Source organism: Podarcis gaigeae (assembly GCF_964106915.1).
Source record: "Podarcis gaigeae genome assembly, chromosome: 8".
In the NCBI taxonomy this organism is placed as follows: Eukaryota; Metazoa; Chordata; class Lepidosauria; order Squamata; family Lacertidae; genus Podarcis; species Podarcis gaigeae.
Window position 1 is genome coordinate 29,267,162 of NC_139684.1, and position 541,751 is coordinate 29,808,912.

Below are 541,751 nucleotides of genomic sequence, written 5' to 3' on the forward strand. Positions count from 1 at the left end.
TTGGCCACAGAACAAGTGCAGGATTGATCTCCTCTGAAAGAGGCTCAAGGCTTAATGGCGTTTCTCTCTTCTGGTCTTCCACAGCACTAATTGTTGTACTCTTCGGTGCCTCATAGAAAGCAAATTTTTTGGCAACAAGATCGTCATTCACACATATCTATGAAGAAAACAGATTTCATGCATGTGAAGGTTTAGCATAATGGGGACACATGTTTACTAATGGCAGAGATAAAAATTACTAACATAATTTGGGAGGTACCTGAAATAGTTTTATAAGGCAGCTACTATCACCTAAAGTAGATTGCTATGTGCACAAAGAATCTTCCCATCAGCTGCGGCATAAGGGCAAACCATGTAATTCTATTAAGCCAGAGGGGAGCAGCCTTTTTCACCCAAAGACTGGATCCAGAATTGACCCACCTACTGCAGGCCTGCCTCTAGACTACCTGCCAATGCTTGTAGGGTTTTTGCCTGTGTCCTAGCATCCTTGCTTCTGTGCATTTTGGACCCTCAGAGGCTTTGGACAGGAGCCTCTTCTATCAAAAAAGCAAGTCATCACCCTATACAACCCGCTATCATTTTAAAGGATCTACTTTTAAAAACATATACAAAGAGGTGCATACAAGAAGGGAAGCTGAGTGGCAGACTGTTATTCCCCATTAGTAGAGAGGGACAGATGCTGCCACTCACCCTGGCAAACTGGATGTCTGTTTTAAAATACTATACACAAACAGAATTGTAAAGGTGACTGGCTTACCTTTTCTTCCTTTATTGTGACATAGAGATCAACATCAAAACTGTCTTCTTCAACAGCACATAACTTGGCCTCCACCTTGGTGGTTGCTAGAAACAAAAATAAATGGAGCATTAATTAGGTCTTCTAATTTCTACATTTCCCCACAGTAGGTCTTTCTTGATTAAGCCAAATGGATGAAATATCAGAGGGAGGCAACAACAACTGATTTTCTACATTCTTGCCAAAGAATCAAAAGTTATAAGCAGCCCCTTGATTGGAGTAAGGTAATGCAATAAGCATACGTTTTGGGAAGCCATTAACAGATAGTTAACCCGTTAGAAATGAATCTCAAAATATTTGATCAGTTTTACTTCAGTGAAGCTAGAAATAGATACATTTTATTTCTGTACATATGTAAGTCAAGTTGCTAGACATTTGCAAGCAAGATAAAACTTTAAAATCCTATGATGTGTGTGTAATTACAATGTGGTTGAATTCTGCAAAAGTTTATTATCATTCAGCATTAAAGGATCTCCCTGTTGTGACATCAGAATAATGACAGGGGGGTTATGACAATTCTGCCTGGCCAGTGGGCTTTGAACCTGTTCAGCAATTAATTTGTGAACTGCTAAGTTTCAGCAAGTAGGTATCATTTTTAATATTTTTTTTCCAGGTTGGGTGGCCATGTGTCATGGATGCTTTAGCTGAGATTCCTGCATTGCAGGGGGTTGAACAAGATGACCTTTGGGTCCCTTCCAACTCTACAATTCTATGAATTACCAATAATGCCACTTTTCTGTTATTCTGATTTGTACCAAACATTAAGTACACTAATATTCTTTACTTCAGACACAGTTATCTAAGGAAGACATTGCCTTACACTGCACTGAGTCAATTTGTTGGCTCATCCAACTCCTTCTCCAGTGACTGGTACACTGGTGGCTCTCCAGGGTTTCAGACAGGCATTTCCCTTAGATATTAGAAACTGAACATGGAACCATCTGCAGATAGTCAGCTGTTTTGCAAATCAGCTATAGTCTCCAAACCCAGCCTCTCGGTGGATTTTAAAAAAAAACCCTCAACATTTTAACGGATTAGCCCATACAGTGGTGCCTCGCTAGACGAAAAGAATTCGTTCCGCGATTCTCTTCGTCTAGCGGTTTTTTCGTCTTGCGAAGCAAGCCCATTGACAGCTTAGCGGATTAGTGCTAGAGCTGTCAAGCGGCTTCCAGCGATCAGCTGTTAAGCGGCTTATCAGCGGAACAGCTGATAAGCGTCTTAGCGGCTTAGGAAAAGGGCGAAAAAAGCAAGATTTTTTCGTCTTGTGAAGCAACCCCATAGGGAAATTCGTTTTGCGAAGCGCCTCCAAAACGGAAAACCCTTTCGTCTAGCGGGTTTTTCGTCTTGCGAGGCGTTCGTCTTGCGGGGCACCACTGTACATTTGGAATTATATAATATGCTATTCCTTATGTTTTCTTACCATTCAGGAGATTTTGAAAGTAGTGGATAGCCGCTATATCCCAGCGGTTAGCAGGGCTACAAAAAAGCACACATGACTACTTTACTGTGGCACTATTATAAGCATATAAAGACGTATTATACATTTGTGAAGTACTCTTTCACTTCAAAATGTTTCTCAGAGAGTGAAACAAACTGGATAGATATGAAGTCTGCCTCAGTGACATTTATACCAAGAAATATGGGGCCCTAGTAAGTATAAAATAGGAAAATTTCACAGGCTCTACTTGTAGCTACATGGAATGTCACCCAAATAGTTGATGTTTAGTCGTTTAGTCGTGTCCGACTCTTTGTGACCCCATGGACCAGAGCACGCCAGGCACTTCTGTCTTCCACTGCCTCCCGCAGTTTGGTCAAACTCATGCTGGTAGCTTCGAGAACACTATCCAACCATCTCGTCCTCTGTCGTCCCCCTCTCCTTGTGCCCTCCATCTTTCCCAGCATCAGAGTCTTTCCCAGGGAGTCTTCTCTTCTCATGAGGTGGCGAAAGTATTGGAGCCTAAGCTTCAGGATCTGTCCTTCCTGTGAGCACTCAGGGCTGATTTCCTTAAGAATGGATAGGTTTGATCTTCTTGTAGTCCATGGGACTCTCAAGAGTCTCCTCCAGCACTATAATTCAAAAGCATCAATTCTTCGGCAATCAGCCTTCTTTATGGTCCAGCTCTCACTTCCATACATCACTACTGGGAAAATCATAGCTTTAACTATACGGACCTTTGTTGGCAAGGTGATGTCTCTCCCAAATTACAAGTCCTAATACTTGTCCTACAGAAACCCAAAATAATATAGAAAGCTTTTACATAATACCTTGCAAAATGTACTTACACTATCTTGGCCTTGTCGTTATGGTAGTTGACACGCAGTGTGGCCGGTTTTGTACCATACAGTCTAAATTTCATTGCTCTGTAGGGCAATCTCATAAATGATTCCAAGGCAACACAAATCCTGAAAACAGAAATTTCAGAAAAACAATCCCCTTTAACATAAATTAATACTTTATAAGCCAGGGGTAGCTAATGTGGTGCCCTCTGGATGTTCAGAACTACAATTTCTACCAGCCAGAGCCAGCATGGCCAACGGTCAGGAATAATGCAACTTGTATTCCAAAACGTCACAAAGGCACCACAGTGGCCACTCCTATTATAAACAAAGCATAAATTGTAAACAACACAGTGTTGCTTGTTGTCCTTGATAGGCGAACAATGTAGTCTGTCTGCTGTTACAGTAAGCCCGGAACTTACTCGGGGGTTACCTTCCAGGAATTGCACTTAAAGCCAAAATCACATATAGTCAAAACCCATTGGGTTCAATGGCAAGTAGGATTACCAAAGTCATTTTTCCTGGAACTCTGCCCCTTTTTATTTTTATTTTGTCGTGTGCTTAAAGCTGAATGTGCACAAGTTAAATGTGCCTAAGTTGGGGGCTTACTGTGTGAAGTGAATGTGAAGAAAGATTAAGACAAACTTGCCCCGGACCAGCCAGCAAGTTAACGGTTAAGATTAAATTTGAATGTAGGAGTTTACAACTCCATACACTTTGGTCTATCAGAAGGATCACACAAACTCAGTGGGCTTGTGTAATAGAACATGACATTAACCTTCTGATTGTACCTTCCAGGTTCCAGAGGGCTTGCTAGTCCCAGGTTGCAGTACTCACATTGTGTATAACCTTTGCCTTTAGTATAATTAAAACATACCGGTCTGTTTTCACAGGGACACTCTTGGCATAATCCACAAGGAAACACTCAGCAAGGTAATAATCTGTACATGATATGATTGATTTAACAACAGCTCTGCACCAGGAATTCATTTCCTGACAATAAACAGCACAAACCTGAAAAAGAAACATCCATTCTCATTTGACACAAACTCTACATGAGATTAGCAGACAATTGATGGGAAATAAAATAATAATAATAATAATTATTATTATTTATTATTTTTACCCCGCCCATCTGGCTGGGCTTCCCCAGCCACTCTGGGCAGCTTCCAAAAGAATATTAAAATACTGTAAGGCAAACCAATAGGAAAAAACTACATGTACCAGTAATGTGCTATATATTTCATGCTTTATATTTCACACAGTGCCCAAAAGGTGGCAGAAATAAGACAATTTATCTAGAAAAACTTCCAAAAGTAGCTAAACCCAAATATAAAATGTACTGTATAATATTATAAGCAGAGGCTGGATTATCATTTTAGCTGAGTCCTGCATTGCTGTTAAAGTTACCCAGTGCTTTCACAAAAGGTTGTATCCAATGAGGTTCACTCATAATAGAACTACTGAAATTAATGAACCAAAGTAAGTCATGTTCATTTCATTCAATGCTAGTCCTACCCTCTGAGTAGGACTAGCATTGAAAGTAGACCTAATATCTCAACACTAGCCTCCCTTTCCCCCTCTTCAATTTCATATCCACTAAAGCAAATAAAGTACATAAAATTACCTGGCCCTTTTCCAATACAAATGGCTTGATATCATCCACATATCTGTGGAATTTATTATAGAACAGATTCATTTCAGATTGAAGTTTTTTATATTCCATTTCGTTTTCTACAATGCTTCCACCTCCTTTTATGTAGCCCCAAAAGCACCATGGATTTTCAATCTAATGAATAAGGAAGCCATAGTTAGAGTCCTATGAAAACACTGCAAGGTTTATGCTCAGAAATGAACATTCATATGCTAAAACTTGCCAAAAAGCCACAATACCTTCAATATAAACACTTCAAACATTTTCTTTCTTCAATGACTTTTTCAACTACATCAAAGAGATTTACACGCTTTATCTGTACCTCTGAAAAATACAACAAAGGAACAAGCATTTAAACTGCTTTTACATAATGACATTCCTTTAAAAGTAACTTTCAATCTGAGAAAACCAGGCCACAGTACAGGTGCTTTTCTTCCTTTTAGAAATGCAGTGGCCCAAAAACTAATACTGTATAGCTCCAGCTCCCCTAGAAGTTGAGCCTAGGTGTGCAATCAGTTGAACCGATAGACCAGCAAGCAAGCAAGCAAGCAAGCAAGCAAACAAAAAGGGCAGTACTGTACAGGCTTCTCTTTGCCAGCTTTCTCTGGAGCAAGGAATACAGGCGGCTTAATGTACTTTATACAGTTATTATAAGCATAAAACATGTTGAAGATCACCCCGGTCCACTGCCCTGCTTTCCCTGAAGAAAGGGAAAGGTAGCACAAATATATACTACTGCTTTAATGATATTGATGGCCTGCCTACTTACTAAGCAAAGTTCTCAAGGTGGCCAATGTTTAAAATAAAATTAGACAATAGTAAAGTAGTTACTAGGATGGGGCAAAGGAGCATTTGAGATTTCCTGCAGTCGTTAAATGTTCTGAATGCAACAAGGAAATGTAATGAGCAGGTACTGAAGATTGTGTTTGATGGACGAACAGTCTGAGCTGGTAGAAGTCGCTTCTTTACAACTTAAGACAGTATTCTTCAACTGTGTCTGATTTGGGACCTGCCTTCAGTCCAAACATGCATATGGGGCCCCCACTCTATAGAGGCAACCCCCCTTTTACGCAGGGGTTAAGTAACATTACAAAGCACTGCACACATCTGTGAAATCACATATATTTGCAAAGCTATCGAAAAAGCCTGCTAACACCCCAATGAGCACTTCCTAATATTATTATAGAGGGATAACATGAAGCAGACTAGTTGATAAATTAAACCTCCCACCCCCACCCCCAGCAAACCATCTTAAATAATAATTTAAAAAGGGCAGTAGGACTGGAAACTGCCCGTAGAACATATGGCTGTTTTAGGTCACAGTCCTCAAAATAAATCACTGAATATAAATTTTGCTGAGATTAGGAGAACAGCCTTGCACATATAATGGCTCTGGGTAAGGCTGCCCATTCACACCATCACAGCTCTTTTGGGGCGGGGTATAAAGAATGTCATGTTTGTTTGTTGTTGCAAGCTGCTTTCAGTCACATTTGTGAAGGAAGCAACTAGTAACAATTTGCAATCACGGGAATAAGGCAGGTCCTTAAGGGGGAAAAAATGCCCCTCAGGTGTAAAAAGCCAGGCTAAATAATAAAAAAGCGTGGTGGTGGCAAGCAGTTAGGCTAAATCAATGATGGCCAAACTTGGCCCTCCAGCTGTTTTGGGACTACAATTCCAATCATCCCTGACCACTGGTCCTGCTAGCTAGGGATGATGGGAGTTGTAGTCCCAAAACAGCCATCGCTGGGCTAAATAATAATAATAATAATAATAATAATAATAATAATAAAAAAGGTGGGGAAGTCACGCTAAATTAGGGTGTCAAGGAAGAGGGGGAGGAGGAAGGTGGCTACCTGCGACGGTTCTAAACTGATCACGTGGCCTAGCTACCTGTATCCGTATATTAAAATATACGTAACCGCCACCCGACGCGCGGGGGGGGGTAGCTGCCCCCCCTCTGAGCTCTGAGGAAGAGGAGTCCGCTCAGCTGGGACGGCCAATAGCTCGCCCCCGCGGCTGCTTTATCACCGTTCGCACCTCCCCGCGCCCTCATATGCAAACCTCGTGCCCCGCTCCTCAACTCACCTCGTCTCACCCCGCCCCTTCGCCGTCTCCTCCCGGCGGCGGTTAACTTACATTTTCCTTTCCGCGTGCTCCAGAACTGAGGCGGCTGTTTAACTGCCGCCGCCGCCCGCGCGCATGCTCAGTGCCGCTCCCAGCTTCTCAGCGGCGGAGCACGTGTCAGCGACGCTCGGCCGATTTTGTTTTTGTCGCGGTTTAAAAGACACACAAAAAAACCTTAATATTTTGTGTGAACATTAACATTAAAAAAAAAGTGTTTATTTGGTTTTGAGGTCAGAGTTTTACAATCACATATCCAACATCCAACATAAAATACATCCCCATTATGTCCAAAATTCACCATTAAACTACAAGTGTTATTCCAGTCCTGTTAACAGTTTTAACTGTTTACAATGATTTTTAAGATAAATAATAAATTTTCCTCATTCCTTATGAAAATTTTTGGTCTTCCTGATTTCTGTTTCTTCCAGTCATTTTTGCCAATTTGGCATAATCCATCAACTTAATCTTCCATTCTTCTCTGGTAGGGGCTTTATCTTCTTTCTATCTCAACAATTAACATTTTTAAAACAAACTGATTAAGCGGAGAAATGATGTGTGTGTATTTCTGTGTGTACACGAACACATTTTTGTCCAACTGATGGTGGTATTTAAATATAAACCTGTTAATACTGTAATTCGAGGGGAAAATGAACGTGTGTGTGTATTTATATACAGACATCCACATGCACAGTATTTAGAAGGGATTCCATCCCTCTTATAACAAACAACTCCTTCATTATAAGAGGGATGGAATCGGCCATCCCTGCTAACAATACTCTGCATCCTTATCAGGTACACTTCCCAGAATTCTTTGCAGGAAATAATGGCTGGTCAAAGTGCTTTAAATGAATGGTACTGTACTAATGTGGCCATGTGTAAAACATCTTCTTTGAGTTATACTCCATCATCAAGCATGTCCGCTTTTGCTCAGCCTGCACAACCTCCACGCTGCTCGGTGGAGAAACAAATATACTTAAAGGTTTTGCCTCCCTCTTGCCTCCCCACTTGGAGCCTGTTAAAAGAGGTATAAGCAAGGGCACAACTTGCACTGCCACCAAATAAACTTAATGCAGATCCTCTTCAATCATACATTTAAGGTGCACTTAGTGCACATCTAAAGCACGTGACTCCCCCCCCCCCACACAAAAAAAAAGAATTGGGGGGGAGATGTAGTTTGCTACATCTTAGGCAATTCCTAAGTTCCAAGGAGTTGATCTGACCATGGGTGTAGCCAAGGGCAGCAGGGGGGCAACTGCCCTCCTAAATCAATCAAAATCAATACATATCTGAAGTTCTACCCCCCCAACAAAAATCCTGGCTACGCCCATGGATCTGACTATACACAAATATGACTTTATGTACTATTTCTGAAATGTAACTCCCATGCATGTCATGAGTCAGCTGAATAGAGATCTGAGAGCTTGGGGTTTTTTTAGAAGACATTCTGAGAGCAAGAGCTTGCTGGACACAGACTGATATTATTTGTGATAACTGGTCTTGACAACATATGTGAAATATTTAAACCAAACCTGAAATACGGCTAATATAATAGCATTCTAAGAGATACTGCATAGTCAGAGGGTTCAGTTAAGCCTGATTAATATTTATGTGTGATTGGTAAATAGTTTCTCTAAAAACAAAACTATATACACAGTGATGCCTTGGAACATTAAATATAGATGGTTCAATAAATCTTCTGTGCACATTTTAAAACCTTTTGTACAACAGAGACAAAGGAAGGCAATTTGTGTAAAACTGCTTTGGTTGCAGTTTGTTATCTTTTGCTTAGCTATTCCAACACCCAAAACGTAAAACTAAAGAGACAGACATTTCTCTTGGTCTGTGTTACTTCCTCCCCTTATGTTACATCAAGTCTCAGTTTCTTAATTCCAGCTAGAAGATGGGATGGAGGAAACCCAAGTCCCTTTGTAACCAGCACACAAAGAAGACACTTTTTCAGTAGTTTTCTATTCATTCCTCAAACTAGTTAGGAGTCAGACACAGCTCAAAAGCTCCAGTTTGGACACACGTGAAATGTAATAGGAGGGCTTTAATTTCAACTTCCAGCTTTATGTTTTTAAAAATAAGGAAGCTCCTGACACACACAAACTATTAATAGGGCCTCTTCTTAAATTTAAAGAAAACAAGATGTGTAATGGCTCAGTATATCTTAGCAATGATAAAAACAGCCAAAGCAATGTTGCTAAAAATAAATATTTATTTTTAAAATAAATTCTAAAAATAAATTACAATTTGGTGTTTTAAATGCTAATTTAAATGCATTTAAGTTGACATTCTGAAATATAAAAACTGAAAACCCAACCATACAATGGAATTAATTCTATTGCTGTTAGACAACACTAGCAAATTAGTGTGTCTAGAAAAGTGCCTTCCAAAAGCAGAGCTTCTGAATATTTTAAAAATAACCACTATTGATTGAATTTACAGAACTTATGCTCATGTAAAGCTGCAATCCTAAACTGCCATTTTGAATCCCAGCTAATTAGGGAGCATCACTTTTGAGTAAACATCCATAGTGTCTCCACATTTTAATGAGAAAAGCAGAATAGTTCAAGATACTGAATTATATTGATAAAGGACCAGTTTATCCCAATACTGACAAATGGTCTTTGGTAGCCATGGGTAACTATTGCTCCACTGCCTCTTCAGTGCCTTAAATCCACCAATGTGTAGATTAAGGTCAAGTTCTTAGCAGACAGATGTCCACCCCAGAATTGGCACATTTGCACAAAATTTTAGCCAGGGAAATAATTACTGTGGTACACAAACGAAAGCCTAAATCATTCACACAAGGCTTGATGTAGATAAAGTGGCACAAGAATGTATTAATTCCAGCTACGTTTGAAATACAAGTTGCTTAGCAAGATGTGAAGCTCCCAGGGCAGCTTATTCAGGAACTGCCATTGCGTTGGTAGATATAAAAATATGTAAATTATTTTTAAAATATTATAATTTACTATTGCAATCTGCATTATTACCCCTTTTAAAGTCCACTGTTATTGGATTGATGTGTTTATATTTGGGCTGGATATTCACATAGATATTAACATTATTATGGTCTTGTGTCACTATCCGGTGAAGTCTACTGGCGCCTTTCATTAGATCTTCAATCTTTTTATCTGTCATCAACATTGGTTTTCTTTCTCCTGTAAAATCGGGATCTTCTGGATATAGCTCATCACCTAAAAAATACAATGTATAACTTAATTTTTTATGTAATATTCAGTACTTCAGTGAACTTCATTTTAGGTACTTCTAGAGATTTTAAGCTATTTTGCTGTTGGATGGCTTGATAAGATTCAAAACTGGTTTTGTGACAGTATTTTTCATAAAGGTTCTCTTGGCATACAAGAATGCAAGTACCGTATTTTTCGCTCTATAACACGCACCTGACCATAACACGCACATCGTTTTTAGAGGAGGAAAACAAGGGAAAAAACATTCTGAATGAAACAGTGGATGTATCATTTTTGTGCTTCATGCTGTGGCCACAGATATGTGATCTGATGGTGAATTTGGGGTGACCCAATGCAAAAATCCTGAGAATCCCTGTGGATCCATGCTTTGTAAACACGTTTTTGCACCATTGCAGCCCCAGGCAACAGTGGGTGCGTGATTTTTGGGGGGCAGGCTGTAGCCATGGACATGCTATGTGCTCTGATGGTGAATTTGGGCTGACCCAATGCAAAGATCCTGAGGATCCATGTGGATCCATGTTTTGTAACCACGTTTTTGCACCATTGCAGCCCCAGGCAACAGTGGGTGCGTGATTTTTGGGGGGCAGGCTGTAACCATGGACATGCTATGTGATCTGATGGTGAATTTGGGCTGACCCAATGCAAAGATCCTTAGGATCCATGCTTTTTAACCACATTTTTGCACCATTGCAGCCCCAGGCAACAGTGGGTGCGTGATTTTGGGGGGGCAGGCTGTAGCCATGGACATGCTATGTGCTCTGATGGTGAATTTGGGCTGACCCAATGCAAAGATCCTGAGGATCCATGTGGACCCATGCTTTTTAACCACATTTTAAGTGGGGAGGGAAGGAAAAACACAGAAGGGACAAGGAGCAGGAGAGGGGTGTGCAGAGAAGCAGCTGGCTAAGAATGCAGGAGAGGGGTAGGGAGGAAAGGAAGGCAAAAGTTTTCCCTCACCTACCCACCCAAGCCAGCCAGCTCGTGCGCTCTCTCTCTCCCTCCTGCATGTTTTCAGCTTTCCCCTCTGCTTGCCTGGAGGGGAGGGGCTTTCCCTGCTCTTTGTTCCGTTTGAGCAAACACAGCAAGGAAACAGAGATGGGTGGGCAGTAAGACCCTGAGGCAGAATGCCGGAAAGCAGCCGCTTCCTCTTTTCAAGTTTCCCTTCTAGGAGACGCGCGGTTTGATTTTTGCCTGCTTTTTTTTGCCTCCCCTCGCACCAATTGGCTCCAGGGACCACACATTCGCTCAATAACACGCACAGACATTTCCCCTTCCTTTTTAGGAGAAAAAATCTGCGTGTTATAGAAGGAAAAATACGGTAATCAAGTATTCCAATGAACTAATAAAGTGGGTCTTGTTCTATCTGTGCCAAGGAATATAATATGAACAATGAATTTATAGAGAAACAAGAGCTTTAAGGCCCAGCCTGCACATACAAATATGCTCAGTTCAGACATAATACTATACTGAGAGTTACAATTACTAGGATAAGTAGCCTTGGGCTATTCTATCCTCTCTATGGATGAAGAAAAGACTGCCTGGGAACTCTGTCTACATTGCCATGAGTTCCACCATGGAAGACAGGCCAGATATAAATATTAAAAATCTGGAGCTCAACTATTATAGCTCTGGGAAGAAGCAGGGTTCAAGGCTGAATCCCCCCCTTTTCTTTTTCGCCTGCTTTGCTGAGTAATGAAAAGTTGTAGCTAAACCTGTAGCTGAGTTTTCTTGCTTTTTAAAAGGCTATTAACAAGGCAAAATATAAAATGCCTGTCAGTAGCAGACTTCACACAGAGGTCAAGGTCAGTACACTGACGATACTAAATGAAAGGAACCACACTAGTTTCACAATTGTGGCAGATCCTAAACTCATTTATTAAGAAGCCCTACTGTACTTAGTCAGGGTTACTTCTTAAATGACATGCAAAGGATTGCACAGTAAGGCTGCAACCCTATGGACACTTATTTGGGAGTAAACCCTACAGAACGTAGTAGGACTCACTTATGAGAAAAGATGCACTGAATTGCATAGAAATATATTTATAACATCATTCAAGAAGCAAGCATTAAGCCTAATAATAGACAAGATCCACAGATTACACTAGTGGCTAATACCAGACAATTCAGAATAGACCTCCCTTATTGGGAAATTGTAAACAAATCAATTCTTCTTCAAAACACCATCCTAATAATATGCACTGGAATTTGAAAGTACTTGTTCTTCCCAAAGAATGAAAATAAACTTATCATTGTTAAAATAACTAATCCAAATGCCATTTTGATCTACCTGGTAAAATCTGCATATGGCCATCTGAAGCAATCATCAGAACAGGCATCCAACGCTCACATCCTTCTAAGGCTCGTTCAGAGGCAAACCTATGCAGATCATGAAGTGATGTGAAATTGCAGAGCCTGCAGAATTCATAAAACTGAGGTGGTGCTATCGAGATGTCTTGGGACTTAAAGAGTTCAACAGCTTCTGAGGGTGTTGACCACTGAAAAAGAATGAAGAATAAGCTGATCTCCATAGTTTGTGAATTCCCATTGAAAGGAATATTCTGAATCACCTGAATCGTTTCTGCACTAAAATATAATTTTGCAACAATTCTAAATGCTCAAATAAATGTGATGTCTGTGCCTTCAGGTCTATGGGAAAGCAAAGGTGAGGTCAGAAGATATTTAGGGGCAGAGTTTTTACAAAAGGCTGCACTATGGATTCTCCAGCTTGATCTCATCTTTCTCCCAAAAAGATGCAGTGGTCTCCACACCCCATTACTACCCTAACAACAATCTTATGAGGTTGGTCAGGCCAAAAGCCAAACAACATTTTTTTGTGCTTCTTTAAAAAATGCTTAAAACCAGTTGCTTCTATTACGAAGAAATAAAAGCCAGGTAAACCAAATTTGAAACTTCCTCCTCATCCAGATCAAGGCTCCTTGATTGTTTCTTGCTAAAAAGTATTCCTTCTCTAGCTTCCTATTTGCCCCAAACCTGCAAGGATTGGTCCAAGGTCACCTAGTAAGCTTCAGAGCTGAGCAAGGCTTAAACCTGGCATCCTGCCAGTCCTACACGGGACACACCAGAAGGGTGTAGTTTCAAGCGACGTGTGGCCAAGGTCATTGTCCATAACTTGTTGCCAGTCTCTGGGCTCAGACTGTGAACATGTTCATCACCATTAGACCGAGCATAAATCCCATTGTGCTACGCAGGCCTTGCATTCTTGTAAACACGCTGAAACTTGCGGTCTAAGGAAGAGAATGTCTATTTTATGTGAGGCGAGAGAAGGGAATGCTGATGCCAGGGAGCTAGCAGGGTGCTATTTAGAGAGCAGGATTGGGAAGATCTGGGTTCAAGCATCCCACCAGCTATAAAGCTTGCTGAGTGATCTTGGGCTAGTCCCAAGAAAAAGATCAGGCCAGAGACTTATCTGACCCCAAGATTCTGTCCCCGCAGAGGCCAACCAGATGCCAATGAAAAAGCCACAAGCAACACATGACCATAACAGTCCTTTACTTCCTGACATCTGATATCCAGAGGCAAACTGCCACCCTCTTGGCTAGTGGCCACTGACTAGTAAGCATCCCTTAGCCTAATCTGCCTAATGTAAGAGGAGCTCTGCTGGATCAGGCCAAAGGGGGCCCATCCAGAGCCCAGCCTCATGTTCTCACAGCGGCTGGGGAGATGCCCCTAATGGGAAGCCCCAAAGCAGGGCCTGAGCAGAAGAGCACTCTCCGCTCCTGTGGCTTCCAGCAACTGGCATTCAATTTACTGGCACTCTCCTGGCTAGTGGCCCCTGGTTAGTAACCATCTCCTAGCCTAGCAGACCTCACAGGGTTGTTGTGAGGATAAAAAGGGCACTGGGGATAAAGAGGGAATCCTGTTCAGTGTCTTGACATCCGTGGCAGAGCGACATCATAAATTTAATAAATAAGTAAATGTTTCCCTTGTGTAGATGCAAAGCTTCCAGCCTGAAGACAGCGTGCTTTCTCCCCCACATTAATAAAAATAATTTTTAAAAATCATCTCATGTTGGAAGCAAATGGATGGCATACCTCCCTCCCACCCCATGCTAATAATAATAATAATAATAATAATAGTAATCAAAATGATAAATCTTCTCATGTCTGAATTGAGCATGTGAAGATGGCCTGCCTTGCCCCACACCCCAGCTAATAATAATAAATAACAACAATAGTAGTAGTAGTCAGGGCTTTTTCCCCAGCCACAGGAACTCAGTTCTGGCACCTCAGGTGGGCGCCTTCGCCATTATAAGAGAACAAGGGAAGGCGTCCAGCGGTGAGTTCCAGCACCTCTTTTTCTAGAAAAATAGCATTGGTAGTACAGTAGTACTAGTAGCAGTAGTAATAATAACAACGACGACCAAAATCGCCTCATGTCTGAAGCGAGCATGTGAGGAGAGCGCGCCTTTTCTCCCGCGGCCCCGGTTTCGTCCCCGTCCCGCTCACCTGGCAGGCCGTCACCTCCCCGTCGTCGTGCGAGGCGACCGGCGGCGCCTGCCCGAGGCAGCAGAGGTAGAAGGCGGTGTCGTAGCGGCGGCCGCCTCGCCCCGCGCGGCCCACGGGGGTCAGCCAGTTGCTCCACTCGCGCAGCGCCCAGATGTTGGGCACGCAGCTCAGGTGGCGGCACAGCTGCAAGAAGCTGCCGGGCTGCCGCTGCACCCGCAGCCGCCACTCAGCCAGCTCCGAGGACGGCGGGAGGCGCTCGGCTGGCAGCAGGCGGGCCGGGCCCGTGGTGGCGGCCGTGGCGGCGGCGGCATCAGCTACCGGGCCGGGCAGCACCAAGAGGACTCCGGCTTCCTCAAAGGCCTCGCGGATGGCGCAGAGGCGGAAGGCCACGTCCCCCGGCAGCGGCGAGCCCAGCTCCGGGCGCTCGGCGGCGAAGAGCGGCGCCCTCGGGCACTCGCTCCGCACCGAGCCCAGCCCGCAGCGCGGCCCGCCCGGCAGCAGCTGCAGCCAGTCGGACGAGAAGTCGGCCGCGTCCGCCACGCCGCCCGGGAAGACGTGGGCGCTGGGCAGGAAGGCGCTCCGCGGGCTCCGCCGCAGCAGGAGCAGCTCGTAGTCGAAGGCGCCCGCTGCCGTGGGCCGAGGGGGAGACGCGCTCGGCCCGCCTGCCGCCAGCAGCAGTGTCGCAGCCTCCCGCCAGTGCCGCAACCGCCAGCCCATTTTGCGCGCCTCGGCCTCCGGGGCCGGTGGCAAGGGTGAGTCGGGTGCCCTCACGTTCCCGCCTCTCCCGCCTCCTCAGGGCGGGCCTGTTGCAGCCGCCGCCACCCAGCGGCCTCGCCTTTTGAGGCGCGGTGTCTCCTCAGGGCTGCCAGGCCGGTGTTCGGAAAGGGAACGCCGCCCCCGACAGCAGCGTCTCGCTTTTGAAATGATCATTAGTATTGTTTAAATTATTAGTATTGTTATTTTAACAGCCCTCGACTGTTGAACGATCTTCGGCCTTCTAAATATGTTGGTGTGTGGTATTTTCATTATATAATTATTATGTCCCGCATTTTGTGTGTTTATGCAGTAAACCGCCCTGTGATCCTCGGATGAAGAGCCGTATATAAAAATGTAATAAATAAACAAATATTTCGCTCAACAGGTATGAGGCCACATTAAGGAAGGTGGAAGTCCAAGAACAGCAAAGGAAGGAGAGAACAGAAAAAAGAGATGGCCAGAGCATGGTAAGTATATGTGATAAGTGAAAGCAAATGTACACAAAGGTTCACAATGACAGGCCGGAACAAAGAAAACAAAAGATACACCGCTGCCGCCCATTTTTAATTATTTATTTCTAAAAAATATTTATACACCACTACGTCATTAAAAATATATCAAAACTGCTTACAGCGATAAAATTTAAAACCACACAATAAAACCCACAGAGAGTTAAAAACAGGTGTCAGTTAACCATTGTGAAATGCATTAGCGAAAAGGAAGCAGCCAAGGTCAGAGTCAGAAGTAAATTGGGGCTTACGCTCTGTGTGTGTTTGAGATTGCAGCCTGAATTTCAATTGAAGGGACTTGGGATCTGTATTCATCTGCCCACAATCAGTATAACATACCTCACAGGGTGGGTATAAGGATACAGTGGTGGAGTGTATGCAACTGTCTTGAGAACTTTAGGGGAAAGGTAAATTTCTTAAAAAGTATGTGTGTGTGTGTGTGTGTGTGTGTGTATAATTAGAGCTAGTAAGGTAATTATAAAGGACCTGGGATATCTTGGTTCAAATACCTGCTAAATCATGACGTTCATAAGCCAATCACTTTTTTTTAGCTAGACTACAGCCACAGGAGATTGACTTTACATCCTTGGTGGAAGGGACAAGAGGATGCTCCACCCTCATCCCATGTACAGAAGCTTACTTCAGTACTAGTGGCAGGCTAACTTATGCAAGGCATACCACATGGCATATGCTACACTGTCTTCCAGTAGCTCTCTGCCGCTTGTTCACTGCTCCTCCTGACTCGTGTTTACTCTCTTCTCAAGTACTGCAATGCAGCAGAGGAGGGATCAGCACGTGTCACGTGATCAGAGCTCTGCATGCACACATATAATGACTCTTGGAAAGTGCTGACTTACCTGCTTCCTTGCTTGGCAAGTGACCTTTCTATAGTGCTATCTATAGTCCAAGAGGAAGGTGACTCTGTAGCCTGGTTCACGCATGTTGCTAAACCATGGTTTATTGAACCTGTGAACCATGTCCATCAGTTTTACTATGATTTGTTTACTGCCAACAAATCAAAATCTTAAGCCATGGGTTGTTGTTTACTTATGAGCCTTGGTTTGGTTTAACACTTGTTTGGAGTTACATGGGTATACATCCGTATATTCCCAATTAGCTAAGTACTGTTTTTCAAAAGCCAATCCATGCACCCCCTACTTTTGAAATTTTTTATATCTCAGTGGTTTTTGTTATGTGAATGGTACCATGGACCCCCGGGTGGGTTATGCGGACCTCTGGGGTACACAGCTCACCAGTTGGGCACCACTGTTCTAGGGAATCCTGGGAATCTACAGACAAGCTGTCCAAAAGAAAATTTATACAAGTATAGGCACCATGTGGTGTGCCTGTAGTGATTGAGCCTCAACCTGCTTCCTGAAGTGCACACACTTCCCATGATTCTAAACATACGTTTGTATATTTATACATTATTAATATCATATCTAAATTTTGATGCTACTGTAAGAGCTTTGAAATTTTACCACCCAATCTATGGGTAGGCAAACTAAGGCCCGGGGGCTGGATCCGGCCCAGTCTCTTTTCTAAATCCAGCCTGCAGACGGTCTGGGAATCAGCATGTTTTTACATGAGTAGAATGTGTCATTTTATTTAAAATGCATCTCTGGGTTATTTGTGGGGCATAGGAATTCGTTCTTTTTTCTTCTTCAAAATCTAGTCTTGCCCCCCACAAGGTCTGAGGGACAGTGGACCAGCCCCCTGCTTAAAAAGTTTGCTGGCCCCTGATCCAGTCACTGTAGCAGTTGAAATTATTGTACATTGTTCCCTGATCTCACCCCCTAAGCTCATTGAAAACAATGGTCGTAAGTGTGGCTAACTGCACAGAAGTGCAGCATAAAGTGCTTTTGGCTGCAGGCCAACAGATGCATCTAAGAAGATCCAGAATACACAATGCATTTGGCATTCTCTATCCTGGCCTTGTTTTTTTTTTTTTTTTTTTTAAGCAATTGCAGCCTTTGCATGGGACTGTGACAGTCTGGGAGAGGGAGCTGATAGTGAGATTGCGGCTAGTGGATGTGACATCCTCAGTAGCAAAGAGCAACTGCGGGGAGTGATCTTAGATGAGGAAGTAGTGAGATCATGACCGCACAGTGATCACCATGGCCAAGGAGAAATCAAGTCTGTGTCAAAATCCAAAAGATTACCGGTATCTTTCCACTTCCCTAGAATCTCTGCTATCCTGCCTTCCTAGGAGATGCAGTCAGTAGCTTCTCCATGATTGGTGTCCTCTAGTTTGTCTTTCAATTAAGCCAGGAAGCAGAATACCAAAATTGCACCTCCATACTTTATTACAGTACTTCCCTTTCCTTCCATGGGAACTAGGTAGCTCAGAGAAATGGAGAATGCATTTGCTATGTTTTGTCAGTAGTGGGGGCTAATGGACCAACGTTTTTTCTTTTTCTTTTTTGAGTTGGACCATGCCAGTTTGTACAAAGTGTAAACTCTGAAACCCCTTTCAGTGCTTACTAATTCATGTTCATAAATATCTGAGATGATGCCTTCTCTCATATCAACCTGCCTATGCATTAGGATCAGCAGAAAAGGCTCACCTGGTGGTCCCTGCATTAAATGAAGTGTGTCTGTGTGGAGGCCCATGGAAGGGCCCTTTCACTGGTGATTCTACATGAGTTGAACGACCTCTTGACTGAAGTGTGTGTTTCTCCAGCCTTATGTTCTTTTAGATGCCATGTAGAAACTCACATTTTTTCAGACTTTTAGAAGCTGATGAATTAAGACACTTTTATTATGTGGTTAATTGTGTAATTTAGGATTATTGCTTTAATGTTTCTGTTTTGTGTGTTTTTAAATTACCTTATTGTCGTAAATCACTGTGTGATTTTTTTGGCGGGGGGATGGTGGTATAGAAATTGCTTGAGAAATAAAAAAAGAATGCTGAAAAACTGTAAACTGCTCTTGCGTCCTACCAAACTGCTTGGCTGCAAGTTCATTCTGGTGCTAGCTTGGCAGAGTAGCAGAGGTCAGCCAGATGGCTGATTACGTTTGGGGGAAAACTGGGACGAAACACCAGCATAGCTATAATCAGACATACACGCAAGACTGGACATCTGCTCACTCTTTCTCTTATATGCTATACAAACTGTTTATCATTAATTTTTTCCTTAATATTTCTCACCATTTCCTGTCTGCAGTACTCTTTAGTAAGGTTCATTGAACTCAGTAGAGCTGACTTGTGAATAGTCAAGTATAAAATTGCCCTGTTTAAATATGGTAGATATGGGGCTGTATCCAACATTCTCTGTTTGCCCTTTCACTTTTTTGGAATGTTAATGTTACACAGCAGAAGTATCCAATTCGCAACAGTTGTAGAGGAAATGCATTGCACAACTCATGGGGTTGTGCAGCAAAGTTACCAGCAACCTGCTTCTGCATTTTGTTGTGAAACAATACAAAACATGTTGCCGGTGGAACCAGTACTTCCAGTACCAAGGGACTTTAACTTAGCACCACATTGGATACAACCCACAATGTAGAGAATTATTTGGTATTCCTTTATTGCAATATTATTATTGCTATTTTTCTTTCATTCATGCAATGCCTGAAATGTTCTAGGTGCTGTATATAAATTACAAATAACACGGTCCTTATCCATAGGCCTGTAGTCCAATAGACATGACAAGGGAAAAACAAGCAAATTCAGGTACCAGTTCTTAATGGTTACCAAGTTATGCCATTGTTTTTTTGGTAACTGGCTGACTATGAGCTGTACCCAGCTAGGTATTATGCAGAGTAGACCCATTGAAATTAGTCATGTGTATTAATTGGGTCTACTCTTGGTATAACTAGCATTAGATATAACCTAATATTATAAGTGACTTACCGGTACATATGTGCGGATATTTTAATTTTTGAGGTAAAGTTTTTTTCAATGTCCTTAAAGGATAAAAACCATTCTTAATACAAAACAAGGGATCATCTGTATGTGACTTCATGGACTTACCTGTTAATATATTTCCTTTAAATTAATTTCCCATCTTTTCCAGAAAAGTGCTAGTGAACATTTAACTGCTATGAAGTAGCTAAGTGAAATTGTTTTTATTTCCTCCTCTTTAAGTGCATTATAACTGGAGATTTAGAAACTATTATATACCTAGTCTTTGTTCTAAAGTTGAATCTGCACCCTAATTACAAGTACAGTGGTACCTCGGGTTACATACGCTTCAGGTTACAGACTCCGCTAACCCAGAAACAGTACCTCGGTTAAGTACTTTGCTTCAGGATGAGAACAGAAATCATACTCCGGCAGCCCGGCAGCAGCAGGAGGCCCCATTAGCTAAAGTGGTGCTTCAGGTTAAGAACAGTTTCAGGTTAAGAACGTACCTCCGGAACGAATTAAGTACTTAACCCGAGGTACCACTGTAGTCATTTTTTTAGAATCTGGACTGTTCTCTGAATCTGGACTGTTCTCTGAATTTGATTTCTTTCAAATTATTTTAAAATCTTCTTAAATTCATATTGCATTCTTAAGGTTTTTGTATTAATGTTATTTTTCTTGCCAACTGTAGAAGAGATAAATAAATAAGTTACATGATGGGATCTGATTTAATAGCTACTTTTAAACGTTGAGATATTCATGAAAAAATATAGGCTTCCCAGAGTTTACGTGCAGCAGATATGGATTTTGCCAAATAAAGAAAATAGAGATTGATTTGATTTCTCATTATCCTTCTGTCAACATGACTTGTAAGAAAAAGATTAATGTCTACATAAAGACCTGTCTTGCTTTCAAATCTGCAGTAAAATAATGTAAGGCCCAGTTCAAACACAGCCTCACAGCCTTCTCCCTTCTCTGTACATAAACAAAAGTGAAGTCTTACTTCACTTTAGAACTAGCCATAGTTGTGCATTGTATACAAACTTAGTTAACTGAAGGTTGGGCTTGTCATCCAGATTAAAATAGAAAATGGTTAGTTTCAAAATGAGCCAGCATCAAACCATAGCTGGCATGTTTAAGTTACCATTGTTTGTTTTAAACCAAGATTCCTGGTCTGTATGCAGTGCTTAGCTGTGCAAAATATGCCTGGTGGAATTATAACATGAGGTTTTGTCATCTCATCTGTGCAATATACTTTCATATAGACTGACTTCTCATTCCTTGCTGTAATGTTATTCAGATACTTGGCACATGCACAATTTCACAAAAGATTTAGAAAGCAGTCATTCTTCAGTAATCCCAGTTGTACTGTAGACTGCAGCTGACTGCTCACGTGTAGCCCTACTATTCCACTCAGACCTCAGCCTGCATTAAAAGACTAACATAATCGTATTGAGAGAAAGCATTTAGAGGACTATAATCCACTGGTCTTCCTGAATGACTTTTTACATAATGAAAATCTGTGAAGGGTAAATATGTTGATGAGGAGCTTCACAAACATTTATTTATATTCAAATTATTATTCCGCACTCTTAATTTTTAGCCGGAAGGCTAGGAGCTTTAATACCTCTTGGATTTTGTTTATATATAGAAACAATCCTGTGACACATGGCCTTCCGGGTTCTGTTGTTTTGAATTTTAATTTAATATTTCTTTTTTCATTACCGGATCTTTCCAACTGATTTTGGTTTGGTCATTTTTAACCTGCAGAAAACAGATGAAACCTTTAAGGTTCTTTAGTTCAACAAGCATAGATCAGCATTCAGTGCTTGATTTTTCCAGATGCAGACCCCTTGGCACATCACCATAAATTGTAATTGAATTTTCTCTTTCTGTCCTCTCTATAGATCTCCAAAATTCTTGGTTGCTGTGAATCTTAGGGTGAATGTAGGATACCAGTGTTCTAAGAGTCAGTGTGCTGGAGTAATTCAAAAGCTGACACACCCATCATCTAAGTTTATTTACTTTAAAGGTAGTGACACTTTAAAAAAAATAGAACTTCCAAGTGAATGTGGTTATATTTCTGAGAATTAGCTTAGGTGCCACTGCTATAAAATGGAATTCACAAAGTCATCTGTAAGCAAATTCCCATTGCATTATATTATATATAAAGATGAAAAAGTTTGTGCTTGTCATGAGATGGAAGCAGCTGATTTGATAATATTTAAACAGTGTTTTGTGCTTCAGCCTTGCATGCATATACGTGGACAATAATAAATTTTTTGCAGGCGAGATTCCACTCAGTAAAATAAATATGGAAGTTTACGACAACTCTCTAATGCAGTGGTGGTGTTTCACAGTATAATAATGAAATAGGTTATTTGGAGTGTGTAGGCAATTCAGTATGAGTAACTCAGTTTGATTGATAAGCTTATGCTTGGGCATCTGTCTTTTTTTGAAAAATTGACTGTCACAAACAGGCTGGCAAGTTGACAGAACAGGCTTTATTTTAAATAAATAATAGCAACAGGCTTTATCCTGAGCACAAAAGCAACACTTTTGCTCAGATGGAATGATGCCAGCTCATTATAATATTTTAACACTTCCATATTCATACTAAAACAATTCAGTAATATGAACCTGACAAAACATTTTGAAGTAAAACCTGGATGTTATAAATCAAAAGTGCTTATTTCCTTTTATATTGCACACTCTGTATTTATAATTACTGGGCTATCATCATGGTCGTAATACATTACTTTGTCATACTCTATAAAATACGGCAAAGTTTGATTTTTTAAAAATCTTATTTTACAAAAAAAAGAGAGACCCCCTCTGCCTTTTCCAGTGAATATATACATTCTTAAAAATTACTAAGGCTGTAAACATAAGAAAATAACCAGGCCTTTAGAAGTGTGTGTGTGTGTGCCTACACAAAAGCCAAGCTTCTGCTTTAAATTTGTGATTCAGTTTATACATAACACCTAAGCCAAACCATGGGTTGGTCCAAATGGAGATTGTGGCTCCTTTGCTTCTTCAGTCCTGGAGCATGTTGTATGAACCAAGGCTTGTGGTTTGTTTCATTCCCAAGAAACCATGAGCTGTAACCGAGTTTTGTTTGGCTTACAGTTTATGATTTGCCTGGAGGGGACAAACTATGAGCCCAGGGTCAGATGACTTACTAGGTTAAACCATGGCTTAGCTCACAGCTGCAGAAGACTAGACCAAGAGCAAAGTGGCAGCAATCTCTCCTCTAGGATGCTTGTACATTTGTGCCAAGAAATTGTTCAGATTACCGTTATGTGCAACCCGAGCGAATGTGATCTTGTGTGTAAAATATATTCGGTACATCACAATCTAGTGGCTCAAGCACTAAGATATAAATCGTAGAATTGTAGAGTTGAAAGGGACTCTGAGGGTCATCTAGTCCAGCCACCTGCAATTAAGGCAGGCTTCCTCAACCTTGGCTCTCCAGATGTTTTTGGCCTACAACTCCTGTGATCCCTAGATAGTAGGACCAGTGGTCAGGGATGCTGGGAATTGTAGTATCAAAACATCTGGAGGGCCAAGTTTGAGGAAGCCTGAATTAAGGAATCTCAACTAAAGTACCCATGACTGATGGCCATCCAATTTGTGCTAAGAAACCTCCAATGAAGGAGAGTGCACTACCTGAGGGAGTCCATTCCACTGTTAAAGAGCTTTTACCATCAGAAAGTTATTCCTAATGTTCAATTGGAATCTTTTTTCTTGTAACATGAATCTATTGGTTCTGGTCCTATCCCCTGGAGGAGAAAACAAGCTTGTTCCTTCTTCCATGTGACAGCCCTTTAGATATTTGAAGATGGCCTTCATATAATTTTCCATGCTAAACATACCCAACTCCCCCAACCTTGGTTTCCAGACCCTTTATCATCTTGGTTGTCCTCTGCTGCACTCATTCCAGCTTGTCATTATCCTTCTTAAATGGTGGTGCCCAGAACTGGAGACAGTACTCCAGGTGTGATCTGACCAAGACAGAATAGTGGTGCTATTACTTCCCTTGATTTAGACATTAAACTTCTGTTGACGTAGCCTAGAATAGCATTAGCTTTTTTTACTGCTGCATCAGATGGTTGACTCATGTTAAGCTTGTGGTCTACTGAGACCCCTATATCCTTTTTGCATATACTACTGGCAAGCCAGGTGTCCCCCATCTTATATTTGTGCAGTTGGTTCTTCTTGCCTAAGTGTATAACATTACATTTGTCCCTATTGAAATTCATTTTGTTTGTTTGGGCCCAGTTCTCTAATCTGTTAAGGTCAGTTTTAATTCCAATTCTGTCTTCTGTAGCATTAGCTATCCCTTCCAGTTTGGTGTCATCTGCAAATTAACGAGCACACCTTCAATTCCTTCATCCAAGCCAAGTCATTTATAAAGATGGTGAACAACAACAGGCCCAGGACAGAATCCTGTGGCACCAACTTGTCCTTTTTTTCAGGATGACGAGGAACCATTACTAACTCCTCCATGATATCATGGGAAAAATCTTACTGAAATCAAAATATACTATGTCCACGGCATTCCCCTGAAACACCAAAAAAGAAATGAGGTTTGTCTGGCGTGACTTGTTTTTGAGAAAGCCATGCTGGGTCTCAGTAATCACAGCATCCTTTTTTAAGTGCTCACAGACATGGCCGTTTAATTGCCTGTTCTAGGCCAAGCAAAAACCGAAAGAAGATGTGAAGCAGGGCTGCTGAAGGGCAAGGGGTGTGCTGTTGGGAAAGTCACAAGGGCTAGACAGAGGCTTGGAGGGCCACATTTGGCCCTTGGGCCAGAGGCTCCCTATCCCCGCTTTATAGCAACTTGAATATAAAGACCCATAATGTAAATTTTCTGGAGTTAGACTACTTAGCAATTATTTGCTTAATTATGTTGCTTAATGTGAAGTACTTAATGTGGAAACTAATTTGTGTTGCTAAAATATGTAATATTTCCAGGACAGCTAGGCACGCTCATGCAAAACAAAGTTTAAATATGTGAATGGACATATATTAATTCTACCACAAAAAGGGAAATTATGAAAAGTCCTTACCACTTAACTTTCTGGTTTTTCTCACTTCACCTTTTAAGTTACAAATGGTCTCTAAAACATGGATAACATTTTCAAACTCTCTTATGCCCTCTAAAGCAGTTTATCAATCAGGATAGGCCCCTTAGGCTTTAAAAAACTTCTGGAGGGTTTAGTGATGTGCTTGGCTTTTATTTTTGTCAGTGACAAATGTCCATGAATTTGGTGAAACCATGTTTTGACTGGGGTGGCCTGAAGTGCAACTTCTAATAATTCAACAGTAATTTATTCCCACAAAACAAGCTGGAATGATTGCTACCTTCTGCTCTCATTGCCCATAGGAAGACCAGTGCAGAGGACACAGAATAATAGAATTGCACTGTAGAAGGTACCCCAATGCTCATCTAGTTCAACCCCAAGCAATGCAGGAATCTCAACTAAAGCATCCATGACAGATGACCATCCAGCCTCTGCTTAATAACCTCTTAGGAAGGAGAGACTGCCATCTTCCAACGGAGTCCATTCCACTGTCGAACAGCTCTTACTGTCATAAAGTTCTTCCAGTGTCTCATATCTTTCACATTTCCATAGAATTTTAGCTGTTATATTTTATTCCATTGATTTCTGCCTAGCAGGCTAAACCTGTCAAAATGTCTTCTTCCATATCACTATTTAAAGGTATGAGAGTCTTGACCCCCTTTGCATCTGGTCAGGTCAGCTTAGTAAACCAGGCGACAGGCAGCTGTGCCTAGGTCACATTGCGCATGTGATTACACTGGGCGTACATGTGAGATTAATGGTGGACCCATTAGGTAATTAGATAGTGGCAATCCTGTGTCTTAGATCATTTGGAAAACAAATCTTGTATGTCAGCATAATAGATTTACATCTCAAACCTGAAACTTTTACAAAGATGAGTAGAGAAATGACTACACCCAAGTTGGAACTAAAAAAAGTTATTAATCCGGATTTCCTGTTTGTTCCAGAACAAATGCAACTCTTGGAGTTCTAAATGTGCAAAGAATATAGAATCTGTTTCTGATTAAAATACTGCTAGCTGCAATCCAACTATGCAGTTCCCCCACTCTCAAGTTTAATAATGCCATTTGCAGACCAGCTTTAAGTGCAAGGTTTGTGAATCACACTGAAGAAAAAGGTCTAGCCCTTGTAGCAGTGAAGACAGCCACTCATGAACAATGTTTGAAGTGAAACAGTGGTCAGAACACAGGATCAATAGCAGCAGTTTGAGTCTATCTACATATGCAGAGATAGGTACTTTAGCACCAATATGAGTACACAGTTTTGACATCAAATACATAAATTCCAAATCCCACCTCTCAATTCCATTTTGGACTAAACACATATTTACAATCAAATATCAAAACACTTTTGATACCTCAAGTAATTAAGGCTGCTGTCTTGCTTATTGAACACAGGAGGATTTATTTATGTGTTATGCTTTGAAGTCTTGCCTGGTTGCAACTTCTGCAGAACCAAGACTTGTTGTCCAGTGCTGCCTGCAAACATGCAGCACAAATTTTACTAACAAGACTGCTGTTAATGGGTAGCCTGAGCCAGTTTCCTCAGAGAACTTATATTTAGGAAGATTAATGGTTCATTCCTAAAGAGAAGCAAGTTACGGAGTTAGGCTCTCATTCTGTGCATACTTACGGGGCATTCTTTCCCATAAAATCCCTGTAGGACAGAAGTCTACCTTGAGCATATTTGACTTGAAATATGGTCTACCTGTATGCAGAGAATTTTAAGTTTTGGCTTACAAGTAAATAAGTGTAAACTTAAAATTCTAAGGAAACTAATGTGGGTATGACGTAGGACTCACATAGAAAGAGTTCAAGAATGGTCAGTAAATCATTAGTCTTAATAGATTTGCCAGGTACATACCTAAGTATATGCATTTGAAGGCAGAACCTATAGATTTTCACTGGCAGCCCCGCCTCCTATGCATGTTGTCTCAGAAGTTAAAGTCCAGCTATATTCAATGGGACTTTAATTCCAAGTAAGTACAAAAAGCATTGCAGCTGTGCAGCCTGATCCTATTGCATGTAGGTCCCACTTATCCCAATGTTGACTAGCTTTCAACTGTTTTTAGGTTTGCCAACATCCACTGAGTCCAACATAACCTTCCATGTAAATATACAGAGAACTGGGTTGCACGTATCCAGTTTGCAAGGACATTAATGAGACAAGCATACTAATCCTAAACATGCCATATGGAAGTTCCTTTGAAATTAATGGGACCTAATTCCAAGTATTACATTCAGGATAGCTCTATTAATAAAACTTAACAGATTTGTCAATAGGAGACTCATGCTCTTAGCCCAAGTGACTTAGGGTCAGGGTATAAGATTCTGCTGCCTGCTTCTTAGTAATCACACAATATGTTCTTGTTAGCCTTGTAGCAGTTGCTGGGTGGGTGGATGCTCTTGAGTTAGCCAATTAATTTAAATGTAATGAGCTAGCCCATAGTGTTAGACCATGTAGATCAGTCCTGTCTAGAGCAGAGGTGAACTTCAGGTCTGGGGCCCAAATGTGCCCCCAGGTCTCTCTATTCAGCCACTGGAACTCTCCTGAGGCCACACATCCTCCCCAGAAAGTTGCCCAGAATGGAATGTGAACTTTGGGCTGAAAAAGGTTCACCATTATGGGTATAGAGAAAGTGGAAGTAGCTCTTAAGGAACTCGTGTAAAGGAACTTAGGGCATCCTATCATGCAAAGTATATCACTATCACAATGCCAGTCTAAAACACATATCAGCATTGCTATGAAATCTGACACTGGACAATTGTAACTCATGGCTTTGTTAGACCCAAGGGTTCAGATTAAGGTTTTCACCGACTTGTGCACTTAAAAGTTTGAAGAGGTTGAAGCTTGACCTGTAAATCTTCTCATCACTTCAATTAACTCAGTTAATTCAAGGGGCAAGTAGAGAAGCATGTTTTGTGTACATGAGCAATACAGTCCTAAGCACGTTTATTCAGAAGTAAGTCTCACTTACTGCTAAGTAGACAGGGATGGGACCACACTTTCAGTTGCTTAACTTTGTTGCCTGGAACTGCTAATTGCTGCTAAAGAGGTTAGAAATGTTCAGTAACACCCTTGTAGTTTGAATGAGTGGAACTGCATGTTGAGTATACTGTTCTTGACAATCCGCTGTGACTGAAATGAAACTGCTTTAAAAGCCATTTTAGATAGGGCCTTTGTCTGCACAGGAATGCCTCTTGCATCCCCTTTAAAGAGACTGTTCCACAGACAGCTTAAAAGAGGAGCAATGCTCTCTTTTACATAATGTTTATCTAGCTCCACAGTCTAGCTCCAACAGCCCTGTGCTCAGATGCTGCCATCCAAGTCACATTTGTGCCAGGTCTTGGGTATGTCAGGATTATAAGATTGATTCTAATCTTCTTGGCTCTGGCAGGTACATATGTAAATCTCATTAACAGTAATAGGAGATGTACATGTGTAAACTTCAGACTGTCAACGTGAGATCATGCCTCTTCTTTGCACCATAGAATCAGAGTGGAGCTCAAGCACAGGAAAGGGTTCTCTGGAATCTCCAGGTAAGCCTGGGAAAGACCCCTGTCTGAAGCCCTGGAGAGCCACTGCCAGTGAGTGAAGAAACATAATGCCGTGTTAGATGAACTAATGGTCTGACTTGGCACAAGGCAGATTCATAGGTTTTAACGTCCTGTTACAGCATTAAAAAATCAGTGATAGTGGCCTGTTTTTAGGCCACATTGACACCCCAAAGCTGAAACACATTATATGAAAGTCCAACTGAAATAAATGGAATCTTCTTTATAAGTATGCTCAGGATTATAGCCAGAGCCTGCATTTAAAGCTTCGATTCTAAACACATTTACCAGAGAGCAAGTCCTATTTAACTCAGTAGAGTTTACTTCTGAGTAAACATACTTGGGATCTTGCTGCACTCTAGCTTCACTGTTTTTTAGAAACACCACTGTTCAGCTTCCATGCACAAACCAGGGGAGTTGTGCAGTGCGATCTTATTTACTCAGAATCAAATCCTGAATTCACTGACACTTGCTCCCAGCTCAGGTATGTGTATTCTTACATGATTTCAAGGCAATGAATACACGTACTAGGGAGTAAATCCTACTGTGGGTATGTGATATATGCATTATATATAATGCAGCATGTGTGCACACTGTATAAGGGGGGTATAATGCAGCATCCTTTCTGGAAGATTTGGTCTGAACGGGCATTTAAACTTGACTGACAGTGAACAAAGAAGCTGAACTGGTTCTACCCCACAGCAAACTATAAGTGGTAGAATATGTTATGCAACAGTGAATTGAACACAGAGCTTCTTAAGGTCTCTGTAAATGGTGCTTAATCTTTCTTCTGCAGATTTGGATTGCCTTTCACAGTGTATGCTGTGCCAAAGTGCAATTAGTTCCGATAAAACAAAAGAAGTTCAGATCTCTTAAACCATTTGGTTCTAAACTCCCCCTCCCACCAAAAAATAAATAAATACTATCAGGCTTAGCACCCAGGGCTAAAAGCACACTTCTTTTAGAGACAGAAAACAAATCTTCAACTCAGGACCACAACATCATTTATGTTTGTAGGAAATTATATGTAAATTTATAGGTGTCTCCATTTTGCCACTGAATTAATTCCCATCTCCAAATCATGTGCAATTTGTAATCAGTTTGTAAACATGGACCAACAGTAGAACCTACTCACAAACAATACTTTTTTTCCTGCTTACTGAGAATAATCATCTATAAATAGCGAACAAATCCCTACTATGGCTGGGAGTTGTAATACCCACATACCTTAGATGGACTGTTCTTTAAAGCTAGAATATCGCACAAATCCTCAGGCTTAGGACTTGAACAGAACACATCCCCTGCCCCTTATTCCGGCACAGGGATCCCATCCCATACTCGCCTCCTCCCTCCACCCTTTCGCTTGGAAAACCATAATCTGGGGGAACAAACGCCTCTCCTTTTTCTCCCTCATCAAGAAAAGCCAAACTCTTCTCCTGAACCTGGCATCCCCCACCTTAGGAGAGCTTTGCCACACACACGGCCAGGATGATGGCGATGAGGAGGACAGCCGTGAAGATGATGCCGGCCAGCACTTTGCTGATATCGCAAAAGGCCTTGCTCTCCTCCACCTCGATCATGCCGATGGAGGAGGCGCCCACGCTGATGGTGGACTTGAGCTCCGCCCCGGGGTCCTGCTTGGCCTCCACCGTCCATTGCGGGACGCTGACTTTCATCTCCATCTCGTACATCATCTCCCCCACTTGGTTGATCTCGTTCTCCAGGTCCTTCAAATCCACCACGTCGATGTTGTTGTCCGCCTCGTATTTCATGTTCTGGACGCTCATGGCCCGGGCGGCCACCCCGGAGGTGCCGCCGCTCATCCCCGTCTGGATGAGCGGCTTTTTGGGTACGTTGAGGGGGAACTCCTGGCCCAGCTCCAGGGCGCGCCGCATGTCGGTCTCCAGGATCTCCAAGCAGGTGGAGAAGAGGACCCAAAGCCGCTCGAATTCCGCCTTGTCCTCTTTGCTCACCGTCTTGTCCCGCAAGGCGGCCGTGAGCTTGTTGCGGTTGGCCACCGCCAGTTCCTGGGCTTTCTGCCGGGTCTTCTTGAGCTCCTCGCGCAGGTTCTGCGAGTCCGAGGTGCCGCCGATGGTCAGCACCATGTGCCGGTAGCAGGCCGTCACTTTGCTCAGCGCGTCCAGCAGCGCCTTGCACTCATCCTTCGCCATGGCGCGCGCCGGCCGGGGCAGCCGGGCTGCCGCTGCTTCTCAAGGCCCTACGCGCTGCTCCTCCTCCCCCCGCCGCCCCTCCTTCGAAGCTCAGCCCCGGTGGCTCCGTCTCCGGACCCCGCGCACATGGCAGAGCCCCCCGATCGCCCACAGCCCGCGCCGCTCACCGCCTGCTGGAGTCAGCGCAACGCCTGGATCTTGGGCGAGCGAGAAAAAACCTCGCCCTGGACTGGTTGCTCTCCAGCATCCTTGGGAAACGCCACCGCAGGAGCTGAAAGACAGGTGTCAGGAGAGCTAGCTGGCCGCCCTCGCTGTCTTGTGCCTTCCTCGTGAGACTGAGCTCCGTCCCGGCTCCCTTTAAGCGCGCTCGGGTTCCCGAGCAGGCGCCGGGCTGCCGGCCTTAAATAGCGCACAGCTGGAGTTTCTGGAGCCAATCACAGGGGCCCCCAGCCCGCCTTTTCAGAGTCGCCTCTGCCGCCGCCACCACCACCACCACCGCCGGGCTCCTGCTCTTCCTCTTCTCTCCGCCGAACGCCGCATCTGCTTTTCCGGCTGCTCCTGCTGCTGCTTTTCGGTGAGCCTCCCCCCCCCCCCCAAGCTCCACCTTCTCGGGCTGCTTACTGAGCAGACGTGGTCGAAGCGGCTGTGGAAACGGCCCGGCGGATTGGCTGGCCTGCTGGGAAGTGCCCGCCTCGGTGGCTTGGCGAGGAAGAGGCAAGGCTCTGGGCGGCTGCAGGGGGGCCGGGGGCGCAGGAAGGCGGCGAGCGAGGCGGCCGCCAAGGAGCCCTGGTCGCACTCGGTGGCTCGGGAGGCAAGTGAGCCAGGAAGTCCGGGGGGCCAGAGCTTGAAGCGCTTGAGCGCCGGCCGAGAGGCGTCCCGGCCAGCGGATTCCCTCCAGGCCTCTCCTGCAGGGTTTGGTCCTCAGCCTGGGCCAGTGCGGGCGCTTCTTGGAGTCAGGCGGCTGGAAGGGAACTGGGGGGCCCTGCAGCCCAATGTCGCGTGTGTCGTGAGCTGCTTCCTTTCCGCTTCCTGCCTTTCGGGCGTTCGGGTTCTCGGACGTGTCCTTTCAGTAAGTGCTGCTTTGCGAAGGGAGTGAAGTTGCAGGGTGATGCAGAAAAGTTCAGGGGGGGAGAAGCGTTAGGGGCTTATTGCTTCCCTTGAGGCAGTCCCTGGAAAGTGTTTGGTGTGTGGCCTGAAATATCCTTGACTGGAGAAGAAATAGGCAGCTGAAGATGTGTTTGAAATGAGTTTCTGGCTACATAACGTCCCTTGCTGCTAATACTGTAGATATTAAGCCGAGTCAACCATGTGGATTATAACTGGAGACTTCATCGGGAATGAGCAGCGGTACAATCCTGCATGTTTTACTTTGAAGCAAATGCCCCTGAGCTCTATGGGGCTTGCTCCCAAGTACCGTAGTTATGCATAGGATTCTGAAAAGAGGAGTTCTTGCAATCTACTTTCTGTCCACACAGGAAGTTGTGGTCTGCAGTCTTTCCAGTGTGGGCTTCTCTGTAACTCCTCTGTGGAAGGACATGTTTGAATCCCTTGGGCATTTTTGAAACATTAAGCAGTTCATAAATGCTTTAAGTTCACATAAATAAATACATGGGTAAACTTAATTTTTTGGATGGAAAACAGGATATTGATGGTAACTTTTATGTAAAGTAGCTAAAAGCACATATTCTAAAATACCCACCATGACATAGTATCCTTCTAGCAGGCAAACACAGTAATTAAGCGATTAAGACAGTAACCCTATATCAATTTACCTAGGAGTAAGTCCAGTGGAGCTTCCTGCTGTGTAGGCATGTATAGAATTGCATTGTGACTGGCTTTGCCATCCCATAGACTAGTGTTCAAGAGACTAGAATCCTACTCTTGTCTGCTTTGATGCAAGGTCCACTAAATTCAGTTTTATCTTATTTCCAATAAGTATAGGATTTTTAAGGAGGCAATGCATAGTATCTGCTCAGAGTAAGCCCCCTAATGAACTTGGTGGGGGCCTGACTCTGAACAAACATGCATTTATGTTGGGTTGCATGCCTGTAATTCTAGACACACTCATTTAGGAATAACTCCCACTGCAGGCACCTGCTGCTGAGTAAACATGGGTGAGAAAACAATTACTTAAGTGATATGTAGGCCATGTTCTCAAAGTGAAACTTCTATTTGCAATTTTCAAGATGCCTTGCATAATACAAAGAAACAAGTGTAATAAAGCATATTTATTAAGAGTTTTGACGAATTCTGGGGGTGGGGTGGGAGACACGATGACTTGTGTGTGAAGAATAGTATAGTTCACATCCTAGCAGAAGCCCAATTCTTCATTTACTAGCATTCACACACACCCTTATTTAAAGTAAAATGTTGGGGTTTGGTACCCTATCTTTACACCAGTTGAGGTTTTTTATCTACATGGAGGTTGATTTCCACTTGCTGTTTTGCTTAGATTCACTAGTTTTGTTTCCAAAGTAGGGGCAGGCATTATGCTAAAAGCTTGTGTATTAGAAAGCAGTGGCTGCTTGGAAGCAAGTTCACTCCTTGTATGCAGTTAACAAAACAACATAGGAAGCATCAGTTTTGAGTTACTTATGCATGGAGCATTTCTAAGTAGAACGTTGATAAGTCATGTGGCTGGGCGTTTAAATCGGCACCACATCTTGTCAACTGACTTTCTCGGAAAGAGCTTACGCGAACACTGCTTTTGAAGTTTGTCAAAGCAGCAACTTCACCAGTGTCTTGAGCCAACTTATTTTGCAGGGTGGGGGGATAAGGGCACCCCCAAACCCCCAGCCCAGTGAAGATTGTGTCCTCACTGACCACATAATGCTGAACAGGGTGTGTGGGTGAGTGAGGGAGAGGGAACAGAGTGTTCTGGAAGATGGCAGTGTGGCTGGAGCCATAACCAGAGCATTCCATCCACACTACAGCTTCTTGTTGTAATTAATCTGTTTTGAATAGTCTGTTTTGAAAGACCACAAGCTCTGCACTCTGAACTCCGTGGCTCAATTATCAAATTGCATTATTGCATGCCTGTTTCGTAAGTCAAGTGGCAGCATGAACTTCATCAGGTATTAGCTGTATAGATCTGTGGTGTTACAGATCTCTTCAGTGGCCCTACAGGTGGTCCTCATTTACTGCACTGAGAGCAGCAGGCACTTTCCTGATGCTGCGAGGTTCCTAACTAGCTTGGGGAATGAGGAGGAAGCCATACTTAATTGTTTGTGGATATATAGGTTGTTTTAAAGGCCTTGTTTGTTTTGCATTTTAATTCTGAATATTTTGATGTTTTATGACATTGTTTTATTGCATATTTTAATTATGTGTGGCCATCCTTCTTAAACTGGTTTTATATTTGTAAACAACTAAAGTGGTGAATGAATGAATGAATGAATGAATGAATGAATCAATCAATCAATCAATCAATCTGCTATATATTTTAGAAAGTGGTTTGTCTTGTCTTCTGTTTCTTCTCTATATATTCAGACGCCTCTTGAGATATGATTGCTAAACGTGGCACAAACGTTCCTTCCCAAGATGGGGACTGCAGTCTTCATTGATGTTTAGATGCCAGGCACCATTTTGAATCAAGATGGTGGACCAAAACATGAGTTTGGATTGGCAGCACCTGATTTTTGGTGTCACAGGTGCAAACTCACAAATTGCATTATCCATTTTAAAAAAAGGTTTCTAAAAATACCCATGCAGCACTGGGCACTTCCTGCTAGTCAATTGATGATGATGATGATTATATATAATATAGAGGATTTCCTGAGGGGATCTGTCTGACATCATAGATAAGGTTACCACCAGTGGGCCAAATAAAAGTGAGTACAATTAGAACTTAATGATTTTCAAAAGGTGGGAGTGAGCATTGGAGATAAACTTCTTGGTCTGAAGCCAAAATACTGACTGTAGACACATTGGCATCTTAAAATACAGCTAGGTCTTCTTTTTCTCACTTTCAGAGGATGCAACAGGATAGATATAGATTGGAGCCAACATTGTGCGTACATGATTTCCCAAATAAGCGGTGGGCGTGCATTAGATTCAGAAAAGATGGGAGTGCATACCCAGCCTTTGTGGCATAGACTCTTCACTTCCCCAAGCAATGCAGTTATAGGGTAGCTTGCTCTGGGTTTAGGTTTCTCTGGATTGGAGCACTTACCGTATCTGTATTTCCTTTGCTCAATGTACAAATAAACAAGTAAAACAGGAATGCAGAGAAAGGGCAGACACCCCATGAAGTAGATCTATTACACCATATCAAATCCCCAGAGAACAGGCCAGACCCCAGATATACTTCTAGCATTTAGCTAATTCTGACTGCTCTGCCTCATTTATGCCCAAACTATTGCTCAGCCCCTTCCATTAACTGATGTGTGTGGAGTCACCACCTTGAATCTTTGGCTATCTCTTCAGACACAATGGAGGGATGATTGACTATCTCATAGCAATTGGTTCCTATCAGCTGGCCATTAAGAGTAGTAGGCCAGAAGCTGTAAAGCCATGTACAGCTTAGGCAGGGAACTTTTCAGCTCAAGTGTCACATTCACTTGTGGGGGCCACATGCCATTTGTGGGATTGGCCATAGGCAAATGTGGGCAGAGCAACAAATGTGAATTTTATCTTTGTACAAGAGGCTAAACTCTACACATACACACCCCTCTCTGTCCTTCATTCACACAAGCTAGAAGCATTATCAGAAATCAGGAACATAGTTCTGCCAGCAAAAACACTCAAGGAGGAATGCAAAGCAGAGCTAGTGAGGGGTGTTGCCTAAAAACCAGGGTGTGTGGCCTGGGGTGAGGCCAATGGCTGGATAAAGGGGGCCTAGAAGGCTGCATTTGGCTCCTGGGCCTGAGGCTTACCATCTCTGATGTAAGAGAATAGTCTTATCAAATAGTACAGTTTTTAAATTAACTTGGTTAATTTAACTTGTGTTGGGAAACACAAGAATATTAAGTGGGTATGTTTTTCATAGACAGAACTACTAGGCTTTTGCCTCAAACTTTGCAGGATATCCTGGGGTCTGACATGGTTGTGGGATGTGCTTGAGATCATTTGTTTGCTTTAAATGAGGTTTTGCTTTCCTTTCCCCCCAGTCATTTGATGCTGTAGCTGTAAAAGAATGGATCCATTGAAGTTAAGTTTAACTGCCTTCCTCATTGTGAAAATGCTCTGCTTAACAGATCCAAAAACAGACCCTGCTTTAGCCACCCCATAAACTTAACAATGTCAGAAGATGACTCATCCACACAAGTGACCTTGAAATATTTCCTGAAAGCATGCTTGATTGTCTTGCATTGCTAAACCTGTTTAGAGGTGGGCTTGTGGCATTTATGCGAGAACCATCCAACAAATGTGACCTGCTAGACATGCTGTGAAATGTTTGTTTGCCAAGCAGGGTAATATTGTGTGGTATCAGCACATGACCACATCCCGTAGCACATGTTTAAAATAAATCTAGTGATAATCCTTCCTGGGGTATAAGAATATAGGTTCAGGGATACATAATCTTCCATGTTAATGTTCTAGGAGGAGAGGGCTAGGCTAGTACTTCCTTATATAAGGAGGGAGCCTTTTTTATATGCAAGAGCATTAATCAAGTGATTCCTCCACATGCTTTTCTGGTGGCTGTGTCATGTGGTTTTCTTCTAAACGTCTAACATGGCTTTGGCTCTAGTTCAAACTTTCTTCTATGAACTTGGGCTAATTGCAATCCCTCAGCCTACCCTACTGTGGAGAGTGGTGTTGACTGTAAAAAGGGGATACCCCTCTGTTTTCCTGAGCCACTCTGAGAAAAGACGTAATGCAATGCTAAAGGTATCACAACACACCTGCTAAGTGTGAATCCAGGGCAGATAGGGGGCCTAGGGTTGCACCTGACATATTCCCCTGTTTTTCCATATTCTACATTATTCAGCATTCTTCTCTGAACCTTTTCTCAAGATAGACTATTTCCATCTAGAATGGCTATTAGTATTACTACCCCAGGGGGAACACTCTAACAACCCCTTCTAGGAGTTTTACTCTTCAGGAATCAGAGTAGTTTGCCATGCCAAGATAATCCCAAATCCCCATCAGAACTGGTCCCTGTCTCTGCAGGTCGTCAACCCCTATCTAACAGTTTTAACTGTCAAGTTTTGAATTGTTTTAAGTAGCTCTGATTGGTTGCTGGGTCCCCAGGAGGCTTACCATGGGTATGTCCATCAACTCCCCTCAGCATAAGTAAACTAAGGAAGAATGAAGTGTTGGAGAGAAGATGTAGTCTGCCAGCTGGTTCTGGGAGCAACTGTTAGTGTGGCTTGGCTTGTATCTGTTCTGTTGGTACTAAGCAGTTTAGACTTGTCACTTGCAGTGTGTAATCCCATATGCTGGGAATTGCCTGCTGTCTTGCCATCACTTGGAACTACTTCTTCTGGCCCATCAGAGCTACCATCTGTCAATATCAAAACTACTTTATATCACTGTCTATTTGCGTTATGATCCCATCTGCATTTGGCCACGAGCTATAGATGCTACACTTATAACTAAGCAGCAGCGTTCACGATTAAAAAGCACCAATCGCTTTAGCCCCTAGAATGATTGTAGCTGTTGGTACTGCTTGGCTTATAAAGTTATGTTGTGTTTACTAGTTAGTGGCATCCTTCAGGTTTCTCTTGGCAAACTGGGCATCTTTGCATGATCTGTTCAAGACTGCAAAGATTCTGAACTCCAAATTTTCTTGAAATTGGCCTGTCCTAATCAATAGGCTTTACCAAGAGGCTCCAGCTGTGTCCCAGAGCATGGCCTCATGCACTTGGTAGAGTAGCAGTGGGGAATCCTAGTTGGCCTGCCTGGTCTCCCCATTTAGCCCACAGCATGGTTTGGACCATGCCATGCCCACCTGTCCATCACCTGATGAGATACTGTCAGGCACAGGACTTATCAGCCCTTAGGGCCAAATTGTAAAGGAATAATAAAGAACTTCCTTTTAAGTACCATATTTTTTGCTGCATAATACGCAGTTGACCATAAGACGCACCTAGTTTTTAGAGGAGGAAAACAAGAAAAAAAAATATTCTGAACAAAACAGTGGATGTATGATTTTTGTGGTTCATGCTGTGGCCACAGACATGTGATCTGATCGTGAATTTGGGGTGACCCAATGTAAAAATCCTGAGGATCCATGGGCTTTTACCTTCCCCCCTCCCAGGCAGCTTCGTCCCTTATCTCTCTTCCGATCCCACCGATCAGCTGTTTCCTTTCAACACTCCCTTCCCTCTTGTTTGCCTTAGTGTAGTGTCTTTTCCTTAGCTGGAGCAGTTTTTTGCTCCTCCTTTTCTTCTAATTTCTCTCCTTGTTGCTTTAGTCTTCCTGTTTCCCTCCTTTGCAAGTTTGCTGTCTTTTCCTCCTCCCTCCCAGGCAGCCTCCATTATCTCTAGCATCCCTTCTCTCTCTCTCTCTCTCTCTCTCTCTCTCTCTCTCTCTCTCGGATCAGCAAATGATCAGTGGCTTTGTTTCAACACCCACGTCCCTCTTTCAAAAAAAAGAGCATGATCTGCTTTTTGCCCCTGGGCAATTTGGCTCCAGGAACCATGTATTCGCTCCATAAGACGCACAGACAATTCCCCTTACTTTTTAGGAAGAAAAAAGTGCGTCTTATGGAGCAAAAAATATCTGAGATGTGTGTTTTAAGGTCCTCCCTATTATGTAGCTGTAATCTGTTTTAACCATTCTGAATTCTAAATGGTTGTAACCTGGCCTGGGACCTGCTGGTGAATGATGGGTAATAGCTTTAGTAATAATAAGTTCTCTTCTGATTGTCCCTTTCCTGTTGTGGGCACTTTCTGAGTTTGCAGCAACAAGAAAAAGGTGCCAAATTTAAAAAGGACCAGATTACAACTGGAAAGGAAGAGAGACTTGAACTAAAGATTGGATTGCAAAGGGAGCATTGTGGGGAATGCTTGGAGTGCACTCCTGATCCTTGGGTTCAGAGTTGGAGCACCTGATGTCAGATGATTGACAGGTAGACAGGCACTCCCACTTGTCCAAGTGGTCCATGGAGAGTGGGCCTGCCAATTGGATCCAGTTCCCCACCCCTGGGGCAGAGAGAGGGCCTCAACTGAGAAATCTTTACGCCCCGCTGTAGGTGGTTTCTTTTCCCTCTAAAACAGGAGCCATACAACTGAATGGCATGGGGAAAAGGTGCTGCTGCTTAGAGACCCTTATGATGGGAAAAAACCTGTTCATTACATCATTTTTGTGTGGTGGTGGTGGGATTTGGCAAACTAAATTTTCACCCAAGGAAGCAAAATAGCATGAATAGACCCTACCAGTGTTTTGTTTTTTAAATGGAGGGAATGGGAAACTTGACATTCTAGGATGGATTCTGAAGTGGGCAAGATTGGTTGGGAAGGGCTGAGCATTACTTGAGACTGATGGCTTGGTTGTGAGTCCTGGAAGACCTGCTCCTTGCCTTGTAGGCCTTTCCCCACCTGGTCCAGGAGGGTGAGGCCATGACAGATGCCTGCTACAAAAGCTGAGGTCCGAACAAACTATTGGGCTGGGGTATTGTTAGGAGTAGTTGTTGTTGCTGCTCCTGATTTTAAATTTTTGTATATTTATTTTTATCATTATTGTTATATATGTGGCAATTGTTCAATTTGGTTGTGTACTTTTAAAGGTTTTATTTGTTTTGTTTTGTTTTGCTTTGAATATAAGCCGCACCTTTAAAATTGGGGGGGGGGGGAGAGGAAAAAAAGGAAAAGTACCTGAATATAAGCCGCTCCATTCCTCATTGCTCCTGGCTGCATACTGGGGGGGGAGGGGAGGCTGCGCTGTGTTGCTGATGGCCTTTCCCCTTCCTTGCTCTCCTGGCCTTGGGGGAGAGGACATGGGACTATGCACAAGGCAGGTGCCTCTTTGCTGTGCTCCTGGCACTGTTTGCCCTGCGCTCCTGGCTGCATACCGTGAGGCTGCGAATACTGTATAAGCCACACTTTCACTTTGTATGGTCAGAATTTGGGGGGAAAGTGAGGCATATATTCAGGCCAATACAGTATGTATTTTTTCATGTTGTAAACTGCCTGGAGCATGGTTTTAACTGTCCCTGGCAAGAAGAGAAATTAAAACTTGAGTATACAATGGAAGCATAGACAAAAGTATGGTGGTCTTCTTGCTTTCCTTTTCGTACTTCATAACCTTCAGCTATATATTGAAGCAGAGCTTAGTGTTTCCTTTATGGTGCAATACGGGAAAGTAATTGGTCTAAACTGTTTCTGATCCATCAGGGGCCAGTGAATAATTAATAAATAAGAATACTAATGATTTTATTTATGAATCATTTCCAATTCAAGTAAAAAGTAGTAAAACAACTGCATATATAAAAACAAAAGGACAATTGCATACTTTATCTCTCTCTCTCTCTCTCTATATATATATATACACATGCAATTTAAAATCCAGCTGGGGATAACAGTCTCTACTGAGAAGACCTTTAAGAAGAGGAAAGTGAATGATTGGTGGATCCCTGGTGTCTGGTGTTATAAAGGGCTGAGTGGGATGGTGGCACCTATTCCAAGGCATAGAAACAAACACCCCTGGTCTCCTGTCACATAGTCTGGAAAACACCCAGGACATTTTGCTGCTTGAGGGGAAAAAAGGATGGGGTGGCACCCGTTCCTGTCCATATGCAGAAACCTACCAAACTGTTGGTTGACTTTCTTCAACACTGGTGATGGGGCAGCTGCCTCCACTGTCCCTGAAGGCAGCAACGCTTAGCTTGGAGGGGGCACAGTGCAGGTTTCTTGGCACACACAGGTTGCATACTGTTCCCTGCCTCCCAACATTTGCTGCCTGAAGCAGTTGCCTCCTCGCTCTGCCTAATAGTAGAGTTGGACCTAAATGCACCTTTTTCTCCAGCCCCCTAGAATTTGACTTTCTTCCATATATAATTCTTCTATATAATTGTGTACATGGAAATAGTGGTACATAACTGAGCAAATGGTTGAGAGGGGTATTGTGGTGCAATCCTATGTAAGCAAGTGCCATTGAGTTCAATAGGGCTTTCTTTGATGTAAGTGCTTATAGGATTGCACCCTATGTCTGTGAGAAGAATGATGGGAAGTGTCTTTCTTCTGGTTACTAATGGTAGCAATTGGGTTTTGACCACAGAGATCTCGATCTCTCTCACTCTCTGCTTTCCAGAAAGTCTCTAAATTGGATACTTGGGGAGTCCATATGGCTGTGTATGATGAAGACCTCTTGAAGAACCCTTTTTATCTAGCTATGCAGAAACGACGTCCTGATCTCTGCAGGAAAGTTGCAGAATTCCACGGAATTGTAAGTAAATTTGATGCCTTCAGAAAATGGGTCCTACAGCTTGGCAGGGAATGAGTTTGGACTTCGGGTTCAGAGGGTCTATTTAACATGCTTTTTGCAGTATCTGACCACACATGTTGCACATATGACAAGAGCATTAGAAAAGTGGAGGCATCTTCAGGAATGGGAGGAGGGTGTTGCTTGATGCCAATTCCTTGTTCTAAATAAAGTTTTGTGTAAACAAAAATTAAAATATGTTTAAAAAGAAAAAGTGGAGGAGCTGTGCATAGTTGTAGAGAGAACACTCAGTGAGGTGCTTTTAAATGGTTGCCACAAGAGTTAGTCCTGTTATGAGAATATCTTTTGATGACTCTACATGGAGAATCCAGAATTTTTAAATCAACAAAGTTCTAGATGGTTTACAATGATACTTGCTTGGTGCAATCTATTCTTCTCTGAATTTGTGTCTGGCTGCCCTTGGAGGAAATACTGGGTGGTGTCCAATGCTACTCCTAGACAGAGTGGACCCATCGAAGTTCATGAACATGATTAACTTAGGTTTGTCAAGTTTAGTAGGTCTACTCTGAGTAGGACTTGGTGGGATACAAAACATTGCGGCAAAGTATTAAGGGTTTGAGATACGAAGTGGTGGCTCTCGTGGCCTCCCACAATATAGCATCATTCCCCCAGCCCACTGCACCTCATTTGTGGTGATTGAAGAGCACCTCCCAATGAGTAATAGCTTCTTGATTTGAACTACATTACTGCCTGATTTCAAAACTTGGGATCTTAAAATAGTGTGATCTGGCAAAATATTAATACTTTTAGGATTTATCCATTTTGTGTGTGTACATGCATGCCCCTGACTCCATGCTTACTACTTCCTTAGGTGCTAGTTCCATGCAAAGGAAGTCTTTCAAGCAGCAGCATCTCAGCTTGCCAGTTTGACTCCTACGTTCTGAAGTCTGTGGAAGAAAACTTTCAAACTGTGAATGGAAAGGTACAAAAAGTGTTTTAAGGACAGGGATCTAGTGCAGTCTTGCATTGAGAGTGGTGGGGGCATCAGCCCACTCTGCAGCCTCATGAAGTTCAGTGGAATAAATGAATTCTAAAGGAATACAACAGTAATGCTTAAGAGCTCAAACAGCGAAGGCTTCTTACTCTAAAACTGATGGACAATCTTGCCCTTCCACCAAACATTTAAAAATCAATTCTGCAATACCATTTCAAAAGCGGAGTAGTGTGTTTTAACTTTTGGATTGCACCTGTCTTGCTTTCGAGAAGCCTTCTTATCTTTCTCAAAATCTGCATGACTAACCACTATTCCTAAATAATTGTTCCGCTTGCGTACTGCTCACGTTGGTATTGATCTTTTTTCATTTGCCTTTCCCTTCCTCCTGTCCCTTTAGGAAGTCTTCATACAAGGAAGCTTGATCATCCTTGGGGCTGGCTTCAGCCCTCGTTGCTCAGTGCCTGTTCTTTTTGAGGAAACTTTCTACAATGAGAGAGAAGAGAGTTTCAGCATCCTTTGTATCGCTCATGCACTAGAAAAAAATGAGAGTGAAGGTAAGTAGTAGTGCTCTTCTCAGCCAGCCCTTGGACTTCAACAAAGCCAACTCTAGGTATTTTGCTGCCTGAGGCAGATGGCAGGAGAGTCCCATTTTCCCTTCTGATGTTCCATTCCATGTACATAATTGGATTGGACTGGCAATTGAAGCTTTTTTCAACACTGGTGACAATGCAATGCCTTCCACCACACTGGAGGGGGCAGCAGACTATATTAGGAGGTACATGGCAGGTACCCAAGAGGGAACAGGCTAGGTGGCTATCACTGCCACTCCACCCTCTGCTGCCTGATGTATCTACCCTACTCTGCCTAATGGTAGGGCCATCCTTGGGCAATAACACTTATTTCAGGACCTTCATATACCATGAGCAGACAGCTTATGTGGTCTAGAAGGCAAGGTCAGAAGCCTTTCATAAGGCGACAAGGATGAGAGCTAGATTACCCTAGCAGGCTTGCATGAAGGATCTTCATCCTGATTATTATTTCCTGGAAGAAATGACTCTTCAGAAGCCAGGAAAAGAGTTAAGAGGTCAGCAATAAATATGGGAGTCCTGGTTTCTTGCCATGACTTTTTGCATCTGGCAACATAAATAAATCAATAAATAAGGAACTGCTGCTAATGCTAGGAGGAACTGCAGATCTTTCTGTGCACTGACAACTGCCCTCCATTTCAGAACAATCCTCAACGCCGTCAAACTCTTACTCCCTGAAAAACGTTGAAGATGTGAGAGAGTTCTTGGGGAGACATGCTGAAAAGTTTGATAAAGCCATTGCATCTTTCCACAGGACTTTCAAGGATCATGACAGGAAAATCCTGCGGCACTACATAGTCAGTATCTCTGTTTTCAGCCTTCCTTAGTCTGTTGCAAATGCCTATTGCAAGAAACTTCCCCTTTCTTAACGCAGGAAGAATGCCTTTTCTGTGCCATGTACGCATAGTCTAAAAAAAAGTACATATTGCTTCAAAAGTTTATGTATATGCAAATCTGTAGCTATATGCAAATCAATGTAGATTAACCCATTTCAGATACCTTTTTAAAAATTGAGTTGCAGCCTTAGTTACTGCTCGCTGCTAGATTACTTCATAAAGAGAATGGCTCAAGTGCAGCTCTAGAATAAATAAAGCACAGTAACCTACTTGATTCAAATGTGCTCTGCACCCACATGAACTAAACCTTTGGAAGATTAATCTGGAACCTGTACCACCTCAAAGAATGCGCTGGCACTCCACCCAGTTAAACAACTTGGACTCTCCTCATGTCTTTCTAAAATGTTCTTCCCCCCACCACCATCCCTGCAAGGGCCCTCTACCTAGACATGTTGACGCAGTGGCCCAGTTAGGATGGCACACTGAACCATAGCTCACAAAGAGTGAGCTGCAGCAAGCTTCAGGTGCTCCCTGTTCCTCTACTTTGACCTCAGTGAGTCCATAAGCTTTGGTTCTGTTTCTGCTTAGCCACAGCTGCTTGTGCCATGGTTTCCAAGTGGTTTTGTGTGAAACAAACCATGAGTTAACCAGACTTTGGACAACGCGACAAGCTGTCGTTAAGTGAAAACTTCTGAGCTCCACCTGGCAGCTATGCTGGTCAGGGGAAGTGGGAGTTTGTAAACTTGAGTCTCTTGTGATTTAATGTGACATCTGAGCCCAGGCTTTTGTGCTCCATAATGTCCTTCTTTTTGGTCTCCAGGATTCTGTAAATGCCCTCTACACCAAATGTATTCAGCAATTATTGAGAGATTCGCACCTTGTGAGTATGAAATGGTTTGTGTGTGTGTGTGTGTGTGTTAAATACAGTTTTCTACCCCTTCCCCAGACAGTGCCTGTTAACATTGCCTTTTCTCTCTCTCGTGTCCTTAGAGGATGCTTGCCAAGCAGGAGCCTCAGATGAATCTGATGAAGCAAGCTGTGGATGTAAGTAGTGGGTTGTTTGTTAGTGGGAATTCCGTAAACTCACGGGCATCTCCGGTTCAATTTATTTATTTGTGTTTCAGATGTATATCCACCATGCTCTATATGACCTGATCTTTAAATATGTGGGGACTATCGAGGCGAGTGAGGTAGGTGTCGCTTTCCCTTGGCCATTCGAATGCCTACTTTTCCAGCGCCAGAATATAAGGTGCTTATCATAGCACTTATGGAAAGGGTAAATTTTGATCAAAAGGCTTTTGCCTCAAGGTGCATGTAGACATTTCTGACCATTGCTTACATGTATTTTAAAGGAAAAACACTTGGACTATCTGTCCTTAACCCCATAGCTCAGTGATAGAGCACCTGTTTTGCATGTAGGAGATGCCATGTTCAATCCCTAGCATCTCCAGTTAGAAAGGAGTAGGTAGAAGGTGCCTGAAAACCTGGAGAATCAAGAGTAGATAATATAGCGCTAGATGGACCAAGCTTGATATACTGAGGCAGCTTCTTATGCTCTATGTACTCGTCTACTGGATGGTGTCTTCGGCCCTCCACCTATTGCTACAATTCCCATCAGACCCAGCAGGCATGGCCAATGGCTAGGAATTCTGGGAGCTGTAGTTCAGCAATGTCTGGAGGGCCAAAGTTCCCCCATACCTGATCTTCAAACGTTCCCCATACCTGATCTTCAAACATCTCAAGATACAGCCAAGAGAGCAGCTTGTTGTGTTTCTAAAATGGCTTCATTTGTATTTGTCAACCAGGATGCAGCTTTCAACAAAATTACAAGAAGCTTACAAGATCTGCAACAGAAGGACCTGGGTATTAAGCCTGAATTCAGGTGCGCTGCATGGAGATGACAATCTTAAAAGCTCCACCAGGTTTTTTTGGGGTGGGTGGGTGGGGGAACCAACAACTTGGGTAAGGGATATATGGCTGCTGCTCAGAGCATCTTGCTCTTTGCATGCTTTGAATCTGTGTACTCTTTGCCGCTTTACCAAAAACAAATATGCAGGTAAGTGGGTTGTTGCCCATATGCCCTTGGTGCTACTGAATGGAGAAGTAGGAAAGGGAGACGATAAGTTCTGCTGTCAGCACGTGTAACTGGAAGGGCTTGACGGCAACGCTGGACTCTAGACAAATCCCAAGGGATAATACTTCTGCGGCAACAGCATATGGAAGAGAGCTTGTAGAACTGCACCCTAGGGCTGTGTGCACAGGAGCTTATCAATATGTTGATAAGCAACACAAGTTTTTTATCAATATGTTTGTGCAGGAGTTCGCTGACTCCTCAGCTTACTTCCTGTATTTGTGGCTTCAGGAGCAGCTGGATCTGGAGATCATAGTAGGCAGCAGTGTCTTATCTCTGTCGTAAAGAGCTTCATCAGAACAGGCTAGACCACCTTCTCTTCTCCCTGGTCATTTGGCAAGCCTGAATTATGCTGAATGTAGGGTTAGAAGTTGGTATGGTTTGAAATAGGTGCCCACATTTCAACAGTCACTGCTGCTGCTCCTCAAGTCTGGTGTATGTGCTAAGTACTCCTTTCTTTTGACCACACTTCACAGCTTCAACATTCCTCGTGCGAAGCGAGAGCTGGGCCAGCTGAATAAGTGCACCTCCCCACAACAGAAGCTCCTCTGTCTGCGCAAAGTGGTTCAAATCATAATGCAGTCTCCTAGCCAAAGAGGTCTGTAACCATGGCAATGTAATAATGGTTTCAATAGATCGCCTCTCTGTGCTTTGAAAAGCCATCTTCATAAGCTTTTAAATGGGTGCATGTGAGCAGAACCTTGAAATGTAACATTCAGGTGCTTGTTTTCAGGTGTTTATTGGTCTGTTCTTGTTTTATCATGTATTTTGTGTCCTTGTTTTGTATTATGTTGTGAACCACCCTGTGATCTGCAGATAAAGAGTGGTATACAAATGTTTACAACAACAACAGTTTTTCTTGTCACTTGGAAATTAGTGCTTTCCCTTGAACTGAGGCATCTGAAATACTTTTCCAGGGTGTATGCCAGGGCTTGTTCTGAGACTCCCCAGTTTGAAAGGGCTAGAATAGAAGGTATAATTCAGACAGTACTTAGACCATTGTCCCTGGCACTTGTTGGGCTGGTCTTTTCTTCCTTTTACCCAGAAAGATGGCTTGAAAATGAGTAAAAGACTTCAAGGAACTGGTTATATCTGTGTAGGATTTTAAATTGAACTACCTTGTGTTTAGGAGTGCCTGCTGTATTTCTTTGTTTCACACAAAGGGCATTCCTTCAAGATGTGCCTGAAGCTTCTGGATTTTAAAACTGCTGCTGATCAATTGTGGTGGCAGCACCTTTAGTCTGCCGAAAGCTTTCTAAACACTGCAGCCCTAATTAGAAGCATTTAGGCACTATCACTAGCATAGAAATGTGACTCCACTTTTTCCTCCCCACTTCAGTTAACATGGAGACCATGTGTGCAGATGACCTTCTCTCAGTCCTGCTGTACCTTCTTGTGAAAACGGAGATTCCAAACTGGTATGTGACAAGTCTCCTTTTGCTCCTGGGTGTTATTTCTCTGCTGCAAGAGCGCTAAACAAGGCAGAGTGCTGAAAGGTTTCTAGCATTGCTTGAAGTCATGGAGTCTGTAAGCTAGGATGGCCATCAGCTGCCAGCTGCCCTCCTCCCCCCGGCCCAATATTGATTGTGTTTCAGGATGCGAAGGGGTCCGGTTTGTGACTCTGGGTAGCTCCACTTATCCAGATGATTGCATAGCTGATTTAAGTGTTTGGTTCCATTTCCAAATGTGATTAAGAAATCACATGTTCCAGTATTGGAGCCAAACCCGCTCCAAATAAATTGGATGCAGAATCTGACTTCAGTCTTAAAACCCAGCCTACATTTGGTTTATGGGATAATTTGAAGTCTGTACTAGCTGTTTACTAGGAAATGACCGTTGCAGTACAGTCCTGTCTCCTGAGCAAAGCCTTAATTGGATGCTTCTGTGTTCTAAGGTTTTATAGCAGAACTGTGAGAAGCATTGTGACTTGCTTTGGACTTGAAATAGTAGCTTGAGTCAAGGACCAAAAACACATATTATCAATTCTCCAATCGAGAGGCATCCTGAGTCAGAAATGTTCAACCTGGTCCTCTTATTGCCATTTGAGTAGAAACTCCTTTTGGGTGTGAATATTTAATATTTTGCTGCTTTTGGAAATCACTTGCCTTGCTTGGACAGCATGTATCACAAATCTGAAATCTCACAGATCTGAAATGTGTGTAGGGTACTAACATCTGTCACAAAATAGACCTCGGTTGTTACATTGGTAAGATGCAACTGGGAACTAAAAATGTAAATACTTCCAGCAGACCTGTTGTATTAGCAACGTGCCATTTCCAGGGATTACATGCATTTAACAAATGTGCTTATGTTTTTGGACGTCAGTTATAACGCAGGGCTGATTTTTTTTTTTTAATCTGCGTGTCTTGAACGTGCACGTGTTGTGTCCTTTTGTAAATGTGTGGCTATTTGAAACAAAGCACTGCACAGCTTGCATCCCAGGACAGGGCCTTGCAATACAAATGGCATGTCTTTTTGTGGTGGTAACCTGCTAGAAAATAAAGCCAAATTGTTTTAATCTGATTTTTTCTTCTCCCCCTCCCCCCCGCCTCCTAAAACCCACCAATATGATTGTACCCATCAGAATGATCCTGGAAAGCTGTAATAAGTGTGATCCCTAGAGTCTTTTTTTTATAGCTTGTCAGTTTTGACTGCCAATCCAAGAATGCCATTTCTGGTTCTGTTGGGGCTGGGAGTTCAATAGTATCAGAGATCAAAACATATCCTGTAATTGGAAGTATGCAGGATCAAACTGCAGAAAAAGTGTGGATTAATAATAACATGTTGTCTTAATGGCTTTCTGTTTATTCAGGAGCCTTTCATGTTCAGCTGTGTGCATTCTGAAAATGGAACAGGCACCCTGCTCTTTCCTCCCTAAATATTGTGCCTGCAAGCACTGAAACCCACTCAGAATAAATTAAACTTGTGGATCATGAGGGGCTCTCTGTGGGAGATAGGATAAATGTTTTGATCTTGTATTAGTGATTGGAAGTTGAGGACCCAATTAGATGTGCATGCAATTTTAAGTGACCTGTCTCAGTCATCTCCACTTCTTGAGTAATGTCTTGGAAGCCTTATATGCTATTTTATTTTCTGTCTAGGATGGCAAACTTGAGTTACATCAAGAACTTCAGGTTTTGCAGCTCAGCAAAGGATGAACTTGGATACTGCCTGACTTCAGTTGAGGCTGCAATAGAATACATCCGTCAAGGAAACCTCTCGGACAGGCCAACAGTAAGTTAATTTAATAGGCATTGTAGCATAAAGTCTGGCTTGATAACTGCAATTTTCAGCAGTTGTGATTGTAATAGCGCCTTCTGGACGTACATCTTATTTGCAACAGTTTACTGTTTGCCTGTGCACATTGCTTAAAGGTCTCTGTAAGCAGACTTGAGCCATTGCTCAAAGGGGCTTGTAAAAGGACAATCTTGAGCCCTGGTAGACTCCTGCTCAGCTTTATTTGAAGGACACGGAGTATGAGCTGTAGATACAATTCCTGCATCTTGTGCCTTATAGCGTGTATGTGCATAAGCACACCCATGCTCTTCTATTCACTCCACCATTTGTCTCCAAGTGTTGGCATATTTAGAAAAGACAATGCCCAAAATTATAGCAGTGGGATACAATTAGATCCCTTTTGTCAGTAAAAAAAATAAATACCATGCTTAACATTTCAGAATTCAGGAAACAGACCTGTAGCATTGCTGAAGCTAAGTAGCTGTTGCCCTCTCCAGGAATTGGCATGGGAGATCACCAGGAGAGCCCTGTAAGAACAGAACATGCACTAAGTAAATGTGGGCAACATCTGCACAAGGCATTGAAAGCACTATTAAGCCACTTTAAACTGTCATGGCTTCTCCCAAGGAATTCTGGGAACTGCTGTTAAGTATCAGGAGTTTTTAGGAGATCTCCTATTCCCCCCCCCCCCCAAGCTGCAATTTCCGTAGTGGGTTAACAATAACTCTCTTCCCAGGGAATTCTGGGAATTGTAGCTCTCTGAGGGGGAATGGGGTGTTCAACAACTCTCGGAACTCTTATCAAACTACAGTTCCCAGGATGCATTTTTTGGGCGAGCCATTATTAAAGTGGTACAATACTGGTTTAAATGTGGGCAATGGATGTGGCCATGAAACAGGTGGAAATGCTGCAGAAATCCTTTGGTCAGCGTAGTTTCCTCGGACTTTATTTTAACCTTCCAAAACTAGGTGCTCCCGCTCTGATCTGGAGGCTGAAGGATGTGAACTTGGTACCACCATGAAACCTGCACCTGATCCAGCTGCCAAGAAATGGAACTTAGCTGCTTAATGGCTCTGTCTGTGGGGCTTGATATAGAAGGGGGTGGGGGCCCTACTGTGGGACACACATCACAAAATCTGCTTTTTAAAATTGTTTTACAGCATTTTTCACTTTGCTCTTTCAGTGGTAAAATCTTTTAAGCAGATTTGTGGCACTTGGCGACTCCTTTTTTATATTAAAAAAAAAGCAAATGTGTATCACAAGTCTTGCTTCCTAACTACTATGTAAAAAAAAGAAAAGAAAAAAGTTTGTGTCCAAAAAGAGGAAGGGGATAAAAATAAAAATAAAAGCCCACATTTATATTTCAGTCTTTGATCTGAAGGAAGTTTGAACTCTTTAATATCAGTTACCCACCTTGTTAACAGAAAAGATTCGGGCAGAGATGTTAAGACTACAGCAACTTGCTATGTTTTGTAAAATAAAAGGCATAAATGAACTTGGATGACAAATGTGTGTGTGTTCTTTAAAGTAAAGCTGCTTTGAAACAACAACAAAAATGCTTTTCTGTCTTTAAAGTTAGTTTGCCTTTTCTTGCTGGCAATTTTACCTAAATACATACCTGGATGCTTCTAAGCTGCTTTTGTGCTGCTAGGTCTCAATAGCTTTTTACTGTCAGACTCTTCATATGGAAGGAGAATCTTCTGACGTTGCACTGACATCTCTTGGTGCAAGATTTCAGACTTAAGTTCTCTCGAGTTTGAAGAATGCAGCTTTACTGTGTGTGGCAGGCAAATTATTTAAGAGACCTTGACTGTGGATTTCTAGACCCAAATTGGACACACTGTCGGGCACACATTTAAACCAAATCAGTTCAGTTACATGGAAAGCAGGGTTGGGGGGCAGCTGGTCTTCTTTCCCATTTGCTAATGGAGTTCAGTGGGATAGGAAAGTGCCTAGGTAAGCCATCAGTAGGGATTTTTAAAGCACTTTTACTGTTTGAATTGGGGTCCCTACTTTCCGTCTTCACAAGAGGGCATACCTGGATTTTAAGTATACAAGAACATGGTGAGCTGCCTTCACTCCCCGCCTCTCCTGATCAAATTATTGGTGTATCTAGCTTCAGTGTGATAGCAACTCTTAGGTTCGAGATGGGAGTCTTCGCAAGCCCTATGAAGAGATGCTGGGATTGAGCCTGGGCCTTCCTATCCCATGCAATGCATGTGCTCTGCCACTGAGCTATGGCCCTCCTTCACAGATGTATGCTGCCGTGATGTTTAGTACCCTGCCTGCTGGATACAGTGTTAATCCCCCAGCTCCTGTCACTGTTTTGTGACATCAATTGCCTTTTCTCTGAGGCACTCGTAGAAAATTGTCCTAGGCAGACCAGTCAGTGCTTATCCCTATTGCTGAAGTGCAACTTGAAACACTGCTCTCTAGCATGCCACCTTCACGAGAGTGAAAAAGGAAAGTGTTGACGCTTAACACTTGGAAAAAAATCTCTTTAAAACTGCCTGGCAGATCCCTTTGAAAGAAGCCACCAGCAGGGCCTTTCCTCCTCAGTACCCACTGCAGTCTAGAGCTACAGTGTGCAAGCTGTAAATTCAGGCATGTGGGCAATGGGAACAGCAGCAGTTCCAATGGCTAAATAGTACACGGATTGGCTTAATACAGAGTCAGAACACCAGTCTGCCTAGACCAGCATTGTCTTCAAGGACTGGCAGTGCCTCCCTGGGGTTTCAGGCAGATTTGGGAATCCCTCCGAGTCCTACCTGCAGGTGCTACTGGGGACTGAACCTGGGCCTTCTGCATGCCAAGCAAGGACTCGGCCACTGAGCTACGGCAAACCTGGGTCATATGTACAATAGTTTATGTGGGTTGCATAATCCCAGGCATAAATGTGGCAATCTCAGGGGCACTTGAGTCTTGTTTGGAAATCTGAAGCCACGTGCCCTTGCTCTTCAGCATGTGGCATCGTAGGACAGTGTCTTCTAAGTACATCAATTGCGCAAGGATGGCTTGCTGTGGAGAACAAGCAGGAGTCCTCCAGCATTAATGTTTAAATCACTAATAATTATCCTGTTCCAATTTCTTCAATAATATTCTGTATTGGGAGTGCTCCTCTTGAAATTATAAATGCTCCATCAAGAAAACATTGAAGCCTCTACCAGAGCAAATAGCAATAAGCATTTAAAGTAAAGCTTTAAATAATCCAGTGGCAGCTGTACAGAATCCCTGAAATTACAGGTATCTCTGCCCTAGTGCAGGAGCCAGAGCATTGGGTTCCATCACCCTAGCAGAACCCACAGCTGATGCCTGCTCCACCCTTCTCCCCTACTTTTTTTTTCTTCCTAGGCATACAGTGCCAGATGATGTGATCAAGGCATCCTTTTAATTTCTACTGTGCCCCAGGTCATGTTCTGCAGCATTGTGGGAAACAAAAGAGTAGTTAGATCCTGCTGTCAAGTGCTGGTACCAAAGCCAGGTAAAACCTCTTAGAGCCCACTACCAGCAGAGGCAGTCCAAGAGAGGACCATTTGCTCAAGGTCCCCTCAAATCTGAGAAGAGCAGTACGAGTCCCTCACCTGCTTGTTGGAGGGAGAAATTGGTGGGGGCAGTGGAGTGTGCTCTTTGGAAGGAAGAACTGGTTAGGACCATGAACAGGAGTGTCCCTTGTTGGAGGAAAGAAACATTGCCTCTCATATAGCAGGTCCCAATTGTGTGTATATCACCAGTATGTTCGATATGATGCTAACCTGGTGGCTAGTTGAACAACTCCCATCAGGCCCAGCCAGCACAGCAAATGGTTAGGGGAGTTGGCACCAGGTTCATGGAACTATTTAGCTTGGGGCAATTATATTCTACTTTTATAAGATGAAAAACCACTCAAAATGGCTAAACCCAAGCTGCATTGGAAATTGAAATTGAAACAATGAAACAGAATAAACAGCAGGAAACCATAGTATGAGTGCAGACAAACAGGTTTATGCTCAAAATATAAGCACTACCTTCACTGAGTCCTTTCTAATCATACAAAATGTGTACAAAAGAAACTGGGCTCTTCCTTAAACCTGCTCTCCAGTCTAGTCCTAATCTTTAGTAGATTACAGGCTAGTTGTTCCTCTAGCTCAGTGTGGTCCACTTTGACTGGCAGGTATTCTCAACGGTCTTCAGCATCACAAGCTCCCTGGTTTTGTTACTAGCAACTGAATTTCAGGATCTTTTTGCATGCAAAATGTGCTCTATCATTCAGCTCTTGTCATTCCTGAACCACATTCTAATTTATGGCCCTTTTGTTACCTTGCTCCATCAGGCTAGTAGGCCTTATCCCAAGCCGCCATAGTTACCAGTGGAGGCCAGAGCCCTGTGATTGGAAGTAATCAAGTGGGAAAGGACCATTTGGTCATACCGAGATGGTCTGACGTAGCAATGGTAATTGGACCACATCAGATAAAGCTATGAAATAGGGCCAGTGTGAATGTGCTCCACTATTTGTATGGGGCTCGAACTATGCACTCATTCAGTTTTACACACCACCGTTGCTGCCATATTTGGAGGTTGTATGCATCACACCCTTGCGGGGTGACCTTGTTGGTGTGGGAGAGAAACCAGATTTTCTGGCTGGAAATTTTTGACACACACCATTACTCACATGGCAGGGCAACTAAAAACAAATCACTGCCCATATACAATTTCAGGTGGTGCATTCTCCAAGTGAGTGAGGACCATACTGCCTTATATTCGCAGATTCAAATGAGTGCCACAGCTCTGTTTGCATTAGGGCGCAAGTAATCTGGTTTGTGACACCCGCTTCATGCTAACGGTAACTTTCCAGGAATTGCTGCAAAATGCCCCAATGACTTACAAGCTGAGATGCTGTCTACCCTACATTTATCTTTCTCTTTTACAGAACAGGCAATGTTGCTTTCCCATGTGCCATTTTCATCAGCTCTATAAGAAACTTGAAAGTTGGACTGACTAGAGCTGTGTATTCAAGGGACACATTAATTTGGACATAAAACTTTAAGTCAAAGGTTACCTGTGCCTTCAACATGAATTTACAGCCAAGCCAGGCAGTGCCACTAAACTGAGCACAGGGGAGGCAGGAATGGCTCATAAGATTCCAGGGCCCTAAAAACACAGGAACTACTTTCCTCAGGAATGTTAAGCTGGCACTTCGATCTGCCTGTAAATTACATTGTTACAGACACATGTCTTTTGCCTCTTGAGAGGACTGGGAAGTACTTATAAACATTTATTGTGGCACAATATGGCTGCATTATATAGTAACATGATAAGCACCAGAGGTTAGATGGGTGGTGATTATAGTGGTGGTCTTGTTCCGGAATACTCTCCTCAGAGACACTTGTATCCACACTTCCCCTTGTCCTGCTGCTCTCCCCTGGGGAAAACTGCTCTTTAGTGCTCAGTAGAAGCAATTGGCAGTTCAGGTTTTCTGCGGATTGCCATTTGTTCCAATTTATTGTTAAAGAGCAGATTTTCCCTGGGGAAAGAATGGGACAAGGGGACAACTGCATGGACTGCTGCCTAGAAAGCATATAAATAATAAAATTATTATTATTATTATAGGTCAAGCAGAAAACCACTCTCATATGTGCTTTCTAGGCACCAGCTGTCTCCTGGTGTCAACGTTGGTGACTTTCTGGAGCCAGTTTAACATTGGTTTATTTGGCACGCTTCTTATGAAACTGCAACCTCTGCTCTTCTATATATATTGCTGCTTTTGCTTTGTTTTTTATTGATGGTATTACGTGGCCTTAATTCAGTTTCATTCTAACCTTATTACAGTGGTACGTCAGGTTACAGGCGCTTCAGGTTACAAACGCTTCAAGTTACAGATTCCGGTAACCTGGAAGTAGTACCTTGGGTTAAGAATTTTGCTGCAGGATGAGAACAGAAATTGTACGGCGGCAGCGGCAGCAGCAGCAGCATGAGGCCCCATTACCTAAAGTGGTACCTCAGGTTAAGAACAGTTTCAGGTTGAGAACAGACCTCCAGAATGAATTAAGTTCTTAACCCGAGGTTCCACTGTATTGTTATCAGTGTTTTTCTTTTTAGTTTTTCTTTGTACATGTAAAGGCAGGGTATAGGCCTTTTAAACAAATAAAATAATTGAAAATATCTTACTTGGCATAATCAGATCATGGGCATCAATTTTAAGTTGTTGAGCTTGGCTTGAAAATAGACTTTGCTGTGTTGAACTGATCAATTCAGTGTTGTATGCTATGCCAGGAATAAATTGATGGTAGGTTCTTTTCCCCCTCACAGGGATCTGAAGGATTTAGTGAGAAGCTGTTCTTAAGACAAAGAATGAATTTACTGTCTCAGATGTCCAACACCCCGATAGACTGCTTGTTTCAGGTTTGGATTGCATGAATATTATGTCAGCTCTGAGAAATGGCCAGAAAACTACATTCCATTCTAAGAAAGTTTAGAACCCTTGTAACAGCTCAGTGTTTTGAAGGTTCCACCCCCCTTAAAATATATCTTAATCTTTCCATGATTTTGCTTTTGTTTTAGAGTGAGTAAAGGAGATGTCCAATCCCCCCCTAGTTTAGCTTTTATTGGATATTTATTGATGATTCAAACAGACCAGGTAGTTGGTTTTGCACAGCCAACAACATGTCCAGTCAGAGCATGTATATTATGATTAAGAGTTGGGAGAAAATGCTGGCTGGTTAGATGACAATATTATTATTTTATTAAATTTATATCCTATCCTTCCTCCCTAATGAGCCCAGGGCAGCAAACATGTCCCGAATAAAATGACACAATAAAAATGTCTAAAAATAGTTAAAAACAAAACCCTGATCTCAGGGTTGCCAGGATCTTTCAGCCATCAAAATGGTCAAGTAGGCTGTGACCAAGCTGCTCCAGGATGATATGGGAGCCAGTTTGGCTTCTGGATAGTGTTTAGGATTGAAATAACATTGGCTGATCCATTTTTTGCCATGATGTAGAGAGGAGGAGTGTGATATTACCAGTTGTGGCACCTTTTTAGGATTGGCCATGGTTCTGCTTCTATGTTGTATTCCAAAAGATGATGCTGGGAGACCTATGCAGATCTAGGTTTCTGTAATGTATGAATCCACCCCAATTCATATTCACCTTTCTGTTGCCTTTTCCTGCACCCCACTTCCATCTGTTTGGTTCTGAATTTGGCCCCAGTGTCTGTCTCACCTTTTGCCCTTCTTTGCAGCATGTTGCTTCAGGCAACCAGGAAGAAGCAGAGCGCTTGTTAAGCCAAGGAGACAACGATAAGGACACTGTGCAAAAAATGTGCCATCCGCTCTGTTTCTGTGATAAGTGTGAGAAGCTGGTTTCTGGGTAAGGGTTGTGTTTTCAAAGTTTTCAAAACTTTTTCAAAGCATAATTGGGAACTGGTTGAGCTGGTTGAGACATAACCCTAAACTATGGTTTGTGCGAACTGCAGTGTAGACTCCAAACCATGGTTTGTGTGGTTCCTTCCCCCAATCCCCGAAGAATCTCTGAATTCTCTCTCAAGCAGCAACCTCTGAGGGCAAAGCAACATCCTAATGTTGTTCCAAGGAGCCCAAACCATGTTTTATCAATTTAGATGCAAAGTCAAGGCAACAGTTTGCCAAGCCGTAGGTGAACCAGGTTTACATCCTGCTTTGGTTATGGCAGACAATGTTTCAGCCAATCAACTACCATGAATGTTTGGTGGTGAGAGAGGGGAATTTAAAGTGGTTGGCTTTTCTACTCACCTTTAGTGCAAGGTGAACAAAGCGGTTTATAAAGCTTTATTTCCCTCCCATGACCTTTTCTAACAGCAAAACAGCTTTGCTGACTATTCAGGCTGTAGCTTTCCTGCTACAGCCTTGTTCCTCGGACAAAATTTCCCGGGGAACAGCACTACGTCATGGCACAGTGTTGTTCCCAGAGACACCTGTCTGCCGCCATCACAGCAGCTATTCAGTAAACGTACAAGAGCTCTGTAAGGAAGATTATTATTATTATTTCCATTATACGGGTGGGAGGAACTGAAACGAAGAGAACAGTTGCTAGCGAGTTCAGTGTTGAGACCAGATTCAGCTGGTGACCTTACGACAAGCCATGCAAGGCAGCTCACTTGTAGCCATGTTCTTTGGTGATTTTAAACAAGGCAGCTGTGTGAAGCATACACTGTCTTTTGCTTGCCTGTGTTCTGTTTGTTAAGGATGACTTTTTTTTACTTTAAGGAAGCTGAACGATCCTTCCATTGTGACACCGTTTTCTAGAGATGACCGGGGATTTACTCCACTTCATATAGCTGCAATATGTGGTAAGCGCTGCAGCTCATGGATTATGGCAGTAGTTTTCTGATTCCCCACTCTCTACAAACCATTGTCTTCTGAGGAGTCCCTGAGCATCTGTTACAGACCCTCCCTTCACCCGGCACGTTGCACAGAATTCTCAGATGTTCTTGAAGGTTCATCTACAGCAGCCGCCAGGCCTTGAGGACCCTCCCATATAAACTGAGCAGGAGGGTAATGATGCATCCAGCATACATTTACAACTTCAAATTGCTATTGAAGAACGCACTTGTCTTTTGTCCCCTGTTCTAATCTTCTCATGGAGAAGAGACCTTTTGCCTATGGCAGATCCACATGGTTCAACTGCTGGCGTTACAAGTTAAAACTATCAGAGAGTGGGTGAATGGAAACACCTCTGCTTAAGAGCCACTACTAGTCAGAAAAAGAGTGCTGGGCTACTAGTTTAATTTGAGATAAAGCCGTTTCCTTACAACAACAACAACAACAACAACTTCAACAACAACAACAACTACTTCTGGTTAACCTTCCATGGATTTCAGGGGTTCTCTGGGGCACAGTTAGAAAGCTATTAGAATTCCACTCCAGGTCTGGAGTGGATTTGAACATCTGCCCAGCACAAATCTTGCTACAAGGAGATCATTTGCTCTACAGGACCAAACTGCAGTATACAGACCTAACTGTAAGTCTGTATGGCTTTGGTTATTCCAGATGGGAGCTGGTGGCCAGATTATCTTGCTTTTTGGCTTGATTTGATTTATTATGTTTCTGTGCTACTTTTCATTCAAACGAATCCCAAAGTGGCTTACAAATAATGAATAATAATAACATGATAGAACATAATAGAACATCATGAATTCAGCCTAGATCATACAGAATAATTAACAAATCATCAGTGAAACAATTACAATCCATAAAACACTTGTTAGCAAAACAGCAACTAAAGAACAGGCTAAACATCACAAATAAAAGTCGTATTATATTATTAACCAATCAACACAGCATTTATATTCTATGAAAATAATATTAACAAAATATCAACCAAAAAATGAAATAAGTGCTGTTAAGCTCATACACACACACTCCACACCCCCAGGTAGCAGTGGGGTTGCTTCCTTGGGGAGCTTCCCCTGAAGGCCTTTTCTGCAGCATTAAATATATTGCTGCAGCATCCACCTGCTGTGTGTAGGCAACTGATTTGAGAATTTGCAGCCAACTTCATTGGGTTTTGGGGGTTACACTTAGTTACCTCTTCTTTTCCCAAGGTAGGATGACTTTTCTGTGTACTTATAATATGCACCCGCAGCAATTCGTTACTTGGCTCTCTCCAGAGTTGAGATCGATTCATTCATTATTGCTGGAAAGGCCCCTGCCAAGCTGTGACCTAGAACAGTAATGTGCCAACAAGCTGAGGGGCGTCTTATCACCACGAGCAAATGCTAAGTTGCCTGTCATATGGCGCCTGCAAGTGCCAGGAGAGGCAGCAGATTGTTCAGTTCCCAGTTTGACCCAGAGGGTGACACTTCCTTTTCTCGCTGTGAGATGCTGACATTTTGAGCCTGAGAAGCTATATACCTTTCTCCACAGGGCAAGCATCTTTAATTGACTTGCTAGTCTCCAAAGGAGCCATTGTCAATGCGATGGATTATCACGGATCAACGCCACTTCACCTCGCCTGTCAGAAAGGATACCAGAATGTTACCGTAAGCACAGATCTTACGTAATAATAACAACATTTTATGTACCTTTCAGTCCAGTATTGCTTGTAGATTAAAAGCAATGGCTTGGCCGTTTGCTGATGACAGGAACGGTGGCTTTTTGAGGGTTTGCCCCCCATGAATGCTGTTTTTTATAATATATATATAGAAAGATATTTATATACGGCTGCATCATAAAAAATATATCACTACAGTTTGCAGCAATATGGCTTCTCCATATGTTATTTGACTTCAATTCCCATCAGCTCCCACAAAATACTGACCATCTGGAGGGTCTATAATATTTCTTTAAACAACAACAACAAAAATCATGAATGAAGTAGAAATCCTCCACTGCTTCCTCTGGAGGAGACAATTTGATGCTGACAGATTTGGCTCTGAAAAAAGTTTCAGTCATTATGAAATTAGTCTTGTTTAAACACACACACACAATCACAGAGAGAGAGAGAGAGAGAGAGAGAGAGAGAGAGAGAGAGAGAGAAGGTGCATGGGATCCAGTGTAGTTTAGGGCTTGGAGTGTTAGACTTGGGCCAAGGAATGTTGGATTAACATCCATTGTCTGTCCATGAAGCTGCCCGGTTGACCTCAGGGAAGTCAGGATCTCTTGGTGCAACTTACTTGGCAGGATTGTGAGAAAACTGTCAGGCAGAGCTCAGTGGAAGAAGAGTGGGTGAAACATGTGAAAAGTCAATGGATTTGGTAAAGCCCACTTTATGAGCTGAGTGCTGTATGTATGTCAATCAGCTGAGAATAATGTATGTGAAGTGATTTGATTGCTTGAAATTTGCTGGATCAGTGCTAGATGTTACTGCTTCAAGCTCTTCGAAGTAGAGCCACACTGTTACCCGGGAATGAAGGAATCCTTCATGACATTTGACATCATGCATTAATTCATCCCAAGGATGCATTTTGCTCTGCAAGGCTCCCCTAGAGCGCTGGAGCCTGAGCCTTCCTTGTATTGTTTTGTATCACAGTGTTTAGTGAGTGAAATAATATCCGAGCAGCTTGGGCATGACTCTGAATTGGTTTTAAGCAGCTCATGATAAGAGTATTTATATGGTCAGGAATTTGGCCACAATGGTAGCAGCATCAGATGTCAAGGAAACTTAGTTGGTCTTTAAGGTGCTACTGGAAGGAATTTTTTTTGTAAGGAAATGAACATCTGTCTGACTTTTAGAAGAAGGCAGCCCTGTATGGGGAGATCTTAGAATGTTTGAGGTTTTTTGTGTTTTAATACTTTGTGGGAAACAACCCAGAGTGGCCGTGGTAACCCAGTCAGATGGGCGGCATTTTTATTTTTTTATTTTTTATTATTATTATTATTATTATTATTATTATTATTATTATTATTATTTCTCAAGCCATTAAGGCTTGGCTGCTTCTAAGCAGAGGAGATGCATGTGAGTTATTCCTTTTGCACAGAAACTGAAAGGAACCACAGTAAGATTTATTCCCCATTCTCTGCCCCCCCAGCTCTTTATAGCATCATCAACTCTTATTTGTATGCCACTTTCCCACAAAAGTGTGCCCAAAGGTGCTCACAACATATCAAGTGAACAAGTATAACAGTTCAGCCATCAGATTTCATCCCAAACATATGCAAGTTTGAAACAGAATTTTTGGGACTCAATTTGACATATTTGTATGGACTTAACCATACTGTAGCTTCTTCCACTTACTAGAGCTGTCACTGCTAACCCACTGAAATGTGTGCATGCCACATAAAAACATAGCTTGGTTTTTTTCCTTTTTCAGCTTCTCCTCCTGCACTATAAGGCGAGTACAGAAGTCCAGGACAATAACGGCAACACACCCCTGCATTTAGCTTGCACTTACGGCCATGAAGATGTAAGTAGTTCGCAGCAACATGTTCAGGGTACCTATAACACCAGGGTACCTATAACCAGTTAGGTGGACTTTAGCCCCATTGAAAACAAGGGCACTTAAAGTGATTTCAAAGGGGCTTAACTTAGTCTGGATGCAGCCTCACACTTTAATTTTTATTTCATTTCTGAACTTGTAATCCTCCAGCCTTTTCAGAATGATCCTTGAGGGTTAGAAACAGGAGCCCGCCGAGAGAGTCCTTTCTTTTGTAAAAACTTTGTTAGAGCTTTGGGGTCATGCATGGAACATTCCTCTGTGTCACTGTCTTACCTTGTGGAGAGTAAATTGGGGTAAAGTGTGGAGAGTAAATCTGGGGTAAATTGTGCTGCCCTGTATAGTTGACAGTGTGACCTTCCTGATTCTGCCAATCTGTTCTTGGATGAAAGAAGGTTACAGATTGTGGAGTAAACAAGGTTCCCTCATTCAAATAGTCATAACAAGGCAATTCACTTCTCCTTTTTTCTATTTGGTAGAAGGGAGTAGCCTTATGCTGTTGGGCTGCCATGTTTATAGGAATGACATACAGATGCCATTTACACATAGTATGCACATAGTGTTATGGGGTTGTCTCCAACTAAGTCATACACAAAATAAGCCCATTGAAATCAACATACCTAAATAAGTCAGCGAACTTAAGTCCATTGATTTCATGTGGGTCTAGTATATGATTTAGTCAGATACAACTTGTGCAATGTATTGTACAGATTAGCAGTGGGCTGCATGGTAGAAACACCTGCTTTGCATGCAGAAGGTCCCAGGTTCAGTCCCCAACAGCATTTCCAGGTAGGGTTGAGAGAGACAACCATGACTTGTGTGTCGTGGCTTATTTTACTTTACTTTACTTTACTGCATTTGTATGGCTGCCCAACAACTTGCTTTCTCAGAGCAGTTCCCAGAAAATTTAAAGGATAAACTAGAGTGTTAAGATGCAGTGTAAAAACAGTGATGAGTAGTATAGGAATGATTTGGTCTAGCAAGATACGATGACAAAATTGTCCTCTGTCTCTAGTTCCGTTGCTTTAGTGATGTGCACCATCACAGCTTTTGTCTTTCTTTTAACTTTCCAGTGTGTCAAGGCTTTAGTCTATTACGACGTTCACTCTTGTAAATTAGACATTGGCAACGAGAAAGGAGACACTCCTCTTCACATAGCTGCTCGCTGGGGTTACCAAGGGATCATTGAAGTGCTGCTTCAGAATGGAGCCAACCCAAATATTCAAAACCGGACAAAAGAGACTCCTGTGCAGTGCGCATTAAATTCTACGGTACTTCTTAGATACCACTTCTTTTTTAAAAAAAACAACAACCCCAAATGTCTTACATGATTTTAAATTTTGCTTAATTACAAAGAAGCAATATTGGCCAGGGCATTTAATAATAAAATAAAATTCCATTTGCTTTTGGTGGACAAATGCCACTGTTTTATATCCAAGACATCCATGCAGTATGTATTCATTTCTGTGGTCCTCTTAAATTGATCTGCTCTATAATTTTTTTTTTAAGAAAACAAACAATGCTATTGTGCTTTTTACTTAATTGGAAGGACAGTGGCTAGCCAGGAACTCTTGAAAATACTTTTTGCTTGTTTTTGACAGGGGAGGGTTGCAGTTCTACTCCCAAAGTGCCTGAGAGGCGAGATGAATCTTCCTGATTGGGATGCTCTCTAATCTGCCTTTATATATCATTGCTAATGTCATGCTTGCCTTCTGAAGAGTAAATTTCTCTGGAGAGATGGAGTTGCAACTTGCCTCTTCATGAATGTTTGATCTTTCCGCTTGCAGATTTTGTCCTTAATGGAACTGAACTACCTAGCATTTGAAAGAGGGCAGAGTGCTTCTCAGGTAACCTGCAAACCCTTCCTTAGTGTAATGGTATTCAGCTGATCAACTGCTGTGATAACGGCGATGCTGCCAACTCTTCCTCCTTTTGTTTTCCTTGCTGGTTCCACTAGTCCCCAGCCAGATCTTCTCAGGGTTGTGAGGACTCCATCAGCCAAATATCGTCCATCTCCAGTTTATCTTCAGCAACAGCTAGACAAGAAGAAGCAAAATCTAGTTATAAAGAGGTAAGTCGATGAAGCATTGGGCAATGAGGAGCGCAGTAGAACTCTAAGGGGCCAGGGCCATTCCTGTTTTCTCCTCCGCTCATAACAGTGGAACTTGGGTGTCATCCCATGAAGCTGATTAGCAGGAGATTCAGGACAAACAAATGGATGTACGATTTCACACACGTCACACTTTCTGACATTCAGTGTAACAAGATGTGATAGCCACTTGATTAGATGGCTTTGAAAAGAGGAGTAGACACATTTTATGGAGGAGGGTGAGATTTGTCAGTGGCTACTAGCCATGATGACTATATGCAGCCTCTGATTTTGGAGATATTATGGGAAGAGACCATTGCTCTGCTTTCAGAAGGTCCCAGAGTCAGCCATTGGCAGCACTGATTGGAGCAGCCTTCACCAGCCAGGTGCCCCCCAGCCCAAATGTTTTGGATTACAGCTCCCATCAGCTGGCTGGGTCAAATAGGAATTATAGTCCACAACATCTGGAGGGAGCCAGGTTGGCAAAGGTTGGGCTGGAGGTCTGGTACAGTGTGCAGAGGGTCAGGCTAGAACTGGGTCCAATCTCTGGCATCTCCATATTAAACAGAAAGAAACAGGTAGCAGGTGACATGAAAAACTTTTTTCCTGAAAATGCTGGAGAACTACTGCTGGTCAGAATAGAGAATACTGAGCTAAATGGATGGAGAGTCTGAGCCAGTGTAAGGCAAAACATTGATGCTCTGTCCCCATCATTACTGTCTCAGGACTACCTTTGAATTTTGATCTGCCTGTGTGAGATACCTTTAGGTCGCAATGGCTTCTCCTGTCGTGGGTACAGACCAGCCAAAAGTTGCTGTTCTGTAAATGAGAAGTCATGTATGTATAAAAAAGTCATTCAGTGTGAGATTGAGGATTGCTTCCTTTGTGCTTTGCTTCTCCTCTTTTCGCCTTTAAGATATGAACTTGTCACCCTCAAGAGGCTGAGGCTTCAGTTCAAGTCAGGGAAAAGAGATTACCTGCGTCTTAGACCTTTTAGCTTCTAGAGCTCATGTCCTCTTCGTTTAATCCAAAATCAGTTCACTCCCATTTGCCATAATTTGTTGCACTTGCCTCTTATTGAGTAAGAAAGTGGTTTCTGATTGTGCCTGATCCTGTATTTTAAGCCAAGAATGGCATCTAAATTTAAAATGATGGGTTTTGTTTTGCTGGAGAATCTTAGTTTTCTGTGAAGATGTCAGAGTTTGACAACCTTTGTTTCTGTCAACAGATTAATGCCCCCACCCCCACATTAGAGGCCACATGCCATTGGTGGCTGGAGCCAATGATTGTCAGAGCCAGATACAAGTATTCTGGATTAACTAATCTAGAATAAAGATAGCCTTTCTTCTGTTTTCACTGTGGCTACCTCAGATTAGAATTCCCAATCCTATGCATGTCTGCTCAGAAGTAAACCCTACTGAGTTTATTCTCAAATGAGCATGCAGAAGAATTTGTTCTGGAAAGCAAGCGAAAGTAATTTCTTTTTGACTTTAATGTGCTATACATACATATATGGAAGTAGTTGGCCAATTTGTTCCTACAGGGGAAAACTTCCACTTGTTCTGAGACTGTATAGAAAGAAGAGGAAAAACACCTTAACAGTCAGCAAAAGCAATGAGGAAACTAAGAGGAATCAGCTCAACTCTCATGGGATGGAAAGATGGGGTAGCTTCAGAAGGTATCAGGAACTGCCTCAAGTGAGGTTGGGGGATGCATATTGCTCACGTGTGATTCATTCAGAGCCCCCCTTGGCTAGACTTGGTCACTCTCTGTTTCCTGCTTGCAAGATGGAAAGAAGAGCTGAATTTACAAAATGATCACATGCTAGACCCCTTCCTACAACTATTTACCAGGACAAGGAGATGTTTGGCCTGAGGAAGGATGTGAGTGCCACATCACATGCAGTTTGATGGGAGGCTTCCATCCTATTTGGTGAACTGATTCTCTGGGTGTAGATGCTTTTGTAGCCCAAACAGCAACACCTAGGCACAAGAGGAAGTATCAGCAAGGCTGAAAGAACCCAAATACCTAGTAGTACAACTAAACGTTTCTTTTTCTTCTGGCTGTGTTCATTACATAGGTGGAGAAACTTTTAAGAGCAGTTGCTGATGGAGACCTTGAAATGGTAAGATCTCTTATGCTTTGTGCTACCTTGTTTGCATGCATTGATGGCACTTTATAAGGTAGATATTTCCACGAGCATAACAGTAAGAGTGTGCAGCTGTTAAAGGTGACCAAACAGTGACATGCTTTTATTCCCATAATGGGAGTGTCTGGAAGTTGCATCCTCCCATGGGGCCAACCTGGACCATATCTTCCTGTGTCAGCCACCTGTTATCTTCAGTGGGCGGGGAAAGCAAAACAGCCCGCTGAGCGGAATAAACAGGTTCATTTCCTTTAAGGAGCTACCTCCGTGCCACAATAAGAATAAGAATTTATTATTTGTACCCCACCCATCTGGCTGGGTTTCCCCAGCAACTCTGGATTGCTTCCAACAAAGATTAAAAATACATCAAAGTGTCACACATTAAAAACTTCCCTGAACAGGGCTGCCTTCAGATGTTTTCTAAATGTCAGGTAGTTGTTTATCTCTTTGACTTCTGATGGGAGGGCGCTCCACAGGGCGGGCGCCACTACCAAGAAGGCCCTCTGCCTGGTACCCTGTAGCTTTGCTGTGACAATGGAATCATGACCCCATTAGCAGGAAGAGCCCAGAAGTCCTATGAAAGGCTGGAAGCCTGAGGCAGAATTGGGCCAGTTGCAGCATGCAGCAGTCTGTTGCTGCTGAGAACAAGTAGGAGAATCGGGGCGCCCTTTCACTCCTTCCCCTGTTTCTGAGGCCCAGGTGAGAAAAGCTCAGAGGACCAGGGGGTCAGACCAGACTGTGGATGCTGCCGCTCATTCCTGACAGGATGGGCAGAGCCCCAACAAGGGGTTTGTTACATTTGTAGTGGGGGCTAGAACAGGGGTAGTAACACAACGCCCTTTAGTTAAAGGACTGCTGGCAATGGAGCTTTGCACTTAAGGAAACACTTCTGCATACATAACACATTTCCTCCCCTTTGTTTTTGAAGCAGCTTCCTGTTTTGCCATGCTCACTCTGATTGCAGGAGTAACATGCTTTTTTTTAATTAAAAAAGATTAAAAAGCTTGGTGCCTCTTGTGTCGCTGTGAAATCATATAATCAGCCATTTACGCACATTATAGAATATTCAACATCTCAGAAAGGCAGTCTTGGTTCCTCTGAGACCTTAAATGCCAGGATTAGAGAAGGCTGCACCTCCTTTGAACACTCTGGGTCTTCATCTAAAATGCATTAGAATTAAATGCACAACACTAGACTGCCTCGTAGTACATTCTGTATTGATTTAACTGTTGAAGATTGTATATCCATGTGTAGGAAGAGCAAGTCCCCTGCTGGGACTGAATGGCTTCAGAATGCAGGTGGCAAAATCGTATGGTTGAATGCTCCCCCATATCAAAAATGCCCTTCTCGTCAGAAACTGGCATGCAAGGGAGAAGGAATATGTCTTAACCTTCTATCCTGGATGTGTTGCAGACATCACCATCCTGCTCTGTGCTACAAACACAAAACCATTATGCAGGTAGCATGTATTTTTCAAATGTGTCTTTTCCTTTGAATATAAACTGAGGCAGAGAGGGCGAATAGATCCCCACCTCCCACATTTCTATGTGTTTCAAAGAGGAAAAGGAAAGTCTGCAACTCAAAAGAAATACTGATGGATTAATCATGATATTTTTAGTTGGATAATTGATCAGTTTTCAATTTGCATATGGGTGATTAACAATACAGTGGTACCTCTTCTTATGAACGTGATCTGTTTCGGGGTGCCATTCGCACACTGAACAGACCGTAAGTGGAGTGCCGCTACTGAGCATGCGCAGAGCGCGATAGAGCGCTTCTGCGTATGCACGCACGGTGAACCCAGAAGTAAACGCTTCTGGGTTTGCCACGTTCGTAACCTGAAAAGTGGCAACGTGAAGCACTCGTAACACGAGGTATGACTGTACTTCTGAAGCAAGAAGCATATGTCCTTTGCTTTTAGATTATGAAATTGTATTGCAGCTGGCATCCGCTTAGAAGAGGCGTTACCCTTCTGCATGTGAGAAGAGAGAATGGCTCTTTTAGGATGGTGCTTGCCATTTGTAGTTTTCATAAGCAGCTTGAATTAAAAAGAAGCCTGTATAGTATATTCCAACAGTGAATTCCTTCTCCAATGACTGAACATGCTCAATGACAATGAATTGCTGGCTGATTCTTGGTGGGTGTTTGGGAGGGGGACTGGCAAATTGAGGAGAGGGAGTGCAATGGAGTGTCCTGGAAAAGGGCACAGAACTTGAACTTGACACAACAACATTTTGTTGTAGGTTCCACATGAATGCATTTGTGGGTGGGTTTTTAGCCATCCATCCATCCTGCTGCCAGTTTCCTCTCTTGGTTGATCTAAATTAAGTATTGCAGTCCAGATGTGCCCTTCATAGATGCAATACCTGTGTTACCTTCTTAGATATTCATATCCACGAGTAACTTTTCTCATGAGTAGTCCTAAGAGGGAAGTTGGGCTATGTTTTTTCCTCAAATAGTAGTATCAGCTTTGAACAAAAAGTCATGGCAATTTTAAAACTGCCAACAAACACATTTTTTACAGAAAGGTAAAAGCAACTGGGGTTGTTTTGATCTGTAATACCTCGTTTTCCATACAGCAGCAGCAGCCTTGCTGCTTCCATCCTATAATTTGCAATATTTACTGTCTCCTGTGATGACTGAAAACTGCCTGAGCCCTGCTATCTTTTTCTCCAGAAGCCTTTTAAAATGGTGACAAGCAGCAGTTGACAGTAAGGCAAATTATACCATTGTATGTTTGAAGATTTCTTCATTTAAAAAAAAAAAAAAAAAAAGAAAGTCTTGTGAAGCTGTATTCAGATATCATACCAAGCCATTCCAAAGTCAGCACTGGAAGCTGTGCCTTTGAATTGGGCTCACCATGGTTTGGCATAATGTTTGAATTGATAAATCAGTGATGGGCATGGAGCCCATGCCTTGCATTCAAAAGGTCTCTGCTTTGATTCCTAGCACTTCCAGGTAGCAAGGAGATGAGAGAGAGCCCTGCCTGAGAGCGGAGTTTAGGCTAGATGGAGCAATAGTTTGATGCAGGAGAAGGCAACTTTGTAGGATCATTGCTGAAAGGGTCAGCCAGTGCAATAATAATAATAATAATAATAATAATAATAATAATAATAATAATAATAATATTTTTAAAAAAATATACCCCACCCACTCTGGGCGGCTTTCAACAGAACATTAAAAACAGGGAAAAAATCAAACATTAAAAATTTCCCTAAACAGGGCTGCCTTCAGATGTCTTCTAAAAGTCAGGTTGTTTGTTTCCTTGACATCTGATGGGAGGGCATTCCACAGGGTGGGTGCTACTACCGAGAAGGTCCTCTGCCTAGTTCCCTGTAATTTCTCTTCTCGCAGTGAGGGAACCGCCAGAAGGCCCTCGGAGCTGGACCTCAGTGTTCAGGTAGAATGATGGGGGTGGAGACACTCCTTCAGGTATACAGGACTGAGGCTGTTTAGGGCTTTAAATGTCAGCACCAACACTTTGAATTGTGCCCAGAAATGTACTGGGAGCCAATGTAGGTCTTTCAGGACCAGTGTTATATGGTCTCGGCGGCCACTCCTAGTCACCAGTCTAGCTGCTGCATTCTGGATTAATTGCAGTTTCTGAGTCACCTTCAAAGGTAGCCCCACGTAGAGCGCATTGCAGTAGTCCAAGCGGGAGATAACCAGAGCATGCACCACTCTGACGAGACAGTCTGCGGGCAGGTAGGGTCTCAGCCTGCGTACCAGATGGAGCTTGTACACACCTGCCCTGGACACAGAATTGACCTGTGCCTCCATGGACAGCTGTGAGTCCAAAATGACTCCCAGGCTGCGTACCTGGTCCTTCAGGGGTACAATTACCCCATTCAGGGTTAAAAAGAAAAATGCCTCTTTACCCTGGCTTTTGACACTTGTGGGTCTGAAATATATACCTCTCCTTTTTTCTGTGATTGCAAGTTGTTTTAAAAAGTTTTTAATATTGTGTTTTAATGTTGTAACCCGCCTTGGGACCTTAGGGTGAATAATATTTTACTATATATCATAATCTGTAGGGAGTGAGAAGCTATGTAGAATCAAGTTCCACAGCACGAAGCATCCTTCTAATTGCATGTTTTAATGCACTCCTTCTTGCTCTGAAAGCATTCAGAGTGTGTTACTTGGTGAGATCAGATTACAGCAGCTCCATGGGATACTTAACACGTGCACCTATTTTAAAATGCATTTAACCTTTTGACCAAAATCCTTCCTTAATCCATTGTCATTGGAAACAGATACATTTGAGACAGCGTGATTAAACTTTGGTAAGGCACTGATTCGAAACTTTGGGAGGGAATGTTTTGGGAAGCTGTGGCAAGCTAATGATTGGTCTGCTAGACTCCTTGTTGTTCAAGGTTGGGTGATAAATGTGTGCAGCTGAAGAAAGGAGTTTGTGGGGATGATCAGTCTTGTTTCTGCCTGTGGGAAGGAGGGGTGGCCGGTGGGGGACCTGTCAGGATAATCTGAGGGGTTCCTGAATTCTTGAGGTGGGTGAATGACTGACAGGGCTGGCCATTCCCTATTGGAGCCTTGGTCTCAGTATGGAATGGGAAGGTTTATTGCCCCTATACTTTAGTTGGGATCTGCTTTGGAGGAAAGTGGAGTGGAATCCTTGGCTGTCTGCTGTGATGGATTTACCCAAGGCTAGCTGGACCATAAAGAAGGCTGATCGCCGAAGAATTGATGATTTTGAATTATGATGTTGGAGGAGACTCTTGAGAGTCCCATGGACTGCAAGAAGATCAAACCTATCCATTCTGAAGGAAATCAGCCCTGAGTGCTCACTGGAAGGACAGATCGTGAAGCTGAGGCTCCAATACTTTGGCCACCTCATGAGAAGAGAAGACTCCCTGGAAAAGACCCTGATGCTGGGAAAGATGGAGGGCACAAGGAGAAGGGGACGACAGAGGACGAGATGGTTGGACAGTGTTCTCTAAGCTACCAGCATGAGTTTGACCAAACTGCGGGAGGCAGTGGAAGACAGGAGTGCCTGGCATGCTCTGGTCCATGGGGTCACGAAGAGTCGGACATAACTAAACAACAAGAACAGCTGTTTACCCAGGTGTTTTGAGGTGGCTGGTTACAGTCCATTGTTGCTTGCTTAGACTCTGTTACCTGCTGATTTTATAGTTTTACATGACGTTTTAAAAATAATAATTTATATACCACCTTTTGTTTCAAGAAAAAAAATAATACACGGGTGGTTCACAAACAAATGGAAGCTGGCAGCAAAATAACAAGGATAAAAATGGCTTATTAAAAATAGTAATAATTAAAATACAGTACATGGTAAAATAAATTCATCAAGAATATTAAAACACCTGTTATTTAAAATGTATAATGAGTGAGCCCATTAAAACCCCATAACATCAGTTGAAACAGAAGATTCAAGTCAGGAGACATAGGGGGTGCTTATCTCCAGGTGTGTCTTCAAGAATGCCAGCACTGGTGGGTCCAGGTGTGTGCCCCACCCCATGCTCAATTGATAGAGCAAAGTGAGAAATAAATAAACAAATAGGAACTCAAGTGGAGGGCTGTGCCTGGTTCCTGGGCTGTTGATTCCCACCTAGAAGAGGAGGCAGTGGCAGTAAGGAGGAAGAGGGGGGCAGACTCAAAAGAGGGCTCCCCACCAAGATTATCTTGCCCAAAGCCCCACCTCCACCCCCACAAAAACAACTTGCCCAAGCCTACGTATGCATTAATTGATGGCAGAAAGACAAGAAATGACAAACATATTCTCTTTTCTTTCTTGAGAAAAGTCAGCGTTCTTGTCTCTTTGATTAAAAATCAACTGTGGTTGAGGTTGGGTTTTTGTTAAGTGGAATAAAGGCTGTTCAAGGAAGCACCTTGGTATATTCTGGCCCAAAGCCCTCCATTTAATCTTCAGCAATCCTGGCTAAAAGGATTTGAGAGGCCTTGGGCTGAGGTGAGCGTCAAAGACTCGATTAAGTGTGAGGAAGTCATTTCTAATTTACATCATGGTTCCTTGGGAAACTGGTCTGCAGTTGACTTGTGGGAAGTGAAATGTTAGATTTCCTTTATCTTATCTTTCTGAGAAAGTAACAGGAGACTTTGGACGATGTCCTACTGAAGTGATAACAGGCCTACCGGTAAGGTCAAGTAGGCTGGAAGGAGCAAGAGGGCAGGGCCTTTTCAGTGGTGCCCCCCCAGCTCTAGTTATGCTATTCCCACTGGATTGTGCCTACCTGGTCTCTTCTGCACAAGTCTCTATCAATTACCTATTCCAGATTGCTTTTTTCTTACCCGGTTTTAATTGCTGTTGGTTTTTGAAACACAATGATCTGTTTTATGCTGACCTGTTTGAAATGTTTCTAAGATACTAGTTTTTGTATATCTTTCAAGATCTCTTTGGTGAATTTCTGTGCAGTCTATAATGTACTATACGAGATGCCTGAGAAGGGCTAGGCAGGCTTCCTCAACCTCGGCCCTCCAGATGTTTTGAGACTACAATTCCCATCATCCCCGACCACTGGTCCTGCTAGCTAGGGATCATGGGAGTTGTAGTCCAACAACATCTGCAGGGCCGAGTTTGAGGAAGCCTAGGCTAGAGCAACCTAAAGCAAGGGCTGTGTGTTGAGGGGAGCTGTAGTCCAACAACATCTGGGGAGCCACAGGTTCCCCATCCTCACCTTGAAAGGTGAGCTTAATATACGCTGAGAAATAAAATCAGTAAGTGCCAATTTCCAGAATAATCGGCATATCAATGTTTGAATTAAAATGCTGCCTATGGGGCAGGGGGAGTGCCATAATTTCAGTATTCCTCCATGCAGGCAAAACAACAATACTTCATATAGAATATGAGATATCCAAGCAGAAAGAGCTCAAGCTTGGTTGTCTCTATGACATGGTAGTTTTCTTTGTGTAGTGATTATTTTTCACGAGTGCGCGTTCATGTGAGCGTCTCTCTGTCATCAGATGTAGTTCAGTTCAGGGTCGGGTTTACCACCCCAAGGGTTCCTCTCCCAAAAGAAAATAAATACATTCTTTTTTTAAAAAAAGGGGGACACTAATTTGCATGAAACATGCACATGCTAAGTTATAGGTTATTAACGCAGATTTAGAAACAATTGCTACAATTCTGAATAGAAATACAATCCATCTTACCATAGTGAGGGAGACTGCGGCCAGCTGAGCTGTCTGCTTGCTCAGGCTGCTGCTCCTCTGGGTTTTTAAAAAATGTTTAAACCAGAGTTTGACCAGTCCGCCTTTCTAACAGAGCACTGTTCTCTGTAACGTAGGACACTGGCCACCCTAACCACCCTAGTGAGAATAAGGCCTACAATTCTGACTCTAGAACGGCCTTCGTTTCTTAACAGGTGCGCTATCTTTTGGAATGGGCGGAAGACGATCTAGAGGAACCCGAAGAAGCCGGCAGCAGCGTGGAGAAGCTGGAGTTCTGCCACCCCTTGTGCCAGTGTTCCAGATGTGGCCCTGTGCAAAAGGTCTGCCCGTCTTCCTCCTGCCCAGACCTGTCATTTATTCTGCCCAGCTCTGAAACATCCTCCGCCCCTTGTCCTTATCAGAGTTCACGACCTCCTGAGATGAAGCTGCTCTCCTGGGTAATCAGGCTCCTGAAAGGATTGAGCAGCTGCTCAGGAGAAGCTTGTTTTCCTCTGGAAGAGGCAGGGAGGGGGAGAAAACTTTGCACTTTGTCCTCAACTCACCTTCCTCTCAGGGGCGGAGGAAGGGGGGTGCGGTGGGGGTGGGCCGCCCCGGGTATCACCACCGAGGGGGGTGACAAAATGCCAGGCGGCACTCACCTGGGAGTGACGCGATGGCTTGAGCGCGTGCAGGCTCCACACTGCCCAAACGGTCTGCCCGCTGCCTCCCCCTCAGTTGTAGGGAAGAGGCAGGCAGGCTGCTCAGAGGCCCTGCGGAGCGTCCTGCCCTGGCTCGCCCCGCCCCACGGGCGCCGGGCCACACCACTGGGCGCAGGGCACATGCACCACCCCAGGCGCCCAATCGGCTTGCTCTGCCACTGCTTCCTCTCTCTGTGGACAATTTCCCTGTCTTGGCATTGCACTCCTCTTCCAGGAGTCTTTGCCTATGGTAGAGTAAACAAGAAACAAGGCCTCTGCTCTCGATTTCCCAGCTGCTGCTTTCTCCCTTGCTAACCAAATGGAATCAGAACTGTAGAATTGGAAGGGACTCCACGGGTTATTTAGTCCAACCTGCTGCAGTGCAGGAATCTTTTTGCCCAGTGTGGGACTCGAACCCATGCCCCTGGGATTAAGAGTCTCATGTTCTGTCAACTAAGATATGAAAATCATACAGCAATGGTTGTGATGTTTTAGATTGTAAGCCTGTGGGCAAGTCCTGTTTGGTTTGGGTTTGTTTGTTTTTTAAATGTGCATAGTAGTTTAAGGCACTTAATGCTACTACTGCTACTTAATAAATCACTGTTCATAATAATGGTGAGTTTGCACCAATACATTTGCATCATCTCAGCACACAAATAGCACTCTGAAGTTTCCAAGGCAGCGCTGAATTCCAGGCGGTGGCTGCCGTGGGATGTTTGCTTACTTGTCAGCTGAGAAGGCTCTGATGGAATTTCCCTTTCTTCCTCCCGATAGAAACTCTTCCGAGTTCCCTCCAACGGCCTCGGAGTCAACATCACAAACCAAGAGGGCCTGACGCCGCTGCACGTGGCCTCGCTCCATGGACATGCGGACTTGGTCTCCCTCTTACTGAAGCACGGAGCCAACCTGGAGGCAAAGGATGCTCACCACGCGACACCTCTCCACCTCGCCAGTCAGAACGGGCACTTTCAGGTAAGGGTTGTAGCAGGGAAGTCTCCTCTTCGACCTTACTTATTTATATACCGCTGCATCATTAAAATATATCACAGCGGCTTACAACAATACAAAAACATACAGTAAACTCATAAAAAGAAGACCATTGCAGGGGATGCATACTTAATTGCTTGTATATTTTGCCTGGCGAAATATAAGAGTTTTCAGCAGGCATTTTAAAGCTTGCAGACAAGGTGCCTGCTGAATCTGTGCTGGCAGGATATTCCACAGCAGACCTCCACTGTTGGAGGCAGTAAAAGCTGCTGAATACCAGTTGCTGGAAACCTCAGGAGGGAAGAGCACTCTTTTGCTTGGGTTTTGCCTGCGGGCTTCCCATTAGAGACATCTGGTCGACCACCATGAGAACAAAGGGGTGCCCTTTGGCCTGATCCAGCAAGGCTCTTCCACCAACCCAATTTTGTTTCCACTTTTGCACACCTTGGGATTTGCCCAAGTCCATGATAGCTCTCTTTGAGTGTATGGATGGGGCCAGGCACAAGATGAGCAACTGCACTCACTATGCCGATAATAATCTTGCTTGCGCCTGTGCTTTACAAAGTATTAATGTGAGTTGGTTTCGTCTATAGAAAGAAAGATTGAGAAAATGCAGGGGGCTTGAACCCTTTTACTTCTGGTTTTTGCGTGTGTTGAAACTGTTCAAAGCTGCCATGGTAACACTTCTTTCCTTTTTTCCACAGGTGGTAAAGTGCCTGATAGAGTATAAAGCTAAACAAAATAAAAAGGACATTTATGGAAACACTCCTTTAATTTATGCCTGCTTGAATGGCTATCTAGAGATAGCGGCCTTTTTGTTAGAGGTAAGGAACCTTTGGGTATTTTCATATTTTCCTTTCTTTCTTTTGACTGTGGTATTTATTTTTCATATTCAGTCATCATGAGGTGGCAGATCTGGCAACATTCCGAACAGCAGAGGACTTTTCATCATACTCTGCTCTTAATTTCAGCATTTTGAGAGTACATTTTAAAGGATGGGTTGCCCTAAAGCAGAGGTTTTCAACCTTTTTGTGTCCATGGCTCCCTTGACCAACTAACGTCTTTCTGTAGCACCCCTGTAGGGCTCAGGAGCCCAGTTATATCACCCTTTGCCTGCAGAGCTGGCAGCCTCTCACCCTTTTTCAAACACCTTCCTTTGTGGAGTGTTCCCTCAGCCTCCTCCCCTTTCCTTGGGAGTCCTCTGGGTGGTGGCAGCTGCCACTCCTGGTCTCTGAGCTGCCCCACCACCACCAAAGAGAAGTGCCTCTTCACACTGCTCCACAGGGGCCTGGAAAGCACCCCCTGGCCAGCCCCAGAGGCACCATTCACCTGCGGAGCTTGTAGCCAGAGCTGCTGCAACAAACATCTGTGCAAGCCTTTGGGAAGCAGAGACACAAGAGGGCATCAGAGGAGGGAGGGAAGGAAAGACGCCAGTGTTGCCCATGGCACACTGGTTGAAGACCACTGCCCTAAAGTATGATTGGGGAAGCTCTGTCCCTCCCCATCATCATTGAGTGACCAGGTTGACAAGGGTTGATGGGAAAGGGAGTTCACAATTGCCTGGAGGACCACAGCTTCTCCATCCCTTCCATAAGAGAAAAGTGGGGGAAATCTAAGCTTCATGCTGGCATTCATTTGTATAAACTTGCCCTTTGTTATATTAAATGTCAGTTACAGATCAGCTACTGCAGATGAACTCACCTTATCATGTGAGCATAGTGGGCTGGGATTCAGAGCGGAAGGAAAATAGATTATTGTGCAGCTATGCAAATGCTTCTGCAAGAGCTGTGCATGGGTGCACTTAGTGCAGAAGCAGCTGGATTACATAGCACTCCCCAGGCATCCTGTTGTGCAATAGCACATTTGGATGTAGTTTCACATTTCTTCTGTATCTGGAAGGGCATCTTTAGATTCAGCTCGCTGGTCTGGTTCAGGCATAATGGGAAACCGTGGTTTCCTGTTGTGTGAAGAACTCTGCCCCCCTTCAATTGTAGCTATAAGATTGTAAACAAGATGATAATTTGCTTGAAAAACCTTTTAACAATGTAAGTGGGAGCAGGAGACGTGAGGAAGTCCAAACAAGTTATGAATTTTTGTGTATGATATAAGCAATGTTGTTTGTTACTTATGCTTTTTTCTTATAAAAATCTTAATAAATATTTATATATAAATATATATATATTAAAAAAAAACAATTGCAGCTACAATGAAGCGTTGGCCTCCAGTTTGAAACAAGCCACAGTTCAGAACTGTGGTTTATTTAAAAGCAGAAGTGAAAGCTGCCTGTCTCCTCCTTGTGGCAGCAAAGAGGAAGAAAAGGAAGAAGGCAAGTTCACGGCTCCTGCAGGTTCATTGACATAATGGTAAACTCAGTGGTTTCCCATTTTGTCTGAACCAGGCTGCTACTTTTCAATGGAAAGCACAGTGGGATGAATGGATTGCTTAATCATTGCCTTTCTGTTGATAGCATGAAATGAGAGAGTAGATCTGCCCTTGTCAATTTGTTACATTAAAACCCATATTTCCATATTGGAAGAGCCATTGTGGACTGACTGGAGACCTAGATTCAAATATCACATTTAACCCATGAAGCTCACCGGTGGACCTTACTCTGAGCCAACCTCACAGGGTTGATGTGAGGATAAAATGGGGGCGGGAGGGAGATGTATGTCACCTTCAGCTTCTTGGATGAAAAGTGGGATGTAAATAAGACAAAGGAAGAATTTGAGAGGGGGACCGTCTTGTACTGACAGAGCAGATACGTTTCATGCAGGTTCAATCCCTGCCATCTAAAGTTTAAGAGGATCAGATGGGAGACAGGAAAGATCCTCTGCCACAGACCCCCAACAGATAACATAGTAAAAGTTGATGCAACTTCCTCATCGGTACCATTTTGAGATACTGAAAGAAGTATAAGAACTTGCCGTTTCCGTGTGACCTCCTTTCAGTATCATCGCTTGAATGTCCTTTGCCATCCTTTCTTTCCCTTCAGAACGGGGCCTCGGTTAACCTGTCCAACAACCAAGGCAACACACCACTCCATAAAGCTGTGATCGGGAGCTATGAGCCTTTGGTGCGGCTCCTGCTGCAGCACGGCGCATCAGCACATGCTCGGAACAACAGACAGTGCACGCCCCGTGACTACGCTGAGCCTGTAAGTGGCCCATTTGTCCACAGGAGGAACTTGCTAGCCCACAAGTACAGTAAGCCTACCAGCCTCCATCTGGACTGATGCATTATCAGCCAGAGATTTCAGTGGGGGGTGATTGGCTTCAGCTTTAGCCTGAAGCTATAATTCTCAAGCGACACAGATCAGGGGCTCCCGGACGGTGGTTTGTGGACCACAGCTTTAGTCAGGTGGATTTGAGAGTGTCTGCGAAGGACACTTGCACTTTGAGTTCTATGGAATCCAAATTGCAATACAAGAAAATGTAAGAAATAAAAAGCAGTAAAAACACAATTAAAAAAACATACAGCATCTAGCACAATGCATTCCAATTGCTACAATGGGCAAAAAAAATTATGAAGAGGTCTGACAAGACCCTCAACATTTTTCAAGTGCTCCATGGGTGGGGGCGGGTGGGAGTTTGGGACCCCCTGACATAGACAACAAAAGTAGGAGTGTGGTAATTGGTAGGACTAGCTTGCTGATCAATGATTGGTCAGATATTGTCCATCATCCATCCATTGTTTGACTGTAGTAAAATATTCCAAGAATCCAGAACGGTCATGATGCTCGGAAAATGTACCTGCTTCTTTATTATACACCCCAGCCCTTTAAAAACTTGTTTTTACAGTATTCTGAACCACTGTTAAGTGGCATTTTCATTCATTGTGCTGGAAGTTCTTATGCTAGAAATATGTTATTTTATTATATGTTAATTGTATTTGATCATTTTTTTGCTGCAAAGCACCAAAACAACAGTGCTGTTGGACAGCTTCATATAACATACAGCAATAAAATAAAATAAAGTATTTTTTAAATGAGAAACTACCTCCTCTTTTTGTCCCACCTAATTTAAAGAAATCGGGTATCCTTGAGCTGCTGAGGACCGTAGTAACCTCAGAAGAGGGAAGAAAGACTGACTGCAGATCTCACGTGGCTGGGAAGAGCAGGAAAAAAAGTGAGTGTGGCATTTTGGTCCATTGGTCCATTTAGCACCAGGGTCTCAGGTAGAAAAAGGCATCACCCACTACTTCAGATCCTTGTAAGTGAATACACAAGGATTGAATCTGGGACCTTCTAATGCAAAGCATGTACTCTACCACTGGGCCATGTCCTGTCCCTAGTGCTGGCAAAAGGGCTGCTGTGGCTACTCTGCTCAGTTTTTTTGGTCAAGAACCTAAGAATGTGCCAGAACTAGCTATTTCCCCATTGTCTACTGAGGCTGCCAGCAGCTCCCTAGGGCAGTGATGGCCAAACTTGGCCCTCCAGCTGTTTTTGGACTACAACTCCCATCATGCCTAACAGGACCAGTGGTCAGGGATGATGGGAATTGTAGTCCCAAAACAGCTGGAGGGCCAAGTTTGGTCATCACTGCCCTAGGGTCTCAACCAGAGAGCTTTCCCATCACCTGACCCTCCTTACTGGAGATGCAGAGCAGGTGCCTGATCCCTGCCTAATGCAGGTAGATGTTACCTAATGCACTTTGTGTCAACACCTGGGGTCAGATCAGTCCTAGGAGAGCTAAATACCTTTGTTTTCCCGTTGTGTAAGCAGAGATGTCACTGGCAGCTTAAATAATTCTAAGCTTTCTTTTTAAAAAAGAACAGGAGCCAACCCTGATCCGGTGTTGTTACCTGGGATGGGCAAGGCTCTGTCTTTCCTTTTATAGCCCCACCCAGTTTACTCCAAGATGATTGTTTCCTGCCCTAAGTGGGAATGATTGACAACAGCCCAGTATTCTTGCTAATGTAATTCAATCCCCACAGGGATATTTTTGCACCTGCCGTTTTCTGCAGCCAGCACTAAGGAGTTGATCCTCATGAAGTTTATTCTAGGAGACCTTGCCATAAGGAGGGATTTTTGAAAGGTTTGGGAGTGGACTGGGTGGTGATGCGGGGGCCACATAGGTTGCTTCATGGCCCTCTGCTCAGCCTGTATGTTTTGCAGATGGCCATGTGAATGTATGGAGTACAGCATATGCTAGACAGGGTGCCATGTTGAACAAAACCACTTTCTGGGTTTTGGACAATTTTCATGTTCTGCAGGCAGCAGAATGAGGCGGTCAAATCACCTGCATTGGCAGAATGGACGTGCAGGTGAGAATGCCTTTATTAAACACGTATTCAAACTTCCCTGCATATAAGGGAGGAAGGTTTGATCTCCCCTCCCAACACCTGAAGTGGTGCAGTCCATTCTTCTGATTCAGTTCCCGCCTCATTCTTCCTGATGCCTGAGTTCAGGCACAGACCGGATCTTAGGATTCTCGACCCGCTGTAGCAATGATGCCAAGCTGCTCAGGCATCTCTACAGCTTCGGTGGCTTTTAAAAGTTAGGTGGCTTTCATTCATTCTTAATTCCTAATTCATTCTTAATTCAGGATTGTGTGGACTTGATTGCTAAAGAAGTATGCCAATTTAATGGTTTTCGTTACTTAAACCTGCAGTCAGCTTTAAATCTCCCGAGATAGCAGACGATCTCGTCACCCGGCGCCTTCAGCTGGTCCAGTCAATCAACCGCTTTAACAAGTAAGCTTCAAAAACTGCCTTCCGAGTGCTGCCTGCCGGTACTGCCAAAGCATCAGATAACACTGCATGCAGTCTTCAATTGGGCTGGAGCTGCAGGATGTCTTCCAAGCCAATCTGGTGTGGTGTTGTTGTTGTTGTTTAGTCGTTTAGTCGTGTCCGACGCTTCGTGACCCCATGGACCAGAGAACGCCAGGCACCTCTGTCCTCCACTGCCTCCCGCAGTTTGGTCAAACTCATGCTGGTAACCTCAAAAACACTATCCAACCATCTCGTCCTCTGCCGTCCCCTTCTCCTTGTGCCCTCCATCTTTCCCAACATCAGGGTCTTCTCCAGGGAGTCTTCTCTTCTCATGAGGTGGCCAAAGTACTGGAGCCTCAGCTTCACAATCTGTCCTTCCAGTGAGCACTCAGGGCTGATTTCCTTCAGTATGGAGAGGTTTGATCTTCTTGCAGTCCATGGGACTCTCAAGAGTCTCCTCCAGCACCATAATTCAAAAGCATCAATTCTTCGGCGATCAGCCTTCTTTATGGTCCAGCTCTCACTTCCATACATCACTACTGGATCTGGTGTGGTAGTTAGTGTCAAACTAGGACCTGGGAGACCAGGGTTCAAATCCCCACTCGACAGCCATGAAGCTCACTGGGCTTACTGTGCCCACCACTTTCCCTGCTTTCCTTTATAAAGGGGTTGCAGGGGGAGTGTCACTGGTGGATGGATCAATGCCTTTGCTTGTGCAGACATATGTAGCACCTGCTGTGCATTTGAACAGGGCTTGCCTATGTCGTGCCGATCTAAACATTCCATATTTTGATAGAAACCGTAACCTGAGTTTGAGGTCTTCATTTGAGCAGGAGCTGGGACAAGCTTTTTGCCCTTTTGTTTAGCCCTTCCATAGTATGAGCCAACACACCAGGAGGTCTTCAATTAACTATTGTTTCATCTTTTGTCCCAACTGAAAAAAACTATGGTTACTATGGTTACCGCCCTGTGGAATGCCCTCTCACCAGATGTCGAAAGAAAAATTACCAAACTTTTAGAAGACATCTGAAGGCTGCCCTGTTTAGGGAAGCTTTTAATGTTTAATAGGTTATTGTATTTTAGTGTTTTGTTGGAAGCCGCCCAGAGTGGCTGGGGAAACCCAGCCAGATGGGCGGGGTATAAATAAGAAATTATTATATTATTATTACTAGCATCAGAACAAACCAGGGTTTGAAGTTGGTTCAATTACATTGGCTTATTCCAATGCTGGAAACCATAGTTTCCCCTTCTGACACACCATTTGGCACTTAACAGAATGCAGCTCGGTCAGGTCTCTACTACTTGAGGCAACTTTCAGAGACGGCACAGGGAGCTGCAGCAGAGAGGATGGCTGAAAAGCCCTTGTGCTTCTCTTTTGGTTCCAGCCTTTGCATATGCCACCTGGTTAGTGAATCCTAAAATATAGAAAGGGAGACAGAAATGTTTTTCAATAAATAGGGTCACATCCAAAGGTGCCCCATGGGAAGTTGACATTCTGTGAACACGGGGAGCTTTGATCCTGTGGAGGCCCCTGTAAATGGATCAAAGAATGATTTTTGCTGGTTTCTCTCTGCCACTCCTCCATTTCTATTTAGAAAGGTTCACCATCCCTCTGAAGAGATGGAGCATGTAGGGAAACTGCCAAAATTTGTCTCCCTCCACATCAGTTTGAAGGAGTGTCTGTTGAACCCCAAATGGAAGGGCACTTTTGAATCCAACTCACGATGTCCCAGCCATGTCCAAGTGTGTCACAGTGACACCTCCACTGCTTAGGTTGCACTGACTTCGTTTAAAGAGCCTGAGCACCTGCAAAGAGGTCAGGTTGTACAACATTCTGTGACGCCTCAATTAGTGGCTGGGGAATAAAGAATCCAATACGCAAGCTGGCTGTCCCTAATTTAGACTGTTGGAAAAGTAGCTGATGCTCCTAAGGGTAAAATTAAATGACTTGTCTTCTGACCTTTGTACACTTAGACTCCAAAGGACAACTCATGACATTTATACCCCAGGAAGGTCAAATATTAAGAATTTTCAGCAAAGGCAACGGAGCAGGTTTTGTTACTGAAATACCGCCACCTGGTGGCTGGCAGATATACACTGCTGTACTGAGTTACTTGTACCAAAATGTAACCAAGTTTCTTTTAACCTTGTTTGTTTGTGTCTTTAGGTCAAAAGACTTGCGGGAAACTATAACGAGAGATAAAAGCGTCCCTAACTTTAATGATGAATTACTGCATCAGGTAGGAAGACAGGTTTGAAATGAAGGGCTTGGTTGTAGAAAAAACCCCTCAAAGCGGTTTACAAAAAATTGCAAACTAAAATAAGTGGTGGCTGAGATTCTTGGGGTGTTAGTTCTACAAATGTGCTGGATATGCATCATAATAGACAAGAGTCTATGCCTGGGGAGACCTGATTTCAGACCCCAACTTGCTACAGAGTTGGTTGTAAGCTTACTCAACAGTCACACACACTCACCTGGCATTTTATGAAGATAAAAATGGGAGAATCCCGATGTCTCCCACTGTGACCTCCTTGGGAGGAAGGGCAGGACATAATTAAGGTGTGCCAGCCATAGCCCCTTCCTCAACATGGAGTGCATCTCACTTGAATGATCCATTCCTTCTCCCCTATATTTTATCTAGTGGAGAGGTCCAGTAGATGAATTGGTTCAGAAAAAGACAATCAGGATGGTCAGGGATGGGGGGGGAGGAGAGATATTGGTTAAAGATATTGGAGGCGGGGGTAGGGGGCGTAGGCAGGATAGCACTCTTTAAAGGCTTTCACAAAGAGGAAGGCAAAGAGTTGTTTTTTGCTGCCCCAGAAAGCCAGACTTGACCCACTGGGCTGAAGTTACAGGAGGGTAGCAGCTGATTAGTAGGAGAAACTTTTAATGGTATTTGCTTTAGATTTATCAGCCAGATAAAAATAAAACATCTTAACGTGCTCTTTTTTGTTTTGATTCTCAAGTTAGCTATTAAGAGCTTTGATAAGAGCAAGCTAAAGCCCGTGGATCCTTTAAAACAAAGCAGGGTGCAGATCCTTGACTCCAGCAGCAGAGGGGAGCCCACACTGGATGAAGTCGAGTCTGATGTGGCAGCAGCTCCTCTTAGAAGTAAACTAATGCATCGGAGACACACTGTTAATGTGGCCCTTTCAGATGCAGATGACATCCACAATTTATCCAGAGATGCCCCCGTTTCTTCACTGGAAGGCTGCTCTGATGATTGATGCTTTCGAAAACACTGGCAAAGAAGCAAGTTTGTAACCAAAAGCAGCAGCAACAACACCAATTGGCGTCAGTTCCACTCTTTTCAAGAATCAAAGAATCCTTAGGATCAAGGGATTCAAAACTGCAATGTGAAGACTGGCAGGAAGAGGAACATCTCCTCCCTCAACCAACACAGTTTGCAGTTGGAGACAGAAGGGCTGTTTATTTGCAGTTGGATCCACAAAACCCAACAGGTGTGATCCATTTTAAACAGACACACAACTGAGATGTATATGGAGATATCAAAAACTATGAGACACATTAGTCTGTACTTGAAGTCTTGAAATCAGATATAACTGTAATGGGTGTAAGTTTGGAACAGAATACCTATGGGACTTCCAAGGCCTACATAATTATAGTTTGAAAAGACAGCAGTTTCTTTCCATTTTTGCACTACTAGTTTGCACCAATTGTTGAAAGGAATTACACACACCGGCAGCATAGTTTGACACAAAGGGCAAGATTGCACAGATCCTTTGGTTCTCATTTATTTTATTGAAACACGGGCCATATATGGGTAGTTGGAAGTGAGGGAGGTTATAGTCACTGTTTTATAAATAAAGGGTACATCTTCTTATGGAGAGCAGGACTAGCAGAGTTGAGACTTGGATTTTGAATCATTTTATTTTATGTAGCAGCCCACATTAGTGAACATATTCTCAAATACTTGTATTGAGACTACAACCGTACCCTATTTAATTTAAAATAGCAAATATGCATGGCACAATAATACGATTCCACTAAATGCAATGAGTCTAGCTAGAGAGTACATCTGTATCCACCAGGTCTTGGAAGAGCTGCTTAGTTGACCTTACTTGAAAAGACACTTCCAGATTGATAGACGGGGGCACTTTTAGTAATGGAGCATCATTTTGGTAAACATTCCATTCTTTATTTTTATTTTTAAGAGGGGTTGAATTATCACTTGAACAGCACAATAACTTTTGTCAATTCCAATTCTGTTTTTATGTAATATTTGTAAACAATACATTGGGTTTTTATTGTTTAATATTTCTCTGTTCAGAATGTTAGTGCAAGGTATATAAAAAGGTAGAATGCTAGTGGGCTCCTGAAGGACAAGGAAAAGTATATTTTTCTACTAAGTAATTGAGTTCACCTAGTTTTCTTACATGCCTTTGACTTGTGCCAAATGATGGGAGAGAGAAAGAAATAGTAAAATTAACTAATCTATGCTCTTAATGTGGGACTCTTTATTTATGGTAAGTCATGAATTGCAGCTTGCTGGTTGATGGGAGCTGCTGCCATAAAGCATTTTCTGAAAACTTTATAGCCTGTTGCTCATGTTCCAGTTTTAGCAACACAGATCTAGTTGCATGAAGGTATGGGTGCTTCTGTGGAGTCTGGAAGCAGGAGAAAAGCAATGCATTCTGGGTCATCCTAAGCCTCTACTGTAAACAAGTTCCCTTGTATGCAATTGTGAAAAATTATCAAGTTTGATATGAGCATTGTAGAGGGGGCAGGGAGCAACATGCATTGGTTTTTTCAAAAATCAGTGCCTAATGCTTTACAGCACCCAGAGACACGGGGAATGGTGTCTTCCCTGCTTTATCCCAAAGAAAGAGGCATTTGGCCACAGCTGTAAACAATTAGTGCACCAGTGTCAATGTGCACTAATTATAGTGTCTTTAATACAATTACAATGGACAAATAATTGCTCTCTACAACTCAGGTTTCTTTATGGAAAGATTTTAATATGTTTCAAAGCTCTTACTCTATATGTTCCACTTCCACAGTGAAGAAGAGGGTCAAACCCCTCCTCCTTTTACAGTCTGCCTTACATGGGATGTTGGTACAGTAGACATACAAAAACCATTTCATTTTGCATTCAACAAAAAGGCACAACCTGAAGTCACAATGGCACCATGATGGCCAGGGGAATCAGGCAGCTGTTTCAATAGCTGCCTGAGAAAAGGAGGCAGTTTGGATAAGAACAAATATGTTTTGTCTGCTACCAACCTTTAGCCTGCGAGATGACAGGAATTGCAGTTTGGCGACATCTGGTGAGCCAAAGGTTCACCACCTGGTCTACACAGTTCTGTGTTGGAACGATATTTAAGAGAATCCAGCTGCTGTTAAACCTTTAAATAATTTTAATATGAAAGATTTAAGCACATGCTTAAGTCTTCTGTTGAAATGAAAAGGGCTTTAAAGATCCTGACTTTGGTTGCATCACTCTCAATCACTCATGCTATTAGCAAATGTATGGCAGGGGGTGGGGAAAGACATCTCTTGAGAGAAATATTTCCCAAGCACACGATATTTCAAGCTTCATAGCGTGCCAACCAAGATTTATCTAATTTTCAATGCAACAGATCATCCAGCAAGATACTGTATCATGGAACCATATTCTGATCAACCAACCCCTCTGGCTTTGGTTCAGTGATACTGCAAGTGTTCCAGTACCCAAGCGGACATGACATGTAACTCACACATTACATCATGATCCTTTAACATTTAAACCAGTAGTTTTCAACATTTGGGGACCATTTTCTAACCTATCTGTACAGTGGTGGTGCTCCTGTTGCAATCTACCTTAGATCAGGCCCCAACATGCCAACTGAAGACCAATGCTTTAAAACCAACCACGCTAACCGAGATTTGCTGTCCACTAGGATGCTGAAACGGCTTTAAAAGCCCTAAGAGCAAATTCTAGTTACCATCCTCGGGAGAAAGGGGAGGGAGAGCTTGCACATGGATGGGAAAACTCCATGGCTGCTCGAAATCCTTCAACCGTGGTTAAAGGATCATGAATGTCATGTTTATACAGCAGCCTCCATTCTTACATATTCAAATCAAAATCTTGTTTCCTGCACATGCCACTCTACTAACTTTGACAAAACCAGCAGGCTGCTTGCAACGCAGCTTTTCTCATTCCCTGCTGGGTTACGAGGCATCCTGTTGCCACTGAAGTACGACGAGCATGCTGCCCACAGGTGCCAGTGGCATAGCAGTGTCCAAAGGAAAAATGAAGTCCAAGTGATAGGGAGTGAACCACAACTTTTCAGGCCTCTGCTATAAAAGCGGTCTAAGAAAACCATTTCACTTAATTTTATTATACAGAACACAAGATCATCCCTTTATATATAAAAAAATGTGTACAGGGGAAAAAAAGTGTAAACTTTTCATCTATGCTTCTGCCAGGCACAGCACACTTTCCTTGACATACGCCAGATGATTTGCCTTTCAGCAATTAATCTTCCTCATCAGAATCCAAAACTTTCCTTCTGTTGAACTAGGGGAGAAAACACAGTGTAGGTGAAAATAACTTTGAGGCCAAGTTTAATAATCAAGAATTCCCTGTTTGTGTTATGAGAACAAGAGCAAGCAGAGAGCTGCGTGAAGCAAGGAAGCTCCCAGGTTTTTTGCCAGCTGCATATCTCGCTCCTGCCCAGCCTAAAAGTCAATACCCAAGTATTTGTTCATTGCCTTGCTGTATTGCTATATGTATTTTCAAGATACATTGAAGCAAATCTATTACAATAGTATAGTCTTTATATCAAGGGATAATAGGGGCCAGCTTGTAGGCTACATCCCACCAAGCTGCAGGAAGTGGCCCCGGCAGCTTTATCTCCTGGACTGATTAAAGCACTCTGAAAAGAACAAACTGGAGGATATTTTGTCTCTCATCTTAGAGCGAAGCACTATAGCACTAAGCTCGGAGATGAAGTCACCTGCCTACTCTTCCCAAGAGTTCAAGGCTGCAATTCTGGCCACACCCACCCCACCAAACTGTAAGCAGTAGCCATATACAGATTTTCTGCTCTGTATAAGCTGTCAGCTTCATACAGGAAGAAGCATGCAGATGTAGTAAACCTTTAACAAAAAATACTGGCTATGCTGTGATCCTGCGACCACTCTACCATTGGCGAACAGGCTCCAGTTTTTAAGATGCCCTACCTTTACTGTTGTTTTCTTGTCAGTTTGCTGACTCACTTTTTCAAGTATTTCTATCAACCCTTGTTCAGTTACCTAGGAAGTAAAAAAAAACAATCTCATGTAGCAGATACTCATTTGGTGGGAATGGCACATTTCCTCCTCGCCTCCCTCTGGGGGCAGAAGGACACACCCTATACAAGCAACTTAAACACTACACACAGGTAACACTTTCATCCAGAGCATCATGACAGTGGAAGGACAAAACCAAACAGCAAAGACCACCACCACAGCATCATTAACAGGTAATCAGCTATCCCCCATGTCACATAAAATGATTCATCAACTTTTTATATAAGACTAAAAAAAGCGATTCGGAAACAAGTGTGAATAGGCTAGAGAATTATCCTATAATAGTACAACTTTTCAAAGCTTATAAATCAATGTTTTGCAGGATGTGTAAGAATTATCTTGCCAAGTGAGACACGAGCTCCATCTCATTTGGCATTCTGTTTTCAGGCAACAGCAAACTCAGTCCAGCAGAATAACCCGTGTTTGCTTTCTACTAACAAACCACAAGGTGAAGCCATGGTTGTTTGCAGCCGTCCTAACCACGGCTTGTTATCACTGTGGTTTAGCATGATATCCAAACCCTTGCTTGACCATCATTTTGTCGGGCAACAAAGACACAAAGCAGGAACAGGTGGAAAACAAGCCAAATGTCAGAGAAACAAGCGGCAGCTTGTTTGCTAGTCTGTGAGGCGATTCATGGTTTGTTCAATAAACTGGTTAAATCGAAACCACGGCTTTGTGTGATGCACAAAGCCTGCCTGCCTTTGAACATTTATTTATAAGTCTGTATTTCATGAAAGTTATTTCCTATATTTGATTCATCAAGAAGTCATGACAGAGATTCCACTTACCTTCCCACCTAACTGTCCAAACCTGCCCATCTGTATGAGGTAATTCTCCACCGCTTTTGCCTTTTCTGGTTTCACAAGCGCTAAATTACTTACTGAAAAAGGACAACAGATATTTTGCAATTTTTTTAAAAAAAACCACCAGATTACTAAAGTCAGGCAAGACTTATTATTCACAGTACTGCAAAAGGCCTTGAACTTATTTTAAGATGGATTACTGATCTATGCCTGGTCTTATGAAAAAGGAAAACTGTATTTTAAGGAACTCGGTATACTGCTTTGTTCAAACATGGCTTATTAGGATCTTTACATTTCCCTCCTGCTTTCTGATTGTTCCATTCCACTCAACATTTAGACGGAGGGGAAAGTCCAGAGTAATGCCTTCAGACTGTAGTGCTTCAGGATCCAGGAGCAAGTGACAAGAGCTGCAGATATGTGCAAAGGGGAACAATCAACCATCCTCTTGAGGTCAACTCCAGTCCAGAGTCCTAGCTTAGCACCCACCAATACATTTAGGAATACCACTACACTATTCTGCAGAAGCAGCTTTTAACTCAGCAGTCCTCACTAATGACCATTCTAGAATAATTAACTATATATCAACAATAAGTTCAGAAAGTAGTATCCAGTGGCATCTCCTCTGCATCCTCCTTAGAACAGAAAAAGCAAATGCAGTGAGAATTGAAACCTACTTCCCACATAAGTGTGCCTAGAACTGGACCCAAAACACTATTATTTTCCTTTAGTAAAGTTAAGTATGTGCAATCTAAGTAAGATGGACTCAAAGAAAGGTATTAGAAGTTGGTCAGAATACATCATGGATGCTTACATCTGGCACGAGCTGCCTGATCCAAAAGCTGAGCCAAAATGTTATTCCTCATTTCTGATTCCCTGTAATAGAAAAATTATGCAGATAAATTATAGCTTCAGAAGATGTGCAGTGCATTGCAAGAAAGTAAAACACACGGACCATTTTGTACAACCGGAAATTTCATATTTAGACATTGCTAGTACTCAATTATATTTAAATCATTTAAACTACTATCCTTATGGAATTTACTGTGGAATTTGAGCACAAATTCATTTATTATTATCTGGGAAAGAGAATCCAACTATGGAAACTTGAAACACATTCAGTTCAGAAGCAGATCACAAGCTATTCATGGCTCAGTACCAAACCCCTACAAAGGTTAAACTCTCACTCGTTTAACAGTGGGCTCTTGATGCAGGAAGATTACATACCCATTTAGAAGAGTATGTGCATTGTAAAGCTCTAATAAAGACAAAAAGGATAGCAACCTTATTTAAGGAGAATGACAAAAAGGGGGGAAACTCTACTGGTCCCAATGTTCTGTGTCTCTTCTGTTTCTGCCTCTAAATCACACTTAATTTAGTAATAAATACAAACATGGCAGCCCATACCTCTGCTGCTGTTTATTTGTTTCACCTTCATTTTTCCTATAATTTTTATTATTATATTAAAAGTTAATTTTATCCCACCATCACACCTGCAGAGATATGAATCTGGATAACTCGCAGTAGATGTATCTCACAACATGCTTCCAGTCATGTGGTAATACTGATTACAGGATACAATCATACTAGCAAAAAAAAAACCCTAAGATGTGAAGGGGTGCCTTCTCCCCGCTACTGTGCATGACGTAATAAAGGGGTATCAGTCTACCGAAAAGGTGGCTTTTGTTTTCATCCCCTCTGTTACCTCTGTTTTGCTTCTTGCTGTGCGATGTCACTGGAAGGATCCTGAAATGTTAGAAATAAGAACCAGTTTAGTAGTAAAGCATAGCACTACTGAAAAAGTACAAACAAACAAACAAACAAACAAACGCTAAAGTACACATATATGGCCAGGACTGTTCTCATGCAGAAAAACTCATAAATGCACAGCTATTACTGCTCCCAGGTAGGGAGAAGGCACTAGATCCTAAATGATGAGAGTCAACTTTTGAGGGTGTTGAAGTACGCAACCTTCAGGTAATATAGAATCTACCAATTTAGACGGGAAAGTAGCTATACTTCAGCCCCACAGATGGACAAGTTACTTAATACATGCCTGCAAACTGTGGTAAGAATTGCCTGTAGGTCACCAGGCAAGAAAACTTCACAGAAGTTTCTTTTTCCCCCTTTGATGCCACAAATGGGCATATAAGAACAGCTGAGCTGGCAAAAAAGATGTTGTGTACCAGTAATGTTTTTGCAAAGGCTGGCTCTAGATTCCTAGTCAATGGCTAGATTTGACAGGCCCACCTTAGTGGGTGACTGACAAGTGCTTTTGACACAAGCCCCTTCTCCAGGTTGGCAACTGGGTGTGGGGCAGTGGAGCAAAGTCATTTAAGAACCTTCCAAGAGCTGGGACTGACAATCGCTGAGCCCTATTTCCAGACAGTGGCCGAATCATAGAACCCCTGCTCCCTCCCACTCAGAGCCAGTGTGGCATAGCCAATGTCAGAATACAGCCATGGAGACACGGGTTCAAATCCCCACTCAGCTATGACACTAGCTGGGCCACCTTGGGCCTAACCTACCTCTCCCATGGTGGTTACATGGATAAAGATGTGGGGGGTGGGGCTAATGGTTGACAACAATCATGAACAAAAGCCCACGTAGGGTAAACCCAAAAAAACCAAACCAGACAGACCATCAGTCCTTGTTTTCTCTCTTTCAACTGGTTAACTTCATTCATTTTTTTTTAAAAAAGAGAGATGTTTGTGCTAATATTGGATGTAAGCTGCTTTGGGTTTTTTTTTTCCTGAAACAAAGAAGTGGAAACCCTGAAAATAAGAGATGTGCTGCCACCCCTGTATTTCGTGAGCGTACTCAATGGGTTTCCTGAGTGAGTAGATATGTAGCATTGGAAATAATCCCAACACACGTGTGCGTGTATATACCGACGTGCATAATACACAAAACACGGGTCTCTTCCTCTGACTTCTCCCAGGGTGGTCTCTGCGCCCCTCCCGCCTTGCCTCCCACGCCTGAGGCGGCCCTGAGCCCGCAGTGAGGACTAGCGCCATGCAATTAAAACCGAAGGCCCAGGCCCGCCCTTCCCCTGGCCGGCCAGCCAGAGGGGCCTCGCCTGTGGGCCAGGAAACCGGGCGAAGCGCCGAAGGCGACGCCCGCCCGCGTGTGAGGGGACGGTCCAGGCCCGACGCCCTCCGCTCCGCTTACCCCGTGCTTGGCTTGCAGCTCGGCCATCCTCTGCTTGCGCAGTGCCTCCAGCTCCTCGTCCGCCATGGCTAGAGACGACGAGACGTCCGTGATGCGCGACGTGGGCGGGGCCGCTTCTCTCTTCAAGCTCTCCCGTTCGCTTCAGTGCGCCGGCGCAAGAGCAGGCGAGGCCAACGCAATCACGCACCGAGAGGAGGAATTCTAGCACAGGCAGAGGAAGCCGAGCGCCGAACAGACCAAAGCAAGAGCCATCAATAGAATCAGACCGCAAGGGTTTTCACGAGGAATCTTTCGCCCACGACCCTGAGAGTAAGGGTCTCGCGCTCTACCAGCTGAGCTTAAGAGAGAGAGAGAAAGTTGGTGTAAGCCTGCTTGCTTACAGAGCCTACTCAGAAGTTACTGTTAGCGCCCACTGAGTCCAATAAGATGTAGCTCTGCCAATAATGTCATGAAATTGTGCTCAATATTGAAAACAAAATAAAAAAATTCCTTCCAGTAGCACCTTAAAGACCAACTAAGTTAGTTCTTGGTATGAGCTTTCGTGTGCATACACACTTCTTCAGATACCTGAAGAAGAAGATACCTGGGTATCTGAAGAAGAAGATACCTGGGTATCTGAAGAAGTGTGCATGCACACGAAAGCTCATACCAAGAACTAACTTAGTTGGTCTTTAAGGTGCTACTGGAAGGAATTTTTTTATTTTGTTTTGACTATGGCAGACCAACACGGCTACCTATCTGTAACTGCTCAATATTGATCCAGAGCAGAACTCCGACTTATAGTTAGCAGAGTAAAAACTTAAACACGTTGCAGGATCCCCCCAAAACAGACCATAGGCAATTAATATTTCATCCAGCAGAGCTTTACTGCTACTGAAGGCTTACGAGTGATCCCCAAAGAAGGAGAAGAATGGTCATGAATCCAATACAGTACATTCAGGATTGGCACTGTCCATAAGAAATCCAGGGGCAGCAGACTTGACTTTAACTTACTGTAACTTATTATAAGTCTAAACCTTAACAACTAAGCATACTATGTGTAGAACACCACACCAGAAGAAAAGAAAAACAGAAAGAGAAAAGTGAAACCCAGGCTACTCCTGGCCTATTATTATAGTCAGCATGACCTTGACAAAAAGAGATAAGAGAACCAGTTTAAGACAGCTGTACTCAGCTTCTTTAAAGATATAACCCAAACATCATGAACCTTCTGCTTGTTTCTTTTACACAGAGAAACTTCCAGAACCCACTTGAATTAATTAGAATAGGAAAGACCCCTACACATCAGATCAATACTTTCTGTACAAAGAAATGCAAACTGACATATACATGTCATAAAATAATAGAATCGAAGAGTTAGATGGGACCCCTAAGGGTCATTTAGTCTAACCCCCTGAAGGAACCACCAGCTCAATAATCCCTGGCAGATGGGCATACAACCTCTTGCTTAAAAATCTCCAGTGAAGGAAGGAGGGAAATGCCGAGAGCTCGAGTTGCAACAGTGGGGGGACGTAGAGAAAATGTATAAACATGTAAGTTTTATACAAATTTGTGACCTATTATTAGTTCTCCTTTTTAACGATGAACTTCCTCTTTTTTTTGGAGCTGTGCAAGCGCACACCCCCCCCCCCATGTGTAGTTAAGCCCTTAGGACTGATAGGACAAGCACATTTCTTGCTGGAGGCCTTTTGCCTTTGAATGTCAGTTGTTGGGGATCCAGAAAGAGGGGAAGAGTACTCTTGCGCTCGGGTCCTGCTTATGGGCTTTCCATAGTGGGTGTCTGATTGGCCACTATGAGGAAAGGATGCTGGACTAGTTGAGCTCCCTTCAGCCAAATGCAGCTTCAGGTTTTTTCTTATGTTCATTCATTGCCACTAAGGATTCAGTGTTTCCCATACTTGGATTGCTGGCTGGTTTTTTTGGACTACAACTCCCATCATCCCTATCTAGCAGGACTAGTGGTCAGGGATGATGGGAACTGTAGTCCAAAGACAGAGGAAGACCCACATTTGGGAAACACTGGATTAGGCTTTCTATGGCTAGGATCCACAATGGCTATGTTCTAAAAGATGCCTGCTTCTTGGGAGAAAAGCAATGACAAACCTAGACAGCATCTTAAAAAGCAGAGACATCACCTTGCCGACAAAGGTCCGTATAGTTAAAGCTATGGTTTTCCCAGTAGTGATGTATGGAAGTGAGAGCTGGACCATAAAGAAGGCTGATTGCCGAAGAGTTGATGCTTTTGAATTATGGTGCTGGGGGAGACTCTTGAGAGTCCCATGGACTGCAAGAAGATCAAACCTCTCCATTCTTAAGGAAATCAGCCCTGAGTGCTCACTGGAAGGACAGATCGTGAAGCTGAGGCTCCAATACTTTGGCCACCTCATGAGAAGAGAAGACTCCCTGGAAAAGACCCTGATGCTGGGAAAGATGGAGGGCACAAGGAGAAGGGGACGACAGAGGAGGAGATGGTTGGACAGTGTTCTTGAAGCTACCAGCATGAGTTTGACCAAACTGCGGGAGGCAGTGGAAGACAGGAGTGCCTGGTGTGCTCTGGTCCATGGGGTCACGAAGAGTCGGACACGACTAAACAACAACCTCTACTGTCAGAGTCAGCATGCATCTGAACACCAGTTGGTGGAAACCCCTGGAGGGGAGAGTGGCTGTTGTGCTCAGGTCCTGCTTGCAGACCTGGATGTTGCATTAGATGGGCAGGTTAGGTTAAGAGATGGTTACTGGTCAGTAGTCATTAGCCATGAGGGTGGCAGTAAATGCTTCTGAATATTAGTTGCTGGAAGCCACAGGAGGGGGAAGTGCTCTTGTTCTTGGATCCTGCTTTTATGTTTCCCACAGGCATCTGATTGGCTGCTGTAAGAACTGGATGTTGGACTGGATTGGCCCTTTTTGGCCTGATCTAACTTCAGGGCTCTTTTTGTGTTCTTAAAGGATTGGGGATGGGTGGATAAACAAGAGCACAATCTTATTGCCAGCAGAGGGAGCCCTCGCTCTACCAAAATCATTATTTTGCTGTCTGGTACAGGCTGGAGCAAAGGCAAGAGCCGGGAGTTTTCTGTCCTCCCAGATGAAGCTTTAATCTGTAGCGTACATCTTTGCTGCTGTAAATTCATGCTCCATTATGCCACCATATGCTTTGATTCTCCTTGAAAATGCCGCAGTAATCTGAGTGTTTCGTTGCAGAATTGTGGCTCAGCGTGTCTTCCTTGGCATTTGGTTTTTTCTTCTTCTTTCTTACAGACTTTATTTCTTTATTTAAAAGACTGCGTCTAAACAAGTTTGACTTGAGTGAGCCTATTAGCTGGGAGCCTCTGAAGGACATCACTTTTAATGTCACAAGAAGGTCAACACCAATGAAGAACTGCGAGACGGATTTTGGGAGACAGATGTCACAGGAGAAGAGCCCCTGCTGGATCAGACAGACAGTCCATCTTCTCCAGCAGTCTCTTTCCCAGCCATGGCTGGCAGATGCCTCCAGGAAGCATCAAACAAGCAGGACACAGACTCAGCAGCCCTTCAGCCATTGCTGAAGGGCTCAGAAAAAAGGCTACTTCCTGCCTGAACTCTGAAGCCTACAGAGCTGCATCCAGTCTGTATACAGACAATATGTACGTAACTTGATGAACTCAGCACAGAGCAGCTTTCAGACTTACCCTATGATGCTCCCAGTTTTTGACATTCAGAGGTATAGTGGTCCTGGAAATGGAGGCTCCATATAACTATCTTGGCCGACACCTTGACAGGCTTCCTCATTCAGTATCAGTATCATCATATTCATATACCATTTAATATGCAAAATCCCTAACCAGTTTACATAAAGCACAGTAAGATAATTTGAAAAAGAAAAGTGTACACACAACATTTAAAACCAAACAACAAAATACATCAGTACAAACAGAGGAATCATCAATAAAACATATAGTTAAATATCAATAAATAATAAAACAGAATGTGATGGATTTCATGAGCCGGGAATGCCTGGTTAAGTAGATGGGACTTTAAAGCTTGTCACTGTTTCTGCCTTATGAACTGCACATGACCATTGGCTATGTTGACTGGGGCAGAGGTAAGCCTAGCAATAGCTTTAAAAGATAAACCCAGCAACAGGGTTTTGGGAGTTCTCAGACAAGGCTTCCTCTATGTGTGGGAATGTTCTGGGGTGCAGGAGAGGATATATTGACTAATTATATCCTTATCCAACTTGTGCTAACAAGTTCCCAAAATATCAGCAGAGTTTATAGACATTCCCCTTTAAGTTCGCAACAGTAACGTTTGCACAGGTTCGCTAGAACCTCTATAATAATTACTCTGGTAATTTCCCCTTTGTTCCCTCTTAAAATACAAGACATGACACAGTCTGTATAAAAGTATAAAAGAGTTTACTCACGTTCTGTTCACAATATGATCCCAGAAGGCACACAGCTTAAAAAGGTAAAATACATTTAGAATCTATCTTGTAGCAAGATAGTCCTTATCTCCTCTCTTGGCTGGTAGCCAAGAGAGCATCCTTAGATGTTTCCTCATGGAAGGAAGATGGCAGAGAGAGAGGCAAGAGAGAGAATGGCTGCCTGCCCTGTGCTTTTATCATTTACCTGCACAGGTGAGGCCACACCCACCTCTGGTCACATGCGGAGGAAGTCCGTCCCCAGGAAGTTTACCTGCTTGCTGGACAGACATCCCTCCCTATGTTCTAACATGTACACTCTAGGAATGTTGTCACTGACTGCTCCTGTGTTTACATCCCACACTATGGACCCTTCAACCTGGAAGTGATCCAAAATGCACATATCTGGGGACTGGGAGAGGGGAGAACTAGCAGATTGACTCTGGGTGCTGACCCACAACTGGGACTTCTCGGTGGTGGCTCCTTTTTTGAGGAGCAACCTCCCCAATGAAGTGTCTGTGGCCCCCTCTTTACTCACCTTCAGGAGGAATTTAAAAATGTTATACCCCTGCATTGAGTGACTGAAAGATGCTGCTCCCCATCATCTAGAAATTATCAGCTGTAAGAATATACAACTGTTTTACGTGCTTTAGATGTTCTGAATAATTTCAGGTGTCTTTAATTGTTTTTGAAAGTTTCACATAACCTGTTGCTTTCCCTTTAGTTATATTGTTTTGTGTTTTTAGCTCTGGGCTGCTCTGAGAGGAAGGGCAGGATAGAAAACTAATATTGACCACAGTGGTGATTTATTATTATTATTATTATTATTATTATTATTATTATTATTATTAACAACAGCAACAACAACAGAGATATGCCTTGACAAGCTAGATTCAGACAACTGGGATCCCTGCAGCAACCAATTACAAGCTCACCATATGCCTCCTGCAACTGTACGAAATGCTGGTCATCTGTGGCCTCCGACCTTGCCGCTAAGCCCAGCATTAGCACCTCTCAACAGATGCTTGGAAATCTGGAGTAGGGGGGAGCAAAGAGGTGGCCAGGCCAGACTTAATCATGCGTTCAGAGGCTGGGGATCAACGCCTCCCCATGCTATCACAGACACCATGCAGTGCGTGCTCTTAAGTGGCTCTGGCATGACTCCTGATCATTTCCCCAAGCATCCATGGCAGACAGGATGCAGGATATATGGGGCTACGGACAGAAACAGAGAAAGGGATGCACACAACCAATGCTTTCTGCTGCTTCCCAGATAAGTGTGTGCTGCTGAATTGCTCTTGCTTGCAAACACCCAGACAGAATTACAGATTTAGAGCAGCCGCTTCATCTTTGAATGAAAGCCAAGCTGCTTTATCCCATAGTTTAGCTCCTTCTCTGTCACCGTAGGAGTGCTCATCAAGAGCAGCTTGTGTTTAATATCTTGGAAACACATGTGGGTCAGCGAGACATATGTACTGAGCGTCGCCAGCACATATATGGGAGCTGTCAACCATCAAGGATTCAAGTTAATCATCATAGTTTTCAGCACTTATACAGCATTTTTCCTCCTCTCATCCCCCCCCCCCATTCAAAGCACTTTGCCTCAGTACTTTTTAGTTATCCTTGCTGCAACAGTTCTGGAAGGATGAGCTGAACATACTGTTATGGATTTGTGGGTTCTAGACACGCCTAAATTTTTGGACCCAGTAACAAGAAGCTTTGGGGGTGTTGATGCTGTGAACCCCTCCATCGTAGGCTCAGGTTGTATATATGTGTAAATAAACCATATCAATCTGTTGTCCCTCATATCCAATAGGAAACACCCTGGGTAAGTGCCTGGAACCCCTGGAATCTTGCACCACTCAAGAGATTCAGGTGTCGTGCAAGAATACAATCTCACTTGTATTTTACAAATGAGAACATAAGGAGAGCCTACTGGATCAGGTCAATGGCCCATCTAGTCCAGCATCCTGTTCTCATAGTGGCTGAGCAGATGCCCCTGCAGAAGGAAGCCCACAAGCAGGATTTGAGCACAAGAGGACTCTCATCCTGTGGTTCCCAGCATTGCTGCCTCAGGCCATGAAGGCATAGCCATCATGGCTAGTAGCTACCGCTATCCTCATTCTCCTCCATTGCTGACCATCACTACCTCCTGTGGGAGTGACTTACATAGCTTAACTGTTTCTGCCATGGTCCTTCCAAGGGAGAGAGTTAGGCAATCACCTCTCGTGAATGGTGATCACGCCATTTCAGGACGTCAGTGTGGGCAGGGATACAAACCATGCTTCTCTGCCAAGCTAATTCATCCAGAGCAGCTGCCGAGCTCTCCTTGTGCACAGTGTTTACGTATGCAAGCTAAGGTCCTTATCCTTCACTGCTGTTGGGTGCTTTCAAGCCATAAAATGAAAATGCTTACTTGGGGGGGGGGGGACCTGTTTCTGCCATATCCTGAATACACGTTTTTGTAATATTTGTTGTTCTTTGAGTTGTCTATCCACACACACACATTTATGTTTGTAATTAGGGTAAGCATACAGATATATTTGCAAATATTGTGCAGATTTGTGTGACGAGTTTATGTCTCAAGTCTTTTAAGTATGCAGCAGTGCACCTGCCAGGGGACATACACCCCTCCCAAATGCCAAACCTGCAGCCAGCCCTAGCTGGGAGCCCAGATCACCTGCTACTACCAATCATAGTGCCCCCACCCTACCCCAAATTAGCATCCCTCCCAATTGGCTTCAGGCCTGGGAAAATGTGTACTTCAAAAGACAATAAAGACCGGCAAATTGGCTCAAGCAGTTATGTCACCCATTTGAAAATACTTGGGTTCCTAATTCCCAAATAAGAGATGTTAAGCCCCATTAAAATATCACCAGGTGTTTTCATTGCTCTGGAGCTGCTTTGATTCCAGACTTAAAATACTTCCAGAACTGAGCTCAGTTTTGATTTTGAGTAAGTGTCAAGTAAAGAATTGGTTCTTCTGGGTAGAATCTACAAGGGACCTACAACTAATTAGAAACGCCAGATTTCCCCCTTGGTACCCACTCTTGAAAGCGGAGCATTTTAGAGCTAGTTATCTGACAAAATGCTCACCAGTTTCCTTAAGAACTGCCTTTATTGAGCTGTGTTTCCAAGTGATACCCATTGCAGTATTATATGGCGGCTACAACATGGCCCATACTCAGACAGGTTGTGCTCAACCTCAGGTGGAAGACATCACTTATTATCCGTTGGCATGTCCCTTATATAGAGACCCAAGAGACTGCTTTCTGAAACCTTTGTTCATGCAAGCAAGCAAGCAAGCAAGCAAGCAAGCAAGCAAGCAAGCAAGCAGGCACACCCTGGCAGAAATGGCCTGGGTTGTTTTTTTTTGGTGACAATAATAGATTTGCACAGGGCTTTTTTTTTTCAGCTGGAGCTCACTGAACTCAGTTCCAGCACCTCTCAGGTGGGCACCATTGCCACATGTTCCGGTACCTCTTTTTCTAGAAAAATAGCACTGGATTTATAACACACAGAGTGGCCCTCTATGCATCAACTGCAAAAAGAAAGAAAAGAAAAGAGAAATCAGGAAAAAGGAGTTAGATAAAATTGCTATAAATTGCTGCGGTGATTTGGAGGTTTAATCTGTGATCAAGCTGAATTTGAGTTTGTTGGTGTCTCTGGTAACTTACATCATGGATATTGGCAAATTGGATTTTTTAAAGGCAAAATAATGTTAGAATTGGAGCTGTCAGAGATGCATAAAGGAAACTGTTTTAATGCTCAGGAACTCTGCAATGCATTTTTTTTTATATATTATGGATTTTTATGCTCTGTATTTTTTTATTAATACTGTTGCCTGATACTTGTTTGTCATGGCATTTGGCTAGAACAGTAAACAGAAGAATGTGAACCTGACATAAAATACAGGCTGCATAGTGCAGCACTGATACTTTTGGGTCATGGGTGGTCCCCTATTATTCACTAAACTTAGATCTTTGCAGTGATATGCACTGTGTCACTTGGGGTGACGTACATGCTAATTCCCATCGGAAATATAAAAGTGCCTTCCCAAATTAGCACACCCTCTAATGGCTTCTTCTGCCACCCAGTCTGGATAGTCACTTCGAAAAGCCTCAACTTCAAGAGGAAGACTTGAAACACGTCCAAGTGTAATTTGCAAGGGTGCTGGAAATCCAGGAGCATAGCAGTCTGACATAAAAGGTGTTTTTGTCAATCACGCGGGTAAAAATGAAGCACTGGAATACATACAATCTAGATGTTGCCAAGCTTATTATTTCAAGGGGAGTGTTCATTCTCCCATTCAGTTCCATTGGGCAATATAAACGGACTTCAGGGCTTTTCTATCAGCTCATATCTCTCTCTCTCTCTCTCTCTCTCTCTCTCTCTCTCTCTCTCTCTCTTCCTTGAGCTGTTCCCATTCCAGCTGGTATTACAAGAGCATGGCAATCTTCATTTCTCTTCCTCCCTTACACCCCCCTTTCCCTTTTGTGTCTTGTCAAGGGCAAGGAACTATAAAATATATTTGTTAAGCGGCTGCAAGAAGATTAGTCTGGAGAAAAGGTTAGAAGCGGTGACATAATAGAAGTTTACAAAATTATGTGTGGCATGGAGAAAGTGGATAGAGAAGAGGTTTTTCTTATAGCACTGGAACTCGTGGACATCCAATAAAGCTGATACAAAACAGACAAAAGAAAGCACTTCTTCACACAGCGCAGAGTTAAACTGTGGAACTCCCTCCCACAGGAGACAGTGATGGCGACCAACTTGGATGGCTTTAAAAGAGGAGAGTGCTGTCAATGGCTACTAGTTGGTTACCCTAGTGAGCTGTATTGCATTTTGGTTAAAATTATAGTGTCATATCAGCCCTGCTCAAGAGTAGTCCTGTTAATGAACATGATTTAGGTCCGCTAATTTCATTGGGTTTGCTCTTAGTTGGATGCAACCCTTAGTAAACCTTTCCAGATTCGCACCTACGCATACAAAGCAGCCTCAGTCACACTCATGCAAACCATCCTCTTCTGCCCTCTTGTTTTGGTGTGGTTGTTCCTCTTTGGGGCAATGTGCTGTGGGGCTCAAGAGGCCTAGCTTTGTGACTGCCATTAGGACAACATTAGGACAGATCTTCTTTCACCCCGAATTTCATCAGTACTAAATCCCCGCCCCCCTGCTCCATTCCCATTTCTCCTTTTTTATGTAAAAAATAAATAAATGCTGGTGTTGTTTTGATTCTCCACCCCCTCAGTTTAGTGGAAATGTCACAACGTGACCCTAATACATCAGTCTGCTGGAGTGCAAATGCTCCTGACTTCAAATACCTAAGCTGGGATTCTAATGGACTTCTCTTGTCATCTCTTTGAAAGCAGGTCTTCTGGAGAAACAGAGGCATTTATTGCAAATCCAGGAGTGCTGCTGCACTCTGAAGGAGGAATTTTGTGTTGTGTCCCCCCCGCTGCACCCATGGTTCCTCTTAACCCAGTTTACATGTAGTTTGGTTCTCGCTTCCCTCCACCCACCTCTCCCTCTATAACTCTCTCCTGCTTTTCGACAACAGTTTTAAATGGTGCAGAGAGAGCTCAGCAAGCTTGTATTAGTAAACCAGCCAGAGCCCATCAACACTGGATTTAGCAGTCGTGTTCTTCCTCCCACTTGACTGCAGAGGTGAGCTAAGCTTTGCTACTAACCTCCTTTCAGCCCAGAATGATGAATCTTATTGTATTGTATGTATTACATCAGATTCAATAGCGACTTACGCCAGTGTAAATACACAGTATGAAAATCTGATAAAATAATTTGAAATCAGAAGGATGGGGTGGGTCAGAGTAAAGAAGTGCGTCTTCAGGATATGATGAAGCATTGTAAACCCATGGAACTCACCGCCACAGGAGGCAGGGATGACCATTACTTGGATGGCTTTAAAAGAGGATTAGACAAATTCATGGAGGAGAGGGTTATTGATGGCTGCTAAGCCAGAATGGCTCTGCCCTGCCTCCACAGTTGGAGACGGCAGTGCTTTTGAAGACCAGTTGCTGGAAACTACCGGAAAGGAGAGTGCTCTTATGCTCGAATCCTGCTTACAGGTTTCCCACAGGCCACTGTGAGAACAGGATGCTGGACTAGATGGGCCCCTTTGGGTCTGATCCAGCTGACTCTTCTTATGTTCTGAAACTGCAGAGTGGGCAAGATGCAGCTCTGTGTGAATATAGACCACTGGTCATGCTGTCTGGAGCTGTCGGCAACTGGGGTCCTGCAACATCTGGAGGGCCACAGCTCCCCCCACCTGTGCTTTAGGCCAAGGTGGCAGAACTTGGGAAAGGTAAGCTGCAGAAAGACTCTCCTAAGGCCCCACTTCACCTTCAGCCTTTGCTAAAGCGAGTCAGTCACTTGGAGCTCTCCATGGTGCTGGAGGAAACGCTTGAGAGTCCCATGGACTGCAAGAAGATTAAACCTATCCATTCTTAAGGAAATCAGCCCTGAGTGCTCACTGGAAGGACAGATCGTGAAGCTGAGGCTCCAATACTTTGGCCACCTCATGAGAAGACTCCCTGGAGAAGACCCTGATGTTGAGAAAGATGGAGGGCACAAGGAGAAGGGGACGACAGAGGACGAGATGGTTGGATAGTGTTCTCGAAGCTCCCAACATGAGTTTGACCAAAGTGTGGGAGGAAGACAGGAGTGCCTGGCGTGCTCTGGTCCATGGGGTCACAAAGAGTCGGACACAACTAAACAACAACAACAACAACAACATGGTGCTGCAGCCACTGTGAGTCCCTGGCAAAAATCCCCCCAGAATTTCCCAACTAAAGCCATGAAGTGCAAGTTTTTAATTTTTTTTTTTTTAAAAAACCAAACACAACAAGCAGCTAATATTTCAAGGTCATAAAAGTATTTTGTTGTTGTTGTTGCTCCACCATTCAAATGGATCCACAATTAAAGAAGCAGCAAGGATTAAAAATGGAAAGGATGACCACTGGATCATGCTCCATCTTTGCTAAACGACATGGCCTCTGAGCCTCAGCGCACATGCATTGCCAAACCACCATTTTCAACTTCTACTCATCCTTGCTGCTGCAAAATCACGGAGAGATGCCCTTTACTGCATGTTCTAACTGGAGGCAAGCGCTGCTCTTGATCAAAGGAGAAGCAAGCATTGCCTTGTATCATATCGTGCCAGCTTGCCATGAGCCATCTGACAGAATTCAAGGATGCACAATGGCCAGGACAGGTGAGGGACATCCCTTCTTTACCCTTGACAAGGAAGCCCTCATTGCACACCTGCAATTTTGTTTAGGTGCATGTAGAAATTACCCCCTTTGTGTTTCGTCCTAATTATATAAGCAAAAATAAAATGTGATCTGGAAAAACAAAACAAAAAAAACCCAAATGCTGTGTCAGGGAAAGAATGTGATTAATGGTTAATTAACAGCTGTCTTAATATTATCAATTGCTAAGTCACTCATGAAGAACAAAGATTCAATGATTTGGGGACCTAAATTAATCTTTCATGACAGGGCCTTGCGGCTTTGTCATAGCAAGCATCTGGCAATCTCAGTGGGAGGGAGAATGGAGAGTGAAAAAGGGCTAGGATGGTTTAGGGCTAGAGTAATACTTACAGCCAGATAGATCCACAAATCAGCTACGCCATAATATTTGCACTAGCAACAATTTAGGGCAGAGGCAAATGCAGCATTTTTACGTGCACTGAAGGGAGCCTAAATGCACCTTTGCTGCCCTGAAAATACATATACATTCATCTGTCCCCGAGGGAGATCTGGGAGGTGGAAGAAAGGTTAAGCAATGTATTGTCAAAAAGCCGGCCGTGGTAAGCACCTATAAGCCATTGCCTGTGACGTCGCCAATATGCCCCCCCCCAATTCCTGCAACTGTGTTCCAAGAACTGTGGAGGCCAGCTGAGAGGAGTTGGCCAAGGAGTCCAGCTTCAACTCACACTCAGGGCACCACTCCCTCCATCTCATGCTCAGGCACTGCAACAGAAGACAAACAGAACTGTCCTACCTTACAGGGCTCTTGTAAGGTAGGGGAGGAGTTAGTGTGCATTGGGATCGCTGGGGAAATGTAGTTGTGAGGTCCTGGAAAAATAGCTGGTGGAGCAACAAATACCAAAGGCCAGTTTCTACACACATCTTCATCCTCCACCCAGTCCAGCAACAAGCATTTATGTGTGTTTAAGGACATAGCCTCCTGCCAACCTAGCAGTTTGAAAGCACGTCAAAGTGCAAGTAGATAAATAAGTACCGCTCTGGCAGGAAGGTAAACGGTGTTTCCGTGCGCTGCTCTGGTTCGCCAGAAGCAGCTTAGTCATGCCGGCAACATGACCCAGAAGCTGTACGCCGGCTCCCTTGGCCAATAAAGCGAGATGAATGCCGCAGCCCCAGAGTTGGCCATGACTGGACCTAATGGTCAGGGGTCCTTTTACCTTTACCTTTAAGGGCATAGCTCAGTCAGGCAAAACAGCTATGATTTAGGGGAGTGCAAGCGGTTCAGCTGTACTGGGTGCAGAGCCTTAGGGGTGCCGCAAGTATAATGTAGAACGGAAAGCGAGAGGCAGGGGGTGGGGGTGGAACTTTGGTGTTGCCCAGGGCGCTGCTGAAATTTGCCACTGGCCAGAGGTTCCCCACCCCTGATATAGATACAGAACTTGAATGCATGAAGCAGACAGACGGGACACATTTCCAGATGCCGCAAGCAAGAGTGAAAAGGAGCAAAACTTCTCCAAAAATAACTTGTTATCAAAAGTTCAGCATCTCAACTTAAAGGTGACTTTGAAAAGGAGGGAGGGGCTGAGAGCCCTCAGAGGTTTTTTTGACTGGTGTGTCCCCACTTCTCAAAGACCTGCTTTGATGTTATGTAACCATTTCTTTCTTCCCAGGCAGTCGGGGAATCAGATGAAGCTGCTTCTGTGTTAAGAAGCCAAGAACATTATTAAAGGAACACTTCAGTAATATTTTATATAAAATTCTGTTTGTGATTTATTAATAGCTCCATGCGAGAGAGTCGCGCTTATGATTTAGACAACGGATGCACGAGCCAGGTTTGGAAATCAAAATCCAAACAAAGGCAGGGACTTAAATCTAAGGAAAGATAAAAAAAGAGTATGATGGGAGTTTAATGTGTATAGCAAATAAGCAAAGACGTCAAGACAACACAGGCCAACCACGGGCTCGTCTTCAGGATTAAACTGCTTCAATTAAAGTAGACAAAACAGGTTTACGAAAAGCTCCTTGGAACTTCTCTGATGTCCTGAAATTAAAACAAAAGGCAGAACTTACAACTCAAAATGCTTCCGACTGTCTTTCTGTTAAAAAGCACAGCAGAGGAAAAGAGCTAGCTAGGATTTCAAACACAAGGGGGAAATGAATGTGGCTTATTCACTTCAGCTTTTGACAAAATGGTCTCTAAAGCAGCTTGCACCATGGCTGGTGTCAAGGGTCAGAAAGGTCGGGCAGTTGCTGAGGGTGCAAGACCCAAACAGGGGTGCCACTGGCAAGAACTCCCTAACCCTGCTTGCTTGTTCACCGGCCTCTCACTGTACCTCAGACAATGGCAGTGGTGGTGATGAGTCGTAGGTTACGATGCCTGTTTCTGCACTGGCAATCTGCTTGGCAAGCAAATGGTTTTAGCAATGAAGAGGAAGAAGAGGAGCAGCAGATGAGGAGGTTGACTTGCTTTGGAAGGGGGCCTCATGAAGAAACAGGTGTGTGGTTTGTCCCTTGAGGCTCAGGTAACCTTAGTGGCTAGGAGTGACCCTGACCAGCTAGGGCTAACATGCCAGTTATGACCATTCTTGGACAGCCTTTGCCCCTCTGCAGAGCTGAGAGAGGGAAAGGAGGGTGTTTTGGGGGGCGTGTGGCGTGTGGCTCATTGGTTTGAGCTGTAAAGACAGCAGCAGCCTCCAGGTGGCAGTGAGAAGGGGCTGAATTGGACATGCTTGAGGATTACTCCTATTAGAAACTAGCAATGGGATTTATTTGCTTTCTGAAGCAGGAAAGGTGGGGCAGAATGGAGAGGGAATCAGAATATGCTGAATAGGAAAGGAAAAACACAGACTTAAAAAGAGAGAAAAGAATTTGTGTAGACTGTTCCTCTCCTGGCCCTCGCTCACCTCTGGTGAAAGTGCTTGTGGAAAAGGCTAGACTGAAAGAACGCAGATTTACAGAGACGTCCAAATTTATCAGGGATAAATTAATTGTATGTGCATGTGCATACAAGTGAGCAAATCCCATTCAACTCAATTGGATTTGCTTCTGAAAAGACATTCTTATGAATCCAGAGACGGGTGGTCAGAGTGACTGGCAGGGCTGATACCCAGAAGCACATGAAAGCTAGGAGCTAGGTTTTATTATTATTATTATAGGTATTGCAGTGCAAGGTAATTCAACCTAACCCTTCAGTAAAAAACCCAGGGTGGTTTATAAGACACATTCCAAAAATGCAAAACTGTGGGGAAGGCTGATAGCTCAGGGACAGAGAATCTGCTTGGCATGAATAAGATCCCTGGTTCAATCCAGTTTTTTAAAAATCCAATTGCCTTCTAGATTTTGCATTGTTTTCTTTCTTTTAGTTTAAAGTATCTGTTTCTTTATATACTGTAAGTCACTTAGAGTCACCAGTAAATGTAATAAAATAATCCTAGTGGCATCCTCAGGTAAGGCTGGGAATACCCCTTGCCTGAAACACTTGGAGAAGCCACTGGCAGTCAGTGTAGACAATGCCGATGGACCAGTAGCCTCACTTGCCATAAGGCAGCCTCTTCTGGCGCTAATATCACAGTGACTTCCCACGGAAAGAGAGACAGTAAAGAGGGGAGCCAGCAGGGCAGGCATCCAAGGTGCCCCCCAAACGCAGCAGATGTCCTTTTCGAAGCTGGTGTTCTGCCTGATACGAGCGAACTGCGCCACTTTTGCTGAACGTCGAGCAGCTGACAGCGCTGCTCCCGCCGGGGAAGAAAAGAATTGCGTTGGTGGAAAAGTCTCTGGGATTGCGCAGCCAGCTCAGGACGGCGCGCCTCTCACCCGTGCCTTCCAGGTCCCAGCCGTCGGAGCCAGTGAAGCGACCTTCAGGCTTCTCCGCCCCGGCGGAGCCTGGAAGGCACCCTCCACCTCCCTCCGGCCCAAGCGGCCGGGGATGCCCCGAAGCGAGCTGTGCGGAGAGCAGCGCGGGAGCCTGGGCGCCTGCTGCCCTCTCTCAATCGAGCGCAGATTGGCCAGCCCGGGAGGCTCTTCCCTCTCGCCAGCCAACCGGCTCTCCGTCCGTGCGCGCTGGCCACGCCTTCCCCCCGCGCTTGCCCGCCGCCGAGGAGCATGCCGCGGCAGTCGCAGTAGCGCCGGCGCTGGAGGCGGCCGTCCGTTCATCGGGGGCGAGGCGGCGGACAGGCGGGTCCTTCTCCTCCTCCTCCTCCCTCGCCATGGCCTCGCCGACGCGGCTGCCGCTGCTGCTCCTTCTGCTGGGCTGGGCTCTGGCCGGCAGCATCGCGGAGGCAGTAGGGTCGTCTTCGAGGCGCCGCCGCCCGTCCTTCCACGGCCACGTGCCGGAGAACTGGCCGGCGGGGACGCGGGTGGGCGGCCTGAGCATCCCCCTGACGCGGCTGGCGCGGCCGGAGCCGTGGTGCGCCAAGGTGCGCGGGCGGCGCTGGCAGCTGGAGCTGCTGGGCGAGGCGCACGGGCACTTCCAGGCGGCGCTGCAGGCGCGCTCGGGACAGGTGTGGCTGCGCACCCGGCGGCCCCTGGACCGCGAGGCCCGCCCGCGCTACGCCCTGCGCCTGGCCCTGCGCTGCCACCGCCGCGCCGCCCCCGCCGAGCTGGCCGCGCTCAGCATCGCCGTGCTGGACGCCAACGACAACGCGCCCCGCTTCGCCAACCTCGGGCCGGCGGCGTCGTCGTCGGTGCGGCGGCTCCGCGTCGCCGAGACGCTGGCGCTGCGGGCGCCCGTGTGGCAGGCGCGGGCCCAGGACGCGGACGCGGGCGCCAACGCCGAGCTGCGCTACTTCGCCCGCCCGCCCAGCGCCCACTTCTTCGTGGTGCCGCGCAGCGGGCGCGTCGTCCTGGTCCGCTCCCTGCTCCACCTGCGCGCCCCGCTCCCGCTCCGCCTCTTCGCCCGCGACCGCGGCCGGCCCGCGCTCCTCAGCGCCCCGCTCGACCTCGAGGTCCTGCCCGAGCCCGTCCAGCTGCCGCCCCCCGACGACGCCCCGCTCCGACGACGCCGCGCCCTGCCCCCGCAGGAGCCCCCGCTGGCCTTGGCGCTGCCCGAGGACGCCCGGCCCGGCACCCTCCTGGCCACTCTCCGCCCCGCCGCCCGCTTCGCCGCGCCCCGCTTCCAGCTCGTGTCTCCCCCCGCCGGGGAGGCCCCCGTCCGCCTGGACGCCGACACCGGAGAGCTCACCTTGGCCCGCGGCCTGGACCGCGAGGCCGCCGCCCGCTGGGAGGTCGTCTGCCGCGTCCAGGACAGGACAGGTAGGCGCTGACGCGACGGCGGGGCGGGCGATGTCCTAATTCCGAAGGGACGGGGGAGCGGAGCAAAAAGAGCGGGAAAATCACCCCTCCTAGCAGTCACCCCAGGGGGTGCAGCTTCCGCCTTCATGTGCTCGCTGCCTTGGAGCCCAGCTCTTCAGCCCACTTCGGCTTCCAGATCTAAGGAGAGCAGTTCATAGCCTGTGCAAAATCTCAGCGACCACCAAGCTGAGGGCAGGGCAGAGGTAGAGTGGCAGGGTGTGGGGGGCTGAGAGAGAAGCAGCCCTTCCCTACCTCTGCTATCGTGGCCTGATAATGTGGTGGTCACTGTTTAAGATGGCCTACATGGTTCTCCCCATTTCATCCTCCCAACAGATGGGATCAGGTTGAGAGACAGCGGCTGGCCTGAGGTGTTTGAACCCTGAGCCTTCCAGACTGGGGTGGGGCACCTGTGACCCTTCAGGTGGTATTTAACCAGAACTCCCATCAGTGGGGTCAATGGGAAGGATGGGAGCAACGTCTGGAGGGCCCCCACAGGTTCACCATCCCTGGCTTTAACCACTACTGCATGCTGTCTCGCCTATGCCACACTGGCTCAGTGATGTGGGGCCAGAAAGCTCTGTCCATTTGCATTTAGGATTATGCATACGGCACACTTAGACTGTCTTCACACCTCCCCCTGTCTGTGCATTCGCTACTTTCTCAGAGTTGGGTTTTTCATCCACGTTCATACATTATCCAAAATGCAGATGTAGCCTGTATTTCATCCTAGTGTGTGATGCTGCCGTTTCTCAAACCAGCTTCACTCCTTAAGATGTTCCTAATTCCTAATAGGTCTCTAGCCATCATGGGAACACCTTTGCACAGGGTAAATGCAATTCTCTGTCTGTCACCCAAAGGCCAGTCTGCTCTAAGGCAGTAACCTGAACTCCTTAAGTCCAGTTAGAATCGGTGGGGTTTCTTTGAGCTAATTTCTGGCCTGTTTTGAAAGGCCAACAGAGCCTGTCACATCTTCCGCAACAGAAAATTCAGCACCATGCCTCTCTGGTGCCAGCGTGGTGTAGTGGTTAAGAGCGGTAGTCTTGTAATCTGGTGAACCAGGTTCGCGTCTCTGCTCCTCTACATGCAGCTGCTGGGTGACCTTGGGCTAGTCACACTTCTCTGAAGTCTCTCAGCCCCACTCACCTCACAGAGGGTTTTTTGTGGGGGAGGAAGGGAAAGGAGAATGTTAGCCGCTTTGAGACTCCTGAAGGGGAGTGATAAAGCAGGATATAAAATCCAAACTCTTCTTCTTCTTCTCTGGAACTGCCCAAAGCAACCAGTAGTTATTAAACTTACCAGGACTGTCCCAAGACAGTTTGCTGCCTAAGGTGGTCTTGCCAACACAACCTCCACAGCATCTAATAACAGCAAGCTGGTTGAAGAGTAATTGTTTAGGGAACACCTGTGGCCAGCAGGCTAGTTTAGGGGAATACTGCCCACCCCTTCCCAGCATATGATGTCCTGCCTAACACTAGGGCCAGCCCCCAAATTTCCTGCTTTCAGAAAATGTTTGGAAAATGGCAGGATTTGGTTGAGCCTCCAGCAGGGAAGCAGAGTCTCGAAGTTCTGAGCTATTAAGATGGAGCTGGGGCACCTATGACCCTTCAGATATTGCTGAAATACAACTCCCCTCTTTCCTTGCTACTGGCTGGGGCTGGTGGGAGTTGGAATCCAACAACATCTGGAGGGCCACAAGATACCCCCCCTGCACTAAGGAAAGCAGTTCTGTACTATGAGTTTGGGTAATTTTAATTGTTTTAGCTCTGCCTCCTCTCCAGGCCCTCCCCCCTCCAAATAATAATCCTGGGATTTTAGTTCTAGAGAATTGCATCTTATTGCAGAACCACAGTGTCCCAAGTTTCACTGCAAATGTACTTATTTTTCTCACATCCCACCTTTCTTCCAAGGGACAAGTGGCAGATTCTATGCTCTCTCCCCACCCCCACCATCCCAATTATATCCTTACAACAATTGTGTCAAGTAGGTTAGGTTGGGAGATAGTGACTGGCTTAAGGGCATGCAGTGAGCTTTGTGGCTCAGTCGACATTTGAACCCCAGTCTCCAAAGCGCTAACCCTCCAAGCCACACTGGTTGCCAAATGGGGTGTGACTATTAAATCTGGAGTGCCATGAAAAACTTACCCCTTTTGCATCCAAGAGTGCATGCAGTGGGGAATTTTTTTTGGGACTGGCTTACACGTGACATACTGCTCTGGTTATGAATGTCATGTGGGTGGGTGGAAGGAAATCCCATCACAGAACCTTTCCATGTACACATATTGCCTGGAATTTGTTCTCAAACTGTGATATAATGCCTCTTGCAAGCTCTCTGGCTTCTGCTGAAATGTTACCTGTATGCAAGGTCTATGTCCTTAGCTCTGCCTACTTTTGTCTCTAGCCACGCCCACTGGAATGCAGTGGTACCTCGAGTTACAAACACCTCAGGTTACAAACGCTTCATGTTACAAACTCCGCTAACCTGGAAGAGTTACCTCTAGTTGAGAACTTTGCCCCAGGATGAGAATGGAAATTGTGTGCTGGCAGCGCAGCGGCAGCAAGAGGCCACATTAGTGAAAGCACACCTCTAGTTAAGAACAGTTTCAGGTTAAGAACGGACCTCTGGAACAAATTAAGTTCATAACTAGAGGTACCACTGTACGGCCCTTTGGAAGTGAATATGGCTCTCCAACCCTGATGCAATGGCCCTGAGGAAACGTGGTGGCTTCTTTAAAGCTGTTTCTTCTGCATTGTTTGTGTTTGTGTGCCAGAGCATGGATGTGCCCATTCAGCACATCCTGTTTTCCCTCACGACAGAGCCACTGGGTGGAATTGCACCCTAAGCATGGACAGGTCGCGCAGTTCTGGAGGAAAACAGTTGTCATGAACCTGAAGCAAGGGACAGCCTCCTTCCTTACAGACTCAGCTTCCTGCACAGAATTCCTAGTTCCCTGTGATGACCAGGCGAGTTGTTTAAATGCAATGGTTCTCTAATAAAATCATTGTCGCCTGGCAGAGAGAGAACTGTTGGAGGTGCAGTGTGTGTAGATTGGGGAAGGCACTTGGAATGAATGAGCTTCTGGAAGGCAGCCCTAGAGGCAGTTTGGCAATCGGCCCAATGGAATGGGCTCTGCTGTCCAGTCTCGCCATCAGATGTAGCCACGTGGAAGTAGCAGCTGATGGAATTTAGAATTGCTGTGTTCATGTGCATAGAAATGTAATACTTCCAGAATTTTTTTTGACATTTTAAGGGGTAAAAGTCTTGTTTCCTCCTATTCTCCCAGAGGACAAAAACGAAAATGTTGTGGGAAGTTGGAATATATATGCACTACTTCCTTAACAAACCTAACCCCACTTTCGACAACATAAAATGTATCATTTGTAACTTAGATACAGTTGTACAATTTGGCTTGTCTATGAAATGTACAGAGAAATCCTGTGGATGTTTACTCAGAAGTAGGCTCAATGCTTCATACTTCATGTTTTGAGCAAGGAAAACTATCTATCTATCTATCTATCTATCTATCTATCTATCTATCTATCTATCATCTATCTATCGATACACACACACGCACACACGCACACACACACACACACACACACACACACACACACGTTTTACTTGTACCAAAGGAGAAATGATCTCTTAAGATTTTTTTTCTAAGTTCTTAACATTTTAAGTGTTTCTAATTGACAAATAATAAAAGTAAAACCTCAGAAAAAGCAGTCTACTCCCACTCCTGATCTCGTAATCTGGGGAACCGGGTTCGCGTCTCCGCTCCTCCACATGCAGCTGCTGGGTGACCTTGGGCCAGTCACACTTCTTTGAAGTCTCTCAGCCTCACTCACCTCACAGAGTGTTTGTTGTGGGGGAGGAAGGGAAAGGAGAATGTTAGCCGCTTTGAGACTCCTTAAAGGGAGTGAAAGGCGGGATATCAAATCCAAACTCTTCTTCTTCTTCTACATATGTGCCAAGATTTACAGAGCCATTTTTATTGCACATTTATTCTATTTTTTTACTTTATTCCATATCTGGAAATTAAAAATCCAGTTGAGGAACATGCTGCTCACTTCCTAATGCATCTGATCATTGCAAGCTGAACAAGATCGTATTTTGACCCCAGAAGCGCAGTCTCAGGTGGCAGCATTAGTGCTATGCCTTTTTAAAATTATTTGGACTGCATCGCAGGGAGGGCTTTTGTGACTATGCTGTCTGTTGTGACGTGGGGTTTGTGATTTCAGCTCTCTTGACATAATATGCTGGAGACAGTTCTCTAGTAACACTTCTTTATTAAAGCAACAAGACTGGGACTTGAGGAGGGGAGAGCTACATTTATAGGGACAGGGAACTAGCTAGAAAGGATACATTTTGGAGGGAACAATATCAGGCAATCACAGTCCTGCCTTTTGGAGGCAACCAATAAGACAGAGGATCCAAATACAGCAGCTTAAATGAACCAATGGTAGCTGCACCCTCTGGAACCAAAAGGCAGTTACTTTACCCTAATGCAAATACAGACAATAATAATACAGATATAAAATCCTTTGACTCAATACACAACACTGTCAGCTTTGCTGTTGCAGTGTTTGAGCTGCTTTGGTGTTGGATGCCATGCTTTGACAAGCCCTCTAGTTTTTGTTTTCCCAGCTCTTCTTATTCCGCTGCACCTGATTGGCTCAAGGGAAGGGTTGTGGCTCAGTGGTAGAGCATCTGCTTTGCATGCAGAAGGTTCCAGGTTCAGTCCCCTTATGGAATCTGCAGGTAGGACTGGGAGAGATGCACCTTGTCTGATATCCTGGAGAGGTGCTGCCAGCCAGTGCAGGCTACCTTGAGCCAGATGGACCAGAAGCCTGACTGAGTATAAGGACCCTTCATATGTTCCTAGCATCTCCAGGTAAAGCTGCAAGAGACACCTGGCCTGGAACCCTGGAGAGCTGCTGCCAGCCAGTGCAGGCAGTACTGAGTTAGATGGACCAGTGGTCTGACTCAGGCAGCTTCCTGTTTTCCTAGCAACTGTCCCACTAGTGAGCTGGCCCTTTCCCAAAAATGTGACTTGTATCTTTTGTTGGGGGACTATTACTTACATATATCTCTCCTCTCCCCATCTTGTTGCTGTAAAGAATAAAATACAGACACTTCAAAGGGAAACGAGTCCTCTTTGGTTGTGTAGCCATCTTTTTAAGATGGATGTCTTCAAAGTGTTGGGGACTGTTCTTAGCATGAGACAATCTATTCAGCAGGGATTATGCCTTCCTGGAATGTGCTCTAATTTTTATTTAATAGAACTTGGAGCGGTGTATCTTGATGCCTTGTCTCCAGTTCTCTGTGCCCAAAAGAATTCTGCACGAGGACTTTAATGTTGTCAGGAAGAGATCTCTTTCTCTCTCTTCCAGTGGTGGCTTCTATCGCTGCCATCTTTATTTCCCTACAGTCTGACTCAAAGTGTGGTTTAAGCTTCTTGAAGTGCCTCTAATCCACAGTCTTGCTTCTCTCCAGAGCAAATCAGTTTTCTTTAATGTTTTCTGCCAGTTCCGTGTCATCTGCAGGAGCCGCAGCAGAGAATGAATGGCAGATTACCCGGGGGGGGGGGTGAGAGGGAGGAGGGGGGGAAAAAGAAAATATGCTTGTTCCTGGAAGTAACTGCTTTCAGACTGACTGGTTTACTCTGCGGCCATGAGTCCCTTGTTTTGTCGCTAGCAAAATAAATTGCTACATCAAAAAGAAGTTTTTTGGGGGGGAGTGGAGGCTGGGCAAATTAGGTATATGTTACAAACAAATCCTGGCGTGATGTAAAAGTCTCTCTCTCTCTCTCTCTCTCTCTCTCTCTCTCTCTCTCTTTCACACACACACACGGACACAACTTTTGCAAAAACCATTTTCTTTTTATTGTGAGTGTAATTGTCTGGAGAACTGCATTTTGATTAGAATTTAGAAGGACTGCCAGGAGCCAGATGGAATTGCTTCAGGGGGTTGGATGTACAGCCCACAGGCAGAGCAATCCTAAGTATAGGGAGCCAGCGGGATTTAGGCTGGCTTAAGATAACGGGGGGCATTAAATTACCTCTGTTCCAAACTGTGCTTAGCTGTGGGGCTACAGCTGAGCCCTCAGACCCTCCTTTGGGGCAGCTGGCTGTCCATCGTGAAAACAAGAGTGGAGGAATAGCAAAGCCCTTGGCCTGATCCAGCAGGCTACTTCTTATGGCAGCAGAATCTCCATGGCCAGGGACAGTCTACCTCTGAATGCCAGGCAATGTGGGGAAAGAAACTGCAGAGTGCTGTTGCGCTCAGGCTTCCCACTGGCAGTTTGGATGCAACTCAGCTTGCTGAGAAGTGTTTCTATGGGTCAAGACAGATAGTACAGGGGACCTCCAGCTTCCCAGACTATTCCCTGTAACCTTTATCTCTATGGTCTTTGATGTTTAGAATGGTAAATCTCAGGTTGCATCAATTTTGCAACCCCCTACTACTCACTTTCTCTCTTGGGACTTAGAGTTGAGAGGTCAGCTTTGATCTGAAAACAAAGGGGCAAGGATGGTTTCTTTGTTTCTCCAATTGGAATGTTACCTACATTTTTAGCTGTGGTCCCTGCAATGCAGGGAGTTGGACTAGATCAGGGGTCAGCAAACTTTTTTCAGCAGGGGGCCAGTCCACTGTCCCTCAGACTTTTTTGGGGGGCCGGACTATATTTTGAAAAAAATTATGAACGAATTCCTATTCCCCACAAATAACCCAGAGATGCATTTTAAATAAAAGTACACATTCTATTCATGTAAAAACACCAGGCAGGCCCCACAAATAACCCAGAGATGCATTTTAAATAATGTAAAAACACACTGATTCCCGGACTGTCCACATGCCAGATTTAGAAAGCTATTGGGCCAGATTCGGCCCCTAGGCCTTAGTTTGCCTACCCATGGACTAGATCAGCCTTTCTCAACCTGTGGGTCCCCAGATGTTGTTGAACTACAACTCCCATCACCCCTAGCTAGCAAGGCCAGATCTCAGGAATGATGGGAGTTGTAGTCCAACAACATCTGGGGACCCACAGGTTGAGAACCGCTAGACTAGATGATCCTTAGGACTCCTTCCAAGCTCTGCAGTTTTGTGATTCTAGCTAGGGCTATAGGGCTCTTTCTTATCAAGAATGTGCCTCCTTTAATATACCAAGGCTCAGTCTGAATACTTTTCAATTAAAGATGTGCTTCTGAGCAAAGATTCGTTTTACTATTTATTTATTTCATAAGATGTATACACCACTTGATTGTTTAAAAAATAACAACCCCCAAACCCCAAAGAGGTTTAGAAAAAGATAAAAGCACTAAAATTGAGAAAAAACCACAGCCACAAAAAGTTAAAATACTACCTCGACTTTCTAAAGTGTCTGGATAGGCTTATCTAAACAAGAATGCTTTTAGCTGGTGCTGTAAAGCGTACAGCGAAGGCAATTGCTTGATCTCAGTAGGCAGGGAGTTCCAAAGGGCAGGTGCTGCCACACTAAAGGATTGATTTCTTGCAAATGCAGAACAAGTATTATGTGGCACCTGTAGTAGTAGTTCCGATTCCACCAATTGAAGCGGTTTTACTAAAGTTAATTTTTGCTGCTGCATATGACCCCTGCATGCTAACAGCTGGAAAGTTGTGCTCAGGTCCTGCTTGCTTGTGGTCTTCAGGGGCATCTGGTCGGCCACCGTGAGAACAGGGCACAGGACTGGATGATGACTGCAGGGTCCAGGATGGTTCAGATGGGGAGAGGTGACCCTTGAGGTATTGCGGTCCTGAGCTGTAAAAGTGCCTGTATTTGTGCTACTTACTGGCAGAATTTGATTGGCACGACTCATCAGTTTGCCCATGGAAAGAGCTTTAGCTGTGGAATGAGCATTGATGCCTTCGCCCTGAGATTTTCATTTTGAGAAGGAGCCTGATTTCCATCCACCTCTGGTTGGGATGATGGGAAGATCCTTTCTCCTCTAATCCTCTGTCATCTCAGGCTCCTCTGACCTCCCTCCATCCCTCCGCATTAGCCTCGTAATCCCCTCCCGTTCCCCGCTCCATCCCCTTTCCCTTTTCTTTCCAAGGGATTTGCTCGGGGTGATGTTTGGCATGTTCTCCAGAATAGGTAACGCCAATCTTGCAATATTTTATTTAAGCACATATTTGTATCTTTTAAGCACCGTCTATGTTGTGGAGGAAAACCAGCTCTGGTATTTGAATATTTTATCACATCAAGTCTTTAATGAATGCAAAGGATTATGAGCTTAATCTGGGGCCAGAGCCCCACGCTAGCCGTGTTGGTTGTTGACAGGAGGCTTGTGTTCAGGGCAAGGTGGGGCACCCCCCCCCAAAAAAAATCCAAAGCTGTAGCTCACTACAGCTCCCACCATCATCTTCTTAGTTTCCTTCTCATTCAGAAACTCCCTGCAGTATTTTCTGTCCGTCTCCCATGGTAGGAAATCACAGCACAGCCAAAAACAAACATCAGTTATTTTGAGTGTGACTTCTTCACACAGTATGTAATTAAGCTGTGGAATGGCCAATAACCCAGAAGGCTTGGACAAAGAGGCTTGGACAAATTAATGGAGGAGATGGCTGTCAATGGCCATGATGGCTGGGCTCTGAACAGCTGGAGGCAGCAATGCTTCTGAGCACCAGTTGCTGGAAGCCACAGGAGGGAAAAGAAGGCTCTTGTGCTCAGGTCCTGCTTGCTGGTTTCCCACAGGCTGGCCACTGTGAGAACTGAAGGCTAGGCTAGGTGGATCCCTTTGATCTGACCCAGCAGGCTGTCTTACATTCTTATGTTTTAAAGCCCTGACCTGTTCAAAGCTTGACCCAGAAACAGAGGCAGTGTTGAAGGAGAGAAGGAAGAGGATGAAGCATCACTGTAACCACAGATCAGGTGATTTAAGAAGCAGAGTCCAGCAGGGTGTGCTGGTGTTGTCCTCCACCATGTACTTGGTTGTATTGCCACCTCTTCCACAAATGTAGGTCTAAGTGGAGAAACAGGTTCTAGGGTCTCCAGTTTCCAGTCCAGCTGGTGCAACACTGTTCTTTCTGATGCTGGGGCTGATGGGAGATGCAGTGCAGAGCATATTGGGGAAGCTTTTCCTCGTCACCTTCTCTGTGGCCCATTCAATTGGATATGTCAGGAATTAAACCTGGGACTTCTGCACTCAGGGCACATTCTTGACCTTTGAGCTCCAGTCCTTCATTTTTGCAGCTAAGCCATTGCACCCATCTCTCTTCCCAAGTGGCAGTGCTCAAACCTTCCACCGAGTCTTAGCTGTGATCCTGCTTCTGGTTTGTTCTTCTATCAGTTGCTCCAACTTCCCCATTTCTTTTTATGTTGCGTCTTAGGTTGTAAGCTCCAAGGCAGGGACCGTCTCCTGTTTTAAGGACCCCTAAGCCTCTCTGGTATTCTTTTCAGCTGCAGAGCAGGGTAAAAAAAACGCTTCGGAGAAAAATAAATAAATCTGTAAACGCATTTCTTCTTCTTGTGGTTTATCATTCTGGTGTGTTCCTCACTTTCAGTGCAAGTGAATATATGTATGTGGAAAGTTGAGAAAACAAAGCTTTCTCTTTGCTGCCTTAAAGAGTTTTATGCATACAGGAGATTTAGATAGGACATCTCTTACTGCAGGCAGTCAGATTATAAACATCTTTGAGAAACTGTTTACATTTGAGCACCTAAGCTTTATAGACCTGCTGGCTGTTTTTTCTTCCTCTTACAAACATTTAATTTCTGCAGAAGTCGTCAGCTTTTCCTCCAGATCTAACTAAATTTCAGCACAAATCTGTTTAATCTGGTGACAGATGTAAATTGCAGAGCATATGGGTATAGTCTGCCTGGCTCCTAAAGCTGGTTTGCAACATTTCAAATGGGAGGGCAAGCAAGTTGTGAGACCAGTAATACGATGTTAGCTTCACTTGAAATGACTACTAAATAGTTAAAATGCAGCTTATCTTGCCCTCTCTTCTTCCATTAGCCTTCTTTGATCTCAAATCTGCCCTGTAATGTTTGCTCAATGATTTGTGACTTCTTCAGGGTCTCTCTAAGTGCCAAAGATTTGTGGATCCTGTAGTTGTCCCATTTTCTTTTGAAAGGGATACAGAAATTAGATTTATTATTTTTTTAAAAAAATTGGCAGGTGGGGAAGAGGACGCTTAGCATCACCGCCAAATATTTTTTTAATGATTTCGCTTTTGGCAATTCTTGTACTAATTCCCTGTCTTATATTTTGGGAACTGTTGAAATTGTGAGGGGGAAACCTATTTGAGGGTAACACTTTTGTTGTGCTAATGGATTTGGCTAGCGCTGCCGCTTTCCAGCTGGTGATGCATCACAGAGTGTCAGATGGTACAAATTTGAGTCCTTTCCAAATAGGGGTATCTCACGCAACATTCAAATTTGCATCGTCCCCGTGAAGATTAGTTTGAAGTTTGCCAAACAGTTTGGGCTTTGGCACTCCTTGGAATAAGCTTTGGAACAACTTTGGAAGGAGTTCCAGAGCAGTAACCATGTTAGCCCACTTGCAGCAAAAACAAGTCTTAAACACATTTATAGTGCGCAAGCTTTCAGGTGCATGAAGTTGACTCTACAAAAGTTTGTGCCACAGTGAGTTCTTTAATTTTTAAGGTTCCCCAAAGTACCTTGAGGTCACACCCACACTATTCATTTAAAGCACATAGCCCCCCCCCGAGAATCCCAGGAACTGAAGCTTACCCCTCACAGAGCACCCTTAAACTATTGTGTGGATGTGGTGTTATCCCACATCCTGTTTCACTGGCCTGCTCTCCTGTCTTTTTCCACTGCCACTTCTGGCCACCCTTGCCATTGTGATTCTCTACTGCTGCTGGTTGCTGTACCCTCTTCCCTACTTCTATATCAATTGTTATTCCTTGCATCCTCCCTGCAGACACATCCAGGTACCCCCAGAAATCTTAATGATCGAGGTGGGGGGGGGTCTCACAAGGCCACCTAGTCCAGTGTTTCCCAACCTTTTCCAACTGTGGCCCCCTTCCAACCTTGTTTCCTTCCTGTGCCCACCCCCCCGTCGTACCTGTAGAAAGGTAGCTATTTAAATGTTTTGTTTGTAAATAGAACAAGTTTTATTTAATTTTTTTATGGCTCAGCACTGGCCGTAGCTACAAGCAGTGGTCAAAAAACGGGAGCCTGAGTGATTGTACAAACCAGGACTACTACAAGAAAATGCATGTGGCAAAAAGAAGCACTGGGCCGCCCCCTTACCTGCTTGTGATTGGCCAAGCAGATAGCCAGGCAATCATGATTTATTTCCTTCTCACTTCCCTCTGTGGTCCCCTAGCCTTGTGCTGTGCCCCCCCCCCCATTTATGTAATTTTCATCTGTACCCCCCTTGGAATATTCTGGTGCCCTGATCTAGTCCACCCTCCCGCTGATGCAGGAAATGCACTACTGAAGCATCTCTGAAAGACGGATGCTGTTCAGCCTCTGCTTAAGAACCTCTAACACAGGGTGGTCCAACTTTTCACACCAAGCCCTCTTGCCCCCTCCCCAAAGCCTAGTTGCCACTTCCCCAGCTTTGAGAAGAAGTTGGGAGGGCTCTAGGATCCTACCAGAGGTTTGTGCCTCCTTCCCAAAGCCTGGCACCTTCCTTACCTGGCTTTGGGAAGGCAACACAAGGGTGGTATGGGGTGTGTGTGTGTGTGAAATGTTGCTAAGGGCCACCAAAAAAAGCCTTGAGAAATTCATGCAGCCCTCTGGCCATGTCTTGGACCACCCTGTTGCCACCGAATACAAAAAAGTGGGTGAATCCTTTTCATTTTCTGCTCATGCAAGCCTGCCTTGAGCAGGTTTGGAGAAGTCTCTACTGCTCCTAACTATAACCCTTCAGTTTGTTCACCACCATTGCAGCTAACAGAAGCAAAGAAAGCCGCGGTGGTTTAGCTTGCCCTCATTAAGCTATTAAAGCTCATTAAACTACCAGGGAGTCGTCTGCCAAGGTACTACTGTTCTTCTGTCATACAACTCCCACCGTGAGCATTGCAGAAGATTCTGGGATGTTTTCTTGGCTGCATCCTCCATTTATGTTGGATACTGGCCATGTGGGTTGGACTTCACCATCATGGCCTTGCCTGGACTGAAGGGTTGTTGTGGAAGCCATCCTGCGTCCGCTGTGTGCATTTGGGAATCATTGCTCTACTGCATCAGCAGAGGTTGTTGCTGCATTTGGCAGTGGAGATGGAAGCAAAGAGGAGACCCCTGAGGAAAGTCTTGCTTGATCAGACCAAAGGTCTTATTAAGTCTCGCATCTTGTTTCTCATAATGGCAGGCCTATGTATAGTCAATAGGCCTGCTTACCTGTGGCGCTGTGGTCTAAACCACTGAGCCTCTTGGGCTTGCTGATAAGAAGGTCGGCGGTTTGAATCCCCGTGATGGGGTGAGCTCCCGTTGCTTGGTCCCAGCTCCTGCCAACCTAGCAGTTCGAAAGCACACCAAAAAGTGCAAGTAGATAAATAGGTACCACTCTGGCGGGATGGTAAACAGCGTTTCTGTGTGCTGCTCTGGTTTCGGTGTTCCATTGCACCAGAAGTGGCTTAGTCAGGCAGGCTACATGACCTGGAAACTGCGACTGGACTTAACTATCAGGTGTCCTTTACCTTTACCTTTTACCTGCAATTTTACAGTAGTAAACCGAGAACAGGAGCTGGAACTTCATGGCATGGCTCATGCTTTCCGCTCAGAAGGTCTCGGGTTTGGTCATCTGCAGCTAAAAGGTTAGGGTAGGAGGTGATGGAGACCTGTTGCCGGGAGTAATGATTTTGGATTAAATGGTCAAATAATGAGCAGTGAGTTTTTCAGTGAGTTGTTTCCCTCCCTTCTAAGCGGAGCCTCTGCAAGGAGATGAGCACAGTATCTGATTCACTGAACGTTGCCTGAAGCCTGAAAACTTTCGGTGCTGCGAGCTGCCTCTAAATTCTGAGACGTTTGGGATTTGGGGGTTTTCCCGTCTAGCAATATTTTCCCGTTTGCTTTTAGCTTCTAGTTTATTTTTAAGCACTTCGGGTTTTAAAAGCAAGACGGGAGAGTAAAGAGCAGGGACGTGACAAAGTGAAATTATTTTACCTACGACGAGTGAAAGGTAAGCTGCCTGGGAAAAGAGCAGGGCCTGCCTTTATGTTTTATGAATGAGCAGAGCACAGGACTTGAGAGCGAAAATCAGTCACTGTCAGCCTGGATTTCTGCAGCTGACAAGTGTACATTGTTTTCCTTTTAAGGTTTTGGAGCAGGAACCGGTAGTTGTTGGAATGCGCATGCAGCTTTCTCATTCATTGCAGTAGTCCTGGTGGATCGGTCTTTCTTCATATTCAAGCAAAAGTTCCCCTTATATACTTGTCCTTTCTCCCACCCCTACCCCACTCCCCTGAGTCCCATGCTTCACTCTTATTTGTTTGTTTTATCATTTGCCTGGACATGAAAGCAGTTTTCCTCACGCCATTTGACTTCGAGTCTCAGCTGGTCTATTAAGAAGTATTGACCTTGCTTGTTTGACTGTACAGTTGTTGTTGTTGTTGTTGTTGTTGTTGTTGTCTCCCCACTTTTGAAAGGAGTGGGACATAAGTTTATTACCTTCCCTTCACCTGCTGATACCAGAGTGGGTTACAGAAATTTAACATCCAGTATTAAACAGATGAACCAAGTCACAGGAATAGGATGGGTCCCCAAAACACACACCTCACACGTCAAAGGCCAGGGCAACGAGTGTTCCCCAAAAGCTGGAGATTGCCAGGCTCCGTCCTGTGGGGAGGGAGCTTCACAACTTTGGGGCTGCCACTGGGAAGGCCCTCTCCCCAGTTACATACACCCGAACCTCTTGAGGGTGGTGGAACTACCAAGATGGCCTCCTAAGGGATCAGGCCAATGGCCCATCAAATCCAGCATCCTGTTCTCACAGTGGCCAAACAGTTGCCTGTGCAAAACCAGCAAGCAGGATTAGAGCACAAGAGGCCTCTCCCCTCCTCCCTGTGGTTTCCAGCAACTGGTATTCAGAAGCACAGCTACCTCCAACTGTAGAGGCCGAGCATTAGAAGAAGAAGAGTTTGGATTTTATATCCTGCTTTATCACTACCCAAACGAGTCTCAAAGCGGCTCACAATCTCCTTTCCCTTCCTCCCCCACAACAAACCCTCTGTGAGGTGAGTGAGGCTGAGAGACTTCAAAGAAGTGAGACTAGCCCAAGGTCACCCAGCAGCTGCATGTGGAGGAGCGGGGACGCGAACCCAGTTCACCAGATTATGAGTCTACCACTCTTAACCACTACACCACGCTGGCTGTAGACATCAGTGACCCTCTATTCCATGAATTTGTCAAACACCACAAAGATCTGTAGGGAAGGAGGCAGTCTCTCGGATATTTACATCTTTCCCTCTGCCCCTACCGCATTGTAATCTCAACCCACTACTCCTTAGCTCTGCTGAGTTGCTGGTAGCCATCACGGTGGAAAGAAGCATCATTTGCCTAGTGAGGAAACATCCATAGACTCATAGAACCATACAGCTGGAAGGGGCACCAAGAGTCACCTGCAGTGGAGGAATATGCAGGTGGCCGAATGAGGATGAAACCTGCGACCTTGGCATTGTGAGCCATACATTACAACTTCCAAATTTGTTAAAGCAGATGAAATAGTTGGACTTGAGAGCCATTTACTAATCACATTTAAAAATCTAAACTGCAGCATGCATATTAAATATATTTGGCAGGGATGTCTAATGGAAACCTTTTACGTAAAACTTCTTTATTCCATACAGTTGATGCAAGAACAAACATTGACAGATGACTGTGAATAACATACTATTAAAAAAGTAAATTTGTTGATGTGCTGTAAGTGTTACATTTGGCTAGAAATGTTGACTGGGAGACTTGTAAGACTTTGGTTGCCTTTATAATCCTTAAAATAAAAACAAGAAGAATTGAAATGACCTAAAAATGCCAGGATCAACCTGACTTCTCAGCCATTATTGTTTAATCATAGTAATACAATACCTCTTCCCTCACTTAAATAAAAGAAGGCGGAATATAGTTTATAATTGTGAAGACATGTTCACTCAAGGAAAATGCTCTGTATTGTCAGGTTTTCCCCCCCCCCCCATTAAAATCAGTGAGATTGTCATTTTGCCCTAATTTATATTGATGCGCAGAAGCTTTTATTTATACTGACTTGAGTGTTTCCGATTTATAAAAGAAAATCTTTTATAAAGCATTTGTAGCATTTTTTTTTTTAAAAAAGAGAGTAGAAAGCTTAACTGGTAGAAGACTAATGAAATCAGAAGTCTGAAAATACATTGGCTTTTGTAGACTGACATTATTTGCTGTGTATATTTTGGAAATTTGTTTGTCTGTTCAGATGCCTCTTAAGATATTGTGACCAAATTTTGCATGATAGTTCTTGAGATCAAGGAGCAGGCTTTTGTCTGTGTTTGTATACAAGTGGGCGCCATTTGTATCAAGATGGCAGATGGAACCTTTAAAGCTGCAATGATTTTAACCACTGATTTCAGAGCCGCACTGATCTTTTTTGTTTGTTTGTTTCTTTGAATTCCAGAGCAATGCTGGGTTCGAGGCTGCTAGTCGTTTCTCATTGTGAATACATGTTCACTCGACTAAAATAGTCTGTGTTGTCCATTTCCCCCTATTAAATCAATGAGGCTGTCATCCCCCCCTACTTTATACTGATACACAGAAGCTTATATTTATAATGACTTTGAGTATTCCTGATATAAAAAAGGAAATCTTTTTTATGAAACATTCATAGCAATTTTATTTGGGAGGAGGCTAAACTGGTACAAGGCTAATGAAATCAGAAATCTGAAAATACGTTGGCTTTTGAAGACAGACAACATCTTTAATAATTTGTCATAGTGCATTGACATGTCTAGAGGCAAATTCTAAACTCTGGGACTGTGGAAACAGCAATTAACCTATTAAAGAGAGCTCCCCCCACCCCGGATGAGTTTAATCAGTTATACGATTGGAATACTTATTGCTGATTTGAAGTCGTGATTCCCTCACCCCCCCCCAAAAAAAAACTTCCGAAAATGTTACCTTTGTCTTATATGCAAAACAGCTGAAGCAATCAGCTGGTCCCTTATTTTCTCCCTTTTTCTTCCTAGCAGGCCCCAAGACACTTTGCTGTGTGGAGAAAGGATTATCCTCTTGGGACATCCCCAGACTTCACCTACTGCACAGCCACTTCCCCTCATCCTAGACCTGCCCCCATTGCTCCATCCTTTCCTTGAGTATTTTTGCTCGGCTGACATTTGTTCTTGAACTCCGATGAGATACTTCTTGTTGCCTTTCTCAGTATTCATATTTATAAATATATCGGTGTTTCATTACTGTTGTGTTTATTGTTTCCTGTTTGGTTTGTTCCGTTTGCTTCCCTGAGAATGTTTTTATATTGCAAGATGAGATATGAATAGATAAATAAATAGGGGTTTGCATGCCCAGGACACTCTGGTTTGATACAGGCTGCACGACATGGGGTATAAAGGTTGCATGAATTAGGGCACCTAGTCCTGATGACCATGTGCTACCTGCAAGACTGGAGGCTTCTGAATGCCAGCCACCGGGTAGCAACAGTGGGAAAGTGCTATCACCCTCATGCTCTGCTTGTGTGCTTCCCAAAGGGATCCTGCTGTAGGGAGCAGGGATGCTGGATTAGATAGGCCTTGGTCTGATACAGCAGCTGGACTCTTTCTGATTTGCCCCTAACTCACTGTAAGCCTGTGGCTTCTCTTCATCCATGCCTTGCCTGTTACTTAAAGGTCCTCTTATTAGCCTACTACTAATAAGAAACATTATTTATTCCTGTTCCTGTTTGCTCTTGGCATTGTTAGCTCTGGTAGTAAAACTGTAGTAACTACTGCTCTCTGGATTTATAGCTTCATAGGTGTGGAGTAAACACGGTACTATTTCCCGTGGCTCTCCTGCCTCTTGGTCACACAGGAGGCCAGAGTGTTGATGCCACTTGTCGCAGAGGCCAAGAGTCAGTGGGTTAAGACTGAGAGGGGGTTAGTTAGTATCTGGTTTCAGCTACTTGATCTGACAGCAAGAAGGAGCCCAGGGGCCTAGGAAAGGATCTCAAGGGAAGTGGAGAGGGTTGGTCCATATACAGTGGTACCTCGGGTTACATACGCTTCAGGTTACATTTGCTTCAGCTTACAGACTCCACTAACCCAGAAATAATACCTCGGGTTAAGAACTTTGCTTCAGGATGAGAGCAGAAATCGTGCTCTGACGGCGTGGTGGCAGTGGGAGACCCCATTAGCTAAAGTGGTGCTTCAGGTTAAGAACTGTTTCAGGTTAAGAACAGACCTCCGGAATGAATTAAGTACTTAACCAGAGATACCACTGTACTGGGACGCAGGTGGCGCTGTGGGTTAAACCACAGAGCCTAGGACTTGCTGATCATAAGTTTGGCGGTTTGTATCCCCGCGACGGGGTGAGCTCCTGTTGCTCAGTCCCAGCTCCTGCCAACCTAGCAGTTTGAAAGCATGTCAAAGTGCAAGTAGATAAATAGGTACCGCTCTGGCGGGAAGGTAAACGGCGTTTCCATGCGCTGCTCTGGTTCGCCAGAATGGGCTAAGTCATGCTGGCCACATGACTCGGAAGCTGTACGCCGGCTCTCTCGGCCAATAAAGCGAGATGAGCGCTGCAACCCCAGAGTCGGCCACAACAGGACCTAATGGTCAGGGGTCCCTTTACCTTTACCTTTACTTTTACCACTGTACAGATAATCTATCCATTAGGGTGGTAGATAAGGCCAGACAGGAGTTTCAGGACCTTGGATAGTTCTAAGCAGCCAATGTACTCAAATGCTCTGATGCTGAGGGCAGTGATTCTCCCCACTTTTTTTTTGGCCCATGAACCACTTGAAATTCAGTGAAGGTCTTGGTTAGATCACTCAGTTTTTCTGCCTGTTGTAGCAATTGTAATGCACTGTGCTAGATGTGTATGATTTTTGATTGCATTTTTAGAGACATGCTACGGAGCACCTGAAGTTCACAGGACTCTAGTGATCTGCAGATTACATTTTGGGAACCCCTGGCCTTGGACTCAACTGAGCCCTTATATCAGGCATGGAAAACCTGTGGCTTTCCAGCTGCTGTTGAACTACAGCTCCCATCATATTTGACCTTATTTTCTGGGGCTGATGGAGTTCTGGAGGACCCTAGATTCCTCATCCCTTATGTCCTCCCCCTGTGTGTTTCTCCCCCACCCCTGTTCAACCCTGTTCCTGAGTAGTGAAGGCTTTTCAGGAGCAGACCTCTGGCCTAGAGCTTATCACTTGCTCATCTCTCTGTTGACTCCCATTATGGGGTTGGTCCCTCAGAAGAATCTGGTCCATGGTTTGTATCTTTGGGACTCCCAATTCAAGGATCTCTGGTTGACGATCTCTCAGCTGATGGGCTGAAGTTCCAGGTTGGGATCTGAGCCTGGGTTCAGGATGCCCATTGCTTGTGCCGTTGGTCCTCCTGATGATCTGTCTGACTGCCCCTTGGTTTGGAGACTGAACCACTGCTCAGGGTTGAGTTCATGACCCTGTCCAAGGAAAGGTGTGATCTAAACATGTTACTTAGATTCAAATAAAAACTTGCTTTGTCAAAGTGATTGGAACTAATCTGAAATGCTGTGTAAATGTACCTGAGAGTAGGTTTCATTAACCTTGTTTGGATTTACTGCTGGGTACACTTGCATGATCCATTTGGAGAATCCAAATAGTCTAGCTAGTATGGAAATACTCTTTTTGTGCATTGTATCTTGATAAATACTCCTATGGCAGCCTACTGTCATGAGGTAAAGTAGATAGAAGCTACTTCATAATTTGCTTTATGCCAGTTTCTAGAAACCACAGGACGAGAGACTGCTCTTGTGCTTGGGTTTTGCTCATGGGCTTCCCATTGGGGCATCTTGTTAGCTACTGTGGGGATAGGATGCTGGACTAGATGGGCCATTGGCCTGATCCAGCAGGGCTCTTCTTTGGTCTTGGGAAATGAGTTGCCTTGACTGATGAAGGATGGGAACAGGGAGTCTCTGAAGCCTTAAAGTTTAATAAGGAGCAAGAAAATGCATTTACTGAAAATCATACACTGGAGAAGATGTCAAAGAGAAATCAAAGAATTGTGGAGATAGAAATGCATACTGAAGATCCCAGATTCAACCTGTAGCATCTCCAGTTACAAGAACCAGGCAGTAGGGAAGGCCTCTGAATCAGATCCTGGAGAGCTGCTGCCTGTCAGAGTAGACAAAACTGCACTCTGTGCTGGGATCTGACCTGGTAGAAGGCAGATTTCTATGACGAACTTGTACGTCTGAGGCTGAAACTATACAAGGAAAATGTGACTGCTTCTGAAAGCAGCAGCTCAGCTGATCCAGCAATTGCCAGGAGGGCAAAAGTTGATCTAGTGCCACAGAGTAGTGCATGATGTGATATCATTATGCTTCATTGCTTGCCATGTGTTGGGGATATTCAAGCATGAGAAGAGCCTACTGGATCAGGCCAATGGCCCATCTAGCCAAGCATCCTGTCCCCACAGTGGTTGACCAGATGCCTCAGTGGGAAACCTGCAAACAGGACCTGAGCACAACAGCACTCTCTCCTCCTGTGGTTTTCAGCAACTGATACTCAGAAGCATTGCTGCCTCTAGATGTTGGGGACTGAGCAGTGCCATCATGGCTAGTAGCCAATGATGGCATTACTCTCCTCCATGAATTTATCTAATCCTCTTTCAAAGCCACCCAAGTTAGTTGGCTGCCATCGCGGCTTCCTGTGGGAGAGAGTCCAGTAGTTTATTTTGCCGTGCATTTTCTATTACTGGAAGTTACCAGTGAGGTAGGGATCCAGGACTGTGGCTCTCTTGCAGCAGGATCCACGTTGGCTATCCTGCTTAGTTCCCACCTGACACTGTATTTTCTGTGTGGGTGAGAGTCTGTTGCAGAACCCAGGCTGTGCAGCGGTACGAGAATCCCAACACCGTAGCAAAATTAGCTTGGACAAGAAAGATCAGCTGTCATCAATAATTATAGACCTTCAAGCCAGAGTAATAACTCAAAACATGCATGCTTTTGTGCCAGTCGTTCAGATTCATAGCAAGCATTCTGTTTGTTGCAAAGAAACCGGGTGCGGGTGGGAGATGACAAATTTCTGTCCTTTGGCAACAGAAATAAAAGGTCAAACTCATCTTGTTTTTTAAAAAATATTTCCATTTCTCCCTCTCTCAAGTTTTCTGCCAGCAGAACGTAGCAGTCGTCATGGTCCTGAAGATCCTTGAGAGCAGGAATGGGGGGGGGGGGAATGATGCCCCGTAGGCTAAAAACACCCTTTTTGATTTGACACTTTGTCGTCATAGTCCCGAAGTCTGTGTGCTGTAGTTCAGGGGTCAAACTTAATCTTGTTTGTTTGATAAAGTTCTTCTATCCCCCCAGTGTGAAAGGGGACTCATTTTGCTCCAGTGATGACATCTTTAAAAGCCACTTGAAAACAATGTACCAGAATAAATTCCAAACAAAAGGTGACTTCTGACCTTCCTCAGCTGGGTTGCTAAGAGGGAGCTTTATCACATTCTCATGTGTGTGTGTCTGCGCGCACACACACACACACACACACACACACGAATAAAATTTAGAATACAGCACTTAGAAGCACCACCTGGATAGAATTCAACATTAACTCCTTGATGCACTTGGAACCCACTAATAAATGATCTATATTGTTATGTGGGTAGATTAATGAAAATAGGCTGTGGTGTGTGATTAGCATCATGTAGCAACTGACATTGGTAAGCATGCTTTCAGGGCTTGCTAGGGCTGGGCAATTTCTGGTTTTCAACATCATGATATATCAGCAGTTAAATGTAGTGATATACCGATCTATCACGATGTCTGAAATAAGGATGGAGCAATGCAGGCTTCATGGTATTTCCTGCATTGTGATTTTTGCATAGCACGCACGCACACCCACCCACTCACACCCTCATGATTTGTGATATATTGCCAGGTCAAAAATTATGAAACTAATATCGCGATATGGACTTCAAACCGGTCAATATATCGCCCAGCCTTGGGCTTGGACACACCAAGACTTTTGAGCAGGATGGATGTTTGTGTTTCCAGTCAATCACTAGCCCCAGCAGTCCTCAGCATGGCTGAACCTTTTTCGCTCTTTGCTCTTCTCTGGCTGGTCTGCAATGGGAACAGAAGGTGCTTGTGGAACCAGCAGTGTGATTTCCAAGGCTAGTATTATTGCTACTACTGCTTTTATTAAAGATTTTTTTGCTGTTAGAGCACCAGCACTGCATAATGTCAAAGAGGAGAGGCCTTTCCCTCAGTTTGCTTACAGTGTATGAATCAACACAACAGAGGGAACTAAAGGAGATGGTGGCCAGAGAAAACAGAGGTAAAATGCAAATTCATTTCATATGCATGTACTTCGGTTTAGTTAGATTAGGGCAGTCTTCCTCAACCTGGTGCCAGATGTTCTGGACCACAACTCCCATCAGCCCCAACCAGTGAGCAGGGTTGATGAGAGTTGTAGTCAAACCACATCCAAAGGGCACCAGATACTGGGGGAAATTGGAGGATGTTATGGAGGCAGAGTTTGCACATCTTGGAAAAGGTGAGAAATGGAGCAAGTGAAGGAGTGAGATGGCCTCACACAGATGTTGTGGGATGCAGTTCTTGGCAAAAGGAGAAATGAGGAAGAATGGAGCTGTTTGAAGGAAGGGGAGACCTTTGGGTGGTGGAGCTGAATAAGGCAAGGCCATGAGCAGTGGTAGAGCACCTGCTTTGCATGCAGAAGTATGCAGATTCAATCCCAGGCACCTCCAGATTATTTAATCTGTTCATTAATGAACTTTGTATTCTGCCCCGTAACATAAAGTTCCCTAGGAAGAACTTTCTGACTGTAAGAGCTGTTGGATGGGGGAATGGACTACTTTCCTTGGTTGGAGGTTTTTAAGCAATGGTTGGATGAGCATCTGCCAGGGATTATTTTGTTGAGACTCCTGCATTGCAAGGGGCTGGACTAGACTCTTGGGGGGCACCCTCGCAACTTTGTGATTCTTTGTTTCCACTAGTAACTTACAGTAATGAATTATAAACAGGATTTAAATGCAAAACAAGACAGACACACATGAAATCAAAACAAAAAAAGATAAAAGGATCAAGTAATATGTGATAGAAAAGACATGAATCAGCTTCTGATGTTCCTCTCTGCATTGTGTGTGTGTGTGTGTGTGTGTGTGTCTGTGTGTGTGTGTGTAACAAGGCTGTGGATGGCTTTGATGGTGAGAATGAGGAGTGTGTGCTGAGCCCAAAAGGAGACAGGAAGTGAGAGTAGGGTTTTCAAGAGGGAAATTGTGTGTTCAGAGCAATGGCAATATATAACGTTTGGGTACATTTCCACACACCTCCTGTTTAACGCTTATTACATATTGCTTATGCTTTGCCGGGCGCTGTGAGATTTGTTTCCACAACTTGTCTGGTTGTGTTTGTAGGATCCTTTATACCAACAAGACTTCTAGCTGCTACTCTCTCCCTTGCTACTCTTGTGCATGTCTTTCCACACACACACACACCCAATATCAACATGGTTTATGCATATCAGGGCTGGCTTAAGAACCCCAGTGTGGAATGGATGCTGGCCACTCCTTCCCTCCCCTGCCCCAAGTAAAATGATGTGGACTTTGGCGGAAGGCCAGAGCTCACAACAGTGGTGATGTGATACAAGGAGGGCCAAAGGAAGCTCTTCCCAAATCTTGGAGAAAGTGAGCAGAAGGCATTCGCCTGTTAGATGCTTTGGGACTGCAAGCAGGGTACATTTTCTGTCTTTCAGCTTCGGACCCCTGAGTGCGGAGAGGAAGATCATTCTTTCAATAGTTGGTTCCAATTAACCAAATAATCAAATAATCAATTTAATTTGGACGTGGTTTGCTGGGTAGTTCTAAGTCAGCATTCTGCTTTCCACCTTTATACCTGATGCAGTGGCCAGTTTTGCACACAAACTCAGATGTCCTGCAGGATTAATAATAATAATAATAATAATAATAATAATTATTTATATCCCACCCTTCTCGGTTTAAAAACTGGGCTCAGGGTGGCTAACAACAAATATAAAACATTTCTGCAGTTCTTTTTTTTAAAAGAGCTTTAATTATTTGAGAGCACAGATTGAATTAACCAGCATGAACGAAGAACACCCTTCAGAACAGCTGCTGGTGCTGCTTAATGTAAGGCAGCCTCTCTCCCCTGCAAGGGTGGCTTGGAAATCCCTCCACATGCCCTCGCCTGCATGCATTATACATTATTGTCCGTGTCAGTCCCTTCATCGCTTCCTCAGTCCTCTGGCAAGCCCTTGTCGGCTTATGCTTTGCCGGGCGCTGTGAGATTTGTTTCCACAACTTGTCTGGTCGTGTTTGTAGGCCACGGCACAGAAATGTGCAGCCCTGTCTAAATCTCTGCACTGCAACTCTTTTAACTGTGGCAGGTGGTGCAGGAGGAAGTCAGAGATGTCACCGTTAAAGTTTGTGGGAAGTGGGGCTGGATTTGCAAGTGGCCGTAGTCTTTTCTAGGTGCAGGGGCCATCCAACTGAGGAGTCTCTAGCTAGCATGTTCTACATGTTCGCGTAGGGATGTGGGTGGTGCTGTGGTCTAAACCACTGAGCCTCTTGGGCTTGCTGATCAGAAGGTAGGTGGTTCGAATCCCCATGACGGGGTGAGCTCCCATTGCTCTGTCCCAGCTTCTGCCAATCTAGCAGTTCTAAAGCACGCCAGTGCAAGTAGATAAATAGGTACCGCTGTGGTGGGAAGGTAAACGGTGTTTCCGTGCACTCTGGTGTGCCATCATGCTAGAAGCAGTTTAGTCATGCTGGCCACATGACCCAGAGAGCTGTCTGTGGACAAACGCCTGCTCCCTCAGCCTGAAAGCAAGATGAGCGCCACAACCCCAAGTCGCCTTTGACTGGACTTAACCATCCAGGGGTCCTTTACCTTTTTATCTACATGTTTGCATACATAGTCTCAATGTCCCAATTTTCCCATTCCAACTGATGCAATAGAAGATAATTTTTGTGCAATAAAATGGGAAGATGTAACACCATATCTCATTAAAGAGCTGCACATCTGCAAATGTGTGAAGGGTGTTCATATCCTGCACCCATCTGGCTTGATCTTCTTTAAAAGGCTTCTTACTTCAGCATTGCCACATAGGGGAGGGTAGGAGGAGTTCCATACACACCATACATTTAAAGCACCCCAGCCAAAGAATCTTGGGCGCTGTAGTTTTCTCCAGCCATGCTACCACCAACAGCCCTGTGGGAAAGGTACTGATGACTTTTTTATTTGGTACTTTCATATTTTATTTATATACAGTGGTACCTTGGGTTACATACGCTTCAGGTTACATATGCTTCAGGTTACAAACTCCGCTAACCCAGAAATACCACCTTGTGTTAAATACTTTGCTTCAGGATGAGAACAGAAATCGTGCTCCGGCGGTGTGGCAGAAGAGGGAGGCCCCATTAGCTAAAGTGGTGCTTCAGGTTAAGAACAGTTTCAGGTTAAGAACGACCTCTGGAACGAATTAAGTACTTAACCCAAGGTACCACTGTATTTGTTACAACGCTTTGTAGCAGTCTTAAATGTAGTGTATGTTTCTTGCAAGCTGCCTTGGAAGAAATCCGAATCCTGAAAGGCTGGATATATAAGCAATTCCAATAAATAAGCAGGTTTAAGAGTGGAGTGTGATTGTGCCTCGGTTTACGAGGGACAGGATGGCCTGTTCTGGATCCTGCTGGCTAATTTAAAAGCGCAGATTTACAGGCCAGCAAATTGTGTGTTAGGAACAGGAGAACAACCTTGTCCGTTCACTTTGAAAACTGCCAGGGATTTGGGAACAGGCTCCGTGAAAAGCTTGCAAGACCTTGAGGAGCTTTGCAGACACTTCCCCACCCTCCAAATTGCTCGCAAATCCTTGATAATTTGTTCCCCTCTGTGCACAGTTTGCAATCTGCTTATTGAAACTAATGGAGGCACGTTAAGTAAACATTTGAGGGAGGCAGTGAGGACAAGGGGGCTAGCTGAGGCCATTTCTGGACCGGGATAGCCTGGCCTCAATTGTCCATGCTCTAGATAATTTTTTTGCTTGGACTAACTGTAATGTGCTCTATACGGGGCTGCCCTTGAAGACAGTACAGCGGCTGCAGCTAGTGCAGAGTAAAGTTACTAGGTTGCTAAGAGGTGCAGCTTGAAGGGACCTTGTGCCACTGGTCCTGAAAACCCTGCATTGGCTGCCAGTGAACTGCCAGGCCCAATTAAAGGTATAGGTGCTAGCATAAGGTAAAGGTAAAGGTACCCCTGCCTGTACGGGCCAGTCTTGACAGACTCTGGGGTTGTGCGCCCATCTCACTTAAGAGGCCAGGGGCCAGCCCTGTCCGGAGACACTTCCGGGTCACGTGGCCAGCGTGACATCGCTGCTCTGGCGAGCCAGAGCCGCACACGGAAACGCCGTTTACCTTCCCGCTGATAAGCGGTCCCTATTTATCTACTTGCACCCCGAGGTGCTTTCGAACTGCTAGGTTGGCAGGCGCTGGGACCGAGCAGCGGGAGCGCACCCCGCCGCAGGGATTCGAACCGCCGACCTTTCGATCGGCAAGCCCTAGGCGCTGAGGCTTTAACCCACAGCGCCACCTGCGTCCCCAGTATAGGTGCTAGCATACAAAGCCCTAAATGGCTTGGGACCCAAATACCTGAACAAGTGCCTTCCTCAGTAGCAACCACAGTGGACCCTCACTAACAGGTGAGACCTTGTTGGTGGTGGGGCCACTCCCAGGGGCTGCCCAGTTAGTGCTGAGCCAGGACAGGGTCTTCTTAGTGGTGGTTCCCCTGTTTTGCAGAATCCCTGCCCTAGTGTGATGTGCCTGCCCCCAACATTATTAACTTTCAGGAAAAAATTGGAAACATTTTTCTTTACCCAGGCATTTGGGGGCTGAAGAACACTGTTTCTGGCAGCCTCAAGATCACTGGATGGAAGACTGTTTTGAGTTGTCATTGTTTTTAGAATGTTCTAACTCTTTCGGAATGTTCTTCTGATCTCCATCGGGGGGGGGGGAAGGGGGGTATAAATTAAATGCATGAATAATAATAATAATTAATAATAATAATGATAATGATAATGATAATAAATGCATAAATAGCTCCAATCCCTGTTGCTGTTTTCTGTGAATTAGGGGGTGACTTTTTAAAGTGGCAGGGTCCCCTCCTGTGCTCATGAAGGCTACCTATACATGTCAGAACCCTTCTCCCCAAGTTTTAAAAACGTGCAAGTGGGGGGGTTGATAGAGGCTGGAGCTTACACAACCATACTCACCCCCACAAGAAGAAGAAGAAGAAGAAGAGTTTGGATTTGATATCCCACCTTTCACTCCCCTTCAGGAGTCTCAAAGCGGCTAACAATCTCCTTTCCCTTCCTCCCCCACAACAAACACTCTGTGAGGTGAGTGGGGCTGAGAGACTTCACAGAAGTGTGACTGGCCCAAGGTCACCCAGCAGCTGCATGTGGAGGAGCAGGGAATCGAACCCGGTTCCCCAGATTACGAGTCTACCACTCTTAACCACTACACCACACTGGCAAACAAGTGTTTGCTTAATAAGTATGTAATTCCTGAAGGGGTCTACGGTGTCCATTGATTTCAGGAGAAAAACGTGGGGCAAGAGGATTTTCTCCGGTAGGCTGATGTTTTGCTGCTGCCCACGGGCCCTTTTCAGGCATGAGGCCACCTCCTCCGCACGCTCTCTGCCGAAATCAATGGAGAGGCTATTTATTAATTTATAAATGTTTTCATGCCGCCCTTCAGTCATATTCCCAGGATGGTTTACAAAAAGACTAAAATGTAAAAACAACAGAAAAGGGGGAGAAAGTCACACAATTGTAAAAGAAGAATAAAACAGCAGTCTTCAAAATGCATCTAAAAAAACCTAGGGATTTTATTTTTAAAGGCTTTTGCCTGGTGAAAAAAGGACCATGAAGCTGAACCTTTCTGGGTGGTGCATTCCACATCTGGGCTGTCACTGAGAAGGCCCCCAGGATTTCCTTTCTTCTTATTTACACATGTGTTCATGGAGAAGAGGTTTTGAGCTTGATCTGCAGAAAGTTTGCCAGAATGGTGATTGCCCTCTATATTTCTTGCCAATTAATCAGTGCCAGTACACTCTTGCTTATAGGAAGGGAATTAGCAATGATCAATTAACGCCAAGGTAAATGCAGATAAAATAGTATTTATTTACACGGACTTGGAGTACAACCTGGGGTTCTACAACCAGATGGTAGTGGGGCCCTCAGCTGAAGATCTCAATGTATGGGTAAGAGATGGGGTTCTTCCAGCACACTAGTCCAACAACATGAAAGCCTTTAAACGTCCAAAACAGCAATGTGAATTGGGCCTGTGATGGTCATGCCATCCCATCAATTTTGTTAAACCATCTTAAGAACGTAAGAAGAGGTCTGCTGGATCAGACCAATTGCCCATCCTGTTCTCACAGTGGCCAACCAGATGCCTTTGGGGAAACCCATCAGCAGGATCAGAGCACAAGAACAGTCTCCCCCTCCTGTGGTTTTCACCAATTATAAAACCTGCTGCAAAAACCCCAGCTCCACACTCTGCATTTGACTGAGCTTCAAAATATCCTCCAGCGGACTAAAAATTGCTTGAAAGCATTTGAAGTGGTGTCGGGATGGGGATCTTAATTTCAAACACTCACCCCATGCTTCCCCCCCCCCATGGGTCGTTGGCCTCTCCTACGCAGTCCTGTCCATCACACTGCAGCTTCTGCTGAGTGTGTCGGACAGCAGTAGCCAATGTATAATGCCCTTCGCCCCAGGCAGCATAGCCAGCAGCCAGGGACAATGGGAGCTGTAGTCGAAAATATCAGGAAGAAACCACATGGGCTGCCTCTGCTCATGGGCTACAGGAGCAAAATTCACACTTGCATAGGAGTGGAGTGGTGCAAAAGTAGATGGAGCTTTCTTGCATGGCTGGACCAACTTTGTACTAGTTTCTTTTTTTTTTTTTGCAAGCTGCCTACCCCGCCCTCTGCATCTTGCATCTCTCTGCTTACTTATGGGCCCCCAAATCCACACAGAAAATTATCAAAGTTTGAACAAAGCTTAACCTTCAGTATACCTGAGGGAGCGTCTCCACCCCCATCGTGGTCCAGTGCCGAGGGCCTTCTGGCAGTTCTCTTGCTGCGAGAAGCCAAGTTACAGGGAACCAGGCAGAGGGCCTTCTTGGTAGTAGCGCCCACCCTGTGGAATGCCCTCCCACCAGATGTCAAAGAGAAGAACAACTACCAGACTTTTAGAAGACATCTGAAGGCAGCCCTGTTTAGGGAAGCTTTTAATGTTTAATAGATTATTGTATTTTAATATTCTGTTGGAAGCCACCCAGAGTGGCTGGGAAATCCCAGCAAGAAGGGCGGGGTAGAAATAATAAATTATTATTATTATTAACCTTCACACTTGTAAAAAACCAGTTTCATTGTGGTGCAATGGACATAACCTTGCTCAGCTCTGTGGATGCTGGTGTGGGGTGGTGGGCGGTTGAGGATCCCACTCTTATTTTTAGAAAGGACAGAAAGTACTTAAGGGTTATAAAAGGTTAATGCTTTGGAGTCTATACTAAGAAACTTGGCATAGTTAATCACTGCGCCAGGGAATTTTCCTAACCGGAATCCACTTACTGGTTGTTTATAGACATCAGATTATGATAGTACATGCTAAACTTGCTACCTTGTCATGAGACATCCCGACAGACCTCTTACCACGTGACACATTGTACAGATCCCTGACGGGTAAACAGAAGGACAAACAAGTGATATTCAGTGGGTGAAATTAGTTTTAGATTTTGGATTCCATGGTCCCGTCTCTTCATTTGTTACACCTGTTGCATTTCTTCTATAGTGCTCAAGGTGGCGTACATGGTTTTCCCTCTCTCCATTTTGTCGTCACAACAAGCTTGCGAAGTAGGTTAGGCTGAGAGACAGTGGCTGGCCCAAGGTCACCCAGTGAGCATCTTGGCTGAGTGGGGACTTGAACCCTGGTCTCTCCCACTAACCACCACACCACACTGGCTGTTAGTGCACATAACCCTTTTAGATGGTTATGTGTTAACTGCACTTCAAAATGCCCTGTTGTTTTTTTGGACCCTCTCCAAAGTCCTACTCTAATGGTATCACTGGAAATCTACTGTAAAGGGTAAAACTCCTATATTTGAAGTAAAAAATACACTTCCCAGCCACATAGGTTCTTTTTCTTCCCCTACTATGGCTGCAGGGAGGTAGTTGAGAAGGAAAGCAAGTGTATTATACTCCTTGCCCTAGAGGTGCTTCAGGGATATTAAGAGTACCACAAGAAGATTATACTGTTTACGAGATAAAAGGGTATGTGACAAAGGTTTATATTTAGAGCACTCCCTATGAGGGAGCGGGGTGTTCTTTTTAGTGCACCAGGAGTGTGCTTCTTTCTGTATAGGATGCTTGCAATTCCACACCATTTGTCCTGAACGCAGCAGTAGTGATCACGCCCCTAGATTTTGAATGTTTCCTGCAACGGCAGACTTCAAGCATGCTGAGAAATAATTTAAGATGGCAACAGATGCAGAGGCCGTTTTAGCAGTTCTCTGTTCAACTCGAGGGCCAATTGAGACATTACGGCCCCCTTGTGTAGGGCACAAATGGGCATTTCCACACACCGCAGTGCTCCACACACCAGCCGTAATCATCCAGAATTCCTTTATGATGTACACCAGCCCAGTTGTGGGCATCTCCACAGCAGCAGCAGAAACTGCCACAAATTCTTCGCACAAGTGCGGAGACACCACAGAGATCAGAGTGAGCGGGAAGAAGAGTCAGCAGCTTCTGCTGCTCTTAAAGGCTCTTGGTGGATGCCAGGCAGTAGCAAAGTGCAAAGAGTCCTGATTTTTTAATATATATATAAAAATGGGCTTTGTGGTTCTGGGTCTAATCTTATCTTTTTTCTAAAATTCATTTACAGTGGACGCTCAGGTTGCGAAAGTGATCTGTGCGGGAGGCACGTGCAGGTTGCGATTCGGTGCTTCTGCGCATGTGCAAAGCATGATTTAGTAGTTCTGCGCATGTGCGAGCGCTGAAACCTGGAAGTAACCCGTTCCGGTACTTCCAGGTTTTGGTGCGTCCGTAACTGGAAAACACACAACCTGAAGCGTTTGTAACCCGAGGTATGACTGTATTGGTGTGTGTGTTTTTCTTTTTATAAAGCTCCCAAAGAAGAAAATAAAATAAAATTGGGATTAAGGAGATTTCTCAGGGTGGTGGAGGGTGTGTGTGTGCTGTATCCTGTTGTTGTGGTACTGGTGGCACTCACTCTTGTTTTGACAGGAAATGCTTGAGGGGGGAGGAAATACACAAAAAATGTGGGGCTGAAGAGGGTCAGTTGTGGGTAAGTGAGAAAAGTCCCTATTTGAGGAATATTAGAGGGTATGAGTTTCTTGTGCACAGATGGCAGGAAACTCTCCAAAGTCGACTGAACAGTTGTTAGGTCACACAAGCTAACCAAAGAAGTGAAAAATATGGTATATGCTTTGATAGATGACCTACATGTGAAGAGATGTGAAAACTGCAAAAGAGAGAGCTTTAGCCTTGGATTCAGACAGAAACCAAACATTGGTCTGATTCTCTCTCCAGCTTGCTGCTTTTCTTTTGACTTGCATCACTGCAAATTTCAGCTCTGGATTTGTCCTTCTGCCTAAGGGGTCCCACCCATTTTCCAGTCTCAAGCCTATTCCTTTGTTCCACTTAATGGCCCATCACCCAGGTGATCACCCTCTCAGGAAGCTAGCCTGGATTATATTTAAACACTTGCTGGATCTTGCTGGGGTTAGAAGGGTCTTGGCATGCAGCCTACTTCCCCCCATCCCCCCACAATCTCACAGCACTACTATTGTTGCCTTGAGAAGTCCATTCATGCTAACACACTTTTCCCTCTTAACCAACAGGAAAGAATTGGTACCTGGTGCATTTGGACCTCACAGTGACAGATGTAAATGACAACGTCCCTGAATGGGCCATGGAGCCTTTCCCTTACCTAGCAACTGTTTCCCCTAAAGCTGCAGCAGGCACAAAAGTGTACAAGCTCTTGGCTAAGGATCAAGATGAAGATGAAAATGGAGCTGTTGAATATTTTCTGGTAGAAGGTAAATGCAGCTTCTAAAAGCACAGGTGGAGTGTTTCTGTGTGGATTTGTGGATTCCCCCCCCACCCCCTCCTGTCTCACTCTGTACTTGGTGGGGCTTTTTTGGTATTTATTTCTACAACACCATTCTGATCAAAACCCGGTCAAATTAACCATTATTTAAAGACAGTGGAGACTGGTGCCCATTGGGACCGGAAGGGTAAAAAGCAGGGAGGCCAACAGCAGGTGGCACCAGAGACAAAGACAGGCAGATGCAACAGGAAGCCCAGTGTTCTCCACTTTCCTGCTGAGTTCCACAAAGGCAACACTAAGAGGAGAAAGAGGAAGCTGACAGTCACTGCCACCCCCAAGGCCAGGCTTCCTCAACCTCGGCCCTCCAGATGTTTTGAGACTACAATTCCCATCATCCCTGACCACTGGTCCTGCTAGCTAGGGATCATGGGAGTTGTAGGCCAAAAACACCGGGAGGGTCGAGGTTGAGGAAGCCTGACCAAGACTAATTGTTAGTAAGGATGCAGGCAGCTGGTGGGCTGGTTGAGGGCAGACTGAACTTGAGGGAGTCTTGTTCACCCAATGGGGTGAATGAGAGGGAGGGGCTGTAGGTCAGTTGGAGAGCACATGCTTTGCATCCAGAAGGTTCCAGGTGCAACCTGTTTCACCTGTAGCTAAATGCATCTCAAGCTTCTCTGGGAAGGATCCCAGCGGATTGGCTCAGCAGGAACATTTGGACCCACTGGCCTTGCTGCCACCTCATCCCTTCTGGAAGGAAGCCACGACTCATCTGTTGGGATGTCAGCCTTTCCTCACCATGCCATCTGCTGCTGACTCCCGTCTACCTCCTTGAACTAACCAGGAGCCACTTATGAGCTGTTAAGAAACTTGATTTGTCCCCCCCTTCCACCCTGAGTTCCTGGTCATGTCAGAACCTTCAAGTGAATATTGACTAAGCAGTGGAGATAGCTCCTGTGGTTATATATTTATTTGTCCCTATCCAGTCCCTTCCTCCCAAACAGACTGAAAGGGTGAGGTTTAATGTTAAACCAGTTACCCACTTCAAAACATGAGTCTGTTGACCACGGTCTGGAACGTAGTTCTTTGGGTTTTTTTGTTCCTTTGCAGGTGGAGAAAACAGATTTGAAGTGGAAAAAGATACCGGTTGGATCAAAACAACTGGTTTGCCTCTGGTGAAGGAGAGGGAATATTTGCTGACTGTGCTGGCAGCTGACAAACCAGGGCGCCAGGGCTCCCCTGCCTCAGTGTCTGTAGTCGCCGGACGTCGAGCGCCACAGTTTGCCAACACGTCGTACTCCGTTTACGTCCCTGAAAATCTTCCACTGGGAGAACCGTGAGTGCCAAAATTGTGATGAAGGCTGTGTCCTGCACCTTTAATGGCATTTTGAGAATAGGCCTCTTCAGTTAGCTTTATCAGCGAGAAAGAAAGTTTAAGTTCAGCTGATGTGTGCTGCTTGTTAATAAATTATGAGTCCTAAATTACTATATTGAATTGGGGAACTCCTTACAGAAGACAACACAAGCAGGAGGTCGATTGGTTTAATCAAAAGGTTGAATAGTGCAAACAGAAAACCTCAAGGCACAGAAAATCAGCTAATAAAGTTCCATAATTTTGTTGTAGCTGGAACTGAGCTGCGTCTAAGGAACAGATGGGGACAGGAATACTGGAAGTAGAGACACATACAGTAGTTGGCACATCCAGGCAGCTGCTGTGCCCCAGAGCTGTGATAAGTTGCAGAAGGTTAGACAAGATGATCCTTGGTACACCTCCCAATACTACATTTCTATTATTCTAAGTGCCACTTGTACCAGTGCCCACCCTGAGCCCCTCATGCTTGTTGGCTGAGCAGCCATTTTAATTTCCCACAATGCCCCAAAATGACGCTTTTCCCAGGGGACTGCGGGGTATAAAATAATTGAAATGTAGCCATTGTTTAGTAAATCTCCTGACCTGGAGGCCCTTGAAACTACAGATAGTACCCCATTTTGTGTGTGTGCGGAGGGGGGAAGAGGCCAAAACCAAAGGAAGCAGATGTCCCCCTCAGTCTGAATTCTCCTTCCACCCCTCAATTAATGAGTCAGTTTTGCTCAGTTATATCCCTGCTAAGTCAACGAGGCCTTTGGAAGTGTCACTGTTAGTGACCCCCACTTGGTTCAGACACACAACTTGTATCCTGCAAGAGCTGTAAGTTCAGTATTGTGGGCCAATTTCTATGCAAGCCCCTCCTGGGTAAGAGCCTTTTGAACTTCTGGCAGTCTACAAAAGACCTTTTGATTTCAGGATTCCAATTTCATGGTTAGTTTAAGCAGATTTCATCTTCATTGCATCGTTTCAGCCCTACTGTACAGTGCTTAGAGCCTACGGTATTAAAGCGGTATATAAATTGTTGAAAGAAAAGGAAACATTAAAACATAATGAATTTAATGAACATTAAAACACCTCGAACTTCTCTGGCTTTCAAATGACGCCTTGTCAGTGCAAATGGGTTGGGTGGTTGTAGGAGGCCTCCCCGTTGAACTGAGCCGACGGATGGTACTTGCCTGCTCACATGAGGTGATATACTATATAGCAACTCATCCTCTTTTCAGGATAAGAACTATTATAATCCTGCCAGATGTAGGGCTTGACCCATTAAAGTCTAGGAGACTCCCGTGTACTTTGCTGAACTTTGGAGCTCATCTGACAATCTGTCATAATTTAGTGCATGTGTTATCGGATTAAACTTAAATGGTTTACTATCCGATTTACTGCCCCTGCATTCTAAGAACCATGTTTTTTTGCTGAAGCTGCCTCGAAAGCAAAACCAAAAATTGGCCACCATGGGATCGGCTCTTCAGTCGTGCTTCTTCATGAGGCTCACAGCGAGCATGTGGTGTTTGCGGGAGGACTGTGATCCTTTATTAAATCTGCTTGAAGATCATCTGGATGTCTGCAGCTTCTGAAACATGTATACATTTATTATACCAGCATGAAACTAGATTTTGAAGGGATGCTCCCGGGCGATTCTGGCGGTACTAAAAAGCCCCAAATATTGAATTGGGGTAGGGAACCTTTTTCCCCTGTTGAAAGTCCGTTGACCTCCTATGAAAAGGGTCAATTGTGGTCTGGAGCCAATGGTGTATGGAGGCCGAACCACTGGTGGGAAGAGTTTGTAGCATTGCAGGGTTGCTCTGTGCCATCCCATCTCTCTTTCTCTGTGTATGCCCACCTGTGCCCTCTTTTCTGCCTGGAAGTGTCCCCCCCCCCACATCGCTTGACACAAGCACCAATGGATTGATTGCAGGGGGATTACACTCTCCATGTCTCCACCCATTCCTCCTTTGTTTTCCCACCCACCCCTTTGACATAAGTCTGAATGGACTGGGAAGTAAAATACAAAGGGGATCTCTCCCTTTATCCCTGGGGAAGACCCAGAAGACCCAAGAGAGGTGCACAGATCAACTGCTTTCTTGCACAACAACTCGCAAGGAGCTGACATTGAGCCCAAGACCAAACTTAAAGACTTCTGCTGTTGCTATATGCTTATTAGGAGTGGTTAGTTAGCAGCAGGCCTCTTATTTACCTGTTGAAATGGTAATGTGTAGAAATCTGAAAGTATTTCCCCACACCCCACCACCCTAGAGATAACACGCAGGGCAATGTATTTGGCACTGAATGCCAAACTGAAGACTTAGTTCTTCAACAATAACTGAGCTATGCTGCAAGTCAATAATGTGTCATTTTTGTGTGTGTATGTTATCAAGAAAAACAAGAAGAAAACCCATTTTTTTTGCCATGATTGTTCAGCCTGTCATGCGTAAGAAAACAACTAAGGCTGCAATGAAGCAGGCTGCGAAAATGCATTCCTAATGCAGTTTCCCAGCAAGTAATCCTGATGGCTTTTGAAAGCTTTCCATCGTCGTCCTCCCAGTCATTTTGTTTCCTCATCTTCCACACACATTGTGCTTGAGAGCATGGGAAGAAAAAAAAAAAGACACAATACATCCCCAGCCATATAAAAGGCAGTGCAAAGCAATTACATTATGACAAACCGTAATAAAGAAGAGTGACGATCCAAACAATTTTTATTCACAGTTCTGTTACCAGCAAGGACAGCACAAAACACCCTCTGACAACAGCAACAGTCAAGTATGCTCTTTTCAGGTGCTTTAGAGGGAGGCGTGATGCCCCGTGGCTGTACCTGCATTGATGCATGAGAGGGGCTTCTCAATGGCTACTAGCCATGATGGCTATGCTCTGCCCTCCACAATTGGAGGCAGCAGTGCTTCTGAATACCAGTTGCTGGAAACGGCAGGCAGGGAGAGGGCTCTTGTGCTCAGGTCCTACTCATGGGTTTCCCACAGGTATCTGGTTGTGAAAACAGGATGATGGAATAGATGGGTCATTGGCCTGATCCAGCAGGCTCTTCTTATGTCCTTACAGCTATCCAGTGTCAGGGCTGGGTGGCTGCTTTGCCCTGAGCACAGCAGGGTCCCCAGGAGCAGGGCCCCCAGGTTACCAATAAGCTTTTCGGGAACAAGCTCCATTTGGGGCAGTGATTGCTGCAGTGGGTTCATGACCCTTGTGGTCCCTTCCAGCTCTATAATTATATGATTCCAAGCCTGTTCTCCATCCCTGGTAAACTCAGCCAGGGACAATCAGTGCTGCTCTTGCCTTGCACAGCTCTGATTCTTCACCTTTTTGGAGTTCCATCCTGGGTTGTGTTCCTTAGTTATACTGAGTGTAGGTTCACACCATACATTTAAAGCAAATAATTTCCCTCAAAGAATACTGGGAATTGTAGTTTGTTAAGGGTGCTGGGAACTGTAGCTCTGTGAGGGGGGAACTACAGTTCCCAGGATTCTTTCTTTGGGGGGGAGGGGTAGCTGTGTGTTTTAAGCTGGATGTGCTTCACATGCTTGGTGTGGATGGATCTAGATGCGATGTGATGTTCCATAATTATATTAAAAATTTTGCCGGTTTCCAAAGTGGAGTGGCATCCTATGAAAATGTTAGAAAGCAGCTTCCTCTTGCGCTGCTCATTGTTGATTTCTTTTAACCTTTTCCAGGTTCCTGACCGTGTCCGCTTTGTCACATCAAAACAAGTCCCTGAGCTACAGCCTCTTAACTAATCCGAACGGCCTGTTCGGCATTAACCAGGGGACAGGGGACATCTACTTCAGTCGAAATCTGGATTACGAGAATGGTCAGCACCAGTACCTCCTCCTGGTTCAAGCAAGAGAAAACCAGGGACAGCTCAGCAGCACTGTTGAGGTCAGCAACCCTTAACAGCAATGCACATTCAATTCTCCAGTCATTCCCTCTGTTTCCAGTGTCCCAAGCTGTGAGTGCCATTGCTGATTTAGCAAGGACAGCATTGCGTACGCACAATAGGGAGGTGCCAGCAGCCTGGGGGCGGGGAGAAATACTGAGGTTTGCCAAAGTACAAACAAACTTAAGAGATGAGGGGAGGAGCAACAGCAAACAACAACAACAACCCAATGAGAACTAACTGTGTCCAGCGGCTGTGCAATGCAATTTGGTGTGGCGGCGGGTGGGGCAAATGGAATGGAGTGGCTGGAATCCTGAACTGGTGAGTTTTCATGAGGCTTTTGTTTACAAAAAATCCAGAAAGTGCTGCAGAAGCATGGAGGACTGAATCTAAAATGGGGGAAAATGAGAAACCGAGAGAACTGTAGTTGAACAGGTTTTTCCATCCCTGTTTGAAAATGACTTTTCAAAAAGAAACTCACTGAAAAATATTGGAGGAGCTTGAGAGAAATCCTAACATCTTACATTACAAACTGCGGATACTTGGTAGCAGCAGTGGCCAGGGTGGTAGGATGTGGAGCCAGGAAGCTGCCCTCTTGACAGTGGGGTAGCTGCAGTGAGTTGGGGAGCTGTGCAGACGCACAGGAGCCAATCGACTTTTTGTGCTGCTAAACATTCCCTTGCTTTGTCCTTTTTCTAGGTTTGGGTTGTGATCACAGACGTGAACGACTGTGCCCCAGAATTCCAGCAGTCGATCTACACCAAAGACAACGTCCCCGAAACTGTGACTGTAACAACTGCACTTTTACAAGGTTTGCAAAAGATTTTCACATTTTGTTGTCAGACTTGCCCCTCGACTCACCTGGACTCCTCGAGAGCCATCATTGCCACCAGTTAAGCATAGACCAGGTACAGCCAATGACCGTGCTCTCCAGGTTATGTCACCCAACAGATTCCATAACCGCTGATGGCAGGAGCTGGATCCTTAGCAACCCCTGAAGTTAACCCCTTGCCTCCCTCTGTTGTACCGATGAATCAATGGATCCATGGTTTGATTTCTGTATGAGGTTTCTTCTTACAGCTTCCTCTGCCTCTGTATATTTTGTCAGCTCTTGTCCTTCTGCAGTCCCTCCCGTGTGTGTTATTGGATAGGACATCTTCAACATATGCATCTTGAAGGCTGAAGATTACATCAACTTCACACATACATAGGAAAAAACACACAGCTGTGGATATGGCAACTGCCCAAATGAAGCCACCTCAATGTAGTTGTTATTTATTTACACGAAAGACGCCATGCATGTTTTTTTCTGCCCCCTACCTCATTTAATCCCCACAACAGCCCTTTGAGGTAGGTTAGACTGAGAGACCATGACTGGCCCAAGGCCACCCAGTGAGCTTCCTGGCTGAGTGGGGATTTGATTCCTGGTCTTTCCCAGGTCTTAGTCTGACACTAACCACTACACCACACTGTCTCTCATGGCTTTTGTGCCTTTGGACAACTTCATTGCTGAGCATGGAGCATGTCTGATAAAGGCCCCAGGCCTAGCTTGCAGTCCACAGAGCTTGCAGAGCCAGCATGATGTAGCCTTAACTCTGTTATTAAACCAGCATCTTGGTTTTTTTGTTTTTAAATCCTTGAATATAATCTTTTGCAAGCAAAAATCCTGAAAGGTCTCCTTCCTCCCCACCCTTTGCCCCAACAGTGTCAGCCCATGACTGTGATTCTGAAGAAAATGCAGAAATCCTCTATTACACCCTGAGCTCAGAGTTCAGCATTTCCAGTCACGGCACCATCTTCCCAGCCACAGAGCTAGATTACGAGCGTCCTAATCACCTGTATGAATTCGTAATCATGGCGGTAGATAAAGGAGAGCCCCCAAGAACTGGGACAGCGACGGTCAGGATCCGCCTCTCAAACATCAATGACGAAGTTCCCAGGTTCTCACAAACAATGTAAGTATATGCCTGTTGTTGTTGTTGTCAATGCTTCAGATGTCGTTTGATTAGTACCATGTCGGAGTTTCCATGCGATGATTGCGGCATCCTGGTGGTGTTTGATCATCCCCAGGTCATTGTGTGGAATGAGGTGAGATTTTGGGGGTGCCAGTAATAGCTGTGTATTCCCACTGGGATTGATTCATGTGGCCCTTTATAAGCCAACCCCTTCCTCAAGATCAGGGGTCAGCAAGGTTTATCTTGCCTGGGCCGGATCAGTTCTGCGGAGATCCCTCCATGGGCTGGATTGTGCGTGCCCCCACAATTTTTGGTGTCTGAATCATGGCTGGCTGGGTTGACACTGCTATGGTGGGGATGAAGGTTTAAAATGCCAAACAGTCACCCACCGGAAAACATTTTAAAGTGTTCCCTACACAGGTGCTGCAGTATTTCAGTCCATTCTTTGTAACCAAAGTACAGAGCAGATGAGTTGAAAATGTTTTGGGCAGAAAGTTCCCGTTTTAACAAGTTGATTTATTTGCTTCACTGGCTCTGCATTTGTTGCGGCTGCTTCAAATGCAACACAATTCTTAACACAAAAAGTGTTTCTGTCTGTGAAATGGTTTCTGCTGCCCTTATTGCCTTTAAGTTTTGATTTTAGTTAAGTTGCCTCATGGATGTTTTAAAAAGCAAGGTTGGCATTCAGGTATTTTAAAGCATGGTGAGCAAATCATAGGAGTGGAAGCATCGTGTGTGATGCTCCGTACTCCCAAATAAATCAGCCTTGTAAATAAGCCAACCCAAGTTGCTAGCCTGCTAAGAGACCATTCACTCGCCTTCATGGAACTCTTGGACACCTGTGGCTTCCAGGTGACTTGTTTTATACAAGGATGTATATATACAGTATGCATACCTATCAACAGGATGCCCTATGACGGAGGGGTTTTAAAAAAACAGGGATAGGAGAACCCATAGCGCTCCAGACTTCTCTTTTGCATAGCGCCCTTTCTTTTTCCTGAATGGGGAAGCAAATGGGATGTCTTTTCTTACTGTCTTTCCACTGCATTTAGCACTCGAGATTTGATTCCCTTTAACCCTGTTTCCAAGTAACCACACTTAACATTATGCGCTTTGACAGCTATCGGAGTTTCGTTTCGGAGGATGCAGGTCCAAACACGCTCATAGCTACGGTTCATGCCATAGACCCTGATGGAGACGGTGTTGCTTACAGCATTACTGAAGGGAATCAAAAGGGAAACTTCATTATCGACCCTCAGAAGGGTAAATATGTAATTTCTGCATCTTAGATCTCTGGTTCCCATATAGATTTTTGGCTCCTAGATGTCGCATGTGATTAGAGGTGGGGCAGAGCTTGTGTCTAAGCTGTTATAGTTATTCATGTGTGTTTAAAACACAGGTACATCATGTCTATTGCATCCTAGTCACTGGTTTCCTTGCTGTTGGGAATTGCTTCTCATCTGTATGCGGATGTGTTGAACTCACAGCATTTCTCTGCTGCTCTTAATGACTGATCTCATAGCATTCCCTATAACAGAAAGCAGGAATATGTGTCTTCTTGACTTACATTGCTCGAGGATTTCATTTGGTCCTTTCATTTAAGCAAACTGACCTAAGTCATGCTTGCCAGATGAATGTATGGATTTGGAATGCAGTTATTCTTTGGTTTAATGCTTCTCTGAACTTTGCAATGCACTTCTTGGCTTTAAAAAATCATCAAACATGCTTATATAAATGTGTATTTAAGATTAAATTTTGTTCAAAAATGCAAATTTTAATGATAAAATGTGGTAGATCTTACTTGGAGTAACTGATGACTTTTCCTGATGTGGCTCCAGTCAAACTCTTCGCCTGCCTTTCTGGACTCTCCTGAGCCAGGGAGCTAATGAGAAGTAAATAAGATGCCACAGATCTGTCCTTCTCATCTTTGATAAGTCTTAGGGGTTCACTTACCATAAAAAATTAATTTTTTATGCAACTATTGCTTTTGCAATATTAATGCTCCAGATCTGAATATATTTCAGAAGCCGGAAACAGATGCCATCAAACGATGGTACAAGTAATTGACACAAACATCTTCCTGTAGAGATGGCAGCTTTCCACACCCCTTTATGGCTTGCTTTATGTTACAAATGCTTAGTGGCCTCATAATGCCACAGGTGTTAAGGTAAAACTGCCAGTGATGCAAACTATCCCACTGATGTTTACGCCATTTCATCGCTGCAGTTCTACCACCAAGAAACTGGTGCCGCATAGTGCTCCTATGCTGAAAGATCTGGCATCTCAACACCACTTTTTTCTTTTGGCTGGCCTTCCGCAGCTGGGTGCCCTCCATATGTTGGTCATATTGACTGGGGCTGATGTGAGTTGTAGTTCATAACATTTGGAGGGGCAGCAGATTGGGAAAGCTGAGCTAGACAACAGAATTGATGATGGGTCAAACTCCAAAACTGGGGATGGGTGGAATTTAAACACTAGATTTTGAGTCGAAAAACACCCTCCCCCTGTAAAGAATTCATCTCAGATTAGAGATGACACTGGGAACTGTGGGAAATGGCATCACCATGATTCCCAGTATTCCTTTTTTGTTACATTGCTCATCTACAGCAGGACCCAGGGATGCCAGGAGCAACTTTTTCAGTGGTTCCCCATTTCCCTGTATTAAGGATGCCAAAGAATTCCCACAAAACCAGGAACGGGAGTGGAAGTTTCCCATTCCTGCTTATTTGAGCCATGTCCAGAACAGAGATCAATCCAGCAGATACATTTGATATTCACTGTTGTTGTTGGTTTCAGTCCACAAAGGACATCTCATTGATGACACCCTGCACTTTGTATTCCATTTCTTTTGCATTCAAATGAATGGTGTGGAACTGGAATAATGGTAACATCACTAATTCCATGGAATTTCATCACAGCCATCAGCAAGATGAATAAGGTGTTTTTTTTTGTCAGAAGCCGAGCTGCAGCAGAACAGAGACAGTACTGCATGCAGTGATTAAGGGGCAGAATGGAAGCTGGTTCCTTCTTTCATCTATAGCCTGTCTACTGCTGTGTGTGCAGCAGTATCCCAGCCCCAAAACCCTGACACACCAGTTCTGATGAGCCTTTCCCACTACCTCTTGCTGGGTGGGGTTTCTGCGGCATGAACTTGTGGACTGATTTGTTCCAAACCCAATCCAGAATTCACTTTTTTTTTACTTCTAGAAGATGTTTCCTCACAAATGAGGTGATGCTGAATTATTGGCTTATGATTGGCCTGCAAAATAAATGTGTATTACAATTAGAAAGATCTGGTGAAGAATTGCACCCACTGGAGTTAGGTTTTATTTTATGAAATCTCAAGCCATGCTTGTCCTCAAAGTGCCTTAGCAAATTTTATTTTGCAGGAGATTAACACATTTCCTCTGTTGGACAGTTTGCTTGGTTGCCAATTGTAGTTTTCCAGCTTTTGTGGAGATGGCCTTAGCATATATCCATCTTTTCTGTAACAGGTGTGAATTCTGTGTTGATTTTTGACTTTGTTACCCCCTGCTTGGTCAAACTCCCCAACATCTATGCTGTCTCCTTGGGCAGTTTTATTTTAATATAGCGCTGTCAATGACAATTTGCTTGATACCCTGAAATGCCAAGGTGAAGCTAAGACACATGTCAAAATACAATCAGTGAAGGCGAAGGCATTTGCAAGGGGAAGTGAGTGGCACTTGTCATCTTCATAACCGTCCATTTGCAAACGACACTTCTTATTACATCGGATAAATAAAAGACACAATAGGATGGTGCTGGCACAGGAATGAATGACATCTGCTCACTGCAGCTTTTTAAATAGCGGAAGTTTGCTTTGCTTTTTAAAACAAACTTGTTTTAAAAATGTATTTCTGATTTTGCCAGCCCTCATATGACCCATAAGGTTGCTGCAGCCCAAGGCCCAGTGGAAGAGAAGCTCCTCACAGCAACTGTCAGCTTTGCTCTTTAAAGACTGGCAGAGGGTCAGAATGCAAATACAATATACCCGAAAAATTGCTGCAGGACTCAGATCTGGGACCTTCCCCCCCACATCCAAGAATCATGTTCTCATTCAAACAGTAGTGGGCATTTTGTCCCTCTGTCTGAAACAAGGTGGTGGTACAATTTTAGGGGCAAACCAGTTCAGCATGTTTCTAGGATAGTGGGAGTACTTAAGGGGGATAACTGCAGTGGCAGCAGATATTTTGGGTTTCTTATTTTATTTTTTACAGTTTAAAAATGGCATTAGTTCAATCAATAAATCAATCAGTGGATCTATAATATAAGTAAATATTATACTCTGCACATAGAAAGCCAGTGTTTCAAGGATAGGGTTCAGCTAGAAGTTGTGCAAGGAAGTACGGTATTTTCATACACAAGGGGAGCATTCAAACAAGTTATTCCCTCGCCCTCTCCAGCTAGAGTTGGTTTGGTCTGGCAAGAGCTATACTGCATAATTCTGCTGGACACGATTACCTGATATAGCTAATCATTTGGAATTCTGGCATGGCATGAAGCTACTGTTTTTGAAATTCAAACATTTGGCAAACAGCTTTAAAAGGTGTTCTGAGATTGATTTATATCCTACCCTTCATCCAGGTTGTTCGGTGCATGGTTTCCGACAATACTTCTGCAAAAGAGAGCGACTGGCTCAGAGTCACTCTGGCAGCTTCATGGCTGAGCATAGATTTGCACCCAGGTCTGCCTTTTCCAAATCCAGTACCCTCTGACCTCACCAGCAGTTACAACAGCAAAATACATTTGTCATATTTTAAAATACTCTGTTGCCCCAGTGGGTGGGATTGAAACAAAGAGGTGGGAATCACAAAGAGCAGATTGCGGCTTAACGACAGGAGATACCCTCTAACGGGAAGAGTTTTCCAACAGTGAAACAGCCTGTCTCAGGAGGTGGTGGGCTCTCCTTTGCTGGGGGCATTTAGGCAGACATTGGGCACCCATCTGTCAAGATGTTTGTAGTTGCATGACCCCCACCATGGAGCAGGGGGTGAGACTGAAGGACCTCCAAGGTCCCTTATGCCTTCCAAGTTACATGATTCCGAACTGTCCTCCCTTTGAAATCTTTCACAGGGTTAATCCGTCTTCGCTCAAGCCCGCTTCCTAGGCTGCAGGGTCCGGAGTATGTCCTTAACATCACGGCTACAGATGACAATGCCTCTGGTGGACCTCGCTCTCTTACAAGCACCGCTTTGGTCATTGTGCATGTGGATGATGTCAATAACAACAAACCTGTGTTTCAGAAGGTAAACAGGCTGCCTTGCGTCATGTCAAATACTTGGAGAGAGCAACTATGAACCCCCTTCAGTTTTGGCACACAGCTTTCACAGAGCTAAGGGTGCAGCTCCAATGAACTTTATATTGGTGGGAGAGGGGAGCAGGTAGAGGTTTCTTTCACACCCTGTGGTGGCCCCGGTGCAGGGCTGGAGGCCCGTGCCTGCTGTTTACATTACCAAAAAATAAAAATAAAATAAAAGTTCCCATGCTTTTCAAAAGGTCATGGTGCTCCCCTTGGTTTCTGCATCAGGTCTCCAGCTCAAGGACAAAACTATGCAGTTGAGATCATGATAGCATGACCCTTATTTGTTGAGTGATTGGAGTTGATTGCCAATATTCTGGATTTTGCAGTATATGTCAAGTTGTATTTAAGCGTGTCTTTGCATTATTATCATTGTCCTTATTTTTGCCAGTGCCAGCATTATCGTGAACATGCCTCTGTGCTGGAAAACCAGCCAGTGGGAACCTTCGTGTTGCAAGTGGAGGCAACAGACGCAGATGAAGGGTCCAATGGCCAAGTGAAATATGGCTTGATGCACAGAGAGGGGACTCTCCCTGCTTTTAACATCCACCCTGACACAGGTAAAGCCATTGTGTTGCAGCTTCATTGGGCCTAGTGAGAATACAGAGGTGCCAGGGCCTTTAAAGGATAAAGTTATCAAGCTGAAAAATCCACAGACAGGCAGGAATGGAAGCATCTGTCAGTTTTGCTTCTCTCACCTCCTTATTTTTCCAATCTTAAAATCCAGCTCTCCATAAGTTTCTGCAGCAATTTGCACCTAGGAAAAAAAAATCTACATGAAAATTATTCAGCATTTTAGTGTGAATTTCTCCTAATAAACACGTTTTTGTATGCAGCTGTGACAGACGTGCACATTTTTTTGCAAGAAATTTTCCCTAATATAATGCAGTTTTGTATGTAATTTTCACTAGCTAACTTATCTCTAAAAGCATTTCTCTGATATATGCATTTTTGTAAACATTGCTTGGAGAACTGCATAGCAAAATTCAAACAAGTGCTAATTTTGAAGGAAGTCTGTGTTTTGGAATGTGTAGGTTTGATAAATTCAGCTTTAGGTTGGTGCCTTTAGTGTGAACAACCAATGTGTCACCCCCCAAAAATGAGCAGTTTTTTGAGTTTTTTTGAGTTACGCATAGCAGATGGTAGTGGAAGATGGGGTCAGATATTATTTGAAGTTGAAGTTTATGTTTAATCACGGTCTTTAGGTTAAAATGGTTGGTGATAATAAAGGCGTTACCCAGTTGTGGGTTTTGGATTTTTTCTAGTGGACTGACAGCCATTTACATTTACCTTGTGTTGTTGTTTAGTCGTTTAGTCGTGTCCGACTCTTCATGACCCCATGGACCAGAGCACGCCAGGCACTTTTGTCTTCCACTGTCTCCCGCAGTTTGGTCAGACTCATGTTTGTAGCTTTGAGAGCACTGTCCAACCATCTCGTCCTCTGTCGTGCCCTTCTCCTTGTGCCCTCAATCTTTCCCAACATCAGGGTCTTTTCCAGGGAGTCTTATCTTCTCATGAGGTGGCCAAATATTGGAGTCTCAGCTTCAGGATCTGTCCTTCCAGTGAGCACTCAGGGCTGATTTCCTTCAGAATGGAGAGGTTTGATCTTCTTGCAGTCCATGGGACTCTCAAGAGTCTCCTCCAGCACCATAATTCAAAAGCATCAATTCTTCGGCGATCAGCCTTCTTTATGGTCCAGCTCTCACTTCCATACATCACTACTGGGAAAACCATGGTTTTAACTATACGGACCTTTGTTGGCAAGGTGATGTCTCTGCAGAGACATTTACCCTGTAATAGTTTACTATTTACCTAAAGATACTCCTGCTCAGTTGCAGGTGAGCAGGCTGCATCCCTGTATCTCACTGATGGGTTGTAGATAGGGGTGGGGGAGAAATTCACTTCGGTTCACATTTTGATGCAGACCTACCCAATTCCCACTTCCTGTAACAATATGTGAACTGAACTGCAGCTAGCTTTCCAAAATTCACACTTCTCTGAATTTTGTGGTGTGATTCTCCAAGTGAATGTGTACAAAAATGTGTGTGTTCAGGAAAAGTCTACATAAAACGCTTACATTTGTTAAAACAGCGTACAAAATTGTATGTTGCATTTTAAATTATTGTAAGGCAGGCATGTCCAAAGTCCGAAGTCCGTTTTGGGGGCCTAATTTGGCCTGCTGGTCAGTTGGTTTAATCTGGCCCCTGTGACACAACAGTTTATTTCCTTTGGTAAAATCCCCCAAAGCTCAACAACATCAATCCTAAAAAAAGGTCAACAACTGTGGTCAGCCCTCGTGCATATTCACTTAATCAAATCTGGCCCTCTTTGGAAAAAGTTTGGGCACCCCTGTAGGTGAAGAACAGATATGATGATGATGATGAAGAAGAAGAAAAATTTGCTTGGGTAAATATGCAGATAAGGCAGCATTGCAAACAAAAATTAGGAGAAATTTGTACTGAAATGCTAGTGAATTTTCATGTATCTTTTAAAAAAAAGAAAATAGGAAGTTGATATGGAAATATGGCAAACTGAACTTATAGTTGGGGAAAATGAGAAACAGAACAGGAAAGGACATTTACAGATGTAGATGAGTTTTAGTTCAGTTTACATCTTTCTTCCAGCACTCAATAACTGAAACTGCAAGAAAAAACAGCGGGCAGTAAACCCTTCTGCTTCTTCCCTCATCTCAGTCCTTGGTTAAATACACAGTATTGAATTATTTCTGCTTGTGGTCTTATTTTCAGGCATCTTGACAACACTTCAGATATTTGACCGGGAGAAGCAGCGAGAGCATCCTATTACTGTGACAGCCACGGACCAGGCGGCCGAGCCCCTCATTGGGATCTGCCAGATCAACGTTGTGGTCTCGGATGTGAATGACAACAGCCCCAGATTTGAAAACACTCATTATGAATGTAATTGCGAATCCTTGGATAGCATTTCAGTTCCCCCGATCGCAAGCTTACCTGAGGTCTAAGATTTATTGTGTGTTTCTGGTTTGGTTTTCATATGTCCCCACCCCACCCCTGCTTCCTACAGATGAATTGTCACTTATTCCTTTTTAGATTACGTTAGGTTACGTTACCGCTTATTTAATATCCTGCTTTTCAGCCATAAAGGCTCCTAAAGATAAGCAGCTACATACAGATGCAACAATAAAAATACAAACGATACAAATGATACAAATTCAAAATATTTCAGAAGTTGTTTTTTTTAAAAAAAAAACCCCCACACAAACCCATCCATGTCCCTGCCTTAACAAAAATGTTAAAGAGAATACAATAATACTTAAGCAGCATTTTTGCCTTATAAGAGTCCCAGGTGTGTGTGTGTGTGGGAGGGACACAAGCGGGTGGGGGAGCTGGTGTCCCTGGATGGTTCCAGCAATTGCTCCCCTCTCTGCTTATTGCAATGTACATACTTAACTCAGGACTATTATATATAGGGAAACAATAGCAGAGCAGAATGCTCTTCTACAGGAATAGCAGGGCAATCCAAACCAGCCCTCCGAACCTCTGCTCTCCTCCTCCAGGGGAATGGTGCTGGTGTCTGCCCACAATTGTGTATCTCCTTCTTCTGCCCCCCAAACCTGTGGGCAGGCAAATGTGCCACTGAACATAAAAAAAAATAAGAAGAGCCTGCAAGCAATAAAATCAGGGCACTTCTTCACCAGCTGCTTTTATTTTTCACGGAAAATCTGCAGAGTGTTGCTTGCAAATAGCGTTGAGCTCAGATGGCTTGTAGCATTGCTCTGCCCCACTGAGTTAATGAAATGCACTTTCCTAGACTTCCTGAGAGAAGACACGAGTGTTGGGACAAGCTTCCTCCGTGTTGCAGCCCATGACGACGACTACGGCTCCAACGCTTCCATCACGTATTCTGCAGCAGGTGGGAAAACGAAGTACTTCCAGGTCAATCCTGCTACAGGCTGGGTTTATGTCAACCAACCCTTGTTACAGGTACGTTGTGAGTTGCCTTTGATCTGTGGCCAGATGTCAGCTGGCGGCATCTGCAGATGGTAGCTAGAGCAAGATGCCAAACAGGGAGACATGCAGCATCGTGGGTCTCTTTCTCTCCTGGCATAAATTAGTGCCACCCTGATGGCTGCGCTTCAGTTGAGAGGGGCTTCCTCCTCCTCCTCCTGCTGAATGAATTATTACTTTAACCATAAAGCCATTCACAGCTGTCATGTCAGACTGATAACTCTTCTTGTGCCTTGGTGGGGAAAGAAGCAATAAACAGTTTTGACAGGTCATATCCGGGAGAGTCGCTTTTTAAGTTTACCGTCATTCAAAACCTTCTGAAGTTCTACAGCGAGGAATCTTAGGAACTTCTGTGAACGGAACGAAATTGTGCTTATGATTACTATGGTGACATACAGATTTAACAGTTGCAGGGTTCCCCCCATTTTCAAAAAGTAGATTCTTTGGTAAGTAGAAGCTACAGGAGGCCCTAGCAGGCAATGCACGTTTGGTGGGTTGCCAGAAAAGGATTGGAAAGACAACATCCTAACCACAGGAAGCTCTGGAGTGCTTGTGAGGCTCTAAACAGATGACGGTTTTGGGTTTTGACTCTTTCTCTGCTACTGTAGGAGATTGACAGTTTTACTATAAATGAAGTTGATTTTTCAGGGATGATACACGGAGGTTGTTTATCATTGAACTGGAGTACAGTGGTACCTCAGGTTAAGAACCTAATTCGTTCTGGAGGTCCGTTCTTAACCTGAAACTGTTCTTAACCTGAGGATGGGTGAGGGAGTCTGTCATGGGGAGACTCTGAAGGGATAGTCAGAGGAGACTATAGAGACATACTGGGCCACATATCTGAGGTTCTCGACCCATGTTACAAGCATTTACCTGGGAGGATATTCCATAAAACCATATACCGTATTTTTTGCTCCATTGGATGCACCCGACCATAGGGCGCATCTAGTTTTTAGAGGAGAAAGAAATATTCTGAATCAAATGTTGTATAAACTACTGTATTTAATAAACAACCGGTATATCAGAATCATATTACAGCAATGTAAAGTGAACAGCAGTCAACAATGGCATTAAGAACCATCATCACTGTCATTAACAAATGAAGAGAGACTTTAAGGTTTGAGTACTCTTCTAGTCTTCTGTGAACCCCAAGAACTCATCACTGCTAAAGTCAGAATTTATGAAGTTCAGTTGCTCACAATCACTGACATCACTTTCTTCACTGTCTTTATGTAAAATACCAATTTTACCATGTAAAATGCATCCAAAGCATTGCTAATGCCACATTTTTTCCTCTCAATCCTCTTCCTCCCCTCTCTCAGTGAACAGCCTGCCAGCTGCTCGCAAACATTCCCTTTACCTGAATTACACTCAAGACACAGCCAAGAAGAGCCAAGCAGGCTTTCCTTTTCCCCACTTTTTTCTTTCCCCCCCAAGCAGAACAGTCCCCTTTTCCAGCCTCCTCCTCTCCATCCCTTTCACCCAAACTCCTCAGGTGACGCCTGCAATTTCTCCCCTTCGCTTCTCCCTCTCCTTTGCCCTCTACCATGACTCTCCACTCACAGAAGCCTATGGGACCTCCTCTCTCTTCACCCAGCTTCTTGGTCCCCCTCCTCTCTGTCCGCTTCCTCCCCTCTCTCAGTGAACAGCCTGCCCGCTGCTCCAAACCTTGAGGGGAAGGGCAGGCTGCTGGCAGAGCAGCACACCCACCCCCATTCAGCAGCCCAGGAGCGTGGGGCATGGGCACACAGCCCTCCCGTTGCTCCAAACCTTGAGGGGAAGGGCAGGCTGCTGGCAGGGCAGCACCCCCACCCCCATTCAGCAGCATAGGAGCGTGGAGCAGGCTGCCTGCTGCTCCAAACCTTGAGGGGAAGGGAAGGCTGCTGGCAGAGCAGCACCCCCAACCCCCATTCAGCAGCCCAGGAGCGTGGGGCATGGGCGCACAACCTTCCCTTGCTCCAAAGATTCCCGGGGCTGCAGAGGGAAGCCGAGGCTGCCAGCAGACGAACGCGGCTCTCCTCACCTCCCCCATTCAGCAGCCCAGGAGCGTGGGGCATGGGCGCACAGCCCTCCCATTGCTCTAAAGCTTCCCGCGGCTGCAGGGGGAAGCCGAGGCTGCCGGCAGACGAGTGTGGCTCTCCCCATCACCCCCATTCAGCAGCCCAGGGGTGCGGGGCATGGGCGCACAGTCCTCCCCTTGCTCCAAAGCTTCCCGGGGCTGCAGAGGGAAGCTGAGGCTGCCAGCAGGGGAGCGCGGCTCCACCACCACCACCACCAAAGAGCAGTCCAAGAGTGTGCCGCACTCCGGCAATTTGGCTCCAGGGACCACACATTCGCTCCATAGGACGCACAGACATTTTCCCTTACTTTTTAAGAGTAAAAAAGTGCGTCCAATGGAGCGAAAAATACGGTAGTGTTTATACTGTGCTTCGTGCAGAGAGAGAGAGAGGGAGAGAGAGAGAGGGAGAGAGAGGGAGAGAGATGCTATTTCCACCAAAGGTTTCAGGGGCGGGGGAAGCAACAGCTGCTTTTTCATGGGAAATAAGAAAAATCGAGGAGTACTTTGGCTCTGTCACTGGCGCTATTTGGAAGATGAAAGTTCTGAGCAGAAATAAAACATGATAACTGTGATACCGACAAAGCTGAATAGCTTCGATTTTTGTCTTTAAAAAGAATCACTCCCTGCTGAAGCAATCCTTTTCTTCCCTTGCCCAGAAATCCTTTATAACTCAACAAATCATAGCGATGGATGGAGGGAACAGGAGTAGCAAGGTTGAGCTTAGAGTTACCATCACTAGTGCAAAGAACCAGCCCCCTCAGTGGGAGAGGGACAGCTATGAAGTCGTCATTCCAGAGAATACAACAAGAGATACTTCCATTGTGGTGAGTTGGGTTTTCTTTTTTTAAAGGAAACAGTTGTGCAGTATTCTTGTAACTAGTATATTAAATTAGCACACTGTAAAGAGCCAGTGCGGTGTAGTGGTTAGAGTGCTGGAATCAGGCTTCAGATCCCTACTTGACCATGAAGCTCAATGGGTGACCTTAGGCCACTTTTGCCATTCAGAGCTGATGCTGCTGGGTTAGATGTACCATTTGTCTAACAGCAGAAAGGGCCATAGTATAATCCAGGGATGGGGAACCCCCCTGATGCTGTTTGACTCCAACTCCCATCTGCATGACCTGTGGTCAGGGATGATGGGAGTTGGAGTCCAACAACATCTGGAGGGCCACGCGTTCCTCTTCCTGGTAGAATATTATTTATGCTGGGCTGATTTGACATGCAAGTAAGTGTCAAGCCACGGTGGGCTCTTTCAAGCTTTGTTTGCTTAAGTTTCTTTGTATACAAAGAATTGCATGTGCTTTTGTAAGCATTTTAAATGTGTATCTTCTGAAAAGGATCACTTTCTGCTGAAGCAATCCTTTTCTTTCTCTGGTTTTGAATTGCGCAGACTATTAAAGCCACGTCCCCCCTTGGCGACCCACGTATCACATACAATCTCGAAGAGGGGCTGGTTCCGGAGACCAACATGCCAATCCGATTCTACCTGACTCCCAACAGAGATGATGGTTCTGCATCCATCCTCATAGCTGAGCCTTTGGACTATGAAACCACCAAGTCCTTTTTGTTGAGGGTCCGGGCCCAGAATGTGGCCTCGGTGCCGCTCGCTGCATTCACCACCGTCTACGTTAATGTGACAGGTGGGTAATGTTCTGGCAACGGGGACAAAATGCCAATAGCATACCGCTAACTGAGCAGAGCCCCTTTCATTCCTGCTTCGGATTGTACTGTCCCAAGTACAGGAACGTCACCTTGGGTGTGGTAGAAGGTAGATTGCTGATGTAGACAGGTTTTGGTGGGTACTTGCTAGCTGTGGAACTCCCTTCAGAAGACAGAACAAGTTCTGATCATTTCCCCCCAAAGTTGCGCCTTTTCTTTGGGTTGTCTTTCAACGCAAATGTTTCAATGCAACTTTCAATGCAAAGTTGCCGTGATGCTCAGCTTCCATTCTCTTCAATGTGCCACAGCTGGGTGTTGTGTAAGTAAACCCCAAGCTCATGCACTCTCCCTGAACCCAACCCTCATGTCCTTCCCCACTTCCTCTTTCTCGGCAAACCCTAGTTTGTGATCACAGCTGTACAGGAAAGCTGTTGTCAATGCAAAGCAGCACAGGCAGCAGCATTCAAACCAGTTTCCAGCTCGGTCTGAGAGCCAGTGTGGTGTAGTGGTTAAGAGCAGTGGACTCATAATCTGGTGAACAGGATTCGTGTCTCCGCTCCTCCACATGCAGCTGCTGGGTGACCTTGGTCCAGTCACACTTCTCTGAAGTCTCTCAGCCCCACTCACCTCACAGAGTGTTTGTTGTGGGGGAGGAAGGGAAAGGAGAATGTTAGCCGCTTTGAGACTCCTGAAGGGGAGTGAAAGGCGGAATATCAAATCCAAACTCTTCTTCTTCTTCTCTTCTTAAACCATACTTTGTCTGGTTCATATGTAACAGAAAACTCTGTTTTACTGTGAAAAAGGAAGTGGGGGAGGCTGTGGGTGCAGGGAAGATTTGCATAAGCCTATGGCACCTTCCCAGTCCTCCAAACCATTGGGCATAAGACCCTGGTTTTCAAGGCACTCTGGCTTGCAAGACCCCCTAGATAAAGCAATATAAATTTTAAAACCCCTTAAGCATGCAAATGGTTATATTACATGGGCTGACTGCTTGAATTCTAAATACGTTCTTAGATGTCAACGACAACGTCCCTTTCTTCACCTCCTCAATTTACGAAGCTTCTGTAACGGAAGGAACAGAGGTCGGGACTTTGGTTTTCCAAGTCTCTGCCACTGACCTTGACCTGGGCCAGAATGGTGAGGTAAGACAGAACTTGCAAGATTCAGCATCAGACAGCAGTGGAGTCTCTTTGCATAGTTTTTTTCAATGGGGAACAACAGCCAAACAGCTCCCTGACAGGTGTAATTGTATCTGGGGGCGAGTGGGCCAGTTTATTCCCAGCTTTTGCATGGGTTCATCCATCTACATGTTCTATCCCATTTTTGCATTAATCCATGATATCTTTTTTAATGGAGTGAAGATTTATATTCTATACAAAATAGGTATCTAGTTATCATCTCAGTGTGTGAAATTCTAAACACACGTAACCCTAAAATACATTTTTTTGGGGGGAGGGGAGTTTGGTACATTTCTAAAGCTGAGAAATGTATTACAGAATTTGGAGAATAATTACATTCCAAACTACATTCCTGTCCACATATTAGTCTTCAAGGTGCTAATTAGGTCCATTGGCATGAAAAATGCAGACTGAATGAAATTCTCTTTTGTCTGCCCCTGTATGAGACAGGTACACATTGTGTTCACACATTATGTTTTCCTGTGTGCGCTCGAAACATCCTAGATGTGCACCTAAAAATACAAAGTGTGAAATAGCTTTACATCACATCGAGCACTCGGAGACTAAAATGCAAAACTTGCCAATGACAGTACTTGATGGCTTATGGCTGCAGTGAGGGGTAGCTGATACCAGACTTGGTTCAAGACTCACTGTGGGTGTATTGCTTGGTATTATTTCTCCTAAGAGCATAAGATGGTGCATTTATCTCCCCTTGCTTTTGAGGTCAAGTGCATGGAAACGCTTAGGCTAGGGTGTTTGTGTACATGTGCTCTATCAGGTATATTTTGCTTACCCAGGACGTAGACAAAAATAATGCCTGGTTTTCATTGTAGCCCTTCTCTCCCTCAACCTTTCAGATCACTTATTCTCTGCTACCTGACCGCAGCGGCGACTACACGTTCTTCCGCTTGGATTCGAAAACGGGTTCCATCTATACCGCCTCCGTGTTTGACAGGGAAAAGAAGGCGTCGTACCTCTTGGAAGTCAAGTCCACAGATGGATCAGAATCAGCTCGCCCTGGAAAGCACGGCCAGCCAAATACTGGTGAGGTGTAGTGGTGGAAACACTTGTGGCATCCATTTTTCTTTTTGCTACACGTTTCTCTGAAATAGGTTTTGGCACTGAAGCAGCACCTCGGCTGCCCTGACTGATGGTCTTTGTCAGGAGAGAGATGGGGAGGAGAAATACAGTTTTGCTGGTTCTTCTTGCCCTGTCTGTGGCTTGTGGCACCACTGGACATGGTGTTCTTCTTTAGCGACTCAAGGAGGTGGGAATTGGAGGTCCTGTACTATGGGGGCCCCACTCCTAGGGCGGCTGCCAGAAAGTAGGACAAGGAGATGGTTGCTTGGCTCCCTGGTTTTTGAGCCAACCCAACTTGAACAGGAAATAACTTAGTTATCTGTAAAGCTCTATAAGACTTAGGCCCTGGCTATCTGTATTCTCCCATACAAACCTGCTTGGACTCTGATATTTCGGAGGAGGCCCTTCTCTTAGTCCTCTTCCCCCTCAGAGGGGGAGAAGGCCTTCTTGGTGGCTGCTCCGACTTTGGAACTCCCTTCCTAGAGAAGCTAGACTGGCTTCATCATTCTCCTTCTGATGGCAAATGACAACCATTTATTCCAACAGGCTTTTTTTTGGAATTGACTGTTTTGAAAGGAGAGTCCTTTTGAATGGAGCTGTGCTGCTTTCATTATCTGAATTTTAATAGATTTCTTTTTCATTCTATTAGAGTTTAATTGCTTTTAAACAATCGCCTTTTTATGTTTTTTAACTTTCTGGATTTGTTCCATGTGGTTTTGAGTAAGCCGCCCTGAGTGCCCGGTCTAGGAGATATGTTGGATATAAATAAATAATCAAATTAGAATATAATCACTGATGAACTTAGCTGTTCTGAAGCAAAGGGCTAAAAACCCGCACTATCGACTTTCAGGATAGGAAAGCGATAACAAAACATTTACAGTTCCCGTATTAGGCACCCGTTATTCACATGTTATCTGCTTAAACAAATGGGATGTGACATTCATGTGATATCCGAGCACTTTTTTTTTTTGAGTAATGTTAGTATTTTAAATTGTCCACAACCCTAAGGCTCTGTTGCTGTATTGTCTGCGCTATTCGTCTTCATTTAACGTGAGGCGAGACAGTTTCAGGAATTGCAGCTGACAGAAGTGGCACAGCTGAGTATTTTAATCTCTTGTTCCTCATCTCTCCAGACACCGCCTATGTGCGCATCTTTATCAGCGACGTCAACGACAACAAGCCCATATTCACCAAGAGTGTCTATGAAGTTAATGTGGAGGAAGACCAAGACGTGGGATCAACTGTCACCACTGTCAGCGCTAATGATGAAGACGAAGGTAAAAGCTTCGGGATTCCCGGTGGCGGCACCTGAAATATTAATGAGTTAATTTTTCTGGAGCATCGGGAGCGTCTTGTGGCAGCTCCAGGAAGGGGAAAACGGGTCTTTTATCTCTCAACATTCCGTTTTGAGCTTGACAGGTGCTGAGCACCTCCTTTACGAAGCCCCCGCGAGGCCTTGGGGCAAATAATTATTTACTTTAGGCACATTAAACAAAGTTAGGGCTGGGGAAGGATGACTTTGGGTTTGCCATATGGCAGTATGCATCTCTGATACGGGAAAGAGAGCAAGGAAGCTGGGGGAACATCAGGCAGGGCCCCTGAGCTTCGATGCAGTGATTAGATCTACTTTTCTGCAGTAAGCGATTTGCTTCTGAATGCTGCCCTTATGGCAGGGTACCTTCCAGATGTTATTGGACTACAAGTCCCATCAACGCCTGCCCAACGGTCAGGCATGATGGGTGTTGCCGTTCACTAACATCCTGAGGGCAGCGCATTGGCTACCCCGCCTTACAGAATGTCAGGCAGAAAGGAGTGTTTCATCATCGTCTTCTTCATCACCGTGATCCTGGTTTTACAGAAAGCATATTTTCCATTTCCCCACTTTTAGGAACTAATGCAAAGTTAAGGTACCAGATAACAGCCGGAAACACCAGAGGAGCGTTTGATGTTGAACCAGAAACAGGAGTCGTCTTCATTGCGCAGTCACTAGATTACGAAGAAGCCCAGTTGTATGAACTCCACCTTTTGGCTTCTGATGGGAAATGGGAGGATTACGCCATTGTAATCATCAACATCGTGAATAAAAACGACGAAGCTCCCGTTTTCTCTCTCAATGAATATTATGGAAGTGTGATTGAGGAACTGGATGGCCTTCCGGTCTTCGTTCTTCAGGTATATTGGGAATGGCTCATCCAAATAAGAGTGAGCTGTTGTTGTTGTTGTTGTTGTTGTTTAGTCGTTTAGTCGTGTCCGACTCTTTGTGACCCCATGGACCAGAGCACGCCAGGCACTTCTGTCTTCCACTGCCTCCCGCAGTTTGGTCAGACTCATGTTTGTAGCTTCGAAGACACTATCCAACCATCTCGTCCTCTGTCGTCCCCTTCTCCTTATGCCCTCCATCTTTCCCAACATCAGGGTCTTTTCCAGGGAGTCTTCTCTTCTCATGAGGTGGCCAAAGTATTGGAGCCTCAGCTTCACGATCTGTCCTTCCAGTGAGCACTCAGGGCTGATTTCCTTAAGAATGGATCGGTTTGTTCTTCTTGCAGTCCATGGGACTCTCAAGAGTCTCCTCCAGCACCATAATTCAAAAGCATCAATTCTTCGGCGATCAGCCTTCTTTATGGTCCAGCTCTCACTTCCATACATCACTACTGGGAGCTGTTACAGTGGACCAAAAGTTGGTTTCACACAGCCCCACTTAGTTGCTCATGTTCCAGGTGCGGAAGCCAGTGCCTTAATACCTGGCTTCAACTCTTCAGTTACTCCTCCCTGGAGTGCACAGGATGCCTGGTTGTGGTGCAATAGTTCACAAACTGGGCTGGGCTCAACCAATGACCTCATGGTTCTTTATTGTTGTGTTTTCAATGCTGTTTGGTATTTTGACTTGATAGCTGCTTTGAAAATAGGTGGGATAAAAAACTTTTATCTCGCCTACTTTCCAAGGAACTCAAGGTGGCTATCAAGTCAAAGTACCTAAATGATATTGAAATTGCAAAACAATTCCCAAGGTAAATCAATGATAAAAGCCACAAAAATAAACCAAAATCCTCTGTCCCCAGGGCTGGGAGTCCTGTGGGGTTGCAGATGTGGACCACCAGCTCCTATCAGCCCCAGGCAGCATGGCCAATGGGCAGGGGTGATGGAAGTTGTAGTCCAGCAACTTTGAGAGGGTCTCCCATCTCTGAAACAAGGTGATGCATAGACCAGTTTGTGGTGCTGCTAGAAACTGCAACCCAAAAGTGATTCATGGCTTTGCTGCTTGCTTAAAGTGGCTGCCTCTAGTAGTGAGCCAGCCCTTAGTCGGCCTGTTTGTTGGCGGCAACTTGGTTGGGGTTCTCAGCTGTGCACCTGGGGTTTCCTGTTTCCAGTACAGAAGGGTAGAATGATGGCCAATTTCTTCTTCTGCCAGCAGATAAATCTGGGCATTTGCACAGGTTGCACCTTAACAAACTGATTCCATTGATGTGCACGGATTACATTCTTGCCAATTTCCTAAATCTAGAACTTGAATCAGGTTGTTTTGTGACGATAATGTGGATCTGATTCTCACCTTCTTAGATATGCTGGTGCTCCATATGCAATCTGAATGCCAGATCCTTATTTAGGATAATAGCTTCAGTTTGAAAGATGCTGCCGCCAGCATTTGATAAGGATACTGTTTGTTTTCAGCCTATGCATAGTACATTGTTTTTATTTGTAGTTCTGTGTTGATATATGATGCTGAATTTATGATCTGTGGTTACTTGATCTATGCATCTTAAACTTTGTTCTCCATAGGTTGTAGCAAATGATCCTGATAGCATCTTGGATGGAGGTGATCTGAGATACTCCTTGCATGGACATGGGGCAGATGATGTATTTGCTATCGATGAGAACACAGGCAGCATTTATTCCCAGAAAATGTTAGACCGGGAAGAGCGAGCCCTTTGGAGATTTGTTGTGCTGGCAACGGATGAAGGAGGGGAAGGGCTTACTGGCTTTGCAGATGTGATTATAAACATCTGGGATATAAACGATAATGCCCCTGTGTTCACCTGCATGCCCAGTGATTGCAACGGGAGTGTCTTTGAAAGCTCACCTGAAGACACGTTCATCATGGAGATGACAGCTGTAGACTTGGATGACCCGAACGTGGGTCTCAATGCAATTTTGACTTACCGTATAATTGAGAGTGTGAAAAATGACTTGGATATGGACTTGTTCAAAATCAATCCCAGTACGGGCAACATCTATGTGGCAGAAGGGATGTTGGACAGAGAAAACATGGAAAAATATTTCCTTACCGTTGAAGCAAAAGATGGTGGAGGACTGGCGGGGACAGGCACAGCAACCATCTGGGTTGCAGATGTAAACGATCATATCCCTAGCTTCACGCAGGAAGTTTGGCATACTGTAATCCCCGAAACCATTGCCGTCAACTCAGAGGTTCTGGAAGTTTCAGCAACTGATGAAGACAGCGGAGAAAACGCTCACTTGACATTCAGCATTATTGGTGGGGATCCAGAACAGAAGTTTTACATTGAAAGCCACAAGGAAGGCCACCACGCTACCATCAGGCTGAAAAAGGCCTTGGATTATGAGCAAATCCACGAAAGGTGGTTCAACCTTACAATCAAGGTGGAAGACCTAGATTTCTCCAGCACTGCCTTTTGCTTGATCGAAGTAGAAGACCGTAACGACCACAAGCCAGTTTTCAGTTCTCAGTTTGTCCAGCTGAGCCCTTTCTTTGAAAACATACCTGTGGGAACCACCATAATCACCGTGACGGCCACGGACGAGGATTCTGGTTTGAATGGGGATACTGAATATTCCATCCAGGTGGATTCTGATCCAGCCGGACAATTTGCGATAGACCAGGATGGCCACGTGACTGTGGCCAAACCGCTGGATCGCGAGGTCATTCAGGAGTACCGTCTAATAATACAAGCTTCTGATCAAGGCCTACCTGCCCAAACAGGAAGTGTTACGGTATTGGTTGCCTTGCTGGATGTCAATGACAACGGGCCAAGGTTTGAGGCCCCATATATGCCTGTGGTTTGGGAAAATATGCCAGGGCCGCAGCTGGTTTCCATGAGCCCTGCGTCTCCTCTCCTTTGGGCTTTTGACCCAGACAGTGATGAGAATGGGCCACCTTTTATGTTTTTCTTGCCACCAGATTATCAGAATTCTTTGGATTTCTCTCTTACTGACAATGGAAATAATACTGCAACGATCACCGCTCTGAGGTCCTTTGACAGAGAGAAGCAGAAGCTGTTCCACCTCCCCATTATTATAACCGATAGTGGAAGCCCCCCTGTGAGTTCCACAAACATATTGACCATAACTATTGGTGACGAAAATGACAACAGCCATGAAGCTGGCCATAAAGTGATCTATGTTTATGTACACAGAGGTGGGTATCGCATAAACTATGGGCATATTTGTACAGATGTCTTGACATGCTGCAACTGTCATCTCCTCTCCTATAGTCAGAGGAGCTTAATCAGAGAGCCAGTTTACACTAGGGCTGGTCAGAAATGACCACGAGGAATTCAGAAACATTTTACCCAGCTTGAAATTTGCAGTTTGAATCCCCGTCTTTTTCTTTTCAGAGAGGAGAACTCCTTTCAGTGGAGTGGAGAATCAGAGTTCCAACAGGATAAGTGGGCACCATTTTTATGTGCGTTTTTGGAAAATAAAAATGGCTTCCACAGTGAAAAAGGACTTTGCCACTCACTGGGACCGCCATTATAGCAGTTTGATCATATATGTTCAGGTCAAAGCTTGGTAGGCAATGGGCGGGGTGGGTAGGAATCATGCTTCCTCCTCAACATAGGCTAATGGATGACATTTTGGCTGACTGTTCTGGACTATTAACCAGCCCTGGAATGATTGGTCCAAACTAGCTGAATGACTGTGGCCAAATGAAAATTTCAACTTGTGGGTCATCCTTGCTAACAGCTTGTGAATGGGTGGCTGGATGGGGAGAATGAGAAAGATAAGTGACTGACTGAAACAGACTTATATCATGAAGGGTGAGAAATAGATGGGGAAATTGAAAATGTCCTGGTGGTGCAGATTTGAGTTGCAGCAAGCAAGCTGCTTCTCCTCACCACAGTAGGTACTATTAAAAGAACAACTGGTTTTCAATGACTGTTTCTGACCTGGAGCGGGATTTGATGCCTCTTTCCATCTAAGGAAAGATTCTGTTAGTTGCAGCCATGATGCTTCTTCCTATAAATCCTAAACTGAAGAGATGGAAAACGTTCTGTACATGCTCAATGTGAAATGGCAAAAATTTTATATGTTTCATTTCTTTAAAAGGCCCTTTGTAGCAATTTGCAAGGCAGCATGCAAACCCCATGTGCGATCAGCTCAAGCAGGCACCCCCAAACTCTGCCCTCCAGATGTTTCGGGACTACAGTTCCCATCATCCCTGACCACTGGTCCTGTTATGATGGGAGTTGTAGTCCCAAAACATCTGGAGGGCCAAGTTTGGAGATGCCGGAGCTAAAGGGTGGAGCAGGGGAGTAACACTCCAAATGCTTACTTCATTTTTTAAAAAAGTGAACATTGTGTCGATGGCAAAGATCTGCAGTGTGTCTGTTCAGAAACAAATGCAGTTCAGTCCAAATGGGCTTCCTCCCAAGCAGGCAAGGTGATTCAGTATAACGAAATAATGTCACCCTGCATGCATTTGATATTGCAAAGTAATTTGTGCAGTCTGCAGGCAGAAGCGGTTGTCCTGAGCACAGGTTACATAGAACTGCCTCCTCCTGTGTTGCCTAGGCAATCAGACAAAGCAAGCTGCTAGCTTTCATATTACTTTTGTCCTCATTAGCCAGTTCCCTCAGGCAAGGACTCTTCCGTGCCCTTTCCCCCACTTTTGTTTTGCTGATTAGAACCAGCAAAACAGCAGGGGATTTCCTAAACAACATGGAATCAAGTTTGGCAAATCCATAGGAATGCTTTCCCTTGAATTAGAATCTCTGGGGTTGTATCCGGTGCTAACTTCTACTCTTGAGTTTCCCCATTGAAATGAATGGCCACAATTCATTTAGGCCTGTTAACGCCACTTTGAAACAGGAACAAGCTTCTAGAGCTTATGGTTATGAAGTCTTGTGTTCTGGTCCGATGGCAGATCCCGCAGAGAAAGAGGCAAGTGAGCAACATGCTCAGAAGGAGGTTGGGAGGGAAACTGGGGCCTTTTAAGCCTCTTGTCTTCAGATGCCCCTCCTCCAGGCTCCACCCCCTTGCAGAGATCTACAGAGCTTTAAAGGGCCAACCCTCTGTCCTGAAGACAGGTGCTCCTCCTCCATCCCATTGCCCCCCTCCTGGTATGCTCCTTGCCCTGCCAGGCTGGTGACATGGGCTGGGAGACATCTGGATCTTTGTACTTAGTGGGAGGTTTCTGTGAGGGTCCAGGCACTAGGCCCTGGCAGTTTGAGAGGTTCCTGCCCAGCTGCTTCAGGCGCCCTTGTATCCCTATATTATGCAGTCAGCTCTGAGCCCTGCTCCCCTTCTGTTGTCCATGCAGCCTCTAACTTTGTGTTTGGATCTTCTTCTTCTTTCGTCTTTGGCGATCACTCTTAGCCGAGTAAGAGTGTCTTCCATAAACATGGTTTTAACAGTTGAGTCTGTAAGTGACTGTGGAGACCAATTCTGGATCCACACGTCTTTCCACAGTGGGGACATAGGTTTCCAGGCAGGAGCTGATCACGGTCTGGGTCACTGCTAGATTCAAGGGCCATGAAGTGCAGATGAATGGAAAAGGTTGTGTGGCAGTGGCTGGTCAAATCTCAGAGATGGGGAGAATGAGGTGTATAGTAAAAATACAAATTGGGATTTTGCTGAGCTGGACCAAGTTGCTATCTACTCCAGCTAGCAGCTCCTCTCCTAGAATTTGGGCTGAGTTTTCCCCTGCTCCTGTTCTCAGAAAGCCTTTTAAATTGGAGAAAGCAGGGAGTGAACCTGGGATGGTACGCAGAGCTGTTGCTATAAAGCTGCACTCTTCATTGTTGCTCTACTTTCATCCGCTAGTTGCATTTGAGGGACAAAACCCACAAATGCAAATGTTCTCTCTCTCTTTTTGCAATATATTCAAGCACTAGAAATCAGCTTTATCTGGGGAAGAGTTTTTAGTTAGCTCTGCACAGAAATTTTATTTTATTTAATTGAAGACCAGAGCGTGCCCAATCCTATATATGCAGTATTTGTGGACGAGCTTCCCAGCTGCACTTACATGAAAGATCAGAGTACTTGCTATTGCATTACTTGAAACGTCTTGGATCATAACCTTTGTGAAAGCCAAGCAGCAATAAAAGTGACAAATGCAGCAATAAATGCTCTGGGATATCAAGCTCCTCGGCAAAAAAGGGGAAAAAATTAATGCAGATTTATTATAATTTATCTCAACAGGAAAATGGTCGACAACGGTGCTTGGGGAAGTGTTTGCACCCGACCAGGATGACTGGGACAATAAAACATTTGTCTCTGAAGGAAAAATGCACAAGTGAGGATTGTATTTGTGTCAAGCAGAGCAATATTTAATATTTATGCTTCTGTAATTATTTTCTTACGTTTTGTTATGTGTGCTTTGTATATATAAAGCCTAGATTATTGCTTGGTATGGAGATGGCAATCTATTAAACTTGCACTTGCCATTTATTGCGGGTTACAATTGGGACAATCTGTCGTGTCACTGATGCAGCCGCATTTGCGCCATGAAATACTGAGACCCCCTTTATCAAAGGTGTGAAGCAGGATTAAGGCAGGGCACCGTATGTATAGCACCCCAGCATTTTGCACGGCAGTTGTGGGTCCCCCCACATCAAGGTTGGCAGAAGTGTGAATACAAATTTAAAAAATTCCTTCCAGTAGCACCTTAGAGACCAACTAAGTTTGTTATTGGTATGAACTTTTGTGTGCATGCACACTTCTTCAGATACCCGCACACAAAGGTAAAGGTAAAGGTACCCCTGCCCGTACGGGCCAGTCTTGACAGACTCTGGGGTTGTGCGCCCATCTCACTTAAGAGGCCAGGGGCCAGCGCTGTCCGGAGACACTTCCGGGTCACGTGGCCAGCGTGACAAAGCTGCATCTGGCGAGCCAGAGCCGCACACGGAAACGCCGTTTACCTTCCCGCTGGTAAGCGGTCCCTATTTATCTACTTGCACCCGGAGGTGCTTTCGAACTGCTAGGTTGGCAGGCGCTGGGACCGAGCAGCGGGAGCGCACCCCGCCGCAGGGATTCGAACCGCCGACCTTTCGATCGGCAAGTCCTAGGTGCTGAGGCTTTAACCCACAGCGCCACCTGCGTCCCTATCCCGCACACAAAAGCTCATACCAATAACAAACTTAGTTGGTCTCTAAGGTGCTACTGGAAGGATTTTTTTTTAAATTTTGTTTTGACTACAGCAGACCAGCACAGCTACCTACCTGTAACTAGAAGTGTGAATGACAAATGTGTATCCTTCAACACTCAAATAATACATGCTTTGTGGAGCCACACCCATCAGTGATCCCAATGAATGTCCTTGAGTGTTTAAGAAGGCATGTTGGCCCTCTGCCGGAAGCCAGGTCTGATATCAGCAGGGCATCGGCTGAGGACCACCTCCCCTGGAAGCCTTGTTGGTGCTATTCCATCTCCTGGCTCTTGCCTGCCATCTCTGAATTTGCAAATGCTCACTCCTTCTTGGCCAAGGACGGGGTCCCTCGGAGCAACTTGCCAGTGGGCGAAAGTAGGAAGAGCAAGGAACATAAATGTTACCTTTGTAAAGGGGGCCAGTTTCTGTATCCTCTCTCTCTCTCCCACCCCCAGTCCTTCATTCAGGGAAACGAGAGGCATTATCAGAATTCAAGGACAAATTCCAGTCAGGCAAAAACACTCAAGGAAGGGTGCAAAGCAAGGGTTAGTGAGGGGTGTGGTGTAGTGTAGGGAGAACCTGAAGGGCCAGAAAGAGAGGCATGGACTCCTGCAGTTCCCCAGTCTTCCCCTGGGCAGCGGAGATGTAGATGTTACGTAATTTGGGTATGTGGATGATACGTTAATGTAAGTAAAATCTACATTGAGGAAGTAGAGCTTCTCCCCCATCCAGTTGCCTCTGCAGGAGTAATCCTTGTCAAGAAGACATTGACATCAGAATTGGTCACTGCTTAGCCACAGAGAGGATACGGAAGCAAAACCAGGTGCAGGGAGGCACACCTTCCACTTAAATCTTCCAGTGTTAACAAGAACCAGAGAACGCAGCTAAATAAATGCCCCCAGAATGTTTAAATAAACTTGGCCCGGGTGAAAATGGTGCCCCTTGAGAATGAAGTGTGTTGCCCATGAGACATTTTACTGATTGCAGAGCATGAGTGTGTGTTTTGTGGTTCAAGATCTTTCAGGTTGAATCAAAGGACTGGCTCTCTGCTTATGGTGGATAATGCTCCTCAGGGAACGTACGAGTTTAAAATCAGAGTGTCAGATGGAATTTGGCCTGACGTTCTAGCAACTGTGCAGATACATGTCAAAGAGATAGAAAACGAAGCCATTCGGAACTCGGCGACCGTACGCCTGGCAGGTTAGTTTTGTTTCGTCGGCTGAGTTTTGATTCCCATCGTGCGTAGAAACATCTCGCCTCTTACTGATCTCAGGGGGCTGTATTCTATTGGCAGAACAGCCTAGTCTGCAGGTGTTTTTTCTTAAAAAAATTGAGACATATTGATCATAGGTTTAAGGAAGCTGCGTTACGCCAACCAGGGTAAGGGACCTTATTTAGATAGACAGAAAAACCCATATTTCCTCCTGGGGTCACATATCAGGAGTGGGCAGGGCGTGAGGTGAAGCAACAAATGTCACTTTTTTTGCCTTTGCACAGTAGACTATTTTCTACAAGCACTCAGACTCACCCCTCTGTCCTCCATCCAGGCCAGGAGAAAAGGCCAAGGAAGGAGGATTGGCAAGGGGTGTGGCCTAGGGAGAGGGGCGTGGCTGGGGAGAATCCCGAGAGCCAAGTAGAGAGACCTAGAGGGCAGTATTTGGTTTCTGGGGAGCCTGAGATTCCCCATTTAGGGGCTCTCCATAAATATTTCCCAGCCCTAACTGGAGAGGCCATTGGGGCTTGGACCCGAGACTTTCCCATGCATCTGCCCCAGAGCTGTAGGTCCTCACCAAAGATTCCCTTCAACCGTTTGCTTTCTCTTTACCTAATGTGGCTTTTTTTTGTGGTTTTGCATAATTTGTAATAATTGAGTTAAAAATAACACAACTTACTGAACAACATGTGCACAGGAATTTGTTGTGAACCACTTTACAAGAGTACTATCAGGAAGCTGTTTTGTTCCCATTCTTTGTTGTTTTAACGGGTCTGTGATTGTATAATGTATGAAAGAAAGGCAACTAGCGGGAAGAGCTATTTTGGCAGAGAGAGAGAGAGCTTATGTGCGTGTTGAGTCTCTGGCATTTCCAGGAATGGCTAGGAGAGACTCTAGTATGAAACCCCCAGAGAGCTGCTGCCAGTTAGTGTATGCAGTACTAAGCTATGTGGTCTGACTGGGTATAAGGCAGCTTCCTATGTTCCTAGATGTGAAATGGACCTTAGCCAGGTTGCAGTGAAAGCCAGTGAGAGAGCCAGTATGGTGTAATGGTTAGAGTGCTGGGTTATGAGCAAGGAGAGTGTGGTTCAAATCTCCAGGTTGACCCTTTAACCCAGGGGTCAGTAAACTTTTTCAGCAGGGGGCCGGTCCACTGTCCCTCAGACCTTGTGGGGGGGGGGCGGACTATATTTTGAAGGGAAAAAATTAATGAATTCCTATGCCCCACAAATAACACAGATGCATTTTAAATAAAAGCACACATTCTACTCATGTAAAAACACGCTGATTCCTGGACCGTCTGTGGGCTGGATTTAGAAGGTGATTGGGCCGGATCTGGCCCCCGGGCCTTAGTTTGCCTACCCATGCTCTAACCTGTAAGGATAAAATGGGGCTTGGAGGAACCATGTACGTTGCCACGAGTTCCTTGGGAAAAGGGAAGGAAGTGTAAAAATAGCTTTAAATATAGTTGGTTTTATGGTACATTTTTATTCTTTTATTGTCCCGTTTTCTGAGGATTGTTTTTATGTGCACAGCTTAGAAATGGAAACAAGTGTGTGTGTGCGTGTGTGTGTGTGTGTGTGTGTGTGTGTGTGTGTCAAATAAACATATATGAAGTAGTTAACTGCATGTCCTGAGACTCAGACCAATAAGCTGGTTTTGTTTTTAAACCACCCATCTCCATATCAGACATGACTGCAGAAGAGTTCATAAGGAAGGATGAGCCTGAGGAGAGCAGGCACGACAAGTTTAAGGATCTTCTGGCAGGCATCTTCTCGGTCCGCCTTGAGGACATCGTTGTTTTCAGCGTGACAAATATAGACGGGAGACAGACTGACGTGAGATTTGCGGTTCAAAATGGCTCCTCCTATTACAGGCCAGAGAAACTGCTGGGACAGGTAGCTGCCTTCAAAAGCAAGGTGAGGCTGCAACCCGTCTGCCGTCTGGGTTGATGTGATGTTGGCTGACGTGCAAGTCCTTTCAGGGCGCAAGACAGAATCCCATTGACTCCAGAGGAAATGTATCGCAACCCAGTGGACTGTCACGGGGAGAAAGGCTTGTGGATGGAGCAAACATATTTTTAAGAGTGGGAAGCTGCCTTGTTCCAGCTCAGACGATTAGTCCATGTAGGGATTGGAAGCTTACAGCCCTCCAGACATTGTTAGAGAACAGCTCCCAACACCCCTGGCCACTGGCCATGCTGGCTGGGGTTGATGGGAGTGGAGATGCCAGGGATTGAATCCAGGGCTTTTCAGCATGTGCTCTACTACATCTGTGGCCTTTCCAAAAGTCACATGGAAGATGGAACCAGCTTGTTTTTTTTTGCTGCTCTGGAGGGGAGGCCTCTGGTATGCAGGCTAAGACCCTACCTGCCCACAGACTGTTTCACCAGAGTGGTGCATGCCCTGGTTAACTCTCACTTGGACTACTGCAGTGTGCTCTATGTGGGACTACCTTTGAAGGTGACCCAGAAACTACAACTTATCCAGAATGTGGCAGCTAAACTGATGACTGGGACCATATAACACTGGTCCTGAAAGACCTACATTGGCTCCCAGTATGTTTCTGAGCACAATTCAAAGTGTTGGTGCTGACCTTTAAAGCCTGAAACAGCCTCAACCCAGTATACCTGAAGGAGTATCTCCACCCTCATTGTTCTGCCCAGACACTGTGGTCCAGCGCCGAGGGCCTTCTGGTAGTTACCTTGCTGCGAGAAGTAAGATTACAGGGAACCAGGCAGAGGGCCTTCTTGGTAGTGGCGCCCGCCTGTGGAACGCCCTCCCATCAGATGTCAAGGAAATAAACAACTATCTGATTTTTAGAAGGCAACCCTGTTTAGGGAAGTTTTTATTGTTTGATGTTTTATTGTGTTTTTAATATTCTGTTGGGAGCTGCCCAGAGTGGCTGGGGAAACCCAGCCAGATGGTATAAATATTGTTGTTGTTGTTGTTGTTGTTGTTGTTGTTGTTGTTGTTGTTACCATTAGATTCTTTCTTTTTAAAAACTTTATTCCAAAACCAAAAAAGAATTACAAACATCAAATTCAAAATCCATATTCGTTTTGTAACATAAGCCTGTTACATAGTTGACTAAATTAAAATATTTAATTAGATTCAAATTGCAAGAAAGGAGATTCTGACTAAACCTTTGGAAGAACTTTCTGACAGTAAGAGCCATTAGGCAGTGGAATACACTCCCTCTGGAAGATGGCAGATTTTCTTTCACTGGAGGTTTTAAAGCAGGGGTCAGATGACCATCTGCCAGGGCTTCTTTAGCTTCATCTCCTGCTCTGCAGGGCATTGGGTGGATGGGCCCCTTCCAGCTCTACAAATCTAAGTGTTGCAATCAGAACGATGAGGACACGTGTTCAGTGACGACAAACGTTTATGTTGTAGACGCAGAAAACTGACTGGGAGGATTGGGAAGCCCTTTTTGCTAAGCAGTGTGGCGGCTGTTTGTCCCTTTAGATCCAGCTGGCTTTAGGAGTGAACGTTTCTCAGGTTGATGTGGATGAATGCCACAGGACAGACTGCAGCGGCAGCAGCGGGTGCGTGAACTACATCACGGTGAGTGACATCCCCACAGTGATGGACACCGGAAGTGTGTCACTTGTCTCCATAACAACCAGCGTCAGCGCCGTCTGCACCTGTGCAGCTAGAGAGAGAGTCCACCAGTCATGTAGCTCGTACTCTCACAACCCCTGTTTCAATGGAGGAACTTGCATTGACATGCTGAATGGTTACAGGTGAGAAAAGACTCTGTTTCGCACATTCCCCACCCCTCTTGTTTTCCTCTTGTAAGAAGTCAAGCTTTAAAACTACTGTGTTAAAAAGGGAGGGGGGAGTGCATGGACCTTTTAAGAGGTCCTTGTTTTCTTTTCTTTTCTTTCTTTTCTTTCTTTCTTTCTTTCTTTCTTTCTTTCTTTCTTTCTTTCTTTCTAACTTTATTGAACATTTTTAAAACAATTGCCTAACGACATAAAGTCTTGCCTTCCGAGACAAATGCATGTATGTGATGTTCAGCCTTGTATGCAGTCCATCCACATGGCATCAGAACAAAGCTGGGGGACCTTTTACGTTTCAGATTAAGCTCACACCCACAGGGTATACTTAACTCTAAAGTGCTAAGATAATTTCTCCATAGTGGCTGCTGTGACTGAGACGGAAGGGAGATTACTGTATTATTGTTAATAAATTATATAAAATCATACAAATCCTTGTTCTTTAAGCCTTCAGTCCTCTCTGCCCCCCTTCCCTCTCTCCTTCCTCTGTTGTCTTCCTTGTGTCTGTTTTTAGATTGTAAGTCCCTCGGGGCAGGGACCTGCCTCGTCATTCTTTGCAAAGTGCCGTGTACGTGTGAATAGTAATAATGAATGCTTTATTAATAAAAGTTTACTCTTTTGCTTTTGTTTGTTTCAGGTGCCATTGTTCTGCTTCGTTTCATGGAGCAGATTGCCAGCAGACACAGCATAGTTTCCATGGAAATGGCTATGCCTGGTTCCGCCCCATCAGACCTTGCTTTGAGAGCTCCCTCTCCCTCGAGTTTATTACCGATGTTCCAGATGGGCTTTTGCTATACAATGGCCCCCTGTCAGATTCGGGACCTGGGAACTCAGAAAACTTCATTGCAATAGGTATTTGCATTTGATTGGTGGAACCTCACATTGCCCACAGAAACACACAATTACAGGGGTTGCAGGGAGATCATCGTGACAATCCCAAGTGACGTTGCTCATCTGTTTATCACAGCTATTTAGTTCATTCAGACAGGCAGATTGTATGATGGTAAGCTGTCAAGTTTTATTTATTTATTAACTAGATTTATATAGGTAAAGGTAAAGGGACCCCTGACCATTAGGTACAGTCGCGGACGACTCTGGGGTTGCGGCACTCATCTCGCTTTATTGGCCAAGGGAGCCGGCGTTCAGCTTCTGGGTCATGTGGCCAGCATGACTAAGCCACTTCTGGCAAACCAGAGCAGCCCACAGAAATGCTGTTTACCTTCCCGCCGGAGTGGTACCTATTCATCTACTTGCACTTTTGTGCTTTCGAACTGCTAGGTTGGCAGGAGCAGGGACCGAGCAACGGGAGCTCACCCTGTTGCAGGGATTTGAACCGCTGACCTTCTGATCGGCAAGCCCTTGGCTCTGTGGTTTAACCCACAGCGCCACCTGCGTCCTATTACATTTATATAGGCTGCCCAATAATATATATTTCCCTGGAGAGGAGGACAGATTCCTACATTGTGTGCCTGCCCCACTTTCCTTACCTTACTACATGTTCCTGGCCAAAAATGCTGTCTGCTTAAAAAAGCAGGGAAAGTTGAACAGAGGAAGGCACCTTTCCACGATTTTGTATGCATCTCCACCCCTGCTGTCCCCAGCAGGAGCACAATTTTTTCCTCTGCTTCTTTGCCAACACACCCACGCAAACACATATGGAATTTGCAGCTCTTCTAGCAAAATACATGCCCATAACAAACTAATATAAAAAGAGGGTGCAATTCTTTGCTGCCTGGGAGGTTATTTAAGGTATTTAAGGACAGGTGTTTTACTTGATAATGATGAAGTGTTGCTAGGCAGTATCTTGGATTGTTTTTGAAGAGCTGAATCACATTTAAATCCCCCACAGACAAAATAGTACAAAAATGCACATTTGTTAGTCAAGAATGTTGTATACAGTGATACCTTGGTACTCGAATGACTTTGCTCCCAAACAAATTGGCTCCTGAACGCTGCAAACCTGGAAGTAAGTCTTCCAGTTCGTGAACATTTTTTTGGAAGCCGAACGTCCGACATGGCTTCTAATTGAGTGCAGTAAGTTCCTGCAGCCAATCGGAAGCCGCGCCTTGATTTTTGAGAACCAAGGTACTGCTGTACTGTGCCATAGAAGCAGGCAGTCCATGTCATATTTCCATATGTTCCAGGTCTATTCTCTCCTCTTTCCACACTTTTCTGTGATTTTTTTTCAAATGGCAGACAATAATATATTTTTTGTTATGCGTTTTACCCTAAAACACACATTTTAATTTGAAATGCACATTTGTACACATTTTAAGCTAAAATAGGGATTTTATATGCCTTTGGGTATTTTTTTATTGCAAAAGGCAGTCCCAGCACCACAATGCTGCTTGTTGACATTAAACCTTAGCTTATTTTAACTATGGTTTACTGGGACATGTGAGCCAGGTCACTGTTCCTTTGGTATGAGATACAGATTTTTGGGGGGTGGGGGTGGCGTGACAAATCTGTACTTGTTTAGCACATGCACTTTAGCAGGGCTGCTTATGTTCCCTAATGGTATGCCAGTCCTTTAAAAAAAGACAATGGTTGCATTTGCACATCATGGCAAACCATAGTGAATGGTTTGCTGTTAATGTGCAAAAGGCTCCCAGTTGGCTCCTCCCCAAACAAAACCGGGAGCAACAAACTATGAACTCTGACTGAGCATTGCATCCAACTTGGGGATTGGAATTTGTTTTGCTTCAAACTAACCATGATGGTGCTTCTTGGTCATGGTTTGTTTGAGTGAAACAAACCGCAAACTCCCAGTTCTGCTGTATCTATGAGCAATGTGGTTTATTCTCCCTGTTTGTGTTAGGGGAGAAGCGAAGCGGAAGCAATCTCCCAAGTTCACGGTAACTGGTTCACTGTGACATGCAAGCAGGGCCACTGAATGATGTAGCGATGGGTGTTTTTAGTGCTTTCTGAGTGTGGCTTCTGGCTCATCTCTTGAGTTGAAGTCATCAAAGGGAAAACAAAGCAGACCTTCTGTCAAAAAGATCCCACTAGGAAGCATCTATTGCTTTGAGTATTTCAAATTATTTTGAGGCAAGTTATTGCATGATTAATGAAGCCTTACTTCTTCATGTTATTTTCACATGGCTTGGTAGAAATAGCAAATCTATTTTTGGGAAGGGGAAGACTGAATGAAAACTATAGTCACTTTCCCTTTTCTTTTCATAGTATTGTTAGGGTGCTTCCAGATGCCCCGTTTATTGAGAATTCATCCTGGTTTGGTTGCAGGGATGTTAGATGATGTTGGCTATATTTAATGAGCATTCACTGGGGTCTATTTGCAGGGAGGTTAGATGATGTTGCACAAAAGCAAGCGTTTTCCTAGCACCTTCAGTTGCTTCAGTCACTTCCTTTGTTGAAAGAAGGCTGATCTTTTGTGGGGTAAGACCACCCAACCAGCTATCCATAAAAGCACCTCCTGTGGAGCAGTGGGTCAGTGCATCTGGCTGTTAACCAGAAGTTGATAGTTTGAGGCAACCCAGGAATAGCTGTGGGCAGGTTTTCAGGGGGGTTGGGGTCCCTTCCGATTCTACACAGTTCTATGATTCTGTTCTTGTGAAACCTGAATTTGCTTGTATGTGATTGAACCCCACCCTAAAAATAGCAGCAATCTGGTCACACCCTAAGTCGAAGTATGTAGGGTGTAACGGAATGTTTTATGTTGCCCCCGTCTCTCATATTATAGTTGTTGTCTCACAAGTGGCAGTGTTGAGCATCCAAATGGGAGGAGGCATATTTGGGAACAACCCTGCAATCCTAACTCCCCCCTTAACTTGAGAGTAAGCCTCATTGAATTCAGTCTGACTTATTTCTAGGTTTTTGGATTGTGCTATAAGTCTCTACACTGGTAGGGGAGGACCTCAGCCTCCCTCCTGTGTCTAACAGCAGCTTGGAGGGAGGCATTTTGATCGGGAGTTTGGAATCATGACTCTGTGCTTTCTGTTGAGCCTGAATAAGGGTAGAATAAGATCTGAATAAGATCTAGCTTTTACTCACAAGTAGCAGTCCCTGTCGTGTTTTGGAAGGGAACAGGACACAGAAGGAAGGGAACAGAAGGAATCCCAGATTTACTATTTCTTAAAAGAAAGGTTCTTGCAACTGCAAGTGACACATTTTGGCCCTGATTCAGGGGCTTAGAGTCAATGCAAACTGCCTCCTTGCTTCCGTCCCATGGCCATCATGGGTCCCAATCCAACTCTGCGCTTTTCTTTCTCATTCATCATAGAGCTTTCCGGCGGGACTCCAGTGCTGAAAGTCAACCATGGCCTGGGCACTGTGGAACTGCACCTGCCGAGTTATGTGAACCTCACAGACAAAAGGTGGCACCGACTCGAAGTGAGAAGCAGCCGGCAGGTGAGTTGCCCGTGCAGCACCTGATGCGTTTGTGGGCTCCTGGTTTATACAAGGAATGCACCAGGAAAGAAAAGGAAGAATGGAGAAACTCATGAACGCAGCCAGAAATTATTTTAATTGATTTATGCAGACTTGGTGTACATTGCAAATATTGGAATTATTATAATTATTTTAGACTCATAGACTTGTAGAGTTGGAAAGGATCCCAAGGACCATCTAGTCCAACCATGTGCAATACAGGAATCCAACTAAAGTATCCTTGACCAGTGGCCATCCAACCTCCGTTTATAAACTTCCAATGAAGGAGAGTCTACCACCTTCCGAGGGAGTCCGTTCCACTGCTGAACAGCTCTTGCTACATTTATATCCCAATTTTGTTCCTAGGAGCTCAGGGCAGGGTTATTCCTCCTGCCTTTTCAAAAATCCTCACAACAATCCTATGAGGTAGGTAAAGCTGAGAGGAAGTGACTGGCCCGAGATGATGCCCCTGACTGAGCTAGATGGACCCCCTTTGGCCTGATTCTGCAGGCTCTTAACCATCCTGAGTGTGAAGGATGCCCAACTGCAATCAGTATATCTATATCTGGATTCTGTGGCTATTGCTAAGTGTTGACGTTCTGTAGGCTTGTCGCTTTTATTTTCATTTCCTCCTGTTACGTCTCGTTTTCCAGTTTCATCTTCGAAGAGCCTGAGGCTGCACATGAGAATCTTTCCATTTTCTTTCCACTTCTTTCCCCCCCTTGGCACAGGATGTTCGATTCACCGTGGATCACTGTGGAGCTGCAGTTGTGTCAGAGATAGAAGGGGTAGGAAAATGGTTGTCGACCGAAGACCGAACAAACTGTGAGGTTGTGGCCTTTGTTCCACAGTCAAGGAGGTAGCCTTTACATTACTTTCCAAAATTGGAATATCTATGTCTTTATCTTTATATCTATAAAAGTACTTGTCAAGATGAAGCCAGAGGTTCACTGAATCACTTCACTAAAATCATTTACAGGTGCTTGTGTAGATTTAATCCTTCCTGCGCAGAATTAGGCACATGGAGCCCTACTGGATTCTGTGCAGTTTCAGGTTACTTGACCACCATCCTGTGCAGGGGAACTTGGAAATAAGCCCCTAGGAGCACAGGGAGATGCCATTCTGTGTAGTGAAGCTGCAGACATTCAGGAGGGAGGGCTTGTGAAGGGCAGCACTGTTCCTTGAATTCCCAGAAGCAGAAGAGGGCTATTGATGACTATGCTTTGCTTCCACAACCAGAAGCAGCAGTGCTTCTGAATACCAGTTGCTGGAAGCCAAAAGAGGGGAGAGTTCTCTTGTGCTCATGTCCAGGTTGCAGGTTTCCACAGGCATCCAGATGGTTGCTGTGAGAACAGGATGCTGAACTATTGGACGGATCCAGTGGGGCTCTTGTATGAACCACACACCTGATTACAGCAGGGCAGATTCACCCTGATCCTGCGAAGTCACTGCTATGTCTCCTTTCTCCTGCACCAGAGCTCCCCGACAGTCTACCTTAGGGCAGGGGGAAGGCAGCGGCGGTGGCAGCTGTATCAGCACTTTGTTGCTGGAGAGGCCTCTAAGCCGCACCCTTCCTCCCCAGGAAGAAGGTGATGCTGCACATGCTGTTCCTGCTGAAATAGGAGGGCCTCTTCAGCAGGAACAATAGAATGAAACAATACTGCAAAGGGAGATGTGGCTTCAGGTTCTGGTAGCATCCACGTAAGTGGGAAAAGGCACTTGTAGCTGCTGCCCCTTCTGTTTCCCCCTTACCTGCCCAAAGGTAACTTTCCTTGTCATCAGGCAAGGGAAGGGGAAAGGCTGCATTACTTCTTAAGCACCTGTGAGGGATGTGAATGTGCTCATTTGGATCATGCGCACCCCACTGTGGCTTTTGTGCTGATTTCCTTGGAATGGCACACAAAGCCCTACTCTCTGTTAGAGTGAACAAAGGGATGCTCATCGAGTTCTGAATAAACACGAATAGGACCAGGCTATGCTGCCGCTTTTCCAACATAGAGACGCAACATGTTCGTCAATTACTGAGCACATTTGCAATGTCTTTCCTGCTATCAGTTAACTCCTTCTGACTGCAAGACGCTTTTGACTCAGGGGAGTTATTTCCTTGCAATAGGAATAACAGCTTCCATTATTTGGGGAGCATTTTAAAAACAACAACAACAACAACAACCTGGTGCTTGGTGTACCCACTCTGTGCTATTGTCTGTGTATATTTAGTGGCATGATAATACTAACATTCATCTCTTATTTAGCACATCTGTGTTTTGAAGGTACTTGAATATGAACCAGGTCCTCCAGTTGGGCGGAGTAAAAGAATCGGTTCCATATTCGTACCCCCAGTTGCGGCACAAACATTTTACCGGCTGTATCCGGAGTCTTGTTTTGGACACTCACGTAAGTGGCATCACTGGCATCCGTCTCAAGAGAAAATGGAGTGCACCTCTGGCGGGGGTAGGGGAATCAAGCTGCTGTGTTAACAGCACCAAAGTGACCTCCCCAGGGTGCAAGCCTGGGCAGTGAGCATGGAGCTCCTGGGCTGCCCAGATGTCAAGACCCCACTCTCAGTCTCACTGATGTGGTCCAAAGGAAAGCAGACCGATATACTTGGCACCAGCTTGGCTGCAGGAGTTGCTGGAAGGAGGTGTACAAGGTGCCATCCAACTGCCTTAGGGACTCCCCTCTGGAGTTCACTTCTTAGCCTTTTCTTCTCCCACAAGGCAGCAGAGGTCTAGGATCAGAGGTTTCCTTCTCCTAGATTGGCTACCTCCCCAGATTGATTTGCCTCATATGCCCCTCATTTCTCTCTACACCACTTCCCTCTATTGCATGTGCAGAATCATAGAAATATAGAATTTTAGAGTTGGAGGCGACTTTCCCCATACCTGCGACTTGAACCTTTGAATTGGTGATGCCGCCAGTAATTGAATCTGCAGTCTTTTGCATGCCAAGCAGGAACCCTGCCCTTGATCTATGGGACAAAATTCAGGGGTCCTTCTGTGCACAGTAGAAGGAAGCATTTTCAGCCCCCAGTGGTGGGGTGGGAAGACTGGAAAAACTAATTTCGTGTGTCCACGCGTGTGCACACACATGTGTGCTTCAGTGTGTACGTTGCACATGTCGGTGTGAGTGTTTGATTGCATGTGAGACTGGGGGAAAGGTCATTCCTGACTGACCTACCTAGGCTGTTTACCGTATTTTTCACTCTATAAGATGCACCAGACCACAAGACGCACCTAGTTTTTGGAGGAGGAAAACAGGAAAAAAATTATTCTGAATCTCAGAAGCCAGAACAGCAAGAGGGATCACTGCACAGTGAAAGCAGCAATCCCTCTTGCTGTTCTGGCTTCTGGGATAGTTGCGCAGCCTGCATTCGCTCCATAAGACGCACACACATTTCCCCTTACTTTTTAGGAGGGAAAAAGTGAGTCCTATAGAGCAAAAAATACGGTAATTGTTTCATTGGAGTTTGTTTGTTTGTTTTTCATAAGTGATAATGCTGTTGCTGGTTGAGCGGCTATCTAATTCACTGGGGGCAAGGCTATTTTTGGTGTTCTTTTATTCCTGGAGGAGCTAAGAATCGTAAATCAGCTTCAAAGGGAATCCAATACCTGCCTCTCCAGAGTCCTCGGCGTTTATCTACACAGGTTTTAAACTTCATTCCAAGGCTTAAAAATATCTTTTTAACCTTTTAAACTTTTGGAAGTTCTTACCACTGCTTAACACAACTGTTCATTATTGCCTGCCAACAAACAAAACCCACTTTGTTTGATTGACTGCTTGCTTGCTCAAGAAAAGGTGGGGAGCAAGCTTGAGGAGACGCTAGCAGATAGTGCTGTCGCTCGTATCATAGATTTTGTAAAAGTGGTTACCCGAGTTCAGTCACTGCACATGCAAGCAGATAAAGCATGTGAGACTGTATATCTGGTGTGTGTGTGTGTGTGTGTGTGTGTGTGTGTGTGTGGCCTGAGGGTTGCCTGACCATCAGTGTTGCTCTTGCAACCAAAAGGGTTTGCCACCCCTCTTTTAGAGGCTGTAACTACATATAGTGCTTGTGACACTAGGGATTTGGTAGCTAGTGTGTTCAAAATGCAGGGAAGTTGCATTTTCCTGGGAAGGCGGGAAGCCAGAAGTCCATTTCAAAGTTCCTCCTTTTGCAAGCAGCCTTGATGCTTTTTCATTTTTTGTTTAAAGGTGTATGACCTTGAGTCTCCAGCGGAGTCTCTGAATAGTTCTCCTGGCTGCACCTGGACAGACGGCAGCTGTGAAAAGATGGGCCCCTCTCCCTGTGGCCTCCATGGGCAATGCCTTGGCGAGTGGGACTCGTTTACCTGCCACTGCCTGCCAGGTTACTATGGCTCCAAATGTGACAAAGGTGAAGTCATCTTCATGCATTGTTCGGATAGCGCAGTGTATGTTTTGCAGTGCATGCAGCTGGGTTTCCCTGTAGCTGATACAACAATGGCCATTGACTAGGGAAAGGGACTCTAGGGTCCTACAATGTCCTGCACTGCCCCCAATCCTTCACACCATACTCCCGTCACCATGGTTAGGCATTATGACTGGCCACCATGAGCCATGGTTAAAATTGGGGCAGGAAACTTTTGGTCCTCCATATGGTGCTGGACGCGGGTGGCCCTGTAGGTTAAACCACAGAGCCTAGGGCTTGCCGATCAGAAGGTCGGCGGTTCAAATCCCTGCGACGGGGTGAGCTCCCATTGCTCGGTCCCAGCTCCTGCCAACCTAGCAGTTCGAAAGCATGTCAAAGTGCAAGTAAATAAATGGGTACCACTCCGGCGGGAAGGTAAACGGCGTTTCCGTGCGCTGCTCTGGTTCGCCAGAAGCGGCTTAGTCATGCTTGCCAATGACCCGGAAGCTGTACGCCGGCTCCCTCGGCCAATAAAGTGAGATGAGCGCCACAACCCCAGAGTCGGCCACGACTGGACCTAATGGTCAGGGGTCCCTTTACCCTTTACCTTTATGCTGCCGGACTATGACTTCTCTCAACCCTAGGAGCCCACTGGCTGTGACAGTGGGCATGTTCTTAACTGAGATTTTGGAACCTGGTGAGACCACTTACTTTCTTTACTGCCTGGGCACTCTGAGTTTTTTCTCTGTGTGGTTTTCTTGGAGCAGCTCTCATGCAGTGGCCATAACGTTGTGCCTGTTTAGCTAGAGGCTGTTTTTGCTTGCTGCAGACAACCAGGCTACTCCCCAATTACAAGTCTGAACTTAATATGTAATGTTGATAAGTCTTTTAGTGATATACTTCAGCGTCCCATTTTCCATTGTGAATGATGTGTATGTATGTATGTATGTATGTATGTATGTATATTTATATCTATATATAAGCAAGCACCTTTCTGTTTGTTTGTGTGTATAAGAAAGCACTTTTCCTTCCCCAATTCTTCCAGCTGCTGAAGAATCTTCATTTGGGCCTGGGAGTCACATATGCTATCAGCTTCCCTTCTCCATACCTGCCCGTAGAACAGTAGCAGATGCCATGATAAGGATGCGAGAGCCCAACGGTATCATCCTGAGCATGTCTTCCCGCAACAAGGATGAACACATCACCCTGCAGGTAAATGAGGAGTGATGGTCAATGTCAGTTCAGAGTTAATTCTCTTCTGAACCAGCGAGCCATAGATGGAAAAGGTCTCTCTCCTGATGCAGTGTGCTCATCTTTCTTGCTTTAGAATCCACCTGTGCCCTTGATTTTTCCGTTTCCACACACTCCTTTCTAGAGAAATTCAGAACAGCCGTACTGTTCCGTATAACATGAATTTATAGAAATTGCTATGGTTTCTAAAGTACCGTAGAGTCCTCATTATCAAAGCTTAGGGCCAATGGACACCTAAGTTCCTGCAAGCTGGTTTGCCATCTTATGAGGAAGTGTTAGTGTCAACCGGTCCATAAAGGTGTGGGGACCAGCAGACGTTTCCGTAGCTGAAGATGTCTTTTTTACTCAGCAGCTGTGATTATAGGGATGGGCTGCTACCCCTTGGCATGTATAGACTTGTTCCAGATGGACTTTCTTCATACAATCTTGTACCTGTGTACAAAACTTATGTTGAGGAAATTGAGAGCAGCTGTATTCAGATGTCATGATGCACCATGGTTTGTTGTCATAGGAATGAACAAAAATGAGTATCAGGCTGTCATACATTCACCACTCTACTCTGGCATGGTCATGATGGTTTAGAAAGCTTCTACTTCCATTTTTTTAAAATTTCCTGTGGCATTCTGTGATTAAACGTATGATAAATGGGTTTACTCTTAGCTATGATTTGCTTGAAAGACTCCAGCTTCAAACCATGGATGATAAAAGTTTTAAACCATCATTAAGGTTAACCACATTGTAGGATTCGAATGGAATGCAAAGCTGAGCTCAATCAGACTCAGCAACAAATGTTTCCCAACTCCTCATGGCCAAGGCTGGGGTGAGGAGGGGGTGCCAAAGACTTGTTTTCATGGTGTTAAAGCACAGTTTATCTTGATGCCTGAACGTAGCCAATATGAACTGGTCCTCAGTCAGTGGAACTATCAAATTATTCTAATACACTCTGTCTCCCTCTGCTGATATTGGAAAGTTCACTCCTGTATAATGAGCACTGCGGTTTAGGTGACTATCTCATTAATGGAATAATTTGGATGGTCTCCCCTCGGCATGCTCTGCTAGTAAATGATGGTTTGATGCAGTGGTGCAGGGCTTCTGAGAATGAGGGGACATTTTTGGTAGCTGTTTTGACTGTCCTATTTTGCAGAAAAATATAAGTGAACCCAAGCAAGAGGAGGGCATCACTGAAACCGTTCCCTAGACTTCAGCTGTAGTTACTTGTAGAGCGAGTGAGAATATTTACAGTGATTCACATTTACTTAGTGAGGTGTGTGTGTAAACACTGCTGAATATACAACATTCCTGGGAAGGCACGGAGAATATGCTCAAATTGATAGCACGAAGAGGGTTTTTTTTGTACAATGTGTGGTCAACCTACATAGTCTCCAAGTGATGTTGGAGTAGGTACACATGAAGATAGTTTAAATTAGATAGAAAACCAACAAAGAATCTTGTAGCACCTTAAAGACTAATACATATATCATAATATTAAGCTTTGTTTTTCTTTAAGATACTGTAAGACTCCTTGTTGCCTTTACTGCAGCAGATGAACATGGCTACTTCTCTGGAAATTATTACTCAAGAAGGGGTTGGCGAATGAACCATATGTGTAGGCACTGCTTGGTCAATGTACTTTGTCCAGGCAACAAATTGAATTTTCAAGAAGATGTGTATTTTAACTGCAAATTTGCAGAATGTCTAAGTAGTTCACATTCTTAGACATTTGGGCTGGATCTAGGCACATCAAAAAAAGTTTTAGGAAAACACGTTGTAAAACTCATAATGGGAAATCATGTTGCCGAAGGATCAAACTCTATTGCACCATCTGGTGTCACAGTGTTATAATGCATTTTAAATCCCTCCTTCCAATTTAGCTGTTCTTGGTGTTCAAAATCCTCTGCTGATGCCATCAGTTTGTGAATCCTCCATGCTTTCATGTGACTGCACAACTGCAGCTACTGCTGTTATTTTTATTGAATATGACTCTGCTGAATGGCTAGCTTAAAAGCAGTTACACGAAATGTAAAGGGGTTGGGAAACCCTATCAAAAGAAAACACATCTGCCAGTCCAGAAAACATCTGCCCCCCGTCCCCTAAAACAGACTCCCTATCCTTGCAAGAAATAAATGAACCTTTAGTGCTTTGTGTGTGTTTCCTAGTCAACTCATATTATACAATAACATGCTATAAGAATGCAATGTCAACACTGCAGGGAGATCATCCCACTGAACTCATCACGAGAAGGAATGGGAGCTCTCTAGACTGATTCTGGGTTTGCAGATGTGCAACACACACAGTTGTTTAATTTGTGGAGTTGTTTCCCCTGCCCTTGTTCTCTTCTTCAGAATTACCCAGGGCCTTATTGTATTGCATGCAAAAAAATAAAAAATAAAACAAAATGATTGACACCGATTCCTGGATTTCTGCAAGGTGGTCCAGGGGTTCTTAGCAGTGTCTTACAACCTGGGAGATGGAGCGGCTGCGGTGAGCCTCCCCTCCTACCAAGTGGATAATGGAGAGTGGCATCACGTTTCCCTGGAGAGAAATGAGAACGAGTTCATTCTTCGCCTGGATGGAGGAGGCGGGAAGAGAGAAATCCTGAAGGCAGCCGGCGCCTACAAAGAGATCATAATTGATCCCAACAGCTTGGTGGTTGGCAACACATACCCTGCCAATCAGAGCAGCAGTTTCCAAGGTAAAAAGAAGCCTGCCTGTTATCTTGGATAACTGTCCATCACGGGGACTTAGCTATTAAAAGAGCTATGAGCCGGCAATGGAGCAGTGCTCACAATGCTTTTGTGTTAGCATTTTGCATCCGTTGCTCTTGCTTTTGTTATTTCTGCACGGCTCCGGAGCTGGAGGATTTAAAAGGAATGAAGAGACTTAAGGTGACAGTTTCCCACCCAGCTTCTGGTTATTTTAACTTTTCATTCTGTGGAATCTTAGCTAGTGAATACCTTGTGGAAACTGAGGGAGGCGGGAAGATAAATGTAGAATGATAGCACCCCTGTTTTGCTCTGAACAAAAGTGTATTTTTCTCTGGTGGGAATGCCAGAAACCCAGGTTGGCAGATTTGTGGAATGGTAGCCCTTGGAGGTTGAAGAGCTTATTGGGAAGGCCGCCTGTTGGTTAGCACCCATGATATTCCGTTAGCCTGATCCAACAGACTCCCCTTACATTTGTGTGTCCCAACAACATTCTCCAAGTAGAGGGATGGAGAAATCCAGTTCAGTTCGCATTTTAATGTGAATCGACCTTATTAATTGCACATTCCAAAACAATATTCAAACCAAAGCACGGCCATCCTCCGAAATTTGCACTTCTCCCGATTTTGCAATGCAGTTCTGTGGCCCAGAAGGGGTTGGGTAGGTGGGATCTGACCTGCATCTCAACTTCTCCGGCTTCAGCCTGTTGTTAAACGTAGCACATAACTCGGCCTTACAGTGCTGCGACATCTCTTTCAAAAATAGCTCTTGATCAAGAGCTTTCCACATCAAGTCTGTTTTGTATTTTGCCATAGGATGCATGAAGGATGTCAGATTCAATAACTACAGGCTACCTCTAGATTCTTACCCTAAGGAGCTTGTGCTGAGTGCCCAAGGAGTGAGAAAAGGCTGCCTTTCCGAAGCTTGCAAGAGCAATCCCTGCAGCCAGCAATTCATCTGCATTGACTTGTGGATGATGCATGAGTGCAGGTAACAAATCCCCCTCAGTGAAATCAGATAGTGGGAGCAGCCTGCCCGTCTAGGGCTTGAACAGAAACCCCTCATATTTGGTGGGAAGGGCTAAATATTATTTGAGCAGTAGCCCCTTGTGCTTTTTGATGTGCTGCTCCCAAGGCTCCTCCAACTTGAGCGCAGAATGGGGGAGGGGCACTATACCTTCTTCTGTTACTCTGGGGCTGCAAAACGGGGGATTTTCAAGCATGCTCCTGATGACTGGCATTTGATTGATCTCCATGTTTTTCGCAACAGCTTTTAGGGTTCCTTCATTCATCTTTTACTCCCACTTTCAAATTGGATCGTCCCCATTGTTGCACAAGTTTGATACGCACAAGTTCTGAGGCATCTGATGAAGTGGTCTCTTGATTTGCAAAAACATGCCAGGATAAATCCATTAGTTTTTAGGGTGCTACTTTCTGCATTTGGGGAGTTTTTTTTTTTAAAAAAATATCCCCCCCTTACCACCCAGTAAACATTGCTGGAATGCAGTCCTGTGAACTGGGCCCATTCCAGGAATCCAGCTCAAGAGGATCATCTGTGAGCAAATTTCATTACATTGGAACTGGCTCCTACTGAAGCTGAAATGAGGGTGTGAAATTAATCTGGATTGCGGCACCCTGGAGCTTTGCTTGGGCCAGCAGCGAGGTTAATGCCAAGGAGTTTGATTTGCCTTCTGTGTCTTTCCAGCTGCCCTCCAGGACACATGTTGGTGGAGAACATCACCGGCCGGCACTGTGTTTACACGGCATGCGCTCAGAGGCCCTGTAACTTTGGCACCTGCATCTCCCAGTCGGCAAGCAAGTTCCGATGCCACTGCCCCGACGGCTACTCCGGCCGCAACTGTGAAATCACACTAGCCATCTTCCACAAAGACGCCGGGCTGAGCTTCAGCTCCATGTTTGCCATCTGCATTTGCTTCCTGGCCCTACTAGGTAGTTACGGCAACTACATCTTGTACTACCTTTGGTAATGAACCATAAGCCGCCTTCTGTGCTGCTCTGGATGCTCGCCATGCCGGCTAGTTGTGAAGACGCCCACTGGATGATGCCTTCACTGTCTTGTCCTTCATTCTCTCTGGCCCATCATCATCATCATCATCATCATCATCAAAGACATTCCTTTCTAGTTTCATCTGCATCTTTATTTGACTCATCCCTGGGAAAGGTCCTCATCTTTTCCATTCTGTTCTTGCTTCGACATTCCATTGCTGAAAACTGGCTCAGAAGGGACAAAGGGGAAATGAACATTATGACGTTGACATTCTGCTTTGCTCTCTTAAGAACAGGCTTCTATAGTGGCTGACAGTGAGTGAAAAGATACCCATAATAACATGATAATGAGGTTCTTTCAAAAGGCAGCGATGGCTTTTAAAGGCTTGGGGTATTGGTGATGGTGATGATCGCAAATGTGCTTCTTCCTCCTGATGTTCTGTGTTGCTGCTGCTGGTAGCACGGCTTTCTAAGCTGCTGCTCTGTGGAGAGCGCAGAGGAGAATTTCTGCTCTCAGACATGTCCCATGGCCAGGGAGGACAAGGTGTGTTAGCCTCAGGGAGGACACAGTGCATCTCCTTGCACTGGCAGCCGGATCGTTTGCAGACCCTGGCTCTTCCTTCTGACAGGGAGAGTCTTGATGAAGGGTCTGGTGATGGAAAGTGTCCATTTCTTAGGCCTTAGATGTTGCTGCTTTAAGAAAAAAAAACCCCAGCTCAAAAAGATTTATCTAGTCTAGCATCCTGGTTCCCAGACTTGCCAACCAGATGCTTCCAGGAAGCTCACAAGCCAGACTTGAAGACCACAAGTAGAAGGGTCCTGGCTCAGTGCAGAGAATCTGCTTTGCATGCAGAAGGTCCCAGGTGGAATGCCCAGTGGCATCTCCAGGCAGGTCTGGGAGAGAGACCCCCCCCCCGAAATCCTGGAGACGCACTGCTAGTTGGTGTCAATAGTATTGAGCTGGATGGACCGAGGGTTCACCCCCCCCCCGAGCAACTGGTAATCAGCAACATGCTCTTTAACTGTCATGGACAATAGCCGTTTATAGATGAATCATTCATAAATTTGTCTGCACCCCTTTTATAAAGCCATTTAAGCTGAGTGGTTCAGGGAGGTGTGTTTCCTAGGGTGCAGTGCAACATGAAACCGATTTCCCAGCCAATGTCCAACGATGCCCCCCGTTTTATTTATATATATTTATTTTATTATTATGCAATTGTTTACGTTGAGTCTGTTATCGTTGTTACTTGCTGTGGCACACAGCACCTTCAAATTTGCAAAGTGCTTTTACAATCTTGTTCATCTCAACAAGAACCCCGTGGGATTCACTACTGTTCTTCTCATTCTGCAAAGGTGGGCCTGAGCTCATGGCGGAGGGTGATAGTCACATCTAGGATTCCTGTCTCCAAAACTAGTGCTCTGTCAACTGGATCACTGATTGAGACAGCCCTGCTGCCAAGGAAATGATGAGTCTGGTTAGGTGGTTTGTATCATAAAAACCCCAGGTGAAGCATCTGAGGTCAGAGCGTCAGTCCACATTTACAGTCTTGGTTAATGCAGAACCGCCTCCTGAAATCCCGCATCACGACACGGGAAGTTTCTGCTAAATTGCGCTTTCCTTCTGCAGCGAAAACTCTTCCCTAATTTCACGTCTTTGCCCAGGGCTCTTTTGAAGTCATCCTCGTGAAATTGCAGCTACTTGGAAAAGTAATTGCTTCCTCTTTTTTTGCTGCTGTTTGTTTGTTTGCTGTCACTCATATTTTAGCATTTTTGAATTTCCAATGCATGAATATATTTGCCATGCAAACACGGGACAACAGGTATTTGTAACTAGGTCAGAATTACTTTCCCGAACTGTGGGGAACCTCTGCTCTGTAGGAAAACAAGGGAACTGGTAGCAGATGGAAAGCATTTCTGCTCTGAAGTTTAAGCCCCGTGTTTCCATGAGGCCACACTGTGCTGTAATTGGGTTTGGGGAGAACACGCCCCCATGCTGTGCAACAGGAGGCAGAAAAGGTGTGCTTGGGACAGTGTTAAATATCGCTCACAGCTGCTGCAGCCTTAGTGTGCTGATAGGCTCTTCTCTGATAAAGCTTGTTTATGACGGTTCAATGTAAGCTTCCATTGACTTTGATGCACATTGAAGCTGGCTTCTGGATGTAACACTTTCATCCAGTGGCGCTTTCTGACAGGCAGTTACAAGAGGAGTTGCTCCTCTGAGAATTGTGCATTCGGAATACAAGAATGAAAGCATTTTGGAAGAAGCGGAGCTTACATCCAGCATGATATTTCTCTTTTTCACAAAGAGGTTTATTTCTTTGTAGTGAGAAAAGGCCTCCTTTTGTGCTGGGAACAGGAGATTGAAGCCAAATCCTCTCCTTGGGGGACATGGCTGGGTCAGTTAAATACTCTTGAAACTGGGCTAGGGCTCTCTGTGTGTACGTGGCTCTGTTTACAGGCCACCTTTGCCTGCTGTTTTTAGTACCCTTGATGGTTGCTGTGGGGTGGTAAAAATGGCATTTTGTAGGCTCTTCTGAACTGGCAAAGAGCATGTTTTATTCAGGCCATTTCTTTTCCAAATGTGTGTATCTCAGAATCAGGATGCAACACAGGGTCATAGTAGTGGGCTCCAGTTTCAGACGCTGTATATTTCAATCACTATCAGTCTTGCAGTCTGAGAATCATAAGAATGTCCTGCGAACAAAGGGGTGCTTTTTGTTTTAATAATCACTGAATGTTAAAACTTGAGATTACCATTGTACTCAGTTAGCAATTGCATGAGTGGCAATTTTAAAGAAATAGAGCCCAGTGTGGTTTAGGAACCTGGCAGACTGGGTAGGGGTGTTACCCTTTTTGCCTGCTGCTGTGGTTCTGGTCCAGATTTTTTTTTGGGGGGGGCTATTTGAGTAAAAGCTCCCCTTGCATGGGGAATAGGAACTAGTCTTTCAAAGCAAATGGCAGGTGGCAGTGGGTGCGGTGGTAGGGCCCCCAGTCCAGGTCAGGACTATAGCGGAGCCAAAGCCCTTCTGCTCTCTCCACCAGGATTTGAATTACTCTTCCCTGCTCTGTAATTTTAATTTCTAATTGCATGAAGGGCATCTTGCATTCTTTAGCCTTAGAGAGCACACACCAGTCACCTTTGTCATAGTATACTCTGGATTGCCAGAATGTAAATTTCAATTCAAGTATGTGAGAGGAGTCGCATAGTTAAGAAAAAGTAAACAAACCCTGTGCCTGAATATATATTTTTTTTCTAATAAAAATGTGTCATGTGCCTCTTTGTCTATGTCCTGTTCATCACTTCCATTCATTTTCATTGTTGTTTGTTCCATAGACTGTTCCTCATTTTGTGTATTACATGTTTACTCAGAAGTAAGACCCACTGTATTCAATGGGGCTCCCTCCCCCCTGTAAATGTGCATCGATAGGGTTTGGATTTACCACATGCCCCAACAGTGGACAGTTTCAACTTTCAGCATGCAAGGTTGAATCCAGACTAACATCTGGAATGCAAGCAGGAGAAAGAAGGATGACCATGAACAGGATTAGGTGAATTGGTGGGCGGGAGGAGCATGAAGCCATAGTTAAAACAAAGCAAGGTTTGTGAGCCAACAATAAACTGTGGCTGGCAGTAAACCAACCATAGATAATCAGTTGGGCAGGATTCCTCCATAACCATAGTTTAACAAACCATAGGTTCGTGTTATATATGAGCTAAGCCACTGTAGACAAGACTGAATCCGATGGATCTGTTGTCTGATGTAGTACCCTTTGTTCCAGGTTCATAGGGTCTTCCCTCCGCAGGGCATTAGCTGGGCAAGGACACCCAATCACATGGAGGTCTCATTCTTGTGATCCTCCTTGGGGGAGAAAAATTACATTGGGTCGGGCTTTCCTATGAGCAGGCATTGCTTTGAAGGCTCACATCACATTGGAGGTGAAGGTGGAGGTTGCACAGTGGCTGCTGCCAACCTGTGTAGGAACTGCTGGCATTGACATTGACCCTCCCCACTGACCTCCATTCTTTCCTTCCTCCTCCTCCCTGATGCATCTCTCCTGTTTGGACAAGGCTTTGCCGCCACAAGGACGATACAAGATCAGATGGGCTGCTGCTATCATGTCCAGCAGAGATGGCTTTTATGGACTTGTCATGAGTTGTTTTTCGCCATTTGCATTGTCTGTCATCTGCATAGTAGCACTTTGAGAGTGCAAAGTGCTTTGTAATCTTCATGTTATTCACCCTCAGTGACAAACATTACAAGGTAGGCTGTTATTATTCCTATTTTAACCAAGAGAGATTGAAGGTGTGAGATAATGTACCCAGATGCATCTAGCAATCCTCTGTGCCACCAGTTAGTTTTTAAACTCAATCACTCTTGAATCCATGCTGGTCTTTAATAATACAGCCCTACATATATTTAGCTCTAAGTGCACTCACTTCATGGGATGCTCATCCAAATTAGCATTCCTGGGCTTGCAGGCCAAATGTGGGTGCTTAGCTGCTGCTGCTGCTGTTGCTGCTGATGCACCCCTCCTCTGGCTATTACTCACCTTCTGACTGATTTACTTTTATTAATAGCAATAAATCAAAAGTAGAGCTAAGTCCCTGCTAAAACTAGCTGCACTTATTGGATTGTCTACTTAGAGTTCTGAATCTGTGCACGCTTAAATCAGCAGAATCCCATTGGCTTTGGTAGGATTACTGAGGTGGTGCTTGTTTGAGAGCAGGGATTGGGTCTGTTAGCCTGAGACAAAGTAGTTTCTGGACAAACTTGAACTGGGGTTTAAATGTTGCACCCTCCATGTGAGTCACTTTCAAAGGTGACGTGGCAGAGGGTGGTGGTTTCAGGGATATTTCAGATGTGGCGACCTTCCAGCGCATTAAGTCCTAACTCTCAAAGTTCTCCTTTTTAATGGTGCATTTGGCCTTGGTTTCTAAATAAATGCTCTTCGCTTTCTCACCCAGTTCTGCTCAGCGGTGTCTTCCTGTGGACCCGGTGGAAGAGCCACAAAAGCATGAACGGAGGAGTTTACCACGTCACCACCTGCCACGATGACTTGGAGGACATTCGAGAGAACATCCTCAACTATAACGAGGAAGGGGGTGGGGAGCAGGATCAAGTAAGGCTCTTTCTCTGACGGTTGATCTGACGTGTGCAAGGAAACTTACACTGGAGGAAAGACCATTGCTGGCTTTGCTTTGATAGTACAGCCTAGACTTTGAAGGGACTGTGAAGGCCATGAAGTCCAACCCTATCTCAACGTACCTACGGCATCCCAGACAGATGGCCATAATGGGGAAGAGAGAGCCCATGGCAGGGGAACCGCCATGTACCAGGCTCACACCGGACAGGGCAGAAGTTGTGTAGGGGGCAGCTCCCCCTCCCAGTTAATTTTTGTGCACATGTGTGGTGGTTTTTCTTCCTAAGGGAAGGGGGTTCACTAGGCCAGTTCCAGGGACTAGTGTAGTTTTCCCATACTGGTGGGGGTGGACTCTTGGTTGGAGGTTTTTAGGCAGAGGTTGGAGGATGCTTTAGGGCTTGGACTAAATAACCTGTGGGAGGGAGTCCCTTCCAACTCTAAAATTCTGTAAATGGCCTTTGGATCCTGTGGATCAAAGGTCTCCTAGCATGCCCCATTTTTCTCCCTTGCATTGTTGGAACAATGATAGCAGAGTGGAAGTGGCTGCAGAGATGTCTGTGGTTATAATGACTCAAAGGACAGACCTCCCTCTCTGCAGACCGGAGGTCGAGATCCACTCCTGTCCCATGGCCCCTGCTGGAGACCCATAGGATTTTGTCCAAAATTGTTTAATATTATCTTCTCTCCCTTCTGGCACTCAGAAAAGCACATTTCAGTTTTAGCAAATGGGGCATATATCTCCCCTCCACCCCACCAGACCTAACATTTACTCTGTCCTGATTGCAAGTCCTTGCAACGTTTTGTAGAAATGCTCAGTGAATGTTGCTATCTTAGTATTGCCTCAGATAAGGCTGCAATCCTGTGCCAACTTGCCTGTGAGTAAGCCCCATAGAATTCAGTGGAACTTACTTTTGAGTAGACTATGTATAGACCTGCACTGCAAATGTATTACAGCATCAGTCTCCAAATCATTTGAACCAGAGACATTTCACTAAAACTGCCTGGGAGAAAACATAGTATAAAAAGTCCAGAGAAGTCAGTGAGCTGCAAACATTCTTGTTTGCTTACCTGCCCACACACACCGATGTCAATTAGACCTGCAACTTTTTAATCAATCTGACAAAAAGATGACCCAGTTAATCATGAGGAAGGGAGCAGGTTTTGGAAGGCAAATCAGTATTTTTTTAATACAGTGGAACCTTGGTTCTCAAACGGCTTAGTTGACGAACAGATCGGCTCCTGAACACCGCAAACCCGGAAGTGTTCTGGTTTGCAAACGTTTTTCAGAAGCTGAACATTCGGTGCGGCTTCCGCTTGAGTGTAGGAAGCTCCTGCAGCCAATTGGAAGCCGCACCTTGGTTTTCAAATGGTTTCATGAGTCGAACAGACTTCCGGCAGGGATTAAGTCCGAGAACCGAGGTACCACTATAATACCTGTGGGTGGAAGGCCAGGAAATATGCTTAAATAATAATAATATTCATACTCTTCGAAATATATAAAAAAGTAAAAAAATTGTCCAGTAGCACCTTAGAGACCAAGTAAGTTTGTTCTGGGTATAAGCTTTCGTGTGCATGCATGAACCATGCAGATACCATGCACATGAAAGCTTATACCAAGAACAAACTTACTTGGTCTCTAAGGTGCTACTGGACAATTTTTTTTTTACTTTTTTATATATTTTGACTGCGTCAGACCAACATGGCTACCTACCTGAATTCATACTCGTGTTGTTATTATGGCTGTCACTATTATTATTAGGAATGTTAAATGGACTTATAACAATTGCTGGTGATAAGCACTGTCTCAGAAGAGGAAGCTCCTCTTCTGTCTTACGCAGGATGTCGTTGGGTGCTGTGCAGCTCAGTTTTCTTTTGCTAGCTAATGTGGGAGGCAGGTTGGGACACTGATGGTGGAGGGGAGGACTTTAACTGCCCCTCCTCCCCATGGTGCCAAGAGTAGACATGGACCCTTTGCCCCAACCGCCCAAATTTCAGTCGGGATCATAGTACAGGTAAAAGGTTAAAGCTTGCAAATCCTGCTTGTTAGGCTCCCCTTGGGCATCTGGTGGGCCATGTTGAGAACAGGATACACAACCCTCGTTGCTTTTCTTCCATTTTTGCTTGGCTGGGATGTGTCCTTGAATTCCTATATTCCCTCTTAGGTGGAGAACATAAGAGGGGTGGGTCGGTTGTATGTGCATGAGCATGTGTAGAAACTAACTTATTACACAATGGTAAAATATGCATTTATTGCTCCACCCACTTTTGCCTCTAGCCCTGCCCACTGCTGGAATGTGGCCCTCAAAACATTGGCTAGAAGGGAATGTGGCCCTTGGGCTGAAAAATGCTCCCTACCCCTGTCCTAGAAGGACTGTGTCCTAGGATGACGTCTGTGCAAATTCTGCACCCAGAGTAGGATTCTGCCCTTCCAAAAAAAAAAAAAAAAAAAAAAAAAGGATGTACGAGTTTAGTTTGAATTTTACACTTGGTATTTCCTACTAGTGGAATGCAAATTTCCTCATTAAAAAACGGAGGAAAAAAAGAAAGTTGAAGGTTTTGATAAATTTCCGTGAACATGTTTTAAACACTTTAAATGGATATTTATCTTCAAGGTGGCACACAGCGAGCTAAGTATACAAATCCTATTAGTGTTTAATAAGATTAACTCCCTCTGCAAATTGTAAAGGGGAAAAATAGGTTTACCCGAGCAGGGGATCTATCTTGAGGAAGCAGGCATTGTTTATCTGACATGTCAGGAGCTTGGTATCTGCTCCTTTTAGAAAGTAGCAAGATGAGCCCAAATGATTCAAGGGTAGTTTGTTTCTACGGCGCAGGGTGGATCTCCACATCCATACTGCATTGCTGCCTGTGACGAAACTTTTGCAAGTGCAGGGAACTCCCTTGTATTATCTAGAGAGGCAGAGAGACCATCTATGTCCAATGCCACAGAAGCTAAAATCTTTGCTCCGAAGAAACAGTCATGGCTTCCCTCAAAGAATCCCAGGAAATACAGTTTGTTAAGGCTGCTGAGGATTGTTAGCAGACCGGCTCTTCCCCACACAGAGCTACAGTTCCCAGAGTGGTTTAACAATCAAAGCCTCCTTCCCCGCTCACTGCAAGAAGCTTGTAAAGGTAAAGGTACCTGTGACCATTAGGTCCAGTCGTGGACGACTCTGGGGTTGCAGCGCTCATCTCGCTTTAGTGGCGAAGGGAGCCGGCGTTTGTCCGCAGACAGCTTCCGGGTCATGTGGCCAGCATGACTAAACCGCTTCTGGCGAACCAGAGCAGCACACAGAACGCCGTTTACCTTCCCGCCAGAACGGTACCTATTTATCTACTTGCACTTTGACGTGCTTTCGAACTGCTAAGTTAGCAGGAGCAGGGACCGAGCAACGGGAGCTTACCCCGTCACAGGGATTCAAACTGCTGACCTTCTGATCGGCAAGCCCTAGGCTCAATGTTTTAGACCACAGCGCCACCTGCGTCCTATAGAAGCTTGAAGTTGCAGCAAATGGGGCCGGTGTGCAGGATGGTCACTGGGGCTGAGGCCAGCATGCATCTTCCCTCACCCCATGTTGTAACACCTTTCCAGGAACAGAGAATGAATCCATAAGTTTGTGGCTGGGTGCATGCGACTTAAATGTCCGATGCTGCTGTTGATGTCTTCCTCCTGCAGGATGCTTACAACATGGCGGAGCTCCAGATGTCCCTTCAAACCAGCCCAGCCTACTCCCTTTACAAGAAGAAAGGAAAGCGGGCAGAGCTGCAGAGTCCTGTGAGCTGCGACCTCCCAGCCAGTCCAAAGGAGCAGCTGGAAGCCCTTTCCACAGGACTGGGCTCTTCCTTCTCCAGCATTGACTTTGGATGCTACCTTTCAGGGGTGGTTAGAAACATGGACCAGCTGCACCACGCCCTGCCCTGCGATTCCTTGCAAGTCTTTTACACGGAAGGAGAGTGTTCAGAAGCCAGCAGCCTAAGTTCCCTGGGCTCCAGTGGATGGGAGGAAGATACAGCCTACGGGGATATGAAAGAGTGGGGGCCGAAGTTTGAAAAACTCAGCAAACTCTATTCTCATGCAGAGTCCGATGACGGTTAGGCTGCTGAACTCATCTTTGCACAATGCTTGAAGGTCCCTTGTGGTGTTTTGGGTTTTTTGGGGGGCGGGGCGGGTAAAGGTACTTTTAACATTTGATAAAGTCAATCTCTACTGAGATACTTCAAAGGCACGGCTAAGATGGAGACCAGGTAGCCCAAAAAGGGCTTTAATTTTGGATTGGGTGTTTCTTTGGACACCCCCCCCCAAAGAAAGACATAATATACATAGATCATTGTCTTTTGAAGGCTGAGAAAGGACAGAATTAAACTAGAGTTGGAGGCAACCAAAGAACCATTGCAGAAAGATAAAAATGTAAAGAAACAACATCTGTATTGGTTGCAAGAACAGGTGCTTTGTCCCTATGACTTTTTCCATCTTCATAGTTGGAAGCAGGAGACTGTCTCAACACTTTGCAGGGGCTGATAACTGGCCTGAGTCTTGTGCACCTCCTGCAATAAGTTGTAAAATCTGTACCTTGTGGTTTTTAATCAGTGTATCAAGTTGGAATGAAGCTTCTTTCCTCTCAAAATTACTAGAAGAGCCATGCTACGGATTTGGCAATAACAGTCCTTTAACTTGGGGGTGTGTGACTTGTTTTCAACACTCCCAGAAGCCCATGCCTGTTACTTGGTTAAATTCCTGTGTTTCCTTCCCCAGATTCGGAGGGAACACCAACTTGCATCTGGGCATGACACACTGAAATTAGTCCTTTGTGGGTTTTTTACCTTCATAAGACATGGTTTTTGCCACCGAAACAGTCCAGATGAGAAATTGTTCCCCAGAGTTGTTGATCTATGTGTGGTTCCAAAGACTTCAAAGTAAGGATAGCCATAAACAACCAAATATTGTTGTAGCAGGAGATGGCATATTTGACAGATACAATATTGTGTAACATGCAACCAGCTGTGGACTTCCTGCTAGCTGCTTGGTCTATTACCTCTGGACTTACCTTGCAATGGGGCATTTCCTTCCTACTTCATAAGATTTGCAGAAGTACAAAATCATTTTTTCTTTTCTTTTTTGAGGAGGGTGAAAAAACGTTAACGGGGGAGGGAGGCACAATGAGGGCTAAATATGCTCAGTGGCCACAGAATGTTGTCTGCTTGGAAGATGAAGAGGACAGGGTGTGGTGGGAGGCAAGGTAGGGTGGAATGGCTGGCTGGCATCCAAGACAGGCACACTTCCCTTAGAGAGGAAGGCTGCAGCGCAACATTTGTTTGCACGTCCTGCTTGTGGAGCAGAGGTAAAGGTAAAGGGACCCCAGACAATTAAGTCCAGTCGCGAACAACTCTGGGGTTGCGGTGCTCATCTCGCTTTACTGGCCGAGGAAGCTGGCGTTTGTCCGCAGACAGCTTCCAGGTCATGTGGCCAGCATGACTAAGCCGCTTCTGGTGAACCAGAGCAGCGCAAGGAAACCTATTTAAGGTGCTAAATTTGATGGTACCACATCAGATGGGAGATACCGTCTGTGTCCCCCATATAACCCCCCCCGAACCTTAACCACTTCATACAGGTAAAAAAAAACAAAGGAGAGGAGGAGACAGAGAGCTGGATAGACTCTTCTGGCTTTGCTAGTTTTCAACGAGAGGGACCTAAGAAGCTGCCTTACACTAATTCAAACCTATTCATGCAAGTCATGCAAGGGACGTTCTCAGCCCGATCTGGAGGCTCCTGGGGTTGAATGTGGAACATTTCACATGCAAAGCAGATGCCCTCTGAGTTGTTGTTTTTAGATAATGTTGTAAGCCGCCCAGAGTGGCTGGGGAAACCCAGCCAGATGGGTGGGGAATAAATAATAAAATTTATTATTATTGTCCACACTTATCCTGCGCTTTCTAAGCACAGGTCTGAGATGTTTTTCATTTGCCCCGCTACTTTCCTAGAAAGAACAGGACAAGCAGAAGAAAAGACAGGACAAGCGGAAACATGGATGAGACCTCACTGAGCTAAATCCCCTCCCCACTGCATGGTTCTTACATGGGGTAGGATTCAAAACCAGTATTATGTCTACCCTGCCTCTATCCCCGGAATAGCCTTGGACTGCCTTTTCTTTTTCAGAGCCCTCTTCTAATTGCCCTAATTCATGTCCCCCCCAACCCCCCCCAAGCTTCTTGTAAAGCTTGAAATGGAGCCACGAATTTGTCAACAAGCCATTTCAAAGGAAAGCTTGGTTGCACGTGTCTATTTATTTTTCCTTAATTGAATAGCAGAATATCAGAGCCCAGATTCTGCCGTCTGACAAACCATCATAGAGAATAATGCCCCAATGTTGGCCACTGCTTCTGCAAAAACAGGAATTGTCCGGTGGGGGATGAATGCCTTTGAAATGCATGTGGGAGAAACCCTTCCGTTAGGAGCAATGGTGTTATGGTATGATTTGCTACACACTAATCAGTCCTTTTAAAAAAATCCTTTTCTTTTGACTAGCTCAGATGCTGGTGCGGTTTATTTTTCTGCTAAACCACTAATATCGAAAGTGAAGAAGGCTCTGCCTCTGCAGTACATTTCAATCTTCTTATCTCGAGTCTGCATTTCTACTTAGCTATTCTGAGTAAATGCTGTGCAGTGAGCGAAAAGGGACTGCGGACTTAAAAATTCTAAAGTTAGATTTCGTTCTGGCAACATGTGAAGCCCAAAGAACCTTACCCTGCTCCCTCGGCTCTGCAAAAAAAGGACATCTCCAAGTTATGAGTGTTCCTTAGATTATTCATAAATTCCCCTCATCTCCCTGACTTTCCTCATAACGTTATATCTCTCTTCTTCTACGCTTCATTTGTTCGGGGAGGGGGGGAATCAGAAAATGGAAGATCATCTGTCCACGGGGAGGGAATGAACAAGTGTACTGAGAGACGGGTAATGGAGATTGAAAAGTGCTTGGCAGGGCACCAAATAACATTTCCAGAAGTTTCTAAGTCCAATTTTTCAAGCATGTATTAAGCTACAGTGGAGACCAACGTTTTCATAGGAGACCATATATACCCAGATTTTCCCCAAATGCTTTTTCAATACGAGTTTCAAAAGAAACACAAAGATAAAGAGCTTGTGTGGTCTTCACGTCAAGCTGGTCATTCTTCATAGTTTCTAATGATAAAAAGCTCAAGAACTTGCTCCCACTTTCCTTTGAGGTTGAGAGGATACTAGAAATTATTTTGCCATCTTTCTGTAAATCCCGCAACATTATTCTTACCTCCACAATTCTCAGACTGTGGTCTTCAAGAAACGGGAGAGTTGTAGTTGTTTTTGAATCATGGATCAGAGCCAACAGAAAAGGTCAAGATCAAGTTGTTTTCACTTACCTTGCAAAGCAAGTTTAGGGCAATGCATATTCTTTAATCTTTGCATATGTGGAAGCCGTTTTTGTTGTTGTTTTAAAGAGGAAATTCTGTCTTGTTGGGATCAGTGCTGTACCACAGTTGGTTAACCAGGAAGATGCTTCCAATGTTTGATGCCAATTCATATACGTACTGGAAGAATATGGCTTTCCATGGAACTTACCTTTTGAGACGTGGCATGCCCATCCTTAAATAATGGGGCAAGTTCACATGGTTTTACCTATCATAGCTCACAGGTGTTGAATAGTCCTTTGTGAATATTTTTCACCTGTACAGGCAATAAAGCTCGTCCAAATGTAATAACCCACTTCCAGAAAACTGAGCGAAAAGTGTTGCTGAGCATCGTGTGCTTTTTCAGTGTACCAAACAAGACTATGGGGAAAAGGCAGAAATGGATATCCCTCCCCCAATCTCCTGCTGCTCGAAATGCATCAAGGCATTGCTCAGTGTTAATTACTGCTTCTTATCCATTCATCTAAATCCCAGCCACTCTCAGTAGGATATGCTATCATTTGACGGCATTTTTCAGGCCAATTTAGACTATTTCCTTTGCCTGTAACGTGCTATTTACTCCCTTGGTGTGCTGTGCAGAATAAAAATGTGGTTTTCAACACACAGCCTGGCTCAAAAGTATTTCACTCACCCAAACCACAATTTCTGGTTCATTTCAGACCAGACTCTGGTGCAAGAAACTTGGACAGATGGATTTTCTCATTGACTCGGGTGACTGACTGCAGGACAAAGAGAGAACTGTAAGAAGCGACCTATTGGAGCAGGGCAATGACCCACCCAGAACAGCATCCTGTCCTCACACTGGCCACCCAGATTGTCTGAGGGGAACCTGCAAGCAGAACCTGAACATAAGAGCACTCTCCCTCCCTCTGGTTCCCAGTAGATGATATTCAGAAGAATTCCTGCCTCCCAACTGTGGAGGAAACATGGCTAATAGTGCCTTCAGAATGCACCCTGAAGGATATTGGTTCACACCAGAAGAAATGGACATCAAGTCCTCTTAAAGGCTCACCCGGCTCTGCAGAAGAGCTGATATTTTACGTGGCAGGAGTCAGAACCCACGGTCCTCTAGAAGTTATGAGACTCCCAACTCTTATTGATGCCAGCCAGTATGGCCAATGCTCGGGGATAATGGCAGGTACAGTCTAACAGTATCTACCTCCTCCCTGTCTTACGCTGCCTTTGCAGCTTCCCAAGCCATATTGATCTATCTGGATGGCACATAAGCCTCACGGTTACCAAAGCATGCGTGGAGTGATCATAGTCCAGTGCTGGGGTTCATGCTTTGCATGCAGAAGGTCTTATGTTCCATCCTTGGCATCTCCAATTAAGAATACGATCAGGTGACAGAAGAGGGGAAAGACCCTGTGTCAGAGAGAACCACAAAGCCACTGCCAGGCAGAGGAGACGCTGTTGGGTGAGATGGACAATCTTGCCTGGTATGAGGCAGCTTCCTAGGTATGAACCGCCCTGTTAGGGATGCAGTTTTCAAAGTGTGAGGGAAATGATGATGTGGGATGGTTAGGCTAGACTCAAGAACGTCTGCCTGAACAGAAATGGAAGAGTGGTATGTCAATCTTAAAAGAACTTGCGTGGCATCCCACCCCATTTTGAGCACCTTCCAGCCTTCTTACTAAGTGAAGATGTGAAAAGCATTTCCAGTTATTCATGCAACTCTGCAAGGTGAAATGATGTCATCTTCCTCTTAATGGAGACTGTTATTCCTGCCACGCTTCCAGTATTTCATGGCCACCACTGTGTTGCATGTTCCATGCAGCAGTCAAAAAGTACTTGCTTTCTGCCTTGCAGGACTTGCCTATTTGTTTCCTTAAAAGCCTATGCAAGGGAGTTGTGGCATTGTCAAGAAAGAGGCCAGCAGACCTGATTATTAGAAGTCCTGCAGCTGACAGGAAAGAGGGGGAAAGAGAAAAGAAATAAGTATGTCCCTAGGTAGTTGGATTTTCAGTAATCTGGTACTTTAACTAATCTCCTGCCAAGCTCTTTACAGGCTAACATGTAGCAACAACAATTCTATTTCCTATACAAATTGTGCATAGGCCTGCAATTTAAATAATCTTCTATATATTAGTATTTAATCTGTCAACCTGTCAAGCTCTATTGGTTTTCATAAGTTTCCAACCACCATTTCTACAAAATGAAAGTCAACAGATAACATAGTTCTGTGGCACTGAGGCAACCCTCAGAGCGTCATCCCAGGAATAATGTGTACTCTTTTACATGCCTTAAGAGTAGACACTGCAGCAACTAAAAATAAGTTGAGACTTCTGAGCCTGGTGGCCTCAGTGATGCAATCAACTGTTTCCCCCCAAAAAAGTCAGGCTTGATTTCCTTATACCAGCTGCAAAGGGCTGTAGCTCAGCAGCTGAGCAAACAGTTTGCATGCAGAAGGTCCCGAGTCCAATCCCTGCCATCTCCAGGTAGGTCTTGGAAAGATCCCCCATCTGAAATCCTGGGGAGTCATGCCAATTAGCATGGACAATACTAAGCCAGATGGACCAATGCTCTGACTTGCTATCACACCATTTCCTATCTTCCTGTGTGCTGCTAGGAGAGGGAACATAAGCCACTGCACCACCTCTTACCAGATGCTACCAAAGATATTCCCGATACAGGTTAACAATTGTTCTGTGCTACAAACCCTAAAGACTATGGCTGCATGCCACTCCCTTGATGAAGTTTGTCCAGCTAGCTCAGCTTCACAGATCTGCATTTTATTTAATATGAACACCTTAGTAACCAGACCACTCCCTTCACCTGATGTAGCTAGCACTAGCCACAGTAGTTCATGGTTACTGCAACAGCTTATTGTCACCCCCTGGACCCCAAGCTATTGTGTTTCCTTTCCTTTCCAGGCAACCTCCCAACCTCCACCTCTGGAGCAGCATGTAAAAAGGGTCACTGCCAGCTTTCCTGACAGTATAGTAAACGTGCTCTTGAGTAATACTGCTGCTCTACAGAGGCTCATACTAGATCAATTATTTCTGAAATAGGTTTCCTGAAGCAATTACATCCAACATAGACCGTCATCAACCCAATCTAGTTTGAGTTCCTAGCTTGCACTTGCTTTACACTACAAACTTTTAATCACTTTACTAGTCAAACAAGGCAGTGGTTTTGACTGAAGACAAGCCATGCTTATCCATGAGATCTCAGCAATACTGTATTTTTAAACCCTTGTCCTAGACCAACCTTTCAAAATTCAAATAAAGCCGCATGCCACATGCAATTACTTTTGGCTGGGCTTCCCTGACAAGAGACCTGCTTCTTTCTATCATATAAAGTTTCAAAACTATTGAGAAATTCACCATTAGGAGGAAAGGAGAAAAGCAGCAATGGATCCCCATGGATCAGAAAGCAACTTCTATTTAACGCTATCCAAATAACTTCCTCAGACAAGCTGCTAACCTCACAAAAGTTAAGTGCGCCAGGCAGCAATGGCAGGGGGAAAAAATGCTACTGCTAAATCATTTAACTTGGAAATTCAATAAAAGCTACTCTTACAAGCTGTCAAAGCCCAAAGATGATTTAAATAAATATTAACTCCTTTCAGCATGTTAAGGCGCTTAAGACAAGGTCGAAAAGCTTCTTTTGGCAGAAGAATGAGCTGCTTTTGACAGAGGATGTGAGCAACAACAAGAGAAGCAGGTTTTTAAATGGCTGCCTTAAAAAGGACAGATGGCAACAGGTTTTGATTTGCAGATCAAACTTTATTTAGAAGACAATATTCATGCATCTCAGTACAGCATCTTATAAAATGCCTGCACGCTGAAGTGTTAACCAGCAAAAATATTGAAGATGTGTGTCTCCTCATGTTCATACTGGCCTCCTTTTGACTTTTTAGCTCCACAGACTGACAATTTCACTTTGACCGTAACTGTATAGAAAACTTTTCTTCTGAATAAATGTAACCTTTTCTTCCACACTAAGGGGCCAAGGAGCAGACAAGGGCGGCAACAAGTTGGGTTTCAACTTGGAAGTAGATCCACTGGACATCCGTTGGATCTACTTCTGTGTAAACATGGTTTAGGATTGCACTGCAAGTAGTTTGCAGGTTGGATGCAAGTGTTTCTTGCAAGCGAGAAGAGAATCACGTTTAATAATAAAACAACTTTTTTTTGGCATGCATTTGGTAGCAGAATGTTACAGATGGCACAGTGAGGAACGGGGATGGCTAGCATGTGGCCTTTCACTTGGGACTCTAGTGTCCATCATTGCTAAACACTGGCCACTCTGGCTGGGTCTGATGAACATTTGGAGGGCTACAGATTTCTCATCCCATGTGCTAAAGGCAGGCCTCCCAGGCCAGCTCAACAAATGCAATTCATCAGCCATGTTCCCCCCACCCAGTCCTGCTCAGGTTTGCAGTCAAAGACAGGCAGATTTGCTGATCATCTGGTAGGCCAATAGGCATGGCTGGTGCGTTACACTTGGCTTGGTGGGTCATAAATTGTACATGCCTGAACTAAGGGAATGCAATACTGAAGAAGAAAAACTGACCTGAAGCAGCATGAAAACCCCCAATCTTTGCTCCCAGAATGGGAACTAGCCCTGTCGCTAAACTAGCTCACAGCTAGACTTGAATCTTTGGCAGCTTATGAATTCTACAGCTGTGCCCCCTTCCTACAGTTCCCTCCTATGCTGTAGTTTCTAACCCCAAGTTCCCTTAAAACAGGGGACACCCCCCCGACTTCTCCGGTTTTGGTTGCAGCAGAAAAGTGAAAATAAATACAGATGACTCACAACTTGCTTGGGAGTTAGATTCAGATCACAATAGCTATAGCCTCAATAAGTGCAGGAGATGATGTGTAAAGCCAAAAATGTGTGTAGCCAAAACCACCCCAGAACCGCTCCCATGCAACCATCCCTACCTTTCTGGAGCCAGTACACCATGTGAGCCTTGCCACCCAAGCAAGGCAGAGCTTATAAGCTCTTTGCCTTGCTTAACGGGCTATGGGAGGCTCTCATACCAGCTCTGGGAGCCTCCCAGAGCCAATGTGAGACCTTCCCAGAACCAGATAGCAAGATGGAGACCTTAAAAGCTTTTTCCACGGCAGGAAAATGTGATGCAGAAACAGCTTTTAAGCTCTCCGCCTTGTGTGTGTTTAATTTGGGTGACTGTGTGCTGGCCGGCCACTAAGAGCGTAAAGCTGCGTTTGTGCAAGTTAAATGCACCCAAGTTGTGAGCTGGCTGTACACAGCACAGGCTGGGCAGAGCCCAGGACCTGAGAGATGATGTAATTCATGCCGTTCCCAGACATCAGACTGATCATTTGTTGAGTGGTGAGACGATAGCTCTTTCTTCGTGGATCAGCTGAGGCAGGTGGGCTATGTGCCTGTGCGTGTTCCTGCTTTAGTGTGTGGCGGCTGCACCCAGTTTTGGCAGGTGTGACCCTTGGGCTGTAAAGGGAAGCCACCCAGCCACAGCATGCTGAGAAACAGGGCAAATGCCTGCAAGGTTCTGAATTCAGCTTTCTAGGGTTCTGTTCCCTACCAATCCCAACTCCCGCTCCCCATATACTTATTTGCTAAGGGTCCCTCAAACTTCCTTTGATGATTGTGTCACTCACCACCTTGAGCTGTTCCATGCTGGCATCCAAAATGTCATCTCCTGCACTTACTGAGGCTATAGCTATTGTGGTCTGTATTGAATGTGTTTCTCATTATACATGTCGCTGCTTGGATTTATTCCACAATCCCTGATGTTGGGGCCTTTTCAGGTTGTCAGACCTGCCTTCCGATTGTGCATGTTCAAGTAAGGATGTGGGGGAAACCATTGCTTTTCTTCTTGTAAAACGGTGCTGGTACTCACTATGAAGCTGTTACATTAAATGCCACACTTTAAACCAGTGCTTTTCTTCTAGGAAAAAAAAAAGGTGCCAGCACTGTGTATCCTTGAGTGCTCGCAGAAAAAAGGCACAGGATGGGGACTCACCAGCCAACCTACTGGCCAATCTTTACTTCTGAACTTCCTCCTTCCTTCCTTAAATTAAAAAGAAGTGGGTGGGGATGGGGGTACACTTCCATGACTGGAAAAGGAAGGAAGGAAGGAAGGAAGGAAGGAAGGAAGGAAGGAAGGAAGGAAGGAAGGAATATTAAACAGGAAAAGGACCCCTGGCACATTCTAACAGGCCTCAAGTACAGGAGCAAAGCAAGCAAAAATCATTTGGCACCCAGCATCTCAAAGGGTATTCCTGATGCCTACAACATTCCCACAACAACACCAAGCCACCCAGACCCCTGAAATTGCTTTGCAGGTATCAGGCACATTACAAAGAAAAGGAAATTTCCCTTTAACACCCTTAATGTAGCTCCAGCTCCATCATTCCAATGACCCAAGTAGCAGCTCTTGCTCTCTCGCTCTCCCTCCTTCTCCACTGACCATGTCCCTCATAAGGTCACACTAAGCCCACCAGAGAGTTCTGTGCAACCCAAAAACTTGCATCCAGTATTTTAGTTGGCCTAATAAAAAAAGATTGCCTTCTCACACTGTTTTGTTATAGTCAAGGTCAGATTTGGCTTGATCGGGGGTGGGGAGTGGGACAACTGACAGCTCCAGTTTAAAAAAAAAAAGCTTGCGTTTCTAAGATGGCAATATTTGATCATACATATTTGGTAATAAAAAATGTGACGTGAAAATACTGAAACAGTGCATGGATCAGTGTTCTTCTTTTTTAAAAAAGATAGTAGTGCCATCGGAATTCTTGCTGGGGAAGCTGAAGTTAAGCTGCAGGTACTAGAGTGGTGAGCTGCCAGCACCTCAAGTGCCCACCTGGCCATGCCCCTGTTTTGCATATGCCATGACAGTGGCGTCTGCAGCAGCTGCAATAAGACCTCAGAACCACATGCAGGCTGTCATATCTCTGCCTGCTCCTCCACACTGGCCGAGCTTAAGGCTTAAAATAAGATGAGGCCTGATATACTGCGGCTGTGTGGGCTGCTTGGGAGACAGGTGCATAATGTTCTGGGCAAAGTGGCCCTGAGCGCCTGCATCCTCAGCTGATTATGCCCACTGCCTCTAAAGGACAGGGCAACCTTATCTCACTCCACCGTGCCTGGGATGTGCTTATCCTGAATTAGCATGCAGCATTACCAGCGAGGAATCTGCTGACCCAGGCTCCCAGCAAGATCAGGCACACATCACTACAGGCTTAATTAAAGTTTTACTACTTATTAGAATGTTTTATTATTGTATTATGTTGAAGCGGCAGTGGGCCCCAACCTCATTAAGGGAAACAGAGTAGGAATTATTCAGGGGCTTTGCTACCTCACTAAAAAAATAATAAAAAATAATAAAAAAATCCTGCATGGCTCACCTCCAGGTTTGATTTAAGTGTGAGCTGATTAAAGTCTGCTTTCCTTTTGGTGGTGGTGGGATGAAAGCGCAGAAGGATCCTGTGTGTTATTTAATGAATACTTGCGCCTAAATGTAAAATTATTTTGTGTGAGGGTGACAGAACCGTATCTAGCCCTGCAGTAATTTACCAAGGAACAACTGCAGAGGGGAAAAGTGTTTAAATCATTGGGAACTGGAACATAGCTCAGTTGGGGAACTTTAATCTCATTACACATCTTGATTTAATTAAATGTGGGGGAGGCTAGCTGAAGCTCTGCAAGTTTCTCATCGTTAGGAATTAATTGCAACAATTTTCTTACGTGAACTATTTGAGCAGGCCAAATATGCTTCCTATTGATGTTTTTTCCAGAGGCACTTGATTACCATCAGATTTTGCACCAGAAGTGAACACTGGCCATTATTACAACAGGGGGAAAAATGGAGTTAACGGGAGATGGATTGTGGCCTTGCCCAACTCCCATTCATTTGAATGGGACTTTGAAGTTAATAAAGATTGTGCCTACAGCTGCCAAGTTACATGTTAATGATTGGGAAAGTTCTACTTCCAAACCAACCCTGCCATAAATCTCATATAAAAATGGTAAAATTAGCTTTAAAAACATCACAGTGACTTTTTTTAATAAAAAAGCACAGCATTATAAAGTTGATAGTCTTCATAAAAGTACAAAAATGTGAAATCTATTTGCTTCAACATAAGGAACATGATTCATGGGGTTGTCATTTTTTGTCCAAGTAAGGAGGGGAAAAACATTGAAGGGGGAGGGAGGATCTTTGAGAGGAAACGGTTGGTGTAAGTACTTGTCACATACAATAAAGCAAAAATCTCCCTTAAAGCACAATATATCCTACCACTTTTAATAACAAAGCTCATGACAGTGTTTCTCTTGGGTTTGGTATTCTTACTCAAAAAGACACACTTAGAAGGGGGGTGGGAGAACTGAATACAGTAATTGAACATTGTAATATGCAGGAGGGGACATGGGGGGGCATTTTGCTTGTTTGTAAAAGCTCCTCTGAAAGGACGCCACAACATGCTACATTATCAAAAGAAAAACGAAGAAACCCAACATGCTCCAGTCTTCAAAGTTTGAAAACCACACACAAAAATCAGTCATCGAGGGTGGAACCATAGGTAAAACAAGCAGCCACTAAACATTACAAATGGAATGCTGAGCGACAAGTGTTTGAAAGTCAAGAGAGCTTGAGAAGTACCATACAATGAGGAAGGGGAGCAATGTTCAAATGACGGACGCAAACCTTTTGCTGGACTATGGTCTTCAGCAATAGCACTCACACAAAGCCCAGAGCTTTGCTTTGGGGCAGATCAACCTGCAGCAAAAATTAAGGACCCGGTGTTGGATGAGCAATGGCACAAAGACAATGCTGTGGCAAGAACAGCATAGCTGTCCCTGCTGGGGAAAACCCTCACTTTTTAGTCCCTGCTAAGAGCAAAACTGTACGCAGTTGCACAGTGGCTGCTAAGAGACTGGCAGCTCCATCCTTGTCAGCAGAGGGCCAAGTATCCTCAGAGCTGTGCTGTCTGAGAGAGAAGCAAGGGAGAGCAGGGTGTGCGTGGGAAGGGAAGGTTACCAAAAGCATTGCATTGCTGATGGCTATTACAGAGCTCACATCTGGGTCCTAGCATTAGAAAAGGAAAAGGTCACTGGTATATACACCCTAAGCACTTTGGCAGCAAAGCTCTGGGATCCGGGTTGAGGGCTGAGACATCAGAAGATTAGTCTGTGATGCTTAAGCAACCATGGAAAAAGCACCAAGAAAAATCTGGAGAAACTACTCCCAAGTAAATGTTTTTGGATTGGTGTTCCCAAGCACCCTAAGGAAAATAACCGAAGAAGCAACAACAAGACACTAATGGTATCAACAGGATCATGTTAGCAAGCCAGAACCCTGAGCAGACTCCCCTAGATTAGCAGAAGATGGAAAGACACAACAGCTGGTCCACAGAGGTCCTGGGTAAGTATGCTTTGAGTGCAATGCAGGTGAGACTAAGTCTCAGACTCCACCCCCCCTTCTCTGTATGTTGAGCATCGTTTTCATGGGGGATGTGCCATCGTGCTTCACAAAAGAGTCACTACCACATGACACTGAAGACATCAGAGTGGAGCTTGCACCACACCACTTGTACAGCGTCTGCACCAGAGCCCTTTCTGAACCAGCCTTCTGTAGTCTAGAAAAGCTTTCTGGACACATAAAAACATTATCAGCACAAACCCTTTCTAATGATCACAGTAATTAAAAGGTAAAACACTTAACCCAGTGTACAATGATTCCACCCCGCCCCATGAACCGTTTCTGTAAACTCTTGGCATGAGCTGCTGCGGTCACAGCAAAGCTACGTAGTCTTTTTATGTCTAGCGAGCTTGTAAACATGGAACGTTTTGTTCTGAAATACTTTAGCAAAATACATTGTGTATGAAGGCAGGTCTCGTTTGATTTCCTCACAGAAGCGAGGATGTGGCGAATGTTTTAAATCAGGATCATTCTCCCCAGGACCATCCATGGTCTGTAACAGAAATTACAAGGTTGTTCAAATATCTTCTTGTTGCCACATTCTAAAACAATGAACTGCTCTCTTAATGCAATACAAAGGAAACACACTAATCTGTAGAAGACCAGATGCCATTGTATAGTCAGAGAAAAGCCCACAGCTGCCTACACACCATACACCTAAAAAGCACACGCACCTCACACACCCAGCAAAGAATCCTGTAGTTTGTTACAAACTGCAGTTTGTTAAGGATGCTGGGAATTGTGGCTGTGTGAGAGGCAAACTAGATTTCCCTAGATTCTTTGGAGGAAAAATGTGCTTTCAGTGCATGGCACGTTGTACTTTACTGCTGTATTTTACTTGATTCAATCCTATATTAATTCACATGGGCAATCCTAATGCCTGACCACAGATTACAGCACAATTCTAACTATGTCTACTCAGAAGTTAGTCCAGCAGAATTCAATGGGGTTTACTCACATACAAGTGGGATTAGGATTGCAGCCTTCTTTATAAACTCCAAACAGAACATAAATGCTAGACTTCCCAGTGACATAATAGCCCTGCTGTCTGGTTCATAGTACATTTCACACTATGTTTGCTGTGTATTTAAGGCAAGACAGCCAATCAAGACACCATCCAGTTACTGTTGGTACAACTCCCATCATTCCTAACCATTTGCCAGGCTGTTTTGTGGCTGATGGGAGTTGGAGTCTAACAACATCTGGAGTGCATCGTGTTGACTACAAAGCCACAGAGTGTTACAGGGAGAGATGATCCTGTGCCAGAGTTCCTGCAAATACTGTAATGCAAACAGGAAGGCAGGCTCCAGTACTTACGTGGCCATTTGCTATGTCCAGAAGATCACGCAGCCGACAGCCCCTGCTGTGTCTTCTTTCATAACAAATACTGTCCTCCAGGATCACAAAGTCAGTCCCAAAAGATCTGAGGATCCTGTGGACTTCTTCAGGAGATCTTTTTGCATACACCTGATAAACCTAGAAACAGTGCAATTTAATTAGAATTGTAATTCCCACCCCCATTTCCTTATTCCTCGAAGTTGGGGGGGGAGGGGAAAGACAACTCAAGAGGATCATTAGAGAGAGATTTATGAAATAACGTGGAGATATTTGACAGTCCCCTGCACCTGTCCCATAATACTAGAATTCAGGGTCATCCACTGAAATTGGATGGAGGTATATTTCAGAACACACAAAAAGAAGAACACATGCAACACAAAATTGAAGTATGAAATTCACTGTGCCAAGATATGGTAACAGTCACTGGCTTAGATGGCTTTAAAAGACGAATTCGTGAAGAAGTCTGTCAATTAGTCATGATGGGGCCCTCTGTATTCAGAGAAAGTATACCATGGAATACGACTTGATGGGAGGTAACAGCAGGAACTGGCTTGCAGCCTTGATGGCTGCTTGTGGACTTCCTGGGAGCACCCTAATTATTGTGGGAAATAAGACACTGGGCAAGATCGATCTTTTGTCTGGCTTAGGATGACTCTTTTGCACTGACTAAAATAGAGATATGGGTAAGAAATGGGTACATGAAAAAGACCAAAGAATCTGAATGCACAACTTCTGAAATATAAAGGAAGGGAATACTCTCTACAAGACTGCTACCTAAGTTACTAGCAGTACCTTAAATCTGGCTCAGCATCAAGTTTGTGTTTGGGATGGGATGTCAAACTTAGCAGTCTAGCACCAGCTATGGCTTCCGGACCAGACCTAATGGCAGCACTGCATAGAACGCACTCAGTAATTAAGTCTTGAGGTTCTCAGTACCAGATTATGTTAGGTCCAGGTGCAGTTGCTGTTGGTGTGCTGATTACAAGTTGGGCCTTATGTGACAATGGTGGATCAAAGAGAACCCCCAAACAGTGCATCTGTTCCCTCAGAAAACAGTTTTGGTAATACTGATTTAGTTTTAATCACTGCTGAGTGCCTTGCAATGTATGTTTGACTTGGGCCAGGTGTCGGTGGGAGATAATGGAGCTTCCTTTAGCTACACCCATTAATAACTTTATGCCAGGCCTGACCAATGGCTCAGCTGTAAGGACCTGCTGAGAAGGTCTCCCTTACCTGTTTTGTTCTTTCTCTCAGGCTCTTGTCCTCATAGTGGGGGTGATTTGTTAAAATCCTTCCTGTACACAGCTTGACGCCTGCTAAGAGCTGCATGCTTCCAGCAATCACTGACTTCTTGGGGGTGTTAGACCTGGTCAAATATTAACAACTTTACTATCATATTTGTATAACTGTATAGCTAAAGGTTAAACTGTATACTTTGTAATATAGGCAAGAGAAATTCCTATATTCTCACATCTGTTTGCAAAACAGCTACATTTGGTTGCAAGAATTAATTTTGTTTTAAATTAATTAGTTCTTAGACAATTAATGTGATTTAATGTGTGTCTGTGTGCTGATCTAGTTAAAGAAAGAGAGACAAGGGATGTAAAACCCCCAGTCCTTTTCAAAAGGACCTGAACAGCTTTCTCAAGCAAGTGCCCCCGAGACTGATGGAAGGAATATCACTTTAGTGGGTTTTATCTGGCAACTCTCTTTGCAACTGAAGTGAAAGATGAAGAAGCAGTCAAGGACTGAGAGTTGGCAATTACATACCCAAAGTTGCAGATTTTGTCCCCATTGGAGGCAGACTTAGGCCTTGTGGGGCTCTAGAGGGGGCCATCTCTACACACACACTTATTTGCCCCTGCAACTCCCTCAAGCCCCATGTCTTTTGACCAGCCCTCATTTTGGGGTTTTAGGATAGGCTTAAGAATTAAGGCAACAGTCCATGCAGGTAAGAGTTAGGTCAACCATCCTAGTAAAAGCCCACTTCAGATTGCAGCCATGCAATTCAGAAGGTCAAAAGCATCTTGCTTATGAAAAGCTAGTTTGTAGGGATAAGGCCTTTAAAACACTCATCCTGAAGTAATACAATCCCAGGCTGGCTGTACTGTAATCATAAGTAACAGTAGAAATAAGATGCCCATGTTGTTATTACAGATACCTGATTGAAGGTATACAATTTAACAAATAAAGAGAAGAGATCATTTCAAGAAAGCTGGAAAGCTGCCAACATGAACATATCTCTACACTTAACTATGTGTACCTGCCCAGTTATTGCACATTATTTAAGCTCTCACTTAATTTTCCATTGAATTATCTGATCAAACTTTGAATATATTAAGAGACAACCATAAATGTTTGCTATAGCCCCAAAGGAGAAAACTTGTAGCAACGAAGCAAGACATACCACAGGGCTGCTTTAAAACTTCTTACAAGGCCAAGTGAATCTCATATACAGACAGCAGAGTTAATATTTTTTAGCAAGCCATTTAAACTTTTGATGAAAAAAGAAAACTGTCAGTTTCTCTTTGACTTCTAAAGCCAGCTTCTTTTGAAAAATCTCTTTGCTCCGGTTTAATATTTTATAATTACATTTAAAATATTCAAAGTCACAAATACCATGAAGCGAGGTGGTCTCAGCATATGAATTGGCAGAGGAACTTAATGTGATGCGTGTGCGTAATCATCTCTCCCCATTAGCCCAAGTTGGGAGATGAATTCCAGACAGGTCTCAAGCTGAGACCTCAGCCATCTGAACTGGAAGAAACTCTGCCAAGGGCCAATGCAGCACCGTTGAAAAGTCAGATTGAAAGAGGACCCTTAGGTCAACCCATGCACTTCCTATGTCTCTTGAAATATGAGAGATCTGGGACCTCATCCATGGTAAGTATTCCGGGACTTTAAAAAAACCATTTAATTATTTAATTTATAATCTTTCCACCCTGCTTAAAGATCTCTCAATGCAAGAAATAATGAAACTGAATCACAAAACTAAGCATAATCAAATTAAATAGCCAGCATCAATAAATAGCAAAATATGGGCATCGTTCAAGATAAGCCCCAGGAAAACAGCAACAATTTGATGCCTAACAAGGTTAACAGTGATGAGATCAGACAGGGTCACCAGTGACTAGGCATCACCACTGAGAAGGCCTAACCTCTGAAGGCAGAGACACCCAGAGCAGGACCTTGGCTGATGACCTAAGCAATTAGGATCACCAAACAGCCAGTGTTTTACTGGTCTAAGCAGTAAAAGTCAATTCTATGTGGGAACCAGCACTTGGGAGCTGAAAACCCAGCTGACTTCTGATTCTGCCAGTCATCAACCACGGCCCCTGTCAGGTTTTGCCTAGTTCTATCCAGAGCCGGGCACATTCTTCCTGACTTGTCAGATTCTGCCATGGCTCCACTGGTGGCGATTTCACCAGCATTTTGAAAATGAGATGAGGTCTACAAATTCAACTGGGGTGCTTCAGCAGAAGGAAGAAAAGAGGAGTCAGGATTCACCTGTGCTTCTTTCCCTTGGATCTCTTTAATGGTTATTTACTACAAATAAGTGGCAGAAATGTAGAGTAATTCTCCCAGGGAATGACCACAAGAGGGGGACAATTAGCCAGCATGGTCTTAGGCACATTGCAAAGAGGAACACCAAATTCCTCTGCTCTTATTGCCCAATGCAGCTGCTAAAAAGCTCAGCCTGAATCTTACACAGCTAATGTCTTCAAAGGCCCAAATGACACTTTTCCATTATGGAAAAACGAAGCAATTTTTACAAATGTCTGAACAAATGATGTATAAAATGAAAGGATAATTTGTTTTTATAGGTTTCTGCCAAGCTCCATAACCAGGCTGCCCAACCTGCAAACAATTTATTCTGCAAGAAATGTCACTAAATAATGACAAGGACTTACAGGTCAAACTGATTTACATTATGTAATTTAAATGTCATTCCAAGCGGACCTGATGGCATTTTGAACAAATAATCTCATTTATTTTTGAAGCTCTAAGCTTCAACAAGTTAATTACTGCTGAACTAATGGGGTAAACTGAGCACTATAATACAAAATGGGAACCTCTGCTTTATCTACACTTTTAAGAATTATAGGATTACTACAAAATAACTCATTTACAACAGAAAGCTTTAATGGGAATTACAGGGCTCCATGTACGATTTTGGAGGAAGGTGGGTGGAAAGAACCCTGCTTAAGATTCTAGGAAAATTCAAAGCAAAAAGTCATGCTTAAAGAGGAAGATTTATTTGATGGTCAAATCAGAAGAGATAAATAATGAACATTTTATGCACATTTTGAGCTCCTCCACTTTAGAGCTTAGTGCTGCAAATAATGTATCTACAAGACACTTCTAAATGCAATATTAGAAATGTCAGAACTTTGAGACTTCTAGAGAATTAGGATGGCCGCTGATGCAGCTTCAAGGAGTAAAGTAACAAAGAAAAGGAAGATACAGTGGTACCTCAGGTTACATATGCTTCAGGTTACAGACTCCGCTAACCCAGAAATAGTACCTCGGGTTAAGAACTTTGCTTCAGGATGAGAACAGAAATCGTGCTCTGGCGGCGCAGCGACAGCGGGAGGCCCCATTAGCTAAAGTGGTGCTTCAGGTTAAGAACAGTTTCAGGTTAAGAACGAACCTCCGGAACGAATTAAGTACTTAACCCAAGGTACCACTGTACCCGGAAGCACGTTTTAGAAAAGCCAATTTTTATGGGGGTTAGAGGTTTGACTGAGTGCTGCCCATTGCCACACACCCCTACTTTGTTCCACATTTCAATAATAACAATAATAACAATAACAATAATAATAATAATAAGTTTTATTTATATCCCGCCCTCCCCAGCTGAAGCCGGGCTCAGGGCGGCTAACAACAATAAAATAATACAACATTCTAAAATCATTTCATTCTAAAATTAATTCAAATCAAATTGATGGCAACCATTGGGCTAGAGTTCTGTGAAGATTGCCAAAGGAGGGAGTCAGGCTGTGCCTTGGCCAAAGTCCTGGTGGAACAGCTCTGTCTTGCAGGCCCTGCGGAAAGATGTCAAGTCTCACAGGGCCCTAGTCTCTTGTGACAGAGCGTTCCACCAGATCAGAGCCACAGCCAAAAAAGCCCTGGCTCTAGTTGAGGCCAGCCTAACCTCTCTGTGGCCCGGGACCTCCAAGATGTTTTTGTTTGAAGACCGTAAGGTCCTCCGTGGGACATACCAGGAGAGGCGGTCCTGTAGGTACAAGAGTCCTAGGCCATATAGGGCTTTAAAGGTTAAAACTAGCACCTTAAACCTGATCCTGTACTCCACTGGGAGCCAGTGCAGCTGGTATAGCACTGGGTGAATGTGCTCTCGCAGCGAGGACCCCATAAGGAGTCTTGCCACGGCATTCTGCACCCGCTGGAGTTTCTGGGTCAGTCTCAAGGGCAGCCCCACGTAGAGCGAGTTACAATAATCCAGTCTGGAGGTGACCGTTGCGTGGACCACAGTGGCTAAGTCAGGGCGAGAGAGGTAAGGAGCCAACTGCTTAGCTTGGCGGAGATGAAAAAATGCCACCTTTGTTATAGCTCCATGGAAAGGTGTCGAAGATTACACCCAAACTCTTAACGGACGGTGCCGGCACTAATTGCGCCCCCGCAAGAGATGGGAGTTGCCCCCCCCATCCCATATCGTCCCGACCCAGCCAAAGGACCTCTGTCTTCGAAGGATTTAACTTCAACCGGCTCCCATGTAACCATCCAGCCACAGCTTCCAAACATCTGATCAGTGTTTCTGGGACCGAGTCAGGATGGCCATCCATCAATTTCAGCACAACCTATCCATTTTAGTTCCATTAGCCCAAACAAAAGGATGCAGCATACACCTGCTTCTTCTGGTTGATGCTGAAGGAACCTTTGTGCTATATTTTCCTTTTTTTAAAAAGCAGCTGTTTTGTGCAAAACTGCTCTTGAACAAAACAGTTGTATTAAAAATAAAACTGTCCCCTCAGGAAGAACCAGCAGGTACAGAAGCCATTTGTTCCTTCATTGGACAAAATGATGCTTATTTCCAATTGCTGCACGCTGGGGGCACGTTTGCAGAACATAAATCAACCTCTTATTTGTTTTCTTGTTTTTTAATATGAAGGTTTGGCAAGACTGCTCTTGCGCAAAACCTCTGTATAAAAACAACAATTTAAAAAACGAACAGTAATCCACAGCCAAATATGAATTAGGAATGAAGGTACATTTGCAGACCATAAATCAATGTTTTAATTGTTTTATTTAAGTTTTTAATTCAGAGGTTTTGTGCAAGAGCAGTGTTGTGCAAAACCTCCATATTAGATTATACACACACAGAGAGAGGGGGGGGGACTGAAAGTTACAACATGAACTGGGAGGTAAAGGAGATAGGAAAATGGAAGCAAGGTGGTAAAGGGCCCTTAGGCTCCAGTCCACTACTGTACAAGAATGGGAATAAAACAACAATGATGTACAGCATGCAGCACAATTCACTGTATACTGAATAGTGCGCCGCCTTTCAGATAAACACCTTCTTAAGAAAGCCTGATGGTCCGTAATGATAAATTTGGCTTTCAAAACCTTTCTGAGGTAGAAAACTGCAAGCCAAAACAAATCAAAAAAAGTTATCCTATGCAGTAAACCCTGAATGAGATGAAGTTCAGCTGAACTTTTAAAGGGGCCAAATGAATAATGACTGAATCATTTCTGACACTAGGAGCTTACAAGGCAAGAACATATCAGTCCTAGTTTCAGGTGCAAGGCATAAATTGGTTGTCGACTGCTGTTAATGCAAAAGTAATTAACTTCTCCTTACGTGCATAACATTCGCTCTTTGACACAATAAATTCCAAGTAGCAAACAACAAAAAAAGTGTCTGTCATGATTTAAAAGGAAAAGAGGATAAGCAGCAGTTTAGTATTCTCTGCTCTGGGCTTGTGTGAAAAATTGCTCTCATTGCAACCAGTCAAATCCAGTTTGTGGCTGAAACCAAAGCCCCATGTATATTTTATGTATAAATCTATATATAAAACACTGCATATTGTACTCCAGAGACCAGGGCTATCAAACATTTAGCATCTCTTAATACAGAAGTGGTACTAAAGACCCCTGGCTGGTGAACATTAGTCATGAGAACATGTCAATATGGTAGCAAAGGGATGGAGATGACTTTGGTCTGCATTCACAATGGTGGTGAAGATTTATATTACCTATTTACTCATGAATAATTACACTGTCTGTTAACCCTACCCAAAAAAAGAGGGGAAAAAGGTAAAAAAAAGAAGCAGCAATGCAGTGCTGCAAGAGGCAAACATATTCCGCTAACTGACAAAGTCTTCTACCCCCGCAGCGCCACTTTTTATAGCGGAAACTACAGGTCAAGGATAAACGAAACAGGGGGCCCACAGGTCACATCAAGTCATGTCTTGTGGTCTCCAAATGCCTCTATCTGGTGCCAGGTTGGGGGCCATTTCCAACATAGCAGTTGGGGTGGGGGAAGGACTGGACTCTCCAAGCCAAGGTGCAGGAGGGCTGAAGCTTTCCCTCCCCCCCCCCATTCTGATGCTCCATAATGGCATCAACTCCAGGAAGCCTTGCTGGAATGGGTACAGCTCACCACCCCACCCTAGCTGAATAACATGTTAGGTACTTCCTCCCAGCACACAGTGAGAGGATTCCAGAGGCCTCATTTCAGAAAATGAGGACACATCACTTAAGCACCTGTGAAAATCCTCTGTAATATCTTTTCTTTGTACTGGAAGTGGTGCTTACCATGTTATTTAGTTGTGCAGGGCAAGAGATGAGTAGGGCTTGACCCATCTGGGAAGGTTCTTGAGACAGTTGCTACCATGCAGTGGAGTGTGTAGGTTCAAGCCTCCAAGAACCTTGCCTGGGAGATTCCAGCCGCCCATGATGATGAAGCTGGCCATCAACGTTCTAGCCAAAAACTGTAAGAAGTTGCTGCAGTCAAGAGGAATTGTGCAGAGATTGCAACAAAATCACTAACCACAGGCCGAAAGCTATGTTGGCTGCTTTCTGGAACTGGTCAATATAGGTCACTGATGGAACCAGAGAGCAGCAACACTAAGAACATCAGCTAACTCTAAAGAGCGTCTAATTTAAATAAAGTAAAAATCCTCTTACTTAATCCAGTTCATCAGCTCCACTGTGTCTGGGTCATAGAATTCCCTCAGCTCCGACAGCTCAGCCATCACACTAGGCCAGAACTAGAAGAAAAATCACACGGGGGGGGGGGGGGGAGTACAGAGAATAATCCACATGTCAAATGCTGGGACGGAGCTCAATTCTGTAGCAGTTAGAAATGGCTGCTTTTAGAGAATGAGTGGGAAAACCTGAGTGATGTCCCAGTCATAGGAAGAAGCAGGTCTTTTGCTCTGCTCAGCAGCAGCTGCCTTGTGTTTTAAAACATTACAAATGGGAACGGTATGGACTAAAGCAGGCCTACACATAGAACAGTAAGCTGGGAGGCTGCAGCAAGATGTACTACAGGTGAAGATGATGTTCTGTTCATTGTGTCCAAAAACAGATCTCACAAATCACCAGCCACTTGATAGAAAAGTGATTTTCCATGACAGCAAGTGACAGGACAATGCCCCCACCCCCTAAAATGAACAAATTTTGAAACCTTCCCCCTCCTCCTCCACACTGGCTGCTTTGCTTACGGAAAGCATGGTGGCAAGAGGTCAATGGGGGATGTTTCACCCGCTTCCTTGCCTGTCGCTTTTCAACCCCAGAAGCCATGTTTCTCCCCGTGGGGTTCCAGGTGTGTGTTTGCAAGGGCAAAAGCATGTCCAGAATGTCACATAAGGAGATGGTTGGAATGTGTGTTTGTATGGGAGCAGGAAAACAGGGAGCAGGGAAAGGGTTAAACAAACAGCCACAGTTGAAGTTGAACAAATAAATATTTCAAGCAACGTATCTGGACTTACAGCAGCCACATGTCTCTAAAGAAGCTTTCATTAGCTTATTCGAGATTAGGTTATAATCTCCCCCCAAAAGCACCACACGTTTGGGAGGAGGGAAGCTAATGCATATTTTGCTTGGGGAAAAAATGTATCCACAGAAGATAGTTCAACCTAGTTACTGAAAACGAGATGCTACTTACAAAAAGTTTCAGGACATAGCTAACTGGAACTGCTTGCGCAAAAACTGGAAGGGATTCAGGGAGTGTAGAGAGAGGTTTTGATTATTTGAGCGGTCTTCTGACTCTGCCTCCATGGGGAGGTGATGCAGAGGGGAACCCACAGGCAGGTGATAGAAAGGGCACCCAGTGCCCCAGGTTCTACGCACGTTGCTTTGATGTGCATAAAAAGATGACTGAGCTGGTCAGATTTGATCACCAGTTGGAAGGGGTCTGGGTAGGACTAAATTGAGGCATACCCTTCTGTCTCCCCCAGCAGAGCTGATTAAGGCTGTCAGAGCTGACAGCACTAGTTGGTCTGCTTGTTGAGAAGAGAGAGGGCAACCTTTGCACTCATCAGCCAGTATGAAGCCTGGTGCTGCATGACATAATCTTTAGAGATCTATGCATAAAAGTTGGTATCTGCCACCATTTGCTTTCAAGCGAGAGCTAAAAATAAAAAAAGACACATCTTGCAGCAGTTTCTATTTTTAAAAGTGTAGTGAAGTAAAACACCAATCAGTAAAGAGTACTACAGTGAATATTTGTTGCTTTAAAAATGGCTCATACGTAGCAAACAGAGTATATTTGCAATGAGCCTTTCCACTGAGTACAGTAGTACCTCAGGTTACATACGCTTCAGGTTACAGACTCTGCTAACCCAACTTTTATATATCATTTATATACCACCTTCCCACCAAAGCACACAAGGAGATTTGCCATTTTAAAATACTAAAACTAATAAATGACATAAAACGTAAAGGTGGCCTGGAGTTAGGAAAGAGGGCAGTCTGACTTGAAAAGTTGTCTTTAGGGCAAAACCTTCACAAGGTGGCTTACAGCAATTAATAAATACAACATATCAAACAACTAAAACAGGAGCAACTGAAACAATGTCAAATAAGGATAAAAGGCTGAGTTTTTAAAAAGTGGTACTTAAAAGCCACCAATGAGGTTCTAAATGAACCTTGTGTGGGAGGGAACTTGCAAAGATGTGGGTCCACCACTGAAAAGGCCCTATCCATGGTACCTGGCAATCTGATGGTTCTTTGCAGTAAGCCAGAGCGCAGGTCCTTGGGACCAGTCTCTGGGCCCAGGCAAAGCTAATAAAGGTGGCCCATTTTATGATGTCAACAGAATGTGGTTTTCAGTTTCACTTTTATGAAAGTGTAACTTGTAAATGCCAGATCTGCAAAAATGTCCTGGTTAAAGGAGGTAACAGGGTTTAACTGGACCAACTATACAGAATATATTATCACAGGTCTCCTTCCACAGGCGTAAAGAAAATGCCATTCAGCTAGAGAGTCAGGTTGGTTATGAATACTATTATTTTCACAGCTCTTTTTCAGGTTATGTCTTCATTGACAGAAATTATTGTATAAGGAACGGTGACTTCATATATTTAAAAAAATCTCAGCAAAGAAATCAGGGAGCTGACGGGTGGTTTGATTTCCTGATATATGAGATGAGTGGAAAATATTCCTAGTGTAACATAATTCACATAAATGATTTTCTCATGTACATAGGTAAGAACGTAAGAGTAGCCTGCTGGATCAGGCCAATGGTCCACCTAGTCCAGCATCCTGTTCTCACAGTGGCCAGCCAGATGCATGTGGGAAACTAGCCTGTACTTGACAGTGTGAAGGAAAGTTAAGGTGAGCAGGGTGTGGTACACTTGGCAATCTGGCAGCCGTCTCTGGTGCAGCCATGATCAAGGAATCTACTTCTGTGCATACCATTGGTTGACTGTGGCCTTTCTCCGCATGGCAGTCTATCTCTCATGGACAAATGTAACAGGGAGAAATGGCCCTTAGTGGCTGAGGAACTTTCCTTATTTTCTAAAAGGAATTTTTCTTAAAAGAAAGATACAGACTAACAAAGAGCCCTACCTTGTAACAAAGGTACAGTAATATGAGTACTGGTGTCAGATATCTAATCACAGATACCTAGGCAGAAAACAACAACAATTACATTTACTTAAATAAAACACCGTCAATGAATGATCAGCAAATTTTGAAAACAAAGACAACAGGAGCTGCTTCACAAATTGCATTTTTAGGTCGAAGAGCCTCTTTGTGTTAGCAATTTCCGTCTCTAAAAGTAATTCCATTAAGAACTTTAACAAAATACTGTGTATTAATTTAGCTTCTGTGAAGCGCAAAATATTGTATTGGGCTATATGTGAAAAATTATATACTGTTGTCACTTTGATTTTTCATGAAAAGTGTTATTTTTTAAAAAATGCATTCCATAGCTTCTGCAACATCACCATCTAGTGGACTTAAATAGAATTCCTTTAATATGTTACACTCCCAAAATGCACCCTGGATTCCAGATTAAACCGTATATAAATCTAAACACTTTCCCTCCAGCGTACTGCAAATCTGTTTTAAGCGTGTGGTGGTTCACCTCAGGCTACCCCTGAAAGAACTGGATTTTTCACACATCAACAAAAACAAGCAAAGCAATAGCACAGAACAGCTCTAACTAACCCTTTGTGGTGTGTAAAGATGGACAAATCTCAAGATCAGCCCCCACATGTCACTACTGCACAGACCAGAAGCTGCAAACACACATATGTGGGAGGTCCAAAGATATTTCATCCTGCAAGATGAAAAGAAAGAAAGAAAATGCAGTATGTGGAGGCAAGTTGAACAGTCATAGTATATAGATAATGTAATCTATAATAGCATACATACTAAAAAATAACTTTATTTTACTTCCAGAATATTCAGTACCTTAAAGCACCTACAAAGATAATTTTTGTGAAAATCAGTTCTGGCAGCTCATCAAATAGAGCTGGAAGTAAAATCCCTCTGTATCCTAGTTTGAGTGCAGTTTCCATAGGGCAATTTTATTTCATAACTGGGACATATGGGGGGAAAGTAAGGTAAACAGACCAAATAGGAATTTATAGTCTATTTTATATGCTACTTTATACTCCACATGTAATATCCAGTGCCCAATATGTATGACGTGTCAGATAGGATACCTCATTGTGCTCAAAGCCAGTAATCCAAAGAGAATGGTGTGCACTAAATTGTAAGCAACACCTGGTTTCAGCAGAGTTATGCACTTTTGCAGTTTATCCGCAGGTTTGTTGTTCACAGAGCCACTGAGTGAGAGGGAAACAAAAGAAAAGGAGCACGGCTACATTAGCAAGACATTATTTTAAAACAGGACATTTGTATGCAGTTCAAAGGAACCTCCTGGTTCCAGGGAAAATAAAACATTCTAAGGCAATACTAATAGATTTTTCATGCTTGCCGAGTGCTTTAAATATTCCCCTGTGCAAGATTTTCTGCTTTCAAGCTGGACTGGCAAACGGTGGAACATGAGTGAAATAAATATGAAAAACAAATAATTTTATTTGCACATCATAATACTACAAATGAAACATAAATGTTCAGGGAGGGGTGTGTGGAAACAGACGGTTGACAGCTAATACCAAATTTGCAGTTAGGAGTACTCCCCTGGTTTTACACAAAATACTGGTCTCAGCTGCTACTAGGAATTAGCAAATGTTCGGATAAAGCTGACAAAAGTTTCCCAGATGAGAATCCAGTTCTATAGAGCCACCTTCTCTACAATATCTATCAATCTATCTACATTTACTTGGTCATTTTTACTTGGGTTCCAGTAGATTTTCCACTGCCCAAGTGAATCACTTTTGCAACAAAAGTCAAATGAATAAATCCACAGAAAATGACCAACAATTCTGCATACCATTGCAAAATATCCAAAAGTGGCCTATGAGGTTGGGAGCAAAAATGATCTATTTTTCCTGGTAATTAAAGTTGTTGTTTGCTGTGAGCATAAATTCCACCGAGAGCTGCTGCCAGTCAGGGGAGAGGCAACAACGAGTTTGATGGCCCAATGGTCTAGCTCAGTACAGTGGTACCTCAGGATACATACGCTTCAGGTTACAGACTCTGCTAACCCAGAAATAGTGCTTCAGGTTAAGAACTTTGCTTCAGGATGAGAACAGAAATCATGTTCCGGCGGCATGGCGGCAGCAGGAGGCCCCATTTGGTAAAGTGGTGCTTCAGGTTAAGAACAGTTTCAGGTTAAGTACGGACCTCTGGAACGAATTAAGTACTTAACCCGAGGTACCACTGTATAAGGCTTTGTTCTCTCTAACATGCAATGTTTCATTGGAAGGATGTGTGTGTGTGTATGGAGGAATATTTTGTTATGTGATGGGCATCTGTTGGCTTAAGTAGTATAGCAAAGACACAAGTTTACTGCCTCACTGGAAACTAAGCCTTATTAACTCTACTTGAGCAACATTAAATTTGTTGTGGTTTCTGGACTGTGCTGACTACTGGCCTGAAATGCATCAGTAACCAAACCTTGCTACAGTGACATGCTTCAGCAAGTGAACTAGCCAATATACACATCATTTTAAAAACGGAGGCTGCCACTGCCAGAGTTATATATCTTAGGTTCAGAAAACCAATTCTCTCTTAGATAATTGGCTCAAATCTGAGGCAAGCATGCCCTGATGCTGAACTATGACTCTGTTCATGTCTTCCTCTTCTCATCAACAAGAAAGGAAAAAGTCCCTCTGCACTGAAAACATAATCCTGCAATATAGAAACAGACATACCTGAGATTTTGAAAAGCAACCACAGCAGATGTTATGGTCATCACCAAGAGCACAAATACATAGGCATAGAAAACTAAAGTGCCCGAAAGTCTTGTGAAAGTATTAAAAGGCAAGAGACCAAAAGCTTCCTCACACAGGTACAGATTAGCATCAAAATCTCTAAAGAAAAGGAAGACAAGTCAACATTGCAAAGTTATTGGCATAATGTGTGCGTTTTTAAAAATCTAAGAAAATTAGTCCTAAAGATGCATGTTAGAAAGTGCTCAAGCAAGATCAGTAACTACAACTCAGAATTTACAAGCAAGAGCACATGCTGCCTTATTGCTATTTGTTGCATTTCTAACTTGCCCTTCATTCAAACAAATCCCTGGGTTTTTCAAACAAAGCAATAAATCAGATTAAACTACAGCAGTGGACGTAATGCCCCCCAAATTCTGAAACCCTGGTTTCAGTACCACCAAAAGTGAAATAGAACAAGTATTTTGTGCTGGAAGTCCATCAACATAGAGGGTAACCAACCTTTAGGGATGGGATATTCTATCGCTGGGCAGCATCACAAAGAAAACCCTATTCTGTCTCACCATACCTGCCAATGGGACAACCTGAAGAGCTTCCACTGCCGGTTTTACGGCACAGGTTGGCTAGTAAAGGGAAACATACTCTAATAGAAACTTGGGTCCCTGCCATGCCAAAAAACTAGAGGAAAACAATTTTGTTTTGAACTCTGAACAATACCATACCTTGTTGCTCCAAATCCAAACTTTGCCTTCAGAAATTTAAATATATGCTCATCAGACTTCAGATTAAGAACTTTCTGTGAAGAGAGAAAATAAAAGTTATTACTTTCTTTTAGTTGTGAAGACAACTCTGCCATCATCATCACAACATTTCACAAGTGCCACTTTTTTTTTACTTTGATTTTTCTTAAAATTGTATTCCACAGCACTGAGATCAGCTATAAGCCTCTGCTTGATCCCTGATAGAAAAAGGCAGCAGCAGAGACACATCTCCAGTCTTAATGTTGTAGTAGCAGTGGGCCAGAGGTTCCCCACTGCTGGTTTAAACGTTGTTTGTTAGGTGGTTTAAATCTGTGATTGTTCCTGTGAGTTGAAATTTAAATAGCCCATCATCATATTAGATCAGGTGACTGACAGGTAGGTGTGCAGAGAGGGGGCAAGTTCGAGATCCATCCTCTGGCTGGATCCAGTATCCCACCCCTGGTTTAAACTGACTGAGGAAGGATGTGAAAAGAAGAAAGCAGAACATGGGCATGTAGTTGAAGTTCATTGTATATTTAGGCATCCCAAATGTAAAGCTACATATTCCATTTGTGTGTGTAGCTATACAATGTTAGGGAAAGGCAAAGCATTAGCAAAAGCAGAACACATTTGGAATACTAAATTCAATTTTGTCTGTTGTACAGACAAATAAGAAACAACATTTCTTTACAAACTCACTATGAATTTGCACATAAAGCCATTTAAGGTTACAAACCAATGCATATAATATGCGAACAAACATAGTATTGCACTGTAAATCTGTTATACATATTGAACAAGATACTATAAAGATTCAACTGGAAAAAGAAAAAAAAAGATTTACTCACCTTAATAAAATTATTTACAATAAATGTCAAGCACAGCACTAAGAATACGTGAAGAAGGAGCTTCCCAAGCCTGCTAAAGAAGCCACCAGTTTTCAGGTTATTCTGGAAAATGTAAGCAATGGTATTTTAGTGTTTGCAAAGGAACACTGGGCACTCACAGTGAATGTTCTTTCTGGTTTGGGGTGTATGAGGCATTGATTACTAAGGGGCTAATCCCTCCAGAAAAGACAGGGGACTTGCATTTTAAGGTCTTCAAGGAAGTCCTATCCTGCATGGTTTGTATGAATGTGCACTAACTCACCAGGCTGTGGCGCAGATGCCTCGTTCACTCCAAGCCAAAAAGAAAATCCACAGTGAGTACATAAAACTTGGTGTAAAAGAAGCATCCATTACTGATGTGATAATGTCCTAGCTAACCTAACTGTCAGGTAAATCCAATCACGGTGCTTATAGCTGAAATTTCTGTGGGAGGACATGCTGAAGCCCACTCCTGACAAAAGCCCTCCTTGAAGAGGTGAAGATGTATACTTCATAGTGCCTTGTGAATATAGATGAAGATTTCCACGTGAACAGAGCTCTCCTCCTAGCAGCCTATGTAAGATTCTGACATTAAGCTCTTTGTTTTGCATTAATTCTTCCAGCATTCTGGGTAAGAAGGCATTCACTCAGCATTCTGGGTAAGAAGGCACAGGAGCATGGTGGAAATCCAAAGCAGGAGGCCAGTGCCAGATGCTAGCATCTTTTAATGACCTTCACAGGTTGAATTTTCTTCTTTGCAGCTTTTTCCTTGCCAGTAGGAATGAACGAGGGAACACAGAAAATAAGAGGACATGACAGAAGAAAAAAACTATTTCTCCTTCTCCCCGTTTTTTGTAAATAATGCATCTATCAAACAGCAAACTACGCTAATGAGCATTACTTGTCCAGCTAATTTTAATTTAAAAACTACTGCTGTACTGATGCTAGTGAATCAAGGTAGTTTCAGGTTTCCTTTCAGGATAGCATTAAATCTTTGAAGAGAGAAGCCAATAGGGTTTTCAAAGCACCGAGTCTCCAACAGCAAATGAAAAAAATGATTGTAAAACAGAAAACTTGAAGATATTCTGCAGTGAGAGCAGTTCTTATTGAACAAGATTGTAAGTAGGATGGAGGAGGGAATCTCATTTAAAATAATAATAATAATAATAATAATAATAATACCTGACCATAAAGCATCTCATGGGCTCATTATGCATGAAGACAGAAGGACTAAGGAGTTCCAGTCCCAATACTGTTTGATCAGCAACTCTGCTTTCAATCTGACTGTGGCTATTTCCCTATAATGATGTGGAGATCATGACTTGCTCTTTATGAGTCATGGTCCCTAACATCTAACACAGCTTATCAAAGGTGGCAGGCATTTAACCATGTGTAATTTTATGAAGATTACCCAAGTAGCAAAGCAGACAACTTTTCAGCTTACCCTATTTAATTGTTATTTTAACAAAATAAACTAAACCATGATAAATACATACCTGGAGTTTTCTTGCTAACAAGGTGGACAAATTAAAGCTTATAAGTAATGATCCCACTATCATGGAATTAAAGAACTGTAGGAGGCAAACAAGCAGCAAACTAGCCACCTGTATTATGTAGATCCAGGTCACCTACAAACATAATGATAAGAAATTGTTCATGCCACAGCTTTATTTTTTTGAATTATCTAACTTGCAAAATGCTCACACCAGTCCCTCCTGTAATGAAGAAAATAGCACCAGAAGACAGAGAAGGCAGAATACCCACCAAGAAAACTGAGCTTGCCTGCAGATCTTTGTGGGGTTGTTTGTTAAAAATTAAATAAAACAACCCAGAAAGCATGACATTGATTTACATTGTTGTTAAGTACTTTAAGATACACAGTTCTACTACTCCCATATCTCAACGCCAAGTTAAGATTTTTACGGCACTTTGAAAGTCAAGATTCTAGTATTCAGTTAAAAAATATGAAAAACAAGACATTCCATACTTAACCAAGTTTACTTTGCATCAAGAACAGTATTATTTCATCAGAGTTCCTCATAATGAAGACAGCCTTCCAAACTTTGCAATCACACACAGTGGCCGCAACACTGCATACCATCAAGCACACCTAAACGTGACTGTTTTCCATTATTTCAATGGCGGCACATTAAGCAATTAGCTTACCTTTCCTCTAGGAAGCAAGTCAAGACAGTCAAGTGTGAACAAAACCAGTGCCTGGATCAACAACATAAACTGATTAAACTGCCAAGCCAAGCTGAAGAGGAAGGTTGAAATAAATACTGCCAGAAGTGTCAGCCTCTGGAAAAACAAAAACATAAGCTAAATGAGATACATGAGGAAAGATCGTAGTGGAAAAAATGGAAAGTGATTACTGGGCATTTCAATGTATCAAACAGCTTTAAACAAAAACTATTCCCCAAAATCAGACTGTTACAAAATAAATAAAATACACCATCCATATATAATTTCAAAATACCATTCATCTATTTACAAACATAAGGATGTTGCAGTATTCTGACAAAAACAGAAACAGGAATGGAAATTGTTGGCGGTCACTTATTTGTCCCATGTCCAGAATAAAAATCAGTTCATTCAGTTGCTTTCAGTCTGCAAATGATATTACGTCCCCCTCCTTTACCCTGAATTACCTTTGCAGTGAAATGAATGGGTTGGAATAACATCATGACAACGTAATTTCCATAGTTTATTTAATTAATTACGCAAATTATGTAATTTTGCCACAGAGCTAAATGAATGGCATAGATTTGGGCGAAAGGCAAACTGCAACGGGAAATAGTGCTGCATGTGAAGAATACAGGGGCAGAATGGAAAATGATGCCTTCTTAGAACCCTACTCCAAAGTAGACATATCTCAAAGTACACTCTCTGGCTCTGAACCAACAGAGCACACGTGCAGCAATAAACCCTTTTTTAAACAAAAAAATATTACCACCACCACCATCATCCTAGTGAGAAAGGGGAGTGGGAAGATAGAATCCAAACCGCCTTTTTCTCCCAAATAACCTAGCCAACAAGGCTGCTGCTTTTTTTTTTTTTAACAAGGTTTCTATGCCTACAGCATCAGGTTGTGCAATAGGGTGCTCAGGAGGCATTTCCACATGCAATTCCCCATGCAACTAAGGATACAACATAGAAGCCTGTTTCTGTGAGTAATGTGGCTCTGAGCTGGATTGGAGCATCTGCATTCAATCAAAGATTTGACATTTAACTATGGAAGAACAGCAATAATTATTTTCTGGTATATATTTTCTGCCAGCATTACCTCGGCTATTCTAGAAACATTTATCATTACATTTTAAAGAGAAAACTTTTTTGTGCTTTTAAAAAAGGCTCACTTCATGAGTGGGTCGCAGATGAGATCTGAAGAGGAATGTAATTGCTGCTATCTGAACAGCAAAGAATGGCAGTGCCCAGTTCTCTCTTAACGGAATGGTGAATTCCACCCGGGTGGTATCCGTTCTGCAGAAAACAAAAGCAAAAGGTTCATATAAGCAACAATGGGCAAGTCCTCTACAAAGATGCAAATCTCAACATTGAAAATGGACATCGACTATTACTTCACTATTTTCAAATATGGCAGAAAGCATTCAGACTAATTCAATTAATGCATTACAAGTAAACTGATCAAATTGATTTCAACCAGAGAGGGACCCTGTTAACAGGATGTGTTGTTATAGATTATCTAAATCTAGAGCAGCAATGTGCAAATGCCAAAGACTTATAAAATTAAAAGAAGAAAAAAGAATTATTGGCACACACTGTTTAGTCAAGGAAATACAGCCAGCTTCATTGACCATCTTTGAAGTATGTTCTGCAGTGAAATATTGCAGCAATTATTTTTATTAATATATTAAAAACCAGTTAATTGACAGCTTATTGACTGTGTCATGTTGTGCTCCATACACTGTCTAGACACTAATGGCACAAAATAAATGTTTAGCAGCACTAAAGCACCTATAAGTGGCCGACAGCCCAGTTTTCAACATTTCTACACAAAAGGAAGTTTTTCCCCTTAGGGTTATTCTAAACTACAAAAGGCTCTTTTTTATATAGAGCCTCCAGAGCTTCAAATCCTTTCTGTACTATGTTTTGGCTACCTACCTCATTCTATTTCCATGTATTCTCCCTCCCTCATATCTTTTCTAAATTATGTGTCCCATTCTGAGGCACCCTGGAATAGATTCACATACACAGGAAAGTCTTGAGCTAAAACCAACATTCCTTTGCTAGCACAACACTTATCTGCCCATAAAAAACTAGCAGCTGCATTGCTCAGGAATTCTAAACACAAAAGGAAAAAATCTGTTTTGAAAGGCTTAGTCTACTATCTTGATTCAAAATAGAGTCCATCGAAGCACAGACAAAAAAACCTGCTCCTTGATCTCAGGAACCATCATGTGAAACTTGGTTATGATGTCCTAAGAGGTGTCTAAATGCACAGCGAGAAGGCAAACCACTTTCCAAAATATATAGCAATCTAACTTGAAGAAATGAATATATTCTTTTCTATAGCATGGCAAATACTGGAATATTTCAGAGGAGGATTTGCTGAAGTATCCTCACCTGTTTGTGATATACCAGAAGGCTGCTAATACACCTGAAAGCCAAGTTCCACTGAGAAGCCAGCTGGTCACATACAGAGCAGCAACATAGACTGCCTGAAGGCTAAACAATGTGTAGATGTAAAAATAAACAGGTTCAAAAAAATTCTGTGAAGGAAGAACACAGGAAACCATTAAACAAATAGTACTTGTCTTAGCATGAAACCAACAATTCCGATCATAAGAATGTTTGTAAAGTAAGATTGCAATCTTATGCATACTTATTAGAAGAAGAAGAAGAAGAGTTTGGATTTGATATCCCGCTTTATCACTACCCGAAGGAGTCTCAAAGTGGCTAACATTCTCCCTTCCCTTCCTCCCCCACAACAAACACTCTGTGAAGTGAGTGGGGCTGAGAGGCTTCAAAGAAGTGTGACTAACGCAAGGTCACCCAGCAGCTGCATGTGGAGGAGCAGAGATGCGAACCCTGTTCACCAGATTATGAGTCTACCGCTCTTAACCACTACACCACACTGGCTCTCAGGAAGTACCATTAAAATATAGGACCTATATAGGATTCTACTATAAAGCTTCTTTGCACAACAGTTTAACTCTTAGGGTGGTAGCCAATACAATCCTGCTCAGAGAAGATCCATTGAATGTCTCTAAATTGGGTTTATTAATTTGAATGGGCCTGTTCTGACTAGGACTAGTCATGATGGCATCCATTTCTGTCGGGGTCATAGGCAGTATGCCTTTGAATACCAGTTGCTCAGGATCATGAGTGGGAGAGAGCTGCTGTGATCATGATCAGCTTGCTGGTTTTCTACAGGAATCTGTTTGGCACAGTGAGAACAAGGTGCTTTGGCCTGCCCCAGCAGGGCTTTTCTTAGGTCCTTACACACAATTCCTAGAGTAAATTGCATTAAACTTAATGGGACTTAATGCCGGGTAAAGACGAATTTTCACAAAACTTGTCACTGTACTGACTTGGGCAAGATGCTTGTGCATTTATCAGGGACTTATAATTAAACACTCACATTCATATGAAAAACCCTATACAGAATGCTGAGAAAGACTTCTTGGTAAACATTCATTCTTTCAAGTATGTTAATTGTCCTCATGGACTCAGTTTTATTGTCAAACATCAAGCGATGTAAGCCTGTAGAAAGAAGAAAATAAAATGAAGGCACACCTGCATTTAAAAGCCATTAAAATGTAAACGTCTTCTGCAAGAGAATTTAAAGTTAGAAACTGGAATACTACTCATTAAATATGCTCTGCTACTGTTAAAGTCATTTGGCTTCTTACAAAGAACTAGATCTGGTTGGTGGGTGATACCAGTCAAAATGCACATGCTTTGAGAAAGTCTAAGGAAAGTAAGTCAATTTGCATCACTTATTTTTGAGTTAGAATACCCCCTATTTAGGAGTCACATATGACAGTGTATCCCAAGAAGTAGGTTCTACTGTGTTCAACGGAGCTTACCACTTAAGTGTGTCCAGGAGTAGATTCATGGAAAGTTATGTAATAAATAGTGCTGCTTTTATTGCAAATGGAGTGCTCTGGGGCTCTGAGTCTACTTTTTAGAAATCAATATCATCTGAACCATATAGTTTAAGATGAAAGTAATGCTTCCATTGATATAGGTAATACCTAAAATTCTATGCTATCTAGCAACAATAGGCACCTCCAGGTATGACAAGCACTTCTGCCACTAACAATTGGTTTGTGTTCCTGGGATTTATATAAAAAGCCACCGACAAACAGAAGATGGAAGTTGATAATCCAGCATTCTCTTTAAAAACACAGAAGAGTAGTGCTTCTGAGAGCCATTTGTACTTTATCCAGTTCAGAAAATAAAAGTTACAATACCTAGTTGAATGGATGGAGCTAGTAGCATCTGCTTGTAATAAGAGTAATACAGGCCACATTCTGTCCTGAATGAAATCTCCCGCTCTACCTCCTGGAAGGAAACATGCCAGTTAAGATCAAGAATAAACTTAACCTGATGCTTGTCTTACTATCGCTTGCCTCTGACCTGTTTAATAAAATTAGTGTAACATAGTTAAGATCAGCAACAATAGCAGTTTATGAGACAGAGGAAAACTGCTCTCTAATCCTCACCTCATTCCTCAGTGCAACAATACCATGCAATAGATCACTATCCTTCCTACATTAACCAAAAGGGAAGTGAGGTTGGGATTAGTCAAGGACATTTTGATGAGTTGGTGGCACACCATAGATTTAAGTCCAGAGATCTCCAAGGTCCAAATCTACAAGAAAACTATGGCTGTAGTCCAAAAAGTAAACTAATAAAGACATGAAAGGCAGCTGAAACCTCCATTTCATTTTGGATAGCCAAAGTATCTGCAAAAATCACAAGGAAAAACTGAAGTAACATGATTTCCTAGATATTACTTCTGTGTATCAGCCTAGGTCAGCTGCCAAGGATTTTTACCAACAGACTTACTGTGAGCAGATGTGTTCTTAGAACTGTCACTGGTCAATTTAAAACTCCCAGGGTTTTTTTGTTGTTTTTTTAAAAAAACCCAAATTTAGGAAGAAATACAGGTCTGAAACTTTGTGAAAACTGTCTTCAATGCATTTATACTTTTTTGCAGCTAGCAACTGTCTGACTCACCAATTTTTGTCTTCCCACTTTCTAGGTAAACTGTTTTTATTCCAGCAAGCATTTGTTATCCTAGTCTGAGGGGCTTTTATGGACTGCTACCCCTTGTTTTCAAGTATTTTTTACCTGTTTCTATTTTATTGTTTTTACTGTTAAATTATAGTGTTGGCTTCTATGCCTCATTCTGCAGCTTCAAAACTTTGCTCTTAGTGAACCCAATCACTGTTATTGCACTGAAAGGCTGGATTGAAATGGTCTTAACCATGGGTAGGCAAACTAAGGCCCAGGGGCCAGATCCGGCCCAATTGCCTTCTAAATCCGGTCCATGGACGGTAAAGGAATCAGTGTGTTTTTACATGAGTAGAATGTGTCCTTTTATTTAAAATGCATCGCTGGGTTATTTGGGGGGCATAGGAATTTGTTCATTCCTCCCCCCCCAAAAAAATATAGTCCGGCCTCCTCCAGGTCTGAGGGGACAGTGGATTGGCCCCCAGCTGAAAAAGTTTGCTGACCCCTGGACTTAACTTACTATTAAAGCACAGTCATATTCTTATTATCCAAAACAATATTAATCCCAAGACAAACAAATGGAGAAAGAGAAAATGACAGGTGGTTCATACTGCAACCCTTTTAAACGTTACTTACCTTGTTTTTATTTAACAGAATGTGTATGCCCCTTAATTTTAATTAAAACCTCGAAGAAGTTTACAGAGATATAAGGCATACATTAAAATTATCAATAAAAGTCATTTTTTAAAAAAAAAATCAGAATATAAATAAAATCAATACTTATGAACTAAAATGACAGATTAAATACACGTCAACTTTACATGACTGGGTATGCTATGTAGTGTGCTGAAAGATGTGGGTAACAGTGGGTGTTCACTAAATTACCTGAAATACTGAAAGTTGCAACCTCTGTTTAATCAGTTCACAATGACAGAGTAATATGACTCAAGTTCCTATGGTAGTCCCACAACTACAGAAAGTATTAAAACTTGAAAACTCTGAAACATTTTGGAATTGATTCTGGAGGGCTGGGCACTGAAAGGGATCTAATTAGCAAGACTGTATCAAACGTGATTAATCTTTAAGCTTGGCACCAGCTGTATTCAACCAAATGCCATACTTTACGAGGTAAACACTACTGCTTTACATCTGTTTCATACGAAGATAACATCTGCTTTCCTCATTCACAACACATTTCCAATTTTAGAGCGATTCATACTTTTCCTAGAGTCTCAAATGTCAATAAAAGTGGCAAGAGCTATGGGCTGAAATTTCAAGGCTAATATTTAGATAATACTACTATACACATTCTATATATATGTAATTTGTTTTTCTGAAGTCTTGACTCTATGAATCCCATGATGCTTTGCTGAAACTCCTGATGCTTATATAGCAATTAAAAGTGAATTCTGCATTATTCTAGAGATATCCAATCAGCTGCAAGTACAAAAATATCTGCAGTCATGCCCTGCTCCATTATTATTATTCCCTTCAGGAATTACGGAAGAAAAGGAGGTAAACTACAAAATGCCTACTGAATATTTTATTATTATCTATGGTGGTGACAAGCCAACCCCTTTTATCAATAGGAATATACTATCTGTGGTGTTATGTCTGTGTGATGGATGTTTTGCACATGAATTATGTTGATTGCTATTGCACTCATCAAGTAAAGAAGCTGCATGCACAAACCAGCTCCTGATGTTCCCTCATGCATATGTTTCTTTCTCAGCAAAGCCTGAGAAACAGAACTCATCTGTATGAAATAAAATTAGTGGCAATGTGAAAGCCTGAGGAGGGAAACAGGAAATACCCTGCACGCCAGGGTCAGAAATGGAACGTTGGTGGTGGGAGAATCTTACAAAATACTGCTTTCAGGAGTATGACTGAAACAATTTGTGGGTCTGTGAAAATACGTTATGTGGGCTTAACATACCTTTTACCTCTAAACTAGCTCTCAGGGTCAGGAAAATAGTGGTTGTGGGGGTAGGATGGAGGAGATAGCCACTAATGATGGAGGGAGTGTTTGTGTGTGTGTGTGTGTGTGTGTGTGTAGAGTGAGGGGGGTTAAACTTCCCCTTCCCACATTGTACTGAAGAGTTGGGGGCTGGGGGTGCAGCAAGGTTTGCAACCAAGCCTAAACTTGAATGCTGCAGGACTATGTGTAAGAGGGGGGAGGTTTCAAGGCATAGCTGCAAAAGCAGCATATACTGGCACTCTGGTGAAGTGGAGCAGACCAGCAGAGGAGGAGGGAGTATACTGTCCCTCCATCCAGCCCCTCCAAAAGGCTCTTTTGACTTTTCTCTTCTACCCCCAGGGCAGGTGGTTCTTAAGTAGGAGAAGTCCAAGACATTTTACTGTCTGGAGTGAAGGACTGATGCCCCTTCCACACTAGGATCAACACTTTAAAACATTTTGCTGCATTATTCAGACACCAGTTCCTGCCTTCATCTCCCACTGCCACCATCATGGTGCTACATGGCAGGGCAGACCTATGAACTTTGTGGAGGGGAGGCCCAGCTCAGCTGAAATCTCCAAAAGGTGGACTTAAAATATTTCACCCAACTCTCTTTTCTTCCCTTTCTTCCCCTTCTGCAGTGGTCTCACTTGCACTGCCGTCAGGGATTTTAGTTGTTTCTAATGCTTTGTTGCTACACGAAAGCTTTCTATAGACCTTGTCAGGATAATATGAGGGGCTCTTGTCCCTTGTATCTTTTTATTCTTTTACAATATTCTCCAACTAGGGATTCACATATTTTCAAAAGGCTGGAGAACTGGCAAGGAGCTAAACATCTCCCATTATTGTGCACTCTTCTCCCTCTGTAAACACAACTCAATCTCACATCAGCACAAACATGCTATTCCTGCATTGCAGGGGGTTGAACCAGATGACCCTTTGGGTCCCTTCCAACTCTACAATTCTTTGGTTCTATGTGGAAGATAAGGATGATCAGTTGCAAGGTATTTTGAACAGAGTCATGTAAAAATATACTTCCAAAATTAATATTCTACTTATGTTCAACACATTCACATCTATAAAAGGTTCTGGTTTTTCAGTGATTTTTGGAGCCCAAAAGCCTTGTGGGTGATTGTCTGGAATTCAGGCACATGAGAGAATCTTGGAAAGGCAATGGCTTTCCAATCAGAGAACAAGGCTAACAACTGAATCCTGTGCTGCAACAAAATGCCTCTGGGGTCCCACATCAGTGAAGAGTTTGGGAACTAGATCAAACAAAGCTTGATACTGTCTTTCAAAAGAACCCAACGTAATACACTCAAGAAAGTATTTCAGCTTTCTTTGTTTGCTTGCTTAATAAAAACCAAAACTGCACCAGAAAAAGAAATAAAAGAATATTGCTTTTAAAAATAAAATCCAATTAATTACGTAGCAAATCTTCTTAAGCATAAAAGTGAAAGCTCAATACAGATAACTGCATTAACGTGACCAAGGTTGCACAGCATGCCATCAACAAACACAGTTAATACACACAGAACTCTTGGCTGGTTAACCTCAAGCCCATTTGCTCTGATTGGAGTGTTTATTCAGCTTTGATGAATGAAGAAAGCAACGGATTTATATACAACAGCTAGCCATGTACTGAAATTAGACTTTGCTGGAATAGAAATAATGAATTCTATTGCTGGAAAGCTGAATCATGGCATGGGAAATTGGGTTCAACTCTCAGCTTGACTATACTAAATCATTATTTCTGTGCCTCAGTTTCCTATCCAGGACGTTGGGAACAGGACCTAAATGAATTGCACACATTTGTTTTGCCCAAGACTCAAAGAAATTCATATTTAGATGTTATAGACTTGCAAGACCCAGAAGAAGCAAAAGGTGTGTTCCTAATAAACCCTCTACCCTGTATAAATCATTTATTTTCTCTTCATAGAAAAAAATCTGTGTTGATAGCACCAAGTTATTGACTGAAATTTTCATTCTTCTCTTGGCAGATTTTCTATCACATCCAGCCCTGATTTATTTTGCAGGGGCTGACAATAAATTGCAATTGAGTTTTTCCTAATAGAGTCAAAGATAAAATAGGTGCTATTAATATGACATCATTAGATGAAACTACTTTAATGTACCACATGATGAATTCTGCTACTGCAGTATATAATACTAACCTGTCGTAGTCAGAATGGAAAATCTACTGGAAACTTACTTAAGAACCTTGCTTAAGCCCAAGTCACATCTAACACGGTGGCACAATTTTAATAGATGGTATAGTGAAATAGTCCATTCCAGTTTCTGTTTTACTGGTGGTATTTTGTGGGAACCCATGAAAAATAAAAACTTCTGAAGTGGTCCTTCTCTGAAGGGAAATTAAAGCTTTAACCTTCCTCCCTCAATAATGTAAGATCCAATTAAAAAGAACAGTGTATATACAGTTCATGGTTCAACCACCATTCAGTCTGAGCAATCCAGGATGCTTTATTATAAACAAATAAAAAACACATCAACATAGCTGCTACTTTCAGCTTGCTATCTGCTTTCCACTACCTCAGTATGTCCTCAAGACACACCTGATAAGAACAGTGGTTGATGTGGGAGAGAGTAAAATTATCAACAATGTAGAAAAAGGTAATGATATGGTAGTTGTGGACAGCTCGGCAGAAAAAAGTCTGAAAAGCCACAATGTGAACAATGCCTTAGGAAACCAATCATGCAATCAGAGTCATTCTGTTACCTTGATGTTGGAGAACCACAGATCATTTTCATGTAGTGTAGCAACATAAACAGAAGTGAAGATTCCCAGAGATATGCCAACGATTCCACCAACGATGAGTGAAAGTTTCTTCCACAATTTTCCACCTGCAGAAGATAGTTCTAATAAATATTTATCTTTAAAAAACAAAAACAAAACAACTCCTCCAATATGTTTGAAATGGATGGTAGTATCCACTCCAGATGTTGGCTACGGTTTATGTATCATAAACAGAGAACAGATTTCCAAAAAGAAAACTGAGGGAAAACTGATTTCTCTTAGATTGTTCTGGCACTGGAAAATACATGTAAAATGTATTCATTTGATTTATACCCTATCTTTCAAAAGAAACATGCACCCAAGGTGGTACACAAAAGAATATAAAACAATAAACAAAACCCACACTAAAATGCACTAAATTGACCCAGCTGGTTCTTAAAAGGGTTGCATCAGAAGATGCAGAAAAAGCGGGTCTTTTGCACAAAGAAGGCATTGTGCTAGGGCACTGTGTGAGACAAGTGAGCTAAATCCCAAGATGTTCTCACTTGTGCAAACTGTTATATAGACAGAAATGTATTGAACCTATCTATTATAATGCTGTTAAAAAGAACCAAAGGTTGTTTTATATTCAATCCTTTTACTCAATGAGTAAATCCCACTGAAATTAGCAAAGCTAAGTGAAGTCATGTTAATTCCATTCTTTCTACTCAGAACAACCTTAGTGTTGTACATGGTGAATAAACTCCATTCTCTGCTATATTAATCAAAATTACACTAGTTTTCCATGGTAGCTCAAATGGGCAACAGCCAGTTATGTTGCTATGGCAGAAAATATTGCAGTCCTAATTCAGAATGGAGGTGGAAAGTGAAAGGAAAACAGCAGGGAGGAGAAAGTTATTTTTTATTTAATAATTTAAACAGGTAGAGTAACGGGGGGAAACTATTTGTGGGAAAATACAACTGAAATAAGACAGTTGAGACAAAACATCTGTGGGTGAATTGAGAAAAGGCTCTGGTTGTGGATGGGGGTGAAAGGGAATGAATTGGGGATGCTAAGTCACACAACCCTGAAATCTTCTAAGCAGATAGACAGAGAAAACTCCATACTTTGATATCTCCTTCATAATGGGCATTAAGTGCAGACGGTTATTACTGGCCTCTGCTGGAAATATAGAAGCAGCTATCTATGCAATTTTTTCTATCCTTCTCTTCCACTTTAAATCTAGGGCATATGCATATTTCTTCTGTAACAAATGGGCAATATTTTTCGGAGGGCCATATTCCCTCACAGGCAACCTGGGTGGGGCTGGTGTAAAAAAGTCACATCCATTGCATTTGTAAAGTAGGCTGCATTCCAGCCACACACGTTGAGATTTCCACACTCCAGGCAGGCAAAGCCAACTGAGGACACAGTGGGGTATTGGCAAGCACTAGATAGATAGAGCATTTTGCTCCTGGGCCTTATTGGGAATCTGTGATGAGATACACATGCAGTGGACTTTGCCCCCCAATTCCAGTCACAACATAGAGGGCAGCTTAAGGTCCAAAATAGTTTACTGTAGCAGTCAGTAGAGCATGAGACTCTTACTCTCAGGGTCGTGGATTGCAGTCCCATGTTTTTGGGGGGGGGATTCTGCATTGCAGGGGGTTGGACCCTTGTGGTCCCTTCCAACTCTACAATTTTATGATTCTAACTCTTCAGAAAGCATTTGTGGAGCAGTGCTAATAGCTATTTCCCTTCCATTCACAGGTTCTCTAGTCAAGATCGAAGTAATTCCCTTTTAAGTGATGTTAATCTGAAGGACAGGAACACTGAAAGGGGCAGAGCTAAGTATTTTCTCTCAAGCTTGCTACATCTTCTGCAAAGAACAGTTAATTGCTCTTGTACTCATTATGAAAGCTCTAATCTGCTTTGTGTTATGCCCCTTCCTCGATAATAGAGTTTAGTAAAAAGCTTATAAGCTCAAAATAGTCTTGATAATCATCACCTCTCATTCTGAAATTATTTGAAATATCCTTTGTGGCATGCCTTCTAATAAATTACAAGCAGGGTGACTTTATTAATCACACCAAAATCTTGTTTTAACTTTAAAGGTTTGGTTATCTAAATTGTGCCTTCTTCTCTAAATGTGCACTTATCAAAGCAGTCCCTGATAATACTGCATGATTACAGGTGATTTACCTGCTGACATAAAGCAGCAAAACCACAGACAATGTGATGCCAAGGGAAAATACAGCCCATAACTACATTCAGAGTTATTCCTCCATGTAGACTATATTGGTTTCAAATCAATTCCTCTTCTCAGATTTCCCAATTAATCATGTTATTTGAAACAAAGACCAACCTTCTCTAGTTTTGATATATGGGCAGCACAATACCAAACTCTAGAAAACCCATCAAACTCAGTGGAACTAAAAATACTAGAACTGTGACTGACTTATTAGCAGATTAATGAACGTACCCAACAGAAAACCATTAATTTCTAGTGGCCTACTGAGTAGAAATTATATTTTATGTGCTAACTAGTTAGGGTTTGTGATAAGCTACTTGAACTTTATTTGCAAATAAAAAAATATTTGCATGAAATATTTTGTAGGCAAAAAGTAAGAAATCAAAACATAGCTCCCTAAATATAACTGCATCCTGGAAATACATGAAGTCAAAGATAGCTTTAAATGCCAGTAGAGAATGAATTTGGGTGAATCCTAATAATGGCTAAACTCAGCCATGTAATTCAATTGGAATAATAACCATTCTTGGTTTCCCCATTTTTCTTTCTACTTACACATGCAGTTATAGCTTAAGTACATTGAACAAGGATAACCACGACCTACCAGCTAGAGTTTTCCCATTAAGTTTCCAGTTCTTCTCGTGGAATACACTCTCTTCTGGAACTTCTGTGGCTTTTATTCCCTTTCTCTGTCTAACAGCTGTCATGATGTCAGTAATATTCACACATTATACTTTGTGCTGGTTCCTAAATATACATACATAAAGTAATATGGAAGCAATTAAACATTTAAGACTCTATCATTACTAACACCCTTAAAATGTATGCAAAAATATATGGCTATATATTTCACAGATAGCAGGAAATCATCACTTAAATTACCGTCTTGCTATTTTTGCAAAATATCCAAGAATAAATAATCATATTGTTTCAACTTGTCAAAAATAAATTAGCAAAATAAATATTTTATTATCAAATGCACAGAACCATTTGAGATAACTTGCAGATAACAGTGCAAAGGACGCAGAGTAAAACATAGCTCATTTAATTTATTCCCCATTGGAATAGTTTAAGAGTATCATTCAAAAGTATGAATGCTTACAAATTTCCTAATATTTTAGGGGGCTCTTGATGTGCCTGTCTCTGTAGCAGATAGAAATATTTTTAAGGCATTTTTTAAGCTCATGAAAATGCAAGTGGTACAGTTTGCAACTTCCATGTGAGCAGCTCCAATGTAAATCAGATGAGCACAAGGAGTCCCATCTCCCCTCAGACTGAACTTGGGTCCATCATTTTCTCTCAGCCTAATTTAACTTACAGAGTTGTTGTTGGGCCGCCAGACTGTTGAAGTAGAAGAACCACGTTTGCTACCCTGAGCTCCATGGAGGGTGAGCGGTTATTAGTGGAATAAAACCTTGATATAAGGAGATATATGTTTCATCTCTCCACAGTAAAAATAGTATGCAGGGCACCACAGATTTACTGTGGCAGAAACTTTAATGGATTGGAGTCTACTTCATTTGACACAACAAAGCTACAATCCTAGTCATCAGGGGCAGGAAACATTTGGCCCTCCAGATGATACTGAACTACATCTCCTATCAACCACAGCCTACATCTTAATAGTCAAGGCTGATGGGAGCTGTAATCCAAAAAGGCGAAGGTTCATCCTGGAGAGGCAAAGGTTCATCAGCCCTGCTATACATGCTTACCTGGGGTGAGCCAGTGGTGGAGCATGCAGAAGATCCCTGGTTCAATTTGCGGCATCTTCAGGTACAGCCAAGAGAGACTCTTGTCTGAAATCCTGGAGAGCCACTGCCAGTCAGTGTACACAATACTGAACTAGATGGACCAACACTATGACTAAGGGTAAGGCAGCATGTCTTTTCTAGTTTTGCCAGAAAGAAAACACACACACACACACACACACACACACACACACTGAATAAATGTGGGTTTGTTAGCCTGGGTGATCAAATAAACATGACCACCAGACCAAGCAGTGGGGAAAGGAGTGTGTGGAAATAGGGCTATTATCGAATTTTCAAAAAAACAGGTCAACTCCAAAATTCATTACATGAATTATACACACATGTACGGGAACAAGTCCTGTTGAACTCAATGTGACCTGCATGCAAAGCAGATGCTCTTCCATTGACCCCAAAGACATACAGTGGTACCTCGGGTTACAAGCACTTCGGATTACAAACGCTTTGGGTTACAAACTCCACTAACACAGAACTAGTACCCCAGGATGAGAAAGGAAATCGTGCGCTGACGGTGCAGCGGCAGCAGAAGGCCCCATTAGCGAAAGCGCGCCTCTAGTTAAGAACAGTTTCAGATTAAGAACAGACCTCCGGAACGAATTAAGTATGTAACCCGAGGTACCACTGTATAGGAACATCGGAAACCTCTTTATGCAGAGTCAGACCAATGCACCATCTACCTCTGTGTGGTCTACAGTGACTAGCAGCGGCTTCCCAGGGGTTTCACGCAGCGTATCTCTCCCAGGCTTACCTGGAGATGCCACAGGGACCTTAGGAACATCAGAAGCTGCCTTATACAGAGCAAGATCAATGACCCATCTGCTTTAGTGCTATCTACCCTGGCTGGCAGCATCTCTCCAGGATTCTGGGGAGGAACTGAACCTGGGCCTTTCAGTATGCCAAGTAGATGCTTCTCCCCTGAGCTGGGGTGGTGGGACCCCATACCCACCCCCCTCTTGCAAACCAATATCGCCATGCACAAACAGACAGGTGGCATGCTGAAAAGTGTCGGCAGTGCATGATTTTTCCCAAACCCAAACCCTCCATAAAAACAGGCACACGTGTCTGTTTTGTCTGTCTGGGGAGCCTCCATCTCCTGTTCCTATTTATTTCGATAGCAGTCTCTCCCCCCCCCCCCCCTGGCAGGGGCTCCAGGCGGCTTGCAGATAAAACAGAAAGAGATCAAAGCATAGAGGCGGGGGGGGGCGGGGGAGGGAAGGAGGAAAACCGTTTTAAAAACACAATTAAACACCGACAGAATTAGAACAATGTATATATAGGCGTCGTTCCTCTTCTCTCCCGTCCCCCCGCCTTGGGAGGGGCTGAGATTTGTGCCAAGAAACGGCGTCCTTCGGAGAAAGGCGGAGAAGCGAGGAAGGAGGGAGAAGCCTCCGCAGGGTGCGCTGGGTGGGCCAGGCGAGGCACCCACGAGGGGCTGGGGAGGGGGGGGCGTTGCGGGACGGCCTAGGCCTCCTCCTCCTCGTCCCCTCAGCCGCCAGCACGGCCTCGTCCTTTTTTATTTTTTGGCCTCGCTCTCCGGGGCCAAGCGTGTGCCCGCCAGCCCTGAAGGGACCCCTTTCCCCCATCCCCACCCGAAGCCCCTTACCTACTCGGGGGGGCGGGCAGACATGCGGTGACGGCCCCGGTGTGTCACGGAGGGAGGAATGGAGCCGCCGCCGCCTCAGCCTCCCTCAGGGACGAAGGCGGGAGAGGGAAAGGGAGGCGGGAAGCGATGGCGGAGCGAGGCGCCTCCCGTTTGTGAGGCGGAGGGGGCAGAGGGCTCTTTGAGGCGGGGAGGTGTGTGGGCACTAAAGAGGAAGATGGGCAGATGTGGGTTTGTGTGTGTGTGGGGGGGGGAGTTTCTAGGGGGAGGGATTTCCCGACGCCCCCTCCTCCCCTCATGATTTGTATTTAAAACCCACATTTTCCTCCAAGGAGCTCAAGGTGGCGAACACACACTCCCCCCCTTTTGATTTGATCTTCACAACAACCCTGTGAGGTAGGTTGGGCGGAGAGAGACTGTGAGGCCATAAAGGGCACGTGTGGCGTTCAGCTCAGTTGGTAGAGAGAGCACCTGCTTTGGGTGCAGAAAGTTCTGGGTTCAGTGCCCCCTGGCATCTCCAGATAAGGGTGGGACTTGGGGGCTGGGAAGAGACCCCCTCCCCGACTGAAACCTTGAAAAGCTGTTGCCTGTCAGTGTAGACAACACTGAGCTAGGTGGACCATTGGTCGGACTCTGTATAAGGGAGCTTCCTGTGTTCCTGTATGTCTTTGGAGAAAGGCCATAGCTCAGGTGGTAGAGCGTCTACTTTGCATGCAGAAGGTGCCAAGTTCAATCTCTGGCATTTCCAGGTACAGCTGGGGAGAGAGATCCCCTTCTGAAACCCTGGAGAGCTGCTGCCAGTCAGGAAACTCAGTCTACACCAAGTCCCCTAAAGGGCTGTAGCTCAGTGGTTGAGATTTGCATGTAGAAGATCCCAGGTTCAATCCCCAAAGGTATCTCCAGGTAGGGCTGGAAGAGACCCTCCTTCTGAAATTCAGAGTGGGATGATGGGAGTTTCAGCCTAACAACATATGGAGGGCACCACATGGGCTACCTCTGCACCAAGATGGAGGCTAAAGGAATTTCTGGTTTCACTGGATCATTTTGGAGACACTTCCAATTGTTGCAGCTCAGTCCTATGCAGCTCAGAGTAACCAAATGAAACTTTTAACACATGACATGATAAAAGTCTGTAATTTTATCAGGACAAGTTACTTGTTGTTTACTGTTGCAAGAATTGTTTTCTCAAAAATTATCTTCGGTACCATGAAAATAAAAACAGTATTAAAAAAAGGAAATAAAAGTCTGCAGGAATAAACAGGTTATTTTTCTGTCACTTTCATTTCAGAGGACGCCTTTCCCACTTCGATTAAATCTATCAGTTCATCTTTTGCTGATGTAGTGCAGTCTCCACTGTCATCATTCTCATATCCTGTTAGACTAAGGTTACCAGATTTTTTTCAATGGATCCCAGGAAAATTTTCAGCTTACTACTAAATAGATGGATTTTGTCAGGGGACCAATTTGTAAATCCGGGGACTGTCCCTGGGAAACGGGGACGTCTGGTAACCTTATGTCAGACCACTAGGATGTACTGGCATTCCTCACAGTTTTTAATAATTAAAACTATGTTCCTAGATGCCCAGGTCCTTAGCTGCCACCGCCACCACCTGTAATTTTCAAGGTCTAGTAATAAGAGGGGGATAACCATATAAGCCACCTTGAGCTTTATGGAGAAAAATGTGGAATATAAATGCAGTAAATGAATACATATTAAAGGTCTTCCATCCCCCCACATCTCCGTTTGTCTCAAGGGCTCCAGTAGACAGTATACTGGAGGACAAACAGCTGTTTTCTTCATGCCCCCATTTTATTTCCTAGGGCTGTGGTTCCCAAGCTTTTTCTGCCATGGACCACTTGAAAACTGCTGAGGGCTTCGTGTAGCACTTAATGTTTCTGCCTCTTGTAGCAACTGTAATGCACTGTGCTAGACGCTAAGATTTTTACTTTTACTTTTATTGCTTTTAATTCCTATATATTGTTGGTTTATTGTAGTACAATTTGGTTTCTATAGAATTCAGATTTCAATACAATAAAATGAAATGTAAGGAATAAAATAATAAAATAAAAATTAAGTATCACTATGAACATTTAATGCAATGGATGTGCTGTGCTGTCTCCCATCTTCAACCACAAAGCCACATACACACCACAGGCCACCTGAATGGACCAGTTTGGGAATACCTGGCAAAACAAAAAATATTGAATGAAAACCAAGTGTTGTATGAGATAGGTCTTTGGTCTGATCCAGCAGGGCAGTTCTTAAAGGAGAAAAATGAGCCACACCCATCTAGCAAAGTTCCTTGAACCTAATACTCTGCTTGGGCAAGTATGATTCATGAAAATGTTCAAACCTTTGTGACTCGGGATTTTGGGACTACTAGAGCAGAATTAGGCCCACGAATATAGTGCAGAACTTCATTGCTAGATATGCTTTAACATTTATTTATATTCTTTACTTACTGGTTTTCTAATACTCTTTTTCTTCAGGGATTAAGTTGGTGGCTACCAGAGGATTATCTCAAAGAGGCTTCCTGGCTCTGGAATTCTCTCTCCAAGGAGATTAGACCAGCTCTGTCATGAATAGCTTTGGGATGCCAAGCCAAACTTGTCCCATTCACTCAAGTTTTTATTTTTTTAAATAGTAATTCACTTCAACCATATCTATTTTTAACTGCTTGTTTTTGTTTATAGGGATTTTAATTGAAATTATAAGCCACCTTGAAGATAGGATATACTTTTTTCCCCAAATTAAATAGAATTGCATCACATGTTTCTGCCAAATGTTTAGTTTGTGAGAGCTTGTGGCATAGAACACGGAAATGGTGATCAGAACATCCGTCTCCCTTTGTGTTCTTACTCTCTGTGACCAATCAAGTTTGTCTCAGGAGACTGCCTTACACAAGAAAATCCCAAATAACTGGTAAGGTATGCACAGACAATAGTAATGTGTTTTTACAGATACTGCAAAGCTCTGACACATGTAGTAATTGAGAATTTAAAAAAGTTAGCTGAAGAATCCCCTAACATGACAACTATAATTCAGTTCATAGTCAACTTTTACATGCCTATCATACATGAAAGCAAAGTGCTAAATTAGGCTCACTAGAAAAACAGGAAGCATATCCCTTTCTCAGTTTACGGCTCACAGCTCATTGAACACAGAGCATCCTCAGTAAGCCCCTTGCCCTCCCTTTGTTGTCCTAGGCAGGAAACACAAACAGGTGGTTTAATTAAGCCTCAAAGGCATCACCATCCATGGTCAGTATATGGCTTGGGAGGAATGCAGGTGATACAAAACAGCATTTATATAGCACTTTGGTGTTCAAGAGTCTCGGTATATATTATCACAGCCATTCTTTAGAACCACCTGCTAAAGTAGGTCACCCCATATTGGGGGCGGGGAAGAGGCTTAGGGTAACCTAGAGAAGCAATTCAGGAAACTTAGGGAGCTCATGCAATGTTTTGAATTGTAGATCCACTGATTCATAGCCCAGGTATTTATTCAATACTCTACACTGGCTCTTTTAGTATGTTTCGGTATATGTGTGCATTTTTAAACAAAGAGAAAGGCTATATTTACAAGCTGACTTTCTTGTGTTCAGTAAAGCATATGCAATCGAGAGCACAATATTGATGTGTTTAACAAAGGAGTTTATTACCAAAATACAATTAGTCAATACATGACAAAACTTCTGTAAAGCAAAATAAATTATTCTAACAATGTACAGTATTTCAGAAGGTAGTCAAAGTTGTACTACAAAGTTTGCTTCCGTAGTTTCCAAACAAGACAAACCTAGAGAGAACTTAAGGCATGCAGCTTAATGTGCGGGAAAGTATCTTATAAAGTAAGTCATCTTGTCAGTCGGATAATGCAAGGTCTACAGTCTTTTACATGTCAGTTTTCTAAAAGTTTTATACTTTGGCTATAAAAAACAGTGCCATAGTATTACAATTCCTTTTTCTTAAAAAAATATATGTACCCATGCCCATGAATATCAAATGCACATTTCTATTAAATATATTTTAACATTACTTTGAGCACCAACTGTACATTTTCATTTTAAATGATTAAATAAGTGCTTTAAAAATGCAGCAACTAGCTGAATGCCACAATGTTTTTTCAAGCTAAGAACAAGGAATACAGCCTCTATTGGTGAAGCTGTTGAAGCCACAGTTAATTGGAAGCAAGCTCCATTGATTCCAACACCATGTTTCCAAATAAGTTGCTTATGCTACAGTCAAAGGGCTGGTTAAGAAAAATAAAATATGGTCAGATTATGGGGATGGGAAACAAGAGAAGAGAATCATCCCACCCCATGCCCTGTCTACTAATCTTAACTCTACACCAACCAAAATGCCCATCAGTTGGACATGTGCCAAAGCACATGAAAGCCCAAACCACACAGGTAAACATTTCCTAGAATAATAAGATCATAATCTGGACCTGCAATCATTTAATTGTGTGTTTGCCGGTCCTATATAAATATTACTTTATGTTTAGATGCCCAGTGGGCCTAAGAGTGGGGTAGCTGTGATCCCATTGCCCTCATGCCCTTCCTACTACTAGCCTGCATCACACACTAAATTAATCCTAACCAGCCCAAACAAGTGCAGTGCTGATCCACTGAAAGTTTTCCCCCATTGAGAACAACAGGATGAACATTGTTAGGATGTCATCCACAGCACATCTCTATGGGAATAATGCAAGTGTAATGCAATCTGCTCTCAAGCAAGTGGATATTGGAATTGCAGCCGGAAGTATAAATGGAAGCTTTTCGCCCATAACAGAACAGAGCACTGAATCTGCTTCTCCATAAATTAAATGGGGCAGGGGAAGAAATAAAACACTATATTTAGCAGTATGTGTTTATCTTTTTAAAATCCTAAAACGGAGGGAAGACATGCTATATGTCTGAAAAAGTGCTCTAAACAAAAACTCCCTAAATCCAAACAGCTCACACTCCAAGATAGGTAACATGATCAACAAACTGGTTTCAGCCTCAAGTCTGCTACATGGCAAGTGTGTAAGTTTGAAGAGTGAACTGATAGCAACCCATGGGCTTTAAAATGGAAAAAAAAGTGTGTCAGTATGAAGGATGCTTTTTTTGTGCAACTGAAGGTAATATCAAACTTTTAAGTATTGAGGCTATAGTTAGTTCGCTAAAAAAAAAATAAATACTTCCCTTTACTATTTAACAGTAATGGAAGATTACATATACAAAATGGTAAGAAAAGAACCTTCTGAATACATATGCACCTTGCCTGGCCTCCCCAATTCATTTCAATTGTTCTTCACATATTGTATTCCTGTAAAAAGCTTTACATGCCTAAAAATCAATACGTAACTTCAATAAAAATATAATTAGTTTTATAAGCTCGTGGTTTCACAATTTTCTTGTAGTGTAACAGATAGGCATGATCCATTAAGGAAAAAAAACAAAACAAAGTAAAGGTTTGTGACAAAGAGCCTTCGCCATGGATTTGAAATGAAACATTTAAAATAAACCGAGTAATTTTTACCAAGCTTTCAACTAATTGCAGTAAATAGACAGATAGGAGGTGGAATGTTGATAAAGCTTTGTATGATCTCAGCTATTAAATAGTTGCCCAATAATTTCCTGTTTCTAAGCACATCAGAAGTTTCAGGTTGAGGATACAATACTGATGCAAGGACTGAATACAAAGGTAACAGTAGTAGCCAGAAGTATTTCATCAAGGTTTGTGACCAATTGGATTCTGTTCAGTCTTAAAGAGCTCATAGCAGAAAGTGAAATATAGCACCTTCTCAATTTCTCCCTGTTTGTTATATTTCTCAAGAACACAAAACAATCCACATTTTCAATCTCATATTTAAAATAAACTTGGTTGTTGTACAGTTTGTTGTACAGTGAATTTACGCACTCACTTTTTATAAATGCACCTAGTTTAGAAACAAGTAACAGATTAAATAATAACAGGGATTCTAGCTTGGATTTTATACAAAATGCCTTGAAATATTTTTGCATTCAACATTTAAAGCTTCTTTAAAAATGACACAAAATATTTTCCATTGGTCCAACTTCACAGTTCAGAAATTTTGAGGGGCAGGGGGTGACCCAAACTCAATTAGCACCATGAAAGCTGAGCTTTTAATGTATAATAAATACATTTTTTAAAGTTCTGCAGCTGTCTGAAAATAATGAATATCTGTGTACAAATCTGCTTACAAGCAATGAACTGCCAGAGTAAGGGGAAATGCAGCAATATGGCAAGAACTGGGAGAGGGCTCCACCCAAATGAAACATAACACTAGTTTCAAGAGAAAAATAACATTGGAGGCTGCTAAACTTCCACTGAAGTCAATGGCAGTTAAGCAGCTGAAGCTTGAAACCACAGACAGGAACTCAAGGTATTCTAGAAGGCATGAAAACAGCTCCCTTTGAGAAACAAGTGTGAATGAAGTGGTTTTAGTGGCTATTTTATAACAATGTTACAATGGGGTAAGCTAGTAACTTCCATTGAGTTTTCATCAGATTTCTGTGTACTCAAGAAACTGGATTTTGACGTGTTAAAAATTATTTAATAAAGAGGTAAACCTCCCTTCAAAGTTTAGCTAAGACCACTTGTTCCTACCCACTCTGATCCAAGTTATGGCACTTCTAGCATTCTGAAATGCCTGATTTTATAGAGAGAGATATGAGAAAGTTCTGGTGAACCATTAAGGTCCATCAAGACTTAATTATACATTCTCAGCATCTCATACTGAAAGAAATAACCTAAGCCAAACAATTTGCTACTTTTTTATGATGCCTGTATCAGCAGGAAGATACAGATATTTTTATCTTTTCTAAAAAAAGAAGAAGCAGTAACTGAGTGAGGAACCATAAGGCCTAAGCAGTCACTCAAGTCTCCCTCTCCCTTTCTGGAAATGCTGCTTCATAAATGTAGTCAGTCATGTCAGTTTTTAAAAATTTACCTAAAATGAATTTAACCCCCTTTAGATAGTTTTGAGGCAGTAAGATTAAACCCCTTAAGGTAACACATTAGTGTGAAATTCCTATTATATGGCTAAGCTTTAGATTAGCAATAGGCATTGAAAACGGCTCTGTCAGTTGAGGATAATGGTTTCAGCGGACCTTTCCCTAAATGGAGTATTTACTGTTCAGTTACTTCAAGAGCTTGTGAAATAAATCCATTTTCTTGTTGACATAAATAACATTCCAACCGTTAGAAATATCACTGCATTTTTTTACTTACAGTTTTCGCTTTAGCAAGTAGTTCGGGTGATGTAAAGAGAACACAAGAAAACAGCACTTTATGAAACCCTTTAAAGCAGCAGCTTCACCTATCTTACACTCTGAGTTGCTGTGTGGTCCTTGTTCAGAATTATGTTTATGATTTCACCTTCATGTTCCTTCATATGGTCCAACAAGTTCTCCTTGTTGGTGGACTCAAATCCACAAATGCAACAGCAGAAGAGCAGGACGCAGTATTCTGTGCCAAGGTGAGCCAGACCGGCAGTTTTGTCTGAATTGCATGAGGTATTTGTTGTGGAAGTAGGATTCTGATTTTCATCAGAATTCACGGTTTTGTCAGCAGTTTGGTTAGAGGAGTCCAAAAAGGACAAGCCCTCCGAGTTGCTTTTCAAAGGAAATAAACCATCAGCGGTCACCTTCCCAGTCAGCTGACCTGGGAACCTAAGAAAGGAAGAAAGTAGTTGACTTTTTAGTACACAAATTCTAAGAAAATGGCAATACAGAATGTCTAAGGATCTGTTTGCAGGGCTCAATGTATGTACAAGTTGCTTTTGGCATCTCTCACTTGTACGCCAGCCCTTTCCCTCCCTTTCACTACTGTGCAGCAAATCTCTAAACAGCTTATAAATTTTCCCCCAAGTGTAAAGAGAAAGTGGGAAGTTTGGCAAAAGAGCTTCCAGCAGGGAAATCACAATGCCCCCCAGACTCCAACAACTTAAGTAACTATATTGCTTAAAGCAACTGACTTGCTATGCAAATTGTTAAGATAGTGCTCTATATTACAGGTATAAATAGTGACCCTAAAATGCGCACACACCTGCTGCTTTGTGAAATTGCATCATTAATAGCCTTGTTCACTTGTTCATAGTTGTAGTTTTGGTCACTTGCGTGCTTCCACATATGAGACTTGAGAGAAGGGGGATGGCTACACTCATACCCACAAAGCGAACATCTGAAGGGGGAAAAAGATTAAGAGAAAGAAGGAGGGGTCAACATGTCTTACCCAAAATGTGGTCAAATTATAAAAGGTCAGCACACCCTTTGATTTCTATCTCAGTTTAGTTTAGCTGTCACTGCATTTTTATGTGATATTTTAAAGATTTCTACCCCAAAAAGTATACCTAAAACTGAAGTCTGTCAAACATGGTTAACTAATACATAGTCTCATTAGGCAATAACAACAGAATTAATAGGTATTAAAATAAACACCAAAGTAATAAAAAGCTAGTAGGAGAAATTGCACACGTTAAAGAAATTTGTAGTATATCAAGTATTCTGAGAATTTAACTTATGGTTAGATGCACTGGAGCATACCTACATAAATACAGTATTTGCCCTGGGCCTTGCTAAACAGATTTCTCTGTGGAACTAAGGAAGGGGCAACAGCTCAGTGGTGCTGTGCATGCAGAAGGCCTTGTATTCAATCCCTCACATCTCCAAATAAAAAGGTTCTGGTAGAAGGTGCGAAGAAAGGCCTCTGCTGGCAAGTCATTGCCAGTCAGTGATTAGACAATACCAGGATAGCATAGACAAATAATCTGACCTGGAATGAGAGGTCACAGTCAACTTCTACAAAAAAAGAAGATGATCAAATTCAACTTCCATCTTTTCTTCTCCAAGGCCTATTTAATTTGGAACAAATTGGAACCATGCCCAGAACATTTCACGTACCAGGAGTTCGTGCGCCAAGCACATACGCAGCACATTTTCCTCACTACTAAGTATCTACAGTCAAATATTCTGAGGGAGACCCTATGTTTTCCAGAGCTCTGGTACTTCTGGGTTGTTGTTGTTTTGTTTTTTTTTACAGGTTTTCTGGAGCCTCCAGAGTACCAGGCTCTAACAGCAGCAAGATACAAAGGCAGATATGATCCCTTAACCAAGCAATTTGTGAGAGATCTCTAGCAAAGGTTTGGTGATCTGAACTTCAAACTATCTGTATTAACAAGGCCACAGCTGCCACCGGCTTGCCAAGCAGTCAGTTACCTACTTGAACTGCTCCATTAGCTGCACTGCCTGGTGCTCCTGTGGATGGCGCCTCATATGGCACTTCAAGCTATTCATATTTGTTGTGGCAAAGTCGCACATTCGACACCTGAAGGAAAACAAAGAAGCAATTGGTTCCCAGCAACCTCAGCCTCTTGACAAGACCATCTTTGAGGTGGACGTTGCGGAAGGGCGGACAAGGAGGCAAATTGGCCAATTATAATTCATTCTAGAATCCGTCGGTGCAGTAGCCAAGTAAATGGTGGCTGCCTGCTATTCAGATGAAAATGTCATTGGTTAAGGGCCTCTGGAGATGTTAGCTGTCTGCTTAAACATGTGGTTCAATCAATATGGCTCTATCCATCTAGAAGTTTAAAATGGCAAACTTTCAGATGAATCATGCAAATGGTAAGAGTTTCCTGGAAAACTGTGCTGAATTTTTTAAAAAAAACATTAAAGACTTGATAAATCTGCTTGTTTGTTTTGAATATTTTCTACCTCAACTTTCAGACCTTTCTAGGCTGCTTAAAAGAAACAAGGGGGGAAAGCCACATTCTTCTAGCATAACCCGGCAGCTGTTAGTCCTCTGGTTGATGGGATATGGCCCAAGCATGCTCCAATTCTGCTTTTAGGAACCTCCTTACCAGGTATTTCAATATGCATTACTTGCAGGTCCTTACTGTACTGATGTCAGTGGATTCTAAAGTGACTGTCGGAGTAAATTGGTAGCAAGTGACACACTCCTTCAAAATTAGGCAATTTCAAATCGCCCACTGTGTTCTAACTTTAGAATTGACAGCTGCAAGAAAACACATCAAAAAAATTCCAGCTGTAACAGAAAACCCCAGAGATATGCTCACCTGTATGGCTTATCGGAGTTGTGAATCCGCCTATGATTCCGCACACCAACATACATTGTGCTTGTGTAATCACAAATGTCGCATCTGTAAAGTTTCTGGACTGAAATCCTATCCCCTAAATGACATACAACACAGTTTTTAGAAATCATTTTCCTTAACAGAAAGACAGATCTTGTTTCAGCACAATCTGATCCTGCTTAGGTTCTAACCTCCCAACACTAACAGTTGAGTAGTTTGGTTCACACATTTGATTTGGCTTGCAGCTTTGGTTCTGGAAGGTATTTAATTCAGGATTTTTTGTACATATTTTCTTTTAAAATAATCAGGTCTGGGCCAACCACACAAGTGATCCAAGCAGATACTTAGGGTGGTCTTACTATTAAGGGCGCCCAAGAAAACCTACACTATGAGAGGTCCTTCTCAAGATCCTAGTTGTTGCATCGCAGCATCCTCATTAAGGGGGTCCTGGGAATTGCTCCTGGATCATGCAGTGCTGTGTCTTAGGACGCTAAGTTGCCTTGGACCAGCCTGGTAAATAATTAAGCCATTTCTTATCTAAATTGAATAACAATGAAGGAAATAACATTTGTAGGCAAATAAAAATATATTGCCTAATGATCACTAAAACCACCATATTTTATATGCAATTATGTCACGAAGATTTGTTGTTTTACAAAAGACAACTCTGCCTTTTACTACATGCTTTAGAGTCACAGGTTTGGGAACTGCTTTTATCCTCGGAAGGGAGGGCAGGAAGTGAAGGAAGGCCAAGCCCTGTGGTGTGTAACAAACGGACTGGTTTCAAACCAACACTAAAAGCAGGTGTTCCTGTAATGCATGTTATTACAATCGCCCTACATTATTAGACATTTAGAATTCAATCATATGCAGAAAGATCCCTTTAACGTTCTAGCACAGCCGCGATGAACAGGGGCGCTGATGATTTCATAAACATGAAACAAATGTTCCCGCTCAGATTAACGCGTGCATAAACAGATGCTGTGCCATAAACTTCTTGGGTTTGGGCTGTTTTATAGAGACGACATCTGTTTGACAAGAGGGCTTCCTTCCTGCAATCGTGTCATAATTTGACTGCAAAGAGTTTCCAAACTACTTTAGAAAGCTTAAATTCTCATTTAATGAATGCTATTAAAAGGGGGAACATGTTCAGTCAAGTCATACTTCCAAATCCCAGGTTTTAAAATAAAAACCTGCATTAAGCATTGCGGCAGGGCGTAGGTGTTTGCTGTTTATTTTGGAGGGGTGCATCATAAAAAAAAATTAGCATCCTTTCCCTCTGATTCAGAGGCTCTTCAGGTAAAAGGCACGCTTCTCTAAAAAGGTGTGGACAGTAGCAAAGGGAGGAACAAGCTTCTTTCCATACTGTTTGCCTAGTTGGAAGGCCTTACAAAAGCCTTGCCCAATCTTGTGCCCTCCAGATGTTTCAGACTACAATGCCCATCAGCCCCAGCCAGCATGCCCAATGACCAGGAATGATGGGAGTTGTAGTCCAAAACATCCAGAGGGCTGGAGCTGCAGAAGGCTGTGCTATACCATCAAGTGATTAAAAGCCCTATGTGGCAACTGCTGAAAAGCTTTTTCCTCTGGTGATTCTCCATGAAGTGGATGCTACCTTTAACAGCCCCATACCATATCTGTTGCACATATTATCTGCATACCAAAGCTGCATATTCCTGGCAGTGGCAGTGCTGCTGCTCAGGTACTATGGGCGACTGGGAAAATGAATGTAGCATTGGCTTTTAACAGTTAAAAGTCACTGCCACAGCCAAGGGATTCTCAAGAACCTCCAGCATGTTGAGCTCAACTTTTTAAACTGGCCCAATGCTATTACTAAGCAAGTGAAAAAGACAGACAGTACCGACTCTTTCATCCACTTTGCTACAAGTTATTAGGCTGTCAGACGGCGGCATCGAGTAGAGGTCTGGAAGGCTGTGTTGCTCTCTCTCGTGGCTTCGAAGCTGACTCTGCAAAGCAAACAGGAGTACCGTCTTTTAAAAGGGTGCAAATACAGAGTGGCTGAACCTCCATACTGAACTCTCGTTATTTTTCTGCCAGACGTCGTCTGTGATTACTTATCTGTCAGGCAGCCAAACAAAATGACAATACAAATCAAGAAGATTTTTAAAGAGGAGCTCAATACACATGATCACTAACCAACTGCATGGGGGTGAGGAGAGAAACACAGTTTCCAACTCAAGCAGGGATAATGGGAAAGCAGACTTTTCAGTTGCCCAAATTTGAGTGAGCTCCGTAGATTTAGAAGAGCACCACAAAGTAGAATTACCATTACCTGGTCTAATAAATAGGTAACAAGGTTCCACCCACCCACCCACCCACCACTCCACCAAGAGCTGTAGGAAGACCCTGGTTTGTACCCCAGCATGGTGGAATAGTCATGCACTCTAACTTTTTATTATTAGGCTTTAACTTGATGATATACTGGTAACTTGGGCTTTTCTTGTAATTTTTCTATTTATATAGTTTATTGTATAGCACTTAAGCTGCTGTAAGAAAAATGGCATATAACAATCAGAATTGTTACGTTCCTCTTCAGACACAGGAATTGTTAAGATACTCAAGTGTGAAAAGGTATGTCCTTTGGTTTATAAAAGGGAGGGGGGGGGGAGAGGTATAATGCTATGGTTTGGGTTTTCCAAAATTGCTGCGTCTATTGGCTGAGTTCAGAGTTCTACCTGCCTTATTACTACAAGCTTAACTCCAGCTTTGAAGAGGCTGAAATAAAGTTCTGACCCTGACCTTGACCCACTTCTGAATTGACTTACAGGTTTTGACAAACAATCCAGTCGTTGATTCCAAGGCCATTACTCAGGCACTGAGCAACACCAGACACTCCAGTGCTAGCAATCTCAATGGGACGTTTCTGGCAACCAACCATCATCGACTGCAATTGACTGCCCCAGTTAAGCCTGTCATGACAAGCTGCAACTTCTCTGGCTCACGTAGTTCAGAGCAATCAAGAAACAGTAAAAAAAACCGCCAAACACAAAAGTAAAAACACTTCACCTTATAATGAAAGGATTCTTCGCACTGTTTGCACTGGTACATTCGGGTTTTGCAGTGGTTGATCATATGGTTCTCCAAATCCTTACTGTTTTCTGCTATGTGCTCACAGATAGGACATTGATAGGGCTGCCTCTGGCGATGCACCCGCAAGTGTTGCTTGATGTACCCCTTGTTGCCACTACTGTAGTGGCACAGGCGGCATCGGAAGGGGCGATCCACATTGGGGATGTATTCCACCAGGTTGCTCCCAAGCACGTTGGCATCGGCTGCAGGTTGGCACTGCACGTTGTCTTGCAACTCCTTCAGAATGTCATCGTCGGAAGCGTTCTGGTCCGTCCTCTCCTTCAGCTTTTCAATAACGGTGAGCAGGGACATGCTGATGCCCATTTTAATGGGACCTTCAGCCAGCTCTGGCTTATCCTTCTGTATTTCCATGAAAGCACAGTCCGTTTGGTTCAGGCCTGCCAATTCCTCTGTTTTCAGGGAGGTCACCAGCTTAGAATGGGCGACGTAGCTGTTGTCAGCTGGCCTCTGCCCAGCCTCTGAACCTATAGAATTCGCCTCGGCGAAAGCTCTGAGGCTTGACCGGGTTAGCTCTGCAGCTCTGATGGGCATCGTGACGAGCGCTTCGGCAGCCAGGGAGTGCAGCCTCAAGGACTCCGAATTTGTTCTTCTTCTGGTGGGAGGCGCGTTTTCATCCGCTGCTTTGGCTCTAACAGGGTTTAAATCGCCATCTTTCTTCTCTGCACTGCTCCATCCGATTATGACTTCTTCGAGTTCCACAGAGCTTTTGTCCATATGATAAACGTCCCCATCGCGTGCCACATGAGCTTGCTCAGAGATTATATTCTTCTCGGCTTCAATGTCGGTGTCCATAGAGTAAGGCTTCTGCAAGACAGGCTCTTCGGCGCTCGGCAAACGTTCAACTATGACGTTAACGTGGCCTTTTTTATTTGGGCTGCAGCTAATGATTTTTTGGGCGGATGAAAGCAAGCTGTCGGTCATCAAGTTGTCTTGCTCCAGATCGGTATCTGACAGAGTCTCTTCTGCTCCTCTGCCTGTGGGTGAGAGAGCAGCCGACTGACTTAGGAGCGCCTCCTCTTTCGCAGGCTCTTCTGTCGAGGAGGTTTTGTACACCATTTGCTCAGAGTTACAAATGTGGAGTTGAACAGCCTGGTCACCAGAGAGACCCAGTTCATTATTTTCTAGTGCGAGGACAACGGCATCCACGTTGCGAGGAACACCCGATACAGCAGGGTCCAGCAACGTAGCTTGTTCATTTTCTTCCTCAAATATGGGGTATGAGCAGTCAACTTCGCCTGCATGCTTCCAGGCATGCGTTTTCAACATTCTTTGCTGACCGCAAGTGTAGCTGCAAATTAAGCATCGGTACATGCCGTACTGCTCGTATGTATACCATTTTTGCCTCCCCTTCTCCGTTGGACGGGGAGACTGAAGCTGTGCTGTCTGATCAGCGCTGGCATTGACCAAACCTTCCACTGGACCATGCAAAGTGGTACTAGAAAAACTTGCACATTGCTGCTGCTCCTTTGAAAGAGTGTGTGCTTTGCTGCTGTTCTCTGGGTGATGCCTCACATGAGCTTCAAACTCTTCTAGGCTTCTCACGGCAAAATTGCACACTGAGCACATAAGTATTACTTCGTTCTGCTGGCCATGTTGTTTCACGTGTTCTTTTAAGAGAGGGAGAGTGGGAGATAGAGATTTACAGAGACTGCATTGGTAGCAAACCACCTTCCTTTTATTCTGCGGAGGACAGTCTGTCACATAATAATCTTCTATATTTATCGTGCCCAGGGCAGGCAGTTCAATGGTTTTACCTGGGATCTCTGGGAGGTTTTGTGAGTCAAGTGACAGCAGGGACACATCGGGATGCAAGCGCTTTTTCCCTATTAAAAGGCATTTTTGTGACTTCTCACTCTCAACGATCTTGCTTAGCTTTTGGATGACCTGGATTAGTGGGTCAGGGTTACACTTTCTCTGGTCTTCACCACTTTCTGAAGTTGGGCTTACAACTGCTTCGGAGATCAGTACAGCTTCCGGTTCCCCAATGTTTGAGACTACTGCTGTAATACTGTTGCCTTCTTCCATAATATCTGAAACTTAAAATGTACATTGCTGTGTTACAAAACATCAAGCTTATGGAACACAATGGCATAAATGTTGCAGTCAATCAGTTCATGCACCTTAAACAGATGCACAAGTCATCCAGCCCCTTTTAAAAGCTGCTTTACATCTTAACACATAAGTGATATTCCATACAAAGAATGGACCTCCAACTGTTCAATGTAGTTGTTCAGGAGGAAAGGGGACCTGAGCTTATCCTCCCCCTTGCCAACCTCACCATTTGTCTCAGCTGTGCTTGCACTCTATTAGCAGAGGCGATTAGGGATGAAGTCATCCCTGTGCACCAATGCAGAGTTTCCTTGATCTGAACATCTGTCTGTTGATCTCTTGCAAGTGCCCTGGGAGTTCCCGCTCCATAGCTAATTGAAAACGTTCATGGCAGTAAACTGTGAAAAGAGAATGTTAATTTGAGACAGGATGAAGTTATTAAGCACTTGAACGCTAAAGAATGAGCACCCTTGAGCAGAAGATGGTCTAAAGATCAGTACAAATGACTAACATCAATCAAATCTGCAAGAATACCACATATGCCATTCCTCCATTTTAACTATGACATTTTCAAACAGTTTTAAGGTGAGAGTATCACCAAACAACACCATGCAAGCTTGCTATGCAATTTTAGTAAGCAAAACTGATCAGAAACATGACTGCAAGACTGAAAAAGTCTTAATATTCCAGACTGAGCTGGATAAAATTTGGTGAGTACTTAACACTTTGAAAAGTCTGTAAGCAATTCAATTGGCAGGGAATGCTTTTCATTTGCAGAATGATTTACTACATGCACCATTCTATGAAACAAGCTCAAATAATTCCACACCAATGGTGTGAAAACTAAATTTCTTCAGCTACGTATGCCTTGGCTTAGTCAAAATCGCAATGACAACAGAATAGCAACCTGGGAATAAGATGACATTAAACTGTCAGATCTTTCCTTAATATTCTGGCAGATTAAAAATGACAAACATTTGGATCTATAAAGGAAGTGAAAGCAGTAGGATTCTTTTAAAAATAAAACACCTTAGCAGAAGCAACATTTTCATAATGAAATCAACAAATACTTCACTGATCAAATATTCTATCCTGTGTTTGAGGAGTTCAAGCTTCAGTATCTGCACCCTAGTTTTAGGTGTTTTTTGGCACGTGATGAAGCAGAGTTTTGCCAATGACAACTCAAAAGGTAACTAACTAGAATCCTGCACATACTTACCAGACAAGAAATCCATTGAACTCACTGGGACTTACTTCAGAGTAAGTTGCAATCCTTTACCCACTTACCTGGAACCAAGCCATATTGAACTCAAGTGGGATTTAATTCAGAGTAGACCTATACAGGCTGTAGTGCCACACAACACTTTGGTCTTTAAGAATGTTGCATTTTCTTGCAAAGAATAATCAAGACAATCCATTCTTTGGCAACTCTTTGGTGAATGTTTTCACCAAACTAAAAAAGAGTTGATAAGATCAATGCTGATGATCTCATTTGAAGGAAATTCAGAAACCACAGCTGGTGCAGAATTGAGTGGCCAGGTTGCTCACTAGAGCAAGACAGTTTGAGCATATAACAACAATCCTGGCCAAACTGCACTGGCTGCTAATTAGTTTCTGAACCCAATTCAAAGGGCTGTTTTCAACCCACAAATGTGGCTCAGAACCACAATACCTCAAGGATTGCCACTTCCCATATAAACCAACTCAGACTCTGCAATCATCATCTGAGGTCCTTCTACGTGTGCCCCTTTCTTGTGAGGTTTGGAGGGTAGCAACATGAGAACAGGCCCTTTCAGTGGTGGCTCCCCACTTGTGGAATGTTCTCCACAGGGAAGATCACCTGGCACCATTACATAGCTTTAGGGTGTCATGCAAAAATATTTCCTTTTTACCAGGAATTTGGATCTTAAATATCAATGGCCTCTTTGAGTGGGTAGGATGTTTCAATCCTGCCTTATAAGAAGAGGGTTTTCTTTTGGATATTCCTATGTTTTGTTTTATGATGGTTTCAATATATGTGTTTGATTATTTATTGTAAGTCACCTAGAGTTGCTTTGGTAATAAATCAATCAAGTTTTAATCATAATCAGAAATGTAGCTCTTTTGCTATTTTCTATTCTCAATGGCTTTTTAAAAAATCAGGTAAGGCAACCAAGGTGAGTGGCGGATTAAATCCTTCTTCTTGAATCATTCTGAATCACACCTCTCCAGAACTGGTTTTTTGCACAAGAGACAACAAAAGATACTAGGGCCTTATATCCTTTACATCTAGCAGAGGAAAACAGTGAGTGGGAGAGGGGGCAGCAGGAATTTTGGATGAATGGCTGAGAAATAAAGAATTAAAGAGCCCCCCTTCCAATCATCTGATGAACCTGAATCTCCCTGTAGACAACACAAGGCAAGGTGAACCCAAAGTCTGACTTCGCTAAAGCTAAATTCACATTACACTATACCTGCAGCCACCAGACCAGAGTTTCCTCATCCGTCATAACTGCAGGAACATCCTAAAAGGAAAATCCTGCAAGTAAAAGCAGCTATAGCAACAAATTAAAGAGCATTCCTGCCAAACGATTTACCAGACATTACATTTTGAATACTACTTTATCTGGAAGTAATCAGGCACTCTTTTTTAATGCTTAAAACGGAAAATAAAAGAAAGCTGCACTTTTTTTTAACCCTATGCTTGCAGGAGTCTTTCACTTTTAACAAAACAAACAAACTTTTTGTTTAACCTATAAAAGCATGCTATTGACACTGCAGTCAAAAGGGTTGAGACTGATAAGAAAGTGTTAGCTTGTTGCAACCTCCAGCCGATAAAAGTTTTAACCAGGTTCCCTCTGCAGCACTTTTGAAAGCAGAACACCAGATATAGGGTTTCCAGTTATATTAGCATTTTATAGCTTTTTTGAGTTACACAAAACACAATCCTGTGCATGTGACAATTTGCCTGAAATAATTTTTACCATTAAGGAGCGCAAGTGAAATGTAGGGTTCAGCACACTAGTTTCGTGGAGATCGGAAAACTGGTAGGAAAGCAGAATCATACCCTGAGCTTGAGGGCTCATTAGGGCTGAGATTCTAAGTGGTGTGGGTGTGGAAAACAAGTAGACTGAAGTTGGAGAATTACAGGAAAGGAAAACAAATACAATCTTCATGTCAAGACACTTTGAAACAATGGTTTTGAAGAAATGTGTGTGTGCACATTCTTAAGGGCTGGCACTCTTTTTGGACATACAAACCTGGCTTTAGCTTTTTTTTTAGTTATCGTTTAATAGATTAGAAAAGTTTTGTTGATGATCTGTTAATCATGTAATATTGCTTATGCCATAACTATGATGCTCAGATTATTTTTTCAGTTTCTGGTTTGTTAATAGCGTTTTATAGACAACAATTGTTTTACTGATTATTTGCCAATTCTGTAATAGGACTTACGCTATATCTGTGATATTTTATTATGTTATTGTCTTTAAGCTGCTTTGGGATTTATTTGAATGGACAGTGGCATAAAAATCAAATCAAATCAGACCTTTAGCCCAAAAATGCATCTGAGGAGCAACTCCTTGGTTTTTAAAACCATACTTTTGCATATTGGTAGTACTGTGGCTGTGACCTACCTTAGGTCAGCTTCTGAACGAGCAGTGGGCCCCAACCTATAAGCCGAGGACTGATACTCTAAAAGGAGAATGATGGGAATAGATCAATGGTATGACTAGAGGACTGGAATTGGGACTATGGAGTTCCAATATTCCCATTTGGCCACTAGGCAATATTGAGCTGTGTTCCTTCCATTGCAACCTGTTGCAAGAATCTGATTAAGGACTACAAAACACTACAGAAATTATAGTCCATAGCCAGCAATTATAAATAGGAACTGAAGCTTTAAAGATGAAGGAAGAGACTTATTGTCTTTCAACTCATTGGCTGAAAGGAAGTTTGAGGATGATAATTGTGTGTATGGACAACTGCATCAAAAGGGTGGATCAGGGAAAGAGAGAAAGAAACTCCTTTCCTGAGCTTTGGAAGTGGCTAATAGAGGCAATGGAGGGGGGGCCTATAACACTGCTAAGAAAGGATGTGTGTAAAAATGTTAGACTGAAGAATGGGAGCCTGCCTATTTGTTTGTAAAACCATATAAAGCACACAAACATCAATGCACCAGAAAGGAATCACCAAAAGAATGGCACAGGGAACTCTGTGTGTGTGTGAATGACAATATCCCCAGGTGGCGCCAAGAGAAGAGGAAGGCCCATATAAATCAATAAATGCAGTAGGTGCACAGACCGTTATACGTAAGGAAGGAGGGAGCCATACCCCAACTCCGGAAAGTGACGGCGGAAAATCCCCCAGACGTCGTGCTGCTCTTAGCTCCTTTAACGTCTGAACATCCACCCCTCACACCCCTCCTTTGAGTGTGTGAGGTAAGGCAGCTCTACCTCACCGGGGTCGAGGGGAGATGCTCCACGCCTCTAACAGGTGCTGGGCGCTGAGCACCACGCGTCTCCCACCCAACAAACCTGCCACCCTCTCCCCCTCCTTTCGGGTGCCTGCTGAGAGAAAAGGCTGGGGAAGGGAGAACCCCAACCCCTTTCCCGGTCGCTCATAGGGATGCTTTCACCCCCTCCCCATACACGCCCCCTCGAAAAACGCGCTCCCCGCCCCCCCTTCGCACCCACCTTCCCAGGGGAGCCTCAATGAGCTCTGCTTTTCCTTTTTTCCTCCCTCCCGCTGCTGCTGCCTCTGCAGGGAGCACCGCTTTAAAATGGCGACGATGGGAAAGGGATCACGTGGCCCGAGGGGCCCGGTCAGGTGACCAGAGAGGGAAAGTTTCACCTCCTCCGCCTGCGCTAGCCCGCCCACCTGTTGCCATGGTGACCAAGCATAACGGGCTTCTCGCGCTCAGGTGCCTCGCGCTGGGCCCAAAGACTAGCGCGCCTCGGCCGCTTGTAGTTGTTGCGGCTTCCACTAGTAGTAGCTGATGCCTCTCCCGGTCCCACCGCCACTCATAAAGTGCTCTCTCTCGTCTATGCAATCAGAATAAATGTGTGTGCGCGCGCAAAAGGCGTCTGTTCAAACAATAAATATATAATAAAGTACTTATGCACACAGAATATGCAAATGTATACAAAGCATCTATGCAAAAAACGTAGAACGTCTTTATGCAAGCAGAATATTATATTGCCTACCCTCTAACAAGGGACGCGGGTGGCGCTGTGGGTTAAACCACAGAGCCTAGGGCTTGCTGATCAGAAGGTTTGAATCCCCGCGACGGGGTGAGCTCCCGTTGCTCGGTCCCTGCTCCTGCCAACCTAGCAGTTGGAAAGCACGTCAAAGTGCAAGTAGATAAATAGGTACCACTCCAGCGGGAAGGTAAACGGCGTTTCCGTGCGCTGCTCTGGTTCGCCAGAAGCGGCTTAGTCATGCTGGCCACATGACCCGGAAGTTGTACGCCGGCTCCCTCGGCCAATAAAGCGAGATGAGCGTTGCAACCCCAGAGTCGGCCACAACTAACAATGTCCCTCTCTTCTGAGGAGGGTGTCTATGCAAAGAGAATGGAAAGCACTGAATGGTCCTTGGTGATGGTTCCCACAAGGATGCATGCAGATGCTTCTCTGGATTCAAGCTGCTCAGAGGTAAACTTCCTTTGGTGGGATTTGTACCTGGAAAAATGAAGCATTAGAACTGCAGCCGTGTTTGGTGACCCAATAGGCAGATGAAGCAACTGTTCTGCGCACCAGCCAAGGAAATTAGTTTTGATGTTTCCACCCCCCCCCCACAAGTTGTCATAATGGGAAATATGAGAACTTTGTTAGGCTTCCTTATGCTACGCTCTTCCCCCATTGTGCTTCTTTCTGCCAGGCAAAAGATCACACATTTCTGGATCGTCACTGGATCTGCAAGTCCTGCTGGCATGGAAAACAGGTGCCAGACTTGAGATTCGTGTGCCAGGCTCTGTTCAAATTAAAGGCTGGTTGCCATGAATCCTTGCTGACTCCTACAACCAGAGTAGGGACAAAGGAGGCAGGATGGCAGTTTCCTTCTAATGTAATTGTATGGGTGACATCCAAATGTCCGAATCCTCAGAGCTCTCCGTCAAGCACTGATTTTGAAGTGTTTTGAGCACCATGCGCTCAACAGCTGCAGCCACATCATGACGGCATGCCATATAATATCCTGTGCAGCAAATTTATGATTGTTGGGGCCCCAATTAGGTGTTACATTTATAATAAAGTGCCTGTTATAAAGTGTTTGAAGGGATTCCGGTGTGCTCCCCATTCGCAAGTACAGCAAATGCATTGGGCTAGGTAAATTTATGACCCCAAAGCACACATAAAATATAATACATCCTTTAATCTTATGTTTGAGGAACTCACTGCTACTTAACTCATTAATAACATTAAGGCATCCCATTTATCTTAATGACTGGAAAATGCTTTGAACCCGGGACACAAAGAATGAGTAGATGTTATGGAATAAAGGTTGGCTTCCCTGAGGATTCAAATTGACCTAAACAGGGGTCAAGATTTCACTGTTTATCACCAAGGCACACTTCATGGTCTTCTATTATAGAAAGATTTACAGATGTGTTCATATCAGCATATTTTTCTGAATTAAAAAATAATAATCAGGTGAAGCATTTTGTTGTTGTTAAAAAACCCAACTTATTATTACTTTTTAATATGTGCAAAAAACACTTGGCACCCAGTACAGCTGACAGATTTTCATTTAAACTAATTTGCAGCCTGGTGATTCAATAAGTTTGCATGCAATTGTTGCTCAGCGCCTTTACAATGCTGATAAAAGAACAACCCTGATGTTATTGTACTTTCATGATTTGTGCTCCTGATGCTCTTGGGGTGATCGTACGCTATCCTGCTTTCAATACTATTTACGCCTGCAGAAGTTTTGGGGTGCTCACACTGCTTCATTTCCAATCAGCACATAACCTGTAACTTCCTGCTGAAATCTTACAGCATTGGGGTGGGTGTCACACTTTTGTTGTGTTTTGTAGCTTCTCTGGACAGCAGATGAGAACACATCTACACCATACAGGTAAAGCAGCCCTATACCAATTTGACAGTCATCATTCTCTCCCAAAGAATCCTGGGAAGGGTAGTTTCTTATGGGCGTTGAGAGTTGTTAGGAGATACCTATTCTCTGCTACAGTTCCAGAGTTTCCTGGGAAAAGGGATTAATTGTTAAAGTACTCTGATAATTGTAGATCTGGGAGGAGCTACAACTCTCAGCATCCTTAACAAACTACACTTCCCATGATTCTTTGGGGGAAACCATGACGGTTAAGGTGGACTAATACTGTATTATTTTAAATGTACTGTGGGCCAATGTGGTAGCATCATGGAAGCACTGCGGAACAACAAATAAAGCAGAACAAATTCACCACTTTGTGGCACCTTTCTGTCTCGAGAAGCAATGGAGTGCGTCTCTGAGGGTGAAGTGAAACAGCTGTATTAGCAACACCAAAGTTACCACCCTGGGGTGCAAGCCTGGGCAGTGCGTATGGAGCCTCCCACCTCCAGGCCTCGCTGATGTGGTCCAAAGGAAAGCAGAGGGGAACATGTTGTGTTCCTTCTGCGATAGTTTGTCCACCTTTGGCCCCCACCTGCACTCAGCATTCACCTGTGGCTCCTAGAAGCTGCCAGCATGTGACAGGGGCCACACCCTGGGAATGTCTTCGACTTGCCGGCTAAACCAGCTGAGGGTAACCAATAGGTCTCAAGCCATTGATGAGTTAGAGACTTCCCCCCGGTGGATTTAGCGGACAAGACCAAGGACTCAGCTATAAAGCTTCAAATTAAACATTTTAAATGTAACGTGCAATATACAAATGCGACACTAGATGGCGATGGTGAGCTATGGCAAATTCAATATATTATTCAAAACTTTTTTAAAAAAACATTTTCACAGTGGGTTTTTTTAAAAAAATGTGTGTAGATTCCACCCAATAGTGGGTCCAACAGTCAAGAAGTTGGTTTCTGCACATGCTGTAGATGGAAGTGGGGGTAGACGGGGCTTGTCAACCTGGGAAGGTAGGTATCCCATCTAGGAGAAGGAAAACTCTGATCCTAAAGGTATCCCATCTAGGAGAAGGAAAACTCTGATCCTAAACCTTCGTTGCCTTACAGGATATATCCGGGAGAAGAAAAGGCTAAGGAGTAAACCCTGCACAAATCTGGAGTGGAATCCCTAAGACAGCTGGGTGGCACCTTGTATTCCTCCTTCTGGCTCCTGTAACCAAGCAGCTGCCATATGTATTGTTCTGCTTTCCTCTGGACTACATCAGTGAGGCTGAGAGTGGGGTCTTGTCATCTGGGCAGCCTAGAGCCTCCATACACACTGCCCAGGCTTGTGTCCTGGGGAGATCACTTTGGTGCTGCTAACATAGCAGTTTAACTTCACCCCTGGAGGTGCATGCTATTGTCTCCCAAGCAGTAATGCTTCTGAATACCAGTTGCTGGAAACAGCAGGAGTGAAGAGTGCTCATGTGCTTGAATCCTTCTCGTGGGTTTCCCACAGGCATATGGTTGGCCATTGTGAGAATAGGATGTTGAACTAGATGGCCCATCCTTGGCCTGATTCAGCAATTCGAATTGAATTGGATTTGAATTTATTAATTTGTTTATTGCCTAGGATGGCAAAAGCATCAAGAAGTTGGAGAATGAGGGCGAAAAGACCAAGCAGGGACCGGGTACACTTTTCCTTTCCTTTGACGTGGTTCCCACTTCAGACTAGCAATTTAAACAGAACACTTCCTTCCCAAATAGCTTGTGTTTCTCATAAAAAGCCAAAACCCACATTTCAGCTGACTGAAGACCTGATGTTAAAGCTCAATGCCCTTTGCAAGTTGTATGCCATTGGAAAAATCTACCATGCTCACAGGGAGCTGCCCATGGCATTGGGCGTTTTGCTATATTCTTTTGTTCTGTTTTGTTCTGTGTGTATAAATCAGTACAGCTGCCTGTAGTTTTTTACTCCCCTTCTGTGTGGGGCATAACTATGGGGACTCTCCAGCTGAGCCCCCCGGCACTTCAAAATTTACCACTACACCACTGAGCACCATATCAATAAAGCCCCGTCGGATAGAAGCAGACTGAGATAAACTGTCACATTTTTCCTCAGAGACCTTGAGGTGGCAGCAACACTACGTTCAACTTCTGCCTTACCATTGAAATGTGAGGGTTTTTAAAAAAAAACAAAAAAAGCACACGGGGGGGGGGGGAATGCCCTAAATCAAAACGATCCTGTTTGTTATCATTTTATGGCCCAAGCATTAAGTCAATAAAACTTATCTGGGCTGTCATTTGCATTGTATACAATTTTTACTAGTTTATCAACTATGTTTTAAAAGCATGTTTAAAAGAGCTAAATGAAGAAATCAGTGATAAATGGCAGGGAAGCTGGGAACTTGTCTAATGCTATAGTAAAACTGAGAGTCTCCTTTGGAGAGTCGCGCCTCTAAAATATTCTTTCCGGGAGGATTTGATAGCGCAATAACGTCTCGTGTCTCGACTAACTGTAGTTAATGTCCTAATGCCTGATTGAATATTTCCCTGTTTCTTGTCAGACTCTTTTTTATTCATGATTATATGCAGGAAGGTCATCTAATTATATGACTTCCTTTCAGCAAAGGAGAACGTGTTTGTTTCTTTTAATAATGAGGAATAATGAAACTTATTTATGCAGAAGTCAGAGGAATTTATTGAAGAATTACCACATGACTAATGTGAAAATTAATAATAATAATAAAAAAACTTTTAATAGCATATTCATTATAAGAAAGCTTGCCAGTAATGAAACAGCTGTAGAAAATTCCAAGTCCAGCTTGATGCAATAAAGTCTTATGTGGGGTTCAGGTCCTGATTACTGGGCATTTCTTGCTTGTCAATGATTATCGGATTAGCAGATTATAATTAGATAATTATTTAAGATGGAGAGTAGCTATTAAATAGCGTTAAAAAGCAGTTTTTTTAAAACCGTAGGGGTTTTCTTTCTGGGGAGGTGAGGTTGTAATTTCTTGCTGACAAGACATTAACGTGTCAGGAGGACACACAATTAATTGTGCCCATCATCCTGCTTTACAATTCAGCAATTTGGATGAAACGACAAATTGTGAGAGTTTGGCTCAAGTCCTTTCAGGCATACTGAGGAGACTGAACTATTACAAAGCATGGGGGAAATATATATATATTCCTTTTTGTGTACAGTGGTACCTCAGGTTACAGACGCTTCAGGTTACAGACTCCGCTAACCCAGAAATAGTACCTCAGGTTAAGAACTTTGCTTCAAGATGAAAACAGAAATCGTTCTCCGGCGGCGCAGTGGCAGCAGGAGGCCCCATTAGCTAAAGTGGTGCTTCAGGTTAAGAACAGTTTCAGGTTAAGAACAGACCTCCGGAACGAATTAAGTACTTAACCTGAGGTACCACTGTATTCCTGTTAAACTCTTGAGGACAGAAAACAGACCAGGCAGGGGAAATCTGTCATGACTGGATCACCCAATGATTTGATTTTGTGCGATAGAATATTAGAATTATAGAGTTGGAAGAGACTCATAGGATCGTCTGGCCCACCCCTCTGCAATGCAGGAATACATTAAAAGCACATTCAGTACACACTGAAAGCATACGGCTTCCCACCAAAATACTCTGGGCACTGCGGTTTGGGGAATTGTAGTTCTGTGAGGGGCTAACTACAGTTCCCTGCTTTCTTTGGGGGAAGCCATATGTTTTACATCTGCACTGAATTCACTTTAAATGTGTGATGTAGATCTGCCCTTTACAGTGGTACCTCAGGTTAAGTACTTAATTCATTCCAGAGGTCCGTTCTTAACCTGAAACTGTTCTTAACCTGAGGTACCACTTTAGCTAATGGGGCCTCCCGCTGCCACCGCGTGATTTCTGTTCTCATCCTGAAGCAAAGTTCTCAACCTGAGGTACTACATCTGGGTTAGCGGAGTCCGGAACCTGAAGTGTATGTAACCTGAAGCATATGTAACCCGAGGTACCACTGTTTTTTATTTTTAAGCTGCTGTTCGTTGGTATGCTTTGGATTGGGGCTATTGCAACAGGATGTGCGTGGCTGTATCAGTGTATTGCCCGTGGCTTTTTTCAGTTCAGAAATCCCTGCCAAATTGTTATAAACCCCTTACAGGGGGTGGGGGGGTGGGATCTGCTCATGTTGCATACCCACTCTCCATGCAGTTTGTAGTTCCCTCCCACAGTGTTAATATCTGTCTGTCTGTCTTTTGCCTTTATAGCCCACCTTTTTCTCCAAGGAGCTTTCAATGTGACATATATGGTTTTCTCCCTCTGTCCATTTAATCCCCACAAGAACCCTGCAAGGTAGGTCAGGCTGAGAGAAGACAGTGATTGGCCCCCAAAGTCACACAGTGAGCTTCCTCCTGGCCGAGTGGGGGGGGGATTTGAACCTTGGCCTCTCCCAGGCCCTAGTCTGACACACTCTAACCACTGCACCACACTGCCTCCCTTAGTAGCCACGCAGAGAGGCGTTTTGACTGAGACTGCGGCTGGGGAAGAAGGTTTAAACCTTCCCTCAACACGCACTGTGGTGCTGATGACTATCATCCCTCTGTGCCTGGTATTTAATTAAAAAAACAACAACAATGTGATTACTAATCATGTCATTAGCTTCATATGTAATTAGCCCCTAAGTGAAACATCACAGGTCTCTTCCAGCCCTTAAGAATCTGCACGATGTTTTCGTCTTGCAGCAAGATGCAGCCAGCTAGGGTGACTTGGGGACTTGCTTAACAGAGGACAGTACTCTGTTTGAAGGTGCCCCCAGCACCCAGTCCTGTTTAAAGATCAAGAACACTAGATCTGCAGGAGTAGCCATGAGCTTGCCCATCAGCTGTTATTATTTATTATTATTTATTAAATTTATTGGTCACTTTCTCTTGCTGACGGCAGCTCAAAGCAACTTATAGCCAACCCAGATCCTCCAAGTGTCCCTGTTATCTAGGGATAGTCCTGCATTTACAGAACCCATCCTGGTTCCTGATTTGACCCCGGAATGTCCCGCTTTTCCTTAGGATGTTGGAGGGTATGGAGTTACGCAACCCCTGAGCCAAGGTGATAGGTAACTGTACAACCTTTAGAAGACATCTGAAGGCAGCCCTGTATAGGGATTTCCCCCCAATGTTTAGTGTTTTATTATGTTTTTATATATGTTGGAAGCCTCCCAGAGTGGCTGGAGCAACCAAGTCAGATGGACAGGGTATTATTATTATTATTATTATTATTATTATTATTAAATAGGATGTCCCTATTTTAATCCAAAGAAATGTTGGAGGGTATGCCAACCAACAAACCAAAATCTCAGATAGATACATAAAAAGCCATTAAAATAATACATTAAAAATAGATTTAAAACTCCCCATCCACTCTAAGAGGCCACAGATAGTTAGAGGCCAAAGGTCTGCTTAAATAGGAAAGTTTTTGCCTGGCACCTGTTTGTTTGTTTATTATATTTATATTTATATTATTTATATTGTGCTTTTCCCCCTGTCAGGGACACAAGACAGCTTACAGTTTAAATCAAAACAGCTAAAAACATTGGTGTTGTTTGTATGTGTGTGTGTGGGGGGGGGGAAGAAGCAATAATTAAAACACACACACATATATTTACAACAGAAACATCACAGCCCCAGCCTTTTCTTTTAAAAACAGACTGTTCCCAAAAACCTGTTGGAGGAAGAAAGTCTCCACCTGCCCTTACCTGCCATTAACACCTGGACAGCAGCTTGAGCAGACTTGCGAGACACCCGATCACCGTCTTGCCCACGAGGGTGAGAGGTCTTGCATGTCTATTGAAATTATAGTAATTATTTCCATCCCCCTCTTTTTTAACTTTATTGATTTATTAACAACAGCAACAAAAAGTGCAAACGTAACAAAAATAAAAGAAAGCAGAGAATAAAAAAAACGCAAACCACAAAGCATCACCGGCTGGGAAGACAAAAGCACAAAGATCCAGCACAGCTCCATAGGGATAATAAAGTACTGAGTCCCTTTACAAATAATAAAGATTTATAAAAATAAGTGCTCTCCACCTGCGAGTCCTGTCATTACTGAGAAGAAAGGTTCTATAGTAACTGTTTCTAAATTTGCATCTGTATGCATAAATTGGAACATGCAAACACCTTTTCAGGGTGGGTGGGTGTGGTTTTTTTTGGGGGGGTGGGGGGAGGAATGCAAAATTGGATACCTTCCTTAAGAGCACAAGAAGAGCCATGGGATGCCAACGAGTTCTAGTGTTATCAGAGAGGGAGAGAAGCTTTTCTCTCACCCCCAGCCCTTGTCAAGTTTCAATATTGCAGCTCATGGGCTTCCATTGCATCTCATTCACTCAAAGGGATGGAATAGGCAATGGAGAGGCTGTGCTTCTCCAGATATTGTCAGGCTCCAGCTCCCAGCAGGGTGTGGGGATACATCCCACACAGGGGTGGAGGAAGGGGGTGTGGTGGGGGCAGTCCGCCCCGGATGTAATCACTGAGGGGGGTGACAAAATGCCGGGCGGCACTCAGTGTGGTGCAGTGGTTAAGCGTGGTAGACTCGTAATCTGGTGAACTGGGTTCGCGTCCCCGGTCCTCCACATGCAGCTGCTGGGTGACCTTGGGCCAGTCACACTTCTTTGAAGTCTCTCAGCCTCACTCACCTCACAGGGTGTTTGTTGTGGGGGAGGAAGGGAAAGGAGAATGTGAGCCACTTTGAGACTCCTTTGGGTAGTGATAAAGCAGGATATCAAATCCAAACTCTACTTCTTCTTCACTGTGGGGCCTGCAGCGCGCCTGAGCCACGCGTCCTCCCGCCACCTCCCCCTCAGCTGAAGGGAGGCTGAGTGGGAAGAGGCATGCAGACTCCTTGGAGGCCACACGGAGTGTCCTGCCCTGGTTGGCACCGCCCCACTGCTGGCTGGCCCTGCCTATGGGCGCAGGTCACACGCACCACCCCAGGCGCCTAATCGGCTTGCTCCCCTGCTGGCTCCCTGCAACCCCAGTCAGCATTGCCAGGGGCAATGAAAGCTGGAGCACAACATCTGGAGGGCCACTGGTTCCTCATCCTGGATCCTCCCACAACCTTCCCAGAGCCTGGTAAACAAGGACAACCCAACTGGGTGCGCTGGTGGGGTGAAAAATAAATAAATGGTGCAGAAGCAATGAGGGGGTCACAAACATCTGCGTAAGGTTGCGATAGTGTAAGTAAAGTGAATGTAAGTGGCCGTCCCCTGTCTCTCTGTGTCTATATTACCTGCCATGGAAAATGAGTCAGGTGCCAGTTCCATTCCTTACTTAAGACGCACATTCTCCTTTGGACCTTTGGGGCTTCTCAAAGCTCTTGCTGGACAATAGCTCAGTCTGTTAAACAGGAGGATTTTAATGTCAGGGTTGTGGGTTCAAGCTCTTTATTGGAACAGACTCCCGCGAGAGGTGGTGGGCTCTCCTTCCTTGGAGGTTTTTAAGCAGAGGTTGAATGCCCATCTGCCATGGATGCTTTAGCTGAGATTCCTGCATTGCAGGGGATTGAACTAGATCTCCCTTGGGCCCCTTCCAGGTCTAAGATTCTACAGTTCTATGAAAGATTCCTGCATTGCAGGGGGCTGGACTAGATGATTTTAAAATTCTACTATCTAAGGGATCACCATCGCCACTCTTTAGGAGGGGGTAGGTTGGTTCATTGGGTTTTCATGCATTGTTCATATTGTTCAGATGTTGTTGCATTTTAGGGTTTTATTCTGCAAATGACTCTGTGATCTTTTTTTTAAAAAAATGAAGAGTGGTATATAGATGATGATTATAAGTTTCCAGTTCTAGAAAACAGCTGTGCTCCAGGTAGCAAACACAACATTTGGATCATGAGTCAGCAAAACCAAGTTGGACCAGAACTGCTGAGTTCAGTGTAGTTGCTGATATCTCCCTGGGCAGGTTGTTAGGCAGCAGAGAGGTGAGTTGCAACGCAGTGACAGCTGTCAGGAATGGATTATGGGTGGCGCTAGGAGCTGCTCCACCCTTTAGCAAAATACGTATAGCTGATGTGCTGGATCCAACTGATGTGTCCTATTAGTGTAAATATTTCCACTTGCAAAAACTAGACTCTCCCCCTCTCCCCACTGCACCCTTCCTGACTCTGCTCTGGAGGGTTGGGGAAACCCAGTATTCAGACTATCTTCTGAATATTTTGGCAATAGCTTTACTTAGCAAATGGTATGGTAGGCTCTATTATTCTTCCAGGGGAACTTTTAGAGTACAACAAACACTCCTCCTACCATTGCCAGTAACTGTATTAGGAAAATTAATTCCTCTGTGTTCTGATTTTATTGGTTGAAAATAAGATGATGGGTGGGTTTTGTTTGTTGTTGTTTGTACATTTATTCTTGGCACAAGATGCGCAATGTCCAGAAGGCACTGTTGATCTTGATGGATAGTTTCAATGTTTATGGGAATTCATTTGCAAATACAAGTCAACGAATTCATAGGGATGTCCCTCACGTTTTCTCCATCTTTTCTCAGCTCCTGTTGTGCTCCAAGATATCCTTCTGTCTCTTTTTGGTAGCTTAAAGGCACCAGTGCCTGGAAAGATGTAGAGAACGGGAGAGAGAGAGAGAGAGAGAGAGAGAGAGAGAGAGAGAGACAGACCCTGGTCTGAAACAGGCTTATGCAGAAATCAGTCAGAGGCCACGAATCTGCAGTCCTACGTGCATTGATTTGAGCCGTATTGAACTCAGTGGGGCTTACTTCTGAGTAAATATGTATAGGATGGAGCTGCCTGTGTGCTTAAGGTTACAATTTGGCTGCTCATTTCGGCCATGATTTCAAGGGGACTCATTATCCACATACAGTAATGCTTTTTTAGGATTCATTGCGAGTGAAGCTGAGACCCTTTAACAGAATGTTTGTTTGACAGGTCTTCAAAACAGCCAGGCTTTGCCTCTGTTGTTACTGCGATAAAACACTTCACTGCTGCCCCCATTCCAGGCATCTGCTGTCTGACGTGGTCACTTATCTCACTTCCTAATATTAGAGCCAGCCTGTGCAAAATGCCTGGCATTTTCCTAGATCTTGGATTAGTAGGTTATGCCAGAGGTAGCCTGTGAGGTGACCTTCAGATGTTGTTCGACTGCAACTCCCATCATTCCTCGGGATGCTGGCGGGGCCCGATGGGTGATATAGTCCAATGGTACCCAGAGGGCACCACGTTGCCTACCCCTGAGCTATGTGATCCATCTGGGTGAGCGGCTATTAACTTCATTTCACAGTGAGCCAAAGAGTTAGCACAACTGCCCTGGAGAAAAACCACAAATTCTATTAGTGGGAGAGAACACAGTTTCCGCCCCCCGCCCTTTACAATCCTTCGGCTTGCCTCGCATGTAGGGCTATCATGTTACATCAAATATATTTCGCTTTGGTCCAGCTATAAAACTAAGTGCACCATTTCAGCAAAGAGATGGCTTTGGATTTGTGTTGACTTTCAAGTCAAGCCAAACAGGCTTTTCATAATAAAAAGTGTGGGGGGGGGTGTGCCAGGAAGAGAGGGGAACAGAGAGGAAAAAGAGGGGGGGGGGATGAAAAAGCCATCTGCTACTTTGTTTCCAGATAACAGAGGCAGCACGATGTCCGACTGAAAGATCATCCTGTTTGGTTATGTACAGTCCTAATTTGTCCTGTGATATCAATGAATCAGTGGAGAGTTGCTGAAAGGGGGGAATCAAAGGCGGAATTAATCTCCCCTTGATAGCAGGAGTAATTTCAGAAGAGACCCGTTTTGCTGAATTATACATATCTATCTATCTATATATAAAAGAGCAGAGTTGGTGCGGCTCTTTGGATCAATATCACAGTCGCTGCACAAATACGGCGCGTGAAAAAGACCAGTGTCGCTCAATAGCCAATCAGAAATGGCATTAACAGAGTGCGGGTGGTGGGGGAGTCAATTCAATTGGCATGTGTGTGTGCAAGGCCTGCACATAATAAGGGAAAGTGAAGGTGCACAGATTTGTATATGGCCTGGATGGGTAGTTAGTGATCCATGCTCAATTCCATCTCTCCTCTCTGTTTGTAGGAAACTCTGCAAACTCTGCACACCCAATAACCCTTTTGGTAGCACAAAAATGCAGTTTTTCTCCATCTGGAATTGTCCCTGCTGGTCCTCAACATGCTGCTTTAGATCTAGATGGGTTCTTATTTGAAAACCCTCCCATTGACTAGGTTATCCACGCCTTAAGGTCCACAAATGACAACATTTTGGAGGTCCCAAGTCGCAAGGTGGTTAGATTGGTCTCAACTAGGGCCAGGGCCTTTTCAGTACTGGCCCCAACTTGGTGGAACGCTCTGTCACAAGAGACTAGGGCCCTGCGGGAATTGACATCTTTCCGCAGGGCCTGCGAGACAGAGTTGTTCCGCCTGGCCTTTGGTTTGGACTCAGTCTGACCCTTATGTTTCCCTCCCCTTATGGTTTTGATCTATGGGCTATTATTAAAATGAGGCTGCATTTTAAATTATATTTTTAACCTGTATTTTAAATTGCCCCCCCTCTATTATGTTTTTATTGTAATTTTACTGGTGTTAGCCACCCTGAGCCTGGCTCTGGCCGGGGAGGGTGGGGTATAAATAAAAAATTATTATTATATTATTATTTTCATCACTGAACATGCACTAAGGGATGAAAATGGAAGAACTCCCATCAAGCCCAGCCAGCTTAGCCAGAGGTGTTGGGAACTGCACTCCATCAATATCTGGAGGGACACAGGATCCTCATCCCTAACTTATAGAATGCTATGAGAGCCAATGTGGGGAAGTGGTTAGAGTGTCGGACTAGGAACTGGTAGACCGGGGTTAAAATCCTCACTTAGCCGTGAAGGTAGGTGTGGCCTTGGGCCAGGTGCTACCTCTCAGCTTACCTGTCATGGGGGGAGTTAAATGAGGAAGGGAGAGCCATGTATGCCGTCTCAAGCTCCTTGGAGGAAAAGTGGAATATAAATGTCATAAAATAGAGAGATAAAAATAGCATTTTCTGTGACGTCGTTACAAGGAAAAAGAGCCCTGAATATAGAAAATGAGCATGTCAGGGGGAAAAAATGAGCCTTGATCCTTCTCTCCTGTTGCTTTTCTACATGCAGGGAATTTTGGGGTCTGCAGCAGCATGCAATCAAGTGACACCCGCTCTCCTCTAAACTGAAGTGGTCCCCTCTTGCGCAGGATTGTCCACCACACTGAAAACTAAGCCAAAAATATGCCGCAGCTTCAACAACGTTCTGCAGCATTAGGCATGTATGAGAATTTGACGATAGCACCACCCCTTCCCCTAGGTCTATGTGTCATATGTAAGTAAAGCAATCTACTGACAGAGGAAAGGGCTATTGATGGCAGCTAGCCAAGATGGCTAGGGACGCAGGTGGCGCTGTGGGTTAAACCACGGAGCCTAGGACTTGCCGATCAGAAGGTCGGCAGTTCGAATCCCCGCGACGGGGTGAGCTCCCGTTGCTCGGTCCCAGCTCCTGCCAACCTAGCAGTTCGAAAGCACAGTGTAAGTAGATAAATAGGTACCGCTCTGGCAACAATGTAAACGGCGTTTCCGTGCGCTGTTCTGGTTCACCAGAAGCGCCTTAGTCATGCTGGCCACATGACCTGGAAGCCGTACACTGGCTCCCTCAGCCAATAAAGCGAGATGAGCGCCGCAACCCCAGAGTCGATCACAACTGGACCTAATGGTCAGGGGTCCCTTTACCTTTACCTTTAGCCAAGATGGCTAAGCTCTGCTTCTACAGTCACATGCAGCAATGCTTTTGAATCCCTGTTGCAGGTAGCCATAGGTGGGGAGAGGGCTCTGGTGTTCGAATCCTGCTTGTGGGCTTCCTTTTGGTTGGCCACTCTGAAAACAGGGTGCTCGACTAGATTGGCCATTGGCCTGATCCAAACATACCCCTGTGTTGCAATAGAGAACGTCAACAATGTTTAGGCAACACATTGACCATATACATACGTGGAGCTCATTTCCCACCACGTTGACGAAGATCTATGAAACAGGAGTCAATATCCGGAATCTCTGTTCAGTGCTGGACATTATATTTGCTGAATACCTAAATCTCCACAGCTCATCTTTCATCGTACAAAGTTTGGTAGCTCGCTTCATTTAAAGATTTTCAGAGACTTTGAGACTAAAATTTCATTTTGAACTGTTATTGTTTGAAGGAATTCTATAAAGATTGTCTATTACCTATGTATATGGTCATAGCATTGCCTAAACATTGTTGTTGATCCAGCAGGCTCTTCTTATGGAAACCAATGGAGGGGAAAGGGCTCTTGGGCTTGGATTCTGCTTGTGGACGTCTGTTCACTGTAAGAACAGGATGGTAGACTAAATGGGCAACATTTGGACTGATCCTCAGCAGGGCTTTCCTCGTAGTTCTTGCGTTCTTAGCTAACATTGGAGGGTAAAGGGGAAACCCTGTCTATTTCCTGGAAATGTTTCAGATTATGGAAATCATAATGGATAGTGCTTGCACGATTGCGATTTGTTTACCAGCCAACCGTGCGTCCTTTAAAAAAAAATAAAAAAATCTCAAGCTAATATTTCTTATAAAGACACAACATGTGGAGTTTTCGATGGAACCCAGCGGAGAGAGGTGCAATTAAGACTGTCGTGTAATAATGCATTCCTCTCCTTAGGCTCAGCATGGGGGTGGGCTTCAAAAAACGCAATGGCCTAAAATGCTGAGCTTTGTATTTCTCTCTCTCTCCCCACCTTCCATCTCTTCTTTTTCATTTTGCAAAAATTGGGGGTTGGGAGAGAGAGGGGGAGAGAGAGAGAGAGAGAGAGAGAGAGAGGTAAGCACACAGTTTGATGGCATTGTATGCTCTAGGAGCACAGATGGAAAAGAAAGCTGAAATGATATTTATACGGAAAAAAGTGGTTTATACTATATAAAACACATACACAACATAATAACAAACAACACAACCCACACAGCTCAGTTTAAAAGGCCATAGATGATTTAATGAGCCAAAGACCTGAGAGAAGAGGAGTGTCTTCGCTTGGTGCCTAAAGAAATGTAACAAATGTGCCATGTGAGCCCCCCGGGGAGAGCATCCTACAAATGGGGAGCCACCACAGAAAAGGCCCCGTCTCATATTGCTACCTACCAGACCTCTCACGGAAGGGGCACATGAAGAAGGTCCTCAGATGATTATTGCAGGGTCTGAGTCGGTTTGTATTGGGAGAGGCCGTCCTTAAGGTACTGTGGTCCTGAGCCATTTAAGGTACTATACGTCAAAACTAGCCTCTTGAATTGGGCCTGGAAACTGGCAGCCAGTGCAGTTGGGCTAGGATTGGTATTATATGTTTAACCCACCTTCCCCTGGTGAGTATCCTGGTCACTGAATTTTGCACCAGCTGAAGTTTCCAAACCAGAGCACAAGACAACAGAGGTTAGGCTACCCCTGCCCAGATAGGGTGGGCTTTCAAGAATGCAACGGCCCCAAATGCTGAGCTTTGTACTTTACCTGCCTGTATCCATATAAGGTCCAAACCACCTGGGCATCTCAAGATGCTGCTACCTGAGCAGGCCAGAGTCGCGCTCGGAGGGAGGGCTGGGATCCCGTTGTCTCTCTCCTCCCCGTATCCCATATATCCGTGCCTATTTATTGTACTTTGCAACTGGTGTGTACAGTTGGATAAACAGTTTAACTATTCATGAGCGTTTTTATGGAATGGAAAACGAAACAGAAGTGCACCCAAATGGATAATGCATCTTGCTCCTCCTGTGCTCGGGGGGGGGGGGGGGAGCGGATGGGCGCGTGGGTGGGAAAAAAACCCTGACAGGGACCAGCCATTCAAGGCTATCAGTGCCTCTGTGACGTGCTAGGGGGTAAGGGAGCGCATGAATCATCGGTGTAGCATGCTTCACCTGTTTTGTTGCTAGCTTTATGATTTCATGCTGCCTTAAGCATTATGATTTTGTGATTGAACTGTCCGTTTTCTGCCTGGGCGCTGTAATAAGATGACAGTGAGAAAAGTCCCCACCCAACCCCACCTCCCCACCCCTGGCTTGCAGCAGATTTTGACTATATCAACATTCAGTTCCCGAGTCCGTGGCAATGAAAGATGCCATAGTTCCACCACCCAAAGCGTGTTGCCAACTCTGCCTCTTTATGCAGACACCTGGCCTCATCCCAGGAACAAAGAAAGCTGCCTTATTCTGAGTACACAAAATTGGCTCACCTTTCCCAATAGTGTATGCACTGACTGGCAACAGCTCTCCAGGATTTCAGACCAGTTTCTCTCCCAGAGCTGCTTGGAGAAGACAGAGATTGAACCCAGGACCTTAGGAACATAGGAAAATGCCTTATCCTTGTCCCATCTGATTCAGTATTGCCTACTCTGACTGCCAGCAGCTCCCCAAGGTTTAGGTAGGGGTCCCTCGCAGCCCTCCCTGGCAAAGCTTCTGCATGCCACCTTATCTGGTGCAGTGTGTCAGTCACACACAGTGCCCCCCCCAAAGCACCTGGGCAGCAGGTAAAACCAAAAAGGGCAGCACTGGTGGCAGGGGTGGGGGTGATCAGTGGAGCAGTCAAGGGGTGGGGGTGATCAGTGGAGCAGTCAAGGTAATGGGTGCAGGAGAAAGGAGGCTGGCCAGGGAAGGGGAGAGCAACCAGCCTACTACAGTGCTCCAGCACAGGGATAGTCAATAAGGTGCTCTCCCGATGCTGTTGAACTCCCACCTGTCCCCCTGCCCGCATGGTCAAGGGCCAGGAATGAGAGGAGTTGCAGCCCCCAAACATCTGGAGGGCAGGCATCCTGCCGGCTACCCCTGCCCAAAAGCGCACCTGGCAACAGGTTGGAAGACCCTCTTGGGCTCAACCTGCCTCCCCCAACCTGGTGCCCATTGGACTACTACTCCCAATGGCCCCAGCATCATGGCTCTGGGGGTGATGGGAGTCATAGTCCGGAACATTGAGAAGGCCAGGTGACAGCCGTAGGTGGCTGCTCATCTCCGCAGCTGAATTCTTGCAAGATATGGAACAGGAAATGCAGGTGACAGACGGTGAGCATTTTTGCAAGGCCCACCATGTGGTAATATTTAAGAACATCAGAAGAGCGTGCCAGATCAGGCCAATGGCCCATCTCATCCTGCTTCCTGTTGTCACAGTGGCCAGGCAGATGCCCGTGGGAAACCAGCAAGCAGGATTCGAGCACCAGAGCCTTCTCCCCTCCTGTGGTTTCCAGCAGCTGGTATTCAGAAGCATAACTAACCATGATGGTTTTAATAGCCACTGAGAGCTCTCACTTCCATGAATTTGTATAATTCTTTTTTTTTTTTTTAAGCCTTTCAAGCTGCTGGACATTGCTGTCTGCTGGGGGAGAGCCTTCCATAGTTTGACTATTACTCCATAGTTTGACATTTTCTCTGCCTTCTCTGCTTATATTTCGACCTGGTCTCGGACCAAGGCTTTGCAGTCATTCAAGTCCTCCAGATTCATGCGATGATGGCGGCTGCCTCTTGATTGCGAATCCCTGAGCTACAGAAGTACCGATATAATAATTATGCTTGGATATAAGCAACATCCTCTGTACAGGTCCTCTTCTGGATGATTGAAATAGAAATGGGGAGGTGATGCTGGAAGTGGAGGTGGCGGGTGGTGGGTGGGGGCAGGGAAGAATTGAGCGAAAGGAGGCAAGACAAAAGAAACAGGAGCCACTTCCAGCCAGCTGCAAGAAAGATGATCTCTCATCCAGGCTGCTTTTTTTGCCGAATAAAACTTGATGCGATCAGGTCACTGCGTGGCAAAGCAGGTGTGCGAAGGCGTTGCGGTCTTCATCATTATGGAACTCAAACATTCTTGAACCATTTTATTCCGCCCTGTTCATATTTATCTTCCCACACCCCCCCTTCAATGGGCACCACATTTGTATTGATAAATTGTAGGGATCAGGAGATGTATTGATGGGAAGGAGACAGTTCAAAATGCAGAAAGCTGTGGCTTTGCATATCATTACACCTAGCTTGCTCTTTTGCCTCTCGAAATGCTGTCGATTTGGGCATTATTGCTATTCAGGCTGATAAATGACAGTAATTGTCCTTAAGTTGAAGAGCTGCCTTTAATGTGCTGATTTGCTTGGGAATTCTGAGCACCAGGGTTAAACTAGTGCTTGGCTGGTTCGAACAAAATGGTCTTTTCCAGCTCAGAATAGATACTTAATTAAATTACTTTTCATGCATTCCGTAGCCAGCCACTTGCGGGGGGGTGGGAGGAAGAGGGAAAAAAAAAATCATAACAAGATCAGGGAATTCAGAACAGTTCATGAGAAGGCTATGATCAGGCTTCCCTCCTCCCATGTCAAAGCCTCTCCCCAAGCCGATGCAGACAGAATATCTACATCTACACGGGCATGTGTGAATGTATGCGTGTGCTCATGTGTCTGTTTTCATTTAACAGCTCTATCGTGTAAGAAATAAAAGGGGATGCTGAATTAAAAATATTGATTGAATATACGTTCTCTGCTGTTGTTTTCCTTGTGGGAAGTTGCCTCTGCGTGTAAGGACCCATTCCCACATTCAGAAAACCAGGCGTGGGTGGCGCTGTGGGTTAAACCACAGAGCCTAGTACTTGCCGATCAGAAGGTCGGCGGTTTGAATCCCTGCGACGGGGTGAGCTCCCGTTGCTCGGTCCCTGCTCCTGCCAACCTAGCAGTTCAAAAGCATGTCAAAGTCCAAGTAGATAAATAGGTACCGCTCCGGCGGGAAGGCAAACGGCATTTCCATGCGCTGCTCTGGTTCGCCAGAAGCAGCTTAGTCATGCTGGCCACATGACCCGGAAGCTGTCTGCGGACAAACGCCGGCTCCCTTGGCCAATAAGGCGAGATGAGCGCCGCAACCCCAGAGTCAATGGTCAGGGGTCCTTTTACCTTTACCTATAATCAGAATCAAGGACACAGGTGGCGCTGTGGGTTAAAGCCTCAGCGCTAGGACTTGCCGATCGAAAGGTCGGCGGTTCGAATCCCTGCGGCGGGGTGCGCTCCCGCTGCTCGGTCCCAGCGCCTGCCAACCTAGCAGTTCGAAAGCACCTCCGGGTGCAAGTAGATAAATAGGGACCGCTTACCAGCGGGAAGGTAAACGGCGTTTCCGTGTGCAGCTCTGGCTCGCCAGATGCAGCTTGTCACGCTGGCCACGTGACCTGGAAGTGTCTCCGGACAGCGCTGGCCCCTGGCCTCTTAAGTGAGATGGGCGCACAACCCCAGAGTCTGTCAAGACTGGCCCGTACGGGCAGGGGTACCTTTACCTTTACCTTTATAATCAGAATCAGAAGACTCTTTATTTGCATCAGTCACTAGCCACAGCAATAAAACAGAGAATACACTTGTGGGATTGTGCCCTCCTTGACTCGTACCTCGTTCAAGAACATAAGAAGAGCCTTCTGGAGCAGGGCAATGGCCCGTCTAGTCCAGCATCCTGTTCTCACAGGGGCCAATCAGATGCCTCCATGGGAAAACTGCAGTCAGGATTCTAGCAGAAGAGCACTTTTTGTTTCTGTGGTTTGTAGCAGCTGATCTTCAGAAGCATTTACTGCCACCTTCCTGAATAGTAACCACTGGCTAGTAAGCATCTCTTAGCCTAACCTGCACCACAGAAGAACCTAAGTTGAGTCTGCTGGATCAGGCCAATGGCCTATCTAGTCCAGCATTTGTTCTCACAGTGGCTCACAGCAACTCTCCCCCAACCCTGTGGTTTCTAGCAACTGGTATTCAGAAGCATCACTGCCCCTAACTGCAAAGCATAGTCACCCTGGCTAGTAGTAATTGATAGACCTTCGCTCCATGAATTTGTCTAATCCTCATCTAAAGGCATGTAGGTTGGTGGCCTTCACCGCCTGCTGTGTGTGGAGTTCCACAGTCCATAGGGTTTGCAGCAATAGCTACATGGGTGCCTGCACAGAGATTCCCTACAATTATTCCCTATTAAATTGAGTGTGGGTAGCAGTGAGGAGGAGGCAGCGGACCCATTCAAAGATGGAGCTGATCTCACCTGTGCTATGTCGAATCCTTCTGGATTAGATAGAGGGCACAACCCCTTCTCATTTCTGTCCAGGTGGAGCTTTGAAACTAGGATTGGAAACAGAGGTGAGTCGAATGGCTTGGGGCATGTGGGCCGCCAACAGGCCTGTAGTCAGAAATTTTGCACTGGGGGTTGGGGGGTGGGGGAAGAAGCTGAGAGTTTGTTGGTGAGTTGGAGTGAGGATCAACACAGAAGAGGCCGAGTGCAAATGCAGGTAGCCTAGCATATTAAAATGCATTTGTATTTGCATATTTGAATTAAGCACAAATATATGAAATACAGTTGTTTAGCATTTCAGAACAAGAGCCTAGTCCTTGCACGTTATCCCAGCACCATTGCAGTCCCTGGCTAGAACACAGGAAGACTGGAGCAAGTCCACTTCTTAGGAAGTGATCGGGCAGAATCCTGCCCCCATTAAGGGTGGGTGAATATGTCAACTTCAATTTCTCTCAGCTTCTCATTTTTCCAGTCTTAAATATAATTAGTTTGGGGAGTGTTTTTAAACAGAAAAACTCCTCCTGAAGATTCATCGGCATTTTGGTACGAATTTATTTTGATTGGTACAATTTTGTAGGCTACGTTGTCTCAGATGTACCTTTTTTCACGTGGCACTTTCCTTTCATAGAATGCATTTCTGCATGTTATTTTCATTAATGCAAGCATTTTAAAATGTACATTTTATCCCAGTGTATGCATTTTTGTACACCTTATCTGGCTGGAGAATCGCATCACAAAATACAGAGACATGCAAATTTCAAAGGCTGGCTCTGTGTTTTGGCTCACTTGTTGTTTTGAAAAGTGCAAATTAGATAAGTTGGCATTTTAAATGTGAACTGAATCAATTCAAACCCCCCCCAACCCTAGAGAGGGATGGAGTGCTCTGGCCAGAGATCTGAGCTGACCCCTTGCAGAGTGCTTTTCAAGTGAAGCCGATAGCTGCAGGCTGCCCTCCTTTCCTCTAAAGAAAGATGATCTTCCTTTTGTTCTGCATCCTGTTACCTGGTTCCTGTGGGCAGCCTCTGTTGGGGGCAATAGAGACTAGGGTATCACTCACCCCAACGATTCCTTAAAAAACAAAGTAGCAAGCCTGATTTGTTCTGATGGTGGGAAAAACAAAAAAACTGCTGTAGCTGATTATTTGGTTTCTGGATTGTTTGGTCCTTGTGTCTTAGAGGTCCTAAGAGAATGGCTGGTTCCTAAGGGGGCCAAGTGGCTCTAAATAACAGACAGAAAACAGATGGAAGTTGCAGGCTCACAGAACTTTCTGGGAAGGAAGTGCAAAGGAATCTCTATATATCACCTGCCAGCAGGCCCTTATTGTGTGTTTAAAAAACTGCTGCAGTCTTGGGGATATGTTTGCAAACAGCTTCATTCCCACCCCCTTATAATTTAGCTTTCAGCGGGGACAACAAACCACTTTGCCTATGTGAATGGGGTAGTTATACACGACCACACTCTCATTGCCGTTGTGAGCCGATCATAATGTTTTGTTTGCAACAGGGCCACGCCATGAAGTTTCCTGCTCAGATTTGCAGCTTTTCGTACCGCAAATGTTCTTAGACTTTCCCCCCTTTGGTCTGCTTAGTTTGTGTTACAACACAAGACTGCTCCCCCTCCAGAGAATAATAATGCAGTAACATTGGGGAAGCATTGCAAGATAACGAATAAAGCTGAATGATGGGGAAGTGGCCTACAGTGGTACCTGGGTTAAGTACTTAATTTGTTCTGGAGGTCCGTTCTTAACCTGAAACTGTTCTTAACCTGAAGCACCACTTTAGCTAATGGGGCCTCCTGCTGCTGCCGTGCCGCTGGAGCATGATTTCTGTTCTCATCCTGAAGCAAAGTTCTTAACCTGAAGCACTATTTCTGGGTTAGCGGAGTCTGTAACCTGAAGCGTATGTAACCTGAAGTGTATGTAACCCGAGGTACCACTGTACTATGAATCCACCACTAATGCACCATGATTGTGTCAGTGATGCAATCAAACCTACACTTTGGAACTCCCTGCCTGTCATGGTATTCTTCTCAGTGTCTGCTAAAAACATTCTTGTTCTGACAAGCATACCCAGATATTTAGAAAGTTGAGTTTTAATCTGTTTTTGGTCAACTGTTATTTTAACTTTGCGAAAGTTTCAAATTATTGTTAAGTATTCTTAGTATAACTTTGTTGTTTTACCTTTTTAAAAAATAAACCACTTTGAGCCTTTTTTTTTTGCAATCAAGTAGTGTATAAATTCCATGAAATAAATTAAAAAATGAACAAAACAAAACAAAAAAGTAGTCTGTATTAGCCACACCCCTGTCTCCTCCTTCATCCACCTTGGCTTGATTCTTGTAACATCCAATACTTAATTAAACCTGAACATGAGCTACTGCTTCAAATTGCTTGCAGCTTGACCAGCAGACCACAAAGGAAGATGGCAGCAGTGCAGGTTGTGTTTAGCCTGGATCTTTGCCTAGATTGCGGAAGTCCTAATCCTTCCTCGGAAATGGGCACGGCCCACTTAGCGTTTCCTGGTGACAAGCTGGAGCTCCCAGGGACCAGAAGAGAGCACTCAGCACTCTGCAGAAGGCATGTGCCGGGAGAGGGGGGAATGACGAAACATGATGGTGTTTGGTGCAATTGGCAGCATTAAATAGAGTTATTTATGTATAACCAAACCTGGGAACAGAAGTTAATAACTTTTGCACAAAGCCGTAAAAATGTAATAGTAATGCTAAATGGACACCTTGGGCAATATCAAGTTAGCAGTATGCATTTTGATTGGAGTCTGGTGTATAATCTGAACAAAACCTTTTCCTTTTCCTTAGGTTCATTTTTAATCAGTAGATATAGAGCAGGCATGGGAAACAGATGGGCTGTCAGCTGCGTGTGGATCTTCAAGCCACTTTTGTGCTGACTGTGGGTTTTTGTTAGGATGTTTGGAAGACTCTTTCTCCCCCCTCCCCCGATCCCGTCTGTTCTTTATGACCATGAAAAGGGATGGGCGTCATCTCATCATGAGGCCATTGCACTTGGGCCTGTCTCCACGGTCCCTGTCCTGCATGACTCCAAAGTGGAGGATTTAGACTTTTGGAAATGCTACGGATGTCAACAACGTATTCTTTGTAATGGTTTTTGCACTCTGCTCCTTCCACAGTGTGAAACTCCAGTGGAAAGCCTGAAACAGAACCGAGCCTTCTTGAAAACGATCAAGCAATTTTGTTGGGCCAGATTGTCATGACTTCTCTCAAAGAATCCTGCGAACTGTAGCTTGTTCAGTGGTATTTGCTGTCATCAGGTTTTTTAAGTCTGTGAACATTGCATAAATTATTACGTTATTTTTTTGGGAGTTTTTTGAATATTCCATTGAAGTTAATTACATAATGAATTGCATCATTAATTGTGCTAGTTTTGGCCGTAACAGCAAGATAAACCATTTCAGTTTTAGCAGAAGCTGATCTGCAGTGGAACAGAAGCAGCGCTGACTGTGAGGAAGACAGAATAGGGTGGAGATCATTGGAATCTTGTTAGGATGTTTGGAACAGTCTTATGCCCCTCTATACTTTTACCTGTCTTCAGTTATTCGTTGATGATCTGAGGAATTTTTTGATAATGATTATCTAGATCTTTATCTACTCTGTTCTTGCTGTTTTAGAAACCCAGGAAGCTGCCTTCTACAGAATCAAACCACTGGTCCATCTCTAGCTTAGTACTGTCTACACTGGTCAATGGTCGAATCACCGAACTGTAGAACTGGAAGGGACCCAAAGGGGCACCTATTCCAGTAGCTCTCCAGGGTTTCAGATAATGGTCTCTCCCAGACGTACCTGGAGATGCCATTGGGGATTCAACCTAGGACCTTCTGCATGCAAAGCAGATGTTGTGGCCCATCCCTGAAGATATATAGGAACCATAGCTGCAAACGTTTCCCTTTTTTAAAGGGAAATTCCCTTATTCTGAATAGGATTCCTCGCAAGAAAAGGGGAAAGTTGACAGCTATGATAGGAACAGAGCCAGATCAATGTTCCACTTAGTACAGTACTGTCTTCATTGATGAGCAGCAGTTCTTCAGGGTTTCAGAGAAGGGTCTTTCCTAGCCCTACCTGAAGATGCCAGGGTTTTGAAACTGGGACATTTTACACATAAAATGTTCATATGCTCTATTACTGAACTGTAGTCCTTTCCCATCTTGCAGAGGATCTGGGCGGGGGCCAGTGATGTCCCAGTTACTTAAAACAGCAACCCATTCCACAGGAAACTGCTAGAACACAGTCGCATTAACAAAAACTAATGCTAATTAATGCAAGTCTAAAATTGTCTTATCACACTCCAAAAGGGTACTGGAGAATGCAATGCTAACGACCAATACCAAGAAGAAAGTCTACCAGGTTTGTGTGTTGAGCAGACTGCTTGATGGAAGTGAGTTATGGGCAACTTATTCCTGCTAGGAGTGATGCCTCAATGCTGTGCCAGGAAGATTTTGAGCATCACATAGCATGACAGAGTCTCAAATAAAGATGTGCTGTCCCAAGCCCACATTCCCAGCGACGCCTACGCTGGCTTCATCATGTCTACAGAATGGAAGATGGCCAACAACAATTGTATCATTGACAGGCAGATGCCAATAATAATTATATAGCTGCCTCTTTGTACATTGCACTGAGAACTTTTTTTTTCAAAGCACAAACCCAACGATGGTATTCTGTTATTTAAAAACGTCTATGTCCCCTTTCTTTTTTTCTTTTTGCTATTAATATTTTATTTTATTTCAAACTTAAAAGTTACATTTTGGCACTCATCAGTTATATCCAGTTCTGCAATACTAATGACTTCCTGCTCACCCATCAATGTTTATGCTCAAGATTACAAACAATTACATTTTATAATCCCTCCAACCCCAGTTTCATCCTCTTTAATAGGTTTCTTAATATGTTCTGCTATTTTTTCTTAATCTTCAAACATATGGAAAACAACTTTCCAGCAACTGATATTCAGAAGCATTGCTTCCTCCGACTGTAGTGGTAAAGCCTAGGCATCCTGGCTAGTAACCGTTGATAACCTTTACCTCCTTGAATTTGTCCAGTCCTCTTTTCAAGGCACCCAAGTTGGTGGCCATCACTGTCTCCTGTGTTCCATAGTTTTAACTACGCACCGCATAAAGAAGTTATTTCTTTTATCCATCCTGAATCTTCCAACATTCAGATTCACTGGATGTCTATGGGACACGGGTGGTGCTGTGGTCTAAACCACTAAATCTCTTGGGTTTGCTGATCAGAAGGTTGGTGGTTTGAATCCCCATGATGGAGTGAGCTCCCGTTGCTCTGTCCCAGCTCCTGCCAACCTTGTCGTTTGATAGCATGCCAGTGCAAGTAGATAAATAGGTAACACTGCAGCAGGAAAGTAAACGGCGTTCCTATGCACTCTGGTTTCTGTCACGGTGTTCCGTTGCGCCAGAAGCGGCTTAGTCATGCTGGCCACATGACCCGGAAAGCTGTCTGTAGACAAACGCTGGCTCCCTCGGCCTGAAAGCGAGATGAGCGCCGCAACCCCATAGTCACCTTTGACTGGACTTAACCGTTCAGGGGTCCTTTACCTTTTTTATGACTTCTAGTGTCAGGAAGCGGAAAGAAAACTCCATCTACTTTCTCCACGCCATGCTTTATGGGCCAATCCTGGAGCCCACCATACACCCAAAGAGGTGACGTCTTTTACTCTAGAACCCTGCAACACCGCAGTCTCAGCATTCACGGTCTTTAAGTTCCCCCTAAACATCTCCAAGGCACTAGCTGACCAAATTGCACCCAGAAGTTCATTATCGTTCTCTAATTATTTCCATTACTCTTCCCCCCCCCTCAGCTTTTTTTTATTTTCATGTATTGACTCTGAATTACCTTTGTGCCCATCTTTGAACATACCTGGTCTTTTTCTTTCTTCCTTTTTTACCCCTTAGGAGGTACACGGAAGGCAAAGCCTTGATGTAAAGTCTGTGGTTTTTACTCCATAACCAGATTGTAAAATATGAACTGAATTAATCATAACTGCAAAAGAGTAATGGCGCATTTTCTCTTATTTTATCTTTAGTGCCTTTCAGATCATGTTTTAAAACCGTCTACATCTGGCACGGAGAACGAGGCAGCGGCTTTGGTAGTGGATAGCAGGAGGCAAAGGTCAAACCAGAGGCTGCACAAATATTGCAGGCTGGATTTATTGTTTTAATTAAGAGTGTGGCAGTTCATCATAAACTGTTTATGGTGTTTTTGCACAGTGCAGCGTTTTGAAATCAGCTGTTTTAATGAAAACATAATGTCATATATGTCAAAGTTCTAAATATTTTTGAGAGTGAAATATGGAAACATGAACTTTAATTCTGGGTTTACTAGGATTAGCTCATTGAATTATTATTCCTTAAAATCCCTAAAGAGTGTCATGGTATGGGGACAATGCAGTTCCATATTGGTATGTGAGTGTATACCGGTATATGGGGGAAGATCTAGCGGTAACGCAGCTTATTGCTAAATGCAAACACACAAGCTGAGGGGGCGGGGATCATAATGTATGGAAAAAACAAAACTATTGCTTGTTGTTTAAAATGTTAGATTAAAGAAGCAATCTGAGATAAGACACCCCATCTATAACACACAGTATGACTCCATTCTGTGGAAGAAGAAAACCAAGCAAGGGTTTTTAAATGGAAGGGGTGGCAGGGGGAGAGATGGGAAGAAGAAAATACGACAGTGTGATGTTTTGGCACCAGCATTTTTGTAGCTAATTATTCATAACAACCTCAAGCATTATAGGTCTGAACAAACCTATGGAGCACTGAGTCATTTTCAGTTCTGCTCTTGCAGACGTGTGCTTTGTGTAGTTATGTCAGGCAGTTTAGGTTGCCTTTACGATGCAACATGATAAAATATTTGGATAATTCGAAAACTCTCTCTTTCTCTCTCTCTGTTTATTATTTTTGGGTAGTGCGCTCCTTAGAAAATAGAAATTAAGTCAGTCATTAGATGCCGGGCCACAGTAGCTGACTGAACAGGATAATGTATGTTCTGTTCCGTGCTATACTTGGTCAAGTTTCATATATATTGTATTCCGCATTATTTTATTAACTTTAATATCTGCACTTCCTATTACCGAGCATGCCTCTCATTCAAAGCACAGAGGCACAGCTCTCTAATCAGAAGTGACAAGCTATATACTTTCTTTCAGCCATTATTCTGTAGCCTAGAGCAAAGAGCTGTGTTTCCACGAAAATGTTTTGAATTGGGTTATTTTTATTGAAGTATTAAAGTAATTCTTCAGATTTTAGGCTATTATTTAAGCACTTTTGGGGGGAGTGCAATAACCTCTGGATTGTAGAGTCTTTGTTAGGTTTAACCATTACAACAGGGGTTGAATTACAGGAGGACAATATAGGAAAAGGGTGCTGCGTTGGAATATGAACCAGGTTGTTACAGGTTTGCTAAAACATACCTAATCTTAATTGTGCTATTTTGGAGCACATGTACTTTGTTAATGAAAGTCAGCCTAGCCTTTTTCTTAAATTTTCCCTAATGATGCCTCAAACGAAGTAACTCCTTGTTTCAGAAACCCATCTTAACGTAGAGTTCATAAGTCTTCTTCTTCTTATTATTTTAGATGCAACCCTAGCTCCTAAATAATTCTACCCACAAACCACTCTTTGGATTCTGACTCACTAATTTGGGTAGAGGGGCTGAAATTCCTGGGGATTAATCCATCAGAAGCTGCATGTAGGTGGTGGGTGTGGCATAGCTACTGCCAGTGTGGTGTAGTGGTTAAGAGCGGTGGACTTGTAATCTGGTGAACCGGGTTCACTTCCCCGCTCCTCCACATGCAGCTGCTGGGTGACTTTGGGCCAGTCACACTTCTCTGAAGTCTCTCAGCCTCACTCACCTCACAGAATGTTTGTTGTGGGGGAGGAAGGGAAGGGAGATTGTTAGCCAGTTTGAGACTCCTTAGGGTAGTGATAAAGTGGGATATCAAATCCAATTCTTCTGTTGGGCAAGGCCACCCTTCTCTTTCTCTTTTCCTGATACCTCCCTCTTCCTCCTCACCTAGCGGGATGATAGACAGCGAGACAGATTGTTCTTAGCCAAAGAGCTGAACTCATCCCTTGCAGGGGGGGGTCCCCCTACTGCTGCCACTACTCCATCGCGCCCCCATCCCCACTTCTCCCCACTTGCTTTTTTTTCTATCTCCCCTCCCCACTCCACGAAATTGGGCCAAAGTCCAGAAGTTGCCCACTCCTGAGTAAGGGGACCCTTAACAACCAGTGCATCCCATTTTTACATTTAGGGGGGAAGTGTGAGGCTGACGTTTGTGCGTCTGGTTCACACATGCATATTTGTTCCTGGATGACCCAGACATCAGGTGCTTGCATGTGTGAACGGACCTACCCACAGGTAAAACAGAACTTCCATTTCCTATCACTTGACTCTGAAAAGAATGCTTTCCCAGTGAGTTTACTCACTCATTCATCCCCAAGAAACTGAGAATTAACAAGCCTAGGAATCTGCATGCATGTGTGAATCCAGCTATTCAGAATGCAGGTACAGGAACTGCATGATTGAATGCTCCCCAACATCAAAAACTCCATGGAAATCTAGCAAGTTATGGAGAAGATCTTTGCTTATTCATTTACTTCTTTGCAGCATTTCTAGACTGCCCTTACAAACCAACAGTTGCCAGGGCGGTTCTCAAGCCATAGTACAAGACGGCGCAATACAGTAAAATGAAACAACTCAAAGTAAAATCAACATGACTGAAAATCTAGCAGGTTGAAAAGGTAGAACTAAAAAAAAAAAAAAGCACATTGTGATCCCTGCTGGATAGTATCAAAGGTGCTTCAAGTCTAGCATCTGGTTCTCATAGTAGCAGCCAGATCCCTGTTGGAAGCCCTCAAGCAGATATGGGAGCCATAGAACATGAGAAAGCACCAGCTGAACTTCTCTAGGAAGCGAATTCTGTAAATGGGGGGCCACCACCAAGGAGGCATCTCTCCAGTTGCCAGTCTTGTCTTCTTGATGTGGCATTTTGGGGGAAAGACTGGCCTATAGTAGACTACAGGCATAATTTAGTGTCTTGCTCATCTTGCTGCATCTTTAAGGGAAAATAAGTAGTGTTCTGTGTAGTTCTTTACGGTATGACTATACTTATATATGTATACTTTGGAGTAGTCCCACTAAGAGCTTGCATGTACTTTAGAGCAAGTGTTAGTGCAGGTATCTCCAACCTTTCCAGACCCAGAGCTCACCTTTAACCCAAATATGCATTTGGGGACCCATTTCTTAACCCTTTACGATATAGTTGCATGACGGTAGTGCTCCTGTTTTGACCTACCTTCGAATAGGTCGCAACCCACTCATGGGTCCTGACCCACCAGTTGAAGACCAGTGGCTTAGCACTTTGACTTGCTAACAGATGTATTAGCCGTGAGCACACAGTTAACACAATTCAGTGAAAGTTAAGCATCAGTTGAGTCCTGTGGATTGATTTACCACTCAATCTTATGCATTTTGGCCCAGAAGTAGCACCACACTCTATCCAGTGGGGTTTACCCCTGAGTAAGTCTGTTTAGGAGTGCAGTCTTAAGCAGCCAAAATTTAGGTCCTAGGAGGCTGCCACTGCCAACATCCTTCCAAAAATACAGACTATAGCAGGTATTCCAATATATTTACATATTTAGCTGATTCAGGGGCCTACGCAATGATAGCGCCCCAGGTTGGCACTGAACGCTGTGTGGATCCTCTGTGTGCTTTGCTCCCGTAATGAAGTGGATCTTAAAAGCGCTTAAGCTTAAGCTTGCTGGAAAACAACCTGACATATTTTTTTTGTGGAGTGAGGGAGGTGCAAAAATCCTGCAGCTGACGGGCAGCTTTATGAGAACCCATGCCACTCTTTAATCAGCAGTCCACGGAAAGCCAGAGTAAAACCACAGAGGGAAGGGAACCTGGCCGTAGAAATATATTAAGATCTATGCACGTATTAGACATTAGCACTATAGACAAGGGCATATTGGGAATACATTCCCAAAATATTTCAGGCGTTGTTGACCTTTGTTATATAAGACCGAGCTCAGAGAAATAGATTTGCATAGATTTAGTATTAGACTGTAAATAACGACACAGGGCAGTGCGTATTTTTCCTTAAGATGCAACATTATGAGCAAGACACTAAATTATGCCTATCAGACAAAGCAAGAGAATCTCAACCAGATATATATAGAGAGAGAAAGAGAGAGAGAAAGAGAGAGAGGGAACATTCTGTTGGGGAAGACGTCTCTGCTCCTGAAAAGCGCATGCATTAGTTGCCTGATTCATGCGGTGACATGTGGCATATCCAAATGTGTTATGGATCTCCCAGGAATAAAAACAACATAGCCAAATCATCACCTTGGGATCCTCATTGAGTGAATATTTTACAGACATACTCCTTTTATATTTATATAATAATTTAGTGTTATGACAATTTTTTAGCCGTGTTGGCAGTTTTTCTTTTTTATAATGGCATTATATTTGTGAGCCTATTAAGTGTACATGGGCTAAACTACGGAAAAAAGTATTTTTCATAATTCCTCGGGGTGCATGTAGCAAAAGAAACCATATTGGTGGAGGGAAAAAAAATGTTAATAAAAGGTCAAGCAGAACTTTCCTGTGTTTATCATGATATCCGCAGCTATTTGGAGCTTTCTGGAATGGTGTGCTGGGAGGAGATTTATGGAGATAGGTAGATAGGAAACGGTGCCTGGCGCACTTTGTTGGCTCAGGGAGGAGAGAAATTTGCTTGAGATTGGGAGAAAAAAACACACAGCGAGGGCACCATTGATCTTTACTTAAGGAATTTTTGGTAACCTGCAGTCAGGTTACAGCACATTCTCACATGCATGTATGTTATGTGACTCATCACTTGATTCCCTATTTGTGGGAACATCTACCCTGGAAGTTTATTGTTGTGCTTGAGATTGTGATCAAAGCACCATCCCAGTCGTCCTGGGATGGATGTTTCATGCATTGCATGCCATCATTTGAGATGCAAATGAGTGGTTAAACTTAAAAGGCCAGATATGTGATTGGCAGACTCCCTTGTAGTATCTGTTGCTAGATTGCTCCACTTTCCATGGGGGTGTCTGGGGAATCCTGATATAGATGGGAGAACCGGGGGCCCTCCAACAGTTGTTGGACTCTTGTCACCCCAAGCAGCATGATGGCCAGTGGTGAAGGATGCTGAGAGGGGCAGCTGTGCTATTTTTCTAGAAAAAGAGGTGCCTGAACTCAACATGAACACCTTTCTCATCCCCTTAGAATGGCAATGGCGCCCACGTAAGAGGTGCTGGAACTGAAAAGTTCCAGCTGAAAAAAAAAGCCCTGAGTGATAGCCTGACAGACTCTGGAGGGGCACAGGTGCCCCACACCTCTTGTAGGGTGCATGGACCAGCATTACTGAGCCTCATCGTCTCCTCACTTGGACTGACAGTACATCCTAGAATATCCACAATACTCACCCATGGCTGTGATTCCTGCTGATTCTTTAAGTCTAGAATCAGCACTGGCAAGAATCTGTCATACATAGAAGTAAGTCTACCATTAATTATCTTCTTTTTGATAAGCTTCTCTTGATAAGCTCCAGAGAACCATCCCCAGAAGATGGTTTTGGAAACCACTGCTGTATGTTTTTCATATGCAACTAAGACTGTGATTCTACACATACTCGAGAGTTCATCCTCTTGAGTTGAACATGTTTAGCCATATCTGGGATGACTGGATGATGTGGGAAGGCCTTTGGACACAGAAAATGTAAGTGAATGTTTAAAAATACTAAGATAATCCTATCCCCTTGGAAACAAATATATGGCACTCGATAAGTACTAGGAAGAATCCTGAGTTGTGGTTTAGAGAGGTCACAGTGACATTTATGTTGCCATAAAGACAAAAGGTGTCCACTATGCCTCCCCCACCTTCAATTGTGATATATAAGGCTGCTCATTCATAAGAGACAAGTGTGTGAATAATCTGGAAAAAACGAATAATTCTCCGAAGCGCAATAAGCTGTTTACACCCCTCGTAAGAAGACAAGCCAGGAAATGGGATGAATGTTGTCATTGTCTGGGTGAATAAATCTGAGAGGCCATCTTGGCTGTGAGTCCTCTGCTCTCTGCCTCACAGGCCTTTTCCCACCTGGCTCAGGAGAGAAGGACCCTGACTGAATCCAGCTACGAAATCTGAGGCTTCTGAACAGACTCTTGGGCTGGGGTGTTTGGGTTTGCTTGTTGCGTGGGGAAGGGGTTGTTGCTGTCGTTGTTGTTGGTTCTTTATATTTTTATTTTACATTTCGTTGTGATATATGTGGAAATGGTTCAGTTTGGTTGTGCATTTTTAAACACTTCAGGCTCCCACAATTCTTTGCAGGAAGCCATGGCTGCTTAAAGTGCTTTCAGTGTACAAAGTGAATGTGGTCTATTTCAGACTCAGCCACCTCTCTCTGTCTAATGATAGGGCTGGCCTTCTCCATTGTCAATCTGCCCTTACAGCGACCAGAGTCAGGCTATAACTTTAAAGTCCTATGATACTATGGTAAACAGTCATATCGGTTTAAGCTCTCTTCCCAGAGAACTCTGGGAATTGTAGCTCTGAGAGGGGAATAGGGGGTCTCTTAGCAACTTTTAGCATCTTTAACAAACTACAGCTCCCTGGATTCTTTAGGGGAATGTATGACTGTTTAAAGAGGGACACGGGTGGTGCTGTGGGTTAAACCACAGAGCCTAGGACTTGCCGATCAGAAGGTCAGTGGTTCGAATCCACGCGACGGGGTGAGCTCCCGTTGCTCGGTCCCAGCTCCTGACAACCTAGCAGTTCGAAAGCACATCAGAGTGCAAGTAGATAAATAGGTACCGCTCCGATGGGAAGGTAAACGGCATTTCTGTGCGCTGCTCTGGTTCGCCAGAAGCGGCTTAGTCATGCTGGCCACATGACCTGGAAGCTGTACGCCGGCTCCCTCGGCCAATAAAGCGAGATGAGCATTGCAACCCCAGAGTCGGTCACGACTGGACCTAATGGTCAGGGGTCTCTTTACCTTTACCTTTTATGACTGTTTAAAACGATATGACATTGCTTTAAATGTACAGTTCAGATGGAGTTTTCCTTCATACAGTAGGCTACCCAAAAGAAGTTTCTACATACACCCTCAAAAACACATCTCCCCATCCTTCATCCAGGCAGATGAGAGACGCAGTCTCCCTTCAAGGGCACAGTTCTTGCCACACAAAAGGACTTGAGGAGGCTTGTGATGGGTGTGACCTGGGAAGAGTCCTGAGGGCCAGACAGAGAGGCATGGAGGGTCACATTTATCCCTCCCTCTCCTGGCGCTGAGTTTTCCTGGTCTATGGTGTTTTATATGTGGGATGGCTCCATCCACACACACACACACACACACACACACCATCCTTTGTTTGTTGCAGTCACCCAATCAGCATGCAAGCTTGAGGCAGGCCTGTGTCCATTGTGGCGAAGGAGATGGAAAGTGGCCTACCTCCAAACACAGATTCTGTCGTTGCATTTGTATGTTTGCAGCGTGTAAAGGGACTAAAGCTTTCGATTAGGCTATATACCTACCAGCCAGCCAGCTGGATACATACATAGACGCACGTACAGCCTCTAAATAGAAATGTGTTTTTTCCCCCTGTGCAGAAGTGTAGATAAAGGCTATTTTCTTCAAATTGATCCAAGCTGGCTCCACGGGAGCAGAAGCACGAGCATCCAAAGTAGCTGTAACAGCAGGAAATTCACTTTTCATTGCCATTTTGCTGCATCCCATGTGAGAAGGGTGGAAAACAGTGCAGGAAAACTACAGGAAATCTATATCAAATTTTCCCAGGGATCCATCTTATTGTTTAGCAATTTTCTATTGTATCATATCTGAGCTGTACTTAGTGTTTCTCCCCCCCCTTTTTTGGTCAGAACAACATAAGAAACATACTAATAAATATTATTATTATTAATAATGGTGTTGAGGATGGGTGGGCGGGAAAGCTTAAGCCGTGTGCCTGCTAAGAGCAAAACTAAAATGCTTAAAATGAGTTCAGCAAGCTTAGAAATAATTTGCTAGTTGGTTAACTTAAAAACAAAACAAAAACACCATGTGAATTTGCCTGTGCACTCTGCAGCTTCTTATCATTATAAGCTGCCAGGGGTTAGAAATATTTGTTATAGTAGTCATAATTGTTTTTTTTATTATAGTCATAATTAATTTTTTAAATTATGACTATTGCTTGATTCCATAGGAGCCAACTCCTAGGGGTCGAGGGGGCTTTGTCCCCCCAGTAAAATATTTGAGGGGGACGCAAGTTGATGGGCATTGCCATTCAAATGGTGTGCATGCACCAGGTCGTGTGACTGATTATGCCGGACAGGGCTAACCTGCCTTCCCTATTTTATTCAAGTTGGCACCCTGCTTGATGCATCTTCATGTGTGTGCCTGGATGCCTGCTAACTTCACCTGCTCCCAACTTGGGGCTTGAATTTCAGAGGGAAATGTGCGTGGACATCAGTTACTTTCAGAACTTGGATTATTCTGTATCACCATGATTAGTCTTATTAATTTCACATCATTACAACATGTAGCCAAAACATCAAAACATCCTTGCTTCTCTTTTTTTTAAATTTAAAATTTATTTATATTTTTCATGCCAAGTTACAGCATAAGATACAAATAAAACAAAACATTAATCAGAAAACTAAAACAAAGAGAAAAAGAAGAAAAGCAAACAAGAAAAACGACTATAACAAAACATAACCAAACATACATACATACACTTCTACTTCCTTCCATCCTTTAGCGACTTCAAATTTTCCATTTTTCTTTGTCGTTGTGTTATATGTATATGTACATTTATTACTTCCAGTTTTATGCCTTTCATAACTATTTTTTCTTTTCCTTAAGTCTGCAAACTTCATGCATCACATATCAATATATTTATTCCAGAACAATGTTTTTTCATATGCTCAGTCCCATTCTTTATTAATTTTTGGTCTGATTGTCCTCTTAAGACTGCTGTTAACCTTGCCAAGTCTATGTATTCACATAGTTTGATTTGCTATTATTTTACTGATGGAATTCCCGCCCCCTCAATTTGCAGCTATAAGCATCCTGGCCACCGTTGTCGCATATAGGAATACTTTCTTTTTGTCCCCAGGAATATCATTTGTAATTAAGCCTAGAAGAAATGCTTCTGGCTTTTTAATAAAGGATTTTAAAAACATTTTTAAAATTTCCTCATATATATTATTCCAGAATTGTCTGATAAGTCCACACTCCCACCACACATGACACATGGTTCCAGTTTCTTTCTTACATCTCCAACAAGTGTTGGATTTTAATTTGTCAATTTTTGCCAATTTGACAAATGCAGAAGAAGAAAACAAATGAAATAAAAAAGGTTTAAAAGGGAAAGCTAATACAAGAAAACGACATACAGTGTGAAGCAAGGAAAACGATAACACAACAAAAACTCTATGGTAACATAAGGATCATCTATATATGACCCCCTTGCAATGCAGGGATCTTTTGACCAACATGGGGTTCAAACCCACAACCCTGAGATTCAGTCTCATGCTCTACCAACTGAGCTATCGTCATTTACACTGTCTTTCAAGAAATGTGAAAACAAGGCCCACCTCTCAATAAATTTGTTTTCCTTTTTATTGTGCTTCTCTCAGGATTATTCTGCTCCTTGACTAGCTGAATCTGTGAAGATGTGTTTTTTTTGGGGGGGGATGATGTGGACTTGGTAACGCATCATTTACGGTACATAAGGGAGAGTCAGATGTAGAGCCAGTGGTGGTGTATCAGTTAGAGTGCCAGGCGAGGACCTGGGCGAGACCAAGGCTCCAATCCCCACTTGGCCTTGAAGCTCACTGGTTGACCAACCACTCACTCTCAGCCTAACCTGCCTCACAGGGTTGTTGCAGGGATTAAGGAGGGGGGGGGGAGAGAGTCATGTCCCCCACTTTGAGCTCCTTGGAGGAAAATGAAGTAAACAAAAACACATAAATGATGCCCCCCATGAGTCGAAAGACAGGCTAACCTCTCAAACACCTTCCTTAGTGGCACTGCCCTATTTGAAATTAGGATTCCCACCCCCACAAAGGGGCACCACTTTCCCCTTTCTTTCAAGTCCGCTCCCCTTCCTTGGGGGGGCGGGGCGGTGTTGCGGACCAGCATCTGGGAGCCCCAGTGACCCAGCTTGGGAGCGGAGGGATGCCGCCCACGTCATGGGGATTCCTGGCCGCATTACGCCCCAGGCCGTCCAATCAGGAAGGCTGGGGGCGTGGCTGCAGGCCGTTTAAGCGGCGGCCTATTTTAGCCCATTAACCTAAATTGGGCTTCCTCAACTTCGGCCCTCCAGATGTTTTTGAGACTACAGTTCCCATCATCCCTGACCACTGGTCCTGCTAGCTAGGGATCATGGGAGTTGTAGACCAAAAACATCTGGAGGGCTGAGGGTGAGGAAGCCTGACTTAAATTATTTGTGTCTCTGTGTGTTTATTATATAAGGGAACTAAGGGGCCCGGTTATTGTCATGCAGTGAGCCATGCAGGAGGAGCTCTTTCTGTCATTGAGCTCTGTTCCTTCCCTTAGCAGTGAAGCCCCAAATGGATTGCTTATTTGGTTCAAAGTTACGTAGCCACGGAGTTCAATGTGGCATAGATAAGCTGCTTCTAGTCCAGTGGTTCCCGAACTTTTGCCAGCCACCACCCTCTCCAGCTCCATAAACTCACCCCCAGTGCTTGCCACCCTATAAAAAACATTATCCGGAACAGCACTTTGCACGACCGACTAAGGGAGATAATAACACTGGGCAATTCAAAACCAAAGCAATTAATTGAACATTTATTCCAAATCTGGTTTAAACTACCTAGTTTGATTAATTCAAAAAAGCTGGATAAACCTGAACCAGTGATATGAGCTTTTCAAAATCTGATAGCCATTTACACTTCTAGGAGTCCCCCGCCCCAGACAATCCCACTGCCCACTTTGGGAACCACTGATTCAGACAAAGGCATAGGGGTCCCACGTCCCACAACCTAGCCCTGCATGTTGGAATAAAAAAATGATTCACTTTAAGAGGGTTGCGCTTTTTCGAGTTGTATAAAGAGCCAAAGAAAAGCATTGCACTGGATTTGTGCTACATTTTAGGTTACAGTGGTACCTCGGGTTACAGACGCTTCAGGTTACATACGCTTCAGAGTTCTGTGTTCCTCAGAGCACAGCCTTCATCCTGCCTTGCTGCCAGTTCTGCCTTCACCCTGAACCTCATACTTTGTGTTTAGCCAGGACCTCACCTCCTTCACCCTGGTTGGGCCTTGCAACAACACAGAGCAGGATAGCAAGGTCAGGAAAAAGCAGCATGGAACTGCTGGCTATAAGCAGCCTTGCAATCCAAAGCTATCCTTGAATATACAGTGGTACCTCGGGTTACAGACGCTTCAGGTTACAGACTCTGCTAACCCAGAAATAGTACCTCGGGTTAAGAACTTTGCTTCCGGATGAGAACAGAAATTGTGCTCCGGCGGTGCAGCGGCAGCAGGAGGCCCCATTAGTTAAAGTGGTGCTTCAAGTTAAGAACAGTTTCAGGTTAAGTACGGACCTCTGGAACGAATTAAGTACTTAACCTGAGGTACCACTGTATTGGTACCTCTCTGCCATTTTTCTTAAGTTGTGGATATTTTATCTATCATCTATCTACCTAGCTACCTACCTACCTATCATCTATCTATCTATCATCTAGCAGGATAGGGACCCTTCTTTGCTGGTGACATGAATAATGTACCATCTTTTCTCTCTCGCTCCCCCACCCCTGCTTTTTGGGGGGTATTCATACCAGGGGACAATCAAAGAGTGATGTGAAGCTATTTTGTGAGTTTATTGCTTTTCAGTGATTGCACATTGATTCTTACTGTACGCTGCTATTTGCAGCCGCGTAGCGTTTGGCAACTAAGCTTCTAGCTTAGCAGGTGGCCAAAGCTAAGAGAAGCGATTCTGGTGTCAAGGAGGGCCTTGTAGTGTTGAAACAGTTTTAAGTGTGTGTGTGTGTGTAAAAGTAGTGCAGGGAAGGGCAGGGAGAAAAACACGAGGCTCGGAAAACTTCTCCAATTGCTTTACTTTTGGGGATGATGTTTGAACCACCTCCTTCATTTGTGGGTTTCATGTGACAGAATGAGTTTCCCTTCCTTTATCTGGGTCCGAAAGGCTCTGCAAACCAAACCATGTGAGGAACAGTTGAGGAAGCTGGGTCTGTTTTGCTTGGAGAAGAGAAGACTGAGAGGTGATATGAGAACAGAATTGTTTGAACCCAATACTAAGAATTTGTCAAGAATGTATAACTTGTTGCTGAAATGGAATACACAAGATGAAACTGTTAAATCAGTCATGATTAAGTGGGCACAAGACATTGGTCATAACATTATGTTTGCGGACTGGGAATGGTTGTGGACCACCGGTATAAAATTTACGGCATGTAATGCCTTAAGAGAGAATATTATGAAAATGATTTACAGGTGGTACATGACCCCAGTCAAGCTTGCAAAAATTTACCATCTGCCCAATAATAAATGTTGGAAATGTAATGAAACTGAAGGTACTTTTTACCACCTTTGGTGGACGTGCCCGAAGATTAAGGCTTTCTGGGAAATGATATATAATGAAATGAAGAAGGTACTTAAATGTACTTTTCACAAGAAACCAGAGGCCTTTCTCTTGGGCACTGTCGGCCAATTGGTGTCAAAGAAAGATAGGACTTTTTTTATGTATGCTACTACAGCAGCAAGAGTTCTCATCGCAAAGTATTGGAAGACACAAGAACTACCCACTCTGGAAGAATGGCAGACGAAGGTGATAGACTATATGGGACTGGGTGAAATGACTGGCAGAATTCGAGACCAAGGAAAAGAGACGGCGGAAGAAGATTGGAAGAAATTTAAAATTTATCTTAAGAAATATTATAAGATTAATGAGTGCTAAAATGTCGAGGTTATTGAAAAAAAGAGGATTACAGCTGTAAAAGATTAAGTAAAAGAGAAGAATAAGGGATAATTAGATAAATTTAGAAGAGAGGATTTGCTGAAATAAATCTGGAAATAGGGATGCAGAAAGGGGAGGTATGGGGAAGTCGGTGAAGTAGGGTTTAAGGAAAAAAAAGGATTTGAAATTATACTTGTGTGTTTATGTGTTTGTTTGTTTTGTATTGTGTATTGTTTGTGTTTAATAAGTGTTGAAAAACCAATAAAATTTTTATATATATAAAAAAGAGAGGTGATATGAGAGCCACCTTCTGTCCCGTGGAAGATATGGGAATCTACTTTTCTGCTGCTCTGAAGGGGAGGACCTGAACCAATTCAAATCACAAGAAAGTAGATCCCAACTTAAACGTTAGTGCAGAGCTTTCTAGACTTTTCATGTTGGTGACACACTTTTTAGACATGCATCATTTCGCGATGCAGTACAGTGGTACCTCAGGTTACATACGCTTCAGGTTACATACAGACTCCGCTAACCCAGAAATAGTACTTCGGGTTAAGAACTTTGCTTCCGGATGAGAACAGAAATCGTGCTCCAGCAGTGCAGTGGCAGCAGGAGGCCCCATTAGCTAAAGTGGTGCTTCAGGTTAAGAACAGTTTCAGCTTAAGAACGGACATCCAGAACGAGTTAAGTACTTAACCCGAGGTACCACTGTAATTCAGTTTTACTAGCAAACTGGAGGATAAACTAATCTCTTTCCAGCCCCGGAAAGAGCGTAGGGAGCATTCGCGCGACACACCTACACATTGCAGCCGACACACCAACGTGTCGTGACAAACAGTTTGGAAAGCTCTGCGGTTGGAAGGACATTCTGGCAGAAAGATCAGTCTGACTGTGGAATGGGCTCCCTTGGAAGAGAGTGGACTCTCCCTTCATTGGAAGTTTTTAAGCAGAGGTTGGATAGTCACCTGTCAGGGATTCTTGAGCTTTAATTCCTGCATTGGAGGTTTCCCTTCCAGTTCTATGGTTCTCTCTTGCTGTTTCATTAGTGTTCTGCTTCTTTAGCCCTCATACTAAACTGAAGAGTTTCAGGTACATTCCAGATCTCTCTCTCTGAGCTGGCTCTTCCTAGACTATTATGAAATGTTTCTTTTGTTGAATCCCAGACTATGCTCAGGCCTTGCTTTAAGGCAACCCCATAGAAATAATTCCACCCACAGGATTATTGCAGCGCTGCAATATCAAGTGACAGCTTTTGTGGCAGGTGGAATATTCAACCAGATGCCATCCAAATATTATTGGACTACAACTCACATCATCCCTGACCATTGGCCAGCTGGGGCTGATGGGAGTTGTATTCCAAAATGTTTGGAGGGCCCCAGGTTGAGGAAGGCTGGTTCATACCATATTTTAAAACAAAAACATGTTATCATAAATTTTAAATCCAAAAAAGGAAAATATCTCAAATAATACATCAAGGTTCTTAAGTTTCAAATGACATTATTGAGTTCCAGTAAATGCAATTAGATCAAAGCCAATATTAAGTTCTTGTCAACATCCTAGTGGGCATTGTCCTGTTCCAGTAATGAATAAATAGGCTCAATTGTCTTCAAAGTCTGTCACTTAAATTAGTTTTCCCTTCCCACAGACGTTTAAAGTTAATACATTAGCATGGTGCTCCAGGTTCTGTGCTTCCAAAGTTCCTCAGATGGTCAGGGACGTGCTCCAAAAGTTTTGCCATCAAATTTTATTTGTAGTTAACAAATCAATCATAATTATCATAATTTAATTCTGGTCAGGTTTTTGGGGAGGTGGGTGGGCCTTCAACTAGCATAGTAATATGGTCATTGGATTCAGAATCTCTAGTAATATCTCACATGTTTATATCGTCTCCCAATACCTCATAGGTATTGTTTTACCATTGACTTATTATTTACATAATCTGCCAGTGAAATTGAGTGCAGAGTGTTCACATGTGCCAATACACCACGTGTTCTCTACATTTCATGACACTCCTGATGATTTGCAGTCTAATGTTTCCCAAACCAGCTCTGCCAAACACTACTGTGGTTGAGCTGATGTCAGGATTTTATTTTAGGTTAAAATTGTGCCTGTGTTGGCCCTTGTCACACATGCAGAAGGATTCATCTGATGTTGCAGTCGTCAAGTGATGGGCATGCATGTGGAAAGTGGGACCAAGTGCATGCCGTTAAGGTGGGATGAATTTGCATGTGCGAATTGGACCTCATGCAAAGGAAGTTTGAGGCTTTTGAATTACTGCAATGCGTTATACACGGGGCTGCCTTCAAAGATGGTTTGAAACCTTCGGCTGGTGCAGAATTCAGCAACCAGGTTGCTCACCAAGGCAAATATGGTTTGTGCATATACAGTGGTACCTTGGGTTAAGAACTTAATTTGTTCTGGAGGTCCGTTCTTAACCTAAAACTGTTCTCAACCTGAAGCACCACTTTCGCTAATGGAGCCTCCTGCTGCCACCGCGCAGCCGGAGCACGATTTCTGTTCTCATCCTGAAGCAAAGTTCTTAACCCGAGGTAATATTTCTGGGTTAGCAGAGTCTGTAACCTGAAGCATACGTAACCTGAAGTGTATGTAACCCAAGGTACCACTGTAATACTAATCCTGGCCTGACTGCACTGACTACCAGTTAGTTTTTGAGCATAGCTGTCAACGTTTCCCTTTCTTAAAGGGAAATTCCCTTATTCTGAATAGGATTCCTCACAAGAAAAGGGAAAAGTTAACAGCTATGTTTCTGAGCCCAATTCAAAGTGCTGGTTTTGACCTATAAAGCCTCATGTGGCTCAGGACCCCAATACCCCAGGACCACCTTGTGCCATGTGAACCAAGCCAGACTCCGCAATCATCACTTGAGGCCTTTCTATGCGAGGTCTGGAGGGTGGCAACACAAGAACAAAGTCTTTTCAGTGGTGGCTCCCTGTTTGTGGAATGCTCTCCCCTGGAAGCTTCATCTGGAATCATCATTATATAACTTTAGGTGCCAGATGAAAACTTCCTTCTATAACCATGCCTTTGACCATTAGCTATCTATGACATTGTAGAAGTGGGTGGGATGTTTTTCATGTATTTTTCCCCTAGTTTTAATGTATCTCTGTGGTTTTGTTGTTGTTTGGTTGTATGTTGCTTTGAGTTGCCTTTGGCGAGAAAAAATGACTGACAAATGTAAATAACCACCACTTCCACCACTCTCATTACTGCTAAGAATGTTTTTGGCTGATCTAAAAGATGATGTTCTGAAGTAGCCACCTTTTTTTGGCTTAGTATGGCTGTTGTGCCTCCAACAGGAATTTGATGCATAAATTCAACAGGTGGAGCAATGTCTCCATTTCTGTAACTCCAGGTGGGAGAGAAGCTGCTCCTGTTGATTTTCTGCCTAGCATGTGGCTAATAAATGATCATGAGCCCTGCTAGAAAAAGAGGGGCTGCTCTAATATTACAGTACAGGAATTAATAGGGAAACAAATGTGCCTTCAAAAATATGTGTAAAATAGTATTTGAAAAATCCTCTGTCCTGTTTGCCTGTGATATTTATTTAGAGCATTTGTAGTCCACTGTCCAGTCAAAAAGGCTCCCAGAAGAGGCTTGCATGCTATCAGCTGAAACAAGCATATAGGCTTACAATCCAAAAAACACAGCCCAAAAGGAAAAAGAGGCAAGGAAGGAAGGTAGATAGATGATAGATAGATAGATAGATAGATAGATAGATAGATAGATAGATAGATAGATGATAGATAGATGATAGATAGATAGATAGATAGATAGATGATTGATTGATAGATAGATAGATAGATGATAGATATAGATAGATGATAGATAGATGATAGATAGATAGATAGATAGATAGATAGACAGACAAACAAACAGACACGCTCTATTGTGTTCTGATTCTAAACTATAGTGCGCAGGTGCTAGAAAGTTGGGATAGAGATGGTTATATAAATAATATCTATATGTTTTGGTTTATATTTACGGACATCTTATTGTCATCACCTGTAGGAAGCTGAGCTGAGCTGACAAAGTTGAAATAATATTAACTATTAAATAATATTAAAATCAAGAGCGGCAAGTGTGGCATTGCCTTAACGGGCAGAGCAGCTGTGGGGCAGGGGAAGTTGACCAAACATTCTCTGGAGGGCTGAGAGCCTGAGAAGAGAAGAGAAGAGAAGAGAAGAGAAAGAAAGAAAGAAAGAAAGAAAGAAAGAAAGAAAGAAAGAAAGGAGCAAAAAATCTCCTGGTGTGAGTTTGTATTGAACTGTCTGAATTTTGTGTGGCGCGAATGCAACCTTCTATACAAAAGTGTGAGACCCATCTGTTGCTCTGTCTACTCTTCCTCCCACCTCTGGTATGTGGTTTCCAGCAGTTTGCCCATTATAGAATGTGGTCCTTGGGCTGGAACAGATTGTCCACCCTCCATCTGACTCAAGGATGGGGAACCTCTGTGGCTCAGGACTAGAACCCTTGGCCGGCTGGGGCTGGTGTAAGCTGGAGCCCAGCAACATCTGGCTGGCTCTCAGAGACCCTCACCCCTGATATAACTGATCACGGTACTGTTGAGCTTTTCTCAGTGGACGATGGTGGCTTCCCCCCTTCTTCTCTTTAACATACAATGCAGTTTCCTTGCTCAGAGCACCTGATTGCTCCTGCCAGTGTAAATGAAATCTTGCCATTGGCAGCATCCCGGAAGTTCTTTCCTGCCCTGATCTGAAGCTGAAGCCGATTCACGTTCTTTGTCTTTTGCACATCACTAAAGCGGTGCAGTGTGTGCTTCCTGTTCTGCATTTATTGCCTATTATAATCTTAGCTAAAAATGGCAAAAAGCGCATTTGGTGAAGTGGGAGATCTGGCTCCTTCGACACTGGGATTCTCTTCTCACTTTACAGCTCTGCAAATCTGGCAGAACCCTCATTTGGAAGGATTTAAGAAGGCAAAACACACTGGTTTTTTCATCTTTCTCAAAATGAAGCTCAACTCTCTGCCTTGAAATAATAATCATAATAATTTTTTTAATTATCCCTCCCCGTCTATGTTTGCTTTGGGGCAGAACAGAACAATGCCAAATGCACAGCAATAGTTTATAAAGCCGGTTTCAGGAGCAACGTAGCAGTCTTACTCCCGGGAAGGGGTAGAGGGAATGAAAACCCCTGCCAGGTTGCAATACATCCCTAGGCCTGTTGGTGGGAGTGCCGGCACACGTAGCCGGATCATTCACCAGCTTAAATGAGGCCACCGTTGACCTCTGCCAGGCGGAATAGCCTTTCATTTATCACTGATCACAAGAGTGGAATGAACATATTTACTTGTGTTTTACTTTCCACTTATAATATCCAGTGGCATGGGAGGAAAATGAAAACAATTGTTCATATGGGAAATTTATGTGCTTCATCTGGCTATATGGTTTTCACACTTGTACCAGGGCCACTTAGGAACTGGGATTGCGTTTTACATCTTTAGGCTACATGGAAGTCGCCTCACCCACCCCCAATCTGCTGCTGCGAAAAAACAAAACAAAAACCCTCCAATAACATCTAGCTGTGGTTTTTGGACTGCACGGGAGCGGTTTCGAAGCGCAGACATTTGCAGCTCCTGCAGATGTTCACGTACGATCAGAGAACCAAATTTCTGGGCTTTTTATAGCATCTGTGGCAAACCAACAGCAACCTCCCCTTCTTCCTCTGCCTTCCTGTTGCATGTTAGAACACATGTTAATTTAACTAGGCTTCCTGGGACAGCAGTGATTGGTTCCTGTTATTTCCAAGATTCGGATCCCACAGTTCTGATATAATATGGGGAAAGGAGGTTTGTTTCTCCTGGATCTTTGGGGTAATGCTGTTAGCAGAACACTAAGTGGAATCTAGTTCCTAATGTGTGCCTCTTCCAAGGTATGAGTCATTATTGATACCCACTCTTTCAATTATTTTTTAAAATAGCAATACTTATTTCAGCGGTTAGGTTAGGAATTCTAATCATTCTTATCTTGCTCTAGGTTTATGCAGAAGCTATGCTCATATAACGCCAAACAGGTATATGTTCAATAAAGCTTGCCTAAAAGACACAAGCAATGCTTGCTTTCTGCAGTGGTTAAAGAAAACATTCTCATACTGTAAAAATAATAAAAACAAAAACAACTCTTCTAATTCACAGAAATTGATATTGCTTGTATGCACTATGTTTTCAAAGCAACTGAGCAAAAACAGTAACAGAATCTGATATATATATATATATATATATATATATATATATATATAATCTGTTTTCTAAGTATTTTGAGAATACTTTAGTGATCTTTCACTTGCAAAGGAAGAATGGAAGGAGTAATTTGTTCTATGAATTAAAACAGCATGAACACAGAATATATATTGCTAGCAGTTGCAATCAATGGTGTTGCAATCAAAGGTGTATCTAACATTTAAGATTTTTGTTTTAATAATTGCAGGATTCAGAAGTGCTTTTGTAAGATTTTCTCTCTCAAAATAATTGACAGCAGAATAAGGGGGTCACCTTTAGATAACAGACTTCAAAATGTAATATCTAATGGCTCATTGAATTATTAGAATATTATTATACTATTTCAGTTTTCACATTGGGAGAAGATGTACTTCTGGACATTCCCCAGTAAAAATTCTTACCATTTTAAGTATAAAAGGCAATAAAAACTCAAAGGAAATAATAGTGGGAGTGACTCTATCAAATTGTAAAGGAAATTTCTAAATATTTCACACATTTGTGCAAATGGCATCTCTGTTTGAAACCTAATTGATTGTGAAATACTACAGTATTATAATTATGACCTCTCTACAGCACACTGAATACTTTTTAACTTCTGCTGTATATTTCAGGGTGCCCTAGAGTGATTCCTGTATTTTCAATACAGTTGTACAGTAGGAGGATGACAAAAAGTCTACCGCAGATACCATTTCACAGACTAATATTTTTGGAGGAGCTAAAAATGCAAGCTTGATTTACCTTTGTTCTCTAATTATAAACACATGGGGTTATTTGCCAGAAAAAGCAGGGATAATTACAAATCCTAGACCTTTCCAAACCTACCTATAAACCAAAGATCTATCCTGCTCTGGGTGCTATTGCCAAATTCTCTAGATCTGCAGTTGCCATTTTGGCTTCACACAGACACACTCAATTTGTAGTATGCGCTGCCTTAAAAAAGAAAAAGAAAAAGAAAAAGGGTGATTGTTAAAGTTGTCCAACAGTATCAGAATGCTTTTCATTCTTGAGACTTCCTGCTGAGTGCTACCTTGTTACTCCAGCTCCTCCAAAATGTTTCTTGAGCAAATGGACACACTGCATGCTGTGTGTGTGCGTGCGCGCGCGCATGAGGGCACACACACACGTTCACACATGGATTTTACTATACCGAAAATTAAACATCTCCTTTGACTTGGAATTCCAACATTTAAAATGGCGGTTGCCGTTACAGAATTCCGCACATCTTTTGTTCCAAACCAAATTGCGAAACTTGGCTGTGAATGTATGCTTCCCCAATTCAGATCTTCAGTCTCTTTGCTGAGAATCTGCTCGAAATGACCCATTTTAGAAGTCAGGGCCAAGAACACATTGCCCCCTAATTTAGGTGAACGTTTGCTATGTGTTTTTTTTAAAAAAGCTAGCCTTTTTTAAAAGCTTGAAAGGTAATTTCTTGTCAGATAAAGTTCCGTTAGATGCCAGCTTGTGCATCTGAGCAAACCATTCCTTCAGCTGTGCCTGTTTCCCATTTGCTTTTTTAGAATCTTTCAGTTCTTGTTCAGGTTTTTTAGGGTCCTGCCCCTCCTCCCCTTCTGGCACCTCCCCCCCCAGAAGAAAAGCACGGGTTAAAAGTGTGGCACTTACAGTACCAACTTCATGGCGAGTGCCAGCACCCTTTTTTTGCTGAAAGAAAAGCATTGCTCCCAGGAGTCTTATTACAAAACCATGCCAACTTTTCTTCATTGCATGTGCTAAAGAAGCATTAAGCCAGTGTTCGCTAGAAGTTACTACCCTTTAGATAAAAATGAGCAATCGCAGTTCAGCAAATAAGATGGAAGAAGGGAGCTATCTGTATAAAAGCGTTTGCAGGGAAGGAAGTGGTTTGTTTGATTGCCTTGTGCACATCCCTGTTCAAGCCTGTCCGCTCCTCTGGTGTGGGGAATACACTCGGATTCCATTTGTACAATTGTTACAAAGGGCTTCTGTGAAGGAATTGGAATATTTCTTGTCTTCCGTCCCAAGGTTTTCACACTTCGCAGTGATAAAGACACACTGAAGAGCATTTCACTAATTTCACACTTTTGAGTTCCGAAGACCTCTTATTGCTGGAATTCAAAAGTTAACTTTTTAAATAATTTATGGTAGCAATAATGCATGTTTTCGTTATTGAATTCTATCTCTATAGTTTATCTACTGAACAAAAACCCTCCCTCAGCTAATTAGAACTTACAGTATTTTCCCAGCAGTCTCACAATCAAATTATTCAAAATTGCATTTCTTTATTGCATATTGCTAAAACCCAAGACAAGCAAATATCAAGATAATAAACAATTATTTATTGGAAATTATTACCTAATATATAAGATTAACAGCTTGTAACTATTAAGATTAATACATGCGGTAAGCTGTATTTATTATACTTATTTTGCCATAAATATCTTTGCACAAAACATATGTTTATGTATTGCAATTAATGAGAAAAAAGTGTAAGATTAACAATTTATGCCGCATTTTGCGTTAGATTTATGTGCGCTGTAAAACTTATTTATTGCACTTATTAAAAGTATTTAATGATGGACTTTTAGGTGCTATATTTTAATGTGCAAATATAAACTAAAGGAGTATTAAATTACAAAATGGAAAATTATAACTGAAGTCCAAAGATCTAACTGTGTTCTGCTGTAAATCTATTTTAGAGTGATCATCACTGGAGTTGCAGGATCTTAAAATTGTGTTCCTTTCAGTTCATAATCAGTTGCAATGTGCATTCATTTTTTTAAAAAGGTCTCTTTTGCCTTCATTAGAATTAACCTCACCATCTTGTTGTTTAAGGTAAGTACAGGATATAGCAGAAACAGTGGGGTAATTTCCTTTTATGGGAAGGTGGTGAAATATTTGCAAAAGAAAGGAAAGGAAAAGGTTTCAAAACTAGATTCCTTGAAGCTAATTCCATCCACGAAGAGCAAAATACTCTTTCCAGTGAGGGGCTGAGATAGGGGCAAAGAGAAATCTTTCCCTCCCTCTACAACAAATTCTACTTTTCAATTTACTATCTCTCCCCAATAAGCAAAATCAATGTGTCACAGAGCTAATTACAAAGGACTTTATTTCATCAAAAAGTATACTGGAAGCCAGCCCATAAAATTCTCTAATTATTTGACCCCATTTATAAAAATCTGTTAAGTGTTCTCTGTAACCAGAGCAAGCCTTTCCAGCTTTCCAGCTGGCTAGTCTTGAGTACTTGGGTTGAAACAGATTTACACCCTCATTCTAAACCTACCTAAGCCAGGATTTTATTTTATTTTAAAGCAAGGGATTCACATGCATCCAAGATGCCCTTGTTCCTTGAACGAGCAGCACTCCCCTTGCCAATGGTATGGAGGCAAGGATATAATAGGAGGCAGGAACATGGTAGACTCTGGGAGTCATTGATGGACTTCCCTTGCTCTGGCCACCAAATGAGGCGATACCGAGGCTTTCAAGTTTGTGAGAGATTAGTACAGAGGAAGTCAGAGAATGAGGGGAAACAGGCAAGCATGTCACTTTTCGACAGGGGTTCCTACTTCATGCAAACATTTTAACATGGCAATGTTTCTATGCAGGATTGTTTGTCTTCTTAATTGAAAACTGAAGGTTGTATTTCAGCTGGCTGAAGATCTGTTGTTAAGGCTGAATGTGTTTTACAAGATGAACCTTTGCAGTCTGAAGCAAGCACCATGGAGCTGGGTGCAGCTTGCTCCTAGGAAACTCTGCAAAGGACCACAAGGTTGATTCGGGACGTGACCCTAAGTTTCTCCAGCACTCTTGTGACATGTGAATAATCACTACTCTACCCTTTCCTGGCTCACCATTTTATGGCTTATCATCTGATCCTACTAAACCGGGTATCACGTATAGCTGCTCAATGTATGTAAGCTGCCTGCCTTTCTGGACTTTCTTTGAGGACTGTAGAAGCTGTCATCATGAACTCCTGTGCTTGAGAATTCAGCAGCACAGGGCAAACCACTTTGGAAAACTGAGTTGCGTTTCAGGTGCAGAATTTTGTGGTGCATTAATTCAGCATGAAGGAGCCTGTTCAAAAACCATCATTCCCATGAGACCAGGTTACCCAAAGGACTGGCATTCCTACACATGTCCTTGTCTGGACATGGAGATTTGCTGGGAAGGTCCTCTTCTGAACCCACCGCACAGGTCGTGACAGGGCTCCTTTTGGTTGATGGATCCTGTTGAGAGGCTCACCTGGTGCTATCATCCTTCTCTTTTAGGCACCAGGTTAAAACCTATTGATGTGCCCAGGTTTTGTTCAAAAAGTATTTTCTTTTACACCAGGGTATAACTACCTGCTGCTGCTTGACCCCTTCTGGGCTACAGTTCCCAGAGTGGTTTTTTTCCTCTTTGGCAGGGGTAGGGAACCTTTGTCATCCTAAGGGCCACATTCCCTCATAGAGAACCTTTAAGGGGCACATGCGTATGGGGCGTATGGAGCAACAGATGTGACTTGGGGCCCCATCTCTTTGAGACACTTAAAGCAGTATCACACCACTTTAAATAGTCATGGCTTCCCGCCTTCCCCTCACAGAGCTACCATTTCCAGAGTTCTCTGGGAAGAAGGGTTGATATTTACACTGCTCTGCAAGCCAGCCCCAGAAAAGCTGCTCTTAGATGAGTCTACTAGACCTATGCCATTGAAGATGTGGCACAGCCATCACTGGAGAACCACATTGCAGAAGAACCAGAGAAACCAGAGGGTCCCTCACTCCATCACAGCAAGAGAGAGGACCTGGAGAGGACTGGGTCTCTTAAATTATAGTGGCACCTTTCAGGGTTAAACGATTAAGATGCTCCTCCTCCTCCTCTACAGAACTCAATCTCAGATTCTTTCTCACTGAGGCAATCCCAGAGCGCTGTGTTCCTAGCACCAGTCCTCTGAGTTAATTGAACCCACTGGGACTTACTGATGAGTAGACATGTATAGGACTGTCCCTGTTGATCTTCTTTTAAAAACTCAGTTTCTTGAGTCATCTGAGCAGAATGCAACATTAGTGATGGTGTTGATCTTGTCCAAGTTAAGCACTTCCACACCCCTTCGGATCCAACAAGAGATATTTGAGCAACATGCTCAATTCTCCTATTCAAATGAATGGGACATAATGATACCTGCCTTCAGCTGGTTTGTGCCCCCAGTGTTGGTTTTTTTTTTTTAAAAAAATCATTCTGATTTTTGTCAGGTTATTGGACCTACCTGGCCCTTTGCTGAGAGCGCACACTTTTAAAGCAATATCATTTCTCTTTTGTATTTAAAATATGTATATGGAGAAATGGAGGAAAGGGCATGTATAATTTAAATCTGGCTGTTTAACCAATAGTGAGACATTAGAGCCAGTGAACCAAAAAATTCTACTTTCTGCAGTGTTTGCACACAAAATGGCTTCAGGTTTCCAAAGCACACATTAATGGGATGTGTTAAACCTGGATCTTTTTGCAATTATGTGCCATGCTGAAAGAAATACAACACAAACCATGATTTTGGTTATAGGAGAGAGTCCAAGTCAGGAATATATATTCAAATGATAGCTCAGGCGCTAAGGAAACAAGAAATTTTATCTTGGGCTGCACGACCAAGTCCAACTTGTCCAGAATTCTCTTGCTACCCACAGTCAGTCATATACTTCTCTGGGTTCTGGGCAGCAGGATTTCACCTTCTTTAGTTTCTAGGTATATTCAGAATTATATTGCCTTTGTACAAGCCCTGGGTGTCAGTGCTCAGCGGAGCAGGCTGAGCAAACAACACAATCAAAGGGATAGAGCAACTTCCATATGAAGAAAGTTTACAACATCTGGGTTTTTTTTTTTGTTTAGGGGGAAAAGAAGTTGAGCAAGGCAGGGCATGGAAGAGTTGCACAAAATTATGCGTAGGATGAAGAAAGTGGCTAGTGAAAACATTTCCTGCCTCTCTCCTAATACTAGAACTTGGGGATATCCCTTGAAGCAGAATTTGGGAAGATTCAGGGCAGGCGAAAGAATGTCATTCTTCACACAGTGTGGAGTTAAATGGATTCACTCCCACATGAGGCAATGCTGGTCACCAGCTTGGATGGCTTTGAAAGAGGATCCAAGCAAACCCATGAAGAAATGTGGCTGTCTTCTGTCTCCATTGCCAGATGCTGGGAATCACAAGAGTATTTTTGGAATCAGGTTCTTTTCGAGGGCTTCCCACAGGCATCTAGTTGGCTGCTGTAAGAACAAGATGACGGACTAGATGGGCCCCTTTGGGCCTGATCCAGCAAGAGCGCTTCTTAGGTTGTGATGTTCTTATGGACTACTGCAATGCGCTCTACGTGGGGCTACCTTTGAAGGTGACCTGGAAACTACAACTAATCCAGAATGTGGCAGCTAGATTGGTGACTGGGAGCAGCTGCCGAGACCACATAACACCGGTCCTGAAAGACTTACTTTGGCTCCCAGTACGTTTCTGAGCACAATTCAAAGTGTTGAATTTTTTAAAGCCCTAAACGGCCTCGGCTCAGTATATCTGAAGGAACGTCTCCACTCCCATTGTTCTGCCCGGATGCTGAGGTCCAGCGCCGAGGGCCTTCTGGCAGTTCCCTCACTGCGAGAAATGAAGTTACAGGGAACCAGCCAGAGGGCCTTCTCGGTAGTGGCGCCCGCCCTGTGGAACACCCTCCCACCAGATGTCAAAGAGATAAACAACTACCTGACATTTAGAAGACATCTGAAGGCAGCCCTGTTTAGGGAAGCTTTTAATGTGTGACATTTTAATGTATTTTTAATCTTTGTTGGAAGCTGCCCAGAATGGCTGGGGAAACCCAGCCAGATGGGCGGGGTACAAATAATAAATAATAATAATAATAATAATAATTATTATTATTATTATTATTATTACTACTACTACTACGATGGCCTCTGGGAAGGCCCACTGGGTTGATGCCAGTTGTCAGCATCCCTTTTCCTTTTTAAAAAGAAGATTGCATCTAGGCTCCATTGTGTTAGGGCTTAGAGATATTATGGGAAAATGGAAACAGTCGTAGCTGCGACTGCTCTCCCAATTGTGTGCCATCACCTGCCCTCATGGATGCCTGGCCAGTGAACTGAGGAGGGAACCTAAGATGGTGATGGGGATACCCAAAAGGCACATTGTCCAGGCACTGCCCTTTAAATTTAGCTCTCCTCTGGAGGTCTAACTATTGACTGAACAAGTTCCTCTTGTCTCTCTCCTCACACTAGCACCCATACTTCCCAAGTGTCAGGCATGTCTAACCAGTAGATCGTGATCTGCCGGTAGATCACTGGCTGTTCCTGGTAGATCACCCCTCAAAAAAGCTCAACAACTCTGGGCAACCCTCCCCTTCCACCCACCCACCCCATGCCAGTTTTTTTATACTGGGAGTAGATCGCAGTCTCTTGGGAGCTGGACGTGCCTGTGTTAGAGCCTTCCTCCCACCAAGTCCTCAGCACTGCATCGTAAAGAAATCCTCATCCTCCAAAGCACTTTCAGAACCAAAGCGAAGGCAGAATAAAAATGAAGGCAGGTGCCTCGCCTTCAGCTTTGCAAGCAGCCGTCCATGGGCTCTACCTCTCCATAACTCCAGAAGGAATCTGGTCGCATGTACACTTGGTTGACCCTTGCCTTGAATTGTGTGATTTACTCCCTCTCTTTAACTTGGAGAATGATTTTGCAAATCAGCCTCCATGGTGGTGCTTTCAAGATGCTGTGGTACCACACCTCTCATCATCCCTGGCTGCAGACAATGCTGGCTGGGGCTGATGGGAACTGTAGCATACAGAGGGCACTATGTTGGCTACCCCCTGCCTTTATACACACATTGGGATGAGTGCATACACCTGTTCCCTCTACTATGGGATGACAATCCTCAGCTACGTGTGTTGACCAATCCTGTATTATCTATAATAGGGTGCTTATCTTTTGTGTCAATCTTTTGCTTTGTTTTTACCATTTTAACCAGTTATAATTGGATATTATGTTGCTGTAATCTGCCCTGGTGTCTTATGGTAGAGGGTGGACAATAAAGCTTCTAAATAATCAAACAAAACAAATACTGACCTCTGAATACTGTTATCACCTTCGTGCCAAAGAACTGTGCAATTGGTATAATCTTGCAGAAATGGATTACAAATGTGAACATGGGTTTTGGATGCATACTTATACTGGGTTAGATGAAGGGCCTTCTGTCCTAGCACTAGAACATCTAGAGGACTACAGATCAGCTGCTGTGATCTGCACTGCATTTTCCATGCAGAACATGTGCTTTACCACTGAGCTATGTCTCCTCCTTTGAGCCATCTTGTGGAACACCAACCATCTTGACATTGTTAATCTTCCCAGAAGCATTTAATCAGCATAGCCCAGTGCTGTTCAGAATCCTCATGCTCAAAGACATCTACCAGCAACAGCTTTTCTATACACCTGAGGTTGCATGCATGTGCTAAGGAGCCCAGCAGCAGTACTTACAAACAACTGGAGGTGCACTGGTCCCTGCTTCTTCAAAGCATCTGGTGGAATGATGGAGCAGTGTCACAATGGAGAGCGTGTGAAATTGTCACATGGAGTCATGCGTGCAAATCTTGACACTGTTTTTTCCATGCAGGCAACTGACACGGTAATTTCTTCTTTCCCTAAGTAAGTTGAAGATCTGTCTCTATTTTTCTTGTTAATCTTTATTCATGTTAAGATTGTGTGTGTGTTTGTGCATGCACGTGTGCATGCACAGAAAGAAACACCAGTATCAGCCTCCATCTGACAGGCCTCTCCTCTGTAGATCTTTTCTGCAAGGCACCTTCTGATTTGGCAGTATCAGAGGCACTGACACTATCTTTATGTGGCTTAAAACAAAAACCCTAGAAAGACAAAAAGGGGAAAGAAACGTCACCACTCTGAAGGTGAACTTCAGTTGCAATGTCTAACACAGTCTCCACACACCATCTTATCTTTGTCGAGCAAGTTCAGATCATGCAGCAATTGTCCAAAGGCAGATGTGTCCAAGAGAGGAGATTGCATAAATATGCATGTCACACTGTTTCAGATTCTCTCGACATTTCCAATCTTGCTCTGTTGTGGAAACTGTGTGTATGCTTGAAACTTTTGTTATAATGCAGTAGAATTGGCTCATCTATTAACCTGGGATACCTTCTGTTGTAAAAAGGAAGAAGCAGCCACAACACTATGGGGAGGTGTTGGAAACTGACATGCTCAAATTGAGAGAGGTTTAGTTGTTGCTAACCTACCTGTCTCCAAGGAGCTGTCCGCAGTGCTGAACTGTGGCCTTCTCATTACCCTTCCGATGTCCATGAATCTCGGTGCATATTCCTGTTGCTGGATTAGCCAGCAACAGTGTCTAATGGATAATAGTTAGGATATTCCCCTTTCTCCCAACATATTCCTCCTACAGGCCTAGATTTTTGGTTGGGAAAAGATGAGCAGAGTGGTCACGCAGAAAAAGCTCTGACCAGAGTCAAACTGCTTTGACCCAGCTGTTAAACACTTTCATGCAAGACTAAGGGCCATTTCTTGGTATATATTTTGTTTCATTGTATTTTAGAAAATGTATTAGGGCTGTCTCAAGACTCCTTTCCAATGGACCTTTAAAAAACAAACAAAAAAGAAACAAACACAAAAACGAAGATGGTGGGTAGGTGGGTGGTTGAAATGTGACAAAAAGTGAAAGTCATTTGACTTTTGGCACGTTTTGAGGTGGTCTTAGATGTGCTTTGCAAATGGGATTGGAAACATTCCTGAAGCATGATTTTCAGGGGTGTTGCATAGGGGAGAAAAGGATTGCTGTCATATGAGTTCTTGCACTTGTAATCTCAAATGTCCCCATGGCAGCAATATGGAAAAACCATAGAGAAGCAATGTTAAAAGGACCTCAGTGTCTAGAGTGGCCTTTGGCAACCTTAGGTTGGAGGACAACCCCCTTCATTCATGACCATTAACTATGCAGACCAGAGATGATGCAGGTTGTGGTCTAATAATATCTGGTGACCCAAGTTTTGAGAATGGTCTGGAACGGTGAAACTTTTTCCATATGAGAGCTACATTCCCTTCTGCGCAACACACCAGGGGCACATGCCAGTCCTGTGTGGAACCAGAGGAATAGTGGGTGGAGCCATGAATGCACATTTGCAAAGTAAGCTAGTTTCTGCACGCACCAACACACATCTTGCTATCATTCATACAAGGAAGCAATACCCATGTTCAAGGGTGTATTCTAGCAAGACAAAAATGTACAAATGTACAAACCAGCAAGGGGTGTGGCTGGGGAGAGTATGTGCCTTGAGGGACAGTCTCAAGGGTTATGTACAAAGTCTTGGAGGGTTGCATTTGGCCTCCAAGCCTGAAGTTCCCCACTTCTTATCTAGAAGTTAGTAGTGAACCTTACTCATCACACCCTCTGCAGAATCCCCCACCTCCATTAATTCATGCTGCCCTCTTGACTACCTCTTGTTCAATTAGCTTCTTGGCTTTTAAAAATGATCTCAGCTTCCTCCATGGGGTCAAGCTGCACCTGTCAAAGTAGCTCACCAAAGTAGCTAACCGGCCTCATTCATAAATGTTATCGGAAATGAAGGAATGATCTATTTTATCCATGCTCCTTAAATGGATTCCATTTTAGCCCCCACCACGTAGTATTTTTTAACCTCCCCCCCCCCCGCGAATTTATTGACACGGTGCCTAGCACAAGCGCTGGGTTTTTTGCATCATCCTTTTGTCTGCAAGCATATTCACCAGCCGCTTAATTTGTCATAGCCCTGGAGGTATCAAAACTAATGAGCTTTGTTTGAATAGACTTTTTCCAGTTCATCTAGCACACTTTGGGGTAATCATTCAGTTTCTGTTTGCTTCTTGATGTGGAGCATTGTGGGATATATAAGGGAATCACAGTGTTAATTTATGTGGCTTTAAGAAAAACAACAATGCCCAGCCAAATCCTCTAAGCAAACCCTAAAGATTTTATATTGTTAATTTCACTATTTACTGAAGTATTTTCAGTATGTTTCAGAATGTTTGAGTATGTTAAGCATCGTCTAATCTTCACTGTATGAAACTTCCAGAAGAGGTGAATCTGATAATAGGAGCTTTTCCAATTAGCTGTGTTTGGGGGCAACAATTGTAATTCGGAGGTAGCAAATATTTAAGCCTGATTTAGAAGTAGGAAATAAAATGATGAATGTGTGATAATTTCAACAGGAGTAATTGATTTAAAAATCTATTCATTGGGACAACATGGGAGACTCAAGATGACTATTTTTGGTCAGACCATTGCATTTTCATAACCATTCCCTAAGATTTGATGTCATACCACAAACATATACATTTGAAACATGCAAATACACACATCCAAATGTCTGTACTGCATAAGTAATCTCTGAAGGTGTCACACTCTCTGGGACGACACAGGCTTGAAAGCTTGAATTCCTAGGTAGATTTGTCCTGATTCCAATTAGGATGATTCCTGCTTAGGTTATTTGCCACCAACGCTTGCGCGTTAACATATCTTTAATGTACAGGAAGTTTCCAATTATAGACCAAAGGGGGTTTCAAGTGTCTTTTCCAACTAATGGAGGAAGAGCTCTCCCTCCTTCCACCTTAGAATAGTGGGTTTAATTTCATCTATAAAAACAGGTGGGCAGTGCTCTAAATTTGATTGCTAAGCAGCTTGGCGGATCATTATATTTCAACAGTGAATAATAACTTAAGACTTCTTGCGTGAGCCCTTTAAAAAAATGCTTCTTCCATATTTTTACAGCTGTGCTCCCACATTTGTGCCTTGGGACAATAAAGTAAGATTTGCCCTTGTTGGATCAGACTGACATCAACTGGGCTGAGCTATAAAGAGAGCTGGTGTGGTGCAGTGGACTAGAACCTGCAAGAGTGACATTGAGGACTAGTCACTGCCTCTTGGCCTAACCTACCTCACAGGGTCGTTGCGGTGATTGCATGAGTAGGGGGAGAACCACGTGCTGCACCTTGAGCTCCTTAAAAAAAAGCTGGAATGTAAATGCAATCAATCAATCAATCAATCAATCAATCAATCGAGACTGTTATGTGTTTGGGGTGCTAACCTGTGTGCCAGACACCTCTAATCCTTGGACCCAGCAAGTGTTAGAATTTATGGGTGATGAGCCATTAAGGGGGATTAGGAGATTGACGGGAGCTGCCTTACACTGAGTCAGACCATCGGTTCACCTAGCTCAGTATCATCCACAATGACAATGGCTCTCCAGGCTCTCCCATCCCTACCTGGAGATGCTGGGATTCAAGCTGGGACCTTCTGCTTGGAAGGGAAGGCCATAGTTTTGATAGCTCCCTGATCCAGTATACTATTGCCTCCAGCAGTGGACATCCAACTCCGAAATGTGGCATGCTGGAAATGGTTATCTCCTGTTGTTTTCTCCTAATGTCTGGTAATCGGATGTCTATTCCCGCTTTCTGTGTGTGTGAGAGACCCAGTTGCCTAGCTGCCTAGAGATCTATCTTCTATTAATTTGTCCAATCATCCTCAAAAGCTGATGGTTGTGGCACGGAATGAACTCTGTGGGTCATTCACATTAGGATGAGGGACGTCCATCCTTTTGATGGGTCCTTCATTTTCCACTTGAGTTCTCAACTCTGCTTCTCTAGGGTAGATGGAAAGGCTGCATGTTGTTCCCTCAAAAACATGATGTGATAGCACTTCAAGGTGAAAGCATATCTTTCCTAAATAGGTAGGGCTGAGCCAGAGGCCGCAGTCAAGCAGAGAGCTAGGAGAAACCAAGATGGCATCTGCCCATTCCATAATCTGCAGAAGCCAATCAGGGGAAAGCTGTAGCTTAGTGTTAGAGCACATGCTTTGCAAACAGAAGGCCCCAGGTTCAACCCCAAAGAGCAGCTACCAGTCAGTGCAGACAATACTGAGCTAGGTGGACCATTGATCTGCCTCCTTTTAACCTAGCTTCTTGCATGATTGCCAAATCTTACTTCAGCACTGGCAATGGGTTTTGCACCTGTGGTATAGATCTGCCTGGAGCTCCATTAGGGCAAATAGGAGCCACTGACTTCCTCCCACTTGAGTCAAAAAGTCTGTGCTGGCGCATTTATTGGTATCCTAGTTTTAGCTGGAGAATCCGACATCACAAACACTGGAGTCTGAAGACAGGATGGAAAGTGCAATGCTATGACACAAAGAAAGCTTGCAAAACATCAACATTGTATTTGTGTTTATAAATATTAAAAGAGCGGTTTCATGAGAAAAGTGTGCTAAAATATTAAATGAAGTTGTCTGTTCCTTATCACAACATGTTTTTAATGCACTTTCCTTTCTCCAGCCTATGTTTCTCTTTTGAAACATTTACTCACAGCACTTTGAAAAGATTTCTTTTTTTTGGGGGGGGGGAGAGGGAGGCACAGAGGATTTGTTGGAAACTGTCACTCTTGGATTGTTCAAAGCTGAGGAGGAGGTTTCTGGGGACTCTGTCTTAGGACATTCCAACCAAATGACTATCGAGAGGAACCCCAAATGTTAAGGCCGGGAGACTAAACATTCTGTGCAAAATCGAAAGTGCTTCTACCCAGGACTGTTTTGATGTGCATGGGTTGTGTCAAATGTTGCTCTGGTGTGCAAAGATGTCGATGGCCCCTTTGAATCCTGAATTCAACACCCCTACAACCCCCCCCCCCCCAGGGATGCAGGTGGTGCTGTGGGTTAAACCACAGAGCCTAGGACCTGCCGATCAGAAGGTCGGCGGTTCGAATCCCACGATGGGGTGAGCTCCCATTGCTTGATCCCTGCTCCTGCCAACCTAGCAGTTCAAAAGCACGTCAAAGTGCAAGTAGATAAATAGGTACTGTTCCAGTGGGAAGGTAAACGGCGTTTCTGTGTGCTGCTCTCGTTCATCAGAAGCAACTTAGTCATGCTGGCCACATGACCCGGAAGCTGTACGCCGGCTCCCTCAGCCAATAAAACGAGATGAGCGCCGCAACCCCAGAGTTGGTCATGACTGGACCTAAAGGTCAGGGGTCCCTTTACCTTTAGCTTACAGCCCCCTCAGTCTTATTTCTAAATGTAAGGTATGTAATTGTGTGGACAGTCGTGCCTTAGTAAATCTAGTCAACTGATGTACAATAGCCATCTGGAAATGATGTACTGATATGGAGCTATTATGCTTTAGAAATGGAAATATGTGTCCTGATGGTGCTGTGTTATTATTAATAATGATATGGAATAAATGTTGGCCATTTCATGGGAAGCTACCTTACGATAAGCCAGAGGAGTGGTCCATCTCATCCATATTGCACCCTCTGACTATAAGTGGCTGTCCAGGATTTCAGGGAAGAGTGTTTCCCAGCCCTCCCAGGAAATAAAGGTAAAGGTAAAGGCACCCCTGCCCGTACGGGCCAGTCTTGACAGACTCTGGGGTTGTGCGCCCATCTCACTTAAGAGGCCAGGGGCCAGCGCTGTCTGGAGACACTTCCGGGTCATGTGGCCAGCGTGACAAAGCTGCATCTGGCGAGCCAGCGCAGCACACGGAAACGCCGTTTACATTCTTGCCAGAGCGGTACCTATTTATCTACTTACACTGTGCTTTCGAACTGCTAGGTTGGCAGGTGCTGGGACCAAGCAACGAGAGCGCACCCCGTCGCGGGGATTCGAACCGCCGACCTTTCGATCGGCAAGCCCTAGGTGCTGAGGCTTTTACCCACAGCGCCACCCACGTCCCCTTCCCAGGAAATACTAGGGACTTAATATAAGACTTCTGGCATGCAACTCCTGTGGCCCTTCCCTGAATAATCTGGACTCTGGAATACAGTTCTCTTTGTGTGTGTGTTGTCAGGAGAGGGAAGAGACTTTATTGTCTGCATCACTAGGGCAGCCTTTGAACCTCATTTCTGGTCCTCTCTCCTGCAGCAGCTGCTGATGGCCAGAAGGCACATTTCAGCTTCCAAGACCAGTAGGGTCAGGTTCAGTTTGATCTTATATATTATCCCTGTGGTGTTTGGGCTGTCTGAAAGCCCCAGTGAGTGGCTAGTCCACCTCCCAAGTTGCCAGCCCTGATGATGATGAAAACAGCAACAACAAATCATTGCATCAATGCCTGCAAAAAGAGGCTGGGCTGGATCTTGACTAAGTTAGGCTGCTGTCCTAACCCAACCCACTCTGGAGTCTGACTTTTGCTGCTGATCTGTGGCCCCTGGAAGGATATGTGGCCCTTGGGCTGAAAGATGTCCCCCACCCCTGCTATTACATAAGAACACAAGAAGATCCTGCTGGATCAGGTCAGTGGCCCATCTAGTCCAGCATCCTGTTCTTACTGTGGCCACAGTGACGCACAAGCAAGACCTGAGCAGAAGAACCCTCTCCCTTCCTGTGGGTTCCAGCAACTGCTTCCAGCTGGGGAGGCAATCCCTGATACACTGAATTGCTACCCTGGGAAATGACTTCTTGTAGCTTAAGATTTCCTCCTTCCTTTTGGAACTCTTTGGACTGAAGCCAGAGTGCTTACAGCATCTACTGACACATGGGTGGACTTTGGTACTATGGTACCCTGAGCTGGACCAAAATTTGGCACCTCCCCATAGCCTCATGCAGCGCTGAACTTTGGGAAGGAGGCACGAGAGCTTCTGCAGGGTCCTAGAGCCCTCCCACCTCCTTCTCAGAGGAGCAAGTGCTAACAAGGTTTTGGGAAGGAGGCAAGAGGACTCTAGGACCCTGTCTGAGCCCTCACACCTCCTTCCTGTAGCTGGGCAAGTGTTTCCTGGATGCCCTCTCCATTTGGCACCCAGTGCAGGGGAATCGGACATGTTGCCCTAAAACTGCCTCTGCCTGACATGCTGATTTGGGGTGGGAAGATCTTTCTGCACTGCACTGAGGTGTTGGTGGTGGTAGGACATCGTTCAAAGATGCTTCAACAATGCCCTCTGGCAAATTCTTTAGTAAGTGGTTCTGTACCTTTTGTATGTGTTCTGTCACTCGCACAGGTTTCCAGAGCATCAGATGTAATGGAGGAGTCGCCTGGAGAAATGAGTTGGATCCTTTAATCCAATTGCATAAAAATGCAAATTTAAGGCAAGGCAATTAAAAATAGATAGAAATTAGAGCTTTGGCTCGTCTTCCGGTGGTGAGCCCTCCATTGCTCCAGCCTGCACCGTGATTCAATTCATCTGGATCCTGCCAGCAATAGTCAGGCGAGATTTTGATAAAGAACTGCAAATCTGTTCCTCCGCAGCGCCTGTGACTTGCCGCAAATTTCATTCAAGCTGAAGCATCTGTACAATCCCTTGAATAATTTGGAGTTAATCATTTGTACTTCACAGCCTCCGATAGGCCTTAGACTTGGGGGTGGGAATAGATTTGGCTTTTTAATCGCCTTGGATATTGTGCGGCGTGAGATAAATGACACTGACTGTCTGAAATCTACATTCTTGCTTCTGATGCAAAACTGTAATTAATTTTGTGCAGTGTTTCAGAATTGATTGTGGTCACTTGAATTCCTAATTTTTCATCCACTTCAAAGACCTCTCTCTCTCTCTCTCTCTCTCTCTCTCTCTCTCTCCCCCCCCCCTTTAACGGATGTGCTTTCGAGGACGTGATGCTTGCAGATGCACATGTTCTAAATGACTCTTTTTACACCTCCTCTTCAGTAAGGTGAAACAGAGGTCAAGATGTGAGGTTGGTGTCTATCTCTCTTGCCTTCCTTCAGGACTGTTCCTCTGCCACCCCCCCAGCCAATAACTTATATAAAACATAATCAAAACTTATTAAAGGTTGTCTAAAAAGTGGATCTGTCTTCCTTCCCCTCTCTTGCAGGAACACAGAAGACTTCATTCATGGGATTCTATTCAGCATAAAACAATTAGGCACAATTTAGACAATAATTACCCTAATTAACTACACTCTTAATGTTTGTATTGAAGATAATAAAAACATTGTAGAAGTTTGCTGTTTAAACAAGGTCCCCCTAATTTCTGTGTCTTGATAGTTGTGGCATGTGGTTCTTTTGTCTGGTATATTTCACTGTACCAAAAAAAAAAAAAAAAAATATGTCAGTGAAAGATTTAACATTATGAATGAATTTGATTATGCCATTGTCAAAAAAAGCCCCATGCATCACAATTTCTTGTTTTTAATCACTACTGTAAACCTCACAGCCTGGGGGCATAGTTTTAATTTGGGTGCCTTACTAATGAAAAGAAAAAAAAAATAATTGTTTTGCCAGGATTTAATAATAAGCAATAAAATCAGCCAACCAGATTTTACCTCTGCATTCAATCTCTTTTTTATTATAAAACATTTTGGTCCTTTTTTTTTAAGATTACAGGCGTAGATACCGAACATTTTACTAATAAATATTTCAGTTTGCTTATGAAGGCTAATGCTGTCATCTGAATATGGAATTATATTTCTTTCATGCTTCATTATCATTTCATGACAGTAATGACAGTGAGGCGATGGAATATTTACCGGCTTTTCAGAAGACATTTATCCAATACATTTCCCTGAAGGGCACCTAGGCTTAAAGATACATTATCCTTTTATAAAACACTGCCCAGAATCCCAATTTCAGCATCAACCAATCAGAACTTGTTTTGGAAGCAGGAACTGATCAAACAGAAAACCCGACACACACCCTCCAGCCACTTTGGTATTAATCCTGAGATTTGATGGTAGAGGTGCTGAGAATGTGTGCGTGCGTGTGTGGCTATTAGCCTCAATGTTTGAAACCCAGAGTAACAAACATTGCATTGCTTATAGAACTGCTCATTCTCAATCACAGTGGGGAAAAACCAGCTTCCTTCGAATAATGCTTCTTCAACAGACTTGTTTGCGGAGGGAATCCTTAAACTGAGGATGAGGGAACTTGTGACTCTCCAGATGTTGTTGGACTACAGCTCCTATCACAACTGACGGTTGACCATGTTGAGCGGGGCTGATGCGAGCTGGGGTTCAACACAGGATCCCTGCTGTAAGCTTTTGCAATGGAATTCCTGCTCATTGTAGAGAATCGGCTCAGTTTGCACAGCACATTGGAAAGGTTGTACCGTCATTTGTAAGTACATGGTGTGTGGCATCCTACAGAATAACCGTAGGTGTGCATGATCTGCACCAAATGGTTTTATGGCCCTCTCCCCTATTTAGATGGTACTGAGCATTGCTTCACTTCAAAACCATGTAAGCCAGCCCTGATGCATTTGTGGCCCAGACATCTGCCCCTTCCCCTAACCTGTCTTGGTTCTATTTCCAACATCTAGTGGTAAGTGTAGCATCTGAAATTGATATGCTGACAAACAAGGCTTATCATACTGATTTGCTCTTGTGCTACACAAAAATTATAGAAAAGGATGATTTGATGAAGAGCGTCTAAACTATTTATACATATATTTTAGACCACTTTTTCTGCTGGGTACTCAGAATTAGTGCTAAATAGTTCACATGAATCACACGACAGACTTTTCAAAAAATGTCAGTTTTTACAGTCAAAATGGATTGGTTCCTGGGGTTTTATTCATGAGTTCCAGATGCTGGTGGGACCATGAGCGAGAGCCTGTTGTCCTGATGTTCTGCTTGTACATCTCCAAGTGTCACTGAAATCAGAGAAGTAGGCCTAAGGATGAGAGGCTATCCTTCAATCTGCTCCTTTTACCCATTCTCTGGTTGTTGATTCTCTTTGCATGGAGAAGGTCTCAGGCCCCTAAGAATATTAGAAGAGCTTGATGGGTTAGGCCAATGGCCCATCTAGTCCAGCATCCTGTTGCCATAGTGGCCAACCAGATGCCTGTGGGAAACCCGAAAGCAGGATTTAAGCACAAGAGCAACACTCTCTCCACCTGCAGTTTCCAGCAACTGGTATTCAGAAGCATTGCTGCCTCCAACTGTGGAGGAACAGCATAGCTGTCATGGCTAGTAGCCGTTGATAGCTTTCTCCAACATGGATTTGTCTAATCATCTTTTAAAGCCCAGGTTGGTTGTCTAATCATCTTTTAAAGCCCAGGTTGGTGGCCATCACTGCTTCCTGCTTTCCCATCTACAGGTAGGGCTGGGAAAGACCTGCAGTGCCAATACGTGCAGAGCCCAATGAAACAAAGCTCTGACTTGATGTAAAGTAGATTCATTTCTCTCTCTTTTCGCATTATACTGTATTGTTTTAATTAGTGTTTTTATAGTTGTTTTGATTTTGTGTGGAGTGCCCTACCTGGGTGGATGGAGCAGCCAAGTAATTTCGTTGTCCCTGAGAGGGGGCAATGACAATAAAGATATTATTATTATTATTATTATTATTATTATTATTATTATTATTATTATTGCAGTATCAATGTGGACATGTGCATAAGGAATGCAGAGAGGGTAGATGAGCCACATGAATTCAAGAAATTGTGGCAAACACACACACACACACACACACACACGGCTCTGTGCAACATTTGGAAATTAAAGCAACAATACCCATGCAATAATGGAGAATTGCTGATGCATCCATTTGGCTTTAGAACCAGGGTTGGGTAACATGGGACTCGCAAAGGAGGATAAAGAGAACTTTAGGAGCATCCCTAACCAGAGCAGATGGATCTTAGTTTGGCTCCACAATCTCTTGCACCCTTGCTAACTTCTTGAGCATTGCAGTGAACTAGTTGCACAGCTGTGTGCAAGTGACCACTCTATATGCCATCCCTTACTACTGGCCATGCTGGATTGGGGGATTAGGAAATTTTGAACTCATAACATTTGCAATCAGTTGTTGTTCTAAATGGATTTTAATATTGCGTTTTAAGTTGTAACCCAGCCTAGCACTCTAGGGTGAAGGGAAGGCAATTAACAACAACAAGAAGAAGATTATTGCAGGGTATTTTGAGGTAACCATGACAAATTTTTGTGCAGAATGTGGTGGTCAGACTACTTCCTAAGGATGCATGACACCATTCTTAAAACAGCTAAATTGGTTGTCCATCTACTAACGAGCCAGGATCGAGGTCCATGTATTAATTTACAAAGCCCTGACCCAACTTAGTTCCAAGGTACCCCAGGGACTGCCTGAACCCTTATATCCCAGCTAAATCACTGAGATCATGTGCAGAAGCATCACATCATTCCACAAGCTGGTGAGGCTCATTTGACAACAAGAAGAAACCAAGCCTTTAGTGTCATCGGCTCAGTCCTGTGGAACTCTCTGCCACTAGAAATTCAGCAGTTACCTTCTGTTTCATCTTTTAAACACCTGCTGAAAACTTTCCTATTACACCAGGACTATGCAGGCAGTTCAGAAGCCGTCCTTCCACAATAGTTAAAATCAATGTTTGCTTTTAATGGTTTTTATTGTACAGTTTTATGATTTATTGTTGTAAACTGCTTTGATACATATTTTTATGGCATAAGGTAAAGGTAAAGGGACCCCTGACCATTAGGTCCAGTCGTGGCCGACTCTGGGGTTGCGGCGCTCATCTCGCTTTATTGGCTGAGGGAGCCGGCGTACACCTTCCGGGTCATGACTAAGCTGCTTCTGGCGAACCAGAGCAGCACACGGAAACGACGTTTACCTTCCTGCTGGAGCGGTACCTATTTATCTACTTTCACTTTGATGTGCTTTCGAACTGCTAGGTTGGCAGGAGATTCGAACCGCCGACCTTCTGATCGGCGGTTCGGTAAGTCCTAGGCTCTGTGGTATAACCCACAGCGCCACCTGCGTCCCTATTATGGCATAGTGATACATAAATATATTTATAACTAACTAAGTAAAAGACATTTAATTGGGGGGGGGGCAGAAAAATATGTCTCCTTATGACCTGCAGAGACTCTCTCACCAACTTTGCCCACCCGGCTTGCAGAGATTTGAAAGGGCACCCCCACTTTTCATTCAAAACAGTGCTGATTCTGGAGAGAGAGACAGAGTTCCTTCTATGCAATGCTGGCTTTAAACCCAAATCAATCTGTTTACCAGCCTAGGAGAGAAAAGTCGGTGTTGCAGCAGCTTGAGACTGGCTTGGCCCCTTTTAAATTGCTGCGGCTGGCATCTGATGGAACACTTACTTTTCAAAACACACTTTGATCATTGAGCATTAAGCAAAGTGTTGACAAAAAAGGTCATTTGCCTCCGGGGCAGAAATGGAGAGTTCCACATACATAACATGCGGCTGGGTCATTAGAACAAGCAGGATGCCTGATGGATTCTTCCAGCCTCCTTTTCTTCCTTGGCTAGCTTTGAACTTGGCATGAAAATATGTTTGCCGAAGCAAGACTCCTCCCTCCAGTGATCACATGATCCCCTGTGAATTCATGCCAGGCCCTGCTGAGAGAGAGAGAGAGAGCGAGTCCTGGCCTGACATATATTTGAGATCATATTTTTGACATGGGGACTTTGACGGCAGAAATGTTGATGGCCGGCACAAATGGATCGATTTGTTTTTTCCTCAATAGACTGCGGTGTTTGTAGTTAACAGGGGGGAGGGGGAGGGAGGGGTGGGGGGTTGAATAAAGGAGAAGCCGTTGAAACAGTGTTGAATCTACTTCTTAGAAACCTGGGTTATCAAACTCATTAATCTACATGTCAAGAGGCTAGGAATGAATAATTGTGTGTAAGAATTTATCTGCCAACATGATAGCTACTTTTCAGGTCTCTCTTCAGAGTTCTTTCATTGCGCTTGCCTTTATTATATGCTTTGTCTTGTAACAATCCACCCCCCCCCCGTTAGTCAGCTGAGGAGGTATAGAAATATGTACCTCAGCACAACAACCGTTTTGAAACACAGCACTCATTCAGCCTCTTGCACACCCACCCACCAACCCATTGTTTCTGCAGCGACTGACTGGGCATTAGCATCACATAGATGGCATCATAAATAAGTTAATTAATTTTTAACGGCATGAATATTCATTACGTGTGTGAGCACAAGCACACACACACAAATCACAGAGGTCAGCTTTTTAGTGACCTTTTTTTGGCATTTGCCTCACTACCTGGATTATGTTGAAAAAGTGGCATCCAAAAATAAAACAGGCTTTGAAATAAGGTGGTTTGGAATATGTTAAAAAGTCTAGCAGTGTGTTCCTTTTGAAAGCAGACCTAAGGAGTTTGAGTGGCTCCTCCGAAACAACAACAATAATGAAAACACACTTTCTGTACAAGAGCAGACAGGTTGGTTAAGGGCTAAAGGCACTGATGGATTAAATTAATATTGTCTAATTTCCATCTAAAGAGCTAGTTTAAAACCTATAATCTAGCTAGTTCTTCACTGGCATGAAGTTTCAGTGGAATCCGTTAGTAACAGTGGAGTCATGGGGTCATTGAAAAAGGGTCATGATAGCTTGATGGTAGCACCTTTGCTTTGTATGTAAAGGGACCAGGGTTCAATCCCTGGTGATTGCTTTTTAAAAGGATTGAAGGGCTGGGGGAAAGCAATAACTTATTCCCGGGCCTTAGGGAACCTTCTCAGCTTCATTGTGTAGACTAGAACTCATGGGCATCCAATGAAGGTGAATGCTGGAAGATCCAAGACTGAAAGAAGGAAGGATTTCTTTATTATTCTTATTGTTATTCATTAAATTAGTATACCACCCATCATCCAAAGATCACAGGGTGGTTCACAACCTGAAAATACAAAATGGAAACACGAAAAATACAAGTCAAAGCCAACAGAAAGAAACCAATAAGTATCCTCCCATAAACACGTTGAAAAGGCCATAGAATGTGAATCAGCCAAAGGCCTAGTTATAGAGAAATGTATTCACCTGGCACCTATATATGTGCAATGAAGGCACCAGATGAGTTTCCTTGAGGAGAGCATTCCACAAATGTGGAGCTGTTGCAGAAAAGGCCCATTATCATGATGCCAACCTCAGGACTACATGTAGAGGAGGCACACAAAGAAGGGCTTCAGGTGATGATTACAGAGTATGGGATGGTTCATAAGGGAACAGGTGGTCCTTGAGATACTGCTGTCCTGGGCCATTTAAGGCTTTATAGGTCAAAACCAGCACTTTGAATTGGGCCCAGCCAGGACGGGTGCAATACACTCAAACTATCTTGCCCTGGTTGCTGAATTCTGCACCAGCTAAAGTTTCCAAATCTCCTTCAGAGGCAGCCCTATTTATAACTTAATGATTTGGATAATGCTCTGAAGATTAATACTTTCAATTAATGTAAACGGAATGCAGCATGTCCGCTTGCTTTCCCCCAGGGACTTACCTGAGGGAGAACCCTGAAAGAGAGAAGGAGAAGAAGGGAGGGAGAAGAAGACCTGCACCCGGCATTACGCAGAGCACGGCCTGCAGGAGTCGGAAGCGCTGCAGGTATAAGTGGTTTTAACAACGTTGCTCTCGATCCCTGGAGCATCTGGGCCCAGCTTCTGCCTTGTCAGCCACATTTATGATGTGTTCATAATTAAATGTCCGCGGTGCTCACAGTATGCTGACCACAGAGGGGCCATAAGCAGTAAAGATAAATGAGAGAGAGAGATGTAATATTGCTTCACTAGTGGGCCTCGTCTGATGTTCAAGATTGTCACTGATAATTATTAATATGTGACCTGGTTGAGTCTTTATGTGAACCATCACCATCTTAATAAGATAGCAAACTTCTGTCCCTGCGAAGCTTTGCATTCATTGTTGGGCTCCCATTGTTCTTTCTCCCCCCTTTCTTGTTTAAAAACACTTTCAGAACTTTGAGCAGGTTTTTTTTTTAATTAAAAAAAATCTAGGATTTTAAAATATAGCTGGGATGTAAAGATACAGTGGAAGTCAAAGCATTCTCAGGTGCCTGCCTTTTTATCTTCTTGCAGGGGACAGCTGATCTCGAAGCAGGAAGGGAGAAGTGTCTCAAAGGGAAGGTGCCCACAGCACTTGTTCGGAAATCCAAATGTGTGCACAGGTCTAAAAAAGGTTGGTGGCCCCTGTATATGAGGGACAGGAGTTAGGGTAGTGATTCCCAAACTTTTTTTGGGGGCCACCACCTACTTGGTTCCATAAAATCATCCCCAGTGCCCCCCTACCCTATAAGAAGCATAATTCAGAATACCTTGGTTGTCGAACGGAATCCATTCCGGAGGTCTGTTCGACTTCCGAAAATGTTCCACCACCAAGGTGTGGCTTCTGATTGGCTGCAGGAGCTTCTTGCACTCAACCGGAAGTTGCAGAAGCCGCATCGGACATTTGGCTTCCAAAGGACATTTGCAAACTGGAACACTCACTTCCTGGTTTGCAGAGTTCGGGAGCCAAAACGTTCAACTCAGAAGGCATTCGGGTTCCAAGGTAAGCCTGTAGTGGCTTGTATGGCCCACTAAAGAAGATGATAACACCAAAAACAAAATTCAAAGCAGTAACAATTTGTTGCATGTTTATGCAAAATCCAATTTAAACTATTTGGTTTGGTTAACAAAACTGATGAACTTGATCCAATGACACCAGATTTTCAAACCCTGGTAGCCGTTTACACCTCCAGTGCCCCTTAGAGTGACTCCAGTGACTCTTAGAGCCCCCCGAAGTAATCCCCACCCCGGGGTGGTGGAGGTGGTAATGCCCACTTTGGAAACCACTGGGATATGGTTTGTATCCTGCTGAAACAATGATTTGTGAGCCCAAACTCAAAATGGGTGAATTTCCAGGGCATCCCATCAAACAATGTATTTATGAGGACCTGTGTTCAACGGTTTGAGTTGGGGATTTTGAATCCCAGCCTGTGATGTGCAAGATGTTGGAATGAATAATTGTGTAGAAAACACAAGCTGTCCCCCTGCCCAATCCAGTCTTTGGCACAATTATTGTCCATAGCTCACCTGTCAGGCACAATGTGTAATAACATTACACATGGTGGTCTATTTGTTCGGTACCATTTCAGCGCATTCTCCTGCACTAGCCTGGTGTTTCTCTGTGACACAACCAGACTGGACAAAAATTCCCCTTTGTGCAGCTGCAATTATTTGAAATAAATAAGAGATAAAGACAGTTTAAATATTCAGTGAACAGTTTGAACCATGTGGTAGTAGCAATAACAGCATCTCTTCACCTTCAAACTATATTTAAGGAGCACACACAGCACTATCACTTCTTGTGGGTCAAATACTCAGCACGAAGATTCCACTGAGTTTCTCGTGCTCTGGCAACATTTTCCCATCTCTTCCTTCTCCTTGTGTTAGTCATGAGGATGGCCCCATCCAATATGTGATCATGTAACAAACTTGGGGATGCCACAATACCACGTCAATCAATAAAATAGCTTGTTGATCAGTTTTAGGTGTGTCATGTCCTGGAGAACAAATAAGGGGAATAGAGAGTGAGGGCAAGCAAGGGCACTTATAAAATACATAGGTGAATTTTTTGAATGCTGATGCATCTCCAAAAAGGTGACATTTTTAATGCAAAGCAAAGGAAGCTGAGTCATTTTGGCTCCATCCTTTAGCCTTTGTTGGAGCCAGTTGTTTTTCTAGGAGCTGTTGGTGGTGCTGAAACTACCTGCCTTGCTATTCTGCTTCCTGGGTTGCAGCCACAGCAGAATCATAGAGTTGTAGAGTTGGAAGAGACCCTGAGGACCATCTAGTCCAACCTCCTGCAATGCAGGAATACTCAGCTGTCCCATAAGGGGATGGAACCTGCAACATTGGCATTATCCACACCATGCTCTAACCAACTGTGTAGAAGTAGCCAAGAAGCAACAAATGGGTAGGTGGCATACCTATTCACATGTCATTTAAAATCACCCAATATCTTTGGGGAAGGCTTGCAGCAAGTCAATGTTCTCCACACTTGGAAGCTGAGGCAGGTAGACACTGATAAATTGGACTTTGATAGTGGTTTATATAACATTTCTCTCCACCCCTCCTGGAAGTGAAACACTTGTTTGCATAGTGGGCACCTGGAGGATTTGTGTGAATGGTTGTTCACCCAACTGAGCGGCATCTGCTCTGTGGACTGGAGAATGGATTGGCTCCCCAACTCAAATGAGTCCCATACACCTGACCTCGATCATATGCAATAAGTTTTTGCAAAGCAGAATTGTCATGGGGACTCACAGGCTTAGGAACATGTGGTTTCTGGGCTCATGTCGTTGCTCTCAAATATGAGGCATGCCTTATCATCTCTGGAACCTTCTTCAATCATAGATCTTAGGAAAGCTACATTTCCCAGGGACTAATTGCAGCTGGTGGACTGTACAACAGAAAGGGATGGGGAAAGACCACCAGTAGTGGGATGAGAGGGGAGGATAAAGGGATCCAGAGGGGCAAGCATGGGTGGTGCTGGGGTCTAAACTACTGAGCCTCTTGGGCTTGCTGATCAGAAGGTTGGCGGCTCGAATCCCTGTGATGGGGTGAGCTCCTGTTGCTCTGTCCCAGCTCCTGCCAACCTAGCAGTTCGAAAGCACACCAGTGCAAGTAGATAAATAGGTACCACTGTGACAAATACCTGCTCCCTTGGCCTGAAAGCAAGATGAGCACCGCAACCCCAAGGTCACCTTTGACTGGACTTAACTGTCCAGGGATCCTTTGCCATTACCTAGAGGGGCAAATTGCTTAGTGGGTAGGGGCTTGGAAATCAATCTGGATTGGCTCCAAAATAAGCTGAGCTATTTTCCTTACAAAACAAATGAATAGCTTGGCTAATTCCAGCAAACCAGTCTGAACCAGGGGGAACCTACCCATAGTATTGCAAGCTAATCCCATTGCTCAGTGCAAAAGGGTGTGATAAAACGAAGGCAGGAAGTTTCATGGCCTGTCTACAAAAGCTTCGCCACTTCAACTTGACCACTGCATGCAAAATACTAATGATACATATTTAAGCAATGTGCGTATATATCAAAGGCAATAGTAGCTTTATGACATGAATAAAAGTAATTATGCTCATTAGCATGATGAACAAATATGCAAACAAACGTTATTAAATGCAGCTATTTATCAAAAACAAATAGTGGGGCACTATATCTTGGTCTGGAAGAGGAGGGCAAGCATTATGTCAAAGTTGGCCTGTCAAGTTCTTCTATTTTAGCACGCCCGATTGACACTAATTGGTGTGGGAGGAGGTGGAGGAAATTTAGAAATACAATGCCGTGCTGAAATTGAAATTCCAAATCACTGTGCGCTAATTACAACTATGTATAACTATGTGACAACTAAGTATAACTAGGCGCTTTTCAAGTCGGAGTCTTAAACAAAGGAATATCATCGAGTTCATCATACTCCAGCAGCAATGAGCAGGTACAGAAGGGGAAGGTGACCTGTCAAATCAATATTTGTAGTGCTGAATGAATCATGTTCACTTGACAGGACATAATTCAGTGTTATTTCCACCAGCTCTACATGTATCCATCTTAACACGCACGTTAAATAAAACCCAACCAAACCCTCCCTTGTCCACTCAAATTCATTATCTCACAATAAACAAAGACAGTTTAATTTCCATGACGTGTAGGTCTGAAACGCTGCTTTAAAATGTACTCATTGCTCTTATTTCCCAGTGAGTCCTTCTAGGTTCCCCCCGCCCTCTGCTAAAACGAATCCCGTCCTTCATCCGCTAACCCTGTTTGAGTTGTGTCCTTTATATAGTGATCGTATCCTTTTCTTTCTGCCCACCCATAACTGCAAAGCACAGACTTGAAGCATTATTATGGGGTGTTGTGATAGAAGCATTCTGTGATTCCCTCGGTCTCTTTCAGGGAACTTTAGTGATGAGTGTTAAACAGTGAAAAATTGAGTGAGACTCTTTTTTTTTTTTAAAAAAGAAGAAAATATATTCTTACCGTGGTTGAGTGCTCATGATCACAATCCTTATTGCTGATTAATGCAAACACTTTATATATACTGGGTACTTTCCATTAAGGTGGGGGCTGGGTGGGTGGGCTGAATTTGGCCCACAGGCTAATCACAAAAGGTTTGCAGAACCTCAGAAAGCCTTTAAAGGTAAAGGTAAAGGTACCCCTGCCCGTACGGGCCAGTCGTGTCCGCCCATGGGTTGTGCGCCCATCTCACTTAAGAGGCTGGGGGCCAGCGCTGTCCGGAGACACTTCTGGGTCATGCGGCCAGTGTGACGAAGCTGCTCTGGTGAGCCAGTACCAGCGCAGCATACGGAAACGCCATTTACCTTCCTGCTATAAAGCGGTACCTATTTATCTACTTGCACTTAAGGGTGCTTTCGAACTGCTAGGTGGGCAGAAACTGGGACCGAAAGACGGGAGCTCACCCCGCCGCGGGGATTCGAACCGCCGACCATGCGATCGGCAAGCCCTAGGCACTGAGATTTTACCCACAGCGCCACCCGTGTCCCTCAGAAAGCCTTTAGGGGAGAAAAAAAATCAAAGGGGTGGGGAAACCCAAAACCACCTAGTAAAGACTGAGCATGGTCAGTGGCCATGGAATGCTGACTGAGACAAAACCAGTGGGAGAGGGAATGTAATGGAGCATCCTGAAAAGGGGCATGTTTAGCTGGATGGCAAACTTATCAGCTGCATTTGAGGCTACAAAAGGACCTGCATATAGCAAACATTCTGAAGGCACATGATATGGTTCTACATGGCTTTGAAAGAGGATCAGACAAATTCATGGAGGAGAGGGCCATCGATGGCTGCATAGTCAGAGATAGCATGCTTCTGAATATCAGTTGCTGGAACCCGCAGGAGAGGAGAGTGTTCCTGGGCTTGAATCTTGCTTGGCGGTTTCCTACAGGCTTCTGGTCGGCCACTGAGAGAACAGGTTGCTGGACAAGATGGGCCATTGGCCTGATCCAGCAGGCTTTTCTTAGGTTCTTATGAAAGGGCTCAGTTCCAGCTCATTCCTTGCTGGAGTAAGTTCAGAGTGCTGTGTTCCTCAGAGCACAGCCTTCACCCTGCCTTGCCGCCAGTTCTGCCTTCACCCTGAACCTCATATTTTGTGTTTAGCCTGGACCTCACCTCCTTCACCCTGGTTGGGCCTTGCAACAACACAGAGCAGGATAGCAAGGTCAGGAAAAAGCAGCATGGAACTGCTGGCTATAAGCAGCCTTGCAATCCAAAGCTATCCTTGAATATACAGTGGTACCTTGGGTTACAGGCGCTTCAGGATACAGATGCTTCAGGTTATAGACTCCGCTAACCCAGAAATAGTACCTCGGGTTAAGAACTTTACCTCAGAATGAGAACGGAAATCGCACAGTGGTGGCGCGGCGGCAGCGGGAGGCCCCATTAGCTAAAGTGGTGCTTCAGGTTAAGAACAGTTTCAGGTTAAGAATGGACCTCCAGAATGAATTAAGTTCTTAAAACTAGGTAACAGTGTATACAGAAACTGTAAGTAAATAACTTCCCCTTCTTTACTGATGGGAACCTCTGTGTGGTTTTATTTACCTTTTTAAGTGATGTTGCGATGTGTGAATGAGACTCCAGCTTCCAAGCTTTTTAACTCTCCTTTTTATTTTTATTTTAAACCCAAGAGGAATGATGGCAGGAATATCCCTGTGCTCCTTTGTTGTGGAGTTCACCCCTCGGTTGTAATCACCATTATTAGAAACAATCCTTTCACCTTCCGGTTGAAACTCCTTCTGTGAGGGATGTAATATCAGCTAATGTCCTACTTAAACTCTGGAAAGTGTTGATGTGATAAATGTTGAACTAGATGTTGTAGTTGCAGTCCTTACTTGGGCAGAGTGATGTAATGGGGGTGGAATGGCATGAAGCTACATCAGGAATGTCGCTCCCTCTCAATCGGAAGTTCATTATTCAGAAGGCAAGTGGGTTACCTTCTTCTCAAGCTCGCGTTCAATTTGGCGAGTGTCATGTCCAGAAATCGTTCCTTTCCTCTCCCCCTCTCCGCCAATCCATGCATGGGGCAACATCGAAATATCACTGGCCATCAACTTCTCTAGCTCCTGCATCTATGGCTATTGAACATCCTCTCCTTTAGGGAGAGCTCATTGATTCCACAGATGCAGGAGATATTTTTGGTCATGTAGAGACATGAAGCGCCAAGGCGCAAATCAGCAGTCATGCTGCTGGAAGAAGCCGAGGGTTTTTTTCTCTCTTTGGCAACTGGGAAATCAAGAGCTCCAGGTATTCTTGTTCCTTTCACTAAGAGTTAAATCCACCTCTCATTGCCTTGCTCGTTTCTGGAACATCATCAGCTTTGAAGCCCGAGCACCACAGAAATCCATTGTCGATCTTATTCATTTCCCCGATTCTCCCCTCCAATTTCTTCATCTGATGCTCCTTTTCTTCCTTAGCTCAAGTTTTGCCCTTTTCTGACTTCCCTCGTACTCCTCAACTTTCTTTTCACCACCACATCTCCAATCTCCCCCTGTCTTCTGCTACTGCCCTTTCTTGCTTTGAAACCTACTTTCATTCCTCTGTTTGCAAAGTTGCCATGCAGGCATTGAAGATTCCCTCTCCCCAGCATGAATCAATGTTGTCTATATGTGTTGGCCAGTGGCACCGCACAGCAGAATTCAGAAAATCTCATATTGTCATCTCATATTGTTTCGGGAAGTGAAATTTGGTAGGTTCACCTTTAAATGGGAACTGAATCGAATTTCTTCTGTGCCCCTGTCTCACCCGTTTATCATACCTGCCAAGTGTCCCATTTTAAGTGGGACGGCCCTGCTTTCTTTGAAGGCACCCCAGGCTCTGCCTTCATCCTGATGTGCCCTGATTTCGCACAGCCTGGGGGTGGGGACTGCTGAAGCAGCTCCTGGGGTGGCACCAGCATTCTGGGGTGGCATCATAGCACCCTTCCGGGACTGCAACTCCCATCAGCCCCCAGGAGAGGGCAGCTAATGTAAATTGGGCAGTAGCAGAAGTGGTGGCAGGTGGCAGTGGCACGTGAGTGAGCAAGTGGGTGGGTGATGGGGGCAGCTGGATGGTGCAGAGGTGTGTGTCTCTCATTTTGCCCTGCCAAAATGTTGGAGGGTATGCATTATATCTGGGTGCAATACATTTGATGGATGTGTGGGTTCTGATGAAGGATATCCCCCCCTTTTTTAAGTGTTAATTTGTGTGGGTCTTACTTTGCAATCACGGTTCACTCAAGTATGGGAAACAGCATTATATGAATGTTTGACTCAGCACAGCTGAGTGATAAGGCCAAAGTAAGAAAGACAAATTTCTGAGGATATGGTCTTTGAGTATATTTACTGCAGCCACCTATGTCACATGTTCCCCTGTGGCAAACTCTACTTCGTGAATGAGATGTTTTTGCAGTAGCCTGTATGATGCTGCTGTATGTGTTTGATGAACTGTATTCCAGGTTTTACTTTGTTTTGTTTGTGTTTGTTTTTCTGTGAAAATCAAGAAAATACAAAAAAGATTATATTAAAAACATATTATTTTGCAATTTACTTTTTAAAAAGATCGGTGCATTTGGGTGTTTTCTTGCTCCTCTACCCATCTCTTCTTGCAACAATGGCAGGGAATTTGGCTCCAGGGTAGCATGTTTATGTCTGTAGGAAATGAACAGATGTTGAGCAAACAAAGCTTTGCTGGTCTCTACTTTTGTTACCGCTACGGTGATGATCAATTGTGAGCACTTCATGGCATAGCTGCATTGGGAAGGATGTTTCAATCAAAAGCGATGCCACTGAGGGACCCAAGCAAATGGCTGAGATTTATTTTATTTTTTCAGCTTGCGCAGTCCTTAAGGATGACACTTGATGCAGTATTTTCAGCCGCATCAACATTCCTTGTATGAGACTCAGCAGTGGGCATTATTTCATTGTGATTGTGGAAAGGAGCTCAATAAATACAACCCTAAACCTCCAAATGCAGGAAGTTGGAAATGAATGACAAGGCTGTAATTGTTCTGTTTTTCCTGAGCACCGTGGAATGGCTGGGTTGGAAGGAAGGCAAAGCGTCTCCCGCCTCCGCCTCCATCCCCTTGATGGCAACGCTCTTAAAATTAGGCCACACAGAGTTAAGGAACCAAAGAGCTGGAAGGCATTGGGAAAGTCATTGGGTCCAAACACAGGAACTACAATGCAGGGTGCAACTACAGCAGGACTAGCCATATGTGGTGCCCTCCAGATGTTGGTACTATAACTCCCATCATCCCTAACCATTAGTCATGCTGGCTGCAGTGGAGAAACTTCTGTTTCCTGCTATGTTCAGGACTCACCCTATTCTTGTGGCTGTCATTTGCTTTGAATGTTGAATTTTAGCAGCTGGCCTAAGGTCACACCCACTGAGCTTCATGGCTGAGTGGGGATTTGAACCCTGGTCTCCCAGGTCATAGTCCAATGCTCTAACCATTACACCATGCCTGCCTTGAGATGTGATGGTAAAGGACAGGTAATAAATCATCATCACCAAGGCCACAACCACCTCTATGGAGGTTCCCTACATCTTTTAGAACCCTAATTTTCCTGGATCAAAAAGCTCCTACTGCAGAAAGTCACCTTCTTAAATTTGATATGCAGATAAAAGATATAAAATATGTAATCACAGAAAGGAGAGGAGGGAAGCTGATAGAAATATAGTTTTCTTTTGTATACATTTTTTAAAAATTGTATATAAAATGAGAAAATTGATTTATTTATTTTTGGGTGGATTTGTAAAAGGGTAAAAAGGTATTGGGAAATGATACATAATGAATTTAAATTTTTTTTTTTAAAGTACTCCCCCACAAAAAACCCAGAGTCCTTTCTCTTGGGGATAATTTAGACTGAAATTCCTAGGTGTCAAAAAAGGTTATGGATGTATGCTGCTACTGCGGCCTGTGTTTTGTTAGCCCCAAAATGGAAAATGAGCAAGGTCCCAACGAAAGAAGAATGGCAACCTAAGTTGACAGAATATGCACAGCTTGCAGACTTAACATCTAGAGAACAAGAACATAAGTTTAAATAAGATTGCGAAACGTGTATTGAATATATGGGAAATAATTGTGTACAGCTGAAAACACTGGCAGCATTAAGATAAATTCTACAGTGTAAACAAGTTTTGACGGGTGCAATAATGGAATACTGAATGGTATAGTTTTTGTAAAATGTTCAGGGATTTATGATATGTAAAATGAACCATGGAAAGAGAAGAAGGGAAGTCATTGATATCTTAAAGATGTAAAATGAGTATTTTAAATTGTAAAACAGAAATCTTAATAAAATAATATACAAAAAGAAAATGGTGTCTTTTGTTTTGTTTTTTAAAAGGAAGCCGCCTTCTTAATAGGTCAAACTTTATAAGACTTCTCTTCCTCCCAGAGGGGAGGAGTTGTGTGTGAGAACCAGCTCCTGTGTCAGCAGCATAACTGTCAACTTACAGATTTGAAAATAAGGGACCAGCAGCCTCAAAAATAAGGGATCAGCAGCCAAAATAAGGGATTTTGCTATTGTAAAGAGTTACATATATTGGTAGGATTGACAGATGCTGTCAATCTGGCATGAGGTGGTTGCGGCGCCATGGCGGCTGCTGAAGCGCCGCCCTTCTGCGTCCCTCCCCATCCCCTCCTCTTCCTCCTCCCTCAGGCCGCCTCCTCAGCTGCCACTACCGCTGCCGCCTCTGGGCTTGCGGGCGGTGTGGGCGAGAGTCGCTCTCTCTCCCTCCCCCCTTCTCTCGGGTGGAACTCGGGATGGAACTCTTTGCGGCAGGACGACGGCACCAGTGTGCGCTCTCTCTCTCGTGGTGGAGGACCCCAAGCTGCTGCTTCCCTGCCGAGCCGGGCAAGCAGGAAACCCAGGAAATTTAAGGGACATCATCAATAAGGGACAGCAGCGGGACACAGCGCTGGGATAAGGGAGTTTCCCACCAAATAAGGGATGGTTGACAGTTATGGTCAGCAGGGGGGCATGTTCGGCCCCCTGCGTCAGCCTTCCCTCAGCTGCCGTGCCAGGCCCAGCAGACAGCCAATAGGGCTGGATGGGGGGCAGAGTTTAGCCGTGCTTAAGTGGCCGTGGCAGCACGGGGCCCCCATTTGGCTTCCTGCGGAATATGTGTGGTGTGTTGGAGGGCAGGTTGTGGCCATCGCCTACCCCTCCCCTTGTTTGGCTATTCCGTTAAAGGAATCTGTGGGCCTTGTATCCCGTCCGATGCCCTGCTGGTGGGTAGGGCCATGGCACGACCCCTGGAGATGTCTGGGGAAGCTTTCAGTTGTATCTTCATCAACAAGCTCCTCCCAGTGCCTAAGCCAATACAGTGGTACTTTGGGTTACATACGCTTCAGGTTACACACTCTTCAGGTTACAGACTCCGCTAACCCAGAAATAGTGCTTCAGGTTAAGAACTTTGCTTCAGGATGAGAACAGAAATCATGCTTCGGTGGTGTGGCAGCAGCAGGAGGCCCCATTAGCTAAAGTGGTGCTTCAGGTGAAGAACAGTTTCAGGTTAAGAACAGACCTCCAGACCGAATTAAGTACTTAACCCGAGATGCCACTGTACCTCTCACATGCTGTAACCAATAAAGTTGTGGCCTTATTTAGCACATTAACTCAAAATACATGTGTCCTTGTGTCTTTCTTATCTCCATGCGGGGTGGTGGGTCCTCGACACACAAAGCACTAAACATGGAGAAGAGGAGACTGAGAGTTGACACGGGAACAATCTTCAAATATCTGAAGGGCTGTCACATGGACGATGGAGCAAATTGTTTTTTGCTGCTGCTCCAGAGGGGAGGCCCCAAATTGATGGTTTCAACGTACAAGAAAGGAGATTGTGAGAAAGCACTGGGGAGAACCTTTTACTGTAAGAGCAGCTTGACAGTGGAACAGATTAGAAGAATCAGAAGGTGGTGGAATTTCTTCGCTGGAGGTTTTCAAGCAGAGGCCATCACGAATGCTTCAGCTGAGATTCCTGCATTGCTGTGGGTTGGGCTAGATGATCCTTGGAGATCCCTTCCAACTCTATCGTGATTCTACGAACTCTTTTGTTACATGCCTAATAGCAACCTTGTTTTTTCCTCTGACCGTGCTTGTCAACCTCCTTCCAGAAAGCCTTCAGTACACATCTAAGCGCTGCCCCAACGCTGTTTATTATTTTCTCGGAGATAGCGGCGGAGCTGGGCCTGATTGGCTTGGCCACTGTCAGCGAAGAGCTCTTAGTGAGTGGTGTCATAGGTCTCCAGAGGGTTTATGGATCTCGACTTCCTTGAATTGGGTTTGACTGCATTAGGAGGGAATTACATGACACAGGCATTAAATGACTGGTTTATCTACTTGGCAGCGTTATCCAGGAGCCTGGCTCCTTTTACAGCTTGTTACTTAAAGACCACAGAGATCGCGGCGTGTCAGCTGATGTGTCACCGTGTGAGAAATATCAAAATAAGCGCAGGATTAAGTCGGGAAATAACATTAGAGGAGGTTTGGCAAAAAAGAAAGAAAAAAGGACACAGTTGTGAGTCCTTATTGGACAAGCCCTTAAAGCTTGACAGGCTCACTGTATTTGGGAGAGAGGATGAATTGTGCATCGTCGTGTTCTAGGATGGAGGGTGGGGGGAGTCATGGAAACAGAAGCAGAAGAAGAGATTCAGCACAAGCTGGTGATTGAGTGTGCAATGTTTTAATAAAGAGGGGTATGGATTTAGATTTGATTCTGTTATTTTTGCTGCGATTGATGTTCACTTTTTGTATCTTGATTTTTATTCTTTATGTGGGAATTGTTTAATTTTGCTCCATACGTTTTGGTATGTTTTTATTGATTATTTACGACTACTTTTCTTACTACTTTTTTGCACTTATCTCTTTTTGTTTTAAGCCTCCTTGAGCAGGGTTTTAACTGTGCAAAGACGGCATACAAATAAACGACTATAATGCATTTTGGCAAAACATTTTCATTGAATACTACTATCCCGGTACTCTTAGGTGCCTGTTAAAAATATTCTTGTTTAGACGAAGTTGCCCAGATGTTTAGAAAGTTAATGGTAATTTTAATCTGGTTTTCTGTCTATTGCTATTTAAACTTTTTGAAAGGTTTAAATTATTGTCATTATTTTATCTTTTTGATAATTGTATGGTGTTTTGTTTTGAGATACTTTTTTCAAAAAAATACAATAAGATTTTAGGAAATAAATTAAGAAACAATAGAGGGCAGTCTGACATTAGAAGGACAGTTAGAAGACAGCCCTTTGTCTAAAGGAGTCTTCTGAAGCTACTGTGGAGAGCAGAAGTTGGGACCTTGGTCTGCATAAGAACAGCCCAATGGATCACACCAATGGCCCATCTAGTCCAACATCCTGTTCTCACAATGGCCAACCAGATGCCTTTGGGAAACCAGCAAGCAGTTCCCAGCAACTGGTATTCAGAAGCATTGTTGCCTCTGACTGTAGAGGCAAAGCAGAGTCATCATGGCTAAAAGCCATCAATAGCCCTCTCCTCCATGATTATGCCTAATCCTCAATTAAAGCCATGCAAGTTGGTGACCATCTCTGCCTACTGCCTCCATAGTTTAACATGCTTTCTTTTATCCGTCCTGAATATCCCAACACTGAGCTTCATTTGATGTCCACAAATTCAAGTGTTATGAGAAAGGGGGGGTGGCGGGTGGGAAGCTTTCCTCCATCTACTTTCTCCGTACCATGGATAATTTTGTAAACCTCTACATCAGGGGTCAGCAAACTTTTTCAGCAGAGGGCCAGTCCATTGTCCCTCAGACCTTGTGGGGGGCCAGACTATATTTTGAAAAATAATAATGAACGAATTCCTATGCCCCACAAATAACCCAGAGATGCATTTTAAATAAAAGGACACATTCTACTCATGTAAAAACACGCTGATTCCCGGACTGTCCGCAGGCCAGATTTGGAAGGTGATTGGGCTGGATCCGGCCCCCAGGCCTTAGTTTGCCAACCCATGCTCTACACTGTCACCTCTTACTTGCCTTTTCTCTAAACTAAAAGGTCTAAACTAAACACATTACTCCATTGCTTCCCATGGATGGAAACTACCCCCAGGTTATCCTAAAGGCAGTGGGGAGGAGGACAGGCCTATTATCAATCTGCTTTCCCTGCTCCTCTATTTGTTTTCTTGCAACTGCACCCTTATAGTACCCCCTTCTGTTCAGAAACCACTTGAATCTGCTGTTTGACTTCCTTTGGCTGCCAATAGCGGCGTGGGGTGCGCGCGCAGAATGCATTGCGACAGAATCCATATTCTATACCGCCACTGGCTCTCTAGAATTCTGTACATTTGTTTCATAAATCACCCTAAATCAGTGTCCCTCGCTATGCCCCGTAGTCCAGCAAGTGTCACAGCCCAGTGGGAAAACATATGCTTTGACACTAATGGAGGGTTTTTGCCAGTGGCTGCTAATACTGAGATTATGACTTTTTGTATTCTCCCTTTTCAACACGGTTGTGTAAAGAGGGAAGGAGGAAGACAGCGTGATCCCTTTCCCCCCTTTGAAATCTTCTAGCAGGTGGAGAAATTCACGTTGCCTGGAGAACATAAAACAAAGGGTAGACTGAGCAGAGATATACAGTTTCCATATACTTTAAAGGAATGGAATCCATCACTCCACACAAACAGACATACCTGCCTTGCGCTCGACGTTTTAAGTGGGAAACAAACAGGACGGAGTAATTGCGGTTTATAATGTACTTTACTTATTATTTTTGTTGTATTGAGTTACACACACACACACACACACACACACACACACACACACATATATTACTTTCCTTAAGACTTTCAAATGAGAGAACACTCATCCCCCCCAACCCAGAGATAAACACAGATATAGGTAGCCTGTTTATGAATCGCTTCTGTTTTTCATTTAAAAAGTGACTGAAATACCTAATATTTGATAAGGGATAAAGAAGCCCTGTAACCACATGAAGGTTACAGTTACTGTGGCACTTGAACCCACAGGAGGCAGGGACGGCCACCAACTTAAATGGCTTTAAAAAAGGATTGGCCAAATTCATGGAAGAGAGGGCTATGGGTGGCTATGGTTGGCCATGATGGTTACGATTGTTTCTGAATACCAGTTGCTGGAAGCCACAGGAAGGGAGAATGCTCCTCTGCTCATGTCTCGCTTGCTGGTTTCCCACAGGCATCTGCTTGGCCCCTGTGAGAAGAAGATGCTAGACTAGGTGCACCACAGACCTGATCCTACAGGCTCTTTTCATGTTAAGGGAGGCTGGTGTCCTTGGTATCTCTGCTTAAAGGGATCAGATAAGAGGTGATGTGGGAAGACCCTTTGCTGGACGTCTTGGAAAACCAGTACCAAATCAGTGTAGACAATACTGGACTCTGCCCTGCTAAAAAACACCTTTCGATGGATAATTTCTGTCTGTATCATACGGATCCTGTTGATTCATGATAAATTTGCATGCAGTGTCATAAGCACATAAAAAGAGCCCCGATGGATCAGGCCAATGGTCCGTCTAGTCCAGCAACCTGTCCTCACTCTGGCCAGCTGGGAGGCCTGTGAGAAACCCGCAAGCAAGTTTCAACTCTGGGAGCCCTCTTCCCTCTTGTGGTTTCTGGAGCACAGCACTCTGAACTTGCCCTAGCAAGGAACAAGCTGAAACTGAGCCCTTTCATAAGGAATAAGAATAGCCTGCTGGATAAGGCCCATGGCCCATCTAGTCCAGCATTTTGTGCTCACAGCGGCCAACCGGATGCCCATTATCAGAACCTAGCAAGAAGGATTTGAGGACAAGAGCACTCGCCTCTCCCGTAATTTCCAGCAACTCATACTCAGAAGCATTGCTGCCCCCAAACATTGTTGCCTTGGGCATTTGCTTTGGGTTCACTATTTCCCTAGCCCTGCACATGTGAATTTCTTTTTGTTCCACTGTTTGCCATTGGCTGAGAATGTGATAATGTACCAGAAGGCGATGTGTAGAAAAGGTCAGTGCCTGGAGAATTGGAGAGCTCGATGCAGAGTGTTAGGTAATGCTTATGGCAACAATTGAGACCCAAGAGGTGGTTCGTTGGCTGCGGTTCCAGTATAGGTGTGCTGCACACAAACCCACACTGCCTTTTAAGCACCTCTATCAGGATAAATGCATTTGTGCCTCATTGATGATTTAGTCCATCTGGGTGTCTTTTGCATGAGCCCAGTTTATTTTTAGCTTACGAGATCATATCCCAGACTTGTCTATTTTTTTTTTTGTAGGATCCTTTCCAAGGTGACATGATAATAGAGCAAACTTGTAGTGGTGAGTGACCTTCTCCAGCAGTAATTTCTTCCTCTGGGCATTGAAATTGATTTTCCACCCTCGTCTTGGCATGTGAAGATTCAAAGCGTGCCCCTTTGCCCCTACTCCCAAGAGCATTCCATGGCATCAAAAGCAGAGCATGCAGGAGCGCTACAGCTTCTGGGGCATTTGTCATGGCGGTGGGAGGATGAACACGAGCGGTGGAGCCAGCTCAGGCTGTTACTTACTGTATCATGACAATTTGTTTTCAAAACGATGAGCTCTTCCGAGGTCAGAATGTTGACCCGGGAGCCTAGTTCTCCATGTATATAAAACCATGTGAAGACACTAAAGCTGTTCCTAGACAGTGCATAGAAACACAGGAAACTGCCTTAGGTTGAGTCAGACCATCTAGCTTAGTATTGTCTACACTGGCTGGCAGCAACGACTCTCTAGGATTTCATGGCAGAGGTCTCTCCTTGCCCTCCCTGGAGATTCAAGGGATCAAACCTGGGACCTTTGGCATGCAAGGTAAATGCAGATCAGCCCAATGACTCCAGCTATTTTTTGGACCACAATTCCAATCTTCCCTGACCACTGGTCCTGCTAGCAAGGGATGATGGGAGTTGTAGTCCAAAACCATCTGGAGACTGAAGTTTGGAAAACACTGGTTTAAACCAACACAGTGGAACTATACTTGCCCTCTTTCCCATCAAAAGAATGGGTATTCCGCTTGTTGTCAGTAGTTAGCTCATGTACCTTATAGAGCCTGGGAGTTATTCTTGGAAGCCTAGTCGAAAACAATCACATGCTTTGCACATTCGATGCAACTGTAAGCTTCTCTGAGACAAGTTGTGAATTGAAGTACGATGATGAGTTTGTTGAATAAATTATTTGCTATGTATTATCACTCGGCTTCAATATTTAATATATTTGGGAATCCTCATTGTATACACAATAAATGGCAATGCTTTTTGTGAGGGTCCTTTTCGTTTTGAAGCAATGGGGATACGTGGGGCTTGACTTTGTGGACGCCAGAATTTTAGGATACCCTTTGGCAGGGAAGAGGGGCAGCTTTTAAAAGGGAGAATTCATTATATAATGAAGACTTCCATCTATCGTTTTATTATTCATTATCTTTAAATGTTAATATTGCTTTGCTTTAGCAGCCCATCACCGAGGAGTGAAAATGGAACTGAACAAATGGCCTTAAAAAGTCACCGTGTCTTCATCTTACAAATGCACAAGCAACACTTTGGTGCAAAATAAAGAGGTACAGGATACATTGTGGAAGTTGTGTTTCCAAGTACAGATAATCGGCCATTCAGCCTTGTGTGAATGGAGGACAGTATTGGAAGGGGGTGTAGGCAGAGAGTCAGGGTATGCTGTTACTGCTCCATAACCACTATGCTCAAGGATGCCATGGGAGAACTTTCAAACTGCACATAAATGAAGAGAGGGTTACAAACAGTATTATGCATTTTAAAAGGGTCACTTGACAGCCTTTCATATTTTTAATGGTGTCAAGGACAGCTCACCTCTGAATCCTAACAGGGACATCAACCAAGATTATGCATTGGCTACATATGTTGGAACAAAGATATTCAGCCCAGCAAGGTAAAGTTCAGCTGCTTTTTTTAGAGCAAATATTGTCCTCTGCTTTGCGCTCAGCCTTCCTGGGCAGGTTAGGTACACCCTACCTATGTTTGCTCTAATTAATACATCCATGGAAATTATGCTCCTGCTGCGTGTCAAAACTCAACTCCCTTTGGTGCTGTTGTTGACCCTCTGCTTGACGCTCATTTAAAAACAACAGTGGCAACCTCATTACTTGTGGTGTGGCATATATCAGTTTGTGAGGAAGGCTTTGGCAGGGCTGTGGTCATTACCAAGAAATCTTGTAAAGTCAAGTCCTCGCAAAGGTTGCGTTTTCTCCCACTAAATACACATTAAGGTGAACGTTCTGTCATGCCTCCACACGGGCAGGCTGGGAATAAATGAGAAAAAGAAGGGGAAGCAATATATCTTCACATCTTTTGATTTCCTGGAGGGAAATCAGCCAGAGTCCTGCTGAAAGGGGCATTTGACATGGAGGCAACTGACAATTTGCGAAGGCATTAGTGTCTACCACTTCACAAAATCATAGAGCTGTGGAGTTGGAAGGGACTCAAGAGTCATCGAGTCATCTAGTCCAACCCCCTGCAATGCAGGAATTACAACTGAAGAATCCCTAACAGATGGCTACCCAACATCTGGTTAAAAGCCTCCAGTGAAGGAGAGTCAATCACTTTCCATGGGAGTTGGTTCCATGTTCGGACAGCTCTCACCGTCAGAAAGTTCTTCCTAATGTTGACTCAGAATTTCCTTTCTTGTAATTTGAATCTAGAGGTCCCAACCTCTGGAGCAGCAGAAAATGAGCTGTGTACATCTTCCATGTGACAGCCATTCAGATATTTGAAGATGGCCATTGTGTCACCTCTCAGTCTTCTCTTCTCCAGGCTATGCCTACCCAACTCTCTCAACCATTCCTCCTAAGCTTGGGTTCCAGACCCTTTATCATGTTGGTTGCCTCCTCTACACATCTCCCAATTTGTCAATACCCTCCTATAGTCTATTTCCCCAGAAAATATGAAACAAGATATATATATATATATATATATATATATATATAAACTTATCTTTTACCTGTTAGCTGCTGCTAAGCTAGAAACTGCCCAACAGTGGTGTTTCCATTCCCATGTCACTCTTGAGGGATGTGGGCGAAAGTGTGGCAACTAGCCCAGACTGATGAGTTTGGGTGAATTTGGTGGCCTTTTCTGGTGTTTGTTACTTGATCAAAGGACACGTTCAACTTCCCCTCTCACTGCTCAATATCTGGAGATACTTCATTTAGGACAGCAATTGCCCATGATTCTTGATATATCCATACCCTCCAACATTTTTCTGATGGAAATAGGGATGTCCTATTTAGTAACAATGATAATAATAATAATAATAATAATAATAATAATAATAATAATAATGCCCTGCCCAACTGACTGGGTTGCCCCAGCCACCCTAGACAGATTCCAACATATATAAAAACATAATAAAACATTAAACATTTAAAAACTTATCTATACAAGGCTGCCTTCAGATGTCTTCTAAAGGTTGTATAGTTCCTTGCATAACTCCATACCATCCAACATTTCTCTGATGAAAATAGGAACATCGAAAGGAAAAGTGGGACATTCCAGGATCAAATCAGAAACCAGGATGGCTTCTGTAAATCTGGGACTGTCTCTGGAAAATAGGGACACCTGAAGGGTCTGCATACCTCATATAATATTTGTATGGTATTTTACAATTTTAGCTTTGAAGTGCTCTCTCCCCAAAGGTGTGAAGCTAAGTATTTGTAGCTCCACTATGTTGTTTTCTCTTGTCATTTTTATTGTATTATCCTTTTCATTGTTCTATTTGTCCTTCCTAGAGGTTCGTAATTGTTTTCTCTAACTATGTAACAAAATGAAGTAAAGACACATTTGATGATTTTTTCAATACTTCTGGTTACTCAATTCTTCTTATGAAATATGGAAAGGGTGCTTCTCAGAGAAGACTGTTCTAGGAATCTGTACAAGCATTAAATCCAAGAGTCATTTTGAAGCCACGTAAGAGGCTGACACAGCCCCTCCTATGGCTTGAAGCTCCCTCCCTTTCTGCCTTGAGATTTCATCCTTGCCTGTGGGGTAGCAGCCCCTTTAACAGGCCTGGCCGAATGGGATTTCATGAATCATTGAAAAAGATGCCGAGCCGCGTGTGTATGTTTCATCAATAATGCAAAGTTTTAATTGCAACATGAACATCGGAGCTTTATGAAGATTGTCCTTTGGAATGTTTGCTTTGCAAAATAATTGGTATCTCCCTGTGAGATAAGGGCAGTATTAGTCACGAGATGTAATTCTGACAGCAAGTTTTACAGTTGGAAACAAAGGAGCAAAAAAAGAGAACAAGGCTGGTGGTTGTGGTGATAGTGTGTGTCTGCTAGGAACAGGAAATGAGATCTGAGGCTTCAGGGTTGGGGCAAATGGATTCCTGCCTAGGAAGTGTGTGGGACCCTGGAAGCATCCTTGGAGCAAATCGCCTGGATAAGGGATTGCCAGCTATTTGTCTGCACCACTTGTGATCAATGAGTTGAATGCAATTCCAGCAGTCATGGTTAAGTTCTACTCTCAGTAGACACAATGAAAAGAATGGACCTAAGTTAGTCACCCCATCCATTTCAATGGGTTCACTCTGAGTCTGAGTAAATATTGGATACAGCCCTTATTGCCTCTGGGAGCTTCACTCCTGAACAGAATGCTCTTTGAGGTTTGGACGGCCACCTGCCAGGGATTCTTTAGTTATGATTCCTGCATTGCAGGACATCTTGGGGTCCCAGACAACACGATTCTATAATTGCCATTTGGAAACTGGAGGAACTTCAAGGCTACAGTCGCACCTTAGTTGTCAAATAAATCGGCTTCCGAACGTCGCAAACCTGGAAGTGAGTGTTCTGGTACGTGAACGTTTTTTGGAAGCCAAACATTTGATGTGGTTTCCGCAGCTTCCGATTGGCTGCAGCAGCCAATCAGAAGCCACGCCTTGGTTTTCAAGCCATTGTGGGAGTCAAACAGACTTCCGGAATGAATTAAATTTGAGAACCAAGGTATGACTGTATAAGCAATCCTTTACATCGCACATATGAATGCCAGAAACAAATGTATCATTTAGGAAACCTGGTGTCAGACTCTCCATTAGCGCTGACCAGGTCATTCCACCATAATTACTGTGGACTGGAATAAGATGGTAATATAGGATATTGAATTAGGTTCATCTGGCTCCAGATGAAAAGTGTCCCTGCCGATCTCGCTCAGTGAAGATGCTCCAACTGTATGTTGGAGATTTGAAGCATCACCCCCCGCCATGTGCCGTTCTTAACGTTGCATTATTTAGGCGGTTTCATATTTCTAGGTGTTTGTAATCTGGCCCTTCACCTTTCAGACAAGCCATGATGTTCGCTTTTGAAGCAGAACTGTGCATGCTCTGTGCAGGTGAATATTAGAAAATCAGTCATTTGTGCCAGGAGCCACACATAATTAGAGGATGTTCTTTTTAAGAGACATGATGTGAGCATCTCAATAGTGATGCACCAAGCATGGCGTGATCTGACTCCCCCTCCCCTTGCATATTAAGAGCCTGAATTCCAGGAAAGAGCAAATTATAGGCAGATTTTGTACAGAAGCTTAAAGTTAGTTAAACAAAACAAAACAAAACAAAACTCTAGTGCTATGCACATATTACTTATGTTTAAGGCACAATCATAACGGGTCTGGAAGCCAAACCGTATGAGGAACGGTTGAGAGAGTGGGAGATGTTCAGCCTGCAGAAGACTGTGTGACAGGACAGCCGTTTTCAAATATCTAAAAGGCTGTCACGTGGAAGATGGAGCAAGTTTGTTTTTTGCTGCCCCTGAGGAGATAGACCCAAGCCTATGTATTCAATGACATGATTCCGACTAAACATTAGGAAGAACATTTGTGACCACAAGAGCTATTTGACAGTGAAACAGACTCCCTTGGAAAGTGGTGGTAGAGATTTTTAAACAGAGGTTGGACGGCCACCTGTCAGGGATTCTCCAGTTGTGATCCCAACATTGCAGAGGGTTGGACTAGATGATGCCTGGGGGCCCCTTCCAACTCTACAGTTCTGTGATTCTGTGTAGATGATGGAGCAGGTCCATGCTCGAACCTCACCCCTGATATCAGGTGTTCTTCCTTTCACAATGATGTTGTGGTTCACAATGGTGTTGCAAAGAAAGCCCAGTTTGGAAGCTCAGGTTTATTTGTTGGGGCTCCGAATGATTGGAAAAGTGGTCTGTCAATTAACCCTGGCAGTGTGCCAGATGATTTCATTGCTCCTCTTCCTAAAAAAGAAACAAACAAACAAAAAACCCCCCGAACTGCTCTTGCAGTTCCCAATCTTTTGTTTATTTAACTTTAATACAGCTGTAAATGGGGAGCCAAGGCTATTAGCTCCAGTTTTCATCAGAGCAGTACCACTGGGAGAGGGATGTTTCCCCCTTTCTTCCTTTTCATCAGTGTAACACATACACACACCTCATAAACCCAAGTGTTGACTATGTACCCCATGAAGGAGTGTGGACCTTGGCAGGTCCCCAGAGTTCCTTACCTGTGACATTTGGATGGAATACTGCAGGCATTGCGATGAGGGAGAGGCCCATGACTTGAGTAAACAGATTCCCATTCTGACAAGTTAGATTAACAGAAGCAATTCCCCTCCCCCAGCATTGTCAGAAAACATGGCGATGAAATGGAGCCATTGGGAGCAATTTTCAAAAGACTGCTTGCCTTTGAAGCAGTGATGAAAACAATGCGGGAACAATATATCCCTAGCTCAACGTTCTGTGAGACAATAATTTTGGCTCAGTTTTAAGTGCCTCTCTGTAACGGGAACATTTTGGGGGAAATGTACTAAACAGAAGAGTTTTAAGTGGAAAGTATCATGATATGTAATTAATTTATGGAACTCGACGACTGAAGACACTGCTACGACCACTGGCCCCAAATTTTGAAAGGGGGTGAGGTAAATGCATGGAGGGAGGGGGGGGTTATGCATGGCTGTTAGAACAACACATTTCAATGCACATTCACTGCATTGTAGAGGGCTGGATTAGATGACCCTTGGGGTCCTGGCCAACTCTACAATTCTATGATTCTGTGATGCAAAAGCAGGGGTACAATGGAATGTGGATTGCTGTGGTGTCCAGCAGGGGACATTTGCTGACATCAGGCACTGGACACATTTGACTGGCCACTGTCAGAAGTAGGATAGTAGAAAGGGGCATCGATTTTCAAAGAATGGCAAAAAATAATTTCAAGATATATCTGGCAGGGCAAGAAACCAAGGATCCAGTTTAAGTTATTAACAGATGCGAGAGAAAGAGGTGGCTTTGCCCTGCCAGATTTGAAATTATATTATGAAGCATCATGCATATGTTGGCTAAAGGAATGGATTAAATTGAGGAGTGGAGAGTTGTTGGATTTAGAAGGATTTGACAACAGATTTGGGTGGCATGCATATCTATGGTATGAAAAGAGGAAAATTCATAAAGGCTTTGAAAACCACATCTTCCGAAGATCATTGATAGAGGTGTGGGAGAGGTACAAAAATTTGTTGGAATCAAGACTCCCCCATTGGATCTCACCATTGGAAGTGATGAGTGTGAACAAGATAAATATGAGGGGGAGGTGGATAACTTATGGAGAATTGATAGTGAGAGAGGGGAGAAAATGGAAAATGAAAACTTATGAAGAGGTGAAAGAATTTGTTTATGACTGGTTGCATTACTATCAGATCAATGAGATGTTTAAAAAAGACTATAAAATGTGTGGATATGAAGGGAAAGAATCAAAATTTCAAATTGAGGTATTGAACAATGAATATAAAAATTTGTCTAAAATGTATAAAATGTTGCTGGAATGGCATACAAAAGACGAAGAAGTAAAATCGGTAATGATACATTGGGCCAGAGATTTCGGTTATAACATACAATATGATGACTGGATGAAATTATGGAATGAAAGGTTAAAATTTATAGTGTGTACCACATTGAAGGAAAATGTAATGAAAATGGTCTATAGATGGTACATAACGCCAGTAAAATTGGCTAAAATGTATAAAACATATAACAAGTGTTGGAAATGTAAAGAAAAAGAAGGAACTTTCTATCATGTGTGGTGGGAATGTAAAAAGGTGAAAGGCTTCTGGGAAATGATATATAATGAATTGAAAAAGATGTTGAGATATACATTTGTTAAAAAACCAGAGGCCTTCCTATTAGGATTGGTAGGTAATGAAATTAATAGAAAAGACTGCAAACTTTTCCAATACGCAGTAACAGCAGCAAAAATACTTCTGGCGCAAAGATGGAAGCAGGAAGAAATTCCAACAGTGGAAGAATGGAGAATGAAACTGACTGAATATGCAGAATTGGATAAACTGACTGGGAAGATTCGTTATCAAAAAGACCAAAAGTTTATTGAGGACTGGGGGAGATTTACAGAGTATCTGAAAGGCATATGTGATGTACAGACAACGCTTGTTGGTTTTGAAGAGTCTCTGTGAAAAATTAAGAAATATTGTAAAAAAGAAGTAAGTGAAAGGTAGAGGAATGGCTAAAGGCAATAGTAAGTTTAGAAATGCGTTAACAAGAGAAACTGTAACGAAAGATTGGCAGAGAAATTGAGGGAAGTCAAAAATTGATGACTGTGTGATAAAGTATGAGTAGATTGTACATGTTTTCATGTTTGAAAAATGAATAAAATTATTTTAAAAAAGAAGAAGTAGGATAGTAGAGGCCAGTGCCTACTGGAACTGGTAGGGTGGAAGGCAGGGAGGCCAACAGTCGGTGGCGCTGGCCAGAGTCAATGACAGGCGGAGGCCACTCTTTCTATTTTGTCCCCATCCTCTTTCTTCCAGCTGAGATCTACAAGGGGCAACTCTGAGACTGAGGAGGAGGAAGCTGGCAGTCAATGTCACCTCCTAGACTAGTTGTAGGCAAGGAGGCAGGCAGGGGCTGGCTGAGAGCAGACTGTCAGGGGCCGGCAGAACCATCATAGCCATGAGGAACAGCATAAATGCTGTTAAAAAGGAAGGTCTAAATCCCATAGGACTGAGTGCCAGCCTGATTTAATAAAATCATAGACCTGTCTGATTTGGAAAGTACCCTGAGGGTCATCTAGTCCAACCCCCTGCAATGTAGGAATTTCAATTGAAGCATCCCTGACGGATGGCCATTCAACCTCTGCTTAAAAACCTCCAATGAAGGAGAGATCTTTATCTTCCGAAGGAGTTCGTCAAACAGCTCTTACCATCAGTGTTGGCAGATTTAATATGGGGTAGCCAACATTATCACCTCCAGATGTTGTAGGGTTGCAGCTCCCACCAACCCCAGCCAACATGCCTAGTGGTCAGGGAATATCAGAGCTGGAGAATATCATGTTGTCTGCCCCCAGTTTAGAAGAATATCAGATAGTAGAGAACTGTCGACTCCACCATTAAGCGCTGAATTAACTTTTCTTTATTAGTGCCACTTTGTTTTGTACGATTCCTTGCAAATGATTCCCCCCCCCCCTTTATTTCCATAACAAGTCCTTGAGTCTGTACTCTGAATTGTGACACCAGGGCTTGTCAGTCAGAGCTTGTCAGTGCAACCTCTGCATAATCTCATCAGGGTTGACCTTAAGGCAATTGGAGCAATTGGGCCAAATTGGGCCCCGCGGACCTCTTCTAAGGGGGCCCCTGCACCAGTGCATTCTAGATGGATTTTATTTATATCTATACGATTTTGCAGACTTTGGCTGTGAACTGGGGCCCTCCAAAAAATAAAAAATAAAAATTCAAGTTGCGCCCCACTGCTTCAAATTGGGCCCCGCTGGCTAGCTCTGAGTCTAATAGTTGCTGGGCCTTAGTCTCCCTGCTCTTGCATGAAGTCTTGGGTTTACAATTTTGGGAGAGGGGAGGCAGCGGCACTGGGGAGAGGGCAGGCTGGTGAGGCCCCCTAGATTCAGAGGCCCTAGGCTTCAGCCTACTTAGCCTATACATAAATCTGGCACTGTCTGAGCCTCTGGGGCAAACAGTGTGATGGTGTGACCATAAGAAGAGCCTGCTGAATTGGGCCAGTGGCCCATCTAGTCCGGCATCCTGTTCTCACAGTGACCAACCAAATGCCTGTGGGAAACCCAGAGCAGGACCCGAGCCCCAAAGCCTTCTCCTCTCCCAAGGTTTCCAGAAACTGGTATGTAGAAGCACCACCAACTCCAACTGTGGAGGCAGAACATAGCCGCCAATAGAGTGGGAACAGGTCTTGCTTCTCACCCAAGATCTGCTCTCTGTGTTGGGGGAAAGCTTCAAATACACTGGAAGGAAGAGTGATTTGTATGTATGTGACGATTTGGGTACCATCCTCTGCCATAGCAACAGCCTATAAACCTCGGGTACTGCTTAGTATCTTTTTAATCTGCTACTTTCAATTAGCAAGGATTATTAAACTGGAAAAATCTTAGATTGCTGCTCGAGCAGCATTATTAGCTGTACCACAATAAAAAGCTGATTGATTTCCAAAGCATGTAGTTACAGTAACTGATGTCGTTTTTATGCAAGAATTTCCTGGCTTAAAGTGACCAGTGCAAGGAAATCCCAGCTTGGGAGGAAATACAAACCACTTCTTCCATCATTTGATATTGTAGAGAAATATATCATATTTGTTGTTGACATAGGGCTGCTTCATTTAGTTAAGCAGTTAAATAACTGGGCTTCTCCTTCCTTACACATGCTTTGGTTTAAAAGGCTCCATGGATGAAATGGGAAGGAGACTTTATTCTCTCTCTCTCTCTCTCTCTCTCTCTCTCTCTCTCTCTCTCTCTCTCTCACACACACACACACACACACACAAATGCGTATAAAAATCAAATAAGGTCCCATTTGTTGTTCTCTTTCACAATAAGTGTGTCATATAAAATCAAAGAGTGTGTGCTGTGTCCTTTAAAATAGTAGCTGTTACTCAAACGCAGACTTGCTCGATTAAAACTTGTATGACTAATTGATCATCAGGCTTCTTTAATCAGGTGACAACCCCACTGATTACATTTGTTACCCTTCTCTTCCCAAGGAGTATGGGGGGAATCCTGCCCCCTTGGTTTTCCCTATACCTTCTTCTTTGCCATTTCCCGGGGCAGGCAGCACGGTCATCAGTCACACATGAAATGAAATGGGCTCGAAAGTGGCTTCTGACTTACAAACGTGGCTTTTCTTCTTCACAAAGAATTTTTAGAGAATTCATCTGATTTGGTCTTGGGCATTTTTTCTGTGCTTTAGGATTTCATATTTATACTTACGTTGCTTGTACTGTACAATTTTCAAATGTGTTGACGGATTAGAAATATTCTTACAGGTCACTTTCTTTGGTGGGATTTAATTGAGTACATAAAAAATGGAAAATTTACACTCATCTCTTTCACAAGTCTCTCAATAAATGTGGGGACAAGTAACATCTAGTTGATTTAACATATAATATAGAGCATTTTATTCTTGATGCTCCTTATGCCTCCCATGTGGTTTCAGTTATAGGTTTATGTTTCTGTATATCTTGTAAGTCAGGTGTGCCACACCTTTCGTTCTCCTATTTCTCATGTTTGTACTCTCCACCTACCTGTCTGTATCTTTTATCACAAATATCTGGATAACCAGCTTCATCGTTTTCCCCACTCGTGAATGTAATATCCCATGCCAGCCTTGGTTTGGTTTAGTTTTTGTGCATTTGCCTCGTGAAGTTTTATTTTTTTATTTGGATAATATGGGTAAAATTAAATAAAAAGTACTTTCAATACTACTGCTACTACCAGCAATAATAAAATGAATATCCTTATGAAATAAATAAATTAATAAAGCAGGCTGTTTTGATGGACTGCATCTCCCAGGCATGCCCCTGCGTTGAATCGGCTCTTGGTGGAGCGAGAGCTCCTGATTAATCCCTTCTAATTTGGCCGCATTTGTACAGCTGTAATGTGGACGATGTTCTTAGGTATTACTCAGGAAACACAAACAGTGAGGGGCATTTATTATCTCCCAATATAGTGTTTGCTGGAGAGAGAGTGCTGAATAAGGTCGTGAGGTATTGCTGCTGTTATCTTTTGAACTAACTGCGCTGGTGTGTTCCGTGGCCAGCCCTGGCAGGGCTCCTTTTTTTGTTCCCATGAATGAATAGGCTATAAATCTGTCGTGTCTGACACCGCCAGCCCCGCTTGAGAGTGCAAAGGGAAAATTTGCAGGAGAATCTTGTGGTCTTTTGCTTGCCTGGAAAATGAGTTCAATAAAATGCAGGCGATTGCTGCTTATTTATAGGCCGAGTGGAAACATCCAGCACGGCCTGTCAGGGCTTTAACTTAGTGTCTCCTCATTTATGCTCGCTCCGTAAAGCAAAACATGGCACTGTAAAAATGCTCATAGAAGGCTGGGAACGATGGGCTAGAAATCGGGTGGAGACGAAAGAGATACGGAGCCCACCCGCGCGTCAATCCTAGAGTCGCGGCATTGGAAATAGGTGGATTCCCAATGCATTTGGTTCAAGGGAGAGATCCTTTCCACTGTCTTGTCAGGGGGACTGAAGCCTGGGTGGATGCTAATTCCTGCTGAATTAAACTGACAGGTGATGCACCTGGCTAATCCCATACAGGAATTCAAGACAGAATGAACATGAGTTGGGAACAGGGGGCTTCCTGCTGGAAGGAGTCTCTAGATGGCTGACCACCTGGAGAAGAGAAGACTGAGAGAGGTAAAATGATAGCCATCTTCAAATACCTGAAGGGCTGTCCCATGGAAGATGGAGCAAGCTTGTTTTCTGCTGCTCCAGAGGGTAGCACCTGACTCCCTCCCCCCCCCCCATGGATTCAAATGACAAGGAAGGAGATTCCAACTAAACATTAGAATTAACTTTCTGATAATAAGAGCAGTCCGATGGTGCAATGGCGCAAGCTTGTTTTCTCCTGCTCTGGAGGCTAGGACCCAAAACATACGGACTGAAGTTACAAGAAAGGAGGAGAAGAAGAAGAGTTTGGATTTGATATCCCACTTTATCACTACCCAAAGGAGTCTCAAAGCGGCTAACATTCTCCTTTCCCTTCCTCCCCGACAACAAACACTCTGTGAGGTGAGTGAGGCTGAGAGACTTCAGAGAAGTGTGACTAGCCCAAGGTCACCCAGCAGCTGCATGTGGAGGAGCGGGGAAGCGAACCTGGTTCACCAGATTACGAGTCCACCGCTTTTAACCACTACACCACACTACACCACACTGACTACACCATTCTGACTAAACCTCAGTAAGAGCTTTCTGTCTGTAAGAGCTGTTCAACATTGGAATTGACTCCCTTGGGAATTGGACTCTTCTGCCTTGGAGGATTTTAAGCAAACATTGGATGGCCACCTGTCATGTATGATTTAGTTGAGGTTCCTGCACCACAGAGGTTTGGACTAGAAGACCCTTGGGGTACCATCCAATTCTACAATTCTATGATTGGATATTTCCTCCACTTGCGTTCAAGCTGTCTCCCAGCTTGTTTCCTTGCCCTAAGCTCTGGAGTATACCAGGAGGCCAAAAGGGGCACCACAAAGTGAGAAAGGGTGCTTAGGGGCGATCATGTCAACAGCTCAAGCCATTTGGATGTTTCAGAGGTTGGCCAGGGCTTCAAAAGGGGTGCCAGTCATATCTGCCTGTCTGAGACCCTTCCTATTAAGAGCACAGGACCATACCTTTCTTGACACTGGTGATCTATGATCTGATCTCCTGGCAGTAAGATGGGCTGTTTTTGAATAGAGCAGAGACGCTGGGAGGAGGGAGAGAAAAAAAGACAGGTGCACGGCAGGTACCTATCTCAGCTCCCTTGTTTTTTTCAGACAGTGAGTACAGTAGCTGATTTTAGGGATGACTTAGATTGGGGAAACAGCATGTAAACCGAATCAGCTGGAACGGGGAAAGAGGGTGGTCCCCGGGCGCGCTGGCCTTAAATGTGTTAGGCCATGCCTCCCCGGCCTGCCGATTGGCTGGCCGGGCAAGTGACGCACCTGAGGATTCCCCTGCTCTCACGGGGGCTAAGAGCCAGCCCCTGCGAACGTGGGAGGGGGTGGGTCCGCAACCCCACCTCCTCACGAGCTCGGAAGTGGCTTTTCAACTGCTTTTTAAAGGGAAAGTGTTTGGGGTGGTTCAAGCACTTATCTACTGGTGTTTCAGCCAGGACAAGTTGGAATGTTTCTAGACATTCCATAACTTCTCTACTGTTGCGTAGATAGCGAGGCAGAGCTCACTTTAATCAACTGAAGTCAGCACATACAACCAATAACTACAGTGGTTTCAAGAGTTCCAGTTTGCATTTGTCTGTGTGTCACCCCCCCCCCCTTTGATGAGTTTATCTGATTTTTGAGGGGAGCAAATTGGTAAAACTGTTCTTTTTGTAAAGCTGTGTGTTCTGTGCTTTAATTTGATACATCATTCATCTCTCTGTGACCACATAAGAGCCTTAAGAGATTATCCAAAGCTGGCTTTGACTTTGCAAATAGATATATTGAGATAGATCTTGCAGTGCATGCTTAAATATTCTTTCTTCCAAAGGAAATGTAGCCTTGGAAATTTTCCACTGAGTCTTGAACCTGCAAGACTACAGCTGGCTTGCAAGTAAATTGCTCACAGAATTGGACAGCGGCTGGTCCCACACTAAGCAAAAGGCTTTCTCCAGCATCTTTGCCATGAGGATGCCATCGTCGTCTTCAGCAATGTGTCACAATTCATAAGATCACCCATCTTGGCTGAAGATGAATCTGCTAATGAACATGAACAAACTAGAAGGTTTGCAGAAGAATGCAACCAAGATAGTAAAAGGATCTGGAAACCAAGTCTTATGAGGGATGGTTGAGGGACCTGGGATATCCAGTCAGAAGAATAGAAGACTAAGAGGTAATAGGATAACCATCTTCAAACATCTGAAGAACTGTCACATGGAAGATCAGGCAAGCTTGTTTTCTGCTGCTGCAGAGGGTAGGACGCAAACGAAGAGATTCCAAAGAGAAGAAAAGAGATTCCAACTAAACATTAGGAAGCTTTCTGGCAGTAACAGCTGTTTGACAGTGGAATCAGTGGCGTAGCGTGGGGGGTGCAGGGGGGGCCGGCCGCACCGGGCACAACATCTGGGGGGGCGCACTCGCACTTGCAGCTCTCTGCCCCTACCTGGCTCACTCACTCTCTCTCACTGCAGTGCTGGCTGTGCGAATCCGATCCGAACCGCTGGGTCGCCGCCCACTGTGGAGGGGGTGGGTGCCAGGCATGCGGTGCGGAGAGCGAGGGACTATCTGGGGGAGGGACAGTGCAGCGGCCGCCCAGCGCAGTGCTGAGCGCAGGAGAGAACCACACCAGACCAGACCAGGTAGCAGCAAGAAGAAGCTGGCAGCGGCGGCAGGTTAGGGGTTAGGGGGCGCAAATTACTTGCCTTGCCCCGGGTTAGGGGGCACATATACTTGCCTTGCCCCGGGTGCTGACAACCCACGCTACGCCGCTGAGTGGAATGGACTACCTTGCAGGTGACTGACTCTCCTTCTGTGGATGTTTTTAAACAGAGGTTGGGTGGCCATCTGTCAGGCATTATTTAGCTGTGCTTCCTGCTTTGCAGGGGGTTGGACTAGGTGGCCCTTAGGATCCCTTCCAATTCTATGATCTCTTCTTTCCACTGTGGAAGAGATGATCACATTTGTTCTTCCACTCTAAGAGAAATTAGGCCGGAAGCTCGCACTCCGAGTATTCATCTACATTCACAACACCTTGTTGTGAGAGTTGCAATGCTGATCACCCTTATTCCAAGTCATTACAAAGCATACACATTGTTAAACTATGGAACTCACTCCCACAGGAGGCAGTGAGGGTCACCAACCTTGATGGATTCAAAGAGACAATTTCATGGAGCAGAGGGCTGTTGATGTCTATGCTCTACCTCCATAGTTAGAGGCAGCAATGCTTCTGAATATTGTTGCTGCAATATAGGGATCTTGGGTTTGGGTCCTGCTTGTGGGTTTCCAGCAGGCATCTGGTTGGCCGCTGTGAGAACAGGATGCTGGACTAGATGGGCCTAGATGGGTCTGATCCAGCAGGCTCTTCTTATGTTCATGCCACTTCCATCCACAGCAAGCTGACCACAAAGAGGAAGTTCAGTATCAGATCAGGAGTTAAGTTGAGTGTTGCTAGCTGTGGATTCCAAGTGTTGGTATGCAATGGGGTTCCACTTTCAGCGGAGACTCCTGCCTTCCCCTGCTTGTAAACTAGCACAATGGATTGCTCCTGCTGGGAGTTTGCCAGGCAACACAAATCACTCGAGAAGCTTAACATGCCCGCTCTGTAACAAATGCCCAATTTAATAGCTGCATTTAGGTGTTCGAGACCCCGTAGTGTTTGCAACAACAGTGATGGCTCTATTATGATAATGCGCGAAAGCTACATTATGAAATAAATGCATTTTAAGGTTTTCCTTGGCAACATAATGCAAGGATCATTCTGCATGTTGGTACTAAAGAATCAAAAACAGTTTAGTAAGTGGATGTGAGCGCTGTTCCTTGTCATCCGGCTAATGGATCTACTGTTGCATTTCTGTTCTTTCCACTTCTCTTGCCTTAATCAATGAAAAATTGTGTGTTTCCCTCCCTTCCCCGGTGCCACAGCACCAGTTATTTCTGCATTCAATAGAAATCCTGCTTCCATTCTTTCAGCATAAAAAACATTTGCCAGTTTGCTAAGTTTTGAGTCATTTGCTTGGTTCTTGGCAATCGAAAAGGGTCCATCTTTCTTGATTAATAACGTGGCATTTAATAAGGAGAAGTTCAGCTGCCAGTGGCGTATTGAAGCTTGAACAAATACAGAAGGTTTTTTGTTCACTGAGCAGACAGCAAACATGCCTTTGTTAGATTTAGTTTGTGGGCTGAGCTGACAATAAATTTTTGGAATTGATAAATAGGGATGGGATGTGCTCAGACGTCATCGCCTCAGCCTTAGAACCGAAGGCAAATCCTGTACATATTTATGAAGATCAAGCCACATCATTAAATATAACCTTCACTGTTTGTTTGTTTGTCTTTCTATCTTTCTATCTACCTTCCTGTCCTGAACTGCTTTACTGCAGGGGCAGAAGCACCATCGTGAAACTCAGAGGGAGAGGAGATAAATAGACTTGGTTCAGCCAGTCAATCACTTGAGAGACAAATCTCTGTCCCGCCCCATGCCACTTTCTGATATGAACCACACAGAAGGAAAGCACAGTAAGACAAGGTAGGAATTATGCAAAACCCATTATCAGGGAGGCCAGGGTCACATATGCAAGGGGGCAGCCTGACCACAAAACTAGTAAGAACTACTTTAGGAGGAGACTAGCAGTGACTGTTAGAGTGAAAAAACAACTCCAGATAAGGTGCAAGGAGGGCCCTGCATGTACAGTAAAAATAATTAGATTGAGTAAGTGTTTCCAAAAACTGTGGTTGGATGAGAGATGCTGTATTGACAGAAGACAGTTGATTATGCATATCTTGCCTATATAGGGTGTGTGCTAATGGAATGCTCTCACATACTCTTTTCGACTCTGTCCTGTAATGCATTACTGAATAAAGTCTGACTAATTGGGAATCTTGTGTGAGCCTCCGTATAGAACTCCTAACCCACAACAGAAGCCACCGGTGTCTATTCAGGTTTTAGCAAGCCCACACACCAATGCCCTACTTGCACATCCACCTGCACAGTGGTCACCCATGACATGGTCAAGCATTCTCCAATGCTTGTAGCTTGTCTTCCATAAATATCTGCATGTGACTCATTTTGAGTGAAAGCAACCTTGTCTTAAAAAGCATCTGTGTTGCTGCAAATGATAAAAGATTTTGTAGAAAGTTTTCTTCCAGTTTTGTCTAACATTCCCAAATTTTCAGTTGGGAAAAAGAAAGAAAGAAATATCCTTCCACTCTCCCCACCCCCACCCCACCTCTTGTCCCTATGAATGTTGTCAATGTTTCAATGGGTCTTCAAACCCCTATGCCAGAAGCATGTGGCCAATAAAACAGAAGCAATTTTATGGGAAGTTTTAGAGTGCTTTTTAAAGCAGCCTGGTTCAGAATTAATGTCCAAGGTGCTAAACACTTCAAAATTTGCAATTGCAAGAAATTTGAAAAGAAGACGACAATACCTCTTGTCCTCTTGGTAAATGAATGGTTTATTAAATGTTGGGAATGCTGTTTGTATGGCTGTGCTGTCACATTTGATTGGGTAGAAGATCAAGGGAGAAGTTTAAAGGAGCCCCCCCCCCCCACATCAGATTCCCTGCAACCCCGTGAAGAGAGCCAGGCTGAATAGTTGCTGGGGTTGGGAAAGGTGGAGGCAGCCCAGAAGCTGCATCTGAGAGCCCCTGTACCACCTGAAGGAAGCTAGGCATTCCTCAGCTGAGCTCCCCGATCCCGCTACTACTTGCATGCAAGCAGGAGTGGAGGCAGGGATCTCTCAGCACGAAGCCTCCACTCCACTTCTGAGAGATCCCCGCCTCCACTCCTGCTTGCACGATCCAGCTCCTGTTCCTGTGCAAGCAGCATCACTGCCTAGCGGAGCAGCCCGATCCCACTCCTACTTGCCTACAACCAGGAATGGAGGTGGGGATCTCTCAGAAGTGGAGCAGGCTGCTGCTGCTGCTGCTGCTGGTGACATCCTTTGCCTGCTCGCTTTCCAGCTGCGGCCCAGTCTTCCCTCACTCAGTGCCGGGGCCACAGGGCTGCATTCAAAATAAAAACTGAAACTTTTCAGAAAACCACAAAGCCAACAGATTTGCAACTTGTGAAAAAGCAGCAACACAACAAATTGAAAAAAGCAAACCAACAGCAAATGAATCAAAATCACAAGAAAACATAAAACAACACTGACACTGACCCTAATTCTCATCCTAACCCTAACCCTAATGCTAACTCTAACCCAGCCCTTCACTCCTCCTACTCCCCTAACCCAGGCACGGAAGCCATGGCTCTGGTGCTGCAGGCTTTGGACGCACGCACGAGCCCTCCTCTTCTCCTCACTCCTCCCCTACCCCAGGCATGGAAGCTACGGCACCAGGGCTGCAGGCTTTGGACATGAGTGCGAGCCCTCCTCTCCTTCTCCCCCACCCCCAACATGGAAGTTCTGGCCCTGCTGGAGCGACAGTGTGCGTGCCCACAGAGAGGGCTCTGAGTGTCCTCTCTGGCATGTGTGCCATAGATTCGCCACCACTGTTGTAGGAGATAAATTTCTATATACACTCAAACACCCCTCTCTACCTTCCACCTAGGCAAGCAAGGAACATTATTGGAGTAAGGACACTTTACCAGCCAAGGAAAAAACACAGGGTGCAAAGCAGGGATGCAGAGGGTTACTATCTGGGGTATGACTGGGGAGGGAATGTGGTTTGGGGAGAGTCTCAAGGGTCAGATAGGGAAGCTTGGGGGTCATGTTTGCACCCCCTCCAGGTCTGAGGCTCCCGATCCCTGACCTATACTTGGGTCCAGCATTAGGTCACAACACCCTTGGTTGCCTGCTGAGTGAGGGCCAAGACTTCTGCTCCAAAGTCATCCCCCCCCCCACTGGTTGGAAAGCATTCAAATTTCCATTCTGGCTTCTGCTGTCCCTTTCCAGACAAAATGCCCATGTCCTATCATTCCTCTCCTGAATTCTTTCCCCCTGCTTCTGTTACACAGTAATGCCTTCTTGATACTACATAAAAACTTTACCAAACTCAAACGAACAAACAACAAAAGAGAAGAAGTTGGGTGCCGCGATTTTGTATGCATTGTTTTGTTTCATTCATTAATTCTTGCTGCCATGCTATATGCTCAGATGAACAATAGCCCTGGCCTGCAGAGATCAATACCAGATCGCTGATAGTGCCTATCTAGTCAAAGAGTAGATTAGTTGATAAATGGGGTGGTCCATACGTTTTGACATCTGTTAGCTGTATAGCCCAGACCAAACCAGCCAAACTAGAGTTCCATCATAAAGGGAGGGGGGAAAAACCCTTCTGGAGGAATAAATAGAATATTTCCTATTTGGTCAAAACCCTATAAATTCTAGCTTTTAAAAAAATAAAATAAAAATCCCTGCAAGTAATGGATTCCTTGTAAGAGAGCAACAAGTCTAGTAACGATTGAGAGAGACTTTGATGATGATGTTCCAACCCTTAGGTTTGGATGCACAAAGGTTATTGTATGAGAACTAGAGCTGTGTATTGGTCAGAACAGGGGTAGGGAACCTTTGTTCCTCTGGATGCTGCTGAACTACAACTCCCAGCAGCCTTAGAAAACATGGCCAATGACCATGTATAATGGGAGTTGTATTTTGGCTGCCCTTGGAGGGCCAGAGGATCCCCACACCTGGGTGAGAGTGTCAGACGGCCTGGAAGATCCCAGTTCTAATTCCCTCTCAGCCATAATAAGAACATAAGAGTATAAGAGTCCTGTTGGATCAGGCCAGTGGCTCATCCAGTCCAGCATCCTGTTTTCACAGTGGCCAACCAGATGCCCCAATGGGAAGCTCGCAAGCAGAACCTGAGTGCAAGAGCCCCTCCTCTCCCCTCCTGTGGTTTCTAGCAAGTGGTATTCAAAAGTATTACTGCCCCCAATGGTCATGACTTGATGATCTTCAGCTTTCCACAGGATTTATCCTAACTGTGTGTGAGACTGTCTTGTCTACACTGCCAGTCTACACCGCCAGTAAACAGATTTTATGTGCAGTTTTGACTGGTGTACACATTCTTGCAAGCACTTTCCTCTAGCATAATGCATTTTGTAGAATGCGTTTTCATTTGCATGCACACTTTTCTTTTCTCTAATATATGCATTTTCGTAAACATGCTTGGTTGGAGAACTGCATTACAAAATTCAGACGACTGCGAATTTTGTAGAATGGCTGTGTTTCAGTTCTCATACCATTCTGGAAAGTGCAAAATTGGCATTTTCTCCCCCATCCCCAGTCTAATCCTCCAGCAGCAGAAAAATAACGTCCTAATAAAAGAGTGTTGAATAGGCTTAAGTTCAGATATCCTGTCAGGCGTGTGGGGATTGAGGTGGGGTTCCTCCTTCCCCTATGGAATGTCATCCTGGATACCTGAATATTGGTCATTGACCATAATAAAGAGATTGATTGAGCCTGCATATCCTCGCTGACTTTTCTTTCCATGTCTCAGCCTTCAAGGTAGGTACCATATATTGTGGTGCAGGCTACATTTCCCCCTCTCTCCTTTCTAGGCTCAAAACTGGCACAGGAGCTCAAAATGGAGACCTCACACTGATATATCAGTTTTCAACAAACAGACTGAGAAATGAGGGAGAGGCTGAGTGGCTGAATGAAGCACAAAGACTGTGCTTTATTCAAGCTGTCACCATCAACTTGCTGCTCTGTTGGAGTGTCTGGAGTCTGCTTCATTCTGCCCAATGGTAGGGTCGCTCCCATGACTAAGCAGATCTGTGGAAGGCAAGTTACATGAACAGATCTGCCCTCCAGGAGCACTTAAATGGATCCAAGTAGACACTGAGGAGCTTATCTGTGCACACAGAAACACATGAATTCCCACGAGTATATGATGCGTGTTTGGATAAGGCAATGAACTTTTGGGAAGGTGGTTTTTTATGTGTCAGAAGCCATTGGTGAAACTTTGAAATGCAAGTGGTGGCATTTTTAGCAAAGGGACATTTAGGTCCTGGATTGTCTCCACTTGCTAAAGCTCTATCTGCACCCTACATTTAAAGCACTAAGCTACCATTTTAAACAGTCATAGCTTCCCCCCAAAATTCTGAGAGCTGCAGTTTGCTAAGGATCCCAAGAGTTGTGAAGAAACCCCTATTCCTCCTACCATTTTGTGCTAAGTTTGCTGATGATACTAAAAGGACCTCTCCAAACTGAGTAAATGGACAGTCAAATGGCAAAGGTAATTCAATGTAAGCCTGCGGTTCAGTGTAAAGTGATGCATGTTGGGGCATAAACTGTTAATTTCACCTATGCCCTCATGGAGTCTGGGCCAGGAATGAGAGCTTGGGGTCAAAGTACATAGTTTGATGGAGGTGTGTGCAGCAGCCACGAAAAAGATGGACTCCGTGCTAGGGGGAATTGGGAAAAGAACTGAAAACAAAATTGCCAGTAGCGCAACGCCATTATACTAAGGTATGGTGCAGCCACATTTGGAATACCGTGTACAGTTCTGGTTGCCTCACCTCACAAAAGTTATGACAGAATTGGAAAAGGTTCCGAAAAGGGCAACAAGAATGATCAAGGGGGTGGGAGTGGCTCACCTGTGAAGAAAAGGCGCTATGTTACATAGTTAAATTAAGGAGCTTATGAGGGCTATTGATGGCTACTAACCATGATGGCTACTTTACCTCCACAGTTGGAATACTAGTTACAGAAAACCACAGGAGAGTAGAGGGTGTTGCTCTTGTGCTTAAATCTTCCGCAGGGCCTGTAAGACAGAGCTATTCCGCCTGGCTTTCAATTTTAACTTAGCCTGATCCTTTATTCCCCTTCCTTCTTTCCCTCCCCTTTTTATGAAGATTACCTGCTCTGGGATCCCACAGCTAATTCTCCCCAGTCTCCTCCCTGGCCCAAATAGGACTAATTTAGCCAGCTAGCCCTGGTGATCATCTAATGTTTATTGGATGGATTTCCCCCCTAAATTGATTTTTGAATTCTGAATTATTTTTATTCACGTTTTATACTGAATGAATGAATGAATTTATTACGGTCATAGACCAGAAAAAACAACAACGATAGTTTACAAGGGGAGTAATGGTGTCAATTAAAAATTGTAAAGTTATACATAAAATCAATACACATATGCACACACACACACACACACATGCACACACGCACTACAATGTATGTATAGACTTAAAAAATGAGGGGGCTTGTCCAGGGGTCAAGTCTTTTACTTTTTTACAGCTAATGCCCTCCGCTTGATCGCAGCCGCAGAAAATTTGGCCACTTTCAGTGTTACTTCTGGGTTTTTATCTCCTAGTAGGATTTTCAGCCGCTGAGATTCAGATCGACCTGGAAATTTCTGAACGATAGGGGAAATAAACAGTGACCTGATATCCCCATAGAGGTCGCACTGTATTTTATGCTGTTTTTGTTGCAACAATTAAGTGTTTTAAATTTGTTGTTAGATGCCCTGAGCCCGGTTTTCTGAACCGGGAAGGGCGGGGTATAAATACAAATTTATTATTTATTATATATCCTGCTTGCTGGTTTCCCATAGGCAGTTTTTCACCCGTTGTGAGAACAGGATGCTGGACCAGATGGGCTGTTGGCCTGATCCTGCAGGCTCACCTGATGTTCTTACGTTCTCCTTCTTTGTGTGATTTAAAAATCAACCCCTCTTCCCAAGGAACCTTTTTGCCTAAGAGCAGGGTAAGAGTGCTCTTGATAAATAAGAAATCTGGGAAGCAGTAGTGGAATACTGAGTGCTGCTTGTTAAATTAGCAGCATTTCCTTTGACACGCTCCCTTGTTCTTTTCCTTCTCATAAAGCAAAGAAGAAAAAGGGAAAAAAGGTAATAATGGTATTATTTATTTATTGTCTTCCTGTAAGACCTTTCTTGGAAGCTAACTAGCACAGTGGCGTAGCGTGGGGGGTGCAGGGGGGGGGGGCGGCCGCACCGGGCGCAACATCTGGGGGTTAGGGGGCGCAAATCCACGGGCTAGGGGGCGCAAATTACTTGCATTGCCCTGGGTGCTGACAACCCACGCTATGCCACTGAACTAGCATGCAGGAAGGGTCCTTGCCCTCCAATGTGCTGATGCCCCAAAATACAGGTTGTAGCCAATTCTCCCCTCCCATCCATCCAACCCTGGATGTGTATCACAAGCAAGATTACTGTGTATAATGCTAAAAATGGTGCTATTATTATTGCAAAACAAGTCCGTATTTTTTTTAACATCAATTGATTATAAAAAACCTTCATTGGAAAGTAAAAAAAAACAAAAACAAAAAACTATACATTGACTAAGTTCCATTCATAATTTCCCGATTTACACCACGCAGCTAGTCCTGCACTTTGTGCTGTTTGTTGCTGATGCAAAAGTTTGCCCTGGCAGAACACGGACGGCAGGTGCATGAGGAACAGACGCCACACCTTTAAACCTCGTCCGACTCCCCATGCAGATGTGCCAGAACTGACAATGTGGAGCCCTGCAAAATGGCAAATGGTCTTTTTTTTTTTTTTAAAAAAAAAAAGATTCCGAAAAGATGTTATTCTTTATTCATCAGAAGATGTCGCCCTGGGAGTCGATGGGCACAACAGTCCCCTTTCTTCAGACAGATATTTTCTCTCCCCCCCCCCCCATCAATGCTTCTTTCTCTGGTCTATCTACGAAAACAGGAGCGTTATTAACATATTAATGATCAGATGTTATGTGTTAGGCTTGCATTTTTTAAAAGTCCTCTGCCATGTAGGAGAAGGATGGTTTGACAGTCTTAATTCAACACCAGGCAACAAAGCTTATAATGAAATTAACATAAATCCTTGGTGTTAATCATTCAGCATTATTGATAGCCGTATTAAAAGGAAGTATCGCGGTCTTGGACACGCGAAAGGGGAATGCGATGCTTCTTCCAGCTGTCCTGAGATGCTCTGAGCCCATATGGTATGGGCGCACTGGCTTTCCTTTCTAATTTTCCTCCTCCGCTTGAGCTGTCAGCTTACCCCTCTCTCCTCTCCTTCCTCCGCAGGCTGCAGAGTTTACTTTTACTTTTTTATTGTTGTTGCCATGTTTCCCAGCCCCCCCCTTCCCCACTTCTTTCTTCCAGAGTGCCAGATTTCTGGAACAGGTCAAAAATCTATCGGCATCTGCAGCTGTCATCAGTCACGCAAGCAGCACGAGCGAAAGAGCGAGGTGACAACACTGCAGCCGATATTCATCGGTTTTAATTTGGGAAGCTTCACTTTCACTTACGCGCTCGTCTCTAAAATCAAAGAACAGTATTTTCACGCGGTCTGGGTGCCTTAAAGCATTTGCCGGGAGCTGATGCGTTTGGGAGGAGGGGTGTGTGTATGTGTGTGGGGAAAGATTTATGCAACTTGACAATCAAACCATTGACAAGCAAATCTATCTATCATCTCTAATCTATCTATCATCTATATCTATATCTATCTATCTATCTATCTATCTATCTATCTATCTATCTATCTATCTATCATCTATCTATCTATCTATCTATCTATCTATCTATCATCTATCTATCTATCTATATCTATCATCTATCTATCTATCTATCATCTATCTATCTATCTATCATCTATCTATCTATCTATCTATCTATCATCTATCTATCTATCTATCATCTATAATCATCTATCTATCTATCTATCTATCTATCTATCTATCTATCTATCTATCTATCATCTATCTATCTATCTATCTATCTATCTATCTATCTATCTATCATCTATCTATATCTATCTATCATCTATCTATCTATCTATCTATCTATCTATCTATCTATCTATCATCTATCTATCTATCTATCTATCTATCTATCATCTATCTATCATCTATCTATCTATCATCCATCTATCTATCATCTATCTATCTATCTATCTATCTATCTATCTATCTATCTATCATCTATCTATCTGTCTATCTATCTATCTATCTATCTATCTATCTATCTATCTCTATCTATCTATCTATCTATCTATCTATCATCTATCATCTATCTCTATCATCTATCTATCTATCTATCTATCTATCTATCTATCTATCTATCATCTATCTAATCTATCATCTATCTATCATCTATCTATCTATCTATCTATCTATCTATCTATCATCTATCTATCTATCTATATCTATCATCTATCATCTATCATCTATCTATCTATCTATCTATCTATCTATCTATCTATCTATCATCTATCTATCTATCTATCTATCTATCTATCTATCTATCTATCATCTATCTATCTATATCTATCTATCATCTATCTATCATCTATATCATCATCTATCATCTATCTATCATCTATCTATCATCTACCTATCATCTATCTATTTATCATCTTAATCATAAGCACACACACAAGATATACAACAGGTGTGACAATTACCAATTTGGATGGCTTTAAAAGAGGATTCGATAAATTCTCTGAAGGCTCTCAAACAGAGGTTGGGTGGCCATCTGTCCAGGATTCTTTAGGTGAAACTTGAGTGCCCCTTCCAACTCTACAGTTCCATAATTCTTTGGTTCTCAAACATTTCAGAGAGAGAGAGAGAGAGAGAGAGAGAAAGAGAGAGAGAGAAAGAGAGAGAGAGGGGGAGAGCACCTCAAAAACATATGAGCTGCATATGTGAGAGTATGTCAAGCATCCCTTTTGGAATATACATGACTTTGCCTTTTCCATCTTTGCAAGAACTTCATTTGAGCAACTGGAATGCATGCCTTCCTTGTAAGCTTAAAGTTAGCATGGCAGGGACCCTGAACACCCAGGAGTGGCACCCGCCTGCCCATTCAAATGGGTTCCTTAATTTCATGGTTTAAAAAATACTTGAGTTGACCTCCCCTTAATTCCTATATTTTAGCCATTTTGGTGTCATGGCTCAGTAATCGTTCATTAACTGCGGTGCTTTTCAGATGAAGAGCTGAGATGAAAATTTTTCTTAATGATGACAAGTGATGTAATTTAGTTTTATTCCCGCATTACAGTGGTGCCCGCTAGCGCCACTATAGTTAAGGGTCTGTCAGTGGTTCTATTATAAAACACCCCCCTGTTTGCAAAGGGGTATATAATTCACACTGATTCACTCTGGGTTTAAAGCTGCCACTGACGTCTAAGCCCTGGGGGTTGTTTTCACCTACAAATTGGCATGGGTTCTGGGTTAATTGCCAAAACAGTAAGGGTGAAAATATTAATGGAGGGCTTCTCCCCTTTATTGTTTGAGGTATTGACTTGTTGAGATATAGCAAACCAAATATCCATATTTGCCTGTATTATAGTTGGAAACTCTTGATGCTTAAACTCGTACACAATTTGCACTATACATTTAAAGTAATATCAACCATGGCTCCCCCTCAAATAATCTTTTTGGAATTGTTCTCAAATAGAAATATTCTGAAAATCTATCCAGGCTAATATCTCTGATATGTTAGGAGATCATATACCCAAGGAACCAAAAATATTTCTGCTTGGTTATCTAAAAGAGGTTATTCTGGAAAATGATCAAGGAATAGTGTTGAACCTTATAACTGCTAAGATTATAATAGTTAAAAATGGGGGAAAACATGTATCTATTTCTGAATGGATTAAGAAAATTTTGCCCATATGATTAAGCTAACTTGCGTGGCGAAGCCCCGTGACCACCCTATTCCCTAAGGTGCAAATAACTAGACAACACACAGCTTATTGGGTTCTGGGGATCAAATAAGGCGACAACTTTATTGGTTGCAGATGTGAAAGGTTTGGCCATAGGCATTGAGGAAAACAATGGCACATGCCATTTTGCTGGGAGTGTTTCTAAGGGTGAAGGCAGCAAGGGGGGGAAGCCCTATGACCTTAAAGGCCCTGCTAGCTGGGTATTTATTCTTCCCCTGGGTGGGAGCCAAGCACCACTACTGGTCAGTTGGCACCATGCCCAGACGATGCCCTCTATATACCAAATCGGCCAATTTGGCGGCAGGAGTATGATCAGCTGGCCATAGGTGGGTACATAGGGGAGACACAGTGCCTGCCCGCAAAGCCGTCCACCCGGGAAGGACAAACAGACTTATTACAAAAGAATACATAAGCCTAACAGGTTTATGGCAAAATGTGTATTTTCTGAACAACAAGTTCAATGACAGCATCCAACCTTATGCTGCTTTCAACCTGCTGTGGGAGCGACATGGGTGGCGCTGTGGTCTAAACCACTGAACCTCTTGGGTTTGCCGATTGGAAGGTCGGCGGTTCAAATCCGCATGATGGGGTGAGCTCCTGTTGCTCTGTCCCATCTGCTGCCAACCTAGCAGTTCGAAAGCATGCCAGTGCAAACAGATAAATAGGAACCGCTGTGGCAGGAAGGTAAACGCCGTTTCCATGCGCTCTGGCACTTGTCATCGTGTCCCGTTGCACCAGAAGTGGTTTAGACATGCTGGCCACACGACCCAGAAAACTGTCTGTGGACAAACACCGGCTTCCTTGGCCTGAAGTGAGATGAGTGCCACACCCCATCGTTGCCTTTGACTGAACTTAACCATCCAGGGGCCTTTACCTTTTTATCTCAACCTGCTGCTCTCAATAATAAACTAAAGATCAAGAGCCAGTGTGGTGTAGTGGTTAAGAGCGGTAGTCTCGTAATCTGCGGAACCGGGTTCGTGTCTCCGCTCCTCCACATGCAGCTGCTGGGTGACCTTAGGCCAGTCACACTTCTCTCTCAGCCCCACTCACCTCACAGAGTGTATGTTGTGGGGGAGGAAGGGAAAGGAGAATGTTAGCCGCTTTGAGACTCCTTAAAGGGAGTGAAAGGCGGGATATCAAATCCAAACTCCTCTTCCTCTTCTTAACAAAATAAATATATTTTTTTTAAAAAAAGAAACTTGGGAACAGTAGTTTGTTAAGGGTGCTGAGAGAAGGCCCCTATTCCCCTGAGAGAGCTACAGTTCCCACAGCAGGCAAACACCCAGAACTCTTAAAAAACTACAGTTCCCAGGATTCACTGCGGGGGAGCCATGGTGGTTTTAAGTGGTGTGATATTGCTTTAAATGCATAGTGTAGATGGGATGATAGTATTTCAGCAATTGTCAATTCCCCCTCACAGGTGAACACAAAACCCATTCTCTACATTATTTTCCACTAATGCAATTTGGAGGGGAAGCTTTCCTCTAAACATTATCAAGATGGAGGCAGAATTCCCTCTTTGGAGAGGAGGGAAATCCCAGAATTTTATGAAGAACCATGGCTTCTCCTGCAAAATTCTGGGAACTGTAGTTTGTTATGGGTGCTGAAAGGTGTTAGAAGATTCCTATCCCCTTCACAGAGTTATGATTTCCAGAGTGGTTTAACAAATCAATTTCTCTTCCCAGGAAACCTTTTTGGCTAATGAGCAGGAGTTCTCAGGGAAGAGAAATCGACCTTTAAAGCACTCTGGGAACTGTAGTTCTGTGAGGGGAATAGGAATCCCCTAGCAACTCTCAGGACTCTAAACAAACAGTGCTTCCCAGGATTATTTCGTGGAAGCCATGACTGTTGAAAGTGAAATGATCATGTTTAAACATATGGGGCAAATTCAGCAAGGCTGCATTCTGAGTCGAGTTGGAGAAGGTGGGGTTCAAATAGCAGATCCTTATTCCGTTAGTAGTGCCATGAACAGAACAGAACAGCAGCAGCACCACGGCCCACCATCCAGAGGCAAAATTGCTGGAGAAGAAAACAGGATGTTTTTAAAAAATATATAAAATCTTGTGTGTGAGCATGCGCGCAGGTTTTTCCCCTGGTTTTAAAACCTCCAGGGCAGTTAGAAACCCATGTTTTCCATTGAACTGTGTCTCTTTGAAATGCACCAGCCTGACATGTCATTGGCATGACGCGTCTCAGCCTGTTACACTGAAATGGCACATTACGCCGGGTGACGAGACAGGCCGACAATGAAGGGACACGAGGCATCAGCCCGATGGGATGTCAAGCTTGAGGAATTCAAGCCGAGAGCCTCACTTCGGATACACACATGCACACACCCCGCCCCCCATTCAGCTTTGAGATTTGAAACTCAAGACTTTTTTCATACCTTTCTAAAAAAATATATTAAGAGAGACAGAAAAGGCTTCCCGGATCAATAGAGAGGGACTTCCATAGCACCTTCCAAACCTCTTGGAAACAAGCTGGACGTCTGCACACTTTTTCTTGCAGTTGCCTGAGAAACATTGACATCCTTTTCAGATTGCACACTTCGGTTTTCTTTATCCTTCTTGTTTATTTCTTTGCATGTGTTTCATTTTGAACTGAACACGATAGAGGTGTATGAAATTAAACATGGCAAACCTCATGTTGTCACAGCCAGTGTTTCTGTTTCCCATGGAGGAGGAGAGCTGAAGCTCAATGACAGAGCAGCTCCTTTCCATGCAGAAGGTCTTTGGTTCCATCTCCATTGTCATCTCCAGGTAGACTCATGCCTTAAACTCTGGTGAGCTGCTGCCAGCCAGTGTAGATAATTACCGTATTTTTTGCTCTATAAGACTCACTTTTTCCCTCCTAAAAAGTAAGAGGAAATGTATGTGTGTCTTATGGAGCGAATGCAGGCTGCGCAGCTATCCCAGAAGCCAGAACAACAAGAGGGATTGCTGCTTTCATTGCACAGTGATCCCCCTTAATGTTCTGGCTTCTGAGATTCAGAATATTTTTTTCTTGTTTTCCTCCTCCAAAAACTAGGTGTGTCTTGTGGTCTGGTGCGTCTTATATAGTGAAAAATACGGTATATGTGCAGAGCAGGGCAACCAAGATGATGAAGGGTCTGGAAACCAAGCCTAATGAGGAGCAGTTGAGGGAGCTGTGTATGTTTAGTCTGGAAAAGAGATGACTGAGAGGTGGTTTGAGAACCTTCAAATATTTAAAGGGCTGTCACCTGGAAGACAGGGTAAGCTTGCTTTCTGTGCTCTATAGGGTAGGCCCCAACAATGGATTCAAATGACAAGAAATCAGATTCCGACTAAACATTGGGAAGAACTTTTTGAGCTGTTTGGCAGTGGAGTGGATTACTTCAGAAGGTGATGGACTCACCTTAACTGGAGGTTCTTATTTCAGGGCTACCTGAAGAAGGTGGGGCTACCTTTGAAGGTGACTCGGAAATTACAACTAATCCAGAATGCTAGACTGGTGACTTGGAGCAGCTGCTGGGACCACACAACACCAGTCCTGAAGAATCAACACTGGCTTCCAGTACATTTCCAAGCACAATTCAAAGTGTTGGCGTTGACCTTTAAAGCTCTAACTGGCCTCGGCCCTGTATACCTGAAGGAGCATCTTCACCCCCCATCATTCAGCCTGGACACTGTGGTTTAGCTCCAAGGATCTTCTGGCAGTTCCCTCACTGTGAGACATCAAGCTACAGGGAACCAGGCAGAGGGCCTTCTCGTGTCCACCCCGTGAAATGCCCTCCCAACAGATGTCGAAACAAACAAACAACTATTTGACTTTTAGAAGACATCTGAAGGCAGCCCTGTTCAGGGAAGTTTTTAATGGTTGATGTTTTGCTGTGCTTTTAATATTTTGTTGGGTGTTGCCCAGAATGGCTGGGGCAACCTAGTCAGATGAGCAACGTATAAATAATAACATTATTATTATTATTATTATTATTATTATTATTATTATTATTAGACTAAATGATGCTTGGGATCCAACTCAGCAAATCCATGATTCTATAATACAGAGCTAGATGGATGCTTGATCTGTCTAAGACAGCTTCTTATTTCCCTAAGAGAGGAGAGTGTGTTTTGGGAAGATGGGTGCAAAGATAGCAGTGTGCCCCCCACCCCATAACCACATAGAAAGCAACGTTTTCTCCTATTATTTATGCTTCCCTATAGAAGCAACAAAAGTATTTCAATAATCTCCGAAGAGTTTAAGAACAATATACTTAATTGCTATGAGTAATTTCAGAACTAATTAATGTGATAAATCTCCAGAGTGAAGTATTCTTAGTTAATGATCAGCATAAAATGAAATAGGTTAAGGTCTTTCCATGCAAATGTATGTACCGGCAAATGTTCTCCTTGATGTGAAATGGTGGAAATAAACACACGAGTGCAAACACGTGCATTTATAATTAACTACAAAGGTAGACTGGTGTATTCTGCATACCATTAAAAGTGAATGCCATCTTGAACATCATTAACATTGCCTGCGTGTGGCTCATTAAAGTAATGTATCTCTTTTAATTTTTAATAGAAAATGAAACGCAGTTGTGCCACAGATATGATCCACTTAAAAAAACACAAAAACAAAAAGTGAGTTAATGGCACACAATATTTTGGGCCAAGCACTCCTATATTTTGGTTCATGGAGGATAAGGCTAGGATCCATGAAACTATGCTCTGCTGCCACTATAACTAATAGACTAATAGTAATAGACTAATAATAATAGTATTACTATTATTTTTATTTTTATTATTTTACTATTATATTTATTTATATCCTGCCTTTTACCCAGGCAGGGACTCATTACAGATAAAATGGAAACAGCTAGTAACATACCAAAAAAAAACCAATCTTTAAAAAACCAATTGAACATTAATAGAATTAAAACAATATCTATTAGAGCATACAGATAGTTGCAATGAAAACATCACAGCACCAGCCCTTTCCTTATAAACAGCCAATTCTCAAGAGTCTGTTGGAATAAGAAAATCAAGGACAACAAGGAGGAAGCGAGTCGGACTTCTCTAGGAAGGGAGTTCCAAAGTCTGGGGGCAGCCACGAAGAATGCCCTCTCATTATTCTTCTGTGTCCACTGAAGTTAAACACTGGTGGGAAGATGTAGTTGGTAGGAAGTGGAGAGGAAGCCCTTGCAGACAGCAGTGTTGAAAAGGTTTTTTAAAAACAAGAAACCAGAAAGAAGAGGGTTGTATTCTGTTGTCTGCGGCCGAGGTAAAGGCTGCTTCTGAACCATCAAAACAGGTTGTCCCCACACCACAAAATTTTCTGGGTGTCAAAATAACTTGCGTTTCCAGAAGGGGTGATAAGGTGCCCCCTCCGCTTTTGCTACCTCTGAACCAAGAACAAAGAGCAGCCAGTTCAGAGCATCTCACACCTGAAATCTTCATGAAAAATGGTTAATATTTGGGACTTAACCTTCTGGTTTATTTGACCAGAAGCTAGGAGGTGGAGGCAGAACTAGAGCCTTCTAGGCTAAAGCCCAACACCCATTTCATTTATCTAACCACATTCACACCACTCATATAAAGCACTATGATACTAGGTTAGCACTCACTGCTTCCCCCAAAGAATCCTGGGAATTGTAGATTCTTAAGAATGCTGAGTTGTTAGGAGACCCCCTTTCCCCTTCCTGGAGCTACAATTCCCAGAATTCTCAAGGAAGAGGCATTGATTATTACTGCATCTCTGTGAAGCGAATACAACTCTAACCACATTGGCAAATTCAGGAAGCATTGGATGAAGCCATGACAGTTACGATCGTATCATAGAGTGCAAATGTGGCTTCTCTTCTTGTTGTTCTAGAAGGTTTTTCCAGATTTAGAACTACTGAATTGCTTCCTACATTGCCCTTGCAAACTTTATATTTCAAACACTTAACCCGCCCCCCCTCCCACTGTACAAGTCTGAGAGCGAGAAAAATAACACACTTGCAGACAAAAATCTCAGTCGATGACATTACTGTCACCTGCTTAAAACAGTATGAAGTTCTTCAAGTATCAGAATAATCTCTAGGGTTCACTATTTTCCATGAAAGCATTTATTTCAGTCAAAATACTTCAGGTTTTTTCCTCTACACTGACACTTCAAAAAGACTAAAAACATGTCATTTTAAAAAGGAAGCATTCCCTTTCTGTACAAATAAAACACACTCGTCTCAGTGCAGGTATATCACAACAGTGAGGCTACAAATCACACCTTTATGTAATGGAGTTCAATATTTTTCTTTTTTTTTCTTTTTAAAAGCAACCAAAAATTGTTCTGATTAAAGTGCAGTCGAAATGGGTTGAGTTCAGCCCTGCTTACCAAATTCTCATTCAATCTCTTAATTTTAAAATAAAAATATGCCTTCCATGTCCTGCTTTCCAACAATACATAAATATATATTTAAAAACCTCCCATTAGCAAACTGTATTCCCATGATAAGGATTTCCCTGCACCTGTTTTGCATGTTGCATTATTTGCTCTTGTTGTGCCAGGGGGAATTGGAGGCGCCCGCCTGCTTGTAAAAACATGATGGGCTCTTTTGAATATGTGAATGCAAGACCTGCTCTTTCAGATGTCATGTTCTCCCTCCTCCCTCCCGCCCTCCTGCCTCTCTCCCCTCTGTTGTTAGCCAGGAGACAACATGGAATACTTTGGTTTACCTGTGTAATCCCCACTGTGTCCCAGGTGCCAGGCCTGGCTGTTAAAACCGGCATGTCTCCTGTCAAAAGTGGTTGGAGTGAGACAGGGGCGGCAGGACCACTGGGCGCAACCGGCTACAGAGGTCAGGTTTCAAGGACAGCCCGGGTGGCAGTGATGGGCTAGTGACAAGGTGTCAAGTGAGCAAATATAAAATGGCAGGGAGGGGGGAGGAGGGAGGGAGGGAGGGAGAGGAGATGGGGAAAGGAGGTATTCAGAAGGAAGGGAAAAGTTCTCAAGCTCCTGATGAAATATTCAGGGAGCAAAAGGCTGAACGGATTGTGCTCTCCGTTTCTTGGGCTTTGTGTTATTGTTGTCTTGCTTAGAAAAAAGACAAAGCGAAGGAAAGGAAAGGAAGACTCAGTGCAAAGGTTTGCTTTGGAAATTTTAGACTCTGGACCAAGGATGCCAGATGATTCCGTCAAAAATGGGAACAGCAGCAGAAACGGGCAATGATCCTTATTTGCCCATGCCCAGTGTATATGACCTGGTGTTTGCTGCTGCTGCTGCTGCTGCTTTCTGTCTACAAACAATATGCAAACAATTGCATCCAGCCCTGCTTTGCTTTGCATTTCCTTTGCACTGAAATGATTGGAGTGGAATCACGTAATGACGATGTTGTTTCTGTAATTCACCTGCGAGATCGCCTTACCCCATATGCGCCCACTCAACCGCTTCGATCGGCAGAACTGGCACGCTTCCAGGTGCCACACAACACTCGTTCCATATTTGTAAGAACTGTACTCTTTTTGGCATCTGCTAAGAACATTTTCGTTTAGGCACGCCTACCCAGATGTTTAGAAAAACGGATGCAAGCTTTAATCTGTTTTCAGTCTATTGTTATTTTAACTTTCCGAAAGTCTTGAATTGTTGTTGTTAATTTTCCTTATTGTTAATTTTATTGTTTTGTCTTTTTCGTAAACTGGTTTGAGGTGTATAAATTTTGTGAAATCCATAAAATTGATGATGCGACTTATGCAATTCCACAACAGCAGATGGTGGGATAAATAACGGAGGGTTTGGGAGAAGACGAACTGCAGCAGAAGGGAATACAGGGTGGGATATGATGATGCCTTCTTACATCCCTACTCTGGACTTAATGGCCTATAGCCCCCTGACCAATTCAAATAAAAAATATTTTAAAATATTTCAGTTGCTTCAAAATGTGGTGAGCAAGCCCAGTTGTATTTTCAATGGACTGCTAGCTCCTCTGCCCTGGCGACTGCCCTAAATTCCTGCCATGACAGTGCCAATGCTTGGTCATAGGCAAATTCATCATCCAATTTTTAGTTCTGTGCTGATATTGGATACTAGATGATCTGCAGTGATTTAAAGCAGGAGTGCTTTAGACCTTTGGCTCTGTAGACGTTGCTGAACTACAACTCCCACCAGCCTCAGCAAGCATGGGGGAAAAGGAGCAGCAGCAGCAACAACAACTATGATTACAGCAGTAATAAAACTACCTGTGGACCTTCTGATATTGTTGGGTTCCAACTCCTGCCAGCGCCTGCCACCGTAACCAATGATCAGGGAAGCCAGGCATTGCACTCTGTTCCAACATCTGGAGCAGGGGTGGAGAAGGGGGGTGCAGTGGGTGCAGACCGCCCTGGGTGTCACCAGTGACGGGGGTGACAAAATGCCAGATGGCACTCACTGTGGGGCCTGGAGCATGCCTGAGCCATGCATCCCTCCTGGGAGAGGCGCGGTAGCTTGGGCGCATGTAGGTTCTGCGCTGCCCAAACAGTCCGCCTGCTGCTCCCCCCCCCCAGCTGTAGGGCGGCTGAGTGGGAGGAGGCAGGTAGACTCCGGAGGCCTGTGGTGCACCCCACACCTATGGGCAGCTTGCCCAACCCTCCCCTCACCCCTATGGGCAGCTCGCCCTGCCCCTGGGGTGCCACCCCAAGTGCCTGAGTGGCTTCCTCCTCTGCTGATCTGGAGGATGAAAGGTCCCCCATGAGAAAGTCCTTTGGTCTGATTCAGCAGAACTACTTGTTCTTTCAGGCCCAAGCCACACACTCCCGCCCACCCACCTCCCGCTCAGATGAGCTACCACACCGTTGAATGGGATCGAAACAGGCCCACAACTTTATTGACTACAGATGAAATGGTTTGGCATAGGTATTGGGTAAGCTTTTATTTCCAACCCGTCTGCCGGAAATGACATCAGGGCAAACCCGGCATCGGGGATTCCTAAAACTTACATCAAATTGGGGGATCCCCACAGAGGTCATTGCCTCTAGGAGCGCTGAGGCCCAAGCCCTCCATCTGGGCAAATGGACAGAAGCAACTCCGTCATGGATCCCTTTAATGGGTTACCCTATTTCTGGAGGGGGAAATGAGGTTACAACCCCCCCTCCAGCCAAGACTATGGCTACCCAGTGCCTAAACAGCCGAAGTTGCGATGATTGCTAGGAGGTAGGCAAAACCTCCAGGTCATAGTCAAAGTGCCTGATAGGCAAATTCCTACCTGGCCCCCAAAATACAGTGACCGCCCCAACCCTAGAAAGGTAAATTCAATGAGCAAATGCAAAATTACAGGAATGGGTGGGTGGGTGGGTACATCTGTCGAGGAAGAGCTGGGTGCCAGGGACTGGCGTGGACTGAATTTAAATCCCCTGGGAGCGGACCTGAGGGAAGCCTGGTTGTTGCCTCAGGCCCACCCACAGAGAGCCCAATTCGGCAGGCTGACGTGGAACGGGATTTTAAGCTAGGAGCAGTCTTGCAGTCTTCCATTATGATTTAAAACCCTAAGTAAACATTGGGGGTGGGTAGAGGAGATGCAGGCTCCTCCACCTCTCCCTCTTCTTACACATGACTTCCTCCCATTTTGACAGCCCTTGATGGCTATGGGTGGACCCACTTCAGGGCAGTGGTGGACCTGGGGTCTTAAATTTCAGTGGTGCCCCTGCCTCTTGCATTCCATTCTACATGATAGTTGCAGTGCCCCCTGTGGCATCCCCAGGGCTCCGTGTCCAGTGCGACCAAACCAGTCATACTCCCCTATATCCGCCTCTGTCTAGGAGATGCTTCAACCTGATCCAGCTGAATTGAGTCAAATTGGCCTGGTTTGGTGTGGGATTTGGCCAGAGCCAGGCCACAGCCTCAGTTCTGACACCATATTCTCCTGCAACTCGGATAAGCAAAACATCTTCAACCAGCTCTGCAGACAGTGATGATTTTCTGAGGTTTCTGGCAGATATACTGGCACAGTAACTGGGGAGATCTCCTTTTTCTTGTATGAAACTTCCAGTCGTTTGGAGCAAACTGACGACCAGGTAATTGCATGCCTGCCACGGACACCTTGCAAAAACTCCTGAGCATACTAAAAATAGAAAGTTGTCGCCTATAAATAATTTGTGCGTCCCAGCTGAGTAAATAAGTAGGAGGGGAAGAGAGACTGCCTGTTCATTGGCTGCATTGGAATGCTTCCAGTAATGTGTATTTCCGTTAGAATAAACAAAAACTGTGGTTTGAGCACTGTCATCTCTCCCTGTGACACGGATCTTGAGATGATTTGCAAATCATCTTACAGTGAGAAATCAGTTAGCTCCTAATGTTATGCTGGCGCATGGTGGTTACTCGCACCCATTTAATACACTAATCCCTGATACTCCAGTCAATGTTATTCTTCCTCTTGTGTACTGCGGATTTCATTTCAGCAAAAAACAACATTGTATTTGAAGAAAGCAGGATGGAGGTGGATTATGTGCGTGTTCTGGCCTCTTTGAGGAGTGTGGGGTATTTTGTGGGGAAGATTCGGGGTATTTAGAAAGTCTCCACATGGTGGAGGATTTGTACAGGTAGGTTTCCCCTCCCCTTTTCATATTTGGAACAAGCAGTGGTGTAGTGGGAACAAGGGAGTGCATTGCTACGTGTGCTTCTCCAGAGCAGGAGAGGTGGAGCTCCAGAGTAATTGATGGACCCTTCAGAGTTCCCTGGGAAGAGGGGCTGGCAGCTAAAGCACACTAGGAATTGTACCTCTGTGAGAGGGTCTTCGAGGTGATCAGGGGCCTGGAATCCAAGAGGAACTGTCAAGGGAGCTGGGAATGTTTAGCCTGGAGGAGAGAAAACTGAGAGGATAGCCACCTTCAAATATTTGAAGGTCTGTCACAGGGAAGATGGAGCAAGTTTGATTTCTGCTGCCCCAGAGGGCAGGTGACAAGAAAGGATATTCCAACTAAATCTTAGGAAGAACTTTCTGGCGGTAAGAGCTGTTTGGCCGTGGAACGGACTCCCTCGGAAGGGGGTGGACTCTCCTTTCACTGGAAGTTTTTAAGCAGAGATTGGGTGGCCATGTGGCAGGGATTCATTAGCTGTGATTCCTGCATTGTAGGGGGTTGGACGAGAGGACCCTTGAGATCCCTTCGAGCTCTACAGTTCTAGCATTCTACAATTCTATGAACAACTCTCAGCACCCTTAACAAAGGACAGTTTTCAGGATTCTTGGGGGAAAGCCATGACTGTTTAAAGTAGTCTTGATACTGTTCTGAATGCATAATCCAGGAGGGAGCCTAGTTTGTTCTGACTTGCTCTTAGGCCCTGACTTGTGTCTCCACCCTGCCACAAACCCCCAGTTTGTCCATCAGTCCTGATCTGCTCTTGGGCTCTCACCACTGGTTTCCTTTTTTAAAGATCACACCTCCTGGTTTACCCTTTGGTCCTAAGTGTTAGCTTGTCCTATGGATTCTAGTTGCTGGTTCCTAGTTCCCTTCCAACTGCTCTCCATGGCCCAGCCTTGATGACAATGGATCTCTGCTGATACTAGTCCCTTGAAGAAGCCTTCCAATTTTGTTAACCATAACATGGGAAACAGAGACCTGAGTCGTGATGCTAATACTTGGCTTGGCTGCCATGTTTGGTATTTTTCTGTAAACAAAATGTTACTTGCTGTCTTTTGAGTTTGTCTTGAGATTCAAGGCATATCTTGAAATTTATTGGTTAATCAAAGGCAAGTGAAGAAGCACTCATTCTTTCCAGTTATTTCCCAAAAGTTTATACATATACATGTGCGTATATATATATATATCCCTAATTTACACTGCATTACATTTTCACATTTGCTAAATGAAATTTACAATAGCTTATGGGCAGGGTTCAAATTAACACCTCTTGGCATATTAATGAGCTGTTTTTTAATTCTTTCTGACCAGTTATTATGCAAATAGAAAACTGAAATATTGGTTTGCACATAGCTTTGAGTGGAGAAAGTCTTTAATATGGGGTGCAAAAAAATATGGTGTATCAGAGTAAATAATTGTCAGATTATCAGTACTTGGCTATAATAAGGTAAAGGTAAAGGACCCCTGGGGACGCAGGTGGCGCTGTGGGTTAAAGCCTCAGCGCCTAGGACTTGCCGATCGAAAGGTCGGCGGTTCGAATCCCTGCGGCGGGGTGCGCTCCCGCTGCTCGGTCCCAGCGCCTGCCAACCTAGCAGTTCGAAAGCACCTCCAGGTGCAAGTAGATAAATAGGGACCGCTTACCAGCGGGAAGGTAAACGGCGTTTCCGTGTGCGGCTCTGGCTCGCCAGAGCAGCGGTGTCACGCTGGCCACGTGACCCGGAAGTGTCTCCGGACAGCGCTGGCCCCTGGCCTCTTGAGTGAGATGGGCGCACAACCCCAGAGTCTGGCAAGACTGGCCCGTACGGGCAGGGGTACCTTTACCTTTACTTTTACCTAAAGGACCCCTGGATGGTTAAGTCCAATCAAAGGAAACTATGGGGTGCGGTACTCATCTCGCTTCAGGCCAAGGGAGTCAGCGTTTGTCCACAGACAGTTTTCCGGGTCATGTGGCCAGCATGACTGTACCGCTTCTGGCACAATGGAACACCGTGACTGAAGCCAGAACGCACGGAAACACCATTTACTGTGTTGATGGCCCATGGTAAGGATGGTGAACTTGTGGTCCTCCAGATGTTTCTGGACTTCAACTTGCATTTGTCAATTTGCATTTGTCATGCCAGTGACAACTTGGACAACCTCCTCAACATCTGGAGGACTGCACGTTCCCCATTCTTTGCCTATGAGGAAAAGAGGAATGGAAGCTATAACCCAATCAAAGGGAAGGGCTTTAGACAAAGGCAGGAGACACATGGATTTTGTTTGTTCCCTACCTATGACAGACTAGAGGCTGCCACCCCTGCTTTCATTGCTCACCAGTCACAACCACCCTCACCTTCCTTTCCAACCCCACCCCTCCCTTTACGCCATATCCCTCACAGCTCCTTCAGCCCCCCAACTGCATATATCCTCACAGCTCCTCTGTGTCTCTCCAGGCTTGCTTTATTCAAACCTCTGCTGCTGTATAAAACCACATTGTTAAAACCTGCCTTCTCTTTTGCTCCCCTCCCCTTACTTCATGCAAATGCAGAGTTGTGATGAGTTACTACTACAGAACCTCTCATGGGGGTTATGTGATGACAGCCTTACATTTTTATTTATATAGGAATATACAAAGTCCTCCAGTTAAATCTGGTTTCATCACACGCAAATATGCAGATTTTGCCCTGTTGCTGCTATTAAGAGTTTCTTTAGCAGAGTACTGGAAAGGGAAGGAGATGTGGGATTTGGATGGTGGTGGAGGAATTGGGGTTGGAGGAGAAGGAATGAGAGAGGGAGTCATGCATGACATCTCCCCCTTGTTGAGTACTCCTTGACTGACTTAGAGACTTTTGCAAGGGATTCAGCTGGTGACCGAGAGCTTTCCTCATTTGCAAGACATTCTTCTGCCATCAGCAGGGTGGGGAATCAGTTTTCCAAGCAAACAGATTCAGGGCTTTGCGCAGCAATGGATGGTACATGCCCAGACATGTGAAATATGCTCCATGTTGGGAATCACCCAAGTGCTGAAGCTTTCCTACCCCAAAGCAGCATTTTGAAGGCATTTTCTGTTTCTTCTCCTAGACATTAATTGATCCAATTAAAATGTGAACAGCTCTTTCCTGTCCCCTGTTTAATCACTGTTGTAGCTCAGTCTGTTGTTTTTCTGTCAGTAATTTTGGAGCAAATTTGCAGGGCTGAGGTGGGGAAATGTTCTTACTGGTGTGCTTGCAAAGAGAAAGAAGCCAACGAAGAGACTTTAATTAACCTGAAATGGGAGTCTGGAAGTGATGGGCAATTAGAAACATGTGACTAAAGAGCTGGTGATGTTGAGGGCTCCGGGGTTCTAACCTGGTGATCTACCGTGGTTTGTGTGCTCCGAGCCCAGAAGGTACTGATTGGCAGGCAATATTAAGCCTCAGGATTGGCCAGGCCTGTCATCAGTACTGGGAGTCTGACTGCTTATCCTTGGCTAGCCAACAGAACAGCACACTATGCCTGCAATACTTTAGGCACCATCTCAAGCTCTCCCACCAGCCCCAGCTCCCAGCTTCAACAAATGAGCTCAAGTGCCATACTCCAGTTCTAACTGCATGAATGAGAAATAGTGTATATCGAGGATGAACAGTCTGTGGCCCTGCAGAGGTTGCTGAACTACAACTCCCTCGTTTCTGACCATTGGCCATATTGACTGGTGCTCATGGGAGTTGGAGTCCAAGAGTGCCCAGAGGGCTAAAGGACCCCCATCCCTGTTGTATACAAATAATGGTCCCAGCCTTTGGTCCTAGTGTCTGGGGTTCCCCACCCCTGATACAAGCCCTCACTTGCTTTCCAAAGTGCCTCCTTGTTTGCATTTTTTTTTCTTGGATGAGAAAACAGTGACTATATACAAATAAATGAACCTGACTCTTTAGCAACTTTTTATTTATTTTTTTAAAATAATATACCGTTGTATCATAAAATATATCACAGTGCTTCACATAAATACAAAAATCTAAAACCATACAGCAAAATAGCAACAAGTTAAGAACATGTTAAAAGCAAAAGAATTAAAAACAAACACTGGTAGATCATTGTGGGGGAGGTATTCTTAATTGCCTGCATGACTCTGGCAGAATAGAAAAGTTTCCAACAGGCATTTAACAGTTGGCACAGAAGGTGCCTGCTGAATCTCTAGTTCAGGCATAGGTAAACTCCAGCCCGCCAGATGTTTGGGGCTACAATTCCCATCACCCCTGACCACTGGTCCTGTTAGCTAGGGATGATGGGAATTGTAGTCCCAAACATCTGGAGGGCTGGAGCTTGCCTATACCTGCTCTAGTGGCAGAGCATTCCACAGGACTTGGCCGAGGGCACTAAAGGCTTGGTTCCTTGTTGAAGTCAAATGAGCCTCGCCAACTCGGAGAATGGCCAATGATTCTTCTGCAGGTAATCTCAGTGATCAAACTGGGATCTAAGGGTTTAGACAAATCCTGAGATACCCTGGACCTAAGTTGTATAGGGCTTTAAAAATTAATATAAGAACCTTGAAACTGGCTCAGTAGACGATGAGCAACCAATGCAGCTGTTTTGCAATAGTGTCGCAGGTTCTCGGCCAGAAGCTCCCACCAGCAATCTGGTGGCAGCATTCTGCACCCACTGGAGCTTCCGAACTAGCCACAGGGGAAGCGTTACAGTAATCGAGCCTTGAGGTTACCAGCACATGGACTACAGTGGTCAGGCTATCCAGGAACAGCTGTAGTTGGTGAACCAGACAAAGCTGGTAAAAGACACTCCTAGGTAGAGGACACTTGGCATGCTAGTGACGAAGACGCAGTGGCGTAGCGTGGGGGGTGCCCGGACTCACCGGGCACAACATCTGGGGGGGGGGCGCTCACACTCGCAGCTCTCTGCCCCACCTGGCTCACTCACTCTCTCTCACTGCAAGGCTGGCTGTGCAAATCCGATCCGAGCCGCCAGGTCGTCGCCCACTGTGGAGGGGGGGCGGTGCCAGGCGTGCGGTGCGGAGGGGTTAGGGGGCGCAAATTACTTGCCTTGCCCTGGGTGCTGACAACCCACACTACGCCACTCTGAAGACGTACCCAGCAGTATCTCCAAACGATGTGCTTGCTCCTTTAGAGGGAGTGCAACCCCATCCAGAACAGTTAACCTCATAAATCCACATGAACCCTGTTCTTTCTCTTCCCACTATTTGCATACGCCCAAGTGGGCATCTCTTGTAAAGGTGCCTGGATGTTATATACTTAAAAAAAAAAAAAAAAAAAACCAATTGCCCCCTCCATATGCCAAAGACACATTACACAACCAAGGAGGCAGTTCTGTGTGTCTACCGTTAAATATAATTTTATAATGAAAATCTTTTCTCCCTTATGAAGGTGAAACTTCGTGATCATATTACAATTCTAATTTTTCTATGCATAGCAATCGAATGACCTCCCCATATTGCCACATAAAGTATAGATTTAAAGTTAAATGATCCAGTCAGTCGTTTAACATTTTCTTACAGAGTAATTTCTTCAGCAACTCCTGGATGTTTACATATGGTTCTCCCTCCTTTTTTTATATTTACATTTTGAGAATTGAAGGAAAAACCGACGTTCTTTTTGGAAACTGTTTTTAATAGCCTTTGTTTATTTTTAATATCTGGTGTTCCGGACTCCTGCTCTAATGATTTCTCCCCCCCCCCCACCGCATTCGTAATTAAATTCATTCATTTTCCTGGCTGCACAATTCCTTTAAATAAAAAAAAAAAGTTATGGGTAATAACACCTATTATGTTGAAAGTATGTATAGAGGGTGGGACGCAGGTGGCGCTGTGGGTTAAAGCCTCAAGCACCTAGGACTTGCCGATCGAAAGGTCGGCGGTTCGAATCCCTGCGGCGGGGTGCGCTCCCGCTGCTCGGTCCCAGCGCCTGCCAACCTAGCAGTTCGAAAGCACCTCCGGGTGCAAGTAGATAAATAGGGACCGCTTACCAGCGGGAAGGTAAACGGCGTTTCCGTGTGCGGCTCTGGCTCGCCAGAGCAGCGATGTCACGCTGGCCACGTGACCCGGAAGTGTCTCCGGACAGCGCTGGCCCCTGGCCTCTTAAGTGAGATGGGCGCACAACCCCAGAGTCTGTCAAGACTGGCCCATACGGGCAGGGGTGCCTTTACCTTTTACCTTATGTATAGAGGAGAAAAAGGGCAGATCAGTAGGCTTCCCGTTCAAGGAGATCAAGTGAAGATTCAGGTCACTGAGATTCAGGCGGAAATTCATCTCAAAGTTTATACAATATTTTAGACTTCCCTATTTTTATGGGAGGTTCAGCAGTTCTGATTATGGAGATTTGATTCCTCGGTGTGTGTGTTTGTGTGGTTCCCACCCCCCCAACAAAAATGGTAAATGTCAAATATATCAGTCTCTATCTATCTATTGGTGATTCTCATCATCAACAGTAAAATCATTGCTTCTTTTAAATCATGGCTATGCAAAAGGTAGATCTGGATCTACTGAAATATCTCTGGATAATTATCAGTACATCAATAAGGATTTCTGATACCCAATTGTCTAACAACAGTAAGAAAATGATTTTCCACTGCTGAAATCAAGGAGGGAGCAGATTTTGGGTTAATGTGTGGAAGGACTCTGGGTTCTGTTTCATTCAGACACTCAAGTCAAGGGGTAGAATTTTCTGAATGAGAAGTGAGTTTACCCACCCCACCCTGTTCCACAAAAAATATGAGCAATTATTGCACATTATAACCATGACAGTATCCATTATTACAGTGGTACCTCGGGTTACATTCGCTTCAGGTTACATACGTTTCAGGTTACAGACTCCGCTAATCCAGAAATAGTACCTTGGGTTAAGAACTTTGCTTCAGGATGAGAACAGAAATTGTGCTGCGGCAGCACGGCAGCAGCAGAAGGCCCCATTAGCTAAAGTGGTGCTTCAGGTTAAGAACAGTTTCAGGTTAAGAACGGACCTCCGGAACGAATTAAGTGCTTAACCCGAGGTACCACTGTATATGTATATTACTAGAACATTTCATTATAATTCTTATCATTTATTATTATACAAATACCATACACATATACATTCCAGGTTTACAAAAGTAACCAGCCGATGAACAGATAACCAAAAATGCATATAACTGTATCAAAATATGTACATCTTAATAAACAGAAAATTATTCTGCAGAGATATAGCACATCAAAGAACTCAACTCCTTTTTACATATTATATTGTATATATGTGATATATGTATTACATGTATGTGATACAGTGGTACCTTGATTCTCAAACTTAAATCCATTCCAAAACCAAAGCGTTCCAAAACCAAGGTGCGCTTTCCCATAGAAAGTAGTGCAAAACAGATTAATCCATTCCAGGTTTTTAAAAACAACCCCAAAACAGCAAATAGACATGAATTTTACTATCTAATGAGACCATTGATTCATAAAATGAAAGCAATAATCGATGTAATGTACTATAAAATAAATAAGACAGTATTGTAGATGATAAAAATTATTTTTTTTTTCTTACATGCACTGATGATAGTCATTGTTTGGATGGGGGGGCTTTTATCCATTTCCACAGTCACACAATCCATCAATCAGTAGCTGAACTGAGTTCCACACAGTCACAAAAACAAATTAACCGAAAAAGCATCAAAAACAAAAACGCAAAATAAATAACAAAAACAAAAGTGCCAAAGTTACCGGTAATCTGTTCCAGAAGTCAGTTTGTCTTCTGAAATGTTCAAAAACCAAGGCGCAGCTTCTGATTGGTTTAGGTGCCCTGGAAAAATAGCTGTCAGCTGCACCGGTCGTTCAGCTTCTGAAAAACATTTGAAAACCAGAACACTTACTTTCAGGTTTTCGGCATTTGGGAACCAAGGCATTTGAGAACCAAGGTACTATTGTAAGTATATGTAGAAGCATATGATTAGTTGGGCTTTTTAAAAGGACAATGCATGAGTAGGGCTGGAGTGGGAAACTAAGCTTTGTTTGCATTTTAATGAGAAACTTCCATCTTCTCAGTTTTTGAACCAATATGCAAACTGAAGGATAGCTATCCATCAACACTTGCAATTCTCAAAATTCTGCAATGTGGTTCTCTGGAGACTGAATCTGGGACCTTCTGCATGCAGAGCACATGTCCTACCCCAGTGAAATACTGTATGAGCCACCATTGGGGATACATGTGACCCCAAAGGAGCTGCAAAGCCTGGCTTTATGAATGTATCAAAAACTGCAAAAGAGGAGGAAAAAAGCATACGATGGGGAAACTTCTTTTACCATTGTCAACATTTTTTTAAAAAGTAAGCATCTGCAGTTCAAAGAAAACCCAAATTTTCTTTTCTTTAGTGAGGTGTTTATTTTAATAGCCGTGGTTATTTCCCTTGTTTCCTCAACAAGAAAGAAAGAAATTATCCAATTGCTTGGAAAGTCACAATTCAGGTATATTTATGAAAACACAATTACATCCTATCTTCTCTCTTAGATTAGGAAGGGTTTCTTTCTTTTTTCTTTTTTCTTTTTGGTAGAAATGGGTTATTTTTATACTCAGCAAGAGAAGTGCACCTAGTTAGGGAGAGGGGAAAAACCCCCCTAGACAACCTACTTTCTGCATTAATAAATAACTTCTGAATAGGGAATTTTCTTTTATTCCTCTCGCTATGCAGACAAATGAATCTTGGATCAGCAGAATGGGCAATTGCACATAAGAACAGAGGGCGGTGTAGCTAATTGTTAAGGAAGATGAGCCGCTAAGCAACTTCTGAATTTGCCCACAGTGCCATTTCATCCAACCAGACATGGCAACCTTTGGTTTAGCTGATGATGTCACAGTGCTCCTTCTACCAAAACAGCAGGGCAAGGGGTCTCCTGAAACACCAGAGAGTCTATAAACAATATCATATACAGTGGTACTTCTGGTTGCGAACGGGATCCGTTCTGGAGGCCCGTTCGCAACGTGAAAAGCCCGCAACCTGAAGTGCTATATCTGCGCAGGTACACGGCGTGATTTGGTGCTTGTGCACATGCGCAAAGCGCAATTTGGTGCTACTGCGCATGCGCGAGCGGCGAAACCCAGAAGTAACCCTTTACGGTACTTCTGGGTCGCCGCGGGACGCAACCTGAAAAAATGTAACATGAGGTATGACTGTAATCCAAGGATGGTGAATCTTTGCCCCTCAGGTGATGTTGCACTACAACTCCCCTCACCCCTGAGCATTGACCATGCTGGCTGAGGTTGATTCATACCCTCCAACATCCTGCCGATCAAAATCATGATGCCCCCAACTCCATATAGAACCCAAGAGGGAAACGTGTGGAATGTGAAACACATAGCAGTCAAGTACAACATTCCTAGAGTGGACATGCTAGGGGATGCTCTGTACCAGCCAGGAGAAAACTTCCTGTTTCCTCCTGAGCTGGGACAAACTTCCTCTGCGTATGACTAGAGGCGGGCGTGGTCTAATCTGGCTCTCTCTCTGCCCCGGGAACAAGAGCAAGGCAGGGAGCACACCTATCTCTATTTCTGCTCTTCTCCATTTTGTTTTTCTCTATGTGTGAGCAGAAGTGACTGCCTTTCTGCAGTCACTTGGGACTAACTCCCTCATGGGATAGTTCCACATGTATATATACTTTTGTAACCTAAGTCTGCCTTCAGGGATTTAACTGTGAGCTGAATGAATGTGAGTAAACTACTTTTATATTCACTTTAATAAGATTGTTGTGTCGTGCATATTCTTTTTAAGAGGGACAAGAAGGGATCTTACAAAGTATCCTATAAAGAGAGGTACAGAAGAACCTGCAGCAAGCAAACCGCTGTGCATTTAAAGGGGAATGTTTAAACTCTGCTAAGACATACAACTTGCAAGTTAGGAAGGATATTATTAACCAATATCTCCTCTCCTGCCTCCCTGAACATTCCCACAAAAAAGGGGGGCACTTATTTCCACTCCTTTCACTGCTAGACCTCAAAGCCCCAACCTCATGTGAGCCACTCACTTGGTGTGGGACAGTGCAGCCAATAGCATTGGGACAGTCACATTAACAGTGTCTCCTTGCCCCTCCTGGTCAGGTGACAGGTGGCTGCCTCAGTCACAGAGGCGCAGATGCCTAGAGCAGCCTGTAATGGCCAGCCTCCTTGAGGTAAGCCAAGGAGGCCATTCTCTGAAGGGCATGAAGGAAGGGTAGGCTTCCTGTTACTATATATCTTACATGGCTGTTTCTTTGTATATATTTAAAAATTGTTGTATATGGATGTTTTAAGATGGTCTATATCTGTAATGCCTAATAAAGATTTGAAGAAAGAAAGAAAGGGTAGACTGTGATCACAGGTGGAGTCAAACAAGGATGCAGGACCATAAGGAGAGCCTGCAGCATCTTTTGGTCTGGGGCTCTGGTGCAATTCAGCTAACTCAAGGCAGAGCGCTGGACCAAAACCCGGAACATTCCAGGAGCCAATAAGAGATGGATTTTGTAATTCCAAGAGCTCCCATTCAAATTGGGACTGTTGAGGGGTATGCAGATGTGAGTCAGAGTCCAACAACATCTGGAGAGACTCAGTTTAAGAATGCAACAAGAGCTCTGCTGGATCCATCCAGTCTACCATCCTGTTTGCATGGTGACCAACCAGATAGATGCCTTAATGAGAAGCTCACAGGCAGGACCTGAGCAGAAGATCACTCTCCCATCTTGCAGGTTCGAGTAACGGTATCCATTGGCATGCTGCCTTTGAACCAGGGATATTGAATATGGTCCTCCAGATGCTGTCAGACTCCAACACCTGTCTGGTTTGTCCGTTGGGCATGCTGGGTGGGCCTGATGAGGTCCTGATGAGTCCAACAACATCTGGAGGGACACAATTCCCAATCCTTGATAGAAACAATATGGTTTCACTTCCTCCTGGCTCTCAGTCCTCAGGGGATTTAAGCTTCATGGGGACAGTTCAAAACAGATTTTTATCATCATGGTTATTGCATAACCAAAATATTGTGGCTCAACAGCCAGTGAGATGAGCCAGTACATCTCTGTGTGGCAACAAAGCCACTTCACTGTCACCAGCATATGTGGGTGGATACTGACATGGGGTGGGTTAGTGGTGAGGCTGAGGTAAATGTTTATACAGGCATGCTCTTGCCCTGAGCTGCCTGCTTTATTTGCTGTGCTATTTTAATGGGATTGTGTCATTACATATTTTGATCACAGATTTTCCTATTTTATTTTACTATGGGAGTATTTTGTCGTGGATTTCAACTATGGTGTAATTCTAATTATTCCGTACTTTGACAGTGCAGTGCAATTTTTTAAAAAATATTTTGTAAACCACTTAGAAACCATCTTGGCATTAAGTGATGTATAGGTAAAAAATGGAAGGCAGGACCCTCTTGGTTTTGGCCCCCAGGCTGTGGAAGAAGTGTCTATGCTCCTCCCCTCCAGCTGACATTCAGTTTGCAGCTAAAAACTGTGGTCAGTGGCTGAATTTCTGGTTTTCCACTGGCTACGTTAAGAAATGTTTTTATTTATTTTATAAAAATGATATTGTATTATTATTATTATTATTAATCGAGCCTTTATTTGTTAGATGTCATAGGAAAGAAAGGCGGGTTAGAATTAGGGATGTCAGAGAATTCCAACCAAAAAACCAGTAGAGAATGCTAGTGTTTGCTGATTCATGCCATGCCCAGAATGAAAATCAAGTCAGCAAATAGGATTTGCTGCAGTTGTTGCTTACAGTCTGCAAAAAAAGAGTAAAGTACCTGTTTAACATGTCAACCCCCATTCCTCCCAATTTGCATTGCATTTCCTTTGCATTGAAATGAATGAGGTGGAATAATGTAATGATCACATACCATAGCCGGCAACACGACAAATAACGTAGCGAGCTGCAGCAGAATGGAAACAGCACTCCGTGGTGCTCAGCAGACAGAGCAGAACGAGAAATGATGCCTCTTCCCATCCCTGTGTAGAATATTTTAATCAATACGATCCGGAGAATATAGGCAGTAAATGCATCACAGTGATGATGAAAACATTTGCGCAAAATATTGTATTTACTTGAAATACTGTATTTGTACCACCAATAGACACACTTACTTCAGCGGCTTACAAAGCTAGATGCTTATTTAATATTGGTGTATTTGTGTGTGTTTGTGTTTTGTGTGTGTGCCCATCTGTGTGGGCACACACACAGGTCTGCGATACATGAATGTCATCCTGCATTTGTGGGTGTTGTGTTGTTGTTATGTTACAATTTACAACCTGCCCTTTACTCCAAGCTCCCAGGGCAGGCTTCTTGGTGGTGGCACCTGACTTACAGAGCACTCTCAGCCAAGAGGTCCACCTGATGTGGTTTTTGTATCAGACAGACAGCTTGCTTTGTTTCCTGAGGCGTTTTTAATGCCTCGTGTTTGCCATAATGATTTAGTTCTAAGCCTGGCTCTTAAGATCTTGCTACCTGGTGTTGTCATCTGTTTTACCTGTATTTTGTTTGTGTGTGTTTTCCTTTTATAGAAGCCACCCAGGGAATTTCTATTCGAAGGGCACTTTAGGAATTGCTGTAATAAATACATAACAATAAATGCAAAATGAGTTTGTGCGTACCTATAAAAAGCCTGATCGCTGAAAGTGATCAATGTCTTCTTTACTTTTGGAAGGATGATTCTTGCAGTGAAGGCACAAAATAAGCGTCAACCTGGTGTGCTTGTAATTCTAACGACACCACTATAAGAGCAGGGTATTCCCTTTCATTAGTATCTTATCCTAGGTGCATAAATGTACAATGGCAGATGGTTGGAAAAATGCGATTTGAAATAAACGGTGAGCTCTCCCTCCTAGATTTTGGCGATGTGGTATGTGTGTGTGTGCGCGCGATAAAATTAGGTCAAAGGAATTTTCATTTGAAAACAGCACTTTGTCTTATTATCTACAACACATGTCTTGCAAATTTGTAAATCTCGTATTCATCGGAGTAAAATTCCAAATCATAATGAATGGTTTAGACAGCATTATCATCAATTTTCTGCAGGTGCAGCTGTGAAGATCAGTCACTTCAATCAAAACCCTCTGTCAACTTCTTCAGCACTGTCATTTTTTACATTCAGATACTGCTGAAATTAACAAAAAAGAAAAAAAAGAAAAGAAAAGGAGAGAGGGAGGGAGGGAGGTGGGGAAAGTGTAGTAATTTTCTCAATGACTTTACATCTTTTCTGCCTTTGGGTGGTGCTTTTGAGCAGTGCAGCAAGCTCTGTCTGAGTTCCTGTGCCCAGGCTGCATCATTGCTCATTTCTTTACATTATTTTTTTTTGTTTTGTTTAGACTAGCATATTTCTTTCCTGAGATTACAAGTTAAAAATTGGATTGTGTGGTTTAACACACATTACAACAACCTCTTAAGGCAAGAAAGTGGTGGAGAGAGGAGAACAGAAAGAATGAGACCAGCTCCTGAAAATGATTTGTAAAAAATTAGGATTTGTGCATCATTCGTTGCAAACCGGAAGCTTGTCCCTGTCTTGTGTGAGGTTTTGTTTGTTTCTGTTTTTTAAAAAATGCATTTGTACTAATATGATATGTTAAGCAACTGTTCACAACATTGAGGCTTTGTTACTAAACTCTTCATACGAGATCTTAAAGAATTACATGCAGACTAAGTTGCCATGCTTTGCCTTGATTGGACATTTGGTCACTTATTTAAATTCTACTGGTATCTGAAGATCTGTGCATGCACACGAAAGCTCATACTAAGAACTAACTTAGTTGGTCTTTAAGGTGCTACTGGAAGGAATTTTTTTTGTTTTAAATTCTACTGAGGGTTTGCACCTTTGGTCAGGCAAAATAAAGGATAGCATGGGCAAAATATGGGACAGGTTGGGGGAGGGCTAAAAATTACTTTACCTGGTGCTGAAATGATGTCTAAGTGCAAGACAGAAAAAGAGGGGAGGCACGCACTGAGAGTGTATTTAAAAGCATTGGCGTGTTGGGAATGAAACTATTACGCCCTACTTAAATCTCATTTTCTGAAATAGATATCATGAATATAATCAGAGAGCAAGAATTTGAGCCGACTCACCACCACCTTTGCAAGGAAGGAGTTTTGGGGGCAACTGGATAGAATATCATCTGAATGATTGCACTGACATTCCTATGAATTAAATGGCTGCTTTTACTTTTTTTAAAAAAACTGAAAATTCAAGGAGGGGAGCAGAAATAGTTTTGTCTGTGAGTGGGGAGCCTTTCTCCTGGGCCGTGTCCAGAATGTGGTGTTGGGATATGAATGTTCAGACCCCTAGGCTCTCACTTGTGGGGTGCCCCAGGGCTCTGTCCTCTCCCCCATGTTTTCTAAAATCTAGGGGGTCTGGACTGGGTGTTCACCAGTATGCGGTTGATACCCAAATCTACCTCTCTTTGAAATTGGAACAAATGAAGGCAGTGAATGTCCTGTATGAGTGTCTGGAGGTGGTTGGAGGATAGATGGTGGCAAATGGATTGAGGCTGAAGTACTGTTTTGGGGGCACAAGGGGTGGGTGGGGATGGGGGACTCTCTGGTTATGTATGGGGTAACTGTGTCCCTGAAGGCCCAGGTGCGCAGCCTGGGAGTCATTTTGGACTCACAGCTGTCCATGGAGGCATGGGTCATTTATGTGTCCAGGGCAGCTGTCTACCAGCTCCATCTGGTACTCCGGCTGAGACCCTACCTGCCCGTAGACTGTCTCGCCAGAGTGGTGCTTGTCCTGGTTATCTCCCGCTTGGACTACTGCAACACGCTCTGCATGGGGCTACCACTGAAGATGACTTGGAAACAATAAATAATCCAGAATGCGGCAGCTAGACTGGTGACTGGGAGTGGCCGCCGGGACCATATAACACTGGTCCTAAAGGATTTTCACTGGCTCCCAGTATGTTTCTGAGCACAATTCAAAGTGTTGGGGCTGACCTTTAAAGCCCTAAATGGCCTCGGCCCTGTATACCTGAAGAAGCATCTCCACCCCCATCGTTCAGCCTGGACACTGAGGTCCTCCCACTCCGAGGGCATTCTGGCGGTTCCCTCATTGCGATAACTGAGGTTACAGGGAACCAGGCAGAGGGTCTTCTCAGCAGTGGAATAGCCTCCAATCAGATTTTAAGTAGTTAAGAAATACCTTAAAAACAATCAGAATATACTATTTTAAATGAATCATTCTGCTTCCCAAATCAGTTTGATCTGTGATCTGCACTCCTGCCTTTATTTTTCCATGCACACATAGGGACACATCTATGCTATTGAGATACCTGCTTCCATACTTTCCCTGAGAGAGCAATTAGGGTACTACTTTTGGCCTGAATTCCTGCTTATGGATGATTATAGATCTATGTTGTGTGTAGTAATAGTAGTAATATATACATGTACATTCTTGAATAATTATGCACCCACACAAGATGGAACATTCTATCAATTCTACTTTTTCAGTTTCTCGTTTTTGCTATCTTAAATGCAGTACACCAATTTTCTGCGTCTGTTTGTTTTTTGCTTTGTTGTGTCCTCTGAGCGATTCATCAGGAGTTTAGTGCGAATTCCTCCTGAAAAACATACTGTCTGATTTTCCTAATGCGAACATTTTATTTTTATTTATTTATTTTTGCAAACAGTCTCCCCTAATATATGCAGTTTCATACACCTCCTGTGGTAGAATCACAACATTTGGAGAAGTGTGAATTTTGAAGGGCCACTGCGTTTTGGTTCATGTATTGTTTTGGGAAGTATGAGTTTAGGGAGGTTTGTATTAAAAAAATACAAGCTGAATTAAATGTATTCCACATCCCACACCAAAACACAGGAAAAGGGATGGAGAGAGAGAGAGAGAGAGAGAGATGTCGGGATCTTACATATAATTAGTCTTTTAAAGAAGGATTTGTACTGCTGTGGGAGATGCCTATTTTAATTCTGATTCTCCCCAACCCCCTGGCCTCACCCTGCCCCTGTCTCCTCAGCCCCAATTCCTGCCAGTTGCAGTAGCATAACAGACTTGTATTTGGCTGGGTTTAAAGTGTTTGACTTGACCTTGTAAATGCTTATTCAGGGAAGCAATCCCATGTTGGTAAGGGTCAGCTTTGACATCATGTTGAGTGCATAATTTTTCTCTTACAAGAAGCTTCACAGCCCTGTCCAATCACCCAGCTACGGATCTTCGGATGCTGCCTGGGCTTGCCTCACTGTCAGGGTCACAATTCCAGGGTCACAGTTTCTGCAGAGAAACTGCCTTCATCTTCCAGCCTTCATCTGCCAGAGGGGGGCAGTGGGAACCAAGTCCAATGATAGGAGGAGGAGACAAAATGGAGGGAGGATGACCCTGTGAGGAAGGGTAGGCTGGGAGGCAGTGGCTGGCTCAGGTGAGCTTAATGGCCAAGTGGTGATTTGAAATATGGTCTCCCAGGTCCTAGTCTGACCCTCTAAGCACTCTACCACACTGGCTTCCAATACCCTCCCAATATTTCTCCACTGAAAATAGGGACAACCCACACATCTTACTGGGTTGCCCCAGCCACTCTGGGCAGCTTCCAATATACAGTGGTACCTCGGAAGTCGAACGGAATCTGTTCTGGAAGTCTCTTCGACTTCCAAAACATTCAGAAACCAAGGTGCAGCTTTTGATTGGCTGCAAGAAGCTCCTGCAGCAAATCGGAAGCCGCGGCGGACGTTCATGTTCCAAAGAATGTTTGCATACTGGAACACTCACTTCCGGGTTTGCAGCATTCAGGAGCCAAAACGTTCGAGTCACAAGGCTTTTGTCAACCAAGGTACAACTGTATATAAAAAAGTAAGAAAACATTAAACATTAAAAAACCCTTCCCTATACAGGATTGCCTTCAGGCGGCTCGGCGGGCCGATAATTCTACACCTTCTAACAGTTCTCCAATGAAAAAAGGGACATCCTGATGAAAAGTGGGACATTCAGGATCAAATCAGAAACCAGGATGGCTTCTCTAAATTAGGGACGTCCCTGGAAAATAGGGACACTGGGAGGGTCTGTTGTTGTGAGAATAAGGAATAATCTGGAGAACCAGGGACCCTGAACTTGTGGCTGGTCTCCTCTGCTGGTGGCTTCTGGAAGCTTGTCTTCCTCTCATAAATAAGAATTGCTTTTAAAATAAAAGCACAATTTTGGTTTCAGGTTGCTTTTTATTTTATCTCTTATCACTTATTTTGTCGGTGTCATTTAAGATCAGCCTCCCAAAATTGCTCTTTATTGCTTTATTTTTCTACTTTATTGTCTCTCCTCAGGTTTAATTTGTCAATAATACCTCAGCCGTTCCTCCTCTTACAATGCACAATTTTTCTTGAATTTTAATAGCTCTGATAGAAAAGCGTTTGCTTGGTGTAGTTCTTAATGTTTAAATGCAGGGCGTATAATGGCATTAAAATGTACTTCGAAGTGAACTTTAGTGTCTTTCTATCAATTAGACTAATGCACACAGAATACAATATCTATCTATCTAGGTATATATACCCAACCCCCAGAGGATATGTAACATTTATTTTGTTGTGGATGTATAGATTAAGAGGGTTTTTGCTTTTTTTATTATCCACAGGGAATAGAGATTGGTATCATGGCGATTTACTCTGTCGTGCAAATGAGCAGGGCCTGCTCTGTTGTTGTTGTTGTTGATCTCCTGAAAATAATCTGAAACAAAAGAAATCAACGTGGACATGATAACATAATTCTTTACAGATGCCGCAGCATGCTCATTTGAGAGAGTGCGCCGGCTTGCTTTGTTAATCGGGGTAAAAATGTCAAAAACCAAGAACGTTATCTCTCTGCCCCCCTCCCTAATAATAATAATAAAAAGTATAATGGCATTCAGGTATGCTTGGGGTATTAGCAAAAGTGTTGACCAAGCAAAAAGAGAGACTAGACAAATGTCTTCTCATTGTATGAAGCATGAAGGCCATGATAGATGATTTCAAACAACAAAGTGCAGCCACTGAGACAAAATTAGTGTTGTTTTAATTACCAGTGTCTGCAGTGTTATCTATCCATAACTGTCTTTGAAATAGACTGTCAACGGAGAGGAACAGAAACAAGGCCTGAACTAATTCTTGCAGTGTGGGATCTCTTATCTGACAGCAGCTGCAATAACCACTGCTTTTAGGAAATGATTTTAAGGCATTGTGTGAAACGTTGAGATCGGCAGCCCTCTCCATCCTTCCCCAAATTTGTACACACGAACACACACCTCCTTAGGAGACCAGGAGCAAGGAGCTATTCTTAAATGCTCTTCAGAAGCCAAGGTGATGGGTTGAAAGTTGGAGGAGGGCTTTCCTTTTTTCACCTACATTTTACACCTGGCGAGCTGTGGTTTCTGTCAGTTGCAAAGAGCAGCCTGACACTGAGGATCAAGAAATATCCTTTTATTTGAAAATAAATCGATCCTTGAGCTGGGTCAGGCCCGCCTTCATGTTTTGCTCTCGGCTACAAAACTGGCATCCATGGCACTTTCTTGAAGCACAGTTGGCCTTCAAAATCTGCACTTATCTGAATGTTGTGGTGCAGTTTTCTAACCAAAAGAAAAAAAAAAGTGTACAGAACTTGCCTATATTAGAGAGAAGTTCACCTAGGGGGAAAAATGTTACTAGTGAAAATGATGCATTATATCATGGGAAACTGCTTGCAAAAATGAGTATATGAGGCACAGTTGCGTAACAAAATGTGTATCTTTAAAGAAAAGCAGACACATTTTTGTACAGCTTTTAAAAATATATAAACTGGAATCTTATATGGGAAATGTGGGGGAAATGAGATTGAGGTTGGAAAAATGGGGAGCTGAAATTGACAGATTGTGTCCACCCCTAGCTGGGAGTAAATCCCATGCAATGCCATAGGACTTACTCCCGAGTAGACGTACATTGGCCGGCAACGCAAGAGCATCTAACATGAAGACAAGCCTTCCATCCTGAGTTTCAGAGCTTGCAGTAAATGAAAGATAGGGCAGCTTTGGAAAATGGTTTGGCGTGGCCCAGGCTACAAATGAGCAGGCAAAGCAATCGAGCTAATAGATTACAGTAATTATCCAATCTTTGGCTAGTTTGTATTGGCAAACTATAAATACAGTACACATTAGAACAAGGTGCTTACAGAATGTACATGAAAGGTCAATGTAATTTGCAAGTCGCTAGTCATTAGAATATGCTAAAAAACCATTGCTTCGGGGCCTCAGGATTTTTTTTCTTTTTCTTTTTAAAATGATGAATACATTGATTATTAAGTAGCGGAGGAAAAATGTGCCCGAGCTACTGTAGTGCTGTGATGGGTCGCTTTATTTTGGGAAGGAAATCAACTAAGCTTCAGAATGCATGCATTCAGAAATATAATTGCAGGGAGGCACATTCCTCAGAGGAGCTTGGCCCATATTAAAAGCAAAAACTTGAGACATGTTTGTGATAAGATTACTAATAAATCTCTGGTAAGTCTTAGACTCCTGACAATAACATGGCAACAGAGCACTTCATCTTCCCTGTGCTTTAGAATTTAAGATCGGTCACAAGCCATCTAAATTACGACTGATCCTAGGCAGATGCAGTGCCGAGCTAGGCTGCGTGCCATAAATCTCCCGTTCCTTATATGCAAATTAAACTCCATTTTAAAAGATAATTTTTCACACGGCGGCCGCCTTTTCTTTGCAGAACCCTCGACGGGGAGGGAGCCCATTTGGGGTGTCCGTGGCATGCCAGCGATAGGTGAATGGGGAGGTGGTGATGGTGGAGAAGTGGGGAGCATTACTTAGCGTACTGTTTGGGCATGGGAAAGTGTGTGTGTGTGTCCCATAACTTATTAAAAGTTGAACAAAACAGAGGGGTGGTTCCAGCCCTGCTCTGGCCTTGCTCCCCCACAAACAGCTGTGCTGCTGGCCGCGTTATCTCCTCGAATTAAAATTCTGCTTTGTTTACACCAAATGCATATCCTCAAGGCCCTTGGAGCTTTTGTAGCAAAGTGAGATTGAGCTTTCGCTAGGGCTTGCAAAGGATAACAGCGTACCGAGTGCCTAACCAAAGCAGAATGGGAAAAGATACAGGCCACTCTCCCCCATAATGAGATTAGCATTCTAAAGAAGCATCCACTGTCCCATGCTTTAGCATAAGAACATAAGAAGAGGTCTGCTGGATCAGGCCAATGGCCCATCTAGTCCAGCATCCTGTTCTCACAGGGAGTGAACAGCTGCATGCGGGAAACCAGCAAGCAGGATTCAAGCCCAAGAATGTCCCCAATCCTGCTAAAAACATTCTTGTTTAGAAAAGCCGGATGCTTAGAAAACTGGTGTGAATCGTAACCTGTTTTAGTATCTTAACTTTTTCTATGTTTTAAACAATTGTTGTACATTATATTGTTTTGTTTTTTTGTAAACCGCACTGTTGTTTTTTTAAATCAAGCAGCGTATAAATTTTACGAAACAAGCAGACAAACTGCAAAGAGAGTGTTACAACAGCACACTTCCATTTGTATCTCCCTGTTTGTATCTCCAGCAGAAATGGTCTGAAGAAGTGAAGGGCCCTCCTACCACCCATTTGCCTTTCACTCAGCTTCCATATTGCAGAAGCTTTATAGAAGATGTGGCCCATCAGACGCTGTTTTATTCCCGCTCCCCATCATCCCCCAGCCATCATGGCTAATGGCCAGGGACAAGGAGAATTGCAGTCGACTTGCAATGTTTGGAGGAGCCACCGCTCCTCGACCCCTGCTTAAAAGTGGGGAGGAAGTTGTGCTTTCAAGTTTGAAGAAAATGTGGTGTCAATGGATATTTCTGCAAGGACTGCATGTCAAACCGAATGCAGCCTTTTACTTACTAATCTGTCTACCGCCGCTGTTTTCCTCCTCCCCATTTTATCCTCACAACAATCCTGCGAGGTAGGTTGCGTGGCAAGTTTCCTCCCCCAGATGAAATGAAGACACAGACACATTGTTTTAAGGTTAATGGGCGTGAAGGCCACAACTTTATTGATTACGGAATTGAAGGTATTGGCCTTGGCATTGGCTTCTATCGACTACCTGGCATGGTGACCGGGAGGGGTTGAACACAAACCGCAGGAGTCCTGTTGAAGTACGCCAACTAGGATCCCACGGGTGTCACCGCTCGGGGGCGTGCCGGAGGCCCTACCTCTCCAGGCTTCGGACAAGGCCACGCCCCCCCGGGAGTCCTCTACCGGACTACCCCTTCTCATTGGGGGAAGGTGATGGCGCTCCCTTCCCCCCCTTTTTCCTATAATTTGCCCCAAGCCAATGCCTAACCGCCAATACCGAGAAAGTTGTGACGATTGCTACGAGGTAGGCGAAAAAACCAAAAGGCAGGAAGTGCGCCAAATTGGAAAAATTCCTACCAGGCCCCTTGCGGCGACCAACCGAAGTCCATAGCAAGGCCAATTCTAGCTAAACCTAAGGGTGGGTGGGATGGGAAAAACCGCTCAGCTGCTGGGGTGAGGGGAAAAGAGGGCGGTCCCTGGGCGTGCCTGGCCTTAAATAGCCCAGGCCGCGCCTCCCCTTGCCCGCCGATTGGCGGGCTGGGTTGCAGGCACGCCCAGGGATTCCCCAGTTCTCGCGGGGGCGGGGGAAGCCCCCGCGAATGTGGGAGGTCCTGCCCGCAACACCCTCTCCTCTGCAGGCACGGAAAGGGTTTTAGGCTGAAAGCGAGTGACTGTGGCCCAGGATGAGCTTTGTGGCTGAGTGGGGATTTGAAGCCTGGTTTCCCAGGTAGTCCAACACCCTAACCACTACTTCATGCTGAAAGAGCTCACCTGGTAAACACCAGGAATGGGGAACCTCAGAGCCCAATTTCTGTCTGGCTATTGGGACTGTTTCATAGCCCATAATCCCAAGCAAACACAGCACTTACCAGTTCTGCTTTGCAACCTTCCCCAAGTGCTTTTGCTTGGCTGGTCATGTGTCTTTGAACTGTGATAATGCCTTTCCCTTGCCGAGAGAGAGAGAGAGAGAGAGAGAGAGAGAGAGAGAGAGAGAGAGTACACTAACCTACTGTACAGAGGTGACACCTACATCAGTTGTTCTGTCTGTTTTTGGCTCTGGCCCTGCCCACCACTGGCAAGAGGCCCCCGGAAGATTGGTGAGAAAGGAGTGCGGCCCTCAGAACAGAACAGTCACATTCCTTTTGAAGTGGGTCTTCTTCCACTACAAAGCCCAGGGAAATTCAATGATATGAATTTATCAGAATGTGCATTAAGGGGCAACACTCCACCAGGTGAAGGATGTATAAATATATTTTACAGTTCCTAGCTCCCCATCGTAAGAATGGTTCATGAGTGGATGGAAATTTACAACAGGTGCTTATCAAATGTGAAAATGCTTGCAAATCAGAAACAAACTTCGGAACTATAAACATATTTCAAGGATGACTCATGCAAAGAATATGCTCGATAGGAAGGCAGGGTGGATTATATTTAATTTTCTTTGTAGGATCTGTCTATATCGAGAAGGGGCAGCCCTCATTCTTGCACACAGAACGTCCAGGCAGGCTGTGAGAATTGCAGGAAGGTTAATTACTAATTAGAAGTGTATTTCTTTATGTGGTCCCCATATATGGAAGCATGTGGAGGGATGCATGTGTTGTCTAATGTGGAAGCACATTTTGCAACCTTGGAATAACTTTTTTGTGTGATGTTATTCTCAAACGAAATGAAAGTATGTACTACCAATGTACTTCCTGAAGCTACCTTGGCTCCATGTGCTAAGCTGTCAGATCTATGCTACATTTTCCAAAGCAATGGTGTATTATCAGGCTCTGGACGGACATCCCCCTACACCTGAACTGGCTATTGGGAACAGTTCTCACCATAGCAGGACATAGGAAGTAGCATTTCTAAGGGGTCTGCAATGGGAGACATTTCTACCCTTCTTCTTAACTTTACTTTTCAGTGCTTAAAAGTACATATAACGAACCATGTTGGTGTTGGCTATTTTGAGTCCTACCTGCACCCTCTACCCCACCCCAAATTTGCTAACGTCAATTGCGTGTTCAGACCCAGAGACCTCCTCCCTAAATAAATTCACAGTTGACTCGAATTTTAGTTTTGGTTTTTGGCAGAATTTAGGCCACAACTTTATTGATTACAGAAGGTGAGTGGTTGCATAGGCTCTGGTTCGACTAACTCCCTGCACCCTTGCAGGCAGCACTGACCCAGGGCACCAGCATAGGTCAGCCAAGGGTGAACACCTGGGTAGGTGAAAAGCCGGGAACAGACTATGTTCACCACCCAGATGCCTCCCTGGACTCAGGCAAGGGCACAACCCCCTCTTGGGGGTTGACCAAACCATTTGAGTCCCGGGATTCCTTTAACAGAATACCCTTCACATAGGGATGGCGAGACCGCTCTCCTATCTCTATCACCTAATAATAATAATAATAATAATAATAATAATAATAATAATAATAATTTATTATTTATACCCCGCCAATCTGGCTGAGTTTCCCCAGCCACTCTGGGCAGCTTCCAATCGAGTGTCAAAAACAATACAGCATTAAATATTAAAAACTTCCCTAAACCTTGAACCAGTGCCTGTCCACAACCTTACAAGTTGTGACAATTTGCTATGCGGCAGGAGAAACACAAATGGCAACAGCCAATCAGCCAAGTGGGGAAATTCCTGCCTTGCCCCTGTCCCAATGACAGACGACACATGGCAGCATAGCAAGGTCAATCGCACAATGCCCTAAAATCTCGGAGAGGTGGGCGGGTGTTCCGAATGCACGAACCAAAAGAGGAAGCTCTGGGTCACGTGCATAAGTATATATAGGTACCTCAATCTGTTTAGACTGCGCCCCATTGGCCAGACTGAACCCAACAGTGAGGGACCTACCAATTGGGTGTTGTGGCTAACCAATCTAACCCCCGCCCCCAACACAGGAGGTCAGTCTCCAGGTCTCACCGCAACATGTGCCCTCTCTTAGGGAGGACACGATTTTTCAAAAACAGATGTCTCGTAGGGAAAAAAACCGAAAAGCAAAAAATGTGAAATTGCTAAATTTATTTTAAATGGCAAGAATAAGTAATAGAACAACATTTGATTATCTTCCTCAAATACAGAAGAAAATGTTTCAGCACACACAAATCATGTTGAACTACCTTGTGAACTGTGATGTTAAAGCTTAAGCCTCTTAAAAGTTTCAGTGTCAGGTGCATCCAAATCTCACTTTGCATGCCTTTTCCTTTGCAAATTTTTTGGTGACAAATTCCTTCAGATCAAGTGCTGAAGACATGTCCATGTGATATAGTTGCCAAGATTAAGGTGTGACTGTAAAGTTTAAAATTAAGTGCATTCTTGCTTTCTATGTTTGACCATGGTATCCTTCTGGATCATCTTTGGGAAATGCGAATTGGGGGCACTGTATTACCGTGGTTCCAATCTTACCTTCAGGACCGAGTTCAGAGACTAGCATTGGGAGAGTGCCAACTGAGGGTGAAGGTAGCAACTATGAAAAATGAGGAGGCGGCTCTGAAGAATCCAGCTTGTTCTTCCTTTACCAACTGTTCCTGCTCCTGGCTTTGCTCCTTGCTTGTGGGCTTCCCGGAGGCTTCTGATTGGTCACTGTGGGAAGCAGAATGCTGGACTAGCAGAGAGGACTCCAGCCTGAACCCAACAGGACTGTTCTTAGCTCAGTGGGAGAGCATCTGTTTTGCATTCGGAAGGTCCCAGGTTCAATCCCTGGAAGCATCTCCAGGTAGGCTGGAGAAAACTTCCCTGTCTGAAGCCCTGGAGGGCTGCTGCCAGTCAGTGTTGACAATACTGAGGTAGATGGACCAATGGCCTGATTCAGTATAAGGCAGCTACCAGTGTTCCTCTATTCAGTGAGAGATGACAGTAGTGGCCAAGATGGTTTAAGTTAGGCAGAGCTGACTTAAATAGCCATTTTTAAAAATACCAAAGTGGTTGTTCATTCTCTCTTTCTGCTATCCTGAAATGTATTCCAGACATAATTATGATGAGTGTACGTGCAGAATGTTTTGCTCTGTTGGTATCTCTCCCCCCTCTCTCTTTTTTAGTATACCCTTTAAGGTAGGGTAGTAGATGCACTTGTTATGCAGACAGTAATTAGCCTGTTACAGAGATATTAATTAACATGTTAGAAATGTTTCCTTTATTAATGAGAAATTCGCACATTCTATTTAAATTAATTTGTATAGTTTAAAATTAATTTATGGTGGCCTTCGATGACCTCGGCTCTGCTAAGACAAAGCGGGAGTATTGTAGTGGCGGTTAAACCAGTCATTAAACATTTTATGCAAATAGTGTTTGTTTATAAACAAATTAACTGCGAGGATTTTCAAAACAGGTGCTGTGTTGTGAATGCGTACTAAATGATGTGGTACTGAAAGAATTAATTAGACCTTCAGATGTAATTAGTCGCAATAATTTGCGTGATTAGCGGCTTGGTTAAGAACTAAGACACACACACACATATCGCAATGCTGGCTGTTGTCGCTGCAGAAGGTTTTTGTCTTGCGTGCAGTGAAGGCGAGGGTTTTGCCACGTTTCAGAAATTTCTCCAAAGATTGCTGACAGTGCTGGAGTTAATTGCCAAGTATCCTATGGGGGTATATATATCTCTCTCTCTCTCTCTCTCTCTCTCTCTCTCTCTCTCTCTCCCCCCCCCCCTTGGCTCCTTGCAAAGTATGTTCAGTGGCAACAATATCGTTCGTACTTCAATGAATTTTTAAAACACAAAGTTGTTAACCTTAGATCTTCAGTCCCCCAGGGGACATGCCAGTGCCTGACATGTCAAGGGTTAAAATACAGCCCATGATTGTTAGGAGCCAAAGTGCTTTTCAACTGCCCTCCTTTTTATGTTTTTCTGATGTGCACCCCACTGTTAATACTTTTGGTTGGCCTACATGAATGTCATATGAGAGAGGCTGGATTCAAATGGTTTGGTAGCTGCTTAATTGTTATGATTCAGGCACAGCAAACAGATCTGTGCAAAGCCTAGCCTTGACCCTCACCCCTCCATCTCTTCACCTGTGACTGAGCACAGTGGACCTTGCTAGTTATTGGTACACTGTGGTGTAGTGGTTAAGAGCGGTGGACTTGTAATCTGGTGAACTGGGTTCGCGTCCCCGCTCCTCCACATGCAGCTGCTGGGTGACCTTGGGCTAGTCACACTTCTCTGAAGTCTCTCAGCCTCACTCACCTCACAGAGCGTTTGTTGTGGGGGAGGAAGGGAAAGGAGATTGTGAGCCACTTTGAGACTCCTTCGGGTAGTGATAAAGCGGGATATCAAATCCAAACTCCTCCTCCTCCTCCTCCTCCTCCTCCTCTTCTTCTTCTTCTTCTTCTTCTTCTTCAGCAAGACTTACAGTTTAGCAGCAAGAAAGTTACAGACTATTCCTTGACCCCAAACAGGGTCAATTGCCAAGGTTTATTTATTTTTTTAAGCTCTAAATCAGGAATGGGGAAGATTTTTGGCGTGACAGACCAGATCATTATGTCTTCCTATGGGCCAACATTGACATGTGTGTGGGACAGCCCCCTGTCAATCACATCATGCCATTATAATGCCTGATGGCCAACAGGTTGTCTCACCCGCCTGTCAAAGGCCCTTCACCAGAGGCTGACAGGTTACTACTTCTATCCAAGTGGCTTCTCAGCTACCAAAGGAACAGCAACCAGCCCCATGCACACTTGACACAGCTTCCTGCCTGATGCACCACCCCCTAACAGGCCCCAAATGCTCTGAGTCCTCCCAACCCAACCAGCCGCAACCTGGGGCTGTCTCAACGCAACCTGACCAAAATTCGGGTCCCTCTGGCAAGGCCTTTTGGGCTAAGGCCTTGTCTAAATTCAATTACACACTGTGGTGTAGATCCTCTCTCATGTGTAACCCCTCTTTAAGTGCTAATTGTCAGAGTTAATAACTTATTTTTCATGATAGCAACAATTTGGGTCATGATATTATAATCTCATTTCAACCTCCCCCCCCCCCCCCGCAATACCTTTGTGAATATGCAAGGAAGCTGTGATCTTCTATGACATATTACTGACTCGATTCTCTCTGATTTTTGAATGGAATGAGTATAAAGAGTTCTTTGATCTTAGTTTTCTTACGAGTACTATTGCTATTTAATGTTTAGTTGATAGCAAGCAGGGCTTGAATTATAGAGTGTTTTGGAGAGGAGGGGCTTTCCCCAGATACTATTTTTAGCAGGCTATTGGTGTGTGTGTGTTTGTGTGTGTGAATATTTGGTGAAAAGTGAGAGAAGTCAGGAGGTGGGGGGTGGTCTCCTTACCTTCCCCCAAAGAATCAAAGCACTGGTGGGGAGGGAAATATTGGAAAACTGTCCATTTCAATTTCCCTTTCTCTTTTTACGCAATTATTTTTTATTGAATTTTGGGTGTGATAATTGCATATTGTTGGCATCCATCTGTCACAGGACACAGTGGAAGAGTATGTCTTCAGGGGTAAAGTCAAATCATTGGAGAGTTACAGCATCTGCTGTGGGTGTAGAGACATAGGTGGCATTGTACTCTAAACCACTGAGCCTCTTGGGCTTGCCAATCGGAAGGTCAGCTGTTCAAATCCCCGTGGCGGAGTGAACTCCCATTCCTCTGTTCCAGCTTCTGCCAACCTAGCAGTTCGAAAGAACGCCAGTGCAAGTAGATAAATAGGTACCACTCCGGCAGGAAGGTAAACGGTGTTTCTGTGTGCTCTGGCTTTCATCATGGTGTTCCGTTGAGCCAGAAGCTGGCAACATGGCCAAGAAAGCTGTCTGTGGACAAATGCTGGCTCCCTTGATCTGAAAGTGAGATGAGCGCTGCAACCCAGGGGTCCTTTACCTTTTTTTTTTTAACCTTCAGTATTTTTTTTAACCTTCAGTATGGAAGAGACATGTTTTATTGTAAGTGGGGCAGATGAAGACATCCAATTTTGCTGCTACAGGTACACCATGACGTTTCTCCAACATAAAATACAAAATGTATAATGAAAAGCAAGTTCAAAATACAGGGTTGTTTTATTTATACACCTCTTCATTGTAAGAAAGAAGAAGCAACCCTCAAAGTGGTTTATAAAAGGATAAAACAAGAAAATCAAGAAAAAACTCACAACAGTACTTTAAAACATACAGAATACTAGGGCATTGTAAAGGAATGCCTGTAAATACATGAAACCCACTTCTGATTTCAAACACATGAATACACTGGTTTCCTATTATTGCAGCTTCTTTGTTATTAATTGTTTCTTCACTTTCTTGATACAGGAATCAGACAGTAATGGGTGAGACAACAGCAATGGCAACAACCACAACAATTTATATAGGGCACACCTTATTATATACTGATTTATACCCTACTTTTCATTTTTTCCAACCTCCAGGTCTCCACACAACCACATCAAGTCCTCATGAGAATCCATCAGTACTTCAGTGTGAATTTAGGAGACCCCTATTCCCCGCACAGAGATACAATTTCTAGAGTGGTTTGACAATCAGGCTCTCTTTCCTAGGAATCACAGCTCTTGAAGGGAAATGGGGTGAATCTCATAACAACTCTCAGCACTCAGTTGCCAGGGTGCTCTGGAGGAAGCCATGACTCTTTAAAGTGGTATACCACTGCTTTAAATGAATACAGTAATCACAGTAAAACAAAACAAAACAATAGCAGCATCAAGTGACATATACCTCATTTAGGGAGACATGTCATAGGGGCCAGCCTGATGTGCATAGAGAAAACAGCACACAATAAAAACTGGGAATGATGGACATGAACCCAAATACTTCACTGGGTGAGTTATTTAATTAAAATGAACTAATTGCTACAGATGGAGTTGGCCGTCGTTGAATCATTGAACAGAGCACAATTAATTGGTTTATTTGCAAGGGAGTCCTAACCATACATTGTTTAAGCTGTTGGCAGTTTCGAGAGGAGAGAGCCCTACGCCGTTCCTGAAGAGATGAGATGACCATGAGAGTAATGGGATGTACTTGGTCAAGCTCTTCATTGCTCCTACCCCCCTTCCCTTAAAGGGTGATGTTCCAAAAGCAGCCTTTCAAACGAGCCCTTTCAAATGAGCAACATTAACATTTGCGTGTCATTGGCCGGCCCAAGACAATTTGGAACCTGGTGGCACCAAATGGTGCCTTGAAGGGGTGAATGAACATCTACATCAGAAACAAGGGAATAAAGGTGGAAAGAGATCAGCAGTGCTCTTATTTACCAAGAGACTGATGTTGAGGCAGCATGGGACGGAGCTGCCGAGGAAGTAGCAAATATGGCCTCCAAGGATCATGCCACAGCCATTGCTGAAACCATGGCACCAGCAGGAGGTGATGCAGTCCTTGGAGATGGGATCCACTGATCCACTGCTCCTGTGGATCCTGCTGCCTGAGGCAGTCGCCTCACCTTGCCACATGGATGAGCTGGCCCTGTTTCAAAACATAGCTCAAGGCAATGAGGAACATCAAGACAAAGGATTTGAGATGCTCGTGCTAAGCCAACCAGTGCTGGAAGGCTTCAAAGAAGTGCCTAGGAATTTAGTTGTGTTCTGTATTTCCATCAGGCTGCTTGAGGAATTCAATATTTGTTGGTTCCAGGGCAAAATGACTTGATACACACTACTCAGGTGTATGTGCAGATCAAGACTTGGCCATCTATTGGATTTTGCATCTCTGCAAATGGCACAGTGCAGTTCTTGGCTGCCATATGCATTTATAGATGTAGTAATGAGAGCCAGTGTGGTCCAGGTCAGAGGGGGCCCATCTTGTTGTGTTCTTACAGTCAACCAGATTCCTCTGCTGGGAAACCTGCAAGCAGAGGCTGAGCATAAGAGCACTTTCCCCTCCTGCGATCCCCAGGATCAGTTATTCAGAGGCCTAACACCTCCAACACTAGATGCGATGGCTAAGAACTCCATTAATTTGTCTATATCCCCTTTGAAGCCATCCAAGTTGGTTTCCATCAGAGTCTGAGCTAAGATCTTGAATAGTATTAAAAACTCAAGCAAACAGGACAGGTTTCTGAAAGAAAGCAAGAAAGACACCCAGTGTCTATACAGTGTTTGTCGGAGTATATGTAGTATATTTAGCATTTAAAAATATATATTTGACAGGGCCCCTTCAGGTGTGATTCCTGCAATCCGACAGAGTTTTGGACTAGATGGCTCTTTGGGTCCCAGCTCTACAATTCTGTGATGCTATCAGAGCAGTCACACATGATCCCGCTTTCCATACCATTTGCACCTGCACAGGTTTTGGGGTAGTCACATTGTTTCATTTCCAGTCGGTGCACAGAGGGATGCCTGCCATCTTCACTGTACAGTTTTTGGAGAATGTTGAAAACACACCTTTTGTGCCTGAGATGTGTGTTTTCAGGACCCACCCTTTTCCTTTGATTGCGGTTTGTTTTACCGGTTTTTTAATACTGGATTTTATACAGTGGTACCTCGGGTTACATACGCTTCAGGTTACAAACTCCACTAACCCAGAAATAGTACCTCGGGTTAAGAATTTTGCTTCAGGATAAGAACAGAAATCGTGCTCCGGTGGCACGGCAGCAGCGGGAAGCCCTATTAGCTAAAGTGGTGCTTCAGGTTAAGAACAGTTACAGGTTAAGAATGGACCTCTGGAATGAATTCAATTCTTAACCCGAGGTACCACTGCATTGTTGTAACAGGCTCTGTTCACCTGCTAGTGAAGGACAGGTAATAAATTGAAACCATCATCCTTATAATCACCCCATCCCATGATGTCCTGCTGAAATCTCACAAAAGTTCTGGTTTATTTTTGCCCAGTTTTGTTGCACCAAACAACAATATTGTGATGTAACCTTGGGGAAACTAAGCAGAATATATCTGCCACCAATGCCCTATTCTTGTGTCGAGAACATGCTGCGGGATACAATCTCAAGAAAACTCTAGCCTGGAGGGTCTCCATAGTGTGAACACAACAGAGCATCTGCATTGCATTTATCTTAAATTGCAATCAGCCTTGAGCCCTCAGGATAGGATGGGCTACCCCTCAGCTAAGTGTCTCTTTGGGGAAAGATGTTTCATGCTGGCATGGCGACGTTGAGTTAAAGGGGTGGGGCAGCTTTAAAAATGAGAAAAGCCTGACAGTGTGTTAAGCGAATGATTAATACCAACACTCAGCTTCAAAAAGCCATAAGATCTTTAATATCAACAAAATATATGAGGCTTCAGTTGAAGCTCTTATCTGAAGCATGGCATCTAGGGTGCTATTTCATCTCCTCTCGATGGAAGGCAACCAGGAGGGTAGGGAATAATTTCTGAGATCTCTTTCGCGTTGCCATGGGGCTGGTTCACACAGGGAAACGGGGATGCTAATTCCCTCCACCTGTCTTTGGGATTGCATGGTGGAGAAATCGCTGTCTGGATTTGGTGGCACATGGATCCAGGCAGCGATGACCCAAGCTCATTCTGTTATACAGAGGGCAAACATAGCCCCTGTGATAGACATCCCCCAGCATTTTCCTACTGTACCAGGTTTTGGGGGGTGGGGTATGAGAAATTTTCTGAATTGAATAGTAGAACCATAGAATTGTAGAGTTGGGAAGGACCCAAGGAGTCATCTAGTCCCTCTAATGCAGGAATCACAACTAAAGCATCCCTGACAGACGGCCATCTGACTTATGCTTAAAAACCTCCAACGAAAGACAGCCTGCCGCCTTCCTATCATAAAGATGCTTTTCTCTTGTAGTTTGTCAAAGGGCTTCCCAAGATGACCAGTTTATTATTTATTTATTAAAAATATTTCTATACCTCTAGCTTATATGCCCATTAATAATACCCATAACTTCCTTTTGAAAACCTGTACCTAGAGCCTCCCTTTCCTAAACACAAAAAGATAACACTTCATTTGGGGGAGAAACCAGTTCTGCCGTCTCCATTGGGTGCTCTTCCCAGGGAATGGGGGTCTTGTCTTGAGTGTCTTGTTGAGAGGGCTCTCAGTAATGCAACACCCCTCCTTCCTGCCTGAAGTGGAACAATCTGAGCTGACCTCTTGCTCCCAGCTTGTGCTTGCTTGACCTGTAGACCTTGCCTCGCCCTCTTGAATGTACTTGGCACGTGCTTCGATGATCCTGCCCCAAATACCAGCCTCTAGGCACTTGCTGCTGTCCACAGTTCACAATACCTCTGATGGGAACGCTTCCCTTCCTGACAAGCTTAACAGGACCACACAGATGTGAGGGGGATGGAATTGAGGTGACGAATTTACATTAGCACTTCATGTATGTTTTAGGGTTCCCTTGGTAGTCTTCCAAGCAGAGTCCTGGCCAGATCCAGCTGTGTTCACACTGAGATCTGAGGGACGGCTGCAACCGAAAGTGGGATGGCTGCAGGCTGTAGCATTAATGCTGCTAAGACTATCATTATTTTATTAATGTGGATGTTTTTGATGTACGTTTATGATCTAATTTTCTACATGGAAGAGTTTTGCTTTGCAAAATAAATGCCGCTGAACTCTACACTGGGTGGATTTCAGTCAAGTTCCATTTGATTGGGATGAACTAAATGGGAGGGTGCTCCCCCTCTGAATAAAAAAGGTAACAGGCTTCAGGATAAGCACTGTCCAACCAAATCCGTTGACGTTTCCCAAGTTATAAATCAGGGATGGGGAAGCTTTGGCCTTCCAGATGTTGCCCATCATCCTTGACCATCTGGCAGACTGTCTCTCCAGAGTGGTGCATGCTCTAGTTATCTCTTGCTTGGACTACTGCAATGCGCTCTATGTGGGGCTACCTTTGAAGGTGACTCAGAAACTACAACTAATCCAGAACGCTCCATCTGGTACGCAGGCTGAGACCCTATCTGCCTGCGGACTGCCTCGCCAGTGTGGTGCATGCTCTGGTTATCTCCCGCTTGGACTACTGCAATGCGCTCTACGTGGGGCTACCTTTGAAGGTGACCCAGAAACTACAACTAATCCAGAACGCAGCAGCCAGACTGGTGACTGGGAGCGGCCGCCGAGACCAGATAACACCGGTCTTGAAAGACCTACACTGGCTCCCAGTACGTTTCCAAGCACAATTCAAAGTGTTGGTGCTGACCTTTAAAGCCCTAAATGGCCTCGGTCTAGTATATCTGAAGGAGTGTCTCCACCCCCATCGTTCTACCCGTACACGGAGGTCCAGTGCTGAGGGCCTTCTTGGTAGTGGCACCCGCCCTGTGGAACACCCTCCCACCAGATGTCAAAGAGAACCACAACTACCAGACTTTTAGAAGACATCTGAAGGCAGCCCTGTTTAGGGAAACTTTTAATGTTTGATGCATTACTGTATTTTAATATTTTGTTGGAAGCCACCCAGAGTGGCTGGGGAAGCCCAGCCAGATGGGTGGGGTATAAATAATAAATTATTATTAATATGACTGTAGCTTTCCAGGGACTCAGGCAAGGGTCATTCCCAGCCGTACATGGAGATGTCGGGGATTGAACCTGAGGCCTTCTGCATGCTACGACCCTTCCCCCTTCTGGAGGGTCATAGTTTCCCAACCCCTGTTAAAAAACCCATGCAGAAATTGACTCATTGATTCCTGCAAAATGTAACTCTCTCTTTTTTTAAATAAACCTTACACCAAACATGTAGCTGTGCTGCATAAGCAATAGTAGATGGGCTTGGTATTTATGGAGTTTACCAGACACATATATTTCTGTGCTAGATACTTTATTTTAATACTGTTTCTATATTGCTATAAATATGTTGCATTTTTGAAATGAAATGTTTTCTAGGTGCGGTTGTAGTTCTGCGAGGGGGAATGCGCTTCTGACGATGCGCAAATGATAGGCTACAATATGTGATCAAACGGCAAAACGGGAAACTTAAACAGAATGTGCCCTAAGGACAAAGGCTGGTTGAAACTATAGGGGATAGAATAAATGGGAGTTTTAGCAAAGCTATCTCTGATTCCAACAGATAAATTATGCTTCTCTCTATTTTGCATCTCTTTGGGACTGTACTACATAAATTATGACCAAATATAATTTAGGCTATCAGCGTACATTTCTGAACATCCATCTTGTACATTTTAAGTACAAAATTACCATTTTTTGCAGAAGTATAAAATTGAGACAAATTTTTTTTTCATCTGTGCGTTTAACTTCCGAATACTTTATAGCAGCTGAAGGGCTGGAGAAGACCTCATTACTATCCGAAGGGCAACGCTAACCAGCTGACTGTATAACTGTATTAAGAGCTACATAAATGAGGTGGGACTCTGGAATGCAGATTATATATATATATATATATATATATATATATATATATATATATAATTGCATAGTGTTGAAGTGCTGACATCTTTCCCCAGAAGCATCTAAACAAAAATAGGTGCTGGTGGTGTATTCAAACCACTTACCCATGGGGAACTCTTTTTTTTTTTTTTTACAAGATAGTATTTTGGAGCATCCTTTAAATTACATCAAATCACATTGACTCCAAAACACTTGTGGTTTCTGGGAATGTAGGTATTCATCTCATCCACATCATCGTCTTCCATCACAGGGATGGACAACCTTTCACCTTGCAGATGATGTTGATCTACAGTTGCCATTAGAGCTGACCATTGCCCAATCTGTCCTCAAACAAAAAAGAGATCGCTTTACCTTACATGTGCCGACTTGACCGCTTTGATAAGTAGAATTTGCACTATTGCAGGTACCACAGAATATCTGTTCTGCATTTGTTGGTTGGTTGGTATCCATCTCTGTCTCAGGGGACAATGGAAGAGTGCACCTTTGGAGGTGAAGTCAAGGTGAGATGTCGCTCCTGGTGGGTATAAGTTGCCCATGTCTCACTACCATAAAGCAGAATGCTCAACATGCAAGCCTGGTATACCTTCACCTTGGTATTGGTCATTAGCATCACATACACCCATACCCTTTTGGAGAGGCGAGCCATTGCCGTAGCTGCCTTCTTCAGCAGCACCTACACTTTGGAACTCCCTGCCGGTTGATGTCAAGCAGGCGCCATCACTGTATTCCTCTTGATGCCTGCTAAAAACAACATTGTTTAGACAAGCCTATTCAGATGCTTAGAAAGTTGATGTGGATTTTTATTTATTTTTTAAGTTGTATTTTCTGGTCAAGAGGACTTCCATCTTCACCAGCAGGCCCCGGTAGGTATCTCCTTACAACAGCAAAGATGTTATCCTCAAAGTGCCTTCCAAACAATTCAAAGTGGGTTTCCAAAGGATATAATGTTCCATTGCCTGGAATAGATGTTAATAGACCCCATGTGATATGAAAAAGCTGGGAGGCTACCTGAGGATGCGATGGAGACAGAGAAGTGGGCCTTCTTTGCCACCCTCACTGCCACACAGCAGGCATGGTTATGTCATTTCAATACAGTAACTAACTGACCAGCCGGCAGGCTGGATAATATTGGATATGCCTGATGCCACGGCAAACTCATTTACATCCTTTATCAATAAAGTTGTGGCCTAATTTGAACCCAAGATGATTGTCACTGGGATAAGAGGGTGGTGGGTCACATTGCCTGGGCATGAAAATGGATCCTGGTGTTACCCACAGACAGCACACCACAATTTAAGTGAGGATTTCCTTTTCCTTTGATGAATGGCTCCATCGAGTGGCTTGCCTCCTAGAAATTTCCATATGGATGAATAATACATTCATAGAATTGGAAGTGACCCCAAGGGTCATCTGGTCCAACCCCCTGCAATGGCAATGCAGGAATCACACCAAAAGGATTCCTGACAAATGGCCTCTGTTTAAAACCCCAAGGAAGGAGTGTATACCACCTTCTGAGTGAGTCCATTCCGCTGCTGAATGGCTCTTAGCCATGAGTAGGCAAACTAAGGCCCGGGGACCGGATCCAGCTCAATTGCCTTCTCAATCTGGCCCATGGACGGTCCGGGAATCAGCGTGTTTTACATGAGTCGAAAGTGTCCTTTTATTTAAAATGCATCTCTGGGTTATTTGTGGGGCCTGCCTGGTGTTTTTACATGAGTAGAATGTGTGCTCTCATTTAAAATGCATCTTTGGGTTATTTGTGGGGCATAGGAATTCATTCATTCTTCTTCTTTTTTCACAATATAGTCTGGCCCCCCATAAGGTCTGAGGGACAGTGGACTGGCCCCCTGCTGAAAAAGTTTGCTGACCCCTCCTCTTAACATTATAAAGTTCTCCCTAAGGTTTAGTCAGAATCGGCTTTCTTGAAATTTGAATCCATTGGTTTGGTCCTCCCCTCTGGACCAGCAGAAAACAAGCTTGCTTATGACATTTGACGATGGCTATCCTGTCACCTCTCTGTCTTCTGCAGGCTAAACATCTGGGGGGAATGTTTCCATCTCTGACTGGAAATGAGGAGCCAGGAAGGGATCAAACATCTCCTTTAAATGGGAATATTATTTTTCCTCATTCTCTTTCCAAAGCACAATGCAAAGACCATTCAAGATAGCTCCAAATAACAAACCAGGTACTGACAGTGGAAATTGCAACCTGAGTTTCTTGATGCATGCTAGCAAGAAACCTTCCCTCTGGGCTAGTGGTTCTAGCTGTGTTTGTTTAAATACTGCTGTGGAGATGCATTGTGAATTCACCTGTAAAATGCAGAGTTAGGTGGAGGAATACGTACACTGTACTCAGTGATAACATCCCCATTTCTAAGCAGAAGATGATGGGAACTGAAAACCAAGGCTGAGGTTTTGAGGACTGCTTTAAAAGGAGACCGGAAGAATTCAAGGCTCTGTAGGACAAAGAATGTGGAAACAAATAAAAAGTACCACAAAAAGTAGCAGGTTTTTTTTAGGGGGGGTAGGTATCTCAAAAAGCTAACCATCAATTCACAGAAATTACAACAAAAAGAAAATAGATGATATTTTGAAAATGAGAGAAAGTGCAATGTGCTGATAAAGCTGGATTCCAAAAGCCATATTCATTTATAATTTTTTTTTTTGACAGAATGTTGAATTTGCATTTATGAATAGATTTTGAATCTATGAACAATATATGATTGGGACTAGAATTGTCCCCCCCCCCCTGTTTATATGACTCTATATATAGGTTTACTGCATAATCCTGTGCATGTCTGCCTAGAAGTAAGCCCCACTGAGTTCTATCAGGCTTACTCCAAGGTAAGGGGGTGATCCTAACTGGCATGTGGAGCAGTAGATTCTCCACCACAATTGCACCCATGTTGTTTCCAGAAGGGGGAGCACTTATTTCCCTTTTTGCTTCATGAGGAGATGGGCTCACTTCAGGAAATGGGATGAGTTTGCAGCCAGTAGGTCCATCACTGACCCAACTCTGCCCTAAGCCCCAAACATAGTTTGCAATACATCTGGATCTCAAACCTTTTTACATCTTCAGCTTCCACCATGCACTGGGTACGGTTAGGCCTAACCCCTAGAGGATTTCCACTATGGTCTGTGCAAATATCTCAGTGGTGTGGATAAGACGCATCACATGGCTGTTTCCTGGCCAATCAACACCCTTGCTCCCAGTGGTGTACCAATCAGTGAGAATGGGCCTCCCATGCGGTATAACACCCACACTGTGTGGGACAACTCCATGGACAAGAGGATCCACCCTGGTGTGCCTATGAAGGGTGCCTCTAAATCTCAAAACATTCAGGAATCTGATGGTTCGAAGCATTCAAAACAAGGATACTGCCAACCTGTTGGGACTACAGTTCCCACCATCCTGACATGGGGTTGATGGTATTTGGAGTCCAGCTACACCTGGGGGCCCCACAGGTTCCCCGCCGCCAATTTAAAACAACTCATGCAATTATTAGGAGCCTCTTTAGGGACTTCGCACACTTAACGGATTTTAGTCTCCTCCTTACATAAGAATATACTCCTTTTGTTTTGGCGGTGGGTAGCCTTGCATCATTTGAAGTATTAAGCCCTAAACTGTGGGCTCCCAAAGCCGGCCGCCCCCTTGTTTGCTGCTCTTGTTTATCCTCCACATGAAACAATGACCTCTCGCAAGGCGCCGCTTTCTTACTTTCTCAGGGTTACTCTCTTGCCTCGATTCCTCCCCTGATTATCTTGAAGCCTGTCAAACTGGGGAGCTCTCCCCTCCTCTTGCTCTTTCTCCCTAATAGACAAGAAGCAGCCCAGTCAATAATATTTTACTTGTCTTCCCGCCGAGCGTCTCTTCCTCCGATCAGTTTACGCGGGCTTGACTGCAGAAAGTCAGGAGGGAGGTTAAGATCCGAAAGTTCAGCCAAATGTTATCAGCTGCGGAGATGTTGCTAAGGGAAAGCCCCCAGAAGCCCCCCCGCACCCCACGCCCGGAGCCAATAATAGCTGCATATAACTGATAACATCAACAGCTGTCAAAGATCCAGGCATTTGTGCTTCATCTGTAAATCCAAACACCTGTATTCAGTCAAGCTTTGATTGTTATCCTCTCTTTCCCCGTCATTCCGATTCGTTCCTTGAAAGTCCTGCCAAGGATATTCTAAGCTGCTAGCTGATTTATAAAGTGTGGTTTGGAGGAAGGGGGTGGGCATGAGGGCTGGAATTGACAAGAGGCTTTCATTCGCAGGGTGATGAGTTCCAATGATGTCCCTATTGACAGCATCCTTTTCCGTTCTGTTTCAGAGCCTGCATCCCTCCGTATCAAATAATTAAAAAAAAAAAAAGTTCAGATCTTTGGAAGCAAGAGTTAAAGTACTTTGAGAGTTTCCAACATGTGTCACTTTAAAGAACATTATGTACTTGCTTTAAGATTTTTTTTTTTCGGGGGTGGGCGAGCGGGTGATGAATTAGATCAAAGCAACTAATAAACATTCTGCTTGAAAGCTCTTCAGAACACAGTATATATATGGTTGAGATATTTAAAGATAGAATTTCAAGGATCAAACTGTAAAATAAACCAACGTATCTTCAATGGACAGCTGATGCTTGCTTGTCCAACTATAAGAAGTTAATATGGAGATCAAAAAGGAGAACTCCTTCTGTCTTTTATTAGTTTGTCAGGAGGAAATCTCTGGTAAGGGATGGAGCGACGAATCTCATATTTTATACAACTTCCTCAAATTCTGGATCCTATAGAATTGTAGATTACGCACCAGCAGCTGGTGGAATCACTGAGCCTTGTTGGTGCTAGGTGGATGCCCAGTTTGGAAATTTAAGGACCCAGATTAAGAAGACGGCCAATCAATTAATGAGCACACAAAGTGCCTTTTTTAAAGTGATTGGTTAAATAACTGATTATAGATTACAATGGCTTTGTGCAGTGTCTGTGTCCATTTTCCCTCGATAAAATACAGTGGGAAAGTTGTTAGAAAAACATATTGCCTACATCCCTAAGAATTTCTCTCTTTCATTTTCTTGGGTTGCATTGGGAAGACATGGCTATTTAAGGCTGCCTTAATTAGTGTTTGAAAGGTGCATATTTAAGGAACCTAAGGAATCTAAGATCTGTTTTTTTATGCTGCCTATGTTCACCATAATGTGTATTTTCCTTTTAAGGGATTTTAACTGTTTCTGGTTTTCATTGCCATTGTTGCTTCCATTTGTTAGTTGCTTTTACCCTAAAAGTCTCAAAGTCACTTACAGAATAAAACACAACAGATAAAAATGGTTAAAATCCGGAGGGGGGTGGTTTCATAAAAGGTTCATCCGATAACATAATAAAAAGGACAAGTACTGCTTTCTCCACCAAAAGAGGAACAGCATTTTCTTTCTTTAAAAGATGGTTTAGAAATTCTGAATTGATATATAAATACCTGAAACCAGTAAAAAAGAGGTGCTTGTTCATGCAGAACACAGGTAATGACCGCTCCCCGCTTAAAACGGGGGGGGGGGGCCCTTTGCGTGGACGCGTGCAGCCCCTAGATCTGGAGCGGCTCCAACAGCATAGGCTTGGCTTTGCCTTCCCTCAGGTGGGATACCTGGAGGTCTCCGCCTACCTCAGTCAGTTGTCCAATCCCACCTGGGGGAACTTGCTCACATGGGATGCAGGAATGGCCACCAACTTGGATGGCTTTGAAAGAGGATTGGACAAATTCATGCCTGAGGAGGCTGTCACTGGCTACTAGCCAGGAAGGCAGTGATCTGCCTCCACAGTTGGTGGGAGCAATGCTTCTGAATATCAGTTGCTGGGGAATCTCAATTGGGAAAAGCACTGTTGCCCTCAGGTCCTGCTTGCTGGTTTCCCACAGGCGTCTGCGTCTGCTTGGCCACTGTGAGAACAGGATGCTGGACTAGATGGGTCACTGGCCAGATGCAGCAGCCTCTTATATATCATATAACATTTATTACCTTTGTTATGTTAGTTTTCATAAACCCATTCTCAGCATGCAAAATTGGTGTGGCAAGTTTAAAATATCATACCCTCCAACATTTCTCTGATGAGAATAGGGACATCCTATTCAATAATAATAATAATAATAATAATAATAATAATAATAATAATAATAATAATTTTATTATTTATACCCTGCGAGGCTTCTAACATACATAAAAACATAATTAAAACATTAAAACATTTTTAAAGTTCCCTAAAATGAGTGGGCTGCATTCGGATGTCTTCTAAAGGTTGTATACCATATTTTTCCGTGTATAAGATGCCCCTTATTTTTAGGGACTCCAAATTAAGAAAACACCCCTCAGCACTACCTGTGTATAAGATGAGCCCCAACCCCAATTTTAAACCTTTTTTTTTATACACAGAAAAATACAGTAGTTACTTCTCTCCTTGGCTTGGGGGGCAGGGGTGGGGTCCCAAAACTCCATTCCCTCCAACATTTCTCTGATGAAAATAGGGACATCCTAAGGAAAAGCGGGACATTCCAGGATCAAATCAGAAACCGGGACGGCTTCTGTAAATACGGGACTGTCCCTGGAAAATAGGTACACTTGGAGGGTCTGAAATACCATGCAAACATGGCCCTTGCGTTCTCTTGCTTCCATGAATGGAGAATGAAGATTCAGAAGCTGCAGCCAAATCCCCCACCAGATTATTTTGTTTTTTGTCTATGTCTCAAATATACTTTCCTATCTGTTCCTTCTCTCTCTGCTCACCCCCTTAAAGGAGTGAACACAATTTCCAGCAGAATGTTTTAAAAGCTTTTCTTTCTTTGGAATAATAATACTGTTATGCCACAGAACTGGTTGTGTTTCCTACTTAATATGAAATGGGTGGGGGGCCGTGGGGGAGATTGTGTAACAAAAGTCTAATATAGCAATATTCTCTTATTGCAATGATTTATGGATTCAGAGCTTTAATGACAGCATGTCTTCCTGCTCCCCTTTAATTTCCAGACATCTGGATCTTTCCTTTGTTGGGACCACAGTGATAGATGACAAAGCCATGTGCTTGTGAAATCAGAGTGAGGAACATTGTCACCCACAGTTTGTATGCTGAGAAGAAACTCTAAACAGTTCTCCCTGGCAGGGCTGTTGATTTGGGCTCCAGGCTCTGCCTTTTCCTTCCAGATAATCTGTGCTGATGAAATACATGGCAAAGACCATTGCACTGACCTTAAAAATAGTTCTGATCTCATTGTATGTCAAACAGCAGTGGGATGTGGTTCAATATTTTTTTTTAAATATGAATCAGTCTGCAGTTTTAATTCAGAGACGTCACGCCTGCAATTTGCAGTGATTACAGCGTTAAGTGCGGTCGCTTTTGTCTCTGGGAATAATGTAGGAGATAATTTGTATTTTTAGGAAACATTCTAAGTGTATGTTTTTGTCTTTTTAAAGGATGAAATCCGTTTTGAACAATTACCGTCAGATATAATATGAGGTCTGCTTTTTGTATTATTATTTTTTGCTTTGTTTGTGAACAAACTCTGATCCAAAAAAGTTCTCACTGTCCTGGCTGACTTCCTGGTTGTAAGGGCCGTGTAAATGAGCATTTGTTGTGTTTAAGATGTGGGCAAGGTGGAGTTGCGCAATCATTCACCGTCCTTTGGCCAGTGACAGGAGCTGGTGGGGTTAGAACTGGGACACTGCCCGTGTGGTGAGTAACTGGAAATGCATCTTGGAGTATCTTCTTAGGTAAAGGTAAAGGGACCCCTGACCATTAGGTCCAGTCGTGACCGACTCTGGGGTTGCAGCCCTCATCTCGCTTTATTGGCCGAGGGAGCCGGTGTACAGCTTCCGGGTCATGTGGCCAGCATGACTGAGCCACTTCTGGCAAACCAGAGCAGCGCACGGAAACGCCGTTTACCTTCCCGCTGGAGCGGTACCTATTTATCTACTTGCACTTTGATGTGCTTTCGAACTGCTAGGTTGGCAGGAGTATCTTCTTAGCTGTGAAGTGTACTCTTGCATTCTCTGCAGTTCTTGGTGGCGATAAACAGCCTTACATGCCTCCAATCAGCAGAGGGCAAGGTAGTCAAGATTAACAGATAGTCAGGAAAAATACATTTTTTGGCTTTTCCACTGAAACCCCTAATTTGGCCTCCCCCCACCCCTTCTCTCTCTCTTGCATGAAGCAGCCAGGAAACTAGCTGCAACCCTGTAGGCTTGGAATCCCCAACCATCCTTGTAAATATGATGAAACTGTAAACAAAGAACCATTCTTTGTCTTTACCAGCAGGACTTCTGTGGATTTCCATTACATTTTAAAGCAGTGTGAATGAGACAGAATGGATGGCGGTGGGACTGATTAGCTCCAGCTTCCAAGTTTTTAATTCCACTGTAAACTATAAACCAATCAATTCTATTTTTTTAAACTGAAAAGTTCTAGGGTTTATTTTTTTTTGTCCCTTCTGTGACTTCTGCTTGCTGCTGTTGCCTGTGCTCCCTCTGCCCATTGGCTTTCCTCTCCCCAGAGCTCAATTGGTACCAGCTCAGAGAGAGAGGGAGGGAGGGGACAAAGTAGACCTTACTGCTTCTTCTCCTTGATCTGCCATCATGCTCTGCCATCTCATCAAGCTTGTTCCACTCCCTGCTGGATTCTCTGACTGGTGGAGAGCTTGGCTTCTCCCTGTAGCCACCATGTCCGCCTTCCTTCCTAATTTATTAAGGCACTGAGAAGAGGGGAAAATTGCACTCCTCAGCAGCAGCTGCCCAAGGAAGGATGCAAGGATCCCAGGACATTCCAGGATCCAATCAGAGACTGTGATGCCTGCTTTAAATTTGTAAAGTCCCACTCAAAACGAGACAGTTGCATGGCATGAGCAACCACAAGGAGGAGGAGCAACAGTGCGAGGAAGCTGTATGGATTGACAGTGGGCTGCCTTCTGAAGTGTGAGTCTTGGCATGTGCGCAATGTGGCCAATTCATGCTGTCAACCCCAGGACCAGTGGCACAGGCTTGCCCCCACAACTTCGGTTGCTCGGGGCTGCGTGCCGTCACCGGGACATGTGCCACCACATGTTGTAGGTGCCTTGCCCCCCATTTAAAATGTTGTGGGGGCTAGGGCACTCATGCCCCCCAGGGAGTTGGCACACCTGCCTGGGGCTCTGGGCTGACCCTACCCAGCTGAACTCATGGAGGTCAGAAGCGCTCCCTGCATATCTGTGGATATTTAGCGAGGCTAAAGTGCCATAGCAGATGGGCATTTTGTCTTGATTCATTGGGGCAGTTGTCCCGCATTTCCATAACATCTCTGCATTTGTGGGTTGAGTGATAATGCTGCCATTACGCTAAAAAATCAACGCCAGCAATTGACGGGAACAACAGCTTGTTGTTGCACTTCTTGTTATTTTATTACATACTGTACGTCTGCGAGACACCAGCGCATGTATCCGCCTAATAAAAGCAGTTATCAGAAACATAACTTTTTATATTTATAATTGAAATTGTAAATTAGGGCCTAAGGAAGGAGCAGGCATTGTTCTTTAGCCTGAAATGAAATCATTGTTTGGGCACATATGCTTTTCGTGCCATTAATCAGTGCGGCTGGCTACTGTTGTTTAACGCACAGTGTGTGATTTGTAAGCATGGGGCTCTGTTAAACAAATAGGCCTGGTTTTTGCCTCTGTAGAAAATCTTCTCTCTCCCCCTCCACACTCATACATTCATTTGAACTGTAATCATACAGGGACACTCTTTCCTTTCCTTTCTTCTTTTGCTCAGGAAGCACTTCAGATAGTCCCTATGGGGTGGAGACAGCTGTGTGCCACACACTGGATGGAATAGGACAGGTATTCTCCAGCGGTCATTCTTTCAGGTGACATTGGAGGAAGGGAGGAATGATGCAGCACAGAATTTAGGCCCATCCACACTTCCTCTTGTCCTGCTGGTTTTCCCCAGGGAAAACCACTCTTTAGTGCTCAGTCAGAGCAAATGGCAATTCGGGTTTTCGCTGGATTAATGTTTGCTCCAATTTAGCACTAGAGAGTGGGTTTTGCCTCGGAAAGGAGCAGGGTGAGGGGAAAATTAGCTAAGCCCCATGTTCTCTAGGCATGGGGTAAGCAGGAGTATGGACGAGCCCTTAAACAGTGGAATCCTGCTTGGATGGCTTTAAAAGAGGATTAGACAGATTCATGGAGGAGAGGGCGATCGATGGCTAATAGCCATGATGGCTCTGCTCTGCCTCCACAGGTTGGAGGCAGCAATGCTTCTGAATACTAGTCGCTGGCAGGAAGAGGGCACTTGTGCTCAGGTCCTGCTTGTGGGCATTCACTGGGGCATGTGGTTGGTCACTTTGAGATCCGGATGCTGGCCTACATGGGCCATTGGCCTGATCCAGGAGGCTCTTCTGATGTTCAACCTCCACCAGTGGAAGCAGCGATGCTTCTGAATGCCGGTTGCTGGGTACCACATTATGGATGAATCCTCTTGTTCTCAAATCCTAATCGCCACTTTACCACGGGAATCTGGTTCTCTGCTATGAGACCAAGATGCTGGACTAGATGGGCTAGAAGAGTCCAGCAGACTCTCCTCCTTATGTTTTTTTAGAGAGTTGCCTCTTCTGCTTGCTTGGCTGGGCTCAACTGCAATTTGGCTCTTCGTCCTACCAGAACTACCGTGACCAATTATCTCAGCTGCATCTGAGGTAGGATTGGAATGTCGGAAACAGGCTTGTGCCAGGTCAGAGCAATGGCCCACCTGGCTCAGTATGGTCCCCATTAGCCACAGATACACCATACAATGAAAGCATTGTGATACCACTTTGAACAGACATGGGTTACTCTGAAGAATTCTAGGTGCTGTAGTTTGTTAAGGTTGCTGAGAGTTATTATGAGACCCCTGTTCCCCTTACAAAGATAGAATTCCCAGAGTGGTATTGTAGGATTTATAATATTAAGTACCGTATTTTTCGCTCTATAGGACACACTTTTCCCCCTCCAAAAATGAAGGGGAAATGTTTGTGCGTCCTATGGAGGGAATGCAGGCTTTCGTTGAAGCCTGGAAAGCAAGAGGGGTCGGTGTGCACGAATTCCCACCAGACTCCGAAGGCTTGCGGATAGCAGCCTGTTCTGGGGGCTGGGGTTGGGGGAAGCTCGGGCTTCACCCGTCCCAGCCCCACGGCTAAAAACAAAGCCACACGCAGCTTCTCCCGGCTGGAGAGGTTGAGCGTGGCTAAAGAGGAAGCTAAGACAGCCAGCGAGATGGATCCCGCTCACTGTCTTGGCTTCTTTGCTCTTTGGGGCTGGGAAAAAAAAAAATAATCCCCCCCTTATTTCCCCCCCCCTAAAAACTAGGTGCGCCCTATGGTCCGGTGTGTCCTATGGAGCAAAAAATACGGTAATTGTTATTATTTGTCAGGGACTGGGCAGGGGAGGAATGGTAGAGACTGCCTCCCCAGAGAAGAAGACAGTTCAGAATTACAACAGGGGTTTGAGGGAGGTCATAGCTCAGAGGAAGATGAGGGGTAAAGTTGGGAAATAATGGGAGAGGAGGAGGAGGCAGAGCTGGAGCAGCTGGCTGACACGTTATCACTAAAAAGCATTCCAGACCCACCATCTCCCGGAACCTGGTGGGTCGTAAAAGAAGGAGAGCAAAGGGTTCAGAAGCAAAGCGCCCTCAGCGCCACCCATGGAAGAGATGATGGATGAGGAAGTGGGAGAGAAGGGGAGGGGAGATTACTTTTGACAACACCATTATTCCAAGAGACTGCATTTACATGCCTCTCTCTGTAAATATTGAATAAAAGTAGATGGTATAGACTTTTCCTTGTCTTATCCGTTCCTGGCAACCTGCCGTGGGGGTTGGTTCTTCTGCCGCCTGACATTATTATTATTTATTACATTTACATGCCATCTTTATCTTCCAAGGATCTCAAGGTGGCGTACATGGCTCCCCCCCCCATTTCATCCTCACAACAACCCTGTGAGGTAGGTTATGCTTAGAGATGGTGATGACTGGCCCACTCTTAGCTTCCCCCAAATAATTTTGGAAGAAGACCCATATTCTCCCTCACAGAACAACAATTCCCACAGTTGCCTGGGAAGAAAGTTTGTTTATTGAATTACTCCCAGAATTGTAGTTCTGGGAATGGGGGTCTCCTCTGGATGTGTGACTGCAAGTGGCCTACATTTGCTTCTAAATTCTAGTTTCCTTTGCCCCCTCCCTGCCAGTTAAAAATCCACACATTCTGTAAAGCAAGAGGAAACAAATAAATCCTAATTCAACCTGAGTTGCTGAAATATTTGTGCTTAGAGAGAAATATCAGAACTGCACATTTCCACAAAGCACCCTTTCTATATATAAAAAAATTAAAATAAAACAAAATCTTAGATAGAAGAGCAATGTGGTTGTCTCAGCCCGACATCCCACTCACTGTGTGAATGCGATTTGTTTGGTAATGAATAGCATTTAAGTTCCAGCTTAGTCAGTTTTGATTAAGCAAACATTAAATTAATTCAATCTGCAAACACTTAGCCTGCAAGGGCTATTGAAGGGAGAATGCATTTGGATGGACAGAGGGACGCGTCTTCATTGGATTGCTGGCCACCTCTGAGTAGTTAACGGTCAGATCAATACAGCTCCTAGAGCTATAATAAAATGCCTTCGACAAGCTCATCTGGGGCTGGGAACACAGTATACACATTGATTTCCTGGCCTGATATAACCCATTTACCTATTCAGTTAGTCCGTTAAGGAAGGTGTAAGGCTACCAGGACTCTGGGGACCAATGATGCCTGTAAGTAGGTTAGCAAATACTTGACAATGTCTTAATCTGCCGTAGAGCTCCCACTTCAAAAGGAGGTGCATTATCCAGGCAGAGGGGCTGGGCTGGGCTGGGGTACATTTGATTTCACAATGTGGTCCTCTTTAGGGAGCATAGACAGGTAAACATCCCCCCCCCTTAGAAACAACCGGCATGTGTGCCGACCAGTCAGAGGGCAGCAAGAGTCCACTTGGAGAAGCATCCCTCACTGTTTTTGAAGGGACAGGGCATGGATTCATAGAATCACAGAGCTGCAAGGGACATCAAGTCCAATCCTCTGCAATGCAGGAATCACAGCTGAAGAATCTCTTACAAATGGCCATCCAACCTCTGTTTACAAGCCTCCCATAAAGGAGAGTCCACTACCTTCTAAGGTCGTCTGTTCCACTGTCAAACAGCTCTTACTGGCATAAAATTCTTCCTAATTTTTCACCGGAATCTCCTTTCTTGCAATTTGAATCCATTTGTTCCATGTGCTGCTCTCTGAAGGAGCGGAACAGAAGCTTGCTCCATCTTCCATGTTACAGCCCTTCAGATAGATTCAGTTCTATTCAGTTCAGCAAAAGGATGGGGGAACTTCTGGACCACTGCTCCTTTCATCTCTGACTCTTGTGATGGGAGTTGAGGTCTAACAACACCTAGGGGGGCTGCAGGTTCTGTCTCCCCGCTTTAGAGGGACCTTCGCCAGACCATTGGTTTGAAACTTTTGCACACTTGTGATTCCAGGAACGAGACTGACTTATTACACTGCCAGCCTTGAAATGCACATGTTATAAAAATGGGGGGGGGGATATGACAAACCCCAACTGTGCTGCTATCCGTCATTTTCCCTTCTCCCCCCCACCCACTGCAGTCATTCACTCACTCAGATGACTTTCTTGAACCTGATAGAGCAAGAGGCAATAGAGATGGATATTTAGTCGCAGGGACAGATGTATCAACGCTGCATCGACCGAAGCCAGAGTTCTTGTGGCAGTTTTATTTATTTCTTTATTGCAAGGGTTTTCTCCCCTCCCCCTCCCCCGAAACCCCTCAAACCTCCATCAAGGCTACAATATGGAATTGGGAATAGAGGGCAGATACTCCTACAAAAGAGCTTTGATGGGTGAGAAATAGAAAAAAAATTCTGCGCTTGCTCAAGAACTCTGGGCTGCATTACAGCATAAAAACAGCAAGATGTCTGCTGGATCAGGCCAGCATCCTGTTCTCACAGTGGCCAGCCAGATGTCCCAAAGTGGGAACCCTGCAAGCAGGACTCAAGCAGGCAGGTTTTGGGGGACTCCCTGGTCCTGAATGGAATAACTGTGCCCCCGAAGGAGCAGGTGTGCAGCATGGAAATCATTTTGGATTCTCTGCTGTCCATGGAGGCACAGGTTTATTCTGTGCCCTAGGCGGCTGTCTACCAGCTCCATCTAGTACGCAGGCTGAGATCCTACCTGCTTGAACACTATCTCACCAGAGGGGTACATGACCTGGTTATCTCTCACTTGGACTACTGCAGTGTGCTCTATGTGGGGCTACCTTTGAAGGTGACCCAGAAACTACAACTTATCCAGAATGTGGCAGCTAAACTGGTGACGGGGACCATATAACACTGGTCCTGAAAGACCTACACGGAGGTCCAGCACTAAGGGCCTTCTGATGGTTATCTCACTGCGAGAAGTGAAGTTACAGGGAACTAGGCAGAGGGCCTTCTTGGTGGTGGTGCCTACCCTGTGGAATGCTCTCCCATCAGATGTCAAGGAGATAAAAAACTGCATAACCTTTAGAAGACACCAGAAGGCAGCTATGTATAGCGAAGTTTGTAATGTTTAATGTTTTGTTGTGTTTTTGTACATGCTGGAAGCCGATCAGAGTGGCTGGGGTAACCCAGGCAGATGGGCAGGGTACAAATCATCACCATCACAAACATTTTAATACATGCTTTCACCTAATTAAATGATTTTTTGCAGACATTGGTTTGAGAAACTGTGTCACTGAACTTGGAGAAGTGCAAATTTCAAGGGATAGTTTCTTTTCAGCTCATGCACTGTTTGGGATTGTGTGAATTAGGCAGAGTCATATCAAAATGGGAACTAAACAAAATGTATTCCCCATCCATATATGTGTGTATCTCTTTCTCTCTCTGTGTACACACACACACACACACACACACACACACTTCTCTTAGAAGCATCTCTTTATTTCCCTCTATTATTCTTTGTGCGTGACGAGCCCCCTCTGTGAGTGGGTAGCTCCTCAAAGCATTCAGGGGGAAAGATATATTGAAAAAGACAGAGCAGTGAAGCTGCTGATAGGTGGTTATTAGATTCAGATAAACTGTAATCTTAAGTCATCTTACGAGCATGCTAATTACACAGTGACATTACCTACGTCGACTGCCTTTGCTTTGTTAACACGCTAGGCAAGGTCCTTTATTAACACGGCAAGAGAGGACTTCCTTTCATTAGATGGTTATGCAAAACTATAATTATACTTGCCTGGGAAAAAAAATGTCGAAGTTATGAAAAGATTGCTTCTCAAGGGCTTTGCTTCTCTCTCCCCCCACCTTCAAGTTGTAATCACTTTTTTTCCGATGAAGCATGGATGGAGGCACAATTTAAAGGAAGAGATTTGCTTCCAAGTCGAGGTTTACACTTCTGTAATCTTTTTATCCATCTCTTATGCTAATGCTGTTATTTGCATTGGGCTTATTTATTTATTTATTTAAAAAGCCTACTTTGGGTGAGGACTTGAGGCAAGACCCTGCTTTAATTCTTCAGCTGTGAAATGTGAGCGGCGTCAAGGATGTGGTGTATTAAGTTGCCCACGTTGTTGATGTAGACAGAGCCGGCCCTACCATTAGGCAGAAGGAGGCAGCTGCCTCAGATGGCAATTGCTGGGAGGGTGGAGTGGTGGCCCCTAAATTAGCCTGCTGCCCTCTGTTGCAGTGGAGGACACTCCCAGTTTTCATGTAAGGCAATGGAATCTTCCTTTGATACTGGGGATGGAATGGCATTATCCACTATGCCTGATGCCATCAAACTAACTCTGAGGGCACAGGACAGATTGCATGGCCCGCCCACCAAGTGCTCTCCTCCAACACCTTGTTGCCTACTTCCCAGAATCTGCTGCCTCAGTCTATCCAATGGTAGGGTCGGCTCTTTCTGTGTTGTTGACTTTTAGCACAGCTTGGACCAGTGAATTCCATATATATTAAAGATATTCTGAACTAAAATATTTCTATTTATTTCTATTTCTATTTCTATTTCTATTTCTATTTCTATTTCTATTTCTATTTCTATTTCTATTTCTATTTCTATTTCTATTTCTATTTCTATTTCTATTTCTATTTCTATTTCTTTATCCCACCTTTTACTCCAGGAAGCTCAATGTGGTGTATATGGTTCTCACAACAACAACCCTGTAAGGCTTAGAGGCAGTGACTAGCCCAACGTCACCCGGTGAGCTTCATGGGTGAGTTGAATTTAAACCCTGGTCTCCCACAGTTCCTAGTCCTCTTTTCACCCCCAGAAGAAACCTGTAAGGCAGATTTGGCTGAGAGGCAGCAATTGGCCCTGGGTCGCCCACTGTGCTTCATGGCTGAGTGGAGATTTCCCAAGTCCTAGTCCAGTGCTCTCAACACTGCACTATGCTGGCTCTCAGTATATATTAGGGAGGGAATGAAAGAAGGGGGCTTCTACCACAACGCCAGCTTGGTTGTCATTATGCTGCAGGATGCCAGCTCTCTTTTTATTACCACTGGGATGTGGGCAAAGCAATATGACATTGACGGCTTTGAGATCGGACAGGGCTAAGTAGAACTTCAGCCATGGCAGACCTTGGATTGTGAAGCTACAGAACACAGAAAATCCTTGCTGCCTTCTCTCATGGTGATGCTTTGATTCTGAAGGCATTTTTTAAAAGCAGAAATATATGCAGCAAAGTGCATATTTGAATGTAACTGCTTGGAATGCCCTTAATTTAGTTGGAAAGTTCTCTCTCTCGCTCTCCTCCAACTCTCTCCCCTTGGCCCTTTGTAAGGCAAGTCCCCTCCACCCCTTGCCCCTTTCCCCGAAATGGAATGGATGACTGAACAGGGTGAAATAACCAAATGACACAGGAAGATGAATGTAATGAGCACGCAATGTAATTAGATTCAAGCTGTGATTGGGAGATGCTATCTAGGAGTGCCACGTAGCTCTAACATATGACTGCGGACCAAAGTTCTCAGTGCCTTGCCTTCAAGTTGCTCTTGGCGGGGCTTGCAGCTCTCGTACTTTGCAGAGGGTAGTTAAAAGATATTGCTCACCTCTTTCAGTTGGTGAATGTTGCTCACTTCTGAGGTTCTATATGGCTTCTTGTTAGAGCCAGTGGAGGCTGGTCCAATGGCACTGCCCCACCAACCTCAGTCTGCAATCAGACAGCCACAACCTGCCCTTAGGTATGACAAGTATAAGAGTGAGTCCTGGCTGCCATTGCCCCCTACGGTTGGTCCCCCTGCCTTCTGGCTAGCAAGGGAAAAATAGGCATCTAAAAATGAGAATTCTTGGATGCCATGATCCACGTTTGAGGCAAGTACTCTTTGGTGAGAGATCCCCAGCAGAAATTTCAAACAACAAAACATGCAGCAACATAAAGCATGGAAATTCATTTTAAAGGCTGTTAGGCCTTTAAAACGTGCCCTTCTAAGTTCTTTCCAAAGTTTTCCTCTTCCTCCAGCATAGAAAAAGACCACATGTTTGGTAAGTTAAAAATGGTTTACTTGCAAATTCTTTAAAGCTCAGACTCATGTGCTTTGCCATCAGTCAGAAAACATAGGCTTATGGTGAAAGTTCCTAAATTACTGGTATGGGAATGTCAGAATGACTTGTAAGAGCCATGTGGTCTGAGTTGAAGCAGCCAGTTCAAAACCTCTTCACGCACTAAACTTCTCTGGTAGATTGGAGGAGAACAATGTGCCTGATTACATAGTTCATTCCCAAGGTGAGGTAAGCATGGTAGGACAGCTTACTCTATGGTCTTAACCCTTTCATGCATTAATTAGACTTAAGTATGTTGGTTACATGAGATTAGTTATCCCACAAACTCCTTCTTCCCTACCAGTTCCTATGGGCATAAGAGCCTGCTGGATCCACCAGAACATAAGAACATAAGAGCCTGCTGGATCAGGCCAGTCACCCTTCTAGTCCAGCATCCTCTTCTCACACTGGCTGAACAGCTGCCTGTAGAAAACCAGCAATGAGAAGAGCACTCTCCCTTCCTGTGATTTTGAGCAACTGGTATTCAGAAGTATTGCTGTCTCAAACTGCGGAGGGCCACATTTGGCTGAGTCCACCAATCCCCGTGATTGACCATTGTTGCTGGAAATAGGATGCTGAAATCCAGTGTCTAGATCAAGGGAAGTATTAGCCCCACTCTATTCTGCCTCGGTCAGGCCCCACTGGAAGTGCTGTGTCCACCACAGTTTAAGAAAGATACAGTATTAACAAGCTGGAAGACATGCAGAGGAGAGTGACCAAGATGAGCAAAGGTCTGGAAACCAAGCCTTATGAGGAATGCTTGAGGGAACTGAGTATACAGTGGTACCTTGGTTCTCGAATTTAATCTGTTCGGTTCGACTCCTGCAACAGTTCAAAAACCAAGGTGCGGCTTCTAATTGGCTGCAGGAGCTTCCTGCACTCATTCGGAAGCTGTGGAAGCCATGTTGGATGTTCGGCTTCCAAAAAATATTAGCAAGCTGGAACACTAACATTGAATTTAATCTGTTCGGTTCAACTCCTGCAACAGTTCGAAAACCAAGGTGTGGCTTCTAATTGGCTGCAGGAGCTTCCTGCACTCTTTCGGAAGCTGTGGAAGCCATGTTGGATGTTCGGCTTCCAAAAAATATTAGCAAGCTGGAACACTAACATTCGGGTTTGTGGTGTTTGGGAGCCAATTTGTTTGGGAGCCAAGCTATTCGACTACCAAGGTCCCACTGTATTTAGCTGGGGGAAGAGAAGACTGAGAATTAATATGAAAGCCATCTTCAAATATCTGAAGGGATGTCCCATGGAAGATGGAGCAAGCTTGTTTTCTGCTGCTCCAGAAAGCAGGACCCAAACTAATGGTTTCAAATGACAAGAAAGAAAATTACAACTAGGGAGAACTTTTAGGTGGTGAGAGCTGTTTGATAGTGGAACAGACTCCCTTGGAAGGCTTTTCAACGGAGATTGGATCACCAACTGTCAGGGAATATTTTGGTGATTCCTGCACTGTAGGGGATTGGACTAGATGTCCCTTGGGGTCCCTTCCAAATTTACAATTCTGCAATTCTATTATTCTATGACTTTGTTCTGATCCATGCATCTGATTCTGGTGAATATCTTAATTTGCAATGGTTTTTTTTTTAATTTTTAAAAAGAAAATGTTATTCTGGAAGATTTCATGGCACATGGGGACTGTATGGGTGATGTTCATATCACATTTTTGTGTGTGTGCAGTCCAGGCATGGTAGACAGAAATGGGTTGATGTCCTTTCATGATTACCGTAAAACACAGAGGAAACAAAATTAACTGTAGGGGAGTAATATGTGGCACATCATTTTGTTACAGAAAAAAAAACCAGTGGAATATGAAATGACAAGAAGATAAGACAACGGAGAGTGGGAAAGTGATGGAGTTAATAGAAGTGAGAAAATATGCCTGGGTGGGAAACTTCAAATGGACTAGAAAGCTGTCATGTTGTTGAGTCTGGGGCAAGTTGATAGATCTGGGAAAAAATACAATTTAAGTAAACTTATAACAATGTTACTAGGGAGGCTGCCAACGCCTGAAAATAATGGGCTCAAAATACACATTTTTCCAGCTCGCAGGACTCAACTGTAATGCGAGTCAAGCTCCCTTGTTCAGCAGGTCTTACATAGCTCAGAAGCAAAATTATGAGTGCGTGCGCTGATCTCATGCCTGCGTGGATTTAGCATCCATCTAGGCTGTGAGCGCATCTCCCAAGAAGTTGATCGTTTCAATATTCCCAAGCACAACAGTCCTTAATTGCTGTTATAGAACACAAACAACACCTTCGTATAGCCTGGGTGTTCAAATGGTTTGGGAATGACACATGTATGGCTGGGGAAGAGGTGGAGACTCCTATTCTAGGAGACTCCTATTCTAGCTTAAGAACGTAAGAAAAACCTGCTGGATCAGGTCAATGGTCCAGCATCTAGTCCGGCATCCTGTTCTCACAGTGGCCAAATGCTCCTAAGAACCTAGGAATCTAGGCAGAACTGTCTCTGGACCTGGAAATTCCATAAGAACATAAGAATAGCCTGGCAGCTGCATCAGGTCATTGTCCCAACTAGTCCAGCATCCTGTTCATACAATGGCCATCTAGATGCTTGTGGGAAACAGGAAAGCAAGATCCAAGCACAAGAGCACTTCTGCTCTTCCAGCAGCTGATATTCAGAAGCATTACTACACCAGTGTGGTGTAGTGGTTAGAGCGGTGGACTCGTAATCTGGTGAACTGGGTTCACTTCCCTGCTCCTCCACATGCAGCTGCTGGGTGACCTTGGGCCAGTCACACTTTTCTGAAGTCTCTCAGCCTCACTCACCTCACAGAGTGTTTGTTGTGGGGGAGGAAGGGAAAGGAGATTGTTAGCCGCTTTGAGACTCCTTCACGTAGTGATAAAGCGGGATATCAAATCCAAACTCTTCTTCTCCTTTCTTCTTTTAACTGTGGAGGCGGAGCATAGCCATTATGGCTAGTGGCCATCGATAGCCCTCTCCTCCACGAATTTGTCCGATCTTCTTTTAAGGTCATCTAGGTTGGTGGTCACCACTGCCTCCTGCTGGGGCAAGTTCCATAGTTCCAGAAGTGATTCTTCCCCCCACCAAAAACATGTATGATGATGCTCACAATTCGCAGCTCAATTTAAACCAAAGGGAGTTTGCACATCACCAAGAAAACTTAACGTGTCAGTTGGGTATTTCTTCACTGAATAATCCTGGCCTGAAGGTCATTTGGAAGTCAGCTGCGGTGGTTAAAAAGATGCTCAGACCTGGACAAAAAGATGTCTTGACACAGACTGATCTTTCTCTGCTCTCAAAAGTCAAACCAGCCCCTTGGTAATACAAGATTAAATTTAATCACGACTGTGAGAGCTACTTAAGCAGACCTTATGAAGTTCCCTATCAGGAGGGGCTTTGATCCTTTTTTACGGCTCTAACAGATGCCCTCTGCCATCTTATCTGGTCATTTTAGGAATGTTCCATTAAATTTGCAAATGTGGGTGAAATGGAGCTGGAGATTTACTGTGCTACTTGTTGAAATGCCCCAACTATAAGGAAACAAGATGCAGATATCTAGAACAGTTTCTTGCTGGTACAGTGGTACCTCAGGTTAAGAACTTAATTCGTTCCGAAGGTCCGTTCCTAACCTGAAACTGTTCTTAACCTGAAGAACCACTTTAGCTAATGGGGCCTCCTGCTGCTGCCGCCACACGATTTCTATTCTCATCCTGAAGCAAAGTGCTTAACCTGAGGTACTATTTCTGGGTTAGCAGAGTCTGTAACCTGAAGCGTCTGTGACCTGAGGTACCACTGTTTTTTGATAAATCAGCCAAAGAAATGGAGCCCTCTGAAAGTTAGCATAGCTATATAACGGAAAAGGTAGCTTTATATGTCAAATCTGTTTTGCCAGAGATGTCCCACCCCACCCCTACCTCCCTTACATGTGATGGATTGTTTTAAAGTTTGACTGGTTTGCGACGTATTATACTCTGCATATAAAGTTATGATTTTGTCATATATAAGAAGAGCTGGCTGGATCAGACCAAAGGAGGCCTATCTAATCCAGCATCCTGTTCACACAGTAGCCAACCAGATGCCTATTATGGGAAACCAGCACTAGAGCACTCTACTCTCCTGTGGTTTCCAGCAACTGGGATTCAGAAGCATAAGTGTCTCTGACCATGGTGGAGCCAGAGCATTGCTGCAGTGGCTAGCAGCCTTCAATAGTCCTCTCCTTCATGAATTTGTCCACTCCCCTTTTAAGGCCATCTCATAGCTGTCAACCTTTCCTTTTTGGCGGGAAATTCCCATATTCCAGTACCGTTTCTCACTGCTTCCCACTGCTAACCTGGATTGTTATATATCCCATAGACTGTCCCTGGGACAGGTGAGGCTGCTGATCCCTTATTCTTGAGGCTGCTGATCCCTTATTTTCAAATCTGAAAGTTGACAGCTATGGGTCATCTACGTTGGTGGCCATCACTGCCTTGTGTAGAAGTGAGTTTCATAGTTTAACCAAGCACTGTATAAAGAAGTAAAATGAAATTAGGACCTGAATCTAGCCTGCAGGCTTGAGGTACCCCATCCCTGATGAACACATAAGCAGGGTTGGAGGCATTCCCCTCGATGGTGTTAGGCCCCTCCTCAAAGTGAACTAGATGGGATCCTTTTTCTGTAGTATCATTAGCCCTGATGTTAAATCCAGGCCTGCTGCAGTTTATGGATGAACATTCTGCATCATGGGTGGAAAAGCGGGGGAAATGCCGTTTATAGCCTGTGAGCTCACACGAGAGTGGCCAAGACAAAATGGGACATGACATAAAACAGTGATACTGTTGTGGCCTCGAGCAACTGGAGGAAACTCTACACCAACATGCACAAGACTTTAGCTAAAGGCAGCCAGAAGCACAGAAGCAACAGATATGAAATGCACCAAGCACAGAGATTTAAAAATTATTATTATCTAGCAAAGCTGGGCTCCTGTTTGAGTTACAAGTGAGCTGCAATGTTGTGGATTGCTTATTTAATTTTTTTGGGGTGGGTGGGGAGGAGGGATGAGTATAGGCAAGAATGCAGACATCTTAGGGAAATAACAGATGCTTTTGAATCCAAAGCAAGACACAAGCAGAACTTATTAATTTAAAGGTTTTCGAATCTTGCCTTATCCTTCTGAGCATCTACACTAGCTTCCTCGTGTCCACAGAATGGAAGATGGCAGGATCCCCCAAGGACATGCTCTATGGGGAGCTGGCTTTAGGCACCAGGCCTGTTGGCAGAACAGTTCTGTGTTACAAACATGTCTGCAAACATTACATGAAGGCTGGCAACATCAGCCACACCCTGTGGGAATCTCTTGTAGATGACCACAGCCCTTGGAGATAGGCAGTCATGCTGTGCATCCATAGCAGTGACCAGAAAAGACCTGACTTCTGGGAGGAGCACATAGAAAAGAAAAGGCATGGTGCATTTGCAGCAGCCCAACCAAACCACTTCATCTGCCCCAGCTGCAACAAAACATATCTCTCCCATATCGGTCTCTATAGCCACAGCGCGTGTAACCTTCCAAAAGTTTGACTTCACCCCCAAGGAGTATTCCTCCATTGTCTGCCAAGACAAATGGATGCAAACAACATCTTCCCATTTGTTTACAGTGGTACCTTGGTTCTCAAACTTAATCCGTTCCGGAAGTCCGTTTGACTCCTGAAACTGTTCAAAAACCAAGGCGCAGTTTCCGATTGGCTGCAGGAGCTTCCTGCACTCAAGCGGAAGCCATGTCGGATGTTCGGCTTCTGATAAACATTTGCAAACCAGGACACTTACTTCTGGGTTTGCAGCACCACCGTATTTTACAAGTTTGCCCATCACTTTCCTAACTGCAAAATAATCATTTAAAAAAAATTAAAAAGTGGATTGGTTGTGCTAGAGTGACAGGGCCCTTTCATCCACTTCAACTGGCCAAACTTAATGTGATGGCCTGGGAATTCGATTCAGAGGCTGAACCAGAGGAATCCCAGCCTGCACAGGAGTCCCCGCCTCCAGGGCCGGCTGAACTGGGGCAGGGCCTTGATTCTGAAGTGCCTGCACCTGTGCCGGATCCTCAGGAGCAGGTACCAGGTGAATCCACTCTGGCTCCGGAGGTGGTTGAGGACTCAGTGCCGACAGGTGAGTCTCCCCCTGGGTCCAGTAACCCTTCAGCCTCTCCTGAACTGCAGACGCTCAGGGCAGAGAGACGGAGGGAACTGGTTTCTCCCAGGAGGAGTGCTCGCCTTAAGGCCAGGAGAGGCGGGTCTCCTGGGGGCCGGGACCGCCCCTGGCCTCAGAGAAGATAAAGGCCAGTCAGCCCGGTCCCAGGTTGCAGGAGCAACGTCGTCAAAGAGCTGTTTCGGCCAGCACCCAGTCCGGTTCCCCCAGAGTTCCTGTCCTTGCCCGGCTCCTCGCTGTGGACCCCGCTTTGCCCGTGGAGGACTGTCTGCCGACCCTCGACTCAGGTCCTGGACCTCGTCCCACGGTAACCTCCCCCCTGGACCAGCACACTTAAATTTATTTGTATCCCTCCTGTAAAATACTGACAGTCTAGAGGTGACTTAAGTCCACCTTATAGGTTCCTGCAGCATCACCAAGGCTGAGGTCTTGGCCTTGCCCAAGGAGCCAGTCTCACTGAAATGAAAATCTGGTGCCTTTCATATGAATAGCCACCTTGACAAAATCTGATTTCATTAACACAGATACTTGGGCCATGGGGGAAAATGCACCATACTCCCCTTAAATTATGAATTTCTTGCCAAGCCAAAAAAATGTCCTGTTACTTTCTTGCAAACACTAGGCACTGCTGGCTTTGCCAGCCTCTGACTCGCCTTGTTGATATAAGCTGTTTGATGTGTGCTTGAAAAGTATCCATCATACAAGCCAAGATGTTCTTTTAAATAAGGGAAGGCTAATAAATAAAGGGGGGTGAGGGAGAAAGAAAAGAGGAATGCACTTGGAGGAACCAGAGCCTCGCTGTCTGTCTGTGACTCCAGTCTGAGTAATTACCTAAGCAATGCTGCAATAAACAAACAAGAAAAGAAAATCAAATGGATCCCTTGCTTCAGAATTAAAACACTGCTTTGTTTCCACCAGCATGGACTGAGCTTGCACCGCCACACAGGCAGACCTTGGCATGTGTCCCCCCCCCCCCGCCCAGCCAGTTGTACATTCCTGCTGAGAGATAAAACATCTTCTTCTTGAATAAATACAAGCAGGAGAGAGAGAGAGAGAGAGAGAGAGACTAAGAGAGGAAGGCTAAAAATTAATAACCGGGAAAATATGTTTGCTTTATCTCTTCTTTTAAATAATATAAAAAGGCAAATAAACAACACGCATGATATAGAAGCAAGGATTATGTAGCAAAACCAATGTCATAAAAAAACTCCGAAAAACAGCAATAAAAGCGGAAAAAGAGAGAAAGCACCTGTGAACAGGGCTGGAGAGCTGCTGTTGTAGTCTAATGGCAAGCCAGCAGCAAGCTCTACTTCTGTAGGACCAAAGTTGCTTCTGGTATAAGGACACAAGGGGTTTCTTCCTGACTAGGCCAATGGGGGTCCATAGAATCATAAGACGATAGAGCTGGAAAGGACCCAAGCGTCCAACCCACTGCAATGCATGCTTGGGGGGGGGGGGACTGATGCCATCCGTCACCCTGAGTATGAACTCTCATTCAAGAACATAAGAGGCATTAAGAGTATAAGGACATAAGACAAGCCCGCTGTGCAGCATCCTCATGGATGCCCATGGGAAACCCACAAGCAGGACCTGAGTGCAACAGCATTACAGTGGTACCTTGGGTTACATACGCTTCAGGTTACATACACTTCAGGTTACAAACTCTGCTAACCCAGAAATAGTGCTTCAGGATGAGAACAGAAATCGTGCTCCGGCGGCGTGGCAGCAGCGGGAGGCCTCATTAGCTAAAGTGGTACCTCAGGTTAAGAACAGTTTCAGGTTAAGAACGGACCTCCAGAATGAATTAAGTAATTAACCAGAGGAACCACTGTATCTCCTGCTGTGACTTCCAGTAATTGAAATTCAGAGGCATACTGCCTCTAACAGTGGCTGGACCAAACCAAGATCATCCAACACTGTGGCTGAACCAAACCAAGAGCAACATTGTCCAGCATTCTTTGGAAGAATCACAACAGCCAGCTAGCAACCGGAAACGGAGGAGGCTCATAGCTCAGTGGCAGAAGGGCCCTGATACAATCCCTCACATCTCCAGAAAAAAATGGATTCTAGGTTAGAAGATTCCCATTCTGCCTGCCATTGGCTTGAGGCCTGCAAGGAAATAATCCAAGGGAAATATGATGTGTTTCTTTTCCTTCTGAAATTATGGATGTTCCTTTTTCTTTTCTTATTAAACCACCTTCCAAGCAATGCATGAGAAAGCCACTCCTCAGCCGTAGAAATGCCACTCTGTGCTTCACTGTAGCGTTCTGGGGCTGCCTAAGAACTCTTAGACTTGAAAACTTGTAATACATTATTTGGTGTGAAACCATAGAGGTGATTTTTGTTTGTCACGCCACGCTTTGCGTGGTCTCGAGATACTTGCTCAAGTCAAATTTCACATGCTCATGGTACATCGGAGGGGTGCTATGCTCGTGACATTTCTGTGTTTTGTCTCTAAAATCTGCATAAGCAACACAACTTTGTCAGGAAAATGGAAAAGACACAGATTGCCCCACCAGCTGAAAATGGGACCTGTCAGGTTGCACTTTTCATTGCTCTGTCGCATCCGATGACGGATGCAAACGGTTGTTTGGGGTGGTTGTTTGTTTTTGAAAGCCTTCGTGGGGATTTCATTGCTCTCTCCCCCCCCCCCCACTCCCCACCAGCAAAGTGCTGGAGTAAATGATCAGTGTAGTAACATTTTTAACCTTATCTATCACACTGAAACATTTTTTCTGCCTCCAATAAAACATGTCAGAGCTGATTAAGGGCCTTCTTCAATGAGGTATAATCCACAGATTCTTTTTCTTTTAGGAGCAAATCTGCGAGAGCGCCAGGGTCTTTAAGGCGGCTGTGAATACTTAATTGCAGATCCGTTGCCATCTTCCCTTTTACTGAATTCCCATAACACTTTTTTTTTTTAATGCTCTGTATCTGAAAATGCTCTTTCCTGACGACGACGGGTGAACAGAGGACCCAGGTATGGTGGCAGACCATATGTCACATTGTATCTGGTGACAATGCACCAAAAGATACTGCAGCTACAGTACATTCAGCCGTGCTTATCTGCTACATGAGCGCACATTACTTTCCATGGGCCGGGATCACTTTGGACAGTATCATTAAATGCCACGTCATTACCTGTTATGGAGTAGTGCTTTTGCTTGAAGTGCCTCCTGGGATACATGCAACAGTGGTGGAGGAAGAATGATGGGCAAAGATGGAACCAGCATTAAATTTTCAATGGAAGCACTATTGACTTTGACTTTTCAGGAGCCTTATCTGCTAGATGGTGTTTGTCACAGAACCCGTAAAAGCAGTGGATGTTCGTCAGTTGAAAGTTGCAGTCAGTTGAACGATGTGGACAGGTGAAGGCTCCAGAGGGATCAGCCAGACTAGCATTGAGCTGGAGGGGGTAAATTGAAGGTTTATTTATCCAATTCACTGTCAAGGTCAGGCTTGCTGGAGAGCTGTCCTGTGTGCTTACAAAATGCCAAAAAATCCTGGCAAATTGTCTGAAAGGAGCCTCAGAATGACTGACCTTTGGGCGCTCCGTATCAACATGCCAACGTCTTTTAACACGATCCTTAGAGCGCATTAAGTGGTTTGTAAAATCTGGCTTTTAATGTCAAAAAAAAAAAAAAAGAAAGGAGGGGGGGAGAGAAAGAAGAGTAGGTGGGTGGAAAGGAGGGAGAAAGGAAAGCAGTAGGAACTTTTTGCTTTGTTTTGTTTTCGGTAGGAGGAGAGGGGAAATAACAGTGGATGTATTGGTGGAGGAAAAAAGATTCACAGGAAATTGATTGAACAGTGGGTTTTGCAAAATATCCCCTATAGAATTTTAGGTTATATAACTAGCATGTTTCCCCTCCTCCACTTTCTGTGTTAAGGAAACATTCTGCTGTAAGTCTATTAGAGAGGCTTCCCTTCTGTATTAAGTGACTAACTTATATTACTAATAAAATTAATAGCAAGCGAAATCAACAAGAAAATGTATATTAATGTACTATGCAACATTCCCTTTTGGGCCTCACACAGGTAGAAATGCAAATATCTTATGCAAATGTCCCATACAGGTAGAAATGGACTATTTATCTGTTTGTGTGTGACAAGCACTTTGAGAAATTTGTTTCTAGTATTTCCCCCCTTGATTTTTATTGTATGATACTTGTGAATTCTCTCTTGAATGATGGTGATGATGAGCGTCTCCAAGAAAAACCTCCTTTTTGCAATAAAATGCAAAAAAAGAGAGAGTTCTAGTCCAGAGGTTCTCAAGGGTGTCAGGCAGGGCACTCCCAGACTTCCCTGAAAATGCTGAGGACTGGACCATGGACCTTCTGCATGCAAAGCAGTTGTTCCACTACTCAGTTATGACCCTTCAGCCAGCACTGACTAGTCTAATGAGTTTTCATACTTTCTGCATTCAGGTAAGTCTTCCCACACCAACTTTATTTTATCTATCTTTTTTTTTTTTTTTAAAAAAAACCCTCCCTCATGGCTCACAATTCTATGTTGTCATGGAGCTGCCAGCAAAAAGCCAAAATCTGATATTTTGGGCAGTAAATAGACAGAACTAGGGATGTGATGGTCCACAAATATGTGGGGTTTTTGTTTAGTGGTAAGACCAGGAAAATGTTTTTTCTTATTTGGGTGAAGTTTTTCCGCCCAGTTTTTTTCATTAGAAAAAGATGGAAATCTGAGGAAACACTATAAAAATGCAACTCAGGTATATGTTCTTAGGAAGTATTTTCTCTTTCAATTTCCTTAAAAAATAATATTGGGATCTATGGTGTGTACACAGCTGTAGTCCTTTTTGATAATTATATTGAGCAAAGCCATATATCTACTAATCCAAAGGTTCAATTGACCTTGTCTGATTTGAGCTGCAGAAATCTTAAGGGTCTTCAGACTTTTGTAAATAAAGTGTGAGCAAAGTAATAATAATAATAATAATAATAATAATAATAATAATACTGGGGTGGAACTCCTGGACCTAAAAGTTAGTAACTTGCTCCCCTGAGAATGAACCCCAAACCTGGGGAATGATCACACCTCAGTGGTAGAGCACAGATGTGTAGAAAGTGTTAGATTCAATCCCTGATATCTGCCAGTCATTGGAGACTGAGCTAGATGGACCATGGAATAGGAGAGCTTCCTTTGGGCTTATGAGCCTTAGGACAAAATCCTTGCCATCCGATGCTAGAACCTAACATGCCATGATAAAGAATTTATCAAAAAGGCAGCAGGACATGGAAGGGCTGTCAAATGGAAGAAGGAACAAGCTTTTTTCTTATGCTCTGGAAGACAGGACCCAAACCAGTGGATTCAAATGACAATAAAGGAGATTCTGCCTATACCTTAGGAGGAACTTTCTGATGGTAAGAGCTGTTCAACCGTGGAATAGTGGTGCACACTCCTTCACTGGAGGTTTTCCAACAGATATTGCATGGCCATCTGCCAGGGATTCTTTAGCTGTTATTTTTGCATTCAAGGTGGTTTGACTAGATATCCCTTGGGGTACCTTCTAATCCCACATCTCTATGATTCTATAGGATACAATGGAAGGAGAAGATGAAGTCAAGTTTGGCATGGCGATTCACATTCGTAGTGTGAAAATGGAAACATGATTTATCCTTTCGATGGCCTCTGTTAATTGTGAAGTTGCAGCATCACAAGACCTGGCAAAACGCAGAGAGCTGCTGTGTCTCACCACCACCCATTAAAAAATAATAAAAATTGCCATGGTCCTCTGTTTTTTTCATGCTGCTCAGTGAGGGATTAATGGTAGAGAAGAGGATGCTCTTCCCCTCTTTTGAGACTCCCCAGAAGGCTTCTGTGTTCTGTGAAGCAGCCAGAAGCGTTGCGTGACCTGCTGCCCCAGCCATTTCATCTTGGGGCCCTGAAAATGATTTTGAGCATCTTGGCGTGGAATGATGATTGAGTGCGTCCCCTGCTCCCTTTGCTTGAGAGTCTGCTGAGGCTTCAATAACATATGATGTAAGCACAATAGCTTTTAGGACATAAGAGGCAGCGGTAAAAGAGGCCGTCAGAAACTTGCTGAGGTATCTCTCCTAATAACGCACTATAAAATTAATCAGTGGTTGTGTGGCTCAAGTTCTTGATGGGGAGTCAGCCTCCTTACTGATCAATTCTGCATGGTGAGCACAGTCAGTTTTAAGAACCACATGGTTCATAGGGATAGATGGATCTGTCATTTCAGGTTTCTCCTGGTTTCCCATTTTTCCAGATTTCAGTTCTACACATTTCTGCATCAGTTTGCTTTAAATAACAATTTTAAAAAGCCCTCATGAAAATTCATTAGTGTTTCCATGCATACTTCTCCCAATATACACATTTTTGCAAGAGGCTTTGGCTAATATAATTCTTTTTGTGTGTTATCTCTGTTGGCCTATGCATTTTTAGTCACAACTCCTCCCAATATACACATTCCTATACACAATATTGGTTTGGAGATCCACCTCACAAAATTCAGAAACTTGCAAATTTCAAAGGATGGCTGTGTTTCAGTTTGCGTTATGTTTCAGAAAGTGAAAATTAGGTAGGACCACAATAAAATCTGAACTGAACTAAAACTTTCTCTCATTCCTAGTTCTTTCTTTGTTAAAACAAAAAAAGTCGGGGAATTCTGCATTCCAAAAATGTTGTTGATGCTGCTATGATCAACAGCATTAAGAATGTATTAATGCTGCAATATTGGCTTCATTTCTTCTCCCCAGGGAATGATAGCTGCTTGTGGGATCACCTGAATATCTGGAGAAGGTAGAAGTGGTGGAGCATCTGCTTTGCATGCAGAAGGTCCCAGGTTCAATTCTTGGCATTTCCAGGTCGGGCTGGGAGATAGTCCTGAAACCCTGGAAAGGCACTGCAAGACAAAACTGAATCAGATGAACCAATGGTCTGACTCAGTATAAGGAAGCTTCTCGGGATCCCTTATCTTGATGTTCCTATCATTACAGACCCATTGGATGCAAACATCATGCTGAGCTTCACCCATGGAAACATCTTGAAGACCCAAGCAGACCCAGTCATCAAGAAGCTTCCTATACATGGAAGGTAAGAGAAAAATGATTCAGGAGTAGGACAAGGAAGGATCCTTAAGACATCAGTTCTACTTTAGGAGAAATATCAGGGTATATAAAACTGAGGAGAATGTTTGAAGGAGCTGCCTTTTGGAAGTATCCCATCCTCCAATATGTAAAAGTGTCTTTGAGATGTCTCGTTGTTTTGACCATCTTGGAGCCATTTTGCAGGATCAATATGTATTGTTCAAGATGTGGGATTCTTGGAGATGAGGGTACCACATGCAAATCGGTTCCTCTTTCCCTCCCTGTCATAACATGAGAAGAGCCTGCTGGATCAGGCCAAAGGTGCTCATCTGGTCAAGCATCCTGTTCTCACAGTGGCTAATCAGAAGCATGTGAGAAACCCACACACAGGACCAGAGAGCAAGAACTCTCTCTCTCCTCCTGCAGTTTCCAGCAAGCATTGTTGCCTCTGACTGTGGAAATAGACCATAGTCATTGTGGCTAGAAGCCATTGATAGCCCTCTCCTCCATGCATTTGTCTAATGCTCTTTTAAAGCCGTCAAGGTTGGTGACCATTACTGCCTCCTGCAGGAGCGATTTCCCTAGTTTAACTTTGTGCTGCATCTGTTGTTAGTCTTCCAAAATTCAGCTTCATTGGATGTCCATGAGTTCTAGTGGAAGGGGAGAGGGAGAAAAACTTGGAAGATTAGAACTTGGTTTTGCAAGCATCACCTACCAGATTACACCACTTGCTGATCATCAGTTAACTTTGGTTCCAGAGATGAAATGTCACAATCACGTGCATTATTGCACGGCATGAAAAAGGGGCAAGGGAGAAGGAAGTTGGACGAATGGGCCTTTAAAGAGAAGTATCTGAAGGCAATTCTATTTATTTGACCCTCTGTTTTCCCCTCCCTATCTGGTACTGGCTTATTATTATCAACCTGACATCTCCTTCCTTTGAAAGGTTGTCCGTCACACTTTGGATCAGTTCTCTCCCTGGTTACGTTTTCTAATCAGTTCACATGATTGAGCTTACATCAAGTGATGCTTTACTTAATTCCTTTCCACTTGTGCGGTGCGATTCTTGGAGGGACTCTCGTCAAAATTTTGGAGGGTCTTGTCAGTTTGAAAAGAACATGACCTTTAAATTGTATCAGTATGTTTGCTGGTGCATAAGGCAAAGGAAAAGGTTTGTACTGATGGAAAACCACTCTTTAAAAATGAAAAGTAATTCTCTCGGAGGCAACATGCATGGAAACTTCCATTTGTTTGTGTTTAACTGGTTAAATAAGTTGAGAAGAGGGAGACGGTCTTGGGACCTGCTAAAGGAAACCAAAAATATTGTATCTCCTTGTATAATATCTTTATTTTACTTGCTCCCATGATTTTTTTGCAGGCTAATAAGATCTAGTATCATGCTAGGGTAGAATTAAGATGTCTTTGTTATGCAAGTGTTTAGGAATCAACCCCTCTTGCCTGGAAATTGTAGCTCTGCGAGCGGAAATAGGGGGTCTCCAAATGACTCCCACCACCCTTAACAAAGCGCAATTTCTGGGATGCTTGGGGGGGGGGGGAGAAGTCATTATTATATTCAGTGTTATAACAGTGCTTTTAACGTACAGTGAAGAGTGGGGCTTATATAAGGACAGGCTTAGTCACCTCACAAGAACATTTTGGAAATATATGTATTCATATATGTTAAGTTATGTAGAGGTTTTATTTAGCGAAGAGGTCTACATATTTTGTTAAGTAAAGCAAGAATGCAAACAAAGCTAGATGCCTGGGGTTAAGATTGTGTTAGAATTAACTCATGGCTTTAAGATGCAGTGATGTCCACTGGCTCCTTTGAAAGGAGATGGTGCACATTCATGGACCAACAGTCTATCTACGTTTTCAGCCATGACAGCTAAATAGAGCCTCTGCATCCAGAGGCAATAGACCTTTAGGTACCAGAAGCTACTAGAAAATCAATTGGAGAAGATCCATAGGAGCATCTATAAGAGGCCCTATTCTGCACCAGATCAGAACATATCAAGCTCAGGAGGATCTCCAGGGCTTCAGATATGAGTGAATGAACCTGGTACCATTTGTATTCAGACCACTGAGCAGCGAATCTTTTCCCTACATGCCTTCACTTTCAGAGGTTGAGTGGGTGGTGAATGGGAACGGCATCCTATCTTATGGAGGTGCCTGGCTATGATATTATTCAAAGTAAAAATATTGTTCTATATTCCCCAGATTTTTCATTGACAATTTGCTTTCTTTCCAATTTGATTTCATGTTTTGATCTTTGTTTCGGCTGATCTGATTGTCGTCAGCCACCTTGAAGGCTTGTCAGCCAGGAGGGAGGATGAGTTCAAAAGACAGATAGATAAAATAAATAAAGTTGATGTGGGGAGACTTCCCTGAAGGTACAAACTTTGAAAACTACATTAGACTAGTCAGCGCTGGCTGACGGGTCATAGCTCAGTGGTGGAACAACTGCTTTGCATGCAGGAGGTCCATGGTCCAATCCCCATCATTTTCAGAAAGTTCTGGGAGTGCCCTGTTTGATAATACTGAGCTCAGGGGACCAATGGTCAGAAGTGTTTTAAGAGAGGTTTGTGGGTCGCTTGAGAGAGATAATAGAATTGCAGAGTTGGAAGAGACCACAAGGCAGAGCTGGCCTGCCCATGGCCTGGGTGAGGTGGCCACCTCAGGTGACCCCCCCCCGCAAGGGATACTGCTTTGCCATTGGTCTCCCCATCTTTTAGGGACAGAGATGGCCTGGTGGCAAAGCTCTGTGGAATGCCTCCCCTCCTGCTGAGTTGGCAAGAGGGAAGGAGTCACACCATCCAGATTTGCTGCTGGGTGGGTAGGAGTTCTTCTTTTAGGTGGTGTGATGGAACTTTGCACTGGCATCTCCTGAAGGGAGGAGTCAATACAAAGCCCTACTGTCCAGCGGGAGGGCAGGAAAGGATCTTCTCACTGCCTGGCAGGGAAGTCTCCTTATGAAGTTTGTGCCCCTACCACAGGAGCAGCAGTGGGGTGTTTTGCCTCCAGGTGCTGAAACACCTCAGGTCATCGCTCCTCAAAGGGACATCTAGCTTAACACAGACTAGTCAATACAGGAATCATAGCTAAAGAATCCCTGATTACCATCTGACCTCTTTTTAGAAAGTGCCAATGAAAGAGAGTCCACCACCTTCTGAAGGAGTCTGTTCCACGGCTGAACAGCTACCACCATAAATTTCTTCTTAATGCTTAGTTGGAATATCCTTTACTGTTGTTTGAATGCATTGGTTTAGGTCCTCCCTTCTGGAGCAGCAGAAAACAAGCTTGCTCCATCTTCCATGGGACAGCCATTCAGCTATGTGAAGATGGTTAACCTATCACCACTTAGTATTCTCTTCTCCATGTTGAACAGCCCAGTTCCCTCAACAGTTTCTCACAAGGCTTGATTTCCATAGTCTTGATAATCTTGGTTGCCCTTGTCTCTGAGTAAGCCTCCTCTCACCCACATCCATACTCCCCATTCACTCACCTTTTCCTTCTAGGACCTGTCTGTACTGGAGCCTAGTGCAAAGGGAGTGGCGACTGTTGCTACTTTTCCTTGCTATTGTCATAGCTTACTCACGGGGTAGGCAGGTGAGAAGAGAGAGGCAGCCAGGAGAACAAGCAGAGGCAGGGTCAGGGCCCCTTCAATGGAACATTAGTGAGGTGAGGCTGGCAGCTGCCTGACAATGCCAACTTATGGTGCCGGCCCTAACATTGGGAGCTAAGAGGATTTTTGTCATACCAAAGCACATGAGTCTTACTCAAGTAATACCACTTGCTTCACCGAGACTCTTGGCTCCAGGAGGATTGGGACCCATCCTGGATGGCACTTCTGCTCTGCATTTGTAAGTTAGTGATTGATTAAATATACCAATAGTCATAAATCTCACATTATAATAAATCACAGAAACAGACTTTTGGAAGATTAGCTTTACTTTTCATAAAATGCTAATGTTAGTTTTGTTTTTTGTTTTTTTGCTTCACCATATTGTCTTTCTCTTTAAAAATTACAGCTTTACTACAGAAAGCTAATTTTATAATACAGTATTAACTCAATATTACATAAATTACATTTGTCAGATTGCATTGTTATGGATGTACAAAGCACCAAATTTACAACCAGAAGCTCTCCAAAGACATGTATTTATAATTTCCTACAATGAGCCATATGCCACGATATAGTCTTAAGGAATTACACGTGTTAATGGGAGGCACAAATCCTGCTGTTTTCTTCTAGATACAAATGGAAACCATATATTTCAGGTCTTTTCTCCCAATTACGTTAGCCACTATTACAGGCACCAAAACTGTAAGACGGTGAAAATATTTCAATACCTGCACCTTTTAAATAAAAAAGTAACAACAGTCATACGTTGCCAATGAACATGTATTTTATACTGGCCTCGCTTGTAGCTGCTGCGGATGTATTATCCACATTGGGATGCTTGAATAATTCCCGTACAAAATCACCCAAAACACACTTCTTGGACAATTCAAGGATTAGATCTAAGCTATGCACTAGACTACATTGTATGCTTTTCGAAAGGTCACAATACATAGTGGTTAAAATGTAGGACCTGGGATACAAGTGTTCAAATCCTTGTCAGCCATGAAGCTCACTGGGAGACCTTGCACCAGTCACTCTCTCTCTCAGCCTAACCTACCTCACAGGGTTGTTGTGGGGATTGAATGAGGAGAGGTAGGACCACCTCGAGCTCCTTGGAGAAAAAGGTGGGATACAAATGCAATAAAATAAAAGTAGTCATTTAAGCATTGGTTTAAACACTTTTAAATACTTACATGCCGAGAAAATGCATCTTTAAATATTTCATGTATTTAAACACATAGTTTCAGAGAAAGCACACAAAACTTTTCAGAGAAAATTCAGATTTAAATGCATATTATTTAAATATGTTTTTTTACAAAGGGCTCTTAAAAAAACACAAAGAAAACAGCAGATGAATACAAAATAGAAAAGAACAGAAGAGACAGCTTCACTCATCCTACCTCCACAGTGTATTACAACTATGAGTGTTGAAAAGCAAGAGTAAACGAATCCAATCTGGCATAATGTTTACTAGCCTTTGCGAAGCTGGAGCCCTCCAGATGTTTTGGGCTACCCTCCCCTCAGATGGGCTGCCTGGGGAAGATGGGAGTTGTTACCACAGATGGGAGAGAAATTTGATTTAGTTTGCACTTGCACTTAGCCAGCACTTTCCACAGCAATTTTGAAACTGAAATATGCCTATCTTTCAAAATCTGCACTTCTCTGAATTTCGCAATGCAGTTCTCTGGCCAGGTAATGTGTAAAAAACAAAAATAAAAAATGCAAATACTGGGGTAAAAGTGTGCCTACAAAAATGCATAGATGAGTGAAAGTTACATGCAAAGATGCAGTGTGCTTGGGGAGACTGCTTTACAAAAATGTGCATGTCAGGCAAAATTGCATGCAGAAGAATGTATACACTAGGAGAAATTCGTAACAGAACCATGGGTGGATTTCCATGGATTTTCAAAATTTGTTTGCGTATTGTTTTGCAAACACATGTGGGAATGTGGTGTACTTAAGATGGGAAGAATGAGAAATGGGGAAAAGCTGAAATGGACCGATTCACCCATCCCAAGTTGTGGTCCTGAACATCTGGGAGGGCACCAGCTTGTTGAAGGCTGATGTCTATGGACAGCAGCAGCAACACAAGAAGAGCGAATCTCATCCCCAAATGAGCTGTTCCGTGGCAGCTGGTACCATTTTTTATTTTCTTTTTAACACTAAGTATCTCCCACTTGCAAGGTATAAGCAAGTATCTCTCTCTCTCTGTGTGTGTGTGTCTGTGTGTCTGTAATGTAACCAGCTTATCCATGTCATTCAGACAAAGAGGGGAGGGGGGAATGTTGCCTGCTTTGGTGGAAGAGGGGAAAAAAGGAAGGGAGAAGGTGGGCTCTTGTGTGATTGTGCAACATCTATAGGTTTTTAAACACACACTGTCTAATCAGCCCCTGACAGATCCATTGTAAATCAAAGGTCTGGTAAGTGGGGATGCCAGAAATGTTTGATCTCACTCCAAGCCTTGAAACAACTTGCTTATTTTTTTTTCTTCTTCTTTCTGCAGCATGGCTCCTCACTAAAATAAAACATTGAGAGATGAATGTTCTGACAGGTCACTGTGTGTCAAGCTGTCACTCTGTAATGGTTACATATTTCAGCTGGATGGAGGTGCCTGGCGGTTGGGGGTGGGTGGGTGGGAGGAAGCCGGAGAGAGAACAGAGGAGCGAGGGGAGAAGAGACAAAGAATAAGAGATCTCGGCTCTTTCCTCCTGGCTGATCTTCATTTAAACCAAACACTTGTCATGTTCAAGGGCGGGGGGAGGCGCTGGTAGTATTGGGGGTGGAGCGAGCGGCGGAGGGGGCCCCAGTTTTATAAATTTTTAATGATATTGGGCACAACCGGTGCTTTGAAATTTGCTGCACTTTAATTTTTTCTTCGTTAGCAAAGGCTCGCTTAATGCATCGAAGTGCTAAGAGCGTGTCCTAGGGATGCCACGATAATTGTGTTGTTAATAATATTGTGGCACTAGTAATGTTCGCCTGGTAATCAAGCCGCACGGGTTTTTTTTTTAATATATTCAGTTATTACACCGCGTCTCGTACAAATCATGTCAATTACAATTGCCAGTCGATGACAGTTAAAATAATTGTGTGCGTTTTCTAGAGTTTTCCATTGGCTTGGCTAATCAAGCTAAAAAGGGGGGGGGGGGAGAAAAAAAAAAGAACCCAGCGCATTATTATTATTATTATTTTGGTTCAGGCCTCTCTCTGCTTCTAAATCATTTGTCCATCTACTTCAAAAGTCAGAGCAGTAAGTATTGTAATAATAAATACACAAAAGCTTTTGCGCTGAAGTGCTAGGTATGTAGGTGAATGAAGAGGAAACAGGAATATAGTCTTGGGAATAGAATGCGAGTGTGCATATGTGTGTGTGTTTGATATTTTAAAATACATAAACCCAGGAGTTTATATTTTTAGTATACATGTAGCTATCCTTCTGTGTACACTGAGGGTACTTTTAATATAATTCTCAGGAATGGCGCATCCATAGAGGCAGTTATATGCTATTGCAGCTCAACATCTGTTCTAGAAACACTCTACATTCTTGTTCAGGGATGGGGAACTTTTGGCAATCCAGATGCCTTCTGACTATCACCAGCCCTAGCGGTAATCCAACAACATCTGGAAGGCCAGACATTTGCTTGCTTGTTTATTTTATTTTTATTGCATTCATTTCCCACCATTTTCTAAAAGGAGCTCAGGGTGGCATAACATGGTTCTCCCTCTCCTCACTTAATTTGCACAAAGCAACCCTGTGTGGTGGGTTAGGCTGAGAGGCAGTGACAGCCCCCAAGGTCACATCCTGCAAGCTTCAGGGCTGAGTGAAGATTTGAACCCTGGCCTCTCCCAGGTCCTAGTCTGACACGCTAACCTCTACACTACTCTGGCATTCTACATCCGTATTCTAAAATATTGGTACAAATAAGAGATCTTAATCACTAATATTAACATCTGGAAATAGAATCCTGCTTCAAAATTAAGAAAGGTGTGTGTGTGTGTGTGTGTGTGTGTGTGTGTGTATGTGTGTGTAAAATATTAGATTTACTCAAAATAGGGATGGTGTCCAGCTTCCGGAAAGCGTTTGAAAACCAGAGCACTTACTTCTGGGTTTTCGGCCTCGGGAGCCGATATGCTTGTCAGCTAAGCCGTTTGAGAAGCAAGGTTCCAGTGTATTATTATTTTTTTATAGCCCCCCATTTCCTCCAAGGCGTTCAAGGTGGCATGCATATGTCTCACCTTGTTGCTTTATCCTCACAACAACCCTGTGAGGTAGGTTAGGCTGAGAGGCAGCGATTGGCCCCAGGTCACCCAGCGAGTTTCATGGTTGAGTGGAGATTTGAACCCTGGTCTCCCAAGTCCTTGTCCGACACTCTAACCATTACACCACACTGGGTCTCATAGAACTATGAAAACTAAGAGGTGGAGAGGAATAGAGGAAGGTGTCCTTTGCCTGTATGAAAGTGCACATTTACTATGGTCCTTTTCCTGCTTCTCAGAGGGGAGCAAACATGTCAACACAGCTGCGTATCGGCAGCACATGAGCAAATGCTAAGTCAAGCCCAGTGGTAGGAAACCAGGAGGAATAACAAGTGTGGAAACCTCATAATTACTTTCGGCAGAATAATGAGTAGGCATGGATGCATCTGAGAAATAACAAGTCATCTGGCAGAAGTATTTGAGGAATGACAAGTAAGCATGGCTGTTACTTGTGAAATAAGTAAGCTGGATGATCTTATTTGTAGAATAACAAGCAACCTTTCTCTTCCAAAGGTATTTCCTCTAGTTAAAAGCATCCAGATGGAATTCTGTGGCTGCAAGTTGACTACAGGTCAAGGAAAGCAAAATATGGGAGCCAAAGAGGAGCCCTGCCGGATCAGGCCAAAGGCCCATCTACTCCAGTATCCTGTTCTCACAGTGGTCAAGCAGATGCCCCAATGAGAAGCCCACAAGCACATGAGTGTGACAGGATCCCCCCCCCTTGTGATTCCCAGCAACTGGGTATACTGGTTCTAAAAATGGTGGTGGAACATAATAACGAGGGTGTCTCTAATCTTTTAAAGCCACCCAAGTTGGCGGATCTTGCAAAACTGTACTGTGTGAAGAGTTCAAAGCATTCAGGGCTTAGTTATAACCTGAAGTTATTCCAATTAAGCTGTGGTTCAAGTAACAGAAGTCTGGTAACTTTGAATACTCTATGCAGAATCAGTTTTTATGGGCTCAGATCAGGACTGGCTCAAGATTTATCATTCATTTGTTGAATTTCCATTCTACCTTTTTCTCCAAGGAGCTGAAGGTGGTGTACATGGTCCTCCTCCTCCTCCTCCTCCTCCTCCTCCTCCTCCTCATTCAATCCTCATGACAACCTTGTAAGAGGCTGAGAGGCAATGACTGGCTCACTCAGTGAACTTCATGGTCAAGTTCATGGGCTACCATATGTCCAGATTTTCTCAGACATTACCACGATTTCAAAAGTAGAATTGACATCTGGGGGAAATTTCTGAGAGGCGGCACTTTGTCCTGGATCTTAGAAAAATCAATCGAAAAATTGAGCTATTTTGGCTCAACAACTTTCGGGGTGTCCTGGTTTTTACTTTTTGAAATACGGCAACCCTAGTCAAGTAGGGATTTGAACCCTGGTCTCCCAGGTCATAATCTGACACTCTAACCACTACACCACACTGGCAGTTTGAGGCAGAGCAAAAAAATAATCCATGCCCCCTGTTCAAGGTGCATAGCCATAGTACCTCAAGTTCATTAAATTATTTTGGCATCTGAGGCAGAAAAGTACAACCACATAATGCAGCCATAATAAATCAAATAACCAATCATTTTCTGGCCTTTCTTGACAACCAAAATCAGTTGCCTAAAACAGCTGCCTCCCTTTGCCTAATGGTAGGGCCAGCTCTGGCTAGATTGGATGCAATGATGAACTTTGCCTGGGTCATTCATCTGTGTTTATGGGACAAGAAAGCTTGCTTTTCTTCCCTTGCTTTTCTCTCCCATGTCCATGGAGCATCACGTCATTGCATGGGTGTAAAATTTCAATCTGGATTATGCATGCAAAATCCAAATAATTTAGGCTTAGAATGTGTGGTCAAATAGGCAGTGTTTCCTATTCCAGTTCAGAGGTGGTGGGAAAACAACAAGAGCAATAAAGGTTTGGTTTAGGATTTGGTCCAGATCAGTTTGACTCTCTGACAAAATGAAGTGTGTGTGTGTGTGTGTGTGTGTGTTTGTGTGAATGCAATAAGCTTTCACTAAATGCAGCTTGAACAACTCATATCTCAAAATGTAGAGTTTATTCCTCAACTTTGCCTGGAGGTAAAACTGGAGAGAACAGATTTTTCTCTCTCTCGCTTGCGTTTTGAGCCTGTGAGTCCTGACCATTCAGAATGAATGGCTTTAGAACCATACCCAGACAGAAAAATCAATGCTTCATATCAGGAGGCTTCAGGGGTTAGAATCCCATGCTCATGTCAACAAGGCTATTGGTTTTCTTAATACTCCAAAGTTAGCATTTCCATGCTGCAGGAATCCACCATGGTGACTTGTGTGGTCAAAGTTGAGCAAACAAATTTTCCCTTGACTAGGGTGGCCAAATGTTTTAATGCTTGCCTCTGGAATGAAATATGTATGTGTATATGTTTTCCAGAGAGGGGAAACTATTCATAACATTACAAAGGGGCATTTTCACTGCTGCAAGAATGAGCTAAGAAGCGGTGACTGTAAAGATGAGCTGAAACTGGCAAATAACACCTGGCAACATGACCAGATGATATGTAGATTGCCTGTGAAGTACCCTCCAGAGGTTGTTTGACTGATGCCAACCCCAGACAGTATTAGGGAAGAGCTTTGGCTCAGTGGTAGACCACATGGTTTTCACAACACAACGGGTCTCAGGTTCCAAAATGAGCTATTCCAGAGCCGGTAGCCATACTCTCTCTTGGAGTACTTTGAGAGGTCTGATCCATGTTTGAGAATTTTGACAGGAAAAGAGTTCCTTGCTTATGCTGCAGTGCTCACCAGGTTGAGACCACACTGTTGATAAATGAACTGGGCAATAAAAATGCAGAGTTGCCTATAATCATTGCATCCTCCCAGAAGAGCAACTATCCTGAATGTTTAGAGTCAAAATGTCTTCATTTTCAAGCCTGATGGGGAACTTCTGAAACTCTGAGGTCCAACCTCCAGCATCTCCAGGCAGAACTGGGAAAGACTGTTCAAAATTCTGGAGAGCCACTGGTCATTACTGTAAATAATACTGAGTTAGACAGATCAAAGGTCTGACCTGGTATAAGATCACTTCTTATATTCCTTTCATTGGATAACTACTGCTTGCCCAACTGTTTTAATACCTATCTAAAGCAGTTCTCTTTTCAGTTATAAATAAAATGGGTCTTATAACAATTAGTTGCTGCTCTTACAGGTTTGATGCCTTGTTACGATGTCCGAGACATTGATCAACCTGCAAATTGCATGAGGTTGACCCAGTAGGCTTTTACAAGTGTTTTATGATTATGTTATTGCTCATCATGTCCTGAGCTCATGCTCAGAAAATGTCATAGTTGCAGTTTTGACTCCCCACTTCCCAATCTCCTGTTTGAGTTGCGTGGAATCTTTTAAGGTGGAGAATAGATATCACAAAGCAAAGCACATAAAGAGATATATTTGGCATTTTTCAGTACTTGAGTTTGTTTGAAACAATTCACCTGAATTGCCTAAGCAATACACATGAATTTTTAAAAAAAGAATATAAGAAGATCCAGCCAATGGCCCTTATAATCCAGTATCTTCTTCTAACAGATGCACAAATGGGAAACCTCCAAGCACATGACCGCTCACCCCTCCTGGACTTTCCAGCAACTGTATTCAGAAGCATTTACTGCCACCCTCATTACTAGAGTCCTCTGGTTGGACGGTGTCAAGTGGTCCTCATTTTGCCAACCAAGGGTGAAGAGTGGCTTCCAAAGTGCCAACATAAAATCATAGTATCATGTAATTGTAAAGTTGGAAGGAAGCCAAGGGGGCATCTAGTCCAAACCCCTGCCAATGCAAGAAACACAGTGAAAGAATCCCCAGCCATTCAACCTCTGTGTAAAAAAATCCAACAAAGGACTAAACACTAAACAGTGTATAGAAAGCTCAACAGACGCAACAGACATATCATAAATTAAAGGCTAACAGTAATGTCAGAGAAGATTTAAATTCCTGCCAAAATTAAAATAAAGTCTTAGGAGGTACCCAGAATTAACAGGGAGGGTGATTATCTGATCTCAACTGGAATTTAGGCCACTACACACCACACACTACACACCCTTTTGGATCACACATACGCATCGTTGCCTCTGCCATCCTCTGCTCCCTCTGTTAGATTTTGAAATGTAAGCTTCCATGGGCACAGGGTGGACTCCTTGTTTGTTATATACTCTGTAAAGCAGCAAGTATATTAAAAAGAGAATGCCATCCGTCCCCCCTTTGCAACGGGCTACACGTGCAATGCTAACAGATGCTAAAAGACTCTTGCTAAATTTCTGTTTGATCAGGCTGCTGTTTTGTTTTTCAAAAAGGAAGGCACCAGAAGCTGGATCAGTAAACAAGATGGCCGCCTAATTTGTTTGTGTACCCAGGCGCTAAAAGCGCTGGGATGTTGAGGCCTTTACGGTCTCGGTTCAGTCTGCATAAAATCTAATTAGTTCAGTATCTTCTTGTGTTGTGGAAGGAAGAGGAGGGGTAGAAAATGAGAGAGAAAGAAGGGTAGGCCCAGTCCTCTAGTTGCCATGCTCTGCTCATATCATTATGTTCCTCAGACGGCCATGCAACATTTGAATGTGGCATCAAGCAACGTGGCGGCCTTTGGTGACCTGCTTAATTTGACTTCCTCCCCTCCCCGTTTCAAGTTATGCTCCCGGCAGTTCTTATTTTCTCCTTGAATTCCCTCCTTCCCTCACGCCGGGCTGTCTTCGGTGACACAGTGCTAACGCCAAGCGCGCTGGGGGCCACCGTGAGCATTGCTCACCCGGAGCAATCGGATGAAAAGGCAGTGCAGATGTAATTTGTTTTCAATGGCTGTTTCAAAAGAATAATTGTGGTGACATTGCGGGATCAATAGTATGGATTTTTGTTTTCAAGTACACTGTATGTGCGGTGCTAAGGGGAGGCAGGAAATATAGCACTGCAGCTGGAATACAATAAAAATGGATTGGGGTCTGTGGGCATTGTCGGCTGGTAGCCATCACGGGGCTGGGACATCATTGGTGGGATTAGAGAGCTTGTCCTCTGGGTTGGCATTTCACGGCGAGTGCGTAAGCTCCTGCTACTCCTTCCTTTCTCCCGGTCTCCTTTAGGGACCTGCTCACGGAACTTGTACAATCCGAAGTGTCTTTGCGACGCCGCAAATCCTTTGGAGGTTTGCACCACTAACAAGTGGCAAAAGGTAAGGAAACAGGGATTAAAGTACATTGGCGATGTCATGTAATTGGGCACGTCGCTGATGTAAAATGAAAAGCGCCAGTGTCGGAGGGGAGAAAGAGAGAGATCCATGCACGAGGGTGATCTTTTCCATGCAGCCTCTGTTTGTGCGTCTCCCTAGGCCACCAGGCTAGATTAAAATGAAAAACAAAAAAGCCCTCTTTCAGGAAACTGAGCAGAGGCAGAGGCAGAGGCACACATGCAAGCAAACACACACACACACACACACACACACAGAGAGAGAGAGAGAGAGAGAGAGAGATACACAAACACCCCTCCAGAGAGCTCCCGGCTGATAGAGCCTCCTTGCAACAATATGGCGAGTGTCATTTAAACTACCCAGAGAAATATGATGCAGTGATCAAGGACTTCCTGCTTTAGGAGTTTCATGTAGCAGATTAACTAGATTAAAAGGAAAAGAAAAAGAAATGTCGTTCCCAAGGTGAAAATTATATTAACAAAGAATTAGTAATAAAGCCAAATAAATGTAATGAGATGTGAAAGACAGAGCATAGCCAGGTTCCCCCCTCCCCACTCATCTTTTGTAATTAGGATGTGAAAGGCATGGAAATTCAGATGAAACACCTCCGTTCTTATCAATTCAGATATTGCAAACCTTCTTTTGGCTCAGCAGGTGATTCCCTGCAAACCTATCACAAAAGGGGGTTTAGTTCTGTAAATAAATAAATAAAAAATCAGAACAGCTTCCCACACCCTCCTATATGTTGAGTCCCAAAACTGGGACACGTGTCTTCTCGGCTGTGCTCCTACATGAGTCATGTGACCCGTAAGAGATCATGGAGCCCAAAAGATGCACTTTTGGAGGGCGCATGCTCTTGTGCAAGAGTCCAGTGCCCCAAATCACACATTTTGGATTGTTGCCCAAAAAAGTACTTTTAAAAGTACTGTACTTTTCCGTGTATAAGACTATGCTTTTTCTTTAAAAACCACGCTAAAAAGTGGGGATCGTCTTATACACGGATAGTGCATAGGGTGGACATTTGATTGGTTGCTGCTGCAGCTGTCAATAACTATTGCATGTGTTATTGGTTGCTGAGCCAATGGGTGGTGCTCCAGCAGTTGGGCAGGCGATTGGCAGCTTCTGCCAGTGATGGGACAGATGGGAGGTGGATTTTGCGATGCAATCTTCTGCGAAAAGCTCAACAACTCTGTGCCACCCCCCCCATTTTCTTAAATTTGAGTCCCCAAAAGTAGGGGGCGTCTTATACATGGGGGAGTCTTATAGACGGAAAAGTATGGTACTTTTCTGGGGGGGAGGGGAGCACAAAATCACATGAGATCATGGCACTCAAAATGGCCACTGTGGCTTCCGGGAGGAATTTGCTTCGTGGGAATCCAGGTCTGGCCGCCACGGCGAAGGCGGAGACCCATTAAAAATCTCAGGCGGGTGAAGCCTATGAACCTGGGATTCGGCTGGCACCTTTTGCGCCTCCCCTACTCGTGGGGAAACCCGGTTTCGGGGATCCGGAGTGACGTGGGGTGAGCGGCGAGGTGCTTCAAATTGACTGCTTCTTCCACGGAGCGCAGCCGCATGGCTGTTGCCGGAGAGCGCTGACTTTTTCCTGTGGACAATTTGATTTTAAAACAACTTCCCGTGAGTAGAGCGGAGAATTGGATATTTAAAAGTCTTAATTTGGTACCGAAACGGGGAGGGTTAAAACAGGAAGTCCGCCTTCCCCTTTTGTAAATAAACTGAAGCAAAGAAGTTTCAAGCTAAAGTCTTGGAAAGTCTTTTGTAAAGGACTAAATCTCCATCAATTAAAATTATTAAACCCCCCCCTTGGAAGCAGGAGAAGAGGGGGAAGTTTTGGACTGTGTAAACCTGCAGGAGAGAGTGAAGAACGTAAAATACCACCTCTCTGAACCTGGAAACGGGCTGCTAGTAAGACTGACATTTTTGGAATGTTCATCGACTGTGAATAGAACGTTTTCTGACAGCTAGTTAAACAAGAGAAATATTTTGTTTCCACTGTCTCCTTCTGCGTTTAAAAAGGAGTAAAAGTAACTGAACATTGAAACTAAATTTAATGTTTGAACTGTGTTTAAAAGGATTAATACGAATAGAAACTGTTTCCCTCTAGAGGAAGTTTTTGAAACTGTTACAAGAGCTGAGCTGGGGGAATTTCCAGCTGCAAGCCTAAAAGCTGTGAGATTCTGGGATTGACCTTGGATTGCTTAAGAATGTCGACAGAAGAGGCCTTAGTGGTTGTTCTAAGTAAGATAAGTGATTCACTGGAACAGCTCAACAAGAAGGCGGATGTGACAACTTGTGCTGGTCCCAGGGGTAAGGTACCGTGGGCGTAAGCAGAGTCCACACGAAGAGGGGCGAGGTCCGAGACGGAGAGCCGGGCGGGGAACAGGAACGCTGGAACAGGAGGCCGAGCAGGGAACAGGAACACCGGATGGTCAGGAACAGGAGGCCGAGCAGGGAATAGGAGCACCGGATGGTCAGGAACAGGAGGCCGAGCAGGGATCAGGAACACGGAGGCGGCGCGAAACAGCAATGGCGGTCCTCTTTGCGCTGTGAAGAGGGGCTCCGCGAAAAAGGGTCGTCCGCTGCGGCAAAGCGGAGACCCATCAAGAAAAACCGCAGGCAGAGTGAGCCTGCGGCCGTGGGACTCGGCGGGCGCCTGGAGCCCCCCCAGAAGCGGGGAAGGAGCCTCGTAAGAGGCTCCGGAACGTGAAAGGGGGAGCGGCGCTGTGAGTTCATCGCTCTTTTCGTGGAAGCAAAGCCGCGCTGCTGCTGCTGATGAGCGCTGACCTTTCTTCTTGAAATTATCGGAATTGGAACAACATACCCGTGAGTAAGGGTCCTAAATTTTCCAACTAAACTGAAGAAATTCGGCCGAAAGCGGGAGGCGAGTAACAGGAAGTCCGCCTCCCGACTCTGCTAATTAGATCAAAGCAAGGGCTCGGAAACGAGCTGAAGTATTTAAAAAGGGATTGTAAAAGTGGAAGAAAGGGTGCATTGAGAGACTCTGTATTTTGAAGATAAAAAGGAAAGAACTGTGGGTTGTATAGACTTTTATTCTTTAGAACTATCCTCCAATTTCTGGGCTAAACGGGGCTGAAAGAGATAACCCCGTCACCGGGCTGCCAGTGCATAGAAAAAGAACTGTCAAACTGCTGTCAAACTGACGACATTGTTGCAGAGATCGAAATTGTTGCATAGACTGAGATACTAACATTAAACATTGTTGCATGGACCTGTATTGATACTTTATGGCTGGATTTTAAGAGATTAGAAGTTCTGGAAACCTTCCTTTTGTGTTTGGGAATTACAAAACTCAATATGGGGAATTGAGGAACTTCAATGGCGGAAAATAGTTCCTTTCTTTTTTGAAGCTTTGAAATACTCCCCCTATAGGACTGTGGAAATATAGTTGCATGGGAACTGAACTTTATTGAAACTTTTTGTGGTTCTTTTTATTTATATTTGGGATTTGTTTTTCCCATGGGACAAAAGACCATTTGACCTTGAACAGAGGCAGGTGTGGAATGAGCGGCACAGGGAGAACAAGAGCAGCTAAAGCTAAAGATAAAGAAAAAGAGAAAAAATCTGGGCAACTTTTGCAAACAACTTTAACTCATCACCGCAGATCATCTGTCCCAACTGTGCTGACAGCACAGGAGGTGGAACTAGTGCAGCCTGCTGCAGAAGACATGGCAACTGGAGGATCTGAAACAGTTTTAAAACAAATTTTGGAACAATTGGCAGTCTTAAACCAAAAAGTGGACAATCAAACATCAAAGATTGACCAAGCTACATCCTCTATTGGCAAATTAACCGAACAGGTTTCGCAGCACACTCAGGCAATTGAGAAATTGCAAGGAGCTACGGCAGAAAACTTTAAATTAGCTGTGGAAGCCAACCAAAAAGCAGAACAGGCGAACTTAAAGGTGGATGAAATTAAAGGAGAGGTAAGACCTTTGAGAAGGCAGGTAGGGGAACAACAAGCCTACCTGGCATTGGTTGAATTGAAAAGTAAAGATAGTAATCTCAGGATAAGGGCTATCCCGGAATTGGAACAAAATAATCTAGAGGGATTTTTGACACTTTTGTTCTCCAAATTCTGGGGAATTGAGGAAGAAAAGGACTTTAAAATTGTGACAGCCTTTAGACTGGGAAAATCAGTAAAGAAAGACAAGCCCAGAGACTGTTTGGTTGCTCTGAGATCAAGAGAAGAAAGGGATAAGATACTAGGCCTACATTTTAAGAAATCTTTGGAGGTAGAAGGTAAAAGGGCCGAAATTTACAGAGATATACCCAAATATCTCTTGGAACTTAGGACTACCTATATAGATTTGACCAAATTGTTGAGACACAACGGAATTCCTTACAGGTGGGAGTTTCCACAAGGACTTTCATTTACTTACAAAGGAAGGAAAATAAAGATTAAATCACCTGAAGACCAGCAGAAGTTCCTACACGACCACGAGGAGGACCTGCAAAAAGGAGCTGCAGCTTCTTGGCCTCCACCACCACCGGGACCATCTCCAAGAGTTATACCACCAGGACCAGGACCAGCATTACCTCCCCCGGGATCGGGAGGAAGCTTAGATACCCCATTGTAGAACCCGTCAATTGATTCAGGATGTCTCTACAGCTTCTTAGTTGGAACATAAATGGCGGAAACTCCCCGGAAAAAAGAAGGAAAGTCTTTCACATTTTGAAAAAGGAACAACTGGACGTTATCTGCCTACAGGAAACACATGTGACAAGGCTCCATAGAAAAGTGTTAATTAACAAAAGACTAGGCCAAGAATTTATTTCTTCAGACAAAGTTAAGAAGAGAGGAGTGGTGATTTACGCAAAGGAGAGCCTGTCACCGAAATTTTTATTCAAAGATGAATATGGCCGAATTTTGGCGATTGAAATACAGACGCAAGGAGAAAAAATTTTGATATTAGGAATATATGCTCCAAATGAGGGAAAGTCGGAATTCTTCAGGAAGCTGCATGAGACTATGCTGGATTATTTGGACTATAGTAACATCATTATGCTGGGTGATATGAATGGGGTCGTGTCTGTAAATATGGATAAGTCACAAAGTGCCAACATATCGAAAGACGGCAGACTACCCAAAACTTTTTTTGAAATGACAGACAATATGGACTTAGTAGACATTTGGAGGGTTAAGAACCCTCTAGGGAAAGAAGGGACTTTCTTTTCTGAAGCTCATCTGACATGGACACGAATCGACCAAATCTGGACAACTAGAGGACTGGCACCTAAGACTAGAAAAGTGGAAATCTGCCCAAAAACCTGCTCCGACCATAATGCTTTGAAAGTGGAATTGAGACTAAATACAACCGGATCCTTTAGATGGAAAATGAATGACACTATTCTAAGAGATCAGGAGATTGTTAAGAAGGCCCAAAAAACTCTAAAGGACTATTTTGAGATAAATTTGAATACTACTGTGGAAAAAAGAACAATCTGGGACGCAAGTAAGGCAGTCATGAGAGGGTTTCTAATACAACAAAACACGATTAAGAAAAGGCTCTGGAATGAAAAGAAGGAGAAGATATTGGAGAGAATAAGAGAAGGTGAGAAAAAATTAAGATCTAGGCCTAAGTCGAAGGAAGTGTTAAGAGAAGTGAAATTCTTCCAGGCGCAATATTCAAAACTGATAAACCAAGAGGTGGAATGGAAAATTAAACAAATGAAACAAAGATCCTTCGAATCGGCGAATAAGTGTGGGAAACTGCTAGCTTGGCAGTTGAAAAAGAGACAAAAGCTTAATACGGTTACAAATCTAGAGATCGAAGGGAGAATGGTTCAGAAACCCGAGGAAATCAGAAAGTGCTTCCAGAGGTACTTCAAAGAACTTTATACACAAGGGCCGCAAAAAGCCTCAGAGGTGGATCAATTTCTAAAAACTAATGGATTACAAAAAATACCCCTGGAAATGAGAACAAACCTGAACTGTAATATTACACAGCAAGAAATTGAAAGTGCCATTCAAAATCTTCAACTTGGCAAGTCCCCAGGCCCGGACGGCTTAACCTCCAAATATTATAAAGTTTTAAAGGACTATTTGATACAACCTTTGATGGAGGTTTGCAACCAGATAATGGAGGGAGGGAGGGCACCGGAAACGTGGAAAGAAGCTTTCATCACATTGGTACCTAAATCAGAGACTGAAAAGACCCAACTTAAGAACTACCGCCCCATCTCACTCCTAAATGTGGATTATAAAATTTTTGCAGATATTTTGGCAAATAGACTTAAAAAAGTACTAAATGAAGTCATTCACAAAGACCAGGCTGGCTTTCTCCCTGGTAGGCATTTGTTTGACAACACAAGAAACATTATTGACATTTTGGAACTTCTACAAACAAATCTGAATACCAGAGCAGTTTTGATTTTTGTTGATGCAGAGAAGGCCTTTGATAATATTTCTTGGATGTTTATGAAGAAAAATTTGGAAGGGATGGGAGTGGGGCGGGGGTTCGAAAATGGTATAGAAGCAATCTACACAGAACAAAAAGCTAAATTGATAGTAAACAATGTGGTGACAGAGGAGTTTAAAATTGAAAAAGGGACACGCCAGGGGTGCCCTCTATCCCCCCTATTGTTTATTTCAGTCCTGGAGGTGTTGCTAAATATGATTAGAAAGGACCGGTTGGTCCAGGGAATTGAGGTCGGAGGGAAACAATATAAATTGAAAGCATTTGCAGATGACTTGGTATTAACACTTCAGGAACCAGTCTCCAGCACTAAAAGAGTGTTAGAATTAATTTCTGATTTTGGTCGGGTGGCGGGGTTTAAGTTAAATAAGCAAAAAACCAAGGTTTTAGCAAAAAAATTGACAGCTACAGAAACAGATGAGTTCTCCAAAGAAACGGAGCTGAATGTGGTTAAAAAAGTAAAATACCTAGGGGTGTACTTGACCTCCAAAAATTTGAATTTGTTTAAAGATAATTATGAGAAATGCTGGTCAGAAATCAAAAGAGACTTGGATATATGGTCAAGACTGAAACTTTCCTTGTTAGGCCGAATAGCTGCTGTAAAGATGAATGTATTGCCGAAAATGTTATTTTTGTTTCAGGCCCTACAGATCGTGGACAAGGTGGAATGTTTTGGAAAGTGGCAGAAGGATATTTCTAAGTTTGTTTGGCAGGGCAAAAAGCCCCGAATAAAGTTTAAAATATTAACTGATGCGAAAGAAAGAGGGGGATTTGCCCTGCCAGACTTGAGGCTATATTATGAATCTGCAGCCTTCTGCTGGTTGAAAGATTGGATTTTATTGGAGAACACTGATGTCCTGGATCTGGAAGGGTTTGACAATGCGTTTGGGTGGCATGCATATTTGTGGTATGACAAGGCCAAAGTGCACAAATTGTTTAAAAACCATATTGTCAGAAGAGCAATTTGGAGGGTCTGGATAAAATACAAAGACTTATTGGAGAGTAAAACCCCGAGGTGGCTCTCACCGGTGGAGGCCAAGGCACGTAAGAGACCCAACATGGAGGCCCACTGGCCTAAATATTGGGAAATAATTGAAAAAACTGGAGACAATTGGAGGTTGCTAAGTTTGGAGAAATTGAAAACTAAGGTACGAGATTGGTTGCACTATGTGCAAATTCAAGAGGTATTTAAAATAGATAAAAAAGTTGGATTCCAGGTGGAAAAATCGAAACTAGAGACTGAATTGTTAGAGCCAAAAAGTAAACTACTTTCGAGAATGTATAACTTGCTGCTTAAGTGGAATACACAGGATGAGACAGTCAAATCCGCTATGATAAAATGGGCTCAGGATGTGGGGCATAACATTATGTTTGCAGACTGGGAAAGGTTATGGAACACCGGTTTGAAATTCACGGCATGTACTGCCTTGAAGGAAAATATTATGAAAATGGTATACCGGTGGTACATGACCCCAGTCAAGTTAGCCAAGATATATCATCTGTCTGACAACAAATGTTGGAAATGTGGAGAGGCGGAAGGGACATTCTTTCATCTCTGGTGGACCTGCCCGAAAGTGAAGGCCTTCTGGGAAATGATCCATAATGAACTAAAAAAGGTATTGAGATTTACCTTACCTAAAAAACCAGAGGCCTTCCTTCTGGGCATGGTGGACCAGAGAGTGCTTAAGAAGGACAGAACCTTTTTTATGTATGCTACCACAGCAGCAAGGATCCTGATTGCAAAATACTGGAAGACACAAGATTTACCCACGCTGGAGGAATGGCAATCGCAGTTGATGGACTATATGGAGCTGGCTGAAATGACTGGCAGAATCCGAGACGCGGGAGAAGAAACAACTGAGGAGGATTGGGAAAAGTTTAAGGACTATTTGAAAAAACACTATAAGTTGTATGAATGTTAAAAAAAATGCACCTTTCAGGAAATTCTAGCTTCAGCAAATGTAAGTTATTGGAATGAAAATTAAGACACAAGAATTCAGAGGTAAAATAATGAAATAACTTTATTGTGTTTAATATAAAACATATAAGAATTGAGCGACAGTAAAATTGAAAATAGGGAACATGATAAAATGGAAGTTACAATAAGTTTTGAAATAAGTTAACAAATTGCTGATGCTTTATAAGACAGAGAACGCAGGGTTCGGAGGATGTGGGGAAGTCCTATAGGTTAGATGGAAAAAGAATATGGAAATTTGTTATTTATATCTCTCTTTCTTATAACCACTCTTTATTCTTTTTTCTGTATTTCTGTACTTTTAAAAAAAGCAATAAAAAATGTTTTTTTTTAAAAAAAAGGAACACAGGAAGGTCCGAAGCCAACAACGACGTTGCTCCCGCAACCTGGAACCGGGCTGACTGGGCTTTTATCCTCTTCTAAGGCCAGGGGCGGTCCCGGCCCCCAGGAGCCCCGCCTCCTCTGGCCTTAAGGCGAGCACTCCTCCTGGGAGCAACCAGTTCCCTTCGCCTCTCTGCCCTAAGCCTCTGCAGATCAGGAGAGGCTGAAGGGTTACTGGGCCCTGGAGGAGGCTCACCTGTAGCCACTGAGTCCTCAAGCCCCTCTGGGGCCAGAAGGGTTTCACCTGGGGCCAGCTCCTGGTGCTCTGCCACAGGTGCAGGCTCTTCAGCATCTAGGCCTTGCCCCAGTTCAGCCGGCCCTGGAGGCGGGGACTCCTGTGCAGGCTGGGATTCCTCTGGTTCATCCTCTGAATCGGAATCCCAGGCCATCACACAACTGCCAAAATTGATAATTTGGGACAAAAAGTGACTACTAATACAGAAACTATTCAGAAGTTGATACAGGATTCTACTCTGACATGGCAAACTGCGGAGAAGGCTAGGGAGAAAGTTGTTGCTGTTGCTGTTGAACCTAAAGTAACACAATTGGAGAGAGAGAGTGTCCCAGCCTTACGGATGCAACTTGATGATTATAAGTTGATGCTCTCTATGATTGAATTTAAAGAAAAACAGATTTTGAGGACCAGAGTCCTATCTGAACTGGAGGACTTGGGTCAAGAAGAGATCAAACGTGTGAGGGCCTTCAGACTTGGAAAGAGGAGGGAAAAAAGAAAAGAACAAAATTTTGAAAGACGTCCCAAAATATCTTTTGGATCTTGGGTCTAACTACGGAGATTTGGTCGCGCTGTCGAAAAGGAATAAAATCATCTCTAGGTGGGAGTTTCCCCGAGATCTGCTCTCCAGCCTCAAAGGAAGGAAAACAAAAATAAGATCAGCAGAAGACAAAGTAAACTGCATGAAGAAGATTTGCAGAAGGGACTTGGAAAAGAGTTCAGAGCCTCGGACAGAAGATCACCAGGTTGATGAACTAAATGGATTTAGTGGAAATGACTGGCAGATTCCGAGACCAGGGAGAAGAGATGGTGGAAGAAGATTGGAAAAAGTTTAAAGACTATTTATAGAAATATTGTAAATTAAGGAGTGTTAGAAAAATGTTGGAATGAAGTTACATGGCTTTAGTAGAAATGTTATAAGGAATTAAGTACAATTAGAGTATTAAAGGGAAAATAAGATCAAAATATGTTAAGATAACTACATGATAGAAAATAGAGGAAGATGGAAAGGATTTGCTGAAACAATTAATAGAAGTGGAAGACAAAAAGGGAGGTGTGAGGAGGTCCCTGAAACAAGTGAATGAAAGTTAAGATATTGAAATGATATGATTTGAGTTTTAAATTGTTTTTGTTTGGTTTGGTTTTGTTTATTGTGTAAATGTTGTGTTGTGCTGTGCAATGTTTATATATTGTATTGTATTGTTTTTCTTTTCATTTTCATTTTTCTTTCTTTTCTCTTTTGTAGTGTTTGAAACTAATATATTTTTTTTAAATGGCCACTGTGCTCTCACACAAAAAACGGGATTTACTGGTTTTTCCAGGATATCTTGCCGGATATGACTTCATACTGGATGGCTACTAGTTACCATGTCTATGCTCTGCTTCCATGGTTTCATGGAGAGCCAGTGTGGTGTAGTGGTTAAGAGTGGAAGACTCATAATCTGGTGAACCGGGTTCGCGTCTCCGCTCCTCCACATGCAGGACTAGACCTTGGGCTAGTCACACTTCTTTGACTCACTCACCTCACAGAGTGTTTGTTGTGGGGGAGGAAGGGAAAGGAGAATGTTAGCCGCTTTGAGACTCCTTAGGGTAATGATAAAGCAGGATATCAAATCCAAACTCTTCTTCTTCTTCTTCCTCCTCTTTCAGGCAGCAATGCTTCTGAATATCTGGTGCTGGAAGCTACAGGAGGAAAGAGTGCTCTTGTGCTCAGGTCCTGCTTGCAGCATCTGCTTGGCCACTGTGAGAACAAGATGCTAGATCAGGTGGGCAACTTTCTTTCCGCTTTCTGCTCCTAATTCTACACAGAGGCTACATTAACTGCTCAGAGTCTTGTGTTTTTGGGTATGGCCAACCCACATGTAAGCACACAAGATGTCTATGCTCCGCCTCCATGATGAGCTCACTGGGTGTGACCTTAGATAAGTCATGACTCTCGGTCTAACCTACCCCACAGGGTTGTTGTGGGTTTAAATGAGGAGGGGGGGGAACCATGTATTCCACCTTGAGCTTCCTGGAGGAAAATGTGGGATATAAATACAGTTAATAAACAATATACGAATAAATGAATGGGTTGCCTATCAACCAGGGGTTGCAAATCACCTTCGGACCCTGCTTTCAAAGACTAGTGGAACTAGGTTACCCTGGGTAGCACTAGCCACTGTTAGCATCATGTAGATGTTCAGCTAAACCTCCATAATTAAAGGTTTATTCATGCTGGGAATTCATATGTACACTTAAGCAAGGCTCTCACTTTTGAGAAAACCATGGCAAGCCAGGAAGCTAGCATTGAATCTTGCACCATGGGGGTGTTTAGAATTATTTACTTCCATGACTTTCAAGCAAATAAATTGACGGTTATGGGGAGTTATAGTGCATTCGCATAATGGCCAAACACCGAGCTAGCACTCTGTATTTGTCAAACTGGCACCATAATAGGTGATCTTAAGGTGAGTCTTCTGCACCAAGTTTCTCTTATTAAAATCCCATAGTGGCCGTCAACTCAAGTTGTCCTGCAGTCCATTAAACAAAGAACTTGATGGATCAAACCTACGCACTGCGTACCACAGCAGAAAACATCCTTTTATTATTAGAGTTTATGCCCAGACATTATTCTTGGAGGCCCATCATTTTTTATGAAAACTTTTATTAACATTCCAAAAAAAAAAAAAAAAAAAATGACCTCTCAGCCCTTTTTTGTGTAGTGTTTCCATCCTTCCCAAGGGCAGTAACCTATTTAAATCTTCTTTTTATCTTTACCAACACAATAAAGCAAGCTGTCTGAGGGACAAAGATTTGTAGATCTTATTAGAGATACTTTAAAAAAAAAATGTGCTCAAGCACAGGGCACAATAATGACAGGTTGTAATCTTGGCATGCAAAGTTTTTCTGACAAGGGTATTTTTTTTTTAATAAGAGAACAGATTGTTTAATTTAATCGGTGTGCTTTTAGATGCTTAGGTGCTCTGACAAGTACCGTCATGTGCAGCATTATGATCCTAAAGGCAAAGCTGGAAATGCTGGAAGCCCCAAAATTGATAACATTGGGAATATCAGATTTATGGGCATTCGTGTTGGATGGAAAGAAAGCTAAGTTGGCTTTTATCGGATACCCCTGACGAAAAAGAGGGCTGTTTATAACTGATTAAAGTCAACATTTGTCCTGCAAATGAGATATTTTTTCCCAATGTAGTTAATAGCTTTGGTGGCACCAGATGGGATATATATATATCCTGTACCCGTGAAAATCTACGAAAGCATATATATATATATATATATATATATATATATATATATATATGCTGCATCCAGTGGTTCAAGTGTCCCAGGGATTTTCTCTTTAAATGGCCTTTTATTCTTCGAGATAATGGGCAGCCTGTGCATTGCTAAATCAGCCCTGTTCTGTTAGGAATGTTGCCGTCAGGGGCACTCGCCATTTGTCAGAGGAAATGCAGAACATCTCTACAGGAGTCTGTTTAAGAGGACATCATTTCTCGATAAGCTCTTGCTAAGGTCAACATGCAGCTCTGCTCCTTCCCTGTTCCCCTGTTGCTTCTGCCACTTGGGAAACTTCTGATTTATTAGGATTACACAAGTCATGTCCTCCGCCTGACTGAATCTGCAATGTGAAAATTTCCTTCCTTCCTTCCTTTTTTCTTTTTTTTTAAAAAACCACAACATCCATGCACACACACACACAAGCAAAACACGAGTGTAAAAGATTTGTGAATATAAGCAGAGGGAGAGTGTGTATTGCGGGTCAGAAATATGAGTGAGGCGGTCCTCCGATATGGTTCAGTATGAGGCTGCTGATAATTTTAGCACCAAACGTTCTACTCTCGTATTGTTGTCTGCCCTGAAAAATAATAATACCCTCGTCTTGAAATGACATAATAACTTGTCAAGAAGATCTAAATTTTGGTATTGGGGGGAAAGGGATTCCAGAAGAGAAGCATCATTAGCCTGTCACTGGGAGAGCATCTTGTGGTGCCCTAAAGGCTGATTCATCAGGGGTGGCATGAGACTCCACAGTTGCAGTCCACTTCATCAGGATCACCACTTGCCTTGGAGACTTGGTATATAGAAATGTCACAAAATGCTGCAGTGCTCTCTCTCCTTCCTAAGAGGAGGAGTGTTCTTTCTGGTCCAGGGTTCTTGCCGGCAATTTGTGCCCTCCTCCAGCATCGTATATGTTAAGTAGTGGGCGAACATGTCAGACGACACAGCGATTCTTTAAACAGCTCTTCTTTATTCAGATGCCAGAACAGAACTAGGCTGAGGAGCTCAGTCAGCCTGCTTATATAGAGCTCCAGATCAATGCAACTGTTGCCATTTTCTAAAACTATCCAATCACTTTTCGATCCTTCATTTGCATAACTATCTACAGTATCCCCCTGTTGGCCCATGGTGAGAACTTCAGTACATAACAGTATAAGATGCAAAGAGCTCTGATTTGGGTGGGTGGGTGTTTCCCACTTCCATCTGCATTCTATCTAGAAAAGGCATGAATTAAAAGAATTGGTTGGGAGTTGGGAGTATCCGCTTCATTTACATAGGGATGAAGATGAGGGGAATAAAGCAGGTTTTGAGGTCGGATTCATTTCTTTAATGACACTTAATGTCTTGGCTTTTCTCCAAGAAGCTGAAGGTGGCTTTACATATCTCCCTGCTTCCTCCATTCTATCTTCAACAGTCCTATCAGGCAGTGGGTCACCCAGTGGGATTCGTGGCTAAACAGGGAGCTGAACCTGGATCTCTCTGGAGATCAGTTGTGCCAACTATAGGGGGCAGAAGGGGCTTGGGCCCCCTCAATATTTGTGGGCAGGGGCTGAGCCCCCCAATATTGAGGGGGCCGCCATCCCCCCCCACCACGGGGGCAGGGGCAAGATGCACTGAGGGCTCTAAGAAAGCCTCAGTGTTGGCAGCTGCAGAAGGGCCCGCGAGCCTGCCTCTGCCCCACTGTGGCAACTGCCTCCTGCTCCTCAGCCCCAGCAGTGTGGTCATGTATGAAGACAGCGGTGACATTGCGGGCTTGCTGCTCTACCTGAGCCACCCCAAGGAGAAGGAGGTTGATGAGGAGGAGGACAGTCCAGGCCAAGGCAGAGGTGGAGGTGGAAGGGGCAGGCTGGGCAGCAGTGAGAGCACCATCAGCAGGCTCTCGTCAGGCAGCAGTGGTGCCCTGGAATTGTGCAAGCACTCATCAGGCAGGAGATGGTGGGGGTGTGCATCCTGCCCCTGCCTGGCGTGTGCCGGGTGGGGGGCGTGCCACATTATGTCATGTGGTGCATCATGTGATGCACCCCCTCAATGTGAGGGGCAAGTCGGTGCCCCTGCTGGAGATTGATGGGATTGGCTCATGGAGATGGGTGGAATTGGCTGCATCAACTAAAGTATATTGTCCAGATCAAGGGAAGTAAGAGTATTGCTCTGTTCTGCCTTGGTCAGACCACACCTGGAGTCCTGTGTCCAATTCTGGGTGCTGCTGTTTAAGAAGAATATCAACAATTTGGAAGGTGCACAGAGGAGGTGACCAAGATGATCAAGTGTTTGGAAACCAAGCTTTATGAGGAGTGGTTGAGGGAGTTGGGTACGTTTAGCCTGGAAAAGGAGACATAGAGGCGATGTGTTAGGCATCTTTAAATATCTAATGGGCTGTCATGTGGAATATGGAGCAAGCTTGTTTTCTGTTGCTCCAGAGGACAGGACCCAAACCAATGGATTCAAATGATGAGAGAGGAGATGCCAACCAAACATTAGGAAGACCTTTCTGACAGTAAGAACAGTGGAACAGACTCCCTTGGAAGGTGGTGGACTCTCCTTCATTGGAGGTTTTTAAGCGGAGATTGGATGGCCATCTCTCAGGGATGCTTTCCTTGTGTTTCCTGTATTGCAGGTGTTTGGACTAGACCTTGGGGTCCCTTCCAATGTTACAACTCTACAGTTCTGTGCCCTCTTCTGAACTTCAGGTGTTTATATTAAAGATAAAAATAAATCCTACAGAGGCTGGCTCTTGGGAACCCTGGAAAGCATTGATCCCATCCCAGTTCTCTCATCACAGATGCCCATTGAGCTATAGACATTCTAGGAGCAAATGCTGAATGTTACGCATGGCAAAAGAGAATGGGTGGAGTCCATGAAAGCTTAAGAAGAGATGATGTCTTGGATCCCCAGGCAGAAGAGGAAGAACACTTCATGCCTTTCCTGCCATAAGGAAGTAGATAACCTGGAAGAAGTTGCATTAACTTTCAACAAAGGGCTTGACACATCTGGGCTAATTATGGAAGTGTGTTGGAAAGATAATGGCAAATGAAAAATGTCAACTTTGTACCAAAACAAGCATCTGTCTTCATTATGTGGAATGGGAACAACTGAGTGATGCAGAAGTTTTGCTTTTCCTGCAGTGAAAGCCTTTATAAGAATCTCATATAAGAGGCAGGTTATAAGGGAACAGTTGTGGCTTCAGGCAGAACAACAGGAGCACTGGAACAGAATGTAAGATGTTACAGCCTGTGGACAGCAAAGATTTCATTGAACCAAAATTGGACCTAACACCACTCACATTTTCCAAAACTAAGATTTGGCCACGAGTATGACATTTAACGTTTGTTAAAATTCCTTGTGTAAATTCCTCAGCATTTGGGTCAGATTTCTCCTAGAATACACAGAGGTTGTGTGTGCAAATTTGCCTAATATACACTTTTTTTTTTGCAAAACAATTTCCTGCAGTATAATGCATTTCTGAATGTTATTTTTACTAACATATGCATTTTTTAAATGCACACTTTATCCTAGTATATGCATTCTCACGCAATTCACTTGCCTGGAGAACAGCATTGTAAAATTCACTGAATGGTGAATTTTGAAGTATGCTTGCATGACTGATTTGGAAAGTGAGACTTGGGTGGGTTTCCCTTAAAATGGAAACTGAATCAAATTTATCCCTCATCCTGTCATGGGAAAGGCTGAGAATGTAGTGCTACATACAGATTTGAAGGCTATCTATGGATACTTGCCACAATGGCTATGCTGTGCCTCCACAGTTGGAGGTAGCAATTCTTCTGAATGCCAGTCGCTGGAAACCACAGGACGGGAGAGGGTTCTTCGGCTCAGGTCCTGCTTGTAGGTCTCCCATTGGGGAATCTGGTCGGCTGCTGTGAGAACAGGATGCTGGACTAAATCTTTTCTGTTTCCAAGTGTTCCTTGCCTCCAGAGATGAAATTTCATAGCTCAGGCTTCCTTAACTACAGCCCTCCAGATGTTCTTGGCCTACAACTCCCATGATCCCTAGCGGTCAGGGATGATGTGAATTGTAGTCTCAAAACATATGGAGGGCTGAGTTTGAGGAAACCTGCCTTAGCTCATGCAGGAGACTATATAAGAAGCTCAGACACGCCTGGGGATATAGTTGAGTCAATAGGAGGCCTGAAAATCCTAGCATACAGATTGACCCTCAGACCTACTTGGTGATTCAGGGATAGCCTCACCATTGTACTTCTTGTATCAGTTGAATTGAGGCTGGATTTCTGTAACATGCTGTACACGTTGGGCCTGGTCCAGGAGATGCAGCTGATGCAGAATGTGGCAGATGGACATGGGCGACAAAATGTGACACCATTGTTAAAACATCTGCTACTGAACAAGGTGCAAGGTCTTTGAATCAATCAGCAAAGCCTCCAAGAACTGAGGTCCAGGGTCCCTCAGGGACCATCTGAATGCTTATTTCCCAGATCAGTCACTAAAATAATCTGCAGGAGCATCACTGGTCATCCCTTAAATTTGTGAGGCTCATCTGACATAAACATTGTCCAAAAGAGATTGAGCAGGTGCCTTGTTTTAATCTTTAAACGTTTGCTGGAAACATTTCTATGCCACCAGGCTTGTGCAGACAATTAAGTGGAAAAAAATATTCTGCAGTAGTTAGCTGATAATGTATGAGGTTAAGTGTGTGTGTGTTATTGTATAGATATAATCCCTGTAAATTGATTTTTATTTATTTATTTATTTATTTTTAGGAAATGCATTTTCCCCAAATATAAAATAAATAAATTCTGCTCAGTCCTGATTTTTGCTCTATCCAGCTTGACCTTGGACTGTTCTGAGATGCCTCATGCCTCAAAAGACCAGCCACTCTTCCAACAAGCCTCTTAAATTGAGATCTTTCCCAGTCTGCATCTGTATTGGAATTATTTTAAAGGTTTTAAAGATGTTGTTTTCTCCCCAGAGATCCTTTGGGAGGAAGGGTGAGATGTAAATGCAGCAAATGCATACGTAAACAAACAAACAAACCAACAATAATCAATGAACAGAAGTTTTCTGGGGAAGGGTTGGTAAGAAATTCTACTGTGGCTGCTAAGACCTACACTGGCTCCCAGTACGTTTCTGAGCACAATTCAAAGTGTTGGTGCTGACCTTTAAAGCCCTAAACGGCCTTGGTCGAGTATACCTGAAGGAGCATCTCCACCCCCATCATTCTGCCACACTTAGGTCCAGCTCCGAGGGCCTTCTTGCGGTTCCCTCCCTGCGAGAAGCCAAGTTACAGGGAACCAGGCAGAGGGCCTTCTCGGTAGTGGCACCCGCCCTGTGGAACGCTCTCCCACCAGTTGTCAAAGAGAAAAACAACTTCCAGACTTTTAGAAGACATCTGAAGGCAGCCCTGTTTAGGGAAGCTTTTAATGTTTAATAGATTATTGTAGTTCAATATTCTGTTGGAAGCTGCCCAGATTGGCTGGGGAAACCCCGATGGGCAGGGTATAAATAATACATTATTAATTATTATTAATTATTAATTATTAATTATTAATTATTAATTATTAATTATTAATTATTAATTATTATAAAATGAAACAGGCAGGGTATGCATGGACCACTACATTCTGGGTTATTTGGTGGTGCAGGATTCATTGATGTTGACTGCCCTCGCTCCTTCAGGCTTTATTCAGCAAGATTAGGACAGACCTGAAGCCTTTGTTTACAGGATGTTGCTTACCAGAGGTCCTCACCATCTTCATGGGGGAAAGGGGGAGTCGTCTCTAGTCATGGTTACTAACCACAATGGTTATGCTCTGCCTCCATGGTCAGGGGCATCAATGCTTCTGAATCCCATTTGCTGGAAACCACAGGAGGACAGAATGCACTGGAGCTCGAATCCTGTTGTGAGTTTCCCATTTCATCATCTGGTTGCCTATTGCGAGAACAGGATGCTGGATGAGATGGGACCTGTTTGGCTTGACTGAGCAGACTCTTCTTATGTTTGCCTGCTCACCTATCTGAGGCGGGACCAACTGTGGAGAAGAAATTACAGCACTGGGAAAGAAAGCAGTCAAGAAGAGCAACTCAGAAAGATAAATGCTTCGTCTTGCATCCTGGGAGTGCCACCAAGGTCCTGAGGTACCCGAAGTGACAGTATTTAACTCTGTTCACTGGTGAGATCTGACAAAACCAAAGGGAAGCCCTTGGCGTGTCACAAACATGCTTTCATTGACAACACGCTGCGATGGCTTTTCTGACTCCACCATGCAGGAAGCCATTAAGGAGAATACTGCGTCTGACAACTGATTGATTTTAAGCAGATCCCCATTAAAATGGACATAAAGGAGGCCCCCCAACGAAGGCTGCTAAATGTCTCATGTGATGTGAGCAGCCACAGGGGAGCTGGCATGAGCTGGCCAGAAATCCCAAGTTTCAACTTCTCAGTTCTTACTCTGACTCTTTCCCTGCCACCTTTTTAAAGAGCACCAATAGATCTACCTTGAAATTGCTTTAGTCATCAGGTGGTACTACACTGAAGTTGGCACACGGTCAGGAAATTCATTGAAAACAGTGCAAAATAACACGGCGATTGGCAATGCCCCACAAACACACTCAGTCCTGCTCCTTTGTGCATTGTGGTTTATAGATATTTATTGCATTTACACCACCCCTTTCTCCCCAAAGTGCTCAAGGTTCCCCTGCTCCTTATTTAATCCCCATGACAACAACCCTCTGAAGTAGGCTAGGATGAGAAGCAGTGACTTGCTTAAGGTCACACGTAGCGAGCTTCATGGCCAAGTAGGGATTTGAACCCTGGTCTCTCCTAGGTCCTAGTGCAATACTCTATCCATCACACCACACTGGCTTTTATGCAGGATTTATCTGGAAATTCTGCATTTGTATCATTTGAATAGGGGGATGCAGGTGGCACTGTGGGTTAAACCACAGAGCCTAGGACTTGCCGATCAGAAGGTCAGCGGTTCGAATCCCCGCGACAGGGTGAGCTCCCATTGTCCTATCCCAGCTCCTGCCAACCTAGCAGTTCGAAAGCACGTCAAAGTGCAAGTAGATAAATAGGTACCGCTCCAGCGGGAAGGTAAACGGCGTTTCCGTGTGCTGCTCTGGTTCGCCAGAAGCAGCTTAGTCATGCTGGCCACATGACCTGGAAGCTGTACGCTGGCTCCCTCGGCCAATAAAGCGAGATGAGCGCCGCAACCCCCGTGTCGGCCACGACTGGACCTAATGGTCAGGGGGTCCCTTTACCTTTACCTATCATTTGAATGGTGCAATGTGAATAATATTAACAAGTTTGACTGTTCCTGAGAATTCAGGCAGGATGTCTCTCCATGATGCATTTTATTTATATAATTTAAAAGATTTTCACCCCGCCCCGCATCCTTGCCAGCCCCATGGTGGGTTGCAAAATAAAACACACAGCGATACAATACAACAGAAAAGATAGAAAATGTTGCAATTAAAACCATTATAAAATCCCTGTTAAGGGCAGGGGGAACTAAACAGTGCAATTTGGATGTATGTCTCCTATTCATCTGTACAATGTATATTCTCCTTTCCAATTAATTCAGCACTCAAAGTGTTGAACAATGAGAAGAACCATTTAGAAATGATTTCTCTCTTTTAAAATAGAAATGCTTGACATAAAATGCAATGGCAGCTTAGCATAAGCAAACATCATTCCCCCACCCCTGAAATGCATTTTTTTAAAAATACAAACTTGTTGGAACATAAAGATCTTACAGTTCAATCTTGTGCAAGTTTATTTGGAAGCAAATTTCCCTGAGATTAGTAGGATGACACTTGAATAAAGAGTTTGAAAGCTGCAGTCAATAGAAAAAAGCCACATTTGCACTAGGCATTTAAAATAGGATCATATCTCTTTCAACAGTCATTGTTTCCCTGAAAGAATTTTGGGAACTCTAGTTTGTTCATTCCCCTCATTCCCCTCCCACAGCTACAATTTCCAAAGTGGTACAAGAATCAACCTCTCTTTACAGAGAACTCCAGAAAGTGCAGCAACTCCCAGCATCCTTAGCAAAGCACAGTTCCCAGGATTCTTTGGGGGAAGACATGACTCTTTAAAGTGCTATGATGCTGGTTTAAACGTGCAATGCAGATGGGGCCACATTCCCACAGATTTGCTAAGGCTTTGAGGATGTGAAGACATGGGCAAGGACCTTTCAACATGTGGGATATAAAGCTGTCAGTCAAGTCCAACATTCCGAGAGAGTTGGTCAGTTGTCAGTTGGTCAGTTTCTGCAAGGAGTGTTAACTGGTAACCGCTCAGATGCAGTCTTCTCATGACTCACTACTATCTAGTACAGTGGTACCTCGGGTTAAGAACTTAATTTGTTCTGGAGGTCTGTTCTTAACCTGAAATTGTTCTTAACCTGAAGCGCCACTTTAGCTAATGGGGCCTCCTGCTGCCGCTGTGCCGCCGGAGCATGATTTCTGTTCTCATCCTGAAGCAAAGTTCTTAATTCGAGGTAATATTTCTGGGTTAGCGGAGTCTGTAACCTGAAGCATATGTAACCTGAAGCATATGTAACCTGAAGCATATGTAGCCTGAGGTACCACTTTATATAGTTTATCTGTTATGTAACCTAAGCCTGCCTTCAGGAACAACTCTGTAAACCTGAATGAATCTGATAGTAAAGTAGTTTATGTTAATATGATTCAGATTCATGTGTGTTTTCTTTATGAGGGACAGAAAGGGATTATCAACCAGGAAGGTATAATTATTGATAGGACTGAAACGAGTTAGCAACCCGTTTGTCTTGTTGCTGCATAAACTCAAACAGGGGATCGTTTAAACTCTGCTAAATTATATAAACATTCCCACAAGACAAGTGCTTTGACTAGGGGCACTTCCAGATGTTGTTGGACCCCAGCACCCATCAGCCATGATGATTTGGCTGCCTCACCTGAAAGAAAGATATTGTAGAGCAGGGAAAGGTTCAGAAAAGAGCAACCAAAATGATCAAGGGGATGGAGTGACTGGACCCCCTGGAGTCTCTCACTGCACAGAGACTGGGATGATGTGTAGCAATACTTTGGGGGAATGATGTGTTTTTGCTCTGGGTTCCCTAGGCGCCCCAAGTGTCCTTTTCAGCTAAATGGTAGAAGCCTCCTAATGCAGGTAGGCCATGTGTGGTGCAGAGGGTTAGTGTGCTGGAAGAGGACCCAGGAGAGGCCAGAGTTCAAATTCTCACTTTGTGGCCATGAAGCTCCCTGGGTCACCTTGCGCCTGACCCTGTCTCTCTCAGACAAACCTACCTCACAGGGTTGATGTAGAACTTAGATGAGGGAGGGAACCACATACACCACCCTTAGCTTCTTGGAGAAAAAGATGGGACAGAAACGTAATTAAGAGTAATAACAGTTAAGGGTGGGCAATGGTTTTCCGAACAATGTCTCTATCCCCTTGGGGGACACCACCCAGTAGTGGCCAGAGGCAAAACTGGACAGAGCAAGAATGCAAATATTAGCTTTGTACAGCCGGCTAGTTTCTACATGCATTCACAATCCATCCTCCACCTAGGCAAGCAAGAGTAAGTATCTGTTCCAGGACCTGTCCCAGTCAGGCAAACACATGCAAGAAGGATGCAAAGCTGGGCTGGTGAGGGGCATGGACTGAGAAGAATGGGGCATGACTTGTGGAAGGCCCTGAGGGCCAAAAAGAGGAGCCCAGAGGGCCACATTTTGCCCTGAGTCTGAGGTTTCCCACCCATGTCCTCAAGGCAGGAGCAGAATGCCTTGGGATGTTCGCTGGAGGTCTTTGAGTGGAGGCTAGGTGGCCATTTGTACAAATCTATTTTGTACAAATCAGACCACCTCAGTGGAAGAGCTGCAAAGCAGAGCTCACTATCAGCTCTGCTGTGACCATTAGGCCTCCCTATCCTTCAGCCATCGTCTGGGAGCAGCCACTCCATCAGGCTGCCTCTATGGTGGGAGAGGCAGGAATCAGGAGGCTCATTACATCAGCTTTGCTGGTGGAGGCCCAGTGCCATCAGGTACAGTACCCCCTGCCCTGGAACTGTGCTGGCTGGTCATTATAGGAATAACTGTGTAGAAACTGGTTCCTGAATTGTGGTTGTTATTTTCCTCTTTCCTCCCCATCCCTTTCTCCTTGTGTGTCATGTTGTTGTTAGTTTTATTGTGAGTCTGAGGGTTAGGGATTGTTGTGTTCTGATTGACAGTACATAAGCCACCTTGGGAGCCTTTCTGGTGGAAGAGTGGGCCACAAATGCTTCAAATCAATCAATCAATCAATCAATCAATCAATCAATGATTTATAAGCCCCACTGTCATTGCAAATGGGGTGGATTAGATGACTTCTAGGGCCTCTTCCAAATTGCAGCCACACTTGGATCCCCCTCTCTTCGAAAACACACACCGGAACTTATTAGCACCAGGTCAAGCAGCCCTCTGACTCTGAACATATTTATTTGCCTCCCCTCCTTCCTCCCGTCTCCTCGCCACTTTCTAAATCAGGAGGGAGATCAAAGAGTATGCTGGGGGCTTTCAGCTCTAAAACATCCCTTTCATGTCCTAATACATGAGGTTTAGTTGGAGAGCTTTTACGCAGAGGAAATATGCAGTTGGCGTGCGCATGAGAGAGACAGGTTTGATAGTGCCGTGCCCACCAAAAGCTTAAACATGCCTGACTGGTTTTTATGGGCGGCTGTAAATTATCCTTCCCATTTTTACCTTTCTGATGGGGCGAAAGGCAGCTTCCGCCTGACCGGTGCCCATCCCGGTCCATCTCTTGCTGCAACACAGGTGAGGCTGTCTCCCGTCTCCTGAACAACGACAGCAAAGAGAAACAAGATGTCTTTGCCGGTTATAAATTTAACTCTTCTCTTATTAGTCTGGGCCAATTAGGACACCCCTGGGGTTCAGCCGAGGGCCGGCATGCAAGCCTGAAAGCCTGATTAGCCCGGGTCTCTTGATACTTGTTCTTGGTAGTAAACGCTGGCACATATAGTATTGATTTTCATTTAGATATCTTAATGTTTCCAGACAATCTGAGCAGATGCGAGCTGAACTCGGATCGGCAAGAGCGCTGGGCTTGCGAGCGGCCCCCATTTTTCTTGCCGTTTTCTTTCATTTTTCCTAAACTTAACTGATTCGGAATCGGGAGATATAAATGAAAAATGCAGAGCAAGCCTATCAATCACGGCATGTGCAAACATTGCCGCTGCCCTCTCCCAACATCCTATTACCACCGGGTAGTTGGCTAGTCAAACAGGGATAAAAATTACACCGCAAACATCATAAGTTAGGCTTGATTTGTTGAGCAAGAGGGCTGACAATTCGGCAAGAGTTATATACCTCAGCCCCGCTGAAAATCAGCCTTGTTATGGCTCTGGTACGTCTATAAAGATTGTTCATTTCATATAAAACAGCTACCTGCGCTGAAAGGCTTGAAAGGAAGAATGATGCTGGTTATAAATATAGGGGAAAATCTATTTGTCTGGCCCCCTTCGCGCTGTTAGCAAGTCAGGCACAGGAGCCCTTTGCGTGGTTCCTAGGCAGAGAGGAGGGAGTCATTCCTCTGCCACCCTCTGCTTTCCTCTCCTGGCCCCGGACCGAAGCGCACAATCCCTCTTTGTCATGTAAGATAAAGCAACAAAGTGTGACCGGTGCCACCGTGCCGCTCTCTGCCCACCAGGAGCACGTTAACGATAATGAAAAGAGGGAGCGCGCCTTGTTCAAAACGCAACACGAGGGCGAGCCTGTCTGTTGGCAAAGGCTGGTCGAACAGCTAACGTCATCACAGATAAATGGAAATTATTAGAATTGGTTCGGATGGCTTTTTAAAAAATAAAAAATGGGAGAGACGACACGGTTGCATCCTTTTAAAGAGACGGCATCTGGCTTGGCCAGTCTCGGTTTTTTTCCAGGCTCCTGGGCAATTAAAATGATTAACACTCCCGTTCTCATCACCTTTGATTCAGGGAAGTTCAGAGCAATCTGGATGCACCGGGAGGGGCAATAAAGGGAGGGTTAGGTGGGAAAGGCCCAACTCTGCTCATTGATTTGTGCCTCTGAGTTTCGCTTTCTCCTGAATGTCAGAACTGAATACTGGGGATCACTCAATAGAGTCTGAATATACAAACTGGCCATTCATTTTATTTGCTGGTGGGGGGCAGGGCAGACTAGGTGCTTCCTCCAAAGCCAGGGGGAAAAAAAGCAAGGTATAAATTTCAGGAGAATTGCAAAAAAATAAAAATAAAATCAATATGTAAACAAGCTCTGCTTTGTTTTGTTTTGTTTTGTTTTTTTGCTAAAAAAAATATGCTCCTGGTAATTAACCTTATTCGTATCACAGGGAGCTTTAAATAATGTCATCTGTTTTACAGTGTTCCACGCATAAATTATGCAAATGAATCGAATTTGCATAGATTTGCTTACGTCACATAAATTTGCTTCTGTTAGTTGTGAGCTGGAGAAATGAACTATTTATAGCCCCTATGAAGGACTGTGGCTCAGCAGAAGAGCATTTCTTTTGCAGGCAGAAGGCCCCAGTTAGGGCTGGGAGATATCCCAGCTGAAATCCCAGAGAGTTGCTGTCAGTCAGAGTAGAGAATACTAAATTAGGTGGACCTATGGTCTGACTCAGTGTGAGGCAGCTATACAGAGCTCCTATGTGGTATGTTCAGGAACTGTTGGCAGAGATCAACATAAAGTTTACATTTAAGAACCATATGTGTAAGAGTTTCCACCTGATGGTCTTCAAATAAGCAAATTCTTTCTCCTTCCACCATTTGTTTGTATGTGATGCCAATAAAAAGGTATGTTCAGACCCGACTCCCTGGAAATGAGAAATCATGTTGAGTCTCCCTGTGGCTTCTGAGATATCTATGGTGGAAGAGGCCATGTTTTATTGTGTTCTGCCTTTTTTTTTAAAAAAAAGTCTGTTGTATTTTTAATTACTTTTTAAAAAATTACATATGTGTTTATTGTCCTGGGCAAATTTAAGAGGAATGGAAGGATATAAATTTGATGATTGATTGATCAATATAGATAGCTGTGTTCCTGGGATTGGCTCCAATGTGCAAACCATAGTTTACAGGGAGTCAGTGTTAAGCCTTCGCCAGACCTTGAGCTCCAAAGTTATTAACAAGAACAAAAACAAAACAACACTTGCAGGGGTGATGAATGTGGATTGGAAGCCATAAAGCAAGATTCTTATGTATACCAAGAAATAAAAACACATCTCTGCCCTGACGGTCTTCATTTTAAAGCATTTTCACCTTTGCATTGTTCTGGTGACAGCCAGCAGCCCGAAAGATTTAGCAGCCATTTGAGGAGAGAATGGAGAGAGGGTGAGAGACAGGGGGGAAAAAACCCCAAACCCACTATCTTGAGTTCTGGCTCAAGACTGAGCCAAAGGTTTGACTATCTACAGCTCTAGCTTCCAATTTGAAAGGGGATGATGACAAAATGGCCAAATCTGGGGTTAATTTCAATGGTGGTGGTGAAATTAGATTCTTGCAATGGAGGGGCTATCCTTAAGGTTGGTCTGGTTGGCCTTCTGGCCCACAAAAAAGATAATTCAATATAAATAAATGAAAAAGGCTTCCTAGACACCAACACAATGACAGCAATCAGTGTCAATAGAAAGAGACAAATAAATCTAGTGATGCTTGAAGAATTTGATCTTTGTGGATTCTGAGAGAAGTAGACCTGATCTGCATGTCCCAATCTATTGTGTAAATAGGAACTTAGCTTTATGCCAGTTTTTGTAGTTCCCAAATGTTCTGAGGCAATTCTCAGCCAAAAAAGTTTGTGGAAATATGTTTAGGAACTCATTTTTTTGCGAGAATATGCCATCAAAATATGTATTCGAATGTAATTTTTCATGCAGATGCAGAAAGGAAGAAAGAAAAGGAAGAAAGAAAAGAAGCGGCAGATTAATGAGAAATGGAATGGAACAGATTTATGGGTCAACACATGTGAAAGCAACATAGATTAAAAATAGACCGATCCATCCATCCCAAAATAAAACAGCTGGAGCAGCAAAAATAAAACCACAGGAGGCACCCAGTCCAGGTCAAGTGCTTGAACAACAGCATTTTGACTTCAGGCCTACAAATTGGATTGGATCAGATTATGTGTTTTGGATTTCTCTTGTATGCATAGCAGAGAATGAGAGCCTGATGCCTCCAAAACCTAAGTCCTACTACTGCCCTGTTTACGCAAGGACAGCACAAGGATCTCAGCTTGATTATGAGTAGGCAGCATGGGTGGTCAGTTTCCTGGTGGTTTAGAAAACCCTGCCTTGATCTTCCCCTGTGGTGAAGGAGGGAACACAATAGCAGAGCAACTGAGCTTTTTATAAAGGCCTTCTCTCCTGGTCAGGTACCCTCCAACATTCCTTTGATTAAAATAGGGACATTTTTCACTCCCTCCCAATTGACCCTCCTCAACACCCCTCACTTTTTTTGCCCCCACCCCCCACAGAGCATTTTCTATCACTCCGCCCCACTCCTTCCTTCTTCCTCCCAGGGTGGCCCTGCCCTCTGCCTTATTCTCAGAGCTGGCACATCACACAGGGCTGGGCTTATTGGCACCAGCCCCTCCTCCTCGTCTTTCCCCATTCTCTAGAAGCCCCTATGAGCAGCCCAAGGGAGGAGGCTGGCAGAAGCAGCCATGGGGAGGCAACAGGATGCTCCCTTGCTGCCTTCACTGCTTGGGACAAGCACCAGCTCATCCTCCTCTCTGAGCTTGGCAGCAACAGCACTGACAGGAAACAAGGATACTTTAGGATCAAATCAGAAGCTGGGATGGCTTTTGTAATTCTGAGACTGTCTCTGGAGAGTCAGGACACTTGGAGAGCATGCCTCTCCCAGGTTGGCATCTTAACTACCCATGTTGCATTTGTGGAGAATAACGAGGAAGATAATGTGGCAGCTTGACATGGAGGCATGGTGGGGCCAGCAGACCAAGGGGTAGGTGTCCTGAGTAGGAAAGTGATGTTCTCACTCTCCGCTGTCTGTAGAAGATCAGCTTGAAATTTATCTGTAACCCCACCCACTCAAAGTTTCCTGAGCAACGATCTCACTGATTGGGTAGGAACTTTGAAAGCAACTTTGATGAGGTTTTCACCCCATGCAATATTCAGCACTGTCTTCCTTTCTCAGCAAGGATGTTTTTAAATCGTACTCTATCCCACATATCCACTGCAACACGGCAATCGTAGCCTTCTCCCTCCCACCCCAAGAGATTGACAGTCATATAATCTCTGTGATACTCTGTAAGCTTCTTCTGAATTAGGGAACATAATTCCCAGGGGATGCCTGAAAGCAGAGGCAACACATCAGCCGCTCCAGCCATTACTGTATATTACATCACTCTGAAAGTTTAAACACCAATAAAGGCTGAGATGAAGGTAATCACCCATCATTTTAATATGCAAATCATGGTGCTGAATGTCCAGAAAATAAGTCCCATCAGCACCAACAATCTCGGGGACAGCCTCAGATTTTATAGCTTTGGTCACCATTAAATGAATGGCCATTTAATGTTTTTGCTAGTATATGCCTTTCGATTCACATGCTAATTTTTGGGCACTTGGCTGTAGAACTGTGCTGCAAAATTTGGGACAGTGCAAATTTTGAATGCTAGTTGTGCTTTGTTTTTGTGTATTCTTTTGGAAAGTACAAGGCTTGCCTTGAAATGTGAACTGAATCAAGTTTCTCCCCCATCCCTGGTACTGATGCAGGTTGACTCCTGTGGTTTGTTTCCTACATTAATTTAAAAACAAAAACAAAAAACCAAATAAGCTCTGATGCATGATTCTGAGCATACTCACCAGTCCATTTCTGAGCATAATTCAAAGAGCTGGTTTCAATCCACAAATATCTCCATGACTTGGAGTTTGGTATCTTGAAGGACTGCTTTTATTCTGCCACCTGGCCAGGGCGAAGGCCTCTTATATACCTGCTGAGATTTGCTGAGATTGACAAGGCATCTGACTCTCATTTGAACCTCATAACTCTCCTGTCAGGTGATTTGGTCTGCAGCCACAGTGTGGAAATAAAGGATGAGATTGCCCACCAGATACCAGGCACTCTACTATTCAAATTAGGCTCCAGTGTTTTCTCAATTAAGTAATCAATTTTAATCAAGAATTTAAATTCTCAAAACTTTCTTATTTGTTAATTCGAGCAAATAAAATACTGCTCTCACTTCATTACAAACAATATTTCTACCTGAAACACACTTGAGCAAACCTGCTCATCTTCTTTTCACAGATATTTTGTTGCCATTTGCAACTGTAGCTGCCTTGATTAGCTATCATTTAACTTCTTGGGGAAATAGCATCACATGTCATGTGCATGGAAGTTGCCGAAACAATTAACAAACTAGAAGGATTACTGCTAATAGCACCAGTTTTCCTATAACTTGATATTGCTAGATAGTTTTGATGAACTGCAAAAGCATGTTTAGTTTGCTTTCTGTTGCCACCCTGGAACTTTTCTTTATTAGTGTCATTTTGTTTTGTATGATTCCTTGCAAATGAAGGAAAACAACTTTTCTGCTTGATAATATAATTTTGTTGATAATATAATTTTGGTTACTGAGAACAAACAAGATTGTACAAAAGCAAGATTGGGTACAGGCCTGGCCATAACATAGGCGTCCTGACTGTGATAAAGGTGACCTGTGTGCTTGCTTGCTTGATTATCAGCTGTTGGGAGCCTCAAGGTCCCTGCTCTCCCTTCTGATGGTCTTTGTACTGGACCTGGAGACTCCAACAGAGAGCATTCCATGTCAAGAAGGAGAACAAGTGGGCACCCTATCAAATGACAGGGCAGGAGCTACACGGAGCAGAGCCTTTTCACTGGTGGTGCCCATTGTATGCCTCACTCTTCCCAGACCTGTTCTCTTTGGCCTATATTTTGGAGCTTTATAATTTAGGAAGACTTTGGAAGAACTGGTTGACAAGTCTTATCAGTCACTGACGTATAAGCGGATTTTATTTGTTGCTATTCTGGGCTTCTGGTGCACCAGGGTTTACACCAGCATAATAGAGTTGGCCAGGATGCCAGAAGGGATACAATTTACAAGCTTTCTCCATTATCTGCACAGCAGGGGGTGTTTAGTAAACAGTGCAAAGGCTGAGCTGAAGCGTTCCCTGCTGGTTCCCTGCTTTCAGCAATAGGGGTCGCTGTTTGGTGGTACCCAATTGGTTAGCTCTCAGATTCTAGAGCTCCCTATTGCTGGCTCTTAGGTAATTCACAAAATACAGAGTCCATTCATAAAACGCAGTGCTCATTCATAAAGCAGTAACATAAATCTCCATTGCTACATATTGGGTGTATATTTCAGACACTGAACGTACAGGTTTATGGCCATGCTGTAGTGTAGTGATTATGCGACTGTGAATAAAAGGTGGCTGGGCCCATTGTCTTTAGGTTGGGGGGGGGAGAGGTGACAAAACTGATTTTCAATATGTCCCCTCCCCTTTATTTCCATAGTAAGCCCTTGAGTCTGTACTCTGAATAGTGACACCAGGGACCTAGAAGGTGCAGGGCTGTCAGTCCAACCCCTGCACAGTCTCATCAGGGCTGACTTTAAGGCAATTGGAGCAATTCTGCCAAATTGGGCCTGGCGTGCTGCTCCTAAGGGGCCCCCCGCACCAGGGCAATCTAGATGGATTTTATTTATATATGTAAGATTTTGCAGACTTTGGCTGTGAACTAGGGCCCTACCAAAAAAAAAAAAAAAAAAAATCAAGTTGTGCCCCACTGCTTCAAATTAGGCCCCACTGGCTAGCCCTGTCTCATAGTTGCTGGGCCTGAGTTGCCCTGCCCTTGCATGAAGTCTTGGGTTTGCAATTTTGGGAGAGGGGAGACTGCCCACTGGGGAGAGGGTGGGCTGGTAAGGCGCCCTAGATTAAAAGGCCCTAGGCTTCAGCCTACACAGGCATACATAAATCCAGCACTGGCCACATGAGATCACAGATTATCTTGACCTGAAATTGCACATGGATGTCTTGGTTTTTATGGGGCAGTTGACAGGTAGACAAAGCCACCTAATAGTTCTATAAATGTGTATAAGACTGGGGCATCATAGCAGCAGGCTCTGCTTCCAGACCTTAATTGTATTTGGGGGGGGGGGGAATCCTGGAAGGCGGTGTATGTGTGTGTGTGTGTGTGTGTGAGAGAGAGAGAGAGAGAGAGAGAGAATTCTAAAACACCACAAATCCTGCAGCCTGCAGCTCTAAACACAAGTACACTTCATTTGCAGAAGCCTCGAATCTGAGTGCCGGTCACTTGGTGGGTCCATGAAACATCAAACTCGTCTACACAAAAACTGTATTGCAATAATCTCTTGCAGAGTGAGAATCAAGCAAATCCTTATTCCAACTCAAGAGATGCCTGTACATAAAGGAAAGAAATGGCCACTAGCATTTGCGGGGTGTGTGTGTGTGTAGTAGATGAGAGCCCCACCGATTTGCCAGTACATCGGCTCTTTTCCTATTCACAACAGAGCAATAATTCTCCAGCCCATGAATGGGTCTTTTGTTGCCAAATATACCTGGAAATTGTTTGTTTTGTTGCTCCAGTTCTTGAGCCTCTGTAAGATGCCCATTGATTTTGATTATTTACAGTTTTACAAGGCGAATGGAAGTAGGCACCTGCTGTGAGAGAGATCAGAGGGTCTTGCTCTCCTCAAGGCTATTGCCTTGTTTAATTCTTCAGTTTAAAGTCTGCGAACTGATTGCATTTTCCTCTGTTTGACACTTTATATTTCACATTTCTTTATCACATTATATTGTACATACTGTATGTTAAAGACAGCTGCCCTTTGAGAACCTAGCTTGTTGTGTCTTGGCCTTTTTTATGAGCTTTTGGTGTTTCTGGTGACTTAAACTTGCCTTTTAATAACAAATTAGGGCCAGTGTGCTTTTTTTAATCCCAGTTTGATAAGCGTGGCCGGGGAGCTGGACGGCAATGATTGCCTTGTTTGATCTCTGCTTTATTTATGCAGCCAAGGAGGGAGCAGAGCAATCATATTTACTATTTCCTTTTCTATTGACCATTTAACTGTAACAGTCTGACTGTAGTGCTTAGGAAGACCTTGCTCAGACCAGGTTTCAAAATGACACAGTTTGCATATTATTGCCTGCAATGGCAGTGAGTGGGTGAGGAAATGCATTTCCTTGAAAATTAAAAGAATCTCAACCTTTTAGAGTTGGAGGACCTTGGGAGTCATCTAGTCTAGCCCACTCTGCATTGCAGGATTCGACTAGCTTTTGCTTAAATACCTCCAGCAGAGGAAAGTCCATCATTTCCCAATCCAACACTGCTCAACAGTTCTTATTACAGCAGTACCTTGGAAGTAAAACGGAATCCCTTCTAGAAGTCCATTCGACTTCCAAAATGTTCAGAAACAAAGCATGGCTTCTGATTGGCTGCAGGAAGCTCCTGCAGCCAATCGGAAGCCACAGAAGCCCCATCAGACGTTTGGGTTCCAATAACTTTTGCAAATCAGAACACTCACTTCTGGGTTTGCCAGTGTTTGGGAGCCAAAACGTCCAAGTATCAAGGCGTTTGGGATCCAAGGTACGACTGTATTAGGAATATTCTTTATTATGGTATGTGGTTGGTACCAAGGAGATATAGATATAAATTCTGCACCAAGAAAAGCTGAATTCTGCAACCTGCATACAACAAACTGAAATCAATTCTGCTTTGGACTTCTGAGTCTCCAAGTTCATTGGACACAATTGCTGGAATAGTAACGACTTGGAGGAGAAGAAGAAGAGTTTGGACTTGATATCCCGACTTTCACTCCCCTTAAGGAGCCTCAAAGTGGCTAACAATCTCCTTTCCCTTCCTCCCCCACAAGATACACTCTGTGAGGTGAGTGAGGCTTACATTATTAAAGAAGAAAAATCTCAGAGTCTGGGACACCCATTGAAGAAAAACAGTGTTCTAAGGCACCATGGTGCCCATGGGCACCGGGTTGGCAACCACTATATATGGTGCAGGGAGCATAGATGTCTTTTTCATAAAGCTTGTTTTTCAAGGGTTGCATATAGTGGAGCAAGATGCGCTCAGAATCTGTGCCCTGAGGCAACAGAAGCCGGAATTCTGCTCCCTGCTGTTCAGTGTAGCGTTGGAAAAATGCTGCTGTTGTGCTTAGATTTCAGACGGGCAGTTAGTTAGCCATGCAATTTAAGCATTACCTTTGTTACTGCGAGATGGACACGTAGGTTTCTTTGTTTTGTTTTGGGCACTAACGAAAAAGCTGCAATGTTCCCATTTTCAGCTACCGCCAACAGAACAGAATGAAATGCTTTATACACCACGTGTTGCTCAGCGCGGCACAAATGATATTTATTTTTATCAAATGTGGCTTTCAGTATTAATTTCAAATACTTTGGCCACACAGGCATTTCTCTCTCCTCCTCATCTTTGTCTTTCCCCAAGCCCCCTTTTTCAATGACTAATGTTTCTGCTGTAAGCTTTTGTAGTGCAAGTATTGGGTGGTGGCAGATCAAAGTCCTCAGTAATTTCCATCTTTTCTTTATGAAGAAATGCTTGTTGTTTTTTTTCTGAGGCCGTTGGCATCCATCTGAATGAATCAGAAAGCAGGGATGATCTCAGCTCGTATAAATAATAAGGGTTGCCTTCTGTTAGGGATGCTTTTATGTTGGGGAAGATGATAGCTCGAGATTAACATGTTTCCAATCAAAGTCGCTAAGTGTTCCCCCACGTGGGCTCTTTTGAGCAGGGAAGGGTCTTCATCTGTTGCGATGGCCAAGGCAGGATGAATCTCAATGGAGGCCTAACACCGTCTGGCTTGGGGAGGGGGGAGCCATCTCCCGTCCTGAAGGCTGCTGATTCAAATGCCTGAGTGCTGATGTGGTTCTATTCCAGCAAATCAGCATGCTCATGCTTCTGAAAGTGTGGCCATGTTTCTTTAACATAGGGAGATATCCCAATGATATGCCATAGAGGGGTATATGTCAATGATGCATATGCCATACTGGACTAAAAAAGTCAACTGGATACCCATCCCCATCCACCCAGGAATCACCTGCTGGATTGCAATGTAATTTCTGTCCCTTTCAGAAAAGTTCCATCACTGCAGAGCAGATCCTTGTGGTTTTACGGCCTAAATCCACTGTTGTCTATGTTTTCATGTTGTTTATTCATCATTGCATTGATATCTCTGCCTTTCCTCCAAGGATTTCAAGGTGGCACTGAAGGTGGCCTCCCCTCCCCCCCATTACATCCCGCTATCTTGTTGGTGAATATGAGATCAGCATCAATTGGGAAGCCTTGAGATAAGACACTGATTCTGCCTGAGCTGAAGGCAATATGGTGTCCACACCCCCAATCTAGACACAAAAGTCAACTAGACTGGAAGTGAAATCTTCCTTCAACACTGGTGATGGAGCACCATTCTCTGCTGCGCTTGAGCACAGAAAACTGGCTTTGAGAGTTCAGATAAGGTTGTGCAGCATGCACATCTCTGTCCTGAAACACCCTGCAGCCTTTCCCCAGCCCCATCTGCCTCCTTCATAGCCTCCAACCGCCCCTATTTTCCTGGGATATTCCCAGAACTACAGAAGCCATCCCTGCTTCTGATTTGATCCCAGATGAGCTAGCACTAGAGCTTGGAGTGGGGCCAAAAGACACACATCCCAATTTTCATCAGGGGAATGTGGGAGTGTATGCTCCCTGTGCCTTAGGGTAGAGCTGGACCCATCTCGAGATGGAATTTCAGGTGGGAGTGATCAATAAGGATAGGGAGCAACCAGGTGTCTTCACGCAGCTCATCAAACTGTGAGACTCATTCCCACAGGAGACAGTCATGGTCACCAACCAACACAGTTTCAAAAGGCAAATTCTTGGAGGATCGGGGGCTTTTGATGGCTATTAGTTACGATGGCTGTGCTCTGCCTCCACAGTCAGAGACAGTAAGGCTTCTGAATACAAGTTGCTGAAAACCACAGGAGAGAGTGCTCTTGTCTTTGAATCCTGCTTATGGGTTTCCCATTGAGGCACCTGCTGTGAGATCAGGATACTGGACTAAGTAGGCCATTGGTCTGATCTAGTGGGCTTTTCTTATGTTCTTAGATAAGTGGTTCTGCTTGTGAGTTTTGCAGTGGGGTGTTTGGTTGGCAGCTATGAGAACGGGATGCTGGGCTAAAAGGTCCCCCTTCGGTCTTATTCAGCATGCTCCTCTTATGCTCTTATGTTCTTAAGTCTCAAAGCCCAAAGTCAGGGTGACAGGAGAGTGCTCAAAGCGTAGCATTTCACTGTGGCTTTAATCTGCAGGACTCATAACTGCAGTGCTCTGAGGAGAGCCTGGGCAAGTAAACGATGCCGTTCTCATTTTGCGTGTGACAATTGTCAAGCTACCTCTCGGGGAGCCAGATATTCTTCTACAGTAGGTGTCCTTTGAATGTCGAAAGCACGAAGGTCAGGACAGGCGGGCAAGTACGACATCAAACATCGCGTTATGAGGGGATGACTTTGGAGCAGCTGGTTCCCTTCCGTGATGAATGAGAATTGCGGCAGTTTTCAAGAGACCAACAGAAGGCGAGCAGGGTCCTAATCAGCTATAACATAGGTAGTAAAGATCTAAGGAGACCAGAGCCTTTCCAAAACGGCGGACTTCTGTGGGCTTTGGATTCAGTAATTACAGTGGTGACAGCTGGACTGCGGGAGGACATGACTGGAATAGGTGTGAGCTCTTGACATATGGCACAAGCAAAGTCTTGTCTGTCAGGAAGAAATCAAGAAACTAAACTCCAGCCCCCAGCCCCAAGGCTGAAGCTGCAACAGTGTCTTATGCTGTTCTGATGCACAAAATTGGTAGGAAGCCAATGGGGTCCAGGAGATAAAATGTTGGGCCCTGTCTGCTCCATACATTTAAACCAGTATGATGTCACCCTCAATAGTCATGGCTTCCCCTAAAGAATCCCAGGTACTGTATTTTGTGAAGTGGGTTAGGAGTTGTTAGGAGACCCCCCCTAATCCCCTTGTTGTTGTTTTGTTGTTTAGTCGTGACCAGAGCACACCAGGAACTCCTATCTTCCACTGCCTCCCGCAGTTTGGTCAAACTCATGTTGGTAGCTATGCCCCTTACACAGCTACAATTCCCAGAGTGGTTGAAGAAACCCAGCCAGTTGGGTGGTGTCAGGGAACTGCCATCGGAAAGACAGGAGGTGGAGAGGCTCTCAGAAGGCAGGAGAGAGTCAGCAGCGGAGGAAGGCACCAGTAGGGGGAAATCGGGAAGTCTTAAGGGGAGAGAGATGGAGGCATGGCTCAGGGACTCTTCCAGCAGTAACAGCGGAGGAGTTTCAGATCCTCCCATAAGCACCCCCCTCCTCGCCGGAAACTGTCGCGCCGAGAATCCAGACGACGCGTTTCCGTCAAGGAACTTTTATGTTGGAATAGATTCCGTAGACGCCCACTGTCGGATTCTACCAGCGACTGACGGAGCCATGCTTTGGGGGCTCCGTTAGAGACAGAGGTTGGCTGGCTAGCCAAAACCTAGAGGGATCAAGCTTTACGCACAAGCAGCTCATTATCCCATCACAGCAATCTGACAGTCTCTGAAAGCAGCTTGTGCAAGCAGAGGCATCATGAGCAACCCAGCCGGAACCGGAGGAGCAGGAGCTGGAGCTGGAGCGGGTCCAAGCCTGGAAGAAAGGTACAGGGCGTTGGAGGTCCAGCTCGCACTGCAAACGGCGAGGCTCGAGGAGAGGAGGGCTCAAGATGCGGATAAGGGGAAAACCACTCCACTCGCAAGAAAGGTGCCTGGATTGGTGCAGAAATTTGGGGGAGATCTCAATCTACAGTTTGATGACTTCCCCGATGAGGATTCTAGAGTGGCGTACGTTATTGACCATCTAGAGGGAGGGGCGAAGGACTGGGTTAGACCCCTGATGGCAGCCAACAATGAAATCCTAAAGGACACGAGGAAGTTTTTTCGCGCCATGGACCTGATGTTTTCTAGCGAGATTGAGCAGGGAGTGGTGCACAGGCAGTTAATGGCGTGTAAACAGGGGAGCCGATCTGTACGTGAGTACTGGACTGAGTTCACCATGTTGATACATAGACTGGGTTGGGACCTAGCGAATGAACCCATTCAAATGCTGTTTGAAGAAGGGCTCTCTCCGGCAGTGAAAGATGAACTTTCCCGGGTGCCTAGGGCGGAGTCTATGGACCAGCTGACTAAATCTGCGCTGTCCATAGAAGCGCGCCAGGAGGCAAGAGCTTTGGAAAAGCGGGAAGGAAAGGGGGAACGTTGGAAGGATTTCCGCATTCCAGAGATTCCGGAGCAGCCTTTCCCGCCAGCAGAGCCGATGGAACTTGGAACAGCGCGCGCGCGCGCAGTTTCAAACACCAGTGAAGGGCGGAAGAAGGAGGGAAAGAGTGCCAAGAAATGTTATCTCTGCCAACAGCCAGGTCACTTTGCCAGAGTCTGTCCGCAAAGAAAGGAATGGCAAGGGATGGCGGGAACTGTTGGGGGGAAGGAGGAAGAAGAAATAAAGGAGCAAGTAAAAGCCAACGCCTGGCTGCCACCATCAGGGCACAGCAGCCAGGCCAAGGAGTAGTGAAAGTGCCCATGCCGGAACCCCCAAGACCAGCGCTTGTGATAGAGGTGTTGCTGGAGCTGCCAAACGGACACCCACTAAAGATAAAAGCGCTATTGGATTCAGGCAGCTCCTGTAATTTCATGAGTAAGGAGTTTGCAGCTGAACACCAGATACAGACTATCCCGTTAAGTAACCCTCTGCAGGTGACCACGATTGATGGGAGGGAACTGTTGGGAGGAGAAGTGAGCCAACAGACTGTACCAATGATAATGAGGGTGGCAAGACACACAGAACTGATAGCGTTTAACGTAGCCACCTTGGGGGGAGCTCCTATTATTTTGGGGATGAGCTGGCTGGCACTACATGATCCACTAGTAGGCTGGCATCAGAGGGTGGTTTCCTTTGGATCAGCACATTGCCTAGAACACTGCAAGGAGGGAAAGGCTCAGGAAGGGGCCAAGGCCACTCTAGCAGGGATGGAAGTAACGGACAAAGGGAAGGTGCCACGACAATATGCTGACTTGATTGACGTCTTCAGCGAAAAGGAAGCAGATAAACTGCCCCCGCACAGACCTTTTGACTGTCAAATTACCTTACTCCCAGGAGCACAATTGCCAGTGGGCAAGCTGTATGCAATGTCAGACAGTGAGATGCAGGAGTTAAGGGAGTTCATTGACAAGAACCTCAAGCGAGGTTTCATCAGAGAGTCACGAGCGGTGGGGGGCAGCCCAGTGTTCTTTGTGGACAAAAAAAACACGGATAAACCCAGGCTTGTAGTGGATTTCAGGGCCCTAAATGCAGTGTCAGAACCAGTGACTTTCCCCATGCCCAGAATTGATGACATTCTGACACGGGTGAGAAAAGGGAAATTTTTTACCAAGCTGGACCTTAGGGGGGCATATAATTTGATATGTGTGAGAAAGGGGGATGAGTGGAAGACCACTATGTTCACCCCCTTGGGGGCTTTTGAGTACTTAGTTATGCCTTTCGGATTACAAGGGGGCTCGGCCTGTTTTCAATCATTCATGAATCACGTCCTGGGGCCATTGCTCTACAAGAACTGCGTAGCGTTCTTAGATGACGTCCTGGTGTACTCAGAGAATGAGGAGCAGCATGTGCGAGATGTAAGAGAGGTACTGAGCAGACTGCGAGCAAATCAGCTGTGGGTGAAACTGGAGAAGTGTCAGTTTCATACCAGGGAGGTGGAATTCCTGGGGTACCGGTTGTCTGACAAGGGATTAGCCATGGATCCCAGCAAGGTTCAAGCGGTACTGGAATGGAAGACACCAAAGACCAAGAAGGACGTGCAAAGATTCCTGGGCTTCGGAATCTTCATCAGGAAGTTCATCAAAAACTTTGCCCACTTAACGGCGCCCATCACGGATTGTCTTAGCAGCAAGAAGAAATTTGTTTGGACGGAAGAGGCGCAGCGGGCGTTCGAACGATTAAAGAAGGCGTTTGCGTCGGAAGAGCAACTTTTGCAACCAATGAGAGTGGAGACTGACGCGTCAGACCGAGCGGTGGGGGCCGTGCTTCTCCAGTCGGGAAAAGATACGTCAGAATGGAGACCGTGTGCCTTCTTCTCGCGGAAGTTGAACAAATCCGAGAGGAACTACACAGTATACGACCGAGAACTGCTCTCCATTCATGAAGCATTCCGGAGATGGCGGCACTTGCTGATTGGGGCGCAGCACAAGGTTCAAGTCAGAACTGACCACAAAAATCTGGAATACTGGAGAACAGCCCGAGTGCTGAACCAGAGACAAGTGAGATGGGCCCAGGAGTTCTCCAAATTCCATTTTGAAATTCGTTACGTGCCAGGCTCGGAGAACGTAAGGGCGGATGCTCTTTCCAGGAAACCTGAGTACTTAGAGGGGGAGGGAGCGCCTGAGGAAAGGCATATAATCCCTGAGGACCACTGGGTGTGTGGGGCGGCATTGGTGGGGCAGAGGGAACTGATAGTGAGTACTGAGAACGATGAATACGCCCAAGAGAAACTCAGAGAACTCAGGAGGACAGAGGAGAACACAGGGGGGTTTGAAGAAAAGAACGGGGCGTTGTATTACAAAGGGGCACTGTACATACCCGATGGGGAACTGTGGGGCAGGGTACTCAAACAGTTGCACGACAGCCCCACAGCGGGGCACTTCGGACAGCACAAAACCATGTGGTTGGTTACCAGGGAGTTTTGGTGGCCCAAGGTGAGGGAGGACGTACGGGAATATGTCAGGGGGTGCGACAGGTGCCAGCGAGCGAAAGGGGAGAGGCTGGCACCAGCAGGGCTATTAGAACCCTTACCCACACCAGAAAGGCCATGGGAGGCAGTATCCATAGATTTTATGACGGACCTGCCAAAATCCAAAGGCAAGACAGCTGTCATGGTGGTGGTAGATCTATTAACTAAGATGTGTCATTTTATAGCCTGTTCACATGCAGTCACAGCGGAGGAAACCGCCAAGTTGTTTGTAGAGCATATTTTCAGGTTGCATGGCGCTCCCTTGAGGGTGGTCAGCGACAGAGGGAAACAGTTTACTTCCAGGTTCTGGAGGAAGCTCATGAGCTTACTGCACGTGGAGGTCAATTTTTCAACTGCCCGGCACCCAGAAACAAATGGGCAAGCGGAAAGGGCAAACGGGATTTTACAACAATACCTGAGGTGTTATGTAAGTGACCGAGAAAATGATTGGGTAGATAAGTTGGCCCTGGCAGAATTTGTCTACAACAACGCGGAGAATGTGTCCACTGGGATAAGTCCCTTCCTGGCAAACTATGGGTGTCATCCCAGGGCATTTCCAGGAGAAGGAGGGGAGAGGTGGAGTGTACCGGCTGCAGAACACTTTGTTGAAGAGATGGAAGCGATCCACCGGCAACTCCAACTTAACTTAGAGAGGGCCAAGGAAGAATACAAAAGGCAAGCAGACAGAAGCCGAAGGGAAGGTGAAACCATAAGGGTGGGGGACAGGGTGTGGTTATCCACCCAAGGACTGCCGTTCAAGGGAGGGTGTAAGAAATTAAGACCCAAACGGCTGGGACCCTTTGAGGTCATACAACAGGTCAATCCGGTGGCATTCAAGCTCAGATTGCCCAACCACATGAAACTGCATCCAGTATTTCACAGGTCTCTACTGTCGCCATACCGAGAGGGGCGAGAGTGGGGGGAACGTGAGGGAGAGGTCACGCAAACACCAGTAATAGAAGAAAGGGAACGCAACCCACATGTGGCAGGAATCATTGATTCCAGGTGGAGAGGGAATCAGGTGGAGTATTTGGTAGAATGGGAAGGGGAAGCGGAGTCGGAAAACACATGGGTACCGGCAGAGGAGGTCAATGACGAGATTTTAATAGAAAGGAAACCTCAGCCCGTGGGAAGGTTTAGGAGGGAACACTTTGGCACAACCGATGAGGAAGAGGAGTTTGAAGGGTTCCCAGAATCAGGGCAGGAAGAGGGAGCAGAATCTGACGAGGAAGAGAACACAGAGAGAAGAGAAGGGGGGCAGTGGAGAGAAGTGTTCGAATCCTCTGATAATGAAGAGGGTTCTTTCCGGGGTTTTCCACCCTCACCACCAGTAGAAAAGGGGGCGGGAGGGGGTGAAGGGGGCCCTGAAGGGGAGGTGGATGTCAGGGAACTGCCATCGGAAAGACAGGAGGTGGAGAGGCTCTCAGAAGGCAGGAGAGAGTCAGCAGCGGAGGAAGGCACCAGTAGGGGGAAATCGGGAAGTCTTAAGGAGAGAGAGATGGAGGCATGGCTCAGGGACTCTTCCAGCAGTAACAGCGGAGGAGTTTCAGATCCTCCCATAAGCACCCCCACTCCTCGCCGGAAACTGTCGCGCCGAGAATCCAGACGACGCGTTTCCGTCAAGGAACTTTTATGTTGGAATAGATTCCGTAGACGCCCACTGTCGGATTCTACCAGCGACTGACGGAGCCATGCTTTGGGGGCTCCGTTAGAGACAGAGGTTGGCTGGCTAGCCAAAACCCGGAGGGATCAAGCTTTACGCACAAGCAGCTCATTATCCCATCACAGGTGGGGTATGTATAAACAAACAAACAAACAAACAAACAAACAAACAAACAAACAAATCCCCGAGAAGAGGGATGATGGTTGGGTACTTAGACTCCCCATCTGCACTATATATTTAGAGCAGTTGCTATATGAGTCCTCCAAATTCCTGGCAAGATTTTAGAGCAGCCTTCCCTAGCCTGATGTCCTCCAGGATTTTTTTGGGACTTCAGTTCCCATAGTCCATAACATCTGGAGGGCACTGGTTTGGGAAAGAAGGTCTGTTCCTGGACTAGACAAGGGATCTCTTGTGCATCATGTTGTGAAAGAGAGATGTGGGGTGTAGTGGTTAGTATGTTGAACTGGGATCTTGGGAGAGCAGGGATCAAATCCCCACTTATCCATGAAGCTCTCAACTGGGTGACCTAGGGCCAGTCACTGCCTTTCTCAGCCTAACATACATAAATAAAGCTGAACTCCTGAAATCACAGCTTCTACCTTTGGTTATTATATGAATATACTCATGGATATGCTACGAGGACATCTCTTTAGGTCAATAAACTGAAGGCGTATGTAGCACAAGGTTGGAGTTTAATGACAGAATTCCATACTGGCAATATAGAATATATTGTTGTGGGCTAAAGAGTTGCATATGTAGAGAGGCTGCAGAAAAGAAATGGTTGGAGTCATACTAGATTGCCTTCTGGAGCATAAATATCAGCATTAAATAACTTTGGGTGCCTTGTTTCCTAAAAAGATTAGTAGCTCCTCTCCACGTGATAAATTGCATGAGAGTTATGGTCCGCACCAGTCTTCATACTGCATTATTCTGGTGGGTTCTAAATAACCATATCCAAATTATGCTCAGCAAGCTGGTGGCAAAGCTTGCAGAATCCAGAAAGCTGAAGGGCTGTTTCTGCGCCCTGAATTACACCCTCTGTAAACAGATTAATCTCTTCTCTGTTTATGTTGGGCAGAAATTATTCTGTAATATTTCTTTTTGTTTGTTTTTAATCCTTTTATTATATCTAGAGGGGGTGGGTGGGATTTGATTCAGTTTGTATTTAAAGGTAAATCAACCCAATTCACACTTCCTGAAATGATGCCCAATGAATATTCACACATCCCCAAATATTGGAATTCACACATCCCTGAATATTGCAATGCACTTCTTTGTCCAAGTAAAGTGTATAAGTAATGCAGGTTCTAGATGAAGTGTGCACCCAGATGAATATATTAGTGAAAATAAGGTCCAGAGATGCATGGCATAAGGGGAAATTTCTTGCCAAAATGTGTACACTAGGCAAAATTGATTTTAAAAGTATATATTAGGAGAAATTCAGCCTGAAATGCTGATGCGTTTTCATGAAGACTTTAAAAAAATCCCCATGGAATTTGTGGAGTGATATGGAAATGTGGGAAACTGAACCTAAAATTGGAAAAAGGAGAAACCGAGAGAAAGTGAAGTTGACAGATTTATCCATCCCTTGTGAAATACCCAGCAAATTTAACATGTTGAAATCTGTGTGACAAGGTGAGCTCCCATTGCTGTGTCCCAGCTCCTTCCAACCTAACAGTCCGAAAGCACACCAGTGCAAGTAGACAAATAGGTATTGCTGTGACAGGAAGGTAAATGGCGTTTTCGTGCGCTCTGGCTTCCGTCACAGTGTTCTGTTGTGCCAGAAGCGGTTATGCTGGCCACATGACCCAGAAAGTTATCTGTGGAGAAATGCTGGCTCCCTTGGCCTGAAAGCAAGATGAGCACTGCAACCCCATAGTCACCTTTGACTGGACTTAATTGACCAGGGGTCCTTTACCTTTTACCCAGCAAATTTAACCTGTGTTTTGTGGGAGAGTGGTGCCGTCACACTAGAGCATGAGGTAGAATTGAACACACTTGCTCATTGGAATGGCCACTCTAACTGTCCAACATTCTCCTAACCAGGAAGCATTAAGAAAACCCTCCTCCTGTCGCTCATCAGCGACTGGCAGAAAATGATTTGTGAGAAGCGGCTAAGTCAAGCTGTGGAAATCATTTTGCCCACTGGGGGAGAGGTGCATCCTGTACCTTCCCTCTCGTTTTTTGGGATAGAGTGAAAAGTAAATCTAACTTCTCTCCACCCCCAACTGACTTTCTGTAAAGTTTATTTGGTGAAACTGCCCAGGATGTTGTTGTGAGGGTTTGGTCCCACCACCATTTTAGCTAGCTAGATTCCACTGGCTCTTCCCCCTCTTCTTTGCTAGGGTTTGTGTGTTCGTAGAGGGCTAGACCATACAATGGTTTTAATTAGGGAAGGCTGGATAAGGAACAAAATTCCATGCTGATTTTCACATCACCGACACGAAGTCTTTTCCGTCCCATTTCAATTTTTTTTAAGAGGAAGAAAATACAAGGTGCCTACTAGCCCATGTCAAATTCTATCTTTTAATGTCCCCCTCCCCTCAAAAAAGTGCAATATCATTTGCAGTGGTTAAAATGGGGTGGGCATTTTTTATTTATTTATTTCGCCTTTATATATCGCTTTTATCTTCCAAGGAGCTTGAGGTGGCGTACATGGTTCCCCTCCTCCCCATTTCATCTCCACAACAACCCTCTGAGGTGGGTTGAGCTTTTAGGTGGTGACTGGCCCAAGGTTGCTCAGTGAGCTTCATGGAGGAGTGAGGATTGGAACCCTGGTCTCCCAGGTTCTAGTCCAGCACTCTAACCATTACGCCATACAAGAACTAGGTATACAAGAGAGAGAACAGGCATGTGCAGTCATCACCGGAGATCACCCTGCCCTCCTGTCCATCAGATGACATCACAAGTGATGTCAGCAGGTGGGCGTGATTTGGGGGAAGTGGCCTTGTGGGCTAACTTGGACCTCCCTAGTGGGCTAGGACTGACTCCCCAGGCTGGAGGTCCACCAAACCTGTCCTGGACCATATATAAAATACAGATTTACTTGGAGGTCTATAGGACACATATGTAAGTCATGCGTCAAACAGACTCCAAATGCAATAAAAATCATATTGAAGAGTTGAAGAAATAAAAAAGCAGTGTCTTAGATGCATCTCAATGGGGGTGCCATGAGCTCTGGGACCGACCCTGAATGTCTGAAGATGAACTGCACTGGAATGTGCCGTCCCTGTGTGCAATTTTTTTGCACACCACATAAGTTTGTATCAATTTTCTTTCAGACTACATGGTTTTATGTCCAGGTTTAAAAACAAGTGAGTGAATTTTTATGGCTCGCTTATAATGGAAATGTTGACCTTAATTATTGTAACGTGAATGGCTTGCCAAAAAATATATGGAATGTGGAGTAAATAATGGAACCATATAATTATATTTTGTACCATTATGGCGCATACAAACAGCGAGCTAATATTATGACTTTTAAATATGGAACATATGGAATATGGTGGGAGTCTTTACTACTTCTCTCTTTTTCCTTTAGTTTTTTTTTTTTTTTTTTGTGGGGAGGGAAAAGATAGCTCTTTTGAATCCTATTATTTCTAAAGAACACCCTCTCCCTCCAAGTGGCTGGACTTTTACACAGGCGCTTTTATCCCTGAAAATTAAAATATTTTCATGTAATCAGTAAATTCTGTTAAGGAACTTTACCATGGCTATATTAAATGATAAGAATAACTGCTATTTTGAAATTCTGAACATCTTATAATTAGACCCGTAGTTAAGAAATGTTCAGAGTTAAGGCACATTAGAATGTATTCCGCAACATTGAGACAGCCCTGACAAAGAAACATTATTCTTAGATTTACAATTAATTACCCTTATGTCTATACCTTGCATTCAATTTGCATATCTTAAAAGTGCCGTAAATTTCATCGCACTCCCTTGTTATTTAAGATCATTCGCCTTGCTTAAAAGTTTTCTGCAGTGATAACTTTTGCTTGATTATGTAGTTGTGAGGTCAATAAATCTGGCTTTACTTTGCTCTGCAATGTTATAATTTTTCTTTGTGTGTGTGTATTTTCATTATTCTGCTCCTTGTTCCTTCTGCCCTCTCATTTATAATCCCCTGAAGAACCAGTAGATAGAGAAGTCTGGCTACAAGACAAAGTGAGTGGCCAGATTTTCCCGATGTTATCTTTTTCCCAGAACGCCTTGGAACTGGGTATCTGACATGTTCTATACATCTTTCCGGTGTCATTCTCATTAAACAAATACAACTTAATGCATAGCTCTCAAGGAAAGAAATTTCGGGCAATGAATATGGACTCTGCCATCACACCCCAAAATCTCTCCTCTTCCTTTTATCCCCATCCTTCTCAGGTGTTATTCATTTGGATTTGGGGTTTCGGATTTGGGTTTATAATTTGACATGTTTCATGGCTAGAGATGCATTTTGGTTCTCTGAGTTTCTTATATTTCCAACCCTAAATTTAGTTCTACACATCGCTCCAGCAATTTGATAAAAAAAGGAGAAAGAAATCCCCAAGATAATTTCTCAGCATTTTAAAATGAATTTATCCTAATAAACACATTTTATATGTAATTTTAACTTACTATTATAATTTTCCATACAATACAATTTTTTATGCTATTTTCACTAATACAGGTATTTTAAAGGACAAGCACAGTATATGTATTTTGTACTTTGTACCTGTTACATGTCTGCACAAGTGCATTGCAAAATTCAGAGAAGTGCAAAATGTTTCAGTTTGGATATTGTTTCAGAAAGTGTGGATATGGCAAACTCTTCTTTAAATGCTAACCTCAGTGAATTTCTACCCTATTCCTATCCATCGATAAAATCGGCATTGCCATCAAATGAAAGTGGGTGGGTTTTTTGGTTTTTTTTGGAGGAGGGACAGTCTTAGTTGGAACTTTAAAAAACATTATCTGATCTAATATGTTTATTGCATCTATATCCATATTACACTTTCATTAAATAGTTCTCCTGGCCATGTAAGGTTCCTGTTGGTTGAGACCAAGGGCCTGTTTAGTTTATCATCCTATTACCCACAGTAGGGAACCAGATAGATGTCTCCAGTAAGACCACAAGCAGGACCTAAACATCCTATCAGTCTCCTGGGATTCAGACATACCATTCAGCATAAAGCAAATAGTATTCAGTCTAGTATCCACTAATGGCCTTATCTTTCATGAGTTTATCTAATTCCCTTTTAAAGCCATCCATGTTGGTGGTCGTCACTACATCTGATGTCACGAAATCCCATGAGTTAAGACGGTGGACTGTATGAATTCTTCCAGGAATGGTCCCCTATCCCGGTGGTCTCCCATCTAGGTTAACTCCAGACCTGCTTAGCTGCAGAAAGTTTACTGCATCATTTGCTTCTGCACGAGGGCTGGCCTTTCAGATGTTGTTGGACTGCAGTTCCCACCATCCTCGGAGATTTGCCATGCAGGCTTGGGGCTGATGGGAACTGAAGTCCAACAGCATCAATAGGACCACAGGTTGTCCATCCCTGCTTTCCCCAATAGCCCTGGTCCCATTAGTTAATCACCAACCATAGGTAGGGTGCAGGATATAATACATATTCTTTAAACTCACACTAAAACTCTAGATCAGGAAGTGCATCGAATCCTCTTCCAAACATGCAATCAATCATGTTGAGAACACCCTGATTTTTTTTTGTAGAGGGGGGAGGAAAAATACATAAATGTGCTGTGACTGTAGTTTATGGTCTAATTCAAGGTTAACACAATATCCTGGAAGCTAAGAGGACACTGAGCACTTTGCTGGAATAGTAAATATGGCTCCCTCTGTCTCTCCCCCCCCCTCTCTTTTAGGCTTCCTAGAAAAAGGGTTTTATATAACAAATACATTTATAAACTGAAACAAATCCTGTGTTTAATGAGACTATACATTACTTACTGAGAGAGAGAGAGAGAGAGAGAGAGGGAGGGAGGGAGGGAGGGAGGGAGGGAGCTGATTTCAATTAGCACAATAGGAGAAATTTGGAATTGCTGATTCCCCCCCCCCCACCACTGCAGTCATTTGTTGAATCTACAGCAGTAGATACACTTAGAGGAATTAATTTCAAGAAGTGTATACAAGGGAATTGCAACTTATGTTCTATGGGGTCTTTGTTCTACAATCATATCCACATATGTGGGAATAAAGATTGTCCAGCCTGCTTCTTGTACAAAAGTGAATCCCCTTTCATTTTGTGTGTGCGTGTCTGTGTTCAGTGAAAAAATAGAGAAGGTAGTCTGGATTCCATTTCCTGTGTCATTAATTAGTAATCTGAATTTATTACCATTGTCATTTCCTTCTAATACCTTTTTAAATACCTGCCTGCCAATCAGATTACCTTCATACCTAGAAACAGAAGAATCCTCAGAAAGGTAAGAAGCATCGCTATCAACATTTGCAGCAATTATTGACTGTTTCTTGTTACTAAAGAAAGAAAAGAAACAACCCCAAAGATTTCTAAGTTCCAGTTTGAAACCCTACAACTGGGGAACACCCAAAAGTTTGCAGAAGTGAAACAGGACATAACTTCACAGGTCTCAGATGTGTATGTTGGACTTTTGACAAAGGCTGGTTAATTTCTCTGCTACTGTTACTAGTTTTGTGCTTTTGTTATTGATTTTTTGCTTTAAACCAATGTTTTATTATTGTACTGATTTATATATATATATATATATATATATGCAGGTTTTGGTGTCCTCGGGTGTCTTCCCGTGTAAAAGTTGGGGTGTCTAGGCGACGTTTCGACGAGGTCTCACTCGTCATCTTCAGGCTGGTGCTTTCGGCTTCTTGTTACTGGAACAGAGCGGGATCTCAATGTTTGAGTTCCTATAAATACTGTAGAGGGGGTGTGGTGTCTAGCCTCCAATGTTCTGGGCAGAGAGGAAGTTCCCAGGCTAGTGTGCCTTTTCTTCTTTTGTTCCTTAATTACTTGAGAGATACCTTGAGTGATTTCTTGAGTGATATCCTGAGTACCACTTAGGTGGGTCATTAGGTGTGGATTAGTTGCTAAAGTCTTTGTGTCTTGACCTCTTGAACTTTGTGAAGAGTTTTCCTGAGAAGATGGCTGTATTGCACTTAGTTGTGCTTTGGCTTGGCTTCGTGTATAGGGGCGAGCTGTGGTTTTGTGGCTTGTGTCAGCCAGATCTGTGTAGGGATTGCAGGGGGGTGCAGCATCCGGAGGTGCCACCATGGATTGGCTACTGGATGGTGTCAGTAATTCATCTGTGGAGAGGGTCTGGGTTTGGGTCTGGTGTGGTTGATTGGTGTTGGCGTTCTGTGTGCCTCTGGATCTGGTGTCAGTTTTTGTGGAGAGGGCTAATTTCCAGATGTCTGGCAAGCGGGATGTGTCGTCACGCTTGTTCATGTTGTGAGGGTGTTTCTCTATCTCGATGGCTTCCATGATTATTCTCTTGTGGTGATGTTCCGTGTTAAAGAGCAATTTGGAATCTGCAAAATTAATTTCGTGTCCTGTTTCTTTCATGTGTTGGAAAAGAGAGGAAGTTTTTTCTTCTTTTTTGACGGCATTCTTGTGTTCTGCGATACGTGCATTTATTCGTCTGTTTGTTTGTCCAATGTACGTGGCTGGGCAGACTTTGCAGGGTATTTCATAGATCCCTTGGTTTTCCAACTGGATTTTATCCTTGGGGTTTCTGAGGATATTGGCTATTTTTTGGTTGGTGCAAAAGGCTGTTTTGATATTGTGTTTATGGAGGATTTTGCTAATTTTATCTGTAGTGCCCTTGATATAAGGAAGGACATCCCGCTTGCCAGACATCTGGAAATTAGCCCTCTCCACAAAAACTGACACCAGATCCAGAGGCACACAGAACGCCAACACCAATCAACCACACCAGACCCAAACCCAGACCCTCTCCACAGATGAATTACTGACACCATCCAGTAGCCAATCCATGGTGGCACCTCCGGATGCTGCACCCCCCTGCAATCCCTACACAGATCTGGCTGACACAAGCCACAAAACCACAGCTCGCCCCTATACACGAAGCCAAGCCAAAGCACAACTAAGTGCAATACAGCCATCTTCTCAGGAAAACTCTTCACAAAGTTCAAGAGGTCAAGACACAAAGACTTGAATCTCTCAAATGTGTTAATTGCCAATGGATACCAGCAAAACAGGATTACGAAGCTAATCCAAAAGGAAACACCCCCCAAAAACCAAGACACAGAAGAAAACAATGGCATGGCCCTCCTTCCTTATATCAAGGGCACTACAGATAAAATTAGCAAAATCCTCCATAAACACAATATCAAAACAGCCTTTTGCACCAACCAAAAAATAGCCAATATCCTCAGAAACCCCAAGGATAAAATCCAGTTGGAAAACCAAGGGATCTATGAAATACCCTGCAAAGTCTGCCCAGCCACGTACATTGGACAAACAAACAGACGAATAAATGCACGTATCGCAGAACACAAGAATGCCGTCAAAAAAGAAGAAAAAACTTCCTCTCTTTTCCAACACATGAAAGAAACAGGACACGAAATTAATTTTGCAGATTCCAAATTGCTCTTTAACACGGAACATCACCACAAGAGAATAATCATGGAAGCCATCGAGATAGAGAAACACCCTCACAACATGAACAAGCGTGACGACACATCCCGCTTGCCAGACATCTGGAAATTAGCCCTCCCCACAAAAACTGACACCAGATCCAGAGGCACACAGAACGCCAACACCAATCAACCACACCAGACCCAAACCCAGACCCTCTCCACAGATGAATTACTGACACCATCCAGTAGCCAATCCATGGTGGCACCTCCGGATGCTGCACCCCCCTGCAATCCCTACACAGATCTGGCTGACACAAGCCACAAAACCACAGCTCGCCCCTATACACGAAGCCAAGCCAAAGCACAACTAAGTGCAATACAGCCATCTTCTCAGGAAAACTCTTCACAAAGTTCAAGAGGTCAAGACACAAAGACTTTAGCAACTAATCCACACCTAATGACCCACCTAAGTGGTACTCAGGATATCACTCAAGAAATCACTCAAGGTATCTCTCAAGTAATTAAGGAACAAAAGAAGAAAAGGCACACTAGCCTGGGAACTTCCTCTCTGCCCAGAACATTGGAGGCTAGACACCACACCCCCTCTACAGTATTTATAGGAACTCAAACATTGAGATCCCGCTCTGTTCCAGTAACAAGAAGCCGAAAGCACCAGCCTGAAGATGACGAGTGAGACCTCGTCGAAACGTCGCCTAGACACCCCAACTTTTACACGGGAAGACACCCGAGGACACCAAAACCTGCATTCCTGTACCCGTGAAAATCTACGAAAGCATATATATATATATATATATATATATATATATATATATATACACACATACTGATTCTTGCCAGTCTATTGGCTTTATTGTTTTTTATTTATTCATTTCCGATCACCAGACAAGCGAGGTATAAATTCTTAAAATGAAAATGGTTGACATAAAGGTGAAGAGGAAATACAGTCTTCCTCCTGGAATCTCTCTCTCTCTATATAACATAACCCACTCCACTCCTTGCGTTTATCCTATTTAAGGGAGGAGATGAATCAGTCCAGTATAGTAACAAGTAACTGTGGGCATACGAGTGTTGTTGCCAATTATAGATATGATCCATCTATTTAAAGCCTCATTTTTTTATTTTTTATTTTAAAAAACCTCCCCCCAAATCCCAATAACATTATACCGAGGCGTCGTGACGCAGATGAGCTGCTTTGGCAAAAGTCTTCGAGTAGCAAGAGTTTTCCTAGTCTTATGTCCTATATACATCTGTTAAATTACTCAGAGATCTCATTAAATAAAGCTAATGTACTTGTAAAACAGTAGGGAGAGACAGTATATCACTGTAACTGTTCGAAAGAGCCATTCCAGCAAGGAGGCAAGCCAAGGAGGCTAAGGTATATGCTGGTCAGTGTAGATGTTTCTGGGCTATAAATCTTAAACCTTTCCTGCCTAGTTATTGTGTATTTCTTTAGGTGAGAGATTGATTGTAGCAGTGGAAGATGAATTTGCCCATAGACCCTTTTCTTCTTCTTCTTCCTTCCTCTCTCTCTCTCTCTCTCTCTCTCTCTCTCTCTCTCTCTCTCTCTCTTTTAATACTCCTGATGTTACGCCAAGGTGATAATGCTTTTCTCTCCCTCCCCACCCCCACTTTCAATGTCCCCCACTCCCCATTTGCAATCATTTGTTTCAGATTAAAAGCACGAAACAGCAGGAAAAAATCACGGGGAAGGCTTGTTTCTGCGTTTGAGCGGAGAAGAGGGCATGAAGATGTATAACTGTCCCAGGTGTGAGAGAACCACATGGTTTTCTCCACATAGGATTTGTCATTTTTCTTTCCTCTTCCTTGCCACCCCCCCAACTCCCTGCTAAGCTGAAAGTGTACATTAGAGGAAACACTGCAGGATGAATCCATGCAGCCTTGTCTAGAGTTGGGATTGGAGGCATATTTTAGATTGATACAACATTAGCCCAATGCTTGCCCTTGTGAGGGGTGGGGCAGGTAGGAGAAAAATCCATTCAGTTTGCATTTTAATGCATTTATTGCATTCTTCATTTTATTTCGTTGCATTGTGTTTGTATCAAGCATTTGTATCCCACCTTTTCACTCAAGCTGCCACACTTCGTTCTCCCCTCCTTATTTAATTTGTTCTCACCTACAACAATGACCCAAGGTTACACAACGAGTTTCATGGTCAATTGGGGATTTGAACCCTGATCTCTCAGATCTATGGGGATGCAGGTGGCTCTGTAGTCTAAACCAACCGCCTTGGGTTTGCTGATCAGAAGGTCAGCGGTTTGAATCCCCGTGATGGGGTAAGCTCTCGTTGCTCGGTCCCTGCTCCTGCCAACCTAGCAGTTTGAAAGCACGTCAAATAGCAAGTAGATAAATAGGTACCGCTCTGGCGGGAAGGTAAACGGTGTTTCTCTGTGTTGCTCTGGTTTCGCCAGAAGTGGCTTAGTCTTGCTGGCCACACGACCTGGAAGCTGTCTGCAGACAAACGCCAGCTCCCTCGGCCAGTAAAGTGAGATGAGCGCCGCAACCCCAGAGTCGTCCATGACTGGACTTAACTGTCAGGGGTCTCTTTACCTCTCAGATCTTAGTTTGACACTCTACCAGAATCTACCAGATGCATACTTGCCATTACAATATGTGAACTGAAATACAGCTATTCTATCAAATTTGCATATATACATATATTCTGGGAAATTGAGCATAAGAATATATATATATATATATATATATATATATATATATATATATATATATGCAAAAGTAGCATAAAAATGTATTATATTACAGTTTCGTTGGGTGTCCCAGATTCTAGTACTGTATGTAGGGATTGGATAGAAATTCAGTTCAGTTCACATTTAAAGCCGATTCTAACAATCGACAATTACCAAAACTAAAACAGAGCTATTCACTTACCTGTGAATTTTGCAGTTCCCCAACCAATTTTACAAATGCGTTTATATTAGGGGAAAGGGTGCATAAAAATAAATAAATCTGCAGAGCAAAATGCTTGCAAAAAAAAAAGTATATTAGTCAAAACTAATGAGTTTATCAGGAGAAATCCAATTTAAACTGCAGGTGAATTTTCAGAGGATTTTTTAAAAAATCACACATGATGCAGAAATGTAGAGAACTGAACATAAGAATGGATAATTAGAAGTTGAGAGAACTGAAATAGACAGATCCTTCCATCCCTAGTTGGAAAGCATTAAAACATGAGAACCTGCTGGTTCAGGCCAAGGGCCCATCATGTCCATCATCCTCTTCTCACGGTGGCTAAACAGCTGCTGTAGGTAACACACAAGAGGGACCCAACCACAAGAGCCTTCTCTTAGACAAATTCTCTTAGACAAATTCATTGAGGAGAAGGTTATTGGTGGCTACTAGCCATGGAGGCTAAGCTCTGCCCTCAGTGCCAAAGGCATTAATGCTTCTAAATACTAGTTTCTGGAAACCACAAGAGCCTTCTACACAGGGGCAGAGCATAGCCTCCATGGCTAGTAGCCACCAATACCCTTCTCCTCAATGAATTTGTCTAATCCTCTTTTAAAGTAATCTAGATTGGTGGTCACTATTGCCTCCTGTGGAAGTGAGTTCCATAGTTTAACTGTGCGTTACATGGAGAACTACTTTCTTTCACCTACCCCAAATCAGTTTCATTGGATGCCCACAATTTCCAGTGTTAGGAGAGAAGAAGGAAAACTTTATTCTTTTCACTTTTTCTATGCCATGCACAATTTTATGAACTTCTATCTTACTCACCTTTTCTCTGAAGTTAAAAAGTAAAAAGAAGCACAGGGAGGCTACACGTGAGCTGAATGAGGATTTGATTTCCTCACTTTGATTCTGTGATTAGGGAGGATGGAGGGGAAAGACTTTGTAGGGCTTCCACACAGCACTGTCTTTGCGGCCTTCCAACTGAGTTTCCGGTTCTGGAAGGGAATGTAACTGGCAGGCTATAGAGCAGGTGTGGGGAAACTTGGGACTTTGCTATGTTGCTGGACTACATCTCCCATCATCCCTGGCCATTGGGCACACTTGCTGGGGATGATGGGAGTGGTAGTTCAGCAACATCTGGAGGGCCAAAGGTTCCTCATATCAACCATAGAGAGGCTTGCAAGGTGACTGCTAGAGAAACCTGGCAACTGTGCAAGATTTTTTTTTTTTAATGAGAGAAACAGCACCTTTGGTCACCCCAAAACTTGTCATCATATTGCTGACAATGTACTGGGAAGCCCTCAAGCAAGATCAGAGCTCTGCTGGATCAGGCTAATGGCCCGTCTAGTCCATCATCCTGTTCTCCTAGTGGCCAGTCAGATGCCACAATGGGAAGCCTTGGAAGCAGAACCTGCAATTTCTCCTCTTGTGATTTCAGGCAACCAGCATTCAGAGCCGTAGTGCCTCTGCCAGTGGAGGCAGAACATAGCCATAAGTTGCCTACCAATGTGCAAACATTACAGTTCCACCTGTTTATTGACATGCGATAGAGGAAGAAGCGAGGGAGATATATGACCCTTCTCCTGGTTATAATGCCATGTGCTTAATGCAGAGGATGGGGGTTGGAATAGAAGGAGGCATTTGTCATGAATATATATATATATATATGGAGAGGGGGATGCTGAATTTATAAGGATCGATGTAGTCACAAATGTTGTACAACATGTCAAGATATCATAAAAAGCAGGCAGATCTACATAAAATACCAGCTTAATCTCGGAGATTTTAAAGCCTCATTAAAATGTGGATAAAGTCCATATATGGAATGGCAGCACTCAAAAGGTTGAAGTTGTATATCTGAGGTGGAGGGATTTTAACAATTACGTTTGAATGTCAGTCGACTCATTTTGGTCACAGTTGATATTAACATGAAAAAGGTTTCCGAGATGAGATCCGACCTGATGTTGCTCCATCTTCTTCTTCTTGAGTCATTGTCATCATGTGCTGCTGTTGCTACCATGAGAGGGCTTTCAGGGTGGGACTGATATATAAATGGATCACCTTTGGCTTAATGATGAGTGACTAAAAAGGACTGGGTTGCTCTCGGAAGCCACATTTTCCCCCCTCCTTGAAGGACTCAGCTGGGAAGAAGGGAGGTTTTTATAATGCCATATTTAGAATGACAGAATCCTAGAATGGTAGGGTTGGAAAGGATGCAAGGATCATCTAGCCCAAACCACAGCGATGCAAGAATTGCAGTTAAAGAATCCCTGAGAGATGGCCACCAAACCTCTGTTGAAAAACCTCCCTCCACTGCCTCTGAGAGAGTCCCTTCCACTAGAATTGACATAATGACAGTCATGATGAACCTGAGGCCTGCCCGTTGTTGCTGTCCTCTCCCTCCTGTGGTTTCCAACAACTGATATTCAGTAGCATTGTTGCCTCACCATCATGACTAGTAGCCCTCTTCTCCACAGCTTTTTCTAATCCTCTTTTAAAGCCGTCCAGGTTGATGTGCCGTGAGAATGCTTGCTGTATAAACACAGTTGTGTTGATTCCTCCCTCTTTTGACATGGACAGGCAATGCTTTAAACACCTCAGGCTCTCCCGAGGAGTCGAAGAAAACAAAACCCTACCATCAAACGAAGGAAGGAGGGGGCAACGACACCCACCAAGACCTACTAAAGCTCCTGAATCGTTGTTTTTCATAGGGAGGAGGGGGAGGACTTTGAAAGTCAAGCAAGTACTTTTTATCATGACCTTTCTGCAAGGCTGCCCCATATTCACTACTTGTCAGCACATGTTTGTCTGGAGTCATCTGTCAATGCCATCCGTCACTCCTCTGCCGTTCCCATCAGTCCCATTATCGGGGATCAGGAGAGAGCAGAGGATGTAGCCTGAAGGATCATTAAACCTCAGCTTCCAGGTACTGCAGGTAGACCAGGTGGCCTGTTGTTATTTATAATAAAGAAACAACACAGCAGAACTGCCTTGACAGTGGCCCAGGAGGCCCACTGAAAGGACGGGCTGAGGGATGTCACTGATGAAGGACAGCTAAAAAGTGGACTTCCTGCTCCCCCTCGCCCACCGTGAACAGGAGGATTTATTGAACATCTGTTCAGTGCATGGCTGGGAAGATTGATTAATTTAATCGCTCACACTTTGCTTAAGTAACAGTTGAATACTTAACGTCAGCTTCGAAGGATATTGCAACGGGTTATCCTTGCACACCTTTTCCTTTTAAAAAGGGGTAGAGTTAAGGCTGGTCTTGACAATTAGCAGAATCCAAGTGGTAAAGGCTTTCCTGATGGGGATCACTGTGGGCTGCAGGTACATAGGAAAATACAGAGCTGCCTTATACTGAATTGAACCATGGGCCCACCTACACTGACTGGCAGCAGCTTCCCAGCATTTCAGACAGGGATCTCTCCCAGCTCTTTCTATTGATGCCGAGGATTGAAATTGGGGCCTTCTATATGCAAGGCAGATGCTCTGCCCTTGAGTCACATCCCTTCCCAAATTTCTGCCTGTGTATGAGAAGATTGCACAACTAAATGCTCCCGCAGTATGAAAACTCTCAGTGTGTAGAAACTTATAGAACAAGGAGATGACTAGGCCAGATTTGAATGTGAGGGAGTTTTGCAAGTGGGGCAGCATCTATGTAGAGCCTAATTTGGCATATCTCAGAGTGATCTGTAGGGTGATCAGCAAGGATTTTTGATTTCCAACAAGTAAATATCGCCAGCAACAGAATGACAGTCACCCTAAATTATATTGCTATAGGGAAGAAAGCTTGAGGGTAGCCAGTGGTAAGACTGTGAGCTCCTCTCAACTCTGATAACCAAAACAATTCTGATAGCCAAAACTTAGAATTCTTAAATTCTAAGTATACAACTTGCAAACAAAGATCCAGTTGGTGGATCTCCAGTTTCTAGTAAAAACAAACAAACCCAAAGTAGACTCTGAAAATCTTAGTACCCACCATATTTAATATACAATCTCCTCCAACAGCCTCAAGTGGTTCACTCTACAGAAAAGCTTTACCACTTCATCCTGCTTATTGTCTAATCTGGCTCTTCATGATAACTCCGGGAAGTGGAGAAATATTGCTACAATCAACTCCTCGATGGGAGTCTGTACAAAGGAAGATGAGGGAAGATGTCTCTGTCCATAAAAAGCAACCGTAACTGCTCAGATTTTGCTCATTGCGCCTGTGATAAATCATTAATCTGATGAAGTTAGATCTTCCCTTGACTCAAGTGGTGGTAATTTTCTCTCTGGTATACACTAGGAAGAGAGTTTGGCCTTCTGTACCCTTTAACGTAATTCCATGATCATACTGAAGCTGGGGATGAGATAAAGCTGCAGAGATTTATTGCATATTCAAGCCGTGTGTCTGAGAAAGGTGTTCTTGAAGTCCTTGCAGAAAGAGAGCGGGGAGGGGAGAGAGAAAGAGAGAGAGAGAAAGAAAAAGAGAGAGAGAGAGAAAAGAGAGAGAGAGAGAGAGAGAGAGAGAGAGAGAGAGAGAGAGAGAGACATTAATATCAAGTAACATCACCTATTAATATGTTTCCTGTCCATTCTATTGTTATTGCTATCCAAACTACATGAAAGATGTAAGTTAATCATGACATTCGAGGTGACAAGGCAGCTCAGTGATGCTTTTTAATTCTTCAGTGGCAATAATGGTGTCTTCAGTGACAAGCACCTCTGAATTAGACCAAAGGCCCACCTAGCCAGAAGGGCTACCACGCAGAAGATGGAGCAAGTTTGTTTTCTGCTTCTTCAGAGGGAAGGACCCAAACCAGTGGATTCAAATGATAAGAAAGGAGATTCCAAATAAACATTTGGAAGAACTTTCTGATGCTAAGACAGTGGAATGGACTCCATTAGAAGGTGGTGGACTCCCCATTGGAGGTTTTTAGTCTGTCAGGATTTTTCATGGCGCTTCCTGCATTGCAGGGGTTGGACTAGATGACCTTTGGAGTTCCTTCCAACTCTATTATTATATTTCTATAGTCCAGATTTTCCCCCCCGTAATGGCTTACCACATGTCTCTAGGAAGTCAACAAGCCAGGCACAAACTGCTGTGACTGGTACTCAGAGGCCAATATTTGGGAAGAGAATATGCAACCATCTTGACAAGAAGCCACATATAACCTTATATTCCACATGAGATGGCAGAGTCCTCTTAGTCACAACTAAATTGTTATCTGGAAGCTAACACTGAACTAGAGTTGTCCCAGTTTCATCCATGAGTGAAATTTGCATTTTGATGCATGCCAGTTGATTTAACAGCAATAGGCTTGCCACACGTCAGGAAAATTCCTGACATGCCCTTGTTTCGGGTGAAAAAATGGCTTCAGGGGGGAATTTTGCCGAATTGGCAAAATGTCAGGGAAAACCCGGATGTATGGCAACGCGATGGGAAAAGCAGCAGAAAACAACTCAAAAAGCTTAAATGGTTTCCTGAAAAAAGTTCAACAACTTTGAGGTTGAAATGTGAAATATGGCAACCCTAAACAGCAGCTGATGAAGGGATCTGGAGACCCCGACACACAAAACATGGCACCCCACAGGGACTAGTAGTTTTCTCCAAACCATGGGGCTGCCTGATTGTCCCTTTTCTAGACTGCTTACTGGGACCTCGCATCATTAGCATGTTGTACTGGGTGCTCCTACTCCTTTTTGGGGTTCAATTAAAAAATCTGCCCTGGATCTTAAATGCCTTTCATGGCCTATCTCCATCTATGCCTGTCTGTACTGTGAGATTCTCATCAGACATACTTCCATTTAATTCCCCTGCTGCCTTAACTGTGAGGGGTGCCTACAGCGGAAAGGGCCTTTTTGATACTGGCACCCTGGCTTTGAAACTTTATTCCCCAAGAGCCTTAAGTGGTGCTCCCTCTGTTGTTCTTCCAGCACCAGATGCATACTTTTCGATTGTCCCAGGTTTTTAAGCTCTTTAACTTCATTTATTTTGAATTTGCTTTCATTGAGTTGCTATTTTTAGCTAAACACCTTCATTATACTTTAAAATATTTTATGGTAAGCTGCCCTGATAATGCATTTGAAGGGGAGGGCATCATCACACTGATGTCATGTCATCCTATTGTGGTCCTTTCTGGTGCCCCTTTCTGAGATGCTTTTGCAGACCTGCTGCTTTCTTCCTAGCTATTTGGAATGCATAGATTCAAAACTCCTTTCCCTCTTGAGTCCAGTTCACATCAGTTTAATTCATAGAATTGAAGAATTGTAGAACTGGAAGGTTTCCCCAAGGTTCACCTAGTCCAATCTCCTGCAATACAGGAATCACAGGTAAAGCATCCATGACAGATCACCATCCAACATCTGCTTAAAATCCTCCAAGGAAGGTGAGTCCTAATGAAGTAGGTGACCATTGGATGGCCAAAGGGGGGCAGTTTCCATAAATGGGGCACCGCCATGAAGAAAGTCTTCTTCTTGGTCACCACCAATCTTACCTCTGAAGAGGCAAAAGCCACCATTGATGGTTAATGGTTTGTCTGGAAGTCTGTAATCTTTATCAGGGGCTCAGAGAAGTATGACCAGTGGTGCTCACTTTCTAGCTTCAAGTTATTTTTCTTAACTTTGAGATTCATTGAAATTCATGAACTTGACTAAGTTATGATTATTAATTTCAATAGGTACACTCTGTGTAAAACTTAGTTGAATACCCTCCCACACACTGAAATTAACAGATATGACTAACTTGGGCCCATCAATTTCAATGGGTCTACTGTGATTGGAACATAGTTGGTGACAGCCCTTTGTGTCAAAAGTTTGAGAAACTGAGTTCTACACTATTCCAGATCTCACCCCCCAGTTTAGAAGAAAGAAATTGGTGGTGACAATAATTTAATAGTGCTAGGGATGCTTCCAACTCATCAATTAAAGCTCAGTGTTCTACATGAGGTAGCTGATGTGGTGCCTTCCAACCAGCAGTTGGACTACAACTCCCATCATCCCTGACCACTGGCCATGATGCCTGAGGCTGATGGGAGTCGGAGTCCAGAAACATCTGTAAAGCACCACATTGGCAACCCCTGTTCTATATGATTGCATGATCAGAGCTTAATGCTTTTTTTAAAAAAAGAAAAACAAAATGTCACACTTCCTACAGCAAGGAGGCTTGGTTTCTTCATTTATTTATATATTTACCCTAAAATTGCAGGCCTCAATTTCCCGGCAAATATGTTCTTTCATCTTTCCTTACAGCAGATCATCTTAAACCTGATATACAGCCAGGCTTTCCCGTTTAGATAGGGGATCTTTAAATATTTGTCTTACTTTTTAAAAAGTAATTTGCTTCGGCGCTGTTAAGGGCTGTAAATAGTAAATGATACAGATGTACATAGTCATGTATTTTTTTTTTATTGTCGGAGATACTGTATATAATGCTCTTCCAACAATGCTTAAATCAGGGAGGGTAGGGATTTGAGCTCGCCTATGTTACTAATTTACAACCCCTCCAACGTAAAAATGCAAAGCCTAGGAATGCAAAGCCATTGCATGAGGGCTGTAGGAAAAACACAGAGGAGAGCATCATGGCCTATCACTTCATAATGATGCTGGTGTTTCGTTACTGTTGCAACTAGTAAAATGGGCTCTCTCTGTGTGTGTTGGAGAGGGATGGATCTATTTTTTTAAAAAATGGATAATCTTCAGTCAAACCTGACTGAAGCCCAAAGAAATGTTGGCTGATCCCACTGAAAGATGCCTGTCTGTCCACAAATGTGGCCGTGCAACAATACATCCTTCTGTGCGCGAGTTCAGATTGTCAAGGCCAGAACCAGGTGCCTCTGTTGCTTGTACCCTTCTACATCAGTCATACTGTAAGGAGCAGACAATTAATTCTGGAGCAAAATTGAAAGTCAGAGGCAGAGTGTGAAAGAACAGAATGACAATAATAAAGTACCCCTGCCTCGCATTAATCTCCCTCACTTCAGGGCTGTCAGAGGCAGCCCGGCGGTGACTAATGCCAAGGTTTGCATACAGTGGTCACAGACATGAGCAGCCTGTTCTCTTTACAGCATCCGCGATGCGCTTTGTTGAGTTTTTGACTCCTGTGGAATCACTGGGAAAACGTCGACGCTGGGTACGGGGAGCAGGACCAAGTCGTTTTCATTGTGGGCCCAGTGTGGCTCAATCGCCCTTCAAAGTAAGGGACAATTAGAAGGGGAGGAACCTTGTCTCCCCAAGGAGAGTCAAGTCAACTTGCCAGAGGGATGGGCTCAGCCAAGAGGGCCTAATAGGAGGAGCACAAAGAAGGAAAGATGATCAAACAGTCATAGAATTGTAGCGTTGGAAGGAATCCCCAAACTTCATCTAGTCCAGTTCCCCTGCAATGCAGGAATCACAACTAAATAATCCCTGGCAGGTGGCCATCCAACCTCTGTTGAAAAAAAATCCAGTGAATGAGAGTCCACTACCTTCCAAGGGAGTCCATTCCACAGTCAAACAGCTCTTAACTTTGGGAAGTTCTTCCTATTCCTAGTATTTAGTCAGAATCTCCTTTCTTTTCATTTGAATCTATTGGTTTGGGTCCTACACTTGGGAGCAGCAGAAAACAAGCTTGTTCCGTCTTCCATTTGACATCGCTTCAGGTATTGGAAGATGGCTATCAGATTACCTCTCAGTCTTCTCTTCTCCAGACTAAACACTCCCAATTCCCTCATCCGTTAGGATGGGCTCAACTAAGAGAGGTTAATAGAAGGATCACAAAGAAGGGCAGGTGATCATTTGGTGATTTGAGACACCAAGACAAAATCAAAAAGGTGAGACAAAATCAAAATCAAAAACCCTGAGGTGCTACCCCGCCAATGTTGCCAAAGGCTTTGGAAATGGTGCACCATTGATTTCATTGTCATCTCTCTCTCCCCCTTTGTTAAAAGAGTAAGCAGGCTAACAGGACATGGGTGGTACTGTGGGTTAAAGGACAGAGCCTAGGACTTGCCGATCAGAAGGGCGGTGGTTCAAATCCCTGTGAGCTCCCGTTGCTTGGTCCCTGCTCCTGCCAACCTAGCAGTTCTAAAGCACGTCAAAGTGCAAGTAGATAAATAGGTACAGCTCCAGCGGGAAGGTAAACGGCATTTCCGTGCGCTGCTCTGGTTTGCCAGAAGCGGCTTAGTCATGCTGGCCACATGACCCAGAAGCTGTATACCGGCTCCCTCAGCCAATAAAGCGAGATGAGCGCCGCAACCCCAGAGTCGGTCAAGACTGGACCTAATGGTCAGTCTTTAAGCAGGCTAACATTTTCAAGTTATTGTGCAATTGCTATTTCTGAAAAAGAAGACACCAGTGTAAAGGCAGAATAGGCATGTTGACAAGAACATTGTAAGGTCTTAGGGCAACCTTTCCCAACTGGGTGCCCACCAGTATGGTATGGACTCCACCTTCCCCATCCCACTGGGGCTGATGGGAGTTAGAGTCCAAAAGCATCTGGAGAAGGTTGTCTCAAGAAACGTCTCTGGATGGCTGAATTGGTTGCGTTGGGCAGGAGAGAACAGAAGAACAGCGAGAAAAAATAATCCCATGGGGAAATGAAAGCACGTAAGAATGCGCAGCTACTCCTAGTGGACATCTGTTCTACAGAGAAGTCAGATGTGCTCAAGGGAGATGCCCCTCTATCACTGCTTCAAGGCTATCTCTTCATTGTTTAGATAGCAGAAATAACTCTCCTATCCAGTCCCTTTGTTTATTGCACGTGAAATCCCACACATGCCAATGAATTTAGGTTTCGGGAATGTGGTTTGCTTTTTGTTTTGGTCTGACACATTTATTTGTCTGCAAGGGAAGATTCCCACACATAGCTCGAATGCAATCGCAAGGGTACGCTGTCCTCCCACCCCACGTTGTTTATTGGGTAGATGCAGATTACAGACCAGCACAGAAGCATCTTTACTGTGCCATGTCTAGTGAGTTCTATTATGCCCACGGGAGAGCTTGGATGGTTTCATATTGTATTAAGCAAGTAAGGAAACATGCATTAGCAACTGTATTACACCAGGATATAAGCCTATTTAGTATTTTATAGTCCTGCTATTCTCCCGGGAGAAGGGAGCATGTTTTAGACTCATTTTGATCTTTCATTGTCAAATACCTCTCCGGGAAAGACAACAGATCCTTGTCTGGAATGGCAGTTGTTTTCAAGCGATGTACCGGACATGCATTTCCTCCCATATCTCCACCCTGGGGCTTTGGTTGCAAACACTGAACCCACAAATATGCGAGACCGTTTTCTTCTTGAGAGAGAGAGAGAGAGATCATTGAGAACACCTGCACTTTGGAATGACAGTGATAGACCTCCTTGTACAAATGAAACAGTGGCTAATGTAGGCTCAAGGCTACGAGCCCTGCCTGCTCCCCAACTGCATTTCATTGCAGTATCAGCAGGACCTCCATGCATTTGCAGGCTGCGTGCATGTCCAGTGCCAAAACCGGGAGGTTATTATTATTATTATTATTATTATTATTATTATTATTATTATTATTTTGTGGGGAGGCCTTGGGCAAGATATCTTCATAGGACCATCCAACCACACCCGCCACTGCCCTCAGACTTTTAAGGATTGGGGGAAGAAGTCTGATTCAGCTAACAGCAAACCTATTATTATTATATATTGAATTCATATACCCAGAGATCTACCTGATTCACACTTCCCCAACCAACATGAGAATGGAAACATAGGCATCTTTCAAAATCTGCACTTTGCTGCATTTTGCAATGAGAGCACTAGAAGGGCCCCACTGGATCAGGCCAATGCCCCATCAAATCCAGCATCCTGTTCTCACATGTGACTCATATGATACTTTAACCCTCTTTGCCTTTACTTATTAAATTAGTTTCATTTTATTTTCTATTTTAATTGCCTTTCTATCCCACCTTTCCCTTCAAGGGGCTTATGGTGGCGTACATGGTTCTTCTTCCCCCCTCCTCATTTAATCCCCGCAACAACCCTGTGAGGTAGGTGAGCCTGAGAAGTAGTGACTGGCTCCCAAGGTCAAACCAAGTTGGCTTCATGGCTGTGTGAGGATTTGAACCCTGGTCTCTCCAAGGCCCAGTGCTTCCCAAACTTGGGTCGTCAGCTGCTTTGGGGCTACAGTTCCCATCCTCCCTGACCTCTGCTTTTGCTAGCTATGGATGATGGGTGTTATAGTCTAAAAACAGCTGGAGACACAAGTTTAGGAAACACTGTTAAGCACTATGCCATAATGGCTCTCTAATTTGCTTGGCTAAAGTCACACACTGCCAAAATACAGGCGTTTCCGTCACCCATACGTGACTTGGGTGACATGGCATCCCTGTCACTGAAAGATGCCTGCCCTGGTGCTGGTTTTCCAGTTTGAACATTTGTGTTTACTTCCCCTCCACACACTCCACATCCCCGATCCATGCACAATCTATGTCTGCCGCCTTAGCAGATCAACCATTTTATGGGAAGCAGAAGAGTTAGGGAGCTGTCAAAGGGAGCAGGATTGTTCAAAAGTTTTGAATAAATCATAGGTGCTTAAACCGCGCATCCTCAGCTGACCTAGATGTGGTAGATTTAATTATGTCAGTGCTGAGTACTCTTAAGCACCTTGGGCTCCCCCCTCGTCCGCACGTTCAGATTTTATGCTTGGCAAGTTAATCTTCATTGTTAGCATACAGAGATCTTTCTCCTCCCACTCTTCTGTGTGTGTGTGTGTGTGTGTGTGTTGGGATGGAATATATGATATGACAGCAGCCTCCCCACCATTCAAATCTCTCTCTATATATGTTATAGCTGAAACCTTGAACACACTGAAGACAATGGACTTCTAAACAAGCAGAAGCTTCTGCTGCAAGTGATTAGGTAATTGGTTCCCAAAGTGGATGGTAGCACCCCCTGGGGGTGGGGGTGGAATTACCTAAGGGGTGCTAAGAGGCAAGGGGGTGGCTGGGGGCTCTGGAGGTCTAAATGACTATCAGACTTTGAAAAAATGGATCACATTTTTTGAATTGATTGAATAAATGTGCAAATAATTCTTACTGCTTTGAAATTTATTGTGTTACTGGGTTGCGCAAACCACTATTCTGCATAATGCCTTTCCCCCATAGGGGAACTCATTGGGGATGAGTTTATGGAACCAAGCAGGCAGTCCTCTGAAAATGTTTGGGAACTACAGTGGTACCTCGGGTTAAGAACTTAATTCATTCCGGAGGCCCGTTCTTAATCTTAAACTGTTCTTAACCTGAGGTACCACTTTAGCTAATGGGGCCTTCTGCTGCCACCACACCACCAGAGCGTGATTTCTGTTCTCATCCTGAAGCAAAGTTCTTAACCTGAGGTTAGCGGAGTCTGTAACCTGAGGTACCACTGTACTAGAAATGGATGGAGAGCCCATGACCCAACAGGAGTTGGTCTTGCAATGCCTATCAGCCCCACCCAGTGTGTCCAGAGAACTTCAGCCCAGCAACTTGTGGAGGGCCGCAGGTTCCCTGAGTTAGAACTTTCATCTCCTGGAAAAAAAATAAAGGAAACAAGTGTTATTGTGCTTGGGTTCATCTTGTGGGTTTCCCACAGACATCTGGTTGGCTACTGTGAGAACAGTATGCTGGACTAGATGGGCCATTGGCTTGACCCAGTAGGCTCTTCTTATGTTCTTATGGATGACTTTAAAAGAGATTTTATTTTATTTTTTTCTATCACTGGTGACTAGCCATGATGGAATTAGTGCTCTGCCTCCAGGGCTGGTAGCAATGCTTCTGCTTCCAGCTGCTGGAGACCATAGGAGGGGAGTGTGCTTTTGAGCTTGAGTCCTGCTTGCAGGTTTCCCATGGGCAACTGGCTGGCTACTGTGAGGCCAGGATGCTGGACTAGATGGGCTCTTGGCCCAATCCACCAGGCCCTTCTTCTATTTTTATGCTCTTACTGTGATATCCAAGCAAGACTGATACATTTCTACATGCAGTTCTTCCTGTGCTTCGTAAGAAAGCAACAAGATACAACACGGTGCAAACTTACATAACCCAACATTGCATGGGCTGCTCCGGGAATGTTTTCCTATTTAATTCTCTCTCTGGTTGTGTAATAAAACATTGCCGCATTTCCTCCTTTTGGCGGGAGGAGGATATTATTATTTTTTTGCGTATGGTGTGAATTGGAATTTTGATCGACAGGATAAGCTGCAATCCAATGCTAAACTATAGATTTCCAAGCAGATTGATGCAACAAATTGTTAGCAAATAGCAGTTTGCAATTTGATGCTAATTAGACATAAGGCAAATATGTGCCATGACAAATTAGCAGAAAACCATACTGGAGAGGATTAGTGTGCGCTGGCAAGGACGCTGCCTGGTTTCCTTGTCTGAACTGGAGAGTTTGAGCCAGCTTCTCCCCCTCAGGAAACCGGGAGCCAGAACCGAGAGCTTGAGCCTCCTGAAATGCCTGTAATTACATAGATCTGTTGTCTAGCCTTGCTTTTAATCCTAAGGGTACTGTGTCTCCTCCCCTTCCTCCTGCCACATATTAGCATGGGCCTCTATTACACCAGGAGATGCTTTTAAGGCAGTGGCGGCTGGTCCATTGCCCCATCACTTCTCTCAGACAGCCCCTACCTGCCAGCTGGTCTTCTTACAACCAATCAAGGGATGGCTCTGCTTCTCATTGGCTCCAGCTTCACCTGCTGTTGATCTCATTGCCTTCTGCCCTCCCATTCTCAATGGACACCAGCCTTATGTGTGTTGCCTTACGTGATTGCATCCATAACCTAATATATCTTTGGATTCTGGCTGATTCATTAATTGACCATTTCAGGCTCCCAGAGCACCTTGCAAAAGATTGACTGCAGATGACTGAACCATATCCTCCAACCCATATCCATAGCATAGCATTACTAACAGACGGTTTCTTTAAAGAGGTGGTGATGGGGTCACTTCCTCCTCCTAACCTGCCCACAGGGCAGATGGTTCTAATGGCCTGAATGAGGGGAGCCCCCCCCCCAATACCCTGGACCGCAGGTGGAATAAGGTGGCTACCCAGTGGATCACCCACAAAGAGGCATTGCATTACAAGAAAAATAACACCTAACATCTGTCCATTTGATAAGTACTTATGTTTAAACTAATCCCTTTTTTGAACATTTCCCCCAGTTAAATAGAACAGATGATTTTTTAATCAATGAAACAGTTTTAGTGAATTTTAGGGCAGTCCTGCGTATGTCAGGTTGCATTTGGTATGAGACTTTGCCTCTCCTATTCAAACAGAGGAGTCCTTTCATATTATTCAAATTATTGGTTAGCAAAAACTGTGCATTGCCTTCTATACAAATAGCTGTATGGTATGGGAACTTACTATGTTTTTCGGATGTTATTTTGGATGCAGTGTTTAAACTTCATATTTTGCGCTAGGATGGGATATTTCATGTTTGATTTTGTGATATAATGATCTAATTTTAAAAACCTCACAATTTTAAGTTGTCGCAGTTGGAGTCCAACAACATCTGGAGGGCCACAGGTTACCCATCACTACTCTGTGTAAAAACAAATCTATTGAGAAGCTTTTAACCTGGTGCTGGAAGGCAGGAAGCAAGAAATTAATTAATCACATTTTATAGTGCAGCAAATTCCACAACTTGGGTGCCAGCACCAATAAGGTCCTGTCCCAGCCTCAAACACCATGCTTCTGATAGTGAAAGGATACACAGAGCAGGATTTGTAAGATACCACATTTGGACCTCAATTTATCATGGCACAGATAGGGAATTCTTCAATAGCATTGTTTGTCTGGTTTTCCTTTCCAAAGAATACAAAATATTTGATTTATGAATGCTCCCTTGCGGTATGACATAGACCTAAAATATGCATAGAGATTATGAACGTTGTGTGTTTTTTACTAATCATCTCCTTTTTTGGTATATAAAGGATATATATATATATGGTTGTTCTTTAGTCGTATCCGACTCTTTGTGACCCCATGGACCAGAGCACACCAGGCACTCCTGTCTTCCACTGGCTCCTGCAGTGATGTAATTTGCCTCAAGTGACTTAATTTTGTTGAACAAGTAACTTATTCTTTTATGTCCATATAAGGACCAAAAAAGTTCATGAAATATGACAGTCCAAAGTCAGAAGGATCCTGACATTTCTGTGTACAAGGACGGAGGGGGGGGGGAGTAAATTATTTACAGCAAACTGCTCAATTTTTTTAGAATTAGTAAAGGGAATTCTTCAGACAGTTTTAAGAAAGATCAATAATACCTTTTATTGCAAAATCCTTTTCATGAATTAAAAATCTGTTGATATGCTACAAAGGACTTACAAAGAGAGAGAGAGAGGGAAGATTTTGGACATGTTGTTACATAGTGCCTTGCAAGACTTTTTATGCTGCTGTTTCCTAGCCACTTCCCTGGGAGTAAGCCCCATTGAACTCAGCGGGGCTTACTTCTGAGCAGATGTGTCTTGGATTGCACTTCCAGGGCTTCTTTTGTAGCCTATGGATGTTTGTAGCCCTACTGATGGAAACAAATAGGGGATATTGAACCCATGGAATCGGGGAAAGTTGGATTGCGGTGACAGTTGTGTCTTCTAATCCCTGAATTACACACGGCATGGAGAAAATGGATAGAGAGAAGTTTTCCTCCCTCTCTTTCATAACACTTGAACTCATGGACTCCCAATGAAGCTGAATGTTGGAAGAGAAAAGAAAGTCCTTCTTCAAGCAACACATAAGTAAACTCTGAAACTCATTCCCACAGGAGGCAGTGGTGGCCACCAACCCAGTTGGCTTTAAAAGGAGTTCAGACAAATTAATGGAGGAGGCTATGCTCTTTCTCCATGATTGAGTCAAAGGTGCTTCTGAATTCCAGCTGCTGGAAACCACAGGATGGGAAATGTGCTCTTGTGCTTGACTTGTAAGGGCTTCTCACTGGGGTATTTGGTTTGTACCTGTGAGAACAAGATGCTGGTCTAGATGGGTTGCTGGCCTGATCCAGCAGGCTCTTCTTATGTTCCCACATGTTCCTTGGCTCTTCTGTACATAGTGTACAAGTTCTAGACATGTAGTTTCTCTCCTTCTGGTCAGAAACGTTTCTGTTGGTTCTCAGCAGCATTGGGCTAGCATAAAATCGTGATTTAAGGGGAGCTATGCCCATGAGAAAATGGACCCCTTGTATCCAAAGAAAATCCTCATAGCCTCCAGATAATCTCCATGAAGGGTTAGGAACTGCTCGATCCGTGTTTGGCTGCCCCCTGTGATGAACCACTGAATGACAGGTGGTAGCTTCTCAGTGAAGGATCTTCAGGACAGCCACCCACCCATACTAGCCATTGGGTGCTCCTGAACAGGAAGGAATATAAAAGGACTTCCTGTTAGTGTTGAGTCTTTCTTGAGCAACAAGGTTTTCCTGGGCTCTGGTGTGTTTGTGCACCCTTGGCTAGTTTCCAGTCTTTACTTCTTTTCTTCTTGATTCTTCTCCCAGTTTGGTTCTGCCTTGCTTCAAGCGATGAGGATGCCATAGGCATCTGTCTGGCTACTGGTAGAACAGGATATTGGACTAGATGGGCTCCTTTGGGCCTGCTCCAGAAGGTTCTTATGTTCTTACTCAAATGTTCCAGCCATTCCTCATAGGACAGTTTCCAGATACCTTACAAGTCTTGTTTGACATCATCTGGATGGCCACTCATTGATGAGTGTCAATGTGGCGCCTGGAATGGACCTCATCTTAAAACCTGTATCTAAATATAGGTTAAATGTGTGTGTTCCAACAAAAGCAAGAGCCTGCTGCAATATTACAACTAGAACTAGAACATTGATACAGGAACTGCAATACAGAACGTGCCGTTTACATATCCAGGATTGAAAGGACAGCTGTGCCCACATCTGCATGATCATAACTGCTAAAGTGAGAATAATATTTCAAGTGGGCATACAGTTATTCCCCCATTATTCTGCCCCTCCTTTTCTTCCCCAGCGTTCTTTAGGATGTCACTGGCAGAATTAATTTTTCTCCTAATGCAAGTCTCAGACTAGACTGATATTTTTCCTAGTCTCTGAAATATTTAAGGTTGTCAAGGATGGCTATGTAATCATCAAACTTTTATTGTTTTTCTCTGCCTATCCAGAATTCATCAATGAATAAAAACAAAAGATAGATGTTTGGGGGCTTTTCTAAAGAAAATAAAGCTTTCTCTTTTTTTACCTTGTTGTAATTTATAGTTAGTTCCTTTTATCCATTTAAGATGCTTGAGTTAGCAAATTTCCTTTGACAAGTCCACCTATTTATTATTACTAAGCATCCTTCTCTAGAACATCTGAAATGTCACATGTATTGTTTTAAATAACATCATAAAATTAATTTTTAACCATGCAAGTGATTCACAAAGAATAGAGCAAACAACACATAATTAACAGTTTTCTGCTGTTCGTCAGGGCTATTTTATTTATTGCTATCATCTGCCAAAAGCAAAAATGTTTTGACTTCAGTTGCACACTAGCACTGAGTTAAAGCAGATCTTAGTTAAAAAGAATGCAACATATCGAGTTTTGAATATTTCATGTGGTTTTGGAGGTGTTGCAAAAATTGAATCTTCAGCAGAGTTAAAAGAAATGTAACTCTCAAAACCCGTCTTGGAAGCTCTTGAGGTGGTTCTGAAGTTGCAGGTTTTAATTCAGATCTTTGGGAAGAATAATTACTCTGGAAATACTGCTTTCAGCAAAACTGGGGCCAGTGATGATGATGATGATGATGATGATGTGATATCTACCCCTAGAATTTGGCTAATCCCATTCAGGTTCTTTTCATTTCTTCTGAAGTATCTACAGATATGTCATCTCCAGAGGAAAAATGGCTCTCAAATTCTGCTTCAGACACGGACTAGTGCAGTGCGGCACCGGAAATCACATCTGTGCATGTCTGCGGCACCAGAAATCGCTTCTGCGCATGCCCAGACACCGAAAATTGCGTCTGCACAGCAGCAGTTTTCAGCGTCTGGGCATGCGCAGAAGCGATTTCTGGTGCCGCAGAAGAGAGTCCCTGCGCCGCACACTGGGACTCGCCGAGCAGGTCGCTTGGTTCGGTGGTGGCTCATGGGCTGGTTACATAACCCTAATGGGCTGCTTCTGGCTCATGGGCCTTAGGTTGCCGACCTCTGTGCTTAGCTGTGAAATGAGGGGAGCACAAGAGCATCCTGGGTGAAATGCATAATAACGAGTGCATTGACATGGGAAAAGATGTCATGCCCCAATCCTTATTTATTTTCTTGGGCTTGTGATCAGAACGCCAGCAGTTCAAATCCACACAACGGGGTGAGCTCCCATTGCTCTGTCCCAACTTCTGCCAACCTAGCAGTTTGAAAGCATGGCAGAGCAAGTAGATAAATAGGTACCGCTGTGGCGGGAAGGTAAATGGCATCTCTGTGCACTCTGGTTTCCGTCATGTGTTGGCCACATGACCCAGAAAGCTGTCTGTGGACAATCGCCGGCTACTTCGGCCTGAAAAGTGAGATGAGCACCACACCCCATAGCAACCTTTGACTAGACTTAACCATCCAGGGGTCTTTTACCTTTATCTTACTATCTAGTGGGTGTTATATACATATTCCCTTCTTCACCAGGAAGCCTCTTCTCAGCTCTGCAGCCAGCCAGCAAAGAGAGCTTATCTTTTGAAAGAGATCGTGAGCAACTCTTGCATAATCAAACGTCAATGAGTAAATTGCCCTTTGGTGCTGAACGATTAGATGCACAAGGTTTTTGTTTTGTCCTTTTTTTTTTTTTGCAAATTCAGCTTGCAAGATAACAGGTTATCTTGTGCGCTAAAGTAACTGATAACCTGCTTTACTAGGTTTTGGTAAACAGGTCCCTAACAACTCCAAAGCAAAGGCTAATTAACGGCTGTCTTAAGTAGCCACCTCTCTCAATTAAACACTGTAGGGGAGCTGCTTATCTGATTTTATGCTATGTATTGATATTGCAGAAATACAGTAGCTTGCCTTTCAGAGTTCCTCCTCCTCCTCCTCTGTAGGGATATCGCAGAGTGGGGAGTGGGGTCCGGAGGGAGCACACTTCCCCACCAGCAGGCAGCCACAATCTGCCTGCACGCGTGACTCTGGGGTGCAGAGAAAACTCCCCCTCAGACAAGACATGGCTGTCTAGAACATCGTCCCCTATGTCTGACCTTTTGCGGTCTCAGAGTCAGCAGTGTCCTGTCTGTAAGTTTTTCCCTGAGACCTTTTGTCTCCTACGTCATACACTGTGCAAGGGGAAAATGACGCTGTGGAACAGGTGCCAAAATAACTTTGTACCACCCCACGATTTCGGGACAGAAGATGTGTAAAGGTCACAGCCCAAAAAAGTATTTGCCTAGCTTGCATGTTTGCCTCAATAAAACGAGGCTCCACAGGAATGGTGGTAGCTCACTCACTCGCTTCAGACCACCTGTGCGCAGCTCACATGATGATCAACACCTGTCTCGTGCCTTCACTTCACTCCTCCTATCTCACTTCCCCCAAACAGTTTTAAGCATTGGTTCCATTGCCAGCATCACCAGGAAGAACTTGTGTCTGAAACCCTGATAAGCTGCTGTGTAGACTCCACATACTCTTGGAGCCAGTGTGGTGTAGTGGTTAAGAGTGGTAGATTCATAATCTGGGGAACCGGGTTCGTGTCTCCGCTCCTCCACATGCAGCTGCTGGGTGACCTTGGACTTTTCAACATCTTTATGTGCCCCCTCGCCCAGCTTGTCTAGAGTTTTGGGCTGGGTTGCCATCAGTATGCCGATGACACCCAACTCTATCTGTTGATGGATGGCCATCCTGACTCGGCCCCAGACACACTGACCAGATGTTTGGAAGCTGTGGCTGGATGGTTATGTGGGAGCCGGTTGAAGCTAAATCCTTCAAAGACAGAGGTCCTCTGGCTGGGACGGGACGATATGGGATTGGGGGGGGGGGCAACTCCCATCTCTTGCGGGGCACAATTAGATCCAGCACCGTCCGTTAAGAGTTTGGGTGTAATCTTCGACACCTCCCTTTCCATGGAGGCGCAGATTGCAGCTATAACAAAGGCGGCATTTTACCATCTCCGCCAAGCTAAGCAGTTGGCTCTTTACCTCTCTCGCCCTGACCTAGCCACTGTGATCCACGCGACGGTCACCTCCAGACTGGATTATTGTAACTCACTCTACGTGGGGCTGCCCTTGAGACTGACCCAGAAACTCCAGCGGGTGCAGAATGCTGCAGCGAGACTCCTTACTGGGTCTTCGCTGTGAGATCACATTCACCCGGTGCTATACCAGCTGCACTGGCTCCCGGTGGAGTACAGGATCAGGTTTAAGGTGCTGGTTTTAACCTTTAAACCCTATATGGCCTAGGACCCTCGTACCTACAGGAGCGCCTCTCCTGGTATGCCCCACAGAGAAACTTACGGTCTTCAAATAAAAACATTTTGAAGGTCCCAGGCCACAGAGAAGTTAGGCTGGCCTCAACTAGAGCCAGGGCTTTTTCGGGTGTGGCTCTGACCTGGTGGAACACTCTGTCACAAGAGACTAGGGCCCTGCAGGACTTGACATCTTTCCGCAGGGCCTGCAAGACAGAGCTGTTCCACCAGGCCTTTGGCCAGGGCACAGCCTGACTCCCTCCCTTGGCAATCTTCACGGAGCTCTGGCCCAATGGTGGCCAGTGGCTTGAATTTAATTAATTTTATAATGAATGATTTTAGAGTATTGTTTGTGCTGTACTTTTGTACTGTTTTATTGTTGTTAGCCGCCCTGAGCCCGGCTTCGGCTGGGGAGGGCGGGATATAAATAAAATTTATTATTATTATTATTATTATTATTATTGGGCTAGTCACACTTCTCTGAAGTCTCTCAGCCCCACTCACCTCACAGAGTGTTTGTCGTGGGGGAGAAAGGGAAAGGAGAATGTTAGCCGCTTTGAGACTCCAACTCTTCTACTCTTGAAGACAAGGCTGATCTTGATGAGGATCAATCAATCAATCTTTATTGTGGCCAAAGACCAGACAGACCCTGATGAGGATCTGCTATGTGGTGCCAAAAAGGCCCCTGTCCCCTCTCTGACGTAGATAAAGCTAGATGTTTAATTGTATCCAAATGCAAATTTAAATTTATCAAACAAAGACACATGTTTTGGAAAGTTGTGGTTTTTTTTCAATGCAGTTGAGCACTTCTTAAAATATTGTAACCAATTTTTCACGAAGTTTCCAGAGATTAAGGAGAAGGCTTTCATCTGTGCTTGGAAACAATTGGCCACCATTTTGAATCAAGATGGGGGAACAAACATTTAAAACCGCACTGACTTTAAACAACTTTAGCACAATGGTTCCTTAAATCAAGGAGCAAGTTTTTGCCAATGTTTGGACACAGTTGGCCACTATTCTGAGCAAGGTTTGGAACCTGAATCTTCCAAACCTGCATTGATTTTTTTTAATTATTATTTCTTAAAATTCGTGAGCAATGTCAGGTACAAGTCTGCTAGTAATAGATATTTGGAGAGAAGTTCTTTGATGGTGCTGATGCTGCAGATTAATGCATGGGCATCCATAATAATGAGAATCTTGACTTTACAGTCAGAGATGATGGACTTATAGGAAAAGGTTTTAATGGTTCTCTTATCTGCATTTGTAGACAAAAGAAGCTTTAGAATACCAGGGGTTTAACACATCTCCAAACCAAAAATAGCATTATCGGTCACATCCCACCACCATCAAGGAATGATGCATTTGCCACCTTTTTGTTTTATTATTTCTCCAATGTTAATTTTCATTCTACAGTTTCATCTTATACAGAGGGGAAAAAACCCCAGAAAGAGCTTACCAGCCAGAAATGCTTAATGATTGGGGTGTTACACTACTGAAGCATTACCAGTGGAAATAGCTCACTTACTGATTTGTTGCCAGGTAGCAGGGCAATTAGCAGCTCTGGTTATTATTTACATTTCATCCTATATATCACTAAAATTGTGTTGTTGATTTATCATTTATAGTCTTGTATTGTCAGCATAATTTATTCAGATCATGCTGGGATACCTGGAAAATTAAGTAATAAAGAGAATTGGCATGGAATGTGTCTGTATCCAGAGATATTTACTTGAGTTTTAATGAGAATGTGTATTAAAGTAAACCATATATCACTTAGCTATTAAATTGTTTGGAAGCAAGCCCATTAAAAGTTTACTCCTTATATTTTCTATAAGCAAACACTTGGCTATTGCTTTGGAATTATCCCCCCTCCCCAGTTAAATATGTTGCTTTTTTATATTTAGCAGCTTTTAAAAAAATTAATTCAGAGGTTGCAAAGTTCATTGTCATATCACCTCCAAAATGCAGCAAACAAGTGCAGCATTTTCAGGTGTTGAAGTCTGCGCTTTTTAATAAAACAGTATTGCTGTTTTCCATTTTGAATTGGAACAGAGGACTGCAAAAAAGGAGGTTACAGCTGGATCCTATGCATGTTTACTTTGCTCCTCAAGACAGGCACTGCTAAGGGCCATATGTTTCCGAGGTTTGCCTTCTAAAACCAAGGCTTTTAGTGTGACAGCAGCCTGTCCTTTGGAATGTGCTTCTAATAAACATTAGATTCACACCTACAGGGTTGGCATTTAGGCATCAGGTAGACATCATTCCTATCACGGGACAGTAAAGCAGCAGAAACATGAGGAGAGGAAAAAGCTGTAAGTGAAGGGAAACCCTTTCCCCATGCTCTGGACCCACTGGAAAACTCAACAACCTGCTGTACCTGGAACTGGGTGTGGAGAGTACAGCTGAATGGAACACAGCTGTGGGAAGCCTGGAGA

The 541,751-nt window shown here is 43.9% G+C and overlaps 8 protein-coding genes and 1 long non-coding RNA gene across 46 annotated transcripts in view; 3 read left to right on the forward strand and 6 right to left on the reverse strand.

The window, feature by feature from the left end:
- Positions 1-6,937, reverse strand: part of TDRD12 (tudor domain containing 12) — a 68,086-nt gene extending 61,149 nt beyond the window's left edge. For 5 of the 10 annotated variants that reach the window (XR_014567082.1, XR_014567083.1, XR_014567084.1 and 2 more), the window contains exons 1-8: positions 6,813-6,907; positions 4,967-5,051; positions 4,701-4,862; positions 3,951-4,087; positions 3,080-3,199; positions 2,217-2,272; positions 758-843; positions 1-157 (exon numbers count right to left, since the gene is read on the reverse strand). The exon at positions 1-157 is cut by the window's left edge and continues 39 nt beyond it. Coding sequence is in view for 7 of the 10 variants with exons in the window: in XM_083750428.1 (XP_083606554.1) it covers positions 1-157; positions 758-843; positions 2,217-2,272; positions 3,080-3,199; positions 3,951-4,087; positions 4,701-4,862; positions 4,967-4,990 (742 nt within the window). In the remaining 3 variants the exon portion in view is untranslated. Of the gene's footprint in view, positions 158-757; positions 844-2,216; positions 2,273-3,079; positions 3,200-3,950; positions 4,088-4,700; positions 4,863-4,966; positions 5,052-5,496; positions 5,519-6,617; positions 6,645-6,690 lie in introns of those variants that run through there. The other 5 variants (XM_083750429.1, XM_083750424.1, XM_083750430.1 and 2 more) reach the window with 4 other exon arrangements.
- Positions 6,938-9,049: 2,112 nt separating this feature from the next.
- NUDT19 (nudix hydrolase 19) lies at positions 9,050-15,252 on the reverse strand (the record flags this gene model as incomplete). The annotated part of the gene is made up of 3 exons (XM_083750535.1): positions 9,050-10,054; positions 12,357-12,564; positions 14,536-15,252. 3 exons carry the CDS (start codon positions 15,250-15,252, stop codon positions 9,819-9,821), a joined length of 1,161 nt encoding a protein of 386 aa, XP_083606661.1. The 3' UTR covers positions 9,050-9,818.
- Positions 14,555-85,596, forward strand: ANKRD27 (ankyrin repeat domain 27). 10 transcript variants are annotated; one of them, XM_083750446.1, is made up of 30 exons: positions 14,555-15,287; positions 15,677-15,758; positions 40,657-40,791; positions 41,660-41,770; positions 42,180-42,336; positions 43,012-43,166; positions 44,026-44,085; positions 44,196-44,249; positions 44,330-44,395; positions 45,011-45,087; positions 45,813-45,934; positions 46,676-46,754; positions 48,438-48,570; positions 54,859-54,951; positions 55,790-55,917; positions 56,793-56,875; positions 58,452-58,567; positions 60,338-60,430; positions 61,534-61,731; positions 62,248-62,307; positions 62,418-62,531; positions 64,630-64,674; positions 72,051-72,176; positions 73,308-73,505; positions 74,225-74,344; positions 76,513-76,674; positions 77,545-77,644; positions 79,130-79,211; positions 81,397-81,469; positions 82,197-85,596. In XM_083750446.1, the coding sequence occupies exons 2-30, from the start codon at positions 15,756-15,758 to the stop codon at positions 82,455-82,457; spliced, it is 3,204 nt and encodes a 1,067-aa protein (XP_083606572.1). In that variant the 5' UTR covers positions 14,555-15,287; positions 15,677-15,755; the 3' UTR covers positions 82,458-85,596. The 10 variants fall into 10 exon arrangements, with proteins under 10 accessions (XP_083606572.1, XP_083606575.1, XP_083606580.1 ...); XM_083750449.1 differs by lacking the exon at positions 14,555-15,287 and adding an exon at positions 15,369-15,467 and having other exon boundaries at positions 15,602-15,758; XM_083750454.1 differs by lacking the exons at positions 14,555-15,287; positions 15,677-15,758 and adding an exon at positions 31,060-31,176.
- Positions 22,133-30,462, reverse strand: RGS9BP (regulator of G protein signaling 9 binding protein; the record flags this gene model as incomplete). Its single annotated transcript, XM_083750572.1, has 1 exon — positions 22,133-30,462. One exon carries the CDS (start codon positions 30,460-30,462, stop codon positions 29,749-29,751), a length of 714 nt encoding a protein of 237 aa, XP_083606698.1. The 3' UTR covers positions 22,133-29,748.
- On the reverse strand, positions 84,189-91,749 carry PDCD5 (programmed cell death 5). Of its 2 annotated transcripts, XM_083750585.1 has the most exons (7): positions 91,243-91,749; positions 90,498-90,956; positions 89,032-89,072; positions 88,141-88,202; positions 87,315-87,406; positions 86,416-86,487; positions 84,189-85,750 (listed from the first exon to the last, which is right to left on the reverse strand). In XM_083750585.1, exons 2-7 carry the CDS (start codon positions 90,561-90,563, stop codon positions 85,709-85,711), a joined length of 375 nt encoding a protein of 124 aa, XP_083606711.1. In that variant the 5' UTR covers positions 90,564-90,956; positions 91,243-91,749; the 3' UTR covers positions 84,189-85,708. The 2 variants fall into 2 exon arrangements, with proteins under 2 accessions (XP_083606711.1, XP_083606712.1); XM_083750586.1 differs by lacking the exons at positions 84,189-85,750; positions 91,243-91,749 and adding an exon at positions 86,336-86,361 and having other exon boundaries at positions 86,394-86,487; positions 90,498-90,650.
- Positions 91,750-106,265: 14,516 nt separating this feature from the next.
- LOC310849778 (neural-cadherin-like) lies at positions 106,266-200,027 on the forward strand. Of its 4 annotated transcripts, XM_083750416.1 has the most exons (33): positions 106,266-107,372; positions 138,465-138,662; positions 139,781-140,006; positions 143,723-143,927; positions 144,625-144,736; positions 145,631-145,880; positions 147,001-147,143; positions 150,975-151,147; positions 151,592-151,760; positions 153,948-154,118; positions 154,990-155,162; positions 157,902-158,069; positions 158,636-158,885; positions 159,919-160,046; positions 160,940-161,126; positions 162,296-162,439; positions 163,051-163,334; positions 164,940-166,554; positions 169,560-169,653; positions 171,521-171,705; positions 173,408-173,637; positions 175,186-175,463; positions 176,137-176,351; positions 179,740-179,867; positions 180,617-180,744; positions 182,156-182,279; positions 184,077-184,257; positions 185,297-185,463; positions 187,930-188,194; positions 189,020-189,194; positions 189,909-190,153; positions 195,177-195,331; positions 199,029-200,027. In XM_083750416.1, the coding sequence occupies exons 1-33, from the start codon at positions 106,328-106,330 to the stop codon at positions 199,446-199,448; spliced, it is 8,631 nt and encodes a 2,876-aa protein (XP_083606542.1). In that variant the 5' UTR covers positions 106,266-106,327; the 3' UTR covers positions 199,449-200,027. The 4 variants fall into 4 exon arrangements, 3 of the variants coding, with proteins under 3 accessions (XP_083606542.1, XP_083606543.1, XP_083606544.1); XR_014567081.1 differs by lacking the exons at positions 189,020-189,194; positions 199,029-200,027 and having other exon boundaries at positions 195,177-195,277; XM_083750417.1 differs by lacking the exons at positions 189,020-189,194; positions 195,177-195,331; positions 199,029-200,027 and having other exon boundaries at positions 189,909-191,181.
- Positions 200,028-209,380: 9,353 nt separating this feature from the next.
- DPY19L3 (dpy-19 like C-mannosyltransferase 3) lies at positions 209,381-246,561 on the reverse strand. Of its 4 annotated transcripts, none has more exons than XM_083750502.1 (19): positions 246,436-246,561; positions 243,668-243,810; positions 240,815-240,939; positions 235,355-235,445; positions 234,520-234,641; positions 233,502-233,647; positions 232,274-232,397; positions 231,081-231,215; positions 230,411-230,542; positions 228,897-228,998; positions 228,031-228,104; positions 227,291-227,449; positions 225,674-225,796; positions 225,174-225,285; positions 224,571-224,627; positions 221,685-221,767; positions 214,770-214,902; positions 213,516-213,674; positions 209,381-212,691 (listed from the first exon to the last, which is right to left on the reverse strand). In XM_083750502.1, exons 2-19 carry the CDS (start codon positions 243,768-243,770, stop codon positions 212,521-212,523), a joined length of 2,151 nt encoding a protein of 716 aa, XP_083606628.1. In that variant the 5' UTR covers positions 243,771-243,810; positions 246,436-246,561; the 3' UTR covers positions 209,381-212,520. The 4 variants fall into 4 exon arrangements, with proteins under 4 accessions (XP_083606628.1, XP_083606629.1, XP_083606630.1 ...); XM_083750503.1 differs by having other exon boundaries at positions 246,440-246,555; XM_083750504.1 differs by lacking the exon at positions 246,436-246,561 and adding an exon at positions 244,277-246,241.
- Positions 246,562-246,647: 86 nt separating this feature from the next.
- On the forward strand, positions 246,648-253,763 carry LOC310849833. 2 transcript variants are annotated; one of them, XR_014567113.1, is made up of 3 exons: positions 246,648-246,828; positions 248,923-249,355; positions 253,674-253,763. It is a non-coding gene; the product is annotated as an uncharacterized lncRNA (long non-coding RNA). The 2 variants fall into 2 exon arrangements; XR_014567114.1 differs by having other exon boundaries at positions 246,685-246,828; positions 247,721-249,355.
- Positions 250,070-468,692, reverse strand: ZNF507 (zinc finger protein 507). Of its 12 annotated transcripts, none has more exons than XM_083750482.1 (9): positions 468,004-468,692; positions 262,914-263,350; positions 261,924-262,092; positions 259,562-261,681; positions 258,396-258,501; positions 256,517-256,631; positions 255,661-255,765; positions 254,488-254,622; positions 250,070-254,111 (listed from the first exon to the last, which is right to left on the reverse strand). In XM_083750482.1, exons 4-9 carry the CDS (start codon positions 261,668-261,670, stop codon positions 253,760-253,762), a joined length of 2,922 nt encoding a protein of 973 aa, XP_083606608.1. In that variant the 5' UTR covers positions 261,671-261,681; positions 261,924-262,092; positions 262,914-263,350; positions 468,004-468,692; the 3' UTR covers positions 250,070-253,759. The 12 variants fall into 12 exon arrangements, with proteins under 12 accessions (XP_083606608.1, XP_083606611.1, XP_083606607.1 ...); XM_083750485.1 differs by lacking the exons at positions 262,914-263,350; positions 468,004-468,692 and adding an exon at positions 266,368-266,542 and having other exon boundaries at positions 259,562-261,252; positions 261,400-261,681; XM_083750481.1 differs by lacking the exons at positions 262,914-263,350; positions 468,004-468,692 and adding exons at positions 264,148-264,198; positions 266,368-266,542.
- Positions 468,693-541,751: the final 73,059 nt, after the last annotated feature.

Excerpts from the sequence above, each read along its gene's own strand:
- ANKRD27 (XM_083750448.1), top strand. The coding sequence starts at position 36,712 with ATGAAGTGTTGGAGAGAAGATGTAGTCTGCCAGCTGGTTCTGGGAGCA. Across the intron at positions 73,506-74,224 it reads GTCAGAACGGGCACTTTCAG|GTGGTAAAGTGCCTGATAGA; the intron begins GTAAGGGTTGTA and ends TTTTTTCCACAG. Across the intron at positions 74,345-76,512 it reads TAGCGGCCTTTTTGTTAGAG|AACGGGGCCTCGGTTAACCT; the intron begins GTAAGGAACCTT and ends CTTTCCCTTCAG.
- PDCD5 (XM_083750585.1), bottom strand. The coding sequence starts at position 90,563 with ATGGCGGACGAGGAGCTGGAGGCACTGCGCAAGCAGAGGATGGCCGAG. Across the intron at positions 88,203-89,031 it reads CAGCAAGAAGCAAAACAGAG|GGAATCAGAAATGAGGAATA; the intron begins GTAACAGAGGGG and ends TTTCTATTACAG. Across the intron at positions 85,751-86,415 it reads ACAAGAAAACAACAGTAAAG|TTCAACAGAAGGAAAGTTTT; the intron begins GTAGGGCATCTT and ends TTTCTCCCCTAG.
- LOC310849778 (XM_083750416.1), top strand. The coding sequence starts at position 106,328 with ATGGCCTCGCCGACGCGGCTGCCGCTGCTGCTCCTTCTGCTGGGCTGG. Across the intron at positions 162,440-163,050 it reads CGCTAATGATGAAGACGAAG|GAACTAATGCAAAGTTAAGG; the intron begins GTAAAAGCTTCG and ends CCCCACTTTTAG. Across the intron at positions 184,258-185,296 it reads TGGCTCCAAATGTGACAAAG|CTGCTGAAGAATCTTCATTT; the intron begins GTGAAGTCATCT and ends CAATTCTTCCAG.
- DPY19L3 (XM_083750502.1), bottom strand. The coding sequence starts at position 243,770 with ATGACAGCTGTTAGACAGAGAAAGGGAATAAAAGCCACAGAAGTTCCA. Across the intron at positions 230,543-231,080 it reads ACTTGCTTCCTAGAGGAAAG|GTGACCTGGATCTACATAAT; the intron begins GTAAGCTAATTG and ends TTATGTTTGTAG. Across the intron at positions 225,286-225,673 it reads CTGGCTTTGAGCACAATGAG|GATGAAATATCTTTGGACCT; the intron begins GTATCCTATCTG and ends TTCATCTTGCAG.
- ZNF507 (XM_083750482.1), bottom strand. The coding sequence starts at position 261,670 with ATGGAAGAAGGCAACAGTATTACAGCAGTAGTCTCAAACATTGGGGAA. Across the intron at positions 254,623-255,660 it reads CAGCTAATGGAGCAGTTCAA|ATGTTCGCTTTGTGGGTATG; the intron begins GTAGGTAACTGA and ends TTCCCCCTTCAG. Across the intron at positions 254,112-254,487 it reads GCAATTTCACAAAGCAGCAG|GTTCCCAGGTCAGCTGACTG; the intron begins GTGTGTGCGCAT and ends TTCCTTTCTTAG.